Source organism: Molossus molossus, unplaced genomic scaffold (genome assembly GCF_014108415.1).
Source record: "Molossus molossus isolate mMolMol1 unplaced genomic scaffold, mMolMol1.p scaffold_m16_p_1, whole genome shotgun sequence".
NCBI classification, from domain to species: domain Eukaryota; kingdom Metazoa; phylum Chordata; class Mammalia; order Chiroptera; family Molossidae; genus Molossus; species Molossus molossus.
In genome coordinates, this window is record NW_023425344.1 from 130,614,033 (window position 1) to 131,190,748 (window position 576,716).

At 36.7% G+C, this 576,716-nt stretch overlaps 1 protein-coding gene, 2 long non-coding RNA genes, 1 other non-coding gene and 1 pseudogene across 19 annotated transcripts in view; 3 read left to right on the top strand and 2 right to left on the bottom strand.

Moving 5' to 3' along the window:
- Positions 1 to 22,684: 22,684 nt before the first annotated feature.
- On the bottom strand, positions 22,685 to 296,426 carry ZEB1 (zinc finger E-box binding homeobox 1). 16 transcript variants are annotated; one of them, XM_036261970.1, is made up of 16 exons: positions 241,053 to 241,261; positions 224,544 to 224,702; positions 212,878 to 213,069; positions 206,688 to 206,830; positions 185,494 to 185,915; positions 177,619 to 177,672; positions 174,175 to 174,303; positions 170,162 to 170,492; positions 112,349 to 112,549; positions 60,276 to 60,338; positions 52,641 to 52,802; positions 45,674 to 45,876; positions 34,288 to 34,393; positions 26,545 to 28,355; positions 23,816 to 23,990; positions 22,685 to 23,677 (listed from the first exon to the last, which is right to left on the bottom strand). In XM_036261970.1, the coding sequence occupies exons 9-16, from the start codon at positions 112,437 to 112,439 to the stop codon at positions 23,073 to 23,075; spliced, it is 3,216 nt and encodes a 1,071-aa protein (XP_036117863.1). In that variant the 5' UTR covers positions 112,440 to 112,549; positions 170,162 to 170,492; positions 174,175 to 174,303; positions 177,619 to 177,672; positions 185,494 to 185,915; positions 206,688 to 206,830; positions 212,878 to 213,069; positions 224,544 to 224,702; positions 241,053 to 241,261; the 3' UTR covers positions 22,685 to 23,072. The 16 variants fall into 16 exon arrangements, 11 of the variants coding, with proteins under 11 accessions (XP_036117863.1, XP_036117871.1, XP_036117896.1 ...); XM_036261978.1 differs by lacking the exon at positions 170,162 to 170,492; XM_036262003.1 differs by lacking the exons at positions 170,162 to 170,492; positions 174,175 to 174,303; positions 177,619 to 177,672; positions 185,494 to 185,915 and adding an exon at positions 193,164 to 193,218.
- On the top strand, positions 295,923 to 302,162 carry LOC118630247 (annotated as a pseudogene).
- A 21,910-nt stretch (positions 302,163 to 324,072) lies between these two features.
- On the top strand, positions 324,073 to 324,179 carry LOC118621387. Its single transcript, XR_004957684.1, has one exon. It is a non-coding gene; the product is annotated as a U6 spliceosomal RNA (small nuclear RNA).
- A 5,204-nt stretch (positions 324,180 to 329,383) lies between these two features.
- Positions 329,384 to 332,535, top strand: LOC118623607. Its single transcript, XR_004958297.1, has 3 exons — positions 329,384 to 329,580; positions 329,712 to 329,830; positions 332,456 to 332,535. It is a non-coding gene; the product is annotated as an uncharacterized LOC118623607 (long non-coding RNA).
- A 233,782-nt stretch (positions 332,536 to 566,317) lies between these two features.
- Positions 566,318 to 576,716, bottom strand: part of LOC118617693 — an 18,538-nt gene continuing 8,139 nt past the window's right edge. The window contains exons 2-3 of the long non-coding RNA XR_004956842.1: positions 567,074 to 567,428; positions 566,318 to 566,551 (exon numbers count right to left, since the gene is read on the bottom strand). This is a non-coding gene — a long non-coding RNA (uncharacterized LOC118617693). The remainder of the gene's footprint in view (positions 566,552 to 567,073; positions 567,429 to 576,716) is intronic.

The window sequence follows — 576,716 nt, forward strand, 5'->3', positions numbered from 1 at the left end:
CAGTTTGTTGGCATGTAATGTTCACAGTATTTTCCAACAATTCTCTGTATTTCTGTGGTGTCAGTTGTTCTCTTTCATTTCTGATTTTGTTTATATGGATCCTCTCTCTTTGTTTCTTGGTGAATCTGGCCAAAGGTTTATCCACCTTGTTTATCTTTTCAAAGAACCAGCTCTTGGTTTTCTTGATGTTTTGTATTTTTTTTTTTTTAGCTTCAGTGTCATTTATTTCTGTACTGATCTTATTATTTTCTTCCTTCTACTTTTTCTTTTTTCCTCTTTCTAATTCTTTAGTTGTAGGTTTAAGCAGTTTATTAGAAATGTTTCTTGTTTCTTGAGGTTGCCCTGTAGTGCTATGAACTTCCCTCTCAGGACTGCATTCACTGTGTCCCATGGATTTAGTATTGTTGTGTTCATTTACATTAGTTTCTAGAAAGTTTTTTATTTCATTCTTGAGTTCATTGATAAAAATTAAAGTTATTATTTAATAACATACTATTTAGCCTTTGTGTGTTTGAATGTTTTTTAGTGCTTTTATTGTAATTGACTTCTAATTTTATGCCTTTGTGATCTGAGATGTTTGATATGATTTCAGTCTTCATGAACATGTAGAGACTTTTTTCTGTCCTAATATTTGGTCTATTTTTGAGATTGTCCTGTGTGCACTTGAGAAGAATGTAATTCTGTAGCTTGGGGTGAAATGTTCTCTAAATATCAATTAAATCCTTCTGATTTAGTGCATCATTTAGAGTGTTTGTTTCCTTGTAAATTTTTTTGTCTAGAAGTTCTATCCAGTGATGTCAGTTGGGTGTTAAAGCCCCCTATTATGATTGCATTACTGTCAATCTTTCCCTTGACATCCTCCAGAAATTTTTAAATATATTTGGTGCTCCTATATTGGGTGCATATATGTTTACCAGCGTTACATCTTCTTTTTGGATGGTTCCCTTTCATATTAGGTAGTGATCTTCTTTGTTTCCTAGTATAGCCTTAATTTTGAAGTCTTTTTTTTTTTATTATCAGATATTAGTATTGCTACACAAGCTTTTTTTCTTGTTGTTGTTTCCATTTACATAGAAAATTTTTTTCATCCCTTCACTTTTCATCCATGTGAGTCTTTTAGTCTCTTGTAGAGAGCATATATATTGATCATGTTTTCTTATTCAATCATCTATCTATGTTTTGATTCGAGCATTTTATCCATTTACATTTGAGGTTATTATTAGTAAGTACTTATTTGTTTCCATTTGTTTTCTCTTTTATGCCTGCATTCCTCCCTCCCTCTCTATTTCATCTTCTTATTAAAACAGTCCCTTTAAAATTTCTTGCAGTGCGGTTTGGCAGTAGTAAGCTTCTTTAGCTTTTACTTTTCTTTTTTTGATCTGCAAAGCTCTTTATTTTACTTTCAATTTTAAATGATAGCCTTGTTAGACAGAATAGTCTTGGATTCAGTCCCTTGTTTTTCATTACTTTTTATACTTCATACCACTCCCTTCTGGCATGCATTGTTTCTACTGGGAAATCAGCTTACAGTCTAATGAGGTAACTTTTCGTCTCTCTCTTGCTGCCTTTAATATTCTTTCTTTGTCTTTAACATTTACCATTTTAATTATAATGTGTCTAGGTGTGGGTCTTTTTAGGTTCATCTTGATTGGGACTCTGTGTTTTCTGGACTTGTGTCATTTTTTTCTTCACCAGGGTAGGAAAGTTTTCTGTCATTATTTCTTCAAACAGGTTTTCTATTTCTTTCTTTGATTTTTCTCCTTGTGGTACCCTTATTATGTGACTGTTGTTACATTTTATACTGTTCCAAAGTTCCTTTAAACTCTCCTCCTGCTTTTTAGTTTTTTATTTTTCCATTTGATATTCTAATTGTGGTGGTTTTTGTTTTTGTTTTTGTTTTTTTCTACCTTGTCTTCTAACTTGCTTATTCATTCTTAAGCTTCTTTTAATCTACTATTGAATCCTTCCAGGGTATTTTTTATTTCAGTTATGACATTCTTCATTTCCTCTTGACTTTTATTTATAGCTCCTACCTCTTTTTCATGCTGATATAGTTCCCACAGTTCTTTATAACTCTTATTAAGTTGCTTTGGTGACTTAGTAATACTCACTAAGTGGTTTGAGCACCCTTACAACTATTACTTTGAATTTTGTATCTGACATATTGCTGCCTCCATTTAATTTAGTTCCTTTTCTGGTGATTCCTCCTTTTCTTTCATTTGGGGGTTGTTGTTTTTTCGTGTGTGTCACCATTTTAGCAGTCTGGGAGTTTGGGGCCAGGTGAGGTGCAGTGGGATATGTAGGCCGGTCGATGTGCATCAGATAAGAGTGCTATGCCTCCCAGTCTTGGTGTGGTGGTTTTCTTGTTGGACTCGGTAGAATAGTCCCCTTGGTCTTCTAAGATGGGTGCTCTAGGAATGACCTTTGTGTGGGTTATGTGGGGTCTCCTGTTGAATTTAGGTCTTGATTGCTGCTGTCCATTTGTAGGTGGTCTCAGCCCTCAGGGTTGTTGACTGTGAATCTCAACCCTGACCCTGTTATGCCAACTGTTATATAAAAACTGACAGAACAAAACAATGTAAAAGCAGACAAACCAAAAAGAACCTCCCCCAAATATCAGCAACAACAATAATAAAAGTAATAGCCTCAATCAAAAGTTTAAAAGACAACCAAACAAACAAAACACACACACACACACACACACACACACACACACACACACACAGAATACTAGAAGGTGTGAGACCAAAAGAATTGGAGGTGGGGGAGTGGCAAGCAAAAAGGGCAAGGGAAAACCAGACCAAACCAAAAAGAACCTGAAAAAATATCAGCAACAACAATGATAAAAGCAATAGCTTCAACAAAAAGGTTAAAAGACAAACAAACAGAAAAGATACACACATAGAAAGAATATTAGAAGGTGTGATAACAAAAGAAGTAGAGTCAGGGGCAGAGGGAGAATATGAAAGCAAAGAAGGCAGAGGTCAGAATTAGGGTAAGTCTAAAAAAAATGAAAGGTAGAAAATAGTATATGAAATAATAATAATACTTTTAGAAAGTAATAATGTTAAATAAAATAAAATAAAATAAAATATGTAATAAGAAAATAAAAAATGGGAAAAGAAAATAAGAAAAGCCCTGGCTGGCTTGGCTCAGTGGTACAGCATTGGCCCACAGACCAATGAGTCGTGGGTTCGATTCTGGCCAAGGGCACATACCTTAGTTGCAGTTCATTTCTGGCCCTTGTTGGGGTTGTGCAGGAGGCAACCAGTCAATGTATCCCTCTCACATCATTGTTTCTCTCTCTCTCCCTTTCTCTCCCTCCCTCTTTATCTAAAGATAAATAGAAAAAATATCCTTGGGTTAAGATTTAAAAAATATATATATATAAAGAAAAAATTGAATTAAAAATAAACACCCACTCACACACTAAAACAGCCACAAAACCAAAAACCAAACAAACAAACAAAAAATAAGCCCACCTTGGATCTTCTATTTGTGTAGCTCATTGAATTTTGCCCAGATGTTGTTGGATCTGGCCCTCTGGTGTATGGGTCCCTCCTTCTTCAGCAGTTCTCTGGTGCAGGCCAATATAAGTTGTTATCCCTTCTTGGCCCTGGGCCACCTGGCTGAAGCTCTGCTGGGTGGGGCCCCAAGTAGTTTAGTGAGCGGGGCTTCCCTAACCCAGAGGCTAGGTCTGCTTCAGGGCTTATAGCTTGACTGTACTTATTCTGGGCTGTTTTCCCTTCCCCTAAGGTACTGGCTCTGCAGGATATCAGATCCAGTCAGGATGGTTTAAACAGATTTGCACTGGGTGTGGTACCTGTAGCTTGTAGGAGGGGCTGGAAATCACTTCCACACTGCTTGGCTCCCTAATCTTTCAGCACAGCTCTTGCTGGGTGGGGTTTCTGCCCAGGCTCTCACCTGGCCAGACATTTGACTCCCTAGGTCCAGCCACTGGGGTGCCAATTTCCCACCCAGAGCTGTTCCACAGGTAGGGGAAAGGATCAAGGTGGGGAGGATTGTGCTTCTTTCCCTGGGCACACTGATTAACCCCTTCAAAGTTCTTTCAGTGAATAACTGGCCCCTCTGATTCACTGCTGAGTGATCCATTCAGACCCCTCTGCAGGTCTGGAGTTCTGCTTTGTGGCCCCTCCCGCTGATTATAATCAGGGTGAGCTTCCCAGGCTGGTGTTGTAACCAAGCACTTGCTTTTTCTGGAATAGTGCTGTCTGAGTGCCCCTACTGGGCCCAGTTGCCTCTCTTCTATGTTACATGGGCTCCCCTTCCCTTCTCTGTTGCTTGTTTGGGGATCCCTGTGTGGGGCTGAGTTGCCCTGCTCCCAGGGAGCAGGAGCTGCGCTGCCTCACCTTCCCAGTTCACAGCTTCCTGAGTTGGCTCACCCACTCCATGTCTTCTCCAGTCCCCACTCAGTGCTCCCCGCTCGCAGTATTTTCAATCAGCTATTTTCAGGTGATTTTTCAAGTCACATGTTCTGCAGTTTAGCCTCAAGTCTAGTCCTGTGCTGGGAGCAAGTGGATGGAACTTCCTTAGTCTTCAGACATCTTGCCTCTTCCCTCCAACTAGATTTATCATTCAATTCAATTCTTACATTAACTACTCAGAGTTATCAGAGACTCCAAAGTTGAGGGCTCAGTCCTATTAAGTAACTGTCCCTACATAAGATAACTGTTGCAAATGAAGTCCCCAGGCTACCTGAACTCCTGCTCAGATGGCTGTAAATTCAGGGTTTTCCACAATTTCTCCTCTCAGGTTCGATAATTCACTAGAATGACTCACTGAACTCAGAATAGTGCTTTACTTACAATTGCCAATTTATTTCAAAAGATACAACTCAAGAACAGCCAAATGGGAGAGATGCTTAAAACAAGGTATGGGGGTGAGGTGCAGAGTTCCATGCCTTCTCCAGGCATGTTACTCTCCTAACACAAGGATATGTTCACTAACTTAGAAGCTCCCCAAGCCTCATTGTTCAAGTGTTTCCTTTAAGGCCTCATTACATGGGCATGCTTGATCACATTATTTGCCATTGGTGACTGAACTCAATTTTCAGACCCACTCCTCTTCCTAGCTGAAAGTTCTAACTTTCTAATGATAAGCATGATCTTTTTGGCTTGGCCAGCCCCTCCCTTGAAACTTTCTAAGGGCCACCTTGTTAGCATAAACACAGGTGTGGTTAAAAGAGGCTTGTTATAAATAGTAAAAGACATGCTTATGATGCAGGAGTAATAGTGTTTATATAAAACACACATAACATAAAATGTATCATCTTAAGCATTTTTAAGTGTACAGTTTATTGGCATTAAATGCATTGAATTGGTATGCAACTGTCACCACCATCTATCCCCATAACTTCTCATCTCATAAAACTGAAACTCTGTACCCATTAAACAGCTCCTCATTCTCCTCTCTCCTGATTCCTGACATCCACCATTGTACTTTCTGTGTTTATGATTTTAACTAATCTAAATACTTTATATAAGTAGTATCACATTTTCTTTTGGCTGCCTTATTTCACTTTGCATAATATCGTCGAGGTTCATTTATGATGTAGCATATTGCAGAATTTCTATCCTTTTTAGGTTAAATAATATTCCCTTGTATGTATTTTACCATATTTTGCTATTGATGGGCACTTGTGTTACTTCCTTGTTTTAGCTATTGTGAATAATACTGCTATGAACATGGGTGTACAAATATCTCTTCAAACCTTGCTTTTAATTCTTTTGAATGTATGTTCCAAATAAAATTGCTGTATCATTTACTAATTTTATGTTTATTTGTTTTTGAGGAACCAACATACTATTTTGCATAGCAGCTATACCATTTTGCATCCCCACCAACAGTGCACAGGGTTCCAATTTCTCCACATCCATACCAGACTTGTATTTTTTTTTTTACTAGTAGCCATCCTAATGGGTGTGAGGTGGTTTTGATGTGCACTTCTCTAATGTTTAGTGATGTTGAGCATCTTTTCATGTGCTTATTAGCTATTCAAATACATTTTTTTAAATGGTGTCTTTTATTGCACAAAACTGTTAAGTTTTGATGAGGTCCAACTTGCCTATATTTTATCAGTGTCTTTGCTATGATATCCAAGACATCATTGCCAAATTCAATGCCAAGATGCTTTGGTTTTAAGTTATTTTTTTTCCTGAGCTTTTTTTATTGTTTTAGGTCTCTGATCCATTTTGTTAATTTTTGTATATGGTGGTAGGGAAGGGTCCAAGTTTATTCTTTTTGCATGTGGTTATCCAGTTTTCCCAGCATCATTTGTTGAAAAGAATGTCCTCTCCGCAGTTGAATGACTTTGGCACCCTTGTCAAAAATTACTTGACCATATATATGAGAGTAGTTCTAGGCTTCCTATTCTATTCCACTGGTCAATATGTCAGTCTTTATGCCACTGCCACACTGTTTTGTTTACTGTAGCTATGTAGTGATTTTTGAAATCAGAAAGTGTGAATCCCCCAGTTTTGTTATTTTTCAAGATTGTTTTGGCTTTTTGGGGTCTCTTGAGATTCCATAAAAATTTTAGTGTTTTGTTTTTTTCTTAATTTCTGAAAAAAATGTCATTGGGATTTTGATAGAGATTGCATTAAATCTGTATATCACTTTGGGTAATATGGACATTTTAACAACATCAAGTTTTTCAAAACCACATGGAATACATTTTCATTTATCTCTCTCCTTTTATTTCTTTCTTTATTTCACCATTTTTTTATAGTTTTCATTGTATATGCCTTTCATTTCTTTGGTTAAGTTAATACCAAAGCATTTTAGGAGATCAAGAAAGAAATTAAAACCTTCCTGGAAACCAATGAAAATGAACACACAACAACACAAAATCTATGCAATGCAGCAAAAGAAGTTCTGAGAGAGAAGTTTATAGGACGACAGACCTACCTCAAGAAACAAGAAAAATTTCTAATAAACAATCTAACCTCACAACTTAAAGAACTAGAAAGCAAACAAAAAGAAAACCCCAGAGCAAGTAGAAGGAAGGAAATAGTAAAGATCAGAGCAGAAATAAATGACATGGAGACCAAAAAAACAATTCAAAGGATCAATGAAACAAAGAGCTAGTTCTTTGAACAGATAAACAAGATTGATAGACCCTTACCTAGACTCACCAAGAAACAAAGAGAGAGAACCCAAATACATAAAATCAGAAATGAAAGAGGAGAAATGATAACTGACACCACAGAAATACAAAGGATTGTTAACAGATATTAAGAACAATTATACGGCAACAAATTCAACAATCTACCTGAAACGAACGAATTCCTAGAAACACATAGTCTCCAAAACAGAACCAGGAAGAGATAGAAAACTTGAACAGACCAATAACAACAAAAAAATTTGAACATGTGATCAAGACTCTCCCATGAAACAAAAGCCTAGGCCTAGACGGCTTCACGGGGGAATTTTACTGAACACTCAAAAAAGTACTAACACCCATTCTCCTCAAACTATTTCAAAAAATTCAAGTAGAAGGAAGACTTCCAAACTCATTTTATGAGGCCACTGTAATTCTAATTCCAAAACCAGGAAAAGACACTACAAAGAAAGAAAACTACAAGCCAATATTCCTGATGAACATAGATGCCAAAATTATGAACAAAATACTAGCAAATCAAATCCAGCAATATATGAAAAAAAATTATTCACCATGACTAAGTGGGATTCATCCCAGGGATGCAAGGCTGGTACAATATGTGCAAATCAATAAATGTGATACATCAGATAAAGAAAATGAAAGCTAAAAATCATATGATCTTATCAATAGATGCTGAAAAAGCATTTAACAAAATCCAGCACCCATTTCTGATAAGAGCGCTCAGCAATCTGGGAATAGAGGGATCATATCTTGACATAATAAAGGCCATATATGAAAGACCTACAGCCAACATCATACTCAATGGGCAAAAACTAAAAGCATTTCCCTTAAGAACAGGAACAAGGGAAGGATGTCCACTTTTGCCACTCTTATTTAACATAGTACTGGAAGTCTTAGCCACAGCAATCAGACAGGAAGAAAAAATAAATGGCATCCAAATTGGAAAGGAGGAAAGTGAAACTGTCATTATTTGTAGATGACATGATAGTATATGTAGAAAACCCCAAAGACTCCATCAAAAATTTACTAGACTTAATAAATGAATTTGGCAAAGTAGCAGGATACAAAATTAATGTTAAGAAATCAATGGCATTCTTATTCACCAATGATGAACTCTCAGAAAGAGAAACTGAAAAAGCAATCCCATTTAACATTGCAGAAAAAAAAAAAAATTAAGATACTTAGGAATAAACTTAACCAAAGAAATAAAGGACCTATTTAATGAAAACTACAGGTCATTGAAAAAAGAAATAGAGGAAGATATAAAAAAGTGGAAGTACATACCTTGTTCATGGATTGGAAGAATTAACATCATTAAAATGTCCATACCGCCCAACGCAATCTATCGATTCAATGCAATCCCCATCAAAATACCAAAAACATACTTCTCATAACTAGAACAAATACTTCAAAAGTTCATATGGAACCAAAAATGACCTCGAATTGCCACAGAAATCTTGAAAAAGAAGAACAGAGTTGGAGAGATCACATTACCAGATTTCAGGTTATACTACACAGCCACTGTAATCAAAACAGCTTGGTACTGGCACAAGAACAGGCAGATAGACTAATGAAACACAATAGAGAACCCAGAAATGGAACCAAAAAAATATGCTCAATTAATATTTGACAAAGAGGGCAAGAGCATACAGTGGAATAAAGACAGCCTCTTTAATAAATGGTGTTGGGAAAATTGGACAGCTACATGCAAAATAATGAAACTAGACCACCAACTTACACCATACACAAGAATAAACTCAAAATGGATAAAAGACTTTACTGTGACTCATGAATCCATAAAAATCTTAGTAGAAATTGTAGGCAACAAAATTTCAGACATCACACACAGCAGAATTTTCACTGATACACCATCTAAGGAAACATAAACAAAGGAGAAAATGAACACATGGGACTACATCAAACTCAAAAGCTTCTGCACAGCAAAAGAAACAACCACCAAAATGGAAAGGCAACCCACTGTATGGGAGAGCATAATTGCCAGTGATACATCAGATAAGGGGTTAATTTGCAATATATAGAGAGTGCACAAACAGCTCAAAAAAAAAAAGAAGACAAAGAACCCAATTAAAAAATGGGCAGAGGACCTAAATAGACACCTCACCAAACAGGACATACAAATGGCTAAGAGACATATGAATAAATGCTCAGCATTACTAATCATCAGGGCGATGCAAATTAAAACAACAATGAGGTATCACCTCACACCTGTCAGAATGGCCACCATCAACTAATCAATGAACAAGTGTTGGCGAGGGTGTGGAGGAAAGGGGACTCTAGTATAATGCAGACTGGTGCAGCCACTATGGAAAACAATATGGTGCTACCTTAAGCAATTAAAAAATGAACTGGCATTTGACGCAGTGATCCCACTTCTAGGAATATACCCTAACAAGTCTGAAACACTGATCAGAAAGAATATATGTACCCCCATGTTTGTAGCAGCACTATTTACAATAGCTAAGATCTGGAAACAGCCCAAATGTCCATCAGTAGCTGAATGGATAAAAAAGCAGTGGTACATATACACAATGGAGTACTATGTAGCTGTAAGAAAGAAAGATCTCTTATCCTTTGAGATGACATGAGGAACCTGGAAAGTATCATCCTAAGCAAAACAAGGCAAACAGAGAAAGACAAGTATCATATGATCTCACTTATTTGTGGAATATAATGAACATAACAGTCCGAGGAATCGGGTAGTCCCAGAGATGTTGAAGTGGAGTACAAACTGACAATCCCCAGAAGAGGGGGTGGTGGGGGAGATAAAACACAGAACTTATATGCATGTATGCATTAACAATGGACATGGACAACAAAGCCTGGGGACAGGGTTAGGAGGGAGGAGAAGGGGGGTATCAGTGGGAGAAAAAGGAGAAACATCTGTAACAAAAATAATTAAATTAATTCATTAAATAAAATAAATACCTAAGCATTTTATTCTTTTCGATGCTATTATAAATGGAATTTTTATTGTAATTACCTTTTCAGATTGTTCATTGTACAGTGTATATAAATGCAAATAATTTTTGTGTATTGACTTTGTATCCTGCTATTTTGCTGAAATAATTTATTACTTCTAACAGTGTTTTTTGGTGCAGTCTTTTGGGTGTTCTACCCATAAAATCATATAATCTGTAAACAGAGATCATTTACTTCTTCCTTTTCAATTTGGATGCCTTTTATTTCTACTTCTTGCCTAACTGCCCTGGCTAAAACTTCCAGTACTATATTGAATGGAAGTGGTGAAAATGGGCCTCATTGTCTTATTCCTGATCTTAAAAGAAAAGTATTAAGAGAGAGGGAGAGAAACATTGATGTGAGAGAGACACATTCATTGATTGCCTCTCACATGACCCAGATTAGGGCGGGGGATTGAACCTGCAACCCAGGTACATGCCCTTGACCAGGAAAAGAACCCACAACCCTTTGGTCCACAGGCTGATGTTCTAACCACTGAGAAAAACTGGCCAGGGCAAGAACCAATTTTTTTATTTCATTAATATTTCTCTATTTTTATTATATTTTCCATTTTATTTATATCTACTTTAATCTTTATTATTTCCCTCCTTCTACTAGCTTGGGGATTAGTTTGTTCTTATTTTTCTAGTCCCCTAAGTTGTAAAGTTATTTTGTTGATTTGAAATGTTTCTTTAAAAAAAAATTAAGGTGTTGCCTGGCTGGTTTGGCTCAGCAGTTAGAGCATGGGCCTTCAGACCAATGATTTGCTGGTTGGATTCCATTCAAGGGCACATACCTTAGTTGCGGTTTATCCCTGGCCCTGGTCAGGGTCATGCAGGAGGCAAGCAGTTGAAGTGTCCCTCTCACATCAATGTTTCTCTCTCTCTTCCTCTCTCTCTCCCCCTCCTACTCACTCTACTTGGAGATAAACAGAAAAATATCCTTGGAGGAGGATTAAAAATAAATAAATTAAAAATTAAAAAATTAAAGTGTTTATAGATATAATTTTTCTTCTAGTATCACTTTTGCTGCATCCTGTAAGTTTTGCTATGTTGTATTTCATTTTTATTAATCTCTATGTATTTTCTAATTGTCTTTGTGATTTCTTTCTTCTCTATGTTCTGTCTGGTTGTTCTACCCATTATTGTGAATGGCTTATTGAAGTCCCCAACAATTATTATAGAACTGTCTATTTTACCCTTCAATTCTGTTAGTTTTTGCTCCATATAGTTTGATGGTCTGACATTTTGTATGCAAATATTTATAATTGTTGTATGTTCTTGTTGTATTAAACATCTTATCATATATAATGTCCTTTGTCTTATTTAACCTTTTTTGATTTAAAGTCTATTTTGTATGCTATTACTATAGCTCCTGAATTTATACGAGTTTAACTTCAATAACATATAGAAACTGCTTCCTTATAGCTGTTTCCACCTCTTTTGGTTATTGATGTTATAAAATTGCATTGTTATATATTATATTCCTAAAACATCAACTAATTCTTTCAGGTGCATTAGTTTTTTGTGTTATATAGAAAATAAAATTTGAAGTTACAAACAAAAGTTACAGTAATACTTGCTTTTACACCAATAACTGTTTTTGTTCTTTTAATGTATTAGTCTTTTAAACCACATAAAAAAAACAAAAACGGTTACAATAATACTAACTTTTATAATTGCCCAAATATTTACTTTTATTGAGATCTCTATTTCTCTGTACAGCTTCAAAACACTGTCTAGTGTCCTTTCATTTTACCCACAGTACTTCCTTGAGTATTTCTTGCAGGGCAAGTCTAGTGGTCAAGAATTCCCTCAGTGTTTGTTTATCTGAGAATGTCTTAATTTTGCCCTCACTTTGAAGGATAATTATGCTTAATATAGTTGAAAATTTTTCTTTTAGCATTTTGAAGAGGTGGCCCACTGTCTTCTGGACTTCAGAGTTTATGATAAAAAAATCTGCTTATAATCGTATCAAGGATAACTTGTATGGGATGACTCGGCCTTTCTCTTGATGCTTACAAGATTCTTTGTCTTTGGCTTTTGAGTTTTATTATAAGGTGTCTCGGTGAAGGTCTCTGATTTCATTTTACTTGGAGATTATTGAGCACATTGGATGTTTATATTCATGTATCCCATTAAGTTTGGGAAGTTTTCAGCCATTATTTCTTCAAATATTCCCTCTGCCCTTTTCTCTCTCTCTTATCATTCTGTGACTCCCACAACGCATAGATTGGTTCGAATAATAGAATGTTACAGGTTCCTTAGGCTCTGTTCACCTTTATTCAATCTTTTTTTCTTTCTGTTCCACAGACACAAAATTTCCATTGTCCTATGTGGTTTTTGTTTTTGTTTTGTTCATTTAATCAAAAGTACACACATATTTTTACATTCAATATTATTTTGTATTAGTTTCAGGACTATAGTATAGTGGTTAGACAAGCATATACTTTACAAAGTGTTCCCTGATATTTCCAGTACCCACCTGGCTCCATACCTAGTTATTACAATATTATTTACTATGTATCCTATGCTGTACTTTACAGCTGATGATTATTCTGTAACTACCAATCTGTACTTCTCAATCCCTTCACCATTTTCACCCAGTCCTCAAACCCTCTCCCCTCTAGCAACCATCAATCTATTTTCTGTATCTTTGAGTCTGTTTCTGTTTTGTTTGTTCCTTTATATTGTTCTTTAGATTCCACCTATAAGTGAAATCATATGGTATTTATCTTTCCCTGACTGACTTATTTCACTTAGCATAATACCTTCTGGGTTCATTCATGCTGTTGCAATGGTAAGATTTCATTCTTTTTTTCTGGCCGAGTAGTATCCCATTGTATATATGTACCATCAATTTTTTATCCACTCATCTACTGATGGGCACTTGAGTTGCTTCCATATCTTGTGTATTGCAAATAATACTGCAAAGAAGATAGGTGTGCACATATTGTTTCAAATTAGTGTTTTAAGTTTCCTTAAAGATATACCCAGAGAAGAATTGCTGGGTCATAAAGTAGTTCCATTTTTAATTTTTTTTTAGGAACATCCAGACTGTTTTCCATAGTGATTACACCAATTTGCATTCCTACCAACAGTGCACCAGGATTCCCTGTTTTCCACATCCTGACCAACACTTGTTTGTTGATTTGTTGATGAGAGCCATTCTTACAGGTTTGAGGAGGTATCTCATTGTGATTTAACTCTGCGTTTCTCTGATTATAGATGTTGAACATCTTTTTATTTGCCTAATCTGTATGTCCTCTTTGCAGAGGTGTCTATTCAGGTCCTTTTCTCATTTTAAATTGGATTATAAGTTTTCTTGGTGTTTAGTTGTATGAGTTCTTTATACATTTTGCATATTAACCACTTATCAGATGTATAGCTTGTCTTTTCATTTTGTTGATGGTTTCCTTTGCTGTGCAAAAACTTTTTAGTTTGATGTAGTTCCACTTGTTTATTTTTGTTTGTTACCTTTGTCCAAAAAGATGTATTAGAAAAAAAAATGTAGCTAAGAGAAATGTGGGGTCTTTTGTGGTTCCATGTAAATTTTTGGATTATTTTTTCTAGTTCTGTGAAATTCATCATTGGTATTTTGATAAGAATTACATTAAATCTATAATTTACTCTGGATAGTATGAACATTTAAATATTAATTTTTCCTGTCCATGAGCACACTATAGATTTGCATTTATTTGTTTCATCTTTAATTTCTTTCTTTAGAATCTTAAAATTTTCTGAGTACATATCTTTTACTTCCTTGGTTAAATTTATTCCTAGATATTTTATTTATTTTTGATCAAATTATAAATGGGATTTTTTTTGTTTCCCTTTTTGATAGTGCATTATTGGTGTATAAAAATACAACAAATTTCTAAATATTAATTTTGTACTGCCATTTTACTGATTTATTAGTTCTAGGTTTTGTGTGTGTGTGTGTGGGGGGGGGTTAGGGTTTTCTATATACATTATCATGTCATCTGCAAATAAGGCAGTTTTACTTTTCTCTTTCCAATTTGGATGCATTTTATTTCTTATTCTTATCTGATTGCTCTTTCAGTGCTATGTTAAAAAAGAGTGGTAAAAGCAGACATTCCTGTCTTGTTCCCAATATTAAGGGAAACACTTGTGGTTTTTGCCCATTGAGTATGATGTTGACTGTGGGTTTGTTATAAATGGCCTTTATTACATTGAGGCATGTTCTTCCTTTTCCCACTTTGCTGAGAGTTTTTATCATAAATGGGTGCTGGATTTTATCAAATGATTTTTTCTGCATCTATTTATATGATCATGTGGTTTTAATCCTTCATTTTGTTGATGTGGTGTATCATATTTTGATTTGCAGATATTGTAGTAACCTTGCGTCTCCAGAATAAATCCCATTGATCATGGTGTATGATCTTGTTAATGTATTGTTGGATCCACTTTGCTAATATTTTGTTGATGATTTTAGCATCAACAGAGATATAGGCCTATACTTTTCTTTCTTTTTCATGTCTTTATCTGGTTGTGAAATAGGATAATGCTGTCCTCATAAAATGAGCTTCAGAATCTTCCCTACTTTTGAATATTTAGAAGAGCTTGAGAAGGATAGGTTTTATTGCTTCTTGGAATGTTTAGAAAATTCATGTGTGACACTAACCCATCCAGGACTTTTGTTTGTTGGGAGGTTATAATATTATTATTATTAATATTATAATAATTAGTTGTAATTGTTCTGTTCAAATTTTCTTGAGTTTTGGAAGACTATTTTTTTTTGGAATTTACCCATTTTTTTTCATATTGTACAATTTGTTGAATATAATTGTTTGTAATATTTTATTTCCATTGTTCTATCTTTAAATTTGCTGATTCTTCTTCTGCCTGCTCAATTCTGCTTTTGAATCTCTCCAGTTGATTTTTATATGTCAGTTATTGTACTTTTCTGCCTCTGAATTTGTTTTTGGTTTGTTTTTTAGAATTTCTATCTCTTCATTAATATTTCCATTTTGCTCACAGCTAATTTTCTTAACTTTCTCCACCTTTTGCTTTAATTCTTTGAACATCTTTAAGACAGTTTAAAGTCTTTGTTTGTGTATCTGCAATCAAGTATTTTTTTCAGAAATAGTTTTTATTTTTTATTTTGAATGGGTCATACATTAATATTTCTTTGTATGTATGCCCTGTGATATTTTGTTGTTGTTGTTGAACACTGGACATTTGAGTCTAATAATGTGGTAATTCTAGAAATCAAATTCTTTTGTTCCCTGAGTTTGCTGTTTATTTTTATTTTCATTTGTAGTTGTAGGCTTTCTCTGTAGCAAGGATTAGCCTGAGTTGTAAACTTCTGATTTTCTGGAGTCTTTTCTGAGCCTTTCCCTGGGTTAGGGTAATCATTTTCTAATTTTCCCCAAATATTACTTGTTTTTGAATGTCCTAATATATAACGCCCCAAATCAGAAATAAAATATAAAGGGGAGGTTGGAAGTCACTTAATACAGAAGAATGGCTTATAACAATGAGAGGAGGTAAAAAAAAAAATGACTGCCTACCTTTTTGTATGTACTCTATGATCAGAAGAAACAATCAGTGATCAGAACACAGATTTCTGATATTTGGAAGACAGGGTCCTTTTTGCATACTTTGGATTCTGCAAGTTGTGTACAAGATATTCCAGGAATATACATAGAGCTGCCTTTCACAGGGATGGGGCTGGTGAATGGGTAGCTGTTACTGTGCTAAGAGGTAAGCTGACTGAAATTAACTACAATTTACTGTTCAAGTCATCCTCTAAAAGTTAGAAGACTTAAATTCCAGAGACCCCAAATAATTACATTGAACATATACTGCCAAAGCAATTGCTGTCTACGTGGGGAGACATATTCCTGGTACTTCCTACTCTGCCCTGTTCTCACAAACCCTATACAATGTTTATTATTATTATTATTATTATTATTATTATTATGCCACAGGACCTATCTCAAAGTATTGCTATGAGTATTAAAGAGTTAATAATTGTATTACACTTAGCCCAGTGTCTAACACAAAGTAAGTGATCAATAAATATTAGCTACTAATATCATTCATGGAAATAAGGTGTATAGGCTAAGAAATTTGGCTTATACTACATAGGCAGTGGACAAACATGAATAAAGAGCTGCAATCAGAGTAGTCCTTAAGGAAGATTAATCAGGCAGGATGTGAAGATGAATAGTCAGGAGAGGAAATCTATTTATTAAGCACCTACTGTATGTGACACATGCTTAAAACATTTGTACACATTTAATCCTTATGAGGGAGAATATTAAATACATTTTAAATATGAAGAATCTGAGGTGATGCCTAAAATTCTAGATTGAAACCTAGGTCTATCTGACTGGAAGAAAGCAGAGATTCTTTGTGATAGGATAAGATGTAATAAAGAGATTTGATTGCATAAATGAAGAGAAAGACCCAAATGATGGAGAAACATGGGAAAGGAGGGGCAGTTTCCTTACGGTGCCTTGCATTTTACTTCTTTGTGTGTATGACAGTATCCTGTAGTGTACTAAGGTATTTCCACACATGTTTTATTTCCACAATACATAGATAATAAGAGTTAACCTTCAACACCAACAATATGCCCAGCACTATTCTAAGTGCTTTCAATGTATAAACTCAATCATCATAACCTTTTAAAGTGGGTTCTATTAACATCATCTCCATTTCACCAGGGAGGAAACTGAGGCTCTGACATGTTAGATAACTTGCCCAGGATCATGTAGCTGTCAGGTGCATCATTGTCTAAGTTGGAATGGGAACACAGCAGTTTGGTCTGCCCTTAACACTAAGCATGCTGCCTTTCAATTTAATTTTAATAAGTACTGAGTGAATTAAATGAAAGCTATAGTTACTAGTAGGTCTTGATTTTTATCTTGCTTTTACCTTGCTAAATGTTTGTATCTAAGTAAATAACAGAGCCTATGGCAATAACACAAAATTAAAACTGCTGTTTTTGTTTTTTATTGGGATGGGAATGGCTGGGAGAAGCGTGTTTGGGGTAAGGGCAAGGAAATCAAAAGTCAAGGCAAATCAAAACCATTATGAGATACCATCTCACATCCATGAGAATGGTTATTATAAAAAAAACACAAACAAAATAACAAATATTGGCAAGTATATGGAGAAACTGGAACAGTTGTGCATTGATGTTGAAATAAAAAAATGGTGCACCACTATGGAAGACGGTTTGGCAGCTCCTCAAAAACTTTAACATTGAATTACTATATAATTCAGCAACTCCAATTCCATGTGTGCACCCAAAATAACTGCAAGCAGGACTCGTATGCTTCCACATCAATATTAATAGAAGCATTGTTCGCAATAGCCAAAAGGTGGGAACAACCAATACCCATTAATAGATGAATGGATAAACATAATGTAGCATACATATATAATGGAATATTATTTGGCTTTAAAAAGGAAGGAAATTTTAATATATACTATGACATAGATAAACCTTGAGGACTTTATGCTAAGTGAAAAAAGCCATACACAAAAGGACAAATACCGCATGATTCCACTTATATGAGGTATCTAGAGCAGGAAAATTCATAGAGAAAGAAAATATAATAGAGGTTAACAAGGGCTGGGGAGATAGGGAGTGACTGTATAATGGGTACAGTTTATATTTGGGATGATGAAAGTGAATAGTGGTGATGGTTGTACAACATTGTGAAGGTACTTAATGCCGCGGAAATGTACACTTAAAAATGGTTAAAATGGTAAATTTTATGTTGGGTATTTTTACCACAATAAAAAAATATACAAGCCCACAAATAATAATAGAATACAGCATTTTCTGAACATACAGATGATTTTGGAAAAATCTAATTGTAATTTGTCTCAAATATGTCTTCATTCAAGAAACATTTCCCTTCCCAACTTCAAATATTCCAAGATCAAGAAAAAGACACCTATTCCAATAGCAGAGGTACTGAGTCACTGCACAAAAACAATGGCAACATAACTCAATTTTATATTTAGAACATAAAGCCGGTGTTCATTGCCCATTGCTTTGATCTTTTAATTAATAAAGGAAATGGAGGTTATATAAGGTTAACATCAAAAAGGATAATCTTTACAAATGCATACACGCCTGGAGCCATCACACAATCATGTAATACTTGGCATATCTGCTTTTGAGATCATCCATGTTGTTAGGTGTTTTTTATTGCTGTGTGGTATTTCATTGTATGGAAACACCACAATTTGTTTATTCATTCACTGGTTGATAGACATTTGGGTTTTATTTCCAGTTTGGATATAATAACAAAGTGCTATGAACATATTAATACAAGTCTTTGAACGGACATGTTTTCATTTGCCTTGGGTGAATACCCAAGATTTTATAATAGTTTGTGAATGATTTTGCATCTATATTCATGAGAAATGTTGGTGTGTAGTTTTTGTTTCTTGTAATGTCATTATCTGGTTTTGGTATATGGTTAATGCTGGCTTTACAGATTAAGGTGGGAAGTATTCTCTTTTTGTTCTGGATGAGTATGTGTGGAATTGGTTCATATCTTCCTTAAATGTTTAGTAGAACTCACCTGTGAAACTATCTGAGCCCAGAGTTTTCTTTGAGGAAGGATTTTGAACTAGAAATTTAATTTCTTTGATATTTAGCTATTCAGGTTATCTATTTCGTTAGTGAGTTTTTGTATTCTGGGTCTTTCAAGAAATGTGTCACTTTCATCAAAGTTGTTTGGCTAGAGGTTTATTAATTTTATAAATCTTTTTAAAGAAATCAGGTTATGTCATTGTTTTACTCCATTGTTTTTCTGTTTTCTATGCTATTGATTTGTCCTTCTATTATTGCCTCCTTTCTACTTGGTTTGGGTTTAATTTTATTCTTTTTCCAGTTTCTTAAGGTGGATGCTTAGATGACTGAATCCTATACTTGTTTCTAAAATAAGTATTTCATGTTACAAATGTTCTTACATGCACTGCTTTTGCTGCACATAAAGTTTGATATGTTGCATTTCCATTTAATTCACATATTATAATTATGACCTTAATTTTTACCCATGGTTTACTTAGAAATGTGTTGTCAATTCGTAAGTTTCCAGATATATTTCTGCTAGTTCAATTTTTTTTTTTTTTTGTATTCAGAGAAAACATTGTTTGCAATTCTTTTAAATTTGAGAGTTAATGGCTCATAATATGGTTTCTCTTTATGAAGGTCCCATGTGTTATTGGGGAAAAAGTGTCGTTGAATGGAATGTATACTCACTAAAGCAGAGGAGCTTCTACTTTTATTTTTTATTTTTAAGTTCAGAGACAAAGCCCATATTGTGATTATCCTAATATATGTTGCCACTGATTTTTTTTTTTTTAAGAGGAAAGATTTTTCTTTCTTTTCTTTATTGACTTCTTTTAGAGAGAGAGGAAGGGAGAGGGAGAGAGATAGAAACATCGATGAGAGAGAACATCGATTGGCCACCTCTTGCATGCCCCTCACTGTGGATCAGGCCCACAACCTGGGCATGTGCCCTGACCAGGAATCGAACCAGCAACCTCGTGGTGCATAAGATGATGTTCAGCCACTGAGCCACACCGGCTGGGCTCTCCCATTGATCTTAAGAGAAAAAATGTGTTCTAAGTTTACATTTTCATGTTTTCAAGGCAAATATTAAATTTTGCACACAAGTTTGAATAACCTCATGACCTACCTTTTCTTTTTCACCATGTTATGAAGTGTATATTAGTCGAGCTGACATTTTCTATTCATATTCTTTAAGGTCAGGTTAGAGTTTATATGTAGATACTGTTAAGACATTTTTACACGAGATGTGATATAGGCCAGTTAAGAGCATGAATCTTAGAGTCAGACAGGCCTGTGTTAAATTGCATGTGTTTATGGGCATATTGTCTTTTGTGAAAATTAAGTTTGATAATAACAGTGAAGTGCCTCTGCATGGCACAAGTAAATAACATATGGCACTGTTATTATGCAGTTTGAGGGAATACTGGTAAGTGTTCACATGTTTTACTTTTCAAAACTTTTCTGATAATGCCTAGATTTCTATATTAGCTATTTATCCATGTGTATCAAGCACTGCCTTCTCTGAGCTTCTTATTACAGTGACTACAGTATGAATGCCTCCTAAGAAGGGTTATTTATTCTTATTTCCTAACCCTGTACAATGCATTTGTTTATTGGATAGCTGTTCTCAGTAACAGCAGAAATGAAGCAACCTGACTTTAAGGAGCAATTAGTTGTGTGAGGCTATAAAGAGAGAACTGGGACCTAAAATAGAGAGACTCTACCAAAATTGGTCTATCGCCTCTATGGGAGGCAGTCATATCTATAGGCCTTGAATGCCTGAACACCAGAAATACACCTAAAAATAAACTCTCAAATCAGAATAGTATGACAATAGAAAAAGAAGGTATAATTTAGTACTTGTCTATTTTGTCTAGTGTTTAATAGGACCTGAGTAAGAATATTATTACATTGTTGGAATTACTTAACATATACATTCTCAAATTAGAAGAAGAGTAGCAAAACCACAGCTGAGCTGTTAACATGAAAATTATATTTTCATTCAACGTTGCACCTACTGGTGCCAGGTTCTCTGCAAGGCATAGGGGATGTCAGAGTAACTATGGCAGACATGGTATCTGTTCCTAGTGGGGAAGGAATATGAATAACTGCCTAAGAACAATGGTAAGAAAGGTGCAGGAGCTATGGGAGTTCAGAGGAAAGGAATCCTAAAACCCAGCCTTCCCCTGGAGTTACCTGAAGGATGAGAAGTCATGGGGTAAAGAAAGAGTTCAGGATTTCAGGAACAGGGAACAATCTCTAAGGAGGCCTTTCGGTGTCAACTCTGACCTTCCCAGAAACAGCCCCAAGAAAACCCATAATTTAGTGATGAATGTTTAAAACTTTTAGTTTGTTACCCAAATTCAGCCCAAGACAAATCAAGTGAAGATGACAGTATAATACCCCATTTCACAGAGAGTTTTTCAAAGAAAATCTTGATAAGGATTAAAAGATGACAGCAGGTCAGGCTTGTTGATGCATTTTATTGTGAGATGGGGGTCTGGTAAAAAACTAGAAAATGATCATGGTGTAACAAGGAACTTAAAAATGAAGTCAGATTTGTAACTTACATACATGAATACAGGAACAAATTGGCACAAAATGTTAAACATTGTTCCCAACACTGTTTATATAGGGTTATCCTAATTTGGCTTACTAAGGAAATGAGAGTTTTATGGTTAGGCTAGTCTCTTGATAAAACTGCAGAGCATCATGCTATTAGTCACACAGTGAATTTCAAAATTTAAGAGTTTTATATTAAAAACTGGGTAAAGGTAAAATGACTTGATTGTAGTTGTAAAACGAATACATTCCCATTTAAATTCTGTTCTACAGTCCCAAGGCAAGTATAAATGTTAACATAACACTGTTAAATCAAATCTCAATGCAAGAGAACCAATTGCATCTCTACTTTAAATCTTATCAACTTTCCAAATTTTCATACTAAAATATATTATTGTATTAATACAAACTACAGTATTATACACTACACTGTGTAATAAATAAAGAAATATAAAAATAAGACACATAAATATAAAAGTTTTCTAAAACTAAAAGTACATATGTCAGTAAGAAGGGTATTAATACTGCCAGATTTGAAGACATACAGTACAAAAATGTTGCACAGATCTATAAACTAAAAGAGATAAAATAATACTGATAGGTAAAAATCATCTAATGTTGTTAATAAACTGGGTCCATAATAACTAACATTTGAAAATAGTTATGAGCCAAATAACAATGGCATGTCCATGTCAGAAATGCAAGTACATGGATAAAGCAGATTAGAAAATTTCCCTTTCATTTCTGTAGAGAAATTCTGAAAGTCAATTAATGCAAAATGAATACTGAGGACTTAAAACATGAAATATCCCAGTGTTTCAGTTTCTCTGACAGAGTCAGTGGTTTTAAGTTTTATTTTGGAATTTTGATAAAACAAACAAATCAACAAATGCTAGTTATTGTAGGCCACACATTGAACGAAGGCGGGTTAGAGCCTGGAATACTGATAAATGGCACTTACAGCACACAGGTCTTGCTTAAGGCCAAATGAGATACAAAGCTTCATATCATATCCTTCATATTTGTTACCACATACTCAAACACAATTACAAACACTGATTCTGCAGACTTTGCTGTCCCTACCAGTATTAACACTGTTAGTCCCTGCAATCAGAACGCAATGACAATCTTGAATTCCATTTTAAACCACATGAGTAAGAAACTTCAGTTCTTCTATCAGCTGCTTTCTTAAGGCTAACAATACACTTTAAATGAGAATACACTCTACTCTGACATCTAAATATTAGAAATTACTACCTTCTAGATTGAATTTATAAAAGGTAGTTAAGCACAATTTGGAACTGCATTATACTTCTCTGTGAAGGGAATTTTGTAGTGCAGAAGTTCTTACATTAAAAAAAAAAAAAAAAACATAATAAAATACTGAAGTGATTCAGTATATGTTTACCAATACAAAATTATAAAATTTCTCCCAATTGTACAGCTTAAGAATAAACCAACATAAGAGTGATAATTAATACTGATAAAATGAAACAATGCCAGATGTTTAATCAGTTTTCTTTAACATTTTAAATCTTTGCTTTCTGAGTCATTAAACTTTTCTAATCTGCTTCATGTTACAAACTTGTCCCTAACTTTGAAAAATGCACAAAAAATTACTAGGTCTGAGGTTCAGGCACACCTGGATTTTTTTGTGTTTTTTTTAAATATTTTTTTGTATTTTGTATTTTTTTAAATTTTTACTTTACACAGTAGTGAAAGAAATCACAGTATACAGGTTACTGTGTTTCCATGAAAAGCATGTATAATATAGAACAAACTTCATTACCAATTAGAATTTATTTTCCTTCTAAAAAAACTATTAGGCTTCATTTGTTTTTTCTTCAGACACTTGCTCACTATCCTCACTTACTTTCTGTTCTAAACTGCTCACTTGATTTACAGCTCCATCATCCTTCATGGCACCTTCAGTTTTTGTTCCTTCTCCCTCATTCTCTGCCTCTTCTCCTTCCTCCTCCTCCATCTCTACTTCCTCCTCCTCCTCCTCCTCCTCCTCCTCATCCACTTGTGTTTTTTCACATTCTTTTTCTTCCTGAAGTTCTTCCATCTCTTTATCCTCCTCCTCCTCTTCCTCTTTTTCACTGTCTTCATCCTCTTCTCTTGTCAAACTCTCTCTCTCATCTGAGTCGACCTGTGAGGGAGATGCCCTCGCGCCAACATGCTCACTCATTAGGACCTCGGGTCCTGCTTCTTCCTGCTCCATGCTGTCACGTTCCTCTGCTTCTCTCTTGCAGTAAGAGTAGCGATGATTCATGTGCTGAGAATAAGACCCAGAGTGTGAGAAACGCTTTCCACATTTGTCACATTGATAGGGCTTTTCTCCAGAATGTAATCGCATGTGTTCAATCAAATGATGTTTGTGTTTAAATGCCTTTTTACAGATTCCACATTCGTGGGGTCTTTTACCTGCAAAAGGAGAAGACCACTGTGAAATAAAATGGTGGCCTTAAGCAAATAAAATCCTCATAAAGCTTTTGAAGGAACTTCAGATCATGGAAAGGGTTATAAACTCATTTTCAAAAACTGTCAAGTTTGTCAACATACCTGTGTGTTCATATTTATGTCTCAATAGAGAGCTACTCTTTTGGAATATTTTATCACACAAATCACAAGCATACATTCCATTTTCTGTCTTCCGCATTTTCTTTTTGGGTGGTGTAGAATCAGAGTCATTCTGATCCTCTACATTTGATACTCCTTCTGAGCTAGTGTCTTGCTCCTAAAGGGCAAAAAGGAGTAAGAAAATTTCATTTAAATTTAAAAGATACAAGAGACATAAGTAAAAGTATAGGTTAAAGAACAACTTTGATTTATACTTTCAACAACTTGACCAAAGAAAGCACACTGCTCATCGCTGCAAATGGGCTCCAATGGTGGGGTTAGATTAGAGGTGGGGGCTATGCAGACCAAAGTAAGGCTTCGGGAAATACAGTCACAACTGTAACAAAGACATATGGTCAACTGGTACTGAAAGGAAAGGACACTAAAAAGAAAAAATGTAAAATGTGTGGTAATATTTACTTAGTTCCCTGTGCATCACTACTTCATAGGAAATTTGCAGAAAGTTTTAACTTATGAGTTTGTTAAATAATCACTAATCTATAACTGTATCCTTTACCTTCATTTTATCATTCTGGGCTTCACTAAACAAAAATTAAGATTATGTTTTTAAAGGTGGTCTTCCAACTGTATCTTCTAGAGCTTCAGAGTCCTGTGAACTAACCTCTACGGTCTCCTTTAAAAGAGAGAAGTTTACTCTATCATCTTCTAAGGAGCAAGATAAAAAATTATGCAGGAATATTTTATTTTTTTATCCTCACAGAAGGACATTTTTTCCATTTTTTGTTCAGATAGAGTAGGAGGGAGGGAGAGAGAGAGAGAGAGAGAGAGAGAGAGAGAGAGAGAGAGAGAGAGAGAGAAACATCGACGTGAAAGGGACACATCGAGTGGCTGCCACCCACACGACCCAACCAGGGCCAGGGACAAACTGCAACCGAGGTACGTTCCCTTAGCGGGAACCGAACCCGGGTCTCCCAGGACCGCAGGCGGACGCTCTAACCGCTGAGCAAACTGGCCAAGGTCTATGCAGGAATATTTTAAAACAAGAATATTTGTTAGTCAAAATGAATCTTTAGAATTTCAGCATAATAAAAAAGGCAGGCTCAGGGAGATAATTTTGGGCAAGAGGTCCTTGGGTAGGTAGTATAATCCTACAGGGAGCCTGCAGTGAAATTGGGTCCCCTGAGATCCTTGTCTTTTCTAAAGTCTTCCATTCTATTGTCTCTAAACACACACATTTTCTAAAGGTTTAAAGGTTTTCCACAACATTTCTTATGGCTTTGTAAGGTAGGAGAGGTGCAGCCATTTGCCTGGGTCATTTCTGAGCTGCCAGTGGGTGCGGTGCTAAGGAAGTTGACTCTATTTTCACTGCTATTTGACCAAGTCATAATTAAGTGAAACATTAGTAGTTCCCCCTCTTTCATTCAAAGGAGTGCATGATGTTCTATACACTAAAAATTTAGATGAATTCACTGGGCATGTGAAATTTTTTTCAAGAGTTATCACAATTACAGAAAACCCATTGGTAGCAATATTTAAGGAAAAAAAGCATTAACCACATTTGATCAGGATACTGTAATTATTTTAGTTGCACCTTCTTATAGTAAATATTTGGATGAAGGAGCAAATCATTTGACTCAATGCAAAATGGATAGAAAAAAATGGAGAGACATGTTAGTGATAGCAAAAGCCTGGACAATGAAATGCACCACAGTCACACAAAATGTTTCTATCTAGAACTACCATGAATTTTCGGAGAAAGTTAAAAAGAAAAATGTATATATTGATTCACAACCATATTTCCTCATATATATTAATTATGACTGAACACTGTTTAGTTACAGATCATAAAATGTTCAGTAAATTCACTAGATGAATTCTTATATATTTAACACATAAAAAGTGTTAGCTAAGTTTTCCTGGTGTGAAATGTCTGTGAATGGGAACATATTTTCATTTATTAATGATCATAATCAAGAAAGAAATTATTGCCCTGGCTGGTTTTGCTCAGCGGTTAGAGTGTCGACCTGTGGTCCAGAGATACCCGGGTTCAGTTCCCGCTAAGGGCATGTACTTCAGTTGCAGTTTGTCCCCGGCCCTGGTTGGTCGTGGGGGTGGCAGCCACTCGATGTGTCCCTTTCACGTCGATGTTTTTCTCTGTCTCTCTCCCTCCCACTCTGTCTGAATAAAAAATGAAACAATGTCCTCAGTTGAGGATAAAAATAAATAAATAAATAAAAAGAAAGAAAGAAATTATTTTTAAAACAGAAATCCTGTGAGTATTCCATTTTTTTTTTTTCTGTCTCTAGCTTCAAATAGTCTGAGACTTATCAATCATTTTTCACAGTAGAATAAAGAACACTTTAAACTTTAGTTGATAACTATACCTTGGATTAGGAAACAACTAAAGACATGATGCTACCAAAGTTAAAGCAAAAATTTATCTTTATAAAACAACGGTTTGTAACAACTTTCATGGTTCTACAGAAAAATTCATTTTCCACTTCCTTTTTGTTCAGTCCAAAATGTACAATATTTTTAAACTTAAAATTTTCCACTTAAATGTTTGAAAAAATATCACATTTCCCCAAAATTCTGACTGGTGTTTGTTAAAATAAATTTGTAATATTGATAAATTTTAAAAAGAAATAAGTCAAACTAGCATTTTACTAAACAGATGCAGGATGGGAGCCTTTTTTTTTTTTTTTTTTTACCTGATTTCCATTTGGCTGGATCACTTTCAAGGGTGTTTCCTGGACTGCAGGGCTGACTGTAGTAGAGTATGTATAAGCCACCTGGGGAATCAGAATAGTCTGCTTATTGGCAGCTAGTGCTCGCAAGCATGGAACACTGTTCTGGTCAGCAATGGCCACGATTGTGGGTAACTGGGCAGTGACTGTAGGAATAGCAATATTTATGGGGTTGGCACTTGGTGGGATTACATTTACAACTGGTTCTGAGTCTGTAATACAACTGTCCTTTTGTGGCTCCTTTTTTGCACAAGACAAGTTCAAGGGTTCTTCTTGGACAGAATAAACACTGTTGTGGTAAACACTAGTGATAGTTGACCTTTCCAATAATTCTCCCTGTTGCTTTGGTAGTGAAAGATCAAGAGGTTCTACTTGTGGCTCTTCTTGTGCACCTTCTGCTGTGTACAAGTAACCCTGTGTATTTCTGGATGAAGAAAGGTTCAGAGGTGATGGGGAGGATGTAATACTTCTGGAACCATTGATGGTTGATCCCACTGGTAAAACTGGAGAGTTAGCTATCTTCAGAGGACTTTGTAGATTTACTGTGCTGTCCTGGGATTCATTTGCATTTGAAGATTGAGGCTGATCATCATTCTTTGCAGAGATATTTACTTTGCCTGTTTCAGGAGAAGATGGTTCAGAAGACTGCACTGAAATCTGTCCAGCTTGCATCTTTTCAAACCACTTTTTTACTACATCCAGTGGTAGGTTTACTGAATCAGCTATTTTTGAGAGCTCTTCTGCACTTGGTTGTGCATTCAAAGCATAATAAGCTTTTAGAAGAGACAAGAGGTTCTTTAATGGTGGCTGACTGGGAGACAAATTGCCATCTCCAGAACCTAATGAAGCAGAGGACTCAGGCTTCTCAGCTTCCAGTGCAGGAAGTGGAGGAGGCTGAGCAGGCTGCTTTAGGTTATAGTGCTTTAATTCTGGAAGTGCATTAATATCTCCTGGACAATCATCACACAGAAGGCAAGTGCTATCATTCACTCCTCCTTCGAAGCTTTTGTCCTTCTCAGATTTAACAGTAAGATCTTCTGGTAACTTTTCACTTTTGCAACTGTTTGTTGGGACAGGATTTTCTTTTTTTAAATTTTGAGGAACAACTTGAAGTTGGCTAGGCTGCTCAAGACTGTAGTTGATGATAATTTTGGTTGTTCCATCTTGATCAACCAAGGGAAGACTGATGGCTGAAATAACAGAATGGCCACCTTGCTGTATGGATGAAGCACTGATTGTTTCTTGTTCTTTGGATGCAAGATTGGCTTGATTGTTCTCCAAAACTTGCCTTATTACATTACCATCTACTGCCACTTTAAGTACATTCTGAATATCACTTAAATTGATACTTATGGGAGACACCAAACCGACTGTTGGCAGAACAACAGCTTGCACCACACCCTGAGGAGAACTGGTTGCCTGTAATGGGCCACCACCACTAAAAACCCCATTTTGTAAAGGGGTTGAACAGTTGATTCCTGAAGCAACCACTATGGGTTTAAATTCATAATCCACAGGTTCAGTTTTAATTTGGTTTACAGAAAGTTGTTCTTGAAGGGGTTTATTCTCTATCTTTTGCCGTATCTGTGGTCGTGTGGGACTTCCTGGTGATGCTGAAAGAGATGGTGAGGAACACTGAGATGTCTTGAGTCCTGTTCTTGGTCGCCCATTCACAGGCATCAAGCTGATACATTTCTTACTGCTTATGTGTGAGCTATAGGAACCAGAATGAGAAAAACGTTTCTTGCAGTTTGGGCATTCATATGGCTTCTCTCCTAAACAACAACAACAACAAAATATATATATATTTATATATTTTTATGTATCCACATTTTCCTTAAAACAAACAACATCAATTTTAAAAGGGGTTACCATGTACACTTGTGATACAATTTTATTTAGAATCACCATTTTAAGTTCAAGATCCACATAAATGTTACAAACATTAGTAAAACATTAGTCTGAATTATGTGTGCTATCCAATATAAGGTAATCTTCTCTGTGTATGTGTGTAATATTTCTGCTAACCCTTAAAACTTCAATCATTCTCAAATACACAAAATATATTACAACCTACTCTTCCAAGTGTTTTTTTTTTCTTATTCTGTTTCACCAATGTATGTAGTTTTCTATATTTCAATCTACTTAACCACCTGTAGGAAAAACTATTAGAGAAAAGAAAAGTGAAATATCCCATAAAACTTATTAAGTATGAATATCTCTGATTATATGAATCATATAAATATCTTTCCCATATCTATAAGTTTTCCTTGTAAAGATCTTTCTCAATGGGAATAAAACTGTAAATATAAAATATTTCTATAAGCCTTGGCTTATTAAACTGGGATGTATATACTCCTGAAGCTATAAGGCAATGTTCTAATATGTATAGCAAAGCATCTTGGAATTTCAATTTTAATGACAGTGATGTTATGGCAACTTAAAATATTATTATTTTAAATATTTTTTTCTTTATTGATTTTAGAGAGAGGGAGGGGGGAGAGAGAGAGAGAGAGACCATTGATGAAAGAGAATGACTGGCCGCCTCCTGCATGCCCTTCACTGGGGATTGGGCCATAACCTAGGCATGTGTCCTGACCAGGAATCAAACCAGTGACCTCTTGGTGCGTGGATTGATGCCCAACCAGTGAGCCATACTGGCCCGGGCTATTATTTTTATATTAACACATAAATTATACTATGTTGCACAAATGCAACATTTGTGTGAATTGTTAGGGAAAAAACACAATGTCAAAGAAGCTTTTTGCCTGTAGAGGCCTCCTTTCAAGTTGTTTCCCTAGACCTTCCAGGGATACAAGGCATTTATTCTCTTGGCCATTAGGGATACTTTGGTAGAAAATTCTGAGAAGCACTGAGCTAAATGGACTATTTCATACAACCCCAATTTTCCGCATTTTAATTTATAGCTATAGTTTATTAATTTATAAGTTAAAGGTTACAGACTATTAGTTTCAGAAATAAGATAGAACCTCTGGGTTTTGTGTGCCATTTATTCCTTGCACTTATTGCAGTGCAGGTCACAGAGATGCATATTAAATCTTTTTAAAGATTGATAAATGGCTAATAATAGAATTATAAAATGTAGTGATGCTGATTTATCCACTCAATATCAAAATAAAGGTCATTCTCTTCCTCTTTCTTTCTAAAAATCAAAATTAATGGAAATAAAAGCAATGAGAAAGTCAATGAAAGCTCTCCTAGTTATGTGACTTCAATGTTATAAAGTTTTAAAAAAAGTTATATATTTTCAGAAATTTGATTACTTGAAGAATCAGATATTAGAATTGCAAGGCATCTAAGAAGTCCCCTACCACAGCCTCCTTATCAATGAAGAGTTCATTCTTGACATTGGCTATTCTCTGCTGAAACTCCTTTATTAAGAGGAGGTTATTGCTGCTGGGCAACTCTATGAAGATGGTAGTTTGGTCCTGATTTGGGTTCAGATCCTAGGTCTTTCACATACTATTTTCTTAACCTTTTCAAGCCTCAGTGTTTTGGTGTGTAAATAAATGTAAATATACCCTCACTGGCTTGTTATGACATTTATATGAGATAATACAGTGAAACTCAGTGTGCTGTTACCAAATGTTAGTGATTATTTTAAAAAGCATTTCTACTAATATACAGGTTCAGTTGGTTTGGTATAATGCCTATTTACTTCTCTGTGTTAGTTTGCCCTTCTGATGCCACATAAAAAAAGTCTGACTCTTCTTCTACAAGCCAGACTTTCAAACTGATAAAGAGTAGTAATATGTACATCCTTAAACTACCCTTGTATAGGTTAAACTTATCCAGATCCTTCAAACACTTATAGGACATGGCTTTTAGAACCCTCGCCCACTTGTTAACTCTCCTCTGGAAATTCTCCAGCTCATCAATATCTTTCCAATAGGATGCCTAAAATGTAATTCAATATTTAAATTGAACAGATAAACATTTCCAGGAGTGGTAAAACAATGGGATATGGTAGAGCATATCTCCTTTTAAAATTACTTGATAACAATTTCTGATGAGCCATATGTTTATTCTCTTACTCTCTTGATTCTCTTGCTCAGTGGGAAAATAAGAATCTATAATATAGTTTCTCTCATCTTTACAAACAGGGAGGTAGAGAAACACAATGGCTTTGGAGTCAGGATGCCTACATCCGAGTGCAGCTCTGACATACATTAGTTGACTTGGCTATGGACACATTAAGTTCTCAGAGACTATTTTTCTCATCAGTAAAAAAAAAAAAAAAAAAAGAGAGAGAGAGAGAGAGATAGCAGCATCTACCTCATAGGGTTATTGTGAGGACTATATAAGTTAATACATACAAATAACTAGAAGTTGGCTGTATATGGTAAAGTGTTCAATACATGCTACTTATCATCACTGTTGGGAATTACTCTAATATTTTATTGTTAGAAAGAAAGTCTGTAGAACAATTATTCTAAAGTAAAAGTCACTATGCTTGTTAGAAAACCCCTACTTCCTAACATCATAGCTTTATGGTGTATAGCTAAAGTACATCACTTAATTTATCTATTTAGGTTAGTGTTTGCAACTACTCAACCCTGGAGATGACATCAGGAAGTTGTGCTGCTCAAAGTCAGATGTGCTATGAATACTGAGATTTTTTTTTTTTTTTAATGGCTGAGGTAGGTGTTTGGAAGCATCTGATGTAAAAATTTTACAGGTTAAAATTTATATAATGCCAAAGAACAAACCTAAGTTATTTTCTGGGGAGGCTCATAGATCTTGTGCTGGTGCTATTTTGTCTCACCTTTGAAGGGAGGTGTGGTGGCCTCCTCCTCATTATAGCTTAATTCCCACAAGCAGAGTTCAAATAATGGCTGACACATGACTCTGCAGAAGGCTCATTTTATGGGTATCAGAAGATAGCAACAATCAGTATAATTTTAGAGAGTATAATTGAGGACCATGATCATTAATACTTTTTAAAACCTCAACTGCGAAAAAAAAATTACAGAGGTTTACTGAAGGATATGCAGTCATCCATTATTAGATATTTTAAACAGTGCTTTAAACACTATAGTGAAGGATTACTTTTTCCTTTCCATTTTTTGTTTTAAATTTCCAAACTACTGTGGACCAATATTGTGTAAAACAGAATGAAATTGTCACAGCATTGTCTTGATATATAACAGTTTCTAAATGCTTCATCTCAGTTTCTGTATTTAAAGAACTGGTAACAACTAGCTTGCAAGATTGCTACCAGTCATGGGATAACACTGCGTACTCCTGTTCAATATTTTCCTTTGGATAAAGCAGGCCATCAGAGAGCTACAGACTTAGATTGTTCAAGTAGCCACCCTGAAGAAATGTATTTTTCCTAATTTCACTTTAGTAAAATATCATTGAACTGTGTTGAAGAATCTTATTTAAAAAAGAAAACCCTATCAAATTCTCCATTGTATTAAGTATATTTCTGAGGATGATATAAACTGTATTTTGCTCTTCCTTCTTTATTATGTTTCATGGAACAAGTTTCTCTATAGACTTAGTATCAGGAAAAGGTGTGCTTTTTCTAGCAACAGAGTCTTTTTACTCACAGACACTGGTGTTGGTTATTGGTCGCAGTTTTCTTACCTCCTAACCCTTGGAGTCTAATTTGTGGTCTGCTTCCAGGATGTGCAAGGGATTTCACAGTACTCATTTTTTTCACATTTATCTCATGACTGTTTTACTTTCTTAACTTTATTTTCCTTATATGTTTTAAATTAAAGTATCTTCTGCATTAAAGGTATACAAGCCTCATATTAAATAATTTTAAGAACAAGACAGATATTAACATGTAAAAAATGAACAATGCAGAGGTCTGTGCTCCATGGCGCAGCTTTTTATTTTTTAAATAGATTTTTAGAGAGAGAAGAAGTGAGGGGGGGAGAGAGAAATATTGGTGTGAGAGTGAAACATCAATCAGCTGCCTCCTGCTAGCCCCTTACCGAGGAAGGAGCCTGCAACCCCTGCATGTGCCCTGAATGGGAATCCCAGCAACCTTTTCATGCATGGAGATGACGCCCAACCGAGTCACATGGGCTAGGGCTGCATTAGCTTTTTAAGCAGCAGCAGTATACTGTTAGCTTAGATAAAGCACTTGACCATCAAAACTCCTAAAAGTTTTCTGTAGATATTCAGACAGTAGCTCCTTACTTACTACTTGATTGAGACTGACTGTTGAAGATCAATACAGGATCCTATGATAAATATCAACTTGCTTTCAGATCTGTATTTTAATTTTTGATATGAGCCATGCCTCCCAGCTTTGTATCATCTATAGATTTGATAAATTCTGCTACACAACTGTAATAGAACCATATAATACTCACTTGTACATGAATCTACTCTAAACTTTATGTTCCTTCCTCTACCCCATTTCAACATTTAAAAAAGCTCTCCCGAATTAGCTGCAACTCTATCAATAACTTCAAAGCATCTCTGGTAGGGAGGTTATTAAAAATATATTATTGATGAAAACAGGAGCTAAGAAATAGGATCCTGTGGCAGGCTGCAAAAGACAACCTCTACTTTCCAGAAACATTAATGTGTGAAACAAATGTTTTTGTAAGAATTTTGGTTTGAGGTTTTTTTTGTTTGCTTGTTTGTTTTTTTTGTGGTACATGCCCCTAGCAGGAACCAAACCCGGGACTCTCTGGTCCTCAGGCCAACACTCAACCACTGAGCCAAACTGGCCAGGACGAGCATTTTTAAATGATAATTTTAACTTTAATTAGTCCTCAATGGGCAGCACAGTAAAATTTCCAGAACCTTTGAAGTTCCAAAATAAAATACAGGTATTACAAAGCACCCCTCACAAAGCCACCCAACCATAGTCTTTTTGTAGGATGTTTGCAAAATGTAAATGTTAATACAATAATTTTTACAATATAAGTAATGTACAGATACAATAATTCCCATTCATCAGCTAGTACTTTTTTTCATTAAAATTACTTAAATCTAAAATAGCGTACCAAAATTAATCAGAAGAATAACAGATTTCACAGTGCAATGTGGGGTGCTAACTTTTCTCTACAGCTTCTGTTCAAGTAGAGCCTATGAAGCAGTGCAAACATAGCTATCTTTGTTTTAATGTTTCTAAAAGAGACATAATACATTTACCACATAATACTATTCATTTTGTAAGTAATGATTTAGAAATGATGTGGAATAGTAAGGTGAAATGATGGGGAACCCATTTTTCTTTTCAGTTCTCATTAATACTGCAGGTCCCTCTGCCCTCATGCTGCCCTCCCTTGCTGACTCCACATGACCCCTCAGCATTTCCTATCTGGAGTTCTACTTCTTCTCCTGTCTTGTAAACAACATCTTCGTGTCCTCAATTCCTTGTGCAAATACCTTTTTTCTTTATCTTGTTAACTGTGCAAAAGAGGCCATGAAATTAACATTCATCAGAAAGTTGAAGTGTTTTTAGGTTGTACTTCTTATTATGACATATTGTACTCTGATAAGGAAATTTTGTGTGTGTCATATAAACTTGATATACTTTAGTCAGAGATTAAAATTTCAATAAAATACCATTTATAAATAGAAAACTTCTCCAGATTTGTCTGTATACTAAAAGAAAAACAAGGAGTTTCTAATCATGTGTGTAGATCACATGTTATAATATTTATTTCCACATATGCTATAATATTCAAGGTGTGAAAGATAACAAATATTTACCACTGTGGATTCTTAAGTGCTCTTTTAGATGATGTTTATATTTGAAAGCTTTTCCACATTCAGTGCACTTGAATTTACGATTTCCTCCAGACTGTGTCACATGTCTCTGTAAGAAAGAATTGCATTTTATTTATAAAGCAAAAAAAGCTCTAGACATTAAGAACATCCAATCTGCTAAAAGTATTGTTCTGGTGGTGATTTGTTTCTTAAAGGCCTCAAATTATAGCCCTCACAAAAACCTAACATTTGAAATATTACCAAAAAGGAGGGTGATAGAGGGAATAGAATTTTGACATGGAGTAAAATTTCTACTTTTTAATTTAAAGTATCGGAATCAAACTTTATTAAGCAATATAGTACTTAGCAAAAATAATATATTCTTTACTAGGCACTGGAGAGATTATCTTATCTGTACTCTAATGTATAGATAAAGAAATTGAGGTCAAGAATATTTAGTAATCTGTCTAATGCAGTTACTCAATAGAAGAACAAGATCTCCTGAATAGGAGATAAGGCCAGGTTTTTCCAATATTTTATCCTGTCTCTTATATGTTTGATGTTTCTAAATAGTACTCAAAATTTTTTTCTTTATTGATTTTAGATGGGAGAAAGGGAGAGAGAGAGAGAAACAATGATGAGAGAGAACATCAACTGGCTGCCTCCTGCACATCCCCTATGGAGGATTTGGCCCACAACCTGGGCATGTGCCCTGACCAGGAATAACTGGTGACCTCTTGGTGCATGGGTTATCACTCAACCACTGAGCCACACCGGCCAGGCATACTTTAATTTGATGATTTAAAAAAATATGTCCATCTTTTCCAGCCAAATATGGACTATTACAATAACTTTCTGTTTAGTTTATCAAACCTCCACTTTATATATTTCTAATACACTCTACACCCTTAATTTTAGAAAAACACTGCTTGAATTACTCAGCTTGAAAATTGCCTAACTTTGTGAATTTTGGGGCCCAGGATCCAAAAGTGTTAAGAATTTATGGGAACAAGATTTCTGAGACATAGCTACTTCCTTCACAGCTACTGCCCAGAGGAGCTATACATAAGACTTCTTGTTTCAAAACTACAACCTTTTCTTAAACCATCTCCCATATCTTGCTTTGGATTATAAAGCTCTTCTAAGTAAAAAACAATACTCCTTCCCACTCCACCCAATCACTGCTTGAATTAAATAGAATCCTGCTCATAAACCTCCAAAGGATTCCCATAAACCCCTGAGTACAAATTCTGAGTCTACAAATTCCAAGTTCATAATGGCCTCTGAGTTTGCAGGTTTATTCTTTACCAGTTCTCTAAAAGTTTCTGCCCCAGTCATTTAGTGAGTGTGTTTTCTGCACATACATTGCTCTTCTCTCTCCCCTTGCTTTGGTCTATACTATTTCTTATTTCTTGGCTGCTTCCCTTTAATTATGACTTTTAAGATTCTACATATTTTTCAAAAGCCTAACTCAAGTACTATTTGCCTCATGCTCACCCTAACTGGAATCTCCTTTCTTGTCTCATTCCTGTAGTAAGGAAAGAAAATATGTTCTTACCAGGCCCCATTCATTAAAACCCATGGCTTTAAATATAGAATATATGGTGACAGTTCCCAAATTTATATCTTTAGATCTCTCTCCTCAACTTCAGACTCTTCTGCCAGCTGCTTCTTTGATATTCCTTGATATTAGAAAGTAATAGGAATCTGTTAACATGACCAACACTAAACTCTTAATTTCTCTCCTGAAAATCAGCTTCTCCTCTAGTGTTTCCTATCTTTGTGAATAACACCCTCATTTATTTTATTATTGCTTAGGCCCCGAACTTTAGTGTAATCCTTGAACCCTCTCTTTTTCTTTTCCTTTTTAATTAATTAATTAATTAATTTTATTTTTGTTACATATGTTTCTCCTTTTTTCCCCTATTGATACCCTCCTCCCCATCCCACCCACCCCGTACCCGGTTTTGTTGTCCATGTCCATTGGTTATGTGTACATGCATAACTTTTGTGGTTTATCTCTTCCCTCCTCCCACAACCGCCGGAAGTAGGGTTGTCTCTGGGTCTACCCTTTCCTCAGACTGTTATGCTCATTATATTCCACAAATAACTGAGATCATGTGGTAATTGTCTATTTCTGCTTGGCTTGTTTTGCTTAGGATAATACTTTCCAGGTTGCTACATGTCGTCTCAAAGGATAAGAGATCGTTCTTTCTTATAGCTGCATAGTACTCCATTGTGTATATGTACCACAGCTTTTTTATCCATTCATCTACTGATGGACACTAGGGCTGTTTCCAGATCATAGCTATTGGAAATAGTGCTGCTATCCACAAGGGGGTACATATATTCTTTCTGCTTGGTGTTTCAGGCTTCTTAGGGTATATGCCTAGAGTGGGATCACTGGGTCAAATGGCAATTCAATTTTTTAATTTAAGGTAAACTTATCTTTTTTGTTGTTACAGATGTTTCTCCTTTTTTACCCCATTGGCACCCCCTCCCCATTCCCCCCGCCCCATCCCCGGCTTTGTTGTCCATGTCCATTGGTTATGCGTACATGCATATAAGTTCTGTGGTTTATCTCTTCCCACAACCCCCATGCCTTCTTCTGAGGGATGTCAGTCTGTGCCCTACTTCCACATTTCTAGGTCTACTGTATTCTTCAGACTGTTAAGTTCATTATATTCCATATATAAGTGAGATCATGTGGTATTTGTCTTTTTCTGCTTGGCTTATTTCACTTAGGATAATACTTTCCAGGTCCCTCCATGTTGTCTCAAGGGATAAGAGATCTTTCTTTCTTACAGTTGCATAGTACTCCATTGTGTATATGTACCACTGCTTTTTTATCCATTCCTCTACTGATGGGCACTTGGGCTGTTTCCAGATCTTAGCTATTGTAAATAGCGCTGCTATGAACATGGGGGTACATATATTCTTCCTGATTGGTGTTTCAGGCTTCTTAGGGTATATTCCTAGATGCGGGATCACTGGGTCAAATGGAAATTCAATTTTTAATTTTTTGAGGTACCATCATATTGTTTTCCATAGTGGCTGCACCAGTCTGCATTCCCACCAGCAGTGCACTAGAGTCCCCTTTTCTCCACACCCTCACCAACACTTGTTGTTTGATGATTTGTTGATGGTGGCCATTCTGACAGGTGTGAGGTGATACCTCATTGTTGTTTTAATTTGTATCTCTCTGATGACTAGTGGTGTTGAGCATTTCTTCATATGTCTCTTGGCCATTTGTATGTCCTGTTTGGAGAGGTGTCTATTCAGCTCCTCTGCCCATTTTTTAAATTGGGTTCTTTGTCTTCCTTTTGTTGAGTTGTATGAGCACTCTATATATATTGGAAATTAACCCCTTATCTGATATATCATTGGCAATGATCTCCCATGCAGTGGGTTGCCTTTCCATTTTGATGATTGTATCTTTTGCTGTGTAGAAGCTTTTTAGTTTGATGTAGTCCCATGTGTTCATTTTCTCCTTTGTTCTGTTACTTTAGGTGATGTATCAGTGAAAACTCTGCTGCGTATGAAGTCTGAAATTTTGTTACCTACATTTTCTTCTAGGATTTTTGTGGATTCATGAGTTACATTTAAGTCTTTTATACATTTTGAGTTTATTCTTGTGTATGGTGTAAGTTGATGGTCTTGCTTCATTTTTTTGCATGGAGCTGTCCAATTTTCCCAACACCATCTATTAAAGAGGCTGTCTTTACTTTACTGTATGCTCTTGCCACCTTTGTCAAATATTAATTGAGCATATTGCCTTGAGTCCATTTCTGGGTTCTCTATTCTGTTCCACAGGTCTATTTGCGTGTTCTTGTGCCAGTACCAGGCTGTTTTGATTACAGTGGTTTTGCAGTATAACCTGAAATCTGGTAATGTGATCCCTCCAACTTTGTTATTTTTTTTCAAGATTGCTGGGGCTATTCGAGGTCTTTTTTTGTTCCATAAGAACTTTTGAAGTATTTGCTCTAGTTTTGTGAGGTATATCATTGGTATTTTGATGGGGATTGCATTGAATCTATAGATTGCTTTGGGAAGTATGGACATTTTAATGCTGTTAATTCTTCCAATCCATGAACAAGGTATGTGCTTCCATTTTTTTTATATCTTCTTCCATTTCTTTTTTCAATGTCCTGTAGTTTTCTGCAAATAGGTCCTTTATTTCTTTGGTTAAGTTTATTCCTAGGTATCTTAATTTTTTTGCTACAATGGTAAATGGGATTGTTTTTCTAGTTTCTCTTTCTGTGAGTTCATTATTGGTGTATAAGAATGCCATCAATTTCTTGACATGAATTTTGTATCCTGCTACTTTGCAAATTCATTTATTAAGTCTAGTAAATTTTTGACGGAATCTTTGGAATTTTCTATGTATAGTATCATGTCATATGCGAATAATGACAGTTTCACTTCCTCCTTTCCAATTTGTATCCCTTTTATTTTTGCTTCCTGTATGATTGCTGTAACTAAGACTTCCACTACTATGTTAAATAAGAGTGATGAAAGTGGGCATCCTTGCCTTGTTCCTGTTCTTAAGGGAAATGCTTTTAATTATTGCCCATTGAGTATGATGTTGGCTATAGGACTTTCATATATGGCCTTTATTATGTCGAGATATGATCCCTCTATTCCCACATTGCTGAGCATTTTTATCAGAAATGGATGCTGGATTTTGTCGAAGGGTTTTTTGGTATCTATTGATATGATCATGTGGTTTTCATTCTTCATTTTATTTATGTGGTGTATCACATTTATTGATTTGCAAATATTGTACCAGCCTTGCATCCCTGGGATGAATCCCACTTGGTCATGGTGAATAATTTTTATGATGTATTGCTGGATCTGATTTGCTAATATTTTGTTCAGAATTTTGGCATCTATGTTAATCAGGGATATTGGCCTGTAGTTTTCTTTCTTTGTAATGTATTTTTGCTGGTTTTGGAATTAGAATTATAGTGGCCCATAAAATGAGTTTGGAAGTCTTCCTTCTTCTTGAATTTTCTGAAATAGTTTGAGGAGAATGGGTGTTAGTTCTTTTTTGAATGTTTGGTAAAACTCCCCCTTGAAGCCATCAGGGCCTGGGCTTTTGTTTGCTGGGAGAGTCTTGATGATCTCTTCAATTTCCATAGTTGTTATTGGTCTGTTCATGTTTTCTATCTCTTTGTGGTCCAGTTTTGGGAAACTGTGTGTTTCTAGAAATTTGTCCATTTCGCTTAGATTGTTGAATTTGTTGCCATATACTTGTTCATAGTAATTGTTAACGATCTGTATTTCTGTGGTATCAGTTGTTACTTCTCCTCTTTCATTTCTGATTTTGTGTATTTGGGTTTTCTGTCTTTGTTTCTTGGTGAGTGTAGCTAAGGGGCCATAAATCTTGTTTACCTTTGTGAAAAACCAGCTATTTGTTTCATTGATTCTTTGAATGTTTTTTTTTTTTTTTTTTTTTTTTTTTGTCTCTATGTCATTTATTTCTGCTCTGATCTTTACTATTTCCTTCCTTCTACTTGCTCTTGGGTTTTCTTTTTGTTTGCTTTCTAGTTCTTTAAGTTGTGAAGTTAGATTGTCTATTAGAAATTTTTCTTTTTTCTTGAGGTAGGCCTGTAGAGCTATGAACTTCCCTCTCAGAACTGCTTTCACTGTATCACGGAGATTTTGTGTTGTTGTGTGTTCATTTTCATTGGTTTCCAGGAAGATTTTATTTTCTTCCTTGATCTCCATGGTAACCCATTCATTGTTCAATAACATGCTATTTTATCCTACATGTTTTCAAATGTCTTTGCATGTTCTTGTTGCAGTTGATATCTAGTTTCATGCCATTGTGATATGAGAAGATGACTGATATGATTTCAATTTTCCTTAATTTGTGTCCTAACTTGTGGTCTGCCTTTGAGAATGACCCATTCTCAAAGAATGTGAATTCTCTAGTTTTGGGATGTAATTCTCTGTAGATATCTATTAACTCCATTTGGTCTAGTGCTTCATTTAGAATCTCTGTTTCCTTGCTAATTTTTTTGTCTAGAGGATCTATCCAGTGATGTCAGCTGGGTGTTGAAGTACTCTGCTATGATTGTATTGCTATCGATTTCTCCTTTGAAGTTTTCCAGAAGATTTTTAATATATTTTGGTGCTCCTATATTGGGTGCATATATATTTATCAAAGTTATATCTTCCTGTTGGATAGATCCTTTCAATATTATGTAGTGGTCTTCTTTGTCTCTAGTTATGGCCTTCATTTTGAAATCTATTTTATCAGATATGAGTATTGCTACTCTAGCTTTTTTTTCCTCTTCTGTTTGCTTGGAAGATTTTTTTCCATCCCTTCACTTTCAACGTATGTGAGTCTTTTGTAAACAACATATATGTGAGTTATGCTTTCTTATCCAGTCAGCTACTCTGTGTCTTTTTATCGGAGCATTCAATCCATTCACATTTAAGGTGATTATTGATATGTACTTATTTATTGCCATTTTTGTTTAGTGCCATTATATTTTTCTTCCTATTTCTTCTACTAATTACAGCAGTCCTTTTAACATTTCTAGCAGTGCTCGTTTGGTGCTAATGTATTCCCTTAGCCTTGTTTTGTCTGGAAAGCTCTTTCTTTGACTTTGTATTTGAATGATAGCCTTGCTGGGTAGAGTAGTCTTGGATTCAGATCCTTGATTTTCATGACCTTGACTATTTCATGCCATTCCCTCTGCACTGTAGTGTTTCTGTTGAGAAGTCAGCTGAGAGCCTTTTGGGGTTTCCTTTGTAGGTAACCTGTTGCTTGTCTCTTGCTGCCTTTAGGATTCTCTCTTTGTCTTTAATTTGTGGCATTTTGATTACTATGTGTCTTGGTGTGGGCCTGTTTGTGTCCTTCTTACTTGGGGCTCTCTGTGCTTCTTGAACATTAATGCCTTCTTCCTTCACCAAGTTAGGGAAGTTTTCTGTCACTATTTCTTCAAATATATTCTCTAATCCTTGCTCATTTTCTTCTTCTTCGAGGACTCCTATCATGTAAATATGATTATGTTTCCAGTTGTCCCACAGTTCTCTTAAGCTGTCTTCCTGTTTTTTAATTGTTTTTTCCTTTTGGTTTTCTGATTGGTTGATTTTTTTGTACCCTTTCTTCTAATTCATTGATCCAGTCCTCAGTTTCCTCTACTCTGCTGTTTAGACCTTCCAATGTGTTCTTTATTTCTGATATGTCATTCTTCATTTCTTCTTGGTGGTTTTTAATTTCCAGTTGGTTGATTTTCAACATTTATATGTCTTTACTCATGGTGTTGATGTCCTTACTCATGCTGTTGAGCTTCCTCAAGATTATGGCTTTGAATTCTAGCTCTGTTAACTTGCTTAACTGCTCCTCATTGATCTCTTCTTCGGTAGAGGTCTCCTTGTTCTTTCATATGGAGTTTGTGTCATCATTTTGTCTATTTCAGTGGGTTTTGGAGCCTGTCAAATTTTCCCTGTTGGTATTGGTATTCTGCAGTTTGTGGCTCCCTGTACTGGATATGGGTGAGTGAGGGTGGACCCACGTTAAATACCAGTATCAAGTCTTACTTTCCTGGGTAGAGTTTCAACCCTATGAAAGGTTCCGTTTTCTACCTTTTTGCCTGGAGACTATTACTGGTGGTTTCTTGAAGAGCTTTGGGTTCTCAGTTGAATGAAAAACTCCCTCAGGTGTTCAGAGTAAGGGGATTTCCAGAAGGTGGGTTAGATGCTGGTTGTTAATGAGCCTCAGTTTGCATTTAAATGGCCCACATGGTGGTGTTGAATCTCTGACGGAGGGGTTGTCTCCTCTCCACAGAGCTCTGGGAAGGAGTAAGATGGCTTCTGTCCTGCGTGGCTACAACTCAGCAAAAGCTCTGAGTGCCCTCCAAATCCTGACTGTCCCCACACAGTTCCAGTTTAGTCCGCCCTCCCTCTGCTGAAGCCCAAGGTGAGTAGTTGTGGCTTTTTAGTGTCTGTCCTGGCTCTGCTCTGTGGAGCCACTTGGGAGTTTAACCCCGAGGGTGCTGCTGACAGCTAAGACGGCTGCAGTCCGTGGGCTCCCAGGCCCCTCTTGCACCTCCGCAATCCTACCAGGATAGAGTCAGTGTCCCTGGTTATATGGTCCTCGCAAGCTGCTTTTCTCTTGCTTTTTCCTGATGATTTGTCTTTATTTTAGTTGTAATTCCAGTTTGTTCCTGGGAGATGGTCTATGTAGCTTCACTTCGCTGCCATTTTTGGGGAAAAAAAATCTCTTTCTCTTATATCCTTACCCATTCCACCAGCAAGCCATATAAATATATTCTGAATCCTATATTCCTCATTAGGTGATGTCTGTCACCACCACCTAGTTTAAAGCCACCAACCACCCCTGGCCTGGCCTACAGTAATAGCATCTAAGTGGTCTCCCTGCTTTCGTTTTTGTCTCTCTTGACCTATTCTCTGCCCAATAGCTAGTGTTCCCTTGAAAATAAAAAAATAATAAAGTGAAAATTCAATATCCTTCAAAGGCTTTCCTATCCCACTTTGGGATAAAATTCAAAGTCTTTATCATGGTCTATACAAGGAGCTACATCATCTGTTCCTCCATACCTCCTGGCCTCACCTTCTTTTTCCCTTTGTTCACACCAGCCTCCAGGCTGTTCTTTGGTGATGTCAGGTAAGTTTATGCCTCAAGGCCTTTTCATGCTTTCAGTCTATTCCCTTTGAATGGAGTGCCCTTCCCCCAATCATTCGATCACTGGCTTCTTCATTTCATTCAGGTCTTAGTTCAGATGGCACATTCTCAGAAAGGTCTCCCTACCCTCTAAACAAATAGCAGTTTTCATCACTTTCTGTCCTCTTACTCTATTTTTCTTCATACTACGAGTGTGTGTGTGTGTGTATAAAATCCTCACCTGAGGATATTTTTTCATTTATCTTCAGATACAGTATGAGGGAGGGATGGAGAGAGAGAAAGAGAAACATCTATGTGAGAGAGACACATTGATTGGTTGCCTCCTGCATGACCCCAACCAGGGCCGGGGACAAACTGCAACTGAAGTACATTCCCTTGACTCTTTGGTCTGTAGACCGATGTTCTAACCACTGAGCAAACTGACGAGGGCTCTCGTTTTTATATATTATATCTGTTTTATATCACCTATTAATACACGGTGGTGCAAAAGTAGGTTTACAATTGTTCATATGGATACAATAATTAATAAATAATAATACAAGAATAAACTGTTTTGCTTATTCACACTGTAAACCTACTTTTGCCCCACCCTGTATATGTCCCCTACTCTCAGGGACTTTGCTCGTTTTTTTCACTATTGTAACACCTAGAACAGGGCCTGACACATAATAGCAATTCAAATATTTGTTGAATGAATAAATTAATAAGACACGAAAATGCTTACCTTTAAATTGTAGCATGATTTTCAAAGACCAGCATGCTAGATACTTCTACCCTTTAGTTTGCTGCCTCATAACCTAAATTGTTTCCAAGACCTCCCTATTTTTCTTCCTCATTTTATTGGTCACCACATTTATCACAACTCCTTCTGACTTTAGTCTGACCACACACTTCATATATAACACCTACTACCTTTGTACCCATCAGAGAAATGATCAAAAAGGGGGTTTCATGCTCATCAAAGATCTTACAATTTGCTTTTACAATGGCATCTCCTGCTTTCATTATTAGCTCTATCTGTCCTTTGGAGATCTTTTCATTTGACAAAGGCCCCTGGTATGAGAGGGTGGGGGCAGCAATTGCAAGACGGATCTGCTCCCCAACTGTCATGTGAACAGGCTCTTTTCCCAAGGCCCATCTATACTGTAGTTACATCAGGACTCTAAGATGGAAAGAGCACTTGTCTGAATTGTCCCTAATGAGACTATAATAGGACCCTGGCTGGTATGGCTCAGTGGTTGAAGCATCGGCCTGCACACCAAAGAATTGTGGGTTTGATTCTGGTCAAGGGCATGTACCTCGGTTGTGGTTCGTCCCCAGTCCTGGTCAGGGTTGTGGAGGAGGCAGCCAGTCAATGTGTCTGGCAACATCGATGTTTCTCTCTCTCTCTCTCTCTCTCTCTCTCTCTCTCTCTCTCACCCTCCCACTCTATCTGAAGATAAATGGAAAATCATCCTCAGGTGAGGATTTAAAAAAAAGAAAAAAGACTGTAGTAGGGGAAGATGGTAAATAGATGGTGTTTGTCTTCAGTAGTTCCTTCTCTGCATCAGTATTCTCCTTGTTTTGGTACTGTCTCCCATTTCAAGTGCTCATTCAGAGACTGAACTATTAACCTATCTAAGGCAATCTTGGTTCTATAGTTCCTGATTTGTCAGTCCCCAAACCCCTCATTGCTCAAGTCCTAAGAAGATAAGCTGACCATGTTCTATCATTCTCTTTTCATATATATATATTTTTTTTAATCTGGCCATCATCTTAGAAATGATCTATTTTGTTCTCTGTGGGATATACGACTTACATTAGATATATTCCTAGGGCAAAGTTCAAAGGGACTCATTTATATAGATTATTTTCTTTGGTATAAGAAAATGGACATGTGCCCCAATCACAACAGATAGCCTTGACATACCCCATGCAGTGGAATATTTATTTGATTTTTTAAGTTAGATTTAATGAGATATTCAGTTGATTTATAATTGATAGTTATCAAGACCTCATAAAAGAATAAATGGCAAGATTCTTTGACTTTAATCCTTAAGTACAGAGCCAACAATTTACATGTAACTTATACTTACAGAGTAGTCTTGGTTTATACCTCTAGAAATTGAGGTAAAGTGACATAAAGGTAGAATAAACCATATGAAAATTGAGTCTTCAGAATAAAAATGCATTAGAATCTAAACTTTAGATTCTTAGGGGAAGCACTTTTCTTATTTACTGGAGCTTATACTGAGAATAAATAGTCATTGGTTAACAAAAAAAATGGAACTTAATTATTATTATTTGATTTTCTTTTAAATTTGGTCAGTAGTAAGTCATGGGGTTTAATGTAACCAATATTTATTTTCCTACACTGAACATTTTAGTACAATGCATTATGAAACCTAGTTCTAAACATAAGAGAAATATTTGTCATAGTATATATTTATAGTTATAGTGTATATATATATTTTATAGTATGTTTAGTATATATAGTAAAATAAGTAAGTTGAGATGAAATGGATGTTATCTGAAAAAAAAAAAATTAGTTACCTCTAAAATCATGTTCACATGTAATTTTAACTCAGAAATGACCAGATAATTCAAATAATCATTTTCATTTTTATAAGTCTGTAGACAAAACAGTCTGGTACATATTTTTAACTTTTAAGAATATTAAAACCCTTGCCGTCTATGGAGGGATGAATTTTCAAAATTTGGAGAGCTAGTGAACTCAGTCATTTCACTTACTTGATCTCTTCCTGATTTATGTGATGTCATGTGACGTTCAAGTTGGGTTCTGTATGCAAAGGTGTAACTGCACAGGGAGCAACTAAAGTTATCTTCGTTCTTTTCATGGCGATATTTAATGTGTTCTTTCAGAGAGGTAAAGCGTTTATAGCCTCTATCACAATATGGGCAGGTGAGTAATTGGGAAAATGCATCTGGTGTTCCTGTAAAAGAAAGATCACATATTTAAAATTTTAAAAATTCAAAAAATATTTTTAAATTATATAATTGTTTAACCACTATACTGTATATCTGAAACTCATATAAAATAATATTGAAATGTCAACTGTAATTGAAAAATAAAATTACAAAATACACTTTCAAAGCTACCACTGAGTTTCCATATGCTATGTGCCAGATACTATGTTACCCAGTTTATAGTTGATCCTCAAAACAATACAATGATACTCATCTATATTTTAAAAAAGTAAAAACATAAGGCTCAGAAAGATTAAATAACTTGAAAGTCACACAGTCAGTAAATGATGAAGTCAGAATTCAAATGTGTGCTGTCTGACTTTAAGGTCCTGTATTTTTTTTTACTAAAACCCCAATTCTTTTCTTCTTTTGTATGATCAATTAGACAAAAACAACAAACAAAAGTAAAATCAGAATGCAGGTTACAGATTTGTACATATATATATATTAATGGACTTGTATATCATAACAGAATCTCTCTATAGGTAACAAGTCATCATTCCTTACTTAATGCTTTCTTTCAAATTTGAAAATGACACTTACTGTCATCAGAGAGTAAGTAGTACATAGCTAAACTAGCTGTCTAAGACTTGTTGCAGTTAGGCAGCCTTATGACTTGAGTTTAGACCAAAAGAATGCAGGAGGAGGGTAAGCAATAGTGGGAGCCAGATCTAGGCTTGGCCCATAAAGAACTCTCATGCATAATTATTTATGTTCTTTCCCCTACTGAAATACTCTGACAATTTTTTTGTATAATTTTATAGGATAAATAAATATAGAATAGCTTTCAGAAAATAAAGACATTATGCATAAATTGGGGTTCACCAAATAAACTATATGTCATTTTGGAACCATCTAATCTGATAATCCTAAAAATGCAATTCTACTTTGTCAATTAATATTACTTAACTAAGAGTAGTTTTCCACATTTGATTTATTTCTTCAAAGAAAATATCTCTACCTTCATTTTGATTTTCTTATAGAAAAATAAATAGACCACCAAAGAAAATCTCATAACAATAGCCAAATGCTTCATAAACATATATAACCTTTACTGAAATTCAAATTTATATAAATTAAGTATCTTGCTCAAGGACCAGCCTGCAAATAATAGACTAAGACTTAACTCTACAAAGCTAGGTAAATATGCTAAAATATGTATCAAAATACATATATATATATATATATATTATTTAAAATATTAAAAATAGAAAAACCAAAACCCCCAAAGTTTAGGATGGCATCTTTTGTTAGCAGAGCAACTGGAACCAGAGTTTTCTGTTGGTGATGACTCTAACATGACCCACTTCTTTGGGGACTAGATTAGTTGCATGAGGAAATTTTTTAGAATTTTGTCTAGTATGAATTTCCTATTTGTACAGGCCAGTGGGAAGTCAACATTTGACACATTTTCCTTGCCGGACTGCCTTGTCCATTCTATTTACAATGGCAAAAGTCAGAGTCCACCATTGTAGGTGTTCAGTATTGGCACCACAATCACAATGATTTTCATCACTCAAACTCAAACTGCTCACAGTGTCACAGAGCTGTCTGCTCTCATTATCTTCTATTTTCTATTTTGCCTTCATGATTAATCCAACCAATTAATAAAATACTAATATTTTGTAAAATGATTGGTTGCTTATATATTGTAAAATGGTTGGTTGCTTATATTTTTTAACAGCAAGTAATTACTTTCACAAATCAATATCTATTGAATATTCTAACACATGTAAAATTTGAATTTATTCTTTTAGGTCACTGGCATAAAACAATGAAAAGTAAATCTGCATATTTAACATAATAAGCAAGTTGTAGAATGAAGGTTTAAAAGTTAAGTGAAGCTTCTGTTTCTATTTTTTAAAATAATTGTATTGTTTTTTAAAAAATCACTTTTTAGCAATAATGGCTTGTCATGTAAAAAAAAATGTTTTTTAAAATTCCCATAATAAATTTAAGGTAGTAATTGAATATTACTAAAACAACAACTTATCTGATCATTTTTTGAACTTTCTATACTTACTTTATGTATCTGTGACCATGAATACACTTATTAAAAATATTTTTTGTATCTTCCTCCTTCTTTGGTAGGTAGCATAACATTTCAGACTGATAGTATTATTTGATGTAAAACCTTTGAAAAATCTTGATTTGTTCCCCACTAATTCAGATTTTATGGTAATCAATCTATTGGAATAGTTTGCCTATTCACAACTTAGGAAGTGCAGGGGGGGCTTGTTTTATCTGCTAAAAAATTAAGAATTTCTGAAGATAATTTTTTATATTTAAATAGAGTCTACTGGTGTGATAGAGTATTGTGAAATACTTTATTAGCAGTATATAAATTATACTGTATATGTAAAAGTAAGGAATACCTGAATTAAAAACATATTCTAGCTGTGGCCAGTGAAGCTCAGTGATTAATCGGCCTGTACACCAAAAGGTTGCAGGTTCAATTCCTGGTCAAGGGTACATACCTGGATTGTGGTTCAATCCCCACCCTGATTGGGGCATATGTGGGAGGCAACTGATTGATGTGTCTCTCCCCCATCAATGTATCTTTCTCTCTCTACCCTCCTCTCATTCCCTTCCACTCTCTAAAAATCAATGGAAAAAATATCCTCAGGCGAGAATTAACCAAAAAACAAAAAAGAAACCACTAAATACCCCCCCAGCCCCCGCCAAAACATATTTTACAAGTCAAATGTTTTATCAAACCAGAATGGTTACGGTCCCAATTTATATGGGATTTTACTGGGTTGATTTGAACACTGAACTTTACAAGGTTTAACCTTATTTGATCTATGCAGTGGAACAATTCTTTAGTTTTAATTGTTTTTTTGTTTTTTTTTTAACTGAAGCTTTTTTTTTTTTATTTTTTGTTCAGATAGAGTGGGAAGGAGAGAGAGGAAGAGAGAGAGAGAGAGAGAGAGAGAGAGAGAGAGAGAGAGAAACATCCATCGACATGAAAGGTACACATTGAGTGGCTGCCACCCGCACGACCCAACCAGGACTGGGGACAAACTGCAATGGAGGTATGTGCCCCTAGAGGGAACAGAACCCAGGTCTCTCTGGACCGCAGGCTGACACTCTAACCACTGAGCCAAACTCACCAGGGCTTTACTGAAGCTTTTTGAAAACTATTTTGTTACATAAACATTATACACATGTACACATGGGTTTAAAAAGTTTCTATTTCCCTTTCATATTTATCTTAAACTATGGCTTCTACAGGTGAAATGTTAATACATTTTCTTTAAGAGAAAAAACAAACAAACAAGAAATGAAAGTGGGAACAGTAGGACCTTATAGGATTATGACAACAAAAACTGTAGATTCTCCAAATATATAAATACTGATCATCAGAACACTAACCATTAAGATGAAATGCAGTGTCCCCTGGGGCAATAATCTACAGTGTTCATAAATGTGAACTTTTGGCAAACTGAAGGAAACTGGAGTACTCTACTTCTATTTCCTTTGTCACCGATTTAGTTACAAAAAACCTATCTATTCTGGAGTAAAACTTCAGTTTCTTCTCTTTTTCATAGCTTATTCCTGATTTGAGGAAGGCACAGTTGACTCTTTTCAATAAAATCCATTTTGTTTTCTACACCATTTTTCTCAATTTCCTTCAAAAATGTAGAAGTTGATTGATACAATACCATTTACATTAGCACCCAAAAATTGAAATACTTAAGTATAAATCTAACAAAAATATGTATGTGATTTACATGAAGAAAACTACAAAACCCTGATGAACAAAATTAAAGAACTAAATAAATGGAGTGATATTCCAACTTCATGGATAAAGGGATTCAATATTGTTAAGACGTCATTTATTCCCAACTTGATCTATAGATTCAATGCAATCCCAATAAATATTCTAGAAAGTTTTTTATGGACTTTAGAAACACACTAAAGTTTACATGGAGAGCCAAAAGATCCAGAGTAGCAAATACAAGATTTAAGAAGAATAAAGTCAAAGGATTGACACTACACAACTTCAAGATTTACTATAAAGCTATAAATCAAGACAGTGTGGTATAGACAAATGGATAAATGAAGCAGAACATAGAGCCCAGAAATAGATCCCCATAAATATAGTCAACAGATCTTTGACAAAGGGGGAAAGGCAGTACAATAAAGCTAAAACAGTTTTTTCAACAAATGGTAATATAACAACCAAATATCCTCATGCACAAAATAATTAATAATCTAGACATAGACCTTCACACCATTCACTAGATTGAACTAAAAAATGGATCACTGACCTAACTGTAAAATGCAAGACTATACAATTCCTAGAAGATAACAGGAGAAAACCTGTATGAGCTTGGATATGGTTGATGCCTTTTTAGACACAACACCAAAGGCACAATTCATGAAAGAAGTAATTGATTAGCTACATTTCATTAAAATTAAATACTTCTGCCCTGAGAAAGATAATATCAAGGGAATTAGAAGATCAGCCACAGCCCGGCTGGTGTGGCTAAGTAGATTGAGCGTCGTCCCATGGACTGAGAGGTCCCAGTTTGATTCCTGGACAGGGCACATGCCCGAGTTTCGGGCTTAATTTCCAGTAGGGGGTGTTCAGGAGGCAGTCGATTGATATTTCTCTCTCACATGGATGTTGCTATCTCTCTCTCCTTTCCTCTCTCTCTAAAAAGTCAATAAAAACATTAAAAAAAAAAAAGATGAGCCACATATTGGGAAACATATTTGTAAAAAGCCCAGCTGATAAAGGGTTGCTATCCAAAATATGCAAAGAACTCTTAAAACTCAATACAAAAAAAATCAAATAGCTCAATTAAAAATGGGCAAAGACCTTAACAGATAGCTTACCAAAGAAGACATACGGATGGCAGATAAGTATGGAAAGATGCTCCACATCACATGTCATCAGGGACATGAAAATTAAAACAAGAAACCACTACACACCTATTAGAACAGCCAAAATCCAGAACATTGACAATACCAAATACTGGCAAGGATGTGAAGCAATAGGAAATCTCAATCATTGCTGGTAGGAATGAAAACTGGTACAGCCACTTTGGAAGACAATTTGGCAGTTTCTTATAAAACTGAACATATTCTTACCATACAAACCATCAATTGGGCTCCTTCTTATTCACCAAAAGGAACTGAAAACTATGTGCACACAAAAATCTATACACAGGTGTTTATAGCAGTTTTATTCATAGTTGCCAAAATATGGACAGTGTCCTTCAGTAAGTGAAGGGATTAATAAATTGTGATGCATCCAGACAATGGAATATTATTCAACACAAAAGAAATGAGCTATCAAGCCACAGAAATCCATGGAAGAATCTTACATGCCCATTTCTAAGTGAAAAAAGTCAATTTGAAGAGGCTATATACTACATGATTCTATTATATGACATTCTGGAAAGGACAAGGCTATGGAGACATAGAATCAGTGGTTTTCAGGGGTAGAGGAGAGGGGGAAAGATGAATAGGCAGAGAACAAAATTTTTAGGGCACTGAAACTACTCTGTATATTACAATGATAGATACATGTCATTATACATTAGTCCGAACCCACAAATGTAAACACCAAGAGTAAACCCTAAGGTAAACTACAAACTTGTAATAATTATGATGTGCAAATGTAGTTTGTCCTTGGTTAAAAAACAAAACAAAAAAACTACCATTCTGGTGAGTTATGTTGATAACGGGAAAGGCCTGTGCATGTGTGGGGAGAAAGGATATATGGGACATTTCTCTCTCTGTCTCAATTTTGTTGTATACACACAACTGCTCTTTTAAAAAAGCCTTAAAAATGTTGATTATTTGACTTGGCTGGTGTGGCTCAGTGACTGAGTGATGACCCATGCACCAGGAGGTTGCCGATTCAATTCCCAGTCAGGACACATACCCAGGTTGTGGGCCCAATCCCCAGTGGGGAGCATGTAGGAGGCAGCCAGTGGATGTTCTCTCTCATCTATGTCTCTGTCTGTCTCTCCCTCTCACTTCTTCTCTTTCTAAAACCAATAAAGGAAAAAAAATTATTTAAGAAAAAGTTGATTATTTGAATGTAAACTAAATATATCCATTAAAGTGGGAAAATCAAACCAGATTAGGATCTTAAAACTTGACGTATCCTTAAACATTCTAAGTAACTACCTAGTATTTGGTACAGGTCTTGCATAAAATTTCTTAGCAAGCAATTTTCATCTGTTTCTAGTGCATGGAAGGGCAGGATGACAGCCTATTTCTTTTTAGGAAATTATGAACACTTTATTATTGTATTTTGTTACTCTTTATACAGTGGCTGTTCATATCAGAGTGAACTAAAGCAGGTAGATAAACCATTTGTCTTCAAATTAGGATGTTTTGAACCAGACAATCATGTTTTGCTTGCTAGAAGAACAGTGGAAAAGAATCATTGGGCAGTAAGGGTTATCCTAGTTCCCACTTCTACGACTTGATGCCATGTTAGTGGATGGAAATCAACGTCCAGGCACTGTTCTAAGCATTTCTTATGCAGTGACATTACCATTATCTACATTAGATGCCACTAATATAATACTGTACTGTTATTATGGACAATGTTCCATTAATTGAAGAAATTAGTTTCTATAGCCACCTTCGATCAGTTTTGGTTTTCAAAAATGTTCCCTATAGTAGGACAGTAGGTTCCTAGAGTAGAATAATAGAAATAATCCTTTAAGGATGAAAACAAAAACAATGGTGAAGTTCCATTTACCATTTTCATCATGACCACTGGCTTCTGGTGTGCCCTGCCTTTGGTCCTCTTCTGGTGCCTCAGGGTAAATGACTGCAGTGTCTTGTTGTTGCAGGAACTCTTCAACACTAGGATCGTGGTTTTGTTCATTTTCTGCATCTGAGTCACAGTCATCATCTTTTACTAAAAGAAATGCATACTTTATAAATACCAATTTCACCACCAAGTTGTTACTAAGTTATTCTAAATGAGGAATTGTTTATCTTGATAGAATATTAGATTGTTCTAAATTTACAGAAAATATTTACTGAATATTAAAAACTAAATTCACTCATTCTGTTATATTTGATTAAGAAGTCATTTAAGCCCTGGCCGGTTTGGCTCAGCGGTTGGAGCACTGGCCTGCGGACCAGAAAGTCTTGGGTTCGGTTCCCGCTAGGGGCACATACCAAAAAAAAGAAAAAAAAAAGAAAAAAAAAGAAAAAAAAAGAAAAAAAAAAGAAGTCATTTAAAAATAAATTTGAAGTGTTATAAAAGTTTTGAAATTTTCACAATATTCCCTTTAAGCTTCAGAGTTGTACGGCTATTCCATTTTAATGATAAATAAGATATGCAGAAGGTTAATACAATTGGCTGAATTCCTGGTTTCTCAGTCAATGTAAAAACAAGGAAAAAAGAAAACCTTAGTTCACAAATCTTAGTTTTTCCTAGCAATCAACTGTATCATTTACTTAAGACTTGTACCTTAAATCTGAATCATTCTCAATATAAAGCACTCTGAAATATAGTTCAGTTATGTGATTTCTTAGAAAATAGCTTTGATTTCTTAGAAAATAGCTTTAATAGTTATTTATAGTTAGAAAGAGTTCTAATAAGAGTCAAAGTACCAAATCGATAAAATTGCTTCTTGTCTCCTCTAGTATTCATATACAAACTGGGCTATTCTTGCACTATTTCTGCCTAAATGATGTTTAACTATAGCAGTAAGACAGAGGCATTTTTTTTCATGAGTTAAAAAAGGTTCAAGAGATACAGAATGGCCCTGCCTGGGTGGTTCAGTTGGTTACAGTGTTGTTCCATACACTGAAAGGCTGCAGGTTCGATTCCCAGTCAGGGCACATACCTAGGTTGAGGGTTCAATCCCCAGTCAGGGTGTGTACAAGAAGGAACTGATCAATGTTTCTCTCTCTTCTCTCCCTTCCCTTGTCTCTAAAAATCAGTAAGCATGCCCCTGGGTGAGGATTACAAAAAGTAAAAGAGATAATAGAATGTTTCCACCTTGAGAAGGTAGTCCAGAGTGCTGCTGAGTTTCTAAACAGCACTGCTGCACCAGGGTTTTCCTCCATTAACCCCACTGGCTCCACAGAAGAGAGTGCATCTGTCTGCTCCACACTGGTGGTAACTGTAATGGGTTAGGATGGCTCCCAAATGTCTCCTGGCTGACTTCTTTATGCACTTCTGACTGACTTTTCAATTCTAAATTTGTAAAACACCACTTCCCAGCAAGACTAATATTGGGCCAAATTAAAATGGTGATGTATGGGCATCTTTTCTGTTCAGCAGTCATTAAAACAATCTTGCTAAATATCCTGCACAGTATTAGTAACTGAACTCCTTAGGGTGGCTGCTGCTGAGCCAATGACATGGTAATAACAGTGAGCCATTCCTTTTCCCCTGTCCTTAATATAGCCAATAGCTATCAATTATTTAGCATCTTCTATACACTGCCAGTAGTCACTAAACTGGGGTTACTAGATCCAGGGGTAAGTGAAGACTCTTTAAGAAGTAAGCTGATATTGTTGGTTTTAAGGGAATCTATTTCAAGATCCTCAACTTCCATATATGCTCTTCCTTAGAATTCTAAACGTTCATTTTTCTCTCTTTCTTCCACTTTACACAGAAAAAAAAAAAAAAGGCATATCCCTCCATGGACCCAGTATATAATATGATGCATTGCCCTGGGGCATGAAATCTTCCAGGTTGTCAAAGAAAAAAATTTCAGAATACTGATTAGGTAAACCTTCTTTATTGCTTAGTCAAGGCAACATAAAGCCATGATAAGCCTTCCAGTTTTTCCTGTTTACATGGATATCTATCCAAGGCAACTGAAATGGGGATACTGTAGTCCTAATTAGGAAGCTCTGAAATCAAGTTATATAATAAAACAGGCAGAGAGAGTGAGAGTAATTTTACTTTAATGACATCACCTGTTCTATTCCATATAATTAAAAAAAAATACAATGCTTTTCAGGAGCCTAGTGACAGCAAAGCAAAGAGTATTCTCAAAAATCATTCTCAACATCTGTCATTAGCTGAAACAATAATTATTATTGAACAGCTAAAGCAGTAAATTCAGTGTCATTGAGTCTTTTCAATGTAACTTTAAATTTTCAAGTTAAACTAGAAATAACTCATAATAAAACTTGTATTTTTATGTGCTTTCTTACAGATTCATGCAGATTTAACAAGATACTTAAATATTTTTATCAAGTTATATTACAAAGTATTATTTTAATTAAAGTCTTCACTTATAAAATGTTTATATTTTCTATATCCTAGTAACTATATATACATAAACACATATAGAACAAAAACACACACACATGCATATGCTGGAATTGAGTTTTTAAATAGTATACACTTTTCAGAATTATACAGTCTGTATTTTAAACATGAACCTTGCATTATCTATAAGTTAAAAGCTTACCTATGCACAGACTGGTTCTAAATGTACTCATTTAGAGACAAATATTTTTATAATTGATAAAGATTAGATCTAAATAATCTTAATGTCACTATTTGAATAATCTATATTTATTTATTTTTAGAGAGAGAGGAAGGGAGAAGAGAGAGAGAGAAACATCAACGAGAGGGAAACAATGATCGGCTTGCCTCCTGCATGTTCCCCACTGAGGATCGAGCCCACAATGCAGGCATGTGCCCTGACCAGGAATGGAACCAGTGACCTCTTGGTACATGGATTGATACTCAACCCTGAGCCACACCAGCTGGGCTGAATAATCTATATTTAAAATATACATCTATTTATATTTTATATATTCCTCACTATTATAATTTATAAATTCCTCATAGAGGAAATTTTAAAAAAATATTGAATTTATTGGGGTGACAATGGTTAATAAAATTATATCGGTTTCAAGTGTACAATCTATAAAAAACATCATCTGTATATTGTGTTGTGTATTTACTACCCAGAGTAAAGTCTCTTTCCACCACCATTTATTCTCCCTTTACCATCTTCTACCTGCCCCACCCCCTTTTCCCTCTGGTACTCACCATACTATTGACTCAATCCCCCAACATACCTCCCCTCTGATAGTTGCCATTCTGTTCTCTGTATCTATGGGTCTGTTTCAATTTTGTTCATTAGATTCTACATATAAGTGAAATCATATGGTATTTATCTTTCTCTGACTGGCTTATTTCATTGAGCATAATACTCTCCATATTTGTCCTCAAAATGTATATTGACACATTTATTTGAATTAGAAAAATGAAGAGGCACTTTTTTTTTCTGCCAGAATTCCAGATATTGAATAAACTAAGTTTCTAGTTGTAAGGTATTGATAAAAATATAGTTAGTTCATGTGATAAGATTAAAAAAAAAAAAATATATATATATATATATATATATATATAAATGTATTGGAAAGGCAGGAGGAAGTAGGAGCGGGGAGGAGGGTGTTACTGGGTGGAAAAAGGAGGAACAACTGTAATACTTTCAACAATAAAGATAAATTTTTAAAAATGTATTGGAAGAAGTCACTAAAGTTAACAATATTTTAATTTCCTCAATCATTTCTGAATATATTAAACAAGGTCCCCTTAATTGAGGAGATAAAAGAATAACAAAATCCAAAACCAAATATCATTAGTCCATTTGCTATACATCCCAGAAAATGAAGGCCTGAATGATTCTAATGACTGTGAAACAAATCTTTTAGCAAATTAGGTGGCTTTGAATTTTAGTCATGAGAAATATTTTTACTGATGTGTAACCATAACTTTGCAAATAATTTTCAAGATGTGTGAAGAATTAAGAAAATCAGTTATGACAAAAATGTATTTCATCTGTTTATTTAGGAGAGTAAGGTTACCTCGGTGCTAAACTTCCTTTCTTCTAGAAATGAGTATCATTAAACTATTGATATATGAACTAATTGAAACACACTTCAGTTTTTTCATTTAATTTCCAGTAATATTTTCTTTAATAACTACTTATTAAAATTTGTAATATATGTTGTTATCAACTGTGTAGTACATGTACTGATATTTATATAATAAACTATAAATTTTTATTTTTATTTATTAATTTGTTTTCGTTACAGATGTTTCTGACACCCTCCTCCCCTTCCCCTCCAAACCCCATCCTCAGCTTTGTATTCTATGTTCATTGGTCATGCATACATGCAAGTTCTGTGGTTTATCTCTTTTCTCCCCAACCCCCCAAACTATAATTTTTAAAAAATCTCATTAGCCTTCTGGTTCCTAAATTAAAGGAAAACTTAAATTTCAATGTGTGTGTGTGTGTGTGTGTGTGTGTATGTTTTCTTGTAAAGAAATGACAGTTAATTAAAAATATTTTCAAATAGGAAATATAAACTGTGTTACTATCAAGTTCTATGGGTTGTGCAGAATGGAAATATGAGTTCAAGGAGTAAACATTATGGTATAATTAGTGAGACAGTAAACATGATATAACAGTTCATATAATATAAAACTTGGAGAATAATAACAGTACTTCTTATGGTTGTTGTGAGAATTAAATTAATTCATATAACATGTGCTATTATACCAGGTATATGTAATGTAATTGTTACTAGGCATATATAATGTAATTTTTACATATTTTCCTCAAAATAGCCCTGTAAGGTGAACATTATAATTTCTCAATTAAAACTTTTCTCAGAGAAAATAGTTAAGCTCAGAAAAGTTAGATAATTTCTCCAAAATCACAGAGTAAAAAAATGTATTACTATTAGAACAGGCAATTGGGTCTTAGGTGTCAGTTCAAATTCTGGGCTCTTTCCAACTAAACCACACTGTCTCCATGAACCCGCATTTACCAAGCCAATTTCAAGCACAGACCAGAAATTCTGCAGTTTTACACATAAAATTTACAGTGTTGGAAAGTGCACATTGTGAATAGGCCAATTATAAAGCAACATCCCTAGTCTTAAGACTGATACACTTATGTATTTGAATACTAGAGAGAGAAGCAAATACACAGAAACATATAATAATAATCTGTTTTGGAAATAATAAAGCTCAGAGCTGATGGACAAAGTATAGAATTTTAGGACAAATTCTAGAATCATTTGTCAAAGTGTAGAATTATAGGGTTATAATAATACATTAGAGCAATAATAGAGACAAACATTTAACTTAAAGAATAAAAAGTTTTATTTATCTATTGATAGTTTGTTTATTACCATCAGAATAAAACATTCTCAGGTGTCATATCTTTAACCTCAATTTGTGAAACTATTAACTATATAAACACAGCTATTAACTATATAAAAACTATTAACTATATTAACATTTTTAAGGAATAAAAGATATTTCAACGTAAAGTTTTTTTTCTTCTTTTAAAATTAAATTTATTAGGGAGACATTGGTTAATAAAATTATTTAAATTTCAAGTGTATAATTCTATGATACATCATCTGTATATTACATTGTGTGTTTACTACCCAAAGTCAAATCTTCCACTTTACCTTCTACCCCCACTCCCCCTTTTTTACTCTCTGAATACTAAGCTGAAACTATAGCTCTCTTAGCTTCATAATTTGCAAGAGGAAGTCAGCTACAGAAAGGATCTGACAAAGTTCTGAACAAATGATAAAACCTCTAGAAATCAAGGAAGTAACAAAAGCAAAGGCAACACATTTTTAATGTAGAGCTGCTCAAAAGCTTCAAATGTCTAATTCCATTCTTCTTTCCTTAAAACTGTACATATGAGAGCTTTAGTAAATGTTTGCTTACTCCTAATTCCCCATGTTGTAGGGAAAAAAATGTAGCAGGGATTATCTTCTTGTGGGTGGGGAAGACCTCACCTTTCAGTGGCAACTGTGGTTAATAAAACGTACACTCTACCTTCCAAATGTGATTTTTTGGGGGGGAAAATTATGTACTACTCAGTACTTCACACTGAAAGAATTCATTCATTTTCGTAGTGAAGAGCAAACTATGAGGTAAAATACCGTAAACCTGGAACTATCGATGTTTTTTTTTTTTAATAGTATTTTGCCTAAAAGGGCAAACAATCTTCTATAACTCTAGTAGTATAAGTCATCAAAATTTAACATTAAGTAAAAAAGTAATAAACAGTAGTTTTTGTGTGTTTGTGTTCATTAACACAATTTGTTATTTTACTAATAATAAACATCCAGATTAAATATTTTATATAATGTGTAAGTTAGCATGACAAATATTTGATAACATGCATGCCTGAACACATTATTTATGCAAGTTAAACACAACCAAGTTAAAGGCAGAATATTAAATCTTAGGCTACAGGCACCATAAATTATCACATATTCCATTATTAATTAATCTGAAATACACTTTTAATAACAGCATAAAGATTCACTCTATGTTTTATAGAACTGACTGACAAATATAGGAGTGCTAATGTTTATATTATAGATGACACTGATTTTGACAAATTACTATGAAACATCCTCATCTTACATAATTAAGGGTAATTTATAAGGATATATGGAATAGTCCTAAAATGCACTGTAAAGAAAAAAAACTATAAATGTCAAACCAAGGAAGAGAAGAAAAAACAAAATTTTAAATAAACCAGATGACAGAAATATCTAATTTATGGTTCAAAATACAAAATACATTTATACTATTTTAAGTATAGTATTTTGAGGAAATAATTTAATGATTTGAAATTCATATTTAAAGTTTATATTCTAAGAGTTCCAGCTGACTTACGTGATACAATTTAAGTACCCAGTATTATCATACATATCAGATCTGGATTTAAATTTTGCAATTGCTCTTTTGCTTCTTAAATCTGATTTGAATTCATTATAGAGGAATAGCCTTAAGACTCAGGGAGTATGTACTTTTAGTCACATAGAAGTATATAATTTAACTTCATTTTGACCTTTTTCATTCACAGAAATCACAAGAAAAATTTTTGATTCTCTTGTTTGCTGGCACATGTTCATTCAGCTTATCAATATTAATGATTATCATCTGGTTTATAAATAACCCATACCTGCTTATTTTTTCCTATTCTGCTTTCTGTCTTGCAGACCCTAGTAACTAATAATGTAACTCAAGATAGTTATGCATTTCTATAACCTTGGTAAAAAATCTGATAGAAGTTTAAATCACCGCTCAAACACTTATTTTTTTTTTATTATCTGTAGATCATCTGCCATCCATATAAGATGAAAATCTGTATATGAATCTGTAAGTTCACAATTGTATTTAAAGAATACACACTTCTAACTTTTTATATAGTACCCAATATGCCTAAATACTTAAACATTTAAGGAGGGCAAGATAAAAGAGGAAAAAAATACTAAATTCGGGACTCACAAATGCAAAAACAAGTGCCACAAAAGATCTTGTTCAAAGTCTATAGTATGAAAAGAACCAGCAAGAGAGTACCTGTACATCCTGCTTCATCTGCCTGAGCTTCAGGCCCCAGGATTTCTTGTCCTTCCTTCCCTGCTAAAATCAAAGAGCAAAGGATTAAAATAGATCAACATGTCACAAACACTTTAACTCCTAGAACTATGAAAAGAAAACTTTTAGAATACATTTAAATTTGGATTTTTTTTCTTTTATAAATATAGTAATTTGTCCTTGAAAACTAATGCTTTGAGAAAAAAATTAAGCTTCAGAGAAATTAAACATAGTTTTACCAAAGTCAAAAATTTTAAAAAGCAAAATTAGTCAAGATTTATATATAATTCTGAAATTATAAATATATTATAATTGTAAGCATAGTGGGATGTTAGTATTTTTTTTTAGAAGAGGCACTCTACTTACAGGTAGTAGAATTACTTTTTCATTTCTTCCCCAAAGCACCAATTTCTATGTTCTATGCACTGTGCTAGATACTCTATAAATTTATTTCCTTCAACTTCCATAACTACCTATTTTATAAGTTAAGAAACAAAGCAAAACTTGAGGCTTAAGAAGGTTAAATAACATGCTCAAGGACACACAGCTTTAGGTGGTAGGAGTGGAATTTGAAGGCAGGTCTGAATGGCTCTAAAACCTCCACTACATCCTTGCTTGTCCATCTGGAGTACCAGACCACTAGAAAGAAGAGTGGACCAAATTTCTTTGTGTCCAGAGTAAACATTAAGGCATTATACTTTTTCCTCCACTGTATTCATTATTCTAACTACTGATAAATAGTAGTAAAAATACCAGTGGTACTGATAAACATTTCTAGGTGTCTATTATCCTCCTTTGCCACTTATATGTTTACTTGGTTAGTGCTATCTATGCAAACCAAGTAGGCTGATTCTAGTCTCTACACAGAATAAGATCAGAGAGTCAATATGCAACTTATTTTGGCCTGCAAAAAGTATGTTCTATATATTCAGGTATATTTTGTTTATTATAATATTTTATTAAGAACACGTGTAGATAAGAAAGACAAAAAGGAGTTAAAAACTGCTTTTTTGAAAACAAGTAGCAGACTATATACATATTATCAGAATACTTATGAAGTCATAATAAAACATCATGTAGTCACCTGCACCCCAATCACATCCCACTGAATATGTCAGTCAAAAACCCTGATTTAGATTTCCCCTAAGTCTGATAATTGAATTGAGAAACAAAACACTAATGAAGTAAAATCTTTGCTCACATTAAAGAATGTATTTCTTTAAGTGCCTTGGATTATCATGTGGATTTGCTCAGAAGATTTTCTCTACTCATAACTTTTTAAAACAATTTTATTTATTTTATTTTATATATATATTTTTTATTTTTTATTTATTTTTATTAATTGATTTTTGTCACAGATGTTTCTCCCTTTTCCCCCCACTGATTCCCCCCTCCCCGTCCCTGCCCGCCCTGTCCCCAGTTTGTTGTCCATGTCCACTGTTCATGCATACATGCATATAAGTTCTGTGGTTTATCTCTCCCCCACCCCCCCCCTCTTTAGGGGATTGTCAGTCTGTACCCCACTTCCGCGTCTCTGGGACTACCCCATTCCTCAGACTGTTATGTTCATTATATTCCACAAATAAGTGAGATCATATGAAACTTGTCTTTCTCTGTTTGGCTTGTTTCACTTAGGATGATACTTTGAAGGTCCCTCCATGTCATCTCAAAGGATGAGAGATCTTTCTTTCTTACAGCTGCATAGTACTCCATTGTGTATATGTACCACAGCTTTTTGATCCATTCGTCTACTATGGACACTTGGGCTGTTTCCATATCTTAGCAATTGTAAATAGTGCTGCTACAAACATGGGGTACATATATTCTTTCGAATTGGTGTTTTAGGCTTCTTAGGGTATATTCCTAGAAGTGGGATCACTGGGTTAAATGGAAATTCAATTTTTAATTTTTTGAGGTAACACCATATTGTTTTCCATAGTGGCTGCACCAGTCTGCATTCCCACCAGCAGTGCACTAGAGTCCCCTTTTCTCCACACCCTCGCCAACACTTGTTGTTTGATGATTTGTTGATGGCGGCCATTCTGACAGGTGTGAGGTGATACCTCATTGTTGTTTTAATTTGCATCTCTCTGATGATTAATGATGATGAGCATTTCTTCATATGTTTCTTAGCCATTTGTATGTCCTTTTTGGAGAGGTGTCTATTTAGTTTCTCTGCCCATTTTTTTTTTTTTTTTTTTATCCTCACCCGAGGATATTTTTCCATTTTTTGTACAGATAGAGTGGGAGGGAGAGAGAGGAAGGAAGAGAGAGAGAGAAACATCGACGTGAAGGGACACATCGAGTGGCTGCCACCCGCATGACCAACCAGGGCCGGGGACAAACTGCAACCGAAGTACGTGCCCTTAGCGGGAACCGAACCCGGGTCTCTCTGGACCGCAGGCCGACGCTCTAACCGCTGAGCCAAACTGGCCAGGGCACCCATTTTTTAATTGGATTCTTTGTCTTCCTTTTGTGGAGTTGTATGAGCACTCTATATGTATTGGAAATTAACCCCTTATCTGATATATCATTGGCAATTATGCTCTCCCATACAGTGGGTAGCCTTTCCGTTTTGATGATTGTACCTTTCGCTGTGCAGAAGCTTTTGAGTTTGATGTATTCCAATGTGTTCATTTTCTCCTTTGATTCTATTGCCTTAGGTGATGTGTCAGTAAAAATTATGCTGCGTATGATGTCTGAAATTTTGTTGCCTACAGTCTCTTCTAGGATTTGTATGGATTCATGAGTTACATTTAAGTCTTTTATCCATTTTGAGTTTATTCTTGTGTATGGTGTAAGTTGATGGTCTAGTTTCATTTTTCTGCAAGTAGCTGTCCAATTTTCCCTGCACCATTTATTAAAGAGGCTGTCCTTACTCCACTGTATGCTCCTGTCACCTTTGTCAAATATTAATTGAGCATATTGCCTTGGGTCCATTTCTGGGTTCTCTGTTCTGTTCCACTGGTCTATAGGCCTGTTCTTGTGCCAGTACCAGGCTGTTTTGATTATGGTGGCTTTGTAGTACAACCTGAAATCTGGTAATGTGATCCCTCCAACTTTGTTCTTCCTTTTCAAGATTGCTGTGGCTATTCGAGGCCTTTTTTGGTTCCATATGAACTTTTGAAGTAATTGTTCTAATTCTGTGAAGAATGCCCTTGGTATTTTGATGGGGATTGCGTTGAATCTATATATTGCCTTGGGTAATATGGACATTTTAACAATTTTTTTTACTGATTTTTAGAGGGGAAGGGAGGGAAGGGAAAGAGGGAGAGAGGAATAAAGAAGTAGGGAGGAAAGGAGGGAGGGAGGGGAGAGGGGGGGAGTGAGAGAGAGAGAGAGAGAGAGAGAGACACATCTATTTGTTGTTCCACTTATTTATGCATTCATTGGTTGATTCTTGTACCCTGATTTGGGAGGGGATCAAACCCACAACCTTGGAATATCGGACGATGTTATAACCAACTTAGCTACCCAGCCAGGGCATGCATTAACTTTTATAATATACTTAAAGATGATCAGTGTGTGAAAAAATAGTTAAAACATGAGAAAACCGCTTTAGATCAGCATAAAAATCACTAATCACTATATAAAGTATATAATAATGATATCAGCTTATGCTGAAGAATTCTTATTTTATAATTGCCATATGCAAAATGAAAACTTAAAAAATCCCTGGTGAAGTGTTTCCAATACTGTTAGATAAGCATCAGTGTTTGCTAAGTGTCTGAAAATCTCTAACATCCTTTTACCTTTCTCCAAAGCATCTACTCAAACTAAAATAATTAGTATAATAATTAGGTAATTATGTGATAGTAATATATTATTATTATATATCTACCCTCTACTTTTTCTTAAATAGAATTTAAGACTGTCATAGTTACTTCTTGTTAAGGTGAAAGATAACAGATATTAAGAGTTAGAATGATATTTTGGAGATCACCAATATTTTACTTACAGTTATACTACAGCTTTAAACACTGTCTGCAATACAATTATTTATTCACTTTTTCATTTCTTCATTTCTGCTTTGAATAAGATCAAGGCTCCTCCTTGGATGAGCATTTAACATAGTTCAGAATCTGGACCCAGGCTTATTTACCACAAAAGAATGAAAGTCTCCATTCTTTCTCTCATTTTTGGGGCTAGAATTTTGGTTCAACACTAAAACCATGTTGACTAAAGAAAAACAGAAAAATCCTAATGCTCGCCTGTAATGTGAAAATGCTTCTCTCATGCCAAGTGCTATCCAGGAGCAGGCTCTTTCCTGCTCAGACTAGCATGAAGATATCCTGGAACAGGGGCTATTCTAAATATTTTTCAGGCAGCATTCTCCCTCATGTGGATTGATTTTCTAGTTTAAGAAATGTAAGAGGAGAAAAGTAGTGGAGCATATTTGTACATAAGATTTTGTCTCCTATAAGTCATAATAATGTCAATACATTATGAACGACCAACTTACATGCAATTTAAAGGAAAACCAGGATACTCCTATGGTTTTGCTTTTAGTCTAAATTCCAAAGCAAATATATAGATGAGAAAAACTCAAGCAAGACAGTTTTTCAAATAATAGCAAAATACAGATGAAAAGTAAGTCATGAAATACTACTCAGCAATAAAAAGTAACAAACTACTCATGCATACCACTTAGATGAATCTCCAAGAAATTGTGGGAAGTGGAAAAAAAAAAGTTATTCCAAAAATGTTACATACTGTATTATTCCATTTGTATGATATTCTTGAAATGACATAACTATAAAAATGAAGAACAGATTACTGGTAGGGGTTAGGGACGGGGTAGAGGAAAGGATGGTTGTATAAAAGGCAACTAGGGAACCCTGTGGTGATGCAGTTGTTCTGTATCTTGCCTATATCATTGTCAATATTCTGGTTGTGATATTGCACTATAGTTTTGCAAGATTAGTTACCACTGGGGTAAACCAAGTAAAAGGTACATAAGGAATCTGTATTATATGTGAATCAAACACTACTTGTAAATTATTTTTGAATCTATAATGATCTCAAAATTAAAAGTTTAATTTAAGAAGTCAAGGGAAAATATAACAAATTTAGATAAACAGAGGTAGTGTTTGTTCATTTTGTATTAAGATTAAATTCCTAGTAAGTAAAAAAAAAAAAAAAAAAGATGGCAAACGCAATTCATTTTAATTAAAAATCCGGACTGGCTGGTGTGGCTCAGTGGTTGAGTGTCGACCCATGCACCAAAAGGTCACCAGTTCGATTCCTGGTCAAAGCACATGCCCAGGTTGTGGGCCAAATCCCCAAGTGGGGGGCATGCAGAAGGCGGCCAATCAATGTTCTCTCTCATCGATGTTTCTCTCTCTCTCTCTCTCTCTCTCTCTCTCTCAAATCAATAAAGAAAAAAAATTGAAAAAAAAAAAAAAATCCAGAAGACTTACATTCAATGGCAGGATAGAACAGCCCAAAATACAAGACTGATTATTTAGTATAGCACATGTACTAAACTCTAAAACTTGCATTTCTGAAATTCATACCAATTCTTTCTAACCATTTCTCACCATGTTTGTGGGAATATTTTACAGCAATCTCTAATAATGCATAGTAAGTGGCTAACTGAATCGGATTTTCCTTTCCTGCTTTCATCTCTTCCTCTAAAATACACATCCACACATGCCATACATATTTATTTGTACCTGCCTTTCCTCAAGTTGTTTCCTCCATTTAAGATCCATTACTCTTTCCATCTGAATTTCTTCTTCTCATCTAGTTCTTTAAAGATCAGTTTATCTCTCTGATTTTGGGTCTTTTTTGACCCTGTTCTTTGCTATTCCTACCCTACAGTCCCTGCTGTAGGGATACTATACAAAAACCAAATGCTTAAAAATTCCCCCAGTTTAATAAAAGATGCAAATCAATAGATTCAAGAAGATAATTGAATCTCAGACATTATAAAGCCTCTAATATCTAGGCCCAAATTATCAATCAAACTTTGAAAACTAAAGCAAAAAAGTCCTGAAAAGAGCCAGAGAAAATGATATCTAACTATAAAAGAACAATGATTTAAAAGACAGCAGACACAGACAACAGTGTAGTGTTGGCCAGAGGGAAGAGGGGGAGAGGGCTGGATGGAGGTGAGCAAAGGGGGGAATGGAGATATAAGTAATAGTTAAACAAACAAACCAACAAACAAAACATAGCCCTGGCTGAGGGCTGAGTTGGTTGGAATGTCATCCCATACACCAAAATGTTGTGTGTCTCATTCCTGGTCAGGGCACATACCTAGGTTGTGGGTTTGATTCCCCAGTTGAAGTGCTTATGGGAGGCAACTAATCCATGTTTCTCTTACACATCGATGTTTCTCTCTCTTTTTCTCCCTTCCTCTCTCTCTAAAATTAATAAAAACATATCCTCAGAAGAGGATATATATATATATATATATATATTCAACATATCACAAAACTTTAAAAAATAAAAATAAAAAATAAAGGCAGAAATAAAATAGTACTTAGAATAAAAAGAAAAGACAGCATATTTATCATTAGAAATCAAAGATTCCATAAAGAAGCAAATCATTTTTATTGTTAAAAGATAAACAGCTATCAACACAAAAGTCTATATGCAGTAAAAATACACTACACTTTAAAAACAAAGATGAAATAAAGACATTCTCAGATGAAGGAAAACTAACAGAGTTCACTGCCAGTAGACTTGATCTAAAATAACTACTAAAGGAAGATCATCAGAAAGAAGAAAAATGGTATCAGAGGGAAACCTGAAATGTCATAAATGAAAGAGAAGAAAAATTACGTAGTCAATGTGAAAAGTACAACATAAAGAAGTAAGGGTAATGGACTCATATGGGGGGTAAGGTTTCTATATTTCACCTGGAGTGGTAAAATGTTAGTTCTATGTAGACTGAAAATGTAAGTACACATGTACATTCTAATCAATAAAGCAACTACTAAAAAATCCATACAAAGATAGTAAAAAAAACGGAATACTAAAACATACTCAAATGACCCAAAATAGGGCAGGAAAGGAGAAACAGAAGAATGAAAAGCAGAGGGAACAAACAAAACAAACACTATACAATGGTAAATGCAAACATCAAAAGTTACATTAAATGTAAATAGTCTAAAAAAGCCAATTAAGGGACAGAAATTTCCTGAATAGATTTAAAAAAACAAGCTTCATCAACAGCTCTCTACAAAAATGTTATTTCATATCTAATAATATGGGTAGGTTAAAAGTGAAAGGATGTAAAAGTATATACCAATGAAACACTAATATTAAAGTAGACTTTGGCACTAAGAAAATAATCAGAGATACAGAGAAACATTACATAATGATAAAGGCCAATTCATCAAGAAGATATAATCTTAAGTGTGTATGCATCCAGTAACAGAGCTTCAAAATACAAGACTGACAGAACAGAGTGTAGAGGCAAATCCATGATTATAATTGGAGACTTTATTACTCCTCTCATGTTAATTGAGAAAACAAGCAAAGTCAGCAAAGATACGAACAAGGTAACACTAACAAGTACTATATCCAATTGACAAATACAGAACAGTCTACCCAACAATTGCAGAATACACATTCTTTTCAAAGGCACATAGTACATTCATGAAGACAGATCACGTCTAGGATCATACAACAAAACTTAAAAATTTTAAAGTAAATACAGTCATATAAAGTATATTCTCTCACCATAATGAATTTAAAGCAGATATCAAGAACATAAAGATAAGAAAATCTCTACTATGGAAATTAAGACACTTCTAAAGAATCTTTGGATCAAAGAGGAAAATGAAAAACAACATCACTCTGGCCAGTTTGGCTCAGCTGTTAGAGCATGGGCCCACAGACCCAAGAGTTACAGGTTCCATTCCGGTCAAGGGCATGTACCTTGGTTGTGGTTTGGTCCCCAGCCCTGGTCGGGTTGTGCAGGAGGCAACCAAACCATGTGTCTCTCTCACATCGGTGTCTCTCTCTCTCTCTCCCTCTCTCTCTCTCTCTTTCTTTCCCTCCCCCTCCTCCCTCCCACTCTATCTGAAAACAAATGGAAAAATACCCTCGGGTGAGGATTTAAAAAAAACAACATATCAAAATATGTGGGATGTACCAAAAACACTGCTTAAAGGCTAATTTACAGTATTAAATGTTTATGGTATAAAACAAAGTCTCAAATCAAAATTCTAAGCTTCTGTGTTAAAACATAAAGAAAGTAAAATAAACCCAATGCAAACAGAAGGAAGTAATAAAGAGCAGAAAACAATAAAAAATAAATAAAAGAGAAAAAATAAAGAAACAATAAGCTGATTCTTTTTTTTTTTTTTTTTTTTTTATCCTCACCCGAGGACATTTTTCCATTTTTTGTTCAGGTACAGTGGGAGGGAGAGAGAGGAACAGAGAGAGAGAGAGAAACATCGATGCGAAAGGAACACATCGAGTGGCTGCCACCCGCACGACCGACCAGGGCCGGGGACAAACTGCAACCGAGGTACATGCCCTTAGCGGGAACCAAACCCGGGTCTCTCAGGACCGCAGGCCGACGCTTTAACCGCTGAGCCAAACCGGCCAGGGCAATAAGCTGATTCTTTGAAAAGATCAATGAAATTGACAAATGTAGTAAGATTAACAAAAAAAGAGGAATGCCACAAATTACTAATATTAGAAATGAAAAGGGAATATCAGGTATTAAAAAATAATAAGGGGCTACTATGAGTTCAAATAATAAACATTATAATATACATTTCTGACTCTTAAAGAAGAGTTTATTCATATTTTAAAAAGTGACTGACAGTACATATTAAACTACTATGGATTTCACATTTGAGAATGATATTAAAAATGTCAGTGTTTGCCCACCACCCAAAGTCAACGCATCTTCTATCACCAGATGTTTGATACTCTTTATCCATTACTACCACTCTATATATAGATCATGTTATCATAGAAATAAACACACAAAACTTATGTAATCTTATTAGTCAATGGCACCACAATAAATTTAATAAAAATGAAAAAAAATGAATAAATAAAAAGTCAGTGTTTTCAATACATCAGAAATGACACAGTTTGTAACTACTTACACTTAAAATTTTTATATGTCCACTATGCAACCTGTGAGTCAGTATGTAATCAGTTTACAAAATATAAATCAGGAGGATTAATAACAGTACCTCATAGGGTAGGTTATGAGGATTAAATTAATCAATATAGTATACCCTTAGTACTATACCAGGCATATAAGTGCTATTTAACTGTTAGTTATTTTCCTAACAACAAGTTAGTAAGGTTCATGTCTTTACACACATAAATTTGAAAACTTCAAAATGGACCAATTCCTCAAAAACTAAAAACTACTAAAACTTATCCAAGATAAAATGGCTAACCTAAATATTCCTATAATTATTTTACAAACTGAATTTGTAGCTTAAAACCCTCCCTTAAACCCTAACCAAACAAAACAAAACTACAGGTCTAGACATTTAAAGAAGAAATAGCACTAAATTTAAACAGTGTTTTTAAGAAAATAAAAGATAAAAGAATACTTTCTAATTCATTTTATAGGGTGAAGATTACCCTGATACCAAAACCATAAAACAACAGTACAAAAAGAGAAAATTATATACTGATAACACTCATGAACATTAACACAAAAATCTTCAACAAAATATTACCAAGTCAATTTTAGCAATATATGGGGGAAAAAATGACTAAGTGGGGCTTTCCAGGGAACCCAAGGGTGGTTCAATATTTGAAAATCCATTAATGATGCACTTCACTGTATTAACAGGTTAAAGAAGCAAAACCACCCAATCATATGAAGTGAGGAGAAAAAGCATTTAAATTTGAAAGAAAAAAAAAAAAAAACTTCAACATCTGTTCAGGATGAAAACTCTCAGCAAACTAGGAATAGAAACTACAAACTTATAGCTAACATTATTCTTAAAGGTCAAAGACTGAATACTTACCTTCTAAAATTGGGCAAAAGGAAAACTTCCACTTGCACCACTCCTGACAACTTGTAATAAGTCAATAAAAATATACAGGTTAGAAAGGAAGAAATCAAACTGTCCCTATTTGAGAAGACTGTCTACATAGAATTCCCAAGCAAATCTACAAAAGTTCCTAGAACTACCAAGTCCACAGGATCTAAGGTCAATACACAAAAATCAATCATGTTGCTTACCATATAACAGCAATGATAAATGGAAACTAAGTTAAAAACAAAACATTTGCAACAGTTTTCCTCTTCCAAAAATGAATACACAGATGTAAAACTCACAAAACATTCGCAATCTGTATTTTGAAAATACAAAACACTGAACAAAGATCTATAGCAGGATGAAAAAACATCAACACCCAAAAAATCAGTTGCATTTTTACACACTAATGAACTACCTGAAGGAGAAATGAAACAGTCTCATTTAAAATAGCATCAAAAACTATGAAATACAAAGGAGTAAATTTAACAAGGAGGTGAAAGATTTTTACATTAAAAACTATAAGACATTGATGAAAGAAACTGAAGAAGACACAAATATAAGATATCCTGTGTTCATGAGTTTTTGAAAATTTCATAGTGTTAAAATGTCCATACTACCTATAGATTCAATGCACTCCCTATCAAAATTCCAATGGTATTTTTTTAAAAGAAATAGGAAAAAAATCCTAAATTTATATGGCATCACAAACAGACCCCGAAAAGCCAGAGCAATCTTGAGAAATAAGAACAATGCAGGAGGTATCACACTTCCTGATTTCAAACTATACCACAAGGCTATGGTAATCAAAACAGTATGATATTGGCATAAAAACAGACACACAGACTAATGGAAAAGAATAGAGAGCCCAGAAATAAACTCCTGCATATATTGGTCAACTAATATTTGATAAAGGAGCCATCAACATTCAATGGGGGGAAATAAATGGTGTTGGGAAAACTGGATATTCACATATAAAAGAATAAAAATGAACTCTATCTCACACAACTCACAAAAATTAACTTGAAATGGATTGTAGGTTTCAATATAATATGAAACCATAAAAATCCTAGAAGAAAACATGGGGAAAAGTTCCTTGACACTGGTGTTGGCATTGGTTTTTATTATTTTTGATATGGCATCAAAAGCACAGGCAACAAGATAAAAATAAACAAGTGGAACTATAAAGTAAAAAGCTTCTTCACAGCAAAAAAAAAAAAAAAAAAAAAATCAACAAAATAAAAATGCAGCCTATGGGTTGAAAGAAAATGTCTGAAAACCATGTATCTGAAAAGGGGTTAATATTCAAAAGATATAAGGAACAACTTGAAAGCAAAACAAAACAAAACAAAACAAAAACAAACATAAAAACAAAACAAATAACCAATTTAAAAATTGTCAATAGACTTTTTTCCAAAAAATATATACAAATGGGCAACATGTACATAAAAAAGTTTTTAATATTATTTATCATTAGGAAAATGCAAGTCAAAACCACACTGAGATATATCACCTCACACCTGTAACAATGATCATTATTAAAAAAACAAGAGCTTACAAATGCTGGTGAAAATGCGGAGAAAAGGGAACCCTGTGCTCTGTTGGTGGGATTGCAAATTGGTACTGCTACTATAAAAAACAGTATGGGGTAGATTCATAAATGGCAGCAGAGTGAATGGAAGCTACAAAGACCATCTCCCAGGACCAAACTGGAATTACAACGAAAATAAAGACAAATCGTTGGGAAAAAGCAACAGAAAAACAGCTTGGAGGACCACATCACCAGGGACACTGACTCAATCCTGGTAGGCTTGCGGAGATGTGAGAGGGGAGGCTGGAAACCCACAGTCAGCAGCGGCCTTAGTTGTGAGCAGTGCCCTCCGGTTAAACTCCAAAGCGGCTCCACAGCACAGAGCTGGGAAAGATGCTAAAATAGCCACAGCCACTTACCTTGGGCTCTGGCAGAGGGAGGGCAGACAGGACTGGAACTGTGTGGGAACACTCGGGATTTGGAGGGTGCTCAGAGCTTTTGCTAAGTTGCGGCCATGAAAGACGGTGGTCATCTTACTCCTTCCCAGGGCTCTGAGAACAGGCAGTGGTCCCTCCCTCCAAGATTCAAACCCACCCAGTGGCCATTAAAATGCAAATTGAGGCCCATTACCAACCAGCATTGGCCCCACGTTTGGGAAATCCCCTTATGTTGAGCACCTGAGGGAGTTTTTCATTCAACTAAGAAGCCAAGGCTCTTCAAGTAACCTGGGATTGATAGCTTCCAGGAAAAAAGCTAGAGGAAAACCATACCATCCCTGGTCTAGCAACTATAACCAGGAAAGTGAGACTTGACAGTGGTGTTTAACATGGGTCCTCCCTGCCTCATCCAAACCCAGGAGAAGAAGCCACAAACAGCAGAACACCAACACACACAGGGAAAATTTGGCAGGCTCCAAAGCCTACTGTGATAGCCAAAATGGTGAAACACAGAAACAAAAGCCAAATGAAAGAACAAGAGACCTCTACCGAAGATGAGATAAATGAGGTACAGTTAAGCAAGTTAACAGAACTAGAATTCAAAGCCATGGTCTTGAGGAAACTCAACAGCATGTGTAAGGACATAGGAACCATAAGAAAAGACATAAAAGTGTTGAAAATCAACCAGTTGGAAATTAAAAACCACCAAGGAGAAATGAAGAATGACATATCAGAAATAAAGAACACATTGGAAGGTCTAAATAGCAGAATGAAGGAAGCTGAGGATCAGACAAGTGAATTAGAAGACAGGGTAGAAAAAATTAACCAATCAGAAAACCAAGAGGAAAAAACAATTAAAAAACAGGAAGACAGCTTAAGAGAATTGTGGGGCAACTGGAAATGTAATAACATTTGTATCATAGGAGTCCCTGAAGAAAAAGAAAATAAGCAAGTGTTAGAGAATGTATTTAAAGAAATAGTGACAGAAAACTTCCCTAATTTGGTGAAGGAAGAAGGCGTTCACGTTCAAGAACCACAGAGAGCCCCAAGTAAGAAGAACGCAAACTAGCCCACACCAAGACACATACTAATCAAAATGCCAAAGATTAAAGACAAAGAGAGAATCCTAAAAGTAGCAACAGATAAGCAACAGGTTACCTACAAAGGAAACCCCATAAGGGTCGCAGCTGACTTCACAACAGAAACATTACAGGCCAGAGGGGAATGGCATAAGGTAATTAAGGTAATGAAAAACAAGGATCTGAATCCAAGACTACTCTACCCAGCAAGGCTAGCATTCAAAATAGATCAAATAAAGAGCTTCCCAGACAAAAAAAGGCTAACGGAATACATTAGCACCATACCAGCACTGCAATAAATGTTAAAAGGACTGCTGTAATTAGTAGAAGAAAAAGGAAGAAAAATATAACCACACTAAAAAAAAAAAAAAAAAAAAAGGCAATAAATAAATACATATCAATAATCACCTTAAATGTGAATGGACTGAATGCTCTGATAAAAAGGCACAGAGTAGCTGATTGGATAAGAAACCATGACTTATCTATATGTTGTTTACAAGAGACCCACCTCACAACAAAAGACTCACATAGGTTGGAAGTGAAGGGATGGAAAAAAAAATCTTCCAAACAAACGAAAAGGAAAAAAATGCTGGGGTAGCAATACTCATGTCTGAGAAAATAGATTTCAAAATGAAGGCCATAACTAGAGACAAAGAAGGCCACTACATAATATTGAAAGGATTTATCCAACAGGAAGATATAACCTTGGTAAACATATATGCCCCCAATATAGGAACACCAAAATATATTAAAAATCTTCTGGAGGACTTCAATGGAGAAATCAACAGCAATACAATCATAGCAGGGGACTTCAACACCCCGCTGACATCACTGGATAGATGCTCTAGACGAAAACAAGGAAACAGAGACTCTAAATGAAGCACTAGACCAAATGGATTTAATAGATATCTACAGAGAATTATACCCCAAACTACAGAATTCACATTCTTTCAAGTGCACATGGGACATTCTCAAAGATACACCACATGTTAGGACACATACTAAGTCTCTACCAGTTCAAGAAGATTGAAATCATATCAAGCATTTTCTCAGATCACAAAGGCATGAAACTAGAAATCAATTGCAACAAGAACATGCAAAGACATTTGAACACATGGAGGCTAAATAGCATGTTATGAAACAACAAATGGGTTACAATGGAGATCAAGGAAGAAAATAAAAACTTCCTGGAAACCAATGAAAATGAACACACAACAACACAAAATCTCCGTGATACAGCAAAAGCAGTTCTGAGAGGCAAGTTCATAGCTCTACAGGCCTACCTCAAGAAACAAGAAAAATTTCTAATATATCTAACTTCACAACTTAAAGAACTAGAGAGCAAAAAAAGAAAAAAGAAAACCCCAGAGCAAGTAGAAGGAAGAAAATAGTAAAGATCAGAGCAGAAATACATGACATAGAGACCGAAAAAACAAACAAACAAACAAACAAACAAAAAACATTCAAAGAAACAATGAAACAAAGAGCTGGTTTTTTGAAAAGATAAACAAGATTTATGGACTCTTAGCTAGATTCACCAAGAAACAAAGAGATAGAACCCAAATACCTTTAATGAGAAATGAAAGAGGAGAAGTAACAACTGATACCACAGAGATACAGAAGATCGTTAACAATTACTATGAACAATTATATGGCAACAAATTCGACAATCTAAGCGAAATGGACAAATTTCTAGAAACAGACAGCCAGCCAAAACTGGACCGGGAAGAGATAGAAAACTTGAACAGACCAATAACAGAAGGAATTGAAGAGGTAATCAAGATGCTCCCAGCAAACAAAAGCCCAGGCCCGGATGGCTTCGAAAAATTCAAGAAGTAGGAAGATTTCCAATCTCGTTTTATGAGGCTAGCATAATTCTACTTCCAAAATCAGAAACAGACATTACAAAGAAAGAGAACTACAGGCCAATATCCCTGATGAACGTAGACACCAAAATCCTGAACAAAATACTATCAAATTGGATCCAGCAACACATCAAAAAAATTATTCACCATGACCAAGTGGGATTCACCCCAGGGATGCAAGGCTGGTACTATATTCACAAATCAATAAATGTGAAACACCACATAAACAAAATGAAGAATGAAAACCACATGATCATATCAATACATTCAACAAAATCCAGTATCCATTTCTGATAAAAATGCTCAGCAATGTGGGAATAGAGGGATCATATCTCGACATAATAAAGGCCATATATGAAAGACCTACATCCAACATCATACTCAATGGGCAAAAACTAAAAGCATTTCCCTTAAGTACAGGAACAAGACAAGGATGCCCACTTTTCTCACTCTTATTTAACATAGTACTGGAAGTCTTAGAAACAGCAATAACAGAGGGGAAAAAAAAAATAAATAAAGAGAACCAAACTGGAGAGAAGGAAGTGAAATTGTCATTATTCGCAGATGACATGATACTATACATAGAAATACCCAAAGATTCCATCAAAAATTTACTATACTTAAAAAATGAATTTGGAAAAATAGCAGAATACAAAATTAATGTCAAGAAATCGATGGCATTCTTATACACCAATGATTAACTCACAGAAAGAGAAACTAAGAAAACAATCCAATTTAACATTGCAGCAAAAAATTAAGATGCCTAGAAATAAACTTAACCAAAGAAATAAGGACCTATCCACAGAAAACTACAGGTCATTGAAAAAAGAAATAGAAGATATAAAAAAGTGGAAGCATATACCTTGTTCGTGAATTGGAAGAATTAACAGCATTAAAATGTCCATACTACCCAAAGTAATCTATAGATTCAATGCAATCTCCATCAAAATACCAACAACATACTTCACAGAACTAGAACAAATACTTCAAAAGTTCATATGGAACCAAAAAAGACCTCGAATAGCCACAGCAATCTTGAAAAAGAAGAACAAAGTAGAGGGATTACATTACCAGATTTCAGGTTATTCTACAAAGCCACTGTAATCAGAACAGCCTGGTACTGGCACAAGATCAGGCATATAGACCAGTGGAACAGAACAGAGACCCCAGAAATGTACCCAAGGCAATATGCTCAATTAATATATGACAAAGGTGGCAGGAGCATACAGTGGAGTAAAGACAGCCTCTTTAATAAATGGTTCTAGGAAAATTGGACAGCTGCATGCAAAAAAAATGAAACTAGACCATCAACTGACACCATACACAAGAATCAACTCAAATGGATAAAATACATAAATGTGACTCATGAATCCATAAAAATCCTAGAAGAAACTGTAGGCAACAAAATTTCAGACATCATATGCAGCAGAATTTTCACTGATACATCACCTAAGGCAATAGAAAAAAAAGAGAAAATTAACACATGGGACTACATCAAACTCAAAAGCTTCTGCACAGCAAAAGATAGAATCATCAAAATGGAAAGGCAACCCACTGTACAGGAAAGCATAATTGCCAATGATATATCAGATAAGGGGTTAATTTCCAATATATAGAGAGTGCTTATATATAGAGTGCTCATACAACTCAACAAAAGGAAGACAAAGAATCCAATTAAAAAATAAGCAGAGGACCTATATAGACACCTCTCCAAAAAGGACATACAAATGGCTAAGAGACATATGAAGAAATGCTCAACATCACTAATCGTCAAAGAGATGCAAATTAAAACAACAATGAGGTATTACCTCACACCTGTCAGAATGGGCACCATCAACACATCATCAAACAAGTGTTGGCGAGGGTTTCGAGAAAATGGGACTCTAGTACACTGCTGGTGGGAATGCAGACTGGTGCCGTCACTATGGAAACACTATGGTGTTACCTCAAAAAATTAAAAATTGAACTTCCATTTGACCCAGTGATCCCACTTCTAGGAATATACCCTAAGAAGCCTGAAACACCAATCAGAAAGAATATATATACCCCCATGTTTGTAGCAGCACCATTTACAATAGCTAAGATCTAGAAATAGCCCAAATGTCCATCAGTAGATGAATGGATAAAAAAGGTGTGGTACGACTGACAATCCCCAGAAGAGAGGATTGGGGGGGGGGGTGGATAAACCACAGAACTTATATGCATGTATGCATGAACAATGGACATGGACAACAATGCTGGGGAAAGGGCGGGGAGGGTGGGGGAGGGGGGAATCAGTGGGGGAAAAAGGAGAAACATCTGTATCAAAAATAAATAAATTAATTAAATAAAAAAAAAAAACAGTATGCAAGTTCCTCAAAATATTAAAAATAAAACCATCACTTTAGTTAGTTCTTCCCCTCTCCCCATATACTTATTTAATTATTTATATAAATATGGATGCATGAATATAAATGTCTAATCACTATATTGTACACCTAAAATTAATACATTGTATATCAACTGTAATTTAAAAGTAAATTTAAAAAAATAGAACTGCCATATGATCTAGCAATCGTATTTCTGCATATATATCTGAAGGAAAAAAAATGAACATCTGGAATATCTGCATTCCCACTTTCATTGCGGTATTATTCACAATGGCTATGACATGGAAACAACCAAAGTGTCTACTGATGATGAATGAATAAAGAAAATGTAGTGTGTGTGTGTGTGTGTGTGTGTGTAATGAATTATTTTTCAGTTATCAAAAAGAAGCAAATTCTGCAATTTGCAACAACATGGATGAATTTTGAGGGCATTATGCTAGGTGAATAACAGAGAAAGACAAAGTAACATCTCCTTCATCCCCTCATATGCAAAATCTTAAAAAACTCAACTCATAGAAACAGAAAGTAGACTGTTGGTTGCCAGGTGCCAGGGGGTGGAAAAATGGCAATCAAAGGGTACAACCTTCCAGTTATAAGATAGTAAGTTCTAGGAATCTAATGCACAGCATGGTGAATGTAGTTAACAATACTATATTGTGTAGTTGAAAATTCTAAGAGAGTAGATTTTAAATTTTCTCACCACACACATACAAAACAGTACCTATATGAGGTAATGAATGTGTTAATGTTATTGTAATAATTTAATCATATAAACATACATTAAATCACATTGTAGATATTAAACTTACACAGTGTTATATGTTTCAATAAAACTGGAAAAAAGAAGTTTTCCTCATAAGCACAAAAATAATCAAAAAAGATCTAAATAAATAGAGGGACATACCACATTCATTAATTGGATGACTCCCAAATAATAAAGACGTTAGTTCTCCCCTAATTGATCTATAGATTGAACAAAATTTAAATAAAAATCCCAGCAGGATTTTTTTTTTTAATATAGATAAGATTATTCTAAAATTCACAAGGAAATTCAAAGAAACTACAATAGTCAAAACAACTTTTTTGAAAGAAAATATTGGGAGAAATAACATTACCTAATTTTAACACTTACTACTGAGTTATAGTAACAAGATGTGGTATTGGTAATACCACAATAAGACACACAGATCAACAGAACAGAGTCCAGAAATAACCTCCACAAATACGGACAATTTCTGACAAAGATACAAAGTCAATTCAATAGAGAAAGGATAATCTTTTCATGAGTGTGGAAACAATTGGACATCCATAAAAAAAAAAAAAAAAGTGAACCTCACCTCAATCTTCTATCTTATAAAAAATTAACTCAAAAATACATTATAGATCTAATAAAAAAAAGTGTAAAACACAAAAAAGAAAATTCTAGTGATCTGAGGTTAAGGAAAGACTTCTTGAACATATCACCAAAAGCATAATAGATAAAAAGAAAAAATTGATAAAATGGACCTAATAAAAATCTAAAAGTTTTGCTCTGTGAAAAGCTAGGGTAAGAGAATGAAAAGACAAACTACGGACTGGAGAAAATATTAACTACAACTATAATAAATGCTAAAAACAATAATAAAACAAATAACCTGATTAGAAAATGTACAAAATACATGAACAGACACTTCACTGAAGAAGATATACAGATGGCACAAATCATAAAAAAGATGTTTAAATTTTCCAGCCATTAGGAAAATGGAAGTTAAAACAACATCTAGTATAAAAAACACCAATTAGAATAGCTGAAGTAAAAAACAACTAGTAAAATCAAATACTGGTAAGGATGTAGAAAAAGTGAATCTTTCATACATTACTGAAGGGATGGTACAGCCACCCTGGAAAACAATTTGGTATTTTCTTAAAACATTAAATACACTTAACATATTATTCCACAATACCACTTCTAGGTATTTACCCTAGAGAAATGAAAATCATGTTTTAAAAAAGCTCACATAGCCCTGGCCAATTTGGCTCAGCGGTTGAGCATTGGCCTGTGGACCAGAGTGTCCTGGGTTTGGTTCCTGCTAGGGGCTCGTACCACAAATAATAAATAAATAAATAAATAAGCTCACATATATACAAATGTTAATAGCAGTTCTATTCATAAACTCCATAAACTAGGAACAACCCAAATGTCCTTCTGTGGATGAATGGCTAAAAAACTGTGGTGTATTCATAAAATGGAATAATCCTCAACCATAAAGTGTCAAACTACTGATGCAACAACTTGAATACATCTCAAAGACATGCTGTATGAAAGAAGCCAGATACAAATGTTTCATAAGACATTCTCAAAAACACAAGTTATAGTGACATAGAATACATCATGGTTGCCAGGTTTTTGGTGGGAGGAAGGTGTGATTAAAAAAGGGTAGCATGAAGGAGTTCTTTGGTAATGGAACTGTCTGTAGGATCCTTCATCCTGCAATCAAAAGGAACTGAATTTTGCCAACAACTAAATGAACAAAGGAAAAAGATCCTCTCTTACAATCTCCAGAAAGAAGTGATACTCCTTTACCACTTAAATTTTCGCCTAGTGAGATCTGTGAAGGACTTGTGACCTACAGGACTGTATAATAATAAATCAGTATTGTTTAAGCTATTAAACGTTGTAGTAATTTGTTATGGCAGCAATAGAAAAACCAGTAAAGTGGTTATTTAAGTTTAGAGCAAGAAGAAAAATGAGAGTAACAACCATTTCCTGGCTAACTAAGAAGTATTCAATATTGTTTCCTTTTTGCTGTTTTAATTTTATCAGACACTATCAATCTGAAAATCACTAATCTTCTAGACTTGCAGGGGGCCATAGAAAATTCAAAAGGAGTACAGGGCCTGGTAACTGCTTTTAAGATGTTTATATCTAGAGAGATCTATAACTTACCTATGAAATAAGGAATTTGAGGCTTTTAAATTTAAAATATAAAAATGAGGAAACCGAAAAATGGCGGCGGAGTGAACGGAGCTACACAGACCGTCTCCCAGAACCAAACTGGAATTACAACTATAACACAGACAAATCGACGGGAAAAACCAACAGAAAAGCAGCTTGCGAGGACCATACAACGAGGGACACTGACTCCATCCCGGTAGGCTTGCGAAGGTGCGAGACGGGGCTGGGAGCCCACGGTCGGCAGTTCGGCAGCGGCCTCAGCTGGGAGCAGTGCCCTTGGGTCACACTCCCAGGCGGCCCCACAGCGCAGAGCCGGGACAGAGGCTAAAACAACCACAGCCACTCACCTTGGGCTCCGGCAGAGGGAAGGCAGACTGGACTGGAACTGTGTCAGGACACTCGGGATTTGGAGGGCGCTCAGAGCTTTGGCTGAGTGCAGCCACTCAGGACAGTGGGCATATTGCTCCTTCCCAGGGCTCTGAGGGAGGCAGCAGCCCCTCCCTTGGAGATCCAACCCCACCCTGTGGGCCATTGAAGTGATAATTGAGGCTCACTAACAACCAGCATCTGCCCCACCCTCGTGAAAGCCCCTTGGCTGAGCACCAGAGGGAGTTTTTCAATCAACTGACAACCCAAAACTCATCAAGTAACCTAGACTGCTAGCCACAGGCAAAAAGCTAGAGGATATAGTACCTTTCCTGGGCTGGCAACTTTAACCAGGAAAGTAAGACTTGACAGTGGTGTTCAACGTGGGTCCTCCCTCGCTCATCTAAACACAGGAGAGGGAGCCACAAACAGCAGAACATCAACACCCACAGGGAGAACTTGACAGGCTCCAAAGCCCACAGTGATAGCCAAAATGGTGAAACACAGAAACAGAAGCCAAATGAAAGAGCAAGAGACCTCCACCGAAGATGAAATCAATGTGGAGCAATTAGGCATGTTAACAGAGCTAGAATTCAGAGCCATGATCTTGAGGAAGCTGAACAGCATGAGTAAGGACATAGAGACACTGAAAATAAGCCAATTGGAAATTAAAAACCAACAAGAAGGGATAAAAAATGACATATCAGAAATGAAAAACACATTGGAAGGTTTAAAAGCAGAGTAGGGGAAGCTGAGGACCGGATCAGTGAATTAGAAGACAGGGTAGAAAAAATCAACCAATCAGAAAAACAAAAGGAAAAAACTATTAAAAACAGGAAGACAGCTTAAGAGAACTATGGGACAACTGGAAACGTAATAATATTCGCATCATAGGAGTCCCCGAAGAAGAAGAAAATGAGCAAGGGATAGAGAATATATTCAAAAAAACAGTGAGAGAAAACTTCCCTAATTTGGTGAAGGAAGAAGGCATTCACGTTCAAGAAGCACAAAGAGTCCCAAGTAAGAAGAACCCAAACAGGCCCACACCAAGACACATAGTAATTAAAATGCCACAAATTAAAGACAAAGAGAGAATCCTAAAAGCAGCAAGAGATAAGCAACAGGTTACCTACAAAGGGAACCCCATAAGGCTCTCAGCTGACTTCTCACAAGAAACACTACAGGCAAGAAGGGAATGGCATGAAGTAATCAAAGTCATGAAAAACAAGAATCTGAATCAAAGACTACTCTACCCAGCAAGGCTATCATTCAAAATAGAAGATCAAATAAAGAGCTTCCCAGACAAAAAAAGGCTAAGGGAATACATTAGCACCAAACCAGCACTGCAAGAAATGTTAAAAGGACTGCTGTAATTAGCAGTAGAAATGGGAAGAAAAATAGAACCACACTAAACAAAAATGGCAATAAATAAGTACATATCAATAATCACCTTAAAAGTAAATGGATTGAATGCTCCCATAAAGAGACACAGAGTAGCTGATTGGATAAGAAAGCATGACTCATCTATATGTTGTTTACAAGAGACCCACCTCTCAACAAAAGACTCACATAGGTTGAAAGTGAAGGGATGAAAAAAATTTTCCAAGCAAATGGAAAGCAAAAAAAAAAGCTGGGGTAGCAATTCTCATATCTGATAAAATAGATTTCAAAATGAAGACCATAACTAGAGACAAAGACGGCCACTACATAATATTGAAAGGATCTATCCAACAGGAAGATTTAACCTTGATAAACATATATGCACCCAATATAGGAGCACCAAAATATATTAAAAATCTTCTGGAGGACTTCCAAGGAGAAATCGACAACAATACAATCATAGCAGGGGACTTCAACACCCCGTTGACAGCACTGGATAGATCCTCTAGGCAAAAAAATTAGCAAGGAAACAGAGACTCTAAATGAAGCACTAGACCAAATGGATTTAATAGATATCTACAGAGAATTACAGCCCAAAACTACAGAATACACATTCTTCTCAAGTGCACATGGGACATTCTCAAAGATAGACCACATGATAGGACACAAACTAAATCTCTACAAGTTCAAGAAGATTGAAATCATATCAAGCATCTTCTCAGATCACAATGGCATGAAACTAGAAATCAATTGCAACAAGAACATGCAAAGACATTTCAACACATGGAGGCTAAATAGCATGTTATTAAACAATGAATGGGTCACCGAGGAGATCGAGGAAGAAATTAAAAACTTCCTGGAAACCAATGAAAATGAACACACAACAACACAAAATCTATGGGATGCAGCGAAAGCAGTTCTGAGAGGGAAGTTCATAGCACTACAGGCCTACCTCAAAAAACAAGAAAAATTTCTAATTGACTGTCTAACCTCACAACTTAAAGAATTAGAAAGCAAACAAAAAGAAAACCCCAGAGCAAGTAGAAGGAAGGAAATAGTAAAGATCAGAGCAGAAATAAATGACACAGAGACCAAAAAAACAATTCAAAGGATCAATGAAACAAAGAGCTGGTTTTTCGAAAAGATAAACAAGATTGATGGACCCTTAGCGAGACTCACCAAGAAACAAAGAGAGAGAACCCAAATACACAAAATCAGAAATGAAAGAGGAGAAGTAACAACCAACACCACGGAAATACAAAAGATCGTTAACAACTACTATGAACAACTATATGGCAACAAATTCGACAATCTAAGCGAAATGGACAAATTTCTAGAAACACACAGTCTCCCAAAACTATTCCGGGAACAGATAGAAAACTTGAACAGACCAATAACAACTAAGGAAATTGAAGAGGTAATCAAGACTCTCCCAGCAAACAAAAGCCCAGGCCCAGATGGTTTCACGGGGGAGTTTTACCGAACATTCAAAAAAGAACTAACACCCATTCTCCTCAAACTATTTCAAAAAATTCAAGAAGAAGGAAGACTTCCAACACGTTCTATGAGGCCAGCATAATTCTAATTCCAAAATCAGAAAAAGACACTATGAAGAAAGAAAACTACAGGCCAATATCCCTGATGAACATAGACGCCAAAATCCTGAACAAAATATTAGCAAATCGGATCCAGAAATACATCAAAAAAATTATTCACCATGACCAAGTGGGATTCATTCCAGGGATGCAAGGCTGGTACAATATTCGCAAATCAATAAATGTGATACACCACATAAACAAAATGAAGAATAAAAACCACATGATCATATCAATAGATGCCAAGAAAGCATTCAACAAAATCCAGCATCCATTTCTGATAAAAACGCTCAGCAATGTAGGAATAGAGGGATCATATCTCGACATAATAAAGGCCATATATGAAAGACCTACAGCCAACATCATACTCAATGGACAGAAACTAAAAACATTTCCATTAGGAACAGGAACAAGACAGGGATTTCCACTTTCGCCACTCTTATTTAACCTTGTACTGGAAGTCTTAGCCACAGCAATCAGACATGAAGAAAAAATAAAAGCGATCCAAATTGGAAAGGAGGAAGTGATACTGTCATTATTTGCAGATGACATGATATTGTACATAGAAAACCCTAAAGACTCCATCAAAAATCTATTAGACTTAATAAATGAATTTGGCAAAGTAGCAGGATACAAAATTAACGTCAAGAAATCGACGGCATTCTTGTACATCAATGATGAACTCACAGAAAGAGAAACTGAAAAAACAATTCCGTTTACCATCTCGCCAAAAAAATTACGATACCTATGAATAAACTTAACCAAAGAAGTAAAGGACCTATTTGCAGAAAACTACAGGTCATTGAAAAAAGAAATAGAGGAATATATAAAAAAGTGGAAACACATACCCTGTTCATGGATTGGAAGAATTAACATAATTAAAATGTCCATACTACCCAAAGCAATCTATAGATTCAATGCAATCCCCATCAAAATACCAACGACATATTTCATAGAACTAGAACAAATACTTCAAAAGTTCATATGGAACCAAAAAAGACCCCGAATAGCCACAGCAATCTTGAAAAAGAAGAACAAAGTAGGTGGGATCACAATACCAGATATCAGGTTATACAACAAAGCGACTGTAACCAAACAGCCTGGTACTGGCATAAGAACAGGCATATAGACCAGTGGAACAGAACTGAAAACCCAGAAATGGACCCAAGGCAATACGCTCAATTAATATTTGACAAAGGTGGCAAGAGCATACAGTGGAGTAAAGACAACCTCTTTAATAAATGGTGTTGGGAAAATTGGACAGCTACATGCAAAAAAATGAAAGTAGACCATCAACTTACACCATACACAAAAATAAACTCAAAATGGATAAAAGACTTAAATGTGACCCGTGAATCCATAAAAATTCTAGAAGAAAATGTAGGCAACAAAATTTCGGACATCATACGGAGCCGAATTTTCACTGATACATCACCTAAGGCAACAGAAACAAAGGAGAAAATGAACACATGGGACTACATCAAACTAAAAAGCTGCACAGCAAAAGAAACAATCATCAGAATGGAAAAGCAACCCACTGTATGGGAGAACATCATTGCCAATGATGTATCAGATAAGGGGTTAATTTCCAATATATATAGAGTGCTCATACAACTCCACAAAAGGAAGACAAAGAACCCAATTAAAAAATGGGCAGAGGAGCTGAATAGACACCTCTCCAAACAGGACATACAAATGGCCAAGAGACATATGAAGAAATGCTCAACATCACTAATCATCACAGAGATGCAAATTAAAACAACAATGAGGTATCACCTCACACCTGTAAGAATGGCCGCCATCAACAAATCATCAAACAACAAGTGTTGGCGAGGGTGTGGAGAAAAGGGGACTCTAATACACTGCTGGTGGGAATGCAGACTGGTGCAGCTATGGAAAACAATATGGTGCTACCTCAAAAAATTAAAAATTGAACTTCCATTTGACCCAGTGATCTCACTGCTGGGAATATACCCTAAGAAGCCTGAAACACCAACCAGGAAGAATATATGTACCCCCATGTTCATAGCAGCACTATTTACAATAGCTAAGATCTGGAAACAGCCCAAGTGTCCACCAGTAGACGAATGGATAAAAAAGCTGTGGTACATATACACAATGGAGTACTATGCAGCGGTAAGAAAGAAAGATCTCTTATCCTTTGAGACGACATGGAGGGACCTGGAAAGTATTATCCTAAGTGAAATAAGCCAAGCAGAAAAAGACAAATACCACATGATCTCACTTATATACGGAATATAATGAACATAACAGTCTGAGGAATACAGTAGACCCAGACACATGGAAGTAGGGCACAGACTGACATCCCTCCGAAGAGGGCATGGGGATGGGGGGGTGGGAAGAGATAAACCACAGAACTTATATTCATGTGTGCATGACCAATGGACATGGACAACTAAGCCGGGGACAGGGTGGAGGGGGGTGGGGTGGGGGGTGCCAATGGGGTAAAAAGGTAAAATATCTGTAACAAAAAAATAAATAAAAATTCATAAAAAAAAAAATATATATATATATATATAAATGAAATATAAATAGCCCTGGCTAGGTCGCTCAGTTGGTTGGAGTGTCGTACCATATACTAAAAGGTTGCGGGTTTAATTCCAGTCATTCAAGGTGCAGATGAGAGATAACTGATTGATGTTTCTCTCTCATATTGATGTTTTTCTCTCTCTCTTTCTCTCTCCCTTCCTTTCTCTGTAAAATCAATAAACATATCTTTGAGTGAGGATAAAATATATATATATATAAAATATAAAAATAGAAATTTAAAATAAAATTAAAATTTGGAGGAGAGCGTAAAATAGAGAAGAGTTTGGCACTAATGGAAGCACCTACTTATTGCTCTATATGTGTACTTTATGTAACAATGTTATACTCAGTGTGTATGTGTGTGTGTGTGTGTGTGTGTGTGTGTGTGTATAATTCTGTTGGACCTTTAAGGAAAAGAAAATAAGAGTATGATTTGAAGTCAAAGACACTTACAATCGAATATTGGACTTTGTATTTAATGTGTCATCTTGGTAAGCTATCTAACCTTTATGAGCCTCAGTATCCTTATTTACAAAATGGAGCTAATATCTCTCATACAAAGCTGTTATAAAAATGAAAAACAAAGTGTGGAAAAGCAATTAGCTCTAGGCCTATATTATACATTTACTCAGTATTATCTTGCTCAGCTAGTATGTAAAAGTGAGAATTGCAACTGAATGCTTATTTATTGTCTCAGCCTTCCCAGTTCTCCAGTTTTTCAGAAAAGAGCTCTCTCTCTCAAAACTAAACTAGACCTGACCAGAAAAGTCCTAATGCAAGGCAGAATTAGCCCAATGCATCCTTTCCCCCAAAGTTCAAGTCATTGAGACCAGCTCTGCAATGTGGAGGGAGATCAAAAGGACCCTGAAGACACTGTCCAAGTCCCCTGGGGAGCAAATGTCAGCCATTCAGTTAGAAGAGCTAAGGAATGGGAAGCAGGCCAGAGACCTACAGCATATGCACTTTGTAAGCTGAATAACTGTTTCAGCATTCTTCCTTTTGTTTCATTACTATTTATCAAGGACAATATTTTTGAAAACCCCAACATTTTTGAGACATACTAATGAAACCCAACAAAAGGGGGTTTTGCTTCATTTCTATTAGGATTTAAAAAACTTTTAAATTTAAAACAATTTTAGCCCTGGCCAGTTTGGCTCAGCAGTTAGAATGTCAGCCCGCAGACCAGAGAGATCTGGGTTCACTTCCTGCTAAGGGCATGTACCTTGGTTGCAGATTGTCCCTGGCCACGGTGGGGTCAGGGGGAGGGGTGGCAGCCAGTCAAAGTGTCTCTCTCACATCAATGTTCCTCTCTCTCTCTCTCTCTCTCTTCTTCCCTCTCTCCCTCCTGCTCTATCTGAGGATAAATGCAAAAATGTCCACGGGTAAGGATTAAAAAAAAATATTTAGACTTACAAAAAGGTTGTAAACATAGTAGAGAATTCCTGCATACCCTTCAACCAGCTTTCCTTAATGATAATGTCTGACTTAATCACAGTACTATTATGGAAACCATTATATTAACATTAATACAATACTATTAACAAATGAAGCTGATTTTTGCTAGTTTTCCCACTGATTTTGAAGATTTTTTTTCTTTTTTCTAGGTCCCAGAGTTTATTTAGTTGTCATGTCTCCATAGTCTCTTCCAAAATTTGACAATGACACTTTTGAAGAGCACTGGCCACTTATTTTGTAGAATGCCCTCAATCTGATTTCTCTGATACTGTCTAAAGATTGGATTGAGAAAATGTATTTTGAGCAAGGACACTTAAGTGACGTGCCTTTGTTAAATTATCACACCAGGGATTTCAAGATGGTGGCAGAGTAGTGGGAAGCTACACTCAACTTCTCCCAGGACCAAAAGAGAATTACAAGTAAATTGAAGAACAATCAAGCTGAATAACCAACTGAAGACTAGATTGAAGAGGAGTCTTATAATCAGGAATTTATAGAAGAAGCCACACTGAGACTGATAGAAAGGGTGAAGATGTGAAAAGGGCTGGCTCCATTGCTATGGGTGGCAGCTGAGGTACAGGAGGGATATCTCAGCTGTGGGAGAGTGGGTTGGGTGGACTGCCCCTGAGAAGTGTGGGGCCTGAACCCCAAGCTGGCTCCCCAGGTCAGAGTGCCAGAGCTGGGAAGAGGCAACCACTTAACATCTGGCTGTGAAAAGAAGTGGGATTTCTGTCCACGAGAAAGAGACAGAGTTTGCTGGAGACATAGGTACCCTCTTAAAGGGTCAACACACACAATTTCATTCATAGCCACTCACCCTGAGCTCTGGCAAAGGAGGGGCGAAACAAACTAGAGTAACCTGAGGGAAGTCTACAGTTTGTGGCTCTGGGGAGGGAGCCAACTGCCAGGATCCTCATACTGAGTCATTTTCTGATATAGCAGATGCTGTCTTTCTTGGGTGGAGCAATATTCTACATGTGGCATCAGCTTAGGAAAAAGAAATTGCCTCACCCTCTGGGCTCCCTCTCACCCCACCCTGTGGACTTAGGCCCTGAAGAATCAGCTAACCTGGCCAAGGTGTAGAGGTTTGGGCAGACTCAGGGGGTGTCAGTAAAATGAGTTGTTGGGCTTTGGGGTGGGGGTCCTCTCCCTCATTTTCCAGTGAACCTGACTGGTGCATTCCCATTACAGAAGATCTGATAGAACCACACTGCCAGCTTCTGGCAGACCTAACCTCTGGACTCCAGAGGCCCCACCTGCCTGACTACTAGTGGCTCTACTCTGAAGAGGTTGGGGCAAAATCTGGGACAGATTGAGTCTTGTGGCTTTGGGGTAAGGACCACACTTACCACCTAACCTGAAGCCTAAATGGCACCTCCCTCTCACAGAAGATCCACATGCCCCATCCTCCTGACTCTGCCAGAGGCTCTTTCAGTGACTGAGCCTAACAGAAAGCTGGCAGGAGGAGGCAGGAAGAGACAGATTTCAGGGTGCCTTGGGACTTTTGCTGACCTGCGCCCAGGCCTGGTGCTAGAAAATGTAGGCCTTGGTGTGCAGCTTGGACATTCTCATGTGCACCTAAGCCCAGCAGAGGCTGCCACGAATTCTGTATTGTTGTAGCTCCAAACAGGTTGTGAGGATCAGACAAACAGCATCTAACATTGGCCTGCACCAGAGTCCCTCCCAAGAGACTCAGAACCAATAAACCCAGTGGCTACTTTCAGACAACATCAGAGAAGGATCTAATAAGCTTCACAGGTAGCATATCCAAAGGGAGATTTTGATAGGCACCAAACCCTGCTGAGATGAATTGCACTTAGTGTGGTCAGCACCTGCATAGAAACTCTTACACAGTTAGTTACCAAGCCTGCAGATTGACCCCATCTACAAATGGGTCAAGACTCAAATACAATAGGAAGGCCCACATAACCCACAAAGGGACATTCCCAGGGCACCTAGCTCAGGTGATCAAGAAGACTGCATCAGTAGGTCCCACAGGACTCCTATTACATAAGCACCTCACAAAGACTGGGTCTCATTGTACATTTATATAATAAATAGAAACAAACACAAAAAAATAGCTGAAATGGGGAGACAAAGAAACAGGCCCCAAATGAAAGAACAGGAGGACTCACTAAAGAAAGAGCTAAATAAAATGGAGATGAGCAATTTATCAGCTATTGAGTTCAAAGTAATGGTTTTAAGGATGCTCAAGGTTCTTAGTGAGAACTACAATAGCATGAAAAAGGACATAGAAGACATAACAAAAGACCAGTCAAAATGAAGAATATACAATATCTGACATCAAGAATAAACTGGAAGGAATTAAAAGTAAGTTGGATAAAGCAGAGGATAAAATCAGTGATTTGGAAGACTGGAGCATCGGCCTACAGACCAGAGTCCTGGGTTCAGTTCCTGATAGGGACACATACCAAACAAACAAACAAACAAAAAACTACCAAAGAAGCAAAAAGAAAAAAATAATAAAAAAAAAATGAGGTCAGTTTAAGGAACCTTTGGGACAACATGAAGCATAGCAACATCTCCATCACAGGGATACCAGAAGGAGAAGAGAGCAAGCAAGGGATTGAGAACCTGTTTAAAGAAATAATAACCAAAAACTTCCCTAACCTGGTGAAGGAAAAATACATATGTATAGAAAGTACAGAGAATTCCAAACAAGATGAACCCAAAGAGGCCTACACCAAGACACATCATAATTAAAATAGCAAAGGTTAAAGACAAAGATATAATCTTAAAAGCCACAAGAGAAAGACAGTTACCTACAAGAGAGCTCCCATATAACTGTCAGCTGATTTCTCAATAGAAACATTTCAGGCCAGAAGGGTGGTGAAGGCCTGAGACAGGGCAAAGCCAGGTGTAGTAGGGAAATGGGGGTGAAAGGGAGGTAACATCTGTAATACTCTCAACAATAAAAATAATTTTAAAAAATTAAAAATGATAGGAAGCAAGGATCTACAATCAAGACTCCTTTACCAGCAAGGCTATCATTTAATAGTGAAGGAGATATATTGAAGACCTTCCCAAACAAGAAAAAGCTAAAGGGTTTTGTCACCACCAAACCAGTATTATAAGAAATGTTAAGGACAGGAGGAGGGAGAAGGGAGGGGAAGAAAGAGAAGAAGACAAAGAAGAGAGGGAAGAAGATAAAGCAGAACAACAGTAATACAGTTAAAAATATAAAATGGCAATACATTTGCACCTCTCAATAATCACTTTAAATGTAAATGGCTTAAATGCTCCAATATAAAGACATAGGCTACCTAAATGTATAAGAAAATGAGACCTATATATACGCTGTCTACAAAAGACCCAACTCAGAATGAAGGATACACACAGACTAAAAAGTAAAAGAAAGAAAAAAGATATTTCTTGCAAATGGAAAGGGGAAAAAAAGGCTTGGGTGGCAATCTTACGTCTGAAAAAACATACTTTAATAAAAGGCTATTGGAAGAGACAAAAAAGGACACTATATAATGACAAAGGAAGCAATCCAGCAAAAGAATACAACCTTTGTAAACATTTATGCATCCAACATAGGAGCACCTACACATGTAAAACAAATCTTGAAGTACATAAAGGAAGAGACTGACAGTGATACAGTCATAGTACAGGACTTTAACACAACATTGAAATCAATGCACATATCTTCCAGACAAAAAATCTACAAGAAAATGGTGGCCTTAAATTATACACTATATCAGATGGATTTAATTAATATATTCAGAACATTTTACCCCCAAGCAGCAGAACATATATTCTTTTCAAGTGCACATTGAACATTTTCTAGGACAGACCACATGTTAGGACACAAAACAAGTCAATAAATTTAAGACGATTGAAATCATATCAAGTATATTCTCTGAACATAATGTTATGAAACTTGAAATCAATCACAAGAAGAAAACTGAGAAACACATGAAAAAATGGAGGCTAAGTAACATGTTACTAAATAATGAATGGTTTAAAAATGAGATTAAGGAAGAAATCAAAAGATACCTAGAAACAAATGAAAATGAGAACACAACAACCCAGAATCTATGGGACACAGTAAAAGCAGTCCCAAGAGGGAAATCCATAGCATTACATGCCCATCTCAAGAAACAAACAAACAAACAAATCTCAAATTGACTATATAACTTTACACTTAACCCATTTCCTGTTTAGGAAAAAAAAAATCAGCTTGTTGCCAGTATTCATTAAATTTTACATAAACACACTCTTTGAGGCTGAAGCAAATCTGATTAGCATTCAATGTGAAAATAAAATATAAAAGTGTTCTTGGGGTTATTTCTAAATAGAACCTGTCTCTAATCCTAATGTAACAGAAATGTATATGATGATTAGTGGCAAATTTTGGAGGTAAGGTTAGAACTGTAATCTATGAATTATCTTGGGGTAAATGCTACAGCCTCAGGTACCACTGGTGTGTATTCCTGAGGAAAATGGGACATGGGTTAAAGAAACTGGACAAAGAACAACAAACAAAGCCCAAAGTGAGTAGAAGGCAGGAAATACTAATGATCAAAACATAAGTAAATAAAATAAAGTTTAAAAAACAATAGAAAAGATCAATGAAAACAAGAGCTGGTTCTTTAAAATGACAAACAAGATAGGCAAACCTTCAAAGAGACTCATCAAGAAAAAAAAAAAAAGGACCCAAATAAATAAAATCAGAAATAAAGGAGAAGTAATAACTGACATCAATGAACTACAGAAGATTGTAAGAAAATACTACGAAAAATTGTATGCCAACAAAATGGGCAATCTAAATGAAATGGATGAATTCCTGGAAACATTCAATCTTCCAAAACTGAATCAGAAAGAATTAGAGAATGTGAATAAATATATTACAACTAGTAGTAAAATTGAAGCAGTAATTAATATATATATATATATATATATATATATATATATATATATATATATATTTATCTCAACAAACCAAAGTCCTGAACTGGATGACTTCACAGGTGAATTTTACTAAACAGTCAAAGAAGAATTAACACCTATCTTTCTTAAACTACTCTAAAAAACTCCAGAGGAATAAAGACTCCAAAACCATTTTATGAGACCAACATTATCCTATTCTAAAACCAGATAAAGACATGACAAAGTAAGAAAATTATAGGTCAATATCTCTGAAAACCATAGATTTTAAAATTCTCAACAAAATATTACCAAACTGGATCCAACAATATATTAAAAAGGTCGTATACCATCATCAAGTGAGATTTATTATGGGGAAAAAAAGGTTAGTACAATGTCCACAAATCAATAAATGTAATACAACATACACAAAATAAAAGATAAAACCACCTGAGCACCTCAATAGATGTAGAAAAAGGCATTTGATAAAATCCAGCACCCATTTATGATAAAAATTCTCAGCAAAGTGGAAATAGAGAGAACATCCCTTAACATAATAAAGGCCATATACAATAAACCCATAGCCTACATCATACTTAATGGCCAAAAAAAACCTGAAAGTATTTTCCTTAAGATCAGGAAAAAGAGAGGGTTGTCTGCTTTTACCACTCTACTCAACATAGTACCGGAAGTCCTAAACTCAGAAATCAGACAATAAGATATAAAAGGCATTTAAATTGGTAAAAAAAGAAGTGAAACACCATTATTTGCAGATGACATGATGCTATATATAGACAACCACAAACATTCCACAAAAAACAAAACAAAACAAAACAAAAAACTACTAGATCTGATAAATGAAGTCAGTATAATAGCAGGATACAAAATAAATATCCTGAAGTCAGTTGCATTTTTATACAGCAGTAATGAAATATCAAAAAAAGAAACTAAGAAAAAAATCCCATTTACAATTGATTCAAAAAATAAAATACCTAGTTATAAATTTAACCAAGGACATAAAATACATCTCCTTGAAAATTATATGACACTGAAGAAAAAAAATGAAGATGATACAAATAAGTGGAAGAATATACTATGTTCATGGACAGCATGAATTAACATTATTAAAATGTCCATACTACCCAAAGCAATCTATAGATCCAATGCAATTCCTCTTAAGATACCAATGGTGTATCTGACAGAACTAGAACAAATAGTCCAAAAATTTATATGAAACCACAAAAGACCTTGAATAGCCACAGCATTCTTGAGAAAGAAGAGCAAAGCTGGAAGAATCATGATACCTGATATCAAACTATATTACAAGGCTACAGTAATCAAAACAGCATAATACTGGCAGAAAAAGACACAGAGAGCAATGGAACTGAATAATGAGCCCAGAAAGAAACCCACACCTTTATAATCTATTAACATTTGACAAAAGAGCCAAAAGCATACAAAGGGGTGAAGATAGTCTATTCAATAAATGGTGCTAGAAAAACTGTACAGATACATGCAAAAACATGGAAGTAGATCACTTTCTTATACACAAGAATAAACTGAAAATGGATTAAAGACTTAAATGTTAAATTTGAAACCATAAAAACCCTAGAATGAAATATAGTAAGTAAAATCTTGGACATTTCTCATAGCAATATTTTTTTCTGATAGTGGCAATATTTTTTCCATTATAATAACCTTTGACAAAGAAAACAAAGAAAAAATAAACAAATGGGACTACATCAAACTAAAAAAATTTTGCACAGCAAAGGAAGCCATCAACAAAATAAAAAGACAACACACTCAATGGAAGAATATATTTGCCAATTCATTTGATAAGGGCTTAATATCCAACATTTATAAGGACTTATAATAATACAATAATAAATAATTACAATAATAAAAACTCCCAAACAATTCAATTAAGAAATAGGCAAAGGACCTAAATAGACAGTTTTCCAAAGAAGACATACAGATGGCCAACTGACATATGAAAGCATGCTCAATGTCATTAATCATCAGAGAAATGCAAATTATAACCATAATGAAATATCATCTCACACCTGTCAGAATGGCTATCATTAATAAATCAACAAAAAAGTGTTGGCGAGGATGTACAGAAAAGGGAACCCTCATGTACTGTTGGTGGGAATGTAGACTGGTGCAGCCAATGTGGAAAGCTGTATGGAGTTTTAAAAAATTAAAAATAAAACTGTCTTATGGCCCAGTAATTCCACTTCTAGGAATGTATCCAAAGAAACCTGAAACATTAATTTGAAAGAAAATATGCATCCATATGTTCATTGCAGTATTATTTCCAGTAGGTATGATTTGGAAACAGCCCAAGTGCCCATCAATAGATAATGGGTAAAAAAGTTGTGGTACATTTACACAGTGGTGTACTACTCAGCCATAAAAAAAATAAAAGAAAAAAGAAATCTTACCTTCTGTGACAGGACAGAACTGGAGAATATTATGCTAAGTGAAATAAGCCAATGAGAGAAAGACAAGTACCATATCATTTCACTTACATGTGGAATACAATGAATAAAATTAACAAAGTGGAGACACACTCATGGATACATGGAACAGATTGAAAGCTGTCAGAGAAGATGGGGTTGGTTGGTGGGTGAGAAAGGTGTAGAAATTAAGCAACGAAAGAAAAGAAAAACTCATGGTCATAGACAACAGTATGGTGATTGCCAGAAGAAAGGGGGAGTTGGGGAAGGTAGAAGAGGGTAAAGGGGGTAAATGGTGATAGAAGGGGACTTGATTTGGGGTGTTAAACACCCAATACAATATACAGATAATGTACTATAGAACTGTATACCTGAAACCTATGTAATCTTATTAACCAATATCACCCCCGTAAATTCAATAAAAAAAAAAAAATTCTATCACACCACTGATATATGATGTCACTAAGTCTTGTAACTGATGACATTAACCTTTACCATATGGTTTAAAGTATTGTCTGCCAGGTTTCTTATACTAGTTATTATGTCTTTCTTTATATTTAATAATTAGCTGGTGGGGAAATACTATGAGATTTTGTAAATATACTTTTTTCTTATACTTTCAGCCACTAATTTTAGCATCCATTGATGGTTCTTGCCTTCAACAATTATTACCATAGTGTTGCTAAGTGGTGATTTTCCATTTCCCTATTACTTCTTCTTTTTAAAATAATCTTTATTGTTGAAAGAATTACAGATGTCCCTCCCCCCACCCATTGACACCCTCCTTCCCACTCCTGCCCCTCTCCCTGTCTTGACCACACTGCTTTATCTCTTCCCATCCCCTACCCCTCTTCTCTCTAAGGTTGTCAGTCTGTTCCCTGCTTCTATGTCTCTGGGTCATCTCTTTTGTTCATCAGCTTATTTTATTACATTCCACAAATAAGTGAGATCATATGATACTATCCTTCTCTGATTGGCTTATTTCACTTAGCATAATACTCTCCAGCTCTCTCCATGTTGTCTCAAAGGGTAAGAGATCTTTCTTTCTTACAGCTGCATAGTATTCCATTGTATAAATAGACCATACATTTTTTTATCCACTCATCTACTGATGAACACTTGGGCTGTTTCCAGATCTTAGCTATTGTAAATAGCACTGCTATGAACATATGGTTGCATATACTCTTTCTGATTGGTGTTTCAGGCTTCTTAGGATATATTCCAAAAGTGGGATCACTAGGTCAAATGGCAGTTACATTTACAATGCATTGAGAAAACACCATATTGTTTTCTACAGTGGCTGCACCAGTTTGCATCCCCACTGGCAGTGTACTACAGTACTCTTTTCTCCAAATCCTGGCCCGCACTTGTTTGATGATTTGTTGATGGTAGCCATTCTGGCAGGTGTGGGGTGATACCTCATAGTCATATCAATTTGCATCTCTCTGATGATTACTGTCATTGAGCATTTTTTCATATGTCCTTTGGCCATTTGTATGTCCTCCTTGGAGAAGTGTCTATTCAGGTTCTCTGCCAATTTTTAATTAGGTTGTCTTGCTTTTGTTTAGTTGTATGAGTACTTTATATATTTTAGATATTAACCCTTTATCTGATTTATAATTGGCAAATATGTTCTCCCATACACTGGGTTCCCTTTTTATTTTGATGCTTCTTTCTTTTGCTGTGCAGAAACTTTTTAGTTTGATGTAGTCCCACTTGTTAATTTTTTCCTTTGTTTCTCTTACCCTAGGCAATGTATTGGTGAAATTTCTGCTACGTGTGATGTCTGACATTTTTCTGCTTTTATTTCCTTCTAGGATTTTTATGGTTTCATGACTTATGTTTAAGTCTTTTATCTATTTTGAGTTTTTTCTTGTGTATGGTGTAAGTTTGGGGTCTAGTTTTATTTTTTTGCATGTACCTGTCCCATTTTCCCAACATCATTTATTGAAGAGATTGTCCTGTCTTACTACATTGGATGCTCTTGCCTCCTTTGTTGAATATTAATTGAGCATGTCTTGGGTCAATTTCTGGGTTCCCTGTTCCATTCCATTAGTCTATAGGCCTCTTCTTTTACCAGTATCAGGCTGTTTTCATTACAATGGCTTTGTAGTGTAACCTGATATCCGGTATTGTGATCCCTCCAACTTTGTACTTCTTTTTCAAGATTGCTGCAGCTATTTGGGATCTATTTTGATTCCATAAAAACTTTTGGAATTTTTGTAAAATGTGCCATTTATATTTTAATTAGGATTGCAGTGAGTCTAAATTGTTTCGGGTGGTATGGACATTTTAATAATGCTGATTCTTATAATCCATGAACATGATATATGCTTCCATCTTTTTATATCTTCCTCTGTTTCTTTTTTCAATGTCCTGTAATTTTTTGAGAACAGGCCTTTTATGTCCTTGGTTAATTTTATTCCTAGTTATCTTAATTTTTTGTTGTCATTGTAATGGTAAGTGGTATTGTTTTTTTAGTTTCTCTTTCTGATAGTTCATTATTGGTGTATAAAAATGCTATTGGTTTCTGGATGTTATATTTAGGCTATTGTTTTCTGGATGTTATATCCTACTACTTTGCTAAATTAATTTATTAAATCTAGTAGTTTTTTGGTAGAAACTTTAGGGTTTTCTATGTAAAGTATCATGTCATCTGTAAATAATGACAGTTTCACTTCCTCCTTTCTAATTTGGATGCCTTTTACTGTTTTGTGTTGTCTGATTTCTGTGGCTAAGACTTTCAGTACTTTGTTGCATAAGAGTGACAAAAGCAGATATTCCCTGTCTTGTTCCTTTTCTTAAGTTCTTTTAGTTTTTGCCCAGTCAGGATTTTGTTGGCTGTAGGTTTGTCATATATGGCCTTTATTATGTTGAGGTATGATCCCTCTATTCCCACTTTGCTGAGAGTTTTTAAATATTAATAAAATCCACCTTACTTAGTGTGTCATTTAGGATCTTTATCCTTATTAATTTTTTATCTAGAAGATCTATCCAGTGACGTAAGTGGGGTTTTAAAGTCCCCTACAATGAATGTATTTTGATCTCTCCCTTAAAATGCTCCAGCAGTTTTTATATAAATGTTGGTGCTCCTATACTGGGTGTATAAATATTTATCAGACTACCAGTGATACCTCGGTTCTCGAACATAATTCGTTCCAGGAGGACGGTCGAGAACCAAATTGTTCGAGAACCGAAGCAATGAAACCCAATAGGAAATAATGGAAACTGGATTAATTCGTTCCAAGCCCCAGAAAATGCCTATTTACTGGCCTAATTTGTATATAATATGTAGAAAAACATAAGTCTCAACAAGAAATAAAAGTGTACAGTATGTCTAAGGGTTAAATTCAGTGTAAAGCGTGACTCTCTCCACAAAGCGTGACTCTCTCTCTGCACTCACACTGATGACGCAAGCAAGGCGCGCTGGGCCGAATGAACGCCATTCGGCTCAACTCGGCTCATCTCGGAAGTTCGAGTTCCAAATATTTGTTCGGATTCCAAGACAAAAGTTTCTCGAATCTCCTGGTCGAATACCGATTTGGTTGAAATCCGAGGCGTTCGAGAACCGAGGTATCACTGTATATCCTATTACTGGATCAATCCTCTTAATATTATGTAGTGGCCTTCTTTGCCCCCTGTTATGGCCTTTATTTTGAAGTCTATTTTATCAGATATTAGTATTGCTACCCTAGGTTTCATTGTTTCCATTTTCATGGAAAATTTGTTTCCATCCCTTTACTTTCATCCTGTGTGAGTCTTTTGTTCTGCGGCAGGTCTCTAGTAGACGGAAAATATATGGGTCATGTTTTCCTACCCACCCTACCCTGTGTGTTTTCATTGGAACATTTAATCCATTTATATGTATGGTTATTGTTGATAGGTACTTATTAATTTCTATTTTTATTCATATGACTATGCTTCTCTATTTCTTCTTTTTCTTACAGCAGTCCCTTTAACATTTCTTGCAATGTTGTTTTAGTAGTAATACATTCTTTTAACCTTTTTCTTTTCTTTTTTTTGGTCTGGGAAGCTCTTTATTTCACCTTCTATTTTGAATGATAGCCTTGTTGGATAGAGTGGTCTTGGTTTCAGATCCCTGTTTTTCATTACCTTGAATATTTCATGCCATTCCCTTCTGGTCTGTAGTGTCTGTTGAGCAATCAGCTGACAATCTTATGGGAGCTCTTTTGTAGGTAAACTGTTACTTTTCTCTTGCTTCCTTTAAGACTCTCTCTTTGTCTTTAATTCCTGGCATTTTATTTATGATGTATCTTGGCATGGGCCTCTTTGAGTTCTTCTTGCCTGGGACTCTGTTTCCTAAACTTGTATGCTTTTTTACTTCACCACGTTAGTTTTCTGCCACTATTTCTTCAAACAAGTTCTCTAATCCTTGCTCACTTTCTTCTTCTGGTACTCCTATGATGCAGATGTTGTTATGTTTCATTTGTCCACCAACTCTCTTAAACTATCCTCCTGTTTTATTATTGTTTTTTTTCTTTCTGGCTCTCTGAGTGATTTTTTTCAACCCTGTCTTCTAATTCCTTGATCTGATCCTTGGCTTCCTCTGATCTGATGTGTATTCCTTTGAATGTGTTCTTTATCTGCTATGTCATTCTTGATTTTTGATTGGTCTGTTTGCATTATTTCTATACCTTTCTCATGCTGTGGAGCATCCTCATAATGATTACCTTGAATTTTATATCTGATAGCTGGCTTATCTCCATTTCATTTGACCCATCTTCTGGTCAATTCTCTTGTTCTTTCATTTGAGGCTTATTTCTTTGTTTCACCCCTTAGGCTACCTGTTTTGGTTTGTTTCTATGTATTTGGTAGATATGCTACAACTGCCAGTCTGGGTAAGATGATATTATGTCATAGGTGACCTGTGGGACCCAATGGCACAGTCTCCCTGATCACCAGATCTGGATGCTCTAATTATGTTCCTTGTGTGCTTTGTGTGGGCCCTCCTGTTGTGATGAATTCTTGATTGCTGTTGGCCCATTCCTGAGTGGGCTCAACCCTCTGGCTGGCTTACAACGATGCTCAACCCCTAACACAGGAAGCAGGCTGCTGTGCAGTTGCTTATTCCACAGTTCACCTCATCAAGGCTTGGAGCTTGCCAAAATCTCCATGTGGATATCAGTGATCCACAATATGTGGCTCCCTCTGCTGAGGTTGGATGTGTATGGACCAGACCAAGCTGAACGCCAAGGTCTGCTTTCACTCTGCTGGGGCAGAGTTAAGTCGCAAGCCAGGCAATGATTCAATGCACCCAGAGACTCATCTCTGCTTGCAGGCTGGCTGTTAATCTTAGTCACTTAATACGTCTCAGGCAATAGTTCTCCACTATATGTAAACTCTAACCAGAGGGCAGGGTGAGAGAAATTCCAACAGGTGGGGCAAATGTTTTTCCCTGGGATAAAGCTACTTTGATGCGAACACTCTGCCTGTGAAAGACGGCTACTGTAGCTTGGGGGAATAACTCAGCACAGAGCTCCTGGTGTCTGCCTTCCTAGCTTGCTCTCCAGAGCCCCGAATCCCAGACTCTACTCAGGCAGCTCTAGTCCACTCAACCCTCCCTCTTCCAGCATCCAAGGTAAGTGTCTGCAGATGATTTTAGTGTGCTGGTCCTTCAAGAGGGTGTCCGTGTTTCCAGCTGTCTCTTCCTGCCAGATAGAACCTCTGGTGCTTTTCACAGACAGGTGTTATGTGGGCACGTTTCCTGGTTCTGCCACTTTGGGCTGGGGTGCACAGCTTGGGGTTTAGACCCCAGACTTCTCAGGGGGAATCCCCCATTAGTTGAGATATCCCTCTGAGACTTCAGCTGCCTCTCATGCCTCTGCAATTCATACTAGAGTTGATATTGGCTCCTCTTTACATCATTGGTTATACATGTCCTCTCCAGTTGGTCTTCAGTTGGTTATTCTGGCTTATTTTTCTATATTTCAGTTGTAATTCCAGATTGGTCCTGGGAGAAGGTCAGTGTAGCTCCCATTATATCTACTGCCATTTTTTTCTCCTCTCCCCATTACTTCTTAATTTATAACTGGAATTTTACTATAAGAAAGAACTTTCCCCTCTCCCCATATATTTATTTATATTAGTATGGATGCACGAATATTTATTTTATTCCATATATTATAGTCAAATACTATTGTTATTTTGTTGCTAAAATGGATCCTAGTTTAGCTATTGGGAGCTCCTTTAAGTTGGCTCTTTTGATACACCATTATAATTTTGTTTTCAGTACTTTCTTACTTATTGTTCTAGGCTTACCTTATTTTTTTAATATTCTTTTTACTTTTCAATTACATTTGACATATTATATTAGTTTCAGGTGTACAACATAGTGATTAGACATTTATATAACTTATTAAATGATCACACTGAATAGTCTAGTATCCATTTGGCACTATACATAGTTATTACAATACTATTGACTATATTCCCTATACTCTATTTCATATTCTTGTGACTTTTTGTAACTGGCAATTTGTGCATCTTAATCCCTTCCTCCTTTTTGTTTTTTCCTTTATTGATTTTAGAGAGAGAAGTGAGAGGAAAAGAAACATTGATGAGAGAGAACATGGATTGACTGCCTCTTGCTTGCCCCCCACAGGGGAATCAAGCCCACAACTTGGGTGTGTGTCCTGACCAGGAATTGAACCAGCGACCTCTTGGCGCATGGGTAGATGCTCAACCACTGAGCCACAGAAGCTGGACTTTCCCTTCCTCCTTTTCACCCATTCCCCAAACTCCCTTTCCATCTTTCAATCATCAAAATGTTCTTGTTATGGATGAGTTTGTTTCTGTTTTGTTTGTTCACTTATTTTTTTTTCTTCTTGTAATAAATTCCAATTTTTATTTATTAAAATGTATTGGCGTGACACTGGTTAATAAGATTATATAAGTTTCAAGTATACATTTCTATTTTACATGGGCTACATATTGCATTGTGTGCCTACCACCAAAAATCAAATCATCTTCCGTGAAATCATATGGTATTTGTCTTCCTCTGACTTAACTGCCTTTAGCATAATACCCTTTAGATCCACCTATGTTGCAGATGGCAAAACTCCATTCTTTTTTATGGCTGAGTCATATTCTGTAGTATATATGCACCACTTCTTCTTCATCAATTCATGTATCAGTGGACACACAGGTTGCTTCAATATCTTGGCCATTGTAAATAATGCTGCAATGAACATAGGGATGTATATATCTTTTCAACTTAGTGTTTTGGGTTTCTTTGGATAAATACCCAGAAATGGAATTGATGGGTATTTCTCTGTCTCTTATTATATAGCCTTTGTTTTAACATCTATTTTGTCTTATGTAAATATTGGTACCCCAGTCTTTTACTTCATATTTGTGTAAAATATTTTTTTCATCCCTTTATTAACTTTCAGTCTGTGTATGACTTTCAGTCTGAAGTGGATCTCTTATAGGCAGTATATGTATGGGTCCTATTTTTTTACCCATTTGGCTATCCTATATCTTTTGATTGGAATATTTAATCTGCTCACATTTAAAGTAATTATTGACAAGTATGTAATTTATTGCCATTTCATTATTTATACTTTTTATCTTTCTTTCCTTCTTCAAAAAATCCCTTTAACATGTCTTATTAAGACTGGTTTGTGGGTGATGAATTCCTTTAGTTTATTCTTTTTTGGTAAGCTCTTTATCTGTCCTTTGATTCTAAATGATAACCTTGCTGGGTAGTGTAGTCTTGGTTGTGGGTCCTTGCTTTACATCACTTCGAATATTTTGTGCCAATCTCTTCTGCCCTGAAATATTTCTGTTGAGAAATCAGCTGACAGACTTATGGGAGCTCTCTTGTAGGTAACTAACTGCTTTTCTCTTGCTGCTTTTAAGATTTGTCTTTTAGCTTTAGCATTTTAATTATGGTGTGTCTTAGTGTGGGCCTCTTTGGGTTCCTCTTGTTTGGGGCCCTCTGTGCTTCCTATGTTCCAGGTTTATCTAATATTTTCCCTACCTCTGTTCTAGAATCAGTCATTTATGCAAGGATCTTTGGTATTCTATTGGAGAATGGTATATGAATCCCAGGCCTGGGCACTAGGTATTCTCATTCCTACTGGTGTCACTGCTTCCACGCCTTCTTAGCTGACAGAGCTAGGAAGTATATGTACGTACACTACATATATCCTATCTATATTTTTATATTATCTATGGGTCTATATATACTGATACCTCTGAATCCAACTGAATACCAGGGTTTGTTCTAGACTCCTCCCTTTCCTTTATTTGTATCTTCTTTCTATGAAAATAATAAATCTGGGTCTCATTATCCTCAATATATTATCTGTTCAATTCCTGTACATACATAAAGTAGTTTCATAATAACCCGTATATCTGTGAGAAAAACATTTATCAATTAGAGAGAAAATGGGGATAGGGTGGTAGTCATGGGGGGGATGTGATACTTTCCTGAGCAGACCTTTTTTGTATAGCTTACCTATGCAATGTTTCGCATACATACACACACACACACACACATGTGCACGTGTGCATTAATAAATCACTCAGACAGGGAGAATAAAAAGTGAAATACAAACTATAACACATACATGTAACTGTATTATAAATAAATTATATAACATATTGAAGGGGTAGGTAAGAAAAAATAACCTAAGTAACTTTGAAAAATAATATTTTGAATGTACACTGTAAGGATAACAAAAAGAACTGTACACACTGTAGTCTAGGTAGCAGATTGGATTAGGGGTTTAAAAAGGGAAGACTATACAACTGACATTCAACAGTGTGAGAAAAGCCCCAAACTCCTTCATTAGTGCTATCTCTTAATACTGAGATATTGAGAGGTACTTAAATATTAGTGTTGCATACTAAGTGAAAATTGAATTGGATCCCCTTATAAGTGGAGTTAAAAAAGTAGCTCTGCAGTCATCTGGTCTAGTCTTTTCATTTTATAGATGCAGAAGTAGAACTCAAAGGTGAAGCGATCTCGAAGTACAGATCGCTGCCCAGCTGGTGTGGCTCAGTGATTGAGCATCGACTCATGCACCAAGAGGCTGCTGGTTCGATTCCTGGTCAGGGCACATGCCCAAGTCATGGGCCTAATCTCTAGTGGGGGGCATGCAAGAGACAGCCAATCAATGTTCTCTCTCACTGATGTTTCTATCTCTCTCTCCCTCTCACTTCCTCTCTCTCTAAAATGAATAAAGAAAAAACTAAAGTACAGCATAGGGAATGTAGTCAATAATAATGTAATAACTATGCATGGTGCCTGATGGGTACTGGAAATACTGGGGAAAACACTTTGGAAAGTATATGACTGTTTAACCACTATGCTGTTCACCTGAAACTATTACAAAATCCTATTGAAGGTAATCGGGAAAAAAGAGAGAGAGAGAGAGAGAGAGAGAGAGAGAGAGAGAGAGAGAGAGGTAGAGTGAAGAATAAAAACCTATCCTGAGATTTTTCTACATTATATAATACCTTTGGTTGAAAATGGTTCCAAAGAGTAGGTTAAACTGAATCCTGATAGACAATTATAATTTGGCTCAATGCTGAATTATAGAGTAATAAAGCATTCTTTATAAATTATTTAGTGTTTTATTATAACTTGTGCCCCCAAAAAACATTATGGCTATAAACTACAAGATCAGAATTTTAAATATTTTCATTCATTTTTGTAAACATGTAAATTTCTAAAGAGTTAAAGAAACATCAAGCCAAAAAAATGTTTAAGTTACTATTACTTGGGATCATTTTTAAATTCATCAATTTCAAAACATTAAGAAATAGCTAACAGCCATAGCAAGTTTGGTTAAGCAGTAAGAGCATCAGCCCATAGACCAAAGAGTCATGGGTTCAATTCAAGGCCAAAGGCACTACCTTGGTTGATCTCTGGCCCCAGTAGGAGTCGTGTGGGAGGCAATCAATGTGTCTCTCTCACATCAATGTTTCTCTCTCTCTCTTCCTCCTTCCTATTCCCTCCCTCCCTCCCACTCTATCTTAAAAAAATCAATGGAAAAATATCCTTGGGTGAGGACTTAAAAAAGAAAGAAGAAAAAAAAGAAGAAATAGCTAACACATTAAGCAATATTTATCTTACTGGATTAGTTTTATCTAATTTTAAAAACTAAAATATGAGGGGGGCCTATGAAACAAGTGTTTTAAAAGTAAGAGTGTATATATTTTAAAATGTTTAACTGACACAGGCATGAGCATTTTTTGGCTGAACCACAAGAAGCTCTTATGAGGATAGATATGTTGGAACACTGCCAATTTATACTATCTTCCCTACAAAAAAAATTTAAAGTTGAAAGTATTTTAAGACAATAGGACTTAACCTAAAATTTTTTTTAATTTTTGGATACACACATGTCCTAGTTTTTTAAATATCTACAGTAAAAACATTGCTTCTTCTATATAATCCATTTTCTAAGAATTTGATCCTAACTTGAGATTTGATTCACAGAAAAGAATAACTTTTTAAAGGTACTTGTTATATAATTAACATTTCAATAGCATATTAAAATTTTCAATGGACTTCAGTCCCTTGATCACACTATGCTACACATGTATGAATATCAGTTTTATGTGCTGGTCTCTAGCATAGCTAAATGCCACTGACTCCTTCCTTCTTTATTGTTTTCCCTTAAAAGTCTTTAAAATAAAATAATTGTCACAGACAGTGTTACTGCCTGCTCATCCTCAAGTAACTAGATGAGAAACAACTCTATTAAACAACTGGCTTTCTAAACTTCCTACTGAAAAACCTAAGCTGCAGCTACTACTCTACTTTCTAACCAAACACTACTATCTCTTGTATTCAATAGCAGGATATTTTACAAATGTGCATCTTCTTGCAATTATCAGTTATAATAGTGATAGGATCAAGACACCCTACAGATTTTCTTTCTTTCCTTATTTTTTGGGGTAGTAGTTTAATAGGAACCAAAGAACAGCAGTGGAGGCAGTTTTCATGCAAGAACAGAACCTGAAAGTAACTGAATAGAGTGAAGCTTTACCCAGGAGGTTGACTGCTCCTTAAAGTAAACTCCTCTTGTAATTCAAAATTTCTCATTCTGCTTCAGGATCAGCCTGGATTGGTCAACCATGTCCAATCTGATAGATAATCTTCCAAATTCAGCTACAAGGATCACCTTGAGGTGCCACGAAGCAACTCAAGACAGAAGTTCTGTGTTTGAATTTGAAGCCATCAACTTTCATTTGAATGTATGACTAAGGGCCACTTAATGGTAACCAACTAAGTGAACTATTAAGAATTACTAACTTAGCCCTGGCGGGTAGCTCAACTGGTTAGAGTGTTGTCCCGACATACCAAGGTTGTGGGTTCAATCCCTCATCAGGGTACATACAAGAATCAACCAATGAGCACATAAATAAGTGGAACAACAAATTGATGTCCCTCTCTCTCTCTCTCTCAAAATCAATCAATAAATAAGAGAATTACTAACCTTGATATTCATGAATTTAATTTACTGAGGACTCTGGTCTGATATTCTACTTAGCTGCATTGCAGTACTGGGCACTACTTAGCTGCATTGCAGTACTGGGCAGTGCTGCTGAACTTCTGTATACATTGTCACAAAGGTATTTTAAACTCCAACAATGAAAAAGGACACTTTTTACTTGTTGGAATGCCAGAATTATCTTCATTTGTGGTTTTCAGTAGCTGAGACTGATTTTTTATTTTGGTCAAAATTATTTATCAAAGAAAGAGTTTTGTGTCTATTGGTTTATTCTACTTGGTCAGACAAGATTGTTTTTGAACATGGTGTGACACGTATACATTTTTAATTTTATTTTTAAATTAGGTGAGGAAAAGTCTAGAATTAGCCCTTTACATAGTTTTAGAAATGTAGTTTATTTATGAAAAAAATGTATCTTTAAATGGAGAGTTTTTCTTCCTTCCTTAAGTTCCAAGACTCCTTTTATCATTTTCTTTTGTTTAGACATACCTTGCTCCTGATCGCAAAAAAAAAGAAAAAGTTTTTAACCTTTTTTTCATTCAATATGATGTCTGTGATAGATTTTACACAGACACAACACACTTCATTAAATCAAGAAGTACACCTACCTCTGTTTCTAGTTTGCTAACTTTTATGTTATCCATTCCTAACTATTGAATTTTACTAAAAGTTTTTCCTGTGTCTGCTAAGATGAATATTTAATTATTCTCAAGTTTGTTAAACTGTATTTTAAAACTTGTTTAAATTTATTTTGACCTTGCATTCAACACACATACACATATATGTAGGTTTACAGTCCTGAATATGTGAAAGTTTTTTGTATTATTTATTATATTATTTGTATTACAACTGTAAACCTACTTTTACCCACCTCTGTATAACATATAGCTAATATTTTGTTTGGGATTTTTGTGTCTGTGTTCTGAATGAGTCTGTGATTTCCCTTTCTTATGCTTATCTGGTTTAGTATTAAGATTATGACAGCCTCATTAAAAAAGTTGAGGAATATTTCCTCTTATATTTGTCTTTGGAAGAACTGTCTAAAATTGGAATTATTAGTTCCTTGAATGTGTAGAACTTACCAGTGGTGTCATCTGGGCTAGAGTTTTCTTTGTAGAAGAAAAAAGAAATACATACATACACATGTATATACATATATAAATTTTCATACAGAAGATTTTACTGTTTATTTTAGTGTATACTCTATGAATTTTAATACATGTATAGATTCATGTAACCACCAATAAAATCAGGACTCAGAACAGTTACATCATCCCCCCAAACTCCCCAGTGCTACCCCCTTTATAGTCACACTCTCGCCTATTCTAGCCCCTGGCAACCATTGATTTGTTATCTAGCACATAGTCTGTCTTTTAAAAAATGTCATATACATATAATCGTACAGTATGTAATCTTTTCAGCCATAAGAAAAGATGAAATACTGCCATTTGTGACAATATGGATGCACCTTGAGAATATTATGCCAAGTGAAATAAGTCAGTAAGAAAAAGCCAAGAATCATATGACTTCACTCATATATGGGATATAAAACTGAAAAATCATAGATACGAAAAATAGTATGGTGGTTACGAGAGAGAAGGAGGGTGGGGGCAGTAAAGGGGATCAAATATGGTGATGGAAGATGATTTGACTTTGGATGGTGGGCACACAATGCAATACACAGATCATGTATCATAGAAATATACACTTGAAAGCTATATAATCTTATTAACCAATGTCACCCCAATAAATTTAATTAAAAACCACCATAAAACTGCTATAACCATAACTTACAAAATTTGAAATGCAATATTTTCATTATTCAGTATAAAATGTTTCTTCATTTTGTTTATGATTTCTGTACTGACCCATGAACATAAATTCAAAAGTGTGTTTCTTAAAATTTCCAAACTTAATGTTCTATTTTATTATCTTCTAGCTTACTTGTATTATGTTCAAGGAACATACTGTATATAATTTTATCCTTTAAAATTTGTTGAAATTTGTTTTATTACCATGTATATGCTCAATTTTTGTAAGTGATCCACACTTGAAAAACATTTAATTTGCAATTACTAAGTACATTGTCTATATTTCTTACTCATATTTTCTAATCTTCTATATCCTCACTGGTTTTGAGTGATTATTCTATCAATGACTAACTGTGGTATGTTAAACTTCCACAGTATAGATTTATCTTATTCTCTGTATATTGCCTATTTTTCTTTTATATGTTTTTAGGCCTTGTAATTAAGTACAAACATATTTAAAATGATATTAGTAAATTTAATCTTTCATCATTATAAAGTGATAATGCTTTTGTCCTTTGGGTAGACATCACATGAAATTAATTTTAGCTTCCCATACTTTTTGGTTAGTATTTTCATGAGAAATACTATGGGATTATTTATCTTTACTATGCATTTGTCACTTTATCTGCTTGTCCTACATCTCAGACCTCCTATCAAAGATTTCTTTCCTCATGCCTAAAAATATATCCTTTAGCATTTGCTTTACTGAGGGGTCTACTGATAACAAATTTTCTGTTTTCATTGCCTGAAATTTGTCTGCAATAATTATTATTTCACCTCCTTCCTTAAAAAATGTTTGCTAAATATAGCATTCTGTATTGATATACATCATTTTACTGTGTCTGGTTTCCACTGTTGATATTTAGAATTTGGCCATCAGTCTAATTGTCACTTTCTGAAACATAATCTAATCTTTGGGATTTAGTTTTAAGTTTTTCTTTTTGTCTTGAATGTTTTGCTATTTTACCATAATGTGACTGGGGGTAGATTTATTTATCCTTCTTAAGATTTGCTGAGCCTCTCAATTTGTGTCCTTCATTGATTCTGAAAAAATCTCAACCATTATTTCTTCAAATATTGCTGCTTCCCTCTTCTCTCTTTTCCTAGAATTAAGACTTATTTTGGACCTTTTAACTCTATCCTTTATGTCTCCTATTCTGTTTTCTTATTTTCCTATTTCTGTCTCTCTGAGTTGCATTTAGTATATTTTCCCCTGCATTCCAATTCATTAATTTTCTTCAATTCTGTTTACTTTGCTATTAAATCCATCCTTTGAACCTGACTTTTTATTGTTATTTTTTTCATCTTTAGAAGTTTCATTTGGTTCTTTTTTAAATCTGTTGGTATATTTTATTCTATGAAAACAGATAATTTCAAATGTGTCTACTTTTTCTTTAAACATGACAGTCATTTCATGATCTGTCTCAGATAACTCTAGTAATTAGCATCTTTATAGGGCAGTTTCTGCTTCCTTTTGTTCCTGGTAATTTTCACTCATGTTGGTGTCTTCTTGCTAATTATTTGGGAGACTTCTACAGTGTTAGCATGAAGGTATGTTCCTCCAAAGGAAGATGTGTATTTGTTTTTTCTTGGTGCTTATGGGTATTAGCATCAGTTCTAATTTAAATTCAGTCATGGCTTGAGATTCATCAGGCTATCCAGTAATTTGAATTTGAGGTGTAAATCAATGCTAGACACTTCATGGTTACTATTTCTCAGAGACAATTCTCCACCCACCCCCCCCAAACCCTAACTAAGGTAATTTTGTCTGCTAACTCCTGAGAATGGTAGGGATGACAGATAGTTGTTCATCATATAGTCAAGGTGTAATCCATACTAGGGGAGAATCTATAATTAAACATTTTGGTGGTCCAAGGCTTTGTTTCTTCTCAGAGGCCTGAAAACCAAATCTTACATTACCCTGGTCAAGCAAATATCCTTAAGGCCAAAGAGTCTTCTATGCTGTGCTCTCTCTGCTTACCTCTATGGGTTCCTGTCTTGACTTAGATTTTGATCTGCTGTTGTCTTACTGTCTAGTTAGCTCTTTAAATCTTTCAAGAAGATTGATTTATTTTGAAATATAACATCAGGCAATTAACTGACATTAGTTATTTTCAGTAAGACAGTCCAAATAATCTATCCCAATATATTTTCAGAAACAGAACCTCCTCAATGATTTTTCATCATTTTATCTCCATCTATCTCATTCTCTTTATCTCCCCCTTTACCACACAAATAATTTCCTTATTGCTTCCACACTAAGATTTTGGGTCAATTACACTGATGGATCAATTCTCACTAGACAAGAAATACATAAGAAATCCTTGCTCCCAAAAGATTTGATATCAATATTAAAGTTTTTTTTTGTTTTTTTTAATCCTCACCCAAGGATACTTTTGCATTTATCTTCAGATAGAGCGGGAGGGAGAGAGAGAGACAGAAACATCGACATGAGAGAGACACATCGACTGGCTGCCACCCACACAACCCCAATGGGGGCCAGGGACAAACTGCAACAGAGGCATGTGCCCTTAGTGGGAACCCTACCCGGGACTCTCTGGTCTGCGGGCTGACGCTCTAACTGATGAGCCAAACCAGCCAGGGCAATATTAAAGTTCAACAGGTAAATATCTCTGTCATTAACCAGTTGTGATTATAAACAAGCAAGTTGACTTCTCTGGATTCTATTTTCCAGACCTGGGAATTATGTCAGTCCTTCCCCCCTAGTTACCTTCTACATACAATCAACCAAACCTTGTATGTTCTACCTCCCACATTTCTGTCAATTATCTCCCCTTAATTTCAGTCCCAAGGACTACTACTTCTTTAGTTCAAAAACCCTTATCATTATCTGAATTATTTTTGCCTCCTTACTGAAGGCACTACCTCCTGCCTCTAGATTCCCTCCCTCTAAAATTATTTTCCATATTGCTACTAGATTTATTTCTAAAGTATGTATCAATGATGTTATTTTCAAAGCTTCCAGAATTAAGTTCAAATTTCTTGAGGTAGCACACAGTGCCTTTCATATTCTTTCCTTCTTTCCTCTTTTTACTTCCTTGATCTCATTTTCTGCAAACACAATTTGTTCAAACGTCTATGGTTTCATGTATGTTGTGTCTTCTGCTTGAAGTACCTTCTATTCCTTATCTCTACCTAATTACTTCTACTGATGTTTTATAACTCAAGAACACTGTTTCACTCAGAAACTCTTCTAGGACTACTCATCCTCTCTCAAATTTGGACATTACACACACACACACACACACACACACACACACACACACACGTATACTTGGGGACAAAGAGAGAATCCTAAAGGCAGCAAAAGATAAGCAACAGGTTACCTACAAAGGAAACCCCACAAGGCTCTCAGATGACTTCTCAATGGAGAGGGAAAGAGAGAGAGAAAGAGAGGGAAGGAGGGAGAGGGAGAAAGTGAGGCAGGCTGGCTTACAAACACAAAAAATATACCAATGATTTATTTGTGTTTGGGATTTTTGTACATTACATTCATATAATTTTACTGCACCAAAATATAATTTGTTGGTTTCTAAGTAGATTCTTCATTTGAGGTCACAATATGAAATTAAATATAGGTTTGATTATATCAACAGCATATGGAAAGCTTGATCCTTTTTTTAAAATCTACTAGAATTCAATATTATATGCATTGTACATTTGGTCATAATAACTTTATTATTCTGCTTCACAATTTACTTTTTGGTAAATAGAAAAATAGCGTCTATTAATTAATAGACAAATAAATTTACAGTTCATTTCAGAAATTCATCCAATTTATCTTTTAAATTAATATATTTTTTAAAAGAATCAAGATAATAGAATATTACAAAACAAAATCAAACTTGCCATCATCCTCCCAGCAGCTCTTTGCATTCCCTTCCCTTTCGCTGCTCCCTGGTAACACTGTCTGGTCTGTTGGCAGGTCATCTTCTGGCATACCACCTTCACAATCTGCTGCATCTGTAATACTTTCTTCTTCCACAATATGGAGTTTGTCTTCATCATCTGAATCTGAATTTGTTTCTACCACAGTATTATAATTTGTAACTGTAATACAAATGAGAAACAAAGAATCAAAATCAGTTTTTACACTTCAGTAAAAAAAAAATTTTTTTAAGTACTTGCAACAGATTGTGATTCAATATTTCCTTTAATAGCTATACTTACTGAATACTTAATATATGTACAAGTGATTTATAAATAGTAACTCATTTAATTTTTACAACAACCTTACAGCAACACTATGAAATAGATTAACTGTCTACCATCTGCTACTTATATCATGGTTTTACATTAGTGGAAACCAAGACACAAGGAAGGCAAGTAACTTGTTCAAGATCATCCATAGGAAGTGGCAAGACCAGGATTTGAATCCTAGCACTCTGGATTCATAATCTGTGCTCTTCAATACTACATTAAACATCCTATCCTCTCCAATCATAACAAACTTATTCTATATGATACTGCTCATGTACAATTAGTCCTTCAAATATTTAAAGCAAAACAGTTTAAGAGTTTAACTCCTCTAGTAAAATAGCAATACATCATCAAATTTACCATAAGAAAAAGTATTTACAAATTATTGATTAAGCCCATGCATTTCATATTAATCATTACTGACTTTAGAAAGAATCAACCAATTTAGCAAAATTTCTACATAATTAAGGCATGATTTAAGTAACATTTATATGTGAATCTGTCATTCTAAAAAATAATTGCCATTCAGCGGTTTTCAAATGAATACCCTTCCCATATTTTTAATGAATTTCAATAAAATTTAATACCAGCATTATAAGGATATATAACTATGTTGAATGACTACAGCTCACAGAATCATGAGTGATAGTTGAGAATAAAATTCTCTAAAAAAATAATGTAATATAGCCAGTATTTTTTCTCCAGAGTCCTTGTAATAATAACTGTAATGGAATAAATTATTTAGTATCTCATTGGCTATGGTCACTGGAAAACTCTTTTCAACTATTTGCAGTAAGATTCTTACTCACTAAGAGAGATTGCGGGTAAGGGAGAAAAAGGAAGCTTTCCTTTGTTTAGATAACTAAGCAATGGTTACTTCTAGTTCTTTCCATTTCTTCCTTCAGTTTTCCAACCATTCTTGATAGAAGATATTCACTTAAATGCTTATATGATATGCATATATATCCCCCTTCCTATATAAACACACACACACACACTAAGACCATGAAAAAAGAAATACAATAACATATATGTTGAGATGAGTACAAATAACCAAAAATCTCCAAAGCTACTCTTACAGTCCTTGGGAAGAACTCTCTGTCCAAAAGATTAGTGAGTTACCCTTTTGCCCATGTGAGGAATTCTTCAATATCTTATGTCATAATCATTAATACTTTACTGTAAATACATTTTCCAGCTCTTTTCCCAAGAGAAAGTCATTTTCTCTCTAATATTATTATAAAAGTAATACATGTTCATTGGGGGAAAAAAAGTAAGACAATACATAATATGTAAAATTAGTAAAAGCCCATCCCCCTAATCTTCCCTTCAATTCTCTCTTTAAAGACAACAACAGCAAATTTTATCAATTAATTTATACACTAAGTAGTCATGATACTGATCACTTTATATATCTTTTCCTTTTTAATTGTAATACAGATCTCACCTTATACACATATATTTAATATAAATCTTTTTTTTTTTTTTTAATTTATCCTCACCCAAGGACATTCTTCCATTTTTTTGTTCAGAAAGAGTGGGAGGGAGAGAGAGGAAGAGAGAGAAAAATCGACGTGAAAGGGACACATCGAGTGGCTGCCACCCACACGACCCAACCAGGGTTGTGGACAAACTGCAACTGAGGTACGTGCCCTTAGTGGGAACCAAACCTGGACTCTCGGGACCCCAGGCCCACGCTCTAACCGCTGAGCCAAACCGGCCAGGGCAATATAAATCTATTTTTAATACACATATATGGGATCACATTATACACTTTGCCACTTAGTTTTCTACCACTTAATAACATACTTTGGAAACTTTTATATGTGAGTATATGTGGAACTTTATAATTTTTTTCTGGATGGCTACACAGCATTTCATTGTACAAATATAATTTAAGTAATCACCTATTCATAAAATTCAGTTTCTTTTCAGTGTTTAAGCATTGGTAACAATGTCATAATAGATCTTCTTATAAATATATCTTTGGCCATTCCTTAAAAACATTTGTCAGTAGGGATGGAATTGCAGAAAACGTATTAAGTAGATAGATATGGAAATACAGGAAATTCCTTATACTCCAGCCACATTATGAGAAGGGCAAATTGTGAAAATGTGTGTGCATGGGTAAAGAGAATGATTCTCAAAGGATAGTCTAGAGTTGGAACAAGGGTTTCTTGATAAGCCCTTAACTGAGAGTAAGATGCAAATATATATGTATGTGTATGTGCATATATATAATTTTTTTAGGAATATTACTGGTGTATAATGTACCATGCTATTAAGTTTTATTTTACTTTCAAGGATCCTTATTAGTAACCTACTAAATGACTTACTAAAGAATTTAAAGTTGCTATGGTATGTAGTCATTTATATGCTACACACATTAGACAATATTTAGTATTTACTGAGTATCAATCAATTCTGTATTCCATGAAATCTGGTCACCACATTGGCTCATTGCAGAGTTCTCACTATGCATGGATAGTTGAAATTCCTACTATTTTGTGAAGGGAGGTTTTAGTGTTTCTTTAGTATCTTGAGTTGACCATGGTTATATATTGGTGCTGTTATTGCTTTTAATGATATAATACTGTAGTTTAGTTTTATAATGATCAATTTTGTTACTTATAGGTTATTTGGTTGACGCTAGATTGTATATTTAACATATGCAGAGAGTATTTTCCAATAATTGGACTTTAAGATATATATGTTTTATGTTACAAATACACCTGTCACTTTTGCTTTAGCAAAACTCCTTCTGGTCCCCCAGTATAAGCTGCCATTGTGGTGTGAAAGATTGATTATAAGTCAGGTATCCAAACCACAGACATTGCATATATTTTATAGTTATCTTGTGAATTTTCCCAGAGCATGTTTTTGAGTGTGTGATGTAAACTTGAAAAATTTTTTAAAAAGCACTACATTTTATTGGCTAAGATGGAAAAAAGACCAATAACTATTTTCCAAGGCTTCTCACTGTCTTCTGCTTCACAGTCACTTAGCTGACAGAAAAAAAAACAAACAAAAAACAGTGAAAATCACTTATATTGATTATCGTAAGTTAGATAATAGGCAAGCTTCCTTGTGTTTCTGAATCTATCTTTCTGTGGATCTACTTCTGTTTAAAAACAGGATCCCAGCACTAAAAGCACAGAAAGTAATACAGGCCCTTGATAAATTCTAATAGCCAATGAGAGTGTCAGTTATTTCAATTGTCTGCACATCTATTGCTATAACTTTATACTGTTTAACTTTTGGCTAAAAAATACAACAAAATATAATTTGTCTAAAGAGCAGCATACTCTTTATTAATATTTAATTTTTTTATTGTTGAAAGTATTACAGATGTATTCTTAATCACAGGTGATGATCAACCTTTGGTCCTGAGGTTTTTTTTTTAATTAAAAAACAATTCTCACCCAAGGATACAGTTACTGATTTGAGATAGACAGATAGAGAGAGAGAAGACATTGATCAGTTGCCTCGGATCTGTGCCCCAACTGGAGATCGAACTATCGAACTCGCAACCCAGGTATGTGCCCTGACCAGAGTCAACCTTCGAAACCGCAACCTTTTTGGTGCATGGGATGATGCTCCAACCAATTGAGCCACCCGGCTGGGGCTGGTTCTGAGTTGTAATTAAAATAATAAGATTTCGCCCTAGTCAGTTTGGCTCAGCGGTTAGAGCGTCGGCCTACGGTCCCGAGAGACCTGGGTTCAGTTCCCGCTAAGAGTACATACCTCGGTTGCAGTTTGCAACCCGGCCCTGGATGGGTCATGCGGGTGGCAACTACTCGATGTGTCCCTTTCATGTCGATGTTTCTCTCTCTCTCTCTCTCTCTCCTTCCCACTCTATCTGAACAAAAAATGAAAAAGTGTCCTAGAATGAGGATAAAAATAATAATAATAATAATAAAATTTCAAGAGAGTAAAGATAAAGGAAAAGAGAAAAGGTAAACAGTTTTAAAGTGTTTAAGCATAATTTATCATTCACAATATGAATTTAAATGTCAATAAAAAATGGTAACATTTTCAATGCTGTCCTATCATCACCAGACAGTGGTTAAGTACACACTGGGGAGAGGGTTGCCTTCATGCACAGAATCTCAGTTCTTAATTTCTTTCTCCCCTCTCTAAGTACACAAAAATTACTAAGTATTTATGGGATTTGTTTTTGATATTCTCTCAGTTCTTGTTCTGGCCTTTCCCCCATTCTCCATTGATCCTCTGCCTATATGCCCCCAACAAGAGCCATCCCAAATTATCTTATCCTTTCCCTGTCTTATCAAAACTCCCACTCACTGAGTGAGCTAATTTCAGCCAATATTAGTATAATTCACAAAGAGGTAGATGAAACAGTTAAATAGCAAAGTTCTTAGATTCAACTAAATGCAGTTCTAGGAACAGATGATTTTTTTGTGTGTAGGAGGAAAGTATATGGATTGAGATAATTCATACTAAATTATTAATAACTAATATTTTCCTCATAGGTACAATCCTTTTTATAAAAGGATGCTCTTTCATTTATATTACTTGTTAGTTTGGGGATGCAGGAAGTATGATAAAACACAAATGTGAGGAGGAAATTAAAAATACAAACACAAAAACTGAGTCAGAAAGTAGAAAAGCCATATAATTAATAAATTAGTCCAACAACAAGACCTTTAAAGAATCAATTAAATAGGTACAATGCCAACCCACTTAATTCCATAAAAAAATTGACTGGTAGTACAACTATTCAATATTAAAATGCAAATAGAGAAATAACTACAAAGGGATGTAGAAACTTTATAAAAATATTTTGCACAGAGCAAATATGTTTGAAAACCAGGATGAAATAACTTTCTAGGCAAATGAAAATGATTATAACTACATTATTATTTTATGGAATTTATAAAATTATAGGAAAGATATCAAAGGTAGATACACCATAAAGTAAACTAAGGAAGCTACCGAATATTTAACAACTCAAAAAAGTACCAATGTTTTGCCAGCTGAATTTCTTCATATCTTCAAAGGACTGATAATTCTACTGCTTTTTAAAGAGAAAATTAAAAGAGCCTAAATCCTTTCTATGAAACCAGCATAATAGCGGTAACAACTCAACAAAAGGAAGACAAAAAACCCAATTAAAAAATGGGCAGAGGACCTAAATAGACATCTCTCCAAAAAGGACATACAAATGGCTAAGAGAGATATGAAGAAATGCTCAACATCACTAATCATCAGAGAAATGCAAATTAAAACAACTATGAGGTATCACCTCACACCTGTCAGAGTGGCCACCATCAACAAATCATCAAACAAGTGTTGGCGAGGGTGTGGAGAAAAGGGGACTCTAGTACACTGCTGGTGGGGATGCAGACTGGTGCAGCCACTGTGGAAAACACTATGGTGTTACCTCAAAAAGTTAAATATTGAACTGCCATTTGACCCAGTGATCCCACTTCTAAGAATATACCCTAAGAACCCTAAAACACCAATCAGAAAGAATATATGTACCCCTATGTTCACAGCAACACTATTTACAATAGCTAAGATCTGGAAACAATCCAAGTGTCTATCAGTAGAGGAGTGGATTAAAAAGCTGTGGTACATGTACACAATAAAATACTATGCAGGTGTAAGAAAGAAAGATCTCTTATCCTTTGAGATGGCACGGAAGGACCTGGAGAGTATTATGCTAAGCGAAAGAAGCGAAGCAGAGAAAGACAAATATCACATTATTTCACTCATTTGTGGAACATAATGAACTAAAACTGCTGAACAAAATTAACCCAGAGACATAGAGGTGGGGTACAGACTGACAAGACTCAGAGGAGGGGGGTGTTGGGGGGTAGAGATAAACCACAGAACTTACATGCATTTATGCATGACCAATGAACATAGACAACAAAGCTGGGGATGGGGTGGGGGGAGGGGAAGAGGGTGTCAATGGGGGAAAAATGAGAAACATCTGTAACAAAAACAAATTAATAAATAAAAAATGAATTATTAAAAAAAAATAAAACAATACATTTTTCTTAAAGAAATTTAAAAGTAAAAATAAATTCCTCCATTGTTTTAAGTACTTGAAAAATTTGCAGGTAATTATTATGATCTGTGAAATAAAAAAAATGCCATAATATATAGAAGTGAGTTAAACATTTCTGAAGGCTATGCTAGAAAGTATAAATGTTTATGGCCTAAAGAATCTTTAAATAATGAGGAATAGTCATTTCATTGATTACAAAGGTAAAATATATTTATAGAAATAACAATAATTTTTCTCAGAGGAAAGGGGGTAAAGGGGGCTGGAAGAGATTAACCAAATAACTTATATGCATGTATGCATAACCAATGGACACAGGCAATAGTGTGGTGAAGGTGGGGATAGGGGGTGGGGGGCTGAGAGCAGGGTGGAGGGTGTCAATGTGGGGAAAAGGGGGATATCTGTAATACTCTCAACAATAAAGATAATTAAAAAACAAAAAAGTTAAGTAAAATTTGAGAAAGAGCACACACATGTACACACACACTCATGAATTCAGTCTCATTGGTGATCACTAATGTAAAAATCCTAAATAAAATATTAAATCTGGTAGGCCATTAAAATAAAGCAAGCATTAGTCAGCATTAGGAAATAATATGAGAGTTCACTGTATCAGCGACTTTCAAACTTTTTCATTTCATTTCATGGCACAAACTAATTACTAAAATTCTGTGGCATACCAAAAAATGTATTTTTTGCTGATCTGACAAAAAATAGGTATAATTTTGATTCATTCACACTGGATGTCTATTGTCTTTTTTTTTTTTTTTTTTTTAATTTGACAATCCAAGGCAAAAGAGGTCAGTGTCCCTGATTAAATAGTCAGGTTTTGAATGTTTTAAAAGTTCTTGTGGTCCACCAGCTGAAAATCACTGCACTACAAATTAACACAGTAAAAGGAGAAACAACTTATATAGACACTGAAAGGCTTTTGATAAAATTTGCTATTCCTTGCTAACACTCTTCTATAAAATAATACTGAAGTCACTAGTGTGATAAATTATTATGTATCAGAGGCATTTATAAGATACAGTGCTTACTGTAGTCATTATTAAATAGTATTCTAAAAGAACAGCTAATTTAAAAAACAAAGCACAAATATTAGAAAAGAGAAAGCAAACTTATTATTTACAAGTAATATGATGATGTTTCTGAAAAGTTCAAGAAAAATCACTACAGAACTACTAGCAATTAGAAAATCTGATAAAAGACTAATTATGAATTTAACAAAAAAAACCAATAGCTTTCCAATAAATCAACAATAGTCTGCTAAAAGTAACAGGAGGAAAAAAATCTATTAGTGATAACTCAAAGGATAACACATAAAGGAAAAAACAAAATAAAATATGGAGGACCTATATAAAGAAAACTTTACCACTCTATTGAGGGTCATAAAAGAAAACTGGAACAAATGAAGACATACCCTTTTTGGATAGGATGATTTCATATTGTAAAGATGTCAGTTCTACCTAACATAATCTATAAATTCAATGCAATTCTAATCCAAATACTAATGTGATGTTTTAGATTCTAAATCTAAATGATTTAGACTAAATGATTCTGGAGTTTATAAGGACAGGTAAGAACACCACCATCTCTGAAGCCAGAATGCCTAGTTCAAATCACAGATTTACCACTTACTAGCTATGTCACCTTGGGCATATTACTTAACCTTCTCATGTTTCAGTTTCCTTATGTCTAAGATAGAGATAATAGTATGTCCCTATTTTTATCATAATAAAAAATAATTTTATATGCTAAAAGCTTAACACAGTACTGTACATAAGTGCTCAATACATACTGTTACTATTATTTTGTGGGAAAACAAACGTAAAAATATTGAGAAAAATAATGATAATGGTGGTGGTAGGAGAACATGGCCTAGCCATACCAGATGGAAAATGCATCTCAAATCTATACACATGGGAACAGATTTATATTGGTATAGGGACAGGCAGACAATCAATGGACTTGATTAGAAGCCAGAAGTAGATCTTGCTAATCATATTCCCACCTCATAACTTTAACCAAAATGAAATTTATATGAATCAAATATTTTAATTTAAAATAATAACCATAAAAGTAATAGAAGAAAGTATAGGCAAATCATTTTACAATCTTGGAATAAGGGTGTTATAAACATGGCATAGAATCCATGATTGTACATTGAAAAAAATTAAAGTCAAAGTCAAATGACAAACTGTGAAAAATATTTGCAGTACATGATACCAAAGGCTGATTTCTTTAGTGTACAGAGAATTCTTAAATATCCATGAGAAAAAGATGAACCACCCAGAAAGAATACACAAAAAGGCAATTCGCACATTCACACACACAAAAATATGAATGGCCAATAAACATGTAACAAGATGCTCAACCTCATTAATTATCTTTTAAAAATTACTTCAATTGTTACATTGCATGCACTCTCAACTCTCCTGCCTTTCTCTGACTTCAAAACCCTATTCTGGCTAAACCCCTCTTCTGATTAAATATCACTTTTCCAAAGTCCATAATCCTTTCCTGCAAAGCTTCTTTAAAATTTTCCTACACCTGTCTCCAAGTACACTTGCCTACAGTTTGTTTCTTCCTATTCTCTTAAACCCACTCCAGTCATAAATTGTTCTTATCATGGCTTGGAAGGACCTTTACATTTTTTTTTTGTATGTGCCCCTTAGCGGGAACTGAACCCAGGACTCTCTGGTCCGCAGGCCAATGCTCCAACCGCTGAGCCAAATAGGCCAGGGCTATACTGTTAAATACAGTGGCAATTATCAGTCCTCATCTTATTTGACCTACTAGCAGCATTTGACATAATCCTGAATCACTTTCTCTGTTTTAAAACAATCTCTTCTCTTGACTCTCTAGATTTTCCTCCTAACTCACTAGCTGCTGCTTTTGTTTTTTTCCTCCATCTTCCAGACCTCAGTATTTCTCATGGCTCTAAATACCATTCGATGGCTCCTCTGCTGAAGTCCAGACTTGTATAACCAATTGCCTACTTGACATCTCCACTTGGATATCTATTGGGCAAATCTGCCATATGCAAAAAGTGAACTATGGATCTTCTCATAGTCTTTTCCATTTCTGTAAATGGCAATTCCATTCTTTCAGTTGCTCAGGTTGAAAATCTTGGTATCAGTTTTGACCCCCCCACCCCCTTTTTTCCTTACACTCCACATCCAATCTAGAGAAAAATACCTTAAAATTTATTCAGAATTTGACCACTTACAATTAACTCTCCACCACCACCTCCCTGCTCTAAACCAATGTCATCTCTCACCCATAATATTGTAATTCTCCTTTTGGGTCTCTTTGTTTCACCTTTGCCTTTATATAGTCAGTTCTCAATACAGAAGCTGAAGTAATCTTTTAAAGCATTAGAGAGATTACTTTCACTCTTCTGAGCTTACCATCTAATGGTTTGCCATCATATTTACTGTAATCCAAAGGCCCTTCATGAGCTGTTTCACACTCATCCATTTTCTCTCAGACTTCATCTTCATCTTCTACTACATAGTTGCTTACTCCATTCCAGATACACTTGCCTCTTGTCTCAAGGTTTTATACTTCATGTTGCTCCACCTAGAATGTTCTTCATGAATGGCTCAATTTCACCTCCTTAGATGAAGTCTTTTATGACCACCCTATTTAAATTTATAGACCTCCCCCACCGCAAGAGCACACCCCACTCTCTCCTGTGATCTACTTATTTTTAAAATATTTATCAATAACCGCCATAATATTTTATTTTACATTTTATTATCCTCTCACTAGAATGTAAACTCCATGCAGATAGGATTTTTTTCCTGTTTTGTTCACTGCTGTGTCCCCTGCATGTAGAACACTGCCCATAAGGACTAATACTCAGTAAATGGTGTTTGTTACTAATTATATTATTGAAAGTGATATTAAAGCATAAGTGATATAAAGCATAAAAATGCCAACAATGCATGGGATATTCAAGGATTAGGGAAACAAGTACACTCTTACATGTCGTTGTGTTAATATGGCAATGTTTGTCAAAACTTAAAATGTTTTCCCATTGACCCAGTGATTTCTTGGCATTTACCCTACCAATTAACTTAAATATGTGTGCAAATATATACATATGTTTATCTGCGAACTTGTTTTTAATTACAAAAGACCTAAGTAGCCACCCAAGATCCCTTTGTACTGATATAAAGGGAAATCCTCCAAAATATAAATATACATACCTGAATCAAATATGTCTAGATGAACAATGAAGAAAGAGGTAATGAAAGAAAGACTTACATTTTTCTAAATTTCTCCTATGTTGTTTAAATGTTTACATTACTTACAAAATTTTTAAAGGTAAATTTTAAATTTGCAAGAAAAGAGTCTGAAAATTATTCAGCATACTGTTGCTAATGGTGAACTGTAGAAAACTGAACCGGAATTAGGGAAAACATTATCTTAATATTTTTGTTATTTGAATAGGGGGTATACTTAGAAACAACAATCAATATATTGAAATTCTACAAATAATTAAGGGTTAAAATTACATTTAAGAAGAAAATATGTACTATGTTGTAAGTACACATCTTGTAGATTTTGAAATAAAACAATTTAAGTTGTTAGAAAATAATAAGATATATTTTTCTTACATATAAAAGATAGCAGTTTGTCTTAAAATATGAATAACATTCACCCTCTCTATTCATAGCTACATAAAGTATGAAATTATCCAAAATGAAAAGTGACTTCTGCTCCTTCCTACTAGCTCTGAGGGCACACACACCGCACAGATGCCCACATACTTCTCTTGTGAAAGGTAACTAACAAATACTCCCAAAATACAGCTCAGAGCACACATACACCTGTACGCACAATCATATGTTTAATAACCTCTACTAGGAGTTGGTATGATTCTAAGTTTTTCTCAACTAACAAAACAGTTTTAAGAAATATTTTTGTCATTTACCAGTCCCAGGGGGTACTTTTTTCCCTGATTAGTTTTGAAACTGATTCAGAGCTGAACTGGTTATGGAAAATTCTCATTACAATTTTCAAAATTATCAAAATGATAATTAGAGAGGACATGAATTTTATTTTAATTCCCATCACTTGGGTTTTTCTAAACGTTTAAGCTAGAAATATAATGCTGATTATTTGAAACTGTTGGTCATGTGCTGGACACCAGTGTTCACAGTGGGAAAGGAAACCACAGGAGAAGTGAAAAGAAACAGGTCAAGAACCACAAGGATGTAGTTAGTCTAAGGACTTGATCCCTCTTTTGCTTCCATGGGAGTGGCAGTACACAATAATCCAAGTATGACTTCATGGTACCCAACTAGGGGACCTCCTCTTTCAAAGCCTTCCTGAGGTCCCAATTTCAATACAAGGATACCAATTTCTTCAGTGTAGACATGGAATAACAAGAATCATACTAATATAATTTGAATTTAAATTTATTTCTTAATGAAGCATTAAAGACAAACAATTTATAGGTAACTAGAGTTTAGTTTTACTGAGACCTTCCAAACATTATAACATGTTACAAGCTTATATTATCAAATTAGAATGAAAAATTTAGTTCCTTTGACTTAAGTGTTCTAAAGACATATAGTAGTCCTGCTTCAGAGATACATGAAATATTTATGAATTATGAGTGGTACACGTTAAATTATATATAGAGAAATATGACAGTAAATAATTAAATGCTAAATTGAGAGTTATGCAGAAAATAAATACTATAGGATTCCAAACTTCATTGTATCTACTATCTATTTTATGCCTTGCTAATGCACCAAAGAAAGAAAATTTTGAATACTTTGGGTTTTTTTAATGTGAGATTTGTTGGGAAGTTAAATGGATTTGAATTGTAGTACCAAAGAATTTCGAGTGCTCTGTTTTACCTGACTTATCTGAGAAGCAATTGGAATGGTAACCATCTTTGGACAGAGTTTATTCAGAAAACAAATAGTATCCAATAAACTACAGGATCATATGAACTCACCACACATATATATTTTACCTTAGTGATGAAAGAAGTGGACATTATTAGAAAATCACACATAAATGGAAATTTTAATGCCATACAAAGAAACAGAGAAAGGAGTATTTTCAAAGCATTTTAAAGAAATTATGACCTATTGAATTTCTACTTCTGGTTAAAAGAATTAAATCAATACCGCTTATAGTTTTGCACCTTGCTCCATAAAGTAAGTACTTACTAAATATTCAATGTTTTACACGCAGTACAGTTATGAACTAGTTATTCCTTACAAGAGCCACATGAAGAACTATTATTATCATTATATAGATAAGAAAACTGAGAGGTAGAGGGGTTACATAACTTGCCAAAGGTGAACCAGTTAGTACTGGAGCCAGGATTCCAACCGAACATGTGGCTCTGGAGACCATGCTCTAGATATACTGCCTCTCCAAAGCAAGTGAAATATTAGAGCCAATAAATGAGTAAATAATCCTCAACAACAAACAAAACCAAACCAAAAGAGATTCACAATAAATTATTAAACACTTCATTGACAAGTACTTTAATTTTTGTGAACTCAGATTCTAAGAAAATGAAATTGAAAATATCATTATTCATCTTTATATCAGAATGACAGTGGAGGACATATATAACTATAAAACCTCAGTTCAGAGATTGTCTTACTCCCTTAATTTTAAATTCTGGGGGCTCTGTACTGCATATACCATGCATTCCAAATAAGGGTCCCTAAGACTGTGAATATTATGGCCTCAATTACCTTTTAATTTATATATTCTGCTTAATATAGTCTATTCCTTAGGCATTACTGTACTTTCATGCTTCCCCTTTGCTCTTTCTCTCTACTGTCAAATTTCTATGCATATCTCAGAACTCATATCCAACCCATCAGCAAATTCTGGGCTATACCTTTCTATCTCCATGCCACTAGTCTAGTTCAAACTGTCACCTCTGGACTACTAGATTATCCATCTCATTGGTCCCTTGTCTCCATTTACCACATAGCAGCCAGAGTGATCTTTTCAAAACAAAGTAGAATATATTACCCTCCTTCTTGAAAACTTTCAGTGGCTTTCCAATGTTCTATAATGGCCTACAAAGGCTCTGCATGTTCAGGTCCTCACTTCTTCTCCACTCTTCTTATACATTCTCACTAAATGGTCTTTTTGTTCTTTGTATGTGAAAAGCCTTACTCCATTCTAAGCCCTTATACTTGTCCTTCCTCTGCCTAGAATGCTCTGTTCCCAGATCCTTCTATAACTGGCTCTTTCTTTTCCTCATGTCTCTACTCCAAGGTCATTCAACAGTTGTTATTTTACAGTTCTAGAGGTCAAAAGTTTAAAACAGGTCTCAATGTCCTAAAGTCAAGGTGTTTGGCAGAGCTGTGTTCTTTCTGGAGGTTCTAACAGAGCCTATTTTCCTTCCTCTTCTAGCTTCTAGTGGCTGAATTCATTCATTAGCACATGACCCCTTCCATCTTCAAAGCCAGCATTGGCCATTTTAGAATTTCTCACATTACTCTGACACTGACCTTCTTCTTTTACCTCCCAGTTCTACCTTTAAGGATCTTACAGGGGGCCCAACGGGATAACCCAAAATAATCTCCCTATTTTAAGATCAGCTAAATAGCAACCTGAATTTCTTCTGCTGCTTTTTTGTTTGTTTTTTGGTAGGTGCCCCTAGTGGAAACCGAACCCGGGACTCTCTGATCCACAGGCCGATGCTCCAACCACTGAGCCAAACCAGCCAGGGCTCTTCTGCTGTTTTCATTCTCCTTTGTCATGTAATGTAAAATATTCACGGGTCTGGGGATTAGGACATGGACATCTCTGGGAAGCCATTATTCTACCTGCCATACTTCCCCACTAAAACCTTATGCTACACCATGGATAGACCTGCAGTGTATTATGCTAAATGAAATAAGCCAGTCAGAGAAAGATAAATAACACATGATCTCACTTATATGTGGAATCTAGTGAACAAAATAAATTTATGAATAAAATAGAAATAGAGGCATGGATACATGGAACAAACTGACAGCTGTCACAGTGGGAATTGGATTAAAAAACAAACACATATACATAACACATAGACACAGACAACAGTATGGTGATAGCCAGAGAGAAAGAAGAGTGGGGGCTAGGTGGAGGTGGGCAAGTAGGGGAAAATAAAAACAGAAAGAGACTTTGCTTGGGGCAATGGGCACACAATGCAATGTGAAGAATGTGTTGAGTTGTACACTTGAAACCTATATGGTTTTGCGAATCACTGCCACTCCGATAAATTCAATAAAAATTTTAAACAGTAAACTCTGTGAGAATAAGAACATTGTCTTGTTCACTCTAATAATCTTTGTTCCAAGTATTATAGGGCCTATTAAAGGCACTCAAGATATTTGTTAAATTAATGAAAAGACTAAAACACTACTGCCTTGGTGATGCTCTTGACTTATCCTGACTTATGTTCTAACCTTTATGTTTCTGCATCTCTAAAATAATGTCCACATATCCTGATGTTTTCATTGTGTTCACATGCTTATCATTACATCTTTGGTTAAGAATAAACTATTCTAATAGTATGTCAATAAAGGATTAAGCGCTGTGAAAAATGTATTGAATCAAAAAATTTTAATGTGAAAGAAACATAAGATTTAAAAAGTTTACGTTATAATGATTTTGTAATTGTTTTTATGGCTTCCTAATAAAGTGTGGGATATTCTGGTAATGTGTCAATAAAAGATTACCCTGCTATAAAAATGTATGTTAAATTAGTGAATTTTAAACCGGGAAAAAATCAGAAGATAAGTCTCAGTGCCATATTTTATTTATTTATTTATTTATTTATTTATTTATTTATTTTTAATTAATTAATTAATTTTTGTTACAGATGTTTCTCCCCCCCCCCTGCCTCCCCCTACCCTTCCCTCCCCACCCTGTCCCCGGCTTTGTTGTCCATGACCTTTGTTCATGCATACATTCAGCCCCATATTTTAAACTTAAAATTCAGAATAGCTAAGTAATTTGTCTAGTTATACAAAAAGTTTGAACCTAGCATAAAATCCAGTGGACTTTCTATAAAAATCTACCTCTTGAGGTTGCCGTGGAGATTAAATTAACGCATTTAAAAGTATATAAACATAGACGAAGCATCAAGGAAGTGCTCTGTAAATAGTGGGAGCATAGATGCTTTTATTAACATAATTATCATAAATACTCTATATTCCCTATTTCTCAAGAATAAAAATAAATTATGCCTACTAGGCACTTAATAAATACCTGTTGAATCAATGAATGATTTCAAAGTAAAATACAAACATGGTTAAACAATTTTTAGCATGCTAAATACTTTCCTTTTATTTTTATAGGGAAAAAAGCAAGTAAAAGAGAAGAAACAAATCAGAGCATTCATGTGACACTGATATCCATGATGAAATAAAGCCTTTCCTTACTTATTCTAGCTAACAACTATTTCTCTCCTCCCTTATTGTCTATAACAGCAAGGTCAAACACATTTTCATATTATACTAAGGTGTTACATTATTTGCCTGTTTCACATTTTTGACATTTATACTGATGTAAATGCATGGTGGGTAAAACTATTAGTGCCTTAGCACAACTAAAGACAATGGCATCCTTCATTGTTATTTATTTCCATAAAAAAATGCCAATTTCATTTAGAAATGCCCTAATAAAGTACTAAAAAGTACCTTACTAAACCTTAACCCATTAGTACATGTCTTTTTAATATTCTGTGTGACATAGAGAAATGTACATATAAAACACTTCCGCTCGCTATCGAAGCATGCAATTGTTTTGAGTTGCTAGCTGAACTGCTTTTTTTCATGGTATACCAATTTTACTTAAAAGATCAAATTACTAACTATGGTTTTTCAGACTTGAGTAGTTAGTACACATTTTCTAAAAAATAAATTAAGTGAGCCTGTCACTTGAAGAAAAACAAAACACCAATTTGTTGTCAATGATAACATTTGAGCTTTCAGGTGTAAATTAGAATTTTGGAAAACATCTTACTGCCACTCTGAATTTTACAACTTCTCAATTTTAAATACTTTTCTGAAAATACTGGTGTTAATATTGGAGATTTTCTTTTCTTATGGTAAAATGAAATGTATCAACATTCTGAAGATCTAGAAAACTCAGTGAACCAATATATTTCAAATGACTAATGTATGATGTTACAAATTCATGAAAGATCCACTTAAACTTCAAGACAGACCAATGGATTTCAATGTAGCAACTATGAAATTCATCATATGATTTCATATTTCACATTGCACTTTAAGACCTGCTACTCCATCAGTTTAGTGTAGTAAACAATGAATAACCACTATTACCTAAAAAGGTTAATTCAAACTACGTATCTGTATGAGGCTAGGTTTTAATGTATTTTGACCAAAATACATTACAACAGATTGAATGCAGACATGATATGAAAATCCAGGGGCCTTTATTTTTATTAAGAATCAATTAATACACATTTTTAAAGTTTATTAGTTTTATTAATAAATAGTAAATATTATTTACATATTAATAAATATAACCTGTATGATCAAAAACACTTTAGCGTCTTCAAGCATTTTTAAGAGTGAAAAGATATCATAAGATAAAAAATTTGTGAATTGTGCTATTTAATGGGGTAGTCACAAATTACATGTATTTTTTCACTTTGTGTTAATTGAAATTATAAATAATACACAAACTTCAGGTCTTAATTCATACTAAACATATTTCAAGAACTCAATAACTAAATGTAGCTATATGACTCTTAGAATAGATATAAAATATTTGCGTCATCACAAAAAATTCTTCTGGAAAGTGTTCATCTATATAATTATTGGGGAGAAGTTAACTAGCATTTTATCAAATGTCACTGGTATAATTCTTTCAGTATTTTATCATAACTGTTTTAACTATTTAAAAAGAATATATGCTTGACTACTAAAATGGTGAGACAAAGAAACAACACCCAAATGAAAGATAAGGAGGAATCACCAAAAAAGGAACTATAGGAAATGGAAGAAAGCAATTTGTCAGATAAAGAATTCAAAGCAATGATTTTAAGGGTGCTCAAACAATTTAGTGAGAACTATAAGCAACTTAATAAGAATTATAAAGAACTCAGTGGGAAATATATCAGCTTAAAAAAAGAAGTAGAAGCTATGAATAAAAGTCAAGTGAAATAAAGAATGACAGAGCTGACAGGAAAAATACCTTAGAAAAATTCAATAGATTAGAAGAAACTGAAGACAGAATCAGCGACTTAGAAGACAAGGTAGAAAAAAACACCCAAATAGAGCAGCAAATGAAATAAAAAAAAAACAAACATTAAAAACAGGAGGAGAGTTTAAGGGAGCTTTGGGGCAATATCAAACATAACAACATTCACATCATAGGGGTACCTGAAGGAGAAGAATCAGAGAAAAAAGTAGAGAATCTCTTTGAAAAAATAATGACAGAAAATATCCCCAAATTGGTGAAGGAAAAAGTCATACAACTTCAGGAAACACAGAGAGTCCCAAACAAGATGAACCCAAAAAGACCCACAGCTAGACACATCATAATTAAAATGGCAAACATAGGAGACAAAGAAAGACTCTTAAAGGAAGCAAGAGAGAAGGAAAATTACCTACAAGGGAGCTCCCATTAGAATGTCAGCTGATATCTGAATAGAAACATTGCAGGCCAGAAGAAAGTGGCATGAAGTATACAAAGAAATGAAAGTCAAGGGTCTGAATCCAAGACTACTCTATCCAGCAAGGCTATCATTCAAAGTTGAAGGAGAAATAAATAGCCTCACAGACAAAAAAAAAAAAAAAAAGCTAAAGAAATTTATGACCACAAAACCAGCACTGCAAGAAATGCTGAAGGGACTGTTGTAAGAAGACAAAGAAACAGAGAGAGAAGGGGGGGGTGAAGGGGGAGAGAGAGAGAGAGGCATAAAATAAAAATGGCAACTAGTAAGTATCAATAATAACCTTAAATGAAAATAGCTTAAATGTTCCAATCAAAAAACATAGGGTAGGTGATTGGATAAGAAAACATAACCCACATATATGCTATCTACAAGAGACCCACCTCACAACAAAAAACCCAGACAGAATGAAAGTGAAAAAATGGGAAAAAATTTTCCAAGCAAAGGGAAATGAAAAAAATCTGGTATAGCAATACTCATATCCAATAAGACAGACTTCTAAACAAGGGGCATAATAAAAGACAAAGAGGTCACTACATAATATTAAAGGGATCAATCCAACAAGAAGATATAACCTGGTAAACGTATACGCAGCAAATACAGGAGCACCAAAATATATTTAAACACTTTTGGAGGACTTCAAGGGAGAGATCAATAGTAATACAATCATAGTGGGTGACTTTAACATTCCACTGACACCACTGGATAGATCTTCCAGACAAAAAAATTAAGGATACAGAGTCCTTAAATGACAAACTAGATCAGTTGTACTTAATTGATATTTACAGAACATGTCATACCAAAGCTCCAGAATCTACATTCTTCTCCAGTGCACACGGAATATTCTCAAAGACATACCACAGGCTAGGACACAAAGTACATCTCTACAAATTCAAGAAGATTGAAATCATTGCAAGCATCTTTTCAGATCACAATGGCATCAAACTAGAACTCAAAACAAAAACATTCAAACACTTGGAAGCAAAAGAGCATGTTATTAAACAACAAATGGGTTACCAAGAGGATCAAGGAAGAAATTAAAAACTTCCTAAAAACCAGTGAAAATGAACACACAACACAAAATCTATGGGACACAGCAAAAGCAGTCCTGAGAGGGAAATTCATAGCACTACAGGCCTACCGCACGAAAAAAGAAAATTTCCTAATTGACTTTCTAAACCTAAAATTGAAAGAACTAGAAAGTAAACAAAAAGAAAAATCCAGAGCAAGTAGAAGAAAATAAATTATTAAGATCAGAGCAGAAATAAATGACATAGAAACTAAAAACAAACAATTCAAAAGTTCAATGGAACAAAAAGCTAGTTCATTGAAAAGATAAACAAGATTGATGGACCCTTAGCCAGACTCACCAAGAAATAGAGAGGACCCAAATAAACAAAATCAGAAACAAAAGAGGAAAAGTAACAGCTGACACCACAGAAATAGAAAGGATCATCGAAACACACTATGAACAATTATATGTCAACAAATTGGACAATCTAGGTGAAATGGACAAATTTCTAGAAACACACAGTCTCCCAAAACTGGAACGGGAAGAGAGAGAAAACTTGAACAGACCAATAACAACTAAAAATATTGAAGATGTAATCAAGAAACTCCCAACAAACAAAAAGCCTAGGCCTGGATGGCTTCACTGGGGTGTTTTACTGAACATTCAAAGAATATTTAATACCCATTCTCCTAAAATTATTCAAAAAAATCCAAGAGGATGAAAGATTTCCAAACTCATTTTATGAGGCCAGCATAATCTTAATTCCAAAACAGGATAAAGAAAGAAAACTACAGGCCAATATCCCTGATGAACACAGATGCCAAAATCCTTAATAAAATATTAGCAAATTGGATCCAGCAATACATAAAAAAAAATTGTCCATCACGACAAAGCAGGATTCATCCCAGAGATGCAAGGATGGTACAATATCTGCAAATCAATAAATGTGATACACCACGTAAACAAAATGAAAGATAAAAAGCATATGATCTTTTCAATACATGCTGAAAAAGCATTCGACAAAATCCAGCACCCATTTCTGATAAAAACACTCAGCAATGTGAAAATAGAGGCATCATATTTTGACATAATAAAGGCCATATATGAAAAACCTAGAGCCAACTCATACTCAATGGGCAAAAACTAAAAACATTTCCCTTAAGAACAGGAATAAGACAGGAATGACCACTTTCGCCATTCTTATTTAACATAGTACTGGAAGTCTTAGCCACAGCAATCAGACAGGAAGAAAAAATAAAGGGGATCCATATTGGAAAGGAGGAAGTGTAATTGTCTTTATTTGCAGAAGACATAATATTGTACATAAAAAAACCCTAAAGACTCCATCAAAAATCTACTAGGTTTAATAAATGAATTTGGTAAAGTAGCAGGATACAAAATTAATGTCAAGAAATTGACAGCATTCTTATACACCAATGATGAACTCACAGAAAGAGAAACTAAGAAGCCAATCCCATTTACCATTGTGGGGAAAAAATTTTAAGATACCAAGAATAAACATAACCAAAGAAGTGAAGGATCTTTTCACAGAAAATGACAGGTCATTAAACAAAGAAATAGAGGAAGATATAAAAAAGTGGAAGCATATACCTTCTTCATGGATTGGAAGAATTAACATCATTAAAATGTCCATTATTACCCAAAGCAATCTATAGATTCAATACAATCCCCATCAAAATACCAATGACATACTTCACAGAACTAGAACAAATACTCCAAAAGTTTATATGGAACCAAAAATTACCCCGAATAGCCCCAGCAATCTTGAAAACAGAAGAACAGAGTAGGAGGGATCACAATGCTGGAGTATCAGGTTATACTACAAAGCCACTGTAATTAAAACAGCCTGATACTGGCACAATAATAGGCATATAGATCAATGGAACAGAACAGAGAACCCAGAAATTGACCCAGGACAATTCGCTCAATTAATTTTTGATAAAGGTAGGAAAAACACACAGTGGAGTCAAGACAGACTCTTCAAAAAATGATGTTGGGAAAATTGGACAGCTACATACAAAAAAATGAAACTAGACAACCAACTTTCACCATATACAAGATTAAACTCCAAATAGAAGACTTAAATGTAACTTGTGTGACTCCATAAAAATCCTAGTAGAAAATGTAGGCAAAAAAATTTCAGACATCACATGCAGCAGAATTTTCAGTGATACAACCCATAGGCAAGAGAAACAAAGAAAAAATGAACACACGAGACTATATCAAACTCAAAACCTTCTACACAGCAAAAGAAACAACCATCAACATGGAAAGGAAAGTCACCATATGGGAGAGCATAATTGCCAACGATACGTCAGATAAATGGCTAATTTCCAAAATATAAAGAGTACTCATACAACTCAACAAAAGGAAGACAAAGAACCTCATTAAAAAATAGGCAGAGGACCTAAACAGACACCTCTCCAAACAGGACATACAAATGGCCAAGAGATATGAAAAAATGCTTAACCTCATTAATCATCAGAGAGATGCAAATTAAAACAACTATGAGGTACCCCCTCACACCTGTCAGAATGGCTGCCATCAACAAATCATTCAAACAAGTTCTGGCAAGGAAGTGAAGAAAAGGGGACTCTAGTATGCACTTGTGGGAATGCAGACTGGTGTAGCCACTATAAAAATCAATATGGTGTTGCCTCAAAAAATTAAAAATTGATCTGCCATTTGACCCAGTGATCCCACTTCTAGGAATATAGCCTAAGATGCCTGAAACTCCAATCAGAAGGAATGTAGGTACCCCTATGTTCATAGCAGCACTATTACAATTGCTAAGATCTAGAAACAGCCCAAGTGTCCATCAATAGATGAGTGGATAAAAAAAGCTGTAGTACGGCCCTGGCCAGTTTGGCTCAGTGGTTGGAGCGTCGGCCTGCGGACCAGAGAGTGCCGGGTTCAATTCCCGCTAGGGGCATGTACCAAAAAAAAAAAAAAAAAAAAGCTGTAGTACATATACACAATAGAATACTATTCAGCTGTAAGAAAGAAGATCTCTTATCCTTTGAGATGACATGGAGGGACCTGGAGAGTATTATCCTAAGCAAAACAAGCCAATCAGAGAAAGATAAATATCACATGATCTTACTTATTTGTGGAATATAATGAACAAAAGAGACCCAGAGACATAGAAGTAGGGTACAGACTGACAAACCTCAGAAGAGGGGGTGGGGGGCAGAGGAGTAAGAGATAAATCACAGAACTTATATGCATTTATGGGTAACCATGGACATAGACAACAATTCTGGGGACAGGGCAGGGTGGGAGGGTCGAGAGGAGGGTGTCAATGGGGGAAAAATGAGAAACATCTGTAACAAAAATAAATTTGAAAAAAGAACATATGCCTTTTGAGGGCAGGGACTAGAATACTGATAGCTATATTTATGTATACATGGTGTGCCATAAAATGGTGTGCCATAAAATGCCATATATATACACACACACACACACACACACACACACACACATTAGGAATAAATATGCTGAAAATAAAAAAAACCCCTGCTGAATTGAATATTAAATTGATATTTATTCAGGGTTTTACATAAGACAGATACTATACGATTATGTTTATTATGACATATATTCATATTCCTGTCCAAATTTACAACCACTGGATCTCAACTTTTTCTGTTCAAATGTATTTATAATAAAACATTTTGTCAGTAAATTTATGTTGCTTTATTTCACAGTTTCATAAAAGAGGATGTAAAGACAATCTTTCCTTTTATTATTTATTGGTTCAAATAAATGTGTCTGCTATTTTTGCTGCAAGTATCTTTGCTGCAGACATCTTTACCACAAGCATTCATGCTGCAAACATTTTTGCCACGTAGCTAACTGGCCATAAGGCAATTCTGCTGTAAAAAAGATAAAATCATGACAAATGAAAAAGGGACGTTAAAAAGAACATAATGAAACATGAAAAATGAGTGACACAATTAAAAAGACTATTTAAAATGTGTGTAGACTCATGGAAATACTGCATAAATAACTAATTTTATTTTGTGTAATGTACCTAAGCACTATTCTTTGTTCTGTGGGAGATGTGGGTTCAACTCTGGACCTTCAAAGAGGGATTTTGGCCTCTCTTTCTTTTCCAAACATACTGTGTTCCAAAATAAGTAACCAACTCTCAGGGCAAATCATCATCATTTGGAAGAAATGCTGTTTTAAGAACAGCACCATCACCACTATATCTACTTGTCACAGTATAAGGACTAGCTAAGATTTAAATATCATGTAAAAATGGAAGTAACTACAAAAACTTCATCAATGGAGAAATGAAACCAAACTGAGATGTAGCTTAAATTTATTAAGTCTGCAGGCAGCTGATTTGTCAATGGAGAAATGAAACCAAACTAAAAAAAACCCTCTCAAACTGTTAAATGTACAGCAAAATTACTTTACGGACAATTAGTTATGCAGCAAAAAAGTCTGTAGCAAAAATGTCTATGGCAACAATGCTACAGCAAAAGTACTAGAACCATATTAAACAGGTCTTATAGTTCATAATCATGAACTACTAATTACGACTTTCAAGTTCGCCAAAGACTTCTGTACCTGTAGCTGAAAGTAAAATTTTGAAAGTTACATTAAATCTATAAAAAATAAAATAATTACCCTGGCCGGTGTGGCTCAGTGGTTGGAGCGTCGGCCGCAGACCAGAGAGACCCGGGTTCGGTTCCCACTAGGGGCACATACCTCGGTTGTGGTTTGTCCCCGGCCCCAGTTGGGGTCGTGTGCGTGGCGACCACTGGATGTGTCTCTCTCACATTGATGTTTCTCTCTCTCTCCTTCCCGCTCTATTTGAAGATAAATGCAAAAAAAAAAAAAAAATGTCCTCAGGTGAGGATAAAAAAAAAGAAAAACAGATCAACATCAAAAATAAAATAATTAAACTTGGTTTGAATGAATTAATATTACCTAGGGTTTACAGAATGATTTATTCCCATAGAGCTTTGTAGGATTCCTAACCTTTAACATTTTTAGTACCTACTATTTGTTTATCTATCTATCTATCTATCCATCCTGAGGATGTATTCTCTTATTGATTAGAGAGAGGGAGGAAGGGAGAGAAAGAATGAGAGAAACAGCGATGTGAGAGAGAAACATCAATCAGTTGCCTCCCCTACGTGCCTTGACTCAGGGATCAAACCCCCAACCCAGGTATGTGCCCTGATTGGGAATTGAACATGCAACCTTTTGGTGTATGGGATGATGCTACAATCCACTGACCTACCAGGCCAGGGCTTAGCACCTACTATTTTGATTTGATAATCCTTATATTCTACTAAAAATAATGAATGCAATATATTTCTTCATATGTCTCTTAGCCATTTGTATGTCCTGTTTGGAGAGGTGTCTAGTATTTAGTTCCTCTGCCCATTTTTTAATTGGATTCTTTGTCTTCCTTTTGTGGAGTTGTATGAGCACTCTATATGTATTGGAAATTAACCCCTTATCTGATATATCATTGGCAATTATGCTCTCCCATACAGTGGGTAGCCTTTCCGTTTTGATGATTGTATCTTTCGCTGTGCAGAAGCTTTTGAGTTTGATGTAGTCCCATGTGTTCATTTTCTCCTTTGTTTCTATTGCCTTAGGTGATGTGTCAGTAAAAATTCTGCTGCGTATGATGTCTGAGATTTTGTTGCCCACAGTCTCCTCTAGGATTTTTATGGATTCATGAGTTACATTTAAGTCTTTTATCCATTTTGAGTTTATTTTGGTGTAGGGTGTAAGTTGATGGTCTAGTTTCATTTTTCGGCAAGTAGCTGTCCAATTTTCCCAGCACCATTTATTAAAGAGGCTGTCCTTACTCCACTGTATGCTCTTGCCACCTTTATCAAATATTAATTGAGCATATTGCCTAGGGTCCATTTCTGGGTTCTCTATTCTGTTCCACTGGTCTATATACCTGTTCTTGTGCCAGTACCAGGCTGTTTTGATTATGGTGGCTTTGTAGTATAACCTGAAATCTGGTATTGTGATCCCTCCAACTTTGTTCTTCCTTTTCAAGATTGCTGTGGCTATTCGAGGCCTTTTTTGGTTCCATATGAACTTTTGAAGTAACTGTTCTAATTCTTTGAAGTATGCCGTTGGTATTTTGATGGGGATTGCGTTGAATCTATAGATTGCTTTGGGTAATATGGACATTTTAATGATGTTAATTCTCCCAATCCATGAACAGGGTATGTTCTTCCACTTTTTTACATCTTGCTCTATTTCTTTTTTCAAAGACCTGTAGTTTTCTGCGAATAGGTCCTTTATCTCTTCGGTTAAGTTTATTCCTAGGTATCTTAATTTTTTTGCCGCAGTGGTAAATGGGATTGTTTGCTTAGTTTCTCTTTCTGTGAGTTCATCATTGGTGTATAAGAATGCCATCAATTTCTTGACGTTAATTTTGTATCCTGCTACTTTGCCAAATTCATTTATTAAGTCTAGTAAGCTTTTGGTGGAGTCTTTGGGGTTTTCTATGTACAGTATCATGTCATCTGCAAATAATGACAATTTCACTTCCTCCTTTCCAATTTGGATCCCTTTTATTTTTTCTTCCTGTCTGATTGCTGTGGCTAAGACTTCCAGTACTTACATGGGCTTTTGGGCTGGTACTTTTCTGGTCAACAACCAAGATATGTAACCTGGAACTAGGTGAAAGATTACCTACTTATATATATACAAAAGACCTCTGCATCATCCCCTACAGATTCTTTTGGGAAAAAAATTTTTTTTTTTTCCTAAATCTACTTTTTGGGTGAGAGAAGTGAAAACATTATCCATAAAACTAATATATTTTTTACATAGTATGATGAAGTTACTGATTTGGGCCTTACAAAATCATCCTTACTCTGTGTAAAAGAATGTGTGCCATAAATTGAATCACAGAAATGTATTTATTCAATAAAAGCAAATAAAGATAATTGCTATTTAAGTACAATAACTTTTGTGAACTGTAAACTTGATATTATGCTAGCATCCAGAGCCTGTTTTCAATTTTGTCTTGCTACTTAAGTTCATTATAAACAATGTTTCTCTAACTAGAAAGGCTTATGATCTAAATAAGAACACATTTTCATAAACTTTTATTTTCCATATAAATTATGTGTGTGCCTGTGCAGCAATTTATGTTTCAAGTGACTAATCAATAGGTAAGGGTAAATTTTACAGTATATTTGTATTGGTAGTAATTTTTAAAAATCAGACATTATGATTCAAATTGTTTATAAAATTTTACCATAAGAAAATTAGGACATTTAAAGTCATATGGCCATTTAAATAATTAGTACACTGAAAAAAAGATAATTTTTAGTAAGTTCAAGTCATGTCTGTAAATAGTAACAATCTAGGATACTATATTAAAAGGTTGTATTTAACTTGAATAAGGACATGCTTTGTTAATAGAAGCCACAAAGATATAACGTAAAAATTAACAGAGGCTTTAGAGTCAATATGATTTGAATTCAAATTATGGGTCACACACTAGATGGCTGGTTATACTTGGGTAAATTTTCTTACACATAACATGATAATGATAACCACTTAAAAGACTGTTTTAAAACAACCTGGTACTGGCACAAGAACAGGTATATAGATCAATGGAATAGAACAGAGAACCCAGAAATTGACCCAAGACATTATGCTCAATTAATATTTGACAGAGGTGGCAAAGGCATACAATGGAGTAAAGACAGCCTCTTTAATAAAAGATGTTCAGAAAATTAGACAGCTACATGCAAAAAAACAAAACTAGACCACCAGTTTACACCATACATGAGAATAAACTTAAAATGGATAAAAGACTTAAATGTGCCCTGGCCAGTTTGGCTCAGCGGTTAGAGCGTCGGCCTGCGGTCCGGAGAGACCCGGGTTCGGTTCCCGCTAAGGGCACGTACTTCGGTTGCAGTTTGTCCCCGGCCTTGGTTGGTCGTGCGGGTGGCAGCCACTCGATGTGTCCCTTCACGTCGATGTTTCTCTCTCTCTCTCCCTTCCTCTCTCTCCCTCCCACTCTACCTGAACAAAAAAATGAAAAAATGTCCTTGGGTGAGGATAAAAAAAAAAAAAAAAGACTTAAATGTGACATGAGAATCCATAAAACTCATAGAATAAAATATAAGCAACAAAATTTCAGACATTACACACAGCAGAATTTTCACTGATACAACCCTTAAGGCAAGAGAAACAAAGAAAAAAATTAATAAACAGGACTACATCAAAGTAAAAAGCTTCTGCACAGCAAAAGAAACAAGCATCAAATGGAAAGGGAACCCACTGTATAAGAGAGCCTAATTATTAATGACACATCAGATAAGGGGTTAATTTGCAAAATATATACTTATACAACTCAAAAAAAGGAAGACAAAGAATCCAATTTAAAAAATCAGCAAAGGACCTAACCAGGCACTTCTCCAAATAGGACATACAAATGGCCAAGAGACATATGAAAAAATGCTCAACGTCACTAATCATCAGAGAGATGCAAATTAAAACGACTATGAGGTGTTACCACACATGTGCCAGAATGGCTGCCATCAATAAATCATCAAACAAGTGCTGGCAAGGGTGTGGAGAAAAGGGGACTCTAGTATACACTTCTGGGAATGCTGACTGGTGCAGCCACTATGGAAAACAATATGGTGTTTCCTCAAAAAATTAAAAATGGAACTGCCATTTGACCCAGCAATCCCACTTCTAGGAATATAGCCTAAGAAACCTGAAACACCAATCAGAAAGAATATATGTACCCCCATGTTCATAGCAGCACTACTTACAATTGCTAAGATCTGGAAACAGTCCAAGTGTCCATCAATAGATGAGTGGATAGAAAAACTGTGGTACATATACACAATGGAATACTATACAACTGTAAGAAAGATCTCTTATCCTTTGAGATGATATGGAGGGACCTGGAGAGTATTACGCTAAGCGAAATAAGCCAATCAGAGAAAGACAAATATCACATTATCTCACTTGTGGAATATAATGAACAATATAATGAACAAAACAGACTCAGAGACTTAGAAGTAGGGTTCAGATTGATAAATCTCAGAGGAGGTGGGTAGGGGGAGGGAAGAGATAAACCAAAGAACTTATATTCATATATGCATAACCAATGCACATCGACAACAATGCTGTGAGGGGTGGGCAGGATCAGGAGGAGGGTGTCAATGGGAAAAAAAGGAGAAACAAAAATAAATTAATAAAAATAAATAAATAAAGTCTGTTTTAAGGCTAGAATTAGGCAATTTATGTAAACTATTTAGCACAGCAAATGATATATTATAAATGATTAATAAATAATCCTAAACACTACACACACACAGTTTCCTCAGGACACACACATACTTCCAAGCATTTCATCTTGATTCATTATAGTTATCTATAGTAAAACTTTTTAAATAGCCTATTATTTCAAATATCATTCACAAGTTTAAATAAGAAAATTAAAATATTTAGATTCCAAAACCATATGCAATTGCATACTAAGACCATCAAAAACAGAATCTCAAAATTCTGAGACTCTTCTCCTTAAGTCAGAATTCTGTCTATAGTATTCTTTACAGATTCACTGACTTATAAAGCAACCAGTTCAAGTCCTTTATCTCTCAGATAGGGATGAGGAAAGAGAGAGAGAATTTTAGAGGGGGGGGGATATCTAGGAGAGAGACAGAGATTGATAAAGAAAGAGACTGAGATTAAGTCTTGATGATATAGTTTGAGCCACTGGACTGGTCAATATTTGAAGCCATGACCTCTTGTACTTTTCAGTTATATGAATCAATAAAATCCATTCCTCACTCTCCTCCCCTTTTAGCGTATGCCTTGAGATTGAGCTGAGTTTCTAAAACTTACAACTAAAATGGTCTTTATTAATATACTAATTATGGGTGAGGATAGAGCAATTAGATAGAAGGGGGATTTGTTTTGATCTACCACATGCATTAGAATTCTTTAATAAGTGATGAATTTAGCACTTATACTCAGTATATTGATACAGTGCTTGTGTCCTTAATCCCAAGATTTGGTTAAGTGGCAGCACTATTACAGTCCTGGCACACAATGACATTTTGGTCAAGAGACAACATACATGACAGTGGTCCCATAAGAGTATAGTGAAGCTGAATTTCCTGTAGGAAATGGAAGAATGTGTGGTTCAAGAGGAATTTTTCTTCTGACAGGAGTATTATCTGTGGAGCTTGGCAATAGATTCCCTCTCACTCACAGTACCTCAATTTTGAGTGCAGATTACATCCTAGTCAGTCAGCCACTGACCTGTTTCAGCAGAGGAGACTGTCCTCTCAGCACTACATATTCAGAGGGTAGTACAGCCCTCCCAGATCTAGCTTAATGGTCTTCAGAGTACACTGTTGTGAGTTCTTTGTTGAGGACCTAACATCTTATATAAGGACACAGGTACACAGGAACTACCTTAGCAAATATTAAGTGCCACTGATACTTCAGTAAAAGCTCTCAGTGGTAGTACAGTACAAGTCTGTCCCTATACTTTGGAAATATTTTCAGGCTGCAATGATGTAAAGCATAGGTAAGTTTTATTTCCTCCAGTAATTCTATTATAGAGAGAGCTCTTTGTGCCAGATAAAATGAAATTGAACAAAAAATGAATTTTCAAAGTCAAAATACTGTGGCTTAGTTTTAGATCTCGGTGTTAAACGCTCTTTTTTATTGAATATCACAAATTTCCTTACTCTGACCCCTGCTCCAACATGCAATAGCCAAAACCACTTTGCCATGACAATCCCTGATGTTCCTTTATCTCTCTGTCTTGATTTCTTATTCCTACTGATCCTCAGGACACCTTTCACTCCCTCCTGACAGTCATTACTATGGTGATCTACACCTTACCTAGACAGTTTCTCCTCGATATTACTAATCAATCCAGCCCACATCCCTATTCATGGAGAAGCACTAACAGCTTTGATGTTCTGTTTCTAACCCTGTGGAAAAGAAGCAGGGGGAGGGCTTGTAAGACAGTGTTTATAAAGTCTACAGTAAGGTACAGTAATGTCCTAGGCTTTTACCTTCACTCACCACTCACTAATTCACCCAGACCAACTTTCAGTTTGCAAGCTCCATTCATAGTAAGTGCCCTATACAGGTGCACAATTAAAAAAAATGCTTATGGCATATTTTTTCTATACCTTTCCTATGTTAAAATATGTCTGGATACACAAATACTTTATGTTAAAACTGCTTACAGTATTCATTATAGTAACATATTCTACTGGTTTTAGCTCAGGAGTAATAAGTTATACCATACAGCCTAGGTGTGTAGTAGGCTATACCTTCTAGGTTTTTATAACTACACATACTCTATGATGTTCCCACACAACAAAATAACCTAACGATGCATTTCTCAGAATGTATCTCCGTTGCTAAGCGACACATATATCCTTGAGATAAAACAGAAATATTTTCTGTAACTGCATCTGTTTTTAAACATATGTTTTGACATTTTGCAAAGAGAACTGAAAAGCAACAGACTGCAATACTGCTAACTCTATTTTCCTATTCTTAAAAATTTAGATAATTAAGAAATTCTTTTCCCAAAAATCTCTCTTCTATATCCATAGGAAGAAGTGTACAATTCAAAACCTATTTCTTTAGTGATACAGAAAGATGCTAGCCCTGCAATTGTACTTTATTTATTTATTTTTAAATCCTCACCCGAGGATATTTTTCCAATTATCTTCAGATAGAGTGGAAGAGAGGGAGAGAGAGAGAGAAAGACTGATATAAGAGACACATCAACTGGGTGCCTCCCGCACGACCCCATCCAGGGCCAGGGGCGAACCACAACCGAGGTACATGCTCTTGACCGGAATTAAACCTGCAACTCACTGGTCTTCAGGCTGAAGCTATAACTGCTGAGCCAAACTGGCCATAGCTGCATTTGGACTTTAAATATATCTTATATCCAAATCAATGGGAAGTGCTCTCCAAAGCATGATTTTGGAGACATAAGTAAGGACCTATCTTAATAAGTAATCTTGCCCTTTTAAGCAAAGAGACTCACCTACAAGAGATATTTGTTTAGAGAGAAAGTAAATAAACACTGAGATTTTTGTTGCAGAGGGGCCATACAATCTGGCTCTACAATTTCCAGGAATCTATCCAATTAGTCACAAACTGGATATGGGTAAAATTAGCTTATGTACTAGAAACATATCACAGGACATCCCCAGTTGTAAAACCTAAACAACAGGAGAGTTCTACACTATGCTAGAGTTGTATAGAGTTATACTGGCTCCATAATCAGAATATCTTTGGATTCTAAAGATTTTGGAATGAAGACATAAAACTATCTTTCAAACAAAGTGTCTCAGAAGTCCAAACTGAACTAGAAGTTGAAGAATATCCATAAGGAGCTCCCCAAACTGTCCTGTTTTTCCCAAGCATCTCTTAAATAAGAACAACTGTCAAACCAACTCGCCCTGGGGCAGAAGAGTCAAGTTTTCGCTAGGTTACATATTTTATATTCAACTTGAAATCTCAGGTTGACAAGGAATACAACCAAAATGTCTCCAAACTTTAAAATTCTATTGGAATCTACAAATTACAAAGCACTTTAACCAGAACATCTGCAGAAAGATACTGATACTGGAAGAGTTGGATTATACCATCACTTTTTGAGGAAAAGGCATACATAGTTTAGTGAAATCAATCAAATTACTTAAATTCACACAGAATGTAATTAGGAAAAGATTAAAAACAACTGCAATTCTCTCCAAAGAACTATGATATTCCAGGAATAAATACAAGTCTCTTGCAAGGTGCTTTGTATATCATCACATTTAATTTCACAGAACTTTTATAGTATTTATATACATGCATATATAATTTTGTTTGATACCTTCACATGATTAATCCATCCTTTGGTAAACATTTGTATTCCAAATTTTCAATATGTGGGTAGATGTTCAGTTATTGAAAAATATGCTCTTAAGTACCCATCAAAATATAAGCTGTTACAAAATCAATTTGTAAACTTGCAAAAATGAAGCAAGGGAAAAAAATCAAGTGAAAAAGTTTCAAGCCAGATAGGTTAAAAACTTTAAAAGTAAGTACAACTGTCATAATTCAAAATTTGTGGGAGACTGATGCTATAGATCACAACTGAGGAACATGGGTCAAATAATGAGTTATTTAATAGAGGAGGTTGGTCATGATGAGAAATGTGGTTTATTTTGAATAATTTTTTTAGATTATAAAATTTCTCAGCTTTATTGAAGATTATCAACATATTGTTTTTATTATTTCCCTAAATTTGTTTTCTGTGAGGGTTCACTTTCTCTGCTGCAGTTTTGCCAACCTTATTCTTTTTAGAAACCTATCCTCCTGGCTAATAAGGAATAACTGGGATGAAATATTAAAATTCATCGTAGCACTAAATCTTGAATTTAGGGTGTACCAATGACAAAGTGCTATGAATCTAAGATAGATCAGTGAAAAATCATTAGCTTAATTTCTGGTTTACTTAAAATTACTCAAAATTTTAAAATATTTGCCTATATTTTCTTTTATTCTTAAAAATATTATCCAAATTTAAATTCATTTTTCTGATCTTTGTATTTAAAATTAATAAAGGTTTGCTGATGTACCAAGTATACAACTCTTCATTTTTGGATATATTATGCTATCTCAAATTTTTTCAGGTGTACTAAAATTCTTCCAAAGTAAGAATTACTAAATATCAACCTACCAAATGTTTTAAATTTTTCTGTAAGAAAGGTATTTTTTCAATTAAAAAATGTAAACTTGAGCTGGCCAGTATGGTTAAGTTGGTTAGAACGTACACTGCAAGGTCATGGGTTCATTCCTGGTCAGAGCACATCCCCAGGTTGTGGATTCAATTGGGGTAACGGCATATGCGGGAGACAACTGATTGATGTTTCACTCTCACATCGATGTTTCTCTCCCTCCCTCTCCAGTCCTCTCTTTCTAAAAAAATACAGAAATAAATAAAAAACATGTGTTCAGGTGAAGATTAAATATATATTTCTACCTAACTGTATTCATCTTATATGAAAGCTTCAGACAGAAAGCCAATACTATTTTTAAGGACCAATCCTGTTTATACTGATTGTCTGATTGATAACCTATACTAAGATTATTATTAGTAAGCATAATGTTGATTCATTAGGCTAAAGAAGGTTTAAGACAAAATAAATCAGCAAAATCCCATAATCTGATAAACAACTTTAAAGAAAAAAACCTATGAAATATATCATACTAAAATCCCACATGTCAAAGGACAATTCTCACCTCAGAAAAATACAGTACATGTAAGCAGCATAAAATTCTAACACTAGTTTAGCAAACCAGGAGCTGTCAAGTTACAATAACCTATTATTCACACCTCTTTAATCACTGCCACAGAGTTGATTATAAATAGCTTCATACATTTTTAAATAAGGTCATTCTGAAATGAAACAAAGAAGGTAATAAATATTCTTGTACATAAGAGATTCAAATCCTAGCACATAACAGAACTGTGTATTGCTCAAATGTTCAGTATAAAGAAAACTAACAAAACCTTTTATTAACTATGTCAAGCATGTACTCTGTGGGAATTTAGTGGAATAACTAAATTGCAATGCCATTTAAACATAGCAGTTAAAAAAAACAACACTTCCCCAATAAATTTAACTCATATTACTGAGACCTTAGGCATATAATTCATGGTATAATAAAAGTAAAATATAGTAATCAATTTGTTGATCTACCTTGAACAATGCTATGCAAAGTCATGGTGCAAAGACTATAAGGAAAATGTACTCTCATTGATTATGCCACTGGTTATTAATGACTATAATATAGCTAATAAAGTATTTATTCAATATGAATTTATGAGAACATGTGTTAGAAATAATAAAATGTATTAATGAAGCAGCAGAATAATTTTCAGAAAAAAAATTCAAATTGAGAGTAAGGGGATAAGGCAAGGATCTAAAATAAGCTGAAATCAAGCAAAATAAACAAACAAAAATGACAAAACAAATGTAATAATTTGGCTTTGCATAAAGTGTCCTTTATAACAGCAGAGCTTTATGGAATCTCTAAGAAAAATCTAAACTCTCCCAATTATTCTCAGAATAATACTGTGAAACTGGCAGAACCTTCATTACCTGTTGAAATAGGTATAGGGCACTGCCAACATTCCTCATTTAAGAACTTTAGGACTAACAGAATAAAAAGGCTGGGACTGAAGAACATTTGATACTACAATCAGATTTACTTTTAATCAACTATTTTAAGTTCTCCCATGAAGATTTCAGACTTCATTAAGTTTTTAATCTTGAAGCTTTCTGGATGTACATATTAGCTACATAACCTATTCTGCCGTGTTTTTACATTACTTCTTACAAGTGTGCCTGCTTATAGATAACTTAAAAGATAAAAAACATTTGGGGAAGAGATAAATTAGAGGTTTCTGACAACTTAGATACTTAAACACTGATCCTTATGCATTTACATTTAGAGTAAACACAAATTTTGGGGAGCATACTTACTGTATAAACCTTTGAAAAAAGTTATAAAAGTATGTATGATATTAACATGTTTTAGAGTCTATTAAAAATCACAACTTTTATTAGATTATTCATTTCCTTTACCTGGTTTTGTAACTGTTAGCATAAAAACATTATTTCTTGCACAATAAAAAGTTAGTCACCTTCTAGACTCCATTTTCCAACTATAAAATATATTTAAACAAAAACTTTTAGTTAATTATAGTCAAGTAACTATCTTCTGACAAGGTAAATACCACCATAAAATAGTTGACCACAGAGAAAACCATGAAACTAATTTCTGCCCATATTCCAGAAGAAGAGCTACATAAAGCATTGCATACCCTTAATTCTATATTCCTGTGCCACAGTCATAACTATTTTATAGAATTAACTCTCATATTAAAAAGTACATTTCTGATATGGAAGCTATTTCTTCCAAGGCCATAATTCTAGGGATGTTACTGTACCATCCTGAATGCTGCTTTTCAACAGTAAAATATACAAGGATCTTCAGAGATGATAATCTAAAAATACAAGCTCTCTGTTAAATATGAATATAAAATTATTATCCTTAGTAGTCCAAATATTATACAACCTTAATATTATTTAGCATTTCCAACTTTAAAAATATAACGTAAATATAGAAATAAAATATAAAATGTGGGGATTTCTGAAGATCTCTGGTTAATACCCCAAACCTAAAGATTCTGGGATGATAGTTCTTATTTTTCTATTTCATATTCTCACAAGTTCACACAAATGTAAAGAATTATAATGAACTTCCTCAGCTACTACTGCACTCTATGCCAAGCACTTTACTTTTCCTATAGTTTCCAGAGTGATTTACAGTGCTTTAAGACATAAAGGCTTTGTCCCAGCCATAACATCTTTTTGAAAGACTGATTTTACAACTTTAAACCATGCTGGTAAGTCAGGGGTTGGCTAGCAGAGATTTCTAGGCCAGAATAACCAAACTAACTATAGAAAGGATGGCCAGTAGTTAAAATATCTATTCATGTAGCAAAGTAAAATAGATTTGTCAGGTCAGTGTTTGTATAGAAGGGAAACATATGTGGTCACCTAAGTCAAGTGGGTGGAAATATTTTAATTTGAGTTCATGCTAATTCATTCATTCATTTATTTATTTTTATTTTTTTATTCCTATATTATTTATTGCATTATTTTTCATACAACTTGTGAACATAGTTTTAACTCACCCTATATTTTAAAAATTCTTTCTGAACAAGACTTATGTTCCTTAATATCTACAATAATGCTTTTTTTCAGATATATATTTTTTCTTTTTTTATTATTTATTTATTTATTTGTTTTGCCTTCACCAAATTAGCCTGACCAAATATAGCAGGCTAATTTTTATTTATTTATTTTTTATTAATTTGTTTTTGTTACAGATGTTTCTCATTTTTCCCCAATGACACCCTCCTCTCCTTCCCCCCCATCCCATCCCCAACTTTGTTGTCTATGTTCACTGGTCATGCATACATGACTGTAAGTTCTGTGGTTTATCTCCCCACCCAACCCCCATTCTCTGAGTCTTGTCAGTCTGTACCCCACCTCTATGACTCTGGGTTAATTTTGTTCAGCAGTTTGTTTAGTTCATTATATTCCACAAATAAATGAGATCATGTGATATTTGTCTTTTTCTGCTTCACTTGTTTGGCTTAGCATAATACTCTCCAGGTCCTTCCGTGCCATCTTTCTTACAGTTGCATAGTATTCTATTGTGTACATGTACCACAGCTTTTTAATCCACTCACTTACTGATGAACACTTGCGCTGTTTCCAGATCTTAGATATTGTAAATAGTGCTGCTATAAACATAGGGGTACATATAATCTTTCTGATGGGTGTCTCAGGTTTCTTAGAGTATATTCCTAGAAGTGGGATTGCTGGGTCAAATGGCAGTTCCATTTTTCATTTTTTGAGGTAATACCATAGTGTTTTCCACAGTGGTTGTACCAGTCTGCATTCCCACCAGCAGTGTACTAGAGTGCCCTTTTCTCCACATCTCGTCAACACTTGTTGTTTGATGATTTGTTGATGGTGGCCATTCTGACAGGTGTGAGGTGATACTTCATTGTTGTTTTAATTTGCATTTCTCTGATGATTAATGATATTAAACATTTCTTCATATGTCTCTTGGCCATTTGTATGTCCTTTTTTGGAGAGGTGTCTATTTAGGTCTTCTGCCCATTTTTTTTTTTTTTTTTTTATCCTCACCCGAGGACATTTTTCCATTTTTTGTTCAGGTAGAGTGCGAGGGTGAGAGAGGAACAGATAGAGAGAGAGAAACATCGATGTGAAAGGGACACATCGAGTGGCTGCCACCCGCACAACCGACCAGGGCTGGGGACAAACTGCAACCGAGATACGCGCCCTTAGCGGGAACCGAACCTGGGTCTCTCAGGACCGCAGGCCGATGCTCTAACCGCTGAACCAAACCGGCCAGGGCGGTCTTCTGCCCATTTTTTAATTGGGTTCTTTGTCTTCCCTTTGTTGAGTTGTATGAGCACTCTATATATCTTGGAAATTAACCTCTTATCTGATGCATCATTGGCAATTATGGTCTCCCATATAGTGGGATCCCTTTCCATTTTGATGGTTGTTTCTTTTGCTGTGCAGAAACTTTTGAGGTTGATGTAGTCCCAAGTGTTCATTTTTTCTTTTGTTTCTCTTGCCTTAGGTGTTGTTATCAGTGAAAATTCTGCTGTGTATGATGTCTGAGATTTTGTTGCCTACATTTTCTTCTAGAATTTTTATGGATTCTAGAGTTACATTTAAGTCTTTTATCCATTTTGAGTGTATTCTCATGCATGGTTTAAATTGGTATTCCAGCTTCATTTTTTTTCAAGTAGCTGTCCAATTTTCATCCCAGGCATGCAAGGATGGTATAATTTTTGCAAATAAATAAATGTGATACACCACATTAACAAAATGAAAGATAAAAACCATATGATTATATCAATAGATGCTGGAAAAGCATTCAACAAAATCCAGCACCCATTTCTGATAAAACCACTCAGCAATGTGGGAATAGAGGGATCGTATGTCAACATAATAAAGGCCATATATGAAAAACCTACAGCCAACATCATACTCAATGGGCAAAAACTAAAAGCATTCCCCTTGAGAACGGGAAGAAGACAAGGATGCCCACTTTCATCACTCTTATTTAACATAGTACTAAAAGTTTTAGGCACAGCAATCAGACAGGAAGAAAAAATAAAGAGGATGGATCCAAATGGAAAAGGAGGAAGTGAAACTGTCATTATTTGAAGATGACCTGATATTGTACATAGAAAACCCTAAAGACTCCATCAAAAATCAACTAGACTTAATAAATGAATTTGGCAAAGTAGCAGGATACAAAATTAACGTCAAGAAATTGATGGCATTCTTATACACCAATGATGAACTGACAGAAAGAGAAACTAAAAAGACAATCCCATTTACCACTGCAGCAAAAAAATTATGATACCTAGGAATAAACTTAACCAAAGGAATAAAGAACCTCTTCACAGAAAACTAGAGGTCATTGAAAAAAACAAACAGGGAAAGATATAAAAAAGTGGAAGAATGTACCTTGTTCATGGATTGGAAGAATTAACATTATTAAAATGTCCATACTACCCAAATCAATCTACAGATTCAATGCAATCCCCATCAAAATACCAACGACATACTTCACAGAACTAGAACAAATACTCCAAAAGTTTATATGGAACAAAAAAAAAGACCCTGGATAGCCACAGCAATCTTGAAAAAAAAGAACAAAGTAGGAGAGATCACACTACCTGATTGTCAGGTTATACTGCAAAGCTACTGTAATCAAAACAGCCTGGTACTGGCACAAGAACAGGCAGATAGATCAATGGAACAGAATAGAGAACCCAGAAATTGACCCAAGACAATATGCTCAATCAATATTTGACAAAGGGGGCAAGAGCATACAGTGCAGTTAAGAAAGTCTCTTCATTCATCTATTTAAAACATTTATTGAGAATCTGTCATATGTCAGGAACTATGGTTAAAATGAATAAGTCAATTTCTACGACCACAGATTTCACTAGTGGTATAGACAAACATGTAAGTAAATGTTATAATGCATTATGACATATGTAATTGCTATGAACACCTACAACATGGTAGAGAAGAAAGAGAAAAGAAGGATTAATGTTCTCAAGGATGGACATTGGAACAGGTTTCAAGAAATGAAAATGCTTTAGCAGAGAGGTAATGTCTAAGTTTCATTTTCCAAAGCTGGTGTTTAATAGATAAATCAATCAGATAAAAAAGAGAGATGAAGGCAGGCCATTTCAGAAAGAGGAAAGGGCTCTAGCCAGTTTTGCTCAGTGGTTAGAGCATCAGCCTGAGATCCAGAGAGACGGAGGTTCGGTTCCCACTAAGGGCGTATACCTCGGTTGCAGTTTGTCCCTGGCCCTGGTTGGTCGTGCGGGTTGTAGCCACTCTATGTGTCCCTTTCATGTCGATGTTTCTCTCTCTCCCCCACTCTGTCTGAACAAAAAATGGAAAAATGTCCTTGGGTGAGGATAAGAAAAAGAAAGAGTAAAGGGAACTGTTTCCTCCAAGCAGACTCACAACTTACCCCTAAATTAGGAAAACTGCGGAAAACTGGAAGCCTTAAGCTATATACAAGATACTGTACTCAATTTTGCCGAAGGACAGAGGCTGAATTCATGCACATATGCTACACTTAAATGTTAAGAATGGCCCTGGCCAGTTTTGCTCAGTGGTTAGAGCACCAGCCCGAGGACCAGAGGGTCTTGGGTTCAATTTCCAGTCAAGGGTATGTACCTGGATTGCAGGTTCAATCCCCGGCCCTGGTAGGGGTCACATGGGAGGCAACCAATTAATATGGTCTCTCTCAGATTGATATTTCTCTCTCTCTCTTTCCCTCCCTCCCTTCCACTTTATCTAAAAATCAATGGAAAAATATCCTCAGGTAAAGATTAATAAAACAAAACAAAATTATAAGAATGTATTTGTTTTTAGCCATATAATTTAAATAATTGATTAATACCACATGGTTGCCCCAACCCATTCATGTCTGGTCCCTCTTTATAAAAGACATGACCCCCAACATACTCTTCTAATTACCCTGGTATAACATGACAATACTCCTTCATGCTACTGTGGCTACCTCAGCTAGAACCTGCTGACACAACTACCTATGTGCTGATCTGGTATAGTTTTCCCAACCATGCTCAAGATTCCCTCCACCATCCATGCACAGCTACCCTATCTTGGAGTGGTGGTAACCAATCATGCTCCCCTAAGCTACAAATCCTACCCTATCTCCACAAATGGATCCAAGAATGGCAGAAAGTAGTATAACAGATTGTTTTTGTTTTATTTGTTACCTGATGAGGGTTTTCTTCAGCAAGTTATTGGAGGATAAAGAATCCACTCTTAGCTTTATTTTTAGAAGAAGAAAATTGGTCTTCAGTTAGTGAAAAACAAAGACAATAAATATAGGATTAAGAAACACATCAGATGGTTAATGGGATGTTCTTGGGAACCTGAACATTTATGAAATAGATGAAGGGAATGAAGAAGGAAACATAAAAGACATGAAGAGACTAAGAACAGCATGCCTTGTTGGAAGCCAAAAGATGTGAGAGATTTTACAAAAAGGCAAATAAGGCAGGCAGAATTTTAAGATGACCCACTCCCAATGATCCATACCTTTGAATAATTTCCTTCTGTTGAGTGTGGAAGGGAGCTGTAAATATGAGATAGCACTCACATTGTAATGCTAAATTGTATGATAAATGTAGAGGGATTTTGCAGAAGTAATTAAGGTCCCTAATCAGTTGACTTTGTGTTTATCAAAAGAAATTATCTTCAGAAGGCCTGAATTAACTAGGTAAAACCTTTGAAAGAGGGCTTAGGTCTCCCCTGAGCTCAGAAATTTGAAGCAGCAGAGATTCTCTTCTGCTGTCATTGAAAAAGCAAAGAACCATATTGTGAACTGCCTATGAAAAGAGACAGCTTTCTGTAAAGAAGTGAATTCTGTCAATAATATGAATGAGCCCGAAAGAAGACCCTGAGGTAAACATGAGAGTTCATGCACCTTGGCTGATACCTTCATTGCAACACTGAGCAAAGGACCCAGTTAAGTAAGCTGTGTCTGGACTCCTGACCCATAGAAATTATGAGATGATAAATGTGTGTTGTTCAAACCACTAAATTTGTGGTAATATGTTATTCACAGATAGAAGGGTAATCTCTTAAGCAAGGTCAAAACTCTTCTAAGAGTAAAAAAGAATTGAGATTCAATTTTAAGGTTGTCAGGTCCCTGACATATGTATTAGGGCTTATGAGGGGTTGTATATTCAGCAAAGGTAATCAAAGTAGAAACCTAGTAGTATAAATCAGAACCAAGAGAAGGTAGGGGAAAGACACAGTTAATTGATAAGGGGGTCTCATGGTTAATCCAGGACATTCTAGATACTGAGGTTGGGACAGACAGGAAAATCCCACACCACAACATTTAATAGGCATGAGGCCAATATACTGTTTGCTTTGCTTGGATCTGATTAGCTAGACTTTAAGTTATTTGATGGCAGATATCATGCTTATCTTATACACTGATTCTATATCATCAGCCCCCCACCAAGTACCTGGCACATTTTAAGCACTAAAACAAATATTGTTGAATGAATGAATGAATGAACAAATGATCTTCACACTTTTTTAAGGTGAAAAAGCTGTTCAAAATATCTGAAACTGTATGAGGAAAAATACAAGTTGGTACCACTCTTTGTGACTCCTTGATATTCAATTTAACTCATGGTTAAAGTATGAATAACTTGAGATGTTACAACAGAGATAGTGATATATAAGTATACCTTATTTTATTGCACTTTGCTTCACTGTGCTTCACAGATGATCCCTCTTTTTATATATAGGAGGCAATACCCTCCACCAGCAAAAAATATTATGACTCATATTATTGCAGTGGTCTGGAACCAAACCTGCAATATCTCCAAGGTATGCCTGTAGTCATCATCCAGCTAATCCACAATTATCTACTAAGTGCCTACTTTGTGCCAGATACTAGAATACTCCTTCTGCAATATCTTCCTAGCTGATGTCTCTTTATTCAATCTAGCTATTCTCTTAGCCAATTACCACACATCAGCCAGACTAATCTTTTTAAGAAAAATCATCTTATTTCACTCCCTATTCAACATCCTTTAGTGTTTTCTTATTATTGAGGATAAAAGCCAAAGTCAACCTAGCTTTCCATAATCTGGACTCTGCCTCCTTTTCCAGCTGTATCCCTGCCACTCACCTTATCACCTCAGAGCATTCATGCATGTTACACCCTCTGTCGGAAACATTCTGTCTTTGACTACCTCCTACTCATCTATCAGATCCCAGTTGCAATATTTACTTAAATGTCATTTCTTCAAAGATCTCCCAATATAAATTACCCTTTCTATACAGCATTTTTCTCATAGATTATAGTTATATTGCATGATTACTTTTTAGTATTCATCTTCTCCATTACACTGGAAACTCCATTAGGTCAGGGACTGTGTCCGTTTTCCTTAGAGACACATCACCAGTATTAAGAATATTTAGTATATATTTGTTGAGCACACAAATGTAAAGGCAAAGGCAACTACCAACCACAAGTTATGAAAGCTATTTCCCACTGTTAGAACCACAGAGCCCTACCTAGTAACATAAAGTCACTCTAGAATGCAATTCCTAACCTTAGTGGAGTGCAGAGGCAAGCAGCCAAGACAACTATCATCACCCCTACCACTCTACCACCCATCATAAAACACAACATAATAAACATCAAACACCACCAGAACTTAAAACATAGTACTTTTTTTATCTTTTTAAAAATATTGAGTTACTGTGTAGAATTTAATAATTTTTAAGAATTCCACTTATGGTGGGAACAGTGCTCCAACCGCAAGAAACAATATTTCGAGGACAAGCTAAATTGGCACTCAAAAGCAAGGTTCTTGGCTTTTGGTTCAAGATGGCGGAGTATGAACATCCTGAGCTCAACTCTCTCTCTCACTGACGCAAAAACTACAACTACAGCCCTGGCCAGTTTTCTCAGTGGTTGGAGCATCGGCTCGCAGACAAATGAGTTGCAGGTTCGATTCCAGTCAAGGGCAAGTACCTCAGTTGCAGTTAAACCCCGGCCCTGGTCAGGGTTGTGTGGGAGGCAACCAGTCAATGTTCCCCTCTCACATCAATGTCTTGCTCTGTCTCCCTCCCTTCCACTCTATCTGAAGCTAAACAGAAAAATATCCTCAGGTGAGGATTAAAAAACCAACAAATTACAACTACATATAGAACAGCTACCTCTGAGACTGTCTTGAAGACTAGCAGATTTTCTAACTACAGGTATAAATAAAAAGCCATCAATCAGTAGGAAGAGCAGAGGCTCAATCCAGTCAGGACCCACCCTACCCCCACCTCCTATGAGGTGACTCACAAGTGGGAGAGATAACCTAATCACAGAGGTTTCCCTCTAAAACATGAGGGTTCTGAACTCTAGCCTGTGTTCATCCAACAAGAGGATATAACACTTGTAAACATCTATGCACCAACACAGAAGCAGGAAATACATATAGTAAATATTAACAAACATAAAAGGAGAGAATGACAGTAACACAATAGTAGTGGAATACTTAATCACCCTACTTACATCGATAGAATATCCAGACAAAATCAACAAGGAAATACTGCCTGTAAGTGACACATTAGACTACATGGACTTTATAGATATGTACAAAACATTCCATTCCCAAACAGGAGAATATGCATTCTATTTTTTAAGTGCACATGTACATTTTCCAGGATAAATCACATTATGCCACAAACAAGTCAATACATTTAAGAAGAATAAAATTATATCAACTCTCTTTTCTAACCACAATGGTACGAAATCAGAAATTAATTGTATGAGGAAAACTGGAAAGAACATATGTGGAGGCTGAACAACCTCCAAACAACTAATGTGTCAGTGAAGAAATCAAAGAAAAAATTTAACAATATTTTGAGAGAAATGGAAATGAAAATGACATTACAAAATCTATGGAATGAAGCAAAAGCCATTCTAAGGGGAATGTTTATAGCAATACAGGCCTACATCAAGAAACAAGAAAAATCTCAAATAAGGTAATCTTATACCTAAAGGAAGTAGAAAAAGAAGAACAAAGAAAGCCCAAAGTTAGTACAAGGAAGAAAGGAAATAAAGACCAGAGAAGAGATAAATAAAATCGAAGACCTCACTCTCCCTGATTTCAAACTATACTACAAAGCTACAGTGATCAAAACAGTATGGTACTGACACTAACACAGACACATAGGTCAATGAAACAGAATAAACAGTCCAGAAATAAACCCAGGCTTAGATAATCAATTAAGCTGACAACAAAGGAGGTAAGAATATACAATGGGGAAAGTCATCAATAAATGGTGTTGGGAAAATTAGACAGCTACATGCAAAAATATTACAGTGGTGCACTTTCTATCGTCATATATAAAAATAAATTCAAAATGAATTAAAGATTTAAATTGAAGCCCGAACCATAAAACTTCTAGAATAAAATAGATAGTAATCTCTGACATGATCTTACATATTTTTGGATGTGTATCCTTGGGCAAGAACAACAAAATAAAAAATAAACAAATAAAACTACATTAAACTAAAAAGCTTTGAACAGCAAAAAGAAACCATCAACAAAATATCTACTTAATGGGAGAAGATATTTGCAAGTGATATATCTGATTAGAGGTTGATAACCAAAATATATAAAGAACTTATAAAGCTCAGCATCAAAAACACAAAATCCAATTTAAAAAATGGGAAGACGACCTGAATAGACATTTCTCCAAAGACATAGAGATGGTGAACAGATACATGAAAACATGCTCCACATCACTGATCTTCAAGGAAACGCAAGTAAATCCATAAAGATACATCATCTCACTCCTGTCAAAATGGCTGTCATCAAAAAGACAAGAAACAAGTGTTGGCAAGGATGTGGATGAAAGAGAACCCTTGTGTACTGTTGGTGGGATAATAGATTAGTGCAGCCACTAGGAAAACAGTATGGAGGTTCCAGAAAAAATTAAAAATAGAACCATACAATTCAGCAATTTCAGTTCTGGGCATTTATCTGAAGGGAAAAAAAATACTAATTCGAAAAGATATATGCACCCCTACATTCACTGTAGTATTATTTACAATATCCATGATATAAAAACAACCTCAGTGTACATCCATAGATGAATGAATAAAGATGATGTGGCATATATATATATATGTGCATATACATATATATGTGTACATATCTATATATATAATATAATATTACTCGGCTATAGAAAAGAATAAACTCTTCCCATTTGCAACAATATGGATGGATACAGAGGGTATTATGCTAAGTGAAATAAGTTAGAGAAACGCAAATATTGTATTATTTCACTTACATGTGAAATCTAAAAAACTAAACTGATAGACTCATAGATACAGAGTACAAACTGATAGTTGCCAGAGGGTTGGGCAATGGGGAAATGGGCAAAAAGTTGAAGGGAATTAAGAAGTACAAACTTCTAAATAAGTCAAAGGATATAATGTACAGCATAGGGAATACAGTTAATAATACCGCAATAACATTGTATGGTGCTAAATGGTTACTAGATTTCTCATGGTGATAATTTCGTAAATGCTATGTTACTATGTTGTACATCTGAAACTAATATTAATATTGTATATCAAATATACTTTAATTAAAAAGAGCTTTACATCCCAGAATGAAAAAAATATTCCACTTCTAGGAAAACAAAAGTTTTAAAATCACTGATCTAAGGGATTTAAAACGTTTTTTAAATAAATACTTTTAAGAGTAAGAAAATATAGAGTAACATTTTTTAAAAACCTGATTAACAACTGTATGAAAAATAACCTAAATTGGGCTCAGAACAATTCTGACAATAAAATATGATCATGTCACTTTTTTTTAGCTTAAAACCTTGCAGTGACTTCCCAGTGCCCTCTTGATACGAATTCCACTTCCTAACATGGCCTGTAAAACCATTCACAACCTAGCTCCTGTTATGTCTATTTTCTCCTAGTCAATACTTTCCAAACAAATTTATGCCCTGGCCTTAGAGATCTACTTCCCCTAATTTGCTTTGCTCTCTTTTTACCACTGGGACTTTGTTCACGTTCTCATTACAGAAATACTCTTGCTCCTTGTCTCCTTCAAAATGACTTCTAACTTGCTTTGGTTTAGCTATCCCTTTCTCTCTGAGGTAGCTCTATAATTTCTATATGGAAAGGCTTAGTGAAGGAATTCTAGAGGGAGAAAATGCTGGGGATTTGTTTTACAGCTGTATTTGCATGACAAAAATACACTGCCACTTTGATTATAAAGTTCATTTGGTGCATTGGGGAACTAAGGAGATTTTCAGAGACCAAAATATCCTAACTGCTTCCTTGGTGCTGTTACTGCTTCCACTGGAAAAGTTTGCTTGCTACCCTCAGAACAAACTTGCTACCACTATTGTGTATTTACCTCTATTACAGAACTGACACTGTGCTAGGCCTGTCTGTTCATCTATCACTTCCATTAGCCTATAAGAAGGCTAAGAGCAAAAACTATCTTTCCATGGCTGTAGTCCTAGAGTCCTATGTCCTGGCACAGAGTAGATGCTCAATAAAAAAAATTTTTACAGAATGAATTAAGTATTTTATAAAAACCTATAACATAGAAGGTACCACATTAGGTGTTAAGAGTGGGGGATATAATTACTACCTAGTTGAAAATATAAAACATATAAAATATTTACAATAGCTCAAACAGATGAAACATCAGCAAATATGAAATGTAAAATCTAGAATCCTCTATTAACCAGAATTCCTATAGATCTACAATTCTAAGTGAAATAAATGCTTTCTATATCATCAAAGAAGCATATTTCCTTATGACATGAATTTCACTAAATAAAGAGTGCTTACTTAGCACTGTTAACTTACACCAGGCTACTAATTATCTAGAATACATAATTTCCTAATGATGTTTTCAGGATCCAGAATAAAAGAATGATCAAGATTACATGGATAAAATAAACAGAAACCTGAAACATTACAAGGTACTCTTGGTTGTGTTTTTAAAAAATATAAAAAGAAGTATACCCATGAAGAGGTATCAAGACTAGAAGTGGGAACAGACACATACTATGCTAAAAATAAATGTTACCATTCTTGCTGTGTTGAACAGCAAGAAGGAGACTTGAAAAACTTCAAATTCTAGGCTGAGTTTGGTTCTGATTTGGTAACCAATCAGAAACTATTAAAACTCCCAACTTGGGAATGTAAAATATAAAAACATTGCTTAAATAAATGCTTGGTACATGATAAGTCCTCAAATGTATATGTAACAAATAAATTCATTACTAAATGTATCTGAGCAGGGCAGGACTGAGGTATGAGTTCTAACATGGAAGATAAATAATAAACCAGGTATAAAAAGATGAAAGCTAGGACTTAGGATAGCAGTTGTAGAATTGGACAACAATGGTTTTGTAAATATTCTAACAGCCCAAATGTTTGCACTGGAACTGATTTCATTAATCAGAGTAATACTATAACAAAAATTTTCAGGCTGTTATGGTACAATCAAGAAAATGTTTGCTTCATTGAATCATTTTATTTGGCAAATATGTGCTTCTGTTGTTTCTCTTTGGCACTGTAAAAATAAGACTTCGGCACACCTGTAATATCTCCTAGGTCATAAGGTACTTTAAATCTTTAGTTAAATAACACACTTTTAAATTTGCTTCAATATCTTACAGAAAAAATGACTTAAGACTTGACAACTTAAATTCAACATTTTTAATTGGTTTTCCATTTGTTGATTTTTTTCCAATTACAGTTTACATTCAATATTATTCTGTATTAGTTCCAGGTGTAAGGCATAGTGGTTAGACAGTCAGATACTTTCCGAACTGGTCCCCCTGATATTTCCAGTATCCACCTGGCACTGTACACAGTTATTACAAGATTACTGATTATATTCCCTATGCTGTACTTTATGTCCCTGTGACTCTTTTGTAACTATCAATTTGTACTTCTTAATTCTTTCACCTTTTTAATTAGTCTGGAGCATTAACATCATGTAGATAACGCAAACTTATAAAAAGAGTAGAAAATGCATATTACCACACCATCATTTGAGATAAGAACTTAGTATTTTATTTCTTGAATAAACAGTATTTTTCTTGAAATTTTTACTTATATTTATTTTAAAATTTTATTTATTTTTAATTTTTATTGAATTTATTGGAGTGACAGTGGTTAATAAAATTATATAGGGGTCAAGTATACAATTCTATGATACATCATCTGTATAATGTATTGTGTGTTTTACCCCAAAGTCAAGCCTCCTTCCATCACCATTTATCCCCCATTTATATTTAACAGCTTTACTGAGATATCTGATAAAACAATTATATATATTTAAGGTATATGACTTGATGTTTTGATATAAGTATATATTGTGAGAGGATAACCACAATCAAGCTAATTAACATATTCATAACCTCTACACAGTTGCCTTTTTTTGTGCTTGTGTGTGCAGTGAGATTTAAAATCTATCCTCTTTGCAAATTTCAAGTATACAATACAGTACTATTAACTATCATCACCATAGTGTATATTAAATCTCTAAAACTTATTTGTCTTGCATAACTGAAACTTTGTACCCTTTGACCATGACTCCATCCTCCCAACCCAGCCCCTGACAAAAACTATTCTACTCTGATTCTATGTGTCAGACTATTTTAGAATCCATATGGAAGTGAGATCACACATTATTTCTTTCTCTATCTTACCTATTTCACTTAGCATAAATTGTCTTTCAGCTCCATCCAGACTGTTCAAATTGGCAGAATTTCCTTATTTTTAATATTCCATTTTTTTGTATGTATACATATATTCATTCATTCTCTCTTTCTCTCCATTCCACATTTCATTTATCCATACATTTGTTGAAGGACATTTAAGTTGTTTCCGTATCTTAGCTATTGTGAATAATGCTGCACTGAACATAGGAGTGCATGGGATCTCTTTGAGATCGTAATTTCATTTCCTTTGGGTATATAACCAGAAGTAGGACTGCTAGATCATCTGGTAGACCTATTTTTAATTTCTTGAGCAATATCCATACTGTTTTCCATTGAGGTAGTACCAATTTACATTCCCACCAACAGTACACATCGTCCACATCCTCTCCAACAATTATCTTTTTGATAGTAACCATCCTGGCAGGACAAAGTGATATCTTTTTGTTTTGGTTTGCATTTCCTTGTGATTAGACGTGATGAGCACCTATACATATACTTTTTAGCTGTCTGAATTTTTTTCTTTTGCAAAGTGCCAATAAGCCCTTTGTCCATTTTTAAATGGGTTATTTGTATTTTGGGTATTTAGTTGTATAAATTCTTTATATATTTTAGATATTAACCCTTTATTTGATATGTGATTTACAACTATTTTTTTCTTATTCTGCAATTTGACTTTTCATTTTGATTATTTTCTTCTGCTGTGCCAAAGCTTTTTAGTTTGATATAATTCCATTTGTCTACTTTTTGCTTTTGTTGTCTGTGCTTTTGGTGTCACAGTCATAAAACTATTGCCAAACCCAATGTAAAGAAGCAGTTCCCCTAGGTTTTCCTCCTAGGGATTTTACAGTTTCTGGCCTTATATTTAAGTTATTGTTTTGACTTGATTTTTGTGGATAGTGTGAAAACAGAGGTCCAATTTAATTCTTTTGCATTTAGATATCCAGTTTTCCCAACATCATTTGTTGAAGGGACTATCTTTAGTGTGTTCTGGAAACAATTGTCAAAAATTAGTTGACTATAAATGCATAGGTTTATTCTGAGTTCCATTGGTTCATATGTCTGTTTTTAATGCCAGAACCAAACTGTTTTCATTATTATAAATTTGTAATGTTATTTGAAGTCAGACAGTGTACTGTGGAATCCATTTGCTAGTATTTATTGAGGATTTCTGCATCTATTTTTATCATCAGGCCTTTCTTTAGTTTTCTTATGCTGTCTTTGGGTCTGGCTTTGGAATCTACTAAAGGTGATTCTGGTCTACTAAAATAAATTTAGGAGTATTCTTTCTACTTCTATTTCTGTTTAGAAGAGTTTAAGAAAGGTGGGTGTTAGTTCTTTGAATGTTTGGTAGATTCCCCACATAAAGCCATCTGGTCCTTAGCTTTTCTTTGTTGGAAGGTTTTATATTACTGATTCAATCTCTTTGTTATTGGTCTTTTCAGGCTTTCTATTTCTTCTTGATTCAGTCTTGGTAGGTTGTATGTCTCTAGGAATTCACTGTTTTCTTAGCCCCTTATAATTGTTTTTATTTTTGAATTACTTGTAGCATTTCCTCTTTCTTTTCTAATTTATTTTAGTTTTCTCTTTTATTTCTTTAAACTAGCTAAAAGTTTGTCAATTTTGTTTATCCTCATAAACCAATTCTTATTTGTTGATTTTTTTTGGTATTTTTTTTATTCTCTATTTCATTTATTTTTGCTCTAATCTTCATTATTTCATTCTTTCTGTTAATTTTGGGTGTAGATTGTTCTTATTTATCTAGGTCCTTGAGTTATAAATGTAGATTGTTTAATTAGGTTCTGTCTTCTTTTTAAATGTTAAGCATTTATTGCTATGCACTTTACTTAGTATTGCTTTTGCTGCATATCATAAGTTTTGATAAGTTGTTATTTTTCACTTTCTTTTTTATAAAGGTATTTTTAAGATTCCCTTTTGATTTTCTCTTTCACTCAACAGTTGTTCAAGAGTGTGTTGTTTAGGTTCCACCTGTTTGTGAGTTTTCTTGTTTTCTTTCTGTTACTGATTTTTAGTTTAATTACACTATGGTTTGAGAAGATATATGATATTATTCCAATCTTCTTCAACTGTTGAGACATGTTTTATGATCTAACATGATACCATGAAGAATGTTCCATGTGTACTTGAGAAAAATGCACATTCTGCTGCTATTTGGTGAAAAGTTTTGTATATATGTTTGATAGGCCCATTTGATCTATAGTGTTGTTCAAGTAAGCTGTTTTCTTATTGATTTTCTGCCTGGATGTTCTATCCATTATTGAAAGTGGGATATTAATGTCTCCTAGTATTATTCTATTGCTGTCAATTTTTTCCTTTAAATCTGTCAATACTTGTTTTATATATTTAGGTGTTCTGATGTTGGGTGCATATATGTTTACACCTATTTTTTTCTGTTGATATTTCATCATTATACAATAACCTTGTCTGTAGTAACAAATTCTGCCTGAAAGTCTACTTTGTCTCATATAAATTACAGCCATCCCTGCTCTCTTTTGACTACCATTATTATGGAACACTTTTTCTATCCCTTTACTTTCAGCCAATGCATCTTTATATCTAAAGTGAGTCTTTCTTATAGTCAGCATATCGCTAGATTTTTTAAAAATTCAAGCAGCCACTCTATGCCTTTTGATTAGGAGTTTAATTCATTTACCTTTAAAGTAATAACTTGTTAGTTGTTTTGTTTTGCAGTTATTTTTGTTCCTCTCTTGCTGTCTTCTTTTTGTACCATTTTGTTTGATTCCTTTGTTTACCTTTTGTCTATCTACTAGAAGTTTCCCCTTTGTGATTACTTTAAGACTCATATAAATCTTGTACTTATAACCATCAATTTTAATTTGCTAACAACTAAAGTTCAAGTGCATACAAATGCTCTGTGTTTTTACCCCATAGCCTTTGTGTTCTCAAAATCAAAATCTACTTTTTTATATTGTGAATCTGTGATCCAATTTTGGGGGTTATATTATTCTAAATATATTTGTCTTTTAATTTTTATAGGATGGTTACAGGCAATTTTCACAAGACCATTACAGTGTTATATTATTCTCTATTTGTCTATATATTTACCTTCATCATTTAGATTTATACTTGCATAGGTTTTCATGTTGCTGTTTAACATGTTTTAATTCCATTTGAAGAACTCCCTTAATGATTGTTTCTTGTATTTCAATCATTATTGTGGATTTTTATTATGAAACAATACATGACATATGTAGTAAATCTAATATCCAAAAACATTTATCATAACACAGGAAGCCTCCCTTCATATGCCCCACTCTGTTGCCCTCCAGGGGCAACCACTGTGAACAGTGTAGTGTACATGCACCAGAGCCATCCCTCTAAGCATTTCCATCTGTATTTCACACACGCACACACACACTATAAACATAACTTTAACATCAATGACGTAATTATGTCTTTTAACTTAACATACACTGGAGATCTTTCCCTACCAGTAAATATAATTCAAAATTCATTTTTTTGATCAGTTTCACAGGATTCTAAACTGTGGCTACACCATGATTAAGGAGAAATAGAAGTGCATTTAAGTTAGCATTGCAAAAAAAAAAAATCCACTGAGGATTATTTCTGCAAAAATGTCAATATTCCTATGATGGAACCTTTGATGTGAAAGAGCAGACTCAAAAGGCATGATAGCTACAGGCCAACGACCTTCCATGAAGGATACACAAGTTGACACTCCCACTCACAGTGCTTGAGAATGTCTGTGTTCTCACACCCTCACCACTCCTGGATTTATATCTAACTTTTTTTTTTTATTTATTTTTGTTACAGATGTTTTTCCTTTTTTGCTCATTGACACCCAACTCCCCATCCCCCCCACCTCATCCCCAGCTTTGTTGTCCATGTCCATCAGTTATGTGTACATGCATATAAGTTCTGTGGTTTATCTCTTCCCTCCCCCCAACCCCCTCTTCTGAGAGTTGTCAGTCTGTATCCTACTTCCACTTCTCTATGTCTACCCAGTTCTTCAGACTGTTATGTTCATTATATTCCACACATAAGTGAGATCATGTGATATTTGTCTTTCTCTGCTTGGCTTGTTTCACTTAGGATAATACTCTCCAGGTCCCTCCACGTTGTCTCAAAAGATAACAGATCTTTCTTTCTTATAGCTGCATAGTACTCCATTGTGTATATGTACCACTGTTTTTTTTTACCCACTCATCTACTGATGGACACTTGGGTTGTTTCCAGATCTTAGCTATTGTAAATAGTGCTTCTATGAACATAGGGGTTCAAGTATTCTTTCTGACTGGTGTTTCAGACTTCTTAGGGTATATTCCTAGAAGTGGGTTCACTGGGTCAAATGGCAATTCAATTTTTAATTTTCTGAGGTAACACCATAGTGTTTCCATAGTGGCTGCACCAGTCTGCATTCCCACCAGCAGTGCACTAGAGTGCCCTTTTCTCCACAACCTCGCCAATACTTAATGTTTGATGATTTGTTGATGGCGGCCATTCTAACAGGTTTGAGGTGATACTTCATTGTTGTTTTAATTTGCATCTCTCTGATGATTAGTGATGTTGAGCATTTTTTCATATGCCTCTTGGTCATTTCTATGTCCTGTTTGGAGAAGTGTCTATTTAGGTCCTCTGCCCATTTTTAATTGGGTTCTTTGTCTTCCTTTTGTTGAGTTGCATGAGCACTCTATATATTTTGGAAATTAACTACTTATCTGATGTATCATTGGCAATGATGCTTTCCCATACAGTGGGTTCCCTTTCCATTTTGATGGTTGTTTCTTTTGCTGTGCAGAAGCTTTTGAGTTTGATGTAGTCCCATGTTTTCATTTTTTCCTTTGTTTCTTTTGTCTTAGATGATGTATCAGTGAAGATTCTGCTGTGTATGATGTCCTACATTTTGTTGCCTACATTTTCTTCTAGGATTTTTATGGATTCAAGAGTCACATTTAAGTCTTTTATCCATTTTGAGTTTATTGTTGTGTATGGTGTAAGTTGATGGTCTAGTTTTGTTTTTTTCATGGAGCTAATTTTTCTAATACCATTTATTAAAGAGGCTATCTTTACTCCATCGTATGCTCTTGCCACGTTTGTCAAATATGAATTGAGCATGTCCTGGGTAAATTTCTGGGTTCTCTGTTCTGTTCCGTTGGTCTATATGCCTGATCTTGTGCCAGTACCAGGCTGTCTTGATTAAAGTAGCTTTGTAGTATAACCTGATACTCCAGCATTGTGATCCCACCTACTTTGTCCTCCTTTCTCAAGATTGCTGTGGCTATTCGGGGTCATTTTTGGTTCCATATAATCTTTTGAAGTATTTGTTCTAGTTCTGTGAAATATGTCGTTGGTATTTTGATGGGGAATGCATTGAATCTATAGATTGCTTTGGGTAGTATGGACATTTTAATGATGTTAATTCTTCCAATCCATGAACAAGGTACATGCTTCCACTTTTTTATATCTCCCTCTATTTCTTTTTTCAATGTCCTGTAGTTTTCTGCAAACAGATCCTTTACTTCTTTGGTTAAGTTTATTCCTAGGTGTCTTAATTTTTTTTGCCACAATGATAAATGGGATTTTTTTTCTCTTTCTGTGAGTTCATCACTGATGTAATAGAATGCTGTTGATTTCTTGACATTAATTTTGTATCCTGCTACTTTGCCAAATTCATTTATTAAGTCTAGTAGATTTCTGATGGAGTCTTTAGGATTTTCTATGTATAATTTCTTGATTTCTTTTATGGTACATCTAGTGGTGACAACCTCCCTCTGTTTTTGTTTGTCTTGAAAAGGCTTTATCACCCTCATTTTAAAGGATACCTTTGTATTTGTTTTCTTAGTAACTGTTTTCTTTCAGTACTTTGAAATATATCATCCCATCCTTTCCTGGCCTGAATGGTTTGTTGAGGAAGCCACTAACAGTCTTAAGGGGTGGTTCCTTTATATGTGATGGATAACCTTTCTCTTGATTTCAAAATTCTCTGTTTGACTTCTGACAGTTTAATTGTAAGGTACTTTGGTGTAGTCATCTTTATGTTCAATCTACTTGGAGTCATGTGGGCTTCTTGTGTCTGGACATTTATTTCTCTCCCCAGATTTGAGATGTTCTCAGTTCTCATTTGTTTAAATAAGCTCCCTACCCCTTTCTTCTTCTGAGACTTCCATAATTAGTATATTGGTTCATTTAGAGTATCCCATAAGCCACATAGAATTTTTCATTCTTTTCTCCCCTTCAATCAAATAATTTCAAATGATCTGACTTCAAGTTCACTGATTATTTCTTCTGTTTGAGAGTCTGTTGTTGAAGCTCTGTATTACATTTAATTTTTTTTTTTTTTTTTTTTTTTTTTTTTAGCTAAGCTATTGTATTCTTCAACTCCAGAATTTGTGTTCCAGAATTCGTTTGGTTCTTTATATTGTTTCCTATCTCTTTGTTGGGCTTGGTTTTGTTGTATTATTTTCCTGATTTCACTAAATTGTTTATAAATGTTCTCTTGTAGCTTGCTGGGTTTCTTTAGGATAATTATTTTAAATTCTTTTTAGGCAGTTTGTGGATCTCCATATATTTGGGGTTATTGGAAGTTGATTGAGATTCTTTGGGGGTGTCATGTTTCCCTGATTCTTGGTGTTCCTTATTTCCTTGCACTATTGTCTGTGCATTTGAAGAAGCAGTAAGGTTTTCTAGATTTCATGTACTGATTTCATAAAGATCTTCACCTGTCAGAAGATTTGAAGGCTGAGTGCCTGGGCACCACTTGAAAGGTATACAAGAATATACTGTTGTGCCAGGTCTAATTGCACACAGGATGTCAAATTAGAGGCATATGGCAACTCCAAATGTGGGGGGAACCCTGTGGCCTGGCAGCTGTATCTGTAACATCGACAACTGCATGGTCCTGGATAATGACAGCCGATGGGGTTAGCAGTGACTGTGAGAGCTGGTGGGGTCCTCAGCAGTGCCTACAGTTCCAGCAATGATTGTGTTTGAATAAGCAGAAGGGACCAAGGTCAACTGTGTGTGATTGCTCTGTTGTAGGGGCCATTCCTAGGCACACACTCAGTAGTGGGAGCCAAGGGATTGCAGGGGCCAGATATGGCCATGGGTGGGAGTGTATATTGGTGGTGGCCAGCTGAAAGCATCTATGTGGGGTAGAGCAAAAAGTGGTAAAGTTGTGGGGGCTAACCACTGCTGTATGAATGACAGTGAAAACTGAGACTAGTAGTGGGAACTGGGCTGGCCACAATGGATGACTAGCTTGCATATGATGGCAAAGGCTATTTTATTTTGTACTATAATAGTAAAGTACAAAAACTAAAATGCTCAACATATTTAATTACACCAATTTTGACTCAGAAGTCTATACCACAAAAAGATAAAAAGATTAAGAACCCCCTTATAAAAATACTGAAAACTATATATCCCAAATATATAAAATATTAAATTATAACCAATCAAGAACAGCAAAATATTTAGTCATGATACTTTTGGTTAATAGTAAGTAGTATGCCATATTTAACATCTGGGGGAAAATACCACTCCTCAGATAATCATACTTCTACATAGGATATAAACAAATTAAATAAAGGAAATAATGACCACATTTTTTTATACCAGCAATGACAAGATAAAGTAGAAAGCCAATAAGACATTACCATTTACACCTAAGATTATTATAAATAATGCCAGCCTTAATTAGCAATTATACAGCTCATATTCTAAAGCCTTTTAAATTTCTACGTGTCAATTTCTAAGTAGTTAGCTCTTAAAACACTAGGTAATTCTGAATAATTTTTTTGTTCACAATGTAAGAGAAATTAACATTGTTGCTAATAATCATTTGTAAACAAAATAACTAAGCAGTATTAGTGTTTCTAGATTATCCTTAAGAAGGCAAAAAATATTCTAAGTATAGGTTTTAGCTCTGGCTGTATGGCTCAGTGGTTGGAGCATTGGCTAGTTAACCACAGGGTTGCGGATTCAATTCTGGGCCCTGTGTGGGAGGCAACCAATTGATGTCTCTCTCTCACATCGATGTTTCTCTTTCTCTGTCTCTCTCCCCCTCTCGCCCTTTCCTTCCACTCTCTCTAGAAATCAATGGAAAAAATATCTTTGGGTGAGGATTAACAACAACAAAAACAACAAATATAGGTTTTATATGCAAATGAATTTTTCATATTTCTATATTTAAAATCTCTTAAATTTGCCAATGTATGTCAAAGTATTGAGTAAAGGGCATTATTATTATTATTATTGTTATTATTATTTTCTTTATTGATCTTAGAGAGAGAGTAAGATGGAAAGATCGATGAGAGAGAACATTGAATGGCTGCCTTCTACATACCATCCACTGGGGATTTGGCCCACAACCTGGGCATATGCCCAAACCAGGAATTGAACTGGCAACCTCTTGATGCATGGGTCAACACTCAACCACTGAGCCATACCGGCAGGGCTAAAGGGCATTATTAATGTCAGAAATGAATTACATAAATAAAAAATGATGACTGAAGTCTGATAAGACGGGATGTGTTCTTTATTGTTTTAGAGAGAGGGGAAGAGAAAGAGACAGATAGACAGGAAGAGACACATCAATAGATGAAAGAAAAATTGATTTGCTGCCTCCCATACATGCCCTCACCTGGATTAAACCCACAATCCAGTTATGTGCCCTCCCTGGGAATCAAACTGGAACATTTCAGTGCATGGGATGATGCTCCAACCAACTGAGCCAGGGTGAGATGTTATTTTTAAAATTAAAAAAAAAAAAAAAAAACTTTAAGAAAGATGAATCTACTTTTCCCTTGAGAAAAATTAACAGTAAGCTAAAACACTTTAAAAGAGATGTGATCCCACCAACAATAATAGCTTTGCTCCCCCCCATCCATGACGAGAGAGATATTTTTCCTATACAAGTGGTCGTCATACTCGTACTAGTAATAGCAGCTGCAGAAGGATTATGAAGGTATTTTTAATTTATTTAACATATAGAAACGAAATATTCCTAGCACTATTTCTCAAAAGTGTAATTTTTTTATACACATGTATCACACTAGAATTTTTTTGACATTTAAGTTTCCAGAATTAAATGAGCAAGGTCAATCCATTTTTATAGGACTATATCATCTTTTCATTAAAGTCCTGTTCTTGAATAGTTCATTATACTAGAAACAGATTTTCTATCCCAAGGAGAGACTTCAGGGCACTGCATTGCACCATTAGCAATACCTACCAAGTCAAAGTCCTTTGAAAAGTGTATGATGAAGGTAGGCAAAGAGGTAGGTAAAATGATTTTGATTGAGGAACAGTGTAGATCTGATAAAACTGAATTGAATGAAATCCATGATTCCTGTTTCTCAATAACCTTTGCGTGAATGAAGCTAATCCACTCATGTTATGTTTTTGTTCCAATCTCTCATCAACGGTTAAGCTTTATCAAGTATGAACAATGCTTTTATCATTCTTTTAGACATGTGCTTCTTATTTAACATATCAAAAAGTCTAATTGACAAAGCTGCTATTTATAATCAAGTGAGGACTAAATTTTACTTTGCTGAGGGATCCTGAAAGACAGAAGAGAGATCGTTATAACAGGTAAGAATTTGGTAAAAATATTACAGCAAATATGGTGCCATACATGACAGGGATATTATGATCAGATAATCTATGAGTTATTACAGGTATGGATGTATGTCAAAACACTAACTTGAAATATCTAAAATCATTGATGGAGATATGAAATTAGAGACTAGCCTTAGTATGAGAAGCAAAACATTCCATACCTAAATTTAGAACTAAGTATAACCACCTGTCTCATGTAACACCTCTCACTAATTTTCAAACTTATCTTAAGATAATTATGATTTATTATTTGATAGGTCCTTTGTAAAACAATGATGCTTTTTTTATCTTTTGGTTATGCCCCAATTAACCTTAAAAAAAATACAAAGTAAAGAGAAAACACTTGTTAACCTCTCTATAATGAGAACAAATTTATACCTAACCTACTGTATAAATACAAATCAAAATTTTGGCATGCACCACAATTCATTTTTCTCTAAATTATTACCTTTTCAGTAGATTTATTACCAGTTGAGAAGAGGAAAAACAAATAACATCTGCTGAAATAAAACTCAGCTATTATGTCCATGCACTATGCTGGGTGATTTCACATAATAGCTGATTTAATTAAAGTGGCAATAAAGTTTTATTATTTCTATACAAAATAACAATAACAACAACAACAACAACAAAAAACAGAGGCACAAATAGATTAAGCAATGTACAAAAATCATATTTAGGACTGAAAAGGGTCAAGGGTAAAGAAAAAACAAAAAATCACTCCCAGCCCTAGCCAGTTTTGCTCAGTGGTTAGAGTCACAGGTTCGATTCCCATCAAGGGCATGTACCTCGGTTGCGATTGGTCACTGGCCATGGTTGTGGTCATGTGGGAGGCAACCAATCGATATGTCTCTCTCACATCAATGTTTCTCTCTCTCTCTCTCTTTCCCTCCCTCCCACTCTACCTGAAGATAAATGGAAAAATATCCTTGGACGAGGATTAAAAAAACAAAGCAAAACAAAAGATTCCCAATTTGCTAGTTTAGCCATTTTCAATCAGTGTGCCACAAGCATTTTTAAAATATGTAATACCTCATTATTTTGTCAGGGACACTGGCCTCTTTTCCCTTGTATTGTCAAATAAAAATAAAAAAAATGACAACAGCCAACACAACAATAGCTCTCCGGTGTGAATGCATCAAAAGTATACCTATTTTTTTTTGTTAGATCTGCAAAAAATATATTTTTTGGTGTGTTGCAGAATTTTAGTGATTAGTGTCATGAGATGAAAAAAGCTGAAAATCATTGTGCTAGTCCATGGATAAGGTTACTAAGAGAAAAGGAAAGTTCGAAAGGCGGAAGTGCTTTGCCAGGTGATGGCAGGAAAAAGTGAGTGTCATTGACATGCCTTTATGCAATAGCAGGCAACCAAAAGAGTTGTTATAGGGGCAGAAAAAGTACAGTTTGGTACACAGACCAAGACATTCTACCTTTTATATTTATAAATATCAAGTTAAATTGCTATAAGCTTATAAAGATGTTCAATCTACTGTAAAATTATTACAATGTTCAGTTTACAAACCAAATTCTGTTTTAAACAATCTCTGTTTAAAGATAGAAACAATTTTGGGGGTGGGTGTGGGTGTCTCACTTAGCTAGGCTGCTGAGAACTTCTACTACCCAGGGTCTGGGTTCTGCCCTTTAGTAAACACTGGGCCCTTCCTCCTGGGAAAATTGTGGTACTGTGTGGGGCTGGGGCACTGTACATATACGTTCTCCTCACCCCGCCCAGATGACCCACACTGCAGACACCCAACCCAGCATGAGAGACAGAGAATTATTCAGAGAATTTAAATTAAAAAGAGATAATAAAACTCAGAATAAAAGTATAAAGATACAAATCATCTCTGTATTCTTAACAGCAGTGAAAAATTTAACAGACTATAAACGAAAATCTAAAAGACTGTATTTTGTCTCTTTCAAACTTTTTGCCCTGAAGGAAAACCCACTGAAATTTCTATCAGTGAACAATACTACCATTGAGCTCACCAGCCTGACTCCATCAGCTTTCTCCTCATCTTTTATTTGCTTGTTCCTTTCCTTTCTTTTGACAAACATGTTCAGTCCTTTTTCCCAGAGGGTTTTGCTTTCTATTTCTACACCACCACAAATCTATAGCCTCTGATTCCTAAAGCCTCTCTGTAAATCACATATTCCCTTCCCTTTTCACTGCAGTTTGTGAAAATCAATTTCTTCCATCATCTATATAACATCTAAAATTCCACTTCCTGTGTCAAGTTTTTGTAGGCTAAAATGAAGATGCAATTTTTTTTTTTTTTTTTTTGCTAGGCCAATCACACAGAAACAAAAGTTTATTACCTATGAAGCCCAAAATGCACTTACCACTTCTTTAATATAATTTTTTATTTATTCCATTTGTTCAGTCACTTGCATATCTTCTATGTGTGTATGTCAATATTGAATGTTTTAAGTTTCTGATGAGCAGAATTACATTTAGTTCCATTTTGGCATTTATTACCTTGTACAATGTCGGGTGTCACTAGGTGCAGAACTAATGTTTCTAATGTAGTTTATTTTGTAGTTTCTAATGTATAGTCTTAATATATAATCTTGTAATTCAGGATAAAAAGAAATGAAATAAAATCATTCTTGTCCATAATTTAGACTTGATAGATTTTTAAAATTATTAACAATATGACTCTTTAAAACTGTTTTCCTGCAATGGGAGAAACTGTAGGGTAAGTCAGTTAGCTTTAAGTTGGGGTTTTTTCTCTTAGTTATACTTCCAGGATATAGAAGAATTCCAACACCTTCTCTAGGCTGATAACAGTACACCTTGCTTGCTTAACCCTTCAGCCTGATGCTTCCTGATAGTTTTTTTTGGAATACTTTAAAACCCAGGAGACACTTTCCTAAGGACTAATACATTTTAGACTAAAGCTAAGGAGATCTAAAATTGAGCCAGTGGGTCCTTTAAAATCACACAGGAAGGAGTCTTAAAGAGATTTATTTTATCAATTTAAAAACTGAAATCCCACAAGTGGAGTCATCTTATAATGAAAATTTTGGTATTTCCTTCTTCTCTGGTTTTATTTTTATTAAATTTTTTTTTCTTTATTGATTTTGAGAGAGAGAGAGAGGGATGGAAACATCAATGAGAGAGAACAACAATTAGCCACCTCCTGCATGCCCCCCTGCTGGAGATCGGGTCCACAACCTGGGCATGTGCCCTGACCGGGAAATGAACCAGCAACCTTTTGGTGCATGGGTCAGTGCTCAACCACTGAGCCACACCAGCTGGGTTTTAAAAAGTCAGTTCTCAATTACATTATTAGATGCTTGATAAAAGTGGGCACATACTCTTACTAAATTTGTAAAGAAACATGGAGCATTGTCCATTATTTGCCCCACTCTTACCTTTTTCACAATTATGCTCCTAAAAAAAAAGTAAGGTCTTATTGTATATCATGTGATCTTTGACACTTTAAAAAACAAAACAAAACATTAAAACATTTTAAAAGCTCTTATCTCCCTACTCAATTCTTTGGTAAGTGATTGAAGTATATACACACACGATCACTTTCAAATTACGCTAATTTTCCACAATTTTTCAAAGTCTTCAATTCATCATTTCACAAATTGATAGCTCCCCATTCTGGCTACCTTGGGAAAAGGAATGAAGAATCAAGGAGACAGCAGAAATCTTTGCATCCTTGTCTCTTGTTATTTATCTATTTCAGGATCAGCTACATCATTTGGGAGATCCAATGCAAAATGATATTGCAGGGACCCCTGTTGGAAAATTTAAAAAAATGTTAAGATGGCAACAGTAGAGCATTAAATCAGGTGCAGGGCCCTTCAGAGTACTGGGCTCTGTTCAACTGCACAGATCACATGCCCATGAAGCTGCCCTGCTCTTTTCCCTATGTGACCTTGACTTTGTTTCATCCCTTCACCCAATATATTGTTGAAAACTTATTTCCTCTCATGTCAGTCACCTCTGGCTTCACCTATCTTAGTCACCACATGGCTTACTGACAAAGACCATACACATTCTCTGAATCTGCTACTATCTTCAGAATGAAATAAGAAAAAAAGAGATGCAGTTTGAACACAGTGAAATACAAAGTCCAATGTTTATGGGAGGTGTTTGAATTATTTTATCATAACCTAATCTTTGTAGGATAAGAACAGGATATAATAAATGCTTAAAAATGATGGTCTTGCTAGAAAACTACACAAATAAAAAGTGCAAAATAAATAATATGTGAAAGCAAGTAGATATAAACTTAAAATATGAACAAATCTGTTATTTTTTTCTACGCTAAAAACAAATCCTCTCAAGTAGAGGGTATGCATTCTGTATCAACCAGAGTATCAATAAGTTAACAAGATTTTAAAAAATGATTTCCAAGTCTAAATTACTACCTGTACTTGCATAAATAAATGCTGTATATAGGCAAGTAAAAAAAAATTGTATATAGAAAGATTAAGCAGAAGCCTACATTTATTATTAAAAAATAAATAGTTTATTCTTCCTGAAACAAGAATCACTATAATGAAAAAGGATTTAAAGAAGGTGAAGAGATTAGCCAAAGTACATATATGTGTAAGCCACAGATACAGACAATAGTGTGGCAATGGCCACATGGAAGGGGGGTTGAGGGCTGGGTGGAGGTATGTAAAGTGTGTGTGGAAGGAATGGGGACATCTGCAATGGTGTAAACAATAAAAATGAAGTTAAAAAATAAACCCCTGGATAGTTGTTTCTACAACAAATTTAAAAAAAAGAATCTTCAAAGATGCTCACAATCCTTCACTATCAGAGACAAGAGCATGACTACTATAAGAGGGTGCCAGATGGAAGGTCCAAAGTTGAAGCAAATGGGCAAGATGGCATCTAAAGGAGCTGAGGAGCTAGAGGGAAGAATGTAGGAAGAGACAAAATATAGCAAAAACAGGAAAGATACTGATAACCATTGAAGTCACCCTTTGTTTTAGCCAGGAAAAAATATAGGGCAATAGCCAGTATTTTCTTCCTTTTCATGAAGTTAGAACATGTGGGATACTGCAATTATCTGGCTATAGGGGCAACTTAAGAGCATAAGAAAAAACTTGCACCAGAGTAAATTAATATAACCCTACAGATCAATTGTTATCCATTCTTAGAAATCAACTATTTCCGTTCTACAGCAGAATGTGAAGCAGAGACGGGAAAATAAAATGTACTACAAAGTGAAAGAAGTGAATGATGCCAACAGGAGATCTATGCAAGGTATTAGATTCTTCTTTCCTTGAAATTCTAAGACTTTCACAGTCAATGAAATGTACACTTCTACAGACCATCTTATAGCTGGTGGGCAGAACAACTACTTTTCCTTTTACCATGTGATTTCTAACTTCACTTTTTATCCTTAGCGCTCCCATAAATAAGGCTGTACATAAGAACCTATCATACTTATCTACATGTTTGTTTTCAAGTCTACTTTAAGTTGTTTTAGAAGACTAAAATTTATATTTAAAATAATACAGATAATTGAACAACTAAAAAAAGAAGAGGAAAATACAAAAGGTTGTGAAAAAAGAACGGTATTCAAGAGTCAAAGAAACAATTATTTACTGTGTCAAGATACACTCTTTAAATATAACTGCAATCATAAAATTAATTTATTTCCAACACACTGTTCCTGCTCTTAAAAAGAGTTTTACTATTTTTAAATGTTCAAAAGGATAATATACTGAATCTGTTATAATTTAAGTGGAACTTTAATAAATACAGAACAGTCTGTTAATAGTCAACACTTACATAATTAATTCTTTATAGACTACGTGACTCTTTAGGAGCAATTTGCCTTTTATACCTTCTCCATCTATTTTTGAAAGGTATTTTTATTATTTCAAAATATAAAATGTGATTTCCATGAAAACTTGACAGTTTTACCATATCATTAGCATTATTAATCTGTTTTTATTTAAAGCAAAAGCATAAGAGATGTTAAGTATCTAGTTCTAAAGTTTTGTTTTTGTTTTTTAATCCTCACATGAGGATACTTTCCCATTTATCTTCAGATAAAGAGGGAGGGAGGGAGTAAGAGAGAGAGAGAAACATCAGTGTGACAGAGACACAATGACTGGCTGCCTTCTGCATGATCCTGACCAGGACCGGGGATGAACTGCAACCAAGGTACATGCCCTTGACTGGAACTGAACCTGTGACTCTGGTCCATGGGCCAATGCTCTAACCACTGAACCAAACCAGCCAGGGCTTAAAGTATTTTTTGAAGTGTTTAAATAAATTTTATAAAAGCAAAGCTGATATGTAATATAAATAATAGACTGGTAATGCCCGGCTGGTGTGGCTCAGTGGTTGAGTATCGACCCCTGCACTGAGAGGTCACTGGTTTGATTCCTGGTCAGGGCACATGCCCAGGTTGTGGGCCTGATCTCTAGTGGGGGGCATGCAGGAGGTGGCCAATCGATGATCTCTCTCATCAATGTTTCCATCTCTTTCTCCCTCTTCCTTCCTCTCTCTCTAAAATAAAAAAACAAACAAACATATATATGTATATAAAAACAGACTGGTAAACAATCTTTAATACCCACAATATCGGGTATCATTTAAAGCAATATTCTATAACATGCTGTTTATATTACTTTGTCAGATCTAGCAGATTACTATTCTGAAGTAAAACTGTTTTAAAAATGATTTTAAAAAATGTATCTTTATTGTTGAAAGTATTTTTTCCCCATTGACCCTCTCTACCAGGCCTTCACTGCACTATTACTGTGTCCATGAGTTTTGCATATATGCATATAAATTCTGTGGTTAAGCTCTTCCTGTCGCCCCTCCCTTCTTCCCTCTGAGATGTGCCAGTCTGTTCCAAGCTTTCATGTCTCTGGATCTATTTTGTTTGTCAGTTTATTTTGTTCATTAGATTCCACAGATAAGTGAGATCATATGACACTTGTCTTTCTCTGACTGGATTATTTCACTTGGTATAATACTCTCCAGGTCCCTCCATGCCATCTAAAAGGGTAAGAATTATTTTTTTATGGCTATATAGGATTCCATTATGTAAATATACCACAGCTTTTTTATCCACTCACCTACTGATGGGCACTTGGGCTGTTTTCAGATCTTAGCTACTGTAAAGAGTGCTGCTATGAAAAAGAATAAAAATGATTTTTTGTATTAGTTTCAGAAATAATGCTATTTTAATTGAATTTATTGGGGTGACATTGGTTAATAAAATTATACAGGTTTCAGGTATATGATTCTACAGTACATCATCTGTATATTGTATTGTGTGTTTACCATCCCAAGTCACATCCCCTTGGTCCCCAATCATTCCTGCTTTATTTTCTTCTACCTCATCCCATCCCCACCTTCTCTCTGGCAATCACCATTCTGTTTCTGTGTCCATGAGTCTTTCTTTTTGTCTTTGCTTAATCCTTTCACCCTTCTCACCCTGCCCCCAACCCCCTCCCCTCTGACAGCTGTAAGTCTGTTCTTTGTATAAATGAATCTGTCTCTACTTTGTTTATTTTGTTCAACTGACTCCACATTTAAAAGGTCATACACCATGATCAAGTGGGATTTCCATAAAATCCCACTTTAAAAAAAAAAGGATAAAAACCATATGATTATATCAATAGATACAGAAAAAGCATCTGATAAAAATCCAGTACCTAGTCATGATAAAAATTCTCAACAAAGTGTGAATAAAGAAAACATATCTTAATGTAAAAAATAATGCTATTTTATAAAATTTGATTTGCAGGGAGAGGAGAGACAGAGGGGGAGAGAAGGAGAGAGCAAGAGAGAGAAAGAAAAAGAAACATCCATTAGTTGCCTCTCACATGTGCCCTGACCAGGGATCAAACCCCAAACTAGGTATGTGCCCCAACCGGAAAAGAAACCTGCAACCTTTTGGTGAATGGGATGATGCTCCAACCAATTGAGCCACCTGACCAGGGAAAAATAATGCTATTTTTTAAATTCAAGAAATAAAAGGGAAAGTCATCCTAATTTTACACAAATAATTTCTCTATAAAGAAGTGATTTAAGTGTTTAAATAACAAAAGAAATTAGTTCCAATTACCTGGTACCAGTCATTATTTGTCTGTACAGCATAAAAAAAAAAAGAGTCATACAATTATCCTCATGCATGCAATTCAAACATTACTAATTTTTAATTGTTTGGAGGGCAAAGTAACATTACTCTGTTAAGTGTAGTGATTCTCAAGATATGTAGTCCATAGAACAATAGCATCAGCACTACATGGAACTTGTTAGAAATTTACTGGAAATTCTAGGATCCCATCCCAGACCTACTAAATCAAAAACAATGAGGGAAGGGTCCATCAATCTTATTTTTTAACTTTATTTTTATTGATGACACCATTACAAATGTCACCATTCCCCCTCACTCTTTGCAAACCTCCACCTAGCCTACCATTCCCTTCCCTCTGGCCATTGCCACACTGTTGTTTGTGTTTATGGGTTATGTATTCATGTTCTTGAGCTAATCCGTCACTTTCTTTCATCTAGTACCTCAACCCTCCTCCACTCTTGACAGCTGTCAGTCTATTTCATGTATCCATGCCTCTGTTTCTGTATTGTCAGTTTATTTTGTACATTAGATTACACATATGTATGAGATTATATGGTGTTTGTCTTTCTCTGACTGGTTTATTTAACATAATAATCTCCCAGTCGACTCATGCTGTCACAAAAGGTAAGATTTCCTTCCTTTCTATGGCTACATAGTGTTCCATTGTATAAATGTACCACAGCTTTTTTTCACCACTCCTCTCCTGATGGGCACTTGGGCTGTTTCCAAATTTTGATTATTGTAAATAATGCTGCAATGAACACAAAGGTGTGTATATTCTTTCCAATTTGTATTTTGGATTCTTAGGATATTCTCCCAGAAGTGAGATCACTGGGTCAAAAGGCAATTCCATTTTAAGTTTTCTGAGAAAATTTCATACTGTTTTTCATAGTGGCTGCACCAGTCTACATTCCTACAAACAGTGCATGAGGGTTCCCTCTTCTCCACAACACTTGTTTTATTTACTGATGGTAGCTATTCTGGCAGGTGTGAGGTGGTATCTCATTGTGATTTAATTTGCATTTATTTCTCTGATGATTAGTGGCATTGAGCATTTATTTTGACGTCTATAGGTCGTCTGTATGTTCTCTTTGGAGAAGTGTCTATTCAGGTCCTTTGCCCACTTTTTAATTGGATTGTTGTTTTCCTGGTGTTGTTGTATAAGTTCTTCACATATTTTGGAAATGAACCCTTTATTTAATGTATCATTGGCAATTACACTGTCCCATAGTGGGTTCCATTTTCATTTTGTTGATAGTTCCCTTTGCTGTACGGTAGCATTTTAGTTTGATATAGTCCTATTTGTTTATTACTATTAATTATTATTATTATTATTTTGGTTTCCCTTGGATATGTGTCGTCAAAAATAACTCCACAAAAGGAAGACAAAGAATCCAATTAAAAATGGGCAGAGGAACTAAATAACACCTCTCCAAACAGGACATACAAATGGCTAAGAAACATATGAAGAAATGCTCATCATCACTAATCATCAGAGAGATGCAAATTAAAACAACAATGAGGTATCACCTCACACCTGTCAGAATGGCCGCCATCAACAAATCATTAAACAACAAGTGTTGGCAAGGGTGTGGAGAAAAGGGGACTCTAGTGCACTGCTGGTGGGAATGCAGACTGGTGCAGCCACTATGGAAAACAATATGGTGTCACCTCAAAAAATTAAAAATTGATCTTCCATTTGAGCCAGTGATCCTACTTCTAGGAATATACCCTAAGAAGCATAAAACACAAATCACAAAGAATATATGTACCCCCATGTTTGTAGCAGCACTATTTACAATCGCTAAGATCTGGAAACAGCCCAAGTGTCCATCAGTAGACGAATGGATCAAAAAGCTGTGGTACATATACACAATGGAGTACTACGCAGGTGTAAGAAAGAAAGATCTCTTATCCTTTGAGACTACATGGAGGGACCTTGAAAGTATCATCCTAAGTGAAACAAGCCAAACAGAGAAAGACAAGTTTCATATGAACTCACTTATTTGTGGAATATAATGAACATAACAGTCTGAGGAATGGGGTAGTCCCAGAGACGCGGAAGCAGGGTACAGACTGACAATCCCCTAAAGAGGGGGGAGGTGGGGAGGGATAAACCACAGAACTTATATGCATGTATGCATGAACAGTGGACATGGACAACAATCTGGGGAAAGGGCAGGGAGGGAGGAGGAGGGGGAGGGGGGAACCAGTGGGGGGAAAAGGAGAAACATCTATAACAAAAATTAATTAATTAAAAAAAAAGATATTTCCATATATATTCACAAAGAAAATAATAACAATAATAATGCTATGAGAGATGGCTCAGATTTTACTACTGGGTTTTCTTCTAGGATTTTCATGGTTTTATGACTTACATTTAAACTTAAGTCTTTTATCCATTTTGAGTTTATTCTTGTGTATGGTGTAAGTTGGTGGTCTAGTTTCACTTTTTTGCATGTATCTGTCCAATTTTTCCAACACCATCTATTGAAGAGACTATCTTTACTCCATTATATGCTCTTGTCTCATCAAATATTAATTGACCTTAAAGGTGTGAGTTTATTTCTGGGGTCTCTGTTCTGTTCCAATGATCTATATGCCTATTCTTACGCCAGCACCAGGCTATTTTGATTACAATAGCCTTGTAGTATAGTTTCACATCAGGTAGTGTGATACTTCCAACTTTGTTCTTTTATCAAGATTGCTGAGGCTATTTGAGGTCTTTTTTTGTTTAAACAAGCCCTCCAGGTGATTAGGATACAGTAAAGTTGCAGAACCAGTGGCTTAATATGTCTTCAAAATGGATTGTAAGGTATATAAAATAAAACTGCTCAAATTTCATGTATTTTTATTAATAATGTATCCCTAGACCAAGTGAACAGTTTAAGTGCAGCATAGAAAAATCAAGAAATCAATTTTACAAATGTACAAAACCTACTCTTTCTAGCAATAATGTAATCAAATGATATCAGAGAACAATTACTACTGAATGTAATGTCTTGGTCAACAATTGGTTATGGATTTAAAAAATAATAACCCACCAAAAATGCTATAAGTAACAACAGTATAAATCTTATGAATTGGGAAATCGAAAATGTACAACCCTGCTGAGTCCATACCAGGTACAAAATACAACATAAAAGATCTGCAACATAAGAGAGAGAAAGCAATATGTCTATTCCTTAAAGACACCAAAATGAAAGATGCACTTGAAAAAATAGCTATCTTATTACAGCTTGAATGAATTCCAGCACAAAACAGGTCCTCTGATAGCATACCATCTGTCATTATTATCTGCATCTTTATGCTTTATTATTATTCAAAATGTCTTTTTCTCTTGAACAAATCTTTGTCCTTGTCATAAAATATATACTCAAAATATTAGGATCTATTTTATTTCCTTCTAATCTTTCTTTTGCTATTTTGCCTTCCTGATTAATGTATTTCTTGATAAATCATAAAGTAATTTTCATCCATATTTTCTTCTTAGTTTTGAAGCTCATTATATATGCCTACATCAGCACTGTTCCCTTACTTACTACTGGAAGATGTATCCAGTGATGTGAGTGATGTGTTATAGTCCCCTACTATGACTGTATTGCTGTCAACCTCTCTTTTAAAGTCCATCAAGAGTTTTTAAAATATATTTAGGTGTGCCTGTATTGTGTGCATATATGTTTACAACGGTTGTATTTTCTTGTTGGATTGATCCTCTTAGTATTCTGTAGTGGCCTTCTGTGTCTTTTATAGCCTTTATTTTGAAGGCTTTTTTGCAGATACAAATATTGCTATCCTGGTCTTTTTTCTATTTCTATTTGCATTGAATATTTTTTCCATCCCTTCACATTCAGTCTGTGTGAACCATTTTTTCTGAGGAGAATCTCTTGTAAACAGCATATACGATGGTCATGTTTTCTTATCCATTCAGTCATCCCTTAACTTTTGATCAGAGCATTTAATCCATTTACAGTAAAGGTTATTAATAATAAGCTTTTTGCTGAGAATTTGTTTATTTACATTTTTATATTCTTTATACCTATGTTCTCCTCTCCCTCTATTTCTTCTTCTTAGAACAGTCCCTTTAACATTTCTTGCAATGCTGGTTTGGTGGTAATAAACTCCTTTAGCCTTTTTTGGTTTGGGAAACTCTTTATATTGCCTTCAATTTTAAGTGATAGCCTTGCTGGATACAAGTCTTGGATTCAGGCCCTTGCTTTTCATTACATGGAATACCTCATGCCTCTCCCTTGTGGCCAAACGTGTTTCTATTAATAAATCAGTTGACAGCTCATAGGAACTCCCTTGTAAGGTAACTTTCTGCCTGTAAGATTCTTTCTGTGTTTAATGTTTGCCATTTTAATTATTATGTATCTAGGTGGCAGCCTCTTTGGGTTCATCTTGATTGGAACTCTCTGTGTTTCTTTGACTTGTGTGACTTTTTCCTTCAGCGGATTAGGAAAGATTTCCATTATTATTTCTGTTACTTGCTCACATTCTTATTCTGGTACGCCTATGATACAGGTGTTGTTAAGTTTCATATTGTCCCAAAGTTCCCTTAAGCTATACTCCTGCTGTTTAATTCATTTTTTTCTATTTGCTACTCTAATTGAGTATTTATTTCTACCTTGTCTTTCAAGTAGCTGATTCAATCATGTGCTTTATCCAATCTATTTTTAATTCCTTCCAGTGTATCTTGATGTCATATATAGTATTCTTCACTTCTGACTGGTTCTTGTTCATGGTTTCTATCCTTTTTCATGCTGTTGTAGTACCCACTAAGTTTGTTGTAATTCTCACTAAGTTCCCTTGAGCATCTTTTTTAAAAAATGTTTTTGCTGATATTTTTAAAGAGAGAGGAAGGGAGAGAGAGATAGAAACATTGATGTGAGAGAGAAACATCAATCAGCTGCCTCCTGCATGCTCCCCACAGGGGATCAAGTCTGCAACCTGGGCATGTGCCTTGACTGGGAATCTAACCAGGACCTCTAAGTCCATGGGAAAATGCTCAATCCAAGGAGCCACACTGGGCTCCTTGAGTATCTTTAAAAGCATTACTTTGAACTCTATGTCTGATATGTTGCTTGCCTCTATTTCCTTTACTTCATTTTCTGGAGATTCCTTCTTTTCTTTCTTTTGGAGGTTCTTCGTCTCCCCATTTTTTTGTGTGCTTGTTTCTTCATATTAGGAAGAACTATTATGTCTCCCAGTCTTTATGGGATGGCCTCATATAGATGTGTCCTGAGGGACCAGTGGTGCAGTGTCTTTGATTTGAGCTGGATGCTCTATGAATGTCCCTTTGTTCATTATTTAGACTCTCCTGTTGTCATTGGGATTTGATTGTTCATGTCTCTTTCATGGGTGGTATCTCCCCTCTGACTTGCTGACTGAGGCTCAACCCTTACTTCATCATGCCAGCTGTTATACAGGTGCTTACAGAACAAAAGTAGACAAAATAGGACAAAACCAAAGCAACACAAAAAACCAAACTAAGTAAAACAACAACAAGGCTAAAACGGAAAAAGAAAAGAAAATATAAATAGAAGACTAAAAGACTCAAGACCAAACACTTAGAGAAAATAAAATGAAAAACAGAAGTAAAACACAAAGAAAGAGAGAGATAAATATGGAAGTAAAGATGAAATCAAAAGGAACTAGAATAAAAATTTTAAAAAGGAAACAAAAAAATAAATAAAATAATACTTTAAAAAAGTAATAGTAATGAATATATTAAAATATAGAATAAGGCCCTGGCTAGTTTGGCTCAGCAATTAGAGCATCAGCCCGTGGACCAAAGAGTCACAGGTTCCATTCTAATCAAGGGCACATACCTGTACCTTGGTTGTAGTTTGGTACCTGGCTCTGATTGAGGTTATGTGGGAGGCAGCCAGTCAATGTGTTTCTCTCACACTGATGTCTCCTCTCTCTCTCTCTCTCTCTCTCTCTCTCTCTCTCTCTCTCACTTTGTCTGAAGATAAATGGAAAAATGTCTTCGGGTGAGGATTTAAAAAATATATATATAGAATAGAAAAAGTAAAATGAGAAAAGAGAAGAGAAAAATAAAATTAGAAAAATAACAACAATATAAAGAAAAAATAAACAAAAAGTGACTAGAATGAAGAGAGAGAAATGAGAAATATGCAAGAAAAAATACACACCCACACAAAATCTTTGGATCTGCTATTTGTGGAGCTCACTGGATTTTGGTCTGATTTTGTTGAATCTGGCCCCTTGGTGTGTCTATCCTGTGCATCCAGGAGCTTCTCTGGTGTAGGACAATGTGAGTTACTAACCCTGCCTGGCCCTTGGCAACCTGACTGAGATCTGATAGGTTGGAACCCAAGTAGTCCTGTGGGTGGGGACTTCCTTTGCTCAGAGGCTGGCTCTACCTCAGATCTTACACCGTGAGTGTTATTGTCCTGAGCTGTTCTCCGTTCCACCACAAGATCTGTGGGGGTATCCTGGTCTTGGCCAGGATGGTTTGATCAGACTTGTGTTGGGGGTGGTGCCTGCAGCTTGTAGGAGGGGCAGCAGGCCCTTCCTTTCCTTCTAATGCTGCCACCTGCAGGAGTACAAATTACAAGCCCAGAGTGTTCCCCCTTGCCTCAGGTCACTGCACAGAGGATCAGAAGCAGCTGTTCTGCTGAGTGTGTCCTTCAGCTACCTCCGCTGCAGAGTAGCCCTGAGTCACACTGCATGGCTCTTCCTGCTGACATAGATCAGGGAAAACTTCCCAAGCTGAATGATGGTGGGGCACTAGCGCTACTCTTTCTGGAGGTTTCAGTTCCAGGCCCCCCTACCCCTTGGCAGTCTCCACAGCCAGTACCCTCTGGGCCACTTCTCTCTGTCTCAGGCACTCCTGTCTCACCCACAGATCTGCAGCTTCTTCAGTCTCCATCGAATCCTCAGTTCTAGCAGTGCTCAAGGCTGGGGAGGCTACAGCCCACTCCCTGGGCTTCAGTGCAGCTCCCGCCTTTGACCTCTGGAAGTGGGGCCACGTGATTTGGCTCTAGGACAGTGTTGGCAGTGGTATTTGCAGCTGTAGTATGTTCAGGGAGGGGCCACGGTGTGAGTCCAGGGCAGGGCCAGGTCTGTGTTGGGCACGCAGGTCCAGGCCAGGTCCATGGTGGGCATGCGAGTCTGGGCAGGGGATGCAAGAGTCCAGGAGTCAGCAAGGCTGGGCACCAAACCACAGTTTCTCCCTGAAGCCTCCTCCTGAAGGGGACCTTGTAAGTCCTCCAAGATGGTGTGATGTCCAAGCCTGAGCTGTGATGAGCAGTGGCCGAGAGGCTGTGGAGCAATCAATACTCTTTAAGAAGAAGAGAATTAGCTCTCCTGATTCCTATAACAAAACATTGTTTACATTATATTACCTAAATTCCCTAAAAGTGTACTTCTAGTGGTTTTATTGCACTATGGTTTGAATTCTAGCAAGCATTCTTACAAGAGGAGCACATGACAGGCATTTACATAGAATACACATTTCTTTAAAAATAGACATTGGGCCATCTGAGATTTGTCGATCCTGAAGCATAAGAATTTTTATTTTATTTTTTATTAATTCTCAGCAAGGATATTTTTCCACTAATTTTTAGAGAGAGTGGAAGGGAGGGAGGGGAAGAGAGAGAGAGAGAAAGAGAGAGAGGGAGAGGGAGAGGGGGAGAGAGAGAGAGAGAAAGAGAGAGAGAGAGACATATCAACTGGTTGCCTCCTGCATGTCCCCGCCTTGGACTGGGGAATCAACCAAAGAAACCACCAGGTACATGCCCTTGACCAAGAATAAAACCTGCAACCCTTCAGAATGCGGGCAGAGGTTCTAACCACTGAGCCTAACCGGCCAGAGCTAGAATAAAAATTTTAAATAATTCTTTAGTTTTGCCAAATAATTTAAGCCACCAAAAAGTTGAACATTAGAAATCCCATGGTCTTTCACACACACACACAGACATAAACACACACGATCCTAATTACAGAACAGGAATTAGAACAAGTGTTTAAATACAGGTACAATTTTGAAAAAGAATAAACTAAGTACATATTATAATAATAACGGTTCCTCATAACTGGTAAAAGTTATGGTTTCCTAAATATCAGGCTATTACACTTCACAAACATTTTCTCTAATCCTGATGACAACTTGGCAAACTCAGTATTACTATTTCAATTTTACATAGAAATTAAATTCTCTGAAATCGAGCTTTTCATTTCAGTCTGCCTAAGGTTATATACCTAGTAGAGCAGTAAAAATGATATTTGAACACAAGCTAACTAACTCATAAGCTTGCTCTTTTCTTCTATATGATATTGCTCCCCTAGATTATATTTATTACATTTATTATATTTATCTATATATTTAAATACTATATTCATAATGCATTACACTTTTCTGAGTCATTATTTGGGATTTCTGGTAGATAATAAAAATAAGAATCTGAAAAATATTTATTAAAAAAATTCCAGAATGCTTTTTCCAAGTTTGGGCTTAAATCCCATCTTCCCCGCTCAATTTTAATTTATGAGAAGTTGCTTCTGGCAGAGAAAGATAAAATGACACAGTAGTTCTACAACTCCTGTGTTAGGTCAAGTGTTCCAGTATTATGGAAAGTTTAATTTTGAACAGACTCAGGATTGAGTGTTGTATCTTTTCATTTTTTTTTTTATCTAATGAACTGAAAGTTTTATAAATGGTCACTAAAAAAAAAAAAAAAAAAAAATCAGAGAATGGTAATAAAGTTCAAATAAAACAAGATACAGCAAGTGTTCCAAAGTTAGACTTCAGCAATCATCTAGTAGTCCAGTATTTAACTTACAGATGAGAAAACTGACATCAAATCAATAAACAGCTATCCAGGATCCCCACATGATTAATCAAATTCTCCTGACAATCCAGTTCTATAAACTTATCATTTCAAAAACATCCTCTCTTTTCTCTCACATCATTCTTCTTATTCATCCTTTGTTCTTTTCCTAGGATCATTATCCTTTAGTCAATCAGGATAATAATTTAGTAAAATTGTAAAAAAATATTTATTTAAATCCTTACCCTACATTTAATCAAAGGACAACTCCTACTGCTCACATTTATACATTCTTTTCCATTCTTATTTCTACCATACTGAATGGCAACCTCCAACAGGAGGAACATAATTTATTAATAATTAACATCAGAAATATGGATTATTATTTTGTCATTTAAAAAGACAATAATGAGACATTTAGGGAAAGATTCACAGCAATACAGTCAGTAGGGAATTTTAACACCACACTGACATTAGTGGACAAATCTACCAGGCAAAAATTCAACAAAGCAACTGGATCAGATGAATTTAATTGATATTTACAGACTATTTCATCCTAAAGCTGAAGAATTACATTCTTCTCAAGTGCACATGGTACATTCTCAAAGACAAATCACATATTATGACACGAAATAAGTCTTAATAAATTCAAGATTAAAATAATATCAAGTATCTTTTTTGACTACAATGGTATGAAACTAGAAATCAACTATAAAAAATTAAAAACATTCACACAGATGGAGTCTAAATAACATGTTATTAAATAGTAAATGGGTTAACAATGTGATTAAGGAAGATATCAAAAGTTACCTGAAAACAAATAAAAATGAACACAGAGCAACAGAAAATCTGTGTGACACAGGGAAAGCTAAATACACAGCAGTACAGGCCTAGCTCAAGAAGCAAGAAAAACTGCAAATAAAGCATCTAACCCTACAGCTAAAAGAACAGCAAAACCCAAAGTAAGAGGAAAGAAATAATAAAGATCAGAGTGGAAGTAAATGACATCGTGTCTTAAAAAAAAAAAAAAAAAAAAATACAAAGACCAATGAAAGAAAGAGCTGGTTCTTTGAAAAGATAGACAATATTGACAAACCTTTAACCAAACTCATCAAGAAAAAGAGAGGATAAAAATCAAAAAAATGAAAGAGGAGAGGTAACAACTGACACCAAAGAAACATAAAGAAAGAAAATACTATGAACAACTATATACCAACAAATTGAACAAGGTGGGTGAAATGAATAAATTCCTAGAAATATACAATATTCTAAAGCTGAATCAGGAAGAAACGGAAAACCTGAATATACTGATTACAAATAATGAAACAGAAGTAATAAAAAAAAATAATAACTAACAGCAAACAAAAGTCCTGGACCAGATAGCTTCACAGGTGAATTTTATCAAACATTCAAAGAAAAACTAACACCGATCCTTCTCAAACTATTACAAAAACTTCAAGAGGAAGGAAGACTTCCAAGCTCATTATATGAGGCCAGCAATACCCTGATTCCAAAACCAGAAAAAGACAATACAAAGAAAAAAAATTACAAGCCAATATCCCTGATGAAATGAATGCTAAAATCCTCAGCAAATATTAGCAAATCAGATCCAACAATACATTAAAAAGGATCATACAGCATGACCAAATAAGATTTATCCCATGGATGCAAGGTTAGTACAGTATTTGCAAAACTATAAACATGGTACATCACATAAACGAGATAAAAGATTAAAATCACATGATCATATCAATAGATGCAGAAAAAGCATTTGACAAAATCCAGCACCCATTTTTGATAAAAACTCTCGGCAAAGAGGAAACAGAGTGATCATACCTCAACATAATAAAAGTCATATATGACAAACGTAAAGCCAACATCATATTTAATGGGCCAAAACTAAAAGCCTTTCCCTAAAGATGAGGAACAAGACAGGATGTCCACTTTCACCACTTCTATTCAAAATAGTACTGGAAGCCAAGCAACAGTAGTCAGAGGAGAAAAGAGAAAAAAGGCATCAAAATTGAAAAGGAGTTAAGTAAAACTGTCATTATTCACAGATGATATGACATTGTATACAAAAAAAAAAAACCTACAAAGATTCCACCAAAAAAATAACTTAATAAGTACAAAGTAGAAGGATGCAAAATTAATATTCAATAAATCAGTGACATAATTTTAATCTTTGTTCAAAGATATGTTTTTTATTTGTTTGTAGAGGAGAGAGAGAGAGAAATCAATGTGAGAGACAAACATCAATCTGTTGCCTCCTTTACACACCCTGGTATGAGGATCAAACCCACAACCTAAGTATGTGCTCTGACCGAGAATGGAACCTGCAACTTTTTTGGTGTACAGGATGCCACTCCAACCAACAGATTAACCCGGCTTCAGCAAACATAATTGGCATTTTTATACACCAATAATGAACTATCAGAAAGAGCATTTAAGAAAACAATCCCATTTTCTATTGCAACGAAAAGTAAGGAACCTAGGAATAAATTTATTACTAAGGAGGTAAAAGAACTATACTCGAAAAACTTCAGCATATTGAAGAAAGAAACTGAGGAAGATAGAAATAAGTGGAAGCATTTACAACATTTATAAATTGGATGAATTAACATCATTAAAATGTCAACCCTACCAATGTGTAGATTATCACAATTCCTATTAAAATACCAATGGCATATTTCACAGATCTAGAACAAATATTCCAAAAATTTATATGGAACCACAAAAGACCCCAAATATCTTCAGCAATATTAAGGAAGAAGCACAAAGGAGGTATCATACTACCTAATATCACACTATACTATAAGGCCATTGTAATCAAAACAGTCTGGTACTGTCATAAGAACAAACATATAGATCAATAGAACAGAACAGATGCCAGAAATCAATCCACACCTTAATGGCCAATTAGTATTTGACAAGAGACAAGAGTATACTATGGAGTCAAGAGAGGCTTTTCAATAAATGGTGTTGGAAAACTTGGACAGATAAATGCAAAAAAATTAAACTAGCCCTGACCGGCTTCGCTCAGTGGTTAGAGCATCGGCCGGTGGTCCAGAGAGACCTGGGTTCCGTTCCCGTTAAGAGCATGTACCTCAGTTGTAGTCTGTCCCCGGCCCTGGTTGGGGTCCTGTGGATGGCAACCACTCGATTTGTCTCTCTCACATTGATGTTTCTCTCTCTCTGTTCCTTTCTCCCTCCGCACTGTCTGAAGATAAATGCAAAAATGTCCTCTGGTGAGGATAAAAAAAAAAAAAAAAATGAAACTAGTCCTCCAACTTGCACCATACACAAAAATAAACTCAAAAAGGATAAAAGACTTAAAATGTAAGTTGTACAACCATGAAAATCCTAAAAATGAAACACGGGCAGTAAAATCTCAAATATGTCTTATAGCAATATTTTTGCTGATCTATCTCCTCAGGCAAGAAAAACAAGGCAAAAATAAAATGGGACTAAATCAAACTAAAAAGCTTCTACATAGCAAAATAAACCATCAATAAAAAGAAAAAGGAGCCCTGGCCAATTTTCCACAGCGGTTAGAGCATCGACCTGTGGTCCAGAGAGACCCGGTTCGGTTTCCGCTAAGGGCGCGTACCTCGGTTGCAGTTTGTCCCCAGCCCTGGTTGGTCGTGCGGGTGGCAGCCACTCAATGTGTCCCTTTCACGTCGATGTTTCTCTCTCTCTCTCCCTCCCACTCTATCTGAACAAAAAATGGAAAAATGTCCTCAGGTGAGGATAAAAAAAAAGAAAAGAAAAAGGAACTCACGATATAGGAGAATATATTTGCCAATAATACATCTGACAAGGATTTAATTTACCAAATACATAAAGAACTTAAACTCAGCACCAGAAAGACAAACAATCCAATTAAAAATTGGGCTAATGACCTGAATAGACACTTCTCCAAAAAGGACATACACATAGCCAACAGATATATGAAAAGATGTTCAAGGTCATTAATCATCAGAGGTGCAAATTAAAACACAATGAGATATCACCTCACACTTGTCACAATGGCTACCATCAATAAATCAACAAATGCTAGGGAGGATGTGGAGAAAAGGGTACCCTCATGCACTGTTGGGAATGCAGACTGGTACAGCTGCTGTGGAAAGCAGTATAGAGTTTCCTCAAAAAAATTAATATAAAACTGTCTTCTGGACCCAGCAATCCCACTTCTGGGAATACATCCAAAGAAACCCCCCAAAATAACGAATTTGGAAGAATATATGCACCCTTATGTTCATAGCACCGTTATTTACAATAACCACAATTTGGAAACAGCCCAAGTGCCCATCAGTAGAGGAGTGGATAAAAAAGCTGTGGTATATTTAAAATGAAATACTACTCAGCCGTTAAAACAAACAAAAAAAAGAAATCTTAGCTTTTGCGACAGCATGGGCAGACCTGGAGATTATTATGCTAAGTGAAATAAGCCAGTCTGAGAAAGACAAATACCATATGATCTCATTTATATGTGGAAATGTGGAATCCAATAAACAAAATAAACTGACAGCCAAAACAGAAACAGAGGCATGAATCCATGAGAAACTGACAGCTGTCAATAGGGAGGAAACTGTATAAAAGGAGGTGAACAGATTAAGCAAATATGTAAACACACAGACACAGACAACAGTACGGTGATAGCCAGAGGGAAGGGGGATGGGGGATAGGGTAAGATGGGCAAAAGCAGGGAAATGGGGATGGAAAGAGACTTTGCTTGGAGCAACAGGTGTACTATGCAGTGCTGATGATGTTTTATTGAGTTGTACACTTGAAACCTGTATATTTTTGCAAACCAATGTCACTCTAATAAATTCAATAAAAATAAAACAAGACAATGAAACATAAAAAAAATGGATCATAATTAGTAAACAAAAATGCATGCTATGAGTACAATTATTTAAAATAGTTACAAAGGTAGTCAAAGACAGAAAATAAATAAATATGATCTCACTTATATGAAGGATCGAACAAAATAAACTGATTAACAAAATAGTAACAGAGGCATGGATACATGGAACAGACTGACAGCTGTCAGAGGGAAGGTGTGAGGGAAGACTGGATAAAAGAAGGTGAAGGAATTAGCCAAATAACATATATTCATGACACACAGACACAGACAACAGTTTGGTGTTGGCCATAGGGAAGTGGAGGTAAGGGGGGGAGTCCAAAGTGGTGGCGAGGGGGCATCTATAATAGTGTGAACAAAAATAAAGAAGAAAAAATAAAATAAATATAGAAATTTTAAAAATAGTAATTATGTGATGGTTTTTAAAAAATATTTTGAAAGCAATAACCCAACAAAAGATTTATTGGTAAAACAAATTTGTATTTGTTTTATACCTTTTGAAGCTTGTAAACTTATAAAACATAAAAGGATCCTGAAGGATATAGTCTCTACATAGCTTTGCAACTCTTCTGAAAATCTAAGTTATTTCAAAACACAAAGTTTTAACAACTAAAAAAAAAAATTGTTTTTTGGCTATTGCACTAGTGACCAACACTTTTAATGACAAAATTATTATTTAAAAAATCCACATTCTAGCATACTCAGTAATCAGTTTAATTTCAAATAATATTTATTTTCAGTACTACACACATAAAATTTAAAAGTAAATGATTAAAACCAAGGATCTGTTCAAGGAAGCAAGTTCTATGTTATAATATCAGTATGTGGTACTCATCCTGTAGTTATTTAGGACATATGTTTGAAAATACTCACATCTCAGATCTGTACAGAGGGGTCATGTTATGTCCATGCACTGCTGTTGGGCTCACTATGATAGGAAGGGTAAGAGATCAGATTATTCTGTATGGTGAACAGAACCTGTGCCCTGGTTGGTGTGTTTGCCATAAACAGGTTGCCTGAGTTGTTAGTCCATGCTCAGAATCCTATCTCTTGGGCAGACCCTACTATCAGTGGAGGAACCCTGGTTTTATGTTAAGTTGGCAGAAATAAGTTTAAATATTTTTTGGTGGTTTGATAACATTTCGTCTAAAACATATGCTGCAGATACTTTAAAACTTGATTAACATTTATACTAAAGGTCACACTCTGCAGTTATGTGTATGGTAGATGCACAGAGGGTGAGGTCTGGAGGGTCCGTCACTGTGAGTTGCTAAGGGGACATAGTATGACAACACAGGGTTTAACTGAAAACACATCAGTCATGGGACATGCTGCCAGTATTGTCAGCTGTTTGTTCTTATTATTGTAATATATTTTCAAGTGTTTTGTTTTCTAATTTAATTCTCTCACCCTGCTGTCTGACTGTAAACTGCTAACAATGTTAAATTTGATGTAAATAAATGAGGCCCTTGAAAGAGGAATGCTGTCCACCCGTTGTCTCAGAAGGCTTGCCAACTTGTGTTGTATTTTCAATAAAGGCTGCAATACTTGGTGGCAAAAAAAAGTATTTCTAATTTTAGTTTCCAGGCATGTTGTTTAGTGAAATATATGAGTGCTTACTAAATAACCCAATAACTCTCAAAATGCCTAGACTATTAAAAAAAAACCAAAAACAACAACAACAAAAAAACCTGCATTTATCCATTCAGCAAATATCATCTGAGTGTTTCACATGAGCCAGGCACTGTATGTCTGTGTGCTAAGGATAGAGCACTGAACAAACCAAACAAAATTCTTGCCTTTACATTCCAGAAAATAAATAGGAAAAGTAAAATAAATGGGATGGTAGATGGTACTAAAGACCTCAAGAAGAGAAACATAATGGAGAAAGGAGAACGGGGGTTGTTTGCAGAAAATTTGCAATTTTAGATTGTGTGGCTAAAGAGAGCCTACGTTGATATTTAAGTAAAAATCCCAAATTGATGAAAGAATGAGCTATGCAGATAATAGGGGGAAAGTGTTGCAGGCGGAAAAAGAGCCGGTGGAAAACCTCTGAAGCCAGAATTTGACATGTTCCAAGAACAGCAAAGAAGCAGTATGACTAGAGCAGAATGAGTGAGGGGAGAATAACAGGTCCACTGGATACAGCCATTTTTCTAGGATTTAGGCTTTTATTCTGATTGAGATGAGAAGTCAGTGGGGAGTGGCATAATATGATTTACTTTTAATATAATTACTCTACTTGCTATATAAAGAATGGACTGAAGTAAATCAACAGAAACAGAATGACCAATTATAGGAGCCTTTTGCAATAAAACAAGTAAGACATGAAAGTGACTTGATCAGAGATATAGCAGTAGAGAGGGTGATTGAATTTTAGATATATTTTAAGTGTATAGACAAGACAATATGGTGACAGAGATGTGGGGAATTTTCAGATGTGGGGAGAAGAACTCTAGGTATCAAGGGTAACACCACTGCTGATCAAAAGAATGCAATTGCTATTTACTGAAAAAGGGAAAGCTGAGAAGGAAGTTTTGGTGGGGGAAGTTAAGGAGTTTAATTTACTATATTACATTCTGAGAACACTAAATGACTGCTGCTCATCACCAAATGAATGGACATGTAAAGCTATGGTACTGGATAAAGTGACTGAGGTTAGAGTAAATATTAACGGACAGAGAGGTCCAAATTCCAAATGTTGGAGCATTCCCAATTTAAAGGTTGGAGAAGTGAGAAGGAATCAACAAAGGAGATTGCAAGTAGCAGCAGAGAGGTAGGAGGAAAAACTAAGAGTGTAGTATCTGAAAGCCAAATAAAGAAAGTATTCAATGCTGCTGCCAGGCCAAGTAAGATGAGGACTGAGAAGTGGCCAGCCCAAGGGCCAGTAACAAGGGCAATTCTGATGCAGTGGCAGGGCTTACAGAAACCGGATTTAGAAAGTACAGAAAACTCTTTCAGAGAGATTAGTTATAAATGGAAAGATGGAGGGCAGTAACTAAAGAGAGAATTGGGAACAAGAACGTTTTTCTACGATGGGAGAAAAAAACAGTATTATCTGTATGTTGATGGAAATGATCTAGTTAGTAGTGAAGAAAAAATTAAAGATACAGGAGAATGAAGTCAGAATTGCCAAAATTTTTTGAGATTTATAAATTATGACATAATAATTTTGTTAATAAATGTATTTCAATATTTATCTGAAAATTAGAATCCCAGTATCATAACCATTAATAATAATATAAAAAGTAGCCCAGCCAATGTGGCTCAGTGGTTGAATGGTGACCCATGCACCAAGAGGTCACAGGTTTGATTCCAGGTCAGGACACATGCCCAAGTTGTAGGCTAAAATCCTCAGTGGGGGGCATGCAGGAAGTGGCCAATTGATGTTCTCTCTCATTGATGTTTTTATCTGTCTCTCCCTCTCCCTTCCTCTCTTTCTAAAATCAATAAAAAGTATATATATATAAAAAGTAAAAATATATTTAACGGTTCCAAAAGTAAGTATAAATATTGAACAAACACATGAATAACATACATTTTAGCAACTGCCTTGCCCAGCACTTTATTAGTTAAATGTATATTTTCTTTTGCCTTTATATCATATATATATATTTTTTATCCTCACCAGAGGACATTCTTTTCCATTTTTTGTTCAGATAGAGTGGGAGGGGAGAGAGGAAGAGAGAGAGAGAGAAACATCAACGTGAAAGGGACACATTGAGTGGCTGCCACCTGCATGACCAACCAGGGCCAGGGACAAACTGCAACCGAGGTATGCACCCTTAGCGGGAACCGAACTCAGGTCTCTCTGGACCACAGGCCAACGCTCTAACCGCTGAGCCAAACCAGCCAGGGCTATCATATACTTTTTTAGGTAGGAGGTATCGTCAAAAGTAAAGATTAAAGACTATATTTTAATATTCATCAACAGATCTGTATTGTGGTTGCTACATCATTTATTCATGAAGAAGAAAATCTACTTTTACATTCACATAGATATTTGAAATGGATCACTAATTTTGCATTTTTCTCGTACACGTCCAACTCCAGAATCTGAACAATTAGCTGAATACTCAGAATGAAAAACAGACTATTTTACCTAGTCGACTTTTCTAGAATTAAACAAATATATGCCCAACTTCAAAAATATCGATCCACAAGCAATACATCATCTGGTAGAATAGCATGTATTTGGGAGAGTTTAAAAACAACTATTTTACACTAAGGGTTGGCAAAAACAAACAAACAAAACAAAAAAACAAGAGCAGACAGTAAATATTTTAGGCTTTGAGGGCCACGTACAGTCTCTATTGCATATCTTTATCTTCTTTACAATTTCCAGTTTTAAATGTCAAAACAATTCTTACCTTATTGGCAATACAAAAACAGGCCTAGAACTAGACTTATCCCCATGGGCCATATAATTTGTTCACTCCTGCTTTAAACAGTTGTATAAAAAAATTAAACATGATTCAGGTGAATCATACATATTTCAGGATTGAAGTTGGATATTTATTTAAAATGTTTTATATTCTGTAGCAAGGAGATATATGTCTGTCCAAAAATAGAAAAGAAATTTCTACTTAAAGTACCATACCCAGCAAAAAAGCAATATGGTATATTCTTTTACTGAAAGCCATGGAATTCATTAAAAAAAAAAAGACACTATCTCTGGTTACATAATCCAATTGATACATGTTTCGTGATTAACTCTTAAATACTGTACCAGTGAGAGAAAGAGAACGCATTAGAACATTATAAAATATAGGGATATTTTTATCCCCTATATTAAAAACACATACACAAAGGAGCTAGATTAAAAAAATATTTTAAGTCAAGAGAATAAGAGCTGTTTTATGAAGTTCTTTTGGATTGTCATATCCATTAATTAAGACTCTGATAAAGACAATGGACTCTTTCTCCAGAAAAAATATACATCCAGACTTTAAGCCTTAATTTCAGAGAGACTAAGGCTCTCTGAAGATAATCTAAGGGTCCTATGTGAAGATTCTCTGAACTTAAAAATCACAAGCATGTTCACTCCTTCAGTAATTTCATATAAGGTTTCTATAAAGATAAAAAGCTAAATAATTACATTATGACAAGTAAAGTAAAACTATATGTACAGATAATTTAAAAATGAAAATGATAATCCATGCTCTTATGTCTAGTGAATTATGAATAAATCAAAGTTTACACATAGTCAAACCTTAATGAAATTTCTCTCCACACAACGGGTTATGCTTTCTGCTATAGTATGACTTATTTCTCACTGTGTCCAGTATATGCCATATTTTTTTCTTCACTTGTTCTCATGATGTTACCCCTGTCTACAGTGATCTTGCCAAATTTATTCAAGTCCTACCTGTCCATCAAGACCCAAATTAAATTCCACCACCTCCATAATTTCTTCTGATATCATAGACCATAAGTTCTTTCCCCTTGAGTCCCTGCTTTTTCAACACTATTTAATCAGTTACTCCTACAATAATTTATATTATCATAATGTTTTTGTATATTCTGAGTCTCCCAATTAGAGTGAGAGTAACAAAAGGCAGAACTACTTCTTTGCATCATCACCTTAGGCTATAACACTATTATAAATACGAGGTACATTTCATAAGTATATGTTAAATAAATGAATTAACTTAAACGGTTTCTGAAAGTACTGGTCTGATTTCACTATGTCAATGTCCATTATAGGCAAAAATATGAGACAAAAACTCCACAAAATAAAATATTTAACGGGAAAAAACTGTACTATCTGGTAAGTGACAGAGCCAAACGTGGATAAAACTCTATTAACTTAAAATCATGAACACAATTGCTCAGTTTTTTTTCCATGGACATGATAAACTGCTTTGACTTTAGTTAGAATTTTGTGGTGTATTTAGACCACATTTTGAATCATAACTGATTGGCATAAACCGGGTAAACTGCTAAGTCTGTTTAGTATTCTTCTATGTCCTAGGCATTTGTTTTATTCAGCGCTATACCTATTATTTCTCTTCCCATAAAATTTCCCAAGGGTAGCACCAGTCCCAGGCAGCACTGTAAAGTAGGAGAAGTTCCTTGTTCACAGTTCCAATCCCATCCCTCTGGCACCTTTTAAAGGAGGTACTTTCGTCCTGCTCTCTGACACCCAGGGTCTCCCTGGGGCGTGCTGCCTAGGCTGTGCTCAGGCTTGCAGGTTTTAACTCATTATTATCTTTCCTTCCTTTCCCCTACCAAATGTAATAAACATTTATTTTAGTCACTTTAGGTCTTGCCATGTAACGAGGGTAATCATTTCAAATAAATTAAGTAAATTTAAGGTGTAGTTATTGTGCTAATTAAAGGAAAGATTATAATGATGATAATTTTTAAAGTATAAAGTATATCATACATATAGGAAAGCAACTCTGCTTGCATATAAAGTTAGCACTACTTCAGAGGAAGTACACTATATAAGGAGGAGCAAAGGTAGGTTTACAGTTGTATGTGAAACAGAGTTTATTCTTGTATTATTTATTAATTATTAAATTATTTTCCATAGGAACTATAAACCTACTTTTTCCTCACCATATGTGTGCATGTGTATGTGTATACACATAAAGAAAAAACATAGGATGTGACCACTCCGACAAACATTTAGAAAAAGATTATGTGGTAAGATTTAGAGGTGAAGAACAGACAGTGAGAAGAAAAACAAGATTTACAGCTTTCCATAGTAAAGGAGCTCTTTGTTATCACACTGTTATAAATGAATGCGAAGTCATGCATTCATTCAGTTAACAGTTATTTAGTTGTATAAAGCAACCTATGCAATGTTTAACAAGTACTTCAAATATATCACATATTGAATTAATTATCCCCCTCTATTACTAAAACTCAAACAATAAGCCATTCCTCTCCAGTATTTGGACTTAATAAAGGGCATCCCATCCACTTCTGCCCAGTCAGAAACCTGTTGCTTTACCCTTGCTATTTCTGTATTCCTCATTCCCTCAGCTAATTAATCCTGTGTCCTATAAATTCTAACTCATAAATTTCCCTCTAATATGCCCACTTCTCTTCATCCTCACTGTCACCACACTTACTCAAATCCCATCATCGCTCTCCCAGACTTACTCTGAGGCTTAACTGACTTCACATCAGATACGGAAATGTCAGAAAAATATAAATCCATGGTACATTCCTATGACAGAACATTACACAGCCATGAGCATGACCAGCAACCATGCTCAATAATATGGACAAATCTTATAATCACGTTGTGTCTGGCTTCTTTCACTCAAATAAGCTCCCATTTACATAAAATACAACACGGGCAATATCATCTAAGCAGTAAGAAGTTGCATGAGAGTTCACTTAGAGGGTGGGTATGGGGCAAGACTGACTGAAAGGAAAGATGAGAGGAAACCTTTGGAAAGCTGATAATGTTCTGTTTCTTCATCTGGGTGATGGTCACACAGGTGTATTCAGCTTGTGAAAATTCACAATATGCTAATTTTTTAGATGTACATATATTAGAAAAAAATATATTAGTTTTAGAAAAATATACAAATATAATAATGTTCAATGAATGTCTTCCACTGCTCTTAACTAAAGGCCAAAGGCCAAATAGCTAATGACATAAGAAATATTTTACCATGCAGTCTCATCTTTCCATCTTCCCATCTCTCCAGTCTTTTGTCTTAAATATGTCTTCCTTCCTTCAGGGCTTTTAGGCTTTTATATACATGCTTATTCTCCCTTCCCATTTTGTTTGACTAACTCATAGTAATGCCCTGGGGTTCAGTTAAAATTTCAGTTATGCAACAAAGGTGTCTCTGAGCCCCAGATTTGGTTAGGAATACCCTCAATCTTCCCTTTACACTGCTCTATCACACATTTTCAACATACAATAAATTCTAGGAGGACAGGAAATGTGTTTTATTTACCACTATTTGCATAGTTATCTATATATTTGATGACTGATTGAATACATATATTTCCCATACTAAAACATGGCAGGAAGTTATGGCAAAGTTTCAAAGTCTATGTATTACAGTATAAGCAGTGAAATTGCTAAAAGAAAAAGGTTTGATACATGAACTTAAATGAAATAGAGTTAAATGCTGAATTGTTTATACACAGACAGAAACCATTCATGTACATAGGCACACAGAAGTCACTTTTAATAGTTCTTACTTGAAACTTTATTTAAAAAGCTCTATTTTAAACAATTCTGAAATAAAATTGATCACAAATAAATTTCTATGTCTCTACATTCAGAGGCTTGGTTATTTTTAATCTGCCATGAAAACCAAGACTCTACCATTTATTCAGTAAATTGACTGAGTTAGGTAAATTGTTACAGTTTGCATAAAGAACAGCCCTGGCCGGTTTGGCTCAGCGGTTAGAGCATCAGCCTGCGGTTCCGAGAGACCCCGGTTCGGTTCCCGCTAAGGGCACGTACCTTGGTTGCAGTTTGTCCCCGGCCCTGGTTGGGTCGTGCGGGTGGCAGCCACTCGATGTGTCCCTTTCACTTCGATGTTTCTCTCTCTCTCTCTCCCTCCTACTCTATCTGAACAAAAAATGTCCTCGGGTGAGGATAAAAAAAAAAAAAAAAAGAACATTTAACATCTGTTTAACTCAACTTTAAAAAATCAATTTATAAATATCTGCAAATGCTCCTATGAAGAATTTAAGCTTTTCTATTTTAAAAACAAAATAACTTTATGAATTAATAGTAAAATTAGAGGTTTTTATTAAAATTACCCCTGGAAAGTAACACAGGGACCTAATGAGTGGCATTCACAATCCATTCTTCCTGGATAGAAAACAATATCTGGCTTACTTTTAAAAGGCAGAAGAACATCAGTGATAATCACCGTGAGTGATAATGCCAAAAGAGAAAAGAAACAAAACTATAATCTCTTTTGGAAATCAATGCCATTTTCTATAATGAGCTTTTTACTACACAGAATTAAATTTAAATAAAAAATATAGGTAGTTGTCTCATTTTTTAAATTTCTTTTGGGAAATAATTACTTTTTGTGTATTACTCCTCAAATTTACTTATACTCTTACATAAATTAATTAAATCTTCAATTAGGCAGACTTTACTGGCTATTACCAGTAAAAGAAAAATGTTTCCTTTATTTTGAGAAAGAAATTATTAGTTTCCTTAATATAGAATTTGCTTACTTATCACTTCTAAAGCAGTACTGTAATATTACAATAATCTTATAATAAAAAAGAATGATCTTAAAATACTTATCATTTAAAAACAAATTGAAACATGTACAATCTACTGAAGAATTTCTTTAACGAGGGGTCAGAACCAGAAGGCATCCCAACAATGTCTAGTGAAATGTTTATTAACAGGCAATTTAACTGTTTTTCTAATACTCTGAAAATAACAAAAATAACATTATTCACCTATTTTCTTGGGTTTTAGTTATTCTTTTTGGAGGTGGTTTTTAAATAGAGAAAAATAGGGTGTAAACTGTAATAGATAATTCTTTTCTAATCCATCTGAAGAATTTACCACTATTTTATACTTTATTAAGAGGCCATTATTTTATGTACCATCTGGGAAAAAGTAGACAAGAAGAAACTATTAGCAAATTTACTGCTCCCATTTAGGCTGGTATTCTCAAGTTTAATTAATTCAAGTTAAAATCTTTTCCTTCTAAGTATACATACAATGCTTTTTAGAAATAAACGTTAGTGTTTACAAGTATTAACTTCCAATAAATACAACTAACAATATAATATTTATTAGTTATAAGATTAGCAAATATTAGTTAAATATAACTAATATTCTTTGAAATTCAGTTTCTCTGTCAGAAAAATAATTACATTAGACTTGATCAGTGGTGGTTCACCAACTCTTCTGTTATAAAATCCTTCAAGAATATAAAAATTATGGACACTGTTCACAGCAAAAATTACATACGTACAAAACTTGATTACAATTTCAGGGGATTCAGAGACCCTGTGAAGCTCATCCAAATATCACTAGGAAAAAAAGAGGCTAGAGTATAAATGAAGTACTTTGTCGCTTTAAATTTTGGTTTCAGAAATAAGTTTAAAAGCCTTTAAACTTTTAAACAAGTTTTAAAAAGCTTTTAAACAAAAGGAAGTTTTCCAAATAAAAGTGAAAACCCAAATAAGCCATTAATTTACTCTTTGCAGTTAAAGATATTAACTTGGAAAGGCTGAACACCTTATCTATATATAGATGTAAGTGATAATTTGACAAAATAATTCATACCTTAGATATTAGAAGTTAGGCAAATTAAGATTCTTATTACATAAACCTAAGGTATTTATAGACATGAAATATGTGATAGTCACAGCTTATAAATGACAATAAGTTGTCTTCTCCCAACCCCACCACTACAACCAAGTTCAATTCCTTATTAAAATGAGGGAGAAAAATACTATTTAATGTAGGATATATTTGAGAACTTTTAGGTGACTGTTTTGAAAAAGAGGAAATACTTTCAGATTCTTACATTTCTTATTTAAAAATAATTGTTGGATCACTGCCAAAAAATAAAAACTTACCTGTAATTCTTGTTCTCTGAAGGAAATGCAGTAATTATAAACATATCCACACTCTTGGGTACATTCTCCTAAGCATGAATGGATTTGGAATGCGCCATGGCTTAAACTGAACTGCTAAACTGCCAAACCACACAGGCAGCTGGATCTACCTACCTATATAGTAATGAAGTAGAGCTGTCACCTATAGTCAGTCATTCATCTGGTGAAGGTAAGTGTTTTCCCTGAGAAGGAGTGTGGAGCTGGTGTAATTACTGTCCTTAGAGAACACGAATTATAAATGGTCTCTTCTCTAAAGCTTAAGAGTGATAAAACCACTACTAAATAAGTTGTTACATGCTTCAAAAATGATACTAAAATTTGAACATTAAAAAAATGTTAAAAGAATAAGAATGGAAAGTTATTTATCTGTAAAAGAGCCCTTAGGAGGAATTAGACACACTGGTATAAGCACTGAATGGCTGATGACTGGGTCAGGATCCAACGGTCAACACCAGAGCAAAGAATTACAAGTACTTAAATACTTGTAAAGTAAGCCTTACCCTGGCATTCAGCAATATAATTATTTTGTGTTAATGCTTTCCAACTAGAAAGTTATGTGACAGCGGTACTGGTAACCAATGGCAGGAAAATAACATGAAATAGCCAGGATCCTGAAAACCAAACCTGAATTGTTTTTTATGAAATGTGATCCTAATAATGTGCTACTAGACAATTTATATTTTATAAATTCACTTAACTTATAAAATTTCATTAGCTTTACATATTAAAATAATGATTTAGATTTAAAATGTTTAAATATGTAAGAACTGCGTCCCTGTTTTATAAGCCCTTTCTTCTATCTTAAACATCTTAGGGATTTAGGAAGAAATGGGCCACAGTTTCTGGTTTGCATATTGATTTTCAGAGGGTTATCAACATCCTTCCTCAGAGGAAGAGATTCTTTATCTTCTGGTTCAAGTTTCCAGGGTAGAATTGCCAGATATTAATGCAAAACAATCAGTTGAATCTGTGTGAAACAATTTTTATAAGTATGTCCCAAATATAGCATGAAACATAATCACACTCAACTATTATTTATACAACTGAAATTCAAATGAAACTGGGCATCCCAGCATTTTGTTTTTATTGTTTTTTGTTTTGTTATGTCCTCTGCTAAATCTGGACACTCTAAACCAGGGGAGTTCAAAGTTCCACTCTTGGTCTATATCTGCACTGTCTAATAAGGTAGCTAACTAGCCACATGTGGCTATCAACACTTAAAATGTGGTTGGTTAGTCCGATATGAAATGCTCTCTAAGAGTGAAATATACACCAGATTTTGAATGCTCAGTATGAAAAAAAGTAAAACATTTCATAAATTTTTATACTAATTATATGTTGAAATAATATTTACATATATTAGGTTAAAGAAAATATAATTAAAACTAATTTTTCCTGTTTCTTTTTACTTTTTTAACATGGCTACAAAAGAACATTAAAATTACATATGGAGCTTGTATATGGCTTGCATTATATTTTTACTGGACAGTGCTGGTTACATGGCTATAAGGAGGGTGTTGGGCTGGAATTTCACCATTCCTTCCCAAAAATAATCAATATTGGTAAACACAGGGTTGCCTCTCTCAACTCCCTCTAGCTATTAAGAGTAGGTAAGAAAAATGAGCACACAAACAAAACTAATTCCTAGTAGGGACTGTTTCCATGGATTGGCTACAATCCTTTAAAAATAAACAAGCAATCCAAAAAAAAAAAAAAACGCCCTGGCCAATTTGGCTCAGCAGCTGAAGCACTGGCCTGCGGACCAGAGAGTCCCAGGTTCGGTTCCCGCTAGGGGCATGTAATAAATAAATAAATAAATAAATAAATAAATAAATAAATAAATAAATAAAAATAATATGTCTAGGTATATATATTTAAAACAAATCTCCCAGATACTAGTTCCAATGGAAAACTCCTTCAGTACCATTATGTTGGGTTTTCACTCCAATATATTATCAAAACCACAGAACAATATTTTGTTGCCAACTATAAGTTGAGGTGATACAAGTTATCAATAAGAATTGTTGGGAAAGATCTCATTTTTGATATTTTAGATACCAGTGGTCCCTATTTTATATATTCATGCTACATAACAGATTTAAATGACAATACTACTTTTAGAATGGTGAAATATTTTTTTCTTTTTACAAAATACGTTGCTAATACTATTGTAAGACAAAAATCATTTTTAAAAGGGGCAGGGTTTTTAGTTTAAAACTATTCATTTATAATAAAGCTTTAGCTTAGGTAAGAAATAATCTGTTTAGTTATTTTTATACCACCCTTTACATTTTCAGTAGGTTTAGCTTTTGATTCAAATTTTCTTTTCAAATGGCTGAAAGAGTAAAGGCATTCATCCATTCTGTTTCATGCTATTGTAAAGATTAAAAATACTTAACATGCTCTGACAAATAAAAATTCAAAAATTACATAGAGCAATTATTTCTAAATATTTCTAATTATGTCTTCACTAATATAACTTATATCATCTCTACTTTGAAGATTTAATTCTTTTAAAGTTGTCTGAAGTTACAATAAGCAAGACTAGTTCTAACTCCCCAACTATTAACATACAAAAAAGTAAATTGGTTCTCAAGGTTTTTTCAAGAAAGGTTATAGTTTTTCTCATTCCAACAGTAAGCATAAAGGGTTTTTCACTCCTTAACATCTTTTGTTATACAAATATTGGAAGAACAACTGTTTTGAAAAGGCAAAATTTATCTTTAACAAAGAGAGGGCTGCCAGACAAAAATCAGATTTCTCCAAAATTTAATTTTTCATAAGAATTTCACATCTTGTAGAACTAAAGATTCCAAGAGCAGTTGAAAAGATTTAATTTCTTCATGAGCACTTTAAGTCCTCATTGTCAATACCACAGTATTGTGGTGGTGATTATAATCTGAAACATTTTGTTTGACATTTAGTCTCTTGGTAACAGCCAAAGTTATTCTTAACTAACACTAACCTACTTTTAATATTGATGACATTTTCAAAATCCTGTATTTCATAGTCAATAAATAACCAAATGATAATTTAAGTTAGAATTGGTCATTTTGAGAGGTGTCAATAAATTGTACAAAACAACAATAACGTTTTCTGATGTTAGAGTTCAAAAGTAAAGTTGAGACATTAATTTATCCTTCATTGGGGTTTCTCTGGTGGAATCAATATATACATTCCTCATTTCCTGAAGACAGGAAAAAGTTGCAAGACAGGAAAAAAGCTGCTGATTTTAAGTGATTTTTTTTTTTTTTCCTATTAGGATCTGGCATAAGGAATTTTATCACCATATACTTAGTTAAGATTAAAAAGGCCTTTGTTTCTATACTTTCTGAAGCCTAATACAGATTTAAAATGGTTTGATAGACTTACTTTGAAGTTAAGGTTAGAAACAGCTTCAAAAAGATCATGAAAAGCAATTCTTCAAAGCTAGTTATATCAATTTAAGCTAAGTCACCAAACTGCTTAAATGCTGTCACTGTTTCAAAATTCTTGAATGCAAATTGATGAGGAATTAACCACAGAATTTACTAAATTTATTTAAGATGCACACTGAACTAAAAGATAAGTTTTATGATAACTGGTATTAAAACAAAACAAAACAAAAACATCCATACATCTCAAGGACATGCTTCACTTCTAAACAATGAAAACCATCTCTTGATAGATGTATGTGATGTCTTTGCCCACAAGTGGCTGCCTAGGCCCCTTCTGTGAGAAAGTCTGATGGTCTCAATCCCTCCATGGAGCATTCCAAAACCAGTCCTGCATTAGGAGCTTGGGCCCATGAGTATGCACTCACTACATTGTGCTTACCTTTAGAGAACAAGGTGGTTGACACAAACTGATCAAGTTCTCACACCCCACACCTCCAAGAACACTGAAAAAGATCTGCAGATCTTTCTTGGTGCAGGAGGAACCTCTTTTTAATCTTCTTGTGGTGGAAGTTTAAGATTTTCCTGAAGGAGGAGAGAAGAGTAAAATATTATACTGAGATTATACCATTTGGTTCAAGTTTATCTATCCATATTACAGAAAGTAAATTCTGAAGAAAATAAATTAGATAAAATCATGAGTATTCAAAAATCACATTCTCTTCTTTCAAAAAATACTTATCTTCCTAAAATAATACTGTATGCTTCAAATATTATTTCTTAAGCCCAAAATCTAAAGTGACTAACTAGTTCAACTTCTATCCCAGCACTGAACTATCAGTTGGAAAGTTGAGAAAAATATAGACAAATTTTGGGGTGCCAAATTATCAGTTTTAAATTCCATAAAAAACTAGTAAAGCTAAACTCATTAAAAAGCAATGAGTTAAACAAGCTAGAAGAAATTTTGTCCTTTCTCTTGATAAATCTCTAAATTTCCAAATACTGAATATATCCATTTCTTCACAACAGAAAGCCCTTTGAGTTTTGTGAAATGTCACAGAATCATATATGAAGCAACCTTCTGGAATGTAAGCTCCCAGGGGAAATAGATTTTTGTTTCTTCTTTGTTTTTTAAAAAATTATTTACAGAGCCTCAACTTGTTTCTGGTACATAGTAAGTACTTAAAAAATGTGATAAATAGAATAGTAACCAGTTGGTCAAACTTCTCAAGGTCAAAACTTGCATAAAACAATTAGCCCTGGCCGCGTAGCTCACTTGGTTCAAGTGTTGAGACTGATACACCAAGGTTTTGGGTTTAATCCTGGGTCAGGGCACATACAAGAATCAACCAACTAATGCACAAATCAGTGGAAAAATAAATTGATGTTTCTCTCTCTCTCTCTCTCTTTAAAAAATCAATCAATAAATAAAATTCAAAGAAACAATTAGAAGCCTATAAATGATCTGAGAAATCTGAAAATATTATATAAAAACATTAACAATATCAACCTTTAATCACATAGTAAATATTTAAAATGCTATATCATAAAATATTTATGAGAAAATGCTATAAAAATATTATAACCCAAACTTCAGAAAAGAAATGAAATATTTTAAGATCAGGAAATCACACATTATACCTTAAAAATACATTATCAAATATCAAATATAAGAATAGAATATTTAGATAAAATGTAATATGCCTTAATATTTTAATATTAATTATATTTCATCTTTTGAAAAGTAGGTCTATATAAACTAAGTGATAATATGGTTATCTATATCTATAATTTTGCCTAAATAAAGTAAATCATTACCATAATATTACACTGAAATCAGAAGATAACATGTATCAGTATGATTTTCATATTTAAGTGACTATATACATTTTTCAGTCTTAAAAACACAAAATTTTACAAGAAAAACTGAATACTATTAATTTACTTTTCTGTAACTTATAGACTATTAAAAAACAGAGATTGATTTATTCCAACTGTTTTCTAACTCTTTCCAAATTTGATAAATTAGGGAGAAAAAGAAGAAATGTTGAAATCAGTAACAGGTAAATCAATAATATTGACAAAGGACTGTGTGTGTGTGTGTGTGTGTGTGTGTATGTGTGTGTGTGTGTGTATATATATATATATATATATATATATATGCATATTTTAATAAAAAATGTAAGGCCACTAGAATCAGAACTGTTATAAAGTAGTTGATTCCATTTGACCTCAAATTCTACAAAGTAGAATCAGTCCTCAAAAAAAAACCTGAACACTGTGTATATATATATATATACATATATATGTAACATTTCATTTCAGAGTATAAACAACCATGTAATGTAGAGCAAAAACCACAATAAGAAAAAAGGCAGTAAATTTAGAATTTATGATTACCCTATATCATTAAAATAATGCTTTAGCTGACACATTATGCCTTGATTATAGTTACTAGTAAAAAGCTCTCCAGATTTCACAAATAATTCAATGTAATATCTTGTATCAGGGAATCAGGCTTAAAATGTGGAAAAAAAAAAAAAAGAGAGAGATCTTAAAATAAAATTTTAGATGCTCACTTAATTTAAAACTATTTTCCTATTTGGGATATCTTATAAGCCTCTGAATCTAATTTTGGGGGTAAGGGATGAAAATAGTTCCAAAGATCTAAGTGCAACAATATGCTGAAAGGAGATTAAAAAGGGTAAACAAAAACAAAAAATTGGAAATCTTGCTGGAACGAAAAGATTCTGCTAGATGGTTGAATCTCCCAGGCCCAGAAGGGTGAAAAGGAAAACAAATTCCTCAGACAGAAGCACTGACTAGGAACTCCTTTGAAATTCTTATTCACATTTGTGGATAATGAATCTTTTGCCTCATTTCTACTATCAGGAGAGATGAAGGCTTAAATTCACTACATTCAGAGATTTAGTGTTCAATTTTTAATTTCACTTGCAAGTACAGATTATTAAGCTATACTAACAACTAATTTAAGTTCCTTACAAAACTGCCCTGAGCAATCTATTTTCTCTTTTTCATTTTGACCAATGTTTCTCATACTACATGTAGTGGACTGTTTTTATTTCCATTGTGGACCCACGCTCATGGACTATTGCTCAAACTTCATATACATAGAACTCTCTAAGCAGATTTTTAATAATCAGACCAGTCTATCCCTTAGGAAGATAAGTGATATACTTGGATGACACAGAAATATCACCTTGCTTTAAAAGTATAAGCGTGTAACAGAATGAGGAATCTCAGAGGGAAGGGGTGAGGGAAGGTAGTAACTAAAGAACTTATATGCACGTATACATAACCCATGGACGTGGGCGATAGTGTGGTGAAAGCCTAGATTGGTGGGAGAGCAGTGTGGAGGGGGGTATCTGTAATACTTTCAATAATAAAGATAAATTTTAAATATATATATTAGTTTGTAAACAAGTACTAAAATTGAGTAAGCATTTAGTGATGGACTGATAAAACCAGCACTAATCTGCTACCCATACTTAATGAAGTTCTGACCTAGGTCACAAGTGTAGGGTCTTATGATACTGTTCCCTACACTTTTTTGCGGAGTCTAATTTCCAGTTTTAATTCATTTCTGCCCTTAGAAATTATCGACTAATAAATTATCAATGACTTGTTCTAGTATATTCCTTCCATCAGTTATTTCTGTAGCACTGTAACAACAGAACTTTTTATGATGGTAGAAATGTTCAGAGGAGACTCTATCAAAAGAAGAGTGAACATTAGCCATTTTGCTGTTGAGCACTTAAATGTGGGCTAGTGTGCAGACTAAATTTTTTTTTTTAACGGGAGGAAAAATAATTTAATATGTGTATACGGGAGAATCAAAACATGATGATTTGATCATAAAATGAGACTCAAGAGAGATGAATGAACCAGGCAGATTTTATATATATATATATTTTATCCTGACGTGAAGACATTTTTCCATTTTTTGTTCAGACAGAGAGGGAGGGAGAGAGAGGAAGAGAAACATCGACATGAAAGGGGCACATCAAGTGGCTGCCACCCGCATGACCCAACCAGGGCCGGGGACAAACTGCAACCGAGGTATGGGCCCTTAGTGGGAACCGAACCCCGGTCTCTCTGGACTGCAGGCTGATGCTCCAGCCGCTGAGCCAAACCGGCCAGGGCAGATTTTTATATTTTTTAGACAAAGAAACAATATATATTTAAGAAATTGACAGGACAAAAGAAAATTAGTGTTCATTAGAAAGGAATCTAAGCAAGGTTTGGGTATTTGTTAGTGAGGAATCTAGAGCTTGGGTTTGAGTAGTAAATTAGTAAAGACATTAATAAGGCTTGTTTACACAAGCTTTCAACTCTGGATTCTTTTAACTCTTGTGATAAGGTTGTCTCTTAGCCCCCTGAGGAACTAAATTTTAAATTTTACTTAATTTAAATTTAAATCTTCATGTCCAGCTAGTGGCCACCATACTGAACAGTGCAATACTGGAGTACTGTATTATTTTTACTTGTTCTTTCAAACAGCATTAAAAAAAATTATCCATTTCCTTCAATATTAATATAAATATTTTAATTATATAATTTCCCATATGTATATATAGGCATTTACATGCTTGTAGTCATAGCATATAAACTTACTAATATATTTTCACTTACACTTAATATTTCTCCATATTTTTAGAACGGAACTGTTTTTTTTTAATTAATTTGTTTTTGTTACAGATGTTTCTCCTTTGTCCCCCATTGACACCCTCCTCCCCATCACTCCCACCGCATCCCCAACTTTGTTGTCTATGTCCATTGGTCATGCATACATGCATATAAGTTCTGTGATTTATCCCCCCCCCCCAACTTCCCCTTCTCTGAGGCTTGTCAGTCTGTACCCCACCTCTATGTCTCTGGGTCAATTTTGTTCATCAGTTTGTTTGGTTCATTTTATTCCACAAATAAGTGAGATCTGTTCAATACTGTGGCTACTAGCCCCATGTGAGTATTTAAATTTAAATAATGTTAAATAAAATTTAAAATTCAGGCCTGGCTCGTGTAGCTCAGTGGTTGAGCGTCGACCCACACACAAAGAGGTCACAGATTCGATTCCTGATCAGGGCATATGCCCAGGTTGTGGGCCTGATTCCCAGTGATGGGCATGCAGGAGGCGGCCAATGTTCTCTCTCATTGATGTTTCTGTCTCTCTCTCCCTTCCTCTCTCTCTAAAATCAATAAAGAAAACAAAAACATTTTTTTCAATTAAACATTCAGTTCCTCAGTTGCCCAAGCCATATTTCAAGTGGCTAATTGCTACCACTACTGAACAGTATCGATTACAGAATATTTTTATCAACACAGAAAGTTCCATTGGACAGTTGTTCTAGAGTCTTCAAAAATTAATAATTTAAGACAATAATATTTTATATTAATGTTCTATATTAGTCTAAACTGAGCAATTTTGTACATAAATGCTTTATAATTAGCAAAATATTTATATCTGAATTCCTACAAGTGAAATATCTGAACATGACTGTATGTCTCATCATATATTCCTGTATTTCTTCCTAAAAGTTTGGTATCACTGCTTATCTTGACAATATCAGATTTCTTCTTTAAAAATTTGGCTCCTATAAAAGAATGAAAAACTATTTCTCAAAGTCATTTATTTTGTAACTTTGAAGTGCATGAGTAAATGTTTTCCCTAATATTTTTTTATTTGCATATTTATTTTCAAATCTTAACTGTCGTATTTTTCTCATTTATATATTAGGATCTTGATTCTCAATGTGCATATTCTGCAATAATATAAATTTTTATAGCAAGTATTTTCTTTGTAACAGTTGAAGTAGATATTTTCCACAACTTTCTGTAATCTTTTTAATTATAATATTTTAGTACAAACATTTTTAATATTCAAATACATATTTACCTTGGTGAATTCTACTAATGCTTTCAATATGAGATGAAAAAGTATTTTCTACTCTAGTTTTCTTTTTAATTCCTATGGCTGTAACAGAAGAATGAAAACATTTATTCATCTAATCAGTCTTATAGTTATATCACTGAATGCTACTGCCTAAATACTACTGAGTGAATATCCTGTAAATAGCCTTCCTTTAGGAAATAATACTTAATCATATATTAAGGTGTTGTATATAGACAGGACTAATTTTGGATTCCTCATAATGCTCCAGTAAACCATGTTTTACAAGATGGAGAGAGAGTTTCCTTTTCAGAATTCCCCTTAAGAAGGCAACTGTATTAATTTAGGAAAGTTTGTGAGTAGAAAAAGAGCATGGATGTGGACAGTAATGTTTTACTCAAAGAGTAAGAAAAACCTACTCAGTTTTTAAACGCATATAATGCTAAGTAAATTTTTGAAATTAGTAAAGGGGCTGATTTCATATCTGTATTTGACATTGGAAGAAACCAGGGTGGCATGCAAGCAGGGGCAATAGAACCTGTGGTCTGTGGTCGTTAAGTCAAGCACAGGAATTTACATAAGTCACAGGACGAAGGGCCTTTCTCTTGCCTCTCACTGACCAAGAAGTCAATGGTTCAAGTAAAATTTATATTTAAATCTGTGAGAGGTAAAAAAGTTCCCTTCTACTATCTATAGGGTTACACATCTATTTCTGTATCATTACCATGGTTTAGACACGGATGCTTCAAAATGTTTCTGATATATGTCATGGTAGCTCAGCTGGTTGGAACACTGTCCCATGCACCAAAAAGGTTGTGGGTTCAATTCCCAGTCAGAGCACATACATAAGGTTGCAGTTCAATCCCTGGTCAGACGGCATACAGGAAGAAACCAAATGATGTTATTCCTTCTTTCTCTCAAAAAAAAACAAACAAAAAACAAAAATCAATGGAAACATACCCTTAGGTAAGGATTTTAAAAACTGTTTCTGATATAAATAGGGTGAAACCTCCCCTCACTGTAGAATTCCAATAAAAAAAATCACTAGAAATTTTGAAAGTGAGAAGTAAACCTAAATGTCCATAAATTACTTATAGTCATATAATTTGCCAATATTCTCATGATTCAGAAACAGTTTCTCTCCATTTATCTGAATCTTAAAAAATGTTTTCCATGATGTTAATTTTTTTCAGAAATGTCTAACATCTTCTTCAAATTTAAGTACTTTTTTTTGTTGTTACAATACTGAATGGGTTCTTCTCCCATTATGTTTTTTTTTTTTTTTTAATCCTCACTCGAGGATATTTTTTGATATTTTATTCAGATAGAGTGAGAGAGAGAGACAGAGAGAGAGAGAAACAGTGACATGAAAGGGACACACCCAGTGGTCGCCACCCACACGACCCAACCAGGGCCAGGGACAAACTGCAACCTAAGCTACGTGCCCTTAGCGGGAACCGAACCCGGGACTCTCCAGACCACAGGCCAACGCTCTAACCGCTGAGCCAAACCGGCCAGGATTTTTTTTAAGCTGATATAAAGACATAGTATATACAGCACTTAATTATTAAATTTTTGTTGTTTATAAATGGTTTTAAAGTTGCCATATTTTCTTAATCATGTCACCTAAAAATAAAATATGATTTTACTTTTCTTCATTAACAGTATTAAATAAAATAAAGTTAGTGGTGATTATTGAATAAACTAAAAATAAAAAGATGTGGTGCATGTATTATGTAATAGAATACTATTCAGCCACAGAAAAGATGAAATACTGCCATTTGTGATAACATGGATGAATCTTTAATGTATTATGCTAAATGAAATGTCACATAGAGAAAGATAAGAACCATATGATTTCATTCATATATGGAATATAAAACAAAAAGGAACAAACAAACAAAAACCCCAAACTCATTGGTACAGACAACAAAAAGGTAGTTACCAGAGGGAAATGGGGGAGGGAGAAGGACAAGAGGGTAAAGGTGGTCAAATATATGGTGTCTGAAAGAGAATAGATTTCGGGTGGTGAGCACACAATACAGTGTATATATATGTCATGTTATAAAGTAGTACATACATGAAATTTATATAATGTTATTAACCAATGTTATCCCAATAAATATAATAAAAATGTTGATTGTTTTATCACTGAACTTAAGTTTATGATTCTAGCAATATAAAATCATCCCCACCTAAAGGCTTTTACTCTGCTAGGTGATGTTGTTCATCTGCTAACCCAATAAAAAATTCTATCCCTCCAAGCTGAGCTCATCACCAATGATTCATCACAAAGCAGAATATCTGACCAAGTAGGACCAGGAAAAGGTGCTCAACTTATATATGATCAACATTGTACATGTTGACTATATAAAGCTAATCTAATACTGACAATGTTCATAAAAATCAAATAAGAAATATATTTTACAAAAACCTACAATTACACGGGTACTTAAATGCTATGTATTCCTTGTATACAAAGTTACTCTTGGATACCTAGGTATTTAAGAGATATGAAAAGCACCAGGTTTCATACTGGCCAGTGGGATCAGTGGTTAGAGCATTGGCCTGTGCTCCGAAGAGTCTTGGGTTCTATTTCCAATCAAGGGCATGTACCTGAATTGCAGGTTCGATCCCCACCCCAATCTTGTGCAATCGTATGCAATTGGAGGCAGCCAATCGATATGTCTCTCTTATATCAATGTTTTTCTCTCTCTCTTTCTTTCTCCCCTCCCTTCCTCTCTTTCACTCAATGGAAAAAAGATCCTCAGGTGAGAATTAACAAATATCAAAAACCTATAGTTTATGAAAAAAGTTTCTTCTTTATAGATGAATTCTCACTAATAAATGTGGAAAGGGCAGCTGATTCATTATCTTTCAAAACCTAATGATAGAATTGATTCAGAGAACAATTAGCAAATGAAGGAAAGGTTGATGGAAAACTCTCAGTAGAGAGACTGTACCGTCACCACTGACCAATTTTAACACTGCTGAAAGTGTGACAGTAAATGTCTTGTGCTCCGTGATGTGTTGCAATATTAAGGAATAACCCCATGTATAAATTATCCCTGTCAACCCTCCCCTAAAACTAAAATCAATGCTTAACTTGAGTCTAGTAAGTGTTGTAAGCTAACTTTTAATTTACAGGAAATTTAGAGGTTAGAGAAATAAGTTAACTAGGTAAGCTAACAGAAAAATCCAGAATGAGAAATTTTCTATGGGACAGCTTACCCAGTTTCTCTTAATAAGTAATGCACAGGAAGGACAAGAAAGAGGAAGAGAAGGGAAGGAGGGCAGAGGTGAAAGAGGGAAAAGGTAAAATGGTGAAGGGGAAGAAAAGAAATTTTAATTATAGAACAGTTCTAATGATCAAATGCTGTATGAATCTTGTTTGGATTCTGAATGAACAAACCACATGTAAAATGAGATTTTTAATCCAACAGGGGAACTGAATAGAGAAATAATACCAAGTGATAAAGAATTATTGTTTATTTTGTTTAATGTGACAAGGTATGGGTATACAAGAATTTTTTTTTTTTAAGAAACGCATACTGAAGAATATAGGAGTTAAAAGATGAGGTCTGGGATCTGTTTTAAAATATCTGAGAAAAAAAGAAGTAGATGAAGCAAATGTGGGAAATTTTTGCTAATTGTTAAATCTGGGCCATAGATATAGGGAATTTACTACACAAGTCTCTCTTCTTTTGTGTATGTTTGATTTTTTCACAATTTAAAAAAAAATCAGGCCCCTGGAACATGATCTATTAATCCAAATATATACTAGTATAAATAAAAATAGAACTGTTACCTACCACCCTCCTACATACCAACCATTCATGACCTAAACAAAGGATACAAAAGATACAACAGATTGCCCTGTGACTGGCATAGATGTGACCACATTCTAAATGACTCATTTAAAAATTAAGTTTGACTTATACATATTGTTACTGTGTATATGTATATTTGTAAAGAAAAATTTTTGTAAATTTTAATCCAACATTACTTTAGGAAACAAAATTTCATAAAAATAAAATAATTTGTACCCCAAATAAACTAGCAAATAAAAGATAAGACAGTTTGTAGAGTACACTGAACCAATGGGAAGCAAATTATTTTATTTTCATATTTTCTTCTCTTCTTCATATCTCAATAAACTCATGCTGCCTTCTGATTTTAGTGGAACATATTACTTGGGTCTGCATTTTCAAAAACTGTCCCATGTTTCAAAATGACTCTTTTCTAAATAACTGATATTCCTTTCTCCAAATAAGACTGATTGGTTTCAGCTAAGTAACAGGAAGCGGAGTGCTACAGCCTTATTATGCTAAGTATAAAACAGTACAATATTTTATACTTAGTAGGTACTCAGGTATTCAAATGAATGATAGATAAAAGTTTAAAATCAACAGATATATTTGCATTTATATGCTCCTCTTAAAAATTTAAATAAATTTCTAATACATAAAGTATATGGCAGAAATACATTTAAACCCGAAACACTTCCCTACACCCCTTGCATATTCCACCACCTGTACCTCCACCAAACAGCAGTCAGTCATCGCTTATTCTTCCCCTTATAAAAATTACTTTACAGCATAAATCATGGAAAAAAGTTTTCTTGATGTTAATTTTATTTCTTATAAATGTCAATCTTTTTTCATATGGTTGCATGTTAATACTTCCTCTAAATAATTCATAAATGTAAATACTATCATCTGTGTCCAAAAAATGTTTGCATCCAATGCTCTTGTTACATTTTAACATTTAAAATGTAGTAGCTTGCAATACAGGTGTTCTTAAATCTTCTATTAAGCCTATAAAAGGCATCTACTTTAACTCTTTAATTTTTATATAAAAAATATTCTAATTAAGACTATAGTAGCACCTAATAGTTCAATAGGCAAACCAACCAACTTCTTATGGTTAGCCAGATATAGCATTTTCCACCCAATGTTCATTTGACTTGAAACCTGTCAGGGCACAGATCTTTAACACTAATGCAGAGCTGAAAAACATAGCAGCTCCCAATTATGCCTCTCCTCTTTAGTAGGAGTAAATGGTGTTTAAGCAATTTAGGGAGATCATTTGTTAAAGCAAATAAGAAAGAGAGAGAGAGGAAGAAGAGGAAGAGAAGAAGAAGAGGAGGAGGAGGAGGAGGGGAGAAGGAGGAGAAGAGGAGGAGAATAACCATAAATTATGCTTGTTTTATTTTTTCCCTTAAAAAGCTATACTCTACTTTTTTTTTTTTTAATCTGCACGAGGATACCTTTCCATTGATTTTTTTTTTTTTTTTTTAAAGATAGAGTGAGAAGGAAGGAGGGAGAGAGTGAGACAGAGAGAAACAGCAATGTGAGAGAGATACATCGATTGGTTGCATCCTGTATTATACGGACCAGGGCCAGGGATTGAACCTGCAACCAAGGTGTGTGCCCTCAACAGGGAATCGAACCTGTGATTCTTCTATCCAAGGACCTCTGAGTCAAACTGGCCAGGGCTATAGTCTACTTCTTAATGAATTAGTAAATTAATCTGAGAACTCATGACACTATGTGCAGAACTAGAAATGCCCTTATAGGGTTGCAAAGAGAAGAGTTGCTAAGACTTCTGTAGCTATTTAAAGCTGGTTTATAAAAAATTCATCCAAAAATATAAAAAAATAATTGGTACCTGTTGAAAATGTTTATTAAAAATGTTTATCTTGTCCTGGCTGGTTTGGCTCAGCAGTTAGAGCATCGGCCTGCGGACCAGAGAGTCCTGGGTTCGATTCCCACTAAGGGCACATACTTTGGTTGCAGTTTGTCCTCGGCCCCAGTTGGGGTCATGCGGGTGACAACCAACTGATGTGTCTCTCTCACATTGATGTTTCTGTCTCTCTCTTCCTCCCTCTCTCACTCTCACTTATCTGAAGGTAAATGCAAAAATGTCCTGAAGTGAAGATTAAAAAAAAAATGCTTATCTTATAACAAGAAAATTAGTTTGACATTAGACAGACTAAAGAAATTTTCATTTCTCTTGGAAGTTAAAGAACAATACATAATTAGGAATATTTGAGAAGTCCTGAAATACATATAAAAATCAATAATGTATTTTAATTTGAAGGCATCATGTAAAATACTTTTTTAGAATAGAATTCTTTACTTAGCATATTTAGACATTAAAATACTTAATGAATTCTTAGTTTTTGTTTCAGTTTAGAGCAATAATTTCGAATATACACATATATGTGTGTATACATATGCGCACACATATGCACACACACGTACATATATAATGAGAAGACTGAGATGCTAAGATGGCCTCTCATAATTTCATTTGGCTCATTTATCTACAATCCCTCTGTTTATTAGTGGCAGAGTAGAAACTAGATTTCAGACACTATTACCATGTTTGATTACCATGACACTATTATTAGTAAGTTACAGTGAAAAAAATAGTTCTGTTGCAAACAAAAATAAACACACTAGGTTATATATAAAGTACCTAATTCTAGATTTAATTAAAAATGTTTCACCTGAAAGCAATTCATTAAAGTTGCATTTATGATCATTAAATTAAATTGATCCACAAATATATAAATTCTATATATACACACACACACACATAAGCTATAGAATTATAATTCAAAGAAAATGTCAAATATAATTTCACCCTGAAGTTGTTTTTCAGCAAGAATTATTTAGCAAAAATTGTTTCATTCTTAAAACATTTTGTTAGGCTATCAAATAAAGAATGTGATAAAAGTATAGATAAAAATATTTTTTACAAATTTAACAATATTTATACAAACTATATATAGAAGTAGATAATATAATATATAACCATCTTAAGACAGTTGTTTCCTAGTAAGGTAAGTAAAATAACAAGTAGTGTTATCTATGATTAAGTTTACAACTATAATGTAGACCTATTATAGAAAGGAATCCTTTCCTTTGTTGAGGTTTCTGCAGGAAAAAGAATATTTAATATCAACATGGTCATTTTATTCCCAAACTTATTCTAAACTGATTTGGGCTTATCTTCCATGGTGTAAATAAGAGAAGATATTTTCTATTTCATTTCTTAAACAAGAAGGATCAGTTCCATGATGCCTAGGATAGACTAAAGTTTGGGTAAAATACTGAGATAACCTTGGTCCTAGATATGCAATCTATGGAGGCCTTTCAGTAACTGTTATATTGTTGCTTAAAGAGCTCCCAAAGCTTCCACAAGAATTTCAGTGGTTTTGTTTCGCTAAGATAAAGATTATCTTTAGCAGTAATACAGTAAAGATAATATATATATAAATAATGTGTATTTTATATATATAAACATATATATCTGAAGCACCATTCTGCAATTATTTCAATTGGTCCAACTTTGTGAATTAGATGGAACATTTTTGACATGAAGAAATTATCACGATTGTTATTTATAACTACACAATATATGGAACCCTTTCTATAAGCACTTTCTGTGTGCTAGATATCATTCTAAGCATTTCATATGCATCGAATAATTTATTTTTCTATAAGGTATGTACTCTTATGATCTCCATTTTAAAGATGAAGAAATGGACGCAGAGGAGTTATGCAACTTTCCTAAGACTGCAAAGCTGTGTCAGAATTAATACTCAAACGCATCCAGCTTGACTCCAGAGGCCAACTTCTTAACCACTACAACTCAGAAATTATTAGATAACAGTATTACATATAATTTTATTAAGTGATCTGTATAATGTATAATATATATGATAGGCATTATAAGTTTGTTCTGCTTATATTCACATTTCTTCATACCTCAGAAACTTGAAGACCTTTCTATAACAGTTTCTTGTTTTAAATAAGCTATATTAAAAAAAAAAGACTAATTCAGTTTCTACTAGTTTCTAAGATCCATTCTCAAAGAATTTTGTCCAATTCTTATGTCAAAATAAATAACCTCATTTCATGAGGAAAGTAAACTGATTAAATAATGAGCAATTCTCAAGGCATCCTTAAGAAAGAACTTCTTTATTATAATGTCATGAGACACTATACCTGTTATAATGACTTATTTAATATCCTTCTTCCTTGACAGACTATAATTATCCCATCAGTCTTATCTGCCCCCAATGTTGCAATGCCTGACATACATCAGACTGTCAATAAAAATTTACAGAATGGGATTTGTTCTTTTATCTCTTAACTTTATTTAGCTAAGATTCCACTATAAGTAGTAGCTTAATATTTCTAGTAATATATCACATAATAGTAAAATATTTTTATATTTATATCATTACTACAAGTATGTTCATTTTTAAGATGTGCCACAAATTTCCTTCAAATAATGCTGTGATTTATATCAGCAAGAATTCCTTCCTCATAAACGTCTGTCACAGATTCTTAAAAGAATGAACCTTGGAAAGCAGCCCATTTTATTTTCCACATTTAAAATTTTCTTCCTTGTACTAAATTTAAAATATTCTTTTACGTTCCACAACTATTAATAATAACTCTCATTATAATTTTCCTTTCTTGCCTTGGCCGGGGTGGCTCAGTGGTTGGAGTGTCAGCCTGCACACCGAAGGGTCTTGAGTTCAATTCCCAGTCAAGGCATCTACTTGGGTTGCAGGTCAATCCCAGCCTGGTAGGGCACATGTGTGAGGCAACCAACAGATGTGTCTCTCTCACATCTATTTCTTTCTCTCTCTCCCTTCCTCCCCCTCCCTTCTACTTTCTCTTTAAAAAATGCAAAAAATATACTCAGGTGAGGATTAACATAGAACAAATTCCTTTCTCAAACTTGCAATTCCATACAATTGTTAATCACCATTTCTTCTGACAGTAGTAACCCCCAAATTAAAACCAGAAGTCATTATATTACAACATACACTAAACCCAATCAGATGTTGTATTTTTTGCTATACTAAAAAATTATATACTTAAAAAATGATAACTATTGATAGACATTACTTTGCTTATAAACAAGGGTCATTTTTCATTCTTTTCATAAAAGAAATGCTATGTATCATTTTCTATCTGTGATGTTCACATATCTATGTGTTTTAAATATCTTTATGTGGTTAAATACCCAATTCTCCACCTGACATCATGGACCAATAAAAGCTAACAGTACAGACTCAAAAAGAGCTATCAAAGAAACGTCACGGCATTGCACTGCTTCTGGGACATGTAGGAAGGGCATCTTTCTCCCAGCCCTGACAAGAATAACTGCATAGGTATCTGAGCTTAGATCTTATCAGAACACTTAAAAGTGAGGTTGATAACCTTCTTTTGAGTAAGGCCAGAAAAAGATTTAGAAGTCACTGTAGAAATTAAATTCAAAATAATAATTCTGAGGAAAAGTTAACAATGGACTTAATTTGGATTTTGCCATTTGAAAAGGATTCATATTTATTAAATATTTAAATGGTTTACATATTTTAGTTGTAAATTAGGGAAAGATCATTTCTATTATAAAAAGAAGCTTTTCTGATTTTAGTTTCTTATGAGATTGCATGCTTTGATTCAGTTTGTTTATTCAAATAAATTTAAAAAAGCTAGTCTTCAATGAAAGTGTTGACAGATATAACAAAAACAATTAACATCTTTATTTTTCAAACTTCACTAATTTACCTCTCTTAGACAAGATTCTGTGTCCTACAGAAAAAAATGTAAATATTTAGGTATCCAAATGCTCTACCATTTTATTTTTTTAATTTAATAAATATGTATGTCTTAAAATAAATTTATTAAAAAACATTTTATATTTTCTTTCAAAAGGATAAAAGTTGATTAAGAAAATCATACTACCATTAAAAATATCTGTATAGCCCTGACCAGTGTGGCTCAGTTGTTTGGAGCATTGTCCTGTGCACCAAAGATTCACAGTTGGATTCCTGGTCTGAGGGTGGGACAGAAGGCAATTGATGTTTCTTTCTCACATCGATGTTTCTTTCTCTCTCTCTCTTTCTCTCTCTCCCCTTTTCCCTTCCTCTCTCTTTAAAAAATGAATTTGAAAAATGTTTTAATGCCCTGGCCGGTTTGGCTCAGCGGTTAGAGCGTCGGCCTGCAGTCCTGAGAGACCCGGGTTCGGTTCCCTCTAAGGGCACATACCTCGGTTGCAGTTTGTCCCCGGCCCTAGTCGGTCGTGCGGGTGGCAGCCACTCGGTGTGTTCCTTTCACATCGATGTTTCTCTCTCTCTCTGTTCCTCTCTCTCCCTCCCACTCTACCTGAACAAAAAATGAAAAAATGTCCTCAAGTGAGGATAAAAAAAATGTTTTAATGTCTACATGTAACAACTCAACAATATAAAATGAGTGATAAATAAATCCCTGTATTGTCTTGATACTAGAATGGAATACAGTTGCTATGTAGAGGACAGCACTTATTTTATGGTTAACATCCTACAATTAACTTAATTCAGTTGAAAAAAATTAACATCCTACAATTAACTTATCATTCATTGCCTTTACTCCTGAAATGTTAAAAAGGACCCTACAAGAATTCCCTGTCATAAGTGAAATTCTCAAATAAGAATGTTATTTGACAAGGCTTTGTTATAAGAAATCTAAGAAAACAGAATAATAGCATAAAAAACTATATTTCTCCATGGTTAGAATTTAGTCTTTCAGCATGCCTTGTTTAGGAGATACTCATTTAATAGAAGTACAAACTTAAAAAGTCCAAAAAAAAAGAGTTATCAATTCACTTTAAAGAAATGTGGGGGTTCTATGCTTTATTTACACACCGACCATATTGCTTCTATACTCATAGTGACTTATCTTTACATAGTACTGACTCTACTTACATTTTACATTTATCTATGTAATTTTATCTACATTGTTATTAACATCTACACTGTAAGTTCAAGAGCAATTAGGAAATATCTGTTTTTAACTACACTGTTTTATCCTCAGCACCAAGGTGAATTAATGGTAAACAGCAGACAATCTATAAAAATTTGAATTACTAGATAAATGGATTGAAGGACTAATGTTGCCATCTAGAATACTGAGTTCACTGTCAACATTTGAATGCTTACAGGATAAAAGGTGCTATGCTAGGTACTTGTCACATGTGCTTTTCCTGACGTGTTTGTTATTTAGCGCTAGAAAACAGTTATGAACATGGTCACATTCAATTAACATCATTTAGACATATCTGACAGAGCAAGAAAAATTACTCAAACTATATCAATCTCAAAAATCATAAATTTGACAACAGAATCACAATCTGTTACTTATATCTGACCTTCATCACCCATTATCCAGTTATCACAAAGCTACTATGTCCCTGGAAACACTAGCATAAACTCTGATAAACAGCAATTTTAGATTTCAGTCTTTTGAAGCTACTATTTCCACTCCTGTCCAAAGTTAACTAACTGTGGATCTGATAGGACACCAATGTCTAAATAAAAAGATAAGTAGCAACCAAAAACAATGAGAACAAAAATATTAAGTTTAAGGTCACCTGAAGCATATAAAAATGTAGCCACGTTTGAATTATATTCTCAGTGCAAACATGTAAAGCAGGGGAGAACTGTCTGATTATACCACCAAAATTTGATACTGTGCTATATTATGAATCCCTATCTCACTTTATTTTAGGTAATCTTAAGAATTTAGTATTTTCAGAGTTACAGTAGCTATAATACATTTTTTAAAAGCCAATATTAAACTAAGCGGTATTATTATATATTTTCTTTCCCCCCTCTATAATTTTATAGGGGAAGTAAGAACAAAACAGAAATCAGCAGACTACTGTACTGTAAAAGTTATGACATCTAGTTTAAGTATGAAGCATCTATGCAATTAATAGATACATGTGGTTCGGTATATTTTTTTAAGTTAAACTTCACTCAAGTGGTATTTATAATATAAACTTTTTTTTAATCCTCACCCGAGGACATTTTTGCATTTATCTTCAGATAGAGCAGGAAGGTGAAAGGGAGGAAGAGAGAGAGAAAAACATCAATGTGAGAGAGACACATCAAGTGACTGCCACCCACACAACCCCAACAGGGACCGGGAACAAACTACAACCAAGGTACATGCCCTTAGCCGAACCGCCGAGCCAAACCAGCCAGGGCTATAATATGCTATTTTTAAAGATAAATAATTACAGCAGAACTACAAAGAACTGAAGTTCTTAAACTAACATGAACTGTATAACTAATTTTTCAAATTTTTATTACTATTTTTATCAACATTAAGCATATAAAATCTCTTATCTATAAAACCATTCTTTGCATACAGTTTATTACAAATGTAAGTCACAGAAATAAGTTCAAACATTTGGCATTAATTATGTCCTAAATTTTAAAAGTTTTAAAATCTTTATTTAAATATAATAAATTGGTATGCTTTACACACACACACACACACACACACACACACACATTATAATTTAAGTGAAAACTCTTACCATTGATTTTCTTTTGATAGTTAGTCACTCCATTAGTTTTTCTTGATAGGGCCTTGCTATGTCAAGTAGACAGTAGCCAAATCACAAAATGACATTTGGATGCTCACTTCTTCAGATAGGAGTTTTCGGCCAATTGCCAGTTGAGAATTTAGACTGAAACTAAATTACCCAAACTTTATTAAGTTGTTTCCACACCCACCAACTGATAATGAGCAATGACTCTAAACTCAAAACAAAGTGAATGATTTTGATTTACCTCTTTTCAAGCAGTCATAATATTATGTTTAAGAATGCTAGGATAAAATAAAACCAAAACCAAACAAAAACCCTCTAAAATTATAATATATTCAAAGAACACTTTTAAGTAAACTTTGAAACTTCCAAAAAGAGTTGACACTATTATTCTGTAACCAAAATTGACACATGATTTATACAATTATGTATCTATCAATATATTATAGTCACAAATTTAAATTCTGTCAAATATTGACTTAAAACTAACAGTAATATTTGGATACACTTTGACAATATCATCTATATTCATAAAATATTTATTACATTATCAACTGCTTTTAGAAGCACATACCATCAGAGTTCAAGGTTACACTGAAGAAACATGCCCTCCCTGCAAAGATTATTCTTTGCATTGAGACAAAATTTATGCTTATGGACTTCTAATTATAATGCAAAACGGCTCAGCCCCTTTTCTGCACCCATTTAGGCTCTTTTTCTCTTAATTATTATTTATAGCTAATCCTTTTAAAGCCTGTCAACTATATATGACTTTCGGCTATTAGGCTTTATGATAGTTCAGTTTTACAGTCTCTGTTTTGATACTTTAAAAATATTCAGCATATTAAAATTTTCCCACATATTAAGATATACCTTATAGCCTCATATCATTTCTGCCCATCTATAAGTTAGTCCATTTCAATAGTTATGTATCCTATAGAATTTAAGTGTTTGGCAAATATACAACAGAGCTGAAATGAAAGCATGAAAAGAAAGAAAAGCATATTCTTATCTTCTTAAAATATCACTGATTAAAAACTTTATGAATGTCAACTATAATAACTCTAATATTCAGTGCACATAGTTATATAAAATTCCAATTAAAATGCTAAACATAACATGTACCCCAAATACTCTGTGTGCCCGCTCTCTTGCTCTCTCATAGATATATACAGGAGGACTTGTGTACATGTACACGCACTTCTATCCATATGCACTTCTATTCCAACAGACTTTCCCATATCAATAACCTGATACTATGGTAATATATGAGAGAGAATATACAGTGAATAATCTCTTAATGGTTAATCAAGAGAAACTGACTTTGGAACAAAACCTGGAGCTTAGCAAAACTGCTATGTCTTTGAGTTAATCACACTGACTCCAAACAGTTTGATATTCTAGAAATAGGTTTATTCCATTCTATCCAATAATTTGAATCCCAAATCCTCAATATCAATAACATTTATAAACTATTCAGAAACTAAGAGAGTTCCTTCCTGGCTACTATGAGATACAAAGGAGAAGTTAAACTCCTTAGTTTATAATCTAAAACCAAAAATTTATATACATGTATGTGTAACCAATGGACATAGACAACAATACTGGAGGAGTGGGGTGGGGGTAGGATGGGGAGGAGGGTGTCTAGCGGGGACAAAGGAGAAACATTTGTAACAAAAATAAAACTGAAAGAAAAAAAAAGAGTTTATAATCTAAAAATTGACAGCGGAGTGTGGGGGGAAACAGCTCATGGTTAGATTTCCAAGAAATAAACATACATTGGGGCAGTTTAAATTGTTTGATTATATTTGTCACAGGTGGGGCTGATCTGAGAAGACATTTTATCAAGAAGCATTTTAAAAGCAGAAAATATACAACCATTTTATTCTTATTTAGTCTGATGAAATCCACAAAGCAAAAATTAATTAAATATAGAATGTGGCAATGAACGTATGTATGTCCTCACTCTGGAAGAAGATAAAAAAAGCAAAGATAAATTCCTTAGCCAAATTAAATTATAGAGGAGCATGAATATATATAAATCAGGCTTTCAGGATAAGAGAAGCAATTCTAAATTTGTTCATGACATTCATCCTAATGATTCCAATCATCATGGCAGTAATTTAATTTTTAATACAAAAAATAACCCTGAAAACTCACTACAGTATTAGGTTAACAAAATCATGAATTAAAAAGCAAAGAATGATTCCCCTAGTATGAATAACATTATCAATAATGCATCTACATGACAAAACTAGTTTCATATCCCAGCAATGTTGAGCAGCAAATGACTTATCAATGGGCTTATGTGTTCGTATATAATCTTATATATATTCTACTAATCTATTATAAAAATTTTATAATGTAATACTATCTTTCATTTTATAAATGGAGAAACAGGTCCAATAATAGGACATTATTTGTCCAAAATCACACAGCAAAGTCAGCAGCAAAATCAAGACCCTTTAAGAACAAATGTTTTTTTAACTTCAAGGAAATAGACATGCCTCAGAAAGAGTTATGATTTTATTAAAGATTTCAACTTTTTAACTTCCATACTAATCTCAAATATTCAGATCATCAGCCCCAGAAAATGCGAAGAACCAATTCACAAAGTAGGGAAAGGTTGTGTGTGATTAATTTAAACCTGATCTCTCTCTTTATAAGCTGTAAGGCAGTCATTAAGTCTCCTACCTAGCTCTTACAGACTAAGAATGTGAGTTTGAAGATTATATAAAATTTTATCAAAACTTCCTAAAAAACAGAATAGCCTAGAATTTATCATGGCATAATATCTATTTTTCTTTCATGTCCTAGCAGCCTATTTTTATCCATTTTTCATAAGACTGTCTAGCAATTTAAGCATGCTACATGGATAGTGTAAGAAATAAAAGGTTTTATCTTGACTGCTTTAGGTAATATAACTCATCCCAACTATATATAAACAGGCAGCAAGAGAAATTTAGATAATTTGTAAGTAGGAAATATAAAAATAAATAGTTGTAACACTGTTTAGATTTAGTTGCAAGGATAAAAGTTGGCCACTAACTCAATATATATTTCATTGTCTATTCAGTCATAACTCATAAAACATTTCTACTAAAATGTAACATACTTTTAAATTCTACTGTTCAAAAGTCAGAGCACTCATTAGCAACACCTAAAATCACTCACCAAAACTCTTCTGAACAGGCAATGACACTGAACAAATTAGTTCTACTCCACCATCATTACAACCATTGCACATTCCCCCAACACCCTACTGTCTAGCCTATGAGCCAAAGGACATAAAATATTCGTACCATCCATTATTAAAGACAGAATAAAATATTTTATCATATAAAAATCAAGATTTATCTTATGTTAGTAAAGCAAAAACTATATGGTTAAGGAGTTTTACTTATATTTCATTTGTTCACAAAGTAGTATCTCAGTATAATATATATGCAAATATACATATATAGTAAACATATATGTATGTGTATAAATATTTGAGTATGTATTCATTAAGATAAGGGCAGTTGTCTCAAAAGCATATGATGTTATTAGAAATTGTAATAATTTAATGTTTTCCTCAAGTGCTAAGTTTGTGTGTATGTACTTACTTTTTCACCTAGAATTGTGACTGACTTCCTAAAAGCAATATAGGGTATATTTAGGTCTAGTTGTTGAGGAAGACTATCCAGAATTGGCATATTGATATACAAATATAGTATATAAAAACCAGTTTATTTATTATCATTGACATTATTCACAGTAATCCTTTAGAAACTGTTTTGTTTTTGTTTTTTTATCAACCAAAAAAATATGCTCCCTCTTTTCATGAATTTTTACCATGTTTATAAGATAATTATTTTGGTCATAAGTTAATTTATCTCTGCCTTAGTTTCTCCACCTGAAAAATGGCCATAACAGCATCTTACCACATAGGCTTACTATGAACGTAGGTAAATTAATAGTTGTAAACTGCCTAGAAGAGTGCACCACTGGGGCACATAAAAGCCTTCAAAAGTAGAATATCACAATCATTATCATGATTGCCACTATTATTAACATCACTACCACCACCACCAGCTCCTTCATAAGCACCTCAAGTGAGGCTTAGTTAAAATGCAGAGTCCTAGGTCACACTTCCAGAGATTCTATTCAATATCACGTCAGTTTTATGTACTGTTTTAAAGAGAAGAGAAGTAAGTATACTTGTACCAATACCACCCTATGAATACAGTAACAAGAAGCATACTATTTTAAAACAGAAAAGGCAACCATTTTAAAAGTCTAGTAATACATTTATTTCCTTCTCCCAAACTCACACACCCATCCGCAAATCCAACAGTTATTGTCTAGTGGCCCAACTATGTACACAAGAGTAATTAGAAACTCAAAAGTAAGTGGTCCTGGGTTCAACGAACAGTTAAGAAGCTTATACAATTAATGCCTTCTTCGGGTAGATAGTACTTCGGGTAGAGACTACCAAGCAATTTTATAAAAAAAATTCATGAGTAAACCAATTATTAAATATTTGTGCACTCCCTATATTTGCTGTGCTCTGCTAAGGAGAAACTCAAGATATGAAACTCTACTGGAATCTCATTGGGAAAAGAACCTCTCATCATCTTCCAAGTATGATAGAAGTCTTGTTACACCTCAATGAGTAGTATCAGCTAGGAGTTCAGAGAAGGGATTTTAGTTAGGGTTGATAGGTAAGACTTCAAGAAGAGAAAAAAATCTTTGCTAGACTTTAAAATAACTAAGATTTTTTTTTTTTAATCTTCACCCGAGGACATTTTTCCATTTTTGTTCAGATAGAGTGGGAGGGAGAGAGGGGAAGAGAGGGAGAGAGAGAAATATCGGCATGAAGGTGACACATTGAGTGGTTGCCTCTTCCACAACCCCAACTGGGGCCGGGGACAAACTGCAACCGAGGTACGTGCCCTTAGCGAGAACCGAACCCGAGTCTCTCTGGACCTTGGGCCGATGCTCTAACCACTGAACCAAACCGGCCAAGGCATAACTAAGATTTTTTATAGGTAACAAAAAACTGCATTTCAGGTCAAAGAAAATAGTGTAAGAAGAAAGCAGAAACTTGGAGCAATACAGGCATTTCAGGATAGTACATATACTATACAGTATATATTTTGTACCCTGAAAAAGATGTCCCCTCTCTCTCCCTCTTTGCTCAAAAATCTAATTAGGCCCTGGCCAATTTGGCTCAGCGGTTGGAACATTGGCCTGTGGACCAGAGACTCCCAGGTTCGGTTCCCGCTAGGAGCATGTACCAAAAAAAAATCTAATTAGTACTCAGAAAGACTGTTTTGACAATGGTATGCATAATAGGGTATATTATGCCAGTCAAACCCTACACAGAGACAAGAATCTAAAGGATTATTTTAATCAACTGGCTGTAAGGAACAAAACATATCAGATGATTTAAATTTTAAGCCTGATTTTTCTGGCAACTTTCTATTCTTCCCTGTTAATTCAGGATGAAGGAGATTGTAAACAACAGAAGCTGTCAAAAATAGGCTTGAGGGTAGTCTTAGAGATCTCAGAGTAGAAGATAAGAAGCAAACCTGCAGTAGCAAAGGTAGAGAGCAATTTGAACAAAGACTAGGTGGTGGGGAAGTATAAACATCTTCAGGTCGATTAGCTCTCCTTTGCTGGAGCCAAAGAGCACACAACTTTTTCTTTATGATACATCAAAAGACCTTAAAGGCATTAATGAGGAAGAAAGAAAAGGCAAAACAATTTAAAATATGCAATGCCTCTTACTGCTAATAATCTAGAGTTTAATAATTATGTTCCCTGCATTTACTATGGCATCCAAATGTATTCCAGTACAGTTTACAATGTAAATATTCACAGATTCAGCTTGTCTAACAAAAATGATCAACAATATAGTTTTGCTATATCCAGTACAAATAAACATATTATGTAATTGTGAATAAATCTCTGTAACAAACAAAGCTCATTTATTTCCTTTGGAAATGAGGATCTTTGCTTTGTTAAAATGGACTTAACTTTAAATTTCATATCATTATTCTTAAACATAAAAACATTTTATGCCCTGGCCAGTTTTGTTCAGTGGTTAGAGCGTCGGCCAGTGGTCCTGAGAGACCTGAGTTCGGTTCCCGCTAAGGGCACGTACCTTGGTTGCAGTTTGTCCCCAACCCTGGTCGGTCGTGCAGGTGGCAGCCAATGGATGTGTTCCTCTCACGTCGATGTTTCTCTCTCTCTCTTTGTTCCTCTCTCTCTCTCCCACTCTACCTGAACAAAAAATGGAAAAATGTCCTCGGGTGAGGATAAAAAAACAAAACAACAACAACAACAACAAAAACATTTAAAATTTTATCTTTGATTTTCATTCATACCCTGCCTACACCCCACCTCCCCACCCCTCTGGCCTTTTTGAAAAGTTTTTAATAGGCAATTTTTATAGAATTCCATTATTCTATGTGTGTCAATCTTCTCATTCAAGTAGTTCATGTAACTTTGAGGCAGCTCCTTAAAGGCAGAGGCCAGGCTGTTGTAATTTTTCCCTCTGGTACCATCAAAACCTAATAGCATTAGACCTGTACTTAGTGTACTTATTGAATAAATAATATCCTATAATCCGATCCACAAATGGATAACATAAAAGTTAAGAACAAGTCTACATTTTTAGAACAGCAAATATATGATTTATTTGTGCATCATGCAGTATTGTTTCAGGTTACTGAAGCTCAATGTAATAGGATGCATAACTGTTCTGGCACAATAACAGAAAAACAGACGCAGAGTGAATGGAAGCTACACGGACCATCTCCCAGGACCAAACTGGAATTACAACTAAAATAAAGACAAATTGTTGGGAAAAAGCAACAGAAAAGCAACCTGCAAGGACCATATAACCAGGGACACTGAAGCAATCCTGGTAGGATGGTGGAGGCGCGAGAGGGGGGCTGGGAGCCTATGTACAGTACCAGTCTTAGCTGTGACCAGCGCCTTTGGGGTTAAAAGTGCGCTCCATAGTGCAGAGGGCCAGGACAGAGTGCTAAAACAGCCACAGCCACTCACCTTGGGCTTCGGCAGAGAGAGGGTGGACAGGAATAAAACTGTGTGGGACACTCAGGATTTAAAGGGTGCTCAGAGCTTTTGCTGAATTGCAGCCACACAGGATGGTGGCCAACGTACCCCTTCGCAGGGCTCTAGGGAGAGGCGGTAGACCCTCCCTCAGAGATCCAACCTCACCCAGGTGTGTCATTGAAATTCAAATTGAGGCTCATTAACAACCAGCATCTGCCCAACCTTCAGGAAATCCTTTTATGTGGAACACCTGAGGGAGATTTTCATTCAACTGAGAAACCAAGGCTCTTCAAGTAACCACTGACTAACAGTCTCCAGGCAAAAAGCTAGAGGATAACTGAATCATTCCTGGGCTTGCAAATCTACCCAGGAAAGTTAGACTTGACAGTGGTGTTTAATGTGGTCCTCCCATGCTCATCCAAACCCAATAGAGGGAGGCACAAAGAGCAGAACACCAATTCCCACAGGGAAAATTTGGCAGGCTCCAAAACCCACTGAGATAGCCAAAATAGTGACCAAAGAAACAAATCCCAAATGAAAGAAGAAGAGACCTCTACAGAAGATGAAATAAATGAAATACAGTTAAGCAAGTTATCAGTAGTAGAATTCAGAGCCATGATCTTGAGGAAGCTCAACAGCATGAGTAAGGACATCAACACCATGAGTAAAGATATAAAAACATCGATAATCAACCAACTGGAAATGAAAAACCACCAAGAAGAAATGAAGAATGACATAGCAGAAATAAAAAGCACATTGGAGAACTAAACAGCAGACTACAGGAAGCTAAGGACGGGATCTGTGAATTAGAAGAAGGGTAAAAAAAATTACCCAATAAGAAAACCTAAAGGAAAAACCAATTAAAAAACAAAAAGACAGCTTAAGAGAACTGTGGGACAACTGGAAATGTAATAATATTCACATCATAGGAGGCCCCAAAGAGTAAAAAAAATGAGCAAGTATTAGGGAATATATTTGAAGATATAGTGACAGAAAACTTCCCTAATTTGGTGAAGGAAGAAGGCATGCAAGTTCAAGAAGCCCAGAGAGCCCCAAGTAAGAAGAACCCAAATAGGCCCACACCAAGATATATAGTAATTAAAATGCCAAAAATTAAAGACAAAGAGAGAATCCTAAAGGCAGTAGAGATAAGCACCAGGTTACCTACAAAGGAATCCCCCATAAAGCTCTAAGCTGACTTCTTAACAGAAACACTACAGGCAGAAAGAAATGAAGTAATCAAAGTCATGAAAAACAAGGATCTGAATCCAAGAGTACTCTATCCAGCAAGGCTATCATTCAAAATAGAAGGTCAAATAAAGAGCTTTCCAGACAAAAAATGGCTAAGGGAATACATTAGCACAAAACTAGCATTGCAAGAAAGGTTAAAAGGACTGCTATAATTAGTAGAAGAAATGGGAAGAAAAATATAACCACACTAAACAAAACTGGCAATAAATAAGTACATATCAGTAATCACCTTAAATGTAAATGGACTGAATGTTCTGATAAAAAAAAAAAAAGAGTAGCTGATTATATAAGAAAGCAAGACTCATATATATTTTGTTTGCAAGAAACCCACCTCACAACAAAAGACTCACATATGTTGAAAGTGAAGGGATGGAAAAAAATCTTCCAAGCAAATGGAAAAAAAAAAGCTAAGGTAGCAATACTCATATCTGATAAAGTAGATTTCAAAATGAAGGCCATAACTAGAGACAAGGTCACTACATAATACTGAAAGGATCTTTGAAACAGGAAGATATAACCTTGATAAACATATATGCACCCAATATAGGAGCACCAATATATATTAAAAATCTTCTGGAGGACTTCAAAGGAGAAATCGACAGCAATACAGTCATAGCAGGGGACGTCAACACCCTGCTGACATCACTGGATAGATCCTCAGCAAGGAAACAGAGACTCTAAATGAAGAACTAGACCAAATGGATTTAATAGACATCTACAGAGAAATACACCCCAAACTACAGAATTCACATTCTTCTCAAGTGCACATGGGACATTCTCAAAGATAGACCACATGTTAGGACACAAACTAAGTCTCTACAAGTTCAAGAAGATTGCAATCATATCAAGCTTCTTCTCAGATCACAATGGTATAAAACTAGAAATCAACTGCAACAAGAACATGCAAAGACATTTGAACACATGGAGGTTAAATACCATGTTATTAAACATGAATGGGTTACTGAGGAGATCAAGGCAGAGATTAAAAACTTCCTGGAAAACAATGAAAATGAACACATGACACAAAATCAAAGGGACGCAGCAAAAACAGTCCAGAGAGGGAAGTTCATAGCAATACAAGCCTACCTCAAGAAGCAAGAAACACTTCTAATAGACTATCTAACCTCACAACTTAAAGAACTAGAAAGCAAACAAAAAGTAAACCCCAGAGCCAGTAGAAGAAAGAAAATATTAAAGATTAGAGCAGAAATAAATAACATAGAGACCCCCCAAAAAAATAAATTCAAAGGATAAATGAAACAAAGAGCTGGTTCTTTGAAATGATAAGCAACACTGATGGACCCTTAGCTAGATTCACCAAGAAACAGAGAGAACCCAAATACACAAAATCAGAAATGAACGAGGAAAAGTAAAAACTGACACCACAGACATACAAAGGATTGTGAACAATTATACGGCAACAAATTCGACAATCTATGCAAAATGAACAAATTTATAAAAACACACAGCCTCCCCAAACTGGACCGGGAAAAGATAGAAAACGTGAACACACCAACAACAACTAAAAAAATTGAAGATGTAATCAATACTCTCCTAGAAAACAAGGCCCGGACAGCTTAACAGGGGAGTTCTACGGAACATTCAATGAAGAACTAACACCCATTCTCCTCAAACTATTTGAAAAAATTCAAGAAGAAGGAAGACCTCCAAACTCATTTTATGAGACCAGCATAATTCTAATTCCATAACCAGAAAAAGACACTATAAAGAAACAAAACTACAAACCAATATCCCTGATGAACATAGATGCCAAAATCCTGAACAAAATACTAGCAAATCGGATCCAGCAATACACCAAAAAAATTATTCACCATGACCAAGTGGGATTCATCCCAGGGGTGCAAGGCTGGTACAATATTCGCAAATCAATAAATGTGATACACCACATAAACAAAATGAAAGGTAAAAATCATATGATCATATCAACAGACATTGAAAAACCAGTCAACGAAATCCAGCACCCATTTCTGATAAAAACGCTTAGCAATCTGGGAATAGAGGGATCATATCTCTACATAATAAAGGCCATATATGAAAGACCTACAGCCAACATCATACTCAATGGACAGAAACTAAAAGCATCTGCCTTAAGAGCAGGAACAAGACAAAGATGCCCACTTTTGCCACTCTAATTTAACCTAGTACTGGAAGTCTTAGCCACAGCAATCAGACAGAAAGAAAAAATAAAAGGGATACAAATTGCAAAGGAGGATGTGAAACTATCGCTATTCGCAGATGACATATTACACATAGAAAACCCTAGGGACTCCATAAAAAATCTACTAGATTTAATAAATGAATTTGGCAAAGTAGCAGGATACAAAATTAACGTCAAGAAATCGACGGCATTTTTATTCACCAATGACAAACTCACAGAAAGAGAAACTGAAAAAACAATCCCATTTACCATCGTGGCAAAATAATTAAGATATCTAGGAATAAACTTAACCAAAGAAGTAAAGGACCTATTTGAAGAAAACTACAGGACATTGAAAAAAGAAATAGAGGAAGATATAAAAACGTGGAAGCACATACCTTGTTCATAGATTGGAAGAATTAACATCATTAAAATGTCCATACTACCCAAAGCAATCTATAGATTCAATGCAATCCCCATCAAAATGCCAAGGACATATTTAACAGAACTAGAACAAATACTTCAAAAGTTCATATGAAACCAAAAAAGACCCCGAATAGCCACAGCAATCTTGAAAAAGAAGGACAAAGTAGGTGGGATCACAATATCGAATATCAGGTTATACTACAAAGCTACTGTAATCAAAACAGCCTGGTACTGGCACAAGATCAGGCATATAGACCAGTGGAACAGAACAGAGAACCTGGAAATTGACCCAAGACATTATGCTCAATTAATATTTGGCAAAGGTACCAAGTGCATACAATGGAGTAAAGACAGCTTTAATAAATGGTGCTGGGAAAATTGAACAGCTACATGCGAAAAAATAAAACTAGACCATCAACTTACACCATACACAAAAATAAACTCAAAATGGATAAAAGACTTAAATGTGACTCATGAATCCATAAATATCCTAGAGGAAAATGTAGACAACAAAATGTAGGACATCATACACAGCAGAATTTTCAGTGATACATCACCTAAGGCAACAGAAACAAAGGAACAAATGAACACATGGGACTACATCAAACTCAAAAGCTTCTGCACAGCAAAAGAAACAACCATCAAAATGAAAAGAGAACCTACTATATGGGAGAGCATCATTGCCAATGATATATCAGATAAGAGGTTAACTTCCAATATATATAGAGTGCTCATACAGCTCAAAAAAAGGAAGACAAAGAACCCAATTTAAAAAATGGGCAGAGGAACTAAATAGACATCTCTTCAAACAGGACATACAAATGGCTAAGAGACATATGAAGAAATGCTCAACATCACTAATCATCAGAGAGATGCAAATTAAAACAACTTGAGGTATCACCTCACACCTGTCAGAATGGCCACCATCAACAAATCATCAAACAACAAGTGTTGTCAAGGGTGTGGAGAAAAGGGGACTCTAGTACACTGCTGGTGAGAATGCAGACTGGTGCAGCCACTATGAAAAACACTATGCTCTTACCTCAAAAATTTATAAATTGAATTGCTATTTGACCCAGTGATCCCACTTCTAGGAATACACCCTAAAAAACACCAATCAGAAAGAATATATGTACCCCCATGTTCATAGCAGCAGCACTATTTACAATAGCTAAGATCTGGAAACAGCCCAAGTGTCCATCAGTAGATGAGTGGGTAAAAAAGCTGTGGTACATATACACAAAGGAGTACTTATGCAGCTATAAGAAAGATCTGCCCTATCGGGTTTGGCTCAGTGGTTAGAGAGTCAGCCTGTAGTCCGGTGAGACCCAGGTTCGGTTCCCACTAAGGGCATGTACTAGGTTGCAGTTTGTCCCTGGCCCTGGTTGGGTTGTGCGGGTGGCGACCACTTGAAGTGTGCCTTTCACGTCGGTGTTTCTCTCTCTCTCTCTCTCCTTCCAGTTCTATATGAACAAAGAATGGAAAAATATCCTCCAGTGAGGATTGAAAAAAAAAGAAAGAAAGAAAGATCTTTTTCCCTTTGAGACGACATGGAGGGAGGGACCTGGAGAATATTATCCTAAGCAAATCAAGCCAAGCAGAGAAAATAAATATCACATGATCTCACTTAGTTATGGAATATAATGAACATAACAGTCTGAGGAACAGGGTAGTCCCAGAGACGTGGAATGGGGTACAGACTGACAATCCCCAGAAGAGGGGGTGGGAGGGAGAGATAAACCACAGAATTTATATGCATGTACGCATAACCGATGCACATGGACAACAATGCTGGGGACTGGGTGGGGGTGATGAGGAGGAGGGTGTCAATGGGGAGAAAAGGAGAAATATCTGTAACAAATATAAATTAATTTTAAAAAATGGCCTAAAAATTCTAGGTTTTTAAAATTGTATACATGGGCATAGAGATTAACATTTACCTTTTCAGTAAAAAAAAAATAGCACTTACTAGCTTATAAACTCTTTGGAGATATTAATAAAATATTTCAACACAATTTAGTATTTTTAGCTAAAACAAGATGTTTTTCACATTTTATTTTTTCTTCCATCCGAATTTGCATTTTTCCAGACTTTAAAAATATTCTGCCACATTTCAATCATATGATGAAATTAATCAACAATATCTTGTCATACACCATCTATTTCTTAATAAAAATCTTTTTTAAAAAAGTCCTGTATTTTAGGGACAATTGATTCATTAATCCTTGGTATTATACTAAAATAGGCAAATGTCATTTCCAAATTAGTGGGTCACTTACCTTAAAACATAAGAAAAGGAAACCACATGTTAAAAATACCTTGATTTAAAATCCATTATTTCTAATCCTCAATCACAACCCAGGAAATAGGTATTACATGCCCATTTTATTGTTGTGAACCTGCCTAAGATTCTGGAGCTACTGAATAATCCAGTTATCTTTTGTACAATAATTATCTGGAACACTGCCAAGTACCCTGCTTCCTTTTTTTTATTTTTTTTATTTTTAAGGCTGGGGCATAAGGGGCAGGCTCCAGGGACAGAAGGTAGGCATCAAGTGAAATAAAAGTGAACATAAAGCACCAGTACTTTCCTCATTGAAGTGCTCTTGGAGACTGTAACCTATAAGAAACTTCTTTCTCTTACTTTACTCAGATACCCTTATCTGTATGCTAGTACCCATGTGAATTAACATTAAACTTTGAAAAATAGGATCACTATTTACAAAATCTCAAAGCAACAATAGCTACTGAGAAATTTAAGAACAAATGTAAGGACATACCTCAGTATCCCCTTAAAAAACACTGTATTAACAAACATTCATCAACAATCCAAGGTCATTAAAATATATAAAGCTTTCTAATATATTTTACAATGAGAATGGTCAAGATAAAATGTTTTAGCAATCAAAGAAGGTAAACAATGTTCATCTGGAAATATTTGTTAAATGTCCAATAGTACTAAATGAATAAATTATTAATTTTCTTCAAGAAATATACATGCTATCATTTTATACTTTCAAAATAAGATAGTTGTATGAAATCAAGTATTCAAAATTTAGCAAAAAAATATTACAAATTCCAAAAGGTATAAAGTTCTTATTTTTAAGAAAAGGAAAACTATATTAACACAAGCTTCCAGTAAACTACAACACTTTAAAAAAGTATTTCAAAATAGAATTTTGCAGCCTACTGTACTTAAAAATGAAGGTAAAATTTTTGTTGCTCCAATTTACTCCCTTCTTCTTTCCCCCTCCCTTCCCTTATCTCAGTATTATAACACTTATGACTTCTCATTTTACATAAAGAAAAATGCCATACCATCTAGTATGACAAGGTAGAACAAGTTTACACTTAAATTTTTTGCAGGGTCTTTAGGAATTTTGAGACTCTCAATACTGAATTACATACAGGCTTAATCTTTAAGAAATGTTACAGTTTCTGCACCAAAAGACAATTTCTCTAGCAATTTTCTTTGCATTATTTTTTAATCTTGATTGTAGAGAGTATTCCAGATGTCCCGCCTTTTTATCTCCTATTGCCCCCTCCATCCCCCTCCACCTGGTCTCTGCCCTGCCCCAGGCCTTCACCATCCTATTGTCTGTGCCCATGGGCAATGCATACATGCATAGAAATTCTTTGGTTAATCTCTTCCCGCCCCACCCTCCCCTCTGAGATTCATCAGTCTAGTCCATGTTTCCATGCCTCTTTAGCATTTTGAAACAAGGTTTTGCCCAATAATTAGCACTGCAATTGGTAATTTAACATGTGTGACCCTTTGTATAGCAACAGTTCTAAAACACAGCAGCCAAGAGGGTAGTTATTTGTTCTGTTACCTTGCTTGATTAAGGAGGAGGAAAAAAAAAAAGACCAGTTATATACAAAGAACTAACATAGTACTGTGCAAAAATAAATAAAGGTTAGTTGAAAGAGACCCAAATAATGAAGTCAGAGCATGGTCAAACAGAGAATTAGGCTAGCAACTGAGAAGGATAAACCATGTTGGCCTATATTTGTTTGTAATGACTCTGTGACCCAGATACTAAAATATTTGGCTAATATTTAGAAAATGAAATATATGGCCAGCTGGTTAAATATTTTGCTCAAAATGATAGGTACTTAAAATATGTAATTAGGGAGAACATATTTGCAAATGAAACATTGGATAAGGAAGTAATTTCCAAAATATATAAAGAACTTACACAACTGAATACCAGGAAGACAAACAATCCAATTGAAAAATGGGCAAAAGACCTGAATAGACACCTCTCCAAAGAAATGTCTACAGATGGCCAACAGACATATGAAAAATGTTCAATGTCACTAACCATCAGAGAGCTGTAAATTAAAATCACAATGAGATATTACCGCACACCTGCCAGAATAGTTGTCATCAATAAACCAACAAACAATAAGTGCTAATGAGGATGTGGAGAAAGGGGAACCCTGGTGCTCTGTTGGTGGGAATGCAGACTAATGCAGCCACTGTGGAAAACACTATGGGGTTTCCTAAAAAATTAAAAATAGAATTGTCTTTTGACCTAGTGATCCCACTCCTGGGAATATATCCTAAGAATCCTGAAACACTAATTATAAGAAATATATGCACCATATGTTCACTGTTGTGTTATTTACAATAGCCAAGATCTGGAAACAGCCTAAGTGTCCATCAGTAGACGAGTAGATAAAGAAGCTATGGTAAATTTACAGAAAGAAATATAATGCAACCATAACAAAAAAGGAAATCTTACCCTTTGTTACTGCATGAATATACCTGGAGATTATTATGCTAAGTGAAATAAGCCAGTCAGAGAAAGACAAATATCATATGATCTCACTTATATGTGGAATTCAATGAATAAAATACACTGACGAACAAAACAGAAACAGAGACTTGGTTAGATGAATCAGACTGACAGTTGGCAGAGGGAAGGTGGGTTTGGGGGGCTGGAGGGATTAAGCAAAAAACTATATAGATATATACACACATACATATGTATATACATGCATACATATAATGCACAGACACAGACAACAATGTGGTAACAGCCAGAGGAAAGGGGGCTAGGGGGTAGTGGAGATAGGCAAACAGGGGAGGAAAATGGGGACGGAAAGAGACTTTGCTTGGGGTGATGAGTGCACGATGCAGTATGCAAGTGTTTTATTGAGTTGTACACTTGAAACCTGTACCCTAATAAATTAAATGATAAATAAATAAACATGTAATTAGCATTTTCTTTACAAAGCTTTTTAAAACTTTAAAAACAAGCAGTTATTTTTGCTTTATAAATAATCTCATAAATTAAACTTCACCATTATAATCAGATAATAAGGATGACACTTCTATAGAGATTAGAGAACACAAATCCTTTGGAAAGGAGGAATAGAATATATATTATTTAAAAGTAAAGCTTATTTAAGAAACTGTATTTTCCTAAACAAACTTCATTTATGGCCCATATAGTTTATTCTACGGACAGGTGTCCATTAAGTGACGAGAATTTTTAGACAAAAATATCCTCAATTCAGAATCTACAAAAGTTTTGCTAGTCAGTGTGCTAGACCACAGGAGACAGAAAGTAGATTCACCAAGGACTCACCTTATAGTTTCTGGGCTTGAGAGAGGAAGGTGGCGTTTCATTCAAGTAAAAATTTCGGATAACATGTACTCTTCATACACCTGCAAGTGCACCAGGTTGAGTGTCTATCCAAAGCTCCCTCTTTGATAATGATCATAATTTGATTTATATCCAAGTGTCTCCCAAAATTCAATGTGCCTTAGGGAAAGCTGACTGACCCTGAGGTACAAAGGTAGACCATTTGAAACTTAATTACTCTAATTACTTAATTACTCTAATATATTTTTATGATAAACCCATTCCTCTTTACCAATGGAGAAATTTTAGTAGGCAAATTTAAGCCACTGAGAGACAAGCTGAGGGCTGGAGTGAAGGGAAACTACTTAAGGGAAAAACAAAGCTATATTGCTTATAAGAAATCCAAGAGAAGTTACTTCTCTCTTTGGATCTGGAGGAGAAATAAAACACATAACCCTGATTCCAATCAGTAGCCATCTATAAACTACAGTGTTGGGGGAATGGCAATATGGGGTAGAAAGACTAGAGAAGAAAAACAACCTAAGTCCTTCAAAATATCATTGAGCCACTGGCTTAACTTACTTTCTGGTACTTTCTTATGTGAGCCAATTAATATGTTTTTAAATTTAAATTAAACTAATTTGAAAATAATTAGTTATTAGGAAATTAATAAGTGCCCAGCTATTTAAATACTTTTAGGAAATTAAAAACTCTATTTTACCTGTTCTTGGCTTTAAAGAAAAGTGCTATATTACTTTTCTGTATTTTCTTAATTGCCTATAATGATTGTGTATTTTTTGTGTTATTGGGGAGGGGAGTATTTAAAATGTCAGAGTACACAAAACAATTTCACCTCTTCTTGATCATTAATATAAAAGTCAAATTATGCTTTTAATACAGTAATGATTTCTTATGTCCATGATATATTCAGATTGCTATATTCATACAGTCTGATTTCTCTCTGATATCAACTGCCTCTTGTTTCTGCTATACTTTATTCCTGTTTAAGAGAGAACCACGAGACTCTCATCTATATAGTTCATTTACTTCCTATACCCTGCATACTCCCATTCCACTCTAAGTTCCCAATTATCAATTTCAGATAGTTGAAGTTGCTAGAAATATACTGTTAAGCATATAAAAATTACTCCTAAAACAGTGAATTTCTCTTTGAACTAATTTAAACTAAAAATACAACCTAGAAAGTTTTGTACTTCTTATTGAAAAAAATCTCCTTTCCTTCCTTCTTTTGACATTTAATTTGCCTAGAAATCATTTAGACCTTTTACCTTTATATAGGTATTTATATAGTGGTTAAAGTCCTCTATAAAGCAGAGGTTGTAAAGTGCATGGCCTATGAACCAATTATATTCCATGGGCATATTTTGCCCTGTAGTGATGGAGTGTTCTGAAAACATATGAATTCGTGACCAACTAATTCACATAAATATCTATTTCAGGATCCTTTTGCAAAACTGAAAAATTTGACAACAATCAGCCTGAATACTCAGAGGGCCACAATCAGGTGAAACAGAACATTAGTCGTCTCCCACCCCCTGAGACATGCATTAACTCTCTAGAATCCCAGTGTCCTATTACTTCCCTAAGTAGTCTAATTCTTCACAGTCAAAGCCCTTTCAGGTATTTGACTCTGCTACCCCAGATAAACAGACTAATAATGCCATAAATATGCAAAAAATACTGTTGGCTAAGTTAATAAAGTACTTAATAAGGAATTCAAGGAGGTATGCTTCTAAAACTCTTTCCTCCTGAATCTTCTAGTTCATTAGAAATCTATTTCTAGATGCAGCAATAGATTCTTATAATAAAGGAAAAAGTTTCTCTTTTTATTGAATTTAATGGGGTGACAGTGATTAACAAAACCATACAGGTTTCAAGTGTACAACTCAACAAAACACTTGCATACTGCACCGTGTGGCCCATTGCCCAAAGTCAAGTCTCCTTCCATTCACATTTATGCTTCCTTTGCCCTCTGTCACCACCTCCTACCACCCTCCCTTTCCCTCTGGCTATAACCAAACTGTTCTGCATGTGCACGCGAGCGCGCGCTCACGTGTGTATGTGTGTGTGTGTGTGTGTATTGTTTGTTTAATCTCTTCACCTATTTTTCACCCAGTCCCCCCAAACTCCCTCCCTTCTGACAGCTGTCAGTCTGTTCTACATATCTGTGCTTCTGCTTCTACTTTGTTTAAGTTATTTTGTTCATTAGATTCCACATATAAGTGAGATCATATGGTATCTATCTTTATCTGACTGGCTTATTTCACTAGCATTATATTCTCCAGGTCCATCCACGCTGTTGCAAAAGGTTAAGATATCCCTCTTTTTTATGGGGGAAAAGTGTTTCTTAATAGAATGCTATTTGAAACAAAATGAGTTATACCTAAGTTTTGACCAATCCACTAAGAACAGGAAAATATTAAATATTCAGTCAGCTTTCAAATCATAAGAGATATGAACAAAATGCACTAGATATATACAAATCATGCATGTACAAAATTGCTTATGTGCTTTACCATATACATTAAGATGTCAAGTTCTCTTCTGAAACCAAGTTCTCCCTATACTATTTAATGGAATCTATCACATAATAGGAGTTAGCTAAATTCACAAATTCTTTTTTAAGGAACAATACTTTCTAAATTATATTCTATAATATAGTCACTTCCTAACATTAAGCAAAAGTTACTGAAAGAATTTTGGAGATGAGCTTGCAATCAATTCTATAGATGGAATAACAACAATACTAGTTTTATAATTCTGTCAAATCCCTAGGCTTTGTCTACCTCCCAAATTTCAAATCTATACCCTTCTCTCCAACTCCACCACTGTATCAATAATCTTCAACCTGGTCTACAGAAACAGCTTCTAGAAATAGGCTTCTACATTCACTGCAGTCAGATTCCTGTTTTTCAAATGAAAATTTAACCACATTACACCTTTGCTTAAAACCTTTCCATAGCTTCCCAATATCCTAAAAGCCAGAATTCTGAACAAAATCACATAATTGGTTTCCTGCATTCCTCTCCACCTTTATTTCTCCTTCTCACAGCTCAGCCACACTGGAATCCTTTCTGTTTTTCCTTTTGCTTTTGCAGATACTATTTCTGCTACCTGCAACACTCTGACTCATGCTGATTCTTTCCATCTCAGCCTAAAAATTATTTCTCTTGTCCTTCCCTGACTTGACCATCAAACTCCCCATCATTCCAGGCCAGGTTAAGTTTGCTTCTTATATACTCTCATATTACCTTATAACTTCTACCTTAACGTTTATCTTAGTTGTAATTATTTGTTTAGTTTCAGTATTTTGCAAAGTTGTTGATTACGTGAACACAGACTTTATCTGTCTTGTTAACAGTATCATTTAACATAATGCCTGACATAAATAGCATTTAACAAATATATGTTGAATAAATAAATCTCATTAAATTGAATTAATCCTTACTAACTTATTGTTGAAAGGGTAGTACAGTACAGTACATATACCTGGAAGACTTGAAGGCCTGGTTTATAATCCTGAACCTACCACTTATTATGTAACCTTAAGTATCAAACACTTATATTCTTTCCATTAATCAGTAAACTAAACAATGCCTACTCTGTCTTCTTTATGTAGTTTTTGGGAGGGAAATTTTTATAAAATAGTCTCTTTTCTCAACTCTACAATGCATATTTTTCACTTTAACATTTTTTAAATGAAGATAAGTCTTATAGTAGATATCCAAAAACAACAACAATAGAAAAAAAACGCCTGCCAGTCATTACACAGGTTATAATACCTTGTCACTGCCTTTCCATGTATGAACTTAGTCATGACGAAGAATATGCCATTCATCCTGGCTGGTATGGCTCAGTTGGTTGGGTATTCTTCCATGCACTGAAAGGTTGATGGTTCCATTCCGGGCTAAGGCACATGCCTGGGACTGTGGACTCAGTCCCTAGTAAGGGGCATGCAGGGAGGTAGCTGATTGATGTTCTGCTCTCACATTGATGTTTCTCTCTTACTCCCTCTCTTTCTAAAAATATTTTTTGTAAAAAAAGAACATGCCTTTCATCTGTCACCTCAGTTATCTGTACTGCTGGAACCATACACAGTTCAGTTTTAATAAATCCCTAATTATTTGAAATGTCTTTATAAAGATCACTATAATGCAGCATTGGAATTAAAAGTTATTATGTATATAGAATTGCCTGTGACATGTGGTTCATTTATGTTTAAAAGGTTTACTAAGTGATGATTCTGAGCAGGTACCAAATCCTTTCTGTTAAATTCTTCTAGATAACTTCCAAGAGTAGTTAACTTCTACAATATCATTAGTAAAAATAAAAACCTGTAAGTTTAATTAAATATGAAATGAAAACTAAGCCAAAACAATTCTTGAATGTGACTCAGAATTATGCTATCAATCCTAAAAGTATCAGACGCCAGGGGCAGCATTATCAGACGCCAGGGGCAGCATGTGGCTGTAATGCCTATGGCTAAAAGTGATTCAGAATAATCCTTAGACAGGATAGATAGAATGTTCCTGCCTTCCCCAAGAAAAGTATTTGATTCTCCTCAAAAGAAAGAAAGTTATTGAATCAAAGGGGGTGTTGTACAAATAACGACCTCTTAGAATCAAGAAAGTAAAGTAATATGCATGAACATGTTCTGAAATTAAGAGCTATACAAATGGGTAATTTTAAAGGTTCTCACTGTGTGCTGTATACCAAAACCAAAAAAAAAAAAAAAAAAAAAAAGGTTTTACATAAAACTTAAAAGTTACTCCCTAAATTAATTTAGAAAGTCCATACTTTAAAATAAGAAGACAGGCCCTGGCCAGTTTGGCTCAGTAGTTACAGCATCAACCCTTGGAATGAAGGGTCACTGGTTCAATTCCTGGCCAAGGACATGTACCTGGGATGCAGGTTCAATCCCTGGCCCCTGGCCCCTGTCCGAGTCCTCAGGAGGCAACCAATCGATGTGTCTCTCTCATATGGATATTTCTCTCTCTCCCCCTCCCTCCCCTTCCACTCTATCTAAAAGTCAATGAAAAAATATCCTTGGATAAAGATTAACACAACAAAAGAAGATGGAACAAGATTCCAATGTCATTCATTTTTCCTGAAGGAAATACAACATTGCCCCTAACTTTCAAAAAGACTTGAATAAACTAAATCCACTTCTTTTCCCTATTCTCACTTTCAGCAATTCCCATATAATCTACAGCAGTTACATGTCCCATTCTTTAAAATATTCTCCTGGGGAACCTATTCTAATATCTAACCATTATTACTACTGTTCAAAAGTTCTTTCTTATGTCTACCTCCATTCTTTCAATTATCTGTTAATTTAAGGTAATATTTTATTTGTTTTTGTCCCTGTAGATATATTATTTTTATTTTTATTGAATTTAATGGGGTGACACTGGTTAATAAAACTATACAAGTTTGCCCTGGCCGGTTTGGCTCAGCCTGCAAACCCAAGAGTCCTGGATTTGGTTCCCACTAGGGGCAGGTGCCAAAAAAACTATATAGGTTTTAGCCCGGCCAAAGTGGCTCAGTGGATTGAGCATCGTCCCATAGACTGAGAGGTCTGAGTTCGATTCCTAGTCAAGGCACATGCCCAGGCTGTGAATCCCCAGTGGGGGGCATGCAGGAGGCAGCCAATCAATGTTTCTTTCCCACATGGATGTTCCTTTCTCTCTCTCTAAAAAAAAAATCAATAAAACACATTTTTAAAAAATTATGTAGATTTTAGGTGTACAATTCTATAATACATCATCTGTATACTGTATTGTGTGTTCACAATTCAAGTCTCCTTCCTGTTTTGACCAATAAAATGGGCAGAAGTGACTCCAGAATCCGGGCCTTAAAAGAGCTGAAGCTTCTACCTTTGCATTTGTTCTTGGAATCCAGCTATCATACTATAAGGAAGCCCAATTAACTTACAGAAAAGCAAAGTTAAGGAGAAACAAGGATCTGGGAGCCAGGCCAAGCTGTGCTCACAGCTGGCAGCCTGCATTCATTGCCAGTCACATGAGTGAGACCATTTGGACTGCCCTGCCCTCCTAGCACCTGAAGCAGACTATAGTTTGTAGAAGACTCACCCAGTAAAATCCCCATAATGATGAGAATAAATTACTGTTGTTTTAAGTCACTACACCTTAAGATGGTTTGTTATGCAGCAATTGATAAATGAAATACTCAATGTTCTCCTTAGAAATGTATTTCAACAATACCAGTGTCAGCACTTAAATAGCCAATAAAAACCAAAAATATTTGGTTTCTGTGACTACTGAAATATAACGGTGAAAGACTGTGTAAAGCCTGTTTTAATAATTACTAAGGGTTACACTGACTTTTGATTAAAAAAAAAAAAAATGGGTCAGCACTTAAAATAAAAATATGCCTACCATACAATAACAATGACTATATGGATAAAGTTAGTACTGACTGAATCACTGTCTTTTTTTTTTTTTTTTACTTTTAATATTATTTTGTATTGGTTTCAGGTGTACAGCATAGTGGTCAGCCAAGTATATACTTTCACTAAGTCTTATAAGAAAATAAAAATGCATCATTTGGAGTTCAAAAAAGAAAAGCAAATACATAACAGAAGAGTTTGCTTATATCAAAATAGAGCATCTAGATCAAATGAATTAGTCCATGTGTTATATAGATTATTGTCATATAAAGAATAGCATACAATAGAATATACAACACTGAATTATACTAAACATAACATTTTATCTTATTTAGAAATTTCTTCAAGGATAAACATTATACTGGTAAAATATCAGTACAATGGAGATGCAGAAAATATCAATTGATAGATATTTCTATTTAACAGAAGTCTGGATACAGTCTTGTGTCTTACTTTATATTTCTGTTAAATAAATATAAGGTATTGTTATACCATGCAATGTACTAAATACACACATATTTCAAAGATTATTTTTAAATAATCTCTTAAGGATACCAGATACTAATTTATTTTAAAAAATAAGAATGTGGTTAATTTATGAAAGACAATCATCATTTCCAGTGGTATCACTGTCAAAGAGACCACTGGGCTAGACTAGAGAGACAATTGCTTTGATCCAGTAGAACACTGAGTCTCTTATTACTTAAATAGCAGAGAGAAAATAATCTGGCATAATTGCTACTTGGTGTTATAATAAAAGGTAGAAAATATGAAATTCTACATATTTAATATAATCTTCATAATTTCTAGAAAATAATTCTAAAATATCATGTAAAGAATTAAAAAATTAACATGTTTTACCAGACTAACAATGTCATCTAATCTAGTAAAAAGCTTTCTGAAGAACTAGATAAAAGACAATGACTTACTTAATTTTAAAACTCAATTTTGCTTTGAGGTATACACTATGAAAATACTAGATTCAAAATAAAACATTTTTTATACTAAATGAAATTCCCAAAGCAACTTTATCATACGGGTAGGGCTAACAATTTATAATGACTATATATCTTTTCAGTTGCTAGTGGAGAATACACATTTAAGACAAATTCTTCCTTTTGTTAAGTGACCCCAGATATTCAGCTAACACTGAGGTTGCAACTACACCCAAGCCCTTGCACATTCACACAAAGTTACTCTTTGGCTGTAAAGGATCCTTTTAAAAGAAAGAAAGTGAATATAATGGGGAAGAAAGGGACTAGAGAGAAAGAAAAAGCTGCTTTTGTGCCATGTGAATTATTTATTCAGTCAAGCAATGAACTCAACTATTTCTAACTCTAACAATCTATCAGGGAACTCTAAATAGTAAACTCAAAGACTAATAAAATTTTAAAACTATCACTATTCAGCAAACATTTTTATTTTTTCTATCTGAAAAATTTTAACACTATAAATTATATTTTACACAACAATTTACATTTATAATTGAAAAATTTTGTAATAAGACTAGAAATGTCAATTTTTAAAACACAAAAAAAATCAGCTTATAACTTTCATCACAGGATACTAAGAACAAACTATTTTTTGTTATTCTTAATTTAGAAAGCTAATTACAAACATGCTAATTTATCAACATTTTTATTGTTACTGTTATTTGTATCTGTCTAATAATTCAATGCCTTAAACTGGTTCAAGAAAACCTTTCTCCACTGGTGACAGTGCCGTTGAGATTTTTTTTTTTTTTTTACAGAAGTCACTGGAAGGTAGCCCTGGTTATTGATGAACTAAAATGAAGGCTAGAGTTAGATTTCTCTCACAACCATTAAAGCTGTTTAGTTGAATAAATTATTAGCAGAGATTAAGTCTTCTTTATATAAAAAAAAACAAATAAGATCCTTGATACTTAAAAAAATGACCAGTTTTAATCTATGCCCGGGTCACCTTTTCCTACATATTTGAGATGATATAAACTTTTTGTCTCCTTTCTCATCACAAAATAATTTACTTAAAAAATATTAAAATACTTTGCCTTTTGTGTGAATGTCCAAATCTTCAACAAACTTTTTTTTTGGCTTTGATCATTTTATAACCTATAACCCACAGAAAACACAGCTTCTTTTAAAAGCTACTTGCATGTCTCCTTATACTTAAACTTTTATCCTCTATTTAAAATTGTTTGAAATCCCTAAGTCTCAACAGAAGTGTTTATATGATATAAATTAACTGGACTCTCTTTTTTCTCAGATAAATACTCAAAGAGTAAATCACATGTCTTATTCTTTTAGTCTAGCTTGCTCCCTCTTCTAGATACATATAATTCTCCCTGCTTCTCCTTTCCTTCCAGACAAATCACCAGGTAAGATATGTCAGTACTGATGCTCTTTCTTTAAACCCAATTTATAATAGAATGAGAATTACAGCTGGGAAAGTACTTAAAATTAATCTAAGTTTATGGTGAGGAAACTGAGGTCCACAAAAGTTATGTTACTAACCCAGATACCTACTATTAGTATTAACAGACACTAGAAACCATGTTCCTAGATACCTTCTAGTGCTCTCTGCTACATGTCCTCACCAACCTCCCAAAAAGATCCTGGAATAAACATTCCAGAGTAAAAACTGATAGAGCCTTTTGGAAAGTACTTTAGCGAGGATTAAAAGGGTTTTTCCAATAATTCCACTCTTTGGACTCTATCCTGAGATAAATTGTCAGACAATATTTATGTCCAATATTTATAATAAGAAAAAAATGTTAATGAAACACCAATCCAATAATAAGAAGAGATGGTATATCCACTATGAACTATAATGGAGCGATCTGAAATGTTTACGAAAGTTTTCCAGTGCTACAAAAGACACCTTCCTTTGTTAACAGGTGTATGTGTGGAGGAGGACAAGTTAAAAAACTCATGAATATGTGCCAAAAAAGTGTTTTCAACAGATGAATCTTTAGGACTTCAGTAAGTAAGATTCTATCACATTAAGACTGACAGCTAAGAAAGGAATCATTTTAAATAAGAGGTTATGGGGAGAGAGAATGACCTTTCTCTAAGAAATACATTGCCTTTAATATTTTTTAAATTGGTAGTGAGCAATTATTTTTCTTTCTCTATCACTTTATATGGAACAAAAATCTGATCAATCACTTTAAAGTAGAAATTGGGTTTCTTAATCCTCCCTCAAAAACACCCAAGACCCTCCTTATTTAAAGCTGAACAGCATTTTACTTCTGAGAATTAGAATAAACATCTTTCAAGTGTTTAGTGAGTCTTTTTAAGTCCTTTTTAAAGCACTACATCTCACTTATCAAAGCTTCAAAATAATCCTAATTAGAGGTTTTTCAAAATCACTATCTTAAAAAAAATCTGTAAATCTCATCTAATCTTAACCCCAAGGAAAGGGCTAAACTAATAGAAGTACAGTCTGAAAATGGGAAAATATTTTGTTCATCTATCACCAAATAAGCAGAGTAGAAAAATGTGCAAATGATATTAATTTTATTTAAGACTCAAAGGTTGAATAACACATTTATTTGTTTTGTAATCAATAGTGAAAGACCTGATAACTGACATCATGGAACATCTATGGTTATACCTCTAAGAGAGAAATAGGAATTATGTGTAAATTGACAAAATTTATTAAGTTATCTTACACTGTAAAGAATAACAAATAAAAATTGAGAGGTAAAAAATACATTTATTTTGTTAAAATAGGATTTTTTCTACTTGAGTTACTATTTCATTACTTTCATCAACAAATTATCTGTTTTTGACTTATCAAGACATAACAGATAAGAACATTAATATGCCTTACCTACTTCAAAAAGAGAAAAAAAAATGGATATACAAAAGTTTCATTTACGTATTTATTTTTTGGCAAAAGAAATATTATTCCTCCCAAACCAACCTAATTTAAGATAAATTGTTAAGAGCAACTGCTAAAACCAAAAAGGTATCGTTTCATTCAAATTTTAAGCACTATATTGACATTATTCTACTTTTATTTCTTATGCTACTAAGTATCTCTAAATGGTATTCTGAAAAATTATCCAGTTCCTAGAAATAACTGAAGTAGTTGAAATACCTAAGTTAGCAAGAAATTTCTCACAATTAGTGTTTGTAGGAAGGTCACAGAGTCTCATACAAGTCACTAAATAGAGTTTTTAATTCTGAAACAAAGTGGAAGAGGTACAGTGAACCTCTAAAAGGTGTTAGAAAGTGTAAAGTTAGCTAGTATTTCTTTCATCATATGGTCCCCTATAATCTCCTTACATTTTAACAATGACTGTTCACACTTTTAACCAACCAAACCCAGTAAGAAAATTATACTTCCGCTTGAAACTAGTTTTATGATCTACACAAAATCACATAACTTTTTTTTTAATCCTCACCCGAGGACATTTTTTCATTTTTTGTTCAGATAGAGGGGGAGGGAGAGGGAGGAAGAGAGAGAGAAAGAGACATTGAGGTGAAAGGTGCCACCTGCACGACCCAACCATGGGGACAAACTGCAACCCAGATACGTGCCCTTAACTGGAACCAAACCCGGGTCTCTGTGGACCGCAGGCTGACGCTCTAACTGCTGAGCAAAACCGGCCAGGGCAAAATCACATAACTTTCTGAGAGTCTCAGTTCTTATCTATAAAATAACCAGATCAGATGGATTTCTTAACATTCCTTTACATTTTAAAAATCTGTATTTCATTTATTTCAGTCTTATTCAAATCATTTTCAAAAGTGATAAGGCACTTGGGGTAAAAGAAAATGATAGTCTGCATAGAAGTGTTCAAGGCTTTCACAGCATTTTCAACACTCTCCTTAAATTTTGAGATCTAGAGAAGCTGACTTCTCTTGTAACATAATTCCTATGAGTAAATGAGGCTGTCTATCCTTGCTAACAGTCTTCTTTTAGACTACTGGTCCCCTAGATGTTCTGCATAGTAAAGATGAGCCTCATAACCCATAAGAGAGTTTCTCCCCACTAAAAGGTGTTAGAATTTTGTTCTGTCTTGTCTTTACAACTTTATGGGAAAAAAAATCAAGGGTTCTGGAAAGTAGTTTTATGCAATTATACAACTTACAGCACACAGGGTCTCGATTCACCATATTAGCTAAAGAATGTGAAACTCAGAGGAAAAAATAATTTTAGGTTACCAGTCTACCTTCCTGTCACTAAAAAAAATTCTAAAAGGTAAAATTAATATTTATATTTTAAACATCTCTAATAAATTTATTATATAACACAAACCCCCACAAAAACCTGTTTTCATCTATCATAACATATGCTTTAATTTTCATGTAAAAAGAACTGGATAAATGAGTGACTTTAGAGCCCTGGAAATGAAAAGACTAGTCAACAAAAATGCCAAAAACATAAGTGGTTTAGTAAAATACATATGGATGTGGATATTTAGCATGTTAGTGGTTAATTTGGGCTTAACCACCTCCCAAAGTCCCTTCCCTCTCCCAAAATTATTAAAATTAAGGCAAGTTCTTCTGATAGAAAACATCTACTTTCTTCTAGTCATACCTTACGATATAGACAAATCTTGAAATAATTTTGTTTTCTATGTTCTCCCATATAAAATTATTGAACATCTCCTCTATGTAATGCTTTTCATTAATTTATGTGTCAAATTAATGTCTTTATTGGAATCTGTTACGAGCATAAGCTTTTATCACTAAACTATTGATTCATCAAAATAAGAAAAAATGAATTGTTCTTAAGCATTCCACTACTCTAGCTCAATATGTTCAAAATAACCCTGAATAAGTGTATTGAAATGTCTAAGTTAGTAAGAAATTTCCCAAAATACTCCTCTAAAAGATGATAAAGGTCTTTTTATTCAAGGTACTGAATAGAGTTTTTCTTCTGAAACAGTATATAAGGTACAGTGAACAAACTGTAAAGGTAACTAGTTCTTCTGTCATATGGTCCCCAACAACCTTCATATAGTTTAACAATAAATAGAGACTTCCAGTCAAGATGGCAGAACAGGTAAACGCAGTACTTGCCTCCTCCTGTAACCACATAAAAATCACAACTGAACTACAGAACAACCATCATTCACAACAGCCTGAAATTCCATCCTACACCCACACAATTAAAGAAGTCACATTGAGACTGGTAGGAGGGGTGGAGGCGTGGACCAACTGGTCCCACATCCACATGTGGCAGATAAAAATCAGGAGGGACACCTCAGCTGGGAAGATCCTCCCTGAGGAGCAAGGGGTCCCCAACCCACATCAGGCACCCTAGCTCAGTGTTCCAGTACCAGGAAGAAAAGTCCTCATAACATCTGGCTATAAAAACCAGCAGGAATTGAGGCTGAGGAAGGCTGAAGCTTCTGGAGTCCCAGGCAGTTCCTCTTAAAGGGTCCAAACACAGACTTACTCAGACCCTCCAGGCTCCAGCATGGGGGAGGCAGTTTGAAAGGCACCAGAGACTTATGAAGAACAACTGAGTTTTTTGGCACTGGGGCGAGAGCTGGAAAGGCAGCTTTCTTCCAGACTGATGTGCTGGTGCAGGCCATTGTTCCTTTGGTGAGCCCTTCCCCCACAGAGCAGTCAGACCTGTACTATATCTTGGACTCAAGCAACCTGGCTGCACTTTTTGCCCTGCCCTCCTGATTCCCAGACGCCCTGGCCAACCCAAGTTTGAGGCCCACCCAGGCTGTTTCCAGTGGCTTTACCATAAGATTGGCCTGGCTTAGCTCTTGCTTCAGATTTTCCTAAATTCTCTCAAACAAACAGCACATGGCCTCAGTGAGCCCCATACCTCTAGCTAACTGGCCCCAAGCCTGGCACTAGAAGCAGCCAGCCTTGGTTCACAGCTTGGCTTTGCCTGGGCACCTCCAAGACCAGCACAAGAAGCAGCCATCTGTAGACCGCTTTGCAGATTATGCCTGGTGGTACCAGGTAGAACACAGGCAGAGGCTGACCTTGCCCCAGAGCCACCACAGCCAGTAGACAGCTTCAGACCACTTCAAAGCACCAACCACCCAACCACCTCCACAAACGACACACTCAAGGAGAGGACTCAGTGGGTATCAGAGCCCTGCTGAAGTAAGTCTTGCTCTGTGTGGTGGGACCTGCACAGCTGATCCGCCAAGGCAGTCAGAAGTCAGTGGTCACAGCCAGTCCTTGCTGATCAGCCTGAGTAAATCCCTCCCATTGACATGCCAACAGCAATCAAGACTCAATTACAATAGAAGGGTGGACCATCCACATGAGGCGTGTACCTTAAGGACCCAGCAGGGGTGACCAGGGAGGCTGTGCCACTGGACCCTACAGGACACCTACTATAATAGGCCACCCTAGGATGCCTAGGAGACAGAGCAACGCTACCTAATACACAGAAACACAGGGAGGCAGCCAAAATGAGGAGACAAAGAAGCATGTCCCAAATGAAAGAACAGAACAAAAGCCTAGAAAAAAAAAACTAAACAAAATGGAGATAATCTAACAGATGCAGAGTTAAAAACACTGGTTATAAGGATGCAAAATGTCAAGGAGCTTAGTGAGAACCTCAAGAGCATAAAATAGTCTAGTCAGAAATGAAAGATGCACTAACTGAAATAAAGAATAATTTACAGGGAATCAATAGTACAGTAGGTGAAGCTAAGAAGGAAATCACCTATTTCAAATATAAGGACACCTGCAAAGTACACCTGCTCCAAAGAAAGAACCCAAAAAAATGAAGACAGTGTAAGGAGCCTCTTGGACAACTTCAAGCGTACCAATATTTGCATCACACCAGAAGAAGAAAAGAGAGAGCATGAAATTGAAAACCTATTTGAAAAAATAATGACAGAAATCTTGCTTAACTTGGTGAAGGAAACAGACATACAAGTCCAGGAAGCGCCAAGAGTCCCAAATAAGATGAACCCAAAGAGGTCCACACCAAGACACATCATCATCAAAATGCGAAAGGTTAAAAAAAAGAAAGAATCTTAAAAGCAGCAAGAGAAAAGCAGTTAGTTACCTACAAGGGAGCTCCCATAAGACTGTCAGCTAATTTCTCAAAAGAAACTTTGCAGGCCAGAAAGAAGTGGCAAGAGATATTCAAAGTGATGAAAAGCAACAACCTACAACCAAGACCACTCTATCCTGTAAAGCTATCATTTAGAATTGATAGACACATCTAGAGTTTCCCAGACAAGAAAAAGCTAAAGGAGTTCATCACCAACAAACCAGTATTATATGAAATGATGATGGGTCTTCTTGAAGAAGAATAAGAACCAAAATATGAACAATAAAATGGCAATAAATACATATCTATCAACAATTGAACCTACAAACAAAATGAGCAAGCAGAACAGAAACAGACTCATAGATACAGAGAACTTTTTGTTGACTGCCATATGGGAAGGGAGATGGGTGAAAAAGGTGAAGGAATTAAGAGGTACAAATTGGTTGTTAGATTAATGAACCTCAAAGGGAAGTGGGGGGCGTAAAGATATAAACCAAAGAACTTATATGCATATATGCATAACCAATGGACACAGATAATAGAGTAGGGAAGGCTGGAGAGGGGCAGGAGCAGGGAGGAGGAGGTCAATGGGGGATAAAAGGGGGGACATTTGTAATACATTGGACAATAAAGTTTCAAAAATTTTTTAAAGTATTAAAAAAACAATAAATGACTATTAGCAGCTTCTAATCAATGATATCCAGTAAAGACTTAGCAGCTTCTGCTACTAAAAGCCACATAAGCCTAAGCTTGTATGTCTGATTTTCAAATAGATTATCAGAACCTAAATCAGAAAGTTTAAAGAAATAAAATCAAGAATTTTCAATTTTCATTAGTGTAGTTAAAATAATAAATATTAAATATCTCAAGATAGTTTATATTTAAGTATTTTATACTTAAGAGTTTACAAGTTAGCAAAGTTAGCAGATTTACAAAAATTAACACAGAAAAACACAAATAATCTAATTTTTAAAAATCCTCACCAGAGGATACTTTTATTGATTTAAAAAGAGAGAGAGGGAGGAAGAGAGAGAAAAAGAGAGATCAACATGCAAGATAAATATCTATCAATTGCCTCCCGTACAGGCCCCAGCTGGGGATTGAACTCACATAGGTATGTACCCTGACTGGTTTTGGGAATCAAACTGGCAACCTTTTTTTTTTCGGTTTATGGGATGATGCTCAACCAACTGAGCCACCCGGCCAAACACAAATAATTTAATATATACTATACGTATACTTGAGTACAAGAAAAACCTCATATGATATTATCTACTGTGAGACAATCTAATCTAGTTTATTGATAAAGGAAAAGTGAGATACTTCTGAATACAGTGCCTTCATTTGTCAGTTAATGTACTTATTATGTAATAGAGGTACTTAGATCAAATTGGACCACAAATACCGACAAGAAACCCATGTAGCCTGCTTTCTTTTAATGTATGGAAATCAACAGGACCCAGTGAGGTTACTGGGAACAGTATGGAGAAGACAGCAAGTCCACCTATACTCAGCTTGCAACTGTTACCCTCACCCCTCAACAAACCTCTGTAAAAGAACAAGATAAACATGGGATTATGCCACGGTGATCCCAAGCTTTGTTCTCCTCAAGGACATTCAGTAAAAAGATCTAAACACATATCTGATTTGACAAGCAAGCATTTAGGTTTACAAAGAAGGGGAAAGTGAAATCATACTTGGGGCCTTCCTTTCTGCGTGAAAGGTCATTTAGTACTATTTCAGCTGCTCCTTACTAAGATCTTAAGTGGGAAGAGCATAGAGAACCACAAAACTATAGTACATCAGCTCTAAAAGGCACCTCCTCCAACCTTTTCATTACAAACATATGTTATAACATATTTGATTACCTTGAATTTCCTAAGAGCTATTCATAGGATGATACTCATTTGTGGGAAAGACACACACGGACACACACACTCACACAAAAGAACAAACAGGTATAACTATAAAACCACAAACTGTAAATTCTATAATGCTTTAAATTAATATAATAAATAAAATTTTAGGTTCAACACAATCCTATAATAAATTACTGAATTTTTATATTTTTGAAAGAAAATATTCAGGACCGAAATCACAGTACTATCAAAATATATGAAAAGAAATTAGAGTCTTTCAAAGCAAAAGAAATATCTAAAGAAATGAAAGAGGATCAACTGCGTAGGTTATCAAAACACTGAAAATGCTAAACTTGAAATGTTAACTATAACTTAGTGCTAAAATGAATTTTACTTTTTTCTGTGCCACATTATAATGTAGAAAGAAAGTTCTCAAGAGCTTTTTAAAACAAAAGCATTCAAAAAGAAACCTGAGAGAGCCGGAGGGTAAAGATCAGCTAGGGAACTGGGAACAAATGCCAATCCACTGGGCAATAGCTAAAGATTTAGAACAAGTGCATTTTGTTTATAACATACTTGGGATGTGTACTCAGCAGCAACCAAACAAGAGGTGTGCCATGCTGCAACAAACACAATTTGTGCTCTACTACTATATTAGAAAAAGTGTAGTGCGGCTTTTTACAGAAAAGAAATGTAACATTTAGAATTCATACCTTAAGTATGGCTGGAATAGCAGGCAAAATCTAAAATTTTTGTATTTATATCCCAAGTATTTTTAAAGTTTTCCAGTAAGATCATCCATATTCAGGAGGAAAAATAAATCATATTCAGCAAAGCCAATTTATTCCTGTCTTTTCAGCAAAGCAGATCTAACTTTAACCTATGTTAAAATATATAAATTATGTGTTCTAGAGCTGTACACTTGAAACCTGTATGGTTTTATTAACCTATTTCACCCCAATAAATTCAATTAAAAAAACAAGCTGGAACTCAAAGAAAGACAATGGCTTTCATCTATTTCATTCTCTATGCTTCCTCACCTATGTACCTCCATATAATAGGTCCTCATTTACTGAGAACTGGATCATAGTCTTCCCCTCTACCCAAACTTCTATTAGAATCTCTCAATATCTACATAGGTGCCCACAGAACTTCAACATAAACATTCTCTACTCCACTCCATCCCTAAGACCTGACCCTTTGTCATCATCCAGAACAACTACACCTCAAAAAATTGAAAACTCTACATTCTGCTCTCTGACCCTACTTCCTCCTCTTCTGTATCTTTCATGCCTTCACTTCTACTTCACCTTATGGAGATCTCCAGTCTTAAAATCCCTCAATTTTCTATCAAGTCTCTCTCCTGGGATCACTTCCTTTCCTACTGCTCTGCCATTAAATAGCTTAAATTACTCAATCTTTCCTTGGTAGGTTTCTACATCTATAAATGGAAATAATGTGTACTTATACTATTCACTAATTTATTCAACAAATATTTGTGCCCATTCTATACATTGGGTACTAAGACTACAACAGACAAAACATACCTCCCTGCCCTCATAGTAGAATCTTCTGTGGTGAGGATTAAATTAGTGTGTGTGTGTGTGTGTGTGTGTGTGTATACATAATGCACAGCATATACTATGCAACATTTGCCACAGCTTTTCTTCTAAACTGCTCTAACTTCAACACATTAGTTTCCCTCTAAACTCATAACCTCAATCCTAAATTAATGCTATACTCTGATCTCCATCACTCATTTTGGCTACAGAAGGCATCTAAGAAAATCACAACTATGTATAACAATTTGCTTCACTAAAAATGCGTAGTTTCTAGTCTCAGTTGAATTAACAGGTCAGCTCAGTGATTATTTCATTTGCTCTTGGTTAGCTCCTTCTCTCCTTTGTGGGGCTTCGTTTTCTCTGCTTGACTGAAAAACTGATGCTTCCCAATATCCTGTCTTTTGCCCTTTTATTTTCTCCTCGGCCCATGTAAACCCCCTATATGGGCCCATGGTTTCAATCACCTCTCACCTACTAATTTTTTTCAGCTCAGAGTCCCCAGTTACAATAGATTCAAAAATTAAATTTCCTTGTTAGACTTCCCCATTAGTTATTTCATTATCATCTCAGACTAAAGTATCAAAACTGATTTCCTTAGCTACTAAGCTGACCCTTACACTCAGGTATACTCTTTGGTGTCATTATGATCCATACAGCCACTGCAGCTAGAAACTATGGTATTATTTGTCTATTTCTCCTCCACTAGCCATTTCCAAACATCAAGTCCTGCTGAATTACTATGTACCAACAACAAATGTAAAGTGTCTGAAATTTGTTCCCTCTTCTCCATTTCTATTTAACACAGCCCTAGTTTAAACCCTCATCAGCTCTCATTAAGCCAACTACTTCCCAATGGCCTTCTGGCCTCCAATCTGTTTCCTTTCAAATGTATCATCCACAACAGCTACCAAGTAATCTATTAAACCAAGCAGAGAAAGACAAATATCACATGATCACACTTATTTGTGGAATATAATCAACTAAACAAACTGCTGAACAAAATTAACCCAGAGACATGGAGGTAGGGTACAGGCTGACAAGGGGGGATTGTGGGGGAAGAGATAAACCACAGAATTTACATGCATGTATGCATGACCAATGAACATAGACAACAAAGCGGGGTATGGGGCAGGGGACAGGGGAGGAGGGTGTCAATGGGGAAAATTGAGAAACATCTGTAACAAAAACAAATAAATAAATAAATAAATAAACTTAACTACAAATACAAAAGGCCTCTGCTTAAAACTCTTGAATGATTTCCCAAAGCATAACATGAGAAATGAAGTTCAAGATCCTAAACATGGCATAAAAAACTTTCATGATCTGGGTTTCATACCTATCACTCTCTGTCCTTTTTTATACACCTACCACACAATACACATCTACTTGCACTTCCAGAACACATCAATGTGCCTTTGGCTCCTGCCTTCCCTCAGATGGGTCCTCTGCTTCCATTCCTGTGTCCTCCTCACATAAATTCCCAACCATGGGTGCCCGCACACATTCATGCACACCCACACACACCCACACACACATATAATCAATCTCTCCTCCTATAATATGCAGTTTAGATATTATCTCTTCCATTAATGCTTTCTTTGGTAATTCTTTCTATTTCCATTTCTCTATATTATAGTGACTGTATTGTACTACAAATTTTTGTTTTTCTGACTCTTCCATCATTTGACTGTGAAATCTGTAAGTGCAGAACCACAACTTTATCCAGTATCATATCTCTAGTAAGACTTGTAAATTGTCATAGTTTATCCTCCAAATAGTTTCAAGTCTGTACCAAACTAATGAGTTAATTATTCATAAAATACATCCCTAGTATTATGACATTTGAAAGAAAGATATCCTGGTGGTTTGTGAGGACATAGAGACTTGAAGCACTGATTAGATAATATAATCATCCTAGAGGACTCTTCTGACCCAATTTTTAAAGGGAAAAATGTAATACAAATTTCTATGGTCCTTAAATTAACACACACAGCCCTGGCCAGTATGGCTTAGTGGTAAGAGCATCACCTGCAGACCAAAGAGTCCCGGGTTCAATTCAGGCCAAGGGCATGTACCTTGGTTGTTGTTCGTCCCCAGGCCCAGTTGGGGTTGTGACGGTGGCAACCAATCGATGTGTCTCTTTCACATCGATGTTTTCCTCTCTCTCTCTTTCTCTTCCTCACTCTCTCCTTTCAGCTCTATCTGAAGATTAATGTTAAAATGTCCTCGGGTGAGGAATAAAAATAACAATAAAAAATAAATAAATAATTAACACATACAAGTAAAGTATAGAGTAACAAAGCAATTTTGCATTAATTTAAAACATATAATCAGGAAATATTTTTCACTTTCTGGGAAACAATTCATGAAGGTTATACCCCAAAATCTGTCAAGGGTGTAATTTACTCTCCTGTGCTATGCTGAGATGGATTAAACTAAAATAATATGAAATGCCATATAGTATATCTTAGTCTCACCAGTAGAGAAGTGGGCAAACAAATACTAGATTTTGATGGGACACTTCATCATTACCCTGAGTTCTTTGTGAATCCTATGTTATCTGACAGTCAGAGCTATAAACTGATGTACATTTACATGTTTTCTTTAAAAATGTCTTTATTCAGCTGCAAGAGCTTTCTTTAAAAAAAAAAAAAAAAAAAGTAAATAACTGCTTACAATAATAGTACATATACACTTAATTCACTTGAATGGCCTGTTTTTCTTTTCCAAGATTAAGTAAGAAATGTTGTCTCTTAAAGAATCTCTAAAAGTTAACTTAAATAGTTTCAGCTCAAAAGGAAAACTCAGTAAAAGCTGTGTTCTGCTGATAAAACCATGTGTGACTGAAAGCTAAGCTATTTAAAGCTTAACAAAGAGCAACACAAAGAAAATCTGAAATTCTTATAAACAACATACATATATCATGAGCATATAGCCATAGGATGAAATCTCTTAAGAACCTCTAAAGTAAAGGCTCTAAATGGAAATAGGGTTAGGAGTTGACCACAGAAAGACTTTCATGTAGTTATAAAACCCGTGACTTAATATGTGAATTCCTGTAAGATGATCAGATTCTCAAGGGTGTGACCATCAATGGGTAAAGAACTAATGCTCTAAAGCAGGGATTTTCAACTGGTGTGCCAAAAGAATTTTTAAAACAAGCAAGATCTGAGTGTTTCGTCAGGGACACTGATGTCTTTTCCCTAAGATTGTCAAATAAAAATTTAAAAAAATGACACCTCAGCTCTGGCTTGTTTGGCTCAGCAGTCAGAGCATCGGCCCATGGACAGAAGGGTCATGGGTTTGATGCCCGGTCAATGGTATGTACGTACCTGTGTTGCAGTTTGATCCCTGGCCCCAGTTGGGGTTATGCAGGAAGCAACCAATCCATGTGTCTCTCTCACATCAACGTGTCTCTCTCTTCCTCCCTCCCTGCCTTCTAGTCTATCTAAAAATCAATAGAAAAAATATTCTCAGGTGAGGATTAACAAAATAAAACAAGAAAATGACACCTCTTTTCCCTTAGACTGTCAAATAAAAAATAAAAAAAAATGACAACAGCCACATTGACTGGTTGCCTCCTGCACAATCCCAACGGGGGCCAGGTATTAAACCTGCAACCCAGGTATGTGCCCTTGACTGCAACCCTTAAAATTCTTGCGCCAATGCTCTAACCACTGACCCAAACCAACAAGGGCAATTTTAACATTTTTAAAGGAAAGAAAGGGAATTATATAATCATTTCATCATAACCTAACAAACTGCTTGCAATCTTCAAAAACAGTACCCTATTTGTAGGAAAATACTGAAAAGATGGCATATTCTCCTTAGAGATCTACTTCATAGGGTCTTTTACAGCTTGTAGTTAAATGCATGGTATGGAGCCAGGCTGCCTACCTAGATTTGAATACAGACTCCACTTACTAGTGACCTTGGGCAACAACCTCTCTATCTCGTTCATTTACCTATAAAATGATAACAGTATCTTCCTCATAGAGTTTTAATCCAGATTAAATGAAGTAATATATATTTTTTAATCCTCAAACAAGGATACTGGTTTTATTATTGATCTTAAAGAGAAGAAGGGAGAGAGGGAAATGAAAAGAGAAAGAGAAAGAGAGAGACAGGGAAACATCGGTTGCCTCCCATACACGCCCAGACTGGAGATAGAACCCACAACCTTTTGGTGTACCAAACAATGCTCCAAGCATTTGAGCCATCTGGCTAGAGCATGAGTTGATATTTTTAAAGTGCTTAGAATAGTGCCTGGCACATAAACACTATTAAGTGTTTGATAAATAAAACAAAGTAGTTATATTCTGAAAAAAATTACATCCACAAATGCAATTATAAAAATAAACATCATATAAGTTTTAAGTTACAAAAATATAAAGTAAGGACAGACTGGCAACATGGCAATGGGCAGAACTGAAATGAGAGCAAGTGTGTGAGTGGGTGAGCGTGTGTGTAGGTGTCAGTGTGGGTGGGCATCTGCTCTCTGTGGGAGAGCTCAGGGCAGTCTGTTTGGGTGCTCTGAGTGTAGGGAGCTGCCAGCTGAAGAAGTACATTCCGCATCCCATTCAGGATCAGAGAGTGCCTCATTTTGGAGGATCCACAGGGTCCTCCTTGGGAGGATGCTGCAAGGAACAGCAAAGAACCAGAGCCTGGAAGTCACAGACAGACATGCCCAGCCACACCGCCTCTCTGCCTGAAACAGAGGACTACAGCTCCTGCAGGATCTGCTAGCAACAGAGGCCCTGACTCTCGTGGGGACTGCCAGCAGCAGAGGTCCACCAGTGCCACAAAATTCACAGCATCAGAGAGCTGCAGGAACCTAGCCACTGAGGCCAAGACCTCCCAGACCTGCTGGTGTTGCCACTATCAACAATAGCTGCTGGAGCAGACACAGCAGCCACCTGTCTTGCCACAAGCCACAGGCCCCACCACCACTGCAGCTGCTGAGAGCCACCAGCTCCACTGCCACCAAGAGCCACTAGTGCCCCCAGATGACTGGACCAGATTTGAGCTCCAGTGCATATAACCCGCCGAGACCTAACACCCCTGGACATACCGATCTAGCCCTGAAACTCAGCCCACCTCGCCAGGCCCCAGACCACCAAACCAATAAAATAGTGAGACTAAGAAACAATCCCTAAATGGAAAAAAAAAGAAGGAATTGCCAGAAAAGGAACTAAATAAAATAAAGGCAAGCAATTCATCAGATAAAGATTCAAAGTAATGGTTATAAGGGTGCTCAAAAAACTTAGTATTACAAGAAACTCAAGGGAAATTAAAAGGAACTCATTCTTCATTTCCTCTTGATTCTTATTCATAGCTTCTACATCAGCAAGAAAAAAAGAGGTAGACGCTATGAATAAGAATCAAGAGGAAGTGAAGAATAGCATAGCTGAAATAAAGAATACCCTAAAAGGACTCAACAGTAGATTAGAAGGAGAGGACTGAATCAACGAGTTAAAAGACAAGGTAGAAAAAGTAGCCAATTAGAGCAGCAAATATAAAAAAGAAAATTAAAAAGGAGGAGAAACATATGCATCATAGGGGTACCAGAAGAAAAATCAGAGAAAACAATAAAGAACCCATTTGAAGAAATAATGACAGAAAACTTCCTTAACCTGGTGAAGGAAAAAGTCACTCAAATGCAGGGAACACAGAGAGTCTCAAGCAAGATGAACCCCAAAAGATCCATACCAAGACACATCATAATTAAAATGACAGAAGTTAATATGAAAAAAGAATTTTAAAGGCAGCAAGAGAGAGACAGAAATTAATCTACAGAGGAGCTTCCATTAGACTGTCAGCTTACTTCTCAACAGAAACACTTCAAGCCAAAAAGGAGTGGCATAAAGTATACAAAGCAAGGGACTGAATCTAAGACTACTCTATCCAGCAGGGCTACCATTCAAAATTGAAGGTGAAATAAAGAGCTTTGCTGAAAAAGAAAAGGCTAAAAGGAGTTTACCATCAACAAACCAGCATTTCAAGAAATGCTAAAGGTACTGTTGTAATAATAAGAACAAATAGAGAGAGAGAGAGAGAGAGAAACACAAGCATAAAGAATAAAAATGGCAACATATAAATACTTATCAATAATAACCTTAAATGTAAATGACATAAATACTCCAATCAAAAGACACAGGGTAGCTGCTTGGGTAAGAAAACATGATCGATCTATCATCCATCTATCTATCTATCTATCTATCTATCTATCTATCTATCTATCTATCTATCTATCTATCTATCTGCTGTCCCATATCTCAGAACAAGATATGGGACAAAAGTGAGAGGATGGAAAAAAATTTTTCCATGCAAATGGAAACAAAATAAAAGCTAGAGTAGCAATACTCATATCTGAAAAAAACAGACTTCAAAAGGAAGGCCAGAATAAGAGACAGAGAAGGCCCTGGCCAGTTTGGCTCAGCGGTTAGAGTGTCGGCCTATGGTCCAAAGAGACCCAGGTTCAGTTCCCGCTAAGGGCGCGTACCTCAGTTGCAGTTTGTCCCCGGCCCTGGTTGGTCGTGTGGGTGGCAGCCACTCGATGTGTCCCTTTCATTTTGATGTTTCTCTCTCTCTCTCTCTCTCTCTCTCTCTCTTCCTCTCTCTCCCTCCTACTCTATCTGAACAAAAAATGGAAAAATGCCCTCAGGTGAGGATAGAAAAAAAAAAAAAAGAGAGACAAAGGACACTACATAATATTAAAAGGATTGATCCATCAAGAGTTTATAACCCTAATAAACATATATGTACCCAATATAGTAACACCAAAATATATTATAAAACTCCTGGAGTACTTTAAGGGGGAGACTGTTGGCAATACAATCATACTAGAGGACTTTAACACCCCAATGACATCACTGGATAGATATTCTAGACAAAGAATCAACAAGGAAACAGAGACCCTAAACGACACTCTAGAACAGATGGTTTTAATTGACATTTACACACATTTCATCTCAAAGCTGCAGAATATACATTCTTCTCAAATGCACACAGGACATTCTCAAAGAGAAACCACATGTTAGGACACAAACTAAGTCTTTACAACAGGGGTAGGGAAAGTTTCTGCCAATAGTCATTTGGATATTTATAACATCATTCGTGAGCCATACCAAATTATCAACTTAAAAATTAGCCTACTATATTTGGTCAAACATTTAATTAACTCACCCCTAAGGCAATAGCTGGAAATGGTTCTCTTTGGTGAGGCATGTGATGTTAGCTGGTATTGACAATGTTGATACTCGCAACTGCTTTTCCAGGTTTGTGTCAGTCAGTCTGGAGCACAGTTGACTCTTTGTGATAGTAAGTTTTGAAAAGAACTGCTCACAGCAGTAAGTTGTTCCGAATACAGATGCATATTTCAATGCACATCTCCTCAAAGTGGGATATGCATCACTGCTTATGTAACATTTACAGAACTCAAACAGTGGAAGGTACCTGTACCTAGCTTACAGCTCATCATCACTTTGCAGCCAAATGATTTCGTGTTGTAGGTTATCAGGCATATCAGCTGGTTCCACATTGATGTGAAAAAGATGTTCAACTCCATTTGTTGACTTTTCACTTCCTTGAATCTTTCATTAAATGCCTCAATTAGTTTTGCACATTCATCAGCATATTCAAGTGTCATAGGCTTTTGTTCTTCCAGAGTGGTAAAATGTGTCGTGTTATTTCTTTTGAGTTGCACTTTCCACAGCCTTAATTTAGCTTCACATGATTTCACATTTGCAAGCAAGGAGCTGAGAAGCCGGATGGGGTCCTAAAGTTTGATGTTCAGCTGTGAGATGTACTTGGTAATGTTCTCCATGAATGCTAAATCACCCAGTTATCACTAAGTTCCCTGACAGGTTTCCCTTCATTTCCATAAGCTGCTTGACTTCATCCCGCAGTTTGTAAAACCTCACAAGCATGTTCCTGTGACTCAGTTGCCTCACTTCAGTGATAAACAAGATCATTGTACTCAGAGTCAAGATCATTCAATAACTACTTCACTGGCGGTTGCTAAACCCTCTGCTTTTGACAAAATTTATGCATGACACTACTGTTGACATCATATTGTTGAGCCACAATGACTGTGCAAAGACTTTCTTGCTGTATGATGAAGTGGCATATAATTAAATCACTTGAATCAAGACCAAGACCATTCAGTTCTTCTTGACAAATGCAATGAACCTTTTTGGGACCCAACCATGACTGGAGCTCCATCTGTAGTAAGGCCACATAACTTTTCAAATGTTAGCTCAAGTTTTTCACTGATAAAACAAGTCTCTCAAGCAAGTCCTCACCTCTTGTAGTGCTATGTATGGCTTCAAGTGCCAGCAGTTCCTCTCACATGTCAATCTCTGGAGTTACCCCACAAACAAAAACAGCCCATTGAGCAGTATTTGTTAAGCCAGTTGTCTCATCACAAGTCAAAGAGAAAAACAGAATATCTCCTGCAGAATCCTTCAGTATTTTTCAATATCTTGTGCTACATCAATAATCCAAACTAAGATGGTTCTCTGAGACAAACTAACACTCTGAAAAAATTTTGCTTTGTCTGGTTCTAACAACTCCACAGCAGCCACTATGCACTCTTTCACAAACTCTCCCTCTACATGAGGCCTCAGCTTCTTTGCTATTAACTCACTCACTACTTAACTCATCTGAATAACGGTGTCTCTGTCACGAGGCCTACTGAAAGTGGCTTGTGGTGATTTCAAACTCTGCTAAAGAGTGTTGATTTTATCCAGATGAATTCGGCCTCCCAATTCATTGAGTTTAGCATGTTTTGAGTTGTAATGATGCTCCAGATTGGCTTTTTTCATTACTGCTAATGCATTGCCACAAAGTAGGCACACAGGTATGCCTTTGACTTAAATAAATAATTGTCTATTTTTCTTGGAAAGATCAACACTCTGCATCAACTTTCCTTTCTCTGTAGTCACCATTTGTAGGATGTCACACCACTTAAGTTTTAATAACTATACCCCGAATAGCCACTGTAATCAAAACAGCCTGGTACTGGCACAAGAACAAGCATATAGGTCAATAGAACAGAACAGAGAACCCAGAAATCGACCCAAGACATTATGCTCAATTAATATTCAACAAAGGAGGCCAAGAGCATACACTGGCATAAAGACAGTCTCTTCAATAAATGGTGCTGGAAAAATTAGACAGGTACATGCAAAAATATGAAACTACACCACCAACTTACACCATACACAAGAATAAACTCAAAATGGATAAAAGACTTAAATGTAAGTCACAAAACCATACAAATCCTAGAAGAAAATGTAGGCAGCAAAATCTCACACATCACACATAGCAGAATTTTCACCTATACATCGCCTAGGACAAAACAAACAAAGTAAAAATAATAATAAATGGGATTACATCAAACTAAAAAGCTTCTGCACAGCAAAGAAACCAGCATCAAAATGAAAGAGGAATCCACTGTATGGGAGAACAAACTTGTTAAAGATATATATGATTAGGGGTTAATTTCCAAAATATATAAAATACTCATACAACTCAACAAAAGGAAGACAAACAATCCAATTACAAAATGGGCCGAGGACCTGAAGAGACACCTCTCCAAACAGGATGTGCAAATGGCCAAAGAAACATATGAAAAGATGCTCAACATTACAGATCATGAGAGATGAAAATTTAAATGACTATGAGGTTTCACCTCACACCTGTCATAATGGCTACCATCAACAACTTATCAAACAAGTTCTGGCAAGGATGTGGAGAAAACAGTGCTCTAGCACACTGCCAGTAAGAACGCAGACAAAATGATGTTTCCTCAAAAATGTAAAAATGGAGCTGCCATTTGACACAATGACCCATCCCACTTTTAGGAATATATCTTAAGAAGGCTGAGACACCAATAAGAAAAAAATATATGCACCCCTGTGTTCATAGCAGCGCTATTTACAATAGCTAAGATCTGGAAACAACCCACATGTCCATCAGTAGATAAATAGTTTAAAAAACTGTGGTACATTTACACAATGGAATACTATGCAGCTGTTAATGAAGATGAGTCCCTTATCCTGTGAGACAGCATGGAGGCATCTGGAAAGCATTATGCTAAGCAATATAAGTCATTCAGAGAAAGTCAAGTATCACATGTTGACTATAATGAACAAAATAAGCTGGCAAAGAAAACAGATCCAGAGAGGTGGAAGCAGGGAACAGAATGATAAACCTTACAGGGAAGAGGTGTGTGTTGGGGGGGGGGGGGGGGGCAGGGGGGGGTGAAAAGAGATAAACCAAAGAACTTATATGCATATATGCACAATCAGTGGACACAGACAACAGTGTGGTGAAGGCTTGGGAGGTGAGTGTTAACAGAGAAAATAAGGACATCTGTAATACTTTCAATAATGAAGATGAATTTTTTAAAAAATATAACATAAAAAAAGAAAAATATAAGGTAAGGCAATGCTCTTCTCAAATTTCTTACAACATGGTCAATAAACAAAAAATATATGAATGTAGAAAATCATGTAAACTTAATACTTAAAAAATGTTAAAATTGTACCCTTTATAATAAATTAATAACTTCTTGGAGTATATCATACCCAGGTGTATAAATTATGTTCTACTAAACACAATATTAGCGATTATATTAAATATTAATAACTCTATAAAATAAGTTTAAGGTATAAATAAACAGTATGTATAGTTACCCTTACCTCTTATACCTACGCTGTGTCCTTCCCATTTGGAACATGAGTTTGTCATGTTATTCACTCATCCCTATATGATGATTTGTATGATATTTGTATCCTTAAACAATATATTACTTCATTTTGCATGTGCTTGAACTTTATATAACTGGAACCATGCTATGTATTCTTCTATGGTTTGGTTACAACACTATATTCCTGATATAATTCAAGTTGTTGAGCATAGCTATAATTCATTCATTTTTAGTATTGTATAGTGTTCTATTGTACGAATATGCCAGTATTTATCCTACTGTTGATAGACATTTAAGTGCTGTTACAGTGATACCTCCGTTCTCGAACGCCTCGGTTTTCGACCAAATGGAGATTCGAGAAACTTTTGTCTCGGAATCCGAACAAATATTTGGAACTCGAACTTCCGAGATGAGTCGAATGGCGTTCATTCGGCCCAGCACGCCTTGCTTGCATCATCAGTGTGAGTGCAGAGAGCGAGTCACGCTTTGTGGAGTCACGCTTTCCTATTGGTTTCATTGCTTCGGTTCTCGAACAATTCGGTTCTCGACCGTCCTCCTGGAACGAATTATGTTCGAGAACCGAGGTATCACTGTATTATGAACAGTATTGTTTGAACAGGTACATACATCACCTGATATCTCTGTAGAGAGCCTTAAAACAGACTTAGGAATAGAGATACTGGATCATAATGGATGTGCATCTTCAACTTTATTTAATAATGTCAACATCTTTTCTAGTGGCTGTAGCAATTACCATTACCACTAGAACTACTTAAGTGTCCCAGTTCCTCCATATCCACATGAACAGCAACACCATTTGGCTTTTAATTTTTGAGAATCTAGGAGAAGTAGAATGTCTTCTCATTTGGTTTTAATATGAATTTCCCTGATTACTCATGGGGTTAAATACCTTATATTGTGCTTATTGGTCAAATGAGTTTATTCTACTTTGCCAAATTAGTTTATTCTTCTATGAAATGAATATTCAAGTCCTTTGCCCAGTTTTCTATTGTTGTTTGTCTTTATTTCATTGTGTGACAGAACTTTGTATATACTAAATACTAATCCCTACTCTCTTCATGGTATCTGTTAGTGAAAGAAATTACTCATTTTGATGTAGTTATACATACCAATCTTTTTGCTTTGTTTTATACATTTATATCACACTTATTGAAAGTCATAAAAATATCCTATTCTATTATCTTTAGAAAGTGTTACAGTTTTACCTTATGTATAGATTTAGATTGATAATCCAGCCCAATGGATTTCTCTAAATAATATGAGGTAGTGGTCCAACTCAATTTTTTCCACTTAATTAATCAACTACCCCAATTACTGAAAGAGCCATCCTATCCCCAGTGCCATTACAGATTAAGTTTCCTTAATGAGAATCTTGCTATTATCGCTTGGCAAGAACCTATATGGAGCTGGTATTTTTCTTTGCCAGAACATTTTTCCTTTATATTTTAATATGATTCAAGTTTGTATCCCTGTCTGAGCCAATGTTACCTATATTCTTCCAAGAAGTTGTCCATTGTCCATTTTATCTAAGCTTTCAATTATGTTAACTTAAAGATGATCATTTTTTAAAACATGTATAGTAACATCTTCTTTTTCACTCCAGATACTGCTTTGTGATCTTTCCTTTGATTAATCTTGCCAGCAGTTTTCAATTTTGTTAGTCTTTTCATATAATCTATTTTTAGCTGCACTGTTTCTTCTCTGATTTACTATTGTTTTCTGTTTCATTAATTTATATTCATTTCCTTTTAAATTTAATCAGGGAGTATTCTTTTATTCTTATTCTAATTCTTAATACAGTTATTTTCAGCATTTATTCCTATAATGTAAGCATTAAAGTCTATAAATTTCCAAAAAGTATCACTTAAGCTACATCACACAAGTTCTGACAATATAGTTTAATTATGTTCAATTTAAATAATGTTAAATTATAAGTAGTTTCTAATATTCCTTACAGGTATTTTTTGACTCATGAGTTATTTGTAAATATTACATCTCAATTTCTAAACATACAAAAAATTACATTGTTACTTACATATTTAATGGCATTGTGAACAGAGAATGCAGGATGATGCCAATCCACTGAACTTTGTTAAAATTTGACTAGAATGTTATCATTTTTTGTAAATATTCCGTGTGCTTTAAAAAATGTTTAAATAGTTTTTAAAAAAGAATTACAAGATGCACTGTTCCATAAATATCCATTATAGCAAGCTTGTAAATGCTATTATTAAATATTCTATATTTTTCTCCACTTGTTCCAACATTTATTAATAGAGATTATTTTACATAACTCACAAGGCTGATAAATTTGCCTACTTCCCTTGTGGTCCTATCTATTTTTTGCTTAATACAGTTTGAAAGCATATTATCAGATACATACAAATATAAAATCTTCATCCTTTTTATCCTTTTATCATTTAGTGACCCTCACTTTCTAGGATTGTTTTTTTCCCCCTCATAGTCATCTTTACATGATATTAATATAGCCACACAACACAGCCTTTTTTATTAAGTATTGTCAGGCATACCTTTTTTTATCCTTTTTATTTTCAAATTTTTCATATCCCTTTTAAAGCTATGTTTCTTATAAACAGAATATAACTATATTTTATTTTTTATCCAATCTGACACTCAGTAGAGCAGTATGTCAAATTACATGCATTGTAATTACTAACATATTTGTATTTATTACTATCTCATTCTGTTATACTTATCTTCTGTTTTCTGTTTTCCTTCTTTCTTGTCTTTTTTTTAGATTATTTTTTTTCTCACTCTATTTCCCTCCCTATTATTTTTAAAGATATACAGACTATTTCTAGATTTTTCTTATTTTAGAATTTTTAACATAAATACATAACTTACCAAAGTCTACAGCTGATCAATAATTTTACCCTGTTCCCAAGTTTTATATACTGTTTATTTATATCTACTCATATTTACATTTCCTGTTTTCTTTATCCTTCTCACATCTCAGACCTTCCATCTGCAACCACTTACCTTATCTGTGAAACTATGGTGATCAGAAACTCACAGAACATAGTGTGGAAGTATGACCACTGCTGTTACCTAACTGCTGACTCAATCAAATACACTAAGGACAGATGGCCTCTGCACAACTCAGATGAACATAAACAAGACAGGGTTTAGTATGGCCATGAAACCTTAAAATAACTAATAACTTGCTTCCCTCCCCACAAGCTTAATATATTGCCAAATAATAGGCTGTCAAAGTCTGCCTTACTGCCCTAAACCATTTTTGAATGTGGAAGAATAATACTGCATACCCATCTATTATGATTTAAAAAAAATAAAAATAAAAGAGGACGATGCTCCCCACCAAAATAATCAACTCAACATGGCAAATTAAAATCATATAGCATCTAGCCCAGCTAAGTGTGGCTCGGTGAATGAGGATCAACCCATGCACCAAGAGGTCACCAGTTCAATTCCCAATCAGGGCACATGCCCAGGTTGTGAGCCCAATCCCCAGTGCAGGGCGTGCAGAAGGCAGCCAGTCGATGTTCTCTCTCATCGATTTTTCTATCTCTCCCTCCTTCTCCCTTCCTCTTCCTCTACAAAATCAATGAAGAAAAAGATATTAAAAAATAAAATCATATAGCATCTTATAACAATTAAGTTTTACTTTTGTTGCACATGATATATAAGGCAAATTAAGCATATAAATAAAATACAAGATATAATGAATATTAGTAAAATAAAATTAAGTTTTAAAGCTTTGATAAAAAACATACAGTATATAACATATAGAACATAAAACCCTTTAATTAACATATAAATTATATCACACATAGAATACTTAGAAATCTAATGTATAAATAAGACTATTTTTTACATGAAAATTATTAACTTAGTGGTTGAAACATGACAGTGTATTTCCTCAGCACTTAGCATAAAAAAAAAAAAATAGACAATGTTTTTTTATCTATCTTGCAGCTTTAACATAACTACCCAAAGCAGCTTGAACGTTTTTATTCAATAAGGAAAACATATACCCGGTCTATAGCTATTTGGTAAGTAAAGTTTTCTTTTATTTGTAATCTGAAAGTTCTGTAGATGCCTAGTTATTTCAATGTAAACAATAAAATAGCCAGTTCATTCATTAGCCTTATTTATCATAGGCAGGCAGGTACTGAACCATGCCATCTGAAAGAATTATAAGGATTATCTAACTGTATTTTATAAAATATCTGTAGCAGAAACCTGATATCAAACATAAGATAGCTCTGCACATCAATAAGTGCCACAAAAAATTAGGAAACATCTTAGTAATACTAAATACACAGGATATTACAACTTTGGAGAACCATAAATAATGGCAGTAAAACCACCTTATTCTTCAGGACTACTGAGACCATAACACTTTCGTATGGGTTGCAACTTATTTATTTGGAAAGAAGAAATAAAAAATACAATTCCTGAAAGATGGCAGCAGGCAGGACTGGAGGGAGGGTGAGTGTGTGAGAGTGTAAACTAGTGTGTGAGAGACTGTGAGTGGATATGAAAGTGGACCACCAAACCCGAGCAGTGCAGAGACACAGAGCAGAAAATCCCTGTGCTGTGGACAGGAGCAGCCTGCTACCACGGTAAGCAGCTCTTCAGAGCTCTTTTCCCTGCTCCACGGGGAGGTCCAACCATTTTGGAAGATCCCCGGTCTTCTCTGGGAGGAGGCAGTGGGAGCAGCTAGGACCCAGCAACCTGAGCCCACCAGCACACCTGGTACCATCAAACCAGTGGACACTCTCTGTCAACACAGATATGTGCACAAGTAGTGCAGCTCCCAAGATGCCAGTCGCAGAAGCCTCGGACAGCCTGGAGCCCACCACCATCCCCCATAGTAGCAGCCTAAATGGAGTCAAGGCATACCCCCAGCACTAGAGGCTGGAGAGCAGACATTCATCCCCAGGAAAAAGAAGCACAAACCAGCAGCTGAGACTCATCCCCAAAAACTACAGCAAAAGCTAAGCAGGAGTTGAGCCCCACTGGGCAGCAGCACTCCCCAGCTGCCAGCGGCGGAAGTGGGGCTCCACAGAGGTGTGTACAGTCCAGCAGCTCACAAGTGCAGTGGGAAGCCAGAGACCCAGAGAAACTGGTGCAAACCAGCTGCCCGCCCACAGAACCTGCAAGGTGCGGGGGCACCAGGGATCCCTGTATGACCCAGCAGGGACTTTGCGATCCAAAAATCCTCAGGACCTGCAGGGTGCTGAAGTACCAGAGGGGACAGTGCAACCCAGCAGGGACTGTGAGATCGAGTTACCAACAGGGCCTGTTGGGTGCTGAAGCATGAGAGAGACCTGTGCGACCCAGCAGCACATAACATAGGCATAGAGCCCTTTCCCCAAAGGGACTGTGCCAGCTGGACCTGCAGGGTGTGGGGGCACCAGAAAAGCCTGTGCGACCCAAGTGCGCACAAGATATGCTTAGAGGACGTGAAAATGGAGGCTGAGTGAACAGAAGCTAAGCAGACAATCTTCCAGGACCAAACAGGAATTACAACTAAAATAAATGCAAATCCTCGGAAAAAAGCAACAGAAAAGCAGTAGGACAGGACCATATGACCACGGACACTGGTAGGATCTGCAGAGGCCTGAGAGGGTGCAGGGCTGAGACCCCACTGACAGCAGCAATCTTAGCTATGAGCAGTGCCCTTGGGGAATAAAGACCAAACCCGTTCCACAGAGCTGGGACAGAGCACTAAAATAGAAATAGCCACTCACCTAGGGGCTATGGCAGAGGGAGGGCAGAATGGGCTGGAACTCTGTGGGGACACCCGAGATTTGGAGGGCACTCAGACTTTTTGCTGAGTTGTGGCCACAAAGGATGGTGGCCAGTGTGCTCCTTCCCAGAGCTCTGGGAAAAAGCAGGAGCATCGCCTCCCCTCAGAGATTCAGCCTTTCCCAGGTGAGGCAAAGAAATGCAAACTGAGGTTCATTAACAACCAGTATCTATGCCACCCTGTGGAAATCTTCTTATGCAGACCACCAGGGCTACATTCCAAGGCACTGAGTAACTGATACTACTAGCCACCAGGAAAAAGCTAGAGGATAACTGAATCCTTCCTGAGCTTGCAAATCAACCTAGGAAAGTAAGACTTGACAGTGGTGTTTAACGTGGGCCCACCCAGGCTCATCCAAACCCTGTAGAGGGAGCCACAAACAGCAGAACACCAACACCCACAGGGAAAATTTGGAATGCACCAAAAGTCACTGAAATAGCCAAAATGGTGAAATGAAGAAAGAAATCCCAAATGAAAGAACAAGAGAACTCAACCAAAGATGAGATAAATGAAATGCAGTGAAGCAAATTATCAGAAATAGAGTTCAGAGCCGTATATTGAGGAAGCTCAACAGCATGAATAAAGACATCGGCACCATGAGTAAGTTATAGAAACAATGAAAACCAACCAAGTGGAAATGAAGAATGACACAGCAGAAATAAAGAACACATTGGAAGGACTAGTCAGCAGAGTAGAGGAAGCTGAGAACCAAATCAGTGAATTAGAAGACAGGGTAGAAAAAATCAACCAATCAGAAAACCTAAAGGAAAAACTATTAAAAAACAGGAAGATGGCTTAAGAGAACTGTGGGACAACTGGAAACATAATAACATAAGGGACCCCGAAGAGAAAGAAAATGGGCAAGGGTTAGAGAATATATTTGAAGACATAGTGACAGAAAATGTTCCTAACTTGGTGAAGTAGTAAGGCATGCAAGTTCAAGAAGCACAGAGAGCCCCAAGCAAGTAGAACCCAAACAGACCCACACCAAAACACATAGTAATTAAAATGCCAAAATTTAAGGACAAAGAGAGAATCCTAAAGGCAGCAAGAGATAAGCAACAGGTTACCTACAAAGGAAACCCCATAAGGCTCTCAGCTGACTTCTCAACAGAAACACTACAGGCCAGAAGGGAGTGTCATGAAGTAATAAAGATCATAAAAACCAAGGATCTGAATCCAAGATTATTCTATCCATCATGACTATTATTCAAAATAGAAGGTCAAATAAAGAGCTTCCCAGACAAAAAAAAAATAAAAATATAAAAAGGCTAAGGGGAATATATTAACACCAATCCAGCATTGCAAGATATGCTTAAAGGACTGCTGTAATTAGTATAAGATATAAGAAGAAAAATAAAACCACAATAAACAAAAATGGCAATAAATAAGTACATATCAATTATCACCTTAAATATGAACAGTTTGAATGCTCTGATAAAAAGACACAGAGTAGTTGACTGGATAAGAAAGCATGACTGACATATATGTCGTTTACAAGAGATCCACCTCACAACAAAAGGCTCATTAAGGTTGAAAGTGAAGGTATGGCAAAAATCTTTCAAGCAAATGGAAAGGAAAGGAAATCTGGGGTAGCAATACTCAAATCTGATAAAGTAGATTTCAAAATGAAGGCCATAAGTAGAGACAAAGAAGGGCACTACGTAATATTGAAAGGATCTATTCATCAGGAAGATATAACCTTGGTAGACATATATGCACCCAGTATAAGAGCACCAACGTATATTAAGAATCTTCTGGAGGACTTTGAAAGAGAAATCAACAGCAATACAATCATAACAGGGGACTTCAACATCGCGCTGACATAACTGGATAGATCATCTAGACAAATAATTAACAAGGAAACACAGACTCTAAATGAAATGTTGGATCAAATGGATTTAATAGATATCTACAAAGAATTACACCCCAAAATTGCAGAATTCACACTCTTCTCAAGTGCACATGGAACATTTTCAAACACAGACCACAAGTTAGGGCACAAATTAAGTCTCTACAAGGTCAAGAAGACTGAAATCATATCAAGCATCTTCTCAGATCACAGTGGCATAAAATTAGAAATCAACTGCAACAAGAGCATGCAAAGATATTTGAAAAGATGGAGGATAAATAGCATGTTATTGAACAATGAATGGGTTACCATGGAGATCAATAAAGAAATTAAAAACTTCCTGTAAACCAATGATAAAGAACAAACAACAACACAAAAACTATGGGATGCAGCAAAAGCAGTTCTGAGAGGGAAGTCCATAGCACTACAGGCCTACCTCAAGAAGCAAGAAAAATTTCTAATAAACTATCTAACCTCACAACTTAAAGAACTAGAAAGCAAACAAAAAGAAAACCCCAGAGCAAGTAGAAGAAAGGAAATAGTAAAAATGAGAGCAGAAATAAATGACATGGAGACCAAAAAAAACAATTCAAAGGATCAATGAAACAAAGAGCTGGTTCTTTGAAAAGAAAAACAAGATTGATGATGCACCCTTACCTAGACTCACCAAGAAACAAAGAGGGAGAACCCAAATACACAAAATCAGAAATGAAAGAGGAGAAATACAAAGGACCGTTAACAAATATTATGAACAATTATACGGCAACAAATTCAACAATCTAAGTGAAATCGACAAATTTCTAGAAAGAAACAGCCTCCAAAACTGGACCAGGAAGAGATAGAAAACTTGAACAGATCAATAACAACAAAAAATATTGAGATATAATCCAGACTCTCCCAGCAAAAAAAGAAAAAGCCCAGGCCTGGACGGCTTCACAGGGGAATTTTACTGAACATTCAAAGAAGAACTAATACCCATTCTCCTCAAACTATTTCAAAAAATTCAAGAAGGGAGACTTCTAAACTCATTTTTAGAGATCAGAATAATTCTAATTCCAAAAGCAGAAAAAAGATACTACAAAGAAAGAAAATTGCAGGCCAATATCCGTGATGAACATAGATGCCAAAATACCGAACAAAATACTAAAAAACGAATCCAGCAATACATCAAAAAATTATTCACCCAATGATGCAAGGCTGGTACAATATTTGCAAATCAATAAATGTGATACACCACATAAACAAAGTGAAAAGAAAAAACTCATATGATCATATCAATAGATGCTGAAAAACCATTTCACAAAATCCGGCACCCATTTCTGATAAAATCGTTCAGCAATCTAGGAATAGAGAGATCATATCTCAACACAGTAAAGGCCATATATGAAAGACCTACAGCCAACATCATACTCAATGGGCAAACACTAAAAGCATTTCCCTTAAGAACAGGAACAAGACAAGGATGCCCACTTCCGTCACTCTTATTTAACATAATACTGTAAGTCTTAGAAACAGCAATCAGACAGGAAGAAAAAATAAAAGGATCCAAATGGGAGAGAAGGAAGTGAAACTGTCATTATTTACAGATGACATGATACTATACGTAGAAAACTCCAAAAACTCCATCAAAAATTTACTAGATTTAATAAATAAATTTGGCAAAGTAGCAGGCTACAAAATTAACGTCAAGAAATCGATGGCATTCTTATACACCAGTGATGAACTCAGCAAAAAAATTAAGATACCTAGGAATAAACTTAACCAAAGAAATAAAGGACCTATTCACAGAAAACTACAGGTCACTGAAATAGAGGAAAATATAAAAAAGTGGAAGCACATACCTTGTTCATAAATTGGAAGAATTAACATCATTAAAATTTCCATACTACTCAAAGCAATCTATAGATTCAAAGCAATCCCTAACAAAATACCAACGACATACTTCACAGATCTAGATAAAATACTTAAAAAGTTCATATGGAACCAAAAAAGACCTCCAATAGCCACAGCAATCTTGAAAAAGAAGAACAGCCCTGGCCGGTTTGGCTCAGCGGTTAGAGCATCGGCCTGCAGTACAGAGAGACCCCGGTTCGGTTCCCGCTAAGGGCATGTACCTCGGTTGCAGTTTGTCCCCGGCCCTGGTTGGTCGTGCGGGTGGCAGCCACTCGATGTGTCCCTTCACATCGATGTTTCTCTCTCTCTCTCTTCCTCTCTCTCCCTCCCACTCTATCTGAACAAAAAATGGAAAAATGTCCTCGGGTGAGGATTAAAAAAAAAAAAGAAAAAGAAGAACAAAGTTGGAGGGATCACATTACCAGATTTCAGGTTATACTACAAAGCCACTGTAATCAAAACAGCCTGGTTCTGGCACAAGAACAGGCAGATAGATCAATGGAACAGAACAGAGAACCCAGAAATGGACCCAAGACAATATGTTCACAATTAATATTTGCCAAAGGTGGCAAGAGCATACAATGGAGTAAAGATAGCCTCTTTAATAAATGGTGTTGGGAAAATTGGGCAGCTACCTGCAAAAAAAATAATAATAATAATGAAACTAGACCATCAACTTACACCGTACACAAGAATAAACTCAAAATGGATAAAAACTTTAATGTGACTCCTGAATCCATAAAAATCCTACAAGAAAATGTAGGCAACAAAATTTCAGACATCATACACAGCAGAATTTTCACTGATACATGATCACTGATACATTCTAAGGCAATAGAAACAAAAAGAAAATGAATACATGGGACTACATCAAACTCAGAAGCTTCTGTACAGCAAAAGAAACAACCACCAAAATGGAAAGGCAATCCCCTCTATGGGAGAGCATAATTGTCAATGAAACATCAGATAAGGGGTTAACTTCCAATATATATAGATTGCTCATACAGCTCAACAAAAGGAAGACAAAGAACCCATTTAAAAAATGGGCAGAGGAACTAAATAGACACCTCTCCAAACAGGACATACAAACGGCTAAGAGACATATGAAGAAATGCTCAACATCACTAATCATCACAGAGATGCAAATTAAAACAACAATGAGGTATCACCTCACACCTGTCAGAATGGCCACCATCAACAAATCATCAAATAACAAGTGTTGTCGAGGGTGTGGAGAAAAGGGGACTCTAGTGCACTGCTGGTGGGAATGCAGACTGTTGCAGCCACTATGGAATACACTATGGTGTTACCTCAAAAAATTAAAAATTGAACTGCCATTTGACCCAGTGATCCCACTTCTAGGAATATACCCTAAGAAGCCTGAAACACCAATCAGAATGAATATATGTACACCCAAGTTCATAGCAGCCCTATTTACAATAGCTAAGATCTGGAAACAGCCCAAGTGTCCATCTGTAGACGAATGGATAAAAAAGCAGTGGTACATATACACAATGGAATACTATGTAGCTGTAAGAAAGAAAGATCTCTTATCCTTTGAGATGACAAGGAGGAACCTGGAGAGTATTCTAAGCGAAACAAGCCAAGCAGAAAAAGACAAATATCACATGATCTCACTTATAATGAACATAACAGTCTGAGGAACGGGGTAGTCCAAGAGATGTGGAAGTGGGGTACAGACTGACAATCCTCCGAAGAGGGGATGGTGGGGGGAGAGATAAACCACAGAACTTATATGCATGCATGCATGAACAATGGACATGGAGAAGAAAGCTGGGGACAGGGCCGGGAGGGAGGGGGATGGGAGAATCAGTGGGGGGAAAAAGAGAAACATCTATAACAAAAATAAATAAATTAATTAAAAATAAATAAATACAATTCCTCACAAGAGTTCAGAGCGTTTAGAAGTGCAGAGCCAACTTGGTGCATAGATTTTAGCAACTAATTCTAACCAAGGCCACTTCTGCCTCTAATAAAGTAGGTCTTTTATAGTGATACTGATTTTGGTGGTAGAAATGATAGTGGTGACAGTAATGATGGTGGTAGTACCATTTTAAAGCTAATAGTATTTGAATCTATATAAAGCAAAAACTCGGGAAATTGGACAAATCAGCTTTTACTTTTATAGCTTGCCCAACATTTAGTAAAGCAAGTAGATATATTCTTGAATTTTTAACCATTTAACATTTAACACATAGAAATTATATAAATATAATGATGTCAGTCCCTGCTCTAAGACCTCTGGCAATTCCCCACCACTTCCAGGATAAAATCCTATCATGGCAATATATAAAGTGTTTTTTCTTTGTTTGCTCCCTATCTAATTCTCCAGCCTCATCTCTAACCATTCCTCCACTCATTCCTACAAAGTTCAACCAAACGTGACTAACATGTCCCACAATGTGTGTGTGTGTGTGTGTGTGTCATGCTTTTACAAATACTATTCCTCTGTCTAGAAAGTTACTTCCCACATTTTACCAAGATAAGCCACACACATCCTTTAAGACTTGTTTATCCCTTCTATGTATGTGGAATATAATATCACATCAATTACCAAACTACATTCTAAAGGTTTGCTTTCCTATTTTTATTTTCTGCTACACTGTAAGCTCTCTAGAGCAAGATACTACATCTTTCATTTCAGAGTTTCATTGCCTAACACATAGTACTCCATCATATTCATGCTACAGATGAAGAAGTATAGGCTCAAATAAACTGAATTATTTTTCCAATTTCATAGGGCAATTAATGGCAGATTTAGTATTAGAATCTACGACTTCTATCTCCCAGTTCAATGTTCTTTCTATAAATGCACCTAGGGATACCAGACCAGAAGGAATTACACACTAATATCTAGAATGGTCAAGCCAGATACAGAGCTAAATGGAGTATAAAAAAGTGAGAGCTTGCCCGGCCAGTGTGGCTCACTGGTTCAGTGTTGACCCATGCACCAAGAGGCCATTGGTTCAATTCCCAGTCAGGGCACATGCCCAAGTTGTGAGCCAAATCCCCAGTGGGGGTCATGCAAGAGGCGGCCAATCGATGTTCTCTCTCATCAATGTCTCTATCTCTCCCTCTCCCTTCCTCTCTCTCTAAAATCAATAAAGAAAAAAAAATTTTAACCAAAAATAAGACACGTTAGTTATAATGAGTTTTAAGGGAATGGGAAAAGGTGATAAAAATAAATAGAAAAGTCAGATAGAAAAAATACTATTTTAAAAATAAAAACTGCATAGAAATTAATCCAGTGATTTTATATATATATGGCAAGAAAAAGACAAATTTGAGTAAGTATATAAATGTATCTGTAATTAACTTCAAAGTAACAAAACATTTTTTTCTTTGGTCATAACAAAATCAGGACTAAAGTACATAGCTAAAAATCAGTAAGATCAAGCATTTATACCAAAGTAATTGGCAGAATAATAATTAATACCAAGGTAGGAGTAACTTTATTTAGTGTATAAATTATGGGGGGGAAAAAGTTAAAGAAAATAATATTTTAATTAAAATAAAAAACCACGCACCTACGAAGAATGAACTGAAAAAAACTCTCAATTTACAAATAACAATAATATAATAACTGACTGAGATGTGTATGCTTTTTAATATTCATGAAATACAAGAAAACAAAGTCTAACCACATCTTACTATGTCTTTCAAGTTATATTTGGGGCAGAGGGGAGCAGGGCGGTAAAATTTTTAATCATTCATTCAACAAGCACTAAATGCTGACAATGTGCCAGGTGGCACTGAGAAGCAATAAAAAGTAGTGGCTAAGAGAATATACAAACCAGACTAAATGGATTCAAATCCCTGTTCTACTGCTTATTCACTGTGTGACCTTGCATACATTATTTAATCTCTCTCTGCCTATTTCCTCATGTGTATAAAGGGCCTAAAAATAATAATGGGATTATTGTGAGAATCAAATGAGCTCATAAATGTAAAGCACTTAGAGCAATACCTGGTATATAGTAACATAAGTATAACAGATGCTACACATGCATGCAATTACTATAGTGACTACCACCTAGTGGCATGCCAGAATGAGTAAGACAGTCTCCATTCTAAAGGAAACCATAGTCAGATCGAGAAAATAACATATGAAAAAAACATAACACAGTAGAATAAGTATAATAATGTAAATATAAAAGATAGATTCAGAGGTATAACAGGAGAGAACCAAATTTCTAGGGCAAATGGAAAAAAGATTAGAAAAAGCATTTTGGAAGAAGAGATACCTAAGAAGAATTCCTGTCCACCTTTCAAAACATACTGGAAAATATGGAGTAGAGAAAAAGAATGCATATTTCAATTATAAAGAACAAAATTATATTCAAAGGCATGAAGGAAAAAGCTTGTAGAAACAGGCATCTATGGGTAGTAGGTGGGAGGTGGTCAGCAGATAGAAGGAAATAGCAGCAGAGGCAGGATCATAAATAAGGGCCTGCGTGTCATGCTAAGCATCTTAGTTTTATCCAGTAAGTTAATAAAGCATCAGGAAAGGGATTTAATTGGGAGAATGATTAAACCAGACTTTTCTTTTTTAAATCCTTATCCGAGGATATTTTTCTATTTATCTTCAGGTAGAGAGAGAGAGAGGGAGGGAGAGAAAATGAGAGAGAGAGAGAAACATCGATTGGTTGCCTCCCACACAACCCCAACCAGGGCCAGGGAGAACTGAAACCGAGGTACATGCCCTTGACCGGAATTGAACCCGCGACTCACTGATCCATGGGCCAATGCTCTAACCACTGAGCAAAACCGGACAGGGCAAATCAGACTTTTCTTTTTTTACAAAGGTAATTTTGGCAGCAGCCTACATGACAGAGATGAGTAGGAAGAAAAAGAGTCTAGTATAAGAGTTTGGGTGAGAAAGGAGAATACAAAACAACAGAAACAGAAATGGAGAGGGAAAGACTGATTTGAGAGATATTCAGAAGGCAGAAATGACAGATTTGGTGATTATGGGGTTATGAAAGGGAAAGTTAACCATAGGTTTTAACTTGGGAGCGTAAGTCACTGGTGGTGGCACTAACAAGATAGTGAATGCAGAAAGAAAGCAAGACTAAGCGGGAGATCAAAGACATTAGTTCAACTTTAGACATGTGAAGTTTGAAAATCCTGCAGGACAGACATATAGGTAGAGAAGTTGCCCAGACAACTATATTTGGAGCTCAATCTAGTTCTGAGCAAGGGACCAAGATTTTGAAAACATCAGCAAAACTAGAAGAGTTGGATTGGGTCAGACTTAGGGCGAATCTTGTGAGGAGAAGCAGCCCTAGGTAATACCAAAGAGGAAGCTCTAAGAGAGAAGAATGGGAAGAGATGAGAAAACAAGAATAATAATATTGAAGCTAAGGTAGTAAAACCTTCCAGCAGAGTCAACAATATCAATTACAGGGAAGTCAAATAAGATAAAACTAAGTAAGGTTCATGGGACTTGGAGGTAACTAGAGACCTTTGCACAGCAGCTTCTGCTGAACAGTGGGGTGGAATCCTTATGCAAGAAGCTTAGAGATGGTGAAAGAAATTTTCATTAACCAAAAGAATATAATTGTGTCCCTTAGTGAACTAAAAAACTGGTAGGTTTAAAGAAATTCCCCATGTAAACATAAAAGCTATGGAATGTGAAAAAGAATTGGAACAATGCTCAACTAATTAAAACCATAAAGGAAATAAGAGACTATGAAGATAATTCACATTCTGCTTAACTACGGCCACTCCCTTTGGGCATCTTGCTCTACAACTTTAGCCTCACTGAAGTATGTCTCCATGAATTAAAAATGTTGTCAAAGATATGAAAAATTTTGAAAACACTAAGAACAATACAATTACTCTCAATTTTAAAAATGTATGAAAACAGGAAAGTAGGATTTGTGATCCTCTATACTACAGTCTTGAGCTTTGGTCTGTAGTTGGGTTCTGAAAAATATTTTTTTAAGAACTCAAAGATAAATTCTCATATTGAATTTTGGTGACTAAGAACAAGTTTTTATCTTTTGCAAAGTCCTCAAGACTACCTCAGGCAGGCTTGTATATGAAGATCAAAACAGGGTATAGATAAAAATTAAGCAAAAATGGATCATAGCCCTAAATGTTACAGCTACACAGTTCTTTTTTAAAAAGAGAAATGCATCCTCTTGGTGAGCAATGATTTCTTAGAACACAAAAATCACAAAGCCTAAAAGAATAAAATTGTAAGTTGGACTTCATCAAAATTTACAACTTTTGCACCTCAAAGATACCATTAAGAAAATTAGAAGATGAGCCACAAAAAGGGAGAACATATTTTAAACACCTATATCCAAAAAAAGACTTGGGTCCAGAATATATAAAGGACTCTTATAATTCAATAATAAAAAGATAAGCAACCCAATTAAAAATGAACATGATTGAAACATTTTACAAAATATACAAATGGCCTTCAAGTACATCAAAGATATTCAAACATCACTAGTATCAATAAAATCTAAATTAAAAACAAAAGAATACAACCATACACCTTCTGGAATAGCTAAAATTAAAAATATGGACAAATATTTGCAAGGATTGGAGCAACTAGAACTTTCATACATTGCCAGTAGAAATATGAAATGTTATAAGCACTTTAGAAACCAGTTTGCCAGTTTCTTACATAGTTAAAAATACACATATTATGACCCAACAGTTCTACTCCTGAGTATTTATCCAAAAGTAATGAAAGCATATATCAATACAAAAATCTGTATGTGAATGCTTATAAAAGCTTTATTCTATAGCCAAGAACCAGAAACCCAAATAGTAAGTCCATTGTAGGTGAATGGATAAACAAATTGTGATATACTCACGCAGTGGACTACTACTACTATCACTACTACTACTCAGTGATACAAAAGGAATGTACTACTAATATGTGCAATAACATGGATGAATCTCAAAAACATTATGATGTGCAAAAGAAAGCAGACAAAAGAGCACCTACTTTATGATTCTGTTTATATAAAACCCTAGAAACAGTAAATCCAATATTTAATAGTCAAAAACAGGTCAGTAATTGCTTGGGCCAGAGATGAAAAAGATTGAGATAAGGTCCAAGAAAATTTTGGGGATGATGGAAATATTCTACATCTTGATTGTGGTGGTGATTATACAGGTGTATTTCAAACCTTATCAAAATGTACATGCAAAATGATGTATGTAAATTTCACCTCAATAAGTTTATTAAAACACACACATACCAAACAGGGTACAACCTGAACTTCTGCCTTAGGATTGCCCTGACCTATACCACAAGAACAAAGTATGACAACCATCATCTTAAATATACTGCAAACCAAATGAATGTATGAGAAGCCATGGACTTCACACTCTTTAGGCTATTCAAATATAGAATATGAAGTTTACTTTCCTTGGGCTTAAGTTCTTTGTTTTATGCAACAGAATAACACTAGGACATTATCCTTGAAACCCTTGTCAATATTATACATAAAAGTAATATGGTGAGGTCTCTCAATTTAATGCCCTTTAAAATTAGATTCCAAGGTGCCCTGGCCAGTATGGCTCAGCTGGTTAAGTGTCGCCCTGTGCACCAGAAGGTCGCTGGTTTGATTCCTAGTCAGGGCACATACTCAGGTTACAGGTTTGATCCCTGGCTGGGTGCAGACAGGAGGCAACCAATTGATGTCTCTGTCTCTCTCTCCCTCTCCCTCTCCCAAGTCAATAAAAACCATTTTTTAAAAAGAGTCCAAGGCAGACTTCCTCAAGCTAAAAGACATATCACAAATAGTATTAATATGTATAGCATTAAGCATTAAATAGCATTAAGCTTCAGTGTGTGTTACTATTCTATTACTGATTTAACAAACAGCCTTGTGCTTTGGGCTAGAATTAAGCAGTTTAAGGCCAAAACTACAGAAATAATGAACAAATTTTACAAAATCCTTTTAGATGGCAGTTATATTAGAGTTAATATTAAACAAGAGGATAAGAAGTAAGTGTCGCCCTGGCCGATTTGGCTCAGCGGTTAGAGCGTCGGCCTGTGGTCCAGAGAGACCCGGGTTCAGTTCCCACTAAGGGCACATACCTCAGTTGTGGTTTGTCTCCGGCCCTGGTTGGGTTGTGCGGGTGGCAGCCACTCGATGTGTCCCTTTCATGTCGATGTTTCTCTCTCTCTCTCTCTCTCTCTCTCTCTCTCCCTCCCACTCTATCTGAACAAAAAATGTCCTTGGGTGAGGATAAAAAAAAAAAAAAAAAAAAGAAGTGTCAACTGATACAAAAACATTTAAAACAAACTTAATCTAAGTAAAATTTTAAACAAACATGTATTGAATGCTTTAAATATGTACTAGGCACAGTGCTTCATATCTCATTTAACCTTCCCAACTCTGAGATTATCATCCCCATTTTACCTAAGGGGAAATCCAAGTATTGGGAGACTAAATAACTTGGTCAAAGTGACTCAGCTAGTAAATTACAGGATCAACCCAAACTCTTAACCACCATGTTTGCTCCTCTTAACAAGGAAATGCTGTAATCAAAAGGTGAACCCAAGATGTATTAAAAACCTAAATATAAAAGGTAAGACTACAAAACTATTAGAATATCTCTGTAATTCTAGGAAGGTCTTTTTATTACCCAAAGTAAAATATTTGATAGATTCAAATACATTACAATTAAGGATTCCTATTCCATATAAAAGTCAATAGATGAATGACACACTGGGAAAAAATTTGCCATGTCTAAAACAACCAAACGATTCCTTTCTCAAATCTATAAGGAACTCTGTGAAATCAACAAGAAGTGGAAGCCCAACTAAAAAGAAAGGCAAGGACATGAAGAAATGATCAACCTCCCCAGCAAACAGAGAAACATATATGAAAGCAACCATGAGATTCTATTTAACAACTGTCAAATTAGCAAAATGTAGGATGTTGTACAATACCAAAAACTGGCAAAACTGTGAGAAAATAGAGATTTTTATACATTGTTGCTAAGAGTAAAAATCGGTGTAGCCATTTTTAGAAATAATCTGACAAAATCTAGTGCTATTAAATATGAAACTAACATATTATCCAGCAATACTATGCCTGGATATATGTTCCCCAGAGGAATTCTTCCACAGCTGTTAGCAACATGTAGGAATTATTACAGAATTTTTTATACCTAAGAGTTGGAGTCAATCTGGGTATCCATCATTAGGAGAACTGATAAGTAATTCGTGTTATATGTACATCCTGAAATACTGTACAGTTAGAAGCAATGGACTCCCATGTTCATACAGCAACATGAACAGATTGTAAACATACTGAGTGAAGAAAGTAAAATACAGAGTGTAATAGCGGCTCTGTAAGTGCGACACACACAACTACAGCCTGGCTGCTGTAGTTAGTGGAGCATCACTGTCACATGCACCAAGAAGTCACAGGTTTGATTCCTGGTCAGGGCACATGCTCAGGTTGTGGGCTCGATCCCCAGTAGGGGGCATACAGGAGGCTCTCATTGATGTTTCTATCTCCCTCTCCCTTCCTCTCTCTCTGAAATAAAAGATATATATATATATATATATATAACTACATAATTTTACAAAGATAGAGACAAGTACATATGTAAAAACACATTAGACTGGGTACAAGTGAGGGATGGGAAGGATAGTGTGAATAGGGAATGATACTGGAAATGAAGATAAAAAATTAAAATCGAAAGATAAAAAATATAAAGGATACTTCTAAGTAATACTAAACTCACTTCATCTGAAACGTTTTAAGTGGTATAGTCCCATCAACTATTACATTCACAGATTTATGCAAATGGGTTACAAATCCCTTTTCCTAAGAAGATTGCGCATTCTGCAGAATACATTTTGGTTTTAACTATGATAAATTTAAATTTCATGGCATATAATTCTTGGTTGTCACCAACACAGATAAGTATGGTCCAAATGCTCTAATAAAAGGATACTGAGCTACAAATCTGAAAAGCTGCAACCTATTCCAAGCTCACTAGTAACAGGAACTTGGCAAAGTCCTTTTACCTCTTTGAATCTGTTCACTTATCTGCAAAAATAGATTTGGATGATTCTCTTAAATCTCTCCACCTCCAAAATGATTTCATTTATTTTCTGCTTCATATTTATTCATATGAAATTATATTCTCTGTCCTCCAACTATTCCTTCCCTGTACCCACTCCCAAAAGTTAAAAAAAAAAAAAAGAAAGCTTATTAAGAAATTTAGAAAAGTTATGTTGCAACAGGAGTGAGTAGCAACTTCATTTATTAGGGTAGAAAAGAGAAAATATTTAAAAGACTCAGTGATTTTCACAACCTTTACAAGTATTTAGGCAGAGTCAGGTGGTTAACTTGAGCCCAGATTCAGATAATCTACTCCTTAAAAGATGTTATATATCACTATTACCCCTTCTCAAAACACATGTTAAAGTGTCTTACCTAGTTTCTACTTGAAGGTGGTAATTTTCAGCTCATCTCTATCAATTTTCAGTTAAAATAATCTCTAAAGGTCCCTTCCATATAAAAAAAAAATGTAATATTCCAAGGGAATGACAATTTTTTAAATCAGCAAACTAGTCACACTTGGCATTTAACACAAACAAAATAAACAAACATTTAGTTAGAACTGTAGCTTAAACTAATATAAAGACTTTAAGAATAAAGGAAATTATAATACATTGTAGGTTAGTTAGTGCACATGAAAGGTAATGAAATATCTAATAATTTCACAAAAAGAAAATTCAAATCAGAGTACTTAAAATACCTAAAAAACTAAAATTAGAATAGTTGAAATATCTAGGACTTTGAAATTAGAATATTTTTAAAAAGAAAGAGAAGGCTTTCAATATTCTTAGACTACAATAAATATTAGAAACTGACATAATTCCCATATTTATCTTCCACTCACATTTAATTTTAAACATGGCTAGGGGAAGGTACAGGGGGAGGGGAATGGGAATTAAGAGGTCACAAAACATCTGTTACTAATAATTCTAGCACAGATGTATTTGTTACTGCAAAAGAGATGATGAAGGTTTTCCCAGGTTGCCATACTGTAAGATCTTCTACCAAAATCATAGTTTATACCTGAAACTCCACATATCAAGTTTCAGTAAATATATAAAGTTAATTACGAGAAGAAATGTATATATGAACAGATAAATGTCATTCCCATGAATATAGAGGACATGTACTAAGTAACAGGAAGATGACTGATGAAATAAGTAAGAAAAAAATTACTTCTTAGAGGATGAAAAATCAAGAATCTAATAACATTTCATAGCCATAATACAAATATAGACTTGAACATGGCTTTTTTTGCTCTTCCCTTTTGGAATCTTTCAATTTATCAACACTTAAATGATATACTCCAAAATATTGATTTTTTTCCTCTGCAAATAACCTTAAGGCAAATATTACTTATCAGAGAGTATTTTGTATTTAAGTAGTATTGTATATTGTCATATTTTCAAGCCACCCAGTTTTCTAAGCTATCAAGAGTATAACCCACCTCCATCAAGGTTAAAATGTAGACATTCTCATAGCATACTGAAAATTTTTAGGACATTCATGTCCTAAGAATACTCCCTTTTAGGAATACAATTCTCAAAGCACTGTTCCATACAAAGGAAAGGTAATTTCCTATAGCAATGCCTTTATAATAGATCACATTTACTTTTAACTTGGGTTGCTACAAAACTTTTTCTACTATATGTATATCCATTTATTTTCTAGTTTTATCAGTTCAATGATTATTTAGCAGGTAGTATGTATAACATGTAGTTATGTGTGTGTGTGTGTGTGTGTGTGCGCGCGTGCGCGCGCGCGCACATGTGTAGTGTATGTATAACTTTAAATATTTTTAAAGTCATTTTATTATATTTCCTAATCAAGGTACTTTACTATTTAAACATTTTTTTAAATTTTTCTTTCAACACTGAACTTTTATTTTAACATATCTCTATTAGAAATGAACATGTATTCCCATAAATGAGTGATCAAAACACAAAGATTAAGAAACCATTTCAATCCTAAATACTATTTCTATAATTTCATCAAGTCCTCTAACCTTTCATTGCACTTGTACACACTAATCTTCTTCCAACAACTGCATGGTTTTTCTTCTTTACTAAAATTCAATATAGGTATTTAAGAGTAGCTAACAATATAATTCCACATGATATTGCATCCGTGTTTACATCTGGCTCTAATCACAGGTTTAGAAGTGACTTATACAGGGGGAAGCAAAAAAGGGTAAAAAAAAAAAAAAAAACCACGATGAGCAATATTATGCTAATAGTTTTTTAATATTCCCTATTTGATCTAACTTTCTCACCACATGGTTCAGAGTGACTAAAACTGCAAACATAGGGTACAGCATTTCACAAATAATGGACACTAGAGAAATAAAGTATTAACCACATATTTCATATGCTTTTATATCAGGATCATACTAACAAGTGATCAATCCTTTCAATTCATAAGATACTTTAAAAGTTTTGCTCCATGCTACAATTATGTATGTCAGGGCTTTGTGGTCAAGTTCATCAATTCATTAAAAAAGGGTAAGTGAATCACACCTAGTCACCACCAAACTCTAAGAATTAGGAGACCACCAAATTCAAGAAATATCTGTCAGGAAATATAAAACTGTATTCACATACGCACACACGCATGTGCGCCTACACACACACATACATTCTTGAAGAACCATGATATACTAATATGAGAAATTCACACAGGTAGGCTTACCTAAAAATTCAAGTAACCTTACTTAATACTATATAAGCAGTATTATTATTGCATTATGGTACTGGCATTGACACATTTATAGAAACACCATTAACATTTGACCAATGAAAGGCTTGCAAAAGTTTAGTTATATTAATTATTTAAGAACACAAACCAAAAAGACAAAACTAAATTTGTTAAGTCTTGTGCAATTATTTATACATAAAAGTTATATCAATTTACATAGTTTGTTTTAAAGAATTTTGTAATACAAGCATACAATAATTAACAAGCAATAAAGACGTTTCCACTGCATTTAAATCTTCTAAACAAATTTTTATTCCTTAATTTACAATTGGTAAACTTAAAATTTATATACTATCTGATTCTGATTAATAAACAGAGAAGGAAAAGATATCTAAAAATCACTAACATTTGAGTGACTGCTGCTTAAGACTTTCATTAGTAATTGTCTGCCAACTCATACATACCTTAAGTACACCTAAATTATGGTAAAATAATTATATACTATTATCAATTAATTGCATTTTCCTTGCCATATTTACCATTAATCTTTTAACATCTATAAATTTTTTCAGGGTTCTTACTATGAATAAAAAAAGGTTAAAAAATACAGTGAATGTGCAAAATAAATATGGGTCAATCATTACATGTTCTTCTCCAAACCTAATAATATAAAACACTTTTATGACTCACCTAACGCAAGACTAAATTGATAGCAATCTCAACTTTAAGATTTAAGAAGCTCAAATTTATAAAAGTGTTTAAGTTAAAACATTCCTACCTCTTTCTAATCTTAGCACCAATTTGAAATAATAGACTCAGAATTACATATCAAAGGTCCTTATCAACACCGAGGTCCCAATCAACAGGAAACAGACTTATGGTACTACTAGAACAATAATCATTTTTATTAGCATCCTCTACTGGTGGTTTCCAAAGACAGCAAGTGGTGCAAATGACTGACAGACAGATATGGACCTGCTATTTCATCTACAAAGTGAATTAATCAGTATGTGGTCATTAGTAGCTAGAGTACATTTCTCCAAAAATAAATAAATACATAAGAAAACCACACAGAGAATACAAGTAGAAAATGAGAAGACAGATTTTTAAAATACAACAAAGCATTACATTATAAATGATAAAAATCAATTTAAGCAATTCTAATCCCACTCCTTTATAGATGACTAACATCACTACCATAAAGTTATTACGTAAGGTTTGATGCTTTGGCCACACCTTGCTTAATTGGTTTACTCATCAGGTTACATTACTTGATTCTCCCGTTAATACCCTACTCTGAAGATATATTCTAGAAAGGAAATTAAAATATTTTACTGGAAGCTCATCATCAGTTAAATATGCACACCTTATTTTAAAATAAACAACATTATTTATGTATAAATAACAGCATAAAGTATCTCTGTGACTACCTACACTGGATACAGCATTTATTTCTTCACTTAAGATTTAAGAGTTCACATTTTCCCAAGCAATTCTCTCCAATAAACAACTGCAACTTAAATATGATTGCGTTGCTAAGAAATAGCCAGCACCTACCGAGGTTTCACCACAAAATGGCATATAACTTCAATTTTAATTTGCAAATTTTAAGGCTTAACCAAATAGCACAGTGGTAATCATCAGCAATGGATGAAATGTATTTAAGAACAAAAGGAAATACAAGGACAGAGCCAAAAGTGATGAAAATGGAAGATACCTGTAGTAGTACAGTGCTATCTTAAACACCTTTTGTTTTCTCAGAGTAATGGATACTGCAGACAAGACATTTTGTGCTAAACAGCCCCAAATCTGTTTTTCTAATATTAAACACAAAGGAAAAACATTGACAGCAATCCTGGTAAATAAATTCCTCCCTTGAGAATGAAAGTAGCAGACAGGAGGGGGCTGACATACATGCAGGAGAAAACTAAACACCATCTTTTTTCTACCTGCACAAGTTGCCATTTGCTGCAGCGACCGAGAACCTCTTTTTCCTGTTGATTTCAAGTACCTTTCAGGATAGCTTTTCCCACTTTAGTCATCTGTTGATATGCCTTATGGGTGTCATATTCATATTACAGAATCTTTAGGAGAAAAATCCATTCTTTCCTGTTCAGGTAAACATGTTTACAGCAGCTGCACAGACGCTGGGTGGTTCAGTCTCACATGTCACACACATGTCGTCAGCAACAAGAAAAGCCCCTTTCTATGGCGATGAACATTTTACATAAGGTAAAAAGCGAACAGCCTTCTCTGAACCAACTTACCTTTCATAAAGCCACATCAGCAACAGCGACAACAGCTCAATATAGAACACACACTATTTGACGCTAAAACAGGAAATTAAAATTGCAATAGCCTATGTTCCGCTCCTTGCCGTAACAAGTCATCTCTCCACAATGAAGATACCAAATATTAGTTATCAATTATAACCGATAGACGCTTTTTAAAAAATGTTTATTCGAATAACTAAAATTCATGAAACCAGTGATTTTAATGTCGGCTCAATTATATTAAAAATATGTTTACGATTGGATGGAAACGTCTTGAAACAGCTTAAAATCTTCGTATCTGCTCCTAGACAGGAAATCCCACACAAAATCTAAAATTGCCTGGAAAGGTTACAAACCTCGAGTTTCTCCTCTGAGAGGGGAGGAGAAAGGGAGCTCAGGCGCGGGGGTGGGGCGGGGGGAGCGCGAGAGAGTTTTTACTTAAACACATATTTCCTCATTTTTTGGAAGATATTGTGATCCCAATATAGGCGCATTTATTTCCCTATTCTTAAAAACTCATTTTAAAAATAACGCAGGAAACCAAACGAACCCCTAGATGCGAAATGTACGTGTAATTCCTTATATAGCCTGGGCCGCAGCAGGCAGCAGGGCCGTTGCCGCCCATTATTATACAAACAGGTACCCGGCCGGCGGGCGGGGGCCTCTCCACGCGCTCACGCCGCCCTCGGGCGGACAAGTATCGCCCCTCTCGCCACAGGAACTGTCCAGACAATAACAATCAGCAGACATTTCGCTGCTGAACTGGAGAGAGAGAAAGCACAGAATCGCCCCTGAGATAAGCAGAAATACAATCAACTTACAACGTCTCTCCAAACTGGAAAAGGCGACTGACTGTGCAACAACAACCACATGTTCGGGTCTCGCTCTCTGTCTCCCTCTGATTTATTTATTTATTCTTTCTTTCTTTCTTTATTTTAAACTCTCTTGCCAGGCTGACGAGTGTGTATTTCCCCGGCACATCAGCACAAATCAATAAACACTGCAGCTGCAGCTCGAGAGCAGCCTACTCGCGCGTCCGTGGGTCCGCCCTCCCCCTCCCCCATCCCCTTCCACCCAAGACCGTGAGCGCCATCCAAGCTCCATTATCCGGCTTCAGCGCTCCGAGCGTCTGGCCCAGGTAACAACTTCCCTAAAAACCGAAAGAGAAAAAGAGAGGCGTACGCACACAGCCCCATCCCAGCGCGGAGAAAGTCTTTCCCGGGGAGGGAGCTCAGTCTGTGGTGCTTCCCGGTCTCTAACCAGGTAACAACTCTACAAACACACCCGCTGCCCCGCTCGCCGCCATCCACAGATCGCCCCCAGCAGCAAGTAGGCGCCCGCTGCTGCCCCGTCGCCCCTGCCGCCCCATCAGCGCCCCACAGGACGTGGACCTCACTCGCGGGGCTCGCGGTGGCCGCGGGGCGGGAGAGGAGGGGCGTTTAAGGACCCGCGCCTCCGCCGCTAATCCCCGCTCCGCGAGCGCGCCGGCTGGTCATAACTTTACCGCGGCCGGCCCAGCCTGGTCCGCCCGCGCCGGCGCCCGCGCACACGCGCGCACGGACGACACGCAGCCGGCCTGCCGCGTCCCGCCGCCGCCGCCCGGCCCGAGCCTCGAGCCCCAAGCTACAGAGCAGGAAGGGGCCGCGGCGCGCGGAAGCCACTCTGCACGGTCAGGGCCGGCACAAGTTAGTTCCCAGCTCCGGGGAGCCTCGCCGCTGAGGGAAAATACAGCGAAGGGGGCTGAGGAGGAGGGGGATCGGGAAGGCGCGAGAGGCAGAAGAGTGGGGGAAAGTGCGAAAAGAAGCAACAGCCGCTCCACCCGAGACCAGAAAAGTGAACGCCGTGTCCCGGCCGCCCGCTCAGAGCCGGGGATGCAGAGGTGGCGGCTAACGGTCCAGGGAGGCGGCAGAGGCGGCAGGAGCCGCTAGGCGGAGAGAGACCAGGTAAGAGACATAACGGTTCAGGGAGAGCGAGCGGCCGCGGCGCGGCTCCGGCAGCTGAGGGGGGCAGAGAGCACTACTTTCTACTTTCCCACTCCACTTTGCCCGTCCGTGCCCCGGCCGCCCCCAGCCCGGCTCGCCCCCCTCACCCTCGGGGCGCCCCGGCTGCCCGACTCCCCCTGACTCCGCCGCTCCCCGGTCCTCTCCGCCACTCACCGTTATTGCGCCGCGGGTTCGCCTGCTTTCTGCGCTTACACCTGGGGCCATCCGCCATGATCCTCTCGCTTGAGTCTAAATGCTCGAGTCACCTCCTCCCCCTCCCTCCCCCTTCCCCCTTCCCCCCCCACCCCTCCGCCTCCACCCCTCCCCCTCCCCACCGCACCTGGTTTACGACACTCGGGGCTTTACGACATCACCTTCCTTACACCTAGAGCCGCTCGCTCTACGGCCGGAACCTTGTTGCTAGGGAGAGGACGGTTTGCGGCAACCGTGGAAACGGCTGAGTTTGAGAAGCGAGGAAAGTTTCCCTCAGGTGTGGTGGGGTTGGAGAGGGGTATGTTAGGAAACTGTGGGGATGTGGTCGGAAGGGCGATGGGCTGTCGGAGTGAGAAAGGTAAAGTAGGAGGCTCGCTGGCGTTCTGCGTCTGAACTGGCCACACCCGCCGCGCTCTCTGGGGCACGTATGGGTCTGGCTAATGCCCCTCGGGACCCTGTGCCCTCCGAGTAACCTGAGCAACCTGTACTCCCTCTTCCTCAAGGTTGGGCTCCGCTCCCACGCAGCAGCGTTCATCCTCTCCGCGCCCCTGGCGCCGGGGGCAGGTCGCACTCGGGGCTCCCCGGGAGTTCCCAGGACTAGGGGAAGGGCAGGTTTGAGGAACGGCGAGGGACCGATTTGGGAAACTCGGCCTCTGACGACGAGGACACGCGGCGTCACGAGAGAGGCTACCTGGCCCCGCCGTCCTGACTCTCCTCCCTTTCACGGACGCATGGTGTTTTCCCCCAGCTAACCGGGATGGGAAGTGACTTCAATTAGATAAAACTTAAACTGGATTGAAAGAGGCAAGAAGTTCCTCTTGAAAGCCACCTCAGCGGTAAAGCGGAATGAGTAATACCCACACTGTCCCTGTCTCACTTCCTCATCCTCGCCAGGCTCACCTGCTGTCACCTCGGCCTGCCCCGCCCGGCTGACCTGTCCTCTCAGCTCCTCCCAGCTTTCCCCTTAAGAGTGGCCCAGGAGAGCATAGGCATCAAGATTCAGAGTTAGGGTGCAAACAGGCTACTAATTACCACCTACACGGGCTATTACTGTTTTAGAGGTCCTTGAGGCAAGAAGCACGACTGACAAATGTGGTCTTTGAGAAAGATTTTATTTTAAGTTCCTGACTTTGTGCAAGTTTGGAGGGTTTCTGAAAGGCCGTGCAGATACCACAAATACCAAGGAGGTGGTCTTAAGTAGTCAGTAGGATTTAGCTTTCCCCTCCTCCCACCTCCCTTTCCAATGAGGAAATGTCTTGGGACCAACTTTATGGAATCAGTGAGCTGAGCTGTATTTCAAATAATACAGTTATAAATTAACATATAAGAATTATTGGTAGAGAAATTGAGAAAACAAATGTGACAAATAGTTATTAGAAATAACAGCCACCCAGCACAGTGCTCACACAGTAGGTGCTCAACAGATTTATGCCTGTAATTTTTGTCATATCTATGTTAGGATTCTTTATTATAATCTTTTAGACACCTTCCAGAATTTTAGAAGATTCATTAATAATTTCTTCAAACCTTTCAACTGAAAGAAATTTACAGCTGAAGCCTGGTAATTTAAAATTAGAAAGCTTAATCTTGAATATAGATGGAAATTTTCTCTTCCACATTTGCTTTGACAGTTTAAGACGTGAATGCATTATTTATTGGTATGTGAAATGTGATGATAAATATGCTTTGCTATACATTATTGTCTGTATATCGACTCTCACTCTCAATGGCAAAACTAGAATTATTATTCTTAATGATCATTTTAAGTACAGGCAGTTCTCCATTTCCTCAACACCTTGTTAACTGAACTTGTGTGTGTTAGAACCAGAACCAAGTCCATGCTTTGCTCGGTTCAAGTGGTAAGTTTCCTACCACTTGAAGCATATAATGTTCTTCATTTGCTGTCTGAATCAGATTATAGACTTGATCCTTTGCCAACACTCCCCCTCCCACAAATATACACAACTTTTTTACAGTTACTCTAATTTCTAATTTCCAGTCTGAAAGGAAAAACAATACTTTCTCACTCTGGCACATATTTTAATTATTCTTAAACTTAGAAAATATCACACATGCCATTGGCTCTTTCTGAAGGGCCTGTTCTGTACCTCCCTCCTAAGTTTCCTTCATTGTTCATTGTCATCTTGAAATCAGAGACAAAGTGAAGGGACAAATTACATAGAAGGCATTTTCTTTCTTTAGTGCTTACTGGTTTAGTTAGCTTGAGCCAGGTGAATTTAACTCCATGTGGAAAGATACTTTATTTTCCTGCTTTTTCATGTCCATGCCCTCAGCATCTAACAGAGTACCTACTCACATAGTAGATGCTGAGTAAGTAAATATTTCTTAAATAAATTCATATTGTTGACCTTTTCTGAATCTTTTCTTGGCTATAAAGTAAGAATTGTTTATCCACCTTCATCACATTAGTTCTTAGGAGCAGTTGAAATCGTGGATGTAAAAGTCATTTACTGTCATTTAATCCTAATTTATTTTGAGACAATTGCTCTTGATTTTATATTCTCCATCATCATTTTCACCAAATCATTAACTCTGCTCACTCATATTTTTAAAATATGCACAGGAACTATTATTGATATCCCAACTCTTCTAATATAAAATTTCAATGTTGTAAATTTATGTAATAATTATGTATATTATAAATGGAATATTTGATTAATAATATTTCATTTAGTGTAAATGTTCCCCAAATTATTCAAATCTAGACTGGAAAGGAAACAGAAAAAAGTAAACCAGAATAAATTGCTGCTTAAACCTGATGCATATGGTGATGGTTCTTATCTCTTAAATATAATTAAAGAATTGGGAAAATCTTTAGAATAAATTTAGAAAGGAATACATTTACTAAAACTTAGGTTTATTTAAATCAAATGGGTACACTAATAAGAGTTTAACAGGTGTTCTGTATTGTTAGTTTTTAGTAATTGTAGTTCCATCATACAGTATATATTAATTTATACTATTTCAAATGTCAACAAAGTGTTAACATTCTGCTTCTAGTGAGCACTGGGAATATATACTGAAGGAGGTGTATTCTACTGAAAATGCATTACTATAATAATTTCTAAATTTACGGGAAAAATTGGGTAGAATATTTTCAATATTGAGTTCTTTTCTATAATTTTTTCATGAACCCTTTGCACCTACTGTTTGCTTTCCATATAAGATTCGTGTATAAGTGAGGGTAAAATTTGATATAAAATTGTGTTAAATTTAAAATATAGGTATCTCATGATGTTCCGCATCAAGCCTATGATTTTCATGTACCTAAGTTCCTGAACAAAATTGAGAAGTATAACATGTTTCTACACTCTTTTTTTTTTTTTTTTATCCTCACTCGAGGACATTTTTCCATTTTTTGTCCAGGTAGAGTGGGAGGAAGAGAGAGGAACAGAGAAAGAGAGAAACATTGATGTGAAAGGAACACATCGAGTGGCTGCCACCCGCACGACCAACGAGGGCTGGGGACAAACTGCAACCGAGGTACGTGCCCTTAGCAGGAACCGAACCCGGGTCTCTCCAGACCACAGGCTGACGCTCTAACTGCTGAGCCAAACCGGCCAGGGCTCTACACTCTTCATGAGAATAAAAAGTTGCTTATTTTAATGGAAGGATAAAATATTAATTACATTAATTAAATGATATTAATGTGATTTTATTATTAGAGGTTTGAAGGCAAAAGAATAAATTTGAAACCTGTTATCCATCAAAATACAGAATTTAGAATCCCCTAAAGTTGTTCCTCAGTTCTTGGCTCAATAGTGATTCTGGATATGTGGTTCACAATAAGACAATACATAGCAATGCTCATTTCACTGCCTGCAGTTTTGACAAATGCTACAATGACTGAGTCAGGATGGAAACATGACTACAGGGTGATACAGAATCAACAGTTTTCTCTAGGACCTACAAATAAAGCCTTTCAGGAGAGAGTAATAGAGACAAATGTTTCCCCCAGACCTTCATGTGATTTTATTATTTATTGTACCACAAAATGGTATTTCCCTCTATGTCGGATAAGGCTTCTATTTTTAATATGTCAATGAAATGGAATTTTTTATTTTGGGTGCAATATTTCAGAAACATGTCTAATACTGAGAAATGTAAGTATAAACTTAGAGGTTTGAAGGATGTTAATGAACATCCAAAAAGTAAAACTAATCTTTTCATAAAATCACAATAAAACATTGCTTTCCAAGGCTACTTCTACAGTAGATAGATTATAGTTTCTAATATTGATATCACATATTAACATGAATAACATTTTTTTCTATTCTAAACAGCCATATGTAGGTATTTGTACTAGAGAGCGAGCAACATGCATAGTTTGTATTTGGTGAATTTTTACTTGTTTACCATGATATCACAGGTCATATATATGGTTTCTACTGCTGGTTTTTTACCCCCCTTTTGTCTCCATGCATTTCTTTTGTATGGCATTTTAACTTAGCAGCTGACTCTCTTACAGAGTATGTCTGTCTTTGACCTATGGTCCTGGCCTTCTGTATTCCACAGATCTTCAGTTACAATCACTGCTACTGTTTAGTCCTTGTAGTATATGTATTTAAAATATTTTTAGTGAATAACAAGTTTTAGATATCCTACCATTTAATAAGATATACATACTTTCCTCTCACCACCCAGGCAAGCTGCCCATGACCTGCCTGGATGCAGGGAACAAAAAGCCAGAAGGGGCAAGATGAGTTCAGTAAGCCATGGGGCTGTTTGGAAAAAAACCAGGAGAAGCCGCCCAAAGAGCTGGTCACTGAGTGGTCATTGAAGATAAGAAAGGAAATGTGAGTTATTGACACACAATAAAAGACATTCAAAGAGAAGAAGAAAAAGTGAAATGATCTGTGAAGGATGCTGCCAAGAAGGGTCAGAAAGACATCTCTGTGGTCCTGGTCAAGGAGATGATCAGGTCAAATAGGGCTGTAAGCAAGCTCTCTGAATCTAAACCTCACATGAACTCTGTGCTTGTGAGGATGAAGAACCAACTGGCGGTGTTGTGAGTGGCTGTTTCCCTGTAGAATAGAATAAAAGTGATGAAGGCCATGCAGAGCCTTGTGAAGATCCCAGAAATCCAGGCCACCATGGGGGAGCTGTCCAAAGGGATGATGAAGGCTGGGATTATAAAAGAGGTGTTAGAGGATAATTGAAAGCATGGATCACCAGGAAGAAATGGAAGAAGCAGCAGAAATGGAAATTGACCAAATTCTGTTTAAAGTTATGGCAAGGACCTTGGGCAAAGCACCTAGTAAATGACTGATGCCCTTCTAGAGCCTGAACCTCCAGGAGCAACTGCTGCATCAGAAGATGAGGAGGAGGCCCTGGAGGCCATGCTTTGCAGCTAAGGGCCACCCAGCTTGACCCTCAAGTTCTTCTCATGGCCTGTTGGCCCGGTGTATGCACTCTCTGAAACAGCTGCCCTTTATGTGTCTCTTGCACTACAGCTCTGTGATGAAGCTTTCCATTCTGGAGATTTTCTTCACTCTCTAGAGAGGTTTGGGATCTCAAAGGATTGTTCTTGAGATGTGGTGTAATAAATTCATCATTTTCAAGAGTATAAACAGAAGTATCTTTTTGGAGGGAGGGCGAATAATTTGGTCTTTTGAGGATAAAGTCCATTGCCTGAATGTTGGGGACTGTGTATATATATTTTTGTCTGTAAAACACAATGTAAATAGACTTTAATAAATTTCTGCTTTAACAACAACAAAAAGACATACCCTGTGTTCAGGTATACCTACAACTTTAATCAGACCCTTCTGATTCTTTCATGCTTCTGTTTCTTTTTCTTTTTATTTGTTTGTTTATTCTCTTTACCTTACTTACATAAATAGATTACACACTATAATCTCTCTACTGTTTTACTATTTAATCATTCTCTTCATCTTTCTTTGTCCCAGGTCTGACACACCTCTGTTTAGATCAATTCTTTATCTCTTTCTGTTTGGGTTTTTTGAATTGTTCTAACTCTAAAATGCTTTGCTTTTTCATATTGTGCAGTTATTTTCTGCCCTTCAAGATCCATTCTCCACCTTTCCATGCTCTGGGAGGTTGATTTCTGTGGACCACATCACCCAGGCTCCTTTAACCTCTGTTTTCTATTTGATCTCAGCCAATTTGGTGGCATTGCCAAATGATCAAAGGAAGGAAAGAGAGAGGTCTGGATATTTATTTTACCACCACCTTGCTCCCTCCTGTTTGTCTGGCTTCTGGCAGTAACTTCATTCCTCTACCTAAGACCATGACTCTGGTCAGACAACCCTGCCCCCTGGCTACAGGTCTTGGCAAGTTTCAGAAACAACTTCTTTCATTTGTTCCTTTAGGCCTAGAAATGGTAGTGATTTCCTCTGGTTGTAAGCCCTTGGGTACTTTATCTCTTATTGGTTCCCTTAAGGCCTACATACAAATCTGTAAATAGTCTCTTCATCAGAGTCTCTTAAGTTTACCCTTTGAATGCACCATCTATTTCCTGCCAGGTCCGAGAGTATTACACATATAGAAATAAAATGTATTTTTTTATACAACACTGAAGTTTAAATGTTATATAAATGTCATTCATTGACAAAGTATATACTCACGTTCTAATGTGTGTATGTGCAAAATCTGCTAAATACTTAGAAATTTGTAGTAATTATTCAATAACTTTTTTAAATGAAGGACCCTGCCATAATTGTTCTAAAATCGAGATGAGGCTGTGGAGGTAGGGAAGCAGGCACCTGATCATGTGAAGATGGTTAGAATTTGAGACCTTATATTCAAAGCAGTTGTAAACCATGAAAAGTTTTTTTTTAAAAGTCGAGTATCCATATTTTGCAAGATGTTACTGTTCTGTGACAAAAAGAAAAAGTGAGCAGAACATCTAGCATTAAGATAACTTTTATCTCTTGAATAATCATTTATAAAGGAATAACTCAGCAAGGAAGAGCAATACAGATAAAAGATGTGGCTACCCAAATGAAGCACAGATGAAGAGCAGCCTTTTCAGATTATATTGACAAGTAATGTGATTCTGCCGTTAAAACTTAAGCAGTATAGCCCTGGCCAGTTTGGCTCAGCAGTTAGAGTGTTGGCCCGCGAACCAGAGAGTTCCGGGTTTGTTTGCCGCCAAGGGTATGTACCTCGATTGCAGTTTGTCCCTGGCCCCAGTTGCTGTCGTGTGGGTGGTAACCAGTCGATGTGATCGATGTTTCTCTCTCTCTCTTCCTTCCTCCCTCCCTCCCGCTGTATCTGAAGATAAATGCAAAAATGTCCTCAAGTGAGGATAAAATTTTAAAAAATTAAAAAAAAACTTAAGCAGTATAAAACATGTTCAATGTTTGCAATATTAGTGAAATTGCTTCTGACAGGTGTGAGGTGATACCTCATAGTTGTTTTAATGTGCATCTCTCTGATGATTAGTGATGTTGAGCATTTCTTCATATGTCTCTTGGCCATTTGTATGTCCTTTTAGGAGAGGTGTCTCTTTAGGTCCTCTGCCCATTTTTTAATTGGGTTCTTTGTCTTCCTTTAGTTGAGTTGTATGAGCACTCTATATATTTTGGAAATTAACCCCTTATCTGATGCATCATTGGCGATTATAGTCTCTCATATAGTGGGATCCCTATAAATGGTTGTGGTTTTTTGGTTGTTTTTTTTTTTTTGCTGTACAGAAGCTTTTGAGTTTGATGTAGTCCCATGTGTTCATTTTTCCTTTGTTTATCTTGACTTATGTGTTTTATCAGTGAAAATTCTGCTGCATATGATGCCTGAGATTTTGTTGCCCACATTTGCTTCTAGAATTTTTATGGATGGCCGCCATCAACAAATCATCAAAACACAAGTGTTGGCGTGGGTGTGGAGAAAAGGGAACTCTAGTACACTGCTGGTGGGAATGCAGACTGGTGCAGCCACTGTGGAAAACACTATGGTGTTACCTCAAAAAATTAAAAATCGAACTGCCATTTGACCCAGTGATCCCACTTCTAGGAACATACCCTCAGAAACCTGAAACACCAGTCAGAAAGAATATATATACCCCTATGTTTATAGTAGCACTATTTACAATACTAAGATCTGGAAACAGCCCAAGTGTCCATCAGTAGATGAGTGGATTAAAAAGCTGTGGTACATGTACACAGTGGAACACTACGCAGCTGTAAGAAAGATCTCTTATCCTTTGAGATGGCATAGAAGGACCTGGAGAGTATTATGCTAAGTGAAATAAGTCAAGCAGAAAAATAAATATCATATGATCTTACTATTTTTTTGTGGAATATAATGAACTAAACAAACTGCTGAACAAAATTAACCCAGAGACATAGAGGTGTGGGGTACAGATAAGCCTTGGAGGGGAAGGGGTTTGGGGAGGAAGAGAGAAACCACAGAACTTACATGCATGCATGCATGACCAATGAACATAGACAACAAAGCTGGGGATGGGGTGGGAGGGAGGGGAGGAAGGTGTCAATGGGGGAAAATGAGAAACATCTGTAACAAAAACAAATAAAAATTAATTTTTAAAAATTCCAAAAAAAAAAATTGCTTCTGCTTATACATTCTTGTAGTGGTTTTTCGATGTCCTAGTACTGCCTTAGTATATGACAGGCCCTCAAAGTTATGATAAATGAGTGAATATAAAAATGTTTCTAGTATGGTCTTTACTACTTGCTATTTTTTCAATTATTATGTTTACTCCAGCCTAATGCATAAAAGCTAACATACTCCCCATATAGATTATAATCTGTACTCCAGATTATCTTAACAAAAGTAGGTTTACAGTATTGAGTATGCAAAACAGAGTTTATTCTTTTATTATTATTATTATTACTCTATTATTTTCCACAGAACAACTGTAAACCTACTGTTGCTCCACCCTGTATATATGATGCCACTAGAAATATGAGAGATTTTGTCTCACCATGATTAAAATATTTTGAATATTGGTAGTTTATTCACACTGAAAACATTAATTGCTTAAAGTTTTAGAATATGTACACAAGCAAACAATTAAATGGACTAATGAAGAACATATATAAATATGTAATAATTTCCATACTGGATTAAACTAATAATCATTCCAGCTCTGGATCCTGAGACCTGTTTAACTTCTTTCATGCCTATTATTACAAAAAAATAATGTATATATATGTGTTTATTTTAAATTGCCTTATTAGTGAAAGAACAGTTTTGGTTTCATTTAGATTCTGATTAAGCTTGTCACTGGATATTTTAAATGCCTTAATAGTATTTAAAATTTTTGTTATACAACACTGAAGTTTAAATGTTATATAAATGTCATTCATTGACAAAGTATATACTCACGTTCTAATGTGTGTATGTGCAAAATCTGCTTGCTCTTAAATAGTTGCTTGCTCTTAACTACAAGGATCCCTTTTATATGTCCTCTCTTGAACTCACTTTCTCCAGACTTTGGATGTTATGGTCATAAATTGAACCACTGAAATACACTTTTGTTTTTTGTTGGTTTTAGATCATATCCTTGTTGCATCTGCTCCCCTTCCAATTGCTAGTCAGTCTCAAACTAACCAAAAGGCTCTATCAACCAGACAGAAGCATTTGTGTAAAAAATTTGACAACCCATTAGCTATAAAACTATCCCCTGAACAATTCAAAACTGATTGAAAATTTTCCCCCATACATAAAATTGTTTTGTAGTTCTACTCATTTTTTGCATTTCTCCTTCATATAGCCTTGGGAAACATAGATCAGTGATGTAGCAGCAAAAGACATCATGAGACGAAATAGAAAATGAGGACTTGGAAGGTGCTTTGGACCTCTTAATTTCCAGGCCACTTGATAGCAGATACAGTTCATTACACAGGAAAATTGCTTGATCTTGGGAAAAGAGGTCCTGGAGGTGAGGGAAAATGAGTTAGTCACCAATACAGTTGACCTTGCAATTCAATCATTTAGCTCTAACTAGAGAATGATTGCTGCATGTTCCACATAAAGAATGAAAACTTCTTTCCACAAAATGGTGAATCACGTATCTCTTGTGTTTATATTCTATAATAATAATGAAATAAAAAGGATGGAACTATCCTATGTATGTTAATGCACACTTACCAACTTTAATAGAGAATACACCATTTGTTGAGCCTTATAATCTATCACATGCTTTTATTTGTGCTTTGCAATAGCACTAATAGCTATTATTTCCATCTCATGTAGAAACAGATTTAGAGAAGCTGCAGTCACACAGTTCATATAGTCTAGGCTGGGACTCTCAAACTAAGATCATAACTATAACTCCCATGTTTCAATGCTGTTGTACTCACTCAAACATAAAGTCATATCCAGGACTATGCCAGAACAAAATTTTAAGCCATAAAGAAAATGTTAAGCCCTGGCTGGTTTGGCTCAGTGGTTAGAGCGTCGGCCTGCGGTCCGGAGAGGCCCGGGTTCGGTTCCCGCTAAGGGCATGTACCTCGGTTGCAGTTTGTCCCCGGCCCTGGTTGGTCGTGCGGGTGGCAGCCACTCGATGTGTCCCTTTCACATCGATGTTTCTCTCTCTCTCTCTCTCTCTCTCTCTCTCTCTCTCTCTCTCCCTCCCTCCCTCCCTCCCTCCCTCCCTCTCCCTCCCTCCCTCTCTCTCCCTCCCTCTCTCTCCCTCCCACTCTATCTGTACAAAAAATGGAAAAATGTCCTCAGGTGAGGATGAAAAAAAATAAAAAATAAATTAAAAAAAAATGTTAATGTTCAGGAAAGAATAATGAGCAGAAATATTTTGGTCAAAATTTTATTTTTTTATTTTATTTTATTTTTTTATCCTCATCCGAGGACATTTTTTTTTCCATTTTTTGTACAGACAGAGTGGGAGGGAGAGAGAGGAAGAGAGAGAGAGGGAAACATCGAGTGGCTGCCACCCGCACGACCAACCAGGGCCGGGGACAAACTGCAACCGAGGTACATGCCCTTAGCGGGAACCGAACCCGGGTCTCTCCGGACCACAGGCGGACGCTCTAACCGCTGAGCCAAACCGGACAGGGCTTAGTGAACATTTTATTACATGATAAATATTTCTGTAAATGTTCTCATAATGTACAAAATTTCTATATTCCCTCTTCTCTAGTTGAGCAGTTCCATAAATACAAAACATTTCCTCCTACTCCCATGTTTCACAAGATCCTTTTTCTCCCCACCCCAAGTCTTCCCTATCCTAATTTTTTCATTGTTTCACTTAGCCTCTGAGCACCCAACCCAAGGTTTTATCATCTTTATTTCATAATCAATTGTTCAGTGTCTTATCTCCTATGCTCTATTATAAATGATTTTATGATAGAGACCATGGCTAATAATAACTCTTGTTAGAGGGATGAGCATAGCTGGAAAGTAAATATATTTTAGTATCTTCTATGATAGATAAATACTATCCTAATTGGAAGCTGGTATGGAAGGAGATCACAGTTTTCTCAGAGTACTTAATAACTTGAACTTTAACCTGACAGGAAGCAAAAAAGCTGAAAAAGTGATAGCCCTTTTTATATGATCCATGGGATTAGCCCTCATATTTTAGTATCATTACTTATGGTATTAGCATACTTGAGTTCTGAGAGCCAAAGAAGAAAATACTGAGTTTTGGAGCAAATGTCTTTAATATGAGGTTAAAGGAAAATAGTCAAGAGTTGATAGGTATTCACCATACAAAACAACGAATTTTCTAGCCCTTGACTGTATAAGAATCTAGATTAGATTGTCAGTGAATGTGAGGATACATGACAATGTATCTTTGGAGTAATGAAAACAGAAAAGGTCAAGATGTATCTTCTAGAGTGAATACCTCAAGTGGGGAAAACTAAGAGTTTGGAGAAAATCTAATATTACGTTGTTTCTAGCATAAACCACAAACATAATAAAAGGATTATTTTGAAACATAATTTAAAAGTTTTTATGTTAACACACTATATGAAGCTAAGATGATATAATTATGGTAGTTCCTTTTGGAGCAAGCTAAATGATCAACTAGATACAAAATTAATATATATAACTCTCAAGGTATTGTGCCTTCAATATGCACATTTTAAATTAGTCAATAAAATTAATTAATGATAGAAATAGAAATGGGGGAAGAAAAGTTTTTTGTTTTGTTTTGTTTTTAAGATGTCACAAGAGGTAGTTGTCATGAAAGGAAATTTAAGCCTTGGGGCAAGATCTCAAAAAGGTGTATTACAGCATCATGGTAACCCAGTTTTTCAAACTATCTGTAGTCAAAAACAAGTGACTGCAGGGTAGGAAGAAATCTCAGAAGCCCACCAAAAATATTGTAAAGTTTTTATACAGACACACACATACACTTAAGATGTAGTGATTGGGAATTTTAAAGAGTAAAATGAGAAAATTATTAACTGAATATCTGAGGAAAATTACAATAGTGATAAAAAGATAAGGGCCTAGTCATACTGTACAAGAAAAAAAAAAGCTAGAAAGAATGTAAAATAGATACAAGTAATAATGAGTTATTACAAAGAACTATCCACAGAAAAAGAATACTATTCAAAAGTCATGCTAGTTGTCCTGGCTAGTATGGCTTGGTTGGAACTTTGTCTCATACATAAGAAGGTGGCGGGTTCAAGTCTCAGTCAGGGCACATACCTGGTTGCAGGTTGGATCCCTGGTCAGAGTGCATGTGATCGATGTTTCTCTCACATTGATTCCTCTCTCTCTCTCTCTCTCTCCTCTTAAAAAAAAAAAAAAAAAAAAAAAAAAAAAAAAAAAAAAAAAAACAATCAATACAGAGTAATAAAAAAAAAAAAAAAGTCATCCTATTCATTAACAAAGATCTTAGAACAAAAGAAATTATTTAAATAGAGGATTATTTAAGGAATTTCTGGATGTAGCCAAATATTGGTTTAAGGCAATTATTGTTCTTTGAGTAGTGAGGAAGGTCATTATGGTAAGGTCATTACAGAAAACATTGCTGGATCGTATGTATAAAACTGGACAGAGCTGTGTGCTTAAGATAAAACTGAGATAAAATATTAAGCCAAAGATGTCAAAACATGTTATTTAACCTTATAAACCTAGCATGGAAACAAAAGAGAGTGCCTAATCTTTCTAAAGAAGGATACACAAGAATTCATCTATTCATTTATTTGACAAATATTTATTGCTGTGCTCCTATGTGCCAGGCACTGTTCTAAATTCTTGGGATACATCAAGAAACCAGACACACAAAAGTACATACCTAGCAGAACTTACATGCTAGTGGAATGAGGCACATAATAAGAGATAAATAAAATAGATAAGCAAATTATATGTTAGAAAAGTATTAAGTGCTATGGAAAAATAGAACAGGGTAAGAGGGAGTGATTGAAGGTGCAAAAGGATCATGATTTCTTTCTTTAAATTACAAAACAAAATTCCAGTGTTTTGTAACGTGTTCTCCAAAAGGTGGGTATGCTAGTATGTTGAGGAGGAAGTTGGTGAAGTTAGGCATGTAGGATGTGCCCAGTAAATGATTGTTTGATTTTAACTACTCAGAAATTCTTGTTTTGTTCAAAGCAGTTGCCATAGCAGAAAGTAAGTTGTGAAATTCTCATAAAATATGAATAGTTTTTTTATGAGTGCTATAATAAACAAAATCTGTGATGTCTGCCATTAATTGAATCCCTAACACCTGTTCTCTTTACGTACCTTTTGTTTTTCATTTTGTTAAATACTATTTCACTACTGTTTTAAAACAAAATAATTAAACATATGTGCAGTTTTAGTCAAAACATTTACATTGTTCCTATCAGTGTTAATGATACAATTGTATGTTTGTATGTTTAAGAAAATAGGAATAATTTCTTTACCACAAATGAATATGTACAGCTCATCTGCTTGCACAGGGGTGTAAGGAATATGAAAGGATTTACAACTTTAAAGATAAGCTAGTGAACTTTGGCCTCATGTATCTTTTGATTACCTCTTTTAATTTTATCTAATTACATTATCAATGACACCAAAGTCCACATAGATATATAAACTTATACCTCTTTTTCTCAACCCTTGAAACATTATTAGAATTAAGAAATTAATGTATTATTATTAAACCATAATAATAATAGTTGAAAGAGCTTTGGGCTCTGTACCAGTTAAAGTCTCATTTGATTCTCAATAATAACATTATGAGGTCAGGAAGATTATTTGGAAACTGAGACTCAGAGAGGTTATTTTACCAAAGTCATTAACCTAGTGGGGTGGGGGTGGAGGGCACAGTGGGTGGGGTGGAAGTGAATACTACTACACTGTTTAAAAAACAAACATCTAAGTTATTTATGTTTAAGTGACTTTGGTTGTGAAAACTGAAAAAGTATTTAGTATAGGGAAGATGGCTGTGGGCAGAACCAGAGGGAGGGTGAGTGTGTGAGAGAGTGAGCTGGTGTGTGAGAGAGTGTGAGTGGACATGAAGGTGGACGACCAAACTTGTGAACTGCAGAGAGGCTGAGAAGAAGGTTCATGTGCTATGGACAGGAGCAGCCAGCTACCACGGTAAGCAGCTCTTCAGTGCACTTCTCCCTGCACCACAGGGAGGTCCCACCATTTTGGAAGATCCCTGGTCTTTCCTGGGAGGAGGCAGTGGGAGCAGCTAGGGCCCAGCAACCTGAGCCCACCAAGACACCTGGCACCATCAGACCAGTGAACACTCTGTGTCAACACAGACCATTGCACAGTAGTGGAGCTACCAAGGTGCCAGTCACAGAAGCCGCGGACAGCCGGGAGCCCAGCACCATCCCCCATAGTAGCAGCCTGATCAGAGTTGAGATATACACCCAGCAACAGAGGCTGGGGAGCAGACATCCATCCCCAGGCAACAGAAGCACAGACCAGCAGCTGAGACCCATCCCCAAAAACTATAGCAAAAGCTGAGCAGGAGTTGAGCCCCAAGGGACAGCAGCAATCACCAGCTGCCAGGGGCTAGACCTGGGGCTCCACAGAGGCCTGTGCTGTCCAGCAGCTCACAAGAGCAGTGGGAAGCCAGAGCCCAAGAGACTGGTGCCTGTGAGACCTGTAGGGTGCTGGGGCACCAGAGAGACCTGTGCAACCCAGCAGACACTGCTTGATCTAGTTACCCAGGGGACCTGCGGGGTGCTGAAGCACTAGAAAGGCCTTTGTGACCCAGCAGCCTATAACATAGGAAGGGCGAGGTCCCCAAAGGGAATGTGCTATACAGTTACCCATGGACCTGCAGGGTGCGGGGGCACCAGGGAAGCCTGTGCGACCCAGCTGCACACAAGAAAGGCTTAGAGGATGTAAAAAAGTGGAGGCTGAGTGAATAGAAGCTACACAGACTATCTCCCAGGACCAAACAGGAATTGCAACTAAATCCTCAGAAAAAAGCAACAGAAAAGCAGTAGGACAGGACCATATAGTCAGGGACACTGGAGGATCTGCGGAGGTGGGAGAGGGTGCAGAGCTGGAAGCCCAGGGACAGCAGCAGTCTTAGCTGTGAGCAGTGCCTTGGGGAATAAAGACCAAGCCCCTTCCACAGCGCAGAGAGCTGGGAAAGTGCACTTAAATAGCCACAGCCACTCACCTGGGGGCTATGGCAGAGGGAGGGCAGACTGGGCTGGAACTCTGCGGGGACACCCGGGATTTGGAGGGCACTCAGAGTTTTTGCTCAATTGTGGCCACAAAGGATGGTGGCCAGTGCGCTCCTTCCCAGAGCTCTGGGAAAAAGCAGCAAGCCCCCACCCCCCACCTCAGAGGTTCAGCATTTCTCAGGTGAGGCAAATAAATGCAAATTGAGGCTCATTAACAAGGAGCTTCTATCCCACCCTCTAAAACCCTCTTATGCAGAACACCAGGGCTACATTCCAAGGCACTGAGTAACTGACACTACTGGCCTCCAGGAAAAAGCTAGAGGATAACTGAACTTTTGCTGGGCTTCCAAATCTACCCAGGAAAGTAAGACTTGAAAGTGGTGTTTAACATGGGTCCACCCAGGCTCACCCAAACCCAAAAAAGGGAGCCACAAACAGCAGAACACCAACACCCCCAGGGAAAGTTTGGCAGGCTCCAAAACCCACCGAGATAGCCAAAATGGTGAAACAAAGAAATCCCAAATGAAAGAAGAAGAGAACTCGATCAAAGATGAGATAAATGAAATGCAGATAAGCAAATTATCAGAGGTAGAGTTCAGAGCCATAATCATGAGGAAGCTCAACAGCATGAGTAAGGACATCAGCACCATGAATAAAGATATAGAAACATTGAAAACCAACCAAGTGGAAATGAAGAATAACACAGCAGAAATAAAGAACACATTGGAAGGACTAACCAGTAGAGTAGAGGAAGCTGAGAACCGGATCAGTGAATTAGAATACAGGGTAGAAAAAAATCAACCAATCAGAAAAAAAAATAAAAAACAGGAAGATAGCTTAAGAGAACTGTGGGACAACTGGAAATGAAATAACATTTGCATCATAGGAGTCCCCAAAGAGGAAGAAAATGGGTAAGCATTAGAGAATATATTTGAAGCCATATTGACAGAAAACTTTCCTAATGTGGTGAAGGAGGAAGGCATGCAAATTCAAGAAGCACAGAGAGCCCCAAGCAAGTAGAACCCAAACAGACCCACACCAAAACACATAGTAATTAAAATGCCAAAAATTAAAGACAAAGAATCCTAAAGGCAGCAAGATAAGCAACAGGTTGCCTACAAAGGAAACCCCATAAGGCTCTCAGCTGACTTCTCAACAGAAACACTACAGGCCAGAAGGGAGTGGCATGAAGTAATCAAGGTCATGAAAAACAAGGATCTGAATCCAAGACTATTCTATCTAGCAGGGCTATTATTCAAAATAGAAGGTCAAATAAAGAGCTTCCCAGACAAAAAAAAAAAAAAAAAAAAGGCTAAGGGAATATATTAACACCAAACCAGCACTGCAAGATATGCTAAAAGGATGGCTGTAAGTAGTAGAAGAAATAAGAAGAAAAATAGAACCACATTAAACAAAAATGGCAATAAATAAGTACATATCAATTATCACCTTAAATGTGAATGGCTTGAATGCTCCAATAAAAAGACACAGAGGAGCTGACTGGATAAGAAAGCATGACTGACATATATGTCGTTTACAAGAGACACACCTCAAAACAAAAGATGCATATAGGTTGAAAGTGAAGGGATGGAAAAAAATCTTTCAAGCAAATGAAAACAAAAAGAAAGCTGAGGTAGTAATACTCATATCTGATAAAGTAGATTTCAAAATGAAGGCCATAACTAGAGACAAAGAAGGCCACTACATAATATTGAAAGGATCTATCAAACAGGAAGATATAACCTTGGTAAACATATGCACCCAATACAGGAGCACCAACATATATTAAAAATCTTTTGGACAATTTCAAAGGAGAAATCAACAGCAATACAATCATAGCAAGGGATTTCAATACCCTGCTGACATCACTGAACAAATCTAGACAAAAAATTAACAAGGAAACACAGACTCTAAATGAACTGCTAGATCAAACTGATTTAATAGATATCTACATAGAATTACATCCCAAAACTGCAGAATTCACATTCTTCCGAAGTGCACATGTGACATTCTCAAAGACCACATATTAGGGCACAAACTAAGTCTCTACAACTTCAAGAAGATTGAAATCATATCAAGCATCTTCTCAGATCACAATGGCATGAAACTAGAAATCAATTGCAACAAGAACATGCAAAGACATTTGAACACATGGAGGCTAAATAGCATGTTACTGAAAAATGAATGGGTTACCATGGACATCAATGAAGAAATTACAAATATCCTGGAAACCAATGAAAATGAACACACAAAAACACAAAATCTATAAGATGCAGCGAAAGCAGTTTTGAGAGGGAAGTTCATAGAACTACAGGCCTACCTCAAGAAGCAAGAAACATTTCTAATAGACTATCTAACCTCACATCTTAAAGAACTAGAAAGCAAAAACAACAACAACAAAAAATTTCCAGAGCAAGTAGAAGTAAGGAAATAGTAAAGATCTGAGGAGAAATAAATGAAATGGAGACCAAAAAATCAATTCAACGGATCAATAAAACAAACAGCTGCTTCTTTGGAAAGATAAACAAGATTGATGGACTCTTAGCTAGACTCACCAAGAAACAGAGAGAGAACCCAAATACAGAAAATCAGAAATGAAAGAGAAATAATAACTGACACCACAGAAATACAAAAGGTCATTAACAACTACTATGAACAATTATATGGCAACAAATTCGACAATCTAAGTGAAATGGAAAAAATTTTTGAAACACATAGTCTCCCAAAACTGAACCAGAAAGAGATAGAAAACTTGAACAGACAAATAAAAAACAAAAGATGTTGAAGATGTAATCAACACTCTCCCAGCTAACAAAAGCCCAGGCCTGGACAGCTTCATGGGGAAATTTTACCAAATATTCAAAGAAAAACTAATACCCATTCTCCTGAAACTATTTTTTAAAATTCAAGAAGAAGGAAAACTTCCAAACTCATTTTATGAGGCCAGCATAATTCTAATTCCAAAACCAGAAAATGACACTACAAAGATAGAGAACTACAGACCAATATCCCTGATGAACATAGATGCCAAAATCCTGAACAAAATGCTAGCACATCAAATCCAGCAATACATCAAAAATATTATTCACCATGACCAAGTGGGATTCAGGCCGGGGATACATGACTGCTACGATATTTGTAAATCGATAAATGTGCTACACCGCATAAACAAAATGAAAGATAAAAATCAGATGATAATCTCATTAGACGCTGAAAAAGCATTCAACAAAATCCAGCACCCATTTCTGATGAATACTCTCAGCAATCTGGGAATAGAGGGATCATATTTCGACATAATAAAAGTCATATATGAAAGACTTGCAGCCAACATAATACTGACTGGGCAAAAAGTAAAACATTTTCTTAAGAACAGGCACAAGACAAGGATGCCCACTTTCACCACTCTTATTTAATATAGTACTGGAAGTCTTAGCCACAGCAATCAGACAGGAAGAAAAAATAAAAGGGATCCAAATTGGAAAGGAGGAAGTGAAACTGTCATTATTCACAGATGACATGATACTATACGTAGAAAACCCCAAAGACTCCATCAAAAATTTACTAGACTTAATAAATGAATTTGGCAAAGTAGCAGGATAAAAAATTAACATCAAGAAATTCATGGCATTTTTATATATCAATGATGAACTAAGCGAAAGAGAAACTAAAAAGACAATCCCACTTACCATTGCGGCAAAAAAATTAAGATACCTAGGAATAAACTTAACCAAAGAAATAAAGGACCTATTTGCAGAAAACTACAAGTCATTGAAAAAAGAAATAGAGGAAGATATAAAAAAGTGGAAGCACATACCCTGTTCATGGATTGGAAGAATTAACATCATTAAAATGTCCATCCTACCCAAAGCAATCTATAGATTCAATGGAATCTCCAGCAAAACACCAACGAAATACTTCAAAGAACTAGAACAAATACTTCAAAGTTCATATGGAACCAAAAAAGACCTCCAATAGCCAAAGCAATCTTGAAAAAGAAGAACAAAGTTGGAGGGATCACATTACCAGATTTCAGGTTATACTACAAAGCCACTATAATCAAAACAGCCTGGTACTGGCACAAGAACAGGCATATGGAGGAGTGGAACAGAACAGAGAACCCAGAAATGGATCCAAGACAATATGCTCAATTAATATTTGACAAAGTTGGCAAGATCATACAGTGGAGCAAAGGCAGCCTCTTTAATAAATGGTGTTGGGAAAATTGGACAGCTGTATGCAAAAAAAATGAAATTAGACCATCAACTTACACTATACACAGGAATATATTCAAAACGGATAAAAGACTTAAATGTGACTCATGAATCCATAAAAATCCTAGAAGAAACCATAGGCAACAAAATTTCAGACATCATATGCAGCAGAATTTTCACTGATATATCACCTAAGGCAGCAGAAACAAAGGAGAAAGTGAACACATGGGACTGCATCAAACTCAAAAGCTTCTGCACAGCAAAAGATACAATCATCAAAATGGAAAGGCAAACCACTGTATGGGAGAGCATAATTGCCAATGATATATCAGATAAGGGGTTAATTTCCAATATATAGAGAGTGCTCATACAGCTCAAAAAAAGGAAGACAAAGAACCCAATTAAGAAATGGGCAGAGGAACTAAATAGACACCTCTCCAAACAGGACATACAATGGCTAAGAGACATATGAAGAAATGCTCAACATCACTAATAATCAGAGAGAAGCAAATCAAAACAACAATGAGGTATCACCTCAACCTGTCAAAATGGCCTCCATCAACAAAATCATCAAACAAAAAGTGTTGTCGAGAGTGTGGAGAAAAGGGGACTTTAGTACACTGTTGGTGGGAATGCAGACTGGTGCAGCCACTATGGAAAACAATACAGTGTTATCTCAAAAAATTGAAAATTGAACTGCCAATTGACCCAGTGATCCCACTTCTAGGAATATACCCTATGAAGCCTGAATTACCAATCAGAAAGACTATATGTACCCCCATGTTCAAAGCAGCCCTATTTACAATAGCTAATATCTGGAAACAACCCAAGTGTCCATCAGTAGATGAATGGATAAAAAAGCTGTGGTAAATATACACAATGGAGTACTCTGCAGCTGTAAGAAAGAAAGATCTCTTATCCTTTGAGACGGCATGGAGGTATCTGGAGATTATTATCCTAAGTGAAACAAGCGAAACAGAGAAAGACAAATATCAGATGATCTCACTTATGTGTGGAATATAATGAACATAACAGTCTGAGGAATGGGGTAGTCCCAGAGATGTGGAAGTGGGGTACAGACTGACAATCCCCAGAAGAGGGGGTGGTGGGGAAGAGATAAACCACAGAACTTATATACATGTATGCATGAACAATGGACATGGACAACAAAGCTGGGGACAGGGCGGGGAGGGTGGGGGTGGAGGTATCAGTGGGGGAAAAAGGAGAAACATCAGTAACAAAAATAAATAAATTTTAAAAAATTAAATAATAATTTTAAAAACAATCGGTAGAAGCCCTGGCCAGTTTTGCTCAGTGGTTAGAGCGTTGGCCTGCAGTCCGAAGAGACCCAGGTTTGGTTCCTGCTAAGGGCACATACCTTGGTTGCAGTTTGTCCCCAACCCCGATTGGGGTTATATGGGGGTTATATGGGTGGCAACCACTCGATATGTCTCTCTCCAATTGATATTTCTCTCTCTTTCTCATTCTATCCCTCCCACTCTATATCTCAAGAAAAAGTGCAAGAAAAATGTCCTCGGGTGAGGATTAAAAAAAAAAGAAAGAAATGGGCAAAGGACATGAATAGACACCTCTCCAAAGAGGACATACAAATGGCCAAGAGATATGAAAAAATGCTCATCATCACTAATCATCAGAGAGATGCAAATTAAAATGACTATGAGGTATCATCTCACACCTGCCAGAATGGCTGCCAACAACAAATTATCAAACAAATGCTAGTGAGGATAGGGAGAAAAGGGGACTCTAGTACAATGCTGGTGGGAATGCAAACTGGTGCAGCCACTATGGAAAGCAATGTGGTTGTTTCCTCACAAAATTAGAAATTGAACTACCTCTTGACCGAGTGATTCCACTTCTAGGAATATATCCTAAGAAGCCTGAAAAACCAATCAGGGAGAATATATGCACCCTTATGTTATAGCAGCATTATTTACAATATCTAAGATCTTGAAACAGTCCAAGTGTCCATCAGTAGATGAGTGGATAAAAAAGCTGCGGTACAGTTAAACAGTGGAATACTTTGAGGCTCTAACATAGAAAGAACCCTTTGAGATGACATGGAGGAACCTGGAGAATATTATGCTAAGTGAAATAAATCAATCAGAGAAAGACAAATATCACTTGATCTCACTTATTTGTGGAATATAGTGAACAAAATAAGCTGATGAACAAAATAGACCCAGAGATATGGAAGTAGGGAACAGACTGACAAACCTCAGAGGAAGGTGGGGAGAGGGTGGGAAGAGATATACCACAGAACTTATATTCACATATGCATAATCAATGGACACAAACAACAATACTGTGAAGGTGGGAGAGGTGTTGGGAGCAGGGAGGAGGGTGTCAATGATGAAAAAAGAAAGGATATCTGTAACAATAAAAAATTAATTAATTTTTTAAATGCAAAGGGCCAAGAATAACAAAGAATCTTAAAGAAAAAGAAGTATGGAAGAATTTATGTATCAAATATTATGATTTATTATAAAGCAAAATAATTAATAGCATGATTGGCAAAAAATTGACAAAAAGACCAATGAACCAGAAAAGGGATTTCAAATTTGATTCATATACATATATGAACTCTTGTTTTATGACAGGTGACATCTTTTCAATAATGGTATTGAGTCTATTTGCTATCCATTTACTAATATGGTAAAAGATGAAACTGTACTCTTCATACCATACACAAAAATTTATTATATGCACATTATAGATATAAATATGAAATGTTATACATTAAGTCATCCTTAAAATAAAAGGATTATCTTCAGAACATTAGGATAGGCAAAGGTTTCTTCAACAAAAAACAAAGAGCACTATCTAAATAGAAAATGATAAATTAGATTACATTAAAGTTAAGAACTTCTACCACTCAAATAAATCATTAAGAGAGTAAAAACAAAAGCCACAGAGTTAAAGCCAAAATGTGCAACATGTATAACTAAAAGAAAAAGAAAAAGAAAATGAGCTTATACCCAGAAAATGTGAAGAACTTGTAGAGATCAATAAGATAAAGATAGATAACAAAAAGAGAAGTGGACAGGATTTAAAGAGACACTCCTCAAAAAAGGATATCTAAATGGTCAATAGAAATATAAAAAGATGACAATATTGCTGTCCAGGGGAATTAAATCAAAACCACAAAGAGATATAACTTCAAATCCACCAGAATGGCTAAAAAGAGAAAAGCCTAACAGCATTATGTGAGGATAATATGGGACAATAGGAACTCCTTTATTGCTGGTAGGAATGTAAATTGGTACTGGTAATTTAGAAATTTATTTTATATGATCTAGTAAAACTGGACAGATTCTTACCTTATGACCCAGTAATTCCACTCATTGGTGGAAATGCATGCATCATGTGCACATGCCCCATACCCCAAAAGACATGTACAAGAATGTTTATAGCAACATGTATGTAAAGAACATTGTAAAATGTCCATTCAAGCAATGAAAATGAACTAACCATTGTTTGACTATTTATGAAAATTTGAAAAATAAATAAAATTAATGGTGATAAACATCAGAATTTCAAGAGAAGGGAGGATATAGAAATGGAGAGGGACCGAGAGGGGATTGTGGGGTACTGGTAATATTACGTTTCTTGACCTGGGTGGTGCTTATAAAAGTGTACACCTTGTGATATTTCATTGAGCTTATTCTCTTCACTTTAATAAATGTCTGTTACTTTAATAATTAAAAAATATTTTTAAATCCCCATTTCAATATAGCAACTCTCATTTATTAGGTACCATTTTTATCTACTTTTTCAATTGATTTGTTACAATATCCTACAGGTGTTGGGAAAGGCGTTATGTGAAGTAATAAATTTTCTTTTACATTTTTTTATTTAAAAATTATTTTATTTACAGTTTACATTTACTATTTGTGTTTCAGGTGCACAGCATAGTGGTTAGACAGTCATGTACTTTACAAAGTGTTCTCCATGATATTTCCAGTACCCTGCTGGCACTGTACATAGTTATTACAATATTATTGACTATATTTTCTATGCTGTACTATTGACTATTGACTATTTAGTAACTACCAATCTGTACTTCTCAATCCCTTTACCTTTTACACTCAGATTCCAAAGCTCCTTTCTTCTGGCAGCCATCAGTCTGTTCTCTGTTTCTATGAGTCTGTTTCTGTTTTGTTTGTTTATTTTGTTCTTTACATTCCAAATATAAATGAAATTATATAGTATTTGTCTTTCTCTGACTAACTTACTTTACTTAGCATAAAACCCTCTAAGTCCATCTATGCTAAAATTCCATTCTATTTTATGGCAGACTAATATTTTATTGTGTATATGTATTACAGCATTTTTATAAACTCATCTGTTGATGGGGACTTGGGTTGTAAATAATGCTGCAATCAACATAGGGGTGAAGATATTCTTTTGAATTACTATTTGGGGTTTCTTCAGATATATGCCTGGAGGTGGAATCACTAGGTTATAAGGCAGTTACATTTTAAATTTTTTGAGAAAACTCCATACTGTTTTCCATAGTGGTTGCACCATTCTGTATTCCCACAAACAGTGCACAAAGGTTCCGTTTTTGCCACATCCTCACCAACACTTGTTTCTTGTTTTATTTATTTATTATTTTTAAATCCTCACCTGAGGATTACATTACAAAATTACATTAATTTTCAGATATACATGGAGGGAGAAAGGGAGGAAGAGAGAGAGAAAGAGAAACATCAATGTGAGAGAGACACATCGACTGGTTGCCACCCGCAAAACCCCAACAGGGGCCCAGGACGAACCACAGCTGACATATGTGCCCTTGGCTGGAATTGAACCCGAGACTCTTTCTTCCACAGCCAATGCTCTTACCGCTGAGCCATACTGGTCAGGGCTGTTTCTTGTTTTATTGATGATAGGCATTCTGACAGTTGTAAGGTGGTATCTCATTGTGGTTTTAATTTGCATTTCTCTGATGGTTAGTGATGTTGAGCATTTTTCCATGTCTTTTGGCCATCTGTATGTCTTCTTTGGAGAAGTATTTATTTAGGCCCTCTGCCCATTTTTCAATTGGATTGTTTGTGTTTGGTGTTGAGTCGATGAGTTCTTTATACATTTTGTATATTAACTCCTTGTCAGATGTATCATTGGTGACTACGTTCTCCCATTCAGTAGGCTTTTTCATTTTGTTGATGTCCCCTTCTTCCCCCCTCTTTGCCCACCTCCACCCAACCCTGTCCCCCCTCCCCTGGCCTTCACCACACTGTTGTCTGTGTCCAAGTACTATGCATATATGTTCTTTGGCTAATCTCTTCCCTTTCTTGTATCCAGTCCCTCCTAAACCTCTCCCCTCTGATATCCAACAGTCTGTTCTAAGTGTCTATGCCTCTGGTTCTATTTTGTTTGTCGGTTTATTTTGCTTATTAGATTCCACATGTACATGGGATCATATGGTATCTGATGGCTTATTTTGCTTAGCATAATAATTTCTAGGTCCAACCATTCTGTCACAAAGGGTAAGAGTTCCTTTTATGTTACAACCGCATAGTATTCCATTGTATAAGTGTACCACTGCTTTTTTATCCACTCATCTACTGATGGGCAGGCACTTGGGCTATTTCCAGATCTTGACTACTGTAAATAATATTGCAGTGAACATAGGGGTGCATATATTTTTTCTGATTAGTGTTTTGGGAAGTATTCCCAGAAGTGAGATTGTTGGGTCAAAAAACAGTTTTATTTTAATTTTTTTAGCAAACTCCATACTGTTTTCACAGTGGCTACACCAGTCGGCATTCTCACCAATAGTGCAAAAGGGTTCCCTTTTCTCTGCATCCTCACCAGCACTTGTCATTTGTTGATTTATTGATGGTAGCCATTCTGGCAGGTGTGAAGTGATACCTCCTTGTTAGTTTTAATTTACGTTTCTCTGATGATTAGTGACATTGAGTATCTTGGCCATCTGTATGTCCTCTTTGGAGAAGTGTCTATTCAGGTCCTTCGCCCATTTTTTAATTGGATTTTTGTCTTCCTGGTGTTGAGTTGTATAAGGATGTGTATGTATATTTTGGAAATTAACCCCTTATCCGATGTATCATAGACAAATATGTTCTCTCATATGGTGGGTTCCCTTTTCATTTTGTTGATTTTTTTCCTGTGAAGAACCTTTTTAGTTTGATATAGTCCCATTTGTTTATTTTTTTCTTTGTTTGTCTTGCCTTGAGAGATATACTGGCAAAAATACTGCTATGAGAGATGTCTGAAATTTTGCTGCCTATGTTTTCTTCTTGTATTTTTATGGTTTTGTGACTTATCTTTAAGTCTTTTATCCATTTTGAGTTTATTCTTGTGTGTGGTGTAAGTTGGTGATCTAGTTTCATGTTTTTGTATGTACTCCAATTTTCCCAGCACCATTTATTGATGAGACTGTATTTACTCTGTTGTATGCTCTTGCCTCTTTTGTCAAACATTAATTGACCATAAAGGTGTGGGTTGATTTCTGGGTTTTCCATTCTGTTCCATTTATCTATATACCTGTTCTTATGCCAGTACCAGGCTGTTTTAATTACAATTATCTTGTAATATAGTTTGACATCAGGTATTATGATACCTCCAACTTCGTTCTGCTTTCCCAATATTGCTGAGGCTATTCAGAGTCTTTTTTTGATCCATTTAAATTTTTAGAATATTTGTTCTAGATCTGTGAAATAAGCCATTAGTACTTTAATATAAATTGTACTGAATCTGTAGATTTCTTTAGACAGAATGGACATTTTAATGATGTTAATTCTTCCAATCTATGAACATGGTATATGCTTCCACTTCTGTGCATCTTCCTCTATTTCTTTCTCCAGTGTTCTATAGTTTTCTGAGTATAGGTCTTTTACCTCCTTGCTTAAGTTTATTCCTAGGTACCTTATTTTTTTGTTGTTGCAATGGTAAATGGGATTTTATTTTTTTAGTTTCTCTTTCTGATAATTCATTATTGGTGTAAAAAAATGCCACCAATTTTTGAACATTAATTTTGTGCCCTGTTACTTTACCAAACTAATGTATTAGGTCTAGTTATTTTCTTGTGGTCTTTAGAATTTCCTATGTACCATGTTATGTCATCTGTGAATCGTGACAGTTTTAGTTTCTCCTTTCCAATTTCGATGCCTTTTATTTCTTCTTCTTTTCTGATTGCTGTGGCTATTACTTCCAATACTATGTCAAATAAGGGCAGTTAAAGTTAATATCTCGATCTTGTTTCTGATCTTAATGCAAATGCTTTCAGTTTTTACCCATTGAGTATGATGTTGGCTGTGAGTTTGTCACATATGGCCTTTATTATGTTGAGGTATGATCCCTCTGATTCCACTTTACTTAGAGTCTTTATTATAAATGGGTGCTGATTTTTATAAAATGCATTTTCTGCATCTATTGATATGGTCATGTGATTTTATTCTTTATATTATTTATGTGACGTGACATGTTTATTGATTTGCAGATATTATAGTACCAACCTTGCATCCCTGGAATAAATCCCACTTGATCATGATGTATGATCTTTTTATTATATTTCTGTACCTGGTTTGCTAATATTTTGTTGAGGATTTTAGCATCTATGTTTATCATGAATATTAGCCTATAAATTTCTTTCTTTGTAGTGTTTTTATCTGTTTTTCAAGTAAGGATAATGCTGGCCTCATAAAAAAGAGCTTGGAATTATTATCTTCTCTTGAATATTTTGGAATAGTTTGAGAAGGAGAGATATTAGTTATTGTTCGAATGTTTGGTAAAATTCATCTGTGAAGCCATTTGAGAACTTGGAGTTAAATGCAAACACAGGAAGGGTTGACGTTTTTATCATCTCTCTTCTGCCCTTTCCCTAAGTCCTATTCATCTTCAATATTGATAAAGGTGGTGAATGTTTAAATTGTGATGTTGAGTGCTTGCTTCGGCAGCACATATACTAAAACTGGAATGATACAAAAAAGATTAGCATGGCCCATGCTCAAGGATGACACGCAAATTTGTGAATCGTTCTATATATTTATAAATAAAGAGCTTCACAGATAAAAAAAAAAAAAAAAAAAAAAACCTAAAGGAATTTAACACCACCAAACCAGCACTGCAAGAAATAATACTGAAGGGACTGTTGCAAGAAGAAGAAACAGAGAGAGAGAGAGAGAGAGAGAGAGAGAGGCATAATTTAATATAGCAACTAATAACTATCTATCAATAATTACCTTAAATATAAATAGCTGAAATGCTCCAATCAAAAGTCATAGGGTAGCCCTGGCCGGTTTGGCTCAGCGGTTAGAGCGTCGACCTGCGGTCCTGAGAGACCCGGGTTCGGTTCCCGCTAAGGGCATGTACCTCGGTTGCAGTTTGTCCCTGGCCCTGGTCGGTTGGGCGGGTGGCAGACACTCGATGTGTTCCTTTCACATCGATGTTTCTCTCTCTCTCTCTGTTCCTCTCTCTCCCTCCCACTCTACCTGAACAAAAAATGGAAAAAAAAAAAATGTGCCCTGGCCAGTTTGGCTCAGCCGTTAGAGCGTCGGCCTGCGGTCCGGAGAGACCCGGGTTCGGTTCCCGCTAAGGGCACGTACTTCAGTTGCAGTTTGTCCCCGGCCCTGGTTGGTCGTGCGGGTGGCAGCCACTCGATGTGTCCCTTCACGTCGATGTTTCTCTCTCTCTCTCCCTTCCTCTCTCTCCCTCCCACTCTATATGTAAAAAAAAAAAAAATACAAAAGACATAGGGTAGCTGATTGGATAAGAAAATATGACCCAACTATATGCTGTCTACAAGAGACCCACCTCACAACAAAAGACTCACACAAGATGAATGTGAACAAATGGAAAAAAATTTTCCAAGCAAATGGAAATGAAAAAAAAAGTTGGTGTAGCAATACTCATATCTGACAAAATAGACTTTAAAACAAGGGCCATAATAAGAGACAGAGAAGGTCACTACATAATATTAAAAGGAGCAATCCAACAAGAGGATATAACCCTGATAAACATATACACACCAAATATAGGAGCACCAAAATATATTTAAAACTTCTGAAGGACTTCAAGGGAGAGATGAATAGCAACACGATCATAGTGAATGACTTTAACATGCTACTGACACCACTGGATAGACCTTCTAGACAAAAATTTAACAAGACATAGAGTCCTTACAAGGCAAACTACATCAGTTGGACTTAATTGATATTTACAGAACATTTCACCCTAAAGATGCAGAATATATATTCTTCTCAAGTGCACAAGGGTCATTCTCAAAGATAGACCACATGTTAGGACACAAAGCAAGTCTACAAATTCAAGAAAATTGAAATCATATCAAGCATTTTCTCAGATCACAGTAGCATGAAACTAGAACTCAATTACAATAAAAACACAAAAAGACATTCAAATACTTGGAGGCTAAATACCATGTTATTAAACAATGAATGGGTTACTAACAAAATCAAGGAAGAAATTAAAAACTTCCTGGAAACCAATAAAAACAAACACACAACAACACAAAATCTATGGGACACAGCAAAAGCAGTCCTGAGAGGGAAGTTCATAGCACTACAGGCCCATCTCAAGAAACAAGAAACATTTCTAATTGACTTTTTAACCCTACAACTTAAAGAACTAGAAAATAAACAAAAAGGAAAACCCAGAGCTAATAAAAGGAAGGAAATAGTAAAGGTCAGAGAGGAAATAAACAACAGAGACTAAAAAAACAATTCAAAATATCAATGAAACAAAAAGCTGGTTTTTTGAAAAGATAAACAAGATCTATGAACCTTTAGCCAGAATCACCAAGAAACAAAAAGAGAGAAACCAAATAAACAAAATCAAAAAAAAAGGGAGAAGTAACAACTGACACCACAGAAATACAAACATCATCGAAATATATTATGAATAGTTATAGGCCAACAAACTGGACAATCTAGGAGAAATGGACAAATTTCTAGAAACACACAGTCTCCCAAAACGGTACCAGGAAGAGATAGAAAACTTGAACAGACCAATAACAACAACGGAAATTGAACATAAAATCAAGACTCTCCCAGCAAACAAAAGCCCAGGCCTGGACAGCTTCATGGGGGAGTTTTACTGAACATTCAAAGAAGATCTAATACCCATTCTCCTCAAACTATTCCCAAAATCCAAGAACACGGAACACTTCCAAGCTCATTTTATGAGACCAGCATAATCCTAATTCCAAAACTGGATAAAGACACTACAATGAAAGAAAACTACAGGCCAATATCTCTGATGAACACAGATACCAAAATCCTTAACAAAATATTAGCAAATCGGATCCAGCAATACATCAAAAAAAATTATTCATTATGACCAAGTCGGTTTCATTCCATGCATGCAAGGATGGTACAATATTCACAAATCAATAAATGTGATACACCTCATAAACAAAAGGAAAGAAAAAAATCATATGATCATATAAATAGATGATGAAAAAGCATTTGACAAAATCCAGTACCCATGTTTGAAAAAATTGCTCAGCAATGTGGGAATACAGGGATCATATCTCAACATAATAAAGGCCATATATGAAAAACTTATAGCCAACATCACACTTAATGGGCAAAAAGTAAAAACATTTCACTTAAGAATGGGAAAAAGACAGGGATGCCCACTTTTGCCACTTTTATTTAACATATTACTGGAGGTTTTAGCCACAGCGATTAGACATGAAGAAAAAATAAAGGGCATCCAAACTGAAAAGGAGGAAGTAAAACTGTCATTATTTGCAGATACATGATATTGTACATAGAAAACCCTAAAGACTCCATCAAAAATCTAATAGATGAATTTGGCAAAGTAGCAGGATACAGAATTAACATCAAGAAATCAACAGCATTCTTATACACCAATTATGAAATCACAGAAAGAGATACTAAAAAGACAATCTCATTTACCATCACAGCAAAAGAAATTAACATACCTAGGAATAAACTTAACCAAAGAAGTAAATGACCTCTTCACAGAAAATCACAGGTCATTGAAAAAAGAAATAGATTCAATGCAATCCCCATCAAAATACCAACAACATACTTCACAGAAGTAGAATAAACACTCCAAAAGGTCATATGGAAACAAAAAAGACCTCGAATAGCTACAGCAATCTTGAAAAAGAAGAACAAAGTAGGAGGGATCACATTACCAGATTTCAGATTATACTACAAAGCCACTATAATCAAAACAACCTGGTACTGGCACAAGAACAGGCAGGTAGACCAGTGGAACAGAACTGAAAACCCAGAAATGGACCCAAGACAATATGCTCAATTAATATTTGACAAAGGGGGCAAGAGCATACAGTGGAGTCAAGATAGTTTCCTCAATAAATGGTGTTGGGAAAATTAGACAGCTACTTGCAAAAAATGAAGCTAGTACACTAACTTACACCATACATGAGAATAAACTCAAAATGGATAAAAGACTTAAATGTAACTCATGAATCTTAAAAAATTCTAGAAGAGAATGTAGGCAACAAAATCTCAGACATCATATGCAGCAGAATTTTTACTGATACAACACCTAAGGCAAGAGAAACAAAGGAAAAAATGAACACATGGGACTACATCAAACTAAAAAGCTTCTGCACAGCAAAAGAAGCAACCATCAAAACAGAAAGGGATCCCACTATATGGGAGACCACAATTGCCGATGATGCATCAGATAAGGGGTTAATTTTCAAAATGTATAGAGTACTCATACAACTCAAAGAAAGGAAGACAAAGAACCCAATTGAAAAACTGGGCAGAGGCCTGGCCCGTTTGGCTCAGCGGTTAGAGCGTCGGCCTGCGGTCCGGAGAGACCCGGGTTCGGTTCCCGCTAAGGGCACATACCTCGGTTGCAGTTTGGCCCCGGCCCTGGTTGGTCGTGCGGGTGGCAGCCACTCGATGTGTCCCTTTCACGTCGATGTTTCTCTCTCTCTCTCTTCCTCTCTCTCCCTCCCACTCTATCTGTACAGAAAATGGAAAAATGTCCTAGGGTGAGTATAAAAAAAAAACTGGGCAGAGGACCTAAATACACACCTGTCCAAAAGGACATACAAGTGGCCAAGAGACATATGAAGAAATGCTCAACATCACAAATCATCAGAGAAATGCAAATTAAAACAACAATGAGGTATCACCTCACACCTGTCAGAATGGCCGCCATCAACAAATCATCAAACAACAAGTGTTGGCGAAGGTGTGGAGAAAAGGGGACTCTAGTACACTGCTGGTGGGAATGCAGACTGGTGCAGCCACTGTGGAAAACACTATGGTGTTACCTCAAAAAATTAAAAATTGAACTTCCATTTGACCCATTGATTTCACTTCTAGGAATATACCCTAAGAAACCTGAAACACCAATCAGAAAGAATATATGTACCCCTATGTTCATAACAGCACTATTTACAATAGCTAAAATCTGGAACCAGCTCAAGTGTCCATCAGTAGATGAGTGGATTAAAAAGCTGTGGTACATGTACACAACGAATACTATGCAGCTGTAAGAATGAAAAATCTCTTATCTTTTGAGATGGCATAGAAGGACCTGGAGATTATTATGCTAAGCAAAACAGGCCAAGCAAAGAAAGACAAATGTCAGATGATCTCACTTATTTGTGGAATATAATCAACTAAACAAACTGTTGAACAAAATTAAGTCAGAGACATAGAGGTGGGGTACAGACTGACAAGCCTCAGAGGAGGGGGCTTAGTGGGGGAAAAGATAAAGCACAGAACTTACATTAATGTATGCATGACCAATAAACATAGACAACAAAGCTGAGGATGGGGCAGGGGGGAAAAGGAGGAGGTTGTCAATGGGGAAGAAATGAGAAACATTTGTAATAAAAACATATTAATAATAAATAAATAAATAAAGATGTTGACATATAGTGTCTGCAACTATGCTTCCTTTCTCCTGCATAAAAACTTCTGTTCTATGTACCAAAATAATTGTGTTATTTTCATGATTGTTCATTTAGGAATTCAGTGGCTATGTGTGGTTGCCTGCCCATGAGACATTACCGCCAGTTCCCAAACTGCGCTGACAGGCCCTGGGGCACCACAAATAGCTCACATAAGCACTGTGAGATATTTTTCATTTTCAGGAGAAATGCTATGACATTTGTTGGATACTACATGAACTGTTATTACTAAGTTGTTTGGACCTGACTACTTAATAGAACTAATACTAAGGACCCATTCAATATTTCTTTTAACCTAGAGGCACCATGAAAAATTTACTGAGGCATCAATGGCACTGTGAACAGGGGAATTTGGGGCACCTCTGTATACGCTCTTCCAACATCTTATTTCTCTTTGGAGATCCATGTGAATCTGAAACATTGAATTCACCTCCAGATTCATGGGATGATGTACATGATGAAGCTAAGATAATCAATGCAGTCAATTCCTGGCCTTAAGAGGTGAAAATATGTCCCAAATCAACCCAATCAGAGTAAATCTCAAGTATCTTGCTTGGAATGCTTGAACAATTTCAAAATCTCTCTCTCCTGCGCTCTCTCTCTCTCTCTCTCTCTCTCTCTCTCTCTCTCAGACTGGGCGTGTTGCTGGAAATGTTGACAACCATCTTTTGACCACAAAGAGAGATGGATTTTCGATAAAGTTGACACTGTAAAAAGTAGAATGGACAGACTGAAAGAAATCGTTTCTTTGGTAAGATTCATGAACCCTGGATCAAGTCCTGCCTGAAGCCTGCATTTTATAACTTATGAATATCTACTAAATATTTTTTACATAAGTTTCCTTCAGCTGTCTTTTTATTTTTTATTCACAAATTTTTTGTTATATTCTGATCATTAGTCAGATAAAGTATTTCAAAAATCCTTTTTGGACTTACTACATTAACTGGTATCTCCAATATGGTGTTGAATAGAAATTGAAGTATTGGGCATCCTTGTCTCATTCTTAATCTCAGGAAATTCACCATTAACAATTCACCTTTCAATTATTCACCATTAAGTATATGTATGCTGTAAGTTTTGTTTTGTTTTGGTTATTTTTTTTAAATTTTTTATTTATTTTCTGTTACAGATGTTTCTCCTTTTTTACCCCTTAGGCACCCCCCCACCCCACCCCCACCCTGTCCCCGGCTTTGTTCTCCATGTCTATTGGTTATGTATACATGCATATAAGTTCCGTGGTTTATCTCTTCCCACCCACCCCCACCCCCTCTTCTGAGGGATGTCAGTCTGTGCCCTACTTCCATGTTCCTGGGTCTACCGTATTCCTCAGACCGTTATGTTCATTATATTCTGTATATAAGTGAGATCATGTGGTATTTGTCTTTTTCTGCTTGGCTTATTTCACTTAGGATAATATTTCCAGGACCCTCCATGTCGTCTCAAAGGATAAGAGCTCTTTCTTTCTTACCGCTGCATAGTACTCCATTGTGTATTATGCACCACTGCTTTTTTAGCCATTCGTCTCCTGATGGACACTTGGGCTGTTTCCAGATCTTAGCTATTGTAAATAGTGCTACTACAAACTTGGGGGTACATATATTCTTCCTGACTGGTGTTTCAGGCTTCTAAGGGTATATTCCTAGAAGCAGGATCACTGGGTCAAATGGAAGTTCAATTTTTAATTTTTTGAGGTAACACCATAGTGTTTTCCACAGTGGCTGCACCAGTCTGCATTCCCACCAGCAGTGTACTAGAGTCCCCTTTTCTCCACACCCTCGCCAACACTTGTTGTTTGATGATTTGTTGATGGCGGCCATTCTGACAGGTGTGAGGTGATACCTCATTGTTGTTTTAATTTGCATCTCTCTGATGATTAGTGATGTTGAGCATTTTTCATATGTCTCTTGGCCATTTGTATGTCCTGTTTGAAGAGGTGTCTATTAAGCTCCTCTGCCCATTTCTTAATTGGGTTCTTTGTCTTCCTTTTGTTGAGTTGTATGAGCACCCTATATATATTGGAAATTAACCCCTTATCTGATACACCATTGGCAATGATGTTCTCCCATACAGTGGGTTGCCTTTCTATTTTGATGATTGTTTCTTTTGCTGTGCAGAAGCTTTTTAGTTTGATGTAGTCCCATGTGTTCATTTTTTCCTTTGTTTCTGTTGCCTTAGATGATGTATCAGTGAAAATTCTGCTCCGTATTATGTCCGAAATTTTGTTGCCTACATTTTCTTCTAGAATTTTTATGGATTCACGGGTCACATTTAAGTCTTTTATCCATTTTGAGTTTATTCTCATGTATGGTGTAAGTTGGTGTTCTAGCTTCATTTTTTTGCAAGTAGCTGTCTAATTTTCCCAACACCATTTATTGAAGAAACTATCTTGACTCCACTGTATGCTCTTGCCACCTTTGTCAAATATTAATTGAGCATATTGTATTGGGTTCATTTATGGGTTTTCAGTTCTGTTCCACTGGTCTATCTGCCTGTTCTTGTGCCAGTACCAGGCTGTTTTGATTACAGTCACTTTGTAGTATTACCTGATATCTGGTATTGTGATCCCACCTACTTTGTCCTTCTTTTTCAAAATTGCCGTGGCTATTCGGGGACTTTTTTGGTTCCTTATGAATTTTTGAAGTATTTGTTCTAGTTCTGTGAAATATGTCGTTGGTATTTTGATGGGGATCGCATTGAATCTATAGATTGCTTTGGGTAGTATGGACATTTTAATGATGTTAATTCTTAATCATAAAATTAATAAAATTTCTTTCCTGGCCAGTTTGGCTCAGTGTTTAGAGTGTTGGCCTGTGTACCAGAGAGTCTTGGGTTTGGTTCCTGCTAAGGGTACGTACCTCAATTGCAGTTTGTCCACACCCTGGTTGGGGTTGTGTCGGTGGCAACTAGTCAATGTGTCTCTCTCACATCGATGTTTCTCTCTCTCTCTCTTCTCCCCCCCCCCCCTCATTCTGTTTGAAGATAAATGCAAAAAAAATGTCCTCAGGTGAGAATAAAAAAAATTTAATGAAATTTTTTTATATACCTTGTTGCTAAGAGTTTATATCATGAATTGAGTGTTAGATCTTACCTGTTGGGGAAGCAGCCATTGTTACACCTGCTGTCACTCTCCTGAATTGCCCAATTAATGTCCTGGGCCTGAAACGTTCCCCATATATAATCTGGGTTCCAAATTGTCACTTGGCCCCAGATTTTTTTTCCTTATTAGAGAAACCATTTCCCTTTTTCTGGTAATGCAGTGAACTTTCTTGTATTGCTAAAATGTGTGTTTCATGTGGCACCTGGCCAGACCCACAAGTATATCTGTCATTTTCCATGGGAAAGAAATGAAATCTTAACCTAGAATCTTTACCTGCAGCATGAGAAGGTTGTGTGCAGAACATAGCCCTGCATTCATTGTCAGGATGGACATGCTGGCCATGGGAAACCAGCGCATACTACAGATGCTGATCTTGCTACATATCTCCTCCTTTCTGTAAGTTCCACTTACTGACATTGTTCCACACAGTGCCTTTTGTGTTGTGTCCTTCTTGGTTATTTCCAGTGCATGAAGTATGCAGTGGCTGAGGTCTATGGGCTCCTACTTCTAGTAGTTGGCACTGTGATGATCTGGGCCATCTTCTACTCTGTCGAATGTTCACTTCGGACTGGTACCTGGATCTTACTACTAAACATTATCAGTTGTTTTTTCTACATCTATTAAAATGACCGCAACATTTTTTCTTTCTTTTTTTCTGTTAATGAGGTAAATTATATGAATTGCTTTTCAAATGTTATATTTTTGCATTCCTATAATAAACTCTACTTAGTTGTAATCTATTATTATTTTTATACATAGCTGAACTTGCTTTGCTGTTGTGTGGTTTATAAATTTTGCATTTCTGTTTAAGAGAGAGATTGGTTTGTAATTTTCTAGTACTGACCTTGTCAAAGTTTGGAATCAAGATCATTCTGGTCTCATTAAAGAGTTGTGGTTTCCTCCCTTTTTTTTCCCTGTTCTTTGGAAGAATTTGTTTATTAGTGATATTTCTCCCTTACAATCTTTGAAAGACTTTACCAATGAAGCCATCTGTGCTTGATGTCTTCATGGGAAGGTTTTCACTAATACATTAAATTCATATATATGTATATAAATACACATACATATAGACACACATAAATATGACTGTTCAGATTTTGTATTTTTTCTTTCGTCAGTTTAGTAAGTTATGCTTTTAAAGAATTTATTTTGTCCAAACTACCTAATTTCATGGCATAATGTTTAGATTAGTTCAGTAATATATTCTTTATGTCTGTAAGCTCTGTAGTGATGTTCATTTTTTACTTCTAATGTTGTAATTTGTGTATGCTCTTTTCCCCCCATGATTTGCCCTGATAAGTTTTCATCAGTTTTGTCTAATTGGTTTATACTCTTGTTTTATTTTCATCCTTTTACTTTTCTTAAGTTTTCTATACTTTTCTTTTTATAGCTTCTTGAGATTGAAGTTTAAAATACTCCCTTTCAGCATGTTTCATTTTCTCATCAGTGCATTTAAGGACACAATTTCACACTAAGTAAGGCTTTAGCTGCATCCCCTGTTTGACATGCTATTTCTTCATTATAATTAAATTCAAAATATTTTATATTTCCTTTTAAATTATTTTTTTCCATGAATCATTTAATAGTGTATTTTTGTTGTTTGTTTGAAGAGTGTTGGCATTAATATTCATTTTTAGCTGAATTCCATTGTGGTAAAAACACAATCTAAATGATTTTAGTTTTTAAAAATTTGTTGAAACATTTTGTATGATCCAGAACATGGTTGAGTTGGTAAATATTCCATATACATTTAAAAAGAATGTGAATTGCCCTGGCCAGTTTTGCTCAGCGGTTGGAGCGGCGGCCTGCAAACCAGAGAGTCCTGGGTTCGGTTCCCACTAGGGGCATATATCCAAAAAAAAAAAAGAATGTGAATTGTTAACTGTGTTGTTTGGATTATCTGTATACTTTCTGAGATTTAACTTGCTTGTTCTGCCAACTACTTAGATGAGTGTATTAAAATCCAACCTCCCCCACTCCATGATGATGATTTAAACCATTTTTTTAGTGCGATTAATTTCTGCTTTGTATATTTTAAATGTCTGTCTTTGAGTTAATACAGATTTAGAACTTTTATATTTCCTGGTGGATTGACCATTTTATTATGAAAAGTCCCTTTTTATCTCTGACAATGTTTCTTGTCTTTAAATCTATTCATCTGATATTTGTGTAACTATAGCAGCTATCTTCTTCCATACTTTTACTTCCAATCTGTGTCTTTATATTTAAAATGTATTTTTTTGTAATTTTGTTTTTGCCTAGTCTGACAGTCTTAGACTTTTACTTGAAATATTTAGTAAACTTACATTTATTTTAATTGGTAACACTGTTGAGTTTGAATCTATCCTCTTCCTATTGTTTTTATTCGACTCACTTGTTTTACGTTCTTTTTTTCTCCCTTATGTATTTTGTGAATTGCTGATCTACTGGCAAAAATAATCTCAATGTCAGTTTTGTTTATCTGAAAAGTCTTTATATCACTGTCATTTTTGAAGGACTCTGTGGGGATGTAATTTTAAATCAGTAGTTACAATCTTTCAGAAGATCATAACTGTCATATAACAATTGTTTGCTTGTTTGTTTTGGTTTGCATTATTTCTGTTGGGAAGTCACCAACCAACCAAAATTTTTTCTGGCTGATTTTAAGATTTTATTTTTTTGCATTTTTATTTTGAGGTGCTAGGAATATTTATCCTTTTTTGTATTTTCTTTTTTCGAGTTAATAGAGCTCATTGATGCATATTTTATGCCTTTTATTTCCTTTGGAATAGTCATCTTTATCACTTTAAATATTGTTTCCGTTTCATTCTCTCTTCTTACTCCTCCTGAGAATCCAATTACATATTTTTTTATCTTTTCACTATGCTACACATGTATTTCATATTCATTTTTGTATTTTCCACTCAAATTTTACGCTGTTCTTTAGTATTGATGTTTCATGTTTCACACTGACATGTCTTTGGGTTTACTTAATCTCTTATATGTAATCTATCATTAAATGCATATGTTGTTTTTAATTTCAATTCATGCCTTTTCAGTTGTTCTGTGTATCTTTGTCCTTCTATTTCATTGAATATGTTCATCATAATTATGTATAATTTCTGATCTGCTAAGTCCAATCATCAAATCATATAGTTTTCTTAATCTCCTCAGCATTGGCATAATGATCTTTTTCTTGCCATGTTAAGTAATTTTTTTTTATTAATTCTGGACATTGGATATTAGAAATCATAGAGTCTCTAGATCATGTAATTATTCTCCAGAGAGGTTTCACCTTTTTCTCTGCAAGGCAGGTAGAGTAAAGACTGATCACCTAAATCCAATCAAGGACTGAGTTCTGTTCACAGGACATAAGGCTCCATTTACCTCTCCAGGATGTAACTCTCCAGGGCTTTCATATGGAGGCCTGGTGTGTTCACTGGAGCCTATTCTTCTGTCTAGTCCTTGACTTTATTATTTTTTTCTCCTCAATCAAAAATTCACACCTGAGTTTTCTGGTCTTTGTCTTTAGGTTCTTATTTTCCACCTCATGCAACTTAAGAATTCAATTAAAATTTGGGAGAAGAACCTACTGTGTGTGAACTCTAGTACTTCATCTGTCCCTTTTATGATTTTGTTAAATAACATTTGTCAATTGGAACACAGGATGCTAGATGGTAACCCATGATTCAGTAAAACACCATAGAGAAATTGAAATAGAGAATTTTATTGTTCACAAGTCATAGAGGAAGTACATGACATATTTGTGTCATATGGAGTGGTCAAGGCAAGTATAAGAGAAAGACAGGGCCTGGACATAATGCCTTTATTAGAGTCTGTGGGTGGAGTGCTTTGGGGTTCCTGGGCTAAGGCCAGAATGATCAATTCAAACCAAAAGTGGGTTTTGCTAAGCTCCAAAATTTATGTGTGCCTCTTATCTAAGGGGCACACAAAGGAGAAGACCCTGGGAGACAGGGGAACCTATTGGTCACAAGGGCCAATTGAGGAGTCATATGGGGACTTTACATTTGCTCTGATTCTTCATGCTGTTGTCTAGGGCATGTACTTGCATAATGGGACTAATATCAGTTTACGGCCCCCACAGGCTACTTGGCCAAAACAAAAAGAATATTGAGGCAGCAATACTATGGAGTAGCTTAGCTAAACTCTTGGAAGTTTCTTTTTAATTGAGTATCAGCCCTTTAGACCTCTAATTTTGAATCTCCAGTACTACAAGACCACCCAAAACTCTGCCAGGGCCTCTTCGTCAGTAGCCCTCTATCCAGGCATTTCTCAGATTCCAGGACCCAGCATTGGTGAATTTCCTGAGAGGAAAAGCAGCTGTAGATTCTTATCTATTTTCTTCATGGTTGTCCCTTCTCCAGAATCTTCAGAATCTTGGCCTGCCTTCTTCCTGGTTGCTTCAGTGGGTTATGGATGCAAATATATAGACATTATGTGCATCTCATTTTCTATTTTCTACTTTTTTTCTCAACGGGAGCATTGGTGTACTATAAGACACTCTGTCATATCCTAAAATGGAAGTTGATTTTTTTTACATTAAGCTTTATAACTGAATCATGATTTGAGGGATCCAAGGTTTCCATGTGTTGCTGAGTGACAGATAAGTTATATGTAATTTAGAATGAGTCTGGAAGCAATTTTTAATTGAAGGAAAGATAATACTTTTAATGTTTGTAATCCAAGAAATTGCAAATAATGTAAGAAAATCCTTGTTGTTGCTGGAAGGAGGTACTACTGAACATTCAGAAGCTGTGTTATCCCCTTTTGTTCACATGATACCACCTTAGGTAGGAACAGGGAAACAACTGACCAATAGCAGAAGATAAGGGATTCTGCTGACTCATAGGGATAACCACATTTCTAATGATCAGTGTCGAAAAGCAGTATGATAATTTTCTGGCCTTAGAAAGGAAAAACCAAGAAGATAACATCCCACTTAATGAAGACCAAATTGGCAATGAAGGATAAACAACTGGGATGTGGATACCAAGTTAGAGTTAAGAGTGAGTAATAAAGGTTGAGATAAGCTGTTTTTAGTGCATATAAACTGCTAGAGAAGTAAATGAGAGATTTTCAATTTGCTATGAAGTCTATTATACTTTCTAAGTATAATGGACTTCTGTGCTTCATATCACTCCTTTTCTTAATATCACCAAACACAGATTTATATATAAAGTAAATGTAATATAAGGTTCTGGAACAGTCCTAGACCTATTAGCAGAAAAGAAAGAATCTGAGGTTGGTAAATCATCAGCCTAATGTCCAGTCAGTTAATTCTAGTCTCACTCACTTCTGCAGATAGTCCATCCCCAATTCTTACTTGATTCTCCCTATTACTAATTCTTCTTTAACATTTAGAAGTCTTTACAACTTACTTTTCTTGCCTTATCCTCTCCTGCTCTCCTACCAGTACATATATTCCAGCCATAGACTTTGGGTAATTCTGCAAATATACCCTGTATTTGTTTTAATGTACTATAACTATTTTTTTTTACTTTTTATTTAAATTTACTGGGTGACAATGGTTAGTAAGATTATATAGATTTCAAGTTACAATTCTGTGATACATCATCTGTATTTAGCATTGTATGTCTACCATCCAAGGTCAAATCTTCTTCAGTCACCATATATTTGACTCCCTTTACTCTTCACTGACCCTTCCCCCCTTCCCTCTAATAACCACCTAGTTGCCTTTGTCTATGAGGTTCTTTTTGTTTTTTTGTTCTTGTTTGTTCATTTGTTGCTTTCAGCTTTATATCTCATATATTAGTGAACTTATTATGCCCTGTATTTTTTTATACTTCTAGGATTTTGTTCATTTGGTCTGTCTCTGGAATATATCCTCCCATTTACCCCACCTTTTTTTATCCAATCTTCTTCTTTTATCAATCTGTTGTTCTATGGTAATCTTACTTATTTTTTAATACTCTTTCCCATGCATCTTTATTAATTATTTCTATTCCCAGTCAGATGTGTTCTGTTCTTCCTTTAAATTGTTATAACACTTGCTATTTCTCTCTTAGGACTTTAATTACAATCTTCCTTGAAGAAAAATTGTTTGTGTTCTTGTATTATCCCTGTTATTAGACAGTCAGTCCTTTGAGGAACAGAACTGTGATTTTCTAAAAAATCCACAATTTTTATTTTTTTAATTAATTAATTTATTTATGGTACAGATGTTTCTCCTTTCCCGCCCTGCTGACTCCCTCCTCCCCATCCCTCCCCGCCCTGTCCCCAGCTTTGTTGTCCATGTCCATTGTTCATGCACACATGAATATAAGTTCTGTGGTTTATCTCTCCCCCACCACACCCTCTTCTGGGAATTGTCAGTCTGTACCCCACTTCCACGTTTCTGGGACTACCCCATTTCTCAAACTGTTATGTTCATTATATTCCACAGATAAGTGAAATCATATGATACTTGTCTTTCTCTGTTTGGATTGTTTCACATAGGATAATACTATCCAGGTCCCTCCATGTTGTCTCAAAGGATAACATCTTTCTTACAGCTGCATAGTACTCCATTGTGTATATGTACCACTGCTTTTTCATCCATTCATCTACTGATGGACACTTGGGCTATTTTCATTTCTTATCTATTTTAATAGTACTGCTATGAACATGGAGGTACATATATTCTTTCTGATTGGTGTTTCAGGTTTCTTAGGGTATATTCCTAGAGGTGGGATCAATGGGTCAATTGGCAGTTCAATTTTTAATTTTTTGAGGTAACACCATAGTCTTTTCCAAAGTGGTTGCACCAGTCTGCATTCCCACCAGCAGTGCACTAGAGTCCCCTTTTCTCCACACCCTCGCCAACACTTGTTATTTAATGATTTGTTGATGGAGGCCATTCTGACAGGTGTGAGGTGATACCTCATTGTTGTTTTAATTTGCATTGCCCTGATGATTAGTGATGCTGAGCATTTCTTCATATGTCTCTTAGGCATTTGTATGTCCTGTTTGGAGAGGTGTCTATTTAGTTCCTCTGCCCATTTTTTAATTGGGTTCTTTGTCTTCCTTTTTTTTTTGAGCTGTTTGAGCACTCTATATATATTGGAAATTAACCCCTTATCTGATATATCATTGGCAATTATGTTCTCCAATACAGTGGGTTGCCTTTCCATTTTGATTATTGTTTCTTTTGCTGTGCACAAGCTTTTGAGTTTGATGTAGTCCCATGTGTACATTTTCTCTTTTAGTTCTGTTGCCTTAGGTGATGTATCAGTGAAAATTCTGCTGCATATGATGTCTGAAATTTTGATGCCTACAGTTTCTTCTAGGATTTTTAGAAATTCACGAGTCACATTTATGTCTTTTATTCAATTTGAATTTATTATTGTGTATGGTGTAAGTTGATGGTCTAGTTTCTTTTTTTTTTTTTTGCATGTAGCTGCCCAATTTTCCCAACACCATTTATTAAAGAGGCTGTCTTTGCTCTACTGTATGCTCTTGCCACCTTTGTCAAATATTAATTGAGCATATTGCCTTGGGTCCATTTCTGGGTTCTCTGTTCTGTTCCACTGGTCTATGTGCCTGTTCCTGTGCCAACACCAGGCTGTTTTGGTTACAGTCGCTTTGTAGTATAACCTGAAATCTGGTAATATGATCCCTCCAACTTTGTTCTTCTTTTTCAAGATTGCTCTGGCTATTCGAGGTCTTTTCTGGTTCCATATGAACTTTTGGGGTGTTTATTCTACTTCTGTGAAGTATGTTGTTGGTATTTTGATGGGGATTGCATTGAATCTATGGATTGCTTTGGGTAGGATGGACATTTTAATGATGTTAATTCTTCCAATCCATGAACAAGGTATGTGTTCCCACTTTTTTATATCTTCTTCTATTTCTGTTTTCAATGACCTGTAGTTTTCTGAAAATAGGTCCTTTATTTCTTTGGTTAAGTTTATTCCTAGGTATCTTAAGTTTTTGCTGCAATGGTAAATGGGATTGTTTTCTTAGTTTCTCTTTCTGTGAGTTCATCATTGGTGTAGAAGAATGCTGTTGATTTCTTGCTGTTGTTTTTGTATCCTGCTCCTTTGCCAAATTCATTTACTAAGTCTAGTAAATTTTGATGGAGTCTTTGAGGTTTTCTATGTATAGTATCATGTCATCTGCAAATAATGACAGTTTCACTTCCTCCTTTCCAATTTGGATCCTTTTTATTTTTTCTTCCTGTCTGATTGCTGTGGCTAAGACTTCCAGTAGTATGTTAAATAAGAGTGGTGAAAGTGGGCATCCTTGTCTTATTCATGTTCTTAAGGGAAATGCTTTTCATTTTTGCCCATTGAGTATGATGTTGGCTGTAGAACTTTCACATATGGTCTTTATTATGTCGACATATGAACCCTCTATTCCCACATTACTGAGCATTTTTATCAGAAATGGATGCTGGATTTTGTCAAAGGCTTTTTCGGCATATGTTGATTTGATCACGTGGTTTTTATTCTTCATTTTATTTATGTGGTGTATAACATTTATTGATTTACGAATATTGTACCAGCCTTGTATCCCTGGATTGAATCCCACTTGGTCATGGTGAATAATTTTTTGATGTATTGCTGAATTTGATGTGCTAGTATTTTGTTCAGGATTTTGGCGTCTATCTATGTTCATCAGGGATATTGGCCTGTAATTTTTTTTTTTTGTAGTGTTTTTTTCTGGTTTTGGAATTAGAATTATGCTGGCCTCATAAAATGAGTTTGGAAGTCTTCCTTCTTCTTGAATTTTTTGAAATAGTTTGAGGAGAATAGGTGTTAGTTCTTTTTTGAATGTTCCATAAAACTCCCTCGTGAAGCCAACCAGGCCTGGGCTTTTGTTTGCTGGGAAAGTGTTGATTACCTCTTCAATTTTCTTAGTTGTTATTGGTCTGTTCAAGTTTTGTATCTCTTCCCGGTTCAGTTTTGGGTGACTATGTGTTTCTAGAAATTTTTACATTTTCACTTAGATTGTCGAATTTGTTGCCATATAATTGTTCATAGTAGTTGTTAATCTTTTGTATTTCTGTGGTGTCAGTTGTTACTTCTCCTCTGTCATTTCTGATTGTGTGTATTTGGGTTCTCTCTCCTTGTTTCTTGGTGAGTCTACGTAAGGGTGCATCAATCTTGTTTATCTTTTCGAAAAACCAACTCTATGTTTCATTGATCTTTTGAATTGCTTTTTGGTCTCTATGTCATTTATTTCTGCTCTGATCTTTACTGTTTCCTTTCTTTTACTTGCTCTGGGGTTTTCTTTTTGTTTGTTTTCTAGTTCTATAAATTGTGAGAATAAGTAATTTATTTGAAATTTTTCTTGTTTCTTGAGGTAGACCTGTAGTGCTACGAAATTCCCTCTCAGAACTGCTTTTGCTGCACCCCATATGTTTTGTGTTTTTGTGTGTTCATTTTAATTGGATTCCAGGAAGTTTTTAATTTCTTCCTTGATCTCCTCAGTGATGCATTCATTGTTTAGTAACATGTTATTTAGCCTCCATGTTTTCAAATGTCTTTTCATGTTCTTGTTGCAATTGATTTCTAGTTTTATGCCACTGTGATCTGAGAAGATGCTTGATATGATTTCAATCATTTTGAACTTGTAGAGAAGTAGTTTGTGTCCTCACATGTGGTTTATCTTTGAGAATGCCCCATGTGCACTTGAGAAGAATATGAATTCTGCAATTTTGGGATATAATTCTCTGTAGATATCTATTAAATCCATTTGGTCTATTGTTTCATTTAGAGTCTCTCTCTTTCCTTGCTAATTTTTTGTCTAGAGGATCTATCCAGTGATGTCAGCGGGGTGTTGAAGACCCCTGCTATGATTGTATTGCTATTGATTTCACCTTTGAAGTCCTCCAGAAGATTTTTAATACATGTTGGTGCTCCTATATTGGGTGCATATACATTTACCAAGGTTATATCTTCCTGTTGGATAGATCCTTTCAATATTATGTAGTGGCCTTCTTTGTCTCTTGTTATGGCCTTCCTTTTGAAATCTATTTTATCAGATATGAGTATTGCTACTCCAGCTTTTTTTTCTTTTCTGTTTGCTTGGAAGATTGTTTTCCATCCCTCGCTTTCAACCTATGTGAGTCTTTTGTTGTGAGGTGGGTCTCTTGTAAACAACATATAGATGAGCCATGCTTTCTTATCCAATTAGCTACTCCGTGTTTTTTATTGGAGCATTCAATCCATTTACCTTTAAGATGACTATTGATATGTACTGATTTATTGCCATTTTTGTTTAGTGTGGTTATATTTTTCTTCCTATTTCTTCTACTAATTACAGCAGTCCTTTTATCATTTCTTGCAGTGCTGGTTTGGTGCTAATATATTCCCTTAGCCTATTTTTGTCTGAGAAGCTGTTTATTTGACCTTCTATTTTGAATGATAGCCTTGGTGGCTGCTGCTTTAATTTCATAGTTGCAGGACTTCCATTCAGCTTGATTTCAGGCAGTTTTGAATGATGGTTGTTCTGTAGTTTAGTTGTAACTTTGATGTGTTTGTGGCAGAACACGATACCGCGATTACCTACGCCGCCATCTTGACTGGAACATGATTGTTTGCTGTAGAAATAAACAAGAAAAGAAGCAACAGAACTCTGTGTGCTAAGGCACCATAAGTTATATAAAGCTCTGAAAGTAAAACAAGATCTTAAAATCATCAAGCCACATGCTCCATGACCTGTAGCTCTGCTCTGGGATACAAAGAGGAGGATGTCTCTAGTGCAGATCAAGAAACTGAAAGTTGAAGTGTTCAACCATGCAGCCATTGAGAGTTCCTCTGTTCTCTGCAGTCTGCACTCTCTGATCTGTTGCAGAGGGTCTCAGCTTTAACAACATAAATGAAGTCTCAGATTATAAAAGAAAATTAGGCTTTTGAATGACTGCAGGCTGATGCTGTTTCCACTGGAATGTGTGGATCTGCGGACCAAGTTAATTCCATCTCCAGGCATGAGTTTCCGGGATTGTTTTGATCCACTCTTTTATTAAAGAATTATGTAGAGGCACACACCCACCACTGTGGCATCTGCACCTCGATCACACCCAGACTGCACTTGAGAAGCAGGTAATTTTATTATGATGGTGCACATTTGTACTGTCAATGCATGAAATGTTCAAACCTGTAGAGAATTCTTATGAGTTTATCTGAGCTAAAATTGATGACTATTCCCAGGAAGCAAATGCTCCACAGAATTAAAAAAAAAAAAAAAAAAAAAAAGATCTTTGTTTTTTATGACGTTGATTACCTCATGCCATTCCCTTCTGGTCTGTAGTGTTTCTGTTGAGAATTCAGCTGAGAGCCTCATGGGGTTTCCTTTGTAGGTAACCTGTTGCTTATCTCTTGCTGCTTTTAGGATTCTCTCTTTGTCTTTAAGTTTTGGCAGTTTGATTACTATGCGTCTTGGTGTGGGCCTGTTTGGGTTCTTCTTACTTGGCACTCTCTGTGCTTCTTGAACTTGAATGCCTTCCTCCTTCACCAAATTAGGGAAGTTTTCTGTCACTATTTCTTTGAATATATTCCCTAACCCTTGCTCATTTTCCTCTTCTTCAGGGACTCCTATGATGTGAATGTTATTACATTTCCAGTTGTTCCACAGTTCTCTTAAGCTGTCTTCTTCTTTTTTAATGTTTTTTTCTTTTTGGTTTTCTGATTGGTTGATTTTTTCTAACCTGTCTTCTAATTCACTGATCCAGTCCCCTGCTTCCTCTATTCTGCTGTTTAGACCTTCCAATGTGTTCTTTATTTCTAATATGTCATTCTTCAGTTTTTTCTTGGTGGTTTTTAATTTCCAACTAGTTGATTTTCAACATTTCTATGTCTTTACTCATGGTGCGCATATCCTTACACATGCTGTTGAACTTCCTCAAGGTCATGGCTCTGAATTCTAGTTCTGTTAACTTACTTAATTGCACCTCATTTATCTCATCTTCAGCAGAGGTCTTTTGTTCTTTTATTTGGCTTTTGTTTCTGTGTTTCATCATTTTGGCTATCTCAGTGGCCTTTGGAGCCTGTCAAATTTTCCCTGTGTTTATTGGTGTTCTGTTGTTTGTTGCACCCTCTACTGCATTTGGATGAGTGTGGGAGGACCCACGTTAAACACCATCGTCAAGTCTTACCTTCCTGGGCAGAGTTGCAAGCCCTGAAATAGTTCACTTATTCTCTAGCTTTTTGCCTGGAGGCTATTAGTCGCAGTTACTTGAAAATCCTTGGCTTCCCAGTTGAATGAATAACTCCCTCAGGTGTTCTGTGTAAGGGGATTTCCTGAGGGTGAGGCAGGTGCTGGTTGTTAATGAGGCTCAATTTTCATATCAATGGCCCACCTTGGTGGGGTTGAATCTCCGAGGGAGGGGCTTCCACCTCTCCCCAGAGCCCTGAGAAGGAATAAGATGACCACTGTCCTTCGTGGTCACAACTCAGCAAAAGCTCTGAGCGCCCTCCAAATCCCGAGTGTCCCCACACAGTTCCAGTCCAGTCCGCTCTCCCTCTGCCGGAGCCCAAGGTGAGTGGCTGTGGCTATTTTAGCATCTGTCCTGGCTCTGCGCTATGGAGCCACTTGGGAGTGTAACGCTGAGGGCGCTTATCACAGCTATGGCCGCTGCTGTCTGTGGGCTCCCAGCCCTTCTCACGGCTCCGCCATCCTACCAGGATTGAGCCAGTGTCCCTGGTTATATGGTTCTCCAAGCTGCTTTTCTGTTGCTTTTTCCTGACGATTTGTCTTTATTTTTATTGTAATTCCAGTTTGGTCCTTGGAAATGGTCTATGTAGCTTCTATTTACTCCACCGCCATGTTGGAATCTCAAAAATCCACAATTTTTAAGTAAAAGGCCTACTAGGGTCTTATAAATACTAGTCAATTAATAAATATTTGTTCAATTAAATATCAGTGACATGTGGCCCTCATATTCAGTTTACAATAGGGTTTTTTACTGGCCAGTTAAGGCATGTTTCTCTGACTCCTCACCTTTCTTTAAGGGAACACCTGATTAGGTTAGACCCACCAAAGATAATCTCTCTTCATTACTCAAAGTCAGTTTATTAACTTAATCATGGTAGTGATATCCAGTCATATTTACAGGTTCTACCTGTACTCAACCGAAGGGACACAAAAATAGTAGAGGTCATTTTAGACCATACTTCCCTTTTCTGCAGCTTTTTTGTATAACTCATCCAAGTGATTGTCAAAGTGTGATCCCTAGACCATCAGCTTCACTATCATTTGGAACTTGTTAGAAATGCAAATTCTCAGGTCCCATCCCGGACCTACTGCATCAGAAATGCTGGAGGCCCAGCAATCTGTGTTCTCACGAGCCCTCCTAGAGATTCTAATGCACACTGTCTTTCTCACTGGTCTTTTATTTTAGTGCAATGCTGTAAGTGATTCCTTCTATTGTCTACCTTATGAAAAACAAAACAAAAAACACCCTAATCATATTCCACTAGCTGTCTTCATCCTCAGTTTCTTAGAACTTATAAGGAACCTCAGTTCCCGACGTTGCCATGCTGGGCACTGTCCCATGATGGCTGTGGCTCCCTGGCAGTTCACTCTTTCACTTTCTTCTCCTTCTTGTCTTTTGTCTAGCGAGGGGAAATAGAGTAGTAATTCTGTGTATAAGCCAACTGCATTAATTGGGTGATTCTTTGCCAATCTTTTCTCACTACTCTGTCCCCCTTTTAAAATCTGAGTTTAGTGTTCTTTTTGTTGTTATTGTTGCTACTGCTGCTATGTGGGAATAAGTAGAGAATTCTTATGTAATAGATATGAGTCCACCTAAGGCTGTTGTTCAGTGATATACCACTTAATGATGGGTATACATTCTGAGGAATGCATTGTTAGGCAATTTCACTGTTGTGAGAACATCACAGAGTGCACTTACACAAACCTAAGATGGTATGGCCTGCTATACACCTAGGCTATTTGGTATAGCACCATCATTTATGTAGTCCAGTGACTGAAATGTCATTTTGTGGCACATGACTGTGGTTGATTAATCTCAGACATTAGCATTAAAATTGAATTTAAAAAAAAATTACAGAAATAGAGATTTCACTACATCTAAGTAGAACCATGTTATGATATAAGAATTAGGGTATAACACTTTATGTGGAGGCTCTCATGGTATAGGAGGTAAAATCTAAGCACTGTATGACTTTGCTCCATAACCAAATCTACAGAATAACTGAGTTGCTGAAGAGTTTATTTCATTAAATTTTGGTGAAAATTTAACCACATAAGTTAACCAGTCTCCAACCTGAAGTTTTCAAAATCCAGAAATATTTTACAAGCAAATATCTGTATAAATGTCTCATATTTTACGAAAAACATCTAACAAAATTGGCACACAAGCACATGTCTATGAAAAGAAATCTATTTTTACGTTGTCTTTCCTTCCCTTGGCATCTCCTCCCCAGTGAAGGTTTTATTTAGCTTGCTACTAAATCCTCAGCACCCAGAAGAAGGTTCTCAACAGATATTTGTGGAATAAGTTTACTTTTTCTATCATTTTATTAGAGGTGTCTTCCCATGGGGGGAGGGGGAGGGATAAAATTGAATCATGTGAATATCCTTTATGAACATGAGGATCATTAGCTATTTTAGTAAGGACCAGTTCCCAGCAAGAACACAGCCTGGGATTAGTCATAACTCAGCCATATAGATAAAACGCAGAACTAAATTTACAAAATTTAATTCAAGCTTCTTGTCTTATAACCAGGAATTGTCTAATGTATTCCAGAGTATGTGTATATGGGCATGTATCTAAAGGAAATGCATTTTTATATACTTATTATATTCATGTTTATGTTTAGTCATATTAAATTAAAATGAATTAATTTATATAGTACCTTTTGAAATAACTAACCCCTAGTAGATTGTTGGCACAGATAACCTTTTTTAGCCAGCTGGCCAGTGAGTGAAGAGTGAACGTAAGACAAAGCTGGATTGAGGGCTGATGGGAACTCTAAGACTCAAACCATGTTTTTCCTCTTCAGAGGACAGAAACTATAACCGTGACCCAGAAATTAAGAGAACAAAGAACACTCCAGACCAGGGCTACCTGTATTTCTAGAATTCTTATGAATGTAATTAGAAATGATTAAAAAATAAATTACTGTATGAATTGTAAAATAAGTAGTCAGTGTCTACACTTGCCCTATAAAAAAGATAACACAATTTTCTTCTTTTATCACTGATTAAAGGTCTGCAAGTCTGATACCATAAATAATGGTGGCTTCAGAATGGCAACTTTTGTTTTGCAACAATTTACTTGTGACCTACAGTGCCCGTAGTGTTGCAGAAGTTTTCAAATCTCACAATGCATTGTATAATGAAAATGAGGCTTCAAATATCATTTACCAAGAAACTCAGAACATTTGGAAATGTATGTAGCATGAACAGTTATTAAAGTATAGAAGACTGAAAGGAGTATTCAAAGTCAAAACCAATTTCCAATTATGCAGCGGGGGTGGGGGAAATCTTACTGAGTAGCTTTTTTCTCAGATCTTCATTTCCCCTATGCCCCCTCTGTCCCAAAGAAGACTGCTCCCCAGCATGTTACTCACACCTAGAAAGAACTTTTAGCCTCTTTGGAAATGTTAGTTGTAATTTCTCTGTTAGGTGTGTATATTTTCACGGGTCTCCCTTCTAAAGATCAAAACAAGCAAACAAAAAATCTTTTTAATAACTAGTTTCAAATCAATCAGTAGCAATTTAATAACTGCTTTATTTGCCTGCATTAAATCTTTTTTAAAAATATTTTTTCTTTATTGAGACAGGGGAAGGAAGAAGGAGAGATAGAAACATTGATGAGAGAGACATCGATTGGGTGCCTTGCTGCATGCCCTTGACTGGGGATCAGGCCCAAAACCTGGGCTTGTGCCCTGACCAGGAACCGAACCAGTGAACTCTTGGTGCATGGGTCGACACTCAACCACTGAGCCACACTGGCCAGGCCTACATTAAATATTTTCCTTCAGTTGCTTTCTGTTTGTGTATGTGGATGACCAGAATAGGTCTCTGTGAGTCTGTCTTCTTTCCCAGTTTCTAATGACTATGTCAAACCTTCCACAATTCTTGACCTGTAAATGTTTACTTATTTTTTCAGTTATTTCTTTTAACTGATTTGCTCTTCTTTCACTTCCCCCTCTCTACTTCTCTTCCTCTATTGAGTATCTCTTATCCTTAATTTTTCTGCTTCTTTTCTATCTGTTTGGGGCATTAGAATTAACTTCCTAAATTAAGAATTTTTTTAAAAAGAGCAAATTGTAATTTTTAACTGTCAGGTTGGAATCACTTAATATGATTCTAGAAGCAGCTTCTTAAAGTTAGTAGTATCTGATGAGCTGCCTATCCAAGATGAGCCTTTGTAAGATATGTTATTTATTTTTATTTATAAGGTAGTACATGAGCATATTTAAGTATTTTAAAATTTAAAAATCTCAAAGTCCATATACCTGGAACTAATATAATGTTATATGCCAATTACATCTCAATAAAAAAACCTAAAAGTCTTGTTGAATAACAACACACAGCCCCATTCCTCTTCACCCTAAAGTGATGACTCAGAAGCAGCCAAATAGAATTTTTTTTTTTGCTTGTTCTTCACATAATATATTTATAATACAGTTTCTTGGTTTATAAATTCTAGACAATGTCAACTTGATATTATATTATGTGAGATGATAGTTGTCTTCCCCCACACCATCCACTCCCCCTCTACTATCTTCCCAATAGAGTGAAATCTCTTTTTTCTCATTCAGGTAGTATACTTTGTTTCCTTTTTTTGTACAACTTTTTATTCTTTCTAGAATTGATAATTGCCTTTTTTTTATTATTTGTGTATCTAATACACACACACACACACACACACGTATATGTGAATGCTGTAACATATCTATCAAACAACTAAAAAATAACTTTCCTAAAAGCTAAACAGCAAATCAAGCGGTTCCATATTTCTCTCTCTGAGGATTTCTCTCCCACGGCTTTCCATCTTCTTGCTCAAATATGGACTTGCTGTCTAGGGCTGCTGCACAGCTGTCATTCTGGAGCATACTTTCATTAACTCTTGGGAATTTTCTCCTAAATCCTCTATTTCCTGTATCTCAAGTCTGCCTTTTCCTTCATTTACTTCCTCTTTTTTGTGGAGCAGATTCTCTAGTAGCTTCCTTAGAAAGAGTATACATAGTAGGTAAAATTTTTGTGCCTTTGAATATCAGAAATAATCAATAAAATATCAGTAATAATTGGTAATTTGTCTGGGTATCATGTTTTAGGTTGGAAATAATTTTGCCTCAAACTTTCAAAACATTTCGCTATTGCTATCTAGTTTCCTGTGTTATTAAGACGTTTGATGCTATTTGACACCTGACTCTTTGCAAGCAGTTTTAGTTTGCTTATCTGTCCTTTTGGAGAACATTTTAGGATCATTTATTCTTTCTGATGTTACTAAATTTCACCAATGATGTGACTTGGTGTGGGTCTTTTCTTGTTGGTTGTGCTAACTCCTTTCAATCTGGAGACCCTTATCTTTCAATTTGGGGACTTTTTTTGAAATTGTGTGTTTATACTTTCTTCCATTTTCTCTGTTCTCTCTAGCACTTACAAATTATTTCAGTTTTTAATCACATCTTTATAGAGCTATATACACTTTAAGGCTCATTTATGGCAAGTGATTTTCATGACTCCCTATCATTTTAGAGAAAGAGCAAAGGGGGAAATATCAAGTATAAATCTAAAATATCAAGTGTAAATGATTTGTCTTTCCCTTACTTCATTTTTTTTTCCATATAAATCTTGCTTTTATAGTGTATTTTCAAAGTGAAGAATTTCTGCTGGTTTTATTTCATTTTATTGTTAGATGTTAATGCTTTTAAATCACAACAGTATTAGTGACATCATGAGTATAAATAGTAATGGCTCCCATTATGGCTATTATTGTGCCTCGGGTTTCTCATCATAAAATTAGAGTCACAACAGAATCTGTCCTTTAGTATTGTTGTGAATATTAAATGAGTTATAACACAAAGTGCTTGGACCAAATACTGTACATAATAAGTGCTCAATAAGTAATACTGTAGTTACCTGTTTTTATATAATTATTTATGATCCTGTTCATGTAAGACTAGTATTATCCCCATTTTACAGATGAAGAAACTGAGGCTCACAAAGGTTAAATTACTTATACAAGGTGACACTCCTAGCAAGTGGCAGAGCTGGAACCAATTTGTCTGGCTTTAAAGTCCATGCTCTTTCAATTCTGCACACTACTAGTGAAGATGTTCCTGTCTTTCTTTCCATGTCCTTTTTTTTACCCCTGGTACAACTCACTCACCCATTCTAAAATATAGTAGTGTACAGTGCCAGTGATGGATCACTAAACACTAGATAGAGGCTGTGGACTTCCTTGAAGACCTCAGAAGCACAGAAAATAGTCTGCTCAGACACATTAAATACTTGTGTGGAGTCAGAGAATGGAACAATGCATTTTCCATATATGCTATTCCATGACATTATGGAAAGGCTAGGATTTGTCTCAGTTAAGGCTGTGATGATTTTGGTGATGCACTGAGGGCATTGCTAACTGATACATGCATCATGTGTTAAAACAAGCAAGACATGGTATTCTGTCCAGAAGAAGTAAACAATTGGCCATTTGTGTTCCTTATGACACTTTTCCAATAGAAAAGGTTCCATCTGTGATTTTACAGGCAATAAATACATTTTCCAAGTCAGTCACACAAAAGTTCAGTTCCTTGAAGCTCTCCTGAAAGATCCCACATTGTGGCCAAAAGCTATGAGAGAGGAACACCTTCCAGAATCTGAGACTTTGTGCTGACAGAGCTCTGCCCTGTGCGGAAGAGTGTGAAATGCTCAGCAGAGCTGGCTACAATAGGTTTCACTCTAATTTTGGAACTGAAAATGTTCTTTTTTAAATCAACTTAGACACATTTTTGGACACATTCGTTGCATTAGACAACTTTTGAATTAGAAATGACATAAATTACCTTGAATTGAAAGGGTAATTGCCTTTCTCATTATTCAAAAAGCTCTTAAAATTCTTAATAGAAAAAAGAAACACTGAAGGGGGTGATGGACTGTGAAATTCTTGTGATCCTGAGTATGTGTCCTAGAAAGGAAAATGCCCAGGACAAACAATTTCAGATATTGAAGCTATGGACATACAAGAAACAAAAATATACAAAATTTTAAATATTGGTCAATATATTTCTCATCCTTTTCTCATTGAAAATCCAGTTCCGCAGGAGTGCTTTTATGCCTTGACACTAACAAAACATTTAAGAGTTTGGAAGCCAAAAAATCAGGCTGAAAGGAGCATATTTCTGTGATGTGTTCTAACTCTTCTTGTCTTTTAAGGTTTACATTAATGAGAATAGACTGGTCATATCAGCCAGATTACATAATTGGGTCAGAAACAGAAGGAAGAGAAGGTGCTAATGTAGGCTGGCCACCTACCATAAGTCGTGCATCTAGACAGGCCTTTTTCATACATCCCCTATTTAATTTTTCAAACTTGGTAAGGTAGTCATTTCTGTCCTCGTTTTATAGGTGAGGAAGCTATGGCAGACTAACAGACCTTTAGAGACAGTATAATGTGGTTAATAGGAAACAGGCATAGATCCAGGCTGCCCCTGTTAAGATCCTGGCTCTCTTAGTTATTACCGTGTTGCAATGGATACATGATTGTACTTAACCTCTGCGACTCAGTTTCCTCATCTGTAAAATGATATGTCAGAACCTACCCCTAAAACTATTACACATTTTATATAAAACTTGTAATATAAGTGAGTTTTATACAAAAATATTTTATATAATGTTTGCACAGAGGAAGCATTCAATTACAAAAATCATTTATAAAAATTCAATGTGGGAGAAGGAGTATTATAGATGATTCAGGAAGAGGACTCACTAGAAAATCAGTATTAAATAATCTTATTTTTAAGGCAATCTCATTTTTAATGTGACTACAGTGTATGGTTTATTTATTTTAAAAAATTTTATTAAAGTATAGTTGGTATACAGTTTTATATTGATATATTCGTTTTGGGTGTATAATACAATGATTCAACATTTTTATACCTTGCATTGTGATCACTCCACTAATTCTAGTAATTATTCATCACCATGTAAATGTATCACAGTATTATTAATTATATATTCCGTCTCTCCTTTCAACCTACCTCCTACAGCCTCCCTTCTGGTAATCATCCCTTTGGTCTCTGTTTCTGAGTCTGTTTTTGTTTTGTTTTTGGATTCCACATAAAAATGACACCATACATTATTTGTTTTTTTCTGCTTGACTTATTTCACTTAGCATAATATCCTCTAGATCCATCCATATTGTTACAAATGCCAAGATTTTATTCTTTTTTATTTCTGCATAATATTCCATTACATATTTATCCATTGAGCTCTCTAAGTGTCTTCCATATCTTGGCTATTATAAATAATGCTGTAATGAACATAGGGGTGCATGTGTCTTTTTAAATTAGTGTTTTGGGTTTCTTTGGATAAATACTTCAAAATGGAATCACTGGGTCTTATGGTATATCTATTATTAGTGTTTTGAGGAATCTCCATACTGTTTTCCACAGGAACTGCACCAGTCTGCAATCCCTCTAACAGTGCATACAGGTTCACTTTTCTCCATATCCAGCCCAACATGTTATATGTTGACTTGTTTTTCTTTAATCCTCACCCAAGGATATTTTTCTATTCATTTTTAGACAGCGTGGGTGGGGTACGTGGGGGGGAGAGAAAAACATCGATGTGGGAGAGCACATCAACTGGCTACCTCCTGCACAACCCTGACGTGGGCCGGGGACTGAACTGAGATACGTGCTCTTGACCGGAATTGAACCTGCTACTCTTTGGTCCACAGGCCAACACTCCAACTGCTGAGCCAAACCAGCAGGGCTATATGTTGACTTTGATATAGTCATCTTGACTGGTATGACGTGGTATTTCACTGTAGTTTTGATTTGCATTTTCCTAATGATTAATGATGTTGAGCATCTTTTCTAATATTTGTTAGCCATCTGTCTGTCTTTTTTGAAGAAATGTTTTTTCATATTTTCTGTCCATTTTTCTATTGGATTGTTTATTTTTTGTTATGGAGTTGTATGAATTTCTTTTATATTTTGGGTATTAACCCCTTATCAGAGGTCATTTGCAAATATATTCTCCAAGATGGTAAGTTGCCTTTTTGTTTCATTGAAGGTTTTCTTCACTGTGCAGATATACTATTTGCAGATGACATGATGGTATCTATAGAAACCCTAAAGAAGACATAAAAAATTAAAAGAATTCAATAAAGTATCAGGATACAAAATTAGTATACATAAATATGTCACATTCCTATTTACTAATGATGAACAATGAGAAGAAGAAATTTAAAAAAAAACCATTCCGCCCTGGCCAGTTTGGCACAGCGGTTAGAGCGCTGGCCTGCGGTCCAGAGAGAACTGGGTTCGGTTCCCGCTAAGGGCATGTACCTCGGTTGCAGTTTGTCCCCGGCCCTGGTTGGGTTGTGCAGGTGGCAGCCACTCGATGTGTCCCTTTCACGTCGATGTTTCTCTCTCTTCCTCTCTCTCCCTCCCACTCTATCTGTGCAAAAAATGAAAAAATGTTCTCGGTGAGGATTAAAACCCATTCCATTTACAATTGCATCAAAAAGAATAAAATACCTAGTAATAAAAGTAATCAAGGAAATGAAAGACCTGTACTCTGAAAACTATAAGATGTTTAAGAAAGAAGTTGAAGAGGACACAAATGAATGGAAGGATATACCGTGCTTACAGATTGGTTGGATTAATATTGTTAAAATGACCATACTACCCAAAGCAGTTTTCAGATTCAATACAATTCCTATCAAAATACCAAAATCCTTCATCAGAAGATCTCAAATAGCCAAAGCAGTCTTGAGAAAGAAGAACAAAGTCAGAAGTATCAAACTATACTACAAAACTATAATAATTCAAACAGCATGGTACTGGCACAAAAAACAGACACATAGATTATTGGAAGAGAATAGAGAGCTCAGAAATAAACACTCACTTTTATAGTCAAATAACTTATGATAAAGGAGGTAAAAATATACAATGGATTAATGACAGTCTCTTCAACAATTGATGCTTGGAAAATGGACAGAAACATGCAAAAAAATTAAACTGGACCACTTTCTTATACATATACAGAAATAAACTAAAAATGTCTTAAAGACTTAAATATAATGCATAAAATCATAAAACTCCTAGAAGAAAGCATAGGAAGTGAACTATTTGACATCAGTCTGAGTGATATCTTTTTTGGATATATCCACTTGAGCAAGGGAAACATAAGCAAAAGTAAAAAAAAAAAAAAGTGTGTTAATAATTAAAGATACACATTTCCTGATTTGCAGACTGATAAATGTGAACAAACTTGTTGATACTAAGGAAAGTGCAGGTGTCAAATCAACACAACTACCGTAAAAATTGTGAGGGGAAAGTGGACTCCTGCAGTGCCACTTTTATGAAGAACTGTCACAGTGGTAGTGCAAGAATGTACCCTCCTAACTGGAGGAAATATCTGAGTGAAATGCCTCTAGATTTATTATTTTTATTATCATAGTTTTTATAACATTCCTAGGTGACAGTAATTTCTACACATCATCTTTTAATGGACCTCAAGATTTCTCTGCCCCATCCTATTGCTTGCCAAATGAGGGACAACAGTAAAAAGGCAAGGAAGCAGGAGATTTTGAGAAGGGGAGGTAAATGCTTAAAAGTCCAGAACAACCTTTCTCAGAAGGCCTGAACCAGGAAGTAAAACATGTAGTGATTGTCTCATTATCACCTCTCCACTGGCCCTGCTGCTCTTGGCATGAATACAGAAGGAAGACAGGGCCTGAGGACTGGGACCATACATGAACATTGTGCATCATAAAGGACATAGACTGGGGTCATGACACTCAGATTCTCATCTCAGCCACTTTCTCTCTGTGAGATCTGGGCAAATCATGTGAAATATCTGGGTTTCTGTATATTACAGCAGTAATACCCTTAGGGCTTTTTTTTTTTTTTTTTTTTTCACTTTTCACATCTTATGACTCTGTTCTGTGATTCTTTTGCTCTTTGGGTCTGGAATTAATCTGGTGGGTCCAAGAAAGCATCTGGTTCTACAGAGATACACAGATGACATTCCGAGAGCCAGCAGCCACCCATCATCATCCTTAATCCCTTTTGTCAGTTCCAGGTGGTGTGTGCTACCCCTGGGACAATTTGTTCTTCTCAGCCAGCTGGAGTATGGAAGATGATGTTTTCATCTTGACCTTGTATCTCCCTTCCTGGCATATCTTCATTATTCCCATTCTTTCCAACCATTACTCATCTTCCTTTTCCCACCCAAGGGGTAAGTAGAATTAACAGCAAATAGAGGAATATCTTTTTACAATAATTTATTAAATTACACAATAGTTTTTCAAGTCTCCGTGACCCAAATTCAGGAAAACTGGCTGAGTCTATCACAGGAAAATATAACACTAGGAAAAATGTGATCCCAAAGACATATAGGAGGGATAAAAAGAAATTTCATTTAGAATTCTAAATTTCAAATAATTGTTCTAGTTTTAATTCAAGGGCACATAATCATTATTTGTTGAAAATTTTCTTCAAATTAACAGTTTGTTAAGGCTTTGGGGGAGAAATTATTTGGGGAATGTATTTAACTTACTTTCTACTTGAAATTCACATTAGACCAACTATTTTAAGTATAATAAAATGCCATTTTAATAATTTTATATAATATTTTAGTGATGGATGGCTACTTTATATTTACATGCCAGCTATGTAAATGGCCTTAAAGTGATTTTTTATTCCTAAATGAAAGAATAAGAAGTTTGACATATCAATGTGGGTGCAATTCAGGCATGCCATCTATAGTTTGTTAAACTAAAGGGATGCTAATCTATCTTTATATTTAAAACAACACTCATTGGCGAAAGAGATTGATTTGCAAAGATAAAAAATAAATTTTCAGAGTTAGAATTTGCTCTATAAATACTTAACTTTACTAAGTAAATTGTTAGTAAGAGCAAGAAATTGTAGTTGATAAGGATTAGTTTGACCTTAAAAAAATAAATGTACCCTTGGAGCTAAGTGCAGTGAGATGTCATGGGACCTCTTTGTAGGATTTTCTAATAGATGGACTGGAAAGAGCTTAGCTCCTCTGGCATAAACAAGACATTGACACTTTACAATTGTGTAAGCCCTGGAATTCAATGTTTGCATATTGACATCTAGACTTGACACTGTATTTCTTTGGTATTGCATACAAAAGGCTTTTCACTGAAGTATTAACATCAGAATTGACATCAAAGTAGAACTAGTTTAGCCGTAAGTAAAAATCATATTTATGAAATGTCTTTTGATTTTTTTTTTTTTGCTGTAAAAAGTCTGACCTAGGTCTTTAATTGCAATGATTAGATGATGAGTTAAAAATACATTTTTTGACACATTTATTTTTTATTAAGGTATAATTGATAAACATATTAGTTTTAGGTGTACAACATAATGATTCAATATTTGTATATATTGCTAAATAATCACCACAATAAGTCTAGTTATCATCCATCACTATACATAGTTATAGAGATTTTTTGGGGGGGATAAAATCTTTTAGGATTGATTCTCCTAACAACATCAAATATGCAATACAATATTATTAACTATAGTCACCATGTTTATACATTACATCTCTTAATTGATTTATTTTATAACTGGCACTTTGTACTCTTTGACCCCCTTCACCCACTTTGCCCAAACCCCAACCCTTCCACCTCTGGCAATCACCAATCTGTTCTTGGTATCTGTAAGCTTGGTTTTTTGTTTTTTTTTTTGGTTTTTTTTTTGGGGGGGGGGTTCAATATATGTGACATCATATGGTATTAGTCTTTGTGTCTAACTTATTTCACTTATCATAATACTCTCTAGGTCCATCGATGCTCTCACAAATGGCAAGATTTCATTTTTTCATAAGGGAATATTCTATTTTATACATATATCATTTTTTATAATTCATTCATCCATCAATGGATACTTAGGTTGTTTTCATATTTTGACTATTATAAATAATGTTTTCATTTTGTTTGGATAAATAACCAGAAGTGGAATAGCTGGATCATATGGTAGTTTTATTTTTAATTTCTGAGAAACCTCCATACTGTTTTCCATAGTGGCTGTACCAATTTACTTTCCCATCAACACAGGTTTCCCTTTCATCTACATGTTTGCCAACACTAACTTCTTTTCTTTTGATAGTAGCCCCCTAACAGGTGTGAGGGGTATATCATTGTGATTTTGATTTGCATTTCCCTGATGATTAGGGATGTTGAGCTTCTTTTGAGGTACCTGTTGGCCATCTGTATATTTCTTTGGAAAAATGTCTATTCAATTCCTCTGCCTATTGTTTAATATGATTACTTGTTTTTATGCTATTGAGTTGTATTACATTTTTAAAGTGATTATATTTTTCACAAAGCTAATTTTTCCAAGGAATGCAGGACAAAGTTACAAATTGTTTTGACCAGATTTTGTCAGCATGGAATCAGGTTTGTTTCAGTGGGGGATCAAGATCTTTGATTCATCTTGGTTTCCTTTTATGAAACACATATTTTCAGTTAATTGTTATAGCTGATTTGGAAGTTAGTAACTTTTCTTGAAAAGAAATAAGTATAAATTTGGATGTAAAACTAGTTTAAATGGTTAATCTGTTTATAATACTTTAAAAAATGAAAAAATAAAGCATATAGTTGTTTTCCACTTTCTATACTTCTTACATTACCAATTTTTATTTCAGGCATATTATGATGTATCAAGGCCAAATCTGGCAGAATGTATTTTATCTGAGATCATTGAAAAAATAAATGTTATGTGGGATTTTAAGTTTTAAAATATTTCTCTGAGGGCTAACCTTGCACACATATGGAATTCATTCATCCATTTATTTAATATTCATCCTAGTAAATAGCTACTGAAAATTTGTTCAATGTAAACCACTAAGCTAAGTCTTGGTGAGGTTACAAAGATAAAGAAAGAATAACCTCTGCTTCATGGGAGTTCATTTGTTAGGCTAATTACATAGCTGCTATAAAAAAGAGAACCAAACAAAGAAATTAAGTAAGATAGAAATGTGTTTATTTTTCTGGTAGCAATCCACAGGTGTGTGATTAGGGCAATGGACACACCCTAAACATGTGGCTTCCATGATTGCTATAGTCATCACATTTTCCAGCCATCAGGAAGAAGAAATTCAGGATAACTTGAAGTTAAAGAGGTAACTCAGAATTCGCATATTTTATTTCTTCTCATGTCTCATTGGAGTGAATTTAATTTTGCAACCACACCAGGGGAAGGTAGTCTCGAACTAGTCAGTGAATATACAACTAGAATTCAGGGGACTCCATACTGACAAGAGAGGAACTCAGCAATTGAAGGGTTCAAAATATTACTATGTGATACAACATGGATGAATCTCAAAACCATTGGGTTAAGCCAAAGAAGGTGATCACAAAAGATTATGTACTGTGTCATTCCACATTTATGAAATTCTGGGAAAGGCAAAATATAGTGTAACTGGTAAGTGGTTGCATGGGCAGAGCTCTGGGGAGGTGATCAACACAAAGTGGTACAAAGAAACTTTTGGGGGTGATGGAAGTGTTCTACATCTGTGGTTACATGATTATATGCAATTACCAAAATGCATAAAGCTCTATACCTGAAGTGTGTTAGTTATTATTGATGTTGCTACTGCTGCCATTGTTGTTACTGCCTGAGTGGGGATCATAGAATTTCAAGAGAGTTAAGAGAAAAAAAACTGGCTAAATTTAGAATTGTTGAGCCAAAAAAATAACAGCTTTATTTTGTTTGAATTAATTTTTATTTAAAAAATATGAAAAGTACATGTATTTATTAAGATAATAAAAATGACTGTTATACAAACAATATGGAAGTTCAGTAGCTTCAGTGAGAAATAAACAAAATAAAAGGTTTATTTCTCATTTATGTCATGGTTCTACTGGTTGGTTGCTCTTCTAGCAGCAACTAGGGATCTAGCTTTTTTCATCAGGCTCTACTGCCTTCAGGGGCCTTGGAGTCCTTTGGGAACTTGGAATTATCTGCTAGATCCTCTGCAGGCAGACAGGGCTAGGTCTTAAGTAGTGTACCCACTATTGCCCATATTCCATTGGCCAGAATGAGTCACATGACCAACCGTACATGAAAGGGTGTCTGGAAATGCAGACTTCTTATGTACCCAGAGCAAGAATGAAGTGGTTAGTGAATATATAGCATGTTGTCTGCCACAATACAAAAAGTTATAGAAAAATAGAAAAAAGTTATTCTCAATTCCAATCTGGAAACACCTAAGAGTCTGATTTATTTTCTTCTAATTTTTTATCTATGCATTTTAACATCTGTAGATTATATATATATAATTTATGCGCTTCTTTTCTTTTTTTTTTATCCTCACCCGAGGACATTTTTCCACTTTTTGTTCAGATAGGGTGGGAGGGAGAGAGAGGACGAGAGAGAGAGAGAAACATCGATGTGAAAGGGACACATCGAGTGGCTGCCACCCACACGACCAACCAGGGCTGGGGACAAACTGCAACCAAGGTACATGCCCTTAGCGGGAACCGAACCCGGGTCTCTCTGGACCACAGGCCGACGCTCTAACCGCTGAGCCAAACCGGCCAGGGCTATGTGCTTATTTTCTACTAAGTATTACTAAATACTTTTTTAATATTAAAAAGCTCAAATCCTGATTCTACAACATACTAGTTGAGTGAATTTAAAGTTTCTAGGCCTTAGGTTGTTTAATTTAGAAAATGATGACTTAAACGATACCTATTAAACAGGGCTTGTTGTAAGAATTAATTGAGATAATTCATGTATAGTACATAGTATGGGGCTAGACACACAGTAGGCATATAATTCTGAATTATTTCATTTAACTAATTTTTCTGCCTAGTTTTTGCATGAAACCCACACTGATTTAATCATTGCTGTTTTATAATGTGTTAATGTTTGATTGGACTAGTTCTTTATCATGTTTTATGTTCATAAAAGATCCAGATACATGGAATCAGGGAACAGACTGACAAACGTCATAGGGAAGGGGAAATGATGGGGTGGGTGGCAGAGTAAGCAGGAAGAGATAAACCAAAGAACTTACATGCATATATGCATAACCAATGGACACAGACAATAGTGTGGTGAAGGCAGGGGGAGGGAGTGGGGAGGAGGAGGTCAATGAGGGGAAAATGAGGGACATCTGTAATACTTTCAACAATAAAAATAAATTTAAAAAATAATTAAACACTATTTGTGATGGCTTGTTCTTCCAAATAAACTACAGAATATTTCTCCTATAAAAGTGTGTTTTAGCCTGGCTTTTTGGGAAAGTAGAACCAAGACAAAAACTTAAATTTATTAAGGAGTGCAACCCCAGGAAGCACTGAGGGACAAAGGAAGTGAAGCAAGGAAGGAGAGAGAGTTAATACAAGGTGTTACCTAGTTCTCTGCTGCTCTGTGCAATTATTTGATCCCGTACACTGTCCTCTGAGGTGTATGACAGCATTTCAAGCCAGTCAGTCCAGGGGAGAAAAGGGAAGATTTTTTCCTCAATGGACTTCATATCTCATTGGTTAAAGTTTCACCCCACTGGTAGTCCATTCCACACACTTCAGGTTTGAATGTGAGTTGGCAGCACCCAGCAGGTCCCATGGTGGTCATGCCTGGACATCAGGCAGAAACCCTGGGCAGAGCCCAGGCAAAGGTCGCATAGGACAGTTGGTGAAACTGGAACTGGAAGAGATCCTGAGAGGATGTAACTTTGGGATAAGTTACCCAGTTTTCTGTTCTGGAACATAGCAATAATTTTTGCAAAAGAGAGCTATCCCATTTATTACTAAAGGCATGTTTTTCTGTTCTCTTTGATTTGCTTCTACTAGTATCAAAGTGAGAAAAAAACCAAAAAACTAGATTATAAGGCACAGAGGGAGGGGACTCTCAAACTAATGAAGAAATGCTGCTGTCTGATTAACCACAAGTCTGTGTAGTAGCCTGCTTTAGTTAAAGAGGAAAGGCAGGCAAATTGGCCCTATTTTTAAAGTCAAAAGGATTTGCTACTACCTTTGAGAAAGAGACCTCACTCATTCCCTGGCAAAAACACCTGAAGATCGAAGGGTCAGTTAGCATCCTATAGCCTCACCCCAGTCACTTCTGATCTGCTTCAGGCAACTTTTCTTCTTTCCAGATGCTTATAAAGGTTCCTTAAGAGCTCCTTCCTTAGCTCTAAGTTACTCTTGTTAAAAAAAAAAAATGTTTGTGAACAGCATGTCATAGCCCTCCTTCAAACTATCCACTCTGTCTCTTCTCCTCCCCTTCAAATGTAAACTTTTCCTGGACCAGAAGTAATCCTTCAAATGTAAACTTTTCCTGGACCAGAAGTAATATCCTCAGCATTGTAAGTATCTTCAGTGGACATGTAGAGGGAATTTACCCCATCTTTTGACAAACCATGAGTCTGAGAGTCGGTTACAAGTGATTGTTTTGCATTCAAGAGAATAGACTGTGTGGGCTTTGTTTCCCTTGTTAAAAGGACTTTTAATGAGAGTTAGATAGAAAAGTTATAGCCTGTAATCACAGTTATACCCTGTATTGTACACAGGGTATCTAATATATGCATCCCATATCAGCTCTTTGTCATGATTATTTTGGAACACTGAGCTTTGGGTTGGTCTAACCACAGAATTGCTGCATACCCTTTGGAGGTATTTCACTATGCTCCTCGATGTCTAGACATGCTAGTGTTATTATATAATATCAAATTTCTCCACAAAATATCATTGCCATTGGCTATTTATTTGTGTGCACCAGCCTTCTTATTTACTGCATTTGATCCATTTTGTGGTAGTTAGTGACCTTCACCAGAACTTCAGCTTTCTGGCAAGGATTTTTCCCCATGGCCACCAAATAACCTTGTATTCCTCTGGATCCTTTCAAGGGATGGGAATGCAATGGCAGCAGCTGAAGCTATGAAAATAACTAGGAGAAAAATAGACATCAAATTCAGAAAGATACTGAGAAAGAATTTTCAGCAGAAGCAGTTCTTTTTTGACACTGAACATTCTATAGGATTCAGTGATAAGTTGGCTATCAATGGCTATTGACATGTTATTTCATATTTTAAATACAGATGATAGAATTCTGACTATAGATTTTACTCTTAAAGTCAGGTGGGTGATTGATAGAATATGTTAAAGTACATGGATATAAGGAGAATAGAACATAGACTTCTAATATACTTCCATTTTTAACCAGACACACACACAAAAAAATTTAGGATTGCACAAAGTAATGAACTAAAAAGTGCATAATGTCAGCATCTAAATTTCTGTTAATACTTTCAAAGGTAGCCTTTTATAAAGTTAAAAAATATTCCACTGATTGGAAGGCCAAACATCATTGAGATACACAATATCTTTGAGTAAGCATTCCAAAAAAATGAGTATCTTTTTCTGGCATTGATTGTTCTTTCTTCAGCATTCCTAGCTGACACAGCCACGTTTCTTCAGTTATATGTTCTGTTACAGGACTCCTAGGGAGTCCCACCCAAAAGTATTAACACTGCTCTGTTACCATAAAAGTCTGCCATATGAGTGTTATTTAAAAACAAAACAAATGGCCTGCATTAGAACAAATAGCAGCCTTTCTTCCTAGATTGAAGAAAACACACTTAACACACTGGTTGCTGGAGTTTCAGCCTTTCCCAGAGACAGTGACATCCCCCAGTGTACAGAGACGTCAAGCATGATCTTTAAAAAAATGTTTTTTCTGTATTGATTTTAGAAAGAGAGGAAGGAAGAGGGAGAGAGACATAGAAACATTGATGAGAGAGAACATCAATTGGCTGCCTCCTGCATGCCCCACAATTTGGCCCACAATCTGGGCATGTGCCCTGACTGGGAATCGAACCAGCAACCTCTTGGTACATGGGCTGATGCTCAACCACTGAGCCACACCAGCCAGGTGACTTCCATGATCTTTGTTTCTGCTTTTTTGTTTTTACTTTCTCCTGAATATATTTTAATGCATAAAATCTTACATTGAAAGATGTCTTTGAGATTGAGGAGAAATATTTAAACATTTATGCATTCGTCAGAGATTTATTTATAAGACTGTTGATTTTGGGACACCCAACTCTTGCATTTAAACTGCTAAAATGAGTCATGTTTGTGGGAGGTAATTACTACCAGAAAGTACAACTAACTTGTAAGCTTCTCCTTAAAATGTCCACTCACAATCTACAATTACTGTAAATAACAGGCTACCAGGACTCTTGCTCTGTTGTACAGCTGTATGTATTTATCATGAGGGTGTTAATATACCCAAACATACTTTTGTCACAGAGGGGTTCTTCGAGGATAAATGAATCCCTTTATTAAAGTATAAATATAGATTTCTGAGGATGTAGGATTGAAAAGATATAATTTCAAGGTCTCCCTTCCACTGTAGGGAACAAAGCCCAGAGAACAGCTGGCTCAAAAGAGAAATAATAGATTCCAGTTGGTGGCAAATGTATACATATGATTTGTGCCTCATTAAAAGAGTGGATCCAACCCACTGAAATTAGAGCAGGTATTACTTTAACACTTCAGTGCCTTTCTCAGGCTGATGTTGTGTCCTCCTGGGAGGCTCTCTGGTTCTCCACTTAGTGATTGATGAAGACCACAATCATCTGACTAGTAGCAGAGTGGGTAGCTTCTTGTTGGCCATAATGCCAGAATTTCTGAGAACATTCAGAAATTATTCTTAAAATATAGTTAAAATAGTTAAAATATTCATGACTCCTTCCTCACCAGTCAGTGTGTAAGATTTCACAAATAAGATGTCTAGAGAGCTGGTGTTGTAGACAGGAGAAAGACTAGGAGTAAATTTGTTGTCTGGAGTCAAATTAAATATGGGGCTGGGGAAAGCATCCGAAAGGGAAGGCTGGACTTTCCATAGACAGACCAGCTACTTGACGGTTTTACCCTGCCATAACCTTAACCAGCCTTTTTTTTTTTTTTTTTTTTAACATTGCTTAACAGAACTCAGCCATGATACCAACGCCTCCTGGTTTTCCCTGACTTCTGAATCAAATACACACCCTTCCCTGTGGGCCTGAGACTTAACCAGCGGAAGAATCATGCCTCCTTAGGCTGCCTATGAATCAGCTGCCTTCTTGGACCTGTTCGCATTTATTCATCTGTCACTCATTTATTCATCATTTATTCAGTAACCATTTACGGAGTACCCTTAGTGTGTCAGTTGTTGTGTTAAGTGCTGGAAGACATCTGTGAACATAACCCAGACTCTGTCTTTGAGGATCATACTGTTTGGTTGGGGTGATGACCATGAAAAGTGTCAATTTCAAAGCTATATGATAAATGTTAGATAGGGATAAGTGGGTGCTTTGGGTCACATCAGAAAGGTATTCTACCTGATTTGGGGGAGCAGAAAACACTTCCATGAATGCCCAGGTTTAAGCAAAGACCTGAAGTAAAAGTTGGAGAGAGACAGGAGACCTAAGGGGGAGTGATAGTCCATGAAGGAGAAAAGGAGAAGTCTGTAAGAAGTAAGAAGATCCAGTTCAAAGTAGATTGAGCAGGGAGGAGAACAATCATAGGATGATTATAGAGGGGCTTGCTGTAGAGTCCAAAACATGAAGGACCATGTCTATACTAAGGAGTTTGGATGTAATTGGGATTTGTTGAAGGATGTACCCTATATACTGTACTGTGTTTCCATTAGAGTGGCTATCTACCAGATTTTTCAAATGCTTGTAGCTAAGCATCCAGACTTAATCCTGAATGTGTTAGTAAACTTGCAACCTTTTGGCTAGTTTTATTACTCAGTCTTCACACAATTAATTGAAGCTGCACATTGTTTTCATCCTCTGACTGGTAGCATTGCCTAATTTGTGACCATCTTTAGTTACACACTCCACTCCTCAATCTCTACTATCCGTCTGGGTCCACAACATTCCTATTTGACATATTTTTATTGAATGTCTGTCTTGCTCAATTTTAATTTAAATTAAGATCTGAAATATATGAAAGTATATGAGCTTACACTGATCAAATATTTAACTACTATATGCAAGGAAATATTCCAGTGATACAATAATAACCAAAAAAGACAACCTCCAATTTCATGGAGTTGACATTTTAGAGAAAGAAGACAAACAAACAATATATCAGATAGTGATAACTATTAGGTAGAAATTTGTTATGAGATAATTTTGAAAACTTAAACAAATAAGGGCTGCTGGATGGTGTCATTTTACTGTAAGATTATAATATACATGTATATACACAATAGAATAGATACATGCTACTGTACTGTAAGCATGTATCAAGTTTTTGAATGGCTTCAGGATTCAAAAAATTGAGAAATCACATAACTTGTTTGAAATCATAGTCTTGGATAGCAATGTTATTGTCAGTTATAAATTTCAGATTTCAAGAACTTTTATGATTTTTAGTTTACTGAATTCTATGTGTGATTATATTTTTACCCTTACAGTGTAATAAATGGGGTTTTTCAGTAACCTTATTATGTAAATGCCACTGGTTTAAATAATGTGACTCAGTGCATTTTTGACTTAGAATTTGCTTTGATAAAATAATAGCTAAGCACTTCACTCACCTAAGGACATTTGTGCATTTATCTTTAGATAGAGCAGGAGGGAGAGAGGGAGGAGGAGAGAGAGAAACATTGATGTGAGAGAGACACATTGACTGGCTGCTGCCCACACAACCCCAAACGGGGCCGGGGACAAACTGCAACCAAGGTACGTGCCCTTAGCGGGAACCAAACTTGGGTCTCTCTGGACCACAGGTCGACGCTCTAACTGCTGAGCCAAACTGGCCAGGGTTTTATCTTAATTTTTATTTGGAATGATGGTGAAATATTAGCCCAACCTTATGGTTAGTAGTAGGGATTTTGATCAGGAATAGCTCAAGTTCTCCAATATATGCCTAATAGGAGTGATAAACAAGGGGAATGGAGAAATAGTACTTGAAGAAAGAGGAGCTGAGATTTCCCAGAATTGCATAGAAGCGTGAGTCCTCAAATTTAAAGTACACTAGTCACAAGTAGGACGAATAAAAGTGTATAACATGGTGAAACTGAAGAATAATAAGAATAAAGAGAAAAATATTAAGGTCTATCAGAGATAAAAGGCAGATTTCATGAAAAGGAACACTCGAGGCTGACAACAGACTTGTCATTATTACATTGGATTGGAGAAGATAGTACTGTCTTTGTGACTTGAGAGAAATTAACTCTCAATCTAGAACTTTATCCTCAGCAAAACTATTAAAAATTCATAAATAGATGTTTTCATATTTAGAATAATTTAGGGTAAACTTTTAAAAAATAAACCCAGAGGAAAAGTATGGAATGCAAGATAACAGTGAACACAGATATTGATAGAAATAAAAGATAGTGTATTAACTACTTACTACTAGAAAAGTTTTTGATATTACAAAAGATAACATTGAGGCTCTAAATAATAAGAGGAAATATTCAGTGGGAGGAGATTAAAACTCTGAACAACTTTAGACCTTGCTTAAAATATTTCTAGGTAAGACTATATTTAAAAATTTTAGTGATAATCATCAAAAGAATGTAATCTATAGCTTCTAAACAAGTGGAAGGGCAAAACGGGAGGATCAAAAACTTTATTAATCCAATAGAAGACAGAAAAGGAGAAAATTGCAAGAGAAATAATAGGAAATTAAAAATACAAATGTTGTCTGGCTGGTATGGCTGAGCAGTTGAGCATGGACCCATGCAACAGGAGGTCGCAGGTTCGATTCCTGGTCAGGGCACATGCCCAGGTTGTGGGCCAAATCCCCATTGGGGAGCAAGCAGAAGGTAGCCAATCAATATTCTCTCTCATTGATGTTTCCACCTCTTTTTCCCTCTCCCTTCCTCTCTCTCTCAAAACAATAAAGAAAAAAAAATTTAATACAAATGTTAATATTTGTAATATATCAATAACCACAATAACTATGAGTGGATTAAACCAGGAGTTGGCAACCTTTTTCTTTTTTTTTTTTTTTTTTTTTTTTTTTATCCTCACCCGAGGACATTTTTCCATTTTTTGCACAGAGTGGGAGGGAGAGAGAGGAAGAGAGAGAGAGAGAGAAACATCGATGTGAAGGGACACATCGAGTGGCTGCCACCCGCACGACCAACCAGGGCCGGGGACAAACTGCAACCGAGGTACATGCCCTTAGCGGGAACCGAACCCGGGTCTCTCCGGACCGCAGGCAGACGATCTAACCGCTGAGCCAAACCGGCCAGGGCCAACCTTTTTCTTTAAAGGATCAAATAAATATTTTAGGTGTCGTAGGCCTCATACAGTTTCTGAATTTTTCCTTTAAAAATCTGAAAACCATTCTTAGCTTGAAAGCCATACAAAAATAGATTTCAGGTCAGATTTGGCCTATGGGAGTAGTCGGTCAATACTCTGGACTGAACTTTTAACAGACAAAAGTGTTCAGACTGGATTTTTTTAGGCCACCTATATAGTTCTCACAGGAGACAAGCCTAAAAAACATAAAATGTGTATAATAAAGAGTGGGGAAGGATACACCAATGGATATGTTAACCAAAGAAAGCTAGCTGACAGATCTGGATGCAAGGGTTTGCGTTGTCGTTGAATGCTGGCTCTAGGAACATTAACTCACTCACTCTCTTGCCTTGCCTTGTGGATAAGTAGAATTTTCTCCCCTGGCCAGTGTGGCTGCATTGTTGAAGCATCAACCTGTGCACTGGAAGGTCACGAGTTCGAGTGCAGGTCAGGGCACATACCTAGGTTGCATGTTCCATCCCCAGTGAGGGTGCATATGGAAGACAACCAATCTATCTATCTCTTTCACATCGATATTTCGCTCTCTTTCTCTCTTCCTCCCTCTCTGAAATAAATAAAATAAAATAAAGTAGACTTTTCTACCATGGCCAGGAAAAAAATTCCTTCAAACAGAAAGTCACAGGTTTTCGCAGCAAGCAGTCTTTACAGGTAGAGAGATGAGTGTATTCTGCTACACTAGTGCAACAATATAAATATAAGTAAAAACTGAATTTAGGGCCAAGGGCACTAATAAGGATAAAAATGGGAAACTGCATCATAATAGGGGAATAATCTACCAAAAAAAAAGCCAAAGTACAAATTAAGACATAGCATGGAAATATGAAAAGCAAAAATTGACAGAATTATAAGGATAAATTGACAAATCTACATAGTTCAAGATTTTAATAAACTTCTATTAGAAATAAAAATTAGAGGAGGAAAAATGGCGGCGGGGTGAATGGAAGCTACACAGACCTTCTCCCAGAACCAAACTGGAATTACAACTATAACACAGACAAATTGACAGGAAAAACCAACAGAAAAGCAGCTTGCGAGGACCATACAATGAGGGACACCAACTCGATCCTGGTAGGCTTGCGAAGGCGCGAGACGGGGGCTGGGAGCCCACGGTCGTCAGCTCCGCAGCGGCCTTAGCTGGGAGCAGCGCCCTCGGGTGACACTCCCAGGCGGCTCCACAGCGCAGAGCCCGGACAGAGGCTAAAACAGCCACAGCCACTCACCTTGGGCTCCGGCAGAGGGAGGGCAGACTGGACTGGAACTGTATCGGGACACTCAGGATTTGGAGGGCACTCAGAGCTTTTGCTGAGTGCAGCCACGCAGGACGGTGGGCATATTGCTCCTTCCCAGGACTCTGAGGAGAGACAGCAGCATCTTCCTCAGAGATCCAACCCCACCCTGTGAAAATAGAAGTGCTAATTGCAGCTCATTAACAACCAACATCTGACCCACCCTCAGGAAAACCCCTTGTGCTGAGCGCCTGAGGGAGCTTTTCAATCAACTGACAACCCAAAACTCATCAAGTAACCTCGACTGCTAGCCTCCAGGCAAAAAGCTAGAGGATAACAGTACCTTTCCTGGGCTGGCAACTTTAACCAGGAAAGTAAGACTTGACAGTGGTGTTTAACGTGGGGCCTCCCTCGCTCATCTAAACACAGGAGAGGGAGCCACAAACAGCAGAACACCAACACCCAAGGGAAAACTTGACAGGCTCCAAAGCCCACAGTGATAGCCAAAATGGTGAAACACAGAAACAGAAGCCAAATGAAAGAGCAAGAGACCTCCACCGAAGATGAAATCAATGTGGAGCAATTAGGCATGTTAACAGAGCTAGAATTCAGAGCCATGATCTTGAGGAAGCAACAGCATGAGTAAGGACATAGAGACACTGAAAATAAGCCAACTGGAAATTAAAAACCATCAAGAAGAGATAAAAAATGACATATCAGAAATGAAAAACACATTGGAAGGTTTAAAAAGCAGAGTAGAGGAAGCTGAAGACCGGATCAGTGAATTAGAAGACAGGGTAGAAAAAATCAACCAATCAGAAAAACAAAAGGAAAAAACTATTAAAAAACAGGAAGACAGCTTAAGAGAACTGTGGGACAACTGGAAACGTAATAATATTCGCATCATAGGAGTCCCCAAAGAAGAAGAAAATGGGCAAGGGATAGAGAATATATTCAAAATAATAGTGACAGAAAACTTCCCTAATTTGGTGAAGGAAGAAGGCATTCAAGTTCAAGAAGCACAGAGAGTCCCAAGTAAGAAGAACCCAAACAGGCCCACACCAAGACACATAGTAATTAAAATGCCACAAATTAAAGACAAAGAGAGAATCCTAAAAGCAGCAAGAGATAAGCAACAGGTTACCTACAAAGGAAACCCCATAAGGCTCTCAGCTGACTTCTCACAAAACACACTACAGGCCAGAAGGGAATGGCATGAAGTAATCAAAGTGATGAAAAACAAGAATCTGAATCCAAGACTACTGTACCCAGGAAGGCTATCATTCAAAATAGAAGGTCAAATAAAGAGCTTCCCAGACAAAAAAAAAAGGCTAAGGGAATATATTAGCACCAAACCAGCACTGCAAGAAATGTTAAAAGGACTGCTGTAATTAGCAGTAGAAATGGGAAGGAAAATAGAACCACACTAAACAAAAATGGCAATAAATAAGTACATATCAGTAATCACCTTAAATGTAAATGGATTGAATGCTCCCCTAAAAAGACACAGAGTAGCTGATTGGATAAGAAAGCATGACTCATCTATATGTTGTTTACAAGAGACCCACCTCACAACAGAAGATTCACATAGGTTGAAAGTGAAGGGATGGAAAAAAAATTTCCAAGCAAATGGAAAGCAAAAAAAAGGTGGGGTAGCAATTCTCCTATCTGATAAAATAGATTTCAAAATGAAGACCATAACTAGAGACAAAGACGGCCACTACATAATATTGAAAGGATCTATCCAAAAGGAAGATATAACCTTGATAAACATATATGCACCCAATTTGGAGCACCAAAATATATTAAAAATCTTCTGAAGGACTTCCAAGGAGAAATCGACAACCATACAATCATAGCAGGGGACTTCAACACCCCGTTGGCAGCACTGGATAGATCCTCTAGGCAAAAAATGAGCAAGGAAACAGAGACTCTAAATGAAGCACTAGACCAAATGGATTTAATAGATATCTACAGAGAATTACACCCCAAAACTACAGAATACACATTCTTCTCAAGTGCACATGGGACATTCTCAAAGATAGACCACATGATAGGACACAAACTAAATCTTTACAAGTTCAAGAAGATTGAAATCATATCAAGCATCTTCTCAGATCACAATGGCATGAAACTAGAAATCAATTGCAACAAGAACATGCAAAGACATTTCAACACATGGAGGCTAAATAGCATGTTATTAAACAATGAATGGGTCACCAAGGAGATCAAGGAAGAAATTGAAAACTTCCTGGAAACCAATGAAAATGAACACACAACAACACAAAATCTATGGGATGCAGCGAAAGCAGTTCTGAGAGGGAAGTTCATAGCACTACAGACCTACCTCAAAAAACAAGAAAAATTTCTAATTGACTGTCTAACCTCACAACTTAAAGAATTAGAAAGCAAACAAAAAGAAAACCCCAGAGCAAGTAGAAGGAAGGAAATAGTAAAGATCAGAGCAGAAATAAATGACATGGAGACCAAAAAAACAATTCAAAGGACCAATGACACAAAGAGCTGGTTTTTCGAAAAGATAAACAAGATTGATGGACCCTTAGCTAAACTCACGAAGAAACAAAGAGAGAGAACCCAAATACACAAAATCAGAAATGAAAGAGGAGAAGTAACAACCAACAGCACGAAAATACAAAAGATTGTTAACAACTACTATGAACAACTATATGGCAACAAATTCGACAATCTAAGTGAAATGGACAAATTTCTAGAAACACACAGTCTCCAAAAACTAGACCCAGAAGAGACAGAAAACTTGAACAGACCAATAACAACTAAGGAAATTGAAGAGGTAATCAAGACTCTCCCAGCAAACAAAAGCCCAGGCCAAGATGGCTTCACGGGGGAGTTTTACCGAATATTCATAAAAGAACTAACACCCATTCTCCTCAAACTATTTCAAAAAATTGAAGAAGAAGGAAGACTTCCAAACACGTTCTATGAGGCCAGCATAATTCTAATTCCAAAACTAGAAAAAGACACCACGAAGAAAGAAAGCTACAGGCCAATATCCCTGATGAACATAGACGCCAAAATCCTGAACAAAATATTAGCAAATCGGATCCAGAAATACATAAAAAAATTATTCACCATGACCAAGTGGGATTCATTCCAGGGATGCAAGGCTGGTACAATATTCGCAAATCAATAAACGTGATACACCACATAAACAAAATGAAGAATAAAAACCACATGATCATATCAATAGATGGTGAAAAAGCATTCGACAAAATCCAGCATCCATTTTGGATAAAAACGCTCAGCAATGTAGGAATAGAGGGATCCTATCTAGACATAATAAAGGCCATATATGAAAGACCTACAGCCAACATAATACTCAATGGACAGAAACTATAAACATTTCCATTAATAACAGGAACAAGACAGGGATGTCCACTTTCGCCACTCTTATTTAACATTGTACTGGAAGTCTTAGCCACAGCAATCAGACATGAAGAAAAAATAAAAGGGATCCAAATTGGAAAGGAGGAAATGAAACTGTCATTATTTGCAGATGACATGATATTATACATAGAAAACCCTAAAGACTCCATCAAAAATCTACTAGACTTAATAAATGAATTTGGCAAAGTAGCAGGATACAAAATTAACGACAAGAAATCAACGGCTTTCTAGTACACCAATGATGAACTCACAGAAAGAGAAACTCAAAAAACAATCCCATTTACCATCGCGCCAAAAAAATTAAGATACCTAGGAATAAACTTAACCAAAGAAGTAAAAGACCTATTTGCAGAAAACTGCAGGTCATTGAAAAAAGAAATAGAGGATGATATAAAAAAGTGGAAGCACATACCCTGTTTTTGGATTGGAAGAATTAACATCATTAAAATGTCCATACTACCCAAAGCAATCTATAGATTCAATGCAATCCCCATCAAAATACCAACGACATATTTCATAGAACTAGAAAAAATACTTCAAAAGTTCATATGGAACCAAAAAAGACCCCGAATAGCCACAGCAATCTTGAAAAAGAAGAACAAAGTAGGTGGGATCACAATACCAGATATCAGGTTATACAACAAAGCGACTGTAACCAAAACAGACTGGTATTGGCACAAGAACAGGCATATAGACCAGTGGAACAGAACTGAAAACCCAGAAATGGACCCAAGGCAATATGCTCAATTAATATTTGAAAAGGTGGCAAGAGCATACAGTGGAGTAAAGACAGCCTCTTTAATAAATGGTGTTGGGAAAATTGGACAGCTACATGCAAAAAAATAAAAGGGATCCAAATTGGAAAGGAGGAAGTGAAATTGTCATTATTTGCAGATGACATGATACTGTACATAGAAAACCCCAAAGACCCCACCAAAAGTTTACTAAACTTAATAAATGAATTTGGCAAAGTAGCAGGATACAAAATTAACATCAAGAAATCAATGGCATTCTTATACACCAATGATGAACTCACAGAAAGAGAAACTAAGCAAACAATCCCATTTACCATTGTGGCAAAAAAATTAAGATACCTAGGAATAAACTTAACCAAAGAAATAAAGGACCTATTCACAGAAAAGTACAGGTCTTTGAAAAAAGAAATAGAGCAAGATATAAAAAAGTGGAAGCACATACCCTGTTCATGGATTGGGAGAATTAACATCATTAAAATATCCATATACCCAAAGCAATATATAGATTCAACGCAATCCCATCACAATACCAACGACATACTTCACAGAATTAGAACAATTACTTCAAAAGTCCATATGGAACGAAAAAAGGCCTTGAATAGCCTCAGCAATCTTGAAAAGGAAGAACAAAGTTGGAGGGATCACAAAACCAGATTTCAGGTTATACTACAATGCCACTATAATCAAAACAGCCTGGTACTTGCACAAGAACAGGTATATAGACCAGTGGAACAGAACAGAAATGGACTCAAGGCAATATGCTCAATTAATATTTGACAAAGGTGGCAAGAGCATACAGTGGAGTAAGGACAGCCTCTTTAATAAATGGTGCTGGGAAAATTGGACAGCTACTTGCAAAAAAATGAAACTAACCATCAACTTACACCCTACACCAAAATGAACTCAAAATGGATAAAAGACTTAAATGTGACTCATGAATCCATAAAAATCCTAGAGGAGACTGTGGGCAACAAAATCTCAGACATACGCAGCAGAATTTTTACTGACACATCACCTAAGGCAATAGAAACAAAGGAGAAAATGAACACATGGGACTACATTAAACTCAAAAGCTTCTACACAGCGAAAGATACAATCATCAAAACAGAAAGGCTACCCACTGTATGGGAGAGCATAATTGCCAATGATATATCGGATAAGGGGTTAATTTCCAATACATATAGAGTGCTCATACAACTCCACAAAAGGAAGACAAAGAATCCAATTAAAAAATGGGCAGAGGAACTAAATAGACACCTCTCCAAACAGGACATACAAATGGCTAAGAAACATATGAAGAAATGCTCATCATCACGAATCATCAGAGAGATGCAAATCAAAACAACAATGAGGTATCACCTCACACCTGTCAGAATGGCCACCATCAACAAATCATCAAACAACAAGTGTTGGCGAGGGTGTGGAGAAAAGGGGACTCTAGTACACTGCTGGTGGGAATGCAGACTGGTGCAGCCACTATGGAAAACAATATGGTGTCACCTCACAAAATTAAAAATTGATCTTCCATTTGACCTAGTGATCCCACTTATAGGAATACACCCTAAGAAGCATAAAACACCAATAAGAAAGAATATATGTACCCCCATCTTTGTAGCAGCACTATTTACAATCGCTAAGATCTGGAAACAGCCCAAGTGCCCATCAGTAGACGAATGGATCAAAAAGCTGTGGTACATATACACAATGGAGTACTACGCAGCAGTAAGAAAGAAAGATCTCTTATCCTTTGAGACTACATGGAGGGACCTGGAAAGTATCATCCTAAGTGAAACAAGCCAATCAGAGAAAGACAAATTTCATATGATCTCACTTATTTGTGGAATATAATGAACATAACAGTTTGTGGAATGGGGTAGTCCCAGAGACGTGGAAGCGGGGTACAGACTGACAATCCCCTAAGGAGTGGGGAGGTGGGGGAGGGATGAACCACAGAACTTATATGCATGTATGCATGAACAGTGGACATGGACAACAATCTGGGGAAGGGGCAGGGAGGGGACTGGGAGGGGGGAATCAGTGGGGGGAAAAAGGAGAATCATCTGTAACAAAAATTAATCAATAAAAAAAAAAAAAAAAGAAACTAGACCATCAACTTACACAATACACAAAAATAAACTCAAAATGGATAAAAGACTTAAATGTGACTCGCAAATCCATAAAAATTCTAGAAGAAAATGTAGGCAACAAAATTTCAGACATCATACGGAGCAGAATTTTCACTGATACATCATCTAAGGCAACAGAAACAAAGGAAAAAATGAACACATGGGACTACATCAAACTAAAAAGCTTCTGCACAGCAAAAGAAACAATCATCAAAATGGAAAGGCAACCCACTGTATGGGAGAACATCATTGCCAATGATGTATCAGATAAGGGGTTAATTTCCAATATATATAGACTGCTCATACAACTCAACAAAAGGAAGACAAAGAACCCATTTAAAAAAATGGGCAGAGGAGCTGAATAGACACCTCTCCAAACAGGACATACAAATGGCCAAAAGACATATGAAGAAGTGCTCAACATCACTAATCATCAGAGAGATGCAAATCAAAACAACAATGAGGTATCACCTCACACCTGTCAGAATGGCCACCATTAACAAATCATCAAACAACAAGTGTTGGCGAGGGTGTGGAGAAAAGGGGACTCTAATACACTGCTGGTGGGAATGCAGACTGGTGCAGCCGCTGTGGAAAACAATATGGTGTTACCTCAAAAAATTAAAAATTGAACTTCCATTTGACCCAGTGATCCCACTGCTAGGAATATACCCTAAGAAGCCTGAAACACCAATCAGGAAGAATATATGTACCCCCATGTTCATAGTAGCACTGTTTACAATAGTTAAGATTTGGAAAGAGCCCAAGTGTCCATCAGTAGATGAATGGATAAAAAAGCCGTGGTACATAATACACAATGGAGTACTATGCAGCAGTAAGAAAGAAAGATCTCTTATCCTTTGAGACTACATGGAGGGACCTGGAAAGTATCATCCTAAGTGAAAGAAGCCAAGCAGAAAAAGATAAATACCACATGATCTCTCTTATATACGGAATATAATGAACATAACAGTCTGAGGAATACAGTAGACCCAGAAACATGGAAGTAGGGCACCTACTGACATCCCTCAGAAGAGGGGTGGGGGGATGGGAAGAGATAAACCACAGAACTTATATGCATGTATGCATGACCAATGGACATGGACAACTAAGCCGGAGTCGGGGCGGGGGTGGGCTGGGGAGGGGGGTGCCAATGGGGTAAAAAAGGTAAAATATCTACAACAAAAAAATAAATAAAAAATTTATAAAAAAAAATAAATAAATAAAATTAAATAAAATAGAGAAATAAAAGTTAGTAACAAAAATAGAAGATATGGTGGAAATATTAAATTGTGATAACCCATAATAAGAATAAAAATGTGAGAGAGAAAAACATTTCAAACTAAAATGGGTTTCACTGGCTAAATCACGGTGTTGTCAGGGCTGCACTTCTTTTGGAGGCTCTTGGGGAAAATCTATGTCTTTACCTTTCTCAGCTAATAGAGGCCACGTGCATTCCTTGGCTCATGGCTTTTTCTTCCATCTTCAAAACCAGTTGCACAGAACCTTCAAAACTCTCTGACCCTCTTGCTTTTCTTTTTCACATCTAAGGGCCCTTGTAATTACATTGGGTCCACTTGGATAATCCAGATAATATCCTTATCACAAAGTCCTTAATGTAATCATATCTGCCAAGTCCCTTTTACTATGTAAAGTAACACATCCACAGATCACAGAATCTAGGATTAGCACTCAGATGTCTTGGGGGCGGGGGGGGGGGGAGGTTGTGTGGCATCATTCTACCTACCACACTGGCTATATAAAGTTTTGCCTTATGTATATTACAGACAAAAAGATATTTCCAAGGCTGATTTAGATTCAGAAACTTTTCAAACCACATTCTTTTTCAAGATGGTTTATTGGAATTCTGTTTTAGTGCCATAGTATAAATTTCAAAATAAAGATTAGATTAATTGTAGCCAGCCATAGAATGTATAAAATAATGGAACCTAAAAGTTGCATAGAAGAGGTTCTCTGCAGCCCTATTTCAGAACCTACTCCATATTTACTCCACGAGTTGTTCTCTCCTGCACTATTGTAGAATGTACCTTTGCTTACAAATAATCTGGATTAGCCATTTTTTCTATTATAAAACACAAAATTAATATGCTTTATCTAATAGTTTTATATAGACAGCTATACCCCCTCCCATAGAAAATACATTTTCTTTTTAAAAACCATAGAATATTTCCAAATATTAATTATGTACTAAATAACAAATGAAACAGTACATTTTAAAGAACTGTTAGCAGATAGAAAAATTCTCTAAGAGAATAAAGTTAAGTTAGAAATCAAGAGTATAAAGATAGGGAAAATATAGCTGGAACCTTAAATAGCATAGGAAAGTTGAAGAGGAGGTCACAACAGAGATTACATTTAGCACTAAAGAACAATGCATATCATACATAATCAGCTACACTTCTGATGCATAGAGGTGAATTTATAGCACAAAACACCCTTATTAAGAAAATGTATACTAAAAATAAGCTAGTGATTGAATTAAGTAAGAAGCTAGAAAAAGAACATAAAATGAACTCAAGAAATGTAAAATGAAAATTTTATTTTATTTATTTATTTTTATTTTTTATCCTCATCCGAGGACATTTTTTCCCATTTTTTGTTCAGACAGAATGGGAGGGACAGAGAGAGAGAGAAAAAAACATTGACATGAAAAGGACCCATCGAGCGGTTGCTACCTGCACAACCCAACCAGGGCTGGGGACAAACTGCAACCAAGGTACGTGCCCTCAGCGGGAACCAAACCTGGGTCTCTCTGGACCTCAGGCCAATGCTCTAACCACTGAGCAAAACTGGCCAGGGCAAATAAAATAATTTTAAAAATAGAAATAAAGTAAAAATTAAAAGAACAGTAGAGGGGATACACAGAACCCAAAACTAATAACTTGAAAAAAAACTTATAAAAGAGAACAATAAAAAAAAAAAGACAAAAGGCATGGGTTTCTCTTATTAGTATCCAGATAAGGGGCTTACTATACCCAGAGAGTTTTTAAACCATAAATGATTACTATAAACAAATTTATGTCCCAATTTATGTTGAAATTTTTAAATTTTCTTTAAAAAAATCTAAAAAATTAACTGAATAAAAACTTGGACAACATAATTTTAGTCCAATAGTCATTGAAGAACCTAAAGCAATAGTTAGAACTCTATTCCCCATACTGATGATTTTATAGCTGAGTATTGAATCTTGAAAGTACAGATAATCTCCAATTTATACACATTATTTCAGGGAATTGGTTGAAGAGGAAAAGTCACAAGCTAATTTTTAAACCTAGTGTACTCTTGAGATCAGGGAAAATATAAGAAAACTATAGGTTCATTTTATGAGCACAGAGATAATGCATTGTAAATAGTAGCAAAACAAATTCATCAGTGTTCATGTTTAAATTGGGTTCATTTCAGGAATGGATAGGATTCCAAAATATTTTTATATAATATACTACATTAAGAGATTAAGAAAATTTTTATGACTTTTCAGTAATTCCAGAAGAAACGTTTGATTAAAATATCAACATCTGTCATAATTTTTAAAACACCTTAGCAAACTAGGAATATAGGAGAAGGTTCTTTACTTAATATTCAAAAATCTACACTAATCTTGTATTGATGAGACTTTAGAGGCATTCTCATTTAAGTCAGGGATAAAATTAAATATATTTTATGTCACTACTTTTATTCAACAATGTACTAGAGGTTATAGGCAAGTCAATAGTTTAATAAAAATGAAAGGTATAAGAATTGGAAAGAAAGACAAGAGGCATATTTATATACATATATAACCTAAGAAGTAATAGTATTTTCAGTAATGAACCAATATAAAATTATAAAATTAATTTGAAAGTTGGTCTAGATTTTTTAATATGAGCTCAATGTAATCAATTACATTTCTAACAATCCAATAGAAAAGTAATATTTTTAAAAAACATACTTTATGCAGTGACAAAAAAAAAAAAAAAACACACACAAAAAAAACTATAGTTTACCTAAGGATAAATCCAACAAAGATGTGCAAGATAATTCAAAAAAAGATAAAGCATTATTGAAGTAATGGAACACTCAAGTAAATGGAAAAGTCCTGAATAAAAACATGTTTAGGAATTGTAAGATTCACTATAATAAAGATGGCAGTTGTCTCCAAATTAATTTATACATTCAATTTAAAATTCCATTTCATTTAAAATATCAGCAGAGTGTAATATAGAACTTGACAGAATAGCCAAAAAAATCTTTAAAGAAGAACAAGGTGGGGAAGAGATCAATAATTTTTGTAAAATTATAATGCTTAATACAATGTGATTTTGCCACAAATATAGAAAAGGTTCCCAGTGGATAAAATACAGAGCTCAGTTCCATGAATGCAGGGAGACTTAATATTTGTCAGGAGTTGCATTACTGATCAGTGGAGTAATTGAATGGTGGTAGAAAAATTAGTTGTCTATATGGGAAAATATAAAAGTTAATTCTTATCTCATTTTCCAGGCTGAATTAAAAACTAAATGTGTAGAGGAGAATTTAAAAAATTTAGAAGACAGTATGAAAGAATATCCTTAAGACCAGTGGGTGGAGAGAGAATTCTTAAACAATTATAAAAGCAATTAAGGAAAGAATTGATGATTCCAAAATGGCAGCAGAGTGAATGGAAGCTACACAGATCATCTCCCAGGACCAAACTGGAATTATAATGAAAATAAAGACAAATTGTTGGGAAAAAGCAACAGAAACGCAGTTGGCGAGGACCATATAACCAGGGACCCTGACTCAATCCTGGTAGGATTGCGGAGGCGTGAGGGGGGGGCTGGGAGCCCAGAGACTGCAGCAGCCTTAGCTGTGAGCAGCGCCCTTGGGTTAAACTCCCAAGCAGCTCCACAGTGCAGAGCCGGGACAGATGCTAAAATAGCCACAGACACTCACCATGGGCTCCAGCAGAGGGAGGATGGACTGGACTGGAACTGTGTGGGGACACTCAGGGTTTGGAGGGCATTCAGATATTTTGCTGAATTGTGGCCACACAAGATGGTGGTCATCTTACTCCTTCCCAGGGCTCTGGGAAGAGGCAGCAGCCCCTCCCTCAGAGATTCAACCCCACCCAGTGGCCATTAAAATGCAAATTGAGGCCTATTAACAAGCAGAATCTGCCCCACCCTTGGGAAATCCCCTTACACTGAGCACTTGAGGCAGTTTTTCACTCAACTGAGGAGCAAAGGCTCTTCAAGTAACTGCTACTGGTAGCCTCCAGGCAAAAAGTTAGAGGATATTTGTACCATTCCTGGGCTAGCAACTCTAACAAGGAAAGTAAGACTTGACAGTGGTGTTTAACGTGGGTCCTCACTGCCTCATCCAAACCCAGTAGAGGGAGCCACAAACAGCAGAACACCAACACCCACAGGGAAAATTTGGCAGGCTCCAAAGCCCACGGTGATAGCCAAAATGGTGAAACACAGAAACAAAAGCCAAATGAAAGAAAAGAGACATCTACTGAAGATGGGATAAATGAGGTACAGTTCAGCAAGTTAACAGAACTAGAATTCAGAACCATGATCTTGAGGAAGCTCAACAGAATGTGTAAGGACATGAGCACTATGTGTAAAGACATAGAAATGTTGAAAATCAATGAGTTGGAAATTAAAAACCACCAAGAAGAAAGGAAGAATGACATATCAGAGATAAAGAACACATTAGAAGGTCTAAACAGCAGAGTAGAGGAAGCAGAGAACTGGATCAGTGAATTAGAAGACAGGGTAGAAAAAATCAACCAATAAGAAAACCAAAAGGAAAAAAACATTTTAAAACACAGGAAGATAACTAAAAAGAACTGTGGGACAATTGGAAACATAATAATATTCACATCATAGGAGTCCCTGAAGAAGAAGAAAATGAGCAAGGGTTAGAGAATATATTTGAAGAAATAGTGACAGAATATTTTCCTAATTTGGTGAAGGAAGAATGCATTCAAGTTCAAGAAGCACAGAGAAAGCCAAGTAAGAAGAACCAAACAGGCCCACAACAAGACACATAGTAATTAAAATGCCACAAATTAAAGACAAAGAGAGGATCCTAAAAGAAGCGAGAGATAAGCAACAGTTTACCTACAAAGGAAACTCCATAAGGCTCTCAGCTGACTTCTCACAAAACACACTACAAGCCAGAAGGTAATGGCATGAAGTAATCAAGGTCATGAAAAACAAGGATCTGAATCCAAGACTACTCTACCCAACAAGGCTATCATTCAAAATAGAAGATCAAATAAAGAGCTTTACAGACAAAAAAAAAAAAAGGCTAAGGGAATGCATTAGCACCAAACCGGCACTGCAAGAAATGTTAAAAGGACTGCTGTAATTACCAGGAGAAATGGGAAGAAAAATGTAACCACACTAAACAAAAATGGCAATAAATAAGTACATATCAATAATCACCTTAAATGTAAATGAATTGAATGCCCCAATAAGAAGACACAGACTAGCTGATTGGCTAAGAAAACATGACTCATCTATATGTTGTTTACAAGAGACCCATCTCACAACAAAAGACTCACATAGGTTGAAAGTGAAGGGATGAAAAAAAATCTTCCAAGTAAACAGAAAGGGAAAAAAAGCTGGGGTAGCAATACTCATATCTGATAAAATAGATTTCACAATGAAGGCCATAACTAGAGACAAAGAAGGCCACTAAATAATATTGAAAGGATCTATCCAACAGGAAGATATAACCTTGGAAACATATATGCACCCAATATAGGAGCACCACAATATATTAAAAATCCTCTGGAAGACTTCAAAGGAGAAATCAATAACAATACAATCATAGCAGGGGACTTCAACACCCCTCTGACATCACTGGATAGATCCTCTAGACAAAAAAGTAGCAAGGAAACAGAGACTCTAAATGAAGCACTAGACCCAATGGATTTAATAGCTATCTACAGAGAATTACACTCCAAAATTGCAGAATTCACTTTCTTCTCAAGTGCACGTGGGACATTCTCAAAGATAGATCACGTGTTAGAACACAAACTACTTCTCTACAAGTTCAATAAGATTGAAATCATATGAAGCATCTTCTCAGATCAAAATGGAATGAAACTAGAAGTCAATTGCAGCAAGAACATGCAAAGACATTTGAACACATGGAGGCTAAATAATATGCTATTAAACAACAAATGCGTCACTGAGGAAATCAAGGAAGAAATTAAAAACTTCCTGTAATCCAATGAAAATTAACACACAACAAAAAAATCTATGGGATGCAGTGAAAGCAGTTCTGAGAGGGAAGTTCATAGCACTACAGGCCTACCTCAAGAAGCAAGAAAAATCTTTAATAGACTGTCTAACCTAACAACTTAAAGAATTAGAAAGCAAATGAAAGGAAAACCCCAGAGCAAGTAGAGGAAAGGAAATAGTAAAGATCAGAGCAGAAATAAATGACATTGAAACCAAAAAAACAAAAACAAAAATTCAAAGGATCAATGAAACAAAGAGCTGTTTTTTCGAAAAGATAAACAATATTGTTGGACCCTTAGCTAGACTCACCAAGAAACAAAGAGAAAGAACCCAAATACACACAATCAGAAATGAAAGAGAAGTAACAACTGATACCACAGAAATACAGAAGATCATTAACAATTACTATCAACAACAATATGGCAACAAATTCGACAGTCTAAGCAAAATGGACATATTTCTAGAAACACAAAACTGGACCAGGAACAGATAGAAAACTCGAACAGAACAATAACAACAGACAAAATTGAAGAGGTAATCAAGACTCTCCCAGCAAACCAATGCACAGGCCTGGATGGCTTCACGGGGGAGTTTTACAGAACATACAAAAGAGAACTAACACCCATTCTCCTCAAACTATTTCAAAAAATTCAAGAAGAAGGAAGACTTCTAAACTCGTTTTATGAGGCCAGCATAATTCTACTTCCAAAACCAGTACAAGACATTACAAGGAAAGAAAACTACAGACCAATATGCCTGATGAACATGGATGCCAAATTCCTGAACAAAATACTAGCAAATCAGATGCAGCATCACTTCAAAAAAATTATTCACCATGACCAAGTGGGATTCATCTCAGGGATGCAAGGCTGGTACAATATTCACAAATCAATAAATGTGATACACCACATAAACAAAATGAGGAATAAAAACCACATGATCATATCGATAGATGACAAAATAGCCTTTGACAAAATCCAGCATCCATTTCTGATAAAAACGCTCAGCAATGTGGGAATAGAGGGATCATATCTCCACATAATAAAGGCCATGTATGAAAGACCTACAGCCAACATTTTACTCAATGGACAAAACCTAAAAGCATTTCACTTAAAAACAGGAACAAGATAAAGATGCCCACTTTCACCACTCTTATTTAACATGGTACTGGAAGTCTTAGCCACAGCAATCAGACAGGAAGAAAAAATAAAAGGGATCCAAATTGGAAAGGAGGAAGTGAAACTGTCATTATTCGCAGATGACACTATACACAAGAATAAACTCAAAATGGATAAAAGACTTAAATGTGATTTATGAATCCATAAAAATCCTAGAAGAAACTGTAGGCAACAAATTTCAGACATCATACGCAACAGAATTTTCACTGATACATCACCTAAGGCAACAGAAACAAAGGAGAAAATGAACACATTAGCCTACATCAAACTCAAAAGCTTCTGCACAGCAAAAGATACAATCATCAAAATGGAAAGGCAACCCACTGTATGGGAGAGCCAATGATATATCAGATAAGGGGTTAATTTCCAATATATATAGAGTACTCATACAGCTCAACAAAAGGAAGACAATGAACCCAATTAAAAAATAGGCAGAGGAACTAAATAGACACCTCTCCAAGTAGGACATACAAATGGCTAAGAGACATATGAAGAAATGCTCAACATCACTAATCATCAGAGAGATGCAAATTAAAACAACTATGAGGTACCACCTCACACCTGTCAGAATGGCCGCCATCAACAAATCATCAAACAACAAGTGTCTGCGAGGGTGTGGAGAAAAGGCGACTCTGCCACACTGCTGGTGGGAATGCAGACTGGTGCAGCCACTATGGGAAACAATATGTTGTTACCTCAAAAAATTAAAAATTGAACTCCCATTTGACACAGTGTTCCCACTTCTAGGAATATACCCTAAGAAGCCTCAAACGCCAATCAGAAAGATTATATGTACCCTCATGTTTGTAGTAGCACTATTTATAATACCTAAGATCTGGAAAGAGCCCAAGTGTCCATCAGTAGACGAATGGATAAAAAAGCAGTGGTACATTTACACAATGGAGTACTATGCAGCTGTAAGAAAGAAAGATCTCTTATCTTTTGAGATGACATGGAGGGACCTGGAAAGTATCATCCTAAGCGAAACAGTCCAAACAGAGAAAGACAAGTATCATATGATCTCACTTATATGTGGAATATAATGAACACAACAGTCTGAGGAATGGGGTAGTCCCAGAGATGTGGAAGTGGGGTACAGACTGACAATCCTCACAAGAGGGTGTGGTGGGGAAGAGATAAACCACAGAACTTACGTGCATGTGTGCATGAACAATGGACAGCAATGCTGGGGACAGAGTGGGGAGAGTGGTGGAGGGGGATCAGTGGGGGGAAATGGAGAAACATCTGTAACAAGAATTAATTAATTAATTAAAAAAAAGAACTAATAAAAATTGATACATTTGACTCCTTTAAAATATTAAACTCCTTTTTAAAGAGGATACTATAAATAATGTTAAGATGAAACACAGACGATGGAAAGAAAATATTTACAGTGCATATAGCTGACAAGGGGTTAGTAGTCACAGTATATAATAATTACCTAAAATTAAAGAGAGAAAGAGAAAGAAATAACTCATAAATAAATAAATAATAAGTAAATAAATAGGCAGCCTTGTCCAATTTGGCTCAGCAGTTAGCGTGTCACTCCTTGGACGAAAGGGTCGAAGGTTTGATTCCCAGTCATGGGAACATACCTTAGTTTCAGATTTGATCCCCAGCCTTGGTTGGGGTGCATGCAGGAGGCAACCAATTGATGTGTCTCTCCCATATTAATGTCTGTCTGTCTGTCTATCTTTCTCTCTCTCTCTCTGTTTCTCTCTCTCTCTCTCCCTCCCTCCTTTTCACCCTCCTTCCCTCCCCTGCCTCCCTTCCATTCTCTGTAAAAATCAATGGAAAAAATATCCTTGGGTAAGGATTAACAACAATAAAAAACTACAATGTGGAAGAACCTTACTAAGTGACAATATGTCAGTATGGAAGTTCAATGTTACTTTTCTTGCTAAGTGATTTTTAAGGAAATCGAGTAGTTTCAGTGTGACTTTTTTTCTTTATTTTCTAAACTGCATTCCTATTCCCACCTAAGCCATGCCTCTTTGTATTAGCTACTACAGCATTTTAAAAAGTGTTTGAAGCATTTCTTCAACTTAAGTACAAGCCCAAATGTTGGTGCTTTGTATGGATCACAAGTGCAGCGTTACTTAATTATTTCTGTTATTTGTCACAATTGTATTTAAAGAACCTGTGTACTGCATGAAAACATTATAACCTTTTTCTCATATTTTAAATAAACCCCAAGGTGCCTTGGCCGGTTTAGCTCAGTGGTTAGAGCAACAGCTGCAGACTGGAGAGTCTCGGTTTCTCCCGCTAAGGGCGCATACCTCGGTTGCAGTTTGTCCCTGGCCCTGGTTGGGGTCATGTGGGTGGCAGCCACTTGATGTGTCTCTCTCACATCAATGTTTCTCTCTTTCTTCCTCCCTCTCTCCTTCCCACTCTATCTGAAGATAAATGCAAAAATGTCCTTGGGTGAGGATAAAAAATAAAGAAAGAATATTTGCAAGAGAATAGTTGAAATAATGGACCCATTATTAAATAATGGATTCCAAACTGAATATGAGGGAAGTTGCAGAAGATTGGGAGAAAGTGGAGATCTCGGTCAGTGGACAGAAAGTTCTGTTGAGATTGCAGCAATGGAGTGGTAGTGGGCTCACTTGAGCAGGCAAGCTGGAAGGACAAAATGCTGTTGGACAGGTTTGAATTGGTGATGATTTTGGAGTGGAGCATTTTTTCCCACTTAATTATATACCCTAGATGTTTTTTTCCATTTCAAAAGTCATAGTTCTCTCTCATGCATTTTAACATAGCATTCCATTTTATAGGTGTGCCATAATTTAATTAACCAATATCTTACCGTAATCACTATTAAATTATAGTACCATGTTTACAATTTAAATTAATAAATTATGATCCTTACTGAAAATGCAAAAGTGTCTGGACCTTGTTGAGACCAGGGGAAGAAAAGAAGCCCTAAGTGCTAGAGAAACTCAAGACCAAAGCTACTGACTGATGCCCTCTCTAAGGAGAATGCACACCCTCGAGTTGGACAGCCTGAAATTCCTCTGTGTGAGGAGAGAGATCAGGTTGCGCTAACTTGCCCATTAGTGTATATGAATTAGTTAATGCAACAAAATTCACTGAGGTGTTTCTGTGTTAAAAGAACTGTATCAGGAACTTGAAATATGAAAATGCTCAAATATAGAAGACATTATTAGATAAGGGCATAAATTATTATACTACAAAGCTAAATCAGAAGCAGATTTAGTGTGAAGTACTGAAGCTCCAGTGTCCGTGCCCCTCACTTACACGAGCCGCTCTGGTGCCCTGGGAGAGACTCTATGAACACACCTATGTGGTCATATATTTTGATAAAATTTTCAAAAGTGAGATTTAAAAAAATAAGTTGCAGTTAATTAAACTGTTTCTTTCCTCTCTTACTTTCCCCATGGTTGGCATGGCTAAGGATATTTTTGAGATGAAGGAAAAGAGAAGTTGTATTGAGAATACATTTAGTTGGGTTTATTGATATCTGTGCATGGGGCTCACACACCCTACATTTTAGAATGAACTAATTACTAGCTGCACAGGTGGAGAGGTGATTTCTAGACATGTCTCACCACCCCCTGTGTTGACTCATTGGATGTTCATGGCATGAAGGTATTGAACAGAGGCTTCATCACGACAGGAACATGCCCTGTAGCATTCAGCACAGGAACTAGGTGGGTACTGGAAGGGACACAAGGTCTGAAGTGTATGGAGCCACTTTCTGTGGAAAGTTCTTCTAATCAGACATAGAAAACTGTAAATAGATGGTTTGATTCTTGGCAGTATTTGATCAAAACAGAACTGTCTGAAGTCAGGAATATTCTCAGTAAAACAGTATCAATAGTTACATAATTATACATACAACATACATTTTTTCTTATCATTGATAATTGCACAGTAACACAGAATGTATAGGTATCTAGGGACAACCTGATGGCAGTACCACAAAGGGTATGTATATATGTAAAGATGTCTGTTTTATTTATTTTAATTCCAACAATAAAGCAATTGTGACCAACCATTAGAGAGAAAAGACTGAATTATCTTTCCATTTTCTCTGTAGAAAGTATTACAGTTATGTAATTTCAATAAGTAGTTACTTAATAAAAACGTTATTTTTCTAGATTTTGTTTATTGTATTCATTAACTTGTTATAATTTGATTTTGATCAAATTATATTCTTATTCTAAATAAATATTCATGTTCATATGTAATTTTATCCTAATCACTTCCCCTTATATTTCCTAAAAAGGTCCCCCTGAAGTGTTTAACCTTCAGGTCTTATTGAACCTGGATCCATCCCTATATAAAGTAATGAGTGTGATAAGACAAAAACATAAGAGGGACTAAGGGACTTCATTCAGAAAAGGAAGAAATTGTCCTGGCCAATTTGGTTCAGCAGTTAGAACATCGGCCCGCAGACCAGTGAGTTGTGGGTTCGATTCTGGTCAAAGGCACATACCTCATTTGCAGTTTGTCCCATGCCCCCTGGTCAGGCCCTGCAGGAGGCAACCAGTCCATGTGGCTCTATCACATCTATGTTTCTCTCTCTCTCTCTCTCTCTCCCTCCCTCCCACTCGGTCTGATGATAAATGGAAAGATATCCTCAGGTGATGAATTAAAAAAAATGAAAAGGAAAAAATTATTAATGATGATCAAGGAAGGGTTTTATCTAAGCTCTGATTGAGTGGAAGAATTCAAATTTAGAGGTATGGCAAATGGAATTCTAAATGAAGATGGGAATTCTTCATAACTTCTTAATAATTTCTGAATATACCACTCAAATACTTTGTTATTGACACACCCCTTTCTCTGCTTTCACATCCTTTTTTATTCCATATCTAAAAACCTTTTCTACTGATGTTTTTTGGACATGGGTTTAAGTAGAAAATTAGTGAGAACTTGGTGGGTGTTCAAGGAACAGGGTAGATTCTGGGTAGGAGTTCAAACCCAGAAAATTGTGGTAATTCTGTAATGCAATCCAGTCTCTACCACATGAATTAGGTAGAAACAAAGCAAACTTTCTGCCCTGCTCTTCAGTTATGGTATAGTTAGTGAATAGGAGTCAGAGAATGTTTTATTTTTTAACTCTAGGCTGGAGTCACCTTCATTCATTCATGAGAAGAAAACACCATAGTATGCAGAAGCCAAGGGCAAGAAGAGGTCTTCCCGTGGAGCAGTACAGCCTAGATACCATGATACCATAGCCGTCACTTGTGAAGATCGTGTATATGTACACATGTGTGAGAGAGACACAGAGAGATGAATATGGAGACCAAGACCAACCATATCCTGCAAAGGGTAGAGTATCACTGAAGGAAGGGCCTGGTGCTCTATGTCTACAGTCACTTCCTTCCCCATCTGGAGTCACTTCTCCCACTGGCAGGCTCGGTGAGCAGTTCATGGGACTCTCCACTTTAGATGACTCCGCTTTGAGTGAACTCACCATGAATCTAGCTGACATCAACTGGGAGAAGAGAGCACTAGAAACAGAGAGGGTCAGTTCATGGCATCTGGGAAACAAGGCTGGAGACAGGTGCAGAAAGCTGAGCAGTTGCTGAGTTGCAGAAGGAAGAACTGAGGGCCATAACTCCTGGAGATGGGAATATGGGAGCATGAATTCTGACAATGACTTTCCCCTTAGCAGGGCTGATGCTACAAGCCAGCTGAAATGCAGCTATGCTCTCATCATCTGACCAGTACTTCCCTAACCTCGTGCTTCAGTTCCAGTGACTGGGCTTCTGCTTTGTGCTAATGACTAACCTCCTGCTTTCTACTCACGCCTGCCTTGGTTTTCCAGGCCCCTCAGGATTGGTTACTGAGCCTGGGATTTCTGAGGCATGTGGCCAGAATGACCCACACCAGTTTTTCTCAGTGCAGCGTTTGTTGTATGTTATGCTGGCCAGGCTCCATCCTTGTCCTCTGTCAGCCTCTCAGCCATACGCCTTTTGTAAGATTTCTGTTGGCAATGTAGAAGACACACTTCACAACACTTGCCAGGTGTCAAAACCTTGCAGTATGGACTTTCATATTTTCCATTTAATGCAATTGCCTCCTTACAACTATCCTCCAACATAGGTATCATCTGTTTAACAGGTAAGTAAGCAGAGACTCAGGTTGTACCTCATGTAGGTCACATGGATGACCATCTTCATTCTGACTTTATTCCTTTTTATCCTACTTCATGAAATGTGCTTTCTTTGCCATTCTTCAAAACTGGGGATAATAATGTCTACAGGATTATTTTGAGGGTTAAATTAATTCCTCAATATGAAAGTGCCTGGCACATGGTAGATACTTAACAAAAAGTAATTTTCTTATTTCATCCTATTCTGACTTCTGCATAGAAAATCATAGTTCACTGAGCATTTAGGCACATGTCTAGTACAGTACTGGAGCACATAGAAGGTGTAGTAAATGTTGGATGGATGAATTAGTGGATAGTCCACTAATAGCTTAGAATTCCATTTAGGATTTGCAAAAACCTGAAGACCATCCTTTTCTCCCTATGCTGTACTCTTCTTGACTGCCTACTATTTAAATCTATAACATGGACATCAGACCTGCTTTTTTGCCGGGTTTCTCTTTACTCTCAGCTGAACCTCAGCTCATCCTCACCTGTCCACAAGAACACGCTTCTCTGTGCTGCATGTACTTATTCGCCAGGTCCCAAGCTCTCCTACCTTATCTGTACCTTTTCTTCGCAAGTCACCATCCTGATATTCTAGATGAAAGGGGCTGAATAAAAATGTGTTTAGCTGTGTGAGTGGTCCTGAAGTGGCCAGTCTACTAAGACACAGACATGCCTAGGACCCAGGTAGTTTGGTTAGATATGGGCTGAGCAAGGCTGCCTGCTGGCTCAGCACCTTCTCAAATAATTACAAAATCTACTGAAAACCTGAAGTTTGGAATCAGAAAAAAATCTTTGGATAGAAGTATAAGTAAGAATTCTATAGATATGCTTTTCCCTAGCCAGCAGTTCCATTAAGGAGATTTATTTTAGTGTTTTGGAAGCATGAAGATTGTAGTTCAGTCATGGACACTTTCAGTCATTATTCAGTCCTCAGTCAGCAGATTCAAAGGAAGCTCAGAGGGAAAAACCGAGGGTTGGGGCCATCTGTGAGACCTAGGTACAACTGCAGCCACGCCAAGGAGGGGATGCGTGGCCCCTGCTCTATCTGTTGAGCATCTATTAGGTGTCACAAGACTGATACCTGATAATCAAGGCAAAAACTCCCTCCAGATCTTGATAAATCTCAAAAATTAAGAATTCTAAGAAGGAATAAAGAAATCTACAGAAAATAAATGTCCTGAGAGTAAAGAATGATGCAGTTACCAGCAATTTCCTTCTCTTAAAGTCCTCCTGTCCCACAGCTGGGACCACTGAGTGACTATTGGAGACACAGCCCTGCCCCAGGCTCTATGATCAATTCCATTTCTGGTCAGGGAGAAGGTGGGAAGCCTTTAGGAATACATTTTGGGGTTCAGCATCAAGTCAGCCTTGCTCTCATGCCCATTCTGATGTTGCAGTCCTGAGTCTGGTAAATGGATTCCCACCATAAGCTTTTTGATCAGACCAAACCTGTGACTCCAAAGTTCCAGACCTGCATCCTTATCTTACTCCTGCACACCTGAGCTTCTCCCTGCCTCTGCATTTTCAGGACCAGAAGCTTGCTGTGCTAACACAAGAATTTGTAGAAATCAGACTACTTGTTGCTTGTGAAGTCTAAATTAGATTTAACTTGCACAGTTCTGAAATCTTCTAAGTCAACCTGCTTTAACTCATTGGATTAGCCAAGTTTTGCACCATAACCCCACCACAGTTCCATCTACCCAGACCTGATGCTGGCTGCTCCCTGATCAAGAAAGGGTACAGTTAGATGACTTTATCCATCCCTGCCCAACATTTCTATCTGCATGTGGAACCCTGGGCATGAGTGGAAGCTGCTAAAGTAGCAGGATACCAGAAAATCTTGGGGATATCACTGAGCATGAGATAAATGACCTCTTCTACTTCTGAACTAAAACCTCCTAATCATTCCAAGAAGACTGGCTTCTAGTACTGCATGTGTTCATTCCCATCAGCCTTCCAAGGCCTTGGGATTGTACCATAGCCTTAATTTCAAAGAACTGTTCAATTACGTATCTTAAACTTCTATGAAACAATAAAATTTTCCCTAAATAATTATACAGAGAATCACTTTCAAGACTGAGATGTTGTTATTTCCGGCATTCTAAATTAAGCCCAGGAGAATTACTTTACTGCTAATAAATGATCTTTTGTTTTAATATGCATTATTGTTGAGATAATAGGCTACATCAATATCTATTCATGTTATTGTAACTGAGAAATTGTACCTAAGAATACCACTTGGTGTGTCAGTATTGAGAGAAAACAAATACTAATTTTCATAGTGTCATATTTGGTTTAAATTATCTATTTGTAAATATAGGCATGTATTCACCTTCGATACAATGGATTCATTTGTTTCTCAGACACATTTGATTTTATTAACTTTCTCTCTAAAACAATTTTATATGATAAAACACAGGAATAAAAAAACAGTTCATGACATATCAGTTGATAAATAATACATTGAAAGTAATTAAAAGAAAGTGTAGATGAAGTCTTTACATTTTAAAAAAGAAGCTTTATAATAAACTTTAAAATATTTATCTTGGCCTTGGCTGGTTTGGCTCAGCAGTTAGAGCATTGACCTGTGGTCCAGGGAGACCCAGGTTTGGTTCCTGCTAAGGGCACGTACCTTGGTTGCAATTTGTCCCCGGCCCTGGTTGGGTCATGCGGGTGGCAGCCACTCGATGTGTCCCTTTCATGTTGATGTTTCTCTCTTTCTCTCTCCCTCCCACTCTATCTAAACAAAAAATGGAAAAATATTCTCGGGTGAGGACAAAAATAATCATCATCATCATAATAATAAAATAAAATAAAATATTATCTTGAAGGTTTAAAAATCTTAGCTCAGATGTTTCTTCCATGCTGGGCTACATTTCAGAATATGTAGATTTAAAAAAAAATTCTGAATTTTCTATATATTAAAAATGTTAACAAATAGTTAAACCACAGAACTTATATGCATGTATGCGTAAACATGGACATAGGCAATAATGTTGGGGAGGGGCAGGATTGGGAGGAGGGTGTCAATGGAGGGAAAAGAAGAAACATCTATAACAAAAAATAAATAAAATAAAATAAAATAAAATACAAGCATGTGGAAAATCACAGCCTCTGATTGACTTAGAAAGTTCGATTTGAGTTTTTAATCCACAAAAGGGGATTGACAAAAAAAAGAAATATTTTCCTCCCTGGGTTATTAATGCTTAATTTAAAAATACATTTGTGCCCTGGCTGGTTTTGCTCAGTGGTTAGAGCCTCGGCATGAGGACAGAAGGGTCGCAGCTTTGGTTCCTGGTCAAGAGCATGCACCTGGGTTTGCAGGTTCGATCCTGGGTCCTGATTGGGACCCTGCAGGAGGCAATCAATCAATGTGTCACTCTCACATCAATGTTTTCCTCCGTTCCTCCCTCACTTCTACTCTAAAATTCAATAGAAAAATATCTCAGGTCAGGATTTTAAAAAGATATTTGTTTCAAGATCAATTTAAATCACACGAGAATTATGAAATAATTGACGTTGGGAAAATCTAAAGCTACTCTAAGTCTTTTGGTTCCATTTTTATGACCAAGCACCTCTAAAGTCATGTAATTGAGAGGGGACTAATAGGCAGACAATTGGCCATACATAACCAATAAGAAAGATAACAGTTTAGTAAAATTATTTTAAATCCAAGTTAAAATTTTCCTGACAATAGGTAGTCCAATGAGAATTAATAGTGGTTAAGATAAATCTCTACTAAATAAGTTTTCTAAAATAAAACTAAACCAACTAGGCTCTAGAACTTGTGATATTAAATTAAAAGGACCTTGAGTTTGGAGAACTTTGTAGTGAGGAATAGGAAAAGCAATAATGAATGGAAAATCATCCTATAAGTTTTTGATTTTCTTTTCAAACCACAGGGCTGATTAATGCTCCCACTGAAGTGGCCAAGACTTGGAGGACCAATATCCCAGAGGACAGGGATATTGAGGAAAGCTCAACATATGGCATCAGTTTTTTTCTGTGAAACATTTAATGAATCTTAAACTGTGCAGGGCAAAGTCTAGGAAAATAAGCAGAAATAACTGAAACAGTGGAATTTTTTACAGTCTCGAGGAGCTTGGGAAACAATAGTTGGATTTCATAATCTGCCAAAAGGAGAGAGAACTCTATTAAATACCCAGGCTTTCACTTGGGAATCCTTGGAGGCTAGTCCAAGCCTACAGGTAAACCACGCCTTATAAAGATTATAACTTCACCTTGAGCAACTCAGTTCCTGATTGAATCTGCTCTAACTATCCAGATGCCTCACAGAGTACAGGGGAAAGTGTCTGGAGAAAAATAATAGCATCCAAAGACCTAAAATTTTTTAGACACAATGTCAATCACTAAATAAAATACAAGGTATACCAAAACATAGGACCCATACATGACTCAGATAATATTGGAATTTTTAGACATGTACTTAAAAATATAGTAATGGAAGTTTTGTAACCTTGGGCAAGCCTTTTCTTGTTTGGGGGCTTCAGCTCTCATAAAAGGAAGGAAGGAATGCATTTGGATTAAACTAGGTGATCTTCAGTTTCCTTTCTAGTTCTAAATTTTATGATTCCATCTCCTATATTTTAGAATTGTATCAATTAAAACATCAGTTTATTTCCTAATGTAAGTATAGCGAAAATACTGCAGAAAATTAAGTGGCCCCATAAATTTATTCTTCTTTTATCTGTAAGATTACTATGAACCTGAATTCTTTCTAAATACTTTGTTCATTAACTCTTTAGTCCCCTGTACACTGTGGTCCATTAGTAAAGTTACACTGCGGAGTGCTAAATGACACGCCATTGTTCTGAAAGAGTCACAACTCTTTCTTAAGGGTTCAGAAAGCAACCAAGCCTTGGGTTAATCTGCTTAAGTAGTCAGTTGCTATAAAAGCATAATTGCTTTATATTTTGGATCTCTATTTTATTGAGAGTGGGGAGGGATTGCATACAAAGTTAATATATATGTATATCCAAGTTTCTGAAATGATTTTCAGATGACTTTTGCAACTGTAAATAATGTACATTTAATTTCACAGGAAAAATTGTTTTTGCAAATTTTCTAGTATAGGAAAGAGAAATTTTTGTAGATGAGAAAATCATTTTGTTTAGAGGTCTAAAGTTATGTTTTCATATTACAGAGTGAATTTGTATTTAAACAGAAATTTAAATTTTGGAATCCTCTAAACACTTTTGTATCTTTAATTGGTTTGTATTAAATAAATCATGTAAAAATTCTAAAAAATATATATATAGTAATGGAGATTATTATGTTAGAAAAACATTGAAATCACAATGGAGAATTTTACCAGGGTACCAAATCTAAAACACAGAACAAATGAAAATTGAAAAATATAATTATGTAAATAATTCTGTAAATAGATATACTTTGAAATTAATTATAAACAACTAAAGAGAGTATTAAGAAATGTGAACAATATGATTAACAAAATTAACTGAATTAACAATGCACTTAATAATAATAGAATATATTTTTTCTCAGGTCATATTTGCTAAATGTTACCAAAATTGATCATTTGCATAATACTATCGAGGTCCATCCATGCTGTTGCAGAGGGTAAAATTTCCTTGCATAGTACTCCATTGTGTAAATGTACTATAGCTTTTTTATTCACTCATCTGCTGATGAGCACTTGGGCTCTTGGCTATTGTAAATAACACTGCTATAAACATAGGGATGCATATGTTTTTTCTGATTGGTGTTTTGGGGTTCTTAGGATATATTCCCTGAAGTGAGATCTCTGGGTCAAAAGGCAATTTCATTTTTTAATTTTTTGAGGAAACTCTAGACAGTTTCCCACAGTGGCTGCACCAGTCTGCATTCCTACCAACAGTGCAAAGGAGTCCTCTTTTCTCCACAACCTTGCCAGTACTTGTTGTTGTAAATTTACGGATAGTAGCCATTCTGATAGGTGTGAGGAGATACCTCGTTGTAGCTCTAATTTGCATCTCTCTGATGATTAGTGACCTTGAACATTTTTTATATGATTTCATTAATATGTGGAATCTAATGAACAAAATAAACTAATGAACAAAATATAACCAGAAGCGTAGATACAAGGAACACACTGGTACCAGTGCCTGAGGGGAGGGGTTAGGAGGTGACTGGATAAAGAAGGTGAAGGGATTAGTGAAAGAACATATATGCACATCCCATGGACATGGACAATAGCTTGGTGAACACTAAGGGATGGGGAGATGGGTGGGTGGAGGTGGGCACAAAGTAGGGTAAAAGGGGACACTTGTAATTATGTCAAAAAATAATAAAATAGGGATCGAAAAAATGGCGACTGAGTGAATGGAAGCTACACAGACCATCTCCCAGAACCAAACTGGAATTACAACTACAACACAGACAAATTGATGGGGAAAAGCAACAGAAAAGCAGCTTGCGAGGACCATATAACCAGGGACACTGACTCCATCCCGGTAGGCTTGTGAAGGTGCGAGATGGGGGTTGGGAGCCCAGGGTCGGCAGCTCGGCAGCGGCCTGAGCTGGGAGCAGCACCCTCGGGTTACACTCCCAGGCGGCTCCAAAGCGCAGAGCCAGAACAGAGGCTAAAACAGCCACAGTCACTCACCTTGGGCTCTGGCAGAGGGAGGGCAGAATGGACTGGAGCTGTGTGGGGACACTCGGGATTTGGAGGGCAACCACAGCATTTGCTGAGTGCAGCCACTCAGGATGGTGGCCTTATTGCTCCTTCCCAGGGCTCTGGGGAGAGGCAGCAGCCCCTCCCTCGGAGATCCAACCCCACCCTGTGGGCCATTGAAGTGCTAAATGAGGCTCACTAACAACCAGCATCTGCCCCACCCTCTGGAAAGCCTCTTGTGCTGAGCACCTGAGGGAGTTTTTCAATCAACTGACTACCCAAAACTCATCAAGTAACCTAGACTGCTAGCCTCCAGGCAAAAAGCTAGAGGATAACACTACCTTTCCTGGGCTGGCAACTTTAACCAGGAAAGTAAGACTTGACAGTGGTGTTTAACGTGGGGCCTCCCTCGCTCATCTAAACCCAGGAGAGGGAGCCACAAACAGCAGAACACCAACACCCAAAGGGAAAACTTGACAGGCTCCAAAGCACACAGTGATAGCCAAAATGGTGAAACACAGAAACAGAAGCCAAATGAAAGAGCAAGAGACCTCTACTGAAGATGAGATCAATGTGGAACAATTAGGCATGTTAACAGAGCTAATATTCAGAGCCATGATCTTGAGGAAGCAACAGCATGAGTAAGGACATAGAGACACTGAAAATAAGCCAACTGGAAATTAAAAACCATCAAGAAGAGATAAAAAAATGACATATCAGAAATGAAAAACACATTGGAAGTTTTAAAAAGCAGAGTAGAGGAAGCTGAGGACCGGATCAGTGAATTAGAAGACAGGGTAGAAAAAATCAACCAATCAGAAAAACAAAAGGAAAAAACTATTAAAAAATAGGAAGACAGATAAGAGAACTGTGGGACAACTGGAAACGTAATAATATTCGCATCATAGGAGTCCCCGAAGAAGAAGAAAATGGGCAAGGGATAGAGAATATATTCAAAATAATAGTGACAGAAAACTTCCCTAATTTGGTGAAGGAAGAAGGCATTCAAGTTCAAGAAGCACAGAGAGTCCCAAGTAAGAAGAACCCAAACAGGCCCACACCAAGACACATAGTAATTAAAATGCCACAAATTAAAGACAAAGAGAGAATCCTAAAAGCAGCAAGAGATAAGCAACAGGTTACCTATAAAGGAAACCCCATAAGGCTCTCAGCTGACTCTCACAAGAAACACTACAGGCCAGAAGGGAATGGCATGAAGTAATCAAAGTGATGAAAAACAAAAATCTGAATCCAAGACTACTGTACCCAGCAAGGCTATCATTCAAAATAGAAGGTCAAATAAAGAGCTTCCCAGACAAAAAAAAAGGCTAAGGGAATATATTAGCACCAAACCAGCATTGCAAGAAATGTGAAAAGGACTGCTGTAATTAGCAGTAGAAATGGGAAGGAAAATAGAACCACACTAAACAAAATGTCAATAAATAAGTACATATCAATAATCACCTTAAATGTAAATGGATTGAATGCTCCCCTAAAAAGACACAGAGTATCTGATTGGATAAGAAAGCATGACTCATCTATATGTTGTTTACAAGAGACCCACCTCACAACAAAAGATTCACATAGGTTGAAAGTAAAGGGATGGAAAAAAATGTTCCAAGCAAATGGAGAGCAAAAAAAAGCTAGGGTAGCAATTCTCCTATCTGATAAAATAGATTAAAAAATGAAGACCATAACTAGAGACAAAGACGGCCACTACATAATATTGAAAGGATCTATCCAACAGGAAGATATAACCTTGATAAACATATATGCACCCAATTTGGAGCACCAAAATATATTAAAAATCTTCTGGAGGACTTCCAAGGAGAAATCAACAACAATACAATCATAGCAGGGGACTTCAACACCCCGTTGACAGCACTGGATAGATCCTCTAGGCAAAAAATTAGCAAGGAAACAGAGACTCTAAATGAAGCACTAGACCAAATGGATTTAATAGATATCTACGGAGAATTATACCCCACAACTACAGAATACACATTCTTCTCAAGTGCACATGGGACATTCTCAAAGATAGACCACATGATAGGACACAAACTAAATCTCTACAAGTTCAAGAAGATTGAAATCATATGAAGCATCTTCTCATATCACAATGGCATGAAACTAGAAATCAATTGCAACAAGAACATGCAAAGATATTTCAACACATGGAGGCTAAATAGCATGTTATTAAACAATGAATGGGTCACCGAGGAGATCAAGGAAGAAATTAAAAACTTCCTGGAAACCAGTGAAAATGAACACACAACAACACAAAATCTATGGGATGCAGCGAAAGCAGTTCTGATAGGGAAGTTCATAGCACTACAGGCCTACCTCAAAAAACAAGAAAAATTTCTAATTGACTGTCTAACCTCACAACTTAAAGAATTAGAAAGCAAACAAAAAGAAAACCGCAGAGCAAGTAGAAGGAAGGAAATAGTAAAGATCAGAGCAGAAATAAATGACATGGAGACCAAAAAAACAATTCAAAGGACCAATGACACAAAGAGCTGGTTTTTCGAAAAGATAAACAAGATTGATGGACCCTTAGCTAGACTCACCAAGAAACAAAGAGAGAGAACCCAAATTCACAAAATCAGAAATGAAAGAGGAGAAATAACAACCAACACCACGGAAATACAAAAGATCGTTAACAACTACTATGAACAATTATATGGCAACAAATTCAAAAATCTAGCGAAATGGACAAATTTCTGGAAACACACAGACTCCAAAAACTGGACCAGGAAGAGATAGAAAACTTGAACAGACCAATAACAACTAAGGAAATTGAAGAGGTAATCAAGACTCTCCCAGCAAACAAAAGCCCAGGTCCAGGTGGCATTACGGCGGAGTTTTACCGAACATTCAAAAAAGAACTAACACCCATTCTCCACAAACTATTTCAAAAAATTCAAGAAGAAGGAAGACTTCCAAACACGTTCTATGAGGCCAGCATAATTCTAATTTTAAAACCAGAAAAGACACTACGAAGAAAGAAAACGACAGGCCAATATCCCTGATGAACATAGACGCCAAAATCCTGAACAAAATATTAGCAAATCGAATCCAGAAATACATAAAAAAAATTATTCACCATGACCAAGTGGGATTCATTCCAGGGATGCAAGGTTGGTACAATATTCGCAAATCAATAAATGTGATACACCAAATAAACAAAATGAAGAATAAAAACCACATGATCATATCAATAGATGCTGAAAAAGCATTCGACAAAATCCAGCATCCATTTCTGATAAAAACGCTCAGCAATGTGGGAATAGAGGGATCATATCTCAACATAATAAAGGCCATATATGAAAGACCTACAGCCAACATCATGCTCAATGGACAGAAACTAAATACATTTCCATTAAGAACAGGAACAAGACAGGGATGTCCACTTTCGCCACTCTTATTTAACATGGTACTGGAAGTCTTAGCAACAGCAATCAGATATGAAGAAAAAATAAAAGGGATCCAAATTGGAAAGGAGGAAGTGAAACTGTCATTATTTGCAGATGACATGATATTATACATAGAAAACCCTAAAGACTCCATCAAAAATCGACTAGACTTAATAAATGAATTTGGCAAAGTAGCAGGATACAAAATTAACCTCAAGAAATCGACGGCATTCTTGTACACCAATGATGAACTCACAGAAAGAGAAACTGAAAAACCAATCCCATTTAACATCGTGCCAAAAAAATTAAGATACCTAGGAATAAACTTAACCAAAGAAGTAAAGGACCTATTTGCAGAAAACTACAGGTCATTGAAAAAAGAAATAGAGGACGATATGAAAAAGTGGAAGCACATATTCTGTTCTTGGATTGGAAGAATTAACATCATTAAAATGTCCATACTACCCAAAGCAATCTATAGATTCAATGCAATCCCCATCAAAATACCAACGACATATTTCACAGAACTACAACAAATACTTCAAAAGTTCATATGGAACCAAAAAAGACTCTGAATAGCCACAGCAATCTTGAAAAAGAAGAACAAAGTAGGTGGGATCACAATACCAAATATCAAGTTATACTACAAAGCGACTGTAACCAAAACAGCCTGGTATTGGCACAAGAACAGGCATATAGACCAGTGGAACAGAACTGAAAACCCAGAAATGGATCCAAAGCAATACGCTCAATTAATATTTGACAAAGGTGGCAAGAGCATACAGTGGAGTAAAGACAGCCTCTTTAATAAATGGTGTTGGGAAAATTGGACAGCTACATGCAATAAAATGAAATTAGACCATCAACTTACACCACACACAAAAATAAACTCAAAATGGATAAAAGACTTAAATGTGACCCGTGAATCCATAAAAATTCTAGAAGAAAATGTAGGCAACAAAATTTTGGACATCATACAGAGCAGAATTTTCACAAACATCACCTAAGGCAATAGAAACAAAGGAGAAAATGAACACATGGGACTACATCAAACTAAAAAGCCTCTGCACAGCAAAAGAAACAATCATCAAAATGGAAAGGCAACCCACTGTATGGGAGAACATCATTGCCAATGATACATCAGATAAGGGGTTAATTTCCAATATATATAGAGTGCTCATACAACTCAACAAAAGGAAGACAAAGAACCCAATTAAAAAATGGGCAGAGGAGCTGAATAGACACCTCTCAGAACAGGACATACAAATGGCCAAGAGACATATGAAGAAATGCTCAACATCACTAATCATCAGAGAGATGCAAATTAAAACAACAATGAGGTATCACCTCACACCTGTCAGAATGGCCACCATCAACAAATCATCAAACAACAAGTGTTGGCGAGGGTGTGGAGAAAAGGGGACTCTGATACACTGCTGGTGGGAATGCAGACTGGTGCAGCCACTATGGAAAACACTTTGGCGGTAACTCAAAAAATTAAAAATTGAACTTCCATTTAACCCATGATCCCACTGCTAGGAATATACCCTAAGAAGCCTGGAACACCAATCAGGAAGAATATATGTACCCCCATGTTCATAGCAGCACTGTTTACAATAGCTAAGATCTGGAAACAGCCCAAGTGTCCATCAGTAGACAAATGGATAAAAAAGCTGTGGTACATATACACAATGGAGTACTATGCAGCGGTAAGAAAGAAAGATCTCTTATCCTTTGAGACGACATGGAGGGACCTGGAAAGTATTATCCTAAGTGAAATAAGCCAAGCAGAAAAAGACAAATACCACATGATCACACTTATATACGGAATATAATGAACATAACAATCTGAGGAATACAGTAGACACAGAAACATGGAAGTAGGGCACAGACTGACATCCCTCAGAAGAGGGGGTGGGGGGGTGGTGAGAGATAAACCACAGAACTTATATGCATGTATGCATGACCAATGGACATGGACAACTAAGCCGGGGACGGGGCGGGGAGGGTGGTGCCAATGGGGTAAAAAAGGTAAAATATCTGTAACAAAAAATAAACAAAAAATTAAAAAAAAAATAATAAAATAAAATATAAATAAATAAATAAACAAACCAACAAAACTTGGGTCAAAAAAGAAGTCCTGACGGAACTAAATATTTTGCACTAAATGAAAATAAGAATATGACATATCAAAATGTGTTAAATGCCACTAATGCTGTGCTTAGAGAAAAATTCATAACCATCAAATCCATATGTTAAAAAAGGAGAAAGTTTAAAGACTAGTGATCTCACTGTTCTTCTCAAAAAAGGAAAAAGGAAAAATAAAACTCCCAGGAAATTAACCGAAGAATATAGGTGGAAGAAAATGATAAGAATAGAAATTAATAAAATAGAAAGCATGAGTACAATAAAGAAAACAAAGCTGAATTTGGGTTCTCTGAAATATTTAGTTCTCTGAAGCCTGGAAAAGAAAAAAAGAGCCCACATAACCAATATCAAGAATAAAAAGCAAGCAAAAAATGACTGTCACTACAGATCACATAGACATTGAAAAGGTAATAAAAGATGTTGGAAATACATTTAGGCAAAAAAACAAAAACAAAAACAAAATTTGATGAAGTGGACAGATATCTGTGATAATGTAATTTATCAAAACTGATACAAAAAGAAAAATGGAAAATGTGAATATCTATTTAAAACTTAAATCTGTAATTAAATATCTTTCCACTAAGAAATCTCCAGGTCGAGATGATTTCATTTGTGAACATTTCCAAACCTTAAGGAAGATATAACACCACTCTTAGAAAAGCTCTTTACAAGATTAGAAAAAGGGAGACTATGTCCCAATTCACTTTTATGGGTCCAGCATAATCTTGATACAAAAGTCTGTCAAGAGCATTACAAAGAGAGTTATAGACTGATTTTTCTCATGAACACAGATGCATGATCCAAATATATATATATATATATATATATATATATATATATATATATATATTAGCAAATTAAATTCAGCAATTCATAAAAACAAAAGCAAACATATATCACAAAAATTTGGATTTATTCCTGGAATACAAAGTTAACATCATAAAAAATTTTTAAAGTGCAATTCACCATATTAACTGAGAAAAAAAGGAGAAAAAAAATTATTATGTCAATAAATGCAGAGAAAGCATTTGATAAGTTTAAATTCCAATAATGATTAAAATAGAAATAATTTAGCAAAGTGATATACAAGGAAAATTCCTTAATTGGATGAACACATATGTACAAAAAACTTAGAACAAACATTGTACTGAATTTTGGTATATTAAAAGAAGCCACTCAGAGAAAGGCAAATACCACATGATCTCACTTATTTATGGAACATCATGAACAAAATAAGCTGTCAATCAAAATAGATCCAAATACATGGAAGTAGGGAACAGACTGACAAACCTCAGAGGGAAGGGAGTTTGAAAAGAGATAAACCAAAGAACTTATGTGCATATGTACACAACCAATGGACACAGACTATAGTTTGGGGAAAGCAGGAGAGGGGGTGGGAGTGGGGAAGAGGGGGTCAATGGGGAAAAAGGGGAAGACATATGTAATACTTTCAACAATAAAGATTTTTTTAAAAGATTCCTTCCTTTTATCAAGAATAAGACAAAGATGCTTAATATCACCATTTCTATTTAACATTGTAATAAATGTCCTAGCCAGTGCAATAGGCAAAATAAAGGAGAATAATTAGAGAGGAAGAAATAAAACTGTCATTATATGTTGAATATGCAAAATCTATAAACTATAATTACTTATAATTTAACTTAGGACACTAGATAAAGATTAAGACAAAAACCTTTTAATTTCACTCTACTAACAACAAAGTTATAAAATGAAAAAAAATTCAATATATCTGTATAATAGGATAAAAAATCAAATAGTAATGAATCTAATGAAAAATTGCAAAAATTCTATACAAAAAATTACAAAATATCAAAGAAATAGATTAAAGTTGCCTAAAAAATAGGTGTATATACCATGGTCATAGTTTAGAAGGCTAATATTAAGATAGTAAGTCTTCACAAGTAAAACTATAGAGTAAATACAATCTGAATAAAAATTTCAGCAGACTTCTTTTGGTGGAAATTAACAAGCTCACTTGAAAATTTATATGGAAGTGATGTCCAGAAATAGCAAAGGTAATTTTGATGAAACACTAATTTGAAGAACTTATACTATCATACACCAAAACTAATTATAGAATGATAATAATAAAGTCAGTGTGCCATTTGCAATATGAGAGACAAACTAAGAAATGAAAAATAATAGAACAGAAGCAGACCCAAATATATAGTCATTTGATTTATGATAAAAATGATACTAATATGCAGTAAGAAAAGAATGGTCTTTTAAATAGTGGTGCCAAGTTGGAAAAATAAAAGCATATTCAAAATCAGTTCTAGGTGGATTATATATCTAAATGTCAAAGGCAAAAGCAATAAATTTCTAGGATAAATCATAGGAAAATACCTAATGCTTTGGGGGTAGGGAAAGACTTTTAAAAAGCGCAAACATAATGGACAAATTTGGCATAAACAATTAATTATTGATAAATAGGACTGCACAAAATTAAGAAACTGTTGATCTAACAACAACACTAACAGAATGAAAAGGCAGGACAAGAAGTTGTGAGATGATTTTTTTCAATACATATAACCTAAAAAGAACACATATGTAAAAGTGTAAAATATTTACAAATATATAAAGAAAGAGAGATAACCAATAGAGAAATGAGAAAAATACGTAGTCATGCACTGAACAGGTGATATCTAAATGGCAAATAAATATGTTATGAGGTGCTCCAAATAATTAGTCATAAGATAAATGCAAATCAAATCATAAGGTACCACTACACATAAAGAATTGACAGTGTTAGGTTTTGGCAAGGATGTAGACTAACTGAAAGTCTCACTACTGGTGGGTGTGTAAACTGGTAAAAACTACTTTGGAAAACTGGCATGTTGATAATAGAATAGACTATTAAACCCTGAGGTCCAATAATTTCACTTATTAGAAGATTGGTTAAATTGAAAAATTCCTAGTAAGATTGATTAAAAAAATAAGTACTAGCCTTTTTTTGTAATGAAAGAAGAAACATCACCAAAGTTATTTTCAGAAATTAAAATGAACATTTCAGGATGATGTGAATAAGATTTATGCCCCCAAAATAAAAATTGAGACAAAATAAACAAACTTCTCCAAAAACACAACTTTTCAAAAGTCATAAGAAATAAAAATCAAAATAGATATATAATACTAACGATATTAAATCTGTCATTTAAAACTTTCCCACAAACAAAATTCTAAATATGGCTTCACAGATTTAAGAAAAAATTCTTTGATCTTACATGATGTTAGCATATTATCTTTTAAGGCAAATGGCACTGTGATCTTCAGGAATTTGGCCCTAGAATGAAGTATAATTATATAACTCCAACAAACACTGTTTTATTTATTTCCAATATTAGAATTAATCTATGGGCAGACCTCAAAATATTTAGCTGTCGGTAGAGGCAAATTATACATAACTTTGACAATGTAAAATAAAATCTATCAAAGGTAGAAATTAAAAATTGTAAGAAAGGGTATAGGCAGTAATATTCTCATGTTGCAAATCAGGGAATCGAGATACACTGTTGAAGTTGATAGAACAGGAAACAGAAGCTTAGATATAGTGTTTTCATTCACAAAAGTAACAAAAAGAAAAGGGAAAAACAGTAATTAAACTCTAAAATATAAATAGCAGAGGGAACGGAGACAAAATAGTATAAATATGCTAAATCCTAATCTATCATAGCAGGAATTCAGTAGAAAGTAACTAAGGCTACACTTTATTATTTAGCAACATAAAGATAATACCAGAAAAAAAAAAAACAGAAAAGTCTAGAAGTGTTTGTTTCTGATGAACAGGACTATCACAGTAAAGGGAAGATTGGAGGGCTATTATTTTTTATTATTAACACTTTATCTACAATCTGACTTTTAAAATGTGTGCCTATATTACAATAAAATGTTTTAATTAGAAAAAAAATTGGGGAAACTACATACTGTTTTCCATAGTGGCTGCATTAGTCTACATTCCAACCCGCAGTGTACTAGGGTTCCCTTTTCTCCACACCCTCGTCAGCCCTTGTCATTTGTTGAGTTATTGATAGTAGCCATTCTGGGAGGTGGGAGGTGATACCTCATGATCATATATATTTTTTTATCCTCACCCGAGGACATTTTCCACTTTTTGTTCAGACAGAGTGGGAAGGAGAGAGAGGGAGAAAGAGAGAGAGAGAGAGAAAGAGAGAGAGAAACATCCACGTGAAAGGGACACATCGAGGGGCTGCTACCCTCACGGCCAACCAGGGCCGGGGACAAATTGCAACTGAGGTACATGACCTTAGCGGGAACCAAACCCGGGTCTCTCTGGACCGCAGGCCGATGCTGTAACTGCTGAGCCAAACTGGCCAGGGCCCTCATGATCATTTTAATTTGCATCTTTCTGATGATTAGTGACACTGAACATTTTTTCATATGTCTGTCAGGCATCTGTATGTTCTCTCTGGAGAAGTGTCTATTTAGATCCTTTGCCCATTTTTTAATTGTATCGTTAGTCTTCCTCTTGTTAAATTGTATCGGTTCTTTATATTTTTTTGGAAATAGACCCCTTATAAGATGTGTATCATTGGCAAATATGTTCTACCACACGGCAGGTTCCCTTTTCATTTTGTTTATGGTTTCTTTTGCTGCGCAGAAGCTTTTTATTATGATGTAGTCCCATTTGTTTACCTTTTCCTTTGCTTCTCTTGCCTTATGCGATGTACCAGTAAAAATCCTGTTATGTGAGATGTCTGAGATTTTGCTGCCAATGGAACTGCCATTTGACCTACTTCTAGGAATATATCCTAAGAATCCCGAAACACCAATCAGAAAGAAAAAATGTACCCCTGTGCTATTTACAATAGCTAAGATCTGGAAACAGCCCAAGTGCCCATCAGTAGATGAGTGGATAAAAAAGTTGGTGTGGCTCAGTGGACTGAGCCTAGTCCCATGGACTGAGAGGTCCCAGTTTGCTTCCCAGTCAGGGTGCATACAGGGTTTGAGGCTCAATCCCCAGTAGGGGGTGGGCAGGAGACAGCAGATCAGTGTTTCTCTCTCACATTAATGTTTCTGTTTCTTTCTCCCTTTCTCTCTCTCTAAAAATACAACGAAAACATATTGAAAAAAAACAAAAAGCCGTGGTACATTTACACAATGGAATACTATTCAGCTGTAAAAAAAAAAAAAAAAAAAAAGTAGGATCTCTTACCCAATGAGACAGCATGAAGGGACCTGGAGAGTATTATGCTAAGCAAAATAAGCCAGTCAGAGAAAGACAAATATCACATGATGTCACTAATATGTGGAATCTAATGAGCAAAATAAACTGATGAACAAAATATATCCAGAGACATGGAAGCAGGAAATAGACTGTCAAACTTCAGAGGGATGAGGGGAGAGAGTGGCAGAAAGAGATACACCAAAGAACTTATATGTACATGTGCATAACCCGTGGACAAAGACAATAGTGTGGTGAGGTGGAGGGTAGGGAAGGAGAGCGGGCAGGAGGGTTCAATTGGGAGAAAAAAGGAGACATCTGTAATACTTTAAACAATAAACATAATTTTAAAAAAATTGGACTGGTATGAGAATAAACTAATAAACTAAAAGAACCCAAGTTTATGTAAAAGTCTGTCATATGAAGACAGAAGCATGAATCAAATCAGTAGAAAAGGAATTAATTTTTTTTTCTTTATTGATTTTAGAGAGAAAGGAAGAGGGAGAGAGAGATAGAAATATTGATGAGAGAGAACATCAATTGGCTACCTCCTGTATGGCCCCCATGGGGGATTTGGCCCACAACCTGGGCATGTGCCCTGGCTGGGAATCGAATAGCGACCTTTTTGTGCATGGGCTGATGCTCAACCACTGAGCCACACCAGCTAGGCAGAGAAGGAATTTTTAAATAAATGATGCTGGAACAATTTTTATCTACTGAATTGTATTCGCCACATACCATGGTCCCAAATAAATTCCTTATGTATTGATGAAATAAAGGTAACAATGAAACCATGGAAAACTAGAAGAAAACAAAAGATGGAGTTCCCAAGCATGGAAGCTATGCAACAAATTCAAGAGCAATATTTGATATATTTTACAACATAAAAATGGAAAGTTTTGGTGTTGAACAAAAAAAAACACCTATATTTGAATATAGAGAAATAACTAAGGGAAAATATTTTCAATAATAAGGAAAATACTGTACTATCTTGATATTAAAGTATATCAGTAATAAAGGAAACATTAAGTAATTATTTGCAAAATTTAGAAGAATATTTACAGAGAAACTATGTAATGCCTGTGAGGTTTGAATGTAACAGATAATTTATTATAATTCTTGAAACTTTTAGAAAGAAATTTGTCAGTATGTATTATGAACACAGAAAGGTCTACAGCTTTTGACCTAGTTATTTCATGTCTGTTATTAAGGAAAAAAATTTAGACATTCTGACAAAGAATTTCATATTTAAAATACAAAAAAAGTCTAAATGTTTAAAGTCAGAGAGAGGGATGGTTAATATGATGTAACCATCACATTCACACATTGAAAAAGCATTTACTGAGTGTTTACCACATGGCAGGCGCCGGTAAGAAAACAATGAGCAGACAGACACAACTCCATGCCCTTAATAAGCTTATATTCTAGAAATATTTAATCGTGGAGGAAAATGTTCAAGATAAACAGGAATCTGTTATAATCTCAATTATGTAAAACAGTATGTAACAAACACACAAACAAAAAATCCAGAGATACACTAAACTGTTAGCAGTGGTTATCTTTGCATAATAAGCTGGGTGATGCTTACTTTCCTGCTGGTATTTCTTCAGCATTTTCTAAATCTTTTATCATGAGCACATATGATTACTTTTGCAATTAAAAAAATATATACAGTAAGAAAGGAAAAGGAAAGAAAAGAAAAGAAAAGGAAGAGACAGAGGCCATGAGGATTAAATGAAATGAAATATGTCAAGAGCTTGGCAAAGAGCAGACTCATCCGTTTTTCGTTTCCCTTGCAATCCGAGCATTGGTTTGTTCTTTGCTGTTCTCCCTTTTTACTATGGATGGTTTGGTCTGTTGACATCACATTTTTGCATTTCTTTATAGTAAGTATATTTTAACTTTTAATAAAATTATGTTTTATTATTAAATTGGTTGCTTATTATCTTATTTTTAATTGCTTTAAATAGTTCAGAGCTGTAAGAGAGAAATCTTCAGGCAGAAGTGCTTGCCAGAGAACTCAAAACATTCCTTGGAAGGAGCTGCTTCCTTTGCCATGGAAATTGATAAATGCTGTGTTTCTATGGTTACTAGTCTTCCTTTATTAATGCTAAAAACCTCCAATTTTAGCCTCCTAAATTAAAGCAAAAAATGTGCTGATCTTTAATAGCATGTTTATATCATTGACATTTTCCAGGCTACATTTACTTATGGTGCTATCCTCTGTATAGTGCAGTAAACATTGTGTCAGACTTACACATAAACTCTAATTTTCAAGTTTCTCAAACATAGAATTGCATGCTTTACAGGAACTTCCCCTAAAAGGTGCCAAACATGGGCTCTTTCTAAATATAGATGATTATGTAGACTCTGATCTTTACATTACGTATATACACTTTATGAAGTAGCATCTCTCTTCTTCACCTTTTCTAGTTCCTGGAGACTTTTGCTTATCATGAGCACTTTAAGAAGTGGATTATGTTGCAGCTTGGAAATTTTGACTTGTATCAACTTAACTTTACTTCCTACCTTATTACATATTGGCTACTTGGCAATGTTAATTGAAAACTGACAGTTACCTGGAAAGGGCACCTGAAGGGACCATCTCTGCTACACAGTAGTTAAGAATTTGGTAGTGTGCAGAGACTGGCGGAAGGATGCTGATGGCACAGCGTGAAATACTACTGCTGCAAACAAGTCAAGTGCTAGCCTGGCACAGAAGGCTATGAAAAGTGCAGGCAAGACAGATAAAGTTGGTTTTAAAGAGTGTCTTAGTCCAGTCAGGCTGTTATAACAAAATACCACAGATTAAGTGGCTTATAAATAACAAATTTATTTCTAACAGTTCTGGAGGCTGGAAGGCCAACATCAGGGTTCCAGCATGACCAGGTTTTAGTGAAATTCCTCTTTCAGGCTGCAGATGGCCAATTTTTCACCATGTCCTCACGTGGTGAGAGGGCAAGGGAGTTACCTTGGGTCTCCTTTTAAAAAGGCACCAATCTGCCCTGGCCAGTTTGGCTCAGCGGTAGAGCGTCGGCCTGCAGTCCAGAGAGACCCGGGTTCGGTTCCCGCTAAGGGCACGTACCTCGGTTGCAGTTTGGCCCCGGCCCTGGTTGGGTTGTGTGGGTGGCAGCCACTCGATGTGACCCTTTCACGTCGATGTTTCTCTCTCTCTCTCTCTCTCTCTCTCTGTCCCTCCCACTCTATCTGAACAAAAAATAGAAAATGTCCTCGGGTGAGGATTAAAAAAAAAATTTTAAAAAAAAATAAAAAAATAAAAATAAAAAGGCACCAATCTTACTGATGATGCTCCACCTTCATGACCTGATCACCTCCCAAAGGCCTCATCTGCCAATACCATTGCAGTGAAGGTTCATATTTCAACATATGAATTTGGGGGGACACAAACATTAAGACTGCAGCAAAGGGAATCCTGAATATTTACTAAAATAAGTCATAAAAATGTCATAATAGCTAACTTTTCTTGAGTACTTATAGTGTGCCACATAGTATGAGTGTTTTTCATGCTCTAACTCACTTAATCTACAAAAATCCATATGAGGTGGGTGCTAGCATTACCCCAAATATACATATGAGGAAACTGAGGCACCGAGAGGTAAAATAGCCTACCCTAGAACCTAATAAATGAAGAACCAGAAGTCAAACCCAGCAGGGGACTCTTGGCCTGCATACTGGGGGGAAGGCATTCCAGGCATGAGATGAACATACAAAAGACCGACCGAGTTCTCCCTCCTTGAACCTCTTTCCCTAGTCTCCTCCTTATCTTCCTGGCTACTTAAAGCCTAATTACCTAACCCCTCCACCCTTCTTTCCCAACATACTTATTGCAAGTTATGAGAAGGGCCAGTTACCCTATATTTTCCAGCAGTCTTTGCCTTCTCTGTCTTAGAAACCACTTGAAAACCCACAAACATGAACATTGAGGAACATCTGCCTATATATCTTTCTCTCGCTTGCTCTCCCTCCTTTTTTCCCTCCCTCTTTCCTTTCTCACCACCTTTCTCTTTCTTTTCCTCTAGTAATATACAGTTTTAGAAAAAAAATTATATGAGCCTTGCTTATTTGCATGCCAGCATTGGGTGATCTTTGAGCGCAGGTACTGGTTAGCCTGATACAGTTTAAGTTTTGGTGAAGCAACCATGAAGTTGCTTTATAAACTGTGCCTTATAGTTGCAAAGCTGCTAGTTAGCATTTCTAACCCTTAAATAAAAGAAACTTAGGCTTATTAAATTTTGGGTTATTTTTATATTTTAGTCCAAGTCTCACCCAGTCCACCTAGGCCAGCATAAGACAAACAACAGATGGGCATAGGGAGCCTGGTCAGAGCATTATGGGTATGTTCAACCTGACAAGTAAGCCCTATGGTGGGTGAGCTTTTTGCTCCCTACCAATGCTCTCTTCTCACAGGGTCCAGCATATTTGGTCCTTCTGAGGTTAGAATGATTCAGCTGGTTCATGGACACCCATTTAAGGCTCTCTTGACAATAGAACTGCACTTTGAGAATATGTGGTGGGGATCCCACAAAGGATTTTCAAATATAGCAGAAACACATAGTAGAGGTTTTACAAAACTGTGGGTATTTAGAAAATAATTAAGCTTAGCCCTGGCTGGTTTGGCTCAGTGGTTGGAGCATTGGCCCGTGGACCAGAGAGACCGGGTTCGGTTCCTGATAAGGGAACATACCTTGGTTGCAGTTTGTCCCTGGCCCTGGTTGGGGTCATGTGGGTGGCAGCCACTTGATGTGTCTCTCTCACATCCATGTTTCTCTCCCTTTTTTCCTCCCTCTCTCCCTCCCCTCTATCTGAAGATAAATGCAAAAATGTCCTTGGGTGAGGATAAAAAAAAAAAAGAAAATACTTAAGCTTAGAACTATTATGCACTTCTTTTTTCTTCTCTTAACCAGCAGGTACTAACCACTTGCTTTACATGCATTTTGTACACTTACAGATTTGCTTTCAGAACAATCTAATGCACAGCCAATGGACACAGACAACAGTGTGGTGAAGGCCTGGGATGGGGCAGGAGCTCAGAGGAGGAGGCTGTAGGGGGTAAAATTGGGGGACAGATGTAATACTGTCAACCACAATAAAAATAAAAGAACACACAAAAATATTTTTAATTACAGTTTAATTCAATATTATTTTGTATTGGTTTCAGGTGTACAGCACAATGATTAGACAATCATATACTTTACAAAGTGTTTCCCCTGATATTTCCGGTACCCACGTGGTACCATACATAGTTGTTACAATATTATTGACTATATTCCTTATGCTGTACTTTACGTCCCCTTGACTGTTTTGTACTTCTCAATCCCTTCACCTTTTTCACCCCCTACTCCTGGCAACCATAGGTCTGTCCTCTGTACCTATGAATCTGTTTCCATTTTGCTTGTTCATATATTTTATTCTTTAGATTCCACATATAAGTGAATTCATATGGTATTTGTCTTTCTCTGACTTATTTAACTTTTTTGTCTTTCTCTGGCTGACTTATGTCACAAATGGTATATGATTTCATTCTTTTTGTGGCTGAGTAATATTCCATTGTCTATATATACTTGGGTTGCTTCACTAACTTGGCTATTGTAAATAACATTGCAATGAACATAGGTGTGCACATATTCTTTTCAATTAGTGTTTTTGGTTTCTTTGGGACACAGCAATAGAATTACTGGGCCATAAAGCAGTTCCACTTTATAATTATTTTGAGGAAACTCTGTACTATTTTCCATAGTGGTTGCACCAATTTGCATTTCCACAAATAGTGCACAAGGGTTCCCTGTTCACAGTACTTGTTTATTAATTTATTGATGACAGCATCTGACAAGTGTGAGGTAATACCTCATTGTGGTTTTAATTTGCATTTCTCTGATGATTAGTAATGCTGTACTTTACTTCATTAGTAATGTTGAGCACTTAGTAATGTTGAGCGTCTTTTCATAAGTCTATTAGCCATCTGTATGTCCTCTTTGGAGAAGTGTATATCCAGGCTCTTGGTACATTTTTTTTAAATTGGATTGTTTGTTTGTTTTTTAGTGTTGAGTTGTATGAGTTCTTTATAAATTTTGGATATTACCCCTTATCAGATATATCAGTGGGATAATGTTCTTTCATTCAGTAGGTTGTTTTTTCATTTTGTGGATGACTTCCTCTGCTGTACAAAAACTTTTTATTTAATGTTTATTATTTAATTTGTTTTCTTTGCCTGAGGAGATATATTAGAAAAAAAATGCTAGGAGAAATGTTCAGGATTTTACTGCCTATGTTTCCTTCTAGGAGTATTATGATTTTGAGACTTACATTTAAGTTTTTAATCCATTTTGAATTTATTCTTGTATATGGTGTAAAAAGGTAGTCTAATTTCAATTTTTTGCATGTATCTGTCCAATTTTTCCAACACCATTTTTTGAATAGACTGTCTTTATTCCATTGTATGATCTTGCCTCCTTTGTCATATATTAATTGACCATACAGGTGTATGCTTATTTCTAGGCTGTCTGTTCTGTTCATTGATCTATGTCTGTTTTAATGTCAGTACCATGTTGTTTTGATTATTATAGCCTTCTAGTATAGCTTGATATTAGGTAACATGATTCTTCTAACTTTGTTCTTGTTTCTTAAGATTGCTATTTGGGGTCTTTTGTAGTTCCATATAAAATGTTGGATTATTTGTTCTAGTTCTGTGAAATACACAATTGGTATCTTGATAGGAATTGCATTGAATCTCTAGATTGCTTTGGGTACTGTGACCATTTTAATTTTGTTAATTCTTCCTACCCATGAACACAGTATATTCTTCCATTTATTTGTATCTTCTTCAATTTCTTTTTCAGTGCCTTACAATTTTCTGAGTGTAGGTCTTTTACCTTCTTGGTTAAATTTATTCCTAGGTAATTTTTTTGATGTAATTTTAAATGGGATTGTTTTTGTAGTTTTCTTTTCTGATAGTTCATTTTTGTTATATAAAAATGCAACTGATTTCTGGATATTTATTTTGTATCCTGCTACTTTACTGAATTTATTTCTCAGTTCTAGTAGTTTTTTGTGTATGTGTGTAGAATCTTTATGGTTCTCTATATACAGTATCATGTCATCTGAAAATAAGTACAGTTTTACTTGTTTCTTTCCGATTTGAATCCCTTTTATTTCTTCTTCTTGTCTGATCACTGTGGCTAGGACTTCCAGTACTATGTTGAATAAGAGTGGTGAAAGTAGACATACCTGTCTTGTTCCTGATCTTAAGGGAAACACTTTTACTTTTTCTCCATTGTGTATGATGTTGGCTGAGGGTTTCTTATATATGTCCTTTATTATGTTGATATATGTGCCCTCTATTCTCACTTTATCAAGAGTAAAAAGCCTTTTTAAAAGAAGATAAGACATGATACTATCAGAACAGTAAATAAGGTGTGATATTTTTATGCACATCCAGCTAACTAGAGCTGAAATTATATGAGGTAAAACACTATAGTTGGCTTTTGTCAAAATATTTCAAGGGAAATAACAGTTTAAAAACAATCATTAAAGAGCATAACTATGTATAGTGCCGGGTGGGCATTTGAAATATCAGGGAGATCACTTTATAAAGTATATGATTGTCTAACCTTTATGCTGTACACCTAAAACTAATACAGAATAGTATTGAATGTAAACTCTAATTGAAAAATAAAATTAAAAAACACACAGTAAAAATACAATGAACTATTTTATTAAGGGTTTGAACATTCTGGATGTGGAAATTAAGACAATGAAATCAAGCTTGGTGTTTTCTCAATATTTTAATGTTTACTAATCTTCTGCAGAGAAAGCTCACATTATAAGCGACATTTATGAAAAACATATTTTTAAAAATACAGTAATGGCAACTTTATTCATAATAGCAAAAAGCTAAAGACAACTCAAATGTCTATCAGCAATATAATAAATATACATTTATTAGAGTAAATTCATAAATACAGCAATGAAAAAAGAACTACTGCTATTTGTTAACAACATGGATGAATCGCATAGTCATAATTTTGAGAGAAAGAAACAGAAACAAATCAAGGACTATAGGCAAAAGCTATCTCTACTGGTAAAAATCAGGTGGCTTTCTACCTGGCTTCCAGTTATCACTTTTCAAAAATCTGTGGCCAGTCTAATTACACTTCTTTTGTAGTTGATCTGTCTTTCTTTTTCTGGCTGCTTTTAGGATCTTCTTTGGTTTTACTGTGCTTTTCCAAAAATTTATCCTGGTTGGAATTCATTGAGCTTACTGGTTCTGAGAATTGATATGTTCTAACAACTCTGAAAAATTCTCTCTGAACAGTGTCTCTTCCACATCTCTCTGTTACTTCTCTCTGGACCTCAAATTAGACACATGTTGAACCTTCTCACTTTATCCGCCTTGCCTCTTAACCTCTGTCACATTCCCCATTCCTCTTTTCTCCAGATGTTATTCATGTCTTTGAGTCTACCTTCCATTCACATTTTTCTTTTTTTTGACCCTCATCAGCTCTGTCTATTCTGCTATAAAGGCAGTTCAATTAGTTTTCAATTTCACTTACATTCACTTTAAACATATTAAACGAGTTATTCTTTGCCAAGTATTTTTAATATTTTACATATTTGGGATTTGTTTCTGTTTTGTGTTGTTTCTGCTGAATTTCATCCTTGATGTTGTTTTTCCTTGAGCATTTTGTGACTTTTGCCTGATTATTTGGAAAGTCATTGTGCAGGGATTCTCTGAGGCCTGATTTGAAGTTGAGTTCCTCCGCAGAGGATTTGCACTTGCTTCTCAGAGACATCAACTCTGGACCATTTTAAATTAAATTTTCAGCCTGAGTTTTTCTGTACCACCCAGGTAGCATGAATTTAAACTGCTAGCTTATGGTTACAAATTCTCAAGGAGAGGAGGGGGATTTCTTTTCCCTGTCTCCAGATCAAAATGAAGACAAATTTACTTTCTGTCTCCTTTGTATCTCCTTCTCATTCCTCCCTACCTTAGGACTGTAGCCTAGAGGGTTCCAGACAATTATGGGTCTCCTATTGGTCTCCCCCTTAAGCAGCTAATATGTTATCTTCTGTCCTTTAAACTCCACACAGGTATCAAAGCAGAAACACAGCATCTTCAGGGTTTGGTCTCCCATCTTCAGGGCACAAGTGTCATTTGGTATTGGCCTGCCTCCCAAATGCCCGTGTTCACTTTCTTTGGGGTTCTGAACTTTTCTTAATTTAGTGCCAGCTCAGTAAAGCATTTAAATTCATGAGGGGTGTTTTTATCAACATTTAATCTAATATTTTAGTTTTTAATGAGGAGGTTCTTTCAGTGTATTTCTCAATGACACTTCTGGAAACAGGAGACCCAAAGGCTGCTATACAGAGACTGATTATTTTCTCCTAGGTGCTAAGCCCAGAGTTTCAGTATCACTGCTTAGTTCTGTGTGCTATCTATAAATTACTGTTAGAAGAAATTATTCTTTCTTACCTCACATCAGAACTTTAGCAGGCAGGTGACCAGGACTTATGGAGAGAAATGTTTGAGTAGTAGAGAACCTTGATGATATTAGAATTAAGTCTTGCCATTTTAAAACAGTCCAAACATTCTTCACTATTTCCATTGTTGAAAGAGTGGGGAGCTTAGAATGGGTTTTATAATGCAATCATTCTTCCAAATGCATAACATGGCACGAGTCTGAACAAGTGTAAATATCTCCGAAATGAGCAGAATGAACTCACATTCTACTGTCACAGTCCAGCCTGTGGGACAATGATGATTTATAGGGATGGATGAAGACCATTAAACTTATTGTTCAAGTTTGTTCTGTAAATTGCCTTTCCTTTTCCTCCTTTTCTTTATTTCTTACTTTTTTCCACATTGCATTTTTATAAAAATCACTGGTTTTGAAATTCCACTTAGAGATCAATAACAGCATTCATAAGTTAAGCAAGATAAAACAATACATCCCAGATAATTATTTTACAGAATTAAAATTTTCTCTTTTATGAGGAATCTCTTTCTAAATAGTTTTTCTATAAGTGTAGAAGGCAGTCATATTAGGAAAAAAATATTTTGTAATAATTCTCTTTAAATGTGGTATGCACAAAACGTAATTAATGTTAAATATTATTTAAATATAAATTATTGTTTTAAAATATGGAGAGATGCAAATTAAAATGACAGTGAGATAACATCTCACACCTGCCAAAATGACTGCCATCAACAAATCATCAAACAACAAGTGCTGGTGAGGGTGTGGAGAAAAGGGGGCTCTAGTACACTGCTGGTGGGAATGCAGACTGGTGCAGCCACTATGGAAAACAATATGGTGTTTCCTCAAAAAAATTAAATATGGAATAGCCATTTGACCTAGTGATCCCACTTCCACAAATAATGAACATTCATTTTTTTTGCCAATTGCTCTTTAGGTGCCAGGACTCTCTGTGAACACAGCAGACCAAGACCTTTTCTTATTGGAGTTGACTTTTGGGTAGGCTCATTCTTACCTCTACCACACAACTACCTGTGGGAACTTTCAAAGCTCTTCCAGTTTTTGTCCCCACAACATGGAGTCTGAGATTCTTACCCTGCCTTCCTGATGGCCTCTGGCAGCAAATTGGAAACTCTTTCTGATTTGATAGAGAAGAGGAGGACCAACCTTCATTGTCTTATGGTGTTATCACAGGCTTTTTCTTTGAGTGGTGTTCTCTTGGGTGCGCTTGACTGGTTAGCCCTGCAGTGAAGCTCACACAAGGATGTACTCATCTGGGTTACAACAAGCTCTTATTCCCTGCCATGCTCTGCGGTCAGCATTCAGAGAAAACAAGCACTCAGATAGATTCAACCTATACTCTGAATGTTGTTTCAATGTTTGTCTGATGTAAATGTGCTAATGGAAAAAGTCTCACTTAATATCTTGATTATCACACCGATGAAGTGTTTGATCTCTCTGGGCTCAGAGGTCCTCCTGGTCACATACGTACATATGTGTACCCAAATGAAGTAAAATTATGACAAACTCTGGGGCTGGCCAACTAGGAATCTTAGATTTTCTGTTTTCTTTGGAAATTATCATAAAATTATTCTCTAGGGGAAAATGTCTTCTTAGTTTTGGCCATCTAGTGTCTGGTCTGGAGAATGAAAGGCAATGTTCCTCAAGCAGCTTGGTGTGCCAGTGAATTTTCTGTTTTACTTAATTCACCAGCAGTCCAGAGGTCAGTAGGAATGATAGACTTTCACATGAATGAGTCATACAAACTACAGCTACTACTAATAGTAAACATTTATTAAGCATTTACCTCTATTCATACATATTGACTCTTCACAACAATCATAAGAGGCAGCTGTTGTCCTCATCTTATACAGGGTGAACAGAAGCAAAAGAGGTCAAAGCTGTGCAGTTTGGAATATTAGAGTGGGAAGGACACCCTACTCCCACCTCCTGGCTCTGAGGGAAGCCATTCTACAGTCCCCTTGACAGTTAATCATCTTTGGTCCCAGCCCGTGAATGTTAAGGACTGAGCTCTGGCTTGTGCCTCCTTGTCGGGTAAGTGAGGGCATCGCTGGCAGGATGCTAGCAGCCTGTGGGCAGTTTAGCATATGCCAGTGGACAGCTAAGTGGACTGTGACTCTCCCACTCCACCCTTTTCCACTTTCCAAAAGATGAAAAGGGTATGCCATTGACCAAGTTTTGTTTTTAATCCTCACCCAATTTTTCAGATAGAGTGGGAGGGAGGAAGAGAGAGAAACACACACACATCGATGTGAGAGAGACACATCGATTGGTTGCCTGAACCCATGACTCTTTTGTCCATGGGATGACACTCTAACTGCTGAGTCAAACTTGTCAGGGCCTGACAAAGTTTTTTATTGTTGTTCTTGATAAAGAAAAAAAAAAACAAAACAAACCTTCTTTCAACCAGGCACTAAAAGAACACTGGGCCCTGCAAGCTCACTCAGAGGAGCAGGTAAAGGCTGGGCTAAGAGGAGAAACAAATCATTTAGGCATTGGCCCTGACTGACTGTCACATTTTCTGTAGCACTAACAGCTGAGCTCTTCCCCTGCGCACTCCCAGTCAGAGGGTGCTGGTCTCCCTGGCTGGTGCTGCAGACACTGGAGCAATCACAGATTGCAGTGGGCCTGCACAGAAGCTGCATAATGGCCCTGGAAGCCCCTGGCCAGGAGCTGCAGTCATCCTGATGTCTGATTTTTCTCAGACACTGTCACGCAGCTGCTCTCAAACATGCTGTGTCATTTCCAGGACTTGGCACCAAGCAGATTTACCACAAGGCAGTAATCACAAAGAAGAAAATTAAAATATCCCTGATTAAAGGCACTGAGGAATTTCTTTTTATTAGTTTTTCAGATATTGTCATCTTTTACCATGAATAAGATTTCCTATAGTAACTGGCAGCCATGAGACCAGGGTCTGTACTTAGAAATGGTTTACCTTAAAAGATGTAACATTTTGACTCTGTCAATTTTACTGCTTTTGGCACAAGGTGCTAGTTTGCTCTGAAATGTGAACCTGAAGCTGAGGCTCAAGGAAGGCGCTCTTACTGCTGACAAGTCCCTGCAGCTGGCACGTGCAGCAGCCAGGAGTTATATAGGACTTTCTCGTTTGCTTTCCTAGTGTCATCATCTGAAGCTTATTAAGTTCTGTCTGCATGTGAGGTGCTCCAGATGTTAACTTTACCTTCTATCTAGGAAAAAGTGCCAGAGGTTTTTTTTAGGGGTATTCCAATTTGTAAACGATTCGCTGAAGACAATATATGAATTTGCCAACAATTGATGGTTAAGGAATGGTGGGTAGAAATGGTTTACTTAATTGAGTGTTCTGGAAAATAAATTTGTCATAACCATTCAAACCAATTTACAAAGAATTAGCATTCCAGACATAGCAAAATGGTGCCAAAAACCATGCAACCATCCATTGATGGAATCAAGAAACATTTGAGGAACTTCCTGTAAGAAGCAGCTCTTTGCGCGCATGAGTGTAGTGGAGGAAGTGGGCCAGAGCGGGGAGTTAAGAGTGCTCAGAACTTAATAGTGACCATCACGAAATGATTATTTGATGAGGAAGAAATTTGGGAAGTTCAGAGAAAAGTGATCAGTCATCTTAGATTTTATAATAGCCAAGAACAGGATGTAGTATGCAAGCTTTCCAGGAAATGGGATGGAGAGTCAGAGCTTGGGCTGACAATTAGAAGAGGGTAGGGTTAGGGAGGGGTCCCAGGAAAAGGCTGCAGGAGGGGAAAGCAGAATAGTCAGGGATTCAGAGAACATCTTACCAGAAGAAATTAAGATTATTAGTGGAGTCAATCAGTAAGGCAGGCTCCATCCAAGTCCAAAGACTGAAGAGGGGGAGTCAGGACCATAATCCCAAATGAGCAGAGACATTTGGATGGGTTCCAGGTCAAAGATGCAAATATGAGGCAAAGTTGAGCAGGGGATTTGGCTTTTGCTTGGTAAATTTACTTGATGTGGGATGCTCAGGAAGTAAGCATATTCCTAGAAAGGGGCCCAGGAGAGCAGGTGCACGAGTGATAATGAACTCGGTTAATTTCCAGGATGAGTGAAGAGTCAAGCCGGATTTGGGGGAGAGCTTGTGCTATGGAGTGCTGCTGCCTGAGCTTCCCCCACCAGGCTGAGGGTATTCAGCTCCTGGAATTGGCCAGCAGTAGGGTAAGGAAATTAGGCAAATCATTGCGGAGAAAAGGACATCAATCACAGCCTAGGTAGGGCTGACAAACTCAAATGTCTGCAGTGGCCAGACAGTAAGAAAATGCAGGAAGCAGTCAGATATATAAGATGATGGGATAACACAAGAAAAAATGGGAGCTCAAATTAAAAATTCTTAAATGATCTATCAGCCAAATTCATCTTGTCTTTAAGCTTGGGCCAGACTCAGCCTGTGAACTGCAGCTCACAATTCCTGGTCTCCAGTGGACACAAGATTTAGAAGAAAGTCTAAGACTCAAGACAAAGACACCAGACCCTAAGATCAGAAGTTCTCAGAGGGGAAGTAGAAACCAAATATTTACACTATAACTGCAAATGAACCTTAGAGGGAAAAGAGGGCAGACATCTAAAGAAACCCTATGACTGCAGAGGTCACTGGTCCATCAGTCCATGTTTTCCAGGGGCACACTCAAATGATGGAAGTGGGGAACATCACCAAGAATGAATATAATAAAAAATAGCCCTGGCCAGTTTTGCTCAGTGGTTTGAGCATTGGCCTGTGGACCAAATGGTTGTAGGTTTGATTCCTGGTCAAGGGCATGTACCTGGGTTGTAGGTTTGATCCTCGTCCCTGGTCAGGGTTGTGTGGGGAGCAGCCAATCGATGTCTCTCTCTCTCTCTCTCTCTCTCTCTCTCTCTCTCCCTCCCTCCCTTCCACTCTGTCAAAAAAAAATTAATGGAAAAATATCCTCTAGTGAAGATTAACAACACAAACAAACAAACAACAACAACAACAAACAGTGCCATAAGCCTACAAAAATCAGAGGAAAAGGGCAAAGGTTCAGACTGAATAGAGACCCCAAAAGATGCTAAAGGCAAGAAAAGGTTTTTGCAGCTCTAAGGGTGATCAAAGAGAACAACAAAGAAAGAACAGCCCTGGCCAGTTTGGCTCAGAGGTTGGAGCGTCAGCCCATGGACAGAGGAGCCCCGGGTTCAGTTCCCACTAGGGGCACATACCCCGATTGCAGTTTGTCCCCAGCCCTGGTTGGGGTCAGGTCGTGTAGGTGGCAACTAGTGGATGTGTTTCTCTCACATCCATGTTTCTTTCTCTCTCTTCCTCTTTCCCTCCTGCTTTATCTGAAGATAAAATGCAAAAAAAAAAAAAAAAAGAAGGGACAGATTGTTTGGGCTTGCAGGAATAGTAGAAGAAGATCAAGAAAGTGGATGGAAATAGAAAAATAGAAGCAGCCATTCCTGTGCACTTCCTTCTTTATATTTAAAAGAATATTCTTCACCCCTAATGTGGAGAAATAAAGTCTTTAAAATGCTTTAAGTAGTGGGTGAAAGTGAGATGAAGCCTAACACTGGGAAGGAGGAGCTAGCAGGACCCACTGTGCTGCTCTAATGAAGCTCAAATATCCCTCATATGTGTCATCTCTTTTCTCTGCAGAAGTACCAGGGCTGGGGTGGCATGCCCCCTGTACCCCACTCCCACTGCCAGTGTTTTAACAAACACCAGGGCACCCTCTGAGAAAGGGTGAAGCAGCTGATGAAGCCATCAGCACATGGGCCCAGGCTAGGGCCCTGAGCCCTTTCTGCACCTCTGCAGCAAGGACCCAGTCAGGGTCACTCCCTTTGCTCAGCAGGTCTTGGACTTGCTGGCACCTTGACTGATGAGGGAACTGCAGAGCACTTGGGGGGTGCTCACTGGAATTGCCCAGGAGCTCATGTAACTACAGAGGCTGGTCTGCCACCCCACACATGGAGGCAGAGGCTCTGTGCCCCAGTCTTTATTCTAATATGTCTTCAGTTGAATAGTGCTTGGGTTTATCACTGCCATTTATGTGGCAAGGGACATCATTTAGTCTCTCTGTTACTTTCCCCACCTGTTAAGAGGGTATAAGAATGATGATCTTGCCTAGTTTAACAGGTTATCGTGAGGTCAGTAACTCATTAACTGAATAATGCTATTTATGTAATTTTTATGCTGTGCCTTGGTACCTAGAAAGAGAGAGATGAGGGTTCAAAGGAAACCAAATAATCAGTGGAATAAAGAAGGACATCACTGAGCATAGGCAACCCATTTGGGACCCTTTCTCCCAATTATTATATATTTTTTGCACTGCTCGTTGAAATATAAAAGGTTTGTTAAGGTAACATTTTCATGGAGAAAATAAAGCCAAGAACATTTAGATCTCTTCATGGAAAATGTATCACCTTCTCCCACTGTGTCTGGGTAGTGAACATTGCTGGGATAAATACAGAGCGTTAACTGTGCTACGCCTTCTAAAGTACAACAAAACCCATCCAAGTGTGGAGACACAGGATTTTATGATTGTCGTCACCCTGTAACTCAACATAAAGTGCATCTTAAGGTTAACAGCTTCCGACATGTTACTTTCTATTCTCTTTGTACGTAGGTAAAGTTTAACTGTTAAAATGAAGATAGGAGAATTCTTATTTTATTGTTTGTGTCCATGGGCTATGCATATAAGCACATAAGACAACAGTTCGGTAAAGGACTGGAGTGGAGTGGGAGCCAAGTGGAGTGGGGGAACGCAGGGAGAAATGAGGGACATCTGTAATACCTTCAACAATGAAAATAAATTTTAAAAAGGAATTCTTATTTTAGCTGTAGGAAGGAGGACTAAAAAACATAATTAAAAAATATGCTGTATACCCAGATCTTGGTCTTTAAGTGTCATTCTCCACTCAAAGGTCTCAGAGCTCCTTGGAGAAATAGATGATCTAGGAATAGGGCAGGGAAAGGACATCATAAGCTTGGAACATCTTATTGTGCCAAAAGCAAGAAGTGCTCAAAGATTGATGGACATATGTCACAATGACAGGGGCCAAACTTCAATTGTCCTCACTGGACAAATCTGGGACATTTTGAGTATCAAAATATATAATGATATTAACAGATTATAACTCAGTAAAATAAAAATGTGCAAGTCCGGGCTCATACAAGTAAATAATTAAGGGAGAAGGGAAAGCCGTTTGTACAGGAGCATGCCAATTCATAAATGTAGAATAAATTGATGGGTCGGAAAAATCACCATTTGTCATCGCAATAATTGATCCAAGAAGGGATCATCAATGAATGCTTTAAGTAGTAGGTGAAAGTTTGATTAGGCAGAAGATAGTTACATAATCTAAAAATAGCTCTCCACAAATTGTTTACTAATTACATAAGGGAAAAGTAAGTAGTACATTTACAGTGGAAAAACCTGAAGGGCACAGATTTAATCAAGGCATCAAAATTAACACACCTTACATCCAACTCAACAGGAAATCTGATGTGCTCTACCTTCAAAACATGCCCAGCCAAATCACCATCATCTCTCACTGACAGACTGCAGATTACCTCTTCAAGTGTGTCCCTGCTTTCCTTGTCCACCCCAAGTCTACTGGCAACATGGCAGCCAGAAGAAACCTGTTAAAATGTGAGTCAGATGATGTTACTGCTCTGAGTTAAACCTTCTCATGTCCTCACCTCACTCATAGCAAAAGCCCAAGTCCTTACGAAGGTCAGAGACCCTTGGGGTCGGGCCCTGAGTCTCCAACCCTTTCAATAGTGTTGCCCTTGCTTACTCTAGTTGACCTGTTTGCTCTTGCTTGAATGCATCAGGCAGGCTTGCATCTCAGGTCTCGGCACTTGCTGTGTTTTCTGCGTGCAACAGTCTTCCTCCAGGTATTTGTTGAGCCTGCTCCCTCTTGTTCAAGTCTTTGCTTAGATCTAACCTCCTAAAATGCAGCTTTACCCTGGAAACTATTTAAAATAATAATTTCCCTGCTCCTCCACCCTGGTAATCCTGTTGGGAAATAAATCCATGCTTTATTTCCTCTGTATCTGCTAACACTTTCTAATGTATCATGTGATTAATTATTTACTTTTGTTTATTACTGTCTCCCACCCTAGCATTTAAGCTAGGAGAAATGTATCCCTGGAGCCTAGAACACAGTGGGCACTTGCTGAAGTGTTGAGTGAATATATATAGTGATTATGTACCTAATATATATCACCAGAACTGTACTAGTCATTGCACGGGATGGGAAAAAAGAAGAAAAAAAGCTAAACTAAATTAAACAAAAAATATTTGCCATGGTCCCCAGCTCTTCAAACCTAACAATTCAGTGAAGTGAAGCAGACACACACAAGCATGAATGCCATCAAATGTCAAGTTCTTGCTGCTGCAGGCAGGGAGTGTGCCAGGTGGCTGGCATTCTAGAGGAGGTAAGAGGGTTGCTTTGGGTAGGCAGGGGGATAGGCAAGAAGAGTGACATTGCCAGGCACAAGGAGATAGTGCTGAGATGCTTCTTCCAGAGCCTGGGGGAGGGAGGCCACAGGGAACGCAGGGGCCTAGTGACGGAGTAGGGGATCACGCCAGCCTGTGGAGGGATTTCTGGTGCTCAGGGTCCTTCATTTTCCCGCCCCACTCAGCCTATGCTGCCTATCTTCAGTTAAACTTGCTGTCTTAGTTTGCATCCCCTGGGAGCAGACCTGAGACAAGGATTTGAGGCTTTCCACCAAGTTCCTGGGAGTAATCTCAGGAGGAAATGAGACAGGGAAAGGAAGGAAACTGATACAGGTATTTGTGCGCAAATGAGCAGGATACCTCTGCGGACACAGGGCTAACCCTGCCAGGGGCCTGTGGGAGATTGAGTGGAACAAGACTCCCAGGATTCTCTTGACTCCAATTCTTCATTTGCTGGGAGCTGCTGGGATGCAGGGCATCATCTCCCCAGGCACCTCCAGCCTGCCCCAAGTCAAGCCCAAGAGACAGCCTCAGAACTAAAAGCTGCAGGTGATCAGGAGGCTCAGTTGCCATGGATAGAAGCAGCAAGCACCTGGTGGCTGGAGAAAGGCATAAAAGTGTCAGCACACTTGAAGTTTATGCATTTTATAGTAAGGAGAAAGATAAGTTGTAGGAACCAAAAACATGATTTCTTTGCTAAAAGAGAGGAGTAAAAACTCCCTTTGTACCAAAGCAATGCCTAGCCCAATTCAGAATTCCTATGAAAACTACTCCCGAATTAATACCTTATAGGGAAACAGAAAGAGGCCCTGGCCAGGGTGGCTCAGTTGGTTGAGCGTTGTCCAGTACACCGAAGGGTCGCCAGCTCACTCTTATTCGGGGCACATGCCCAGGTTGTGGGCTCAATCCTCAGTCTCGATGCGTGCAGGAGGCAGCTGATTGATGTTTCTCTCTCTCTCTCTCTCTCCCTCCCTCCCTCTCTTCTTCTCTCTCTCTAAAATCAGTGAAAAATATTTATAAACAGAAAGGGCTGGCACATCTAGTACAGCAGACCAATGGGACTAAACCATCCTTCCTGCTAATGACTGTAAACCAGCATCAGTATCTTCAAGCCTTTACCAAGCATCTTCCCCATGGTGAGTGAGCGTGGGGCAGAGAACTAAAACCCAGTCACACCCCAATTCATTCACAAGGGCAGATGGCATTTTACACTTAGTATTCAAATTCAACCCCACAATTCCCAGGTAAAAATGGAAAGCAAAACCCACATGTCTCCTGGTTGACAGTATATTTTTGAGAAGATGCAAACAAAATCACAAGACCTTGCAAAGTTTTATGCCTGAAGGGCAATACCCTTGACTTCTGGCTTCTTTTGGAAATCTTTTCAGTACAAAGGAAAGGAGAGAGATAAGAGCAGTGCTATCTATTGTCACATCAGTCAAACGGTGTGGCAAAGGCTTCCAGAGGCAAAACAGCTAGAACCTTATGAAAAAGGGAAATGTGTCCCACTAGGAGGAATCAGGGTTCTGCCCACACACACCCTGCCTTCTGAGTGGGAAAAACCCTTGAACTCTGAGGTCTGTCAAAACCATTTCCATCAGAAGCAGCCCCACCTTCCACCTGCTGGTAACTGGAGAACAAAAGGGCACTTCTTGTTCTAGTGGACTTTTCCTAATTCCTGTACCTGTAAGAAATGCGACTTGGGGGGCAGCCAGGCAAGCCTGAGATGTGGGAGGCTGAGCATTTCCATGGCTGCTCGGGGGTAGCCAGCACACTGTAATTGTCTCAGGGCAATTATCATGAAATTAACTTTCCCCCCTCTAATCTTTCAAGAAAGGGATGTAAAGGACCCTTTATGGTTCTGTTTGGGATTTCAGTGAATGAGTCAACAATTGGGACTATTTATTTAATCTGGGAAAAGAAGAGCAACATTTTTTGTGTTTCTCTACAGGGACACTCCATGAGGCCTTGCCCAAGGATCTGCCTCCTGTCTGCAAAGTTCTGTGACCACATCTGCCCAGAAAGCCGCCCTCTTCTTCCCACCTCTCTGAGCACAGAACAAGCTTCCCAAAGAGGATGGCACAGTGATGCCTGGCAGGGTGCATGGATAAGCCCTCCACACCCTCTCCAGGCCATGGTCAGGGACTGGGGAGGTTCTTTTCCTCCAGGCAGTGACCCAGATGCCATATGGTATGGGCTGGACTCTCCCCACCTCCACTGCCTCACAGGCTTCATTATCACCCATCTCAGAACCTTTCCTTCCCTTCTTTGGCCTTCAGCTCATAGTCACACAATTCTCGCTGGTCCTCAGGAAGCACCAGGCTGGTTTTACAGGACAGGGTGGGGAAGCACAGAGAGGCAGGGAGTTGACTAAAGGTACCTGGCTGGTAAGTGGAAGAGCAAGGTTCAAAGTGGGGTTTTGTCTCCAATCCAGGGCTTCTCATTTTATCCCAGTGTCCTTCCCCCAGCTTCCCACAGAAATACCATTTGAAAGCACAAACCTGCTACCATATTAATAGAAATGAACTGGGTGTTTCCTCTTGCTCATCTCTGTATAGGCTGTCTTATCCAAGGACTTATCTCACACAGGGAATAGTCCAGTTGAAAAAGATGATGATGATGATGACAATGATAATGGCCACCATTCTTTGAGCACACACCCAGGCACAAAAGCTAAGTGATTTATAAGCATTTTTTCCAAATTAACTTTTTAAACAACCCTATGATTTAAATATAATTATCCCAATTTACAGATGGAAAGGCTGAAACTTGGTTAAATATCATGCCTTAGGTTCCAAAGCCAGTAAGTGGTTACGCTGGGGATGCAAACCCACCAGGGCACTCCTGACCTTGCCCTTTAGCTTCAAGCATCTATGTCACACCACCTCTTCTTAGGCTGCAACCTACAAACTGCCCAGCTGGTGGACCAGAAGTCCTGTTGCTAATTAGACAATACCATATGATTTCACTTACATATGAAATCTAAAAAACAAAATTGATGAACCAACAAAAGAGAAACAAATTCACAGATAGAGAACAAACTGATAGTTGCCAGGTAGCAGGGGACTTGGGGGCTGGGTGGAAAAGGTGAAGTGATTAAGAAGTACACATTGGCAGTTACAAAATAGTTACAGGGATATAAAAAGTACAGCATAGGGAATATAGTCAATGATATTCTAATAACTCTATATGGTGTCAGATGGGTACTAGACTTATCATGGTGATGATCACTTCCTAAATTATATAAATGTTTAATCATTATGTTGTAAACCTGAAACTGATATCATATTGTATGTCAACTATAATTAAAATTAATTTTTAAGCCCTGGCCGGTTTGGCTCAGCGGTTAGAGCGTTGGCCTGCGGTCTGGAGAGACCCGGGTCCGGTTCCCGCTAAGGGCACGTACCTCGGTTGCAGTTTGTCCCCGGCCCTGGTTGGGTCGTGTGGGTGGCGACCACTCAATGTGTCCCTTTCACATCGATGTTTCTTTCTCTCTCTCTCTCTCTCCCTCCCTCCCACTCTATCTGAACAAAAAAATGGAAAAATGTCCTCGGGTGAGGAAAAAAAAAAAAAGGATAAAAAATTAATTTTTAAAAAGTAAACATTGGAATTGATGGAAATTGAAAAAAACAAAGTTAGCTCTTAGGAAATGCAATTAGGTGCCAAGTGCTGTTCTAATCTCTTTCATATAGGAATTCGTTTGGCTTTCACAACAGTTCAATAAACTATGAATTGTTATCATTTCTCCACATTTTACAGGGGGACAGCCTGAGACACGGAGTCTGAGTAACCTGCCCCAGTGTGCAAACCATAAGTGTGAGCTGGGGCCTGGAGTTTCCAATCTAACCACCTACCCTCTTGTTCACAGACATGGCAAGTAATGGGCTTCCTTCACCCCTCTAGGTCAGAGGGTGAAGGTAGATCCAATTCATTAGATACCCTGTTCAGAAAGAAAGTATTATTTGGATTGACTTCTTTTTGTTTGTTTTAAAGGCAGAGGGTTTTTCTCCTGGGGAGACTTGAAAGCTTGAAAGAGCATCTGCTTGATCCAGCCTCAGAAGCCACTGAGCAGCGTCTTGCCTTGGGAACTGGGCAAGAGGACAGTTTAGAGTGCGCTGGCGCTGTGGGCAGCCTGTGCTGCTGGCAGGGGATTCTCATGGAGTATCTATTACTAGCACATCTTGTGATGTGTGATGGGGTGACAGGCTTTGGTAATGACTTCCTGCTGAGACAGAGTCACCTGATGTCAACACAAAATGCCACATAAACATGCCAGATCAGGGATTTTTAGAAAGGACCAACGCATGTGCTTTTCTAGCAACTCATTTTATGTTTGACTTGATTTTAAAGGGTCGTATTTACAACCGATAGTTTCCTTAGTCACAGGTCAAACCTTTTCCTCTTCAGCTAGTGAACTCCAGCAAAGGGAAATCCTGTCAGATTATGGACCAGTAAGACCTGGGGACTCACGTGTTTCATGGGAGACAAGCACTTCCCCATGTACACCTCGGACAGATACACATGCAGAACCCAGGAACCCCATTTCCTCAGAGTCAAACCTGTCTTCCTAGGAAACCTTCCCTTCCTCAATAATGACTGATGGTCATTTTCTCTCCCAGGGCAGAGGGGAGAGAAACCTACACTGCAGAAGCCTTTAATGGGCCACATGAAACTTTCACAGTATCATTTCACTTAGTCCTCACAGAATTGTCTTACTTAGTCTTCACAGAATCCTTTGCCCTGTAAATTATTATTTCCATTGTACACATTCTAAGAGGTTAAGCAAGTTTTTTAAAGTCATACAGCTAAAAGTGAAACCAAGATTCAAATCCAAATCTTTTTTTTTTTTTTTTTACCACATTCCTACTATCCTTGTGGGCTTTCTCAAATGTCTACTCAGAAAAATAATTTTTCTACAGACCCCCTTCCCAACATATCAAGCACGAGGTAGGTGCTTAATAAAAGCTTGTTGAGGGAATGAATAAATGAATGGATGATACCTTTATTTAGTTAACACTCACTTTGCCATAAGCTTCTCTGTGAATTCCCATATCAGGCTATTCATCTATTCTCCAATTCTTAATACTCTTGTCAAATACTAATCTATGCTATACAACAATTATGTTCATGTCCGGTTGTGACAGGTGTAGACTTAATTTTATTCTACTCCACCCCCTCATTTGTTCTTCAGTTGAATTATTTGGTTGAACCTGCTTTGCTCCCACTGTCCAAGTCAATGTTGACAGGATTGCAGACCTGGTGAAATTCCAAATTTGAAGATCCAGAAATAGATTATGAAATAAGCAAGAGTATAAGACAGTTATAATCATGATGCTATTAATACCCAATGAATGGAATTCTTAACACACATCACTGTTGGTCAACCATCATGGATCATCATTCATGCACTTTAGAGTTACATAAACTGCAAATATAACATGTGCATCATTTAAGACACCTGAGTTTGTCATAAATTTGTTGTCTGAAACCCTAGCAAACTTTAATGTCCGTCTCCTTCGATTATGTATGCTGTATCTATTCTTCATTTGGAGTGATTGATCAAAGTAGTGAGTGCAGTGTTTGGGCTGCTCAAAATTCCATAATTTCCCACCCTAAAGTGTTCTCTGAGTCTAATATTTTTAAAACTCAAGTTTTTGCAGAAAGCCCTCCTTCTGTTCAAAATAAAGGGGAAAAAAATCTTTCTGTTCGTGGCCCTATTTTATTATGAATCAGGAACATTTCCTTGTGAGAATATGGAAATGAAGAATAGTTAAAACTGAAGGGCACTATAATAATCCAGCTATGACTGTCTCATAAACTCTTGGGTTGTTAAGGCTGAAAGAAAAGGTGAAAGAAAGAAAAAAGAAGAGAAAATTTTACCTGACTCAATTTTTCTAAGCATGTATATTTCCAAATGCTATTTGACAAATTGAATGGCACTGAGTGCAATCATTTCACACTGATTACTGGGTAAATGCAATTGTCAAATGTGTTTAGAACTGAGCTGTTCCCTCCCACAGTGGGAAATAAAACTTCTTTACCTTGCTAAGATTCTCCTAGAAAAAGGCAATGATTTTTACTTCTGTGTCTCACACTTATTCTCTGAAAGGGTGCTTTTGAAGGAAAATTGTCAAAAGACAACAAGAAATCTAGGTAGTGGTGACATCATAGGACTCCAGGACTTCTCTGGAGAAAATGCCTCTTGAGATTGAAAAGACATTAGTTAGGTAGATGCTCAGGATCTAATTTATGAGACATGGGAAGCTAGAAAAAACTCACCTTGCCCACCCTGCTGCCAAAACAGCAAAAAAGAAAAAGAAAAAGAATATCCTCAGTCAAGCCATAATAAATGTAAATGTGTACTCAATTTTTCTTAAATTTATCCTTTCATTATTTCATTTGTTAAATAAACTTATGCAACGATACATACGGCACTTTTCTAGGTGCTGAAGGTATAACACCAAACAACACAAAGTCCCTGCCCTGCTGCCCTGATGTTTTATATATATATATATATATATATATATATATATATATTTTTTTTTTCAATTTATTTTTATCCTCATCCGAGGTCATTTTTTCTATTTTTTGTTCAGATAGAGTGGGAGGGAGAGAGAGAGAGGAAAAAACATCGGTGTGAAAGGGACACATTGAGTGGCTGCCACCCACACAATCCAACCAGGGCCGGGGACAAACTACAACTGAGGTACGTACTCTTAGCGGGAACCAAACCCGGGTCTCTCTGGACTGCAGGCCGATACTCTAACTGCTGAGCCAAACTGGCCAGGGCGGCATTTATATTTTAAAGGGTGAGAAAAAAATATGTATATACACAAATATATAAGCTACACTATAAAAATATAAAAGTTATATATTGCTTTAATATATTATATAATAGTGTATAGCATTATATTATATTCAATTTAATGTTATACACATATAAGCTCAAAATTGCCATGGAAAATATACAATAGGGTAAAAAGGATGGTGGCAGAAACAGGGGTTGTTATTCTTTCATGTTGGATAGTGTCAGGGAAAGCCACTCTGATAAGGTAACATTTGAGCAGAGACTTGAAGGAAGATAGGAAGGAATCATGCTGACCCCTAGGAGAAGATAGATCTAGGCAGAGGTTACAGGGGCCGAGTTTGTGAGGTAGGAACAGATGCAACATGAATGAGAAGAGGCCCTGAAGCTGGAGCAGAGTGAGGATAGGAAAGAAAGTGCCAGCAGATGAGGACAAACAGGGAAAGGGGCCAGACCAGACAGCACACTGTGGGCCATTGTAAGAATTCTACTTTTACCCTGAATAAGCTGAGAAGCATTGGAAGTTTATTAGCCGAAGAGTGACATGACCCAATCTACTAAAAACAAAACACTGACTTTTGAGTAGAAAAATAAACTCAAAGGCAGCAAAAACAGGCATTAGGAGGCCATTTAGGAATGTTTTACACTAATCAGACAAAAGATTATATGAAATGCTGCTAATAGGTCAAGTAGATGAGGACAGAAAACTGACCACTGCTTTTAGTTGTGGGGAAGCTCTGATGATGTGATTAAGAGCAGTTTCAGCAGGGAAATGAGGATGAAAGCCTTACTGGAGTGAATTTAAGAGAAGGAGGTGCACTTTTTCAAGTGGCAGAGGATGAGACAGTAACAAGAGGGAAATATGGGGCCAAAGGGTGTTATTTATTTATTTATTTATTTTTAATCCTCACCTGATGATATTTTTCTATTTATCTTCACATAGAGTGGGAAGGAGTGAAGAGAGAGAGAGAGAGAGAGAGAGAGAGAGAGAGAGAGAGAGAGAGAGAGAGATTGAAGTCTCCTGCACGACCCCAACCAGGGCCGAGGCCAACTGCAACTGAGGTACATGCCCTTGGCCAGAATTGAACCAGTGACTCTTTGGTCCATGGTCTGATGCTCTAACCAGCCAGGGTGGAAGGTGTCATTTTAAAATAAGAGCAATAGCCTGGCCTGTGTGGCTCAGAGGATTGAGCGTAATCCCATGGACTGAGAGGACCTGGTTCAATTCCCGGTCAGGGCACATGCCCAGGTTATGGGCTGGATCTCCAATAGGAGGTATGCAGAAGGCAGCAAATTGATGAGTCTCACATTGATGTTTCTATCTATCTCCCTTCATCTCTCTAAAAAAAATCAATAAAAACATTTTTTTAAAAAATAAATAAAATGAGAGCAATAGTGGGATGTTTGTATGCTGAGGTGAGTGATCCAATAAAAGGGGAAAATTGGTTTAATGGAAACAAAAGAAGGCAGAAGCAGGACAGATGTATGGGGATGGGTCTTTTGTACCAATAGAGAGGCAGAGCTAAGATAAGAACCCTCACCGATGGTTTACAGTTATAAGGAAAAGGCAGATGGCTTAACAGTTATGTGTGTGTAAGTAGATGAGGTGGTAGAAATGTGAAGAAACCCTCTTCTGACTGTCTACTTTCTCAATGGAATAAGAAATAAGGTCACATGCACAGAATCAGCAGAAGGTGAAGATGGAGAAATAGAATCTGGAGATTTCCAGAGAGAAGGGAAGTTGTGAATAGTCTCCTAGAAGAGAAAGAGGGTAAAGGGACAACAGAATCATAGTAGATCACACTAAGCTCCTACTTGAGAAATTTGAAGTGAGACCAATGAGACTGGTTATGTGTTTTCTTCAATCATGTTTAACTAACAGATTCAAGCATAAAATATGTGAAAGTTGGATTCAAATAAAGAGGATTTTTCTCAGGGAAGCAGGACAAAAGGATAGAAGTCACGGGAGTTGAGAGTACACAGCTGAGAGTTATAAGTGAGTGATTATAATTCTAGGTCATTAGTCTGAGCTGTGTAAGGCTAAGAGGACAACCCTACTCTGGTAAAGTAGAAAGGTTATAGGATCAATTGATTTTAGGTCTTAGTGGGATCAAAAATTGAAATTGAGATACAAGAGGGAGTAGATTGTAAAGACAGAAGAATGGGTTGCTTCAAGGTAAACCTGACCTCATTTGCTAATGGAAAGAATATATATGTTCCCTGGCTGGTGTGGCTGAGTTGGTTGGGTGTAACCCCATGCACTGGAGGGTTGCTGGTTCGATTTCCTGGTCTGGGTACCTGCCAGGGTTGTGGGCTTGATCTCCAGTAGGAGGCACATAGGAGGCAGCCAATCCAAGTTCTCAAATCAATGTTTCTCTCTCTCTCTCTCCCTCGCTCTCTCTCTCTCTCTCTCTCTCAAAAATAAACAATGAAAGAAATAATGTATATTTGTTTCTTATTGAGACTATAACAGGTTATTAAAATTTATTGGCTTAGAACAACACACTATATTATTTTATATTTCTTAGAGGTCAGCATTCCAAAGTGGGTCTCATGGACTAAACTCAAGATGTTTGCAGGACCATGCTCCTTTCTTGAGGCTCTGGGGAGAAATCCATTTCTTGGCCCTTTCCAGCCCAGAGTGGTCACCCACATTTGCTGGCTTATCCTCTTCTATCTTCAAAGTCAAAAATAGTGGGTTGAGGTCTTCTCACCAAGCATCATTCTCACTTCCTCTTCTGCTTTTCTCTTCCACATTGGTTCCTTAGGCCCACCTAGATAATCCAAAATAATCTCTCTATTTAAGGTTAGCCAATTTACCATGTAATGCAACACATTCACAAATTCTAGAGATTATAGTGAAGACATCTTGGTGGGGTGGGGTAGAGGGCAGTCATTATTCTACTTACACCGAAAGAGTATAGTTATTGGTAATGACAAGGTCTAGGTATCATCATAGGAGTAGGTGGCTAAAGTAAGGTAGAGGCCAAGATCATAGGGGGAGAGAGAAAGGCCAGGGAATGAGAGGCTAGGATATTGGAAAACATCTATAACAATATTGAAATCACCCAGAATTAAGTAGAATAATGTTGGAGAAAATGTTCGTTAATCAAGAAATAAAAATGATCTAGAAATGAAGATTAATAACCAGGGTATGAAACATTTTTTATTGACAAACAGTTGGGTGAGATGTGGTATTTGAAATAGATGCAACTGAAGCTGGAGTCAAAGATGACATTTTCCAAGCTCTGCATCTCGAGAATATTCATAAAAGGTAATCAAATCACAGAGAGTTCCAGAAATGCAGAATTCCCTTACTACATATCTTAAAGTGAGCTATTATAACCATAGCCCTGCTGCGTGAGTCTTGCTCTGTGTAGTGGGCCCCTGAACATCTGATCCTCCAAAGTAGTCAGAAGTCAGTAGTTAGTGGGCACAGCCAGTTCTAGCAGCTAATAAGCCTTAGTAAATCCTTTCCATTGATGTGCCAACAGCAATTAAGACTCAATTACAACAGAAGGGTGTACAGTCCACACTAGGGTGCACTTTGAGGGTTCAACTGCGGTGATCAGGTAGGCTGTGCCACTGAACCTTACAGAATACCTACTACAATAGGCTACCCTACAAAGCCTAGGAGAAATAGCAACTCTGCCTAATACATAGAAACAAACATAAGGAGGCAGTCAAAATGAAGAGAAAAGAAACTTGTCCCAAATGAAAGAACAGAACAAAACTCCAGGAAAAGAACTAAAAAACAAATAAATAAAAATAAATGGATATAAGCAATCTAACAGATGCAGAGTTCAAAAGACTGGTAATAAGGATATTCAAGACACATAGTGAGGACCTCAAGAGCATAATAAAAAATGAGTCAGAAATGAAGGATGCACTGACAAATAAAGAATAATTTACAAGGTACCAACAGTAGAGTAAGTGAACCCGAGAATCAAACTATTAATTTGGAATATAAGGAAGCAAAAAAACACCCAATCAGAACAACAAAGAGAAAAAAGAGTCCAAAAAAGTAAGGATAGTGTAAGGAGCCTCTTGGATGACTTCAAGCATACCAACATTTGCATCATGTGGTTGGCAGAAGGAGAAGAGACAGCAAGATATTGAAAACCTACTGGAAAAAATAATGATAGAAAACTTTCCCAACTTGGTGAAAGAAATAAACATACAAGTCCAGGAAGCACAGAGAGACCCAAACCAAGATGAGGCCCACACCAAGACACACCATAATCAAAATGCAAAAGTTTAAAGACAAAGAGAAAAATTTAAAAGCAGCAAGAGAAAGCAGTTAGTTACCTACAAGAGAGTTCCCATAAGACTGTCAGCTGATTTCTCAAAAGAAACTTTGCAGGCCAGAAAAGAGTGGCAAGAAATATTCAAAGTGATGAAAATCAAGGACCTACAACCAAGATTACTCTATTCTGAAAAGCTATCATTTAGGATTGATGGCCATATAGTTTCCCAGACAAGAAAAAGCTAAAGGAGTTCATCACCATCAAACCAGTATTATATGAAATGTTGAGGGTCTTCTTGAAGAAGAAGATAAAAAATATGAACAATAAAATGTCAATAAATACATATCTATCAATGATTTAATCTACAAACAAAATAAACAAGCAAAACAGAAACAGACCCATAGATACATAAAACGTTTTGTTGGCAGCCAAATGGGAGGGGGTTGGGGGTTGGGAAAAAAATGTGAAAGTATTAAGAAGTACAAATTGGTTGTTAGACTGATGAAACTTAAAGGTGGGGGGACTGTGGGAAAATATTAACCCAAGAACATATATGCATATATGCGTAACCAATGGACACAGACAATAGTGTGGAGAAAGCAGGAGCAGGGGCTGGAGGAGGGAGGAGAGGATCAATGCGGGATAAAGAGGGCCATCTGTAATACATTCAACAATAAAAACATGGTTTTTTTTAAAGGCACATAAGCAAATACACAAAGAATTTTATGACATCACAGTTTTCCTAAAGTCTTAATGGGTCCATACATCCCAGGATAAAATAACTCTTATCTAAATGCTGAGATAAAACTATAAACATTTTAAACAGACTAACCATGTAAGTCACAAGGGAAGGTATAATTTGGTACCAAATGAGTGATATAGAAAATAATATTTATGAGCTATAAGTAGCAATATATTAGTAAACTTGGAAATAATTATGGAAACATTGCATGGAATCTTGAAGAATTGAGATGATTACATGGAAAGGAGGTGAGATAAATTTGCAAGTAGAGAGAGGAAGGGAATTAGAAATTAGTTTGAGATATATGGGAGAAATTGAATAGACCAGGCTAAAATGTGGGGGAAATGACTTATAAGGTATATTTGTAAAAAATAATTAAAACTCTTGATGAAAGGAGCTACCACAAAATGTTATTAATATGGTAGGTGGACTTGTTTCATGATGAAAAGTGCATAACATTATTATTATAATTGATTCAGTAAGGATTTCTAAATGGGTGCTAAACACCTTTAAAGGATCTCTCTACATATAACAGCTTGCTTAAATATTACATTTTTCCTGTGATTTTATGTATCTTCTAAATGTTAGCTTCTGAAACACTGCTTTTATGAAGATATCACAAAGGCCCTTCTTTATAGCGAGTAAATAATGCTTCCATTATTTCAAGAGTGACTGTGAGATTCCAAACTCGTCTTCTGACCCCCTTATCTCCAACTTTTTTGGTTTTCTACAAAATATGAACTGCCATGTGGAAGGGGGTACATATAAATGTTGATACATTGTGGCTACTTTGATAGCATTTAGAGAAAGAGTCAAAAGTTTACCAGTTATAAAAGGAAAGTTTATACCAATATAAGCCTACCCTAAGAAACAAGAATAGTCTCAAATAAACAATCTAAACTTACACCTAAAGGAACTAGGAAAAGAAGAACAAAGAAATCCCAAAGTTAGTGGAAGAAGCAAAATTTTAAAGATCAGAGTAGAAATCAATGAAATAGAGACTAAAAAAAGCAATAAAAAAGATAAATAAAATTAAGATCTGATTGTTTGAAAAATATAAACAAAATTGATCAACCCTTAGCTATATTCATCAAGAAACTGAGGGCTCAAATAATAAAATCAGAAATGAAACAGAAGTATAACTGACACCATACAAAACAAAGGTTCATAAGTAAACACTATGAATAACTTACACCAGCAAAATTAAAAACCTAGAAGAAATAGATAAATTCCTAGAAACATTAAATCTTCCAAGACTGCATCTGGAAGAAATAAAAAATCTGAACAGATTGAATACTAGTAATAAAATTAAATCAATAATAAACAATTCACAGGTGAATTCTACCAAACATTTAAAGAGAAATTACTACCTTTCTTTTTCAAACTATTCCAAAAAATTGAAGAGGAAGGAATGCTTCAGAATTCATTCTATGAGGCCTACATTAACCTGACACAAAAACCAGACAAAGTCATTACAAAAAAAAAATTACAGAGCACTATCCCTGATGAACATGGATGCAAAAATTTTTAATAAAATATTAGCAAACCAAATTCAACAATGCATTAAAAGGATCATACACCACTATCAAGTCAGATTTATTCCAGGGATGCAAGGATGGTTCAAGATTCATATTTGATCAGTGTAATTAATGACATTAATAAAACAAAGAAGGAAAATTATATGTAATCCCAATAGATGTAGAAAAGGCATTTGACAAGATACAACATCCATTAATGATTAAAAAAAAACAACAAACAAACTCTCAACAAAGTAGAAATAGAGAGAACACATATCCACATAATAAAAGCCATATATGACAAACCCTAAGTTAACATTATATTTAATGATGAAAGGCTAAAAGCTCTTCCTCTAAGGTCAGAACATGAAACTTTATTTTTATTGTTTTTAATCCTCACCAGAGGATATCTTTCTATTTATCTTCAGACAGAGTGGGAGGGGAAGAGAAGGAGAGAAAAAGATCAACGTGAGAGGAACACATCAATTGGTTGCCTCCTGCATGACCCCGACCAGTACCAGGGACGAACCACAACCTAGGTACATGCCCTTGGTCGAAATCAAACCTGCCACTCATTGGTCCACAGGCCAACACTCTACTGCTGAGCCAAACTGGCCAGAGCAGGAACAAGAAACTTTTATTCAACATAGTATTCAAATTTTAGCCACAGCAATAAGACAATAAAAAGAAATAAAAGGTGTCCAAATTGCAAAGAAAAAAGAAAAACTGTCATTTGAAGATGACATGATACTATATATCAAAGACCCTAAAAGCTCCACAAAAATTTTATTAAAACTAATAAATAAATTCAGTAAAAGTTTCATACACGAAATTAATAGACGGAAGTTAGTAGAATTTCTATACACTAATAATGAGTTATTAGAAATAGAAATTAAGAAAACAACTCAATTTACAATTGCATCAAAAAATAAAACACTTAATAATAAATTTAACCAAGGAGGCAAAAGACCTGTACTCTAAGAAACTATAAGACAATGATAAAAGAAACTGAAGACACTGCAAAATAAATGGAAGAAAATACACACTTGTGGACAAAAAAAATTAACATTATTAAAATGTCCATGCTACTCAAAGCATATACATATTTCATAAAGTTTCTATCAAAATATCAATAGTCAAAACAATCAAAAGAAAAAAAGAACAAAGCTCCCTTATTTCAAACTATATTACAAAGTTATAGTAATCAAAACAATATGTCACTGGCACAAAAACAGACTCATAGGTCAGTTGAAAAGAATTAACACATGCTTTTATGATCAATCAATCTAAAGCAAATGAGGCAGGAATATACAGAGGGTAAAAGACAGTCTCTTTAATAAATGGTGTTGAGAAAACTGGAAAGATACCTGCAAAAAAATTTAACTTGACCACTTTCTTACAATGTATGCAAAAATAATATAAAATTGAATCAAAGATATAAATGTAAGACCTGAAATCGTAATACTCCTAGAAGAAAATGTAAAAAAGTCTTTTACATCAATCTTAGTAATATTTTTTTGGATATTCACCAGCAAGAGTAATGAAAGCAAAAATAAACCAATGGGACTATATCAGACTAAAAACCTTATGTACAGCAAAGAAAACCATCAATAAAACAAAAAGACAACCTACTGAAAGATATCTAAAAATGATATGTTCAAGAGAGGTTATATCCAAAATATATAAATAATTTAGCCCTGGCCAGTTTGGCCAGTTGGGTCATGTGGGTGGCAACCATTCAGTGTGTCTCTTTCACATCGATGTTTCTCTCTCTCTCTTCCCCCCTCTCCCTCCCGCTCTATCTGAAGATGAATGCAAAAAAAAAAAAAAAAAAAAGAATTTATTCAACTCAATATTAAAAAATCTGATTAAAAAATGAGAGATGCCCTGGCCGGTTTGGCTCAGCAGTTAGAGTGTCAGCCTGCGGTCCTGAGAGACCTGGGTTCGGTTCCCGCTAAGGGCATGTACCTCGGTTGCAGTTTGTCCCCGGCCCTGGTCGGTTGTGCGGGTGGCAGCCACTCGATGTGTCCCTTTCACATCGATGTTTCTCTCTCTCTCTCTCTCTGTTCCCCACTCTCCCTCCCACTCTACCTGAATAAGAAATGGAAAAGTTTCCTCCGGTGAGGATGAAAAAATAAAAAAATAAAAAAATGAGAGAGGACCTGAATTGTTATTTCTCCAAAGAAAACATACATGTGGCTAACAGACATTTGAAAAGATGCTCAACATCATTAGCTATCAAGGAAATGTAAATCAAAACCACAATATGGTATCAGCTCACACCTGTCAGAATGGCTATTATCAAAAAGACAAAGAACAAATGCTGAAAATGATGTGGGGAAAAAAAGGAAACTTTGGGCACTGTTGATGGATTGTAAACTGGTGCATCCACTATGGAAAACAATATGAAGCTCCTCCCCCCAAAAAAACAAACTACCATATGACCTAGCAATTCCACCCCTGAATATTTACCTGAAAAAGATGAAAACACTAGTGCAAATTGATATACGCACCCCCTATGTTTATTGCAGCATTATAGACCTACAGCCAACATTATACTTAATGGACAAAAACTAAAAGCATTTCCCTTAAGAACAGGAACAAGACAAAGATGCCCACTTTTGCCACTCTTAATTAACATAGTACTGGAAGTCTTAGCCACAGCAATCAGACATGAAGAAAAATTAAAGGGATCAAATTGGAAAGGTGAAAGTAAAACTGTCATTATTCACAGATGACATGATATTATACATAGAAAACCCCAAAGATTCCATCAAAAATCTACTAGACTTAATAAATGAATTTGGCAAAGTAGCAGGTTACAAAATTAACGTCAAGAAATCGATGGCATTCTTATACACCATGGATGAACTCACAGAAAGAGAAACTAAAAAAATCCCATTTACCTTGTGGTAAAAAAAATAAGATACCTAGGAATAAACTTAACCAAAGAAGTAAAGGACCTCCTCACAGAAAACTACAGGTCATTGAAAAAAGAAATAGAGGGAGACATTTAAAAAGTGGAAGCACATACCTTGTTCATGGACTGGAAGAATTAACATCATTTAAATTCCATCCTACCCAAAGCAATCTATGGATTCAATGCAATCCCCATCAAAATACCAACAACATACTTCACAGAACTAGAACAAATACTTCAAAAGTTCATATGGAACGAAAAAAGACCTCGAATAGTGAGAGCAATCTTGACAAAGAAGGACAAAGTAGGCGGGATCACAATACCGGATATCAGGTAATACTACAAAGCCACTGTAATCAAAACAGCCTGGTACTGGAACAAGAATAGGCACATAGATCAATGGAATAGAACAGAGAACCCAGAAATGGACCCAAAACATTATGCTCAATTAATATTTGACGAATAGGGCAAGAGCATACAATGGAGTAAAGACAGCCTCTTTAATAAATGGTGTTGGGAAAATTAAACAGCTACATGCCAAAAAAAGAAAAAAAAGAAAAGAAAGAAACTAGACCATCAACTTACACCATACACAAGAATAAACTTTAAATAGATAAAAGACTTAAATGTGACTCATGAATCCATAAAAATCCTAGAAGAAACTGTAGGCAACAAAATTTCAGACATCATTCACAACAGAATTTTCACTGATACATCACCTTAGGCAAAGGAAACAATGGAGAAAATGAACACATGGGACTACATCAAACTAAAAAGCTTCTGCACAGCAAAAGAAGCAACCACCAAAATGGAAAGGCAACCCACTTTATGGGAGAGCATAATAGCCAATGATACATCAGATAAGGGGTTAATTTCCAAAGTATATCGAGTTTTCATACAGCTCAACAAAAGGAAGAAAAGAACCCAATTAAAAAATGGGCAGAGGAACTAAATAGACACCTCTCCAAACAGGACATACAAATGGCCAAGACACATATAAAGAAATGCTCAACATCACTAATCATCAGAGAGATGCAAATTAAAACAACAATGAGGTATCACCTCACACCTGTCAGAATGGCTGCCACTAACAAATCATCAAACAACAAGTGTTGGTGAGGGTGTGGAGAAAAGGGGACTCTAGTACACTGCTGGTGGGAATGCAGACTGGTGCAGCCACTATGGAAAACAATATGTTGTTACCTCTAAAAATGACAAGTTGAATTACCATTTGACACAGTGATCCCACTTCTAGGAATACACCCTAAGAAACCCAAAACACCAATCAGAAAGAATACATGTACCCCCATGTTCATAGCAGCACTATTTACAATAGCTAAGATCTGGAAACAGCCCAAATGTCCATCAGTAAACGAATGGATAACAAAGCAGTGGTACATATATACAATGGAGTACTATGCAGCTGTAAGAAAGAAAGAGCTCTTATCCTTTGAGACGAAATGGAGGGACCTGGAAAGTATTTTTCTAAGTGAAACAAGCCAAACAGAGAAAGACAAGTATCATATGATCTCACTTATTTGTGGAATATAATGAACATAACAATCTGAAGAACAGGGTAGTCCCAGAGACGTGGAAGTAGGGTACAGACTGACAATCCCCAGAAGAAGGGGTTGAGGGAGAGAGATAAACCACAGAACTTATATGCATGTATGCATAACCAATGGACATGAACAACAAAGCTGGGAACAGGGTGGGGAGGAGGGTGTCAATGAGGGAAAAAGGAAAAACATCTGTAACATAAATAGATACATTAATTAATTAATTTTAAAAAAGAATGGAATCTTGCCATTTGCAACCACATAGATTAACCTAGAGGATATTATGCTACGTGAAAAAGTAAGTCATAGAAAGACATAAAGTGTAGGAATTCATTTCTACATGGTATCTAAATAAATTTAAATAAATGAACAAATAAAACAAAACAGAAAGAGATTCATAGATACAGAGAACAAATTGCCAGAGGAGTGGTGTGTGTGTGGGGGTGAATGGATGAAAAAGATGAGGTGGAATTAGAGGTACAAACTTTCAGTTATAAAATAAATAAATCACAGGGGTGTAATGTAAAGCATAGGGAAAATAGTCAATAATATTGTAATAACTTTGTATAGGGACAGATGGTTACTAGACTTATTGTGATGATCACATTGTAAAGGCATACAAATGTTAAATCACTATATTGTGCGCCTCAAACTAATATAATATAGTATGTCAACTATATTTTAATAAAAAATGTTTGAAGTACACTTAATATCAAATGGAAAACAGAAGAATGACAATAAATTATTCTATCTATAGCCCTGAGTTAGCACATTGGAATCTAAATCTGAGACATTACAGGGAAAATTCTGTGCATGACTCATCAAGGGCTAAATTACACCAAAATAAGATCCAGGTTAGGTTTGTGTGTAAAGACTGGAGAAATCCCCTAAAGCAGATTTTTCTGAACTAAATTTCCCTTGGCAATAAAGTCATAGAGAGGAATTATGAGTATTGTAGAATGTTAGAACTGGAAGGGATAAAAATGTCCCCAAGTCTGATATATTATTGACATTTGAATTTCCTCTCCAACATGTCAGCCTCTTCTCTGAGTAAACATATCAGAAGATGGGTAAAGTCAGTGGCATGCTGGTAAATGCTTAACCACTAGATCTTCAAAGGAGAAGAGCTGGGACTGTGACTTATAGCATTTGTCAATTTCCATGGTGTAAATACTCCCACTATGATACTAACATGATATCACCATTATGTAGCATTTCTACCATATAGATAACATATTAGCAAATAATCTAGGAGCATAGGTAACATTGTAAAACACAGTAAAATAATTAGGAAATAATGAATTTTGAATATTTTTACCTTTTAAAAATAAAATTGACTTTAGAATATTATAATATTTAGTTTATAATAACGGCTATGTATGATAAATCAGCTCTTTAAAAAGTTTCTTTTTCTTTATTGATTTTAGAAAGAGAGAAAGTGAGAGGAGAGAGAGATAAAAACCATGAGAGAGAACATCGATTGGCTACCTCCTGCATGCCCCCCACTGGGAATCAGAACACAGCCTGGGCATGTGTTCTGATTGGGAATCAAACTGATGACCACTTGGTGCATAGGTCGATGCTCAACCACTGAGCCACACTGGCCAGACTAATAAATCAGCTCTTATGAGTCAGTACAAGCTAGCTCTGGCATACCACTATATTAACAGCCCTAGAAAAAAACTTAGGACCACCATTCCTATGAAAGACCCTGAACAGGTTCTGATCCATGGTAACTTCCAAATCTCAATACCTAAGCACTCAGTACTCTTAAGCCAGGCCTGTCTTCTTTGCTTCACTCCCCTTTCTCTGTAGTTTCTTCCAGCAACAAACACCATTCACAAACATTAAATAGGGGATATATAGGTGAATACTAAAGAAGTAGGAGAAATATAAATAGATATTTTTATAACCTTGAGGCAGGATAAACTTCTTAAGCATAACATGGTATCTACAAACCACAAAAAAATAGCCTTGATTTAATAATTTAAATCTCTTATATAAAAAATATTTTATTACTTAAAAAGTCAATGAAAATCATAGAATGGGAGAAAAATGTAAGAAAATATCTAACAGGTTAATGGCTATATTCTACATAAAAACTCTTTGAAATAAAAAAGAAGATAAGAAACCCACTGAAAAATGGGTTAAGGATATGAACAGGTAATTTATGAAACCATTAATGTTAGTAAGTATATAAACAGTTGCTCAAAGAGATCACAATAAAATAATTAGACAATTTTTTCACGTAAGAGATTATATTAACATGTTTGATAACCCCAGTGTTGGGGAGTGTATGAGAAAATGGGCATTCATACACTGTTGGCAGAAGTGCAAATCAGTACAACCCATTTGAAGAGAGAAACAGCAATACCTAAAAAGAAAAATAAATAAAAATATACATAACTCTGATCTGTTATGAACCTATTTAAGTGTTTTAAAATGAGTTAATAAATATACATTTACCAAAATGTCTGTCACAGCATGGTTGCAACTGCATAATATTAGAAACAGTAAATCTTCTCTAATAGGTGACTAGTAGCAACTTACATGTGGCCATACAACATGTGGCCATCGAACTATTAAAGATCTGCATGCCCAAACATAAATGCTCTCCAGTGTATTTGATTACATGGGAAAAAAAGTGCTAAGCATAGTGTTTAGAATTATTCCATTTGTGTACATTTAAGATGATATATGTATATAAGTTTGTATAATTATATCTTTTTCTGGAAAGAAATAAAGGAAACTGGAAAGAAATAGAGACTAGATGTTAGAAAATAAAAATATGTTCACATTTTATTTTCAATCTTTTTATGAAGTACTTCAAAAATATCAGATTCATGCATCACCTTTATTTAAAAAATAACTCTTTTTTTTTTTTTTTTTTCAGAAATAAATGAGTATCTAGTTTTGGCTCTCCAGAAGCAGACCCCAAGACAAAGATTTGAGTGTGAGGGTTCATCTGGGTGGTGAACCTAAGAAACATGAGTAGGGATGGAGTAAGGGAAACAGGAAAGGAAAGAATGTCAATAAATAGTGTGTTGTCCATCAAGTTACCACTGTGAGAAGCAGGAAACTTTGTGTTTCAGTGTAAAATGAGCACTTCAGAGTTAACCCTCTAAGAGCAAAGGGGCTGAGGTGTGCATCCATTAACTCCCATGGGTTATTGATTGAAGTCTGTTGTGGGGCTTTAATTTCATGAGTCATGCACAAACAGAACAAGCCCAGGTGGCTGCAGGAAGCCTCAGGCACAGGGTAGGGACAGACTGCATGGCAATGGCAGGTGGAGGGATGTGGATGGGGCCCTAGGCACATCTGCTACAGAAACCAGAGCCATAGTAACAGATGATAATAAATAAATAAAATGTGCTTATTTTGCAGACCTAGAAAGTTCACAACTAGTAAACTCTCTCCTGATAAACTAACATGCCTGGGCCCTAATCAACAGTTCAGGAAGACAGATTTTATTGCATAATTGTTTATAACAAAGTAGAACCAAAACAGAAAACCAAAATGAATGCCAATCTGTAGGCAACAGATTAAACACATCACAGTGTTCCCTATGTATGAAGCCAAGAAAAAGAATGAGGCAGATTTTATTACTTTTCATGAGAAAAATCTCTGAGGCACATTACATTAAGTAACTATATATATAGTAGGAGCTCACTTTGTAAAGAAAAAACAAACACAGACAAGTAAAAACACATGCAATGTTTGCATTGTCCAATGTTTGCATTCATGTGTACACACAAAAACATGGTCAGAATAAATAAACAACAATAGCAGGAGTAAATGCATGTAAAGTATACATTATTGTGTTAATACATTTAATGTGTTATTATATATGTTTTAATTTACTGTAAGAACTCATGTTATATTAAAAGAGGGGCTGGAAATAGTGCCTACATCATAGATTATTGCAGAGACTAACTGAGATAAAACATGTAAAATAATTAGCATAAGTCACACCTATAATCTTCAATGAGTAATTGAATGATTGTTGTGGAAGGACATGGTTTTCCATAGCATGAAGCATAAAGAAACAAACCATGAGTATAAAGTGAGTTGACATTCTCCTCCTCCCACATCACTTTATTAACCCATTTATTTTATGCCTATCACTGAGGGTCTCCTACCAGCCAGGCATGGGTGATGCATCAGGAAAGAGGACAAAGTCCTGCCTCACAAGCTCTCACTCCATTGGGGCAGACAGTGATCAAATAAACAAGGCAGGTGGTGAGAAGTGCTCTGGAGAAAAATAGAGCAGGGTAAGGAAGATAGGAATGTTGGGGGCAGGTTGCTATTATTTACAGATGGTCTCTCGTAAAGTGACATTTGAGCAGAAGCCCTGAAGCAGGAGTGTGCTTGGCTGAGTTGAAGAAGAGCCAAAGACCTATGTGGCTGGAGCAGGTGAGCATAGGGTAGGGTAGTGAGGTCCAACAGGTGGCAGGTTCTAAAGAACACGTGGGCCTGGATAGACTAAGGCAAGGCAGGAGAGTTTTACTGAGTAAGATAAAAAAATGATTTGGGGGGGGTGATTAAACTGGGCTTGATGTTTAACATTGCTGTGGCTGCACTATAGAAAATGAATTTGGAGAGGGGAAGATGGGAGTGGAGATGGATGAGATTTTCCTTTACAATAGTAGGAGAAAGATCAAAAGTATGAAAGTGGGTGTGTGGAAGAAGGGGAGGGGATGACATGAAAACAAGTTAAAAGGTAAAACTAGCAAGCAGAATCTGGTAATTAATTAGATGTGGAGTATGAAGAAGAAGAAAAGGAGTCAAGACTGAGGTTGTGATGAGATTGACATTGCTCTGTAGAACAACTATGAGGGAAAGAGCTGCCCAGGAAAGAACCTCCAGCCTCTTGCCCAGCCACGTCTTCTTCTACCTGTCACATACTTGAATTCCCTAACTGCACTCAATTATTGAGTTACCCAGAATACCCTTGCCCTACTTGGCTGCCTAGAGAACTCCTCTTCATCCTACAGAACCCAAATCAGGCATCACCAAGTCTGGGTAGCTTAATGCTACAGCTCAAATGAATCCATTACTCTTCTTCACCACTCTGGGTCTTGCACACAATCTAATGCACAGCTTCCCAACCAATGTTAAATAGCACATGGTGTGTTATAAATAGTTTGTGGGTGTGTCCTTGGGTTTGAGAAATATACATTGGGCCTAGAGTAGCTGGAGCTCCTAGCTAGTCATTTCCAGCTATGAACAGCACATCCATTGACCCTGGATTACCACTCAAATATTGGCATTTTCTGTAGGTGCTATGCCCTGAAGGAAAGGGGATGCACTATGCTACCGTACAAGATTCTGATTTAGAACTATTTCAGCCTCAATGTCAACTGATGAAACATTAGATGAAATTACAATAGATGAAACATTACAAAGTGAGTGGCAAGATTTGCAAAAAGTGCTTATGACAACTAGTTTTGCACTCTTAGCCAACCACCCACTTTCAAACTATAAAAGATAACAGAGAGGCCAAGAAAATTTGAAGTTTATAGTATAGAAGTTTTTGAGAAAAAGGTAAGATGTTGGTGTCAGCTGGAAGAATGGGGTGTTATGCCCTACTTCAAACCATTGTATAGGAGCTTTGAGGAAGGATTGGGAAGGTTAGCCTGTGTACCCTGAAGCTCAGGGACACTGTGGGCTGGAGTCTGGCTGAGGAGTGTAGGGGGCCAAGACTGACAGCCAGCTTCTCTGATGGCAAATAAAGAAGAGGTAGCTGCCACCATCAATAAACCAGCAAATAAGTGCTGGTGAGGATGTGGAGAAAAAGGAACCCTAGTACACTGCTGGTGGGAATGCAGACTGGTGCAGCCATTGTGGAAAACTGTATAGGGGTTCCTCAAAAAATTAAAAATGGAACTGCCATTTGTACCAGAAGTCCCACTTCTGATAATATATCCCATGAATTCTGAAACACCAATCAAAAAGAATATATGCATCCTTATGTTCATAGCAGCATTATTTACAATAGCCATGATCTAGAAACAGCCCAAATGACTATCAGCAGATGAGTGGATAAAAAAGCTGTGGTGATTCCAAAATGGCGGTGGAGTGAATGGAAGCTACACAGACCATCTCCCAGGATCAAAATGGAATTACAACGAAAACAAAGACAAATCGTCAGGAAAAAGCAAAGGAAAAGAAGCTTGGAGAACCACATAACCAGGGACACTGACTCAATCCTGGTAGGCTTGCTGAGATGCGAGAGGGAGGATGGGAGCCCACGATTAGCAGCGGCCTTACCTGTGAGCAGCACCCTCAGGTTAAACTCCCAAGTGGCTCCACAGTGCCGAGCTAGGACAGAGGCTAAAATAGCCACAGCCACTTACCTTGGGCTCCAGAAGAGGGAGGGTGGACTGGATGGAACTGTGTGGGGACACTCGGGATTTGGAGGACGCTCAGAGCTTTTGCTGAATTGCGGCCATGCAGGATAGTGGTCATCTTGCTCCTTCCCAGGGCTCTGGGGAGAGGCAGAAGCCACTCCCTCAGAGATTCAACCCCACCCAGTGGCCATTGAAATGCAAATTGAGGCCTATTAACAACCAGCCTCTGCCCTACCCTGGGAAAATCTCCTTACACTAAGCACCTAAGGGAGTTTTTCATTCAACTGAGAGGCCAAGGCTCTTCAGGTAACCACAACGGATAGCCTCCAAGCAAAAAGCTAGAGGATATCTGTACCATCCCTGGGCTAGCAATGCTAAGAGGAAATTAAGACTTGACAGTGGTGTTTAACGTGGGTCCTCCATGTCTCATCAAAACCCAGGAGAGGGAGCCACAAACAGCAGAACACCAACACCCACAGGAAAAATTTGACAGGCTCCAAAGCCCACTGTGATAGCCAAAATGGTGAAACACAGAAACAAAAGCCAAATGAAAAAACAAGTGGCCTCTACCGAAGATGAAATAAATGAGGTGCAGTTAAACAAGTTAACAGAACTAGAATTCAGAGCCAAGATCATGAGGAAGCTCAACTGCATGTGTAAATACATGAGCACCATGAGTAAAGACATAGAAATGTTGAAAATTAACCAGTTAGAAATTAAAAACCACCAAGAAGAAATGAAGAATGACATATCAGAAATAAAAAACACATTGGAAAATCTAAATGGCAGAGTAGAGGAAGCTGAGGACAGGATCAGTGAATTAGAAGATAAGGTAGAAAAAATCAACCAATCAAAAACCAAAAGGAAAAAGACCATTAAAAAACAGGAAGACAGCTTAAGAGATCTGTGGGACAACTGGAAATGTAATAACATTCACATCATAGGAATCCCTGAAGAAGAAGAAAATGAGCAAGGGTTAGAGAATATATTTGAAGAAATAGTGACAGAAAACTTCTCTAATTTGGTGAAGGAAAAAGGCATTCAAGTTCAAGAAGCACAGAGAGTCTCAAGTAAGAAGAACCCAAACAGGCTCACACCAAGACACATAGTAATCAACATGCAAATAATTAAAGAGAAAGAGAGAATCCTAAAAGTATCAAGAGATAAGCAACAGGTTACCTAAAAGGGAAACCCCATAAGGCTCTCAGCTGACTTCTCAACAGAAACACTACAAGCCAGAAGGGAATGGCATGAAGTAATCAAGGTCATGAAAAACAAGGATCTGAAGCAAAGACTACTCTACCAAGCAAGACTATCATTCCAATTAGAAGGACAAATAAATAGCTTCCCAGACAAAACAAACACACAAACAAACAAACAAACAAAAACAAGGCTAAGAGAATACATTAGCACCAAACCATCACTGCAAGAAATGTTAAAAGGACTGCAGTAATTAGCAGGAGAAATAAGAAGAAAAAAAGACCCACAAAAAAAAAAAAGTGGCAATAAATAAGTACATATCAGAAATCACCTTAAATGTAAATGGATTGAAAGATCTGATAAAAAGACACAGAGTAGCTGATTAGATAAGAAAGCATGACTCATCTATATGTTGTTTACAAGAGACCCAACTCATAACAAAAGACTCACATAGGTTGAAAGTAAAGGGATGGAAAAAAATCTTCCAAGCGAACAAAATAGAGAAAAAGCTTGGGTAGCAATAATCATATCTGATAAAATATATTTCAAAATGAAGGCCATAACTATAGACAAAGAAAGCCTCTACATAATATTGAAAGGATCTATACAATAGGAAGATATAACCTTGGTAAACATATATGCACCCAATATAGGGGCACCAAAATATATTTAAAATCTTCTGGAAGACTTCAAAGGAGAAATCAATAACAATACAATCATAGCAGAGGACTTCAACACCCTGCTGACATCACTGGATAGATTCTCTAGACAAAAGAGTAGCAAGGAAATAGAGACTAAATGAAGCACTAGACCAAATGGATTTAATAGATATCTACTGAGAACAACACCCCAAACCTACAGAACTCATATGCTTCTCAAGTGCACATGGGACACTCTCAAAGATAGACCACATCTTAGGACACAAACAAAGTCTCTACAAGTTCAAGAAGATTGAAATCATAGGAAGCATCTTCTCAGATCACAATGGCATGAAACAAGAAATCAATTTCAACAAGACCATGCAAAGACATTTGAAAACATGGAAGCTATATAGCATGTTATTAAACAATGAATGGGTTACTGAGAAGAACAACGAAGAAATTAAAAACTTCCTGGAAAACAATGAAAATGAACACCCAACAACACAAAATCTAAGGGATGCAGCAAAAGCAGTTCTGAGAGGGAAGTTCATAGCACTACAGGCCTACCTCAAGAAACAAGAAAAATCTCTAATAGTCTATCTAACCTCGCAACTTAAAGAACTACAGGGCAAACAAAAACAAAAACCCCAAATCAAGTAGAAGAAAGGAAATAGTAAAGAACAGAGCAAAAATAAATAACATAGAGTCCAAAAAAAACAATTCAAAGGATCAATGAAACAAAGCTGTTTTTTGAAAAGATAAATAAGACTGATGGACCCTTAGCTAGACTCACAAAGAAATAAAGAGAGAGAACCCAAATACACACAATCAGAAATGAAAGAGGAGAAATAGCAACTGACACAACAGAAATATAAAAGATCATTAACAACTACTATGAACAATTATATGGCAACAAATTCAACAATCTAAGCAAAATGGACAAATTTCTAGAAACACATAGTCTCCCAAAATTGGACTGGGAAGAGACAGAAAACTTGAACAGACCAATAACAACTAAGTAAATTGAAGATGTAATCAAGACTCTACCAGCAAACAAAAGCCCAGGCCCGGATGGCTTCATGGGGGAGTTTTACCGAACATTAAAAGAAGAACTAACAACCATTCTTCTCAAACTATTTCAAAAAATTTAAGAACACAGAAGACTTCTAAACTCATTTTATGAAGCCAGCATAATTCTACTTCCAAAACCTGAAAAAGACATGACAAAGAAAGAAAACTATAGGCCAATATGCCTGATGAACATATATGCCAAAATCTGAATAAAATACTAGCAAATCAGATCCAGCAATACATCAAAAAAATTATTCACCATGACCAAGTGGGATTCATCCCAGGGATGCAAGGCTGGTATAATATTCACAAGTCAATAAATGTGATACACCACATAAATAAAATAAAGAATAAAAACCACATGATCGTATCAATAGATGCCAAAAAAGCCTTTGACAAATGCAGCATCTATTTCTGATAAAAACACTCAGTAATGTGGGAATAGAGGGATCATATCTCGACATAATAAAGGTCATATGTGAAAGACCTACAGCCAACATCATACTCAATGGGCAAAAACTAAAAGCATTTTTCTTAAGAACAGGAGCAAGACAAGGATGCCCACTTTCACCACTGTTATTTAAATTAGTACTGGAAGTCATAGCCACAGCAATCAGACAGGAAGAAAAAATAAAAGGGACCCAAACTGGAAAGGAGGAAGTGAAACTGTCATTATTTGCAGATGACATGATACTATACATAGAAAACCCCAAAGACTCCAACAAAAATTTACTAGACTTAATAAATGAATTTGGTAAAGTAGCAGAATACAAAATTAATGTTAAGAAATCAATGGCATTCTTATACATCAATGATGAATTTGAACAAATATTTCAAAAGTTCATATGTAACCAAAAAAGACCTCGAATAGCCACAGCAATCTTGAAAAAGAAGAACAAAGTAGGAGGGATCACGTTGCCAGATTTCAGGTTATACTACAAAGTCACTGTAATCAAATCAGCCTGGTACTGGCACAAAAACAGGCATATAGAACAGTGGAACAGAACAGAGAACCCAGAAAGGGACCCAAGGCAATATGCTCAATTAATATTTGACAAAGGTGGCAAGAGCATACAGTGAAGTAAAGACAGCCTCTTTACTAAATGGTGTTGGGAACATTGGACAGCTACATGCAAAAAAAATGAAACAAGACCATCAACTTACACCCTACACAAGAATAAACCCAAAATGGATAAAAGACTTACATTTGATTCATGAATCCATAAAAATACTAGAAGAAACTGTAGGCAACAAAATTTCAGACATTATATGCAGCAGTATTTTCACTGATACATCACCTAAAGCAACAGAAACAAAGGAGAAAATGAACACATGGGACTACATCAAACTCAAAAGCTTTTGCACAGCAAAAGATACAATCATCAAAATGGAAAGGCAACCCACTGTATGGGAGATCATAATTGCCAATGATATATCAGATAAGGGGTTAGTTTCCAATATATATAGAGTGCTTATACAACTCAACAAAAGGAAGACAAAGAACCCAATTAAAAAATGGGCAGAGGAACTACATAGGCACCTCTCCAAACAGGACATACAAATGGCTAAGAAACATATGAAGAAATACTCAACAGCGCTAATTATCAGAGAGATGCAAATCAGAACAAAAATGAGGTATCACCTCACACCTGTCAGAATGGCCGCCATCAACAAATTATCAAACAGCAAGTGTTGGCGAGGGTGTGGAGAAAAGAGGACTCTAGTGCACTGCTGGTGGGAATGCAGACTGGTGCAGCCACTATGGAAAACAATATGGTGTTACCTCAAAAAATTAAAAATTGAACTTCCATTTGACCCAGTGATCCCTCTTGTAATAATATACCCTAAGAAGCCTGAAACACCAATCAGAAAGAATATATGTACCCCCATGTTTGTAGCAGCACTATTTATAATAGCTAAGATCTGGAAACAGCCTAAATGTCCATTAGTAGACAAATGGATAAAAAGGCTGTGGAACATATACACAATGGAGTACTATACAGCTGTAAGAAAGAAAGATCTCTTATCCATTGAGATGACATGGAGGGACCTGGAAAGTGTCATCCTAAGCGAAACAAGCCAACCAGAGAAAGACAAGTATCATATGATCTCACTTATTTGTGGAATATAATGAACATAACACTTTGAGGAATGGGGTAGTCCCAGAGAGGTGGAAGTGGGGTACAGACTGACAATCTCCAGAAGAGGGATTGGGGGAGAGAGATAAACCACAGAACTTATATGCATGTATGCATGAACAATGGACATGGACAACAAAGTTGGGGACAGGGTGGGGAGGGAGGGGGAGGAAGGAATCAGTGGGGGGAAAGTAGAAACATTCGTAACAAAAATAAATTAATTTTAAAAAGCTGTGGTACAGTTACACAATGGAATATTATGCAGCTGTGAAAAAGAAGGCACTCCTACCCTTTGCAATAGCATGGACAGACCTGGAGATTATTATGCTAAGTGAAACAAGCCAGAGAAAGACAGATACCACATGATTTTATTCATATGTGGAATCTGATAAACAAATGTGGGATTGGATTGCACACAGTGAGGACAGAGGACTACCAGCATTTTTGGAGGATTAGATGAGGGTCATTCAGTGAAAAGAGGGATCAAGGTAGCCCAGTACAGGAAAGGACGTGATTTTGATTCCCAGGAGCTGAGAAAAGAGTAGAAAGTGAGCAAGCAAAACATCAAGGTGCTACAGTGGAGATCTTCCCAGGATTGAGGCCTGAGCTAGGGATGGGAAGTGGGGAGTAAGGGAAAACCCATAAAGGAACCACACAATTGATAAGCTGCTGGAACACCAGCCAGGTCAACAGTGCAAACCCACAGCTACATGTAGTCCAGTAAGGCCCTCCCTGATTTTCCTCCTCCTCTCCCACCCTGCAATGCTGGAGAAGTCTAAACCACAGATGGGAATGTGGGGGAGGTACTGTGCTCCAAAAGACAAAAAGTTTCCCTGTAAAATGAAGTGTGAAGTTTTTGAATATTACACTTGATTAGCCATATTAATTACTGACATGAGATGGTGTTTTGAGATTTAGAATTTTTATTTCACATTTAAATGTGATCAGAAAAGTCATGGGCCCTGGTATTTTCCCCCAAGAGTGAGAAAGGACAACCCCACCAGATGCACTAAGGGGAGTCTGAAGATAAGAATCAGCATATCTTCTCATTACACCCTGTGGGTCCTGCTGGTCCAGCCTAACAGTGGATTTCTGTTTCCATTCCCCTCCAGCCACCACCACTCAGGCTCCTTGAAGGTCGGAACCATCACATGCACCTATTGGTGTCCTCAGATTTGGTGCTGGGAGCATAGGAGTGGCACCATGGGGTTTGGGGAAATGATCCAAACACCATTATGATATGCCTCCCTTCTGTTTCTTTTTTTACACTTTTTACAATTTGAGCTCCTCATCTCTGTGCCTTGAATGCTTTCTACGTGTGAGAAAATATTGGCCACCCTCAGCCCCCAACTTTGTCCTGGGGGCCTCCAACTGAGTCCCAAAGCTGAACAACACCAGTTACATTCAGCTGCAAGCACACCTTCAACAAAAACCATCATTCTGACTTTTGTGCTCTAAATACAGTAGTTTTAAACATCTCTCCTCCACAGTTCACCATGCTAGATCACTGTTAGGTTTCTGTTGCCACAAGAAGCAAAAGTTTTTTTGTTTGTTTGCTGTTTTTTTTTTTTTTTACCTGCAAGAGCTAACTAAATTTTATATCCCTTCTCCATCCTTGTTCTTAGCCCCTTAGAGTTTTACGTATTGTGATAGAGACCTCAGTCACTCCAGTCAAAGGAGAAAGAGAATGCTATGGGCAGCACGAAAGAACTTCTATGCATTGAATATCAAAGGGAAATAGCATGGCTCCCTTTGAACCACTGTCAGGCTTGCCGCACTGAACACTCTCAGCTTCAGACCCTGGGGACTGCCATGCTCCTGGATGGGCCCAGCCTCCAACTGGGACTTGATTTAGCCATGGAGGGAGGCATGTAAGAGAAACAGGCTCAGTGTCATGCTCCATTCATCCATGGACACTCCAGGCCTTTCCAAGCCTCTTTGTTTATTTCTAGCTCCATATCCTGTGTGATCTACTCAGCTGCATTTCTGCTTTCTGACTTCCTGGACTCTGGATCTTACTTTTCCATGCCTGCAGGACCTGCCTGATACCAACTTTCCTGGGCTCTGCCTCTCCCCTGTGAGAGCCCTAGTCCTGGCCTGCTCCCAACTCTGGCTCACTGGAGCTGTAGAATCTGCTAACCAATTTGTAGTCCCGTATCTCTCTGGCCATCCCTGTGCACTTGCAACCCAACCCTGGCATGCTTTTATTGGTCATGGGATCTTGAAGTAATTGAGTTTATATTAGAAAATATGGGATCAAAGTTAGGGGGTGAAAAAAGTCATTTGATTCCACAGATCATCTGAGCTGAACTGGAAAAAAGGTGTTTCTGAAGAATTCTGTCAGAAAACTGCAAGCAGTCTTCAGGTTTTGGTTGTCTGTCTCAACCTAGGATACAGTGGTCATGACTAGCTTCACCACTATTTGAAGAGTTAGTAAAGACTGCAGATGAAAAAAAAAAATGTCTAATAAAGTATGACTCATCTTGATAAAATTCTGGAATAAAACAAGAATAGAATTTTGTTGTTTAGTCTGATAGACAATTTGCTTAAACATTATTAAAACAATCATAAATGAAAACTACATTTCCTGAATCCTTGAGCTCTGTACATGAAATGCTTTTAATTTCAAAGGTTGTGGATAAGAGCCAATCTTCCTTCCTTCCTTCCTTCCTTCCTTCCTTCCTTCCTTCCTTCCTTCCTTCCTCCCTTCCTCCCTTCCTCCCTTCCTCCCTTCCTCCCTTCCTCCCTCTTCCTCTCTTCCTCTCTTCCTCTCTTCCTCTCTTCCTCTCTCTCTCTTTCTTTCTTTCTTTCTTTCTTTCTTTCTTTCTTTCTTTCTTTCTTTCTTTCCTTCTTTCCTTCTTTCCTTCTTTCCTTCTCTCTTTCTCTCTTTCTCTCTTTTCTTTCTTCTTTCTTTCTTTGTTATTCCTCACCTGACGATATTTTTCCATTGATTCTCAGAGAAAGTTAAAGGGAGGGAGGGAGGGAGGAAGAGAGAGAGAAACATTGATGTAAGAGAGACATAAATTGGTTGTCTCCTACACAACTCTGACTGGGATCCATGATCAAATCTACAATGCAGGTATGTGCCCTTGACCAAAATCAAACCCACAACCCTTCGATCTGAGGGCTGACACTTTAACAGCTGAGCCAAACTGGTCAGGGTGGGGCAATTACTTTTTGTATGTGAATGAAATGACTTACTTGTTGTCAGACAATGTGCAAGAGAAAAAAGTCCACCACTCTAGTGGGTATTTGATGTGTTCTAATATTCCCTCACTTTCTCATTATTGAATACAAATCCAATCCCATGCCTTTCCAACTGCCAGCATTTCCAAACCCCCACAGAACTACTATCTTCTTCTTCTGCAATCCATGTAGCCTCTGCTATTCCACAACAGGGAGATATAACAGCAGCCTACACAACATGAGACAACCCAGCACTAAGAAGGTGCTCATGTCCCTTCAAATCCTTTAATGATGGACAAAGGCTTTCATTCCTCAAATTGAGATAGGGCTATGGTGTGAACTAGAGCTTCCCAGTCTCTGTGCCAATTGGGTTTATAGGTGTATTTTCAAATTGATCCTCCCACCAACCCCCTCTGGCCTTGATCTGTGGTCCCAGTGACCATACAAATAATGCCATTTCCTGTGACAGCCATGATATGCAAATAGTGTAAATGAGAACAAATTCTTCCAGTGAGTAGGCTCTGATGAGAGGGAGCCCAAGTTCTTCCAGAAACATTTTCTATCCCCCTCAACATTTCAGCCAGAGCACATCACTACCCATAGGAGGGATGGCCAGAAGCTCCATCATTTGTACTGAGCAAGCTTGGGCCCCAAAGGCCCATGGAGTGTTGGAAATGAAAAATTTCCCCATAAATATAATGCCCTGAATCCTTCCTGGTCATTTTCTGTTCTCCCATTTTTACCCAAAATGAGGATCTGCCTGGGCAAACATCATGCCCTTTCCCCATCTGGCTTCATTCAGAAGCAAGTGTGGGAAAATGTGGCCATGCCCTCCAGCCCACGGTCACAGGGGAAATAACCTCACATTGGCTCTCAGAAGGAAGACTCCAGAAAAGGCAACCATACTCTGATTTGGAAGGTTCTATAAAACAAGCTCCCCACTAAAAAAATCAAGAATATTAAAATAAATAAATAAAATGTGTTAAAATTTCTAAGCAAGACCAGTTTTCAAACATTTCAAAAATGTTAGATGGTGAGTTGATCTCTCCTCTATTTTCTCTCACTCTGGAAGTATATGTACACATTATACTCAGGGGGATAGTTATTACAATGTAAATAACAAAGGAAAGAACATGTGTGGCATTTGAAATTCTGGTTCTTAGAGGAGGTGCATGTGTGCCCATGTTTCAGCACACAGTTTAGCACCTTGTTACCTACCCTGCACATGGAGCACCTGTTCTGTTCATCTTCAACCTCTGCCACCCTCTTGGCCTATGTTCACTGATCTGATCAACAGAGTTTTTGGCTAACAGCTCACTCACACACCACCATGCTTGGAGAGTTGCTGAGGCCGGTAAATGAAATTTGGGGCCAGGTCATTGACTATTTCCAACAAAATCTGTTCATATACATTTCTGGCCCATTTTACTGCTCCTTGCTAGAATTATTGTCAAGGAGAAATGAGCAGGTTTGGGTATTACAAAAGCAAAAACAAAATATATGCTTTTTTCTTAGAGTTATAAAAATCCTATTTTGATCTCAGAACTTATGCTAGACTTTGATTCTTCTCCTACAAAGTCCAGGTGGAAATCTTTCTTTTCGTTCAGTGTTCTGGCCTCAGCCTTGTAATGCATCATCTCACTCCACTTCATACAGGCTTTGTCCTTTGCACATGGCAGGACTGTGCTGGAGAAATAAAGGTAGTGAGGCATTGTAAATTCCATTGTAGAGGCTCTCCTAGCAACATGGTGACTCTAAAAACCCAATAACCAGTTGTCTTTAGCTATATAACCATTAGTTTCACCAGAAAATTCAAAAGATATTTTGCAAATAAGAGTAATTTCAAGCTGAAGTTTGGGCGTTGGAGCCCCTCAGTTGGTTTCTAATCTGCTAATGTTAAACTGGGCAGGTACAAGGTTTTCACCCTTCAAAGGGAGACAGTGGTTAGGGGAAAACATGAGGCTGGGATGGTTCTACTTCAGGCTCTTGCTAGTGAACTACCTATGTACAGTGTACAAGCTGAATTTATTATGATTGATTAATTGATTGATTGATCTTAGATGAAGGCAGAGAGAGAGAAACATCGAAATGAGAGACAAACATCAGTTGTTTGCCTCCTGCACATGCCCTCACCAGTACCCCAATGGGAGATCAAACCTGGGTATGTGTCTGGACTGGGAATTGAACCCACTACCTTTTGGTGTATAGGAAAATACTCCAACCAACTGAGACACACTGGCCAAGGCTGGCCAAATAAATTTAATTTCTAGATCTTACCCTCCTCATCTTCCAAATGAAGAGCTACTTCTCAACAGCTCATGGTACTTGTTAACAGATCAGATTCTTGACCCTATAGCACTGCTGAACTCTGTGACTATGTTCCAGGGAAGAGTCTTTTGACCAAAAGCAAATAGATGACATTACTGAAACTGTAAAATGCTTATGGAATTTCCTCTCCAATTTTGTTTGCTTGACACTAGAAAATCAGTGCACACTTTAGGATTGGTATGTTATGTGTAGTGTGCAAAACATTTCTTTTCTCTGACAGATTTTATAAAAGACTTAATTAACACATTATCTTTGTTGTTTCTGATTACTCTCAGTACAAGACTACATATCATGTGTCCTATCAGTAAAAAGCTTTGAAGTATGTGCTTTTAATCTATATACTTGTATTTTTCTATTTTCTTCATTCTTTTTTTAAATTTATTTATTTTTTTACACCTTTCTCCTATTTTCCCCACTGATTCACCCCACCCCTCCTCCCCGCCCTGTCCCCAGCTGTGTTGTCCATGTCCATTGTTCATGCATACATGCATATAAGTTCTGTGGTTTATCTCTCCCCCACCACTCCCTCTTCTGAGGATTGTCAGTCTATACCCGACTTCCACATCTCTGGGACTACCCCATTCTTCAGACTGTTATGTTCATTATATTCCACAAATAAATGAGATCATATGATACTTGTCTTTCTCTGTTTGGCTTGTTTCACTTAGAATAATACTTCCCAGGTTTCTCCATCTTGTCTCAAAGGATAAAAGATCTTTCTTTCTTACAGCTGCATAGTACTCCATTGTGTATATGTACCACAGCTTTTTTATCCATTTGTCTACTGATGGACACTTGGGCAGGTTCCAAATCTTAGCTATTGTAAATTAAGCTGCTATGAACATAGGGGTACATATATTCTTTCTGATTGGTGTTTCAAGCTTCTTAGGATATATTCCTAGAAGTGGGATCACTGGGTCAATTTTTAATTATTGGACATAACACCATATTGTTGTCCATAGTGGCTGCACCAGTCTGCTTTTCCACCAACAGTGTACTAGAGTCCACTTTTCTTCACACCCTTGCCAACACTTTTTGTTTTATGATTTGTTGATGGCGGCCATTCTGACAGATGTGAGGTGATACCTCATTGTTGTTTTAATTTGCATCTCTCTGATGATTAGTTATGTTGAGCATTTTTTCATAAGTCTCTTACCCATTTGTATGTCCTGTTTGGGCCAGGGCCCAACACCATTTATTGAAGAGGCTGTCTTTGCTCCACTGTATGCTCTTGCCACCTTTGTCAAATATTAATGGAGCATATTGTCTTGGGTCCATTTCTGGGTTCTCTATTATGTTCCATTGATCTATCTGTCTGTTCTTTTGTCAGTACCAGGCTGTTTTGATTACAGTGGCCTTGTAGTACAACATGAAATCTGGTCATGAGATTCCACCAAATTTGTTCTTCTTTTTCCAGATTGCTGTGGCTATTCGAGGTCTTTTTTGGTTCCATATGAACTTTTGAAGTATTTGTTCTAGTTCTGTGAAGTATGTCGTTGATATTTTGATGGGGATTGCTTTAAATCTATAGATTGCTTTGGGTATTATCGACATTTTAATATGCTAATTCCTCCAATCCATAAACAAGATATGTGCTTCAACTTTTTTATATCTTCCTTTATTTCTCTTTTCAATGACCTGTAGTTTCCTGCAAATAGGTTCTTTATTTATTTGGTTAAGTTTATTCCTAGGTATATTTATTTTTTTGCTGTGATGGTAAATGAGATTGTTTTTTTAGTTTCTCCTTCTGTGAGTTCATCATTGGTGTAAAAGAATATTATAGATTTCTGGACGTTAATTTTGTACCCTGCTACTTTGCTAAATTCATTTATTAAGTCTGGTAGATGTTTGAGGGGGTTTTTGGGGTTTTCTACGTATAGTATAATGTCATTGGCGAATAATAAAAGTTTCACTTCCTCATTTCAATTTGGATCCCTTTTATTTTTTCTTCCTGTCTGATTGCTGTGTCTAAGACTTCCAGTGCTATGTTAAATATAAGAGTGGCAAAAGTGGGCATTCTTGTCTTGTTCCTATTCTTAAGGAAAATACTTTTAGTTTTTGCCCATTGAGTATGATGTGGGCTGTAGGTGTTTCATATATGGCTTTTATGATGTCGAGATATGATCCCTCTATTCCCAGATTGCTGAGCATTTTTATGAGAAACAGGTGCTGGATTTTGTCGAATGTTTTTTCAGCATCTATTGATATGATCATATGATTTTTACCTTTCATTTTGTTTATGTGGTATATCACATTTATTGATTTGCGAATATTGTACCAGCCTTGAATCCCTGGGATGAATCCCACTTGGTCATAGTGAATAATTTTTTTTGATGTCTTGCTGTATTCGATTTGCTAGTATTTTGTTCAGGATTTTGGCATCTATGTTCATCAGGGATATTGACCTGTAGTTTTCTTTCTTTGTAGTGTCTCTTTCTGGTTTTGGAATTAGAATTATGCTGGCCTCATAAAACGCATTTGGAAGTTTTCCTTCTTCTTGAATTTTTTGAAATAGTATGAGGAGAATGAGTATTAGTTCTTCTTTGAATGTTCTGTAAACTCTCCCATGAAGCCATCCAGGCCTGGGCTTTTGTTTGCTGGGAGAGTTTTGATTACATCTTCAAAAAAATTTTTTTTTAATTTAACCTCACTCGAGGACATTTTTCCATTTTTTGTTCAGAAAAAGTGCGAAGAAGACAAAGAGAGAGAGAAATACAGATGTGAAAGGGACACATCGAGTGGTTGCCCCCCACACAACCCAACCAGGGCTGGGGACAAACTGCAACCGAGGTACATGCCCTTAGCAGGAACTGAACCTGGGTCTCTCTGGACCGCAGGCCAACGCCACAACCACTGAGCCAAACTGGCCAGGGCTTCAATTTTGTTGTTGTTGTTATTGGTGTATTCAAGTTTTCTATCTCTTCCCAGTTCAGTTTTGGGAGACTATGTGTTTCTAGGTACTTGTCCATATTGCTTAGATTGTCAAAATTTTTGTCGTATAATTGTTCATAATATTTGTTAACAATCCTTTGTATTTCTCCTTTTTCATGTCTGATTTTGTGTATTTGAGTTCTCTCTCTTTGTTTCTTGGTGAGTCTAGCTAAGGTTTCATCAATCTTGTTTATCTTTGCAAAGAACTAGCTCTTTGTTTCATTGATCCTTTGAATTGTTTTTGGGGTCTCTATGTCATTTATTTCTGCTCTGATCTTCACTATTTCCTTCCTTCTACTTACTCTGGGGTTTTCTTTCTGTTTGCTTTCTAGTTCTTTTAAGTTGTGAGGTTAGATAGTCTATTAGAAATTTTTCTTGTTTCTTGAGTTAGGCCTGTAGTGCTATGAACTTCCCTCTCAGAACTGCTTCACTGCATCCCATCAATTTTGTGTTGTGTGTTCATTTTCATTGTTTTCCAGGAAGTTTTTAATTTCTCCCTTGATTTCCTTGGTAACCCATTTATTATTTATTAATGTGCTATTTAGTCTCCATGTGTTCAGATGTCTTTGCATGTTCTTGTTGGAGCTGATTTCTAGTTTCACTGTGATCTGCGAAGATGCTTGATATGATTTCAATCTTTTTGAACTTGTAGAGACTTAGTTTGTGTCCTAACATGTAGTCTATCTTTGAGCATGTCCCATGTGCACTTGAGGAGAATGTGAATTCTGCAGTTTTGGGGTGTAATTCTCTGTAGATATCTATTAAATCCATTTGATCTTGCACTTCATTTAGAGTCTTTGTTTCCTTGCTAATTTTTTGTCTAGAGGATCTATCTAGTGATGTGAGCGGGGTGTTGAAGTCCCCTGCTATGATTGTATTGCTGTTGATTTCTCCTTTGAAGTCCTCCAGAAGATTTTTAATATATGTTGGTGCTCCTATATTGGGTGCATATATGTTTACTGAGGTTATATCATCCTGTTGGATAGATCCTTTCAATATTATGTAGTGGCCTTCTTTGTCTCTAGTTATGGCCTTCATTTTGAAATCTACTTTATCAGATATCTGTATTGCTACCCCAGCTTTCTTTTCCTTTTTGTTACTGAAAGAATTTTTTCCATGCCTTCACTTTCAACCTATGTGTGTCTTTTGTTATGAGGTGGGTCTCTTGTAAACAACATATATGTGAGTCATGCTTTCTTATCCAGTCAGGTATTCTGTGTGTTTTTATCAAAGCATTCAAAACATTCACATTTAAAGTGATAATTGATATGTATTTATTTATTGCCATTTTTGTTTAGTGTGGTTCTATTTTTATTCCTATTTCTTCTACTAATTACAGCAGTCCTTTTAGCATATCTTGCAGTGCTGGTTTGGTGTTAATATAATCCCTTAGCCTTTTATTTATTTTTTTGGTCTGGAAAGCTCTTTATTTGACTTTCTAATTTGAATGATAGCCTTGCTAGATAGAATAGTTTTGGATTCAGATCCTTGTTTTTCATGACCTTGATTACTTAATGCCACTCCCTTATTGGCCTGTAGTGCTTCTGTTGAGAAGTCAGCTGAGAGCCTTATGGGGTTTCCTTTGTAGGTAACCTGTTGTTTATCTCTTGCTGACTTTAGAATTCTCTCTTTGTCTTTATTTTTATTTTTTTTTTATTTTATTTTTTTTTATCCTCACCTGAGGACATTTTTCCATTTTTTGTTCAGGTAGAGTGGGAGGGAGAGAGAGGAACAGAGAGAGAGAGAAACATCGATGTGAAAGGGACACATCGAGTGGCTGCCACCCGTACAACCGACCAGGGCCAGGGACAAACTGCAACCGAGGTACGTGCCCTTAGCGGGAACCGAACCCGGGTCTCTCAGGACCGCAGGCCGACGCTCTAACCACTGAACCAAACCGGCCAGGGCTCTCTTTGTCTTTAATATTTGGCATTTTAATTACTACGTGTGTTGGTGTAGGCCTGTTTGGGTTCTTCGTACTTGGGACTCTCTGTGCTTCTTGAACTTGAATGCCTTCTTCCTTCACCAAGTTAGGAAAGTTTTCTGTCACTATTTCTTTAAATATATTCTTTAACTCTTGCCCATTTTCTTCCCCTTCAAAGACTTCTATGATGCAAATGTTACCACCAGTTGTCCCACAGTTCTCTTAAGCTATCTTCCTGCTTTTTAATTGTTTTTTCCTTTTGGTTTTCTGATCGGTTGAATTTTTCTACCCTTTCTTCTAATTCACTGATTCGGTCCTCAGCTTCCTCCACTTTGCTAGTTAGTCCTTCCAATGTGTTCTTTATTTCTGCTATGTCAATCTTCATTTCCACTTGGTTGGTTTTCAATGTTTCTATGTCTTTACTCATGGTGCTGATGTCCTTACTCATACTGTTGAGCTTCCTGAAGATTATGGCTTGAACTCTACGTCTGATAATTTGCTTAACTGCATTTCACTCATCTCCTCTTCGATGGAGTTCTCTTGTTATTTCATTTGGGATTTGTTTTTTGTTTCACCATTTTGGCTATGTCAGTGGGTTTTGGAGCCTGCCAAATTTTCCCTGTGGGTGTTGGTGTTCTGTTGTATGTCGCTCCCTCTAATTGGTTTGGATAAGCCTGTGTGGGCCACGTTAAACACCAATGTCAAGTCTTACTTTCCTGTGTAGATTTGCAAGAGCAGAAAAGTTCAGTTATCCTCTCACATTTTTCTTGTGGCTAGTAGTCTCAGTTACTCAGATCCTTGAAATGTAGCCCTGGTGTTCTGCCTAAGAGGATTTTCAGAGGGTGGGATAGATGCTGGTTGTTAATGAGCCTCAATTTGCATTTCTTTGCCTCACCTGGGAAAGACTGAATCTCTGGGCGGGGGGGGGGGGGGGGGGGGGCCGGCTGCTGCTTTTTCCCACAGCTCTGGGAAGGAGCACACTGGCCATCGTCCTTTGTGGCTACAGCTCAGCAGAAACTCTGAGTGCCCTCCAAATCTCAGATGTCCCCACAGAGTTCCAGCCCAGTCTTCCCTCCCTCTGCTGGAGCCCCCAGGTCAATGGCTGGGGCTACTTTAGTGCTCTGTCCTGGCTCTCTGGACTGTGGAGTGGGCTTTGTCTTTATTCCCCAAGGGCACTGCTCACAGCTAAGACTGCTGCTGTCCCTGGGCTCCGAGCTCACCACCCTGTTGCACCACTGCAGATTACCAGTGTCCCTGGTTACATGGTCCTGTCCTGCTGCTTTTCTGTTGCTTTTTTCCTAGGATTTGTCTTTATTTTAGTTGTAATTCCCATTTGGTACTGGGAGATCATCTGTGTATCTTCCATTCACTCTGCTTCCATTTTCACATCCTCTATGCCTATTTTGTGCGCAGCTGCATCACACAGGCCTCTCTGGTACCCACACACCCTGCTTGTCTCGAGGGTAACTGGATTGCACTGTCCCTACTGGGTCGTACAGGCCTCTCTGGTGCCCCTGAACCGTGCAGGTCCCGTGGGTAGGCAGCTGGATAGCACCAGTTCCTCTTGGGTTCTGGCTTCCCACTGCTATTGTGAGTTGCTGAATTGCACAGGCCTCTGTGGAGCCCAAGTTCCTGCCACTGGTGGCTGGGGAATGCTGGTGCCCTGTGGGGCTCAACTCCTGCTCAGCTTTTGCTGTAGATTTTGGGGATGGGTCTCAGCTGCTGGTCTGTGCTTCTGTTGTCTGGGGATGGATGTCTGCTCCCTAGCCTCTGTTGTTATGGATGTCTGCTCCCTAGCCTCTGTTGTTGGGGGCATATCTTGACTCTGATCAGGCTGCTACTATGGGGGATAGTGCTGGCCTCCTGGTCATCCGTGTCTTCCATGACCGGCACCTTGAGAGGTCCACTAATGTCCACTGGTCTATGTTGACACAGAGTGTCCACTGGTTTGATGGTGCCAGGTGTGCTGGTGGGCTCAGGTTGCTGGGCCATAGCTGCTCCCACTGCCTCTTCCCAGGGAAGCCCTGGGATCTTCCAAAATGGTGGGACCTCCCTGTGGGGCAAGGAGAAGCACCCTGAAGTTTCACTTACCATGGTAGCCAGCTGCTCCCATCCACAGCATAGGAACCTTCTGCTCTGCATCTCTGCACTGCTCTGGTTTGGTCATCCATCTTGATGTCCACTCACACTCTCTCACACACTCACCCTCCCTCCGGTCCTGCCCGTATCTATCTTTCTCCATTCTTTCTTTCTAAGTTGGATTTATTAGGGTGGCATTGGTTCACAAAAACACACAGGTTTTAAGTGTACAACTAAATGAAATATCATCTGCAGACTGCATGGTGCGCTCATTGTCCCAATGTGTCTTTACATCCCTATTTCTCCCACCCTTCGCCCAACTCCACCCATGGCCCCCCCACCAGGTCTTCAGCACAGTATTATCTATTTCCAAGGGCTATGCATATATGCATATATGTTCTTTGGTTAATCTCTTACCATCCCCCCATCCTCCACTCTGACATCTGTCATTCTGTTCCATGTACCCATGTCTCTAGGCCTATTTTGTTTAGTATATTTTGAATATTAGATTCCACATAGAAGTGAGATCATGTGATATTTGTCTTTTTCTGAATGGCTTATTTCACTTAATGTAAAAATTTCCAGGTCCATTTATGCTGTCACAAAAGGTAAGAGATCTTTTTTTTTAACAGCTGCATAGTATTCCATTGGATAAAGTTCCCACAGCTTTATTATCCACTCTTCTACTGATGGGCACTTGGGCTTTCCAGATCTTAATTACTGTAAATAATGCTGCTATGGACATAGGGGTACACACATTCTTCTTTGATTGGTGTTAGGGATTCTTAGGATATTTTTCCAGAAGTGGAATCACTGGGTCAAAGAGCAGTTCAATTTTTAATTTTTTTGAGGAAACTTCATACTGTTTTCCATAGTGGCTGTAAAAGTCTGCATTCCCACCACCAGTGTATTAGGGTTCCCTTTTCTCCACATATTTGCCAACATGTTGTTTCTTGATTTATTGATGATAGCCATACTGGCAGGTGTGAGATGATACCTCATGGTAGTTTTAATTTGCACCTCTCTGATGATTAGTGATGTTGAGCATTTTTTGTATGTCTATTGGCCATCTGTATGTTCTGTTTGGAGAAGTGCCTATTCAGGTCCTCTGCCCATTTTTTGTGTGTGTGTTTTTATCTTTGAAAACAATTATAGATGTCTCCCTTTTTTCCTCATTGACCCCACCTTCCCATTCCCATCCTCTTCTTGCTTTCCCCAACTTAATGTCTGTGTCCATTGGTTGTGCATATATGCATATAAGTTCTTTGGTCTATCTCTTCCCACTCCTTCCACGCCCCATCTCTCTGAGGTTTGTTAGTCTGTTCCCTACTTTCATGACTCTGGATCTCTTTTGGTCAACAACTTATTTTGTTCATTATGTCCCACAGATAAGTGAGATTATGTGGTACTTGTCTTTCTCTGGCTGGCTTATTTAACATAGTACAATACTCTCCAGGTCCCTCCATGTTGTCTCAAAGGGTAAGAGATCTCTCTTCCTTACAGCTGCATAGTATTCCATTGTGTAAATGTACCATAACTTATTTATCCACTCAACTACTGATGGGCACTTGGGCTATTTCCAGATCTTAGCTATTGTAAATAGCACTGCTATGAACATAGGGGTGCATATATTCTTTCTGACTGGTATTTCAGGCTTCTTAGGATATATTCCAAGAAGTGGGGTCACTGGGTCAGATAGCAGTTCCATTTTTAATATTTTGAGTAATACCATATTGTTTTCCATACTGGCTGCACCAGTCTGCATTCCCAACAGTGTGCTACAGTACCCTTTTCTTCACATCCTCACCAGCACTTTCTTTTTGAGGATTTGTTGATGGCAGCCATTCTGACAGGTGTGAGGTGATATCTCACAGTCATTTTAATTTGCATTTCTCTAATGATTTGAAGTGTTGAGCATTTTTTCATATGTCTCCTTGCCATTTGTATGTCCTGTTTGGAGAAGTGACTATTCAGGTCCTCTGCCTATTTTTTAACTGGATTGTTTTCTTTTTTTCTGGTATTGAGTTGTATAAGTTCTTTATATATTTTGGAAATTGACACCTTATCAGATGTATCATTGGCAGATATATTATTTAATTCAGTGGGTTCCCTTTTCCTTTTTGACAATGGCTTATTTTGCTTTGCAGAAGGTTTTTAATTTGATGTCCCATTTGTTTATTTTTTTCTGTTTATGTATTGGTGAAAACACTGCTATGAGAGATGTCTGAGATTTTGTTGCCTCGGTTTTCTTCTAGGATTTTATGGTTTCATGACTTACATTTAAGTCTTTCATCCATTTTTAGTTTATTTTTCTGTAGGGTGTAAGTTGGTGGTCTAGTTTCATTTTTTGCATGTACCTAATTTTCCCAACACAATTTATTGAAGAGACTGTTTTTACTCCATTGTATCCTCTTACCTTGTTTGTCAAATATCAATGGGTTGATTTCTAGGGTCTCTGTTTTGTTCCATTGATTTATATGCCAGTTCTGTGCCAGTACCAGGCTGATTTGATAACAATGGTTTTGTAGTGTAGTTTGATATCAGGTATTGTGATTTCTCCATCTTTGTATTTCTTTCTCAAGATTGCTGCAACTATTTGGGGACTTTTGGGATTTCATGTAAATTTTTGGAATATTTGTTCTAGATCTGTGAAATATGCCATTGAAATTGTAATATGAATCACATTGAATATATTGATTGTTTTGGGTATTATGGACATCTTAATAATGTTAATTCTTCTTATCCATGAACACGGTATATACTTCCACTTGCTTGTATCTTCCTTTATTTCTTTTTTCACTGTCCTATAGTTTTCCAAGAGCAGGTCTCTTACCACCTTCAAACATTTATTTCTAGGTATCTTATTTATTGTTGCAATGGTAAATGTGATTGGTTTTTTAGTTTCTCTTACTTAGAATTCATTGCTGATGTATTAAAATGCCTTTGATTTCTGGATGTTGATTTTGTATCCTGCTACTTTATCAAATTCATTTATTAATTCTATTAGTTTTTTTATGGAGTTTTTAGGGTTTTCTATGTATAATATCATGTCATCTGCAAATAATGATAGTTTTACTACCTTTTTTCCAGTTTGGGAGCCTTTCATAGTTTCTTCTTGTCTGAACTCTGTGGCTAGAACTTCTAGTACTATGTTGAGTAAGAGTGGTGAAAGCAGACATCCTTGTCATATTTCTGTTCTTAAGGGAAACTCTTTCAGTGTTTGCCCATTGAGTATAATGTTGGCTGTAGGTTAGTCATAAATGGCCTTTATTATGTTGAGGTATGATCCCTCTATTCTGACTTTGCTAGAGTGTTTTTCATAAATGGGTGCTGGATTTTCTTGAATGCTTTTTCTGCATCTATTGATATGATCATGTTATTTTTATTCTTCATTTTATTTGTGCAATGTACCACATTTATTGATTTGTGAATATTGTACCAGCCTTGCATCTCCAGAATATATTCTGCTTGGTCATGTTGTATGATCTTTTTAATGTATTTCTGGATCTTATTTGTAAATATTTTTTGACAATTTTAGTATTTATTTTCATCAGGGATATTGGCCTGTAATTTTCTTTTTTTGTAGTGTCTTTTTCTGATTTCAGAATTAGGATTATGCTGGCCTCGAAAAAAAGAGCTTGGAAGTCTTCCTTCTTATTGAAATTTTGGAATTGTTTGAGAAGGCATTAATTCTTCTTTGAATGTTTGGTAAAACTCACCTGTAAAGCCATCCAGTCCAAGATTTTTGTTTGCTGGAAGTTTTTTTTTGTTTTTTGTTTTAATTGCTTCAATTTTATTAGTTGTTATCAGTCTTTTCAGGTTTCTGATTTTTTTTATTAAGTTTTGGAAGATTATATTTTTTCTAGGAATCTGTCCATTTTACCCACATTGTCCAATTTGTTGGCATGTGGTTGTTCATTGTTTTTTCTTATAATCCATTCTATTTCTATGATGTCAGTTGTTACTTTACCTCTTTCATTTTTTTATTGTATTTATTTGGGTCCTCTCTCTCTGTTTCTTGAGTCTGTCTAAAGGTTCATCAATCTTTTTATCTTTTCAAAGAACCAATGGAACTCTTGGTTCCATTGATCTTTTGTATTATTATTATTATTATTAAATTTCTTTGTAACTTATTTTTGTTCTGATATTTATTATTTCTTCCTCCCATTTATCCTGCATTTTTCTTGTTGTTCTTTTTCTAATTCTTCAGTTTTAGGGTTAGATAGTGTATTAGAGATTTTTCTTCTTACTTGAGGTAGGCCTGTAATGCTATGAACTTTCTTCTCAGGACTGCTTTTGCTATGTCTCAAAGATTTTGGATTGTTTTGTGTTCATTTGCATTAGTTTCCAGGGAGTTTTAACTTCTTCCTTGATTTAATTGTTAACCCAGTCATTGTTTAATATTATAGTATGCAGCCTCCATGTGTTTGAATGTTTTTGAGTGTTTTTATTGTAGTTGATTCTTAGTGCCATTCCACTGTGATCTGAGAAGATGCTTGATATGATTTAAATTTTCTTGAACTTGTAGAGACTTATTTTGTGTCCCAACATGTTGTCTATTTTTGAGAATGTCATGTGGGCACTTGAAAAAAATGCATATTCTGCTTGGTTTGGGATAAAAGGTTAAAATATCAATTAAATCTATCTGATCTAGTGTGTCATTTAAGGTAACTTTTTCCTTGTTCCTTGTTGATTTTGTGTTTGGAAGAGATACCCAGTGATGTCAGTCAGTTGTTAAAGTCCCCTACTACAATGGTATTGATGCAGATCACTGCCTTAAAGCCCACAAGCACTGTTATATAAATTTAGGTGCTCCTATGTTAGGTGCATATATGTTTACCAGGGTTATATTCACTTGTTATGTAGATCTTTTTAGTATTATGTAGTGACTTTTTTGTCCCTTGTTATTACCTTTTTTTTAAAGTCAAGTTTGTCAGATATAAGTATTGCTGCCCCTGCTTTTCTTTTTGTTTCCATTTGCACAGACAATTTTTTTCCATTCCTTCACTTTCATTATGTATGAGCTTTTAGTTCTGAGGTGTGTCTTCTGTAGACAGCATATATATGGGTCATGTTTTCTTATCCATTCTGCTATCCTATATCTTTTGATTGGAGCATTTAGTTCATTTATATTTATGGTTATTATTGAGTAGTACTTATCTATTACCATTTTTATTCTTTATTTCTTTGTCCCTCTATATATTTTTTCTTCTTACAGCAGTCCCTTTAACATTTCTTGCAATGCTCATTTGGTGGTAATAAAATCCTTTACCCTAACCTTTCCCCTCCTCTTTTTTGTCCAGGAAACCCTTTATTTCACCTTTCATTTTGAATGATTGCCTTGCTGGATAGAGTAGTCTTAGTTTCAGATTTCTGTTTTTCATTACTTTGAATACTCCATCCCATTCCATCTGACCTATAGTGTTTCTGTTGAGAAATCAGCTGATAGTCTTAAGGGATTCCCTTGAAGGTAATTAACTCTTTTTCTCTCTTTATGCCCTTAAGATTCTCCAATTGTCTTTAATGTTTGCCATTTTGATTATGATTTGTCTTGGTACTAGTCTCTTTCATCTTGACTGAGACTCTCTGTGCTTCCTGAACTTGTGTGACTTTTTCCTTTACCAGGTTCGGAAAGTATTCTGTCATTATATCTTTAAACATGTTCTCTATCCTTTTCTCATTTTAGTCTCCCTCTGGTACACCTATGTTGTGAATGTTGTTACATTTTATATTGTCTCAAAGTTTCCTTAAACTATTGTCATGTTTTTTAAATTATTTTTTCTTTTGCTGCTCTGGATTAATGATTTTTTTCTACTTTTCTTCTAATTGGCTGATTCATTTCTCTGCTTTCTCTAATTTCCCATTTATTCCTTCTAGTGTATCCTTTATTTTAGCTATCATTCTTCAATTACAGCTGGTTGTTTTCTAAATTTTTTTTCATCTGTTGAGCATTCTTAAACCCATTACTTTGAACTCTGTTTCTGATAAGTTGCTTGCTTCCATATAATTTAGCTCTTTTTCTGGCGATTCCTCCTGTTGATTCATTCAGGGCCTGTTTTTTTGTTTTGTTTTGTTTTGTTTTTTGCTTCTCCATTTTTGCTGTTTCTTTGTTGTTGTTTTCTGTGTATTTGATGGGCCAACTATAACTCACAGTCTTGGTGTGGTGGCTTTCTGTAGTGGGTGTCTTGTGGGATCCAGTGGTGCATTCTCCTTAATATCCTTAAACTTCTGACCTGGGTGCTCTAGGAGTGTTTCTTGTGAGGAATATGTGGGCCCTCCTGTTGTATTTGGGTTTTGATTGCTGTTGACCCCTTTGTTCATGGACCCAGCCCTTGTGCTGGCCGACTGTACAGTTCAATCACAACCATGTCATGCTAACTGTTATGAAGGTGCTGACAGAACAAAAAAGACAAAACAAGACCAAAGCAGAAACAACACACACAAGCCAATAACAGCAAGAACAAAAACAGCAACCACAAGAAAAACAAAAAAATAAAACAAAAGGCAAGAGACAAAAAGAATTAGAAACAAACAAACAAAAAAAGAAATGAAAAAATAAATAAATAAATGAAATAATAATTGTAAAAAGTAATCATAATGAATGAAATACAATGTAGAATATATAAAAACACAAAGATAAAGAATAAAATTAAAATATAAGTTAAAAAGAGAAGAGAAAGAGAATAAAATAGAATAAAAAGGAGAGAAAAGAGATATAAAAGAAAAAAGAGAAGAAAAAACTGGAAAAAAAACTACAAAGGAAAAATAAAGATTGAAAAAATAAATTAATAAATATAAATGCAGTTTGCCTCCACAGATTTTGGTGTCTGTTGCAATTACACTTTGTGAAGCTTGCTCTATTTTGCTCAAATGCTGCCTGAATCTGACTTCTTGGTGTGCCTGTCCTGGGTCTCCTGGGAGGTTCTCTGGTGCAAGCAAATGTCAGTTGCTCTTCCTGCCTGGCCCTCAGCAATATGACTGCAGCACAGTTTGATGGACCCTCATGTAACCCAGTGAGTGGGACCTCTGTATCCCAGAGGCTAGGTCAAACTCGGGACTCACACCTTGAATATACCTGCTCAAAGTTGCTCTCTGTTCCTTCATGGAAATGGCCTCGGTGGGGGTTTCACGGATCAGACCTGGGTGGTTTAAACAGACTCATGTTGGAGGTAGTGACCACAGCTTTTTGGGGATCTGGGGGCTGCAATGGCTGAACTCACTGGGAAGCTTGTCTCTGGTTCTCCATAATGCCGAAGGGCCCAGGACACACCTGTCTCTTTTCTGGTCTGAAGCCCATCCTGGAGAGATGGTTGCAATGCCTCAGCTCTTCCTGGCTCCCTGGAACCCCCACACCAAGTGGGAATGCATAGTAAAAAAAAAAAAAAAAGAAAAAGAAAATTAGCCTTGCTTGGCACTCCAATCTTTTAGTACATCTGGCCCAAGCTATGGAAGACATTGGCCGAGGTTCCAACCTGGCCAAATGTCTGAATCCTCCGCACCAGCAGACCTAGCCATACAGGTGCAGATTTTCAGCCTGGAGCTGTTTTGCTTTGCCTCTGGTTGTAGGAAGACCCAGCCATTTTCCAGATGGGGGAGGGTCACTGCCATGTCCTCAGGTTAGGCAAGACTAATTCTCTATCCCAAGCTACATTGTCCAGCCTCCTTCTAGCTCTCTGCCCAAAGCTGTTCCAGAGAATAAAGGGTGCCTCAGATTCCCTGCTGGGCGTACTGATCAGACCCTTTCTCTAGCCCCAATCATTGCTGTGTGGCCACTCCCACAGACAATGATAGAAGTAAACTTCCCAGGCTTGTGTTGTATATAACAAAGAAATTGTTCTTTGCCTGTGGTGGTATATCCTGAGACTTTCAGGTGGGTCAAATCCCCACTGATTACCACCAACTGATACTCCATGGGCTCCCTTCCCTTCTCTCTTGCCCTTGATTGGGGATCACTGAGTGGGGCTCCCAGTGGAGGGAGTGCTGCTACTGCACTTCCCCTACCTCATCTTTCCTGTCACACAGATGTGCCTATTGGCTCACCCTTTCCCTGTCTCCTCCTGTTGTTTCTCCACATTCCCTGTCTACAATGCTTCAGATAAGCTACACTTCAGCTGTTTCTTCAAGCTGAACACTCTGCAATTTAGCCTCAAATCTGATCTGGTGTTGGGAGCTACTCTGCAGCTCTAATTCCAATTATTATAGAGTCCAATTGGGGTTGGCGAAAACAAAAGCCAGTTGTTTTTAAATATCTTATATAACTACAGTGTTTGGTTTTTACAGACTCCCCAGTGATTTTTTGTAAAGACCTGGTTCTTCAGAATGAGCAATTTGAAAATTGTTAACTCAGAAAGAGAAACTAAAAAGACAATCCAATTTACCATCGCAGCAAAAAAATTAAGATACCTAGGAATAAACTTAACCAAAGAAGTAAAGGACCTTTTCACAGAAAACTACAGGTCATTGAAAAAAGAAATAGAAGAAGATATAAAAAAGTGGAAACATATACCTTGTTCATGACCTGGAATAATTAACATCATTAAAAGTCCATACTACCCAAAGCAATCTATAGATTCAATGCAATCCCCATCAAAATACCAACGACATACTTCACAGAACTAGAACAAACATTTCAAAAGTTTATAAGGAACCAAAAAAGACCCCGAATAGCCACAGCAATCTGGAAAAAGAGGAACAATGTAGGAGGGAGCACACTACGAGATTTCAGGTTGTACTACAAAGCCACTGTAATCAAAACAGCCTGGTACTGGCACAAGAACAGTCAAACAGATCAATGGAACAGAATAGAAAACCTGGAACTGGACCCCAGACAATATGCTCAATTAATATTTGACAAAGGTGGCAAGAACATACAGTGGAGTCAAGACAGTTTCTTCAATAAATGGTGTTGGGAAAATTGGACAGCTACATGCAAAAAAATGAAGCTAGAACACCAGCTTACATCACACAAGAGAATAAACTCAAAATGAATAAAAGACTTAAATGTAATTCATGAATCCATAAAAATCCTAGAAGAAAATCAGGCAACAAAATTTCAGACATCATACACAACAGAATTTTCACTGATACATCGCCTAAGGCAACAGAAACAAAGGAGAAAATGAACACATGGGACTACATCAAACTGAAAAGCTTCTGCCCAGCAAAAGAATCAAAATGAAAAGGCAACCCACTCTATGGGAAAGCAAAATTGCCAATGATACATCAGATAAGAGGTTAATCTCCAAAATATATAGAGTGCTCATACAGCTCAACAAAAGGAAGACAAAGAACCCAATTAAAAAATGGGCAAAGGAACTAAATAGACATACTAAGTCTCCAAACAGGACATACAAATAGCTAAGAGACATATGAAGAAACGCTCAACATCACTAATCATCAGAGAGATGCAAATTAAATAAACAGTGAGGTATCACCTACCTGTCAGAATGGCAGCCATCAACAAATCATCCAACAATAAGTGTTGGCGAGGGTGAGGAGAAAAGGGGACTCTAGTACACTGCTGGTGGGAATGCAGACTGGTGCAGCCACTATGGAAAACACTCTGGCGGTAACTCAAAAAATTAAAAATTGAACTTCCATTTGACCCAGTGATCCCACTTCTAGGAATATACCCTAAGAAGCCTGAAACACCAATCAGAAAGAATATATGTACCCCCATGTTCATAGCAGCACTATTTACAATAGCTAAGATCTAGAAACAGCCCAAATGTCCATCAGTAGACGAATGGATAAAAAAGCAGTGGAGTACTATGCAGCTGTAAGAAAGAAAAATCTTTTGGAGTACTATGCAGCTGTAAGAAAGAAAAATGGAGTACTATGCAGCTGTAAGAAAGAAAAATCTTTTATCCTTTGAGACAACATGGAGGGACCTGGAAAGTATTATCCTAAGTTAAACAAGCCAAACAGAGAAAGACAAGTATAATATGATCTCATTTATTTGTGGAATATAATGAACATAACAGTCTGAGGAATGGAGTAGTCCCAGAGATGTGCAAGTGGGGTACAGACTGACAATCCCCAGAAGGGGGGGAGTGGGGGAGAGATCAATCACAGAACTTATATGCAATGAACAGTGGACATGGACAACAAAACTGGGGACAGGGTGGTGAGGGAGTGGGAGGGGGGAATCAGTGGGGGCAAAAGGAAAAACAACTGTAACAAAAATTAATTAATTAATTAATTTAAAAAAATTACAACGATTAATTATTAATTAATTAATAAAAAAAGAAAGAAAGATCTCTTATCCTTTGACATGACATGGAAGGACCTGAAGAGTATTTTGCTAAGCAAAACAAGTCAAGCAGAGAAAGACAAATATCACATGATCTCACTTATTTTTGGAATATAATGAACTAAACAAACTGCTGAACAAAATTAACCCAGAGACATAGAGGTGGGTACAGACTGACAAGCCTCAGAGGAGGGGGTTTGGGGGAAGAAATAAACCACAGAACTTACATTCATGTGTGCACAACCAATGAACATAGACGAAAAGCTGGGGACGGGGTGGAGCGGGGGGGAAGGAGAGAAGGGTGTCAATGGGCAAAAATGAGAAACATCGGTAACAAAAACAAATAAAGAAGGAAAGAAAGAAAAAAAATTTAGCCTGCTATATTTGGTCAGGCTAATTTGGTGAAGGCAAAACAAACAAATAAATAATAAAAAAGAGAAAATATATATATCTGAAAAACAAAACCTGTTATTTTAGATTTTAAGGAACAAAAGTCTTATTCAGAAAGAGTTTTTAAAATGGGGGAAAAATGAGAAACATCTGTAACAAAAACAAATTAATAAATAAAAAATTAAAATCAAAAAAAGAAAATTGTTAACTCAAAAATTGAACTTAGCTTTATGGAGGAAACATAATAATTGCTTTGCTCTGACAGCATGAGGTTTGAATGTCTCTATTTCTTAGTAGTTGATAAGAAACTTTTCACTAGACTTCTTGAATCTCAACAAGAAAATCTCTCTTTGTGGTGCCTAAATAAAATATAACCAAAAAAGTGAACAGGAGAAGGTAAGATATTTGTCATCCTCTACTTCCTCAGAAATAATGTTCTCCATAGATTTAGATTCCAATTCTCCACTTGTATCCACATAACCTGCCTTTTTCCTGATGTTATATTCTTCTGAAGGTCTAGAACTTGCACATCTATGTATTTTCAGTGCTTGGAACATAGTGTATGCTGCTTAAATGTCCTGAAAGGACATCATAGGTTTGTATATTCCTATAATATGGCTGGCCAATTAGCTGTGTCCTCCTGAAGTCAAAATGAAGATGCCTTTGAAATCAGTTCTTCCTTTAGATATAGGCCATGTAATAGCCCCTCATTATTTCTTTCCTGATATCTAGTTTGTCAATTCAGAAACTCTGGATAAGACAACAGAGGCACAACATAAACTTTCTACTTCTGTACCATGGCTCTTTATCTACTCATGTATTGATGGACACTTGGGCTGTTTCCAGATCTTGGCTATGGCAAATCATGCCGCAATAATGTTGATGGGCATGCAGGCACTATGAAAAACAGTGTGGAATTTTCTCAAACAATTAAAAATAAAACTGTGTTTTGACTCAGTGATCATATTTCTGTAAATATATCCTAAGAAACCTGAAACACTAATTCAAAATTATATAGGCACCCTTATGTTTATTGCAGCATTTTTTGCATGTACCTCTCCAATTTTTCCAACACCATTTATTGAAGGAATTGTCTTTACTACGTGGTATGGTCTTACCTTTTTTGCCAAATATTAATTGACCATAAAGGTATGGGTTGATTTTGGGGCTCTCTGTTGTGTTCCATTGGTGTATGTGCCTATCCTAGTAAAGTTTGATATTAACTATTGGGTACCTCCAACTTTGTTCTTCTTTTTCAAGTTTGTTGAAGCCATTCAGGGTCTTTTTTGGTTCCATATTAATTTTTGGAATATTTGTGCTAAATCTGTGAAATATGCTTATGGTATTTTACTGGAAATTGTATTGAATCTATAGATTGCTTTGGGTAATATGGACATCTTAATGATGTTAATTCTTCCAATCCATGAACATGGTATATGTTTCCACTTTTTATATCTTCCTCAAATTCTGTCTTCAGTGTCTTATAATTTTCTGAATACAGGTATTTTACTTCCTTGGTTAAATTTATATCTAGGTACATTATTATAATTATTATTATGTTGTTGTTGTTGTTGTTGTAATAGTAAATGAAATTGTTTTCTTAACTTCTTTTTCTGATAGTTCATTATTGGTGTATAAAATTACCACCTGCTGCTTTTCTGAATATACATTTTGTATCCTGCTGCTTTGCTGAATTTGTTTGATTCAGTAGTATTTTGGTGGAGTCTTTAGGGTTTTCTATGTACAATATTAAGTTGTCTGTGAACAATAACAGTTTTACTTCCTCCTTTTCAATTTAGATGCCTTTTATTTCTTTTTCTTTTATTTATTTATTTATTTATTTCCTCACCCGAGGACATTTTTTTCCATTTTTTGTACAGATAGAGTGGGAGGGAAAGTGAGGAAGAGAGAGAGAGAGAGAGAAACATCAATGTGAAAAGGACACATCGAGTGGCTGCCACCCACAGGACCAACCAGGGCCAGGGACAAACTGCAACCGAAGTATGTGCCCTTAGCGGGAACCGAACCCAGGTCTCTCCGGAATGCAGGCCGACGCTCTAACCACTGAGCCAAACTGGCCAGGGCTTATTTATTTTTCTTGTTTGATTGTTGTAGCTAGGACTTCCAGTACTATGTTGATTAAGAGTGGTAAAAGCAGACATCCCTGTCTTGTTCTTGATCTTAAAAGAAATGCTTCTAGTTTTTGCCCTTGGAGTATGATATTGGCTGTAGGTTTGTTATATATAACCTTTATTATGTTGACATATGATTGTTCTATTGCCACTTTGCTATTGTGTTTATCATAAATGGTGCTGGATTTTATCAAATGCTTTTTCTGCATCTATTGATATTATGATGTTATTTTATCTTTCATTTTGTTTATGCGATGTATTATATTTATTGATTTGTGAATTTTGTACCACCTTTGCATTCTTGGAATAAATCCCACTTGATCATGGTTTATGATCTTTTTAATGTATTTCTGGATCTGGTGCTAATATTTTGTTGAGGATTTTAGCATCTAAGTTTGTCAAAGATATTGGCTTATAATTTCCTTTCTTTGTAGTGTTTATCTGGTTTTGGAATTAGGATAATGCTGGCCTTGTAAAAAGCACTTGAATGTCTTCCTTCCTCTTGAATTTTTCGGAATAGTTTGAGAAAAGGTGTTAGCTTTCTTTGAATGTTTGATAAAACTTGCCCGTGTAGCCATCTAGTCCAGGACTTTTGTTTGCTGGGAGTTTTTGATACTGCTTCAATTTAATAAATTGTAATTGGTCAATTCAGGATGTCCTATTCTTCCTGATTGAGTTTTGGAAAATTGTATGTTTTTAGGAATTTGTCCATTTTGCCTAAGTTGTCCAATTTGTTGGCATATAGTTGTTCATAGTATTTCCTTAAAATCATTTATATATCTTTGATGTCAGTTGTTACTTTGAATATATATACTTTTAAAATATTCAATATTTAATATCAGTATTTATATATTCTACTGTGCTTTATTATCGACATGTTATGAATGTTATAAAATACTAAAAGTAAATTATTTAAATGAAACTCATTAAAATAAGAATTTAAATATTAAAAGAAAATTTTTTTCCTATATTGATTTCTTGAGAGAGAGAAAAAGTGATGGTAGACAGAGATAGACACATTGACTGGCTGCTACCCACATGACCCCAATCCAGGCCAGGGACAAACTGCAACCAAGGTACGTGCCCTTAGTGGGAACCGAACCCGGGTCCCTCTGGACCACAGGCCAACGCTCTATCTGCTGAGCCAAACCAGCCAGGGCAGGCAGGAGAGAGAGAGAGACAGAAACATCAGTGAGCAAGAACATGGATTGGGCCCCCTCCTGCATGACCCCCACTGGGGATCAGGCCCACAATCTGAGCATGTGCCATGACCGGGAATCGAACTTGTGACCTATTGGTGCATGGGTTGACGCTCAACCACTGAGCCACACCAGCTGGACAGATTTTAAATATTTTTATTAGTAAAAATCTTGACAACACTATATGATCATAGAAAAATCAAAAACAAGTTTTGAGTTCACTATATTTAATTACTTGGTTAGGATAAATGTAAATATACTTCACAAAGATATGTAGGTTCAAGTGGAAGAACCGTCTTTTTAAACTACAATTACTAAATTATGATACTCATTTTTTAAATTCCACCCATGTAATTTAATTATTCCATGGTGTCTTATGGGCTAGTAGTTTTTTTCCTGAACGTCAAACAGTTATTGCAAGTTCATTGGGAGGTGTGATATTTTTATATTTTTACAAATATATTCAAAATATAATAAAATACTTCATTTGGAAAAATTTAGGGCAGGTTAAAAATTCTGTTTCCACAATTTTTATGTGTGCATATATGAGTTTTTACATTTGTTTTTGGCAATAAAAACCACATAAAAGAAACATTTCCAAACATCCATTTTCAAATTACTCTTTTAATTGCATGAATTTAATTTAAAAGTTATTACTTTTTTGCTCATTTAACATTATTTCCTCCTCACATTTATTTCAAATGAACATATTAAACATTTGTAATTTTTTAAATCTCTGCTAGATTGTATGTCAGCCCCTTGTTACCACAGAAAAGGCCTGCATATTTGGAACATTTGTATTTATAAAAGAATAATAAATATTTCAAGTTTAATAATGCTTTTTAAAAATGCTTTGTCATGAGATTACTTATAACTCTCTGAGGGCACAGAAGATTTACAGTCACTCCCTATCTCATTATAAGACTCTGCTTCTATATTGCTTTTAAGTAATCACATTGATGACATCCTATAACATTTTGTGGATTTCTGGTTCAGCTTTGTTGCTGTAATGACGTCCCTCTGACTGATGCATTCAGTGAATGCCATGGAAGAAACAAGTCTGTGAATTTTTCTTCAAATTTTTTCATTTTTAATTCTGTCCTAACCACCGCTTCTTGAGTGGTTACACTTACAGTTGACCCTTGAACAACATGAGTATCAGCTGTGTGGGTCCACTTATATGCAGATTTTTTCAATAAATATGTACAGTATTCTATATGTATTTTCCTTATGACTGTCTTAATAATATTTTCTTTTCTCTAACTTACTTCATTGTAAGAATACACTATATAATACATATAGCATAAAAAATATGTGTAAATCAACTGTTTATGTTATTGGTAAAGCTTTCCATCAACAGTAGGCTATATTAGTAGTTAAGTTTTTGAGGAGTCAAATATTATACATGGATCTTTTAAAAATATGTTTTTATTGATTTTTTTTAGAGAGAGAGAGATAGAAAGATTGATGTAAGAGAGAAGCATCAATATGCTGCCTCCTGCACACCCCCTACTGGGAATACAGCCTGCAATCAGGGCATATGCCCTGACTAGGAATTGAACCAGGACCTCTCAGTCTATGGTACAACACTCAATCCACTGAGCCATACCTGCTGGACGATAAGTGGATTTTTTACTGTGTGGGTAGTTGGCATCTATAACCCCAACACTGTTTAAGGGTGAATCCCATTTCTTCTTAATTAAAGAAGCCATCCACTGTTGAGAATATTTTTTTTTCTAGTACATCTTTTCTCTAGTGGCCCATATAAAAACATTTCTGCACATAATTTATTGTTAAAATCAAGCAGCTGAAATATAGTCATGTTAGAAGCATCTCAATTTTCATCCATTCAGCAATCATCCTGTAGTTTGTAATTTCTGTTGACATTTTATGTGTCTTCCATAGGATTTTATAACTTAAGAGAGTGTTTTAATTTCTCATTATTGCTATATTTAATTTATTTCTCTGCAACAGTTTCTCTAAAGGTATATTTGCTATTAGATGATAAATATCAAATGTGGCTTCTAACTGTGTATAAAAATTTGGTAAAATGTTTTAAAATCCTGAATTGAAATTCATACAATATTACACTTCAAACAAAACCAGTTTTGTTTTGTTAATATTCTGAATTCTTCATTTCAAATAGCTTTCTAATCATGATAATTTTGTTCCATCATCTTTAAATATTATAAAGGAACACTATACACTTAGGTCAATATTTATTATTAACAATAATACATGTAGTTTTAATTGGAGAGAATTTTAGATTTACAGAGGCTTGCTAAGTTAGAACAAAGAATTCCCATGCAATTATATACAATGGAATATTGCCCTGGCCAGTTTGGCTCAGCGGTTAAAGCGTCGGCCTGCGGTCCGGAGAGACCCGGGTTCGGTTCCCGCTAAGGGCACGTACTTCGGTTGCAGTTTGTCCCCAGCCCTGGTTGGACGTGCGGGTGGCAGCCACCCGATATGTCCCTTCACGTCGATGTTTCTCTCTCTCTGTCTCCCTTCCTCTCTCTCCCTCCCACTCTATCTGTACAAAAAATGGAAAAATATCCTCGGGTGAGGATAAAAAAAAAAAAAAAACAATGGAATATTACTTAGCCACAAAAACGAATGAAATCTTGCCATCTGTGACAACCTGGATGGACCTCCAGGATTTTATGCTCAGAGAGAGAAAGACAAATACTGTATGATTTCACTTATATGTGGAATCTAAAAAACAAAATAAATGACAAAAACAAGTCAGAAACAAATTCAGACACAGAGAACATTTCGATGGTTGCCAGATGGAAGGGGTTGGAGGATGGGTGAAAGAGAGAAGTGATTAAGAAGTGGAAATTGGTAGTTATAGAATAGTCATGGGGATGTAAAGTATTGCATAGGGAATATATTTAATAATATTGTAGTGACTATGTATGGTGTCAGATGTGTACTAGACTCATCAGGGCGATTACTGTGTAAGTTATATAAATGTCTAATCACTATGTTGCATACCTTAAATTAATGTTGTGTGTCAACAGTAATTGAAAAAGTTTTTAAATTACTAAAAGAAATTCCCATATACCTTTCCCTAATATTAACATCTATGTAACTACAGTATATTTCTCAAAACTAAGAAATTAACACTAGTATAGTATCATTAACTACAGACTTTATTTTAATTTATTCAGTTCCATTATTGTTCTTTTTCTGTTCCAGGATCCAATTTGGGATACCATGTATAAAAATAGTCAATACACAATGCCACATAATAATTTTTTAATTTGTTAATTTTTTTGGTACATGCCCCTAGCTGGTCCGAACCCGGGACTCTCTGGTCCTCAGGCCAACGCTTCAACTGCTGAGCCAAACCAGCCAGGGCGCCACATAATAATTTTGTGAAGATTTATTGAGTTAAAAGTAAATGATATTATTTGGCATTCTAGTTAACCAAGAACAAATTAACTACAAAATATTACATGATGCTAATAGCAGAAGTATGTTTGCCACAACCTTTTTGTGATGTAGAATTATGGCTTTCCTTTCTATTGTACTTGACATGATGTAGTCTGGCTTATGGACTGAGTAAGGGGTCAAACTTAATATGTTTCTTAAATATAGGGAGTCTTTATTTCTTTCTTATTTTTCCTTTTTCAAAGACAGAAATATATATAGAGAGAAGTTCTCAAATTCCCTTTGCTTATTAAATGTCTTTGATTTAAAGAGAGAGTAAGTGGCCCTGGCCGGTTTGGCTCAGCGGTTAGAGCGTCGGCCTGCGGTCCGGAGAGACCTGGGTTCAGTTCCCGCTAAGGGCACGTACTTCGGTTGCAGTTTGTCCCCGGCCCTGGTTGGTCGTGCGGGTGGCAGCCACTCGATGTGTCCCTTCATGTCGATGTTTCTCTCACTCTCTCTCTCTTCCTCTCTCTCCCTCCCACTCTATCTGTACAAAAAATGGAAAAATATCCTCGGGTGAGGATTAAAAAAATAAAATAAATCTAAAGAGAGAGTAAGTGATATTTTTCGTGTTCCTTAGTATGCACATAACCCATTTTGTAGAACACTGCTCTATTTATATTCATGCTCCTGTGGTTGTACAGAGAATCTACTCTTAACTCTTACTAATATTATTAAGGTCTGAACTAGGAAAACTAGATAATTTCAATGTCTTGTTCTCTACTGGCCAACTCATGTACTCCTGAATTATTGTTAGGTTACAATTAGAGAATAACCCATTATGGCAGTGAGTATACATAAATAAATGTCTCCAGGAAGCACTGCTTAAACCATCCCTCAACAAACTGATAAAACTCATGTACTTTTACCTGGGTGGTATAATAAAAACTAGGAGGCTGGAGGGCAGGTAGCCCTTGGCACCCCATAAGTCACACCAAAAAGTCTGTCTATCTCCTATGACTGAGTTAGCCCCATGTTTTTTGTTTTTTTTTTATTCTCACCCGAGGACATTTTTCCATTTTTTGTTCAGATAGAGTGGGAGAAAGAGAGAGAGAGAGAGAAACATCGATGTGAAAGGGACACATCAACTCTCTCTGGACCGCAGATCGACACTCTAACCACTGAGCCAAACAGGTCAGGGCTGGCCCCATGTTTTAATTCTTGAAATTTGACATTACATACTTGATAGCTATGTCATTCATTTATTGAAAGAATAAAAAATGTCGTGATTACTATCATGAGGTTCTCAGTGCCCCTACAGGAAGGGGATACTTATCACCCAGTTGCTGGAAATGTGGTGAAAGAAGACATTTAGCCATTGACCCTTTTAAGGGTTTGCCTCAGCTGAAAAACATGACCTCATTCAAGGTCCACCTCCTTCAGGGCCAGCCAGAATACAGTGGCTGATGAACTGGGGATCTGAGGGCCTGGCACCTCTTACCATCTTGGAACAACTCTGAGGGGTCATTCCAGATTCATAGCTTTCAGTGGGTTTAACTAAAACCTTTTTTGGGAATTCATAGAAGATCAACTTCTCCCTCTGCCTAGCCCTGCTTCCTTCCCTTCCCATCTGCCAGAGCCCTCCCTAATAAATGCCCTGCATATTAGTCTTGACTCAAAATCTGCTTCCCTGAAAACCAACTCGCCACATATGCAAATGACCAAAAGTCAAAGTGTAAAACAGTATGCAAAGAAAAATATGCATACCAGTGCCTGTGGATGCTTCCAGGGATGGTCTTGTGTGTGTGAAGATGTATATATATAAGTAAGTGTGCACATACCTGCACATTGTGGGCATTATCTTATAAAAATTGTAGCACCTTATACTTTTAAATTTATATCATAATTAAAAATTTTAAATACATAAGGTTTTAAAATTACTAATATTATATTGTGTGTATGTACCATAACAATAGCTACCATCTGCATGCCAACTATTTGCTGGGCACTTTTGCAACTTTTTTATATTTCTACAGCACATATTTATTGAGCACCTATTATATGCCAGGCACTGTTCTTGGTGCTGGAGATACAAGCAACTTTTATCTCATACTTCACTTGAACATAAAAATTAGCTACTACTTTTATCTCTATTTTACGGATGAGAAAACTAAGGTTTAAGTAGTTTGCCCAAGATCACATGACTAGTAACTGGCAACTGGTTCCTGTGCTTCTGCTCTAACCCCTCCAATAGTGTGCCTCCCACACTTCAACTTTTTCGGTCTCTTCCTGATAGGCAGTCAGGCGGTGTGCCATTGGTGACCATAATAAAGGATACTGCAGTGAACATCCTTCTTCATGCATTTTTTTTTTTTTTATCCTCACCCGAGGATATTTTTCCATTTTATGTACAGATAGAGAGGGAGGGTGAGAGAGGAAGGGAGAGAGAGAGAGAAACATCGACGTGAAGGGACACATCGAGTGGCTGCCACCCGCACGACCAACCAGGGCCGGGGACAAACTGCAACCGAAGTATGTGCCCTTAGCGGGAGCCAAACCCGGGTCTCTCCGGACCGCAGGCCGACGCTCTAACTGCTGAGCCAAACCGGCCAGGGCTCTTCATGCATCTTTGCGTGCTGTCTCCCCACTTTTAAAAAGGGTTGAGAGAGGGAGACGGATGAGTTCATTGTTCAACAGAGTACTTAGTAGCAATCCCAGGTCATTACCCAGATTATTTTAAAAGGTGCCTTTCTTCAAAAATAGAGTTTTAAGGAATCAAAAGGCACTACATTCTATTCTTAATATGAAAATTTTAGGTTAAGCTTTTAAAATACTTCCATGTAAGCCCTGTGTACTGGATGCATATTTGCCGACAGGATAATACCTGGATTACCACTGCCAGTGTCTCTGGTGGAAAATGGAATGTTTTCATTGAAATTTCTCTTGTTTGTTTTTCAGAGAAAAAAATGAAAGCAGATCTACAATCTGAGTCTGGTTTTAATTAGAGCATAATTTTTATGAGACGATGTGTAAATCTAAAATTTTTAATCTGATATTTTTAAAGAAAAATACATGTTCCAAAATGATACAAACCAATCACCCTTAGAAGAATGATGAAGAAAGAAAGAAAGAAAGAAAGAAAGAAAGAAAGAAAGAAAGAAAGAAAGAAAGAAAGAAAGAAAGAAAAGAAAGAAATCTCCTGCACAAAAGAGAGGCAGGAAATTCCAGAGAAGTTTCAGTGGGAGGAGGGGGGAAACCAACATCTATATTGCTACTTATTAGGTTATTTCTTAGGATAGTATAATATCTGGTTTTGTTGAACAACCAAAATTCAGTTTAGAGGAAATTGCAGAGTTTGGATTCCCTGAAGTGAGAACATATTGATTTACTGAACATATTACAGCATACTATGTGTCCCATGACCCACTGGCCCTTTAAATAAATATTTCATCCTTTTCAGAGAATCTTCCCATTCTGATAATTGATCCATCTTATATGAGATGATTTAATGTCTAAGTAATTTGTAACATCTCTGAAGATATTCTTCAAATTTTTATTTAGTGGTACATTCCACTGATTGTGGGTAAAAATTAATTTGGCATGGCTTCAGGGTTAGTTAAAATTAAAAGCATTTTCATAAAATGCTCTGCTATAGTGGGAATAGTAAAATCTCAATCTTCCAATAAAACTTCAAAACTATTAATGGATTTCTAGGTAATGGTGTTTTGTGTTCATACTTGGTGGAATATATTTTTCTGTAAATATGAAAGTGATCCAAGTTTGTTTTATACTAAGTGTATTAACTTTATTGTTTCCTAGAGTATCTATAATTTCAAAATTAATCTCGTCTTTTATATGTATTTTTTAATGAATTTTGGCTTTTTTAAAAGATATGATAACTCAACCATGGAAGCTAGAAACTGGCAAGGATAAAAGCCAATAAAAGCATAAAGAAAGTCAGTTTTAGAGACATGAGATTTACCCAATGATATACAGTATAGTTGCCTTTCTACCAAAGCTTTTCATCTGAAATTTATTCTAAAATGGCTCATTCAGTATTTATTTGTGCCAGTTTCATAGTATGAATCAAATCATGAAGGTTAAATGAGTAAATGAAGCACCATTTTAAAATTCTCCCTTGGATTATGAGTGTCTCTTTTTTTACTCTCATTGTCTTGTCTCTTTCCAAAACAAGACATTTAAATTTTTATGTGACTAAAGTAGTCACAAAGTTCCCTAGGACTTAAAACTTCAACTAATTTGGCTTACTTGTTTCAATTTCCTAAATCTATTGCCCAAAGAAAAAAGCATACTAGATAAATTAAATGTCTAATATTTTCCTATCATTATTCTCCATTTATTTCTCAATGTTATAAATTATACATGTTTACTAGAATAAATACTATTGCCTTTTCTCGTGTTTCTTAAATCCCTTTGTCTACAGAAAGTTGGGAGAGTGCATCCATTATTTAAGTTAAAGTACTGTTATGGAATTAATATATACATCTACTTGAGCAAATAGGTTGATAGGGTGAAGATCCACACATAATGTGGAAGTCCCACTTCATAATCTCTGTTTAGATACTTACTACTGAAAATATGCTGCCAAGAATACCAGGTTTTAATGCTATAGTTATAGTGTACATAATAATGTACGAAGAAAAACTCAAATATTTTTAGCAGAAAAAGTCATCCTAGTTTAAAAGATTTCTCTCTTACCCTCTTAATTCTCTAGGGCCCAGAGTAGAAAATCAAAGCTATTTCATCCTGCTTGGCTGAGTATATAAGTATTACTTTGGATTGTTTAGTATAAAAATCAGGGGTTTGATTTTTCCTTCATTATCCGTCCAATCTCATTCTGTCACTTTATTGGGTTCCCCCTACTTCAGATTCCTGGCTCTGACCCCCAAGTGTTTAATTAGTTCCAGTGGCTGCTTCTGTGAAGGAAGGAGGTAGAGTAGAGAATTTCAGGGCAGCCCTGTACAGAAAGTAAGTGTAAAAACTTTAAGTTCTTGGGAAAATAGTATTTCATTTCCCCTATAGGCCTCCACTGTTGAACCTGCATACATGTATTTGTTTAATATATAAATTAATGTACTTTAAGAGAAGATTTATTTCATTTTAAAGATTGCCTTATACATTGCCACTTATGGAATATAGCCTTCCACAGATGATAGAAGGTAATTTCACATACCTAAGTTGTTTGCAAAATTTTTACGTGTTTTTATGTGACAATGATTTATTTGAACATTTTATATACATGACGGGGAAATATGAGAAAGAGACTGGGAGAGAACAAACGAACTGGTCATAACAATTGTTCCCCTTAGAGAAATTTATTTAAGAAATTGGCTCATGTGACTGTGGCGAAAGACAAGTCTAAAGTTTATAGAGCAGGCTGGTAGGCTGGATATTCAGGAAAGAGTTGAAGTTGCAGTCTTGAGTCTGAAACCCATAGGGCAGACTAGCAGGACAGAAACTCAAGGAGGGTTTTTCTATGTTAGAATCTTGAGGCAGAATTCGTTCTTGTCCCAGAAACCTTGGTTTTTGCTTCAACTGTTTGGATGAGGCCCACTCACATTATCAAAGGTACTTGCCCTTTAAAGTTAATTAATTGTAAATGATGATCATATTTACAAAATATCTTCACAGCAACATCTAGACTAATATTTAACCATGTTGACACATAAAATTAACCCTCTCAGAACTATTATTTCCCCCAATTATAATGAGGAAAATGAGACTAGGAGAGGCTAACTTGCTCAACATCAAACCATGAGAATGAAGTCATACAAAATTTAACCTGTGCATGTAACCTCAATGTCTAAAGCAGCCAGAGTACATTGCAAAAGAAAAGATTAGTGAACATGAAGACATAGCAATAGAAACTAAACAAAATGAAACACAAAGAAGAGAAAGACTGAAAATCATGACCCGTATCTGTGAGCTCTGGGACTTCAAGGGGCCTACTATATGTGTAATTAGAGTTCTTAGTTTTGTAAACTAGAAATTGAAGGAAATTTCCTCAACTAGATAAAAGTTAACAATGTTGAGGAGGCAAGATAGCAGCAGTCTAAGGAAGTCCTGTTCACTTGCTCCCAGCACCAAACCAGATCGTGCCTAAACTGCAGAACACTGAACTTGAAAAACAGCTGAAAAATAGCTTACTGGAAATACTGCAAGCAGGGAGCATGAAGAGGGGACAGGAGAAGATGTAAAGTGGGTGAGCCAATGTGCACAGCTGCGCAGCATGGCTGGGAAGCCAGAGGGAAGGTGAGCAGTGCAGCTTCTGCCCCCTGGAAGCATGGGATCTAGCCCTACACAGGGATCTCCAAACCAGAGCAACAGAGAAGGAAGGGGAGCCCATGTTGCCTCAGAGAGCAGGAATCAGTGGTGATTCGGTCCACTGGGGGCAATCAGACTACCCTAACCCAGGCAAAAAGTGAGTGCTTGATTATTCTGGCCTAGGAAACTAGCCCTAATCAGTATCTGTGAGAGGGGCCACTCAGCAGAATTCCAGACCTGAAGAGGGGCCTGAGCAAATCACCCAGCAGTGAATCTGAGGGACTGATTATTCTCTGAAACCACTCTCAGCAGAGAGCAGGACTGGGCCAGTCAGAACACCCTGGGAAAGAGGCATGATCCTCATGACCTCGAGCAAAAAGGAGGCACCCCTTTCCCCACCTGTGGAATGGCTCTAGGCTGGAAATCTGTGCCTGTGCAGCTGGGCCTGGCAGCACAGTGGACTTGGATATCTGGACTGGCAGGAGACTAAGCAGAAGTTTCACCCAGCAAGAACCCAGCTAGGTTAAAAGGTTAACGAGCCAAGTGGGACTATTTTTTTAATCCTTTCTTGCTTGGAGTGGTGCCAAGGGGGTGCCAGCCACCCAGGCAGAGCTGATGCGGTAGAAGGAGAGAAAGAGCCAGCCTGCCCCTCCTACAATCTATGGGCACCACCCCCAACACAAATCTGTTTAAACTATCCTAACTCAACCAGATACCCTACAGAGCTCAGTTCTGTAGGAGAAGGGAAAGCAGCCCAGAACAATTATATTCAAGTGGCTAGTCCCAAAGCAGACCCAGTCTCTGGGCTAGGGAGACCCCGCCCAGTAGACTACTTAGGGATCCGCTCTGCAGGACTTTAGCCAGGCTGCTCACTGTCAGGCAGGGACAGTGACTCACACTGGCCTTCACCAGAGAACTGCCCGGGAGGCCTGGGACCCACACACCAATGGGCCTGATCCAACAACATTGGAGCAAAATCCAGTGAACTCCATAAATAGCAGATACAAAGGTTTTCTCTGTTTGCTTTTGTATGGCTTATATTTTCTTTCTCCATATTCTTTTATTGCTATCTTTTATTTTAATCTAATATTTTTTCTCATTCTCTTTACTTTTTATTAATTTTTATTTTTAATCAATTTTCCCTCTTTTTCCATTCTACATTTTATTTAGTATTATTACTTATCAAAATTATTATTATTTCATTCATTACTTTTTACAAATACTTTTTATATTTACCCTATTTCTGGTATCTTCCTACTTTGCTTTCATATTCTCTCTTTTTCAATCCTTCTCTAATTATTTTGGTCTCATGTCTTATAGTATTCTGTGTGTGTGTGTGTGTGTGTGTGTGTGTGTGTTTTAGTCTTTTTATTGAGGCTATGGTTTTTATTTTTATTTTTTTCCAATTTTTATTCATTTATTTTTGTTATAAATATTTCTCCTGTCTCCCCCCCTAGAAACTCTCCCCCACCCTGCTCCCCCATACCCCTAGCATTGTTGTCTATGTCCATTGGTTATGTATATATGCATATAAGTTCTTTGGAAACTATGTTTTTTATTATTGTTGTTGTTGTTGTTTTTCTGTGTGTGTGGTTTTTGGTTTGGTCTGGTTTTGTCTTTTGTTTTGTCAGCACCTGTATAATAGTTGACATGATATGGTTGGGGTTGAGACTCACAGTCAATAAGCCTGAGGCCTAAGCCCATCCACAAATGGGACAACAGCAATCAAGATCCAAATCCAACAGAATAGCCCACATAGCCCACACAAGGGTCATTCAAAGAGTACCTTGATCAAAAGATCAAGGAGACTACAACACTGGGTCCCACAAGAAGGCTACCCTACCAAGAATCGAAATCAGCAGTCTTATCTGATACACAAAAACAAACACAAAAGAACAGAAAAGGGGGGGGGGGCAAAGAAATAGGCCCTAAATGAAAGAACAGGAGAACTCTCCAGAAAGAGCTAAATTAAATGGAGGCAAGCAATTAATCAGATGTAGCGTTCAAAGTAATAATATGATATGCAAACAACTTAGTGAATACTGCAAGCAACTAAATGAGAACTACAAGGAACTTAGTGGAAACTACATCAGCATGAAAACAGATATAAAAACCATGAATAAGAACCAATTAAAAATTAAGAATGACAAGCTGAAATAAAGAATACCCTGGAAGAAATCCACCCTATATTAGAAGAAGCAGAGGACCAAATCAGAGAATTAGAAGACAAGCTAGAAAAAAAAATCACTCCATTAGAGCATAAAAAAGAAAAAATTACTTAAAAAGCATGAGGACATTGTAAACTAACTGTGGGACAACATGAAATTGAGCAACATCCAAATCATAGAGGTGCTAGAGGGAGAAGAAAGCAAGCAAAAGATAGAAAAACTGTTTGAAGAAATAATGACAGAAAACTTCCCTAACCTGGTGAAGGAAAAAGTCACACAAGTTCAGGAAGCACAGTCTCAATCAAAATGATCCCAAAGAAAACCACAGCGGGACACATCATAATTAAAATAGCAAACATAAAACACAAAGAAATAATACTAAGGGCAGCAAGAGAATCAGTTACCTACAAAGGAGCTCCCATAAGGATATCAGCTGATTTCTCCACAGAAACACTACAGGCCAGAAGGGAATGGCATTAAATATTCAAAGTAATGAAAAGCAAGGATCTGAAACCAAGACTACTCTATGCAGCAAGGATATCATTCAAAACTAAAAGTGAAATAAAGAGATTCCAAAATGGCGGCAGAGTGAATGGAAGCTACACAGACCATCTCCCAAAACCAAACTGGAATTACAATTAAACATAGACAAATTGATGGGGGAAAGCAACAGAAAAGCAGCTTGTGAGGACCATATAACCAGGGACACTGACTCAATCCTGGTAGGATTGCGAAGGCGCAAGAGGGGGACTGGAAGCCCACTGTCGGCAGCACGGCAGCGGCCTTAGATGTGAGCAGCGGCCTTAGATGTGAGCAGCACCCTCAGGTTAAACTCCCAAGTGGCTCCACAGAGCAGAGCCAGGACAGAGGCTGAAATAGCCACAACTACTCATCTTGGGCTCCGGCAGAGGGAGGGCAGACTGGACTGGAACTGTGTGGGAACTCGGGATTTGGAGGGTGCTCTGAGCTTTTGCTGAGTTGCAGTCACAAAGGATGGTGGCCATATTGCTCTTTCCAAAGGCTCTGGGAAGAGGCAGCAGTGCCTCCCTCAGAGATTCAACCCGACCCTGAAGGCCATTGAAATGCAAATTGAGGCTTACTAATAACCAGCTTGTGCCCCACCCTCGGAAATCCCTTACACTGAGCACCTGAGGGAATTTTTCAATCAACTAACAACCTCAAACTCATCAAGTAACCTGGACTGCTAGCCTCCAGGCAAAAAGCTAGAAGAAAACAGTACCATTCCTGGCCTAGCAACTTTAACCAGGAAAGTAAGACTTGACAGTGGTGTTTAAGGTGGGTCCTCCCTTTATCATCTAAACTGAGGAGAGGGAGCCACAAACAGCAGAACACCAATAACCACAGGAAAAACTTGGCAGGCCCCAAAGCCCACTGTGATAGCCAAAATGGTGAAACACAGAAACAAAAGCCAAATGAAAGAACAAGAGACCTCCACCGAAGATGATATTAATGTGGAGCAGTTAGGCAAGTTAACAGAGCTAGAATTCAGAGTCATAATCTTGAGGAAGCTCAACAGCATGAGTAAGGACATAGAGATACTGAAAATAAACGAAGTAGAAAATTAAAAACCACCAATAAAAGATCAAGAATGACATATCAGAAATAAAGAACATATTGGAAGGTCTAAATAGCAGAGTAGAGAAAGCTGAGGACCGAGTCAGTGAATCAGAAAACAGGGTAGAAAAAATCAACCAATCAGAAAACCAAAAGGAAAAAATGATTAAAAGACAGCTTAAGGGAACTGTGTGCCAACTGGAAACGTAATAACATTCAAATTAGAAGAGTTCCCGAAGAACAAGAAAATGAGAAAGGGTTAGAGAAAGTGACAGAAAACTTTCCTAATTTGGTGAAGGAAGAAGGCATTCAAGTTCAAGAAGCACAGAGAGCCCCAAGTAAGAACAGGACCACACCAAGACACATAGTAATTAAAATGCCAAAACTTAAAGACAAAGAGAGAATCCTAAAAGCAGCAAGAGATAAGCAACAGGTTACCTACAAAGGAAACCCCATAAGTCTCTCAGCTGACTTCTCAACAGAAACACTACAGGCCAGAAAGGAATGGCATGAGGTAATCAACGTCATGAAAAACAAGGATCTGAATCCAAGACTTCTCTACACAGCAAGGCTGTCATTCAAAATAGAATGTCAAATAAAAAGGTTACCAGACAAAAAAAAAAAAAAAAAGGCTAAGGGAATACATTAGCACCAAACCAGCACTGCAAGAAATGTTAAAAGGACTGCTGTAATTACCAGGAGAAACAGGAAGAAAAATATAACCAAACTAAACAAAAATGGCAATAAATAAGTACATATCAATAATCACCTTAAAGGTAAAAGGACTGAGTGCTCCTATAAAAAGACACGGAATAGCTGATTGGAAAAGCAACACTCATCTATACGTTGTTTACAAGAGACCCACCTCTCAACAGAAGACTCACATAGGTTGAAAGTCAAGGGATGGAAAAAAAATCTTCCAAGAAAACAGAAACAAACAAAAAAAACAAAAACAAAAATCTGGGATAGCAATACTCATATCTGATAAAATAGATTTCAAAATGAAGCCCATAACTAGAGACAAAGAAGGACACTACATTATATTGAAAGGATCTATCCAACAGAAAGATATAACCTTGATAAACAAATGTGCACCCAATATAGGACCACCAAAATATATTATAAATCTTCTGGAGGACTTCAAAGGAGAAATCAACAGCAATACAATCATTGCAGGAGACTGCAACACCCCATTGACACCACTGGATAGATTCTCTAGACAAAAAATTAGCAAGGAAACACAAACTCTAAATAAAGCACTAGACCAAATGGATTTAATAGATATCTACAGAGAATTACATCCCAAAACTACAGAATTCACATTCTTCTCAAGTGCACATAGGACATTTTCAAAGACAGACCACCTGATAGGACAGAAACAAAATCTCTACAAGTTCAAGAATATTGAAATATATCAAGCAGCTTCTGAGATCACAATGGCATGAAACTAAAAATCAATTACAGCAAAAATATGCAAAGACATTTGAACACATGGAGGCTAAATAGCATGTTATTAAACAACGAATGGGTTACCGAGGAGATCAAAGAAGAAATTAAAAACTTCCTGGAAACCAATGAAAATGAACACACAACAACACAAAATCTATGGGATGCAGCAAAAGCAGTTCTGAGAGAGAAGTTCATAGAACTACAGGCCCAACTCAAGAAAAAAGAAAAAATTCTAATTGACTGTCTAACCTCACAACTGAAAGAACTAGAAAGCAAACAAAAAGAAAACCCCAGAGCAAGTAGAAGGAAGGAACTAGTAAAGATCAGAGCAGAAATAAACTACATGGAAACCAAAAAAACAATTCAAAGGATCAATGAAATAAAGAGCTGGTTTTTTGAAAAAATAATCAAGATTGATGGACCCTCAGCTAGACTCACCAAGAAACAAAGAGAGAGAAACCAAATACACAAAATCAGAAATGAAAGACGAGACATAACAACTGACACCACAGAAATACAAAAGATCGTTAAGAACTACTATGAACAATTATATGACAACAAATTCAACAATCTAAGCAAAATGGACAAATTTCTAGAAACACACAATCTCCCAAAACTGGACCGGGAAGAGATAGAAAATTTGAACAGACCAATAACAACTAAGGAAATTAAAGAGGTAATCAAGACTTTCCCAGCAAACAAAAGCACAAGCCCTGATGGCTTCACGGAGGAGTTTTACCAAACATTCAAAGATGAAATAACACCCACTCTCCTCAAACTATTTCAAAAAATTCAAGAAGAAGGAAGACTTCTAAACTTGTTTTATGAGGCCAGCATAATTCTAGTTCCAAAACCAAAAAAAAAAAAAAAAAAAAAAAAGACACTACAAAGAAAGAAAACTACAGGCCAATATCCCTAATGAGCATAGACACCAAAATCCTGAACAAAACACTAGCAAATCAGATCCAGCAATACATAGCCCTGGCCAGTTTGGCTCAGCGGTTAGAGCGTCGGCATGCGGTCCGGAGATCCAGCAATACATAAAAAAAATTTTTTCACCATGTCCAAGTGGGATTCATCCCAGAGATTCAAGCCTGGTACTATATTGGCAAATCAATATATGTGATACACCACATAAACAAAATGAAGAATAAAAACCACATGATCATATCAATAGACGCTGAAAAAGCATTCGACAATATCCAGCATTCATTTCTGATAAAACCGTCAACAATGTGAGAATAGAGGATCATACCTCGACATAATAAAGGCCATATATGAAAGACCTACAGCCAACATCGTACTCAATGGGCAGAAACTAAAAACATTTCCCTTAAGAACAGTAACAAGACTGGGATGTCCACTTTTGCCACTCTTATTTAACATCGTACTGGAAGTCTTAGCCACAGCTATCAGACATGAAGAAAAAATAAAAGGGATCAAAATTGGAAAGAAGGAAGTGAAACTGTCATTATTTGCAGATGACATGATATTATACATAGAAAACCCTAAAGACTCCATCAAAAATCTACTAGACTTAATAAATGAATTTGGCAAAGTAGCAGGATACAAAAATAACGTCAAAAAATTGACTGCATTCTTATACATCAATGATTAACTCACAGAAAAAAAAAAAACTGACAAAACAATCCCATTTACCATGGCAGCAAAAAAATTAAGATACCTAGGAATAAACTTAACCAAAGAAATAAAGGACATATTTGCAGAAAACTACAGGACATTGAAAAAAGAAATAGAGGAAGATATAAAACAGTGTAAGCACATACCTTGTTCATGGATTGGAAGAATTAACATCATTAAAATGTCCATCCTACCCAAAGCAATCTATAGATTCAATGCAATCCCCATCAAAATACCAACGACATATTTCACAGAACTAGAACAAATACTTTAAAAGTTTATATGGAACTAAAAAAGAAGTCGCATAGCCACAGCAATCTTGAAAAAGAAGAACAAAGTTGGAGAGATCATATTATCAGATTTCAGGTTATACTACAAAGACACTGTAATCAAAACAGCCTGGTACTGGCACAAGAACAGGCATATAGTCCAGTGGAACAGAACAGAGAACCCAGAAATGGACCCAAGTCAATATGTTCAATTAATATTTGACAAAGGTGGCAGGAGCATACAGTTTAGTAAAGACAGCCTCTTTAATAAACGGTGTTGGGAAAATTGGACAGCTACATGCAAAAAAATGAAACTAGACCATCAACTTACCCCATACAAAAATATACACTCAAAATGGATAAAAGGCTTAAATGTGACCCATGAATTCATAAAAATTCTAGAAGAAAATGTAGGCAACAAAATTTTGAACATCATACACAGCAGAATTTTCACTGATCCATCACCTAAAGCAACAAAGACAAAAGAAAAAATGAACACATAGGACTATATCAAACTAAAAGTCTTCTGCATAGCAAAAGAAACAACCATCAAAATGAAAAGGCAACACACTGTATGGGAGAACATCATTGCCAATGATACATCAGATAAGATGTTGATTTCCAAAATATATATAGTGCTTACACAATTCAACAAAAGGAAGACAAAGAATCCAATTAAGAAATGGGCAGAGGAGCTGGATAAACACCTCTCCAAACAGGACATACAAATGGCCAAGACACATATGAAGAAATGCTCAACATCACTAATCATCAGAGATATGCAAATTAAAACAACAATGAGGTATCACCTCACACCTGTCAGAATGGTAGCCAGCAACAAATCATCAAACAACAAGTGTTTTCAAGGGTTTGGAGAAAAGGGGACTCTAGTACACTGCTGGTGGGAATGCAGACTGGTGCAGCCACTATGGGAAACAATATGGTGTTACCTTAAAAAATTAAAAATTGAACTGCCATTTGACCCAGTGATCCCACCTGTAGGAATATACACTAAGAAGCCTGAAACACCAATCAGAAAAAATATATGTACCCCCATGTTTGTAGCAGCACTGTTTACAATACCTAAGATTTGTAAACAGCCCAAGTGTCCATCAGTAGACGAATGGATTAAAAAGCTGTGGTACATATACACAATGGAGTACTATGCAGCGGTAAGAAAGAAAGATCTCTTATCCTTTGAGACAACATGGAGGGACCTGGAAAGTATTATCCTATGTGAAACAAGCCAAGCAGAAAAAGACAAATACCACACGATCTCACTTATATATGGAATATAATGAACATAACAGTCTGAAAAATAGGGTAGACCCAGAAACATGGAAGTAGGGTACAGACTGACAACCATCAGAAGAGGGGGTTGTGGGGGGTGGAAAGAGATAAACCACAGAACTTATATGCATGTATGCATAACCAATGGACATGGACAATAAAGCCGGTGATGGGGCGGGTGGGGGGGGATGAAGAGGCGGGTGTCAATGGGGTAAAAAAGGAGAAACATCTGTATCCAAAATAAAATTTTAAAAATAAATAAAGAACTGTATAATAAAAAAAATTAAAGTGAAATAAAGAGCTTCCCAGACCAAAAATAAAAGGTTAAAGGATTTTATTACCAACAACCCAGCACTGCAAGAAATGCTAAAGGGACTGTTGTAAGAAGAAGAAACAGAGAGAAAGAAAGAAACAAAAACATAATGAATAAAAATGGCAATGCGTATCTATCAATAATAACCTTAAATGTAAATGGATTAAGTACTCCAATCAAGACATAAGGTAGCTGAATGGATAAGAAAATATGGCCCATATTTGTGCTATCTACAAGAGACCCACATCAGTACAAAAGACTCACACAAGATGAAGGGGAAGAAATAAAAAAGAATTTTCCATGCAAATACAAATGAAAAAAAAAAAATCAGCTGCAGTAACAATACTCATATCTGACAAAATAGACTTCAAAAATGAAGGCCATAGCAAACATAATATAACGTTGGTAAATATATATGCACCCAATATAGGAGCACCCAAATATATATAAAAACTTCTGGAGTACTTTAAGGGAGAGATCAACAGCAATGTAATCATAGTAGGTAATTTTAACACCCCAATGACATCACTGGATAGATCTTTAGGCAAAAACATTTACAAGGAAACAGCGACCCTAAATGATGCTCTAGATCAGGTGGATTTAATTGATATTTACAGAACATTTCACCAAAAATCTGCAGAATATACATTTTTCTCAAGTGCCCATGTAATATTCTCAGAGGTAGAACACATGTTAGGACACATACTAAGTTTCCACAAGTTCAAGAAGTTTGAAATCATATCAAGCATCTTTTCAGATCACAATGGCATGAAATTAAAAATCAACTACAATAAAAACACTCAAATACAAGGAGGCTAAATAGCATGTTATTAAACAATGAATAGGTTACCAAGAAGATTAAGGAAGAAATAAAAATCTTCCACCCTGGCTGGTTTGGCTCAGCAGTTAGAGCATTGGCCTGTGGACCAGAGTCCTGAGTTCAGTTCCTGCTAAGAGCACGTATCTCGGTTGCAGTTCATCCCCAGCCCTGGTTACGGTTGTGTGGATGGCAAACCAGTCAATGTTTCTCTCTCTATCTTTCCTCCTTCTCTCTCTCCCGCTCTATCTGAAGATAAATGCAAAAATATCCCTGGGTGAGGATAAAAAAAACAAAACAAAATACACAAACAAAAAAACTTCCTGGAAACAAATAAAAATGAACACACAACCCAAAATCTGTAAGACACAGCAAAAGCAGTCCTGAGAAGAAAGTTCATAGCCTCAAGAAACAAGAAAATCTCTAAGAAACAAGAAAATCTCTAAGAAACTATCTAACCCTACATAAAAGGGACTGGAAAAACAACAAAAACAAGAGCCCAGAGTAAGTATAGAGAAGAAAATAATAAAGATTAGAGTGGAAATAAATGACATAGTGACCAAGAAAAACCACAAAAGATCAATGAAATCAAGAGCTGGGTCTTTGCAAATAAACAAGATTGATTGACCTCTAGCCAAACTCATCAAGAAACGAAGAGAGAGAGGATGAGGGAAATGGCTGCGATGTGAATGGAGCTACACAGACCATCTGCCAGGACCAAATTAGATTTACAAAGAAAATAAAGGCAAATCTTCAGGAAGGGGCAACCGAAAGACACCTTGGAGGACCACATAACCAGGGACACCAACTCAATCCTGGTAGGCTTGCAAGGACGCGAGAGGGGGCCGGGAGCCCACGGTCTGCAGCAGCCTGGCAGGGACCAGGGAACTCCGCAGGAAGTTGCTGCTACCGCCTATTTTGCGACCCCGCCTGAGTCCTGCAAATTCTGCTGCCTGCTAAGCCCTCGGCTGGTGCCGCACAGACTTGCTGGGACCAGGAGACTTGGAGGGAAGTTGCTGCTACCGCCTCCCCTGCAATCCCGCATGAGTCCTGCGAACTCTGTTGCCCGCTAAGACGTCCGCTGGTACCACACAGACTCGTTGGGACCAGGGGACTCGGCGGGACCAGGGGGCTCAGCGGGAAGTTGCTGCTACCGCCTCCCTTGCGACCCCACATGGGTCCTGGGAACTGTGTTGCCTGCTAAGCCCTCGGCTGGTGCTGCACAGACTCGCAGGGACCAGGGGACTCTGCTGGAAGCTGCTGCCACCTCTGCAGTGTCCCGCTACTGCGGCTCAGTCCTGTGGTTTCTGCTGAGTGCAACGCCCTTGGCTGGTGCCACAGCTGGGGCCACCCTTGGCTGGAAGCAGCCTCTCAGGTTAAAAGTCCCAGGCAGCTCCACGATGCAGAGTCCGGACAGAGGCTAAATTGGCAGCGGCCACTCACCTTGGGATCCAGCAGAGGGAATGCAGACTGGACTGGAATTGTGTGGGGACACTTGGGTTTGGAGGGTGCTAAGAGCTTTTGCTGAGTGCAGCCACGCAGGACTGTGGTCATTTTACTCCTTCCCAGGGCCCTAGGGAGAGGCCACAGCCCCTACCTCAGAGATTCAACACCACCTGGTGACCATTGAAATGCTAATTGAGGCCCATTAACAACCAGCAGCTGCCCCACCCTCGGGAAATCCTCTTACACTGAGCACCTGAGGGAGTTTTTCAGGCAACTCAGAAACCAAGGGTCTTCAGGTGACCTCTACTAATAGCCTCCAGGCTAAAAAAGCTAGAGGATAACTACTATTCCCTGGGCTAGCAACACTAACCAGAAAAGCTAAGACTTGACAGTGGTGTTTAAAGTGGGTCCTCCCTGGCTCATCCAAACCCAGGAGAGGGAGCCACAAACAGCAGAATACCAATACCTACAGGGAAATTTGGCAGACTCAAGAGCCCACTGTGATAGCCAAAATGGTGAAAAACAGAAACAAAAGACAAATGAAAGAACAAGAGACCTCTACAGAATATGAGAAAAATTAGGTGCAGTTAAGCAAGTTAACAGAACTAGAATTTAGAACCATGATGTTGAGGAAGCTCAACAGCATGTGTAAGGATATGAGCACCATAAGTAAAGACATAGAAATGTTGAAAATCAAACAGTGAGAAATGAAAAACCAACAGGAAGAAATGCAGAATGACATATTAGAAATGAAAAACACATTGGAAGGTCTAAAAAGCAGAGTAGGGGAAGCTGAGGACCGAATCAGTGAATTAGAAGACAGGCTAGAAAAAAATCACCAAATCAGAAAGCCAAAAGGAAAAAATGATTAAAAAACAGGAAGACAGCTTAAGAGAACTGTGGGACAACTGGAAACGGAATAATATTCTATTCATAGGAGTCCCTGAAGAAGAAGAAAATAAGCAAGGGTTAGAGAATATATTCAAAGAAATAGTGACAGAAAACTTCCCTAATTGGGTGAAGGAAGAAGGCATTCAAGTTCAAGAAGCACAGAGAGTCTCAAGTAAGAAGAATGCAAACAGGCCCACACCAAGACACATAGTAATCAAACTGCCAAAAATTAAAGACAAAGAGAGAATCCTAAAAGCAGCAAGAGATAAGCAACAGGTTACCTACAAAGGAAACCCCATAACACTCTCAGCTTACTTCTCACAAGAAACACTACAGGCTAGAAGGGAGTGGCATGAAGTAATCAAGGTCATGAAAAACAAGGATCTGAATCCAAGACTACTCTACCCAGCAAGGCTATCATTCAAAATAGAAGGTCAAATAAAGAGCTTCCCAGATAAAAAAAGGCTAAGGGAATACATTAGCACCAAACCAACACTGCAAGAAATGTTAAAAGGACTGCTGTAATTACCAGGAGAAATGGGAAGAAAAATAGAACCACACTAAACAAAAATGGCAATAAATAAATACATATCAATAATCACCTTAAATGTAAATGGACTGGATGCTCTAATAAAAAGACACAGAGTAGCTGATTGAATAAGAAAGCATGACTCATCTATATGTTGTTCACAAGAGACCCACCTCACAACAAAAGACTCACATACATTGAAAGTCAAGGGATGGAAAAAAATCTTCCAAGCAAACGGAAAAGAAAAAAAAGCTGGGGTAGCAATACTCATATCTGATAAAATAGATTTCAGAATGAACGCCATAATTAGAGACAAAGAAGGCCACTATGTAATATTGAAAGGATCTATCCAACAGGAAGATATAACCTTGGTAAACGTATATGCACCCAATATAGGAGCACCAAAATATATTAAAAATCTTCTGGAGGACTTGAAGGAGAAATTGATAGCCATACAATCATAGCAGGAGACTGCAACACCCCACTGACATCACTGGATAGATCCTCTAGAGAAAAAATTAGCAAGGACACAGAGACTCTAAATGAAGCACTAGACCAAATGGATTTAATAGATATCTACAGAGAACTACACCACAAAACTACAGAATTCACATTCTTCTCAAGTGCACATGGGACATTCTCAAAGATAGACCACATGTTACGGCACAAACTAAGTCTCTACAAGTTCAAGAAGATTGAAATTATATCAAGCATCTTCTCAGATCACAATGGCATGAAACTAGAAATCAATTGCAAGAAGAACATACAAAGACATTTGAACACATGGAAGCTAAATAGCATGTTATTAAACAATGAATGGGTCACCGAGGAGATCAAGGAACAAATCAAAAACTTCCTGGAAACCAATGAAAATGAAGACACAACAACACAAAATCTATGGGATGCAGCAAAAGCAGTTCTGAGAGGGAAGTTCATAGAACTACAGGCCTGCCTCAAAAAAGAAGAAAACTCTCTAATAGACTATCTAATCTCACAACTTGAAGAACTAGAGAGCAAACAAAAAGAAAACCCCAGAGCAAGTAGAAGGAAGAAAATAGTAAGGATCAGAGCAGAAATAAATGACATAGAGACCAAAAAAACAATTCAAAGTATCAATAAAACATAGAGGTGGTTTTTCCAAAAGATAAACAAGATTGATGGACCCTTAGCTAGACTCACCAAGAAACAAAGAGAGAGAACCCAAATACACAAAATCAGAAATGGAAGACGAGAGATAACAACTGACACTACAGAAATACAAAAGATCGTTAAGAACTACTATGAACAATTATATGGCCACAAATTTGACAATCTAAACGAAATGGACAAATTTCTAGAAACACATAGTCTCCCAAAACTGGATCAGAAAGAGATAGAAAACTTGAACAGACCAATAACAATAGAAGAAATTGAAGATGTAATCAAGACTCTCCCAGCAAACAAAAGCCCAGGCCCAGATGGCTTCACGGGGGAGTTTTACTGAACATTCAAAGAAGAACTAATACCCATTCTCCTCAAACTATTTCAAAAAATTCAAGAAGAAGGAAGACTTCCAAACTCATTTTATTAAGCCAGCATAATTCTAATTCCAAAACCAGAAAAAGACACAACAAAGAAAGAAAACTACAGGCCAATATCCATGATGAACATAGATGCCAAAATCCTGAACAAAATACTACCAAATCGGATCCAGCAATACACCAAAAAAATTATCCACCATGACCAAGTGGAATTCATCCCAGGGATGCAAGGCTGGTACAATATTCACAAATCCATAAATGTGATACACCACATAAATAAAATGAAGAATAAAAACCAAATGATAATATCAATAGATGCTGAAAAAGCTTTCGACAAAATCCAGCATCCATTTCTGATAAAACCCTCAGAAGTGTGGGAATAGAGGGATCATATCTAGACATAATAAAGGCCATATATGAAAGACCTATAGCCAACATCATAGTCAATGGGCAAAAACCAAAAACATTTCACTTAAGAACAGGAACAAGGCAAGGATGCCCACTTTCGCCACTCCTATTTAACATAGTACTGGAAGTCTTAGCCACAGCAATCAGACAGGAAGAAAAAATAAAAGGAATCCAAATTGGAAAGGAGGAAGTGAATTTGTCATTATTTTCAGATGACATGATACTATACATAGAAAACCCCAAAGACTCCATCAGAAGTTTACTAGACTTAATAAATGAATTTGGCAAAGTAGCAGGATACAAAATTAACGTCAAGAAATTGATGGCATTCTTATACACCAATGAGGAACTCACAGAAAGAGAAACTAAAAAAACAATCCCATTTACCACTGCGGCAAAAAAATTAAGATACCTAGGAATAAACTTAACCATAGAAATAAAGGACCTATTCGCAGAAAACTACAGGTCATTGAAAAAAGAAATAGAGCAAGATATAAAAAAGTGGAAGCACATACCCTGTTCATGGATTGGGAGAATTAACATCATTAAAATGTCCATATTACCCAAAGCAATCTATAAATTCAATGCAATTCCCTTCAAAATACCAACGGCATACTTCACAGAATTAGAACAATTACTTCAAAAGTTCATATGGAACCAAAAAAGGCCTCAAATAGCCACAGCAATCTTGAAAAGGAAGAACAAAGATGGAGGGATCACAATACCAGATTTCAGGTTATACTACAAAGCCACTGTAATCAAAACAGTCTGGTAATGGCACAAGAACAGGTATATAGACCAGTGGAACAGAACAGAGAACCCAGAAATGGACCCAAGGCAATATGCTCAATTAATAATTTGACAAAGGTGGCAAGAGCATACAGTGGAGTAAGGACAGCCTCTTTAATAAATGTTGCTGGGAAAATTGGACAGCTACTTGCAGAAAAATGAAACTAGACCATCAACTTACACCCTACACGAGAATAAACTCAAAATGAATAAAAGACTTAAATGTAACTCACGAATCCATAAAAATCCTAGAAGAGGCTGTAGGCAACAAAATTTCAGACATCACACACAGCAGAATTTTTACTGACACATCACCTAAGGCAATAGAAACAAAGGAGAAAATGAACACATGGGACTACATCAAACTCAAAAGCTTCTGCACAGCAAAAGATACAATCATCAAAACGGAAGGCTACCCACTGTATGGGAGAGCATAATTGCCAATGATATATCAGATAAGGGGTTAATTTCCAATACATATAGAGTTCTCATACAACTCCAGAAAAGGAAGACAAAGAATCCAATTAAAAAATGGGCAGTGGAACTAAATAGACACCTCTCCAAACAGGACATCCAAATGGCTAAGAAACATATGAAGAAATGCTCATCATCACTAATCATCAGAGAGATGCAAATTAAACAACAATGAGGTATCACCTTACACCCGTCAGAATGGCCGCCATCAACAAATCATCAAACAACATGTGTTGGCGTGGGTGTGGAGAAAAGGGGACTTTAGTGCACTGCTGGTGGGAATGCAGACTGGTGAAGCCACTATGGAAAACAATATGGTGTTACCTCAAAAAATTAAAAATTGAACTTCCTTTTGACCCAGTGATCCCACTTCTAGGAATATATCCTAAAAAGCCTAAAACACCAATCAGAAAGAATATATGTACCCCCATGTTTGTAGCAGCACTATTTACAATAGCTAAGATCTTGAAACAGCCCAAGTGTCCATCAGTAGACGGATAAAAAAGCTGTGGTACATATACACAATGGAGTACTACACAGCTCTAAGAAAGATCTCTTATCCTTTGAGACTACATGGAGGGACCTGGAACGTGTCATCCTAAGCGAAACAAGCCAAACAGAGAAAGACAAGTTTCATATGATCTCACTTATTTGTGGAATATAATGAACATAACAGTTTGAGAAATGGGGTAGTTGCAGAGACGTGCAAGTGGGGTACAGACTGACAATCCCCTAAAGATGGGGGTGGTGGGGGAGAGATAAACCACAGAACTTATATGCATGTATGCATGATCCGTGGACATGGACAACAAACTGGGGAAAGGCAGGGAGGGGAGGGGGAGGGGGGAATCAGTGGGGGGGAAAGGAGGAACATCTGTAACAAAAATTAATTAATAAAAAAAAAGAAAAGAAACAGAGAGAGAGAACACAAATGAACAAAATTCAAAATGAAAGAAGTGAAGTAACAATGGACACCACAGAAATACAAAGGATTGTAATAAAATACTATGAACAACTATATGTCAAAAAATTGAACAACCTAGGCAAAATGAACAAATTTCTAGAATCATACAATCTTCTAAAACTCATCCAGGAAGACTCAGAATACCTGAACAGATGAATAACAACTAAAAATTGAAGCAGTAATCAGTAAACTCCCAGTAAACAAAATCCCTGGTCCTGATGACTTTGCAGGGGAGTTTTACCAAACATTCAAAGAAGAACTAACACCTATCATCCTCAAACTATTCCAAAAAAGTCAAGACGAAAGAAGACTTCAAACCTTTATCTTACAAGCAGATAAAGACACTACAAAGAAAGAAAATCACAGGCCAGTATCCCTGATGAACATAGATGCTAAAATCCTCAACAAAATATTAGCAAATCAGACCCAGCAATACATTAAAAAGATCATACACCTACATCAAGAGACATTTATTCCAGGGATACAAAGTTGGTACAATATTTGCAAATCAATAAATGGGACACACCACATAAGCAAATTTAAAGATAAAAATCACATGATCATATCAATAGATGCAGAAAAAGCATTAGACAAAATCCAACACATATTTTTTATAAAAATTCTTAGCAAAATGGGAATAGAGGGGTCATACCTCAACATGACAAAGGCCATATATGACAAATCTACAGCCAACATCATACTAAATGGATAAAAACTAAAAGCATTTCCCCAAAGAACAGAAACAGGACAGGGATATCCACTTTCACTCTTATTCAACATAGTACAGGAAATCCTAGTTGTAGTGACCAAACAAGAAGTGATCTCACTTATACGTGGAATTTCGTGAACAAAATAAACTGATGAATAAAATAGAACCAGAGTCATGGAGACATGGAACAGACTGACCAATCTCAGAAGGAAGAGGGGTAATTGGATATTCCTGTGCAAAAAAAAAAAACAAAACACACCAAAAAAAACCAAAAAAACCAAATTTCTGTTCTAATCCTTAACTATATTAAAACATTACATCACAATGGATTAAAAATCTAAATGTTAAACTAAAATTAAAAAATCTCAAGAAAGAATTTGAGGATATCTTTTGGCCTCAGGGTAGCAAATATTTCTTACATTTAATATCAAAAGAATAATACACACACATACAAAATAATCAAAATTCAGCACAGTTCTTCAAAGGGCATGGTTAAGAAAAAGAAAAAGCAAGCCACAGAGTAGGAGAAAATGTTTACAAGTCACATATCTGATAAAGAACTGGATTCCACAATGTAAGAATAACTTCCAATACTCAGTCATAAAAAAATAAATAAAAAACAACTCTATTTTTCAAATAAGCAGATGATTTGGACCCACAAATCACCTTAAAAAGATATACAGATAACCAATACACATATGAAAAGATACTCAACATTACTATTCCTTAGGGAAATGCACATTAAAACCACAATGAGATACTACTGTACATCTTTTAGAATACTTGAAGTTAAAAAGACTGACCATATTGCCCTGGCTGGTTTGGCTCAGTGGTTATAGCATCAGTCTGCAGACCAATGAGTTGCAGGTTTGATTCTGGTCAAGGGTATGTACCTTGGTTGCAGTTTGTCTCTGGCCGTGGTTGCGGTTGTGTGGGAGGCAACCAATCGATGTGTCTCTCTCACATTGATGTTTCTCTCTCCCCCTATCTCCCACTCTCTCTGAAGAAAAATGGAAAAATATCCTCAGGTGAGGTTTAAAAAAAAAAAAAAGACTGACCATATTAAATGTGGGCAAGGATGTGAAAATACTAGAACTCTGATACACTGCTGGGGAAAACATAAGGTGGTACAATTACCTGGAAAACAGTCTGATACTTTTTTAAATAGTTAAACATACACTTACTATATTATCCAGCCATTCCTCTTCTAGATATTTATTCAGGTGAAATAAATGCCTATGTCTGTAAAAACACTTGTATGCAAATATTTACAGTATCCTTATTTGTAATAGCAAAAAACAAAACACACACAAAAAGAAAAGAAAAAGGAAACAGAGAAAGAAAGGAAGAGAAAAAAAGCCAACTGTTCATCATCAGGTGAATGAATAAACAAATTGTGGCCTATCCATGCAATGGAATACTATTCCGCAATGAAAAAGAAAGGAAGCACTGATATATGCAACAACATGGATAAAGATAAAGCTCAAAATAGTTATGCTGGTGAAAGTAGCCAAACAAAAAAACAGCAGACACTGTATGATTCCACTTATATAAACCTCTAGAAAATATGAACTGATTTACAGTGACAGGAAGAAAATTTTGGGATGATGAACATGTTGATCACTTTGATTATGGTGATGATTTCATTGGTGTACATATGTTTCAGCATGTATAAAATTATACACTTTACATATATACAGTATGTAGTGTGCTCATTATACCTCAATAAGGCTGTTAAAAAACAGAGCAGGTGTTACCGAAGCATTGCCCAGAGATTGGCCCTGAGATTGGAGGAGGCAATAAGAAAGCTCAGGAAGATGCTGAGAAACTCAAACATCCTTAAACTTGGAACCAGCCCTACAGGCATCAATTATACATAATTAAATTTCATATAAACTTAATAATTCAGCTCAATTAAAGGTGACCTCATTTGTAGGAAAATAATAAATAATAAGCAAGGCATCTGCTAGTACAGTTGGAGCTTTTGCACTCCTTACAAAAAGGCCTCCCTGGTTTGTGCTGCCCAGTCACCCATCAGCTGGGAGCCTTTGTGCAGTGTACAGTCTGCACAACCATCCCCAGCCTCGCTGATCCTATAAACCACATGGTGTGATAGAAACAGCACTGACCACCAGAATCTTTACTCTGTCATTAACCATATATGGCCTTTGGTGTGTCACCTAAAAGTCTTCACACCTTAGATTCCTGTCCTGTAAGGGCTGCCTTGTGGAGAAGATAAGGACTATGATGAGGCCTTAAAAATAGACATGGGTCCTAGCCGGTTTGGCTCAGCAGTTAGAGTGTCAGCCTGTGGACCAGAGAGTCCCGGGTTTGGTTCCTGCTAATGGCACGTACCTCAGTTGCAGTTTGTCCCCAGCTCCGGTTAGGGTCATGTGGGTGGTGACCACTCGATGTTTCTCTCACATCTGAAGATAAATGCAAAAAAATGTCCTCAGTTGAGGATTAAAAAAAGAAAATCGACATGGGCCCCATCAACTTGTTTTGACTAGGAGATGAGAAAAAAAAAAAAAAAAGACTGGTTCTGGAATTCAGGTATTACATTCCTTCTCTGGAAGAAAGCTAATAATAAGAACATTCCCAGAGACACTCATTGTGTTATTTATTTATTTATTTTTTTATCCTCACCCGAGGATATTTTTCCATTTTTTGTACAGATAGAGTGGGAGGGAGAGAGAGGAAGGGAGAGAGAGAGAGAGAAACATCGACGTGAAGGGACACATCGAGTGGCTGCCACCCGCACGACCAACCAGGGCCGGGGACAAACTGCAACCGAAGTACATGCCCTTAGCAGGAACCGAACCCGGGTCTCTCCGGACCGCAGGCCGACGCTCTAACCGCTGAGCCAAACTGGCCAGGGCACTCATTGTGTTATTAAATAGGATTGTCTTGAATCAAACTTGAGAGATGTGCTCGGTCTCACCTGTGTTCCTACTTTTTCTGTCCCCACTGCTGAGGCCTTCTGAGGCCTCTTTCCTTACAACTCCTGCATCCAGTTCCCACTACTACCCCCTCAGCTGCCCCTAGCCCACTGGGAATTCCCAAGTTAGCCCATTTCTGCTTCCAATCTTCCACCCTTCAGTGTGTCGAACACAGTTGGGAGGAATGAGGATTACTCAACGTATTCCCACTCAGGTTGGTATATATGACTAAAACCTCTAACATTTCAAAAGACACTTTCATTTTAAAATAGATGGCTATTTACTCCAAAGAATAGTAATTTACTAATTTACTCTCTAGTGGTGGAATTTGTTACCAAGTATTGTAGCTAGTTCTTTGGGCATGGGATTGAAGCAAGTCTCTCAAAACAAATCTTTAAATTGGTGTCTCCAAATCTTTCTATGGTAACCCATATACACCAACTTTCAAAGAATAAGTTTCAAATATAAATATGTATGCATATACATATGTGTGTGTGTGTGTGTGTGTGTGTGTGTGTGTGTGTGTAAAATCTCTACTGCAAACTCTGAACAGGAAAGAATGGAATCAAATATGGACTTATTTTTTAACATAAGAAACTGATACAGTGATCAAAGACTGCTGCCACACTTGGTAAGTCATTTTAGATGCTGTTAATACCTGAAGTTCAAGTTAGTAGTTCCAGTGATTTAGCTCAACATACCTGTTAATGACCTAAAGGATAAAGTGAATGCCAGTGTGCAAAAATTTGCTGATAACACAAAAGTGTTTAGTTTGGGATGAGCTAAGGGGGATTGTAGGGAACTTAAGATGGATTTAATAAAGCTGATGACTGAACAAATACAAAGACCAACTATATGTTACAGAAAAGAGAAAAAGTAATAGTGAAAGAAATCATTTAAGCTCTACATAACTTAAGCAATATACTCTGATGGACTTAGAATTTATGTTCGTCTCAAAGCTTTAGGAGGAAGATGGTGGCAGGCAAGACCGGAGGGAGGGTGAGTGCATGAGAGAGTGAACGAGTATGAGAGAGAGTGTGAGTGGATGTGAATGTGGACGACCAAACTCATGCAGTGCAGAAACATGGAGCAGAAGGTTCCTGTGCTGTGGACGGGGAGCAGCGGGCTACCATGGTAAGCTCTTCAGGGCGCTTCTCTGTGCCAGGCCAGAAGGCCCCAATATTTCGAAAGATCCCGGGTCTTTCCTGGGAGGAGGCAGTGGGAATGGCTAGAGCCCAGCAACCTGAGCCCACCAGCGCACCTGGCACCATTGGACAAGTGGACCCCCTGTGTCAACACAGTCCAGTGCACAGTAACGGAGCTGTCAAGGTGCCTTCTGCGAAAGTGGCAAATGGCCAGGAGCCCAGCCCCATCCCCCATAGTAGCAGCCCAATTAGAGTCGGGATATATCCCCAGCAACAGAGGCTCGGGAGACATCCATCCCCAGGCAACAGAAGCACAGATTAGCAACTGGGACCCATCCCCAAAAGCTTTAACAGAGGCTGAGCAGGAGCTGAGCCCCACCAGGCAGCAGAGCACCCCAGTCACCAGTGGCAGGACCTGGGGATCCAGCAAGGCCTGTGTGACCCAGCTGCCCACAAGATCTGCAGGGAGCCAGGGCTGCAAAAGAACCTGTGCAACCCAGCTGCCCACAGGATCACCGGGGAGCCTGGGCTCCTGAGGGACCTTCACTACCCAGCTGCCCACAGTGCTGAAAGGGAGTGAGGCTCCAGCAGGGCCTGAGCAATACAGCTTTAGGTGGCACCAGTGACCAGTGGGGAACACAAATTCAGAAGGGCCCACATGACACAGCAGCAGCACCTACCAGGACAGACCAATACCAGCCCCCAGTAGTCAACCCTCCAGGTCCCAGAGCAGGTAAAAGGCGACACACAACAGAACAGTCTGGGAGGCATAGCAGCCTTATTTGATACACAGTGAGCTGCCTACATATCCCAACATCCTTCAACCAGGTCTAGAGCTACTAGATGGCTAAAATGGGGAGACAAAGAAACAACACCCAAACAAAAGAAAAAGAGGAATCACCAGAATAGGGACTACAGGAAATGAAAGAAAGCAACTTGTCAGATAAAGAATCCAAAGCAATGGTTTTGAGGATGCTCACACAATTTGGTGAGAACTACAAGCAACTTAATAAGAATTATGAAGAGCTCAATGGGAACTACTTCAACTTAAAAAAAAGAGGTAAAAACTATGAACAAAAATCAAGAGTAAATAAAAAATGACATAGCTGTTATGAAAAATACCTTAGAAGGGTTCAATAGTAGATTAGAAGACTGAATAAGTGACTTAGAAGACAAAGTAGAAAAAAAACACCCAAATAGAGCAGCAAATGGAAAAAAAAAATTTAAAGCCAGAGGAGAGTTTAAAGAGCTGTGGGACAATACAAAATGTAACAACATTTGCATTATAGGGGTACCAAAAGGACAAGAATAAGAGAAAGAAATAGAGAACATGTTTGAAGAAATAATGACAGAAAAATTTCCTAAACTGGTGAAGGAAAAAGTCACACAAGTCCAGGAAACACAGAGAGTTCCAAGCAAGATGAAGCCCAAAAGACCCACAGCTAGGCATATCATAATAAAAATGGTAAACATTAAAGACAAAGAAAGAATCTTAAAGGAAGCAAGAGAGAGATAGAAAGTTACCTATATGGGACCTCCCATTAGACTGACAGCTGATTTCTCAATAAAAACACTGCAGGCCAGAAGGGAGTGTCATGAAGTGTACAAAGTAATGTAAGGCAAGGGTCTGAATCCAAGATTACTCTATCCAGCAAGGCTATCATTCAAATTGAATGAGAAATAAAGAGTTTCACAGATACAAAAAGTTGAAGGAATTTACAATCACCAAACAAGCACTGCCAGAAATTCTGAAGGGACTGTTCAAAAAGGAAGAAGAAGGAGAAGGAGAAGAAGGAGGAGGAGGAGGAGGAGGAGGAGGAGAAGGAGATGAGGAAGAAGAGGATGAGAGAGAGAGAGAGAGAGAATAACACAAGCATGAAATAAAAATGGCAACTAATAACTATCTATCAATAATAACCTTAAATGTAAATGGCTTAAATGCTCCAATCAAAAGACATAGGGTAGCTGACTGGATAAGAAAACACAACTCATATATATACTGTCTACTAGAGACCCACCTCGCAACAAAAGACTCACACAGGATAAAAATGAAGAAATGGAAAAAAATTTTCCAAGAAAATGGAAATGAAAAAAAAGCTGGTGTAGCAATACTCATATCTGACAAGATAGACTTCAAAACAAGGACCATAATAAGAGACAAAGAAGGTCACTACATAATATTAAAAGGATTAATACAACAAGAGGATATAACCCTGGTAAACATATACACACCAAACATGGGAGCACCAAAATATATTTAAAAACTTCTGCAGGACTTCAAGGGAAAGATCAATAGCAATATAATCATAGTGGGTGACTTTAACATGCCACTGACACCACTGGATAGATCATCTAGACAAAAAATTAACAAGGTCATAGAGTCCTTAAATGATGAACTAGATCAGTTGGACTTAATTGATATTTACAGAACATTTCACCCCGAACCTGCAGAATCTACATTCTTCTCAAGTGCACACAGGACATTCTCAAAGATAAACCACATGTTAGGACACAAATTAAGTATCTATAAATTCAAGAAGATCGAAATCATATTAAGCATCTTCTCAGATCACAATGGCATGAAACTAAAACTCAATTACAACAAAAACATTCGAACACTTGGAGGCTAAATAGCATGTTATTAAAGAACACAAATGGGTTACCAACAAGACCACGAAAGAAATTAAAAACTTCCTGGAAACCAAAGAAAAGGAACACACGACAACACAAAATTTATGGGTGCAGTGAAAGCAGTCCTGAAAGGAAAGTTCATAGCACTACAAGCCTACCTCAAGAAAAAGAAAAATTCCTAATTGACTTTTTAACCCTACAACTTAAAGAACTAGAAAGTAAACAAAAAGAAAAACCCAGAGCAAGTAGAAGGACAGAAATAGTAAAGGTCAAAGCAGAAATAAACAACATAGAGACTAAAAAAAGCAGTTCAAATGATCAATGAAACAAAAAGCTGATTCTTTGAAAAGATAAACAATATTGATGGACCTTTAGCCAGATTCACCAAGAAACAAAAAGAGAGGGCCCTAATAAACAAAATCAGAAATGAAAGAAGGGAAGTAACAACTGACACCACAGAAATACAAAGGATCATCAAAACATACTATGAACAATTATAGCCAACAAATTGGACAATCTACGTGAAATGGACAAATTTCTAGAAACAGTTTCCCAAAACTGAAGCAGGAAGAGATAGAAAACTTGAATAGACTAATAACAACAAAGGAAATTGAAGATGTACTTAAGAAACTCCCAGCAAACAAAAGCTCGGGCCTGGATGGCTTCATGGGGGAGTTTTACCAAACATTCAAAGAAGATCTAACACCCATTCTCCTCAAACTATTACAGAAAATCCAAGAAGACAGAAGACTTCCAAACTCATTTTATGAGGTCAGCATAATTCTAATTCCAAAACCGGATAAAGAAACTACAAAGAAAGAAAACTACAGGCCAATGTCCTTGATGAACACAGATGCCAAAATTCTTAACAAAATATTAGCAAATCGAATCCAGGAATACATCAAAAAAATTATTCATCATGACCAAGTGGGATTCATCTCAGGGATGCGAGGATGGTACAATATTCACAAATCAATAAATGTAATACACCACATAAACAAAATGAAAGATAAAAGCCATATGAGCCTATCAATAGATACTGAAAAAGCATTCAACAAAATCCAGCACTCATTTCTGATAAAAATGCTCCAAAAATTGACCCAAGACGTTATGCTCAATTAATATTTGACAAAGGTGGCAAGAGCAAACAGTGGAGTCAAGGCAGCCTCTTCAATAAATGCTGTTGGGAAAACTGGGCAGCTACTTGCAAAAAAATGAAGCTAGACCACCTACTTACACTATATACAACATTAAACTCAAAATGGATAAAAGACTTAAATGTGACTTGTGAATCCATAAAATTCCTAGAAGAAAATGTAGGCAACATTCAGACATCACATGCAGCAGAATTTTTACTTTTACAGTGTCAAAAGCAAGAGAAACAAAAGAAAAAATTAACACGTGCTAAGTGAAATAAGCCAATCAGAGAAAGACATATACCACATGATTTCACTTATTTTTGGAATATAATGAATTAAACAAGCTGATGAACAAAACAGACCCAGAGACATAAAGGTAGGGTATAGATTGACAAACTTCAGAAGAGGGGGTAGTGGGGGGGTGAGAAATAAACCACAGAACTTATATGCATGTATGCATAACCAATGGACATAGACAACAAAGCTGGGGACAGGGAAGGGAGTGGGGTATGGGGAGGAGGGTGTCAATGGGGAAAAAAGGAGAAACGTCTGTACCAAAAATAAATTATTAAAAAATAATTTAAAAAAAGAATTTATATTCGTCTCAGAGGAAAAAGATCTGCTATAGAAATCAAATTAATAAAAGTATTTCAGTAAAATCATTTAATTTGCAATGCTCCCTAAAAGAAGGCCAAAACAGAAAACAGGGGCGGGGGGTGGTGGGGAGCGAAACAGGAAAACATGGGGTGGACAGGGCTGGGTGCCTACCTAACAAGCTTTCTTTCTGTTGACTTTGTCCTGATGTTTTCCCTCAGTTACCTTCACACCCACTCTTCATAAAAGAAAGGTGACTTTCCCCATTCCCCAGAAAATGAAACAAGTTAGATCTATACCAATAGTCCTTAAAGTGTGATTTCCGCAGACAAGCAGCAGTAAAATGATCTGGCAACACATTAGAAATGCCAGCCCTGGCCGGTGTGGCTCAGCAGTTGTAATGTCGACCTGTGGACCAGAGAGTCCTGAGTTCAGTTCCCACTAGGGGCATGAAGAAAGAGAAAGAAAAAGAAAGAAAGAGAGAGAGAGAGAGAGAGAGAGAGAGAGAGAGAGAGAGAGAGAGAAAGAGAGAGAGAGAGAAAGAAAGGCCAATTATTAGGCCCCATCCCAATATACTAAATCAGAAACTCTGGTGGTGGAACACTGCAATTTGTATTTTAACAAGGGCCCCAGGAGATTCTGATTCATGCTAAAGTTTGAGAACCAGTGGTCTAAACCAGCTATGATAATTCCATTCCCCTTTGCCAATGATTATATTTATAAGAACTGACTCTCTTTAGGCTGATGAGATACAAGTGAAATCTGCTGGGGGATTCTAAGAAAGGTCTTTCTCTCTGATAAAAAGGAGAAAGACATTGCAGCATAATTGAATGAGGATGTTATATCTGGAGCTGCAGCAGCCATCTTGTAGCAATCAGGGGGTACACCTGAGGACTGCAGAGCCAAAAGGCGATGTTTTTGTGCCACTGATTTAACCAACCTTGACACCTCTACCTCTAGGATGTCGGCTATGTTAAGAAATAAATCCCACTTTTGGTCAGGTATGTTATTCCCTGCATTGAAAAGTATTCCCCAAAACACATCCTTTCCTTCTCCATTATGGTACAGAGGAGGCAAATCTGAATGGGCAAATGTTCAGTAACAGTGAATCAAAAACCCAGAGTACAGATCTTCTTATTCTTCTCACATGAACATGTGAGAGCTATATTCCCTGATCTTCAAGCAAGTTATTTTGAGCCTCATTGCCCTTATATACACATTAATATAATACATATTTACTTTTCTCACAGTTATTTGTGAAGCATCTTTAGTAACAGAGTTATGTATGAACATAAAAAGTCCCTCCTGGGACCAGCACGCAATCCATCCAGTGTAGGGTTCCATGTGACTAAAGGATACATTGGAAAGAAAGTTCAAAGTTGTAGTAGTTCTTGATCTCAAACTTGGAAAGTTACATTTGTAACAATGCACTTTTGTTTTCCCTAAAGCCCATCATGAATTTACCATTTATGAATCTACTCAACTCTTAATGTTGCTGTTCATATTATGGATTAAGAGATCACATAGTAGAGACAAACCTCATCTCTAGGATCATTTTCATGAAAAATAATATGCCAAGACAGAGAAATAGTAAGAGATGTGCACAGAGTGCAGGCAAAAGGTACTTCTTGTTGACTATGTCTTGATATCCTGGCCACATGCATTGCTTGGAAGTGTAAACAAAGTCACAAGAAAGAGGGCAGAGAGTGGGATGACCAATCAAATGAATACATCCTTTTCTGTGCACAATCTGAGCTTAACTTTAGAATTAAGCCCCCAAATGACTAACTGCAAAAGTAGATGGGTTTGTCATCATGTCCTGTAGGCCAGTAACTGGGCTTTATAGGACTGACAACGGGCATTGTTCCAAAATCAACTGTCTTCCACTGAGAATTCCCTGTCAGCTATCAAAGAAGCCTGGCTCCATAGAATTCATCCCTCAAAGAGTGAAAAAGGGGAAAGAAGATCTCCCAGAGACAAAATGCAGACTAAGCAGGATTTGGGAGCTTAAGAACAATACCTTTCAGAGCCATTAAGGAAGCCAGCAGCATCTGGATTCCAGATGTCCAAGCAGATCTGCCTCTGAGAAGAGGCTGTCCTAGTTTGCCCTGCGGCTCAGGACAGGTCATGAGAGAAGGTACCCAGACACTCAGGAAGGTAGAAGGGCTGGCTCCTGGGTGCAGTTAGAAGCCAGGTTTCTTTATGCAGCCTGGAGGCATGATTTTAAGTTTTCTTTATTTCCATTTCCTCCCCTTAAAAGGTGAGACTATTCTTGTCTCATAATGGAGTGAAGATAAAATAGTACAGGTGATAGGAAGAGACATTTGATCATGCAACTTATAAGATCCCTGTGGCAGAGACTCTTATGTACTCATCAAAACCTATTACTCAGACTGCTTTGCAACTAGGTGGGGCCATGTGACTGAGTTCTGGCCAGTTGAATGTAGGCTGAAGTGACATGCATCATGTCCAGGCCTGGCACATAAAAACGCACAATCTCTATCCTCCTTCTACTGGTCACATGCATAGGATCCAGCAGAACACTCTGAAGGCATAGGACATGGTGGAGCCATGAGATGGTAGAAGTTCAGATCACTGAACAACTGACCTGCCTAGCAGGAACAGTCACATAAGATTTTACTTGAATGAAAAATAACTTGTATTGTGCTAAACCACTCTGGAGTTCAGCAGTTAACATTGCTTCCCTACCTAATAGAGGCTCTGATTATCTCCTAGGTCAGCGATTTTCAACCACAAGAGGCACACTGGTACGCCACAAGAATTTTTAAAACATGCAATACATGACTATTTAGTTAGGGGCACTGACCTCTTTTCCCTTAGATTGTCAAATTAAAAAATGACAACAGCCAACACAGCAACAGCCATCAGGTGTGAATGAATTAAAATTATACCTATTTTTTTTTTTGTCAGATCAGCAAGAAATACATTTTTTGGTGTACGGTAGAATGTTAAATAATTAGTTTATATGTGCCATGAGATGAAAAAAGTTGAAAATCAGTCTAGATAAAGCAACTGAGAGGGAACTGGAACCTGGGGTATGGGGGGGGAGGCAAGGATGGCAAATACATTTAGAGATGACTCACAGTGTTCAGGAAGCACATGCATCTCCTGTTCATTTAATGATCTTCCCTTATCAATGTTATTACACTCTGGGTGAAAACTCTGGGAGGTCACCTGTTTGCCGCTCACCTCCAGCTGGCTGTGAGTGTCTAAACAGATAGCCAAGGAGGCATTTAACAAACCTTAGGAATCTCAAGGTCTGAAATAAATTAGCCCACACTAATCACCACCAAGTAAGTCTTTCTTTTTTAGAAGACAGAAGTGATAAACACAACTCACACCATCTCTCAGAAGCTGCAATATTTGCGAACATTGAATTCATTTATGATTGATTGTTGACAATTAGGGAGCACTGGTGAATGTGTGCCAGGTTAATAATTTTCATTGGCTTGGTAATTAACCTGCAAGATTGAAAAAATATGAATGCATTTAATGTGAAGTCAACTCTATAAAAATCTTATACCAAAAATTGCAATTATTTTAGATAAATATTTTTATGTAAATATTCTGCCAGATTTTTTTATGCATGAATAGCCAGATGTTAATAAATTTATTTCTGAGGCTCAAATATTATCTCACTCTTTGGTTATTTTTTATTGTGGAAAAGTATACATTGCATAAATTTACCTTTTTTCTTTTATTATTACTGCTGACAGTAGTACAGAAGTCTCCCCCACTTTTTCCCTTTTTGCCTCCCTCCACCCAACCCCACCCCACCCCAGACCTTCCCCATTCTATTGTTTGTGTCCATGGATTATGCATATATGTTCTTTGGTTAATCTCTTCCTGTTAATTCCACCCTCCCTCCCCCGACCACTGATATCTGTTATTCTCTTTCATATATCCATACCACTGGCTCTATTTTGTTTGTCATTTTATATTGTTCATTAGATTCCACACATAAGTAAAATCATGTGATATTTGTCTTTCTCTAACTGGCTCATTTTGCTTAGCATAATAGTCTCCAGGTCCATCCATGCTGTCTCAATGGGGAAGAGCTCCTTTTTTAAAGCTGCAAAGTGTTCTACTGTAAATGTACCACAGTATTTTTATTACTCATCCACTGATGGGTACTTGGGCTGTTTCCAGATTTTAGCTATTGAAAATAATGTTGCTGTTAACATAAGGGTGGACATATTCTTTTTGATTGATGTTTCAGGATTCTGAGGATATAGTCCCAGAAGTTGGATCACTGGGCGAAATAGCAGTTCCATTTTCAACTTTTTGAGGATACTAATTTCCACAGTGGCTGCACCAGTCCACATTCCCACCAGCAGTGTACTAGGGTTCCCTTTTTTCCACATCCTTGCCAGCACTTGTTGTTTGTTGATTTATTGATGGTAGCCATTCTGGCAGGTATGAGATGGTACCTCATTGTCATTTTAATTTGCATCACTCTGATGATTAGTGGCATCGAACATTTTTCATATGTCTATTGGCCATCTGTATAGCCTCTTTGGAGAAGTGTCTATTCAGTCCTTTGCCCATTTTTAATTGGATTGTTTGTATTCCTGGTGTTGAGTTGCATGAGTTCTTTCTATATTTTGAAAATTAACCCCTTATCAGATGTATACCCAGCAAATATGTTCTCCAATACAGTGGGTTTCCTTTTTCATTTTGTGAATGGTTTCTTTTTTTCTGTGCAGAAGCTTTTTAGATTGATGTAGTCTCACTGTTTATTTTTTCCTTTGTTTCCCTTACTAGGCGATGTATCAGTGAAAATTCTGCTACATAAGATGTCTGAGAGTTTACTGCCCATGTTTTCTTCTAGGATCTTTGTGGTTTCGTGACTTACATTTAAGTCTTGTATCCATTTTGAGTTTATTCTTGTGTATGGTATAAGTTGGTGGTCTAGTTTCATATTTTTGCATGTACCTGTCCAATTTTCCCAATACCACTATTGAAGAGAGTATCTTTACTTTATTGTATGCTCTTACCTTCTTTGTCAAATATTAATTGACCATATTGGAGTAGGTCGATTTCTTGGATCTCTGTTCTGTTCTATTGGTCTATGAGCCTGTTCTTGTGCCAGTACCAGGTTGTTTCAATTACAATGGTTTTGTAGTATAAGTTGATATCTGGTATTGTGATCCTAAAGCTTTGTTCTTCTCTCTCAAGATTTCTGTGGCTATTCGAGGTCTTTTTTGGTTCCATATCAATCTTTGAAATATTTGCTTAGATCTATGAGATATGCCTTTGGTATTTAAACAGGATTGCATTGAATCAGGAGATGGCTTTGGGTAATGTGGACATTTTAATTATGTTAATTATTCCAATTCATCAACACCATATTTAATTCCACTTGTTTGTATCTTCTACCATTTCCTTTGTCATTGCCTTATATTTTTCTGAGTACAGGTCTTTTACCTCCTTAGTTAAATTTATTTCTAGGTATCTTATTTTGTATTGTTGCAATTGTAAATGGGATTGGTTTTTAAGTTTTTCTGTCTGAGAGTTCATTATTGGTGTATAAAAATGCCATATATTTCCGGGTGTTAATTTTATGTCCTGCTACTTTGCTGAATTTATTTATTAAATCGAGCAGTTTTGGGGTGGAGTCTTGAGGTTTTTTTATGTATAATATTATGTCACCAGCGAATGAATAATGACTGTTTTATTTCCTCCTTTCCAATTTAGATGGCTTTTATTTCTTTTTCTTCTCTGATTGGTCTGGCTAGAACTTCCAGTACAATGTTGAATAAGAGTGGTGAAAGAGACATCCCTGTCTTGTTCCTGATCTTAAGGAAAATATTTTTAGTTGTTGCCCATTGAGTAGGATGTTGGCTCTAGGTTTGTCATACACGGACTTTATTAAGTTGAGGTATAATACCTCTATTCCCACTTTGCTGAGAGTTTATAGAAAATGGGTGCTGGATTTTGTGAATGCTTTTTCTGCATCTATTGATATGATCATATGGGTTTTATCCTTATTTTGTTTACGTGGTATAACACATTTATTGATCTGTGGATAGTGAACCATCCTGTCATCCCCAGAATAAATCCCTTGGTCATAGTGTATGATATTTTTAATGTATTGCTGGATCTGATTTGCTAATATTTTTTGAGGATTTTAACATCTATGTTCAACAAGGATATTTGCCTATAATTTTCTTTCTTAATTGTGTCTTTATCTAGTTTTGAAATTAGGATAATACTGACCTCGTAAAAAGAGCTTGAACATCTTCCCTTCTCTTGAATTTATTGGAATAGTTTGAGGATGATAGGTGTTAATTGCTCTTTGAATGTATGGTAAAATTCACCTGTGAAGCCATCTGGTTCAGAGCTTTTGTTTGCTGGGAGATTTTTTGATTACTGCTTCAATTTCATTAGTTGTTATCAGCCTCGTCAGGTTTTCTGATTCTTCTTGATTGAGTTTTTGCAGATTGTATGCTTCTAGGAATTTGGCCATTTTTCCCAGGTTGTCCAGTTTGTTGGCATATAGTTGTTCAAAGTATTTTCTTAAAATTCTTTGTATTTCTGTGATGTCAGATGTTACTTTGCCTCTTTCATTTCTGATTTTATTTATTTTGGTCTTCTCTTTTTGTTTCATGAAAAGTCTGAATAAAGGTTCATCAATCTCATTTATCTTTTCAAAGAACCTGCTCTTGGTTTCATTGATCTTTTATATTGTTGTTGTTGTTTTTCCTTTATTGATTTTAGAGAGAGAGGAAGTGAAAGAGATAGAGAGATAGAAACATCGATGAGAGAGAACATCGATTGGCTCCCTCCTGCATGCCCCCCACGCGGGATTAAGCCCATAACCAGGGCATGTGTCCTGATCAGGAATCAAACCGGGGACCTCTTGGTGCATGGGTTGACGCTCAACCACTGAGCCACACCAGCAGGACTGTATTATTTTTTTATTTAGTCTCTATGTCATTCATTACCACTCTAATCTTTATTATTTCCTTCCTTATACTTCTTCTGAGTTTTTCTTATTGTTCTCTTTCTAATTCTTTTAGTTAAAGGGTTACATTGTTTATTTGAGCTTTCTCTTCTTTCTTGAACTAAGCTGGTAATGCTATGAACTTACTGCTGTTACCCATATATTTTGGATTGTTGTGTGCTCTCAAAAAGTTTTTTTTTTATCTCTGCCTTGATCTTATTGGTAATCCAATCATTGTTTACTAACAAGCTGTTTCATCTCCATATGTATGAATGTTTTTGTTTTTTTATTGTAGTTGTTTCCTAGTTTCACGCCATTGTGATCTGAGAATATGCTTGATATGATTTAAATCTTCTTGACTTTGTTAAGACTTATTTTGTGTCCTAACATGTGGTCTATCTTTAATAATGATCCATGTACACCTGAGAAGAATGTGTATACTGCCACTTGGGAATGAAATGTTCTATATATATATATCAATTCAATCCATGTGATCTCATGTGTCGTTTAAGGGTACTGTTTCCTTGTTAATTTTTTTGTCTGGGAGACCTATCCAGTGATGTTAGTGATGACAGTATTGCTGTCAATCTTTCCCTTAAGTTCTTCAAGAGTTTTAAAATATTTTAGGTGCTCTTATATTGGGTGTGAATATGTTTACAAGGCTTATATTTTCTTTTTGTATCAATACTTTTAGTATTATGTAGTATCCTTATCTGTCTCTTATATTTTTTTTTTTTTTTAAGTCTACTTTGTCAGGTATGAGTATTGGTACCCCAGCTTTTTTTTTTTTCCATTTCCATGGAATATTTTTTTTCCTACCCTTCACTTTTCTTTCTGTGTGAATATTTTGTTCTGAGAAGGGTCTCTCATAGACGTCATATATATGGATCATGTTTTCTTATCCATTCAGCTACCCTATGTCTTTTGATTGGAGCATTTAGTCCATCTATATTTAAGGTTATTTTTAATATGTATTTATTTATTGCATTTTTTTCTTTATACCTATCTCTCTCTCTCTCTCTCTCTCTCTCTCTCTCTCTCTCTCTCTCTCTCTATCTCTCCATTTCTTTTTCTTCTTAAAGCACTCCCTTTAATATTCCTTGCAATGCTGGTTTGGTGGTAGTGTACCCTTTTAGTTTTTTATTTTATTATGTCTGTGAAGCTCTTTATTTTGCCTCAATTTTAAATGATAGCTTTGCAGGATAGAATAGTTTGGGATATTCAGGTCCTTGCTTTTCTTTACTTGAAAACTTTATGCCAATCTCTTTTGGCCTGAAGTCTTTCTGTTGAGAAATCAGCTGACATTCTAATGGGTACTCACTTTTAGGTAACTTTCTGTCTCTCTCTTGCTGACTTTAAGATTTTTTTTTTTTGTCTTTAATGTTTGTCATTTTAACTATAATATGACTTGGTGTGGGTCTCTTTGGGTTTATCTTGATTGGAACTCTGTGCTTCCTAAATTTGTGTGACATTTTTATTCACCAGGTTAGGGAAGTTTTCTGTCATTATTTCTTTAAACAGTTTCTCTATTCCTTGTTCACTTTTTTCTTTGTCTGGTACCCCTATGATGCAGATGTTGTTATGTTTCATACTGTTTCAAATGTTTCCTTAAACTATCTTCCTACTTTTTCATTCCTTTCTCTTTTTGCTTCTCTTAATGTGTTATTTTCTACCTTGTCTCCCAAATCACTGATTCGATCTTCTGCTTTATCCAATCTACTTTTGATTCACTCCAGTTTACTCTTGATGTCAGCTATGTTATTCTTCATTTCTGCCTGGTTCTTGTTCACTTTTGTTACTTCTTATTTCATGCTGTCATAGTTCCCACTAACTTCCTTGTAATTCTCAGTAAGTTCCTTATAACCATTACTGTAAACTCTATCTGATAAATTATTTGAGTCCATTTCATTTAATTATTTTTCTGGAGAGTCCTCCTTTTCTTTCATTTGGGTTTTTTTTTTTCTTTTTCTCTCCATGTTTGCTATCCTTTTGTATTTGTTTCTATGCATTAGATCAAACTGCTATGCCTCCCAGTCTTCGTTGAGTGGCCTTATGTAGTAAGTGTTCTGTGGGACTCAGTGGTGCAGTCTCTTTGATTTCTGATCTAGATGCTCTAAGAATGTCCCTTGTGTGGGTTATTTGGTCACTCCTCTTGTAATTGGGTCTTGATTGTTGTTGCTGTGTTCATGGGTAGGGTCTCCTCTCAGGCTGGCTGACTGTGAGGCTCGCCCCTGACCACATTGTGTGAGCTGTTGTTCAGGTGCTTGAAAATCAGAAGAGTTGAGTTTTGGCTTCAAAATAAAAAGAGCTGGGTTTGGGCTTTTGACTTTTATCAACAACTGTGTAATCTTAGGCAAGAATTTTTATCCTTTGAGGTCTAATTTTCTTTATCTTGGAGAAAATGTTTTCATATTCCCTTTTTAATTCTTAGTTCCACAATGTCTTCTCTCAAGAATATTTTTAAAGTGGGAAATTAATCTTGCTTCACATGAGGCACTTGGAAGATTAAGAACCTGAGCCACAAGGGACTTCCTGGAAGACAAAGAAGAGTCAGAGTTTACAGAAAGCTGTCATGAATTCATGAGGCTGACAAATAGCACAGGATTCAGGTATCTTCTAGGACTGGAGGTTAGGAATCTCATTGGCCATATTACCATTTCATGGATACAGTATCTTCTCCTGCATTCCAATTTCTGTTTTCTGTGTAGAGACTGATTCCTGTTCAACAGCCTGAGCCATGGGAGCAGCTGTCCAGTCCTCTGTGGTGGCTGAGCACTCCAGTCTTAAGCAGGAAACTGCTGAATAGGTACAAAGTGCACCTGCATGCCTTCAGACCTGGCTACAGCCTTGGATTGCGTCGCAGTAAATTCAGAAGCTAGAGCAATCCATTCACCCTGAAGTTCTTCCCAGTTCAATGTTTTCTCTGCAGTGGCCTGCTCATCCTTTCCAATTTCCTCAGGATCTCTGTAAGAGCAGAGATCAAATGTGTCTAAATTTACCATGTTAATAATTTTTAAGTATTCATTCAGTGGCATTAATTATATTCACAAGGTTGTGCAACCAACATCACTATCTATTTTCCAAAACTTTCATCATTCCAAATGGAAATCTCTAACCATCAAGCAATAATTCCTCATTCTCCATTCCCCCAGTTCCTGGTAACCTCTAATCTATTTTCTGTCTATATGAATTTGTCTGTTTCACATAAGTGGAATCATAAAATATTTGTCCTCTTGTGTATGGTTTATTTTACTTCGTGTAATATTTTCAAAGTCGCTCCATGTTTAGCATAGATCATAACTTTATTTCTTTTAATGGCTGCATAATATTTCATGGTATGCATACACCACATTGTATTTATCCATTCATCTACTGATAAACATTGGACTGCTTCCACCTTTTCACTATCGTGAATAATGCTGTTATTAACATGACTATACAAGAATCTCAGTCCCTGCTTTTGATTCCTTTGGGTATATACCTAAGAGTGAAATTGCTGGATTATACAGCAATTCTCCACTGGCTTTTTGAGAAAGTGCCTAACTGTTTTCCAGAGCAATTCTTTAGACTTTTAAAACTCAGATTAAGCAACAAATGGAGGAGGCTCTTGTTATACTATGAGAATGCCTGAGTGATTAGAGAGCCCGGTAGATCTGGAGACCTGATTAGCACAGAATACATCTTTCTGGCCCTATATCTCTCTCCTGGGCAATATCATTAAAGGGTCACACCTGAGTGACTCCTAGACTGAGAAGTTAGCAAAGCTGAGCCTCAGAGTCCCTTGCTTGCATTCATTCCTTCCAAGGCCCTGGGAAAGATCCTTATAATATGGTCATTTTTTTTTCTTCTTCATTTTCAAAAGTAAAACATTTTAACCAAAGTCAGTTAAGACCAATGCATCTTTCCATTCCAACTTTCATTCTACATACTTCCCCTTGCATTGGGTGGCATTAGAGTATACCTGGGCATTTTGGAGATCTGATTAAGGGGAAGTTAAGTTGGGGTTACATTTAATATTGATTTAGAAGGTTATATTTATGGAGATTATGGTTTCTCTTAAGCATAACTTAATGACTACTTGTCATCCCAGTACAGGAATATTTCTGAAGATACTACCCACTGAGGAAACTCATCAACACAATGAGCCATAGAAGATATAAAAGTGTCTGGATTACTCAGCAGAAGAAATAAGATTGGAAATGTACAGAGCCACAAACTAATCTGTGGTAAATTCTTCCAAACAAGCATGTAAAATCACAAGTAGAAAATTCACTTTTCGTCAATGCTGAACCAAAACGGAAGCCTCTCCTGTCAGGATTTCTACTTGATCACACAGCATGTATGATCATAAGTGCACCACACATTTGATTCTTTTAAAACTTTCACAAAAAAGAAATTATCAAAATTCCTGTACTTTTAGGGCAACTCTCATGGTGCAAAAGGAGAACATTTTTACCAGTTTGAAGATGAAAGAGACTTGAAAGAGGATTTTACAAGTTTGACAACAATCTGAAAAATTTACAAGGTATTACTGATACTGGTTGAGAAGATGAACAAACTTTTCTACACTGTCAATTATAAAAACCATATTTTGATCAATTATGCTAGAAGAAATAACTGAATTATCTTTCTCTTCTCTCTAAAGATAATATTATTAAGTTATTGCTTTACAAAAAGTATACAGGTAACAACATAGGGGCAAAAGTGCTAGGGAGTGGCATCAGACAATTAATAAAGTACATTATTCTCTGGATATGTGATGTTTGCGGCTATTTGTCAGACTTTTCACAGTGTGTGATTCATTGTGATTTCTTTTCTCATTCTAAAAAAAAAAAACCACTTCCATGAAACATTTTATATTTATAATTTTTGATTCTTTTTCTTAAAAATAATCTTTCCAAGATTGTCTAAGCAACAGTTCCACAAGTCTGTCTCTATGAAGCAGGTTTTGCCACCACTGACCCACCTTCATGTAAAGCTGTATTCTGTTCTGTGCTGCTCTGACTTGTCAGGGTCCCTGTCTATACAACCTTTCAATAAGTCACATTCCTCTTTACTCCCCTTGCTTCATATTTACCCACTTCTTCTGTGACCTCTTCACCTCATAGCAGCACTCATCTCCCCCTTGGAGTTCTTGCTGCTTGCTTTCCTTTAGAGGCCTCCCATGAAGGGCCAAATATTGGCCCCCAAAGATACCTAGATCCAAATCCCTAGAACTGTGAATGTCACCTTTATGGTGAAAAAGGATTTTACAGATGAGATTCAGTTAAGGATCTTGAGATGGGAGATTATCCTGGATTACTCCAGTGGGCCCTAAATATTCTTATAAGAGGGAGAAGAGAAAGATGTGATACAGAAAAAGGAGAAGATGAGACAACCATGAGGGAGAGATTGGAGTGATGCTGCCATGAGCCCAGGAATGCCCGCAGCCACCAGAATCTGGAAACGGCAGGGAATGGAGTCTCTCCTTAAGTCTGTGGAGGGAGCCTGGCCCTGCTGACACCTTGGTTGTAGCCCAGTGAAACTGATTTTGGACTTCTGGCCTCTAGAGCTATGAGAGAAAATATGTAGGTTTTAAACCACCTGGTTTATGGTAATTTGTTACAGTAGCAACAGGAAATAAATATACTTCCCAGTCCACAGTCTATTCTGAAAGATCAAGCTCCCCCATTCAGACAACTTGTGGTTCTAATATTCCGGTCACAAGATCCCCTTTTATGCGACCCTTCAGCCACGTCCTCTTCATCCCTTGCCCATGTTTTTTTCATTCACAGAGGACTTCAAGTCCCTCTATGAAAGTTCATGAAACTGCCCCACTTGTGCCCTTGGCCAGCCTGGTGGCCAGGATGTCCTTGAAATGGTTCTCTCCAGTGGAACCCTGATGTGTAAGGGGGCAAAGCCTCTGTCTCTCACACGTTCCTCTGGTCTGACTCTCTTCCTTTCCTAAGAGGTCTCTTCTATGGAGTCTGTGATTTCCCCAACAAACAGAACAACAATAACAAAAACCCTCTTCAAACATGCCTCCTCTAAGAATCTTAATCTTGCCCTGGCTGGTTTGGCGCAGCGGTTGGAGCGTCGGCCTGCAGTACTGAGAGACCCGGGTTCGGTTCCCACTAAGGGCACGTACCTCGGTTGCAGTTTGTCCCCGGCCCTGGTTGGTCGTGCGGGTGGCAGCCACTCGATGTGTCCCTTCACATCGATGTTTCTCTCTCTCTCTCTTCCTCTCTCTCCCTCCCGCTCTATCTGAACAAAAAATGGAAAAATGTCCTCGGGTGAGGATTAAAAAAAAAAAAAAAAGAAGCCCTGGCCAGGTTGGCTCAGCGGTTAGAGCGTTGGCCTGCAGTCCGGAGAGACCCGGGTTCGGTTCCCGCTAAGGGCATGTACTTCGGTTGCAGTTTGCCCCCGGCCCTGGTTGGTCGTGCGGGTGGCAGCCACTCGATGTGTCCCTTCACATCGATGTTTCTCTCTCTCTCTCCCTTTCTCTCTCTCCCTCCCACTCTATCTGTACAAAAAATGGAAAAATATCCTCGGGTGAGGATAAAAAAATATAAAAAAAAAAAAAAAAAGAATCTTAATCTTAATTTCTTAGGGAAGAATATGTTGTATCTGCTCCTGCCTCATTCTCCTACCTTGTCTTTTTTCCCAGAGGGAAATGTTGACAATTTTTTATTCTAGAAGCTGCTGGAAGAAAAGACTTCTTATTTTTGAATAAAGTTAGTCTCCTACTATCTATTGAAGGATTATGTGCAGGGAACTAGACTAAGAGCTGAGACATGGCTCCTGTCCTCAGAAAGCTTAGAGACTCCACTGGGGTGAGAGTGGAAGCAACAAGATATTCACATGAATATTTACCAAAAAAGTCAGAATTTACAACAAAATGTGCAAAATGCCATAACAAAGAGTGATGAAGGTGCAAAGCAGGGAAACATTACATTGCAACAGGAGTCAGGAAAGCATTGTGAGTAGAACACACTTGTGATGGGCCTGGAGGGGTGAATTTCACCGGGGCAGAATCGGCTGGTGTAAGCCTAGGTACAAAGACAGGAAAGACTAAGCTCTAAGGAAATAAAGTTGGACAGGAAATTTGAGACCATATTTTAGAGCAGGGGTCAGCAAACTTTTATAGCAAGCCTTTCTATAAAGGGCCAAATAGTACTTTAGGCTTTGCAAACCATGTAGTCTCTGTCACAATGACTCAGCTCTGCCATTATAGCAGAGATGCAGCCACAAACAATATGTAAATGAACAGGTATGGCTGTGTTCCAATAAAACTTTATTTACATAATCAGGAAGCAGAAACAGAACACCCAGCTAAGGAAACTATCGGCTATGAGAAGCCTATAGTGAGCAGGAGGATATTATAAAATGCTATAATAATTATTTTTCTAAAGCTATGTGTTTGGAAAAGTAATTTGGCACTAGAATTAGGGTACTAGAATTAAAGGAACCTGAGAGGATGTTATAGTGTTTTGGGTAAAAGCTGGAATTAGGGTTTTGAGAATAGAAATGAGAAGGTCAAATTTATAGGGCATGGCAACTTAGTGGATGTGGACAGAAATGGAGAGTCGAGTGAAATAGGCTCTCACTTTGGAACCTAGAGGCTGGGATTTCCCCCCACAGGGAAAATTTGTGAGCCATATAATGAGGAAGATTTGGGGGTTGCATGTGCCATGAAATGGTCTCTGCACTGGGGCTGAATGGTTCGGCAGCTGGTGTGAGACGGCTGAGCCTCTTTTGTTTGTGCCTGAGGCCATGTGGGACACAGCTGACCCAAGGCTCCAGGGTGACCCCTGAGGCTTTGAGTAGACAGCACCTGACACTCTGAGTCCAGCCAAGCCTGGGCTCTGAGCAGGCAAGGAGGAGGATCCCTGAGAGCTGCTAGACATCTCAGAGGACAGCCAATGCAGAGCAAAACCAGTCCCGCCAGAAGCAGGGTGAGGCCGTGCCAAGTGACTATGGACGCTACATGTGTGGGCCAAATTGCTTTCTAATTACATTGCACTCCAGACAAGGCAAAATAGTGTCTCTTGAAAAGCATGTATGTGGAGTCAGGGTAAGTCTAGAGAGGTCAGGGTGGTGGAAGTCGGAGCAAGGAGTCATGTTACAGAGTTCATTGCCATCCTGTAAGGAAGAGTAGGGAGGAGGCAAGAGAGGATGTGCAACTCATCAGAACCCTGCAGACAGGTTTTGAAGAGTTGAACACCTTTAAATGGAGTAGGTGATTCCGAAAGAAAAAAAAAGTCATTTCACTAGGAATATCTCATCATTCTCTCTGGAACTTAATATAACACCCTCCTGGAAAAATCATATAAAGATTGTTTTTGTTTTTGTTTTTGCCTGTGTTCTACAGCAAACATTCTCCCTGCTGCTCTGCGTGCTGAGACAATTTAGTTGAAAAGGAGCCACCTTTGAATTTGCCACAGTTATGTTTGACAAAGAGGCCATTTACTCACTAGTTACACACTTTCTTGCTGAGATGCAAATGGTAAGGTTTGGCAGATATTGAAAATGCTATTTTGACATTTCATGCATTTTCTTGGGACTCTATTTTAGAAGTGCAGCAATAAGAGAAATATTCCTGACTTAGAAATATAAATATAATGCTACTACTTGGGGTTATTTATTCCCAGGCAATCAATCAGGAAACATTAGATAATATATTCAGAGCAGTTTCAAACAGAGTTCCAGTCAAGTAAGTAATCTTTTCATATGTTATATGATTTTTGAAAAAGATGAAATAGGAAAAGAATTAAAAGACACTCTCAAGCTTAGATTGTAAATATGAATGACTGTCAATTTGTAAAGGGATGAAATGGCTTTAATTATGCTAAAGCAAATGCTAATAGTGAAACCAAATGCTGCTATTCTATTAATTCACAGATAATTTAAATACAACTGGTGACTCCAGGACTTTTTGGCAATACATATAGTTTTTTTTTTCAAGATGAAGAATCAACTAGGTGTTGTTCAGTCTCTTCAACCTGGTCCCAGGTATTCCAGACCAAGTATCTCCCCAGTCATTTCAATGGTTGACTTTCCATTGTACTTACCACACCATGTGCTCTGGCTGTACTTTTTGGCAAAATGGTTAAGAAGCAATTATGAGAAAAGTTAGACGTGGATCCTTTATGTTTCCTTCCCAGCAGTGCCATCAAGACGAAGAACAGACTGGTACAAGGGCTTGCCAGGCTAAGGTAAGCAGAGAAGACTAGTCACAGGGAAGGAAGCTAGTTTGTCTTCATACAGGGCTCTTTCTGATGAAAAGTTCCTCTTTTAGGCCTGTGTTAAAGGTGAGTTTGGCCTTTAGAGTACCTAATGGAAAGGTCCAGATGTCTGGGTCAGGAGAAGATTCCACTTGAATAACAGCTCTCCTGGTTTAGAAACCCAAGTTGGCCATGGGCCTGTGGATTCCCACCTGCACTTGAAGGCACATCATGTGCAGAAGCTTGGAAAACACAGTGTTGAGTCCCTGTGCCTATAACCGGGTGAATAAGAAGTGAACCTCAGATCAAGTCAGCTCCTCCCGGTTCTACTAAGGGGTCAGTGTAGACCAGGGTGAACTACACACACGTGCAGCTTTGTATGCTACTGGCCTTGGTGGCTGAGAGAAAGGCGGCTTTCTTCCCACCGAAAGGCCTTGCACGCAGGCCGCTCTGGTGATGACGGGAGAATCATCAGCTGATAGACCAGGTAAATCATGGATCAGCCGGGTTTGCCTTCACTTTCCCTGAATTTCTATTTTTGTGCACTTCCAGACACCTTTGTCCTTTTTCAGGGAGCCAAGGACTCCTACTCATCTGGTAACTGCTTCAATCTGATTTGCAAAACTGTCCAAAGTTTTCAGCTGTGACCTTGACTTGTCTCTTCTTGTCTGTTCAACAGGGCCAGTCCCTGAGTACAGTTTGGTTTCCATGGACCAAAGATGTTAGCATCAAGGGCTGGGTTCAGATCTGTCACTCAGCCCTGCCTCTTTGCCCCTCAGGATGGAGGGATTCTGTGCAAAGATCTTATCTTTGCTGATCTTGACACATTCTGATATTCTGCATGTGTAGGACCCAGATGAGCCCCAACTCTGGCCAGCTGAATGGATGTCACCAGGGAAAACCTCTCATCACAGCAGGTCACTTCCTTTCTCAGGCTACAGCTACAAGAGCTGTGTCAACTGGGAGTAGGGAAAGTAGGTCAAACCAGAACAGGATGAAGAGGGAAATCATGCTGAGGTTTTTTGGAGATGACTATGATCCACAGTGAGATAGATACCTCACCTCTGCTGAGGGTGACTGGAATTTTCTCCATTGCCTGCTATTTCTGAAGGTTCAAATCATGCAGTTGACCAAAATAGCACAGATGAACTGGCTTTCACATCCAAACTTCTTTTCTAAGAATCAGCCTATTTCTATCTCACATCTCCAAATACTGCCAACTATGTGTGCTCAGGGCATAGACACAGTAGGGCCAAACTTAGGGTGCCCTCTGTATAAAGAGATATTCCTCATATGTCCTCCTCTGCCAGTTTACTGCCTAAAACCCTTAAACAGAAAACTAAGTCTTTAATTCTGCCATCTGAGCTAAAGACTCTGTGCCAATATGACAGGAGAAAGATGCTCATTGAAAATTCCCCACTAAGATTTCATTGACTCATATGCATACTTGCTGGAGGTTAAGTTTTTCAGGCAGTCGGTGGTAATGGGAATGGTGGTTGAGAGTAGGAGTCCTTGGCTCCCTGAAAAAGGACAAAGGTGTCTGGAAGTGCACAAAAATAGAAATTCAGGGAAAGTGAAGGCAAACCCAGCTGATCCATGATTTACCTGGTCTATCAGCTGATGATTCTCCCGTCATCACCAGAGCGGCCTGCGTGCAAGGCCTTTCGGTGGGAAGAAAGCCGCCTTTCTCTCAGCCACCAAGGCCAGTAGCATACAAAGCTGCACGTGTGTGTAGTTCACCCTGGTCTACACTGACCCCTTAGTAGAACCGGGAGGAGCTGACTTGATCTGAGGTTCACTTCTTATTCACCCGGTTATAGGCACAGGGACTCAACACTGTGTTTTCCAAGCTTCTGCACATGATGTGCCTTCAAGTGCAGGTGGGAATCCACAGGCCCATGGCCAACTTGGGTTTCTAAACCAGGAGAGCTGTTATTCAAGTGGAATCTTCTCCTGACCCAGACATCTGGACCTTTCCATTAGGTACTCTAAAGGCCAAACTCACCTTTAACACAGGCCTAAAAGAGGAACTTTTCATCAGAAAGAGCCCTGTAGAAAAACCAAACTAGGCAGACCTGTGACAAGCAAATTGGGATGCCATGAAGCCACACTTTTTTACAGGGTGGTAAAATGAAGGAGTGGGCCATCCTCTTCCCATGTGTTTTTAATTAAAAATAAAGGCAGTCGGGACTTTTTATCCACTTGAGAAAAACAGGGAAACTTTACTAGCGAAATTGAAAACTCCTGACACCAGCAGTCTGTGTGGTTGAACTTCTGGAGGGCCGGCCCGGTGATGAGCATTGGCGACGTGGCCCTCCTGTTGTAGTGGCTGCAAAGGGAGAGTCACCTGGACGGAGCTGGAAGAGGAGTGGGGTGCAGGACCCTGGCCCAGCCATCGCCAGTCTTCCCTGCAGCACTCAGGGCGGTCACTGTCCTCTGGTTCTGTTCTCCTGAGGAGAAAATCGCACCACATTTTTCCCCAATCCACATGCAAACCCCCAAAACTTGAGTTCAAATGCTCTTAGTCAAGTGAAAACGTTCCAAGACCTCAGAAATGCTCATTCACTAAAAACCATTTTCCTGACTTGTAATTTGGTCAGTTATCCCTGGTTTTAGAAAGGTTCTGGGTGGTCCAGTTTCCTCTGGGAACTCTGTAGGTTTCATGGTTTTGGTTTCCGGAGTTTTCTGCTTGCCTTGGAGTTACAGGAAAACTGAACTCCCTGAGGAAGTGAGCGCCAACTATTCAGCTGCAAAAGGCAGTTTAATGCCGAGGAGAGGAAACCTAATTATAACTCCTCCCCTTTCTTGATACCAGGAGCTGGCCTGAGAATGATTGTGTGGACATGGAGGCTTTGACATTTTGATCCCTACTACACCTGCATAGGGAAGATGCTCAGCTTAAAATTTCAAAATATTTTATAGTAATCTATCTATATTTTATAAGTGTATTAGATCTCCTTCCACCCCTTTGGGGTGTCAGAACTGCTGAGCCTCAAGCATCTCCCTTCCTAAGGGCCTGAGTTGGCTATGACTGGTGTGGAGTGAGTCTTTGATTCCACACGTTTTCATGCAGTTCTCTAATTTAAAGTATGCAAACTGGATTTTCTCCCGTCAGAACCATCCCAGACAATGTGTTTGAGGAGCTGTGCATATGGCACAAGACGATAGAGGCCATCCAAAAGAGATGGAAATTGCATTCACTGTCCTCCTGGGGGAAAATAAATGCAAAAACATCTGTTGTGAAAGTTTAAAGTTTAATCTTCAACTCCTTCAACTTCCTCAGTCCTTGTTTTGTACAGCATAGCACCAACTGAAGGCAAGGCAGGTGGTTTTTGTTTGTTTGTTTTTAATGCACACACAGAGAGTCTAATATGCAAGTGGTCCAGGGTATCATTGTGGAGACTGAGAACATACAAGTGAAAAACAGGTCATTCAGCTTGTAGAACAAGTTAGAGGAGGTCCCTCTGACAACAGAATGGTTTGAAGAGTGTCAGCAAACATAGCTGGGCAGCCCAGGGCTGTCCTCCAACCAGAGCAGGTCATTATCCCGACCTCAGTAATAATAAACATTAGAAAGCACAGCCTAGTTTTCTAAATGAATAGAAGTCTTTTCACACTTTTCCAGCCCCATGAAATATTTCTCCTTCCAGAGGTGGGAAGATCATGTGTTTCTTGAAGCTAATCAAATAGAGAACAGTTAGAGATGCCAAGTGGAGAGCCAGCTCTCCGAGGTCGTAGGTTCCATCTCCAGTGTCTGTCTTAGGGGAGCCCACGAGGGTATCAGATGGGATACCAGCGCACTCTATAGATCAGCTGCAAGTGGTTTAGAACCGGGGAGTCGCTCCTGCCAGAGAACTCTACCATGATCTACGAGTGACAGCTTTTATTTGTTTGGCCCCACACACTCCAGACATTATCATTATTCTCTTCTAATTGGTCTTGATGCCAAGTTTAGGGTCATGATGAAATTAGAAAAAGCAACTCTGAAGGGAAAGAGGAAACCAACGTAAAGTTTTGCATTTAATAAAATACCTGCCCTCACTGGCTGCAGAGGCGATCTGGTCTCACCTAATCTCCCACAATGGCTATGCAGCTGGGAGTTTTGGGGGTTTGCATGTGGATTGGGGAAAAAATGTGGTGCGATTTTCTCCTCAGGAGAACAGAACCAGAGGACAGTGACCGCCCTGAGTGCTGCAGGGAAGACTGGCGATGGCTGGGCCAGGGTCCTGCACCCCACTCCTCTTCCAGCTCCGTCCAGGTGACTCTCCCTTTGCAGCCACTACAACAGGAGGGCCACGTCGCCAATGCTCATCACCGGGCCGGCCCTCCAGAAGTTCAACCACACAGACTGCTGGTGTCAGGAGTTTTCAATTTCGCTAGTAAAGTTTCCCTGTTTTTCTCAAGTGGATAAAAAGTCCCGACTGCCTTTATTTTTAATTAAAAACACATGGGAAGAGGATGGCCCACTCCTTCATTTTACCACCCTGTAAAAGTGTGTGGCCTCATGGCATCCCAATTTGCCTGTCACAGGTCTGCTGAGCACTTTTAAACAGCCTCCCTGATCTCTTGCAACCTGAGAGTAATATCCACTTCAGTGTTTGGTGTCCTGTCCTATTTCTCTGTTTGGTGATATTGAGTGGTAATAAAAATGCTTTAGAAGCAAAGTCCTGGGTTATCAAAATGTCCATCCATCACCATAAACAAATTTATTCCATAATACATTAGTCTTTAGAACTAAATTGTATAACTGCAAAAAGTCCCTGTGAAATAAAAGGGAGAAAGATCAAGTAATAGCCTAATCCAAACAGTGAGTAACCGTCTGGTTGTTTTCTACTTTGGGAAGCTTTAACTCTGTGAGCGCAGAGGCTCCAGGAGAGCATAGTCTAGTAATACATTTCTATGCTACCAAAAGTCAAACTGTTTGTTATATTGGCCACTTTGTGCCTTGTCCCCTGAAAATATGCATCAACACAAGTCATAGTTCTAATACAGCAGTTATGATTAATGTCAGGCCAGTCTTACTGTGAATCAGATGACTCAGGGTTTAATTAATGTAACATGTTTTCAGCTCTATTGATTGTAAATGATAATGGCTGGAGAGACAAGGAGTTAGCATTTATTGAGCACTTACTCTACTCCAGACACTGTACCAAGCAAGTTCTTGTGTGCTAGCTTGCTAAATCCACACAAACCCATGGGCAGGTAACGCACTTCCTCTGTTTTAGAGAAGAGATTGAGATTAAACGATTTGCCCAGAGTCACGTTGTTTTAAGGTGTCAGAGCTAGAATATGAATCTGGGCAGCGTGACTTCAGGCTGCAGTCTTAACCACATGCTGCCCTGCTCCCGGCTTCCAGTGCTAGTCTCATGGAGAGCCCCACCCAGGCCAGAATTCTGACTCACTGGCCATTCACTGACCTGGAATCCAGTAGTCAGTTAGGAAATGAGAATTCCCTCTCTCATCCTTTTCCATCGCCCTTACCTTATAACCATAGAACAGGCCATATTTTGAAGAAAGACTCTTCTCAGGGTCAGAAAACAGGAAGAGAACAACATATTTGAGAAGATCTTTTCCTCTAACTTGCATGAGGATTTTAAAAGAGCGGGAGAACATTTTATTTATACTTCAATAAAGCTGGAAAAAATAAGATGCAGTGTTTAAGGTAAATTTTTAAAAAAGGAAAAGGGTAGAGGCTTTCAATATTTCTAAATGTATAAGTTCCAAAGTGTTGATGACAGCTGCATTAGGTATTTCAGTAATGATTTTTGTCAGAGTTTAAAAGAGTAGTCATCCCCCTCCGTGTGACTCACCATAGTTAATACACTTAGAAAATAGTGCGTCCACCTGCTAATAGAAGCTGCCTGAGTGGTTCCCTGGGGACCCAGGGTGACTATGTGGTTGTATCTTCCTGGGAGTGGTCTTTCTCTTTTTCCTTCTGGAAGGAGGTCAGAAGCATTCAATCAGTATTGAAAATTCTTATCATTCCAAACCCTTAGACCCAAGGTCCCTGAAATGAAACTGTTCCAATCTTCAGCAAACGGCCTCAACTGCCAGAAGTTTAGAAGAAAGAAATATTGGCACGAAGGGATCAGAAAAAAACTCACGCTATAGTCACAAGCCCGGGCTCAGCCAGGTTCTTTGCAAATCATCACTGATAAGGTGTTGCCCTGGGTTTTGTTCATCATTCATGACTATAAACCTGGGGCGTATTTGACTGCATCAGAGTAAGTACACGATGTTTTTCAAGGTCTTGCTGATGGTTGTACATACTCAGAAGACTTTGAAACTGTGAGCTGGCCATGCCTATGAGAACGATCCCAAATCCCAGTTTCCACTAAAGATGAAAGCAAAGTGTGTTCAGGGGCTGTGTGCCTGCGTGCTCTTTTGTTTTTTTAAACTGGTTAGCACTGTTCAGAGTCCTTGGGAGGATTTTGAGCTCTGGCCTTCCAGGCAGCATACAGCCCTCCACTACATCCTGCCTCTCCACTTCCTCCTCCCCTTTCCCAGCTCCAGAAGCCAAGCTGGGAAGTCTCTCATGACCCTGTGGCTTGGCGGGGAGGAAGCCTGAACTGGATACAGCTGGCTGTCCCTAGGCCTGGTAAGAGTGTTTATCCCTGAGTCTGTACTTCTTTGCTCACCTATTTTTAGACTTGTGCTTCAGACTTTTCTGAGGGCCCAGACATAAGTCTCCTTTGGGGCTGGGCCACGCCAAGAAAGAGACTGATGTTCTGAGGGTCTGTCGCGCACCTGACCAGGGATCCAAGCTGCAGTTAAATGTGGTTTGCTTTAACGGCAAAAGGGAGAGAAATCAACACACTTAACCAACTCCCTGCCTGTCTCCCAAGAACAAAGGTCTGAGTTTTCTCTTCCATCTTAGCAATAAGCCATGGAGGGTGGCTGAGGACATGTGACCTCATTGAAGAGGCACAGTGAGGAACGACACACTCAGCACCAGCCTCACTTAGGGCACTCAGGCCATGCTCTGGCACAGAGCTGCCTCCCCCGCCTGCCCTCCCAGCACATATGCTGTCATGAGGCAAACCTACACTGGCCACACCGCTCCCTGGTCCCCAGGGCTTGGCACCTGTTGCTCCACAGAACTTTCCTCGCTTATCAGTTCTTCATCCTTCAAGACCCAAGTCAAATGCCACCATAGCCTTCATCACCTCAGAACAACTGATGTGTGGCTGTTGTACTCACCTAACTGGGCCAAGTTGAGGGACAGGAGCCACATCTATTCACTTGACACTGCAGGTGTGCCAGACAGCATGTATGTGAGGGGTGGGAAACAAGGCGGGGACATGTGGGAGATGAGGCAGGAGGAGTGGTCGGGACCAGCGTGGGAAGGCAATCCCACACAACAGGTGCTGAGTAAAACTGAACAAATAATGAACAGATGACTTACAGCAAAAAGGTGCTATAATTTAAAGTCAAGAACCAGTAAATAGCCACAACTAGAAAAAATAAATAAATAGCTAATTCATGTTCCTAGTTTTATTTATACTTATAAAGCTTATTATTTTATGTAAGTCATTATGAATTGCCTTCATTTTCCAATTCAAGAGACTATGGTACCTTAACCTGGGGTGATTGGGCCAAATGTCATATGTGTACATTTAAAACACAATTGTAAAATATTGAATATATCTTCTCTGACTTGTCACACATATTAGCCATGTTCAGGCAGAATATCATGTCCAAAATAATCAGACTTGAAAATAGAAGTTTTTTTTAAAAAGACCAGAATTTCCAAGCTGGCAAATGTATTTGCATGAGACAAACCATTGCCAGTCACTCAAAAATCTGTTGGCAATGTTCCTACGGATGTTTATACAGATCTCTAGAGCCTAGTCACACTAACTCCTGAATGGGGCCGAACGGGAGGGATCTGGACTGGGAGCCAGAGGCGGAAGGCGGCTGGGGAGCAGCTCACACAGACAGAGCAGAGCACTGCAGAGGCAGTGCGGCAGGGCTGTGCCCTCTCTGAGGTGGTTTTCAGGCCTTTACCTGTCCTGTCACAGCCTCTCACTCTTATGGGCACCTGATAAAAAGAACTTGCCCCACCCCACCTCCACCTCCAATTTGAACCTTCTGTACTGTCAGGGCTGCTCTTTCCCTGGGCATCACCTTGAGTTCTTCCTGTCTCAGCTCATTGGGTGGCTGGGTCCTCCTGCCCATCTCCTCCTTTTGGATTTGATACTTTCCTAAATGTTACTTTTCTGAGCGCTTTGTCAAGTCCACACATTTCAGCCCACAGGATAATCATATGCTCAACCCAGGACACAGGAGTCTGTCATCTATGACCTGGATGCTCTGGTCTCCATTTGACTAAGAAAGAATATCAGACAGACATGAAGTGAAATCACAAAGCCAACAAACACCAGAAGATAGGTGTTCAGAGCCAAGTTTAGAGATCTGTGACCAGGTAAGTTTAGGGGACCCAGAATAGCCTGGGACAAAGTGCAGTAGTGAGAACCTGCCCAGAGTTGGTATGGGAATAGGTGACCAAGAGCAGACCTGAACCTATAACTGGGAACAGCCTCTTGGGAACAGGAAGGTTCTGGTGGCCATAAGCCCAGTAGTACTGCTGGCTCCGGTCAGGCACAGTTAGCCTTCAGGTGACTTTCTGGCTTGGGTGAATAGGGTGTCATGATTATGCTGCCCCACAGAAGAAAACTGAATTCAACAGAGTTCTGGGAAGATCACTAGACCAGTGGTTCAAAACCCACCATTGTAATCAGAATTCCCTTAGGAGTTTTTTCAAATTCCATAAATCAGGGCCTCACTCTAGACCTGGAAAATCAGAATCTCAGGCCAGTTTAGGTTGGGTGGGGCAGGCATATCTGACTTTAGAATTGGGCCCAGGGGACTCAAATACAACAACTTGCCACTCCCTGCCTCCAGGTGCACATAATCTCCGTTGTGCAACATTCAGGCCACAGACTGTGTCTTTTTACCTTGCATTTAGCACAGTTCCTTTGATATAATAGATGTAAAATAATTTTTGTTGATTGGTTGAATGAACAAATATGTGAATAAATGAACAAACACTTCCAGTGACTGAAAGAATTATTGAGTATGTCAACAAATACAGGGAAAGAAGAAACTTTCCCATAATGGATTTTAACTGTGGTTGTAAGCAAGACTTCCAGTTACCCATTCATAACAACAGCTAAATTTGACAACACTGAGGCATATTTTATTGCCTACTGTGGCTTGACTATATGTGGTATTACTAAATGAAACAAGGATTTGTATTAACATCATAGATGAATGTAAAATGAATGAAGGCACTCCACCTAACTCACAATTAATTATATAATCTGAGGCTTAATTCTGGCTTTGGAAACAATGGAGACCATAATTACATGTCTAAAGCCCAAAATGGAATCCCACAAGTGTTTGACAAGTAGAACATAAGATGATGAAGTGGTTTACCCTTAAGCTTGACCACAGGGCAACCCTAGTGAGTCACGATTTCAGGTCTTGGAAGGATTTCTCATTATCCTCCATTCTTTCACAGAGAGTGTATTGAGTTCTGGGCCACTTGATGGATGTGACTTTGTGAATTCAGGATAGCCTGTGGTCTTCATGGATCTGACCTGTATGTAGAATAGCCATGCAAATTAGCATGGCCTCAGGCCAGGAAAAATTAATCCAGGCCTAAAAGCAATTGAGTAAAATGTGTCAAAGGGCAAATGAAGAGGGAAATATGACTGGAAACAGTGAGGCCCTATTTTTCAGGTTTCTCTAGCTCATCACTGTGTGATTCTGTTTCTTTTGTCACTAGAAAACTTGCAAATGTAGAAAGAGTTGGTGGAAATCTTTCCAAATATTTATGGGATGAGAAAAAAAAGTTCAAGTTGAAAGCTGAATGAAGGAATTCAAAGAGCGCTTCCCTGCCATCAAATCGGAAGTGGGCCTCCAGACCAGCCCTTGGTCGTGACCTCAGCGAACTGTTGTGCCTAGATGGAACCTGCCACATGGGGTTGTTTCATTCACTTGTTTTATGGTGTTTGTCTGTCTTCCCCATTGGCTTGTAAGTTCCTTGAGGCTAAGAACTGTGTCTGTCTTGCCCACCTCTGATTCCCTGTATAGCATAGGCATTCGACAAATACTCATTAATTGGGGAATGGACATTGCATGATGATCCTGGCACAGCCTTCCTGTAGTAAGAGCAAGCCAGAAGGTTGTTGGAGCTCCTTGGCTCTCACAGCCTCTCCTGTTTTAGCCCAGTGTGCCTTGAATACTCATTTGCATTTATTTTACCCACCCCCCCACAAGCTGCCTGGTAAAACACTACCCTAAGAGATGAAGACAGAATGTGGAGGAGCACAGGCAAACATGAGAAGGGGCTGGGTCAAAGGATGAGCTAGATGCAGAGAGCACAAAGGAAAGCCAGTCACAGGTCTGGGCACACAGAGGGGCTGCAGGTAATACAATGTGGAGGGTAAAGAATCAGCCAAAGGCCAAGGTTATGGAGAAGGAGACCTGGGCACTGAGGTCTCCTATTTCACAGAGGATCCCATTTATATGCCTTCTGTGGGGGCAGAGCTGATAACAATAGCAATAATAACAAATATTTATTGAACTCTTACTAGATTTACTATGCAGAATGTTCTCCTCATAGGAGGAACTGACCCGTGCTAAGGATTGATAACTGTCAGAGGTTAGAGGTCAGAGGTTTTGATGGTCAGGATGGTACAATCCCTGGAGAACTAGAATGGCACACTTGTATGTTGGTGCATCCTCCTCCCATGATATTTGATTGTGCTCAACAACACGCGAGGCAATGTTTGTAATAATGCACAATGAATGACTGCAGACTAGTAATCAAAATACCACTTTATCATTATCTCCCAATTGTCCCAAACAGAGTACTCATGGTTAAACTGGACTAGAGACTATGGTTTAGATTTAGGGCCAGCCAGACCTCCTAATCCACCATGAAGACCTTTTCCACCCCACAAAAAAAAGGTCAAAATCATAGGCCAAGCAAATTAAAAATGTCTGTAGGGAGAGAAAAAGCTCATGAGGGAAGGCTTGCCCTATAGAGCATACCTGGCCCAACTGACCAAGTCAGCAATCTCCTGAATGAGCTGATCAGAAGGGAAATGGTCTGGTACACACCATCGAATGAGGGTGGCCTCTGAGTCTCCCCATTCTATCAGCAGCTCTTCCTTGGAGGACATGGTGTCGGACAAAGAAGTAGCAAAATCAGGACACAAGTGAATAGGCAGAGGATAAAGGCACTGAAGAAAACCATCCCTTCCCTACAGCAGTAGTAGTAATAATAATTATGACAATAAATGTTTAGATGTTATCATTTCCAGAATGCACTTAAATGTGTTGTTTAATCTTTATAACAATGATATTAGGTAGCTGTTATTAGCCTTGGAATAAGCAGTTTTCTTAAGACCCAAGAACATAAAGCCTGGTAAGTAGCAGAAAAAGAACTCAATATTAAGAGGGCAAATCTACCCTGACTGCTGTTTCTTAGTGGTTAGAGCATTGGCCCTTGAACCAAAGGGTCACAGGTTTGATTCCTGGTCAGGGGTATATACTTGGGTTGCAGATTCAATCCTGGGCTCCGGTCAGGGTGAAAGCAAGAGGCAACCAATTGATGTGTCTCTCACATCAATGTTTCTCTCTCTCCCCCTCCTTCCCTCCTTTCCACACTCTCTAAAAAAGAACAATGGAGAAAATATTCTTGGATGAGGATTAATAAAAAAAAAAAAAGGCAAATTCTACCGACTTTCTGTCCACCACACTGATAACTAAATTAATCTAGCTGGTGGACAATCTAACTGGGAAACATCCCAGCCAAGCCTTCTCTTTCCTATCTTTGGTCCTTTGAAGAGTCTACCACCAGCACACTTTCTCTTTCTTGCTGACTCCCAGTGGAGGGAATTCTCTATCTCACTATACCTTCCAATTTATAATTTACATAATTTAAAAATTGTCCAGTGATCCATTAATTCTCAAACATAGAGATCAGTCAATAGTCTAGAGTCAGTCACTAGCCTAGGATTTATGGCAAAAGGGACCATCTAAACATATTGGTAACTTACTGTATAAAATAGCATAATCTAGATGCTGGACTAGACAAATCAATGAAACAGACCTAATAATATGGTTATTTATTACAACAAAAAGATATCACTTCAAATTACTGAGAAAATTTGGAAAACACAAATTATTTAATATATGATGATAAAATAACTGGTTAGTTAAAAGTAAATTCAGTTGGATCTTTACCTTACTTCTTACCATCAACATATAAATTCATCAAATATTTAAATATAAAAACAAAGCTACAAATGTACTGGATAAAAGCAAAGATAAATATTTGTATAAACTTGGAATGAGGACGGGTTTTTTCACCCCAAGAGTGTATTGATCAGCATATAATTTTAAATTTCATACAGCCAAAAATCACAAATAACATTTAAAGAGAAACAATGAACTGGGAAAAAATTATTTGCAAAGTATATAATAGACTGAGAGTTTACTACAGACTGAGCCCCTACAAATCAATAAAAGGAAACAAAAGCCTAATAAGCATGCAAAATAATACATATAGGCTGTTCACAAAAGAAGAAATACTGAAAATGTGAAAATATACACCAACCTTAATCATAAGTATAGTGATAAATAAAACAATAAATAAAGTGTGTGTGTGTGCCTATTAAACACAAAGAATAAAGAGATTGAGAAAATATTGTTGGCAGTGTTTTGGAAAATGAGTGTGCTTATGCACTAGTAGTTGGAGAGTAAATTACCATGTCTTTTGGAGGAAAGTTTGGTAATATATACCCAAATTTAATATATATACACTTACTTTTAGCCTAAGAATTCCAATTCAAAGAATTTATTTTTATTTTGGTAAAATAGATATACCATGAAATTTACCACTTTAACCATTTTCAAGTATACAGTTTAGTGACCTTATGTACATTCACATTCTTGTGCAACCATCACCATCATCCATCACCAGAACTTCTGTTATCTTTCCCAGCTGAAACTCTGTACCCATTAAACACTGAAGGGTTTCCCTCCCCTCAGGCTCTAACAATTATGTTCTAGTTTCTATCTCTAGGAGTTTGACTACTCAAATAATTTATTCTAAGGAGAGAATTGTACAAGGGAAGCAACATATATGCACAAAAGATGCATTCATTCAAAAATATTTTCTGAGGACCTATATGCTAGGTAATAAATAATATAGACCAAGTTACTAGTCTTATGCAGAAGTCATGATGAAAGAAGGCAGACCATAAACAAGCACATAAGCAATAAAGAGTTAGGTTTCCATAAGTACTATGAATAAAATAAACAGATTCATGTCACAGTGATTTAGGGGTTACTTTAGATAGGGCAATAAGGAAAGGTCTCTCAGGCACTCCTTATGCTAGCAAGCACATTTGAAAAGTCAAACCATTTCAACAACATCCTGCTAAGGTAGAGTCCACCTGGCCGGATGTCAGAGCATGACAGTTCACTGTAGACTGTAAGAGTCTTTCTCAGAACTAACTCCATTAAATCAGTGTGCCTTCTATAGAGTATGTTCTCGGAGAGAAAGCATTTCCAACATTTTGGGGTAGAAAATAATTTAGCAGGGGTACATGCCAATGCTGCTTTATTCTGAGAAGAAAAGTATAGATGACAATTTCAAGTCCAACTCCTTCTAAAACTGTAAAATAGCAGCAGGATGATCAAGGGGCTGATCTAAATCTTCTTTCTGTGGTTTTACTTTTGTTCTGGCAGGCTGAGCGACACTGGAAAAAAATTACAGTTTGTGTATGGGAAATATATTCTTCCCTCTTTCCTGACTAACTGACATAGTGTAGAGCAGGCGTGAGTCAGGGGCAATGGCATTGCTTGTGATGGAGCTGAAATACATGGAACAATTTAAATAGCATCAAGGGCCTGGCCTACCCTTAGCCCAGGCAGGAAATTCAAGGGTAATATAACACTTTGCTGTTAAGTAATGTCATTGGAATAAAAGCATGTTTGGGATGACTTTTGGCTCTCACTTGGAATTTGTTTCATTTGCTTCCAGAATGAACTTTTTTTTACCTCTCTAAAGTTCTTAACTTGTATTTCAAGAGTTTTTGTAGCTGCATAAATACGATGTATACAAAATGGCCTTAAATTAAAGCTGTATGTCATAGATTATGCTGAAAAACAAATTCAGGACCTCAGCTTTAACTCTGGGACTCTGGGCAGCAGCTTTGTATAATGTAAAGAGCAAGTCACAGGTTAGAACCTCACAACAACTTATTAGCTGTGTGACATTGGGTGAATTATTTTACTTCAGGGCCTCTAAAAAAGGAATAACAATAGTACCCACTCAGAGGGCTTTTTTTGTGTGAAGATAAACTGCAAGAACATGAAAAAGCACAGTGCTAGCCCAGCTCCCAATCAGGCTTTTTGTTTTTTCCCCTCTTTTTTGGGCTTCACAAGGCTGAGTCTGGCATCACTGACAAAGTATAAAAAGACTAAAATTTGTTTTTGCCTAAATTACTTGGACATGGTCCGATTGATTCCCTCTCTTGGTTTTAAGCCATACTCCTCCAGGGCTGCCTCTCAAACTGTGTCAGCAGGAACTGAAGCACCATCTTCTGTTTCAAAGGAACTTGGACTAACTGGAGCATCTCTAGATAAGTCGGGGTAGTGTGGGAGACTCAGACCCATGGGAGAAACCGCTGACAGATCTGCAGATGTTTAGCTGGGAGAAGACTCTAAGAGGACATGCAAGCTCTTTCCAAATATTTGAAGAGTAGTATCATGTGGAAGAGAACTTAGATTTATTCTGCATGGCTCTAGACGTGGAGACAAATTCCACTTTTATATACAGAAAACCATTATTGAAAAAATAAGATTGTCAAGGTAAGATGCTATTTTCTGAGGTAGGGAATTCTTGAGGTTTCTATAAGAGAATAGCTATTAACTCTCTGAAAGTTGTACAGGGAATTTTGTATTGAAAATGGCTGAAGGAGGTACCCTCTAGGGTTCTCTTCTAGGTCAGGGAGGCTGAAATTCAGAGCTATGTCTATTAAACATTTTGTTGCAGGAACTTAAGAAAACCTATAGCAAGGTTGTAAGGCACTCAACTGACAGGAGCACAAAGACTGTGCTTATGTGTGAACTTGAACCTTCTATAACAAAGGGATGCCATGTCACTTTGGAAAAAAAAGGCCTTTAACTGCTAGAAATGAAAATGTACATACTTTAGACTGGTGTATCATATTTTATAGGTTCATGTAGACCCAGAGGCCAAATGAAACTGAACTAAGATCTTAGGAATTAAGTTACACTTTAATTTTACGCCCCACCCCCACCCCGAGATTTTGACGTAAGTGATTAAAAATGAACCTGGACCTTTGACCTACCCATTTGGGTTTTTAGTTTCATTGGTTTCTTTTCTTTTCTTTTTTTTTTTTTTCCCCTTTCCACCTGCAAACCTCTGCTGATTGTCGTCTCATAGAGTTTTGGTCAGCTGCTTTTCACAGCTAAACATTAAAGCCACTGAGAGCACAAACAGGAAGCTGGTGTTTAGGTGGGAGTTCCTAGGAATTTTATACTACTGACCACAGAGGCCAAGAGAGAAAGGAAATAGGAAAAACAGTGTAAATACCTGGGTGACTAATGACTTTACCCAACTCAGCTGGCTTTTCTGAACATTTAATAGGAAGTCTCTTCCAGTGGAAACACCCTGAAAATTTTTGTGGACCCCACTCGGCATTGAAAGGCCGACAGGAGTGTTTTCTGCACGCTGTTGTTTGGTTTTGTTCACCAACTACAAGGCAGAAAGACTGCCTGTTTCTCCAAGTGATCCGCCCTATTTGCATGCGTGGTGCAGACATTTTGCCCAGCACCAGGGTTCCCAGGCCTCCGATTTGTAAAGGATTGTCTAGGCCACCCCTTTCTCGTTCACATGGAGAGCGCCTAAGAGGATTTAGAATCAAGTGGGCACATTTGCACGGCCTTGTTCTTAAGAGGCAGCTGGAGCGCGGCCGCCGACCTGGCGCAGAAAACCGCGGGTCCCGGGGGACGCATTGTCTTCCGAGGGGCCGCCACGGGGGCTCCATTGTGTGCGAGGCAGGCCTTTCTCTCTTGCCCTCTGTCTCCCACAGGCCTCCTCCCCAACCCCCACGCAGACTTTTCTCTCTAGCTGCCCGGATCCCCCCGCTGCCACATTTCCCAGCAGAGGCGCGGGCCGGTGCGCCCGGCCATCTGCACTCGGAGATTGACAGCAGCCCCGGAAGGTCAGTGCCTCAACGATTTCTGTCTGAACAGCAGGCCACCCAGCCTCCCGAGTAACACTGGGACATCTGCTCCCCTTAATTTAGAACGCTGGTTCCAATTTCACCGGAGCCCCACGCTAGACGCAGTCCTCTGGCTCCTGGGGGAGGGGGCGGGGAGGTGCCCAGCAGACGCGCCTCCCGCCCCCAGCTCCCCCCAGTTCAGAGAGAGCAGCTGAGTCTGGCGGGAGGGCAGGGGCCGGGGGTGTGGGGCCCGGTCTCTCACGTGACCCCGGTGACGTCGCGCAGGGCGGGGCGGTGGAGCGGACTCGCTGGTCCCCCAGCGCCCGGCGACACACAGATGTGTCCCGGGTCTGCAGAGGAGCCGGCTGCGCCGCCCGGAGGCTGGGACCTAGAGCCAGATAGTGTGGGATCCCGCTCTGCAAGGAATGTTGGGTCACCCTGCCGCTGTCTCCTCGGTCTCAAACGGATTTTTTTCCCTCCCACTCTTGCTGGAAGGAACAAGTGGATGGCAGGAAAGTTGACTGCAACCCGAGTGAAGAATCCAGCTCTGCCCTTGTCCTGCAGGCGTCTGCGCTGGCCATCAGTGGGCAAGGCCAAAAGCCTGCCTGGACAGTTGATATCAAACCTCATCTTGCCTTTTCGGTTTTATATTTGGACAAAAGAATGAAAGAATTTCATTTCTGTTGCGTTTCCACCACTAGATCATAAACCCCTGGAACACATACACTGCATCTTATTCATTATTGTGTCTTCACTATGGAACACAAATGTTTGAAGACTAAATTAATGTGTGAAGGGGGATGGTCCTTGTGAGAAATAAGTCTGACTGTTCTCTTTTTAAATATGACAGAAAATAATACATTGCCCAGAATAAACCTGTACCTACAGCTAGGCATTAGTGAATTACTGTATTGCCTCTTTTCCTTTTTCTCTCCCTTCCTCCGTTTCTTCTTTTCACAAACATAATATTGAGTAACTCTGTGTGTCAGTTATCAGGCAATGGACTAGGGGTATAAGGAAAGGCTCCCAGACTTGGAGATGTGGCCACTTTGTGAGAGATGCTTTGTGCAGATAAACAGCTATCCAGGGCTCTGGATGATAAATGTTATTGTTAGGATTGGATAGCCCCACTTTCCCTGACCTTCTCATTCTTCAGGTCTCAGGTGAAATATCACTTCTCTGGTGCCTTGACAAGAGAACGTCATCTCTAAGTGACTTTGTAGCACCTCCAACTTCACTTTTGTGGTACTTGTAATATGTACAAGGGGGCAAAGTTCACTATTCAACTGTAAGCTTCTTGAGGCAGAAACAGGCCTTTCTGTTCATGGATATCAGACTTTTCTTCAGTAAATAATAAACCTCAGACATTTTCAGTGTGGGATGTTAGGCCAAATTGTGACTACTCCACTCTTTGAGTACCACATGGGAACAGAATGGCCTTGGTTTAGAGTTTATTATTTTGTGGCATTTTGCCACTCAGTGATTTCACAACTGTCTTTTGCAGAATCTTTGTGAGGTAGGTGCTCCTTGAAGAGACACCATAATGAAACAAGTATGGAGAAGACAGGTGAAGCCCTGACAAATAGGTTTCTTCTGAACGCAGAGCCTTTAATGTGCTCATGCACAGTGTCCTAAACCAGATTTTGTTTTAAAGAAATATGCGGTAACATGCTGCAGCTGTGAGATAGGTATGAAGCTAAATGGTGACTTTGCTTCACCACTTCCCTCAACTCCTCCTAGGCCCTGGGAGGTGCAAAGAGCCACTATCGGGAAAGATAAACAAGATTAATTGGCCAGCATGGAGATTGGCTTTTTCTGCTTGTTTTTTTGTTATTTTGTGTGATAAATGTGTTTCTTGTTTGTTTTGTTGTTGTTGCTGTTTGTTTGTTTTTTCATTAAATTTATTGGGGTAATAGTTTTTTTTTACAGTAAAGAGAGGATGGAGGATAGAGATTAAAGAGGCATCAGTGGCATAGTGCTACCTGAGTTGGAATCCAGCTAAATCACTTAAAAAATTTAAAAAAAAAAAATTTTTTTTTATTGATTTTAGAGAGCGAGGAGAGGAGAGGGAGAAAGAGATAGAAACATTGATGAGAGAGAATATCGATTGGCCGCCTCCTGCATGCCCCACACTGGGGATCTGGCCCACAACCTGGGCATGTGCCCTGACAGGGAATCGAACTGCTGACCTCTTAGTACATGGGACAACACTCAATCACTGAGCCACACCGGCCCCGGGCCAGCTGAATCACTTTTCAGCTATGTGATTTTGGAGGCAGTCCTTAGCCTCTCTGTGCCTCAGGCGCTTTCTTTGTGAATATAAATAATAGTGTCTAATTTATGGTGATGTTAAAATTTTAAAATCTCTTGTATGTATTTAGAGTTTTTATGATGGATATACATTTTACTTAAATACTAACAATTGCTTAATTAAAAATTAAATATCCAGTTTCAAATAGATTAATTTAGGTCAGCCTCATATTGGGGAGAGGGATCACAGAGGGATGGCCCGAGGAAGGGGTTTTCTCTGCTTGCTGCCTTCTGAGCTCAAGTGATGCATTCTGTGTCTACCATTGCTTTTCTAGCTAGAAGTCTGAACAGCATTTGCTGAGTTATCCCTCTAAGTAAATTTAAGTTGTGATTTCATTACAGTTTATTCTCAGAGGAGTGGAGCAGCTATATGTCGAAATTCAAAATTTTTGCCTACAGTCAATTTTCCAGGACTGATTTAGTGGTCAAGTGCAAAATTTCTCATCAACAGGGTTATGATCCAGATGACAATATGATTTTAAACAGTAGAGGCCTATTTATAATGAAAAAGTAAATAGGATCTTGCTTTGTTTGTTGCAGCTTAATTTGACCATGAAAAAAAAATCAATACTGGATTCTCGAAGAAGAAAATTTTTTTCAGGGGCTATGTATTAGACCACAGTGTAAAAATTCACATTGTTTATGATTGCACTTAAACTGTCCAGACTAAAAGAAAGCTGCTTCAGAAATTCAAAGGTACTCTAAAAATGAGAGAAATGGTTTCTTACCCATATGTATAATAATCAACAGTTTTACTCCTTTGACTATTCATTTTCTGCATAGGACATTAATTTGGGAACAGTTTGCTGACTAGATGTTTGCAGTATATCTCTTTTGAGATATGCATTTATGAAAGCATCATATTTGAAACAGGAAACAAAAGACATATTTTTAAATGTTGGCTCAATGCCCAGAGCAGTGCTGGGCCCAAATATCCTGACATCACTTAACTCTTATAGGGGTCATTGCTTAGGGATCAGCCATTTGCTAAAGATAAAAGATTCTCTCTTTGAAGTTGCTTTAAAAGCAACATCTACTTCCAGGACTGTGCATTGACACCTCTTAGATACTTTTTGCCTTTAGATGTCCCCTGTCCCTTATTCCAGCCATTGATGCAGGCTCTGAGCAGATGTCTTCATGTAGGTGCAAGCTGACAGGGCCTTGCCTCTGTTCATGCTTCACACCTCTGCAGGAACTTCCATAGTTTGTCCAGGAGCTTGTCAGAGCCACGTGGGGCCTGTGCATTGACTAATCCTGAAATGCAGGAGAGTACGTTTTAGGGGCAAACTTTTGACTGATGAAACATAAGTGCTAATGGATAAATGTTTTCCTTTCTTCTCAAAAATGGACAGTCCTGAGATGGCTTTTATACAAATCCCCACGTAGCCCAGAAGAAGCCAGCAACCATTTGCCAGGAGCTGTGGCCAATTTCATAACTCATCCTGCTATTGGTTTTTCATCCTTCTCTGCTTCATTCTTCTTCCATACTCCCAGTTGCTGGATCACATTCCTCAAGAAAGTATTTATACTCAAGACTTTGTCTCTGGATCTGCGTCTAGGAGACCCAGGCTAAGACCAAGTCATTCTGACATTACTTTTTACTAAATGGAGTTATAGTACCCAAGCTGTCTTCGCAGTCCCTCATCCCATCCTCTTTTCACTGTGTGAGTCTCCATCCAGTTATTATGTTTGTGAAATGGTTAATGGGTTATCTCTCTCCTTGCTTTGGATGTGTTGGGTCTTAGTGAGAATGGTGAAACAATGCTGCTTTTGCTTCAGCCACAGCAGGACCCAGAATGGAGTTTGCAGTCCTCATCTGGAAACTGGTCAGCAACTTTGGCCCTGTATTTTTGTCTACTAACTTTAACCTGGCTATTTAACCCTCATGACTGGGTTCTGTATTTTTAACATTCTTCTCGTTTTTTTTTGTTGTTGTTTTTTTTTAATTTGCTCACTTTGTCTTGCTCCATTCATGGATTTTAAAGGTATAAATAAGCCAAGATTGATGTGACTAGGCCTTTAAAAAAATCATATGGCCCATTGTCCCAAAGTCACAAATAATACTCTTACCATGTGACAAAGCTTTTTAAAGTAACAAAATCATGGTTTTAAAAATAGCAGTGGGAAAACTTTGTCTTCATTTGAATACCATTTGTTGAATTTGTTTAATCACTAATAAGCCTCTGGATTCATATTTGCTTCCTCCTAGAGACCTGCCACATTGGTACAGTTTCTATGGGTGTGGTCGTTCAGAGGTTTCCAGGACATCACATTCAAAGTAAGAGATAAGTTTATGCACCTTACACTTCTCACCACAAAGATGTAAGTGCAAAGTCTGATGAGTGCATTTGAGTTCTGAAAGCAGCATATTCTACACCTGGTAATACTGCTTTATCAGAACACCATTCGAAGGTTAATGACTTCGAGAGAGGACCAGGAAAAGAAAGGGCTCTGCATCAGATCTCAGTTGTGGTGTAAAAAGCCCACCTACTCAGTCCATATGAGCCAACAAGTCTGATATTAGAGGTATCAGTGGTGGGAAAAGATGCCATGTAGAGTTTGTGACAAGCCCCAGTGGGAAAATCACAATGTGGACATGCAATGATTCTGGAGCAAGACTCTATCATATGCAGCAGAGAAGTCTCCAACTTTTTCACAATAACTCTGGCTTGCTGTAGGGACCTCATAGAGACAGAGAACCTACCATGAGACACCAACTGATCACATGGCCAATGTAGCCCCTCATGACTGGGTTCTGTCAGAATCACAATGTCATATGAAGGGATAGGCCAAGAAACCACCCGTTGTTAGACTGGACTGGTATCTCTGGTATTAAGCACAAGCAGCAAAGAGGCAACACATCGCCCACTGTTCCTACACCAATACCTCCCAAGCAGCCCACACCTATAGCTATATGTAAGACCCTTTAGGATCAACTGACTGAAGAGGAAGGAGCTCAAGCTTGCTTCATGGCTGGGCTAGCTCTGCATGTTGTTGCCAGCTGAAAATAGACAGTGTCTGCACCACAGCCTCATTTAAGATGGTCTTGAAAGCCAATGGCAGGGGACAGCTTTAGTTGGTGTCCCTGGTCATCCAATTTAGGTTGAAAGAGAGTTTAGACTCATGGGCAGTAGCAGATGGTTTGAATTAATGGGCAGGGGACTAGAAGGAGAAAAATAGGCAGATTGGCAACAGGAAGGTCTGGAGTAGACATATGTACGGACCTGTGCAAAAGCACAAAATTTGAAGATTTTTATACATATGTTGGCACCCAAAAGAGAGAGGCACTAAACATGCAGGTAGACAAAATGACCATAAAATAACCAAGTTACAGTAGCCAGCATTTGTCATTAGTCATTGCAGTGTTGGCACAACAGCACATGAGAAGAACCATGGTGGCAGGGATAGAAGAGATGCAGAGTCCTCTAGCATGAGCACCCAATTACCAAAGCCTTTCTAGCTATGGGTATGGCCCATAGCTAGAGAGTGACATGAGTCCCCAATATAGCGCCATCCTTCAAAGAGATCAAACAGACATTCTGGCCAACTTTTTGGACATCTTCCACCTTGGAAGAAACAGAAACTAATTTGAACATGAATGAACACCTATTCTAGATATTGGTTCACATTTCCTATCCTTAGGGTCTCTGCTAGCACCATAATCCAAGGCTTATACAATGTTAAATCCACTGTCACAGGATCTCATATAACATCTTATCACAACAAGGAGCACACTTTTTAGCAAAGGAGTTGTTGGAATGGACACATGATCGTGGACTCCACTGGTTCTATCTCATGCTATATCATCTAGAGGCAGCCAGCTAGGCAGAGTAGAACATAGACAGACCTGTTGAAAGCTTAGCTGATGTACCAGCTCAAAGGTGATACTTTGTGAAGATGAAGCACCATTCTTCAGGAGACAGGTGCACCTTAAATCAAAGACCTTTATATGGCACTGTGTTCACAATGGATAGAAAACACAAATCCAGGAACCAAGGAGTAGAGGCAGGAGGAGCGGCCTTGTCAACCATCACTCCCAGTGACCTACTTGAAGAGTTTGGGCTTCCCATTCTCATGACACAAGCTCTGTGGGTTTTGAGGTCCTGGTTCCTAAAAGAGGAATAGTTCTGACAGGGGACACAGCCACAACCTCATTAAACTATAAATGCGACTGATCCATGGGCACTTTTAGCACCTTGCACCAAGAGACCAACAAGCAAAAAAAGGATAATTAAACCTGGTCATTAGGGAGAGAGAGGGAGCTTCTGTTATATACAGGGAGGGGAAGAATAACATAGAACCCATGTTATCTACTTAGGCTCTTCTTGGTACACCGTTATCCAGCTTTGAAACAAATGGATTACAGCCTTAGAGGACATAATGGCCAGGGGTTCAGTTCTATCAGGGATGAGGGACTTTTCTCACCACCAGAAAGGTCACTGAAACCAGAAGAGGTAGTTGTGGAGAATGAGGAAAATCTTCAATGGATAATATAGGAGGGAAAAGATGAGTATCGGTTGTCATCTTGAAACCAGCTGTAGCATCAGAATCTGTGATTTGTCCCACTGACTGTCCTCTTCTAAGTTCCCTCTAGGAACAGACGCTCACTGATAACTTGAAGAAACTTTTCCCAGATTATATAAGAGGATCCAAGTGTTGCAAGGGATGAAGTAGTGGATGTTTTGCTGTGCTGTCCAGATTCCTATTTAGCAATGAAGGCTTTATTTCCCTGCCCCTAGGAGTGCTGTCAAAAATGGTTCTCCCTTAACCTGTGGGGTTTGCCTCATCTAAAGAAAACTGCCTGGGGATCTGAAGACCATACCTCTTTCCACGGACAACCTATGTTGAATGACCTCTTGCCCTAATTTAGGACAACTCTAAAAGGCTACTCCAGGTCCAAAGCTCCATGTGGGTTGTCTGATGGTTTCACTGAGACGACGTCACTTCTGAACTTGTCCCTCTGTCTCATGCTGCTTTCCTCCTCTGCCTTCACAAGTACTTACCCAAGAGCACTCCTTAATAAATTACACCCTGGAAACATGACCTACAACAGCCAGTAAAACTCAGGGTTATTACCAGATGAGACAATTTGTATTCATAGGCTGGTGAGGCCTATAAATGAAAATACTTTGGTTATAAAAAAAAAATTAGATTCTACATATAATCTAAAGTGAAAGCATGTGATACTTGTTGTGATAGCCAAATTAAATATTAAATAAATATTATCAAAATATTGCACAAAAGTCAATTTTATTAATACCAAACTATAATTATGAGTCTCTTGCTAGTTGCCAATTGATTTTGATCAAATAAACATATATGTAGCAAAGAGAACTCTTTCTGAGAATTCTTAAATACATTCAGTCTGGGCACATTTCATTGCAGATGTCAGATTTCCAACCCTGATTTCAATTCTCAGTTTGGATTTTAGCCATTTTGTAAGAGAATGTATTTCCACAGAGCTCAGTTGATGCAAACATTCTTCAGAGTTTTGATACATGATCAGAAACTTTAGGAGAATTAGTAGATTCGTATACAGGGCAGGGCGAAAGTAAGTTTACAAATGTTCATATGGAAAATATTATAATAATTAATAAAGAGTAATACAAGAATAAACTATGTTTTGCATACAACTGTAAACCTACCTTTCCCCCACCCTGTATCCATTTCTAGAATCCTAAGGTTTTGTGACTTTGTTGACTGCATGGCTTTTTTTTTTTTCTTTTTATTTCAACCCAATCAGTTCTTGAAACTGAACCATATTGATAAAGCAAATGTGTAATAATTTAGATATATACTGATGTTTGCAGTTCATGGGCAGCTGCCAGAACTTTAAAACATGATTCATTTTTTATCAAACTCTATGAATCTTTTTTTGAATTATGACTTCACGTTCACCCATATAGCAGCTCTATACCAGTGTATATAGCAGTGTATATAGCAGCTCTATAAACACTGGAGGTTTGGGGGTGTTCAGGGCAGATCAGGAAACTGAATTGGTATATCTTCAACTGCCATCTGTTTGCTCATGTGCCTAGACAAATCAGCAAAGCAAGTTTTTTCTTCCTTTTCACTTCAAGTTTAGGTCTTGTCTAATCATCAAAAAGGTTTCATCTTGGGAGACTTTGAAAAAAGAACAAGGTTGTTCCTCTGAGTTCTTTCATGACCAAAAGTTATTGGTGTGAGGAGGTATTTCCACAAGCCTCTTCAGCAAGTTTGCACAACTTTGCACGCTAATTATACAAAATAGGATAAGTCTCCACACTCTGTCTACTGCAGTTCTTCTGGACAGGACATGTTGAGTATCATTAAGGGGTCGATGTAAAGAAAATGCACACACTTCATCATTTGCTGTCACTCCTCATGTAATGAGCCTGAGTGGTCATAGTCACAGGCCAACTCTTCAGACGTGATGTAGTGGAAGTTGGGCATGCATGCCTATTCTTTAGATTTGAGTAAAGAATTGATAACTTTCTTCCCTTTTCACATACTATTTCTGAAGCAAGTGAACTTGCTTGTCCACTTGATATCAAACTCCTCAGATATTTTACTGGAAGGGCACATGGGCGAATTCATCCTGTGAAATTGTCGTTGCACATGGTCCCAGGTGGACCACACCTCACTTTTTTCTTCCCCATATTCCTACCATCCCCAGCTCTGCCCTCATGGTTTGGATATCCGGTTAGCTCTAATAGTCTCTGGTTAAGACTGTAGAATCAAACCTCCTTACTTCCCCAACTTTGAAGGTAGGGCTCGAGCGCCATGCTTCTGTTGTAATGAGGGCCACAGGGGGACATGCCATAGAAAGGCAAGGAGAACAAAGCAGTCAGGGTCAGTAGCCCAGGTTCTGTCAGAACCTGAGTCAGAGCTTGCATTTTCTGGGCCCATGAGTTTTTTCAAATAGGTTAGGCCATCTTCTTCAGAAGGCCTTCACAATTGATTTAGCCAGCACCAGGGGAATTGGTCTATTAGAATATTGAGCCTGGCCCTTTTGTTTGCCTCATCAATATGCATTTTGATGTCAAAATACTTGCAATAGTATTTTTCCTCTTTTCAAAAACATTTGCACTTTCCATTGAAAAGGCTGCTGTTCCACCTAAGAGTAAACTTGACCAGTATTGACAATTTGTCATTTTCAGCTCTGATTTGCTATCAGTGGATTACTAATGCCTTGGGCTTCTTCTATAACATTTTTAAGTGCTATGAGGCCAGGGCCATTTGGGATGAGGGTAGGGATCAGGGAAAGCAATCCAGAGATGACGTCTGTGCAGAGACCTGAGGACAGTAGGAATTTACCAATCCATCTATACTCCTCCTGCTAATGATGGGGCCATTTGCCATCTGCTCCCCTCCCTGCTCTTGTCTTTTTAATCTAAGTTCTCTTTACTCCCCAGCCAGCCAGCCCTTCTGTTCCAGGGAAGCTAATTGGCTTTCTGTAACCCCCAAGCACTGGCTGGATACTGTGTGGCCACTTTTGTCCATGCTAGCCTTTCTCTGTGAATATATGTGCATTACATCCTAAAAGGTCTTGCTCAAAGCCCTCCTTAATGAATTCTCTTCTGATCCCTTTATGTCCCTCCTACTCAGAGCTTATGCTTTTGGCTTATACAGTGTGGTTCTAAGGACCTAGATAAATCCCACTGGCATAAGCATAATTTGGATGTCTATAGATAAAAATGACTCAAAGAAAGGTGTCAGAATTCTCCTCATGCACTTTTATAAAGACAGGAAATGTAGGGCTTACAGCATTGCATGTCAATGTGGAAATGAACGCTGCAAGAGGTGTCTACCTCTTTTTTCCAGGGACTCCTAGAAAAAATTGTCAGGACATAATTCTCTATGTAAATTTAGCATTGTTTGTAGATAGGAATATTTGGGAGGAAATCTGGAGAGGAGATATATTTAAATGGACTTTATAACCTCTATTGATTATTTTTATTTGACTACCAACTGAGTGGTAGTCTCTTCAGGAATTTATCAATCTTTATATTCCTATAGAACAATAAAGGAAACAAAATAGTAACTTTCTAATTGTGTATTGAACTTTACAGTTTACATTTTAAGTAAATGTCACCTCCTCTAAGAAACTATCCTGAATTCCCAGGAGAGTTGTTGTCATTAATCTTTGTGCTTCCAATGCATCTTGTCATACCTTTAGCCTAGCACCTCAGCGAAGTACTGTAGTTTCTGTTACGTGACTGGCTCCTTAGCAGATAGAATTATTCAATGGTGGGGAGCTTGGCTTTTCATTAGCATGCTTCTCTGGCCTGGCTCATGATAGAGCTCCATATACTTTAAAGATACCAAATAGACAAATAAATGTATGAATAGATATGAGAACAAATAAATGGTATTTCTGAATTAAATATTTGATAAAGATTCATTATATTACTCTTTGATTATAATAGAATAAAGAAAAAAGAAATGCAGATAAATCTTGCTGATGACTATAGAAAACAATATTTGTGAGAGAAAGTTTGGAGTTTTAGATGAAATTAAATCTCTAATTTAATCTAAATTTTTCTAAGTGTTCTTTTATCCCTGGAATAGATCATGGATAATGAGGGGTTAGTTATATTAATTTAGGCCAGCACTTCTGCAGTGTTACAAAATTTTACTTAATTACATCCTGTCTTTTCCAAAGAGTTAGAAAAGAAAGTGTTCCAAGATTTTAAAAAGTATAGAGCAAATAGCTACCATGTAAATCATGGAGCATTCGGGACTTCTCTGAGGATTTTCTCCACATGCTTAAATGTTAATCTCTGAGTTATGCACTGTAATAATAGATCCAACTGAAAAAACGGTTTCTGGGACTAATGCATAAAATATGTGCATGTAGTTTGGAAAATGATTCATTCTTTGAGGGGGAAAAAGAACGGTATGAAAGTTACTGCCACTCTGGGGAAACAGAACGTGATTATCTATAATGTTAGCTGATTTTAAATACTGATTGCCAAACTGTTCAATAAAATATGAATACTTATTATGGCAATCCATATCACATGTTACATATTCTATTTCTAGGGGTGACATGTACCTTTTTAAAGAAACATACCCTAACTAGGTAATGTCAAACATTATAACATGAGCAGAAATTGAGACTGAAGTCCTTCTTTCCCATTGGGTGGTCAACTGGACTTTAACCTCTAGGAAAAGTCTAAAACTATAAACAATGCTCAGTATCCATGGTAACATGCATAAGAAGGTAATTATTTTTTCTTTACATTTTTAAATTTCAGACTTTAATAGCATATTATATGCATTGCCTCAGGCCCACAATTCCTGCAGTTGGTCATTAAGTATCAGGAAATGCCCTCTTTACCAATCATTATTGCTTAAATAAAATGCCACTTACTAGCCTTGTGAACAAAAGAGGTACAGTGTCAGTGTAAGGCACACCTTGACTTCGCAGTGATTTGGCATAGAGAGCAAGGACCCCAGAGCACCTGGCCCAGAAGCCAGGCTCATGTCCTGAGAGCAACATTCACAAGGATTCCTTTTCATTTATGGTTAATTAGACTCATACGTCCTTCAGGTGAACACACCAGAAGAAAGGCCCCAAATCCAGGTTTTCATATGATTAACCTGGTTGCTGTAAATAGGCTACAGGAGCAAAGAGTTCTGGGTAAAACCAACATGTGCTAACTCTACCTTTTGTGGAGAACCAATTCCTGATGTACCAATCTGAAAGTTTAGGTTTTTTACTATTTGATTTTGATTTTTGTTTTAAAGAAAGACTTATTCACAGCAAATTGTATGATTGAGAATGTATAAAGGAAAAAATTACTTTCAGAATCTGTTTGGTGTTCACTCTACATAGACAGAGTGATGACAGCATTTTAATGGCAATCCAGAAAATACAATCCAAGTTGAAACCAAAACACCTTTCTCTGACTACAGAGGCGCCTTTCCCTCAGCTCCTGTATACCCGGGGGGGCTTAGCCAGGCAGGTGCCCACCTCATGGCTTCGGTTTTTGCCTGCTGAGACAACCTCAGTAAACCCGTCCCCAGATGACTTAAGCAAACAAAGGGAAAAATATTTGCTGAAAACTAGAGCTAATCTAGGAAGTTCTAAATTTAGATTGAAATTTTCTTCCAAGAGTTTGTTTGTTAATCAGTTTTTGAACCAGGAGCAAACAATTCTTCCCATAGAAATATTATAATAATTTAACCCCTAATTGAAATTAAATACCATACATTAGCAAAAACATCTTTTATTGGCTGTATTTTTTTTTTCACTTTTTTACCTACATTGTAGATTAATTGGGTTTTTGTGGACTTGTTGGGGAGCTAGACCACCACGTGCAATGGTTTCTATGGGAAATGAGTCCCCACTCAAAAAGCTGGTTGTGAGAAATTTTCTTCCCGCTGCCAAAATTTCACGGAGAAGAGAGTATTCTCTCCCACAGCTCTGATGATGCCACCCAGAAGCAAAAAGAGACTGCCTTTATTTTGGTAAGGGACATTCATAAATTTGGTGTTTGGGTTTTGGGAACTGCCAGCACTTAATTTAGAAAGTATTACAACTATATTAGGCTGAAGGTGAACTCCACAGTGTTGAGACCAGGGAGCTGAATAAGAAAACATAAACAGTCAAGCAAAATATAGGATCAAGATTTGGACAGAGACAGACACTGCAGCTGAGATCGTCACAGTAGGGCTGTGAGCGAGACCAACATTCCAGTTCCAAACAAGGCAATGCAAAAAAAAAAATTTTTTTTACTAGAAAAAGTAAAAAAATTCAAAGGCAGCAAAGCAATAGATTGTGAGGCTGATCACAGGAACTTTCTTCTTTTATCCTTGTTTATGTCGACTACAAAAGTAAGTTCTGAACATCTAGCTATCATAAAATAATGTGTCCATCCGACTCTGCATCCATGATCCACATCCTAGCTACTTGCGCAACCCCCGAAAAAAGCTGTGAGTGGCAAAAGCTCTCCTTCTAGACAATTCCCTAATTGATTTTTCTTCCAAATGGCAAGAGAGAGAGATAATTTTTCAGCCGGAAGGAATGAAGTGGAAAATGGGGGGAAGGGAACAAAAAAATGGAGCCATGACGCATGAGAAAGAACAGGACTCAGTTAATGAGATTTTCGGGGCATAGGGTCCTTAGGAAGAGAAGAGAGAGCATAAACCATGATTCCTGGGGAAAGTAATTATAGCAGAGGGCCAGAAGGAAGGCAGAGAAATGCTGTGAGATGCATGAAATGGTGCTTGGAATCTTCCAGGAAAAAAAAAACACCAGAAACTAACAAACAAATAAACAAAATGTGATGAAGTCAAATTTCTTGTATCTAGAAGGGAGTAGAAGATAAATTCCTAAGCCAGAACAGCAACTGTGGGGCTGACCCAGGACTCCCCAGATTGCAAAAATTGGGTTTGTGCCGTTTTCCTAATATCCAAGGTGCAGGAAGGTCTCCAGTATTCTTCCAGCTTCTCAGGAGGACTTTGACTTCGGCTTTGCTCACCCTCCAGTGGGCACCTTTAGGGATCTGAGTTCACAAACTCAGCTCTAGCAATGACCCAAGAAAACTTGCCTATTGGGTTGGTGTTCACACTCCCTATGATTTTGAGGAAATGGAGAGAGATTCAGACACCTTGTTCTCTGTCATCACCTGTGTCTTATTATTTGGGACAATTTGTTCCAATTACCACCATTAGAACAAAATAGCAGAAAGTGAGCTTTTTCAAAGCTGTTTGGTAAGCACTTCTCAGGGTCAGATAAGAAAAAGCCCTCACTGTAATATGTCTTTCCACTGCACCAAAACACAAGCCATATGCAAAGGTACTATTGGTAGAGAAAGGGAAATAGCAGTGTGATGATTCAGGTAGACTGAAAGCATGAAGTAAAATTACCTCAGTGGGAGGAGACTTGCCCTCTCCTCTGGGCCTGAAATGTTGAGATTTTGTGGGACTGGTCCCTGTCTCATTTTTCAGCACTTAATAAAGAGACCTAGTGCTTTCAAATATGTTAATTTCAGAAAAAAAGTTTCTTCTTACTTGGTTCAAGTAATCCGTTCTTGGAGGAACTAAGTGAAGAGAAATAGAAAAGGCAATTTAAAACCTAGATATGTTTGCAACTAATGAGATTGTTAGAAGTCTGGTTTGGTGAGAAACCCTAGCCTCTGGGCCATATGCCACTGCAGCTGGTCCTGTGGCAGTCACTTCTCCATTCCATGACCTTTGGAAAGCATGGTCTGCACAACATGGATCATAAAAATATATCAGTCTCCTGAATATTCAGCCCAAAATGTTTATGTTCAGGTGAAACTGCACCTGTCATTCATATCAGAGGGCAACATTTCTCAGTTGTTGTTTTATGTGTTAGCTTATTTCAAAGCAAGATTTGAGTTGGGTAAAAGGGATGTATACACTATCCTGTTAGTTAGTTGGTTCCTAAACTTAATTGTGCTTACCAGCATATATGATCCAACTAAGTAATTTTTTAAAAACCCACTAATGTTGATACACTGGAAGAAGGTCTTTCTGAATATCTGAATGATGAAACCAATTGGAGCACACATGAAGTTTGATTATTTAAGTAGTTCCATTTGACTATTTATTATATTTCCCTCAGCAACAGTTATTGAGGGAGCTGCTTCAACAAAATAATATAAGTGATTTGTCTGGGTTCAGCCATCATTTGCTTCTCTTCCACATGTGCCTTTCCATCGGGCTGGGTTACATTCCCGTTGCCTCTAAGAATCCCAGATCATCAAAAGGTAGAAAGTGTTGGAGAGTTTATTTAGGCCAGGTGTTGGGTTTTTTTTTTTCTGCCAAGGGTTATTTGGATATTTATAACAACATTCCCAAGCCATACAAAATTATCAACTTAAAAATTAGCCTGGTATATTTGGTCAAACATCTAATTAACTCACCCCTAATGTGATGGCTGGAACTGCCATCTTTGGTGAGGCGTGTGCTGTTAGCTGGTACTGACAATGTTGCTACTTACAACTGCTTTTCCAGGTTTGTGTTGATCAGTCTGGAGCGCAGTCGACTCTGCGACATAAGTTTTGAAAAGAACTGCTCGCAGCAGTAAGTTGTTCTGAACACAGATGCATATATGTCTCCTCAACGTGGGAAATTCATAATTAATTATGTAACATTTATAGAACTCAAGCAGTGGGAGGTTGTTGCACCTAGTTTTCAGCTCATCATTACTTTGCAGCTGAATGATTTCATGTTGTAGGTTATCAGGCATATCAGCTGTTTCCACATTGAATGGTGTAGCATAGATGTTCAACTCCATTTGTTGACTTTTCATGTCCTTGAATCCTTCATTAAATACCTCAAATAGTTTCACACCTTCACCAGCATTTTCAAGGGTAGTAGCAGGCTTTGTCTTTCCAGAGTAAGGAAATGCACCATGTTATTCCTTTGGAGTTGCACTTTCCACAGCCTTAATTTAGCTTCAGATGATTTCACCTTTGAGAGCAGGGTGCTGAGAAGCTGGTTGGGGTCCTGAAGTTTGACATTCAGCTCTGAGAGGTATTTGGTAATGTCCTCCATAAACGCTAAATCGCACAGCCACTTGCTGTCATTGAGTTCCCTGACAGGTTTTCCCTTCATCTCCATGAACTGCTTGACTTCATCCCGAAGTTCATAAAACCTCATGAGCATGTTCAAGCAACTCAGCCACCGCACTTCACAGTGATAAACAAGATCACTGTGCTTAGAATCAAGATCTTTCAGTAACCGCTTAAACTGGTGGCTGTTAAACCCTCCGCTTTTGACAAAATTTATGCATGACACTACTGTTGACATCACACTGTTGAGCGGCAATTACTGTGCACAGAGATTTTCTTGGTGTATGATGCAGTGGCATAGAATTAAATCATTTGGATCAAGATTGAGACAATTCAGTTCTTCCTTGACAAATGCTATGAACCCTTTTTGGGAGCCAACCATGGCTGGAGCTCCATCTGTAATAAGGCCACTTAACTTTTCAAATGTTAGCACATGTTTTTTCATTAATAAAACAAGTGTCTCAAACAGGTCCTCACCTCTAGTAGTGCCATGCATGGCTTCCAGTGACAGCAGTTCGTCTCCCATGTCAAACTCTGAAGTTATTCCACAAACAAAAATGGTCATTTGGGTAATATTTGTTATGTCCATTGTCTGGTCACAAGCCAGAGAGAAAAATTGGAAATCTCCTGCAGAATCCTTCATTGTTTTATCAATATCTTGTGCTAAGTCAGTAATATGATCTGAGACTAAATAACACTTGGAAACAATTTTGCCTTCTGTGATGCTAACAACTCCACAGCAGCCACCATGCACTCTCTCACACACTCCCCTCTACACGTGGCCTCAGCTTCTTTGTGTTAGCTTGCTCACTACATAACTCATCTGAACAACGAGGCCAAGTGTAAGTGGCTTGTTGTGATTCCAAACTCTGCTGAAGAGCATTGATTTTATCCAAACACATTTGGCCTCCCAATTCATTGAGTTTAGCATGGTTTGAGCTGTAATGATGTTCCAGATTGGCTTTTTTCGCTACTGCTAACACATCGCCACAAACAAAAGGCATACAGGTTTGCCTGTGACTTAAAAAAATAATCATTTGTCCAATTCTCTTGGAAAGATCAACACTCTGAATCAACTTTTCTTTTCTGTCACCATGTGTAGGATGTCACACCACTTTATTTTTAATAACTATCCAGTGTGTGTGTGTGTCACCAGCAATGAGATTATTTTGCTTTGATCGCTGGTCTAATCCTGCATCTTGGATTTGGAACATATCCTAGGTTCTTATCATAGACTCTTAAGGTCTTTTCTGTGTACTATACTTTCCGTAATCTTCATTTGAGATTCAGTGTTTACAAGGATTGTTGATCACGGATGTGTGGATAAGGTTGGATTGGAGTTATCATCTGTGTTAACAAGTCAATAACATCGTCGTCAATCATGGAGACAAGGTCACTAACGTAGCAAGGAATCATCATATCTGGGCTCATCATCACCAAATCGCTGTAGTTTCACCACATTGTGTTAACACTTTCCAACATGTACACTCTCAGCCTGCCTTGCACTGACTGTCCTCTGAGTCACCACAATATAGGCAGATGGACCTCGAGCAGCCGACTAGAAGCATACATGTCTGTCCTGTCATGTACTCATATGCGTCCTGTCTATCCCATAATGAATGTTCCTTGCTTGTCCCTCAAAATTTATGTTAGTACTATGATTCATTTAATATAAATTTATGTTGTTATGAAAAAAGCTCCTAAATTTATTTAATTTTGAGTTCCACCTGTAGTTGCCTTGGCAGGGCCAGTCCAAATGATTTTGCGGGCCTTAAACAGCCCGTGGGCTGGACATTCCCCACCTCTGATCTAGGCAAAGGGCTGTTACACTTTTCTATGAAGGGCCAGACAGTAAATATATGTTTTGTAGGCCATATGGTCTCTGTCACAACTGCTCAACTCGTGCTACTTCACTGTAGCATGAAGTTCATCACAGATAACATTGAAAGAAATGAACGTAGCTGTGTTCCAACAGAAGTTTACTTACAAAATCAGGCAAGATTTGTCCATTGGCAGGATTTGTCCATTGGGTTTTAGTTTGTCAACCTCTAAGCTTGTCTAACTTCCTCACTTTACAGATAAGGAAAAAGAAAGCTGGGAAGATTGAGAATTTCCCAAAGACACTGGATGGTTTATAGCAAAGCAGATCCCCAACTTGAAATGTAATCTAGAGCCCAGCTTTTTATTTAGCATGCCACACCAGCTGCACCTCGTTTCATGAAGTTTCTTCTGCCCTGTGGATGACATAGGTGTGAGTAAGAAAGTAGTATTTGAGGAGATTATGCTCTAGTAATAGGTAATTATTTAATTAAAAATCTTTGAAGAAAAGATTTTATAGGAGATTGTCATTCATTAGTGCCATCAGTCTCAGTGCCATTGTTATGTTTCAGGATGGCATCAAAAGAGAGAAAACTTTAAAAATTGTTATTATGTCATAGGGCCTCCTTTTAACAAGAGTTTCCACTAGAGTTTATTTGAATAAAGCCAGCAAACTGGGGTTTTCACTTCACCAAAGAATAAACAGCCTCCAATGCAGAAGTTCTTAATGTGGAATGTAGGGGGCTAATGAATCCCTGAAATTTATGCCAAAGTTTCTATGCCTACAATTTTTTTTCTTGGGACAGTATGTACACTTTTTTTCAGATCCCAAAATAAATTTGTGACTCCCACAAGTTACATGTTTCTAGATGGTAAAAACCTTTTCTCCAGCCAGCCTTCCTAAACAGACAAGAAAGAATGAAGGCGCTCCAACCAACCTTTTTTCCCATGAGTCCTCAGTGGCTGCTTCTCCAAAGGGTAGTAAGCTGATCTCCAAAAGAGTCCAGAGAGGAAGGGACAAGTAGTCACAACTGGTTGACATAGATGGATACATGAGCTTAATCTGTGGGATGAGCTCAGCATTGGGGTCCTAAGTGGAATGATGCTCTAAGTTAGTAGACAGCAGTGCTGAAGTTCCAGTTTATCAGCTGGCTCAGAGCAAGACCCCATCAATGACTGGGTCCATGGAAGGTAAAGTTCAATTTCCAGAAGCAAGTAAGTGGGCTTGACTTCTGGCAACATGGTGGACTGAGTTAACTCAGCCATTCCTCCTGCTACAAACACAGAGAGACCCTGGATGAAATGGAATAAAAAAAAAAAAAAAAAAAAGTGTTTTTGTTATTTTGTAATAGAGGTTGACTTCAAAAGAAGAAATGGAAACTCTTATATGCCAGAATCAATGAGTAAATTCGAATCAGAATTTTCAGCTTGAGCTGAAGCCACAGTAGCCCAAAACGCTAAAAGTTAGACTTTTAATTCCCATGCATGGAAGAGTCCACTCAAGGTAAGAAGTTAGAAGAGGTTTCATCCTAAAGCCAGAACTCTTGAAGGGCTGCTGGTTTATGAGAGGGGGTCCAGAAAACTCCATGCAATGGCCTAGATAGGTATTAAGTAAGCTTTCTGCCTGGCTCAGGGCTCTAACTAGGAAAAAATGTCTACTGTGAATGAAATTAAAAACCAATATTACATGTATGTTCAGGGGTGGGATCTGAATTTAAACTACACTAATAAATTGAGAATCTCTAGTTGAAGAAAAAATGGTCCACATTGGAGATGTCCAATGGATGACTACACAAGACAATGGCTGAGACCTCACAATCTAGGAAGATAACCTCTACTGAAGAAGAGCTAATACAAATTTACACACACACACACACACACACACACACATCATGGAAGAAACAAAAACTAAAGATTATTAAACAATCTGGAAGAGAATATAAAATAACATGTAGAAACCATTAGGAAAGAAAAAATTAAAAATAACAACAAAGGTTTGCAAAAGAACCAAATAGGAATAGTAAGAATGAGAATTATAATTGTTAAAGTTAAAACCTCCTTGGAGCATCTTCCTGACAGGCTTGAATTACCTGCCATTACCTGTCCTCTCCAGGCTGTCCTGTCCTGAGATTAGCTCCCTGAAAGGGAGAGGGAAGTGTCCACTTTCTCGACAGTTTCTTAACAGGCCTGTGACCCCCGAGCTGAGTAGAGCCTTGCTAGGACTTTCAGAGCTGTCAAGGATGTTTTTAAAAAAATTAGACTTTTTATTTCTTTTATAACATTTTAGCATTTATATGCAACAACTCTTGGAAAAGGTACTAAGTGAAAGGGGGGGAAATGAAGGAGGGGTTCATATGATTGACATTTACTTTGTATTATTTCCAGTGTTCTCATTTTATCTGTAGATAATTGCATATTTAAAAATGTAGATTCCAAGATGGCGACAGACAGGACCAGAGCAAGGGTGAGCGTGTGAGAGTGTGAGTGAATGTGAGTACGGATGACCAATCTTGAACAGTGCAGAGACACAGGGCAGAAGGTTCCTGTGCTGAGGACGGAAAGCAGCCGGCTAGTAAGCAGCACATCAGCAAACTCTCCCCTGTGTGGCCGGAAGGCCCCACCATTTTGGAAGATCCCAGGTCTTCCTTGGGAGGAGGAAACAGGGAGCAGCTAGGGTCAAGTGACCTGAGTTCACCGGAGCACCTTGTACTGTCAGTTCAGTGGACTCAGCTGTGTCAACATGGTCAGCACACTGTAGCAGCGCTATCTAGGTGCCTGCTGCAATAGCCAAAACCGGCTGGGAGCCAGAGCCCCACCTCCAACAGCAGCAGTGGTGGCCCACCCAGGCTCATAGCGGCACTAGCACCAGCTTGGGAGCCTGCCACCTCCCACTACAGCAACAGTGACTGAGTAGGAGCAGAGTCCCATCCCCAAAGGCATTAGCAATTCAGATTGGCAGCTGAAATCCATCCCCAGCAGCATCAGCAAAGGCTGATGAGGAGCGGTGCCCCAGCCCAAGCAGCAGGGCTAGGGCAGCTGAGATCTGCCCCTGACAACTGCACCAACGGAGATGGAGTGGAGCTCCTCCCCCCAGCAATAGCAAAGCCCCAGGTACGAGCATTCTCAGCCCCCAACAGCAATAAAGGATTGGGACCTGAGAGCACCTCCTGGCAACAGCGGCAGCAGTCGCAGTGCAAACCGGGAGTTAACACTCACCCCCCGCAGTGAGTGATCAGGAGCTAAGCCCCACCAGGCAGCAGGGTACCCCAACAGTACACCACTGGGACCTATGCACCCCAGCAGGGTACCAGAGGGACCCACAAAACCCGGCAGCATACCAGAGGGACCCGCAAAACCCAGCAGCATACCACGGGGACCTACAAACTGCAGCAGGGGACCAGTGGAACTCACGAACCCCAGCAGTGTACCAACGGGACCCACAAACCCCAGAAGTATACCAATGGGACCCACGAACCCCAGCAGAACACCAGCCGGACCCACACACCCCAGAAGCATACCAGAGGAACCCATGAACCCCAGCAGAGCACCAGTAGGACCCACTCACTACAGAAACATACCAGCGGGACCCATGCACCCCAGAAGTGCACCAGACAGACCCACACACCCCAGGCAGCAGCAGCACATATCAGCAGCTGAGACCCATCCCCAGCAGCATCAGCAGAAGCTGATCAGGAGCAGAGCCCCAGCAAAAGCAGCAGCAAGACTCGAGGAGCAAGCAAGACTGAGACCTGCACAACAGACCAATACCAGCCACCAGGTGTCAATCCTCCAGGACACGCAAGAGGAGCCATACACTGAAACCGGCTGGAAGGCACATCAGCTTTAGTTGATACACACCGACCTGCCTACACACTCCAACATCCCTCACCCAGCTTAGAACTATCAGATTGCTAAAATGGTAAGACAAAGAAACAACACCCAAATGAAGAAAAAGGAGAGGAACTACAAGAAAAGGATCTACAGGAACTAGAAGAAAGCAACTTGTCAGATAAAGAATTCAAAGCAACGATTATAAAGGTGCTCAAACAATTTGGTGAGAACTACAAGCAACTTAATAAGAATTATGAAGAACTCACTGGGAACTACTTCAGCTTAAAAAATGAGGTAGAAGCTATGCATAAAAATCAAGAGGAAATAGAGAATGGCATAACTGTTATGAAAGATACCATAGAAGGGTTCAATAGTAGATTAGAAGAAGCTAAAGACCAAATCAGCAATTTAGAAAACAAGGTAGAAAAAAACACCCAAATAGAGCAGCAAATGGGTAAAAATATTAAAAAGCAGGAGGAGAGTTTAAGAAAGCTGTGGGACAATACAAAACATAACAACATTCGCATTGTAGTGGTACCAGAAAAAGAAGAATCAGAGAAAGGAATAGAGAACCTGTTTGAAAAAATAATGACAGAAAACTTTCCTAAACTGGTGAAGGAAAAAGTCATACAAGTCCAGGAAACACAGAGAGTCCCAAGCAAGATGAACCCCAAAAGACCCACAGCTGACACATCATAATAAAAATGGTAAATGTTAAAGACAAAGAAAGAATCTTAAAGGAAGCAAGAGAGAGACAGAAAGTTACTACAAGGGAGATCTCCTTAGACTGACAACTGATTTCTCAATAAAAACACTGCAGGCCAGAAGGGAGTGGCATGAAGTGTACAAAGTAATCAAGGCAAGGGACTGAATTCAAGACTACTCTATCCAGAAAAACTATCATTCAACATTGAAGGAGAAATAAAGAGCTTCACAGCACATAAAAAAAAAAATAATAAGCTAAAGGAAATTACCACCACAAAATCAGCACTGCAAGAAATGCTGAAGGGAATGTTGGAAGCAGAAGAAGAAGAAAAAACAAAGAGAGAAAGAGGAACACAGGCATGAAATAAAAATGTCAACTAATAACTATCAAAAATAACCTCAAATGTAAATGGCTTAGATGCTCCAATCAAAAGACATAGTATAGCTGACTGGATAAGAAAACATGACACATATATGCTGTTTACAAGAGACCCACCTCACAACAAAAGACTCACACAGAATAAAAGTGAAGGATGGAAAAAATTTTCCAAACAAATGGAAATGAAAAAAAAGCTGGTGTAGCAATACTTATATCTGACAAGATACACTTCAAAACAAGGACCATAATAAGAGACAAAGAAGGTTACTACATGATAATAAAAGGATCAATCCAACAAGAGGATATAACCCTGGTAAACATATACACACCAAACATGGGAGCACCAAAATATATTTAAAAACTTCTGCAGGACTTCAAGGGAGAGATCAATAGCAATACAATCATAGTGGGTGATTTTAACACCCTACTGACACCACTGGATAGATCTTCCACACAAAAACTTAGCAAGGACATAGAGTTTTTAAATGATGACCTAGATCAGTTGGACGTAATTGATATTTACAGAACATTTCATCCCAAAGCTGCAGAATATACATTCTTCTCAAGTGCACACAAGACATTCTCAAAGACAGAGCACATTTTAGGACACAAAGTAAGTCTCTACAAATTCAAAAAGATTGAAATCATATCAAGCATCTTCTCGAATCACAATGGCATGAAACTGGAACACATTTACAAAAAAAAATTCAAACACTTGGAGGTTAAACAGTATGTTATTAACGACTGGGTTACTAATGAGATCAAGGAAGAAATTAAAACTTCCTGGAAACCAATGAATATGAACACATAACAACACAAAATTTATAGAACACAGCAAAAACAGTCCTGCAAGGGAAGTTCATAGCACTACAGGCCTACCTAAAGAAAGAAAAAAAATTCGTAATCGACTCTCTAACCCTACAACTTAAAGAACTAGAAAGAAGCCCTGGACGGTTTGGCTCAGTGGTAGGAGAGACAGCCTGCAGACCAGAGAGTCCCAGGTTCAGTTCCTGCTAGGGGCACGTACCAAAAAAAAAAAAAAAACCTAGAAAGAAAACAAAAAGAAAAACCCAGAGTAAGTAGAAGGAAAGAAATAGTAAAGGCCAGAGCAGAAATAAACATAGAGACTAAAAAAGGCAGTTTAAAAGATCAATGAAACAAAAAGCTGGTTCTTTGGAAGGATAAACAAGATCGATGGACCTTTAGCCAGACTCTCCACGAAATAACAAGAGTACCCAAATAAACAAAATCAGAAATGAAAGAGGAGAAGTAACAACTGACACCACAGAAATACAAAGGATCATCAAAACATACTATGAACAATTACATGCCAACAAATTGGACAATCTAGGCAAAATTGACAAATTTCTAGAAACACACAGTCTCCCAAAACTGAACCAGCAAGAGAAAGAAAACTTGAACAGACCAATAACAACAAAGGAAATTGAAGATGTACTTAAGAAACAAAAGCCCAGGCCCAGATGGCTTCATGAGGGAGTTTTACCAAACATTCAAAGAAGATCTAACACCCATTCTCCTCAAATTATTCCAAAGAATTCAAGAAGACGAGAGATTTCCAAACTCATTTTATTAGGCCAGCATAATCCTAATTCCAAAACCAGATAAAGACACTACAAAGAAAGAAAACTACAGGCCAATATCCCTGATGAACATAGATGCCAAAATCCTTAACAAAATACTAGCAAATCAGATCCAGTAATACACCAAAAGAAATTATTCAACAGGACCAAGTGGAATTCATCCCAGGAATGCAAGGATGGTACAATATTTGCACATCAATAAATGTGATGCACCACATAAACAAAATAAAAGATAAAAACCCTATGATCATATTAATAGATGCTGAAAAAACCTTTGACAAAATCCAGCACCCATTTCTGATAAAAATGCTCAGCAATCTGGGAATACAGGGATCATATCTCAACATAATAAAAGACATATATGAAAAAACTACAGCCAACATCATACTCAATGGGCAAAAACTAAAAGCATTTCCCTTAAGAACAAGAACAAGACAGGGGTGTCCACTTTTGCCACTCTTATTTAACATAATACTGGAAGTCTTAGCCACAGCAATTAGGCATGAAGGAAAAATAAAAAGGATCCAATAGGAAAGGAGAAAGTGAAACTGTCATTATTTGCAGATGACATGTAATTATACATAAAAAACCCTAAAGACTCCATCAAAAATCTACTAGGCTTAATAAGTGAATTTGGGAAAGTAGCAGGATACAAAATTAACATCAAGAAATTGATGGTATTCTTATACATCAACAATGAACTCACAGAAAGAGAAACTAAAACAACAATCCCATTTACCATCACAGCAAAAAAATTAAGATACCTAGGAATAAACTTAACCAAAGAAGTAAAGGATCTCTTCACAGAAAACTATAGGTCATTAAAAAAGAAATAGAGGAAGATATAAAAAAAAAAATGGAAGCATATAGCATGTTCATGTTTTGGAAGAATTAACATCATTAAAATGCACATACTATCCAAAGCTATCTATAGATTTAATGCAACTCCCATCAAAATACCAATGACATACTTCACAGAACTAGAACAAATACTCCAAAATATTATATGGAACCAAAAAAAGGCCCTAAATTGCCACAGCAATCTGGGGAAAAAAAGAACAAAGTAGGAGGGATCACAATACTAGATATCAGGTTATACTAGGAGTCACTGTAATCAAAACAGCCTAGTACTATAACAAGAACAGGCACGTAGATCAATGAAATAGAACAGAGAACCCATAAATTGACCAAAGACAATATGCTCAATTAATATTTGACAAACATGGCAAAGGCATACAGTGGAGTCAAGACAGCCTCTTTAATAAATGGTGTCGGGAATATTGGACAGCTACATGCAAAAAAATAAAGCTAGACCACCAACTTACACCACACACAAGAATAAACTCAAAATGGATAAAAACTTAAGTGTGACTCATGAATTCATAAAAATTCTAGAAGAAAATGCAAGCAGCAAAATTTCAGACATCATATGCAGCAGAATTTTCACTGATACAATACCTAAGGCAACAGAAACAAAGGAAAAAAATGAATACATGGACTACATCAAACTCAAAAGCTTCTGCACAGCAAAAGAAACAACCATCAGAATGGAAAGGGAACCCACTATATAGGAGAGCATAATTGCCAATGATACATCAGATAAAGGGTTAATTTTCACAGGACATAGAGTACTCACACAACTCAACAAAAGGAAGACAAAGAACCCAATTAAAAAATGGTCAGAGGAACTACAGAGACACCTCTCCAAACAGGACAACAAGTGGCCAAGAGACATATGAAAAAAATGCTCAATGTCAGTAATTATAAGAGAGATGAAAATTAAAACAACAACAAGGTATCACCTCACACCTGTCAGAATGGCCGCCATCAACAAATCATCAAACAAGTGTTGGCGAGGGTGTGGAGAAAAGGGGACTCTAGTACACTGCTGGTGGGAATGCAGACTGGTGTAGCCACTATAAAAAATACTATCATGTTATCTCAAAAAATTAAAAATTGAACTGCCATTTGACCCAGGGATCCCACTTCTAGGAATATACCCTAAGATGCCTGAAACACCAATCAGAAAGAATATATGTACCCCCATGTTCATAGCAGCACTATTTACAATAGCTAAGATCTGGAAACAGCCCAAGTGTTTATCAGTAGGTGAATGGATAAAAAAGCTGTGGTACATTTACACAATGGAATACTGTGTATCTATAAGAAAGAAAGACCTCTTATCCTTTGAAACAACATGGAGGGACCTGGAGAGTATTATGCTAAGCAAAACTAGCCAAGCAGAGGAAGACAAATATCACATGATCTCACTTATTTCTGGAATATAATGATCTAAACAAGCTGATAAACAAAATAGCCCAGAGTCATAGAAATAGGGTACAAACTGAAATCCTCAGAAGAGGGGGTGTGGAGGAGGGAAGAGATAAACCACAGAACTTATATGCATGTATGCATAACAGATGGACATAGACAACAAAGCTGGGGACGGGGTGGGGGGATGGGGAGGAGGGTGTCAATGGGAGAAAAGGGAGAAACATCTGTAACAAAAATAATAAATAAATAAATAAATAAATAAATAAATAAATAAATAAATAAATCATAACACAAATAGAATAAAAGAAAATATGTAGATTCCATAAACAGGTCATTTGTTAATAAGACTTCTGCCATTTAATTCTTCTTTCAAATTAACATTTTTTAATTATTATTAAGACCTAAGAGCTTTAATAAAACTAACCATCTAAAGTTTTTTAAAGATATATTTTTACTCTTGACAACATTACAAATGTCCTCCATTTTCAACCCTTTGTCCCTCTTCACCCAGTCCCTACACCCTCTGTCCCAGGCCTTCACCACACTATTGTCTGTGTCCGTGGGCTATGCATATATGTATGTAAATTCTTTGGTTAATCTCTTCCTGGCCCAACCTCCACCCTTACCTCTGAGATTTGTCAGTCTGTTCCATGCCTCCATGCCTCTGGACTTATTTTTTGGGTCAATTTATTTTGTTCATTAGATTCCACAAATAAGTGAGATCATGTGGTATTTGTCTTTCTCTGACTGTCTTATTTCACTTAGCATAATACTCTCTAGTTCCTTCCATGTCCTCTCAAAGGGTAAGAGATCTTTCTTTCTTACAGCTGCATAGTACTCCATTGTGTAAATGTACTATAGCTTTTTATCCATTCATCTACTGATGAGTACTTGGGCTGTTTCCAGATCTTAGCTATTGTAAATAGTGCTGCTATGGACATAGAAGTGCATATATTCTTTTGATTGGTATTTCTCAATTCTAAAAGCCACGCTGATCACTGCTTCCCTGAGCAAGAACCTGACCCCAAGAGGAGAGGACATATGGCAAGGTCTGTAGAAGATCTTATTAGGGACCCTTGGAAAAGGCAGTTTTTCCTACTCCTGAGTCGAATACATAACAAAGGAATGACAAGTAAGATGTTAAGTCTCAAGTTCACTGACGGGCCTCCCTCTAGGGAATCCCCTGATCCCTGATCTACTGCTGGCCTGGTCTTTGAAAACTGGCTGCTGCTCCACTTCAGTCTGCCTAACACCTTCCAGTTCACACCTTAGATAACACTGAACCACATACTTCTGCCTGCCTCTCCCAGGCCTGGTACCCTCCTGGTTTCCTCTGCTTTGACAGCCCCTGGCCCTGGCTTGGCCATACCCTGAGGATGACTTTCATAGATAAGCAGGATCTTCCCAGAAGATTAACCGTCACTTTGCTTCTATGCCCAGGAATCACTTTTTCCTGAGAAGCTCCTTATATGCAAGAGAGGAAACAAACCTGCCACAGGCGTCCTGAACAACTTGATTTGGAAGCCAGAGGTGAGTGTCCTCAGGAGGACCGCAGATAGCTGTAGTTACTAGAATTTTGCATTAATTTGGGCAGCGCCCAAAGAAAACAGTACCATTAACACCATAATGTGGTGCAGCAGCATCTCTACAGACAGAACTTCTGTTAACTTCAGAGGGACCTCGCTACTGGGTGACATTCAAATGCCCTCTGTCTCTTTTCCTTGACCAACATGTACCCATTCCAAAACTGAATCAGCAGTGGAAGCCAATTCTGGGACAAAATGAGGACCT

Bases quoted from the DNA above. Each gene is read 5' to 3' on its own strand.
- ZEB1 (XM_036261954.1), bottom strand. From the start codon at position 296,402: ATGGCGGATGGCCCCAGGTGTAAGCGCAGAAAGCAGGCGAACCCGCGG. The intron at 112,550-296,344 runs GTGAGTGGCGGA...TTTGTATTACAG, and splicing joins GAACCCGCGGCGCAATAACG to TTACAAATTATAATACTGTG. The intron at 34,394-45,673 runs GTAAGTGAAATG...TCTTTCTTACAG, and splicing joins ATAAATCAGGAAGAGATCAA to AGACATGTGACACAGTCTGG.